Raw genomic sequence first — 462,424 nt, forward strand, 5'->3', positions numbered from 1 at the left:
GGCCTGAGGAAAAAGAACTTCCAAGCGCACCTTGATATACTGCCTGTGCGCTCCGGAAGGAAGTTTTCTTTTGACACAATGCAAGTGTGAAGAAGGGCGCGAACAGAAAAATGTAGAGACTGATCATATCTGATGTACTCTCACAGAGACATTACCCTGAAAGTGACTGGGGGGACGGGACATTATCTCTGATAATCTCAAGGTAGCCAATTGGTGTGGCAAAGCAGCTGGGAAAGCTTACGTGGGTGTACAAAGCAAACAGAGGGAAGTAGTATTACTGCTGTGCGGGTCTCTGTGTGCAGGTTTAGAGCCCACATCTCCAAAAAAATATATATATATAAATAAATAAACACTAAGAAGGTGGAGGCCACTGCAAGGAGGACCTCTGACATGGTGCAAAGGCCTGCATCATAATCCATACACAGAGAGCCCGGGGGAGCTAAAGATGTAAACTCTAGTCTAGACAAAAGAAGGAAAAAGAGGTGATGTAAACATTCACATATCTAAAAGGCTTCAATAAAGTGGTGGCATTTTCCGTAGAATGAATGAAAGATGATCAGATGAAGTTAAAGGCAGAGAGGCTCAGAATGGGAGAAAACTTTTTCACTATTTAAGAGGGTGAAGAATATCTGAAAAAAAGCTTCCAGCAGAGGGGGGGTCGGAGTCAAAACATTGACAGAGTTCCAGGATGCAAGGGGCAAACACAAAGGGATGGCAGTGGTGGGAGGAGGGAAGACCTGTGACAGCACAGTAGTCAAGTGTAAATGGGCAGACTGGATAGTGCTCCTTATCCACTGGCATCATCCATTTCTATGACTACGGGAGGCTGCTGCAGCCCTTGCCTTATGAGTATGGAAGAGAACACGGAACAAAAAGAGGGTTTTTTTTTTAGGTTTTTCATAACTAGGATCCTTCGTTTTCAGTTTAAACTGATTTTTTTTTTTCACCCATAAATTCCCTGATTTTTCCAAAAGTGACAAATTGGTTTAAATGGATTTTCACCCTAATTTTAGGCTGAAATTTAGGTGGGGGAAAGAAAGGGGCATGCTAAGCAGGAGCTGGGGGTAGAGAGAGGGTGGCTGCTGAGTGCGAGCATCCGCTTAATATTTTATTTTCCTTTCTCCACCAAAATAAACTCCGACATTTACCCAGAAAATTGAGTCACATTTTTCCACTGATTTTCTCCTGTTTTTGTTCTTGTCATAATAAACCCTGATAAATTCCTGGGAAAATTTTTAAAAATAAAAACCGAAAACGAAGGTCCCTATTCACAAAGGAATGAACTGTGTCTGTCCATTTGTACGCATTGCTCAGGCATGTGCTACGTGGTCAACATGTAGTTCCCCCCAACTTGCTCAGATGAGGGACTGGTCCTTAAATTTGAAGGGTAAAATAACAGGCTGACAAGGAGAGAACAGTTAACATGGTTTTATGGGAGGAAGGAACACTGCAACCATCCAGGAATCAAGTGAATTTGTCAGCACTGTGTTGTATGATGACAAAAGTGACAACAGTAATTTAATCGCACCCAAAATAAATTCACTTCTAAGGGTCATTATAGATTGCTAGTTTAGCCAGCCTAATTATATCCTCCAGGGTCGGTGCATTTGGTGCTCTTGCACCCCACCCTCCCCCAATTTACCTGTTGGTGGCAGCTCCAGCACAGCATTCCCTCTTACCAACAGGAGTGGTTTCAGCACAGTGCTTCCCTTCTTTGGCAGTACTGACTCTGGCACAGCAACCCTCTGGGTCTCTAGCTGACAGGATTTTGTCACCTCCAAAATTTTGGCGCTCTAGGCCACCAACCAGTTTGCCTAAAGGAAGCACCAGCTCTGAGAGCCTCCCTACGGTTTTATAACTCCCTAAAAAATGGCATAAATCTTCCACTTCCCCATGTAGCAAACCAGTGCAAAAAAAACCCAAAAAACAAACAAACTGAAGCAACCACAGTTTAGGTCAACTGGGTTTTGATTATTTAAGATGAACTAATTTTAAAATCCCTCTTGTGCTTTATGGGTCAGAATGTTGAGGCTATGGAATGACGTAAGGATGATGACAGAAAATAAAACGATATCAATCACAAATTCCAGAAAACCTCCAAGTGGCAACACAAACAATATTCGATTGGTTTAACTGGTCTATTCTTTATATCATTTTAAATAGCCATATTCAAAAGCTATATATATCATTACATGTAGGACCCACACTCACAGAGTTTGTATATCAATCAAACTCAGAAAATTTTGGTGAAGGGTCACTTTATTTTAAATATCACTTTTTGTGAATAGTTGTTTTTATGTTTTAGATTTTCATTAAAATGCTGACAAACTGCAAAATGCAACTTCAACTTCTTATGTCAAAAATCTCGACTCCTCTCTCAGTTTCATCAGCGATAAACTTTCAGTCTTCAAATGGCTAATTTTCCAGTGTTTCTTTCTCCCGCGGTCTGATTTGTTGATAATGGAAGAAAATCCAACGGGCAGATTCAGACCTCAAGTGGGGGGAGTCTCGGACCTATTTATAAACCTCGGTTTTTGAAGATAACATACGGCTGTATTTGATTTTGGGTTTTTAATAAGTCTCTTGTTTGGTGTAATTGTGAATAGGGGGAGTAGCACACCAGTGTGTTTGGAGAAGTGACGACCTGTTTGAAAACTATGGATATTGACGCATCATTTCCGGGAGGGAGATAAAAGGTCCCGGGGTTCGCCATGTTTTTTCAAGTGAGCGTGTTTGAAATCAGACCCTGGGAGAAAGAAACACAGGAAAATTAGCCATTTGAAGATTGAAAGTTTATCGCTGATGAAACTGAGAGAGGAGTTGAGATTTTTGACATAAGAAGTTGAAGTTGCATTTTGCAGTTTGTCACCATTTTAATGAAAATCTAAAACATAAAAAAAAATATTCACAAAAGTGATATTTAAAATAAAGTAAAGTGACCCTTCACCAAAAGTTTCGGAGTTTGATTGATATACAAACTCTGTGAGTGTGGGTCCTACATTTAATGATATATTCATAGCTTTTTGATGTTGAATATGGCTATTTAAAATAATATAAAGAATAGACCAGTTAAACCAATCGAATATTGTTTGTGTTGACAGAAAATAAAAAACATTGGGAAGTCATAGAAGACTGAGCAGGAGCCAGATCTTCAGATCAAAATAAGCGAAGAACTATTTCAAAGGGTAGTTGGCATTTGGAAGAAAGGATATGGAGATGTTGTATTTTTTTTTTTTATTTTCTTTATTATGATTTTCATATATTTATAGTAAGACAAACTTACAATGGAAAAGAGATACAGCCATTAGTAATTATATACACTTCCATGTTCAATAATCACTATATTGACCTAATCTATACACAAGAAATTGAGGAGATGAAATTATAGGAGAATTATACAGAAAAAATTTGACTGGAGATGTTGTATTATTTACAAAGCTAGCTCTCAGCTTCAAAAATAGGACTGAGCACTCCTGTTAGTAAATGAGATCCCAAGATATGGGAAAGGAATGACTAACAGACAGAACAGGTTCTAAACTTCCAGCCTTTGAAAACCATCTTATTTATTTGTATTATTTAGTTACATTTCTTTGGCCCATCCATGTGCCTCCGGTGAGGTGGAACAATTCCAACCTACAATTAACTTGCATTCAGCCCCATTTATTATTACATTAGATTTGCCATACTGGGTCAGAACAAAAGGTCCATGAAGCCCCAGTATCCTGTTTCCAACAGTGGCCAATCCAGGTCACAAGTACCTTGCTTCATCTTGCCTGCAGTAGGGGGGCAATCGTGGTGCAATAAGTTTGTGTGGGCCTCGTTCACTATTGACTCGGCTGCAAGCAGGCCGCCTGGTTCCCGTTTCCCTGGAAAGGGGCAGCGAGCCCCGGGCTCCGACAGGTAGGTGGCAGCACCCCGCCGCTCTGCGGGGCTGGGCCGGCTCAGGAGAGCCGCAGGTGGCGGCGGGGGGCGGGGAGGTGCGCGTGTGCGCGCCGGAGCCCTCCCTCCCTCTCAGGTCCGGAGCGGGGTTTCTCGGCACTCGGAGGCGGCTCTTTCCTGTTTGATTTCCAGCCCGGGCGCCGCGGGATCTTCTCCCCCCCCAACTTTTCCGCCTTCTTCCTGCAGCCTGGCTCGCCCTCCTCTTCTTTCCCTGGACTTGCGGAGCCGCGGCAAACTCGGATCGACTCCTGCTTTGTACCCACCGGAGGGAGGGTATGGGGGAGAAGCCCAGCCCGGACGCCGCCGCCGCCGCCGCCTGAGGATCGGAAAGTTTCCTTGTCTGCAGTTTGCTTTTTTTTTAATGAACGTAAAGGGCCCGATGAAGACGGAGGCGTGAAGTTTTGTTCCTGGCTCGCGCGATGCCTTTCCCGAAGCGGACGCTGGAGCGGCGGCGGCGGCTGCTGCTGCCGGGCGATGCGGGCGGCGGCGGCGGCTGCGACCCGTCCCTGCCGGGGCTGAGCCAGCAGGCGCTGCTGCTGCTGCTCGGGCAGCTCTCGGCGCTCTCCCGCCACGCCGCCGATCTCTTCGGGGAGCTGGAGGAGCAGGCGGCCGCCCTGGGGCAGCGCGGGGCCCGCCTGCAGCGCCGCCTCGGAGCCGTGCAGGGTGCCTGCGCGCGCCTGGACCACCGCAGGGTGAAAACACGTGAGTGCCGGGGCTGTTTGCTGGGGCTCAGCGGGCTCTGGGTTTGGGCTGAATTGGTGGTTTAGTGTTTGTGATCCCGATCCCCCACTGATTTGCAGAAAGTGCCGGGGAGGCAGGGCGGGCTGTGTTGATTGTTTTCCCTTGCGGGCGGCGGGGTGCGTGTGTGTAAGAGAGAGAGAGAGAGATGCCGGCTCCATGTGCCCGATTCGTTTTCTGCACGGAGCCCCGCACCTCAGGATCGGGGACGGAGGGAGGCGCCCCCCTCCTTTTCGCTTTCCTCCTTGTGGTGATTTCTGGAGCTGGCCGAGGTGCCTTCTCCCGCTTGAAACGTGTTTTTTTTTTATCTCCGGATGGAAGGGATGTTTGTAGGTTTCTAATCTCAGCGACTCCGTTGGGGTGGCGGGGGGGTTATGATCTCTCCCGCCAGTCCATGGAGTGCTTTGGACATCTCCAGAGAGGCGGTTATATGAAGGGAGCAAAGACAGCCGAGACCCAGAGAACACGGCTCACTCTCTTTCGACCTGATGAAGGGAGTATTAGTCGCCTAAAGCTAGTCAAGAAATATATGAAACTTATTCCAGTGCAAAGATACTTCGTTTTTTTGTAGACCTTTATTTCCATAAGATCCCTGCTGTAACTGTGTCCTACCTTAATCTATGTAAGTAATATAAAGTGATCTAAGTTTCTAAACAGAGTCCTTCTAGATGTGTTGCTATCGTCATTACAGAATTATGCTTATATAATTGATCATTGTTATGCTGCTTCGGTGCTCGAGCTGAAGTCGCACCTTGCTGCTGGGCCGCTTTTGGGCTAAAGTTAAACGTAAGGTGTGAGCCATGAGCTGACTGTCTCTCTTTTTGGCCGAGATTGAGATCTTGTGTAATATGGGATGGGTTAATTAATGCCAACCATTAAACTACATCATGAGCACAAAACTGGACTGTGATCACTCTAGGAGGATTAAACTTCCTGTTAAAACCAAAACAGTGACCTAATTTCTGCCTCTGTAGGAAATGTGTTGGAATGGAAGGCTTGGACTGGCAGCAAGGTTTTCAAGTTTTATATTTTCTGTGCTACCAGACTGTGCTTTAGTGCGTGCACGGAGGCCTCATGGTTTTGATATTAATGTGTTTGTACGGTTTTCCCTTTGAATTTTCTTTGCTTTTTGTACACTGTTTTGATATCCTGTGAAAATCGGTGCATAAGAATTTGCCAAATTACCATTGCCCTGTATTGAAATGCAGGATTTTCTGAAACCCATTTCAGCCGTTATTGCTTTTCCTACCCTCCCCCGCATTATTAAGTTGTTCACTGTATTAATTTTAGTTTTACATAATTGTTCTATATATAATTCTTTGGCGTATAGTTTTTTAACTCATACTATCTTGTTCTATGTAGAAAGTTAATGCGTTTTATGTATAAAGCTAAGGCGTTCATTTTATAACGCCAAGGCGTATGTTAATATGTTCTCTGTACATCGATGTGATATCTTGATAAACGGCGGTATATAAAAACCAATAAATAAATAAAGGCACAGCATCCAGCACTGTAGCATTTGCTGGCTGTAATTTGGACAATAGAAGGCGAGAAAGTTGCTCCCTGCATTCTGTCTGGTACAGTTGTTTCCTTATCAAATGTGCCACAGATTTTTCCTCCAGCTAGTCAGAGCCCAATAGGAAGAAGAGTTGAGGCGCGCCCGAGCTGCTGCCGCCACTGGAGTGGCTACCAACTGTGGCAAAGTCTTCATTTTACCCCGCCACCTTCTAGCCTGCATGATGTCCTCCAGCTGGCTGGAGGGTGTGGGGGGGTGTCCACAGTTTTGTGAGACCTGCCGGCTCCGCGCACTTCCCACTGCAGAGGGAAGACGCGGCAGCAGGTAAGCACTGTCCACAGACGTCTGCAGGATACGGGGAGAAGGGACAGATAAATGGCCCCAGGGGAATGAAGGAATGAAGGGGGCAGATCTTGGGTGTGCAGTATCCCGAAAAAATCGGGCAGCACTGCTTTAGTGTTACTGATTTCTCAACTCTGTCCCCAGGGTCAGATTCCCCAGAAGGCCAACCTAGGCAATGGCCTAGGGCGCAGCAGAAATAATAATGCAGCAGAAATAACAATCAAACATTTACACATTTTTCAGTATTATTTTGAAAAGGCCATATAAAATGCAGATTTGGCGTTACAATAGTGATTCCAAGTGATTCATTATGCTCATATCGCTTGTCTTCTACATATCTTCTGATAATAGGTACATAAAATATATCGTTACTACTTTTATATCCTGTTTTGTTAACTCACAGGGCCAAAAGCCGTAAGCAGAAAAAGTTGACAGGGGGTGTCCGCCAAATTATAAGGGGGCTGCGATTTTTTTTTATTACAAAACATGAAACATACACAACTTATGGTTTCTTTATGCAGCATCAGTTAATGTGGGGTAATGTAAGTTTGACACAAAATGCAAAACATTTCAATAAAATTCTATAATGTCAGATGAGAATCGATGTAAATCTTCTGCATTTTATGTCAATTTTATTCGCTGTTTTTTGTATCGAATACGCCATCTGGGTGAATGATTTGAACTAACCAAAGAAGTAATCGTCGTACCTCGTATGGGTTATATGGGCAGACGTCTGCATTTTGCAGGCCGGGTCGGGTTCAAAATATTTCAGCGCGGGTCAGGTCGGACAGAAGATCTTCCGCGGGGCGATGCGGGTCCGGCGGGCTGAAAATATTTTTACTGGTTTTGGCATGTTTTATTTTGCTTCTGGGTTCACTCGTCGCAAGTTTAAATGCGTTTCAAATAACTGGCAGGGATTATTACATATTAAACTGAAAATTAGAAATCAACATTTGGGGGGGAGGGGGCGGGGAATTGTGCTTTGGCCTGGGGTGTAGAAATGTGTTAATCCGGCCCTGTCTGCCCCTCAGAACACCAGGGCTACCACCGAAATGTTCCAAGTGATTCACTTTTGCAGTTGGAGCAAGCGGGAATAACGTTTGCTCCCTTTCCTTCTGATATTTATTTAGTTTCCAAGAGGAAATGAGCTGAATGAAAGATCCTCCTGCCTGACTTTGTGTAACCTAGTGGGGGTTTCCTTTCCTCCCCTTCCATGGGATGGCTTTGGCGGTGACACAAGTCCGCCCCCCCCCCCCCCCCCCCCCCCAGACATAGGGAACAGGAGAACCTCTCAGTGTTGCCCTTCGGCCTGTAGGGGTTTCCCCGGAGCATTGCTTCTTCTCTTTTGACTCTCGGGGGGCCCCAAAGTTCATCACCTCTAAAATGGAGCCGAACTCCAGCAGTCCCGACAGACAGGCAGATTCGGGGGGGGGGGGGGGTGCTGCTCCCCATTATGAACTGAACTAAATTCGGTGTTGCCGTACTTCTTGCCAGAGTCCCAGAGTTAATGCCTCACTAATATTTCCCAAGTACAACGGAGCAGGCTCTGCTGAAAAGGTGACCTTGGGAGCGAAGACTTAGGTGGCGCGTGGCCATAATAAAAGGTGCGCAGAGAGAACTGAAACAGCCAGGAGTTAAGACCCACAGAGGAAGAAGCAGAGTTGAGAAGTCATTAGATACTCTATTGCTGCTCTAAGTAGGCGGTAATGCTTTCTGCCTCTTCAAATGCAGGGTTCTTGGTTATGTAAATGGTCCCCCCCTTCTGCTGTGCCTTTCCTAGACAGCAAAATAGGGAGCGCAGCTGTGTCCTGTGTATTCTTTCTCCTCCTGGCAGAAACTGGCACCATAACTGGGAGAGGGGCCAGTGGCAGGAAGGGGTGCAAATATGCTGGCCTGCCCTGGGCCTTAAAATGCCAGGTGATGGCACTGGTGTGGTAAATGCACTGGATGGAGACTTCTGTGCAGACGAGTGGTAAGTGACGTCATGAGCTCACAGCCATGCTGCCGTATGGGCCCACTCTTGGCTCTTTGTTCATCTCCTCTAATTATTAACAAAATCAAAGCTTCACGTCCCCCACCCCTGCCTCACCTAAAATCTGTTTCTCTCGCCCTGCTGAATCATTGTTTCCTCAGCTGGCATGGCCTTAATTCAGGCTTTGCCATGTTCGCGTGAATATGAAAACCCATCTGTCCACTGCCTGAAATGCTTCCTCTGGTTTTTGTGATGTGACAAATGGGATTTAGTGGGAGGGGGGTGCTGGTGGGAGAAGAAGAGCGGGGATCAACGGTTATTAACGAGAGCTAATATTCTACGGTTGAGACCTTGAGGCCTTTTTTTCTGTATGTTGAACCTTGTTGCCGAAACTGGAATGGATGCAGTTTGCAGAGCTGTAGGAGATGCTTCCTGGCTGGATTTCTTGGATTTTCTGTAATTACAATCGCCTTTGTACGGCGTTTCTGTTCCAGGGAAACTGTTTTCAATTGATGGAGAGCTTGATTCAAGATAAACTCAGGCTGGTGTGTGTGCTCACTTGTGTATGCCGGACAGCCCCCGGGAATCCCACCACAATTCTGCTAGCAACGCTTGAGCGCTACTGCGCAGTCTGAGTTCCTACACAACGCTGACCCTTTCTCGCCTCCCCAGCTCATTTTTTTCTCATATGTTTTGTTTTGCTTGCTTTCTCTCTTTACCTCCCCCCCCCCTTGCTTTCGGCCTCTGCCTATTCCCTTTCCCCTCCACAAAGAGACTTCCATTTCGGTGTGGCCTAGCGCTTTGGGGGAGGGGTGGGAGGTAGCAGCGGCCCCTACTAACAGCAGCAGCAGTGGTGGTTCGCTCCAGTCCTGCTCACATTCAGTGAGTTTGGGAGTAGGGATTCTCAAGAGCCGAGGTTGAAGATTTCATGTTTCCTTCTTCTCTGATCTTGGTTACTTCAACTGCCAAAGTCAACAGATTGACCGCATGTGCAGAGGTGCTCCTAATGCTTTCGTGCCAAGTGACCCATGCATGGGTGTCGGCTCACCTCGTGCAGAACAGGAAATCTGGTTACATGGAATTGCTTAATTGCAGGTGTGCGGCGCTGTACAGCCTTCAGAGAGAGGCGAATGGTACAGAAAATACAACTGTGGTTTCCTGTGATTTTTTTTTTTTTAAATCCACACTGAGGTTAATGCGCAAAGTCTTTCTGCAGTTAATGGAGTTACCCGTTGTGACAGGACCACCCGACCACGGGCCCCAGATAACCGAAGCAGGAGTAACGGGGAGTACGTGGCACGGAGGCAGACACACAAAATCCGTTGAATCCGTAAAATCCGCGCGGGTGGCCACACGTGCCGGAACTCATACGAATCCATTGCAGCCACTGTATCCCTCAGGGGGCCGCACTAAAATTGCCTCAGACTATCGCCACTGATTTTCTTGTGGCTCAAAATCTAGATGAGGAGGGCGTAGCCTTTTTGTCTCCTGAATGCAGAAGGGAGGGAGAAGCAGAGGGAGGCGGGTTTGCTTCACCACCGTCGGGCCCGTTCCTGAGATGCCTTGCTGTGTTGGCACCAGTGGATTAGGGTTGGCTGTCGTTAGGGGCAGTTACCCTGGCAGGGGGGGGCCAGCCCCGCAAGGCAGGGGAAAAGAGTGGAGAACTACATTTCCCATCAGCTGTAGGGAAGATCAGGACCAATGGAAGCCTGGGGGTGGGGCTTCTGGGAGCCATGAGGGTGGAAACACCCACAGCCCTAAGCACACAGGTCCACAAACACAGGAGGGCGTGGCGGCTCGTGAGGCAGGCATCAGAAGAAGGGGAGGACATGGAGGTATTGATGGACTGGCCATTCCCTAAAGAAGAAGCCGCCATGGAGGTGGATGCCGGGAAGGACTGAGAAAAGGGTTCTTTGACTCCCAGGTAGCCTGCAGGAGGGATCTCATTCCCTGGCCACCCTGTGAATGTAGGTGTAGAGTGTCAGGAGCTGTTTCTGCAGAAGCAGGAGAAACACTGCTAGCATAAAAGCAATCTGCGGGGTGTGTGTTTCTAAATAAACCCCTGTGAAGAAACCTATATCTAAGGCCGCCTCTGTATCTATATATATATCTATATATATCTATGAACCCCCCCCAAGTTTGTAGGCCAGTTGGGCTACATCTGTGAGGGGACTCTGAAGCCTGCATAGGTTTTGAGGGTTTGCAGGAAACCCCTGAACATAGCCAGGGAAGGGACTGAAAACTGCCGGCCCCCCGTCGGGGTAACCACATTGGGGAACATTTCAGTTCAGTGCACTGGAGACGGCACCACGGTGCAGGCAGGGCCTGCCACACCCGCAGAAACCCCTAAATCTGACTGTCTCCCTCCCACTGGCCTCATACATTTTATTTGCACAGAAAGAGGCTTTGAGGGAGAACTTTCAGGATGGGCCTAAAGTTTACCCACTGTGCGCACATAGTGAGCACTCTCCTCCCCCAAAGTTATGTGCACAAGTCTGTAAAGTGATGTATATAACTCCCCATATATTCAGTGGGAGGCTTATCCACTGGGCACCTTTAGTTGGATACATTAGCTGTTCACCAACGTACTGGATATTGACCTCGGTGGGGCCTATGGGAGAACCTATAGCTATCGATCCCTGAGTTGCACACCAGAAACATTCCATAAGAAGAAAAGGATTTGTGGGTTATTTTTAGTAGCTCTCTTCCTGCAGAAGATGTGTGCCACGCTCTACCCCTGCTAGCGCAGCTGGCGTAAGCAGGCAGGGTGACTGGATTTGGCTTGTTACTACAGTTCGCCTTCCAGTTCTCCTGCCAAACCTGCCCTTGGTCAGGGCCGGTGTAAGAGTCTGTAGCACCCTAGGCAGACTACTGTAATATCGAACACCCCCCCCCCCCCCCCCGAGTTGAACGTGCCCTCTGAACAGGGGTAGATATATAGAATTATGTGCACGCTCTCTCTCTCACCTAGCGAGTGCTCCATGACTGTGGTCACCCTTCTTTGACATTTTTAAAATGGCGCCCTCGCGTTCCCCGTTGGCGCTCCGCCCACTGATGCCACCCTAGGCGACTGCCTGGTCCCGCCTAATGGTCGTGCCGGCCCTGCCCTCGGTATAAGGGACACCATCGGCAACACTTATTCCCTAAGCTTGGTTTTGGTCTAGATCGAGGTGCTTTTGATTAGGCTAAAGGCCTCCCGAACCTCATGGTCCTGCTTTATCAGTTTTTTTCTCCTCTTCTGTTCTGGGAGAAACCTTTCGCTTGCCAGAGCCTCTTTCTTTCCCTCCTGGAAATTTAGTCATTCCCCAAACAGCTGGGGCAGGTGAGTGGGTGCGTTGGCGTGTTTGTCTGTCTGTCCTGACAATGCACATCCTGCCGCCTGTCAGTGTGCTGACAGATGTTATTGTATCATGTGATCCTCCTTATGACAGCAGTGTGCTGGTTGATTTCCCCTGTGGTGGTGATTTTAGGGATAAGCCAGACCTAACAATCACATTTTAATGATTATGAAAAAATTAACTAGCTTCAGCTGCTTGCACTGTACAATTTATTCTGCTAATAAACCCTTCTCTTAATAGAAAATATGCTCTTATTGGTACTGAAATAGTTATCAAATCAGAATGTTTGCTTCTCCTTAACCTGGGTTTGAAACATGTACCAGAGGCTTACCAGTCAGGAGAGAGAGAATCACTTGGCTGATTCTCTGCTCCTGCAGCCTTGCTCTCTTCCTCCCATTTATTTATTTATTTACCTTATTTCTATACCGCACATCATAGACTAACAGCCCGATCCAGTAAAGTCTGTGGGAGAGCGGACTAACGCCCGCTCTCCCGGCGCGCGCACCGGCCCCTCGCCGGTGCGAGCGATCCAGTATTTAAATTAGGCGACGCGGTGCAAACGAGGAAAAGGAGGCGCTAGGGACACTAGCGCGTCCCTAGCGCCTCCTTTTGGCCTGGAGCGGTGGCTGTCAGCGGGTTTGACAGCCGACGCTCAATTTTGCCGGCGTCGGTTCTCGAGCCCGCTGACAGCCACGGGCTCGGAAACCGGATGCCGGCAAAATTGAGCGTCCGGTTTTCGGCCTGACAGCCGCGGGCCGAATTCAAATTTTTTTTTTTTTTACTTTTTTTTACTTTTGGGGACCTCCGACTTAATATCGCTATGATATTAAGTCGGAGGGTGCACAGAAAAGCAGTTTTTACTGCTTTTCTGTGCACTTCCCTGGCGCCGGAAGAAATTAGCGCCGACCTTTGGGCGGCGCTAATTTCTTAGAGTAAAATGTGCGGCTTGGCTGCACATTTTACTTACTGGATCGCTCGGGAATACCTAATAGGGCCATCAACATGCATTTGCATGTTGAGGGCGCTATTAGGTGCCGCGGGTGGGCCACGTGTTTTCCTCCCCTTACTGAATAAGGGGTAAGGGAAAACACACGTCCAGAGCAGGGTGACAGTGCGCTCCGACGGAGCACACTTTACTGGATCGACCTGTAAGTGATTTACACCTTCCTGCAGCTTGGAGAAATGACAGCGGAGGGGGGATATGATAGAGGTGTTTAAAATCATGAGAGGTCTAGAACAGGTAGATGTGAATCGGTTATTTACTCTTTCAGATAATAGAAAGACTAGGGGGCACTCCATGAAGTTAGCATGGGGAACATTTAAAACTAATCGGAGTAAGTTCTTTTTCCCTCAACGCACAATTAAACTCTGGAATTTGTTGCCAGAGGATGTGGTTAGTGCAGTTAGTGTAGCTGGGTTTAAAAAAGGTTTGGATAAGTTCTTGGAGAAGTCCATTAACTGTTATTAATCACGTTGACTTAGGGAATAGCCACTGCTATTAATTGCATCAGTAGCATGGGATCTTCTTGGTGTTTGGGTAATTGCCAGGTTCTTATGGCCTGGATTGGCCACTGTTGGAAACAGGATGCTGGGCTTGATGGACCCTTGGTCTGACCCAGTATGGCATGTTCTTATGTTCTCATAATCAGGTCGATCCAGTATCGTCCGCTCGAGGATTGCCCGTCTGTAACGTGCTCGTAGCGCACAATTCGGGCGCGCAAGGCAATTCGGCGATACAGTCTCCAGTTTCACGCGTCCGTATCGCTTCTGAAAACAGACGCATAACCCTTTATGTAAATGACGCATAACCCGGCATGTAAATGAACGAAAAAGCTGTATAATGAAGGAATTAGCTTTATGTAAATGACGCATAACCCGGCATGTAAATGAACGAAAAAGCTGTATAATGAAGGAATTAGCTATTCCCCTGCGATACTGTAACGGGCGCTGATATTATCTCCTCCGTAACCCGCTGTTCTGCCGCGGCCTTAACCTGCTAGTTTACCGCCTCCCCCTAGTAGGAGTTAGTGTAGTGTAATGTAGGGTAAAAACATTGCTTACCCGCCCTGGTCTCCTGCAGCCCCGTCCGGACCGGACGGGGCTGCAGGAGACCGGACGGGACCAGGGCAAAAAAAAACAAACGAAAAAGTAGCAAGGCTCGGGCCTGCTATGGTAAGTTTAAAAAGTGTAAAAAACAAAAAACCTGTGTGTTATAGAAAAAAAAAAACCAATTTTAAATACCTGTCGGAGGGCCGTGGGTCCAGGCGGCTGGTGGGCGGCGGGCAGCCATCAGCGGCATCCGGTAGTCCCTTCTCCCTTCCTCCCTCCCTCCCCTGCCTGGATGAGCGCCAAAATCGCACGGGCGGGGCGGCAGCTGGGGGGGCGGCAGCAGGATCCGGGAGCGGCGGGTAGGCAGCAGCGGGGTCCGGGGGGGGCAGCGGCAGCATGTTCGATCGGGCAGGCAGGTAGGTGGCAAAGTAAAGATGGCCGCCTGCACGGGAAAATCGTGCAATTGGCCGCTGAAGACGTGACGTCACACCCCGTGACGCCAAATGTCGTGACGTCACGTCTTCAGCGGCCAATTGCACGATTTTCCCGTGCAGGCGGCCATCTTTACTTTGCCACCTACCTGCCTGCCCGATCGAACATGCTGCCGCTGCTGGCTCCCCGGATCTCGCTGCCACCCCCGGACCCCGCTGCCGCTGCCCCCCCCGGACCCCGCTGCTGCCTACCCGCCGCTCCCGGATCCTGCTGCCGCCCCCCCGCTGCCGCTGCCGACCTGCCCGTGCGATTTTGGCGCTCATCCAGGCAGAGGAGGGAGGGAGGAAGGGAGAAGGGACTACCAGATGCCGCTGATGGCTGCCCGCCGCCCACCGGCCGCCTGGACCCACGGCCCTCCGACAGGTATTTAAAATTGTTTTATTTTTTTATAGAACACACAGGTTTTTTGTTTTTTACACTTTTTAAACTTTTTTACACTTCCTGGTGCCTGTCATTTCAAATGTCATTTGAAATGACAGGTACCAGGGCACCCAGGTTACTGTATAGGCGCTGTTACAGCGCCTATACAGTAAAATGGGTTGCGCGGGCATAACCCTTCCCTAACGCTTCACAGCCGCGGCATGCGTTTGCATGCGATTAGAGGAGAGTATCGGGGAGTTAGTGAAGAGAACTGTGCGTGCGGGGAGGAAGGGTGCGCCTGACACTGCCGCACTGTTTTTACCGCGGCCTTACTGGATCGACCTGAATGTGATTTAAAACATTGAATTAGCATAACATAAATTATACTTATCAACGTAATTATTAAAGCAAAATTCAGACACAAACATAAAAAAAAACAAACTATAATAAAGAATTACAATTAAGTAAATAATCACAAACATAATTAAACATGAAACACATTTCCTCCATCTTACAGCGATACTCTCCTTGGGTTAAGTGCTGCCTTTTCTGACTTGACTACAGCTATGTTAGTTTCTGTTCTTTCAAGGCTTTGCTTAAAAAAGCAAAGCCTTTCCTTGACCTCCCCCCCCTCACTTTGCCTTCCATTTCTCTCTTCCCAGAGTTTTCTGCTGCCCCCACCTCTCGGCCCTCGCCCTCTCCCCTGCTGCGCGCCCCTCGTGGCGCCGTAGAGCAGGTGCAGCCCGTCTCAGCTGCCGCAGACCCTCTGCCGGCACGAGGTGCTGCGTCTTCTGATTGAAACTTGCCTGCCAACAGCACCTGGCGCTGCCCGGCGGGAAAAGCTGGCGTGCAACGTTTCAAAGGCGGGAGCTGTGAGTTACTCTGTACCGGCAGGGACCAGCAGAGAGAGAGAGAGAGAGAGAGATGGGCATGGGCTCCTGGGGTTTCCGAGTGGTTATGGGAGGGAGAGGGTGGATGCGAGCTCCGAGCTCGGTGGATGGGGAGGGATCCAGTCACCGGATGGAGTAAAAGAGAGAAGTCTTTGGTTGCCCGGGGGATTTGCTTCCTCACCTGGCTGTTAGGCTGCACTCGCTCTCCCGCCAGCAGCTTTCTTTGCAGCCAGGTCTGCTCGGTAGATGCGGTGTTGTAAGGAGATTTGTTTCAGAAAACGGGTTTCATTCTCAGCAGCCCTAAAATTCGTCAGTGATGGGTGGGTTGTTTGAACCCATGAGTTTTTTTTTTCTCCTCTTCTGTTCTGGGAGAAACCTTTTGCTTGCCAGAGCCTCTTTCTTTCCCTCCTGGAAATGTAGTCGTTGACCCTTGTGTCTATGGGTTTTTTTGTTTTTTTTTTTTTTGGCATGGCTTCCAGCTCAATTGGAAGTTGCCCGTAACGGTGCCATTTGCAACTGCCCGGTGTTCTCCCCTCTGTTTTATAATTCCCCACTTAGCCCCGCCATTTGCCGTGGCAGGCCTTGGCCGGGTCGCACCTTGCGTCTGGGTGGTAGGTGTCGCCGTCCAGCGATGATGGAGACTTTCTCTCCCCCATTCTCCCCCTGGCTTCCCCTCCCAAGAAAAAGCAGGTGGGAAAGGAGTTACAAACGCCCTCCTGCCCGACAGCTTCCCCGTGGTGCCTGATGCGTGCACACGTGCGGCAGCCCCTCTTACACTGCCGGAGGTGTAAGCAGGCCTCGTACAGATGTGGCGGGCACGTCTGGGAGTCGGTGTTCCAGCGTTCCTTGCATACGAGATACGTTGAGGAGGAATGTCCTGGTCCATTAAAAATGAAGCTGAAAGCTTTCACAAAGTTGATGTTCAGCAAGTGGGTTAAATATGTTTGGGCCTGAATGAAAGGGTGCTGCTCATGGTTGGAAGTAAGCCAGACTCCTGCGGTCTCTGACATCAGTGGGAGCCCAAGCTGATGTTACATCTGTATTAAATTATTTGCTAGTGTCGCTACGGTTCTTGGATCCAGACTGCAAATATTCTTATTGATTAGACTTGAAAGCAGTTGTGAAAGCAAACGGTTCCATGTAAGCAGCTCCCACGTGACTTACAGATGTGCCGGACTGAAATACTTTCTCTGGGCTCGGCAGTTTTCTCCTGCGCCTTTGGGCTTCCAGCTCAGTCGTAACTAGATCTGGTATCTGGTGTCTGACCTTTCATTCACAACGAGGGATTTTTTTCCTCCCCTTTTTTTTTTTTTTTAATTCCCTCTCATCTTAATTTATTCCAGTAACTTCAGTGACAGTCCTCAGCCGGGGACCCATGCACCATGCCTCCTAATGGAATCCTGCAATATGGGCCCAAAATCTGGCCACTAGGTGTCACCATTGCACAATGACTAAGATTCCTTCTTGCTCTGGAGCTGATCCCTAACCCCAGCTGGCCTAAGGATCGAACTCTGGTCCCTCCACGTGACGGTGCACAACTCTGTCCTTGAATCGCCAGGCCAGCTCTGAAATACTTTTCAGGCTTTACTGTCCACCTCCCCACTGTTTATAGGTGTATTCCACTGATACAGAATACCTGTTGTTGCCGTATCTCTCCGTCTGCATGTATCAGGGGCCCTCCCCATGGACAGAGTTGGCTAAAATTTGGTAGGATAGTCCCCTAATGAGCAGGGATTGACTTTTTTTTTTTTTTTTTAAATGTGTATCTGTTCAGTGCTGTGTATGTCTTTACTAGTGCTTTAGAAATAAGTAGTAGTAATATTTATTTATTTATTTATGTAATATAATTTATATACCGGAGGTTCCTGTATAATATACATATCACCCCGGTTCACAAGGAACAGTAACTTTCGCTACATTTAGCGGTTTACATAGAACAGAATAAAAAAGAAGTTTTTACATTGAACAAACTAAGTAATAGTAGTGCCAACACTCCTACCCTTCAAGCAAATGCATCCAAGGGGAGGACCTCCGACTGACGTACCGGGAAAGCAGGGCTTTAGATGAATTGGTAGTACCAGGCGGGAAGTGTCTTGTAAAACTCGAGACTAGGAAATGCCCCTTCCTCGTGTTTTGCTTGGTACATACGCTTCTCCAGACTGTTAAATGCAGAGGTACATCTCTTCCAAATCTCCAGGGAAGAAAGCTCCACAATCTTCCTAGGAAACGTGTTCTAGCGCTTACCTTCTTCCTAATATCTACCCTAGATTTATTTTTTGTGATTTGTCTGTTGCATCTGGCCCAATGCTTCAAGGTGTCTTTGCCTGGCTGAGTGGTGAGGCTGCGAACCATTACTGTGCTGGCCCTCCCCCACGATTCATTCAGTCTCTGTTCTAAGCCCATCAGATAAAGCCCAGCTCCCTTCAGTAATCTGTATTTTTAAAAACTGACATCTATCCACCCCCCACAGAACCCATGGTCAAGGGAAGGGTAATACATATCCTAGGGAAACATTACAGCTTTATACACCACCATCACTCCACACTTCCACACTATCTACAGCCACACAGAATTTCCTATGCACTTATAACAAATTTTACATGAAAAAGAACAATCAAAAGTACTGTCTGAGTCCAAATATCTCTTATAACATATATATATAGATAGATATATATAGCCTGTATATATACAGTAAACAATAAATTAGCCTGTTGCTAATTTATTGTTTACTGTAAACCGAGGTGATGTATATATTTACGTGCCGCGGTATATAAAAATCACTAAATAAATAAATTATATATATATATATATATTATATTTACATGCACTGCTGAGGTGCCATACAGAAAACTCTGCAGAAAAGACACTTGGAACTCCTATGGAGTGTATAATGGCAGCTCAGAAAGCCATGAATAAATGTAATTACCATTACAATATAGAAAACCTCCCATACCAAAACAATCCTAACTGCCAGCACTCAAACAGTAACAACCTTATCTAAGAAAAGGCAACACTGCAATTACACCAGGCCCTAGAACACTAATGCGCACCTCCTGTTAGGAAAACAGCACAAGTCAGGTTGCTGTAGATCCCTACACAGAAACTACATGCCAGAAAAACAGCTCACCCTGGTCACATATACAGAATACAGACAGAACCTGACCAAATACAGAATAAAGTGACCAGAGAGTATAAATAGAAACATGCTGAGAAGGAACTGAACTGAAACCCACAACAAGCCAGCCTCTATATGCAGAACAACAATGGAAAAACAGAAATATGACCATTCTTCATAAAACATTCAATAATAAAATCAAGAAATATAAAGCATAATAGTAACATTATATTCATAAAAAGAATAAATATTTCAAATCAGTTAGTGAATATCCAAGATTTCCCAAACACCAACAAAATATTTAAAAAAAAAATCCAATACTTACAAAATGTTCTAATATTTCTCAAAAAAACATATTTCAAAACATCAGATTACACCCAATAATTAAAAATAATAAGGATTTAAAAATCTCCTGCTCTGCATACCTGGGATATTTTGATTTCCATTCACCCTGACATTTTTGTGGCTTCGGGGAGAAAGTGCTGCACAAACCTTTTCTTTCTCTCTCTTTCACACACAGTAACGCATTGATTCTCTCACACACTCCATATCTCATATACATGCCTGTGTTCTCACACATATTCCCTCTCTCTCACATACACAGGCTCTCTGTCCCTCACAGACATATGTGTGTGTGCGCGCATGCCTGTGAGAGGCTATATTTGACTCACAGGCTCTCACAGGTGCACATACAGGCTGTCACACAGCCACCTACACACAAGCTTTCACACAAACACACACACATGCATACAGGCTGTCCCACATCCACACACACACACCCACACACACACACAGCCTCCTGTTCTCTTTGGGCCTGGTCCGATGAACCCCATCACGACCCACTGGCCTTCCTGCTCTTGGAGGGGGCAGGAATGGAGCTGAAGTTGTGTGTGCCCACAGGAAAAGTTGTGCACTGGTGCACATGGAGCACTGCGGCGGTGGCGGGTTGAGCTTTACCGTTGGCCTCTCTTCCTCTTTAGCCGCCGGTGGGTTTAGCTGTGCTGCCCTCTGCAAATGCACAGTATGCACCCCCAGTCACGCCGGGTCTGGCTGCTCTTAGCTTGCTGTTCCCAGTCACTGCTGCTTTCTATTTTTCTATATTTATATTCTGCTGGTCTGTCCCTTGGGGACTGGATCCCCCTCTTAATTGTAATAGCTCATGGGGGTACGCTTAAGCCAGAAAATCAGATTCTAGGTGGAACATTTTTTTTTTGGCCAATTTTTTTTTCTTATATGTGTAAGTTGGGGGCAGACAGGATTATATTTTGCCTTTATAACACATTGCGTTGGGTAGGTTGCTTGCATGTTGGGGAATGTGATCAGAAAGAGAAGCTGGAAATGACACTAACGCAGGAAGCTGCTAAAGTCTTATTTGTTTACCCTGGCCTTCCCTGACTGATGGGATTTCCTTCCGCCTCCTACCTTTCAGATTTCCGGTAGCTTTTGCTCCTTACTTGCTAGAGCTGCTTTAATATTAAGTTATTTTTTGTCCAGTTTTATTTTATATGGTTGTTTTTTTTGTACTCCGCTGAGATTTGTGGATCAGTGGATTAGAAGTTTGAATAAATAAATGTTATTTTTTTTTCATCTGGGGTTGGCATTTTGTTTCCTCTTTTTCGTGGTTTACAGTGTCACAGGGTTCCCTCGGTGGGAACATTTCCTGCTGCATTGTTGCCCTGTAGCCGTCACTCTAGGGTCACAGGCGGTCTTGTAACAGGAACACGCTGGAGACAATACTGTAGAAAGAGGAGCCAAGTTTTGGGTTATGATCAACTAAAATGAGCTTTCATGAGAGCTTGTTGCCAATGTGCAAGCTTTTAGACTTTAATCTTTTTTAATTTAAAATCTGGGGATTGGTTAGACGATTGGGACAAAAGCTGTATTAGCCTGTGTTTAGGTGATTTGCTCCTGATGTTATACTTTCAATGTATATAATACTCTGATTCCACATTGTGGTTTTGTACATGTGCATGAGTGTTTATATAACATGTTTATTGAATGTACAAAACTGAAGACTGGAGCATCTCTACATGGAGGTAAAAAAAAAAAAATCCAGTGAGAAATGTGCCTTTTATTGCTCTTTACAATATTTTGTTTCTTGATTTTAAAGGTTTGTTGCCATAATGGTCCCTGGAAAAATAGGGTACTATGGATGCAATGATATAGAAATTTTTTTTTAATTGGAGCTAGATAAAATAGTTACATAGAGAGAAAAATACAACAACATCCATGTATACGAATTTTTCTTTTGATATCACAATCTCAAAGTAGCCTATTCAGAACAGAGCTGGGTCTGCCTTTACGTGGGTGTCTGGGCCGATTCTCTAAGGATTTCCTACTGCTTTGTGTGGCTGTATAAACACTGCCTTGTGTTCCTAGATATGGTTTGTGTAGCTGAAACTGGTGCCTCTTTTTTTTATTAGGCCAACATAAAAATTATGCAAAATTGGGGGATGTATGTGAGCATAGTAAACCATTAAAAAAAAAGGCCAAATGGACCAGCTTGACCCATCCAGACTGCTCTTTCATTCTGTGCACACTGCAAGGATGCATCCTAGCTGCCAGCCATAGGGTATGGCATCTCTCTTTAGCCAGGACAGTTTGGGGTTTTTTGGTCTTCTCTTCCCGCTATCTTAGATGAGCATACAAAGATCCCCTACTTAGTTCACAGCAAGAACCCCTCCCTCAGTATGTTTAATATAAGGCTATATAATTATCTAAATATTCACCAGTAATAATGTGGTTCTTACAGTCCTCTGGCCTTTCTGGATAGTAACTGGCCATCACTCTGCAGCACTGACTCTGTTTTTTGGAGAGTTGTATATAGGTTTTTTTTTGTTTTGTTTTTTTAACATAATTACAAATATAACAGTTATCAATTTATCACATTATTATTTTACATTTCTATATATAGTGGTCGGGACTATAATTTTTATTCCATGCATTCTCACTTCACCTTTCGCTATTAGTTTTTCCATAGCCTATGGACCTGGCTCTGGCTGACCCAACTGACCTCTTAAGAACATAAGAATTTGCCATGCAGGGTTAGACCGAGGATCCATAGAGCCCAGTATCCTGTTTCCAGCAGTGTCCAATTCAGGTCTCAAGTACCTGGCAAGATCTTGTGCTGCAGTGATAAGTAGTGCCTATTCTTTAAGTCTTAATGAGGTCTGGATAACAAAGTTAGCCGGATAACTCCACTGAGAAAACTGACCATTAGTCCTACTCTGTTTCCTATCTTTTAACCAGTTTGCAGTCCACTATAGGATATTGCCTCTTATCCTGTGACTTTTTTCATTTTTTCAGGAGTCCCTCATGAGGCACTTTGTCAGACGCCTTCTGAAAATCTAAATACATTACATCCACCAGCTCACCATTATCCACATGTTTAATTCCTTCAAAAAAAATAGCAGCTTGGTGAGGCAAGACCTCCCTTGTGTAAATCCATGCTCGCTGTGTCCCATTACATCATGTCTTTTTATATGTTCTGTGATTTTTCTTCTTTAGAATAATTTACACAATTTTTTCCAGCACTGAAGACAGACTCACTGGTCTATAGTTTCCTGGATCACTTCTGGAGCCTTTTTTAAAGATCAGGATTATATTGGCCACCCTCCAATCTTCAGGCATGATAGACGATCCCAACGATAGGTTACGTATGACCGGTAACAGACCTGCATTTCATTTTTGAGTTCTTTCAGAACTCTGGAGTTTATACCATCGGTCCGGGCGATTTCCTACTCTACATTTTCAATCTGCCTTATTACAAATCACAGAGAAGCTGGAAGATGTATCAGATCTTCTGAATTATCACCATTGAATACAGTTTTCGGCACAGGTATCTCTCCAACATCCTTTTAGTAAACACTGAAGCAAAGAATTCATTCAGTCTTTCTGCAATGGCCTTATTTTTCCTAAGTGCCCCTTTAACCCTTCAGTCGTCTAACAGTTTAATCCAGGGGTCAAACCGGTCCTATGGGCCCCCCAGCCAGTCGGGTTTTCAGGATATCCCTAATGAATATGATTGAGATTTATTTGCATGCACTACCTCTTGTGTAACAAATATTTTTCATGCATATTTATTAGGGATATCCTGAAAACCCTACTGGCTGGGGGAACCCATAGGACTGGTTTGAGCACCCCTGGTCTAACCGACTCCCTCACAGGCTTCCTGCTGAAGAAATGTTTTAAAACATTTTTATTAGTTTTTTCCACTGTGATCAGCTTCTTTTCATATTCTCTTTTAGCCTACCTTATCAATGTTTTACATGTAATTTGCTAATGCTTACGCTTTTCCTATTTTCTTCAGATGGATCCTTTTTTTTACAGTTTTTGAAAGTTGTTGTTTTGGCTAAAATACCCTCTTTCACTTCATCTTTTAATCATGCCGGCAGTCATTTGGCCTTCCCTTAATTTGTAGCCTAATAGACGAATCCCCCACCACCCCCCTCTTGTTACAAAATGGGCTATTCCTGTAGGTTGTGTGTTCGCTATTTCATTCATGTATTTGCAACTAAGGATCCTCTGTACTTTATCCCATGCCTTCTTGAAGTTTGTTACTGTTTTAGCCTTCACCTACAACCCCAGGAGAGAGTTGCATGCATCCATTCACATTTCTGTGAAAAATATTTCCTGATGTTGCTTCTCAGTCTCCCCTCTCAGACTCGTGTTAGGATCCCCCGTTCTAATCGTATATTATTATCTCAGTCTCCCCTCTCAGACTCGTGTTAGGATCCCCCGTTCTACTTGTATATTATCTCAGTCTCCCCTCTCAGACTCGTGTTAGGATCCCCCGTCCTACTCGTACATTATTAATATCTCAGTCTCCCCTCTCAGACTCGTGTTAGGATCCCCCGTTCTACTCGTATATTATTATCTCAGTCTCCCCTCTCAGACTCGTGCTAGGATCCCCTGTCTTACTCGTACATTATTAATATTTTTCAGGTATTTGAATGTCTGTCATATCTCCCCCATTTCTCTTCTTCTCTAGAGTATACACATATTTAGGTCCTTTAGTCTTCTTCTGTGGGCCGCCACCAGCCTGTCTGCTCTTCTGAAGTGACCGCCTTTAGAATTGGACCCAGTACTCCATGTGACTTCTCGCCGATGACTTGTACGGTGAAGCAATCACTTCCTTGATTTTTCTATTAGTTGTGCCTCTCCCTTTGCGCTCTAGTATGCTCTGGCTGTAGCTGCTATCTTGGCATCACCGGATATAATCTCCCTGAGGTCTCTTTCTTGCTTGTGGACATCAATACCTTATCCTCCCCGTCATGTACCACCCCCACTGGATTTTTGCACCTCAAAGCATAACTGCCAAGAAGTTGACTTCTCCTTAACCTTTCTTAGATTGCTTTTCATTCTATATACTCCCTCAGGCATGTCCTTGCAGATCTTAATATCATCCACAAAGAGAGAAACCTTTTCTCCTAACTAACCCCTCTGCTGTATAGCTAACAAAAATATTCAACAGAATCGGGCCCCTGAATCCACTTCCTGAGGCATTTGTTTCATCATTTGACTTTCTTCAGAGTGAACTTGATTTAATTTACCATCACACTCTGTCATCTATCCCTCAGCTAGTTTCTAATCTAGACCACCTCCGTTTCTGATCTCACACTCTGGTCACCTGATTGAAAAACATTGAGCAGATTTGTTTGACACAAGCCTCCCCTTGGTAAAGCCGTGCAGTCTCAGATCCCACAACCTGCCAAATTCAAGATGGTCCATGATCCCTTCCTTCGGAAGTCTTCATTCATTTTTTCCAGCATCAAATTTGAATAACCAGTTTATAATTTCCAGCTTTCTCCTTATTACCATGGGCCCTCCTGCAGCAATATTTGTCGGACTCCAGGTAAAGGGGTTTGGCGACCTGGCTGTCGGTGCAGTGCTGGGAGTAGTCTGCATTGTTAAGCGCTTCCGTGCCATTGTCCTCCGTTTCCTTCTGTCTCCACTCTCTTGCTGCTGTCCTAAAGATGGCCCAGGCAATGCAGGAAATGCAGTTTTTGCTCTCTCCGTAGTGTCCTAGTATAGAGCTTCTCGTCTTCCTGTTTGTGTTAATATTAGCTCCAGCTTGTTTGTGGCAGTAAAGAGCCCTGGTCTGTGCTAGATCCTGACTCATGCAAACTATGGATAATGTGGTTTGCCCCTGACCTTTCCGACAGATTAAGAGTTTGACCCTAGATGCTATCACTTTCCGGATTCCAGATGTGCTTGTGTGTATGTGTTCGCCTGTATGTTTAGAAATGGGCTGGGTTTTGCTAACTGAGATTAAGATTGTGCAAAAATTGCATGTAAAATAATCCCTTGGTCATCTCTGTGTCTGTGAAGGAGTAGCCTAGTGATTAGAGCAGCGGAAAATGACCCAGGGAAACTGGGGTTCAGATCCCGCTGTCGCGCCTTTGACCTTGGGCAGGTCACTTTACCCTCCATTGCCTCAAGCACAAGATTAGATTGTCAGCCCTGCAGAGATAGGGATACACCTACAGTACCTGAATGTAATCCATTTGATGTACACTTTGAAGTGCCGAACAGCGGAATATAAAAAAAACCAAACCATATATCTATAAATATCAAGATTTGGCCTGTGGATTAGTTTCTGATCCAGAATTGGCATTTCCTCCTGCTTCTCTCGTGTCTCTTGATATATCTGAGCAAATCGGTGCCCTAATGTGCTTCCTGTTGTAGTAAAATCTTGGACAAGGAGTTTTATTCAGTTTAATTCTTTTAAAGGAAATACATCACATCCTTGAATAATGTTTGAGGTAGGGTGACTTGACAGCTTGCAGAAAGGTCTTTTAAGTTAGTTTTTGTTTTTTTTAATATAGATTTTAAACGCCTTACCTAGATGCAGAACGAAAAGGCTGGTGAAACATTAGGAAGTGAATATTTTGAGGCGCTACCCGCTGAGCAGGCTGCTCTCTCTGCATTTATGGAAATCTGGTTGAGAGGGTGTGGTGTTCTGACAGACATTTCTCATCCTCTTTAAGGGGCTTGCGAAGAGATGTATTTTTCCAGGTGCTAAGCTGGCTCCTTGGTGCATGCTAAAAAGCCTGGAAAATCCTGTATTTGCTGTGCCAAGAACTGGGGTTTCTAGCTGATCTGCAGTTTTTCGTGCCTTGTGCCCGCTCCACTGCTTCAGTACTATGGTTTGATGTCACTTCTGTGGTGCGAGCATAATATGCTAGTTGACTGCAAAAAGCTGAAAAATGACCCCCTGCAGGCCTTACTTCTGGAAGGAGATGGAATTGAGGTGTTCTAGAAAAGAGCCACCAAAATAATGGAGGGTCTGCATCAGAAGCTGTAAGAGGTGAGATTTAGAAAGCTAAACATGTATATCCTAGAGTAGTGGTGAGATCAATGGGAGATGCGATAGAGACATTCAAACACCTGAAAGGTGTTAATAATGCACAAGCAGCAAACATGTTTCAAGGGAAGCGGTGTTGTAGAACAAGGGGTCATGATGATAGGCTCCGAGGGAGGCAGACTAAGGCCTAACATCAGGACATATTTTTTTCTGCAGAAAGGGGGTGCACACGGAGAATTCTCTCCTGGCGACAATGGTGGAAGCTAAATCATGAACCAAGTTTAAGAGGGCACGGGATAAACACAGAGGATCCGTAGCTGCTAAAAGTGAAGAGAACAGAGGGCCGCCTGGCAGCCTGTGTTTGATTGTTCGGAGCACTGTACTCTCCTGATTTGTCATTGGGTGTTGAGCTGCCAGAATATACAGTGAAGAAGTTCATGTGAAAAGTCAGACGTCCTACTGGTAACCCAGGCACCCACAATGGCTGGGTTGTGGACAGACTACAAGGATAGAAGTGACTGGTGGCTGGGTCTCTCTGGCGGGCTGCCAGGCAGACAGACCTTTTCCTAGTGGAAACGCAGGTGCTCACGTAGCCAGGTTTGTTTGGCGGGATACACAAAGGACTTGGGAGGCTCTCTAGCAACAGCAGCTGGGTCTGTCTGTCTCTGTCAGGCTGCAATGTCTGTGGTTAACTAGGAGTCGTAAGAGGAATGCGGACACATATTTATTTATTTAATTAATTTATTTAGCATGTTTTATATTCTGCAGTCTCCAAATTCATGATCAGTGCGGAGTACAGCGGGTTGCTTGCACTTATGTATCTGGATCTGTCCGGCAGGCTGTGCAGGAGACGCCATGCTTCTAATGCTGGCCGCAGTGCCTGAATGTAATTCACTTTGAAGTGGCTGGAAAGCGGAATATGAATAAATCTTGCATTTCTTTACATTATTACTTGGTCTTGTGGTGAGGCATGGGGTAAGATGGGTGCTGGAGGGAATGGAGTAGGGATCTTGTATTGCTCTCCTACCCAGGATGGTGTAGCATAAAGGAGGAAGACAAAAAAAACCCCCTCCTAGACAAGGAGAAATCTTGCAAGTAGCCGTACTGTGTGGTCGGCAGCTGGAATGTAACCTTAGCTGGGTGTACTGGGTGGATGGGTTGGATGGTCCTTTTCTGCCATCATTTACTATGTGAAATTAGAGTGCCCTCAGTGACCAGCTGTGCACAGGAGGGTTGTGACGGGCACTGGGGTCTTGAATTTTCTGCTTCTGCCCCCGATCTGGCGCTTGGTTGAACTTCACTTGCTTCTCTTTCTGCTAAAAAAAAAAAAAAAAATTCATCGCGGGGAGAGCTGCTGCTGCAGTCAACACACCCGAAAAAAGAGGTCGAATTTTTTTTCTTTTGCTGTCAGCTTGGTTAAGATGAGTTGAATATTTAAATATTTGGTCATTTCTCCACCTTCCAATAGCTATCAAAACTTTGCAGCATCGCAGTCCAGTGTGGGACTGAAATTATACCTTTGGTAGCTTCAGTGCACATAGCCCACAACTAGACTTTTATGTCGGTATATCTAGCCTACAGGGAATTCCACGTTCTTTCAATATTTACAGACCGTTAACAGGGATAATTATATTTCTGCTCCCAGTCTATTCACGAATTTCTGGGGGAGAGGGAGCGTGTTTTCCTGTGACTACTGCCCAGCTTCAGTTGGGGCAGGGCGCCTTTGCCCCGAGTCTCTTGCCACGCGGTATCAGCTGTAATAAGAACGTGCATCCTGACTTGGTAATTTAGTCCTCTGATCTCTGAATCGGGCCTGTATTCACCGCTTCTGCCAACAGCCAAAAGGCCGCAGATCTGCCCTGGCAACCGGCGGGCAGGGCAGTTGCTGGACAAAACGGTGCTCTGGGCAAGGTTGCGCTTGGTGCCGCTGCCTTCCTTTTCTGGCTCGTGCGCTCAGATGGACCCAGAAGAGTGGTGTGGTACCCACCCCTCCTCCTCCCCTCTCAGCTTGACGCCTAGGGCACTCGCCCTTCATGCCCGTTCCTTGTGGCGATGCTGCCCGCGGGTAATTCCATTGTGCGGCACGGAGTCACCCGTCGCCTGCAGTAGAGTTCACAGCAGTCTGCTCACAGATGAAACCTCGTCCCCTGCTGCAGCTGGAAGCTGCTGCTGCTGCTTCATGCCAGACTTGCATCGCTGAGCCTTGTTCCTGCTAATCCAGGGATGACCAAGATCAATCGTCTTTTAATATCGAAGAACGAAAGCTTTCCATCTGCCTCCTGCTTTGTGCCCGAGCTGGCCTGGTGGGCGTTCGGCAGCAGATGGATTGCGTGGAGAGGACGCCCAGCAGGAACGGATAAGATGCTGCGTCACTTTTTTGGAGCTGCATCTTTTTGTTTCTGGTGGGAAGGAGAAAAAGAGGGTGCAAAAAAAAGTTGTAACCAGAGGGGACAATATATGAAAATAAGGGGGTAAAGTGTTTTGTGTTTTTTTTTCTTTTCTTTCACTGATCTGAGTCCTGGGGCTGTAAGAAAGCATTGCTGGAATGTGGCATTTTTTTCTTTTTCCATTTCTCACTGAGTATGTTATTGCAGGGGGCAGATGTGCAGGCAGCTGCGAGAACTCTTCCCCCCCCCCCGGGCTGGGATGGAGGAGCAGAGCTGCTTTTTTTACTTTCATTTTTTCAAAAGCTGCCCCATCCATGTTGCGAGAGGAGCAGCATATTTCGTACGAATATCGGTATATAAAAACATTAAATAATAATAATAATAATGTGGCGAGCAGTTACTCTTTCACAGAGCCCAAGTGCCATTTTTCCTGGAAAAAGGACACTGAGGCAAGGTAGAAGCACATTTAAGATTGAATGGGATGTGTGTGTGGGAAACTTAACCGTGGTTAAACGCAAATTTGAAGAAGTTTTCCCAGGTAAGAGAGAGACAGGACAGGATCAGATAAACCTAAATTTTAGCCAAGGCCGCAGAATATTTTCTGGGCATTTATTAGAAAAAGTGTGAAAGGCTAAAGGATTCTGGAAGTGTGAGAGGTATCACTTTAAAACAAAAAAATTAGTTTCTTATCTATGAGCTAAAGTGACAAATTAGCACATAATCATTATTTGGGGATAAAATGCCTTTTAACTTCCGGAAAGGATATTGTCATTATTTCCAGTAAAATCCCAGATAAAATAAATGTGCTGTATGAGAAGCTGGGTTATGTATTAAACATTTTAAAAAGTTAGTAAACCTGATATTTTAAATTCAGGAAAGGAGGATTTATGTGAAAGCAAATTTTTTTTATTTTTTTTTTAATACTACAAAGGTGAACAGAAACAGAAAATACAGACGGGGAGACAATAGTGATCCCCGTCTTTTATACAACTTTAGTATAAAAGGATCAGAGGTGTTCTCGATTAAACACTTGCACATCTGGAGAAGGAAAAAGTGCAGGATAATTTGCAGTGGCAGGGTATAAAGGTCCCATTACAATTCAAAGCTGCTCTTGTATTATCAGTATAGGTTATAGCTTTAAGACTCTAGTGACAACCTTGAATTGAGACAGTTTAAACGTACCGAGTGAAAGGACATTTTCGGTGTGTTTGAGTCAGAAAATATGTGCCAGACCTCCCTCTTTGTCTTAATAGAAATTAGGGATATTTTATTTCTCGTTTATTTTTTGAAGCCATAACTAGTATTAAGTGACACCAAGCTGGCGAGCTTTTATCGTGTTAGCGTAGTCAGGCATCCCGTTCATTTATTTTAACGTACAGCGTAGGAGAAGATCAGCATATTTTAGATTAAAAAAAAAAAAGTCCCTGAGATGGCATCTACCAGTGCCTTTCAGCTGAGCAAGCAGTGAACGCAAACAGTGACCCCTCCCCTATCATTGGACCCAGACTCTGTGATATGGTACGCTGGTTCTTTGTCCTAACACCAGCTTGAGGCACTCAAATTATTCAAATAAGGACCCAAATAAGTGTACCAGAGAAGTCTCCCAGTAATCTTTTGAAAATATCGTTCATCAGCTGGTTCCAGTAACAACATCTGAAAAAGAGTTTACACAACAAAATCAACTTCTTTAAACACCTATTGATTGAAATCTGCATCTTTAATAGTCCACTGTTAAAGGAGAGGACGAATAGAGGACTTATCTGTTAGTTATCTTAGTTTATATTCAGAACTGGGTCTGTTAGTCCCTGGAGTTAAGGAAAATAAGAAAAGTGTTCTTATTAGTCAACGTGTATATGAGCATCTGTTATCCTGCTTTAAGATGATGTTCATGGGAGATACAACTTCGATAATTCTTGCTTGAAAATAAAATTAATCAGTTTTGAAGTATCTTGAGTGCTCTAAGGCTTTTCATCTGGTTACCTTTAAAATTTGCATTTGTAATTTTGGGTTCTGCCTTCTCCTCTACCCCTGAGGGATGTGCTGGGTAGCTTTTGGACCCATTTTTCCCATTTTAAGGGGGTCTCAGTTGGAAGGAGAATTCCCTTTCTGCCCTCCCCCTTTTGGTTTCCTTCATAGGGTGACCCCCCCCCCCTCTAATAATATCCGAAACCCCATTTTCATTATGGCACCTCATCCATTGTAGCCGGGGGAGGTTAGAAAGTGATCTTAAACTTCCTGCTTCTCTCCTGACCCGCAGAAAGATGAGTGATGACCGTGCTATCCATTTTTAAAGACAAATTCCTATGAAACTTGACACGTGTATCGTGCGATATTCCAGTTTTGGGACACGTTTTTTTGTTTCTTGTTTAACATTGTTCTCCATTTCCTGAAGTGCTGAGCAAATAGCGTCGGTTTTCCCACTTTGCCGTCCTGCAGCTGACCCTGTTTTGGCGTGAGTGTTGCATTGTGCGATTTCATTGGCTACCCTGGGCAAACGTGCAAGGGAAAGCCGGATCCTGCTTCCAGAATTGGCAGTGTAGGGCAGCTGCGTCGGAGGCAGCTCGCTGAATTCTTCCTTTGCTTTTTTTTTTAAAAATTAAAAAAAAATCCTTTTTAACGAAGCAAATCAGCCAGGCCCAGTCTGCGAGGCTGGAACGGTTCTTGATTCCTCAGTGCTGATTGCATAAAATCGACAGGCCAGCCTGCCCAGAGGAGTTCATTCCCGTTATGCGACTCTGCTTCCTTTTTCTTCCCTTTCTCATCCTTCCGTCCGTCCCTTTTATAAAGGCAGCGAAATGGTTCGGTTCAAAAGGACCATTCCCGGCATGCCTAGCACATAGGCATAAGATTTAAGCAAGCCCTGCAGAATAACCTTCACATGGTTTTGATTTAAATCCCCTGATTTAGGATAAATGTGTTGTTTTTTTTTTAAGTGCCTTTTCTGCTTTTATTTATTTATTTAGTTGGTTTTTTTTTTTTTTTTTTTTTTTAAATTACATGTTTGTGGGTGAGATCAGGGAAGGTTTAGTTAGAACCATATGTGATAATGCGGTGGGGCTGTGTAACCCCCCCCTGAAGTGGTCTGTACTGGCTTGCGGTCATGGGGCACTGCAGTTGGTCCCTGTGCATTGCAGTGCTGCTGGGCCGGAGCAAGGGAAGGTGCGGGGAGGGAGGGAGGAAGGAAGAGGAGATGGAAACAGTCTGCAAAATGTATTATTCCACCCACTCTTCCCCGCTGGCTGAGCTTTTGGCTTCGGCATTGTAACCTGTCATCCTAAACTCGGTCCCCTGCGGATGTGGCCGGCAGTGGGAACGAAAATGCATTTGTTTTCTTGATCGGGTCCCCCCTGTCTGTGCTCTGGGTACTGGTGCTGCTTGATCTACTTTTGCTGCTCCGGGGATGGGGGATGTCCTGGGGTTTAGCCTCTGTTGATAAAAGTGAGTAATGCTTTAAATAAATAAATAAGCTCACAGGCTTCAGTTTTGGAAGCTGAAAAATGTCATTCGTTCAGACTTAACTCATGCTTCTGGAAGTCAATATAAGTAAGAGACTCCAAATTGAAAAGAAGTAAAGAGTGCCATTTCTGGAAGCTTGGACATATTTTGGTAGAGTAATATACTTGGAAATGGCAATTATATATTGAAGACCACATTGACTGCTTTATTAGAATGGATGCTCCGTCTGTTCGTGTCACGTGCTCTCTCTCTCCTGACTGACCAGTTAGAATAAGCATTGGACGGCCACTCTCACTGATTGGCAGGACACTAGCGGAGAGGGTAGGGTTGCTAATGTCGAACACTAGCCAGGACCACACATGCCCCCTTGTACCCTTTTTTGTTATCCCCTGGCTCCTTCTGCTGTCAATAAATATAAATATTGGTCTGCAGAGCTTTTTGTTTCTTGGATCTGTAGTTTACTGCATGATTCTAACTTTGAGGGAAAGGTAGCGGGTTTCCAGTGTAACGGACCACAGATCCATGGCCTTTTGATTCAGCTTCCATAGTACAAGATGCACGGAGTCAAAAGTGTGGCCGTATAGTGCGGACAGGGGCCCCCGGCGGCTACAGGAGGAACATGCTTCAGAGAATGCGTGTAGCCATGGCAGAGAGACAGTGTTCAAAGTCAGCAAAAAAGGCCTGCCCTGCTTTTCTCTATTAAAGTGCAACCAAAGAGAAGGGTAAAGAAACTAAAAACAAGAGGTAAGCATACTGGCTCAGAAGCCATCAGACCGATGCAACATAGGGTGCTCAGGTCAGCACGCCGAGGCAATACTGGGATCACTGTGTCCAAACTGGCGCATAGCTAATAGCACTCATCACATGTAAATTCCTTGTAGATGAGGCTATTAGCTGTTTCTCTGCGATGCCAAAAATTGCCGCGTGGTCAAGGTGCAAATTTTAACGTGGCAAATTTATCGCCTACTCGGGAGCTGGCGTTAAAGCATGCCGTGCTCAAGGACTTATGGGAAAAAAACCAAAAAAAAACCCCCTGCCTTTTGTGGTTCTTCATAGGGGGAACCACAGAAAGCAGCATCCCCAAGGTCTGGCCCAATTGGAACCCCTGCTGATAGTAAGTGAGGGAGTGAATAAATGAATATGAAGTGTCAGGCACTTCAGATTCATTTATTCACGCCTTCACTTCCTGCTGATTGGTTCATTTACTGTCACATGTCAGTAAAAGGACCAAGCTCCTTTCAGAAGGCTATTAACTGTTACCCTATCAGTGAAAAGGACGAATCAGGAAAAACCCTGCCGGCTGTTCTAGATACACAGCCACATCTCCTGGGTGCCTGATGCAGGGCGCTAGGGACACACAAGTTACCCATTGCGCGTCCCTTTTAGCGTAGCAGCTCATTTGCCTATTCCATCGAGAGCTCAGGAGAGGTGGATGTGCACGCATTCAAAAAAACATGACCCCGGTTTAGACACACGTTTTTTCCGCGATGATATTGCATCGGCCTGATTATATTTATAGAACCTGGGAATTACCTTCCCTGTTAAACCCTGCAAGTATGCTTACAGGGGGAACCTCCCTTGGTAGGCTTAGTAATGGATGGACCACCCTGCACTGCCAGACTCTGAAAAGTGTTAAAAGCAATTTAGCCCGAGGCGGCTAATTCTGTAATCGTGCAACCAATCTTCGTCATGTTGATGATTGGCTAATGAACTGTAATTTTAACTCTTGTGTCCATAGAAGCTTCCCTGATGCAACGCTTAAGTCTAAGATAACGTTTTAAGTCAAGTATTTTAGTTCAACACGTAAAAAGATTTTGCTCCGTGCGTACCTTCATCTCCATTATAAGTATTTACCATTTCTGCCGATATTGGGGAATTGTGAATTTCCTCCAGGATTGTTTCAGGGAGTCTTTCGAGAGTGGCGTCAGGGCTTTTAGTTGTGACCCAATTGATAAACCCACAAGGTGCAGTCATTTCTTTTTAAGAGTTACAAAGATCCTTAGCTTTGATACAGAGCAACCTTTATGGATATTTACAAGTCTAAGATTATATCCAAAGTTTAGATGTTTCCTTTTTAGACAAGTAGCAATGATCTGTTAGGGGTTTTTTTTTTTTGATGTGCTGGAACCAGAGTGCCCCTCTCTATCAATTTTGTATACAATTTTGAAACGGACAGATTCTCAGATAGAGTTTCAAACTTTATTCAATAAATAGAAGCAGGATTTGCATTTCTTACTGACTGTTAAACAATTTGCTCATTGTTTTGCTACCATTAACACAACTTCTAGTAACATATTGTTAGGAGAAACTTAATATAGGTTTTTATATTTCACAGCATAGAGCCTTTTTTGGCTAAGATAACATCTTCTGAGCTCTGTTTGAAATGTTGTGATCAAATGGGAACTCTTTTGGTCTGAATAGTAGTTCACAAATTCTGGCATGTTACTTTCTTACATGACGGGATGGTGGGTTTTAACATTCCTTGTAATCCTGAGCTTACTTTGTTTGATCATCACTTTTCACATCACCTAGGGAATAAATACACTAAATTGTGGTTAAAATATATTTTGCATACAGCTAAAAAACTATTTTTCATTTGTTGAGAAACTCTTGTGCCCCAGACTTTATACATACTGGAGAATTGCGCTTCATAGTCTACTTGTGATGGAGAAATTCAACACAAAACTGAATTCTTCAAAGCTGAATTTTGACTCCCTATTTGGATTCATAAGAACATAAGAAGAAAATGCCATACTGGGTCAGACCAAGGGTCCATCAAGCCCAGCATCCTGTTTCCAACAGTGGCCAATCCAGGCCATATGAACCTGGCAAGTACCCAAAAACTAAGTCTATTCCATGTTACCATTGCTAATGTCAGTGGCTATTCTCTAAGTGAACTTAATGGACTTCTCCTCCAAGAACTTATCCAATCCTTTTTTAAACGCAGCTATACTAACTGCACTGACCACATCGTCTGGTAACAAATTCCAGAGTTTAATTGTGCGTTGAGTAAAAAAAGAACTTTCTCCGATTAGTTTTAAATGTGCCCCATGCTAACTTCATGGAGTGCCCCCTAGTCTTTCTACTATCCGAAAGAGTAAATAACCGATTCACATCTACCTGTTCTAGACCTCTCATGATTTTAAACACCTCTATCATATCCTCCCTCAGTCGTCTCTTCTCCAAGCTGAAAAGTCCTAACCTCTTTAGTCTTTCCTCGTAGGGAAGTTGTTCCATTCCCCTTATCATTTTGGTAGCCCTTCCTTACCACCTAAAGCAAGAAGTCCAATTTTGCATGATTTGAAATATTTGTTGTATTATAGAAACACAGAAATGTTGGCAGCTTTTGATACGGTTCTGCATAGGAGGCTTGTGAATAAAATGAAAAGCTTGGGAATGAGAGCATAGGTGGTGGCATGGATTACAAACTGGTTGACGGATAGAAGACAGTGTGTGGTAAATGGAACCTTCTCTAAAGAGAGAATGTTGATAAGCGGAGTGCCACAAGGATTGGTATTGGGACCAGTTCTGTTCAATATCTTTGTAAGCGACATTGCGGAAGGGATAGAAGGTAGTCTATTTGCGGATGATACTAAGATCCGCAACAGTGTAGACACACTGGAAGGAGTAGAGAGAATGAGACATGATTTAAGGAAGCTTGAACAGTGGTCGAAGATATGGCAGTTGGGATTCATTGCCAAGAAATGCAGAGTCATGCATCTGGGGTGTGGTAATCCAAAAGAGCTGTATGTGATGGGAGGTGAAGGGCTGTTGTGCATGGAGCAAGAGAGGGACCTTGGGTGATAGGGTCTAGTGATCTGAAGACGGCGAAGCAATGAGACAAGGCGATAGCTAAAGTCAGAAGAATGCTGGGCTGTATAGAGAAACGAATAGCCAGTAAGCAAAAGGAGATGATTAATCCTTTGTACAGGTCCTTGGTAAGGCCTCCCCTGGAGTACTGTGTTCAGTTCTGGAGGCCATATCTCAAAAGGGATAGAGACAGGATGGAGGCAGTCCAGAGAAGGGCGACCAAAATGGTGGGTGGTCTCCATTAAATGACTTATGAGTAGAGGTTGAAGGACCTAAATATGTATACCCTGGAGGAGAGGAGATACAAGGGAGATATGATACAGACCTTCAGATACCTGAAAGGTTTTAATGATGCACAATCAACAACAAACCTTTTCCGTTGGAAAGAAATCATTTAGAACTCTAGGGGTCTTGAAATGAAACTCCAGGGAGGACGACTCAGAACCAATATCAGGAAATATTTCTTCAGGGAGAGGTTGATGGATGCCAGGAATGCCTTTCCAGAAGAGGTGGTGAAGACAATAACAGTGAAAGAATTCAAAGGGGCATCGGATAAATTCTATGGACCCCAAAATACCTTTCAGGTATTTTAAGATTTGTATCATATCTCCCCTGCATCTCCTCTCTTCCAGGGTATACATATTCATATTCATCAGTCTCTTCTCATAGGTTTTCTGATACTGACACCACACCATTTTGGAAGCCCTTCTCCTGTCTGCCTCCATCCTGACTCTATCTCTTTGAGATAAGGGCTCCAGAACTGAACTCAGTACTTGAGGTGAAGCCTCATCAAGGACCTGTACTATGGCATTACCACCCCCATTTTCTTACTGATTATTCCTCTTTCTATGTAGCCCAGCATTCTTCTGGCTTTAGCTATCACCTTGTCACATTGCTTCACCGTCTTCAGATCACCAGAGACTATCACTACAAGATATTTATTAATCGCTTTCCAGATCCCGCTCTTCATCCGTACACATCAGCCTTTTCCCCCCCCCCATATCATATAGCTCTTTTAGATTACGTATCCCACATGCATGACTCTGCGCTGCTTGGCATTGAATCCCAGCTGCCAAATCTTTGACCACTCTTCAAGCTTTCATAAATCACTTTTTATTCTCTCTACTCCTTCAGGCATGTCCACTCTGTTGCCGATCTTAGAATTATCCGCAAATAGACAAGCTTTACCTTTCTTGTCATTGTGTTTTATATGTCAGTGTCTTGTACATTGAATAAGGGTGGGTGGGTGGGCATTGTAATTCATCAGAAATTATACCTATTGTTTGTCATTGACATGGTATGCGAAGAACCAAGCATTATTATGGTGGTGTACATTTTTGTGTTATTAATAAACAAACAAAAAAGGTTTAGCCTGTAGTCTGCCTGTCTTGGTTCACATGGTGCTATCAGAAGCTGAGTTACTGCAGTGCACCATGGCTAAGCCTTTCCTGTGTTCTGTTCTGTAGTGCTCATACCTCCAGAAGATATTGTTTCTGTCTGAGTTAGAAGGAATTCGTGTGAAGAATGAATCAGTATTTAGAAATGCTAGTTTGAAAAGTGCTGCTCCTTAGGATGCATACCCCCTCAGGGTGTGATGCGAGGAGGTGGCCCAGCTGTGAGGGTGTCTTTATGATCTGACCGTTGAGTGCGTGCCAAACTCCCTCCACCCTGATGCTGTGCTCTCTGAAGAACCAGCATAAATCACGGACGCCATGCAGGGTCAGAAAAGCGAGGCCAAAGCTGTTGATGCAGCTGTATGAGAAACCTTTCAAGAAGCTGTTTCTCTCTCCCCCTCTCCATGTGGTAGTGCTTTTGTGCAGGCTCGGAGAATGAAGCTCAAAAGGAGGTTGGAAACACAATTGTATTGACAGTGCACGTTGTGTTTAAAATGAGGAAAAATGGTATATGTTCATGGTGTACAATTAGCAAGTTGGCATTTGCTTGCTTGCTCGTATGCTCTGTTTCACTTACATAGTACAGTTGAGAATATTTTGGATAATGAGAGGAGTTGCGATTATCCCCGAGTATTTTGTAATTCACTTTTGAAATAATACGCCATGCTGCGGTGGCAGGAATTATACTTCTGACGTTATCAGTTTAAGTGTGGGAGGGATTTATGATGTAATTTTGAAAAAAAAAATAAATCAGATTTTTGGCTTTGCAGATATTGATATAAACCCATCTGTTACTTAGAAGCTTACTTGGGGACAGCCTACCCTGTAGGCTCTCAACATAGAAGGAAGTTCAGGTGTCTTCAGGGAAGTTACTGAGAAGGCTTAAACCTGCTTTCTGCCTCCCCTTCCAAGTATTCAATAGGTATGTGCATTTGTATAGCCATTTGTTTAGGTGGTATTCCTCATACTTACGTGCACACCATTCGTTTCTGTGTGCATGCTATCCGTTTCTCAGATACGCACGTACCGTTGAAACGAATGGAGCAACAAATGCACTTGCCTAGTATTCAATAAAAAGCCCTGAGACTTCCGTATACCTATAGGCATGATCTAACCTTTGAAACAAGAGCTTTCTATGGACATCATCTCCCATGTTCTAGGCATCCACAATCATTGATTGCAAAGGACTGGACCTTCTTCCAAAACATAACTTTAGCACAACAGGCTACTTACAGAAGTGAATACCTCCAAGGTCTGAGCAGAGGAACTAAAAGTGATGTGCTCAGCCACACACTGCAGAAAGGATGGGGAGGAATGGAGCCAAGGTCTCCTTCTCCACTGCTCTGGACTCTAAACACTGCCAGCCTTGACAGAGAAAACAGCAAACTAAAGAAAAAGAGAACCAGGAAGGTAGGAGCACGATTTCTACATTCTCTCAAAAGGAAAATAAAGTGGATGCAGTCCTAGCAACCACTTATTTTCACTTGTTTCCTTGTTTAAGGGGAGTGTTTGTGTTCAAAAAAAGTTGTAAACCAAATGGATTTTGTCCAGAAGGCAGCTAATAAAATGGTCAACGGTTTTCATCATAAAGCATATGAGGATGGACTTACATATCTAAGCATTATACTCTGGAGGAATGGACGGACAAGATACATTTAAATACCTCCAAGGAATTAATACAGAGGAGGTGAACCTCTTTCAATGGAAAGGAGGCTCTTGAACATGGTGTCATTGATGATGGTGAAAGTGGGTAGACTTGGGAGTAATCTAAGGAAATACTTTTTTACAGGAAGGTTGTTTAATGTGTCCATGACCCTGGAGACAAAGTCAGTATTGGAATTCAAGAGAGCATGGGACAAGCTTGGAGGATCTCTGTAGAAGAGAAAGGGACTCTAAAACGGAACAGGAGATGCAGATGAGCAGACGGGAAAGGCCATACGATATTTATCTTCCATCATATTCTTTATTACTTTTTTGGGTCTTGGTTTTTTGAATTATGATCTGCAATATGGAAATATTCTATCTTGATGTTGCTGGATTGCTAAAATCCAATTATTAATCTTTTGTAAATCTCATACCAGATCTACTCCGCATTGTACAAAGACCCATAAAAGAGAATCCCTGCTCATTGGAGTTTACAGTCTAGTCAAGACACACAGACAAAAAAACAAATAAGAGGCTTTGAGTTAAAAGGGAGCCATGATTGGGAAAAGAAAAATTGGGTGGGTGGGATTCATTTGATGTCAAAAAGTCTGTTCCCAGGATACATCTGATTGGAATCTTCCTTTTTGGATGGCAGTGTTCAGGATCCAGAGGTTGGTCTGTCTCTAGGATAGCAATATAAGTAGGTCTAGCATTTGATATTGTTTAACCTGTATGGTGTAGCCTTTGTTTGTTAAACTACTGGTTAATGAATATTTTACTATTTTAAAATGGATGTAATCTTAGACTTTATTTTTGCGAGAGTAGGAAAATAGCTCTGGGGAATTACCGCTGTTAAATCATACCCTTATAAGATTGCAAACTGACTCCAGATTCTCAGGACAGGCTGATTCAATCCTGGTTTTATCCCGCTGCCTGCAGGGACTTGTAGATCTGGTGTAGTCTTGGGAAATGAATAGGCACAAGTCCATACAAGCAGTGGGATAAAACCAGTACTGGATCAGCCTGTCCTGAAAATCTGGAGCTGCTTGGCAACTCTGTTCCCTTGGGCTCTTAAATGTGAACTAGTGATAGCTGTTGTAGACAGGGCCACTGAGTCATTTGATTTATAAATTGCTTTTGAGCTCTTTGAGATGAGTGTGATGGGTCAAAACTCGTTTGCTATTAGATGTAATTGAGCGTCATGGTCACGTAGGTGGGTAAAAATACCTCTCTCAGTATATCTGCATCTTTAGAAGGAATGTGGTAAACGAATCCTGTTCGATCCGACCCTTCTGTCATTGTGGGGTTGAGAGTAGAGGACATTAGAATAAAACCCTCTTTTGTTCTGTATTCTTGTGCTGAAAAAGTTTCTCGCAGAGTCGCTGGAGAGACGTGCACTTGGATTTTGTTACCATGGCTGCTTTAAAGAGGCTCAGGAATAACACTCACAGTGAGAAAACCGGCTTCTTTGTAGAAGTTTACATTTGGGTTCACTTTTGTGTGTGAAGTAAAAATAAAAATGAAGCGGACACTACTAGAATTTCTCTAACTTTGTCGGGCATGTAAACACACACACACACACACGCACACACATATCCCCAGTGCTCTGGGTACTGATATGCAAGTTGGTGGAGTCACAGACATTTAGATACCGCAGAAGTATAAATATATATATAATGTGAAAGAAACAAACTTTTCAGTGGTGAGGAAGCTCTAGTCCTGAAAAAGAGGTCATTGTAAGGGGGCCCTCCAAGGAGGAACAACATCCGAAAATATCTTCCCAGAAAACGGCGCTGGGTGCATGTAACGGCCTCCCACCGAGGTGGCGAAAACAAAAATCAGTAAGAGAATTCAGGAAAGCCTGAGACAGGCACAGAGGATTCTCACTTGTGGAGGGATCTCGGGCTTTGTACCAGGAAATATAGCGGGTAGACCGGATTGGGGCTTGAGGAGCCTTGTCTGCTGTCAGAAGCAGTTTCCGTGCGTCCTGCTTGGCTTTCAGAATTCTTAATTCTCAGATGGTATCAATTATCACGCTTGGAATGTCTAAAATGGTGGTTGACATTCTAAAATCATTTCCTGTAAGATGGGTTTATTTTGCACACACCATGACCAGAATGAACCCCACTCTTAAGCCGGAGTATTTTGCACATGATCTCAGACTCTCAAATGCTAATTCTCTTAATACTGTACTTGCATTGTGCCAAAGAGCTTCCATCAGGAGCTTGTTCAGTGTAATATATGCAGGCGACATATTGAAGTGAGCTTGGACATCTAAAACAGTTGGGACTATTTTAGTCTTTCTGCCATTCCATTTTTAATTTTCTAGTTAAAAATCTGAAACTTTGCATTATTTCCGTCTTGCGTTTTTTTTTCTTCTGATTTTTGCCAAACGCTTTGTGTACCCCCTGGTTTTAAATACCGCGGCTGTTGCATAGGTGCAGTAACACTTATCTCCTTGTTTTTGTTGGGGATCCACTTAATTGTATAGAGGTGTCTCGATTTTTTTTCATTCATTTCCGTGGCCTGTTTCCTTCTATAGTGAGTTCATGAACAGGCTTACCATGGCCTGGTAGTGATATTACATTCACCTGAAGATTCTGCACTATCTCTGTCACCACCATTAGCCCTAATTTTTAGGCAATGTGCGGGCATCTTTCACAATGTGTGGCCAGTAGGTCAGATCATTTTGGAGGGCTGACTCTGCTCCCCTCCTCAGGATCTTTTCTGAAATTTAAAAAAAAAAAAAAAAAAGTGTGGTGGGGGAAAATATGTATGAATCTGCAAAATACTTTAATGGTATATTTTCATGTCAGATATGCTAAATTGTGTGGGTGTAGTTTGGATCCTATGTACTCTGATTCCAGGTCCTTTCTCCATATATAGAGAGCATGAATGACTTTAACCAGGCGTAGAAGGGAACAAAATTCCTGATGTGCAATTGCTCTGCAGATGAAAGTGGCAAGTAGGAGATAAATACTTTAGTCTCCTATTCCTGTGCTACTACACACAAGCATTTGATTTAGTTGACTTTGAGGTTGCCAGCACTAAGTACAGCTCTGAGGACACAGCTTTCAGGGGCTGATGTAATAAAACCTGTGCTAAAATCAGAGTTACATTTTAGCAGGGATTTTACTTTTAGCATTTTAAAAACCAGCAACCCCCATGGGATGCAGAAAGCTAATATTATGCAAGTAGACCAGGAGTAACAAAATAAATAAAACACACTAAACTGAAAAAAAAATGCTTTATTTGGCTCATGGGCTGTTTGAATACCAAGCCTTTGTAAAGACAGGGGTTCCAACCTCCTCTGACCTACCTATCCAAGTTTTAAAAAAATAAAATAAAAATTAGCAGGTCTGGGGTCACGTGATGCATCATCGCTAGGTGACTGACTTCCTAGCTAGCTCCTGCTCCCTCATTGCTTTCTATTTTGTTATACCCCTCAAAACTGATTTTTATCTTGCCGAAGATGGCAGAAAAATGGGCTAAATAATTGCTGCCTATGATACGGGGTGAGCCGGGATTGTGATCAAAGCGGTTAAGCAGAAAAACAGCTGTTGATAAGCTGGGCCCGGAGGAGGTGAAGTCAGAGGATGAGGCCCAGTCGGAGACCATGCTCCACATGGAGATGGTGGAAGCGGTAAAAATGATCTTGCAGCAGCTCAGGGACAAAATTCACAGTAGCGTAAATTACAGGCTAAGTTGGAGTCGATGGTGGCCCATGTGGGTCAGTTGGTTGCCATGGTCGGAGAAACTAACGCCCAAATGACACGATGGACAACTGTGTGGAGGAGGTCGAAATGGCCCTTACCCCTATGGGGAGGGTCCTTGAAAGAGCCCATCAGCATGCGCTTGACAAATTAGTTGATATTGAAAATAGAGGATGGTAAAATAACCGTGTTGGAATACTGGAAAAGGCCGAGGGGTTGGACCTGGCAGGTTTTTTTGGTGCGGTGGATTCTGAAGACGTTGGAGCTGCAGTGTAAGAGTGATATATTGAAGATAGAGCGTGTGCATAGAAGCATGGCTCTATGACAGGGCTTTTTAGATATCAAGCTGGAGCTTCGCAAATGGAACATTCCTTATGACTTGATATTTCCAGCTGGATTACGAGTGCTGCACAACAGCATTACATCTATTTTCATGGAGGTGAAGGCTGCTACTGCATTAACACCTGCAGGCAATAGACGTTGAGGCAACTCCTTGAAAGCTGCCTTGCCAATATCCTTTTTTTGATAGTTTTGGGGCAGGGAGGGTGATGTAGGCAGTGGAAGGAGGATTTAGAAGTGCGTGTAATTGATCTGGAGGGGAAGCGGGGGTCGTCAGAGGCGAAATGTCGGGAGCAGTCTGTGGTCTGCGGATGCTGCCGTGTATGTCAGAAACAATATAGAAGTCACGAGTAGTGAGATACTGCGCTGAGTAAAGCATTGAACCGAGTATTTGATTGGGCCCAGATGTGGATTTTATCTACTGTCAATGGACACAGACTTTTGCTTATTTTCTCGCCGATCAGCTGGGGGGGGGGGGGGGGCTTGAGGGAGGGGCAATGGGGGACTGGGAGGGGAATTGAAAGGGCATGGGGGGATTTTGGGTGTGGGTCTTGGATAGCATGGTTTGCGGTTGGGATTGACCTGTCTCCCTGCTTAGCTGAACTGGTAGGTGGTGGAATAGATAATACTTATGAGTGCAGCTTTGATGAAGGGGGGGGGGGGAGGATTTGGGTATATTCCCCTCGTCCAGCAGCTGCAGGGGTTTGTTAGGATTTTGTTGTTGGGGAGGGGACCTTTTGTCTCATATTGGGTGGAAGTGTTGAGGTTACTATAAAATATGGAGGTTGACAATGAGTATGATAACACTTGGTCAGCGTGGCTAGCAAGTTGTTGAATATTATTACTCTGAATGTGAGAGTTATAGACAACCCAGTTAAGAAGAAATTCATCTTAATTTTCTGAAAGGTCAGGGGGCAATAATTGTACTCCTGCAGGAGAGACAGTTGTCAAATATGGAACATAAAAAATTAGTGGGGGAGTGGGTCTGGCAGGAATATTCAGCTGCTAATAATACAAAGAGTATGAAGCATTTGTACTCTAATTCACAAAGTGTGTCCTCTTACTGTAACTAAAGACTATCGGGCCGATACAGTAAAAAACGCAGGAGAGCGGGCTAGTGCCCACTCTCTGTGCGCGTGATACAGTAAAAAAATGTATTTAAATTAGGCCCGGCGGTAAAAAGAGGCGCTAGGGACACTAGCGCGTCCCTAGCGCCTCTTTTCGGGCAGGAGCGGCGGCTGTCAGCGGGTTTGACAGACGACGCTCAATTTTGCCGGCATCGGTTCTCGAGCCCGCTGACAGCCACAGGTTCGGAAATCGGACGCTGGCAAAATTGAGCGTCCGGTTTTCAAGCCGCAGGCCTACTTCAAATTTTTATTTTTTTTAAACTTTTTTAAACTTTCGGAACCTCCAACTTAATATCGCCATGATATTAAGTCGGAGGGTGCACAGAAAAGCAGTTTTTACTGCTTTTCTGTGCTCTTTCCCGGTGCCCAGAGAAATTAGCGCCTACCTTTTGGGTAGGCGCTAATTTCTGAAAGTAAAATGTGCGGCTTGGCTGCACATTTTACTTACTGAATCGCGCGGGAATACCTAATAGGGCCATCAACATGCATTTGCATGTTGCGGGCGCTATTAGGTTTAGGGGGGTTGGACGCGTGTTTTGGACGCGCTGTTACCCCTTACTGAATTAAGGGGTAAAGCTAGCGGGTCAAAAACGCGCGTCCAAATGCCGGCTAACAGTGCGCTCCTAAGAAACAACCCAACTCTTCCTGCCTGGAGCTCACTTTTTTCGGGGCAGGCTTCTCCCATGGTTTTCCACACCACCGCAGTTGTTGTGCCCATTAGCGCTAGGTTCGGTGGCTATGACTTTATATCAGTTTGGGAGGAGCCAGCAGCTTGGTATTCACCCATGTGTGAGGACTATCATCCTGCTTGTCCTAGGAAACAGCAAAGTTGCTTACCTGTAACAGGTTTTCTCCTAGGACAGCAGGATGTTGGTCCTCAGGAAACCTGCCCGCAACTCGGCGGAATTGGGTTTGTACTATAGAATTACAAAAAAATAAAATAAATATTTTACGAGACTGAAGAGGGACCCTGCGTGGACACATGGATAGTGGTATGCTCAGTATGCCTAGTCAAAGATCTAGAAACTTTGAAGAAGTTTTCCATGCCAGGCTCCATTTGATGATGTCACATGTGTGTGAGGATTAACATCCTGCTGTCCTAGAAGAACACCTGTTACAGGTAAGCAACTCTGCTTTATCATCCCATTGCTAGGGTGATCATTAATGGATAAAAATCTTATTTGTTCCTGATTTCCAGTGGTACGAGAGAGGGGTGCCCGTTGTCCCCTCTGTTGTTTGACCTAAGTAATAGAGATTTTAGCACAAGTGGTCCGTTCCTGTCCCAAAGTGGTGGGGTTTAAGGAAGAAAGTTCAAACATGTTATTTCATTGTATGCCGATGATGTTTTGTTCTTCTTTCCAAACCCAAAATGTCAGGCCCTAGTTTATTGAGGATATTAACTGAGTATGGTCTTTTATTGGGCTCTAAGGTCAATTTCAATAAACCTGAAGTTCTCCCCATTGGAACGGCAATGGCTAGGGCCCAGCTGTTTTTCTACTTTTAAAAAAGTTATGGAAGCCTGTATCTGTGAGCCTTATATAGACTAAATGTTGCTCCGGTCTTAAAATACATAAGGACTTAAGAGTGGTAGGTTGATATCCTGGGTGGAGAGAATAGCTGTTTTAAAGATGAATGTGCTTCCTCATCTGATGTGCATGTTTCTGCAAGTTCCCTGTTATTTGCCTGACAGGTTTTTCATCAACATCAGTGGTGCGATGTCCCACTTTCCATGGAATGGTAGGCGCCCCAGCATAAAACTGAAAACTTTTATGGAGGCCAAAAGAGGCGGGTGGCATGGGCCTTCCTAACATGCAGATGTATTACTGGGCTGCAAGACTACAAGGTGCCTTGACCTAGTTACATAGAGACACTTGCACTCCTTGGTACTTGTTGGAGACCTGGATGGTGGGAGAAGTTGAATTGTCGAGTCTTTTGCTGCAAACTTCTACTTCGATACAGATTAAGTGGGCTAGCAGAGCCTCTCTGTTAATTTCTTATACGCTGTAGTTGTGAAGGGTGGTGTGTAAAAGTGTGGTTGGCTGAAGCCGGAATGGCTTCTCCTTATTCTCCTTTTGGGAGAAATCCGTATTATACGTATTACATGTATTTTATTATACATATCTGTAATAAAATAGCTACAGACTGGTGGAAAGGGGGGTTTGAAGTTCATAGGGCAACTGTTGGATGAGGGGAGAACCCAGTTTAAAATTTACCAGATATCAATTTTGATTGTGAGCTACATGAAGGATCTGCTGAACATCATGAGCGGCTTTTGGAGGCTCTGCGGAAGCTTGAGGAGAGGGGGTGGGAGGCTGTTCTTCTGTCAGACTTTGAAAAAGTGTTTCTTCAGGAAAACTTTCCAAGCTGAGCGGGCTCTAAGCTCTATAGTGGGGCAGGCTTATAGTCCGGGACCCATCTTTGACTTGTCTATCACAATGAGGCATGGCAGTGGACATGGAAAAGGGGTATACAGGATGTCTATATGTCATGGTTGAGGAGGTACATCGAATTTACAGATATCCTTTATTCTATACTATCTTCTCTCCAGGTTTCTCAATGTGGTGCAGAGGGCTCGTAATTTCATAAGTGGTGGCACTGCCCTCAGATAGCATCATTCTGGGAGTTTGTAGGTAGAAAGTCAAACATTGTAGGAGTGGCTGTTACTCTGTCGCCTTTGCTCTGTTTGTTGGGTAATTCGGGAGGCCAGTTGCTACCCACATTCCAAAGAACATTGATTGACCAATTGCTTCATGCAGGGCGTTATACCATTGCGTTACAATGGAAGATTGCCCCATTTATAACAGTGAATGGCATAAACAAATTTGACATCATGCTAATTGAGAAATTGACATACGTGCTGAAACATAATTTAGCAATATACAACAAAATTTGGAGCATGTTTTGGGAGTATTGGGATAAAAGACCAATATATATGGACTAGATATGTGGCGAGAGAATATATCTATAGGTTTTTGGTGGTGGGGTCTGGGAGGGCGTGGATCCATTCACTGACGGACTGCTTGTTTTACTTCAGAGTAAGTGGAATTACTGAGCTATCCTGCTGTCTGTCGCCTATGTGGTGTTGTGCAATTCTTATTAAATAGTTAAAAAATAAAAAATTAGCAGGTTTGTAAGCTGAGCCTCTTTTTTCAGTGCTACAGCTCCTATTTCATATAGGGGTTAGGTTATAGCACAAAAAGTCCATGATAAAACGTGAATTAAGCCGTGCTAGCCCTAGCACAGCTTTTCTTACGTTGGCCTCTCGGAATGGAGCAAGGAACAGTGATGCTCAATGTAGTTTTTTTGACTGTTGTAATTCTTATTTGTTTGTAATGATTGTAATTCTGATTTTCTTGTATCTCGCTCTGAGTATTATGGTAGTGGAGCGAACTGCAAATTAGGTAAATAATTATTAAAAAAATAAGTTTTGAAAGTGGTCAGGAAAGTTGTGAGCATCTTGAGATGAGTGACATTTCAAAACTGAACATGTCAATATGACTTCCAAAATCTAGCTATTGTGAATACTACAGCTAGTAATATTTGAGAGATTAACTTTTTGGATTGATTAAATATGGAAGTTGTCGCCGAATAAGCCTCTACACCTGGTTCTGGAGAACAGTCCATAAGAAGGCCAGTAATGTTTCCAAGTTCATGAAAAATCTCTTCAAAAACATGTAGTTTTGGGACATCTGTATTGTGAAAATGAGATGCAGTGGAACCACCTGTCTCTAAAATTTACGAAAATAAATTGGAAAACGATGAGTACAATGGGTGGTCCCTATCTTGTTCTTGCAAATGAATAGATAACGCCTACCCAGCCGCACTCTTTTTGAAAACAGAAATGCCCCTACTTACTGTGAAACAGAATGGAAGTGGCGGAGGACAGTTTATCAGTCTGATTTGTCAACTTAGAGTACCAAAACCTCAACAAGTTTTAAGTTTTTGGCATAAGATTATTGTTTGTATTTCTTTTCTCTTGCTGTGAGAAGATGAGGGAGGAAGTGAAACCCAGGGCCTACGCATGGATTTATTTAAGGGAGTGTTTGATTTTGGTTAGGGTTATTTTGTTTTCATTCCCTGAGTGAAGATTGGTGTGATTGGATTTATTTTCTAGCATTTTTTTAACTTTGACTCTATTGATTGATGACCTAGTGCTTATTGGATCAAGGTCGTTTTCAATAGGGGTGGGTGCTGGGCCCATGTACCACCTTCCTCCCCTCAAATTTGAACTCTCATTTTTGGTAACTTTTTGCAAAGTTGTGTGTGTGCCCCCCAGACAGACAGAGATGGATTGATGCATTGCTAAGGCGCTTTCAGCTCTAGTTGAAGGTGCTAAGTGATTGTCGATCTGAGGTGTGTTATCTTCAGAACCGTTGTCCCTTTTATGATCATACATCGACACCAGCACTGTCGATCACTGTAGTCCGTTTCCAGGCCCGTTTTGGAAAGTCAGTCAGTGTGCTAGCATTGGTGTGGACAGTTTATTGCTAATATATGTTTCCACCAGATTAACAGCCCAATAAAATGTGTTCTGCTTTTGCAGTTGTTTGTGCCAATGCTAACAAAGGGCCAGATGCACTTACACATTTTTCCCGGAGAAACAGAAACAGGCCCAGAGTTTGTACTCTGCAAGCTCTGGAAATCTTTTTTTTTCTATTTCCAGTTTGATGTCAGTAGTCCTCATATGGTCCTGGAACTGCAACACTACTTAAATCTGCAACTTAATAATCCATGAACCTTCTCTGTAAACCATGAAAATGTTCTGCGGATAGAATCTGTGGAAAATGCTAAGTTGGTTCTAAAAAAAATCAGTTGCTTCCACAGTGGCTCTGTTTGCAAATTTTAAAATCTCAGAAGCATGCAAAAGGTTGCTACCGGTTGGCATTCTTCTCTTGATTGCTTTCTTACATCTTCCATGAATTGTATGGCAGGTGATAGACTATCCATATTTATGCAGCTGCAGTACAGTTTTATGTCCATTTAAATATGTTCTCTGTTGGCTTAAAATCTGAGCTGTCCAAATGATCAAAACTCACGACTGCCAAAACACCAGGAAGGGACACGAGCACTTAGGGCTGTATATGATATACCATTACAATTCTCGGCAGCTGGTAGAACTCCTCTTATGAGTCAAGTAAAATAGCAGAATGTGACTGGAATACTTTAAGTGATTATAAACATTGGCAACACTGCCATGCACAAATGAGAAATAACCCTTCGAAACTGGATTTTCTAACCAGCTGCTAACTCTCTCCACTGTGATCTGCCTTGTTACTGGACTCAGAGTAGCTTGAAAGAGCTCCGCGATTGATATGTTCAAGCAGACGGAGAGAGCTTGTTGAACATAGCTGCAGTGTTCTTGGAAGGTCTCCTGCAAACACATAGAACTCCTTGCACATTTGCATTCATTTGCAGCTCGGTGGAACGTAGTTATGAATGTCTCTGCAAAGCTGCTGAGTAGATTTTGAAAAGATTTTGCATGCACCAGCAGTGCGCATGGATGTAACATGACATGTACGATGCCTGTGAACATGTAGCAGAAAGTCACCAAGCTCCAGGCCCTAGATTCCATGGTTTGAGCAGATGATTGTGGCAGGCTGGCTGGGTTTTGGCACAGGCACTCTACTCACTCAATGTGATTAAGTCTGGTTGACTTTCTGATTGCTTGGGTTATACTTCCAAATGTTGTTTGATTTAATATGTAGCTCTCGAACAGAATGACAAATCGATTGGTTGTGTTGTCCAAGAGAGATACCAGGGTTGGCAGTAATCATCAGGATGGCGGTTTTTTCTTTAGAAGTGATGTTTTGAATTGGATTTTAAGGCAGAAAGAGATCCAGGGAGTGCAGAAGCAGTGGAGATATGGCTGCAGAATGCCTCGGATCTGACTGCCACTTTTCTTCCTGGAGGAGAAACAGCTGAAACTGGGCCTTACCTCACGTAAGGACCCTCTTCCCTACTGTCATTCTTTTCAGGTGAGGGACGAGATGGAGTTGGATATTAACAGTGGAGAAAGTTCATCCTGAGGCATGAGGGGTTAATTGGTGTGTCTTAGGGACCCTGGGGCTGGTTCTGTCTGGTTGCAGATCATACAAATGGAGTACCGTATGAATGACCTTCCTTTATCTAGAAACTCCCATTATGTGATTGTAAATCACAGTCTTAAGCTGTGATGTAAAATGTTAGACAGTAAGTAAAGCCTTAGGGTTGAATTTTCAAAATGCTACACTTGTAAAAGTTAGCATACTTGTGTATTCCTTCAATTATAAAACTAAAGAACACACACGTATTTTTTCTTTTGCGTGCACAAAAAAGGGACGATCTGGGGCGGGGCCAACACGTATTGTGTACAAGACATTTACAGGCGTATATTTGCCAACTTTCATTGTTTTTTTAACACCTGCTGCTTATCTTGTGTAAGTGATATTTAACATCTTTATTTTGTACTACTGACTGGGTGGGAGTTCAGGCTGAAGAACCAGGAAGGTCTCGATGACCTGGAGAAGGGCTGGACAAACTAGTGGCTAATTGCAAACTGGTTAATTTAATTTATATTCCATCTTTTTTTTTTTTTGTTAAGCAATTTTTATTAAAGTGAAACACATCAATAAACAGATACGTAACAGAGACATATCATTTTCATATATTCCCAGTTATATCTATATGCATAGTAAGCTGTCGTCAAGAACATTTAACCCCCCGGCTCCCACCCCTAATCCCCAACCGAGCCTTTCACCTTCATATAACGGAAAGTCCAACAATGTCCACAAGTCCTGCATATAACGGAAAGTCCAACAATGTCCACAAGTTACGAGGGTATGCGGTCCAATGCCCTAATTAGTCATTCAGTATCAAGCTTCGTGCCCGATGTGGTAAAGCCTGTATGTATTCATTCCAAACCCGAAGGAAACGACAACTTCTCTGTGGATTGGTCTTGGAAGCCAAGTTATCCAATTGCATCATATGATGTAGATGATTTCGCCACAGCCAAAAGGAGGGGGAAGTAGAGTCCCTCCAGGTAATGAGAACGACTTTCTTCCCAACTGCGAAGGCTTTTTTCAGAAACTCACCGAGGCTTCGACCCCGAACAAGCGGGCAAGGCATACAATCAAATAAAATCATATAAGGAGACAAAGGAAGGTTAACCTCCAATAACCTCCGCAGGTAATCTACAAGGCTCCCCCAAAATTTTTGAATACCTGGGCAGGCCCAGAACACATGAGAGAGGGTCCCTGTGGTAGATTGGCATCTTGGACACACTGCGGTATGGGTTAGCTGCGCATGAAAAGCTATCTGAGGAGTGACATATGCCCGACGTAACAATTTGAACTGCATTTCCCTATGATACATGGCACCGGAAAATTTGGTCAAATTTGTCATACAAGCCTTATAAATTGCCACTGGCACCTGGAACACTCCATCTCTGTTCCAGCGCTCCACCGAAATTTGGTAAGAGTCTGTCGCCAGCCCTTTTATCAGCTTCTGATAGTATTGGGATAGAGATGGCCCCCGTGGGCCGTCCAGCATGAAAAAACTAACAATATTTTGGAGATGCGCAGGCAGCTTTTGAGACGCGGGGAGAGAGGTGACATAGTGCCGAAGTTATATAGATTTTGGAGCTCTGGAAAAGAAAACAGCACCCCTGAAGTATCAAACATGTGGCCCGCCAGAGTAAGACCCTTAGCTCGCCAGTCTCTAAATGCTCGTGATTGGGATCCTGGGGAAAAGTCTGGATTACCACTTATGGGCGCCAGGAATGCACAAAATGTGGGCAATCCCAGGTGCCAAGTAAGAAACTGCCAAGCCTGATGAACTGGCGCAATTAGCGGATCCTGACACAAATCTCTGGAGAGCGCCTTGCCCAGACACATAAGCACATAGTGTAAATCTAGGGGAGCTACTAAGGTATGTTCCGCCAACATGGCCACAAAATGGGGATCCGGGGAGATCCAATCTCGAGCTATGCGCAGGTTAGCTGCTATATTGTACCGAAGCAGGTCCGGAACCCCCATGCCACCCAAGCCCCACTTCAGTTTAAGCCAGCTCAAGGGAATTCGAGCTTTCTTACCCTTCCATAAAAAGATACGTAGCAATTTGTCAAGCGTCCCCAATTCAGTTTTGGTGAGAAGGAGTGGGAAGTTCTGCAGCACATAGAGCCATTTAGGCAGGAGAGCCATTTTGAATAAATTGATGCGGCCCCCCAGAGAGATGGGGAGATCCCGCCACTGGCGTAATTTGTCTTTTGTCAAATTGAGTAAGCGAGGAATATTTAACGAGTAGATATTGTACACATCAGTAGAAAGAAAAACCCCCAAATACTTAAGAGAGTCTGTTGCCCATTGGAGCGGAAAACTTCCCGACCAGTGTTCCCTAAGAGTGGATGGGTACGCCAAAGCTTCTGATTTGTCCCAGTTAATTCTCAAACCTGAGAAAGAGCCAAACACTTGAAACAAATCCAAAAGGGCCCTCAGAGATTTCTCCGGGGAAGTGAGGAAGACCAGGACATCATCTGCAAAAGCAGAATATTTAAAAATCTCTTTTTGCGTCTGGGAGTAGAACTGCACTCCCCGAATATTTGGGGATGCCTGCAGCGCCAAGAGCAAGGGCTCTATAATCAGCAAAAATAAGAGGGGAGAAAGTGGGCAGCCCTGACGGGTACCACGCCTCACCGAAAAGGGGGCAGAGAGCATCCCGTTCACCGCAATGGAAGCCAGTGGGCCATGATAGAGCAATTTAATAACTTGAAACCCTGGAATCCCATGGCGGTGAGCAGCTGAAACATAAAACTCCACTCAACCCGATCAAATGCTTTTTCGGCATCCAGGCTCACCACCAAGAAGGGCATGTCCGAACGCTTACAAAGCGCCATCGCCGCAGCCATCCTCCTAAGATTAGTCAAAGCGTATCGCTTTTTGACGAATCCTACCTGAGTGGCCTGAATCAAAGTTGGCAAAATGTTCCCCAGTCGGTCCGCCATAATTTTAGCCAGAAGTTTGTGATCGACATTCAGCAATGAGATAGGGCGATAGGCGGAAGGCAACAGTGGATCTTTACCCGGCTTTGGAATTAGTGTTACATGGGCTATATTCCCACGGGAGGGAAAGGAGCCTTGGTCTATCAAACTATGAAACACTAAAGGAAGAAGATTACTAAGAGGGTCCACCAAACATTTAAAAAATTCAGAGCTGAAGCCGTCCGGCCCAGGCGCCTTTAGTTTTTTGGCTCGGTGTATAGCCGTCCGAACTTCCTCCACCGTGATAGGTTCATTCAACCCTCGCTGTTGGGCTACAGTGATAGAGGGAAGGTGAAACTTGGAGCAAAAGTCATTCCAATGATCTTGGTGCCATCCCTCTGACTGATATATGGACGTATAATATTCCTGAAAAGTAGTTAAAATATCAGGTGTACGATTTACTATCTGGCCGTTGGAAGTCCGGATTGCCGGAATGGATCGCGAGCCCTTAGCCGATCTGATCAAGTTGGCCAGCAGTTTCCCCATCCTATTCCCAAACTGATATAACTTGAATTGGTAATAGAGGACACTTTTCTTCCCTCTCTGATGGAGAAGGAAATTCATCGCTGTTTGTAGGGAGATGTAAGTTGCTATGTGGCGAGCGGATGGCGAAGCCGCAAGGGCCCCTTTAGCCTTTTGTAATTGTGTACTGAGAAGTAAAAGCCTCATATCCAGGGACTTCCTCCAATGGGCAACATAAGAAATGATGTCTCCCCGTAATACAGTCTTAGCGGTCTGCCAAAATAGAACGGGGTCATTACTGTGTTGGGCATTAAGTGCTGCAAAATCCTCCCACTGCTCCCGAATATAAGCCTGAAAGGCGTTATCCTCTGCTAGAAAATATGGATAATGCCAATGGCGCCTTATGGGGTCCGCAGGGCTAGCGGTCAGCTCCAACCAGATAGGCGCATGGTCGGAAATTATAATATCTCCGATGCCAGCAGCTGAAATTTTGGAAAAAATAATGGGCACTTACAAAAAAATAATCCAGGCGGGATTGTGTCGCATGCGCTCTCGAAATATGCGAAAAATCTTTTTCAAAAGGATGAAGAGTCCTCCAGGAATCCACTACATGCAAGGATTTTTCCAAAACCTGAAGCTCCTTACTAGGTTTCCCAACTTGGGCTATTGTGGAAATTCTGTCCCACTCAGGGTCTCTTAAAGCGTTGAAGTCCCCGCCAATCACCAGTGCCATGTCTATATAGGGAAGAAGCAATTTCTGCAGTTCTTGATAAAAGGAAGCTTGTTGGGTATTCAGTGCATAAACACAGCAAAATACCATGGGGGCCCCATTTAGCTCGGCTTCTAGGATTAAATATCGACCATTAGGGTCTTTAATTTCTTTGGAAACAGTAAATATGAGATTTTTCCGAATTAAAATAGCCACCCCCGCAGATTTGGAGCTAGCTGACGCAAAATGGACTGTTCCCACCCAACTGTGGCGTAGTTTAATATGTTCCCCATCAGTTAAGTGGGTTTCCTGGAGAAAAGCAATGTCAGTAGATTTCCTCTTTAAAGCTTGCAAAATTTTGGACCTTTTAATGGGAGAGTGGATACCGCATACATTCCAAGATACTAAAATAGGGCCATGATTAACCATTGTCATAAACAAAGGAGAATAGCAGAGCAGGATATTCCAAATTTGGAGGAGGAAATGGCCGTCCCAGCAAAGACCATCTCCTCCACAATCGCCCCTCATTTCCTCGTGTACTGCAAATAGAGTGAAAAGCCGGCCATAAGCCCCAAAACACAGAAGGCGGACCCTGAAAACTCTGAATTTCCCATCCCTCTTCTCCCACCCCCACCCACCAATCCCCACCCATCCCCCCCCTCCCTACCCTTAATCAAACTCCCCATCCTAGTCCTAGGACTACAATAACCCCCCTAGCGAGATCATGTAAGACGCTAAGGCTCCCCCAACACCAACCCGCCCCACCCCGAACCTGTATAAAAGTAATGCTTCCCTACTTTTTTTTTTTTGTATTTTTGTATTTTTTTCCATAAGAGGCCTGGAGCCCCAAACAAGGCTTGCCAACATAGCAATCCCAAAAACAAACGATAACAAAGCATACAGATTACATATAATGAGCCAAGAATAGCCCTATTTTGTAGACACACAAAGGTGACTGTCTCTAGTCACCCAAAGCTGGGACCAGGAGAGACAGGTAGCTGACCATCCGGTAGCAAGAGGAAGGATATAGATGGACACACAAAAATTTATCCCACTTGTTAACATAAGGTGTATATATATATATTTTTTTTCCCATAGCCCTCCAAAATTCTAGGGCATCGACAGAACTAAACCCAAAGAAGAGAAACTGAACCCCGTGATACAGCGCACTGTGGATGTAAATAAGAGTTAAGGGGTATAAAGAAACATAGTAAACGTGCATCGCAAGTCAAAACCTGATATATAAACAATGAACCTTTGGAACTGTCCATTTGAAGGCGCAGGCCTTCCAAAAATACCAGGTCATGTGAAGGCTCAGCCTCGCAGCGTCCACTCCAAGAGCATGTTGAAACACAGGTAAGTATCGCACAGCCATCTTCACTGTCCTTGACGGGCCGACCTGTGAAGTTGCCCTCCAGCCATGCCAGCAGAAACCAGCTGAATCAGCGAAGCAGCAGAGATCAGGCCGTAGTTCCGGGCCCCGCAGTTCCAGTGTTCAACGACGCGATGTAGGTACGTAGCTCTCCCACCTCAGAAAACCACCTAGGGCCTCCCGGGTGTGGTCACTCGCACTTTGGCCGGATAAAGCACTACAGCGCGCTGTCCCAAATTGTGTAGCTGTGCACAGAGAGGTGACAACAGCCGGCGCTGGGCAGAGAAGGCGGCAGAAAAGTCCTGGAAGACAAGAATTTTCTTACCCTCAAATTGCAGGGATTTCCCGCCACGCACAGCCTGCATGATATCCGCTTTGTGAGCAAAATTTAAAATTTTGGCGATAACTACTCTCGGCCTGTCCTGTTGCTCCTGCCTCTGCCCCAGCCGATGGGCTCGTTCAATGCGAAGGGGGCCGCACGTTGCCGTCAATGAGAGTTCCTTCGTCAGCCAGGCTTCAAGAATGTTAGGGAGGGTCCGTTCCTCTATCGATTCCAGTAACCCAACAAACCTGAGATTGGACCGGCGGGACCTGTTTTCCAGGTCCTCTAGCCTGTCAGTGTGTTGCGCGATCGCCGATTTCAGCTGCAGCAGCTCAGACTGCATGGTCTGGACGCCATCTTCTGTTCCCGAAACCCGCTGCTCCAGCTCAGTAAATCGCGTTTCGTATCCAGCAAGGGATGTGGTCAGGTCGGAAAGTTGGTTGGAGAGTTTCTTAAATTCGGGTTCCAGCGCCGCTACCACCGCGGCTCTAAGATCCGCCCAATTTGCTGGCACTGGTGAGTCTGCCATACTGACGTCCTCGTCAGACATGGCCTCCATAGGCTTTCTCCTTCACTTCTCCCTATCCTTCCGTGCGGTGCGGGTTGACATGCCCACCAGCCAAGCCTGCTGCGGAGTACAAGAAACCCGATAGTGAAATCACGGCTGAGATTGCAAGTTTGGGTTGCCCTAGATGGGGTTGGATGGGTTAGGAAGGAGCCAGCAGAGAAGACCTACATCCTCTTCCCCTGCACAGCGTCACGTGATCTCTTTATATTCCATCTTTAAAAACTGGCCAACATACTTAAGTTCAACTTTACTTTTGCGCATAAAATATGTGTGTATATTTATTAAGGTAATGAAAGTCCACGGTTTCAGTGCATTGCATGTAGCTCCCAACAGTTTTTCTCTCTCAATCTGCCCTCCCCACTTCTCTTTATCAGTTTATCATCCCTACCACCTGCCAAGTAAACCAGCTACCCCACTGGAAGCCAGACCTAGACACCTCCGCCTGGCTTGTCTGTCACTCTTCTTCTCCTTGCTTGGCTGCTGTGGCCATATGGCTTTTGGTCAGGTTGAGCCATAGGAGTCCCAGAACTATCATGCTGGCATCAAGTCTTGTGAGACTAAAACCAGTGCCAGAGTTGGGAACGCTGCAGTGCCCAACTAAAGAGAAGAGCTTTGCTGAGGCACAAGCATTCGAAGATCAGAGTCTGCCTCATCAATTGCACCCGATGGAGGTAGACTCTTGTCCTCCAAAGCTCATGGATTATAAGGTTCCACCCGTCTCTCTGTTGTGTTTTGCTACTACGGACTAACAGGACTAATGTTCTGAAAGCTGCTTATATTGCATTCTCCAGAAGAACTTCCACTACAAGGAAAAATCCATTACCTGGAGCAAGCCTGGTGGCAACCATTCTGCATCAAAAGTGCCCTAATGGACTTTGAGCAATTTTTTATTTTATTTATGTTTTATACATGTAGCAAGCTACTATAAACCAGGTTCCTGCTCCCATGAGCTTATCATATGTTGGCACCTTAAAATGTGGACTGAACTGTGTCTGGATATGAGTGATGTGTTTTGGACCTGTTAAAAAAGGGTTTTCAACCCTGCAGAGACTGCAAGCTGCCACAACCATGGTGAAGGAATATAAAAAAGTCAGAAAACCCCTGTGTGCTCTCCTGTGAATGACAAATGTTCTGCAAGAACTGGCATACAGCATTCACACTTAACAAGTTGGGAAAAGGGCTATTTAGCCTAGAGAACAGCACTACGTAGCCAGCACAGGAGGAAGCCAAAGGAATGCTAGGAGACATTTAAGCTAGAAAAGGCGCAATTTGGCTGGTTCTGTATTTGTAGTGTGTGGCAGGGACGACCAGGAGTTGGAGTCTGGAAGACAGGAGTGCATCTGGCAGCCCTGCAATCAGTGCTTCTCCTGAAGAGCTAATTATCGAGAGGGAGAGAGAGAAGTCTGCACCCTAAGGAAATAAGAGAGACAGATGTTCTTGCTTCATAGCCAAGTTCTATGTAAAATCCCAACAAGGGTTAGAGGAGCCAGGAGCTGAGAGACTTCCTTTCCATAGATAGCCAGGCCCAGGAGCACATGGCTGGATCACCCTCCCAAAAGACTAAGTTAAGTAATCTAAACTTTGCACAGAGAGTATCTTAGCAGAGGAGGAAGAAGGTTTATTTCCTTGCCTTTTGTCACAAATTCAGTATCTCATCTTAGCTGCTTCAGCCTTTGAGCCGAAGTCAAGCATAAACCCTTGCATGTAGGTACTGGGAAGGAAACACTGGTAGGCTATGCTTTTTCTGAAAGAGACTGAAACCAGGCCCACTTTCTGTTTAGTACCAAGTAAACCATTTGGAGAAGCTCCTCTTTCACACGCTGCAGTGCTCATCTGTTTTGTTTGTCATCTAGCCAGCTCCATCATCAACAGGGACTTGTTCATCTTCTTGGGGTTTTTGTTTTTTTTCACACAATTTTGTGTTTGGGACAGGGTGCACCCTTTACAAACTGGTGACATTGGGGTGAATCTATTCCCCTCCCCCCCTTTTTTTTTTTTTGAGTACTTGGGGCAAAGACAATTTTTGAAAGCTGTATACTTCACTGCTTTTCCCCCCATCCTTTCTCTATTAGCATTCCCTATTGTTTTTTTACTATCCATATGTTGGTTGGTTGCCCTGGCTAACAGGCCATACCCACTGTTATTTTTGCATTGCTTGATTTAAAATAAAAAAAACTGCAAGTTTATATTATACTTCATTACTATTCTTTTCCTATTTACTGTCTTCTTACACAGTACTTGTAAAAGGGTTAATTACTGTTTTATTCTGGCGTGATGATTTTATCTGGTCTGTGGTGCTATAAGCGAGAGGTAGTTTGGGAAGGGCACAGAATTGTGATGCTGAGGTGACTGGGACCCTGTCTCATCCCCCACTCAGGCTACGAACCCGAAGATAATTCCTTTTAGTGAATTTAATTTCTCATGTGGTACTCCCTATCCCAAGTATAGGAGTTATTCGTAATCTAGGGGGGTGAAGCCAAATACATGCTTTGTGTGTTTCAGGTAATCAAAATAAAAAGGAAAGTAGTTACAAGTGTGTGGGATTTTAAATCCCCAACTCGTATGTGAATTGTGTGCCGTCTCTGCCTGCACTAAGTGTGTGCCGTCTCTGCCTGCACTAAGTGTGTGCCGTCTCTGCCTGCATTAAGTGTGTGCCGTCTCTGCCTGCACTAAGCGTGTGCCTTCTCTGCCTGCACTAAGTGTGTGCTCTGCACTAAAATCTTGGGCAGTGAGTTGACAAATAATCGCCAAAGAACACGGTTGTGTAACGTGGGGGGGGGGGGGGGGGCGGGGGATGTGCAGGGTTTTCGGGATGGACAGTTAAACCAGCCTGTCCATCCCCGCAACGTTTCTAACTGGAACTTATTTCTCAAGCGTTCAGCCAGTGTTGGTTGGATATGGGATGGGATAGGCTAAACTAACCACTGCACAGCACAATCCTCTTTCCTCCCTCCATAGCCCCCCCACCCCCCCCCACTGAACAAACTCCCCTATGACCCCTTCTATCTACCCTACTTTCCCAGCTCTGCCCCCTTCCCAGTCATGCGACACTAGTCACCACGATCGCCTCGCTAGAACAACTGTTTCCCCCCCCCCCCCCCCAAATTATCAGTTTTATCCCGTTGTTAATCCGTCATTTCCTGTTAGGTTATTATATCTTGTTCCAGTTATCCCCTGATTCTAATATTCTCTGTTACCACAATCCTCTCATGATTTTTATGTATAATGTTCTTGAGTTCTCACGTATAATGTTGTTCAAATGTAAACCGGAGTGAAGGCCAACACTAATACTTCGGTATATAAAAACAAACAAACAAATAGATAGATATGAATGCAATGCTGTCGCGGGCTGGGCTTGCCTGCGTGTTAGACTGGGTGCCCACCTCTGCCCTGGGCTCAGTAGGACAGCAGTGCAGGGCATGCTTACAGCTGTTCACCTCTGTTTCCCACCCTCTTCCAGCTTCTGCTGGCTTGTGAAGAGTAGATGAGGAAGGGCTTGGGTTGACTTTGGACTACTGATTTTAACCATTTTCTTATAAATAGCATTCCCAAAGCCTCTGCATGTTTGTCTTGACTAGATTTGTAAGTTAGCCAAGCAGGGACTGTCTATTATGTATTATTATTATTATTTATTTATTTTTTTTACAGAGCTGGGTATGTCGAGTAGCATTGGGTGTTCAGAGATTATCTAATGGCTCCTGGTCAACGAGGAGAGCCAGTTCTGGCGCTGTCCCATCGCATGCAGGGACCTGCACTTTGTTTACCTCAAGAAAGCAGGCTTCTGAGCAGGAAAGGAGCTGAAAATCGGGATGAGTTCAGTGTGTTTCTTTCAGACTGGAGACATAATAATAATAATCTGGTTTTCCTTCTGGCGCTATCCTACCTGCCAGCTGAATCCCTGCTTTCTTTGAGGGTTTTTTTTTTGTATTCTTTTTGATCCAGGCTATTTTTGTAACTAGTCCCAAATTGCACAGGTGTTCTTGCTTCGCTCACGGTGTGGGTCCTGCCTACCCAGACAGAAACGTCCCATCTTCCGCACCCAGCCTGGAAAACGGATTTCAACCCTCGGCTGCTACCTTATGCAGAAGAGGAAAGCCTGGTGCGGAACAGATGATTAAGAGCAGCTAATAATGATGGTAGTGGCGGGGCAGCTAAGGTGTGGTGCTGTGTGGGGGTGGAATTGTCTGACAGGTGCTCAGCTGGCAGGCGGGTGGGAGGTTTCTGCATGAACAAAGAGCTTTCTGTTCTGGCCAGACACTTCCTTCCTCTCTGCACCCCAACTCCTCCTCAGCTCTGCAGCGAGAGGTTTTGGAACCTTCTGGGTTTTGGGAAAAAAGGATTTGGCTAATTGTGTGTTTCATGAATGAAAATCCAGGCTCCTACTGCCTTTGGGCAACTCCTCTTTATCAAGTGCAGAGATTACAGACCCAATTAAAATGTATACAAGTGCTGAGAGAGTTTGTGCAGCCCCTAGGATAGTCCTGTATTATTTATGCTGCTCTTTACCCCCAGAGAGAGAGAGAATCCCATTGAATAACAGGCAAAAAGGATATTATTTGATTATTTATTCAACAAAAAGATTCAATAGTATCCTTGTATGAAAAAGTATGTGAACCTTTCATTCAGTAATCGGTGGCCACCTCCTTGAGCAGCAGAAACTTCAACTAAACGCTTCTTGTAGCTGTTGCTCAGCTTCTCCTGTTGCCCTTGAAGAATTTTTGCATGTTCTTCCACGCCGAACTGTTCTTAAACGCTGTAACATTTGAGGGCTTCTTTGCTCACTTCAGGACTTGCCACATTTCAATAAGATTTAGGTTGTGGCTTTGACTTGGTCTTTCCAAAACACAAAATCTTCAGCCATCAGTAGTGCATTTACTCAAATATTTGTTTAGGGTTGTCGTCTTGGTGTATGACCTGCTTTCAGCTCTGTTTCAGCCTGAAAATTCGCCTCTAGAATTTTCTTGATTTATAAAGCAGAATTCATGGTTCCATCAATTATGCCAACCCATTGGCATGGATATCTGGGCTCGGCAATCCAGGGCCACCCCGAAGGAGAAGGTGTGGACCTGAAGAAGTGAGGCCCAGGGCAAAGTTGGTGAAGGTGGAGCACACGAGCTGGGTTGCAGGTTATGAATACTGGGGAAAGATGATAAAGCAGGACACTGGAATGTGATTAGAAATGCATTTATAGATAGGAATACTGAAGCACAGTTGCCAGGCTAGAATACTGTACAAAGTTATAGGACAGGAACTCTGGAACAAAGATAAATGACAAGAACTTGGAAACAAGGTTCAGATCACAGGCTGGATGGGTAGGGCTTCCTTGGGGCAGACAACGAGAAAACTGTTGGACCAGCAAAGGTGTGTCGGGGTAGAACTCCTTATATACCGTCCTCAATTGCTGGTCCAATAGGGGGCCTCTGGAGGCAGGTCCCGATAATGCAGCCTTTCTTTACGAACATTTGATATTCCACCTCTTCTCATAATTGATCTCAAGGCAAATTGCATTAAATTGAAATGAACAAAGGTATCAGAACAGCTCACAATCAAAGCAGAATTTGCAATTAATTAGCATTGGGATCCAGCAAAGGAAAACCAATTTGTGACTAGTTTCAAGACGCAGTTGAATCCTTGTTGTGTATAACACAGTCCCTCGTCAGGAGTTCAGAAAGTCGTGCTGAAGATGTGGGTCCTAAAGGAAGGCCTGGCTGGAAAGCCATGCCTTAGCTTTTTCCTGAATTTAAGGAATCATGGCTCCAGGCGCAGGGTCAGTGGTTCTTTGTTCCAAATTTTTGGTGTGTAACAGGTGAAAGCATTGAGTTTCGTGCAAGACAATTTGGCGACAATGAGCGGAGTAGAGGAAAGGAGAGCCATTTCGGTGGACTGGAGTTCCCTTGAGGGGAGAGAAGTTGAGAGGCATTCAGGGGCCTATTTGTTCAAGTATTTGAAAACAAAGTAGTTTTAAATGTTATCCTGCTTTCTATTGGGAACCAGTGAAGTTGATATAAAATTGGCTCCATATGATCTCAGTTGCTTTTGCAGCAGAACTTGGTAGGAGCTGGAGGTGCTTCGAACTGTGTTGTGAGATGCTGTTATATAGAGAATTGCATTAATCAATTTGATTGGTGATTAATACACGGATTGCAATAGCAAGATATCCAGGAAATTACATAGTTGCTTAGTCACGCATTCTCGGAAGATATTTCTTAAAGGTGATATTTTTAGTGGCCTATGCACGGAGTTATGGACCTTAATTGACAGTGATCGCTCTCCTTTTCCTAAAGTTGGTCTCTCTTAACCCATGGCGTCCTTGTTTGAAAGCTGTTAAATAATTGTTATAAAGATGGCTCTCAGTTCTGGTTCCATATAACATTTAGAAGCTTTGATGTATGGTCCCTCCCGATGCAATTTTGCTATGAAACACAGTTTGTATTGGGGGACTGCTGAGCTTACAAAAAAATGGAATTGTCCTGTGATTTGACTAGAGAAGTCAAATAAATGGTTATATATGACTGAATATTGGTGGACCATAAGAAGCCTTTTGCCCTACTTCTCGATATTTTTGAGACCATCATTATTGGTTGGGTTTTCACCTTTTTATTTATTTATTTATTTATTTTATTTATTATTTTTATATACCGACATTCATCTCAATTGAGATATCACACCGGTTTACATTCAGGTACTGTAGGTATTTCTCTATCCCCAGAGGGCTTACAATCTAAGTTTTTGTACCTGAAGCAATGTAGGGTAAAGTGACTTGCCCAAGGTCACAAGGAGCAACAGCAGGACTTGAACCTTGGTCTCCTGGTTCATAGTCCACTGCTCTAACCACTAGGCTATTCCTCCTCCTCTTTTAACCCATGCCATCCTTCTTATCCAAGGTTATTTTTGCCTTCATTCGAATAGGCGGTACCTCTTCCAGTGTCTCATAAAGGAGAAAGTGATGGCAAGGGTAGTCTCTCCCCTTATTAAAGGTCCTTTGAACCTTCCTCGGTATTTAAAAGATGGATAATCCGTTCTATGGGCCTTTAGTCAGCACACCTCACAGGGAGAGGCAGATTCAGAATCCTCTTTGTCCATGTAAATCAAGCAGATGATCCCCTTTGCCTTTTGTTGACGGGTAAACAGGTTCTGAAGGTGTTTCATGCTCATTTTATGAGGGCTCAGGCTTCCCCTTGAGCAGAGCCTGGAGTGCTTGTTCTGGAGGACATCTGTAAGGCAGCCACCTGGTCTTTATATTATTTCATAGTCGCTATCAGGGGCGGATTGGCCTATTGGGGGATCAGGCATTCCCCGGTGGGCCGGTCACGCTAGTCACGTGGTCTGCTGAGCACTGCCGTGACAGAGCCACACTCGGCAAACCATGTGGTATCTCTTGGGCTGGCCTGGGCGGCGAATCCTTGGACACCGGTCTTCATCGGGAATCCGCCGCTTGTCGCTATGCACTAGATATGCAAATGAAGGGAGATACTGCCTTGGGGCAGGCATTCTCATAGCAGCCTTGTCTTCCCACCCATGTTGAAGTAGGCTTGAGTACTTCCCACTAGTTTGGACTGGGATAGCAGGGTTATAAGGAAAGTGAAATTTGGTCTTAACTGTTAATTTCCTTTCCAGGAGTCCTACTACATCAGTTCAGGACCCTCCTGGGAAGTCGGGGCCTGTACTGTTATCCTTGGTGGTGGTGGACTTTGTATTTGGCAGAAAATTCAGTTTCGCCTTTGAGGTTCACCTGAGACTGCTGTTTCTGTATTATTACTGCTCCTGTGGTGCTGCTTGACGCGCACAGCGTCATACAGAAATACGTGGGATATGGCCCCTGCTGAGCAGAGTTGTCTTTCTAGACAGGACGAACAGATAGGAGAGTTTCCTTTCTCCATCCTGTTTATAAAGTCTCTATTTATTGTTCGTCTAGTTAATTATTTTTTAGGGGTGGCTGGTAACTTCCATTGCTCTGACACAAGAATACTGGCTGTTGCTGATGCAGCAGCCTGTATACCAAGTGATGATATCACTGAAAAACAGTGTGCCCTCTGTCTCCACCTGCTAGTAGGTCCTGATGCAACATAGCTCCATACTATGATATTTCCGTCACCATGCTTATTGGTCCGGGATGAGGTTCTTAATTTGGAAGGCAGTGTTTGGTTTTCACCAAACAAAATGTTTTTGTGTCAAGGAAAGTTCAATTTTTTTTGACTCATCTGTTTGGAGAATATTATTACAGAAGTCTTGTGGTTTATCCGGATGCTCTTTGGCAAACCTGAGGAGAGTAGCAGTGATTACCTCTTAGCTATCCTCCTGCGAATGTCATTCCATTTCAGTTTTCTCCTGATGGCTTACAATGAACCCTCACATCAGCTCCAGCAATAGAGACCTGCAGATCTTTAGTCTGGGGGTTTTTGCGGATGATTTTCTGATTTGCTCTTGAGTGGATCTTAGTAGAATGACCACTCCTGAATAGAATCACTGTAGTCTTCAGCTTTTTCCATTTCTAGATTGTCTGATGGTGGATAGATGGAGTCCCAAGTGATCTTGTTCATCTGTCTGGACAGGGTTACATCCAACAACTTTTTTTTTTTTTTTTAAGGTTCTCTGAAGTTTTGGTTTGATCATGGCATAATGACGTCCAACTAACTTTTATTGTGAGAATCAAACTCAGAACGTTGTGTGGGCCTTTATGTAGAATAAGATGCCCAAAGTTGGTCCTGCAGATTTACTCTGCATGGTGATTTACTTGTTACACAATTATTTAAGAACCTGATTCTGATTAGCCAGTTGCACTAAGGAAACGAGGGGGTTCACTTACTATTTTATACACACTGATTCTGAATTGATCTTACTCTTCCTGCTTTGTATATTATTGTGTGTCAAGATACACAGAACTGTTTGATACACTTTCTGTTTCATAAGAAAAGACTGGTTTCAAATAAACAAGGGCATTCTGGTAAGAATTCGTAATTCTAATTACACATGGTGTTCACAAACTTTTTCTTGGCACTGTAGAGAGAGATTGTCAGTCACAACCCCAAATTTCCTGCCACTGCTCGAGTAGATTCTGTGCACATTTCCATAAATTTATATTATTTTGCCTATTAAATGTAAATGTATTTTGCATAATAAAAGTATAGTAGATTTCCAGCTTTTGCTTGTCTCTTTATAATTTATTTTGCTCTTTTGGGGTTGATGTGGAGGGAAGAGAAGAAGATGGCATCTCAGGGACGGATGAGGAAAGGTGGAGGGAGGGTCGAGGATTGTGCATAGCAAGGGAAGAGAGAGAGAGAGAGAGGGATTTTAGGAACTTGTGAGTAGATGGAAGTGTTCTCCAGTTCTGATCCTTTTCCCTCTCATATCTTTGAAGTACCTGAGAGACGGAATATACATCAGAATTAAATAAAAAAATTGTTCTCTGCTGCCCGGGGCCTGATTTCTGCGATGCCATATAAGCTACACGGTTGAAACTGTGCCAGTCTGTCCCTGAGCATCAGAGGGAAGGATGTGGCTGGAGGCACCGCAGCTTTTCCTCTTCCTCCTGGAATGGCAAAGGGGAAAGGAGAGGAAGAGGTTTGTGTGCCCGGCCAGCTTGCTAGTTCCCGGTTTCCTGTGATTATGGAGGGGCCAGGCAGTCAGTTCTGCGGCCTAGCACAGCGTGCGTTTGCCTTTTCTGTGGCTTGGGAATCCTAGGAGATCAGGGGGGTTCTGCTGTCAGCCCTGTGGCATTAAAATGTTATTGACGGTGAATAAGCCGGACTAAAGTCTACCTAGAATTGGGCAAAGGCCAAACCATCTTTTTTTTTATTGCCATCATCGAAATCTTGTAACTGGAGATAAAACGAGGAAGGCTTTGGAAAACTTGCTTTAGGCTTTTGTTTGAGGAAAGGCTGCTTTGAGGCCTTTTTATGTGTTGTGTTAAAGTGGCAGCAGAGTGTTTCTTGGAACTGCTAGTCCCTGCTTTCAGTAGCCTGATTTGCAGGGTCTGAGATTTCAATTTGATGCATAGTTTATACAGCAGAATTGTGTATTGTAGATTGACCTGCTGTCTAAGTGGTTTTTATGCTCAAATAGAAAGTATAAACAGGTAAAAAAAAAAATCCCTAAGAGCCTGTTAAACTGCCTGAGGTGGTAGGGTGGGAAAGCAACTTATATATTTGTTCCTCGCATCCCCACCACTCCCTGGAACGTTGCAGTGGTAGTGGCGGGAATGTTTAAACTCCAAAGTACTAGTGGATCACAGGATGACGTTTTAGTAATACTTCATTTGGTTTCTCTAGTCACACCATTATCAAGTGTTGCAGCTTCAGTGTTAATGATATGAAGCCGAGGTATTCACTATGGCTCTTTGAGGCCAGGGCAACGAAAATAACTTTAATATGGAGAAGTAGTTAAAAGCCAAACCCCCCCCCCCCCCCCCCCCGCCAATCAAACAGAAAAAGAGTGGTGGTTTACTTCACTAGAACTGTAGTAACAATCATACGGGCCGGTGGAGCGCACTGTTAGCCCGGGTTTGACTGTGCATTTTTGAAGCGCTAGCTTTACCTCTTATACAGTAAGGGGTAATAGCGCGTCAAAAACGCGCGGCCAACCTCCCCGAAACTAATAGCGCCCGCAACATGCAAATGCATGTTGATAGCCCTATTAGTTATTCCCGCGCGATCCAGAAAGCAAAATGTGCAGCGAAGCACATTAATTAATTAATTAATGCCTGCTGGCGCCGGGGAAGTGTACAGAAAAGCAGAAAAAAAACTGCATTTCTGTACACCCTCCGACTTAATATCGCTAAGATATTGTCGGAGGCCCCAAAAGTAAAAAAAAAAAAAAAAAAAGTAAAAATTAAAAAACCAAAAAAATTAAAAATCTGCCTGTGGGTCGGAAGACGGACACTCAATTTAGCCGGTGTCCGTTTTCCAAACCCGTGGCTGTCAGCGGGTTCGAGAACCGACACTGGAAAAATTGAGCGTTGGCTGTCAAACCCGCTGACAGCCGCCGCTCCTGTCAAAAAGGAGGCGCTAGGGACGCGCTACTGTCCCTAGCGCCTCCTTTTACCGCGGGCCCTAATTTGCATAGGCCCTAATTTACATAGGACATAGCGGTCCTGAATCGCGCGTCCAGGAGAGTGGGTGCTCGCCGGCTCTCCTGCACGTTTTTCTGTATCGGCCTAATAGAAAATAGCAGATGCCCAGGTTTTGCCGTAAGCAGTGCTTACATGGAAGCTGCCTGGTTACGGAGAAGTAAGAAAGGTTAGAGGGTTAAGCTGAGGCTGGACGGGCTTTACTGGCGAATTGTGCAGCTGAAAGGGAGGGGGAGCATACACCATCCCTTCTACCTTTAGCTGTTTGAATACTCTCTCTCTCTCCAAATCAAATAAAATGCTCTCTGCTTCCGTCTGGCTAAGATCCAAACATAAGATCTGAGTGAGCCATGAGCTGACCACCCCTCCTTGGTCTTTGGGCTGAAACGTGAGATCCTGTACAGTATTGGGGGGGGGGGGGCGCGAGGGGAGGTTAATGCCATGTGCCACCCAACCCACTGAGGGCGCAGTGACAGAGTAACCTTTGCCAGAGCAGGAGGATTAGACCTCATGCTTAACAAGACCTTTAGATACCTGAAAGGAGACAGTCAGATACCTGAAAGATTTAAATGATGTACTTACTTCGAACCTTTTCCATTGGAAAGGAAACTGAACTAGCAGTCACGAAATGCAACTCCAGGGGGGACGACTCAGAACCAATGCCAGGAAATATTTCTTCACAGAAAGGGTGGTGGATGCCTGGCATGCCCTTCCAGAGGAGATGGTGAACACAAAAACAGTCAGAGAATTCAAAGGGGCATGGGATAAACGCTGTGGATCCCTAAATGCTGAAGGATGGAAATGGAGAAAAGGCTGCATGGTGGTAACCTGCACGGTGGCGGTTACTACCCTTAATGTGCATGGAGATTACTACCCTTAGCCGCTAAGCCTTGATGCTTTTGACGCAGCTCCTCTGCATCCTCCTTTGACGGCGTGGGGGGGAAAAGGGGGACTTGGATTCAGAGGATTATCAACACAAGCCCCAAATTTTACAGTCTGGGGTACGGATACACAGACATAAGGGGAAAAGGACAGGACTGCTTCTACGGCCAAGTTCAAAAGCAAAGCACGTCAAGCAATATTGTCTGAATTTTCAAGAAGGCTCCTCAGCCAGTAAAAATGTTGCTTTAATATATAAGGCTTGGGGGTAAACTACACTGAGTGGCAGTTACTGTCCTTGGCAGAAACACGAGGTGACCTGCACGGAGTGGCAGTTACCGTCCTTGACAGAAACACGAGGTGACCTGCACGGAGTGGCAGTTACCGTCCTTGACAGAAACACGAGGTGACCTGCACGGAGTGGCAGTTACCGTCCTTGACAGAAACACGAGGTGACCTGCACGGAGTGGCAGTTACCCGTCCTTGACAGAAACACGAGGTGACCTGCACGGAGTGGCAGTTACCCGTCCTTAACAGAAACACGAGGTGACCTGCACGGAGTGGCAGTTACCGTCCTTGACAGAAACACGAGGTGACCTGCACGGAGTGGCAGTTACCGTCCTTGACAGAAACACGAGGTGACCTGCACGGAGTGGCAGTTACCGTCCTTGACAGAAACACGAGGTGACCTGCACGGAGTGGCAGTTACCCGTCCTTAACAGAAACACGAGGTGACCTGCACGGAGTGGCAGTTACCCGTCCTTAACAGAAACACGAGGTGACCTGCACGGAGTGGCAGTTACCCGTCCTTAACAGAAACACGAGGTGACCTGCACGGAGTGGCAGTTACCCGTCCTTAACAGAAACACGAGGTGACCTGCACGGAGTGGCAGTTACCGTCCTTGACAGAAACACGAGGTGACCTGCACGGAGTGGCAGTTACCGTCCTTGACAGAAACACGAGGTGACCTGCACGGAGTGGCAGTTACCGTCCTTGACAGAAACACGAGGTGACCTGCACGGAGTGGCAGTTGCTACCATAGGAAACTTGCTGGGCAGACTAGATGGACCATTTGGTCTTTTTCTGCCCTTAATACTATGTTACTATGTTACAACATTAAGAGAAGGGCACCCGGATAGGATATCGGGGTGCCCAGAGTAATATGGGTACCAGGCATAATTCGTGCCGGCACCCAAAAGGGAAGGGTGGGCTGCTGGGCGCTGAAGGAGGGGTTTTGGCGCCCAGCGCGTCAGCCCATTGGCTGGCAGGCAAGGCGAGGTTTGAATTCAAACCTCGGGGGTGTTCCCAGGCTGCCCAGTGGGGAAGAGTTGGATCGGGGGGACTTGCTGAGGGAGCAACGGTCGGCCCCACTCGCCTGCTGTTGCTCCCCGAAGCTGCTTCCCTCTCACCCACCCTCATCTGTGTTGTTATATTTGGGGTTTGAGTTTGTTCGGGGCTGTATTGTTGCAGCTTGGGGGGGGCGGGTTGCCTGAGCTAATCAGGATTCAGCATGGTCTTATTTTTTTATTTATTTATTTAAGTACTTTTGATATACCGATACTCAAGACTGGTGTCTTATCGTACCGGTTTACATTGAAACAAGGGGTAACCAATTAACTATGAAAATAAAATATGGTATGACAGGTGTCAGGTCTGAACTGCGGGCAGGACAATTGGGTGCAGTTGTCCTGCGGGATGCTCCATGCTGGCTAGTGGTGGGGGCTTATTTCACGACTCCTTGCTGGGAGGTGTCGGGGGGTTGTGGGTGAACATGGCATATGTTGTTGTTACAAGGCTGATGGGCCTGGACATGTGCACCTTGCTGCGGGTGGCGGGTGCATATTGAGGCCTATGTATATATAAGTTTACTCGAGCTCATAAGAATTATTATTATTATTATTTTTAATTTTTATATACCGAAATTCTTGTAGGGACTACAAATCACTCCGGTTTACATAATACGAAAACGAAAAACTGCCCAACTGAGAGAGGGGCTTTACATAGAACATAAGAACATGCCATACTGGGTCAGACCAAGGGTCCATCAAGCCCAGCATCCTGTTTCCAACAGTGGCCAATCCAGGCCATAAGAACCTGGCAAGTACCCAAAAACTAAGTCTATTCCTTGTTACCATTGCTAATGGCAGTGGCTATTCTCTAAGTGAACTTAATAGCAGGTAATGGACTTCTCCTCCAAGAACTTATCCAATCCTTTTTTAAACACCGCTATACTAACTGCACTAACCACATCCTCTGGCAACAAATTCCAGAGTTTAATTGTGCGTTGAGTAAAAAAGAACTTTCTCCGATTAGTTTTAAATGCGCTACATGCTAACTTCATGGAGTGCCCCCTAGTCTTTCTATTATCTGAAAGAGTAAATCAGGCACCTAATTTATTGTTCAATAAAGCTGTGGCCTGTTTAATCCCCAATTGAGGTGTGTGTATTATTGAAAAGTGTGAGAGGGTGGGTGCAGGGAAAAGAGTTAGTCCTGGCTCCCCATATTATCTATCAATCATTGGTCAAACAGCCAGGGCACAAAGTCTTATTCAAATAATGGCCTTGGCTTTGGGTGGAAAAAAATGCAACTTGTATTTAACTTGCTGCCACCTAGTGCTGGTATTTTTAGAAACCATTGTGCTTTTTTAAAGTTGTGGTCAGTCTAAGGACAGACTGACTTGATTTAGTGTGTGTTGGAGGCTATCTGCACAACTCTGGGTTTCTAATACAGTGGATCTGTGCTATAGCTGAATACTTTATAAAAATTCAGGTCCTAGTTTTAAACTGGCTTTGGAAGAGAGTGGGATGAGGTGGGAAAGAGGAGAGAAATGAATAATCCCAACATGGCAAAGCAATTTACATTAAGAGTGGAGGAGTAGCTTAGTGGGTAGAGCAGTGGTCTGGGAAGCGAAGTTCAAATCCCATTGCTGTTTCTTATGACCTTGGCAAGTCACATCATTCTCCATTGCCTCAGGTGCAAACTTACAGGCTGACACAGTACAGTGCGCTCCGGTGGAGAGTGCACTGTTAACCCGCATTTGGATGCGCATTTTCGACACGCTAGCTTTACCCCTTATTCAGTAAGGGGTAATAGTGCGCCGAAAACGCGCATCCAACCCTCCCCGAAACTAATAGCACCCGCAACATGCAAATGCATGTTGATGACCCTATTAGTTAGTTATGTCCGCACGATTCAGAAAGTAAAATGTGCAGCCAAGCTGCACATTTTACTTTCAGAAATTAGCGCCTACCCAAAGGTAGGCGTTAATTTCTCTTGGCACCGGGAAAGTGTATACCCTCTGACTTAATATCATGGCGATATTAAGTCGGAGGTCCCAAAAGTTACAAATAGTTAAAAATTTTAAAAAAAAATTTAAAAGGCCTGCGGCTCGTGGGTTGAAAACCGGACGCTCAATTTTGCCGGCGTCCGGTTACCGAACCCATGGCTGTCAGCAGGTTTGAGAACCGACGCCGGCAAAATTGAGCGTCGGCTATCAAACTCGCTAACAGCCGCCGCTCCTTTCCAAAAAGAGGCGCTAGGGACGCACTAGTGTCCCTAGCGCCTCTTTTTACTGCAGGCCCTAATTTAAATAAATTAATTTACTGAATCGCACGCACAGGAGAGTGGCCTGTGCGCTCGCCCGCTCTCCCGAGATTTTTACTGTATCGGCCAGTTAGATTGGGAGCCTTCTGGGGACAAGAAGATACCTAACAGTACCTGAATGTAATCCACTTTGAAGCGGAATATAAATCAATCAAATAAAAAAAAAATAAAATAAATAAAGATTTGGCAATTTATTTTAGATCATTCAGCTGACGGTTCATTTTTCAGGTTTAATTTTGAAAACAGCTCTTTCTCATCGGCACCCATCTTTCTGAAGCTAATAAAACAGTAGATAAATCGGGGCACAGTGAAGCCGCTCTCTCTCTCTCTCGGAAACCTAGGCGGGAATGGCACGGATCTGTGTACGGTATGAATAATATAGCTCAAGCCACCAAAAAGCGGGCTTAAAGGAGATTTCGAATACAGGAAATGTGGACCTAATAAAAGGTGTCTGCCCCCCCGAAATGTAGGTTTAGTACAAAACAGAAGAAGAAATAAAATGACAAAAGTGAAGGCGAGAATAAGACCAAAAACAGGGCCTGTGCTGCTGTCGGGTTAATGAGGGAGACCCGAGCTGTTGCCGTGCTCTTGGCGATCGGGGAGCGTCGGCGTTGTCATGACAACGGGTACCCTCACGCGCCTCGTGGCCCGTGGCTTGTACCGCGCCAAACCGTGTCCAGCCTGGGAGCGGCTTGTTCAGCCACGGCTAACCAGGCCTTCCCTGCTTCCGCATTCCTGCCTTGTTGATTGCCTCTGCTTTTGGGGGCTTTCTTTCCGTCTCTCTCTCTGCAGCTGCAGCCATGCGTAGCAATGATGCGGAGCTTTGAATAATCCTTCACGTCCTGGAACAGGATTATATCCTGTTGTCTGCCGCAGGCTTTTGTTAAGGGCAGTGAATAAAAATAATCCTGGTTGGCAGAGCTTTAATATTAATGGAAATGGGCGCTGCATGAGAGGGAGAGAGAGAGAGCCCCTGGATGTGCTAAGAAGTGGTTTCCAGCTGTTTATATCTTGGCAGAAAATGCTCAGTACATTTGCCACCTGGGCTTCTGTATATCACAAGGATTCCCCCCTCTGAAGTTAAGCAGCTTCTGAATTTGCACTTTCCTTTTTTTTTTTTTTTTCCTTTCCACTTCTCCCTCTTCTGCTTGATTTTCAAGGGAATTAGGAGCTCTTTTTATCTCCCACAGCCAACATCACTGCTGTTACTCTCTGTCATCTTATTCAGACATTACGGTATGTAATGGCATGCATGGGAAATGAGACAAGCCTGGGGGAGGTCTCCAGGAAAGGGCCTTGTTGTGGGAGCTGCAGAGTACTCTTCTGATGACTTGCTCTCAGCCGAGGCCCTTTAACAAAATGAGTTCACTGGTGGTGGCCTGCTTTTGTGCTTGTGAGGTTTTTGGCCGGGTTTGGTTGCACTGATGAGGTTTAACGCCTTCCTAAATGACTTTAGACAGGAATAGTCTTTGGAGTCTCTTAGAAAGCTCTTTAAAACCTTCCTCTTCCCTGGCATTTCATTTATTAGTAGCTGTTTGGTGAGGGTTCTTGTGGAGCCAGCAGTTGTAAACATCTATAAGGCAGGATTTAGTTTACTACTATAGAGGCCCTATTTTTGTTTTTATTATTATCATACAGGCCGATTCAGTGCGGGGCGCTCAGGCTGAGTGCATCGTTAGCTCCCATTTGGACGCGCGTTTTCCATGCGCTATTATTACCCCTTATACAGTAAGGGATAATAGCGCATGGAAAACGCGCATCCAACCCCCCCCCCTCCCGAAACTAATAGTGCCCGCAACATGCAAATGCATATTGATGAGCCTATTAGTTAGTCCCGCGCGATACAGAAAGTAAAATGTGCAGCCAAGCCGCACATTTTACTATCAGAAATTAACGCCTGCCCAAAGGCAGGAGTTAATTTCGATGGCACCGGGAAAGTGTAAAGCAGAAAAATGTTTTTTCTATACACCCTCCGACTTAATATCATAGCGATATTAAGTCGGAGGCCCCAAAAATTTAAAAAAAAAAAATCTTTAAAAAAAAACAAACCTGCCTGCGGCCCACGGGTTGGAAAACGGACGCTCAATTTTGCCGACGCCTGTTTTCTGAACCCGTGTCTGTCAGCGGGTTTGACAACAGATGCCGGTAAAATTAAGCGTCTATTGTCAAACCCGCTGACAGCCTCCGCTTCTGCCAATAAGGAGGCGCTAGGGACGCGCTAGTGTCCCTAGCACCTCCTTTTTACCGCAGGCCCTCATTTGCAAACAGAATTGCGCGCCCAGGAGAGTGGCTTGGGAGTGCGTCGGGAGAGTGGACGCTCGCCTCAGAGCGCCGGCTCCCCCGTGCATTTTATTGAATTGGCCCGATTAGTAAATGGTGGCAGATAGAAAACAAAATGGCTCATCCAGTCTGTCCAGCAAGGTGTTTAGCGTTGTAACTGCTGCTCCATACAGGTTACCCCATGCTTTTCCCGGAAGCACAATATAATAATTTCAATGTGGTTTTGGCTGAGCCATGTCTACTAGTCCAGTTATTTGTTTCCATCTTCTTGGCAAAATTGGATACTCTGTCATTATACCACACTTTCTTGAATTCTGCAACTGTCCTTGAATTCACCCTTTCAGTGAACAAATATTTTCTGCTGATGTTCCTGAATCTGTCTTCTTGCAGCTTCAAACTGTGACCCTGGTTTTTCAGTTTTGTTCCCATTAGAAAATATTTAATTGTGCTTCAGGTATTTACATGTCTGTAACATATCCCCTTCTCTCTCTCCCCTAAGATCTGCATATTGCGGTCCTGAAGTCTCATCTCATATCTCTTTCTGCAGATCCCACACCATTTTGGTTGCCTTTCTCTGGACCGCTCCTAGCCTATTTCTGTCCTTTTTAAGACACAGTCTCCAGAACTGAACACAGTACCCCCAAATGAGGCCTCCCGAGGGGTAGCATCCTCGTGGCTGGATATAAGTTTGGGGAGCCTGGATGTAAGATTGGGGACCCTCTTATGCTGTGCTGGAACACCGCCCTAAAGCAGATGGAAGCAGGCTTCTGTTTGACCTCTGTTTGATGCTGTTGTCTGTTGTCTAAATCTGGGCCTGACCATCACTTCCTTTTTTTTTTTTTCCTACTGGTTATTTTTGTTTTATGTACACCATGTGACAACAGTTTTTATAAGCAGCATACACTACTTTTGAGGCTGGACAGGCGGTCTGTAAATGAGTTTGTTTATTTATTTATTTTTATTTTTTCTATGCCGACATTCCTGTAAAAATATACAAATCATATCGGTTTACAATGAAACTTCAACATTCGCTCAGGAGCAGTACAAGGAACATTGCTGACAGTTAACAGTGGAAAACAGGTCAAAAACTCATCTTAACATATCATAATAATATAACTCATCTTAACATATAAAATAAAATAAATTTTAAATAAAATAAAGTTTATTTTAAGTTAAATAAAATGGTACAATGTCCATGTGCTAAACCAGATTGATTTTAGAAGGCACATCACACAACAGCTCTGGTTTGCTGGTCCTGGTAACAAACTTCGGTAGCTTACGGCAGTTTTCAAGCTACACATAAAGGTATGCAAAGAAAATCCTGAAATCCCTTTCTCACATAATCTGAAAGCAAAGTTAAGCAACCAAATTCCTCTGCCTCCTTTCCCCACAGCTTTAACTTTTTTTTTTCTTCAGTGTTTGAAGGGAAGGGTGTTGCCATAGCTTTTCTGTGGCATCTTATTTTATTTTTTATTTATTTGTTTGTATTTTTCTATACCGGCATTCACGGAGTTCGTATCATGTCGGTTTACATAAAACAAGGGGTGAGAAATACATTATAACGTAAATAACTAATAACATAAGAGTATACATTAAAAGGTAAAACAAGTGCATGGAAGAAAAAAAGTTACAATAAAACGGGGTCATTCTAACTGGGATTAGAGTTAGAGGAAAGATAAACAGTTTAACGAGAAGTAAAACATTGTAATGATTGGTAGATAGAGACTGTTTCAGTTTAATAGGAAATGATCAGTAATGCTGCATTTGATGGTAGAGAATCTTTAAGGGTCCGGAAATGCTTTCAAGAACAGCCATGTTTTCAGTCTTTTCCTGAAGGTTTGAAGACATGGTTCCTGTCTTAGTTCTAGGGGGATGGAGTTCCACAGTGGGGGACCTGCTGTGGAGAAGGCCCGATCTCTCAATGTTATATGTTGGGTGGTATTGTTGTGTGGTACCTGTAGATATTCTCTATATGCTTCCCTGATGGGGCTGTTGGAGGAGTGTTTTTTAAGAGCTATTTGTAAATGGAGTGGAGCCAGTCCATGAATATTCTTGTAGATTGTGGTGAGGGATTTATGAATTATTCTGTAGTGGATTGGTAACCAGTGTAGGTCTTTAAGGACTGGTGTAATGTGATCTCTTCTTCTTTTGTTTGTTAGAATTCTTGCTGCGGTGTTCTGTATCATTTGGAGCGGTTTAGTATGAGATGATGGGATGCCTAGTAGGATGGAGTTGCAGTAATCAATTTTCGCAAATATTATTGCTTGGAGCACTGTTCTATAATCATGGAAGTGAAATAGGGGTTTTATTCTTTTTAATACGTGCAGTTTGTGGAAGCAGTCTTTGGTTGTTTGGTTGATAAACGATTTCAAATTTAGTCTGTTGTCTATGGAGACTCCTAAATCTCTTACTTTTGAGGTTTGCAAGTTGGGTGGCGGATTTGTAGTGATTTTGCAGTTATCTGGAGAGATTAGAATGAATTCACTTTTTGATTGGTTTAGGATTAGATTTAAGCTGGATAAGAGCTCGTTAATTTCTTGAAAGCAATTTTCCCAAAGTTCTAGCGCTTTAGTGATGGATTCTTTGATAGGGATCACAACCTGGACGTCGTCGGCAAATATGAAGTGTTTTAGGTTCAATTTGTTTAGCAGTTGGCAAAGCGGGAGAAGGTATAAGTTGAAAAGTGTTGGTGAGAGAGAGGAACCCTGAGGAACTCCTTGTGATGATGGGTATCTGGGGGATTCTTTGTTGTGAATTTTAACTTTGAAACCTCTGTTTTCTAGGAATGTTTTGAACCATGTTAGTGCTGATCCTGCAATACCGATGTTCGCTAGTTGATTTAGTAATATGGCATGGTTCACAGTATCGAACGCTGCCGATAGATCCAATAAGATCAGTAGGAAGGCCTGTCCTTTATCGAGGCCCAAAATAATGTAGTCTTCTGTGGTTAGGCCACATTAGTTCAGGAGCATTGTAAACCTGTTTTCAGTATGGTAGGAACAGGAAGTCCATCCCCGCGTTCCATTCTCAGTAGTACTTGCATGTAGGCCTTCACCAAGCCCTGTAGCTCCTGGGGGGATGGGGAGTTGATGTTCTCCTCTTTCAAGAAACCGACCCCCCCATCCAACATTCAGGCCGCTGCAATATCGGCATGTGTTAAAGAAGCACTCATGATTGAGCGCCCACTCCCTTAATGCGTGCTGAGTCGCCTCTCCGGGGTGCCCAATGCAAATGGGCCACTGCCTCCCCTCCCCACCTGCTCCACAGTTCCACTTTCTTTTTTTCTATAAACCCTGGTTGTCCCATGCACCCCCTTTACCATTCTTGCCATAGAAGCCTGTAGATCTTTCCAAGTTGCCGTTGGTCTCTTGGTTGCTTCTCTAATCTGTCTTCTCTTTGTTTGGTCATCCAGTTTGGCGAGATGGCCTGATCTAGGCATAGTCTTGATGGTTCCATACACCTTTCATTTCTTAATAAATGTCTTGACCATGCTCTTAGGGATTTTTAAGGACCTTGTAATTCTTTTATACCCTTCCTCAGATCTGTGCCTTTCCACAGCTTTGTCCCGGAGTACTTTTGACAGCTCCTTAATGCTTATTGTTATACCCTTTGAAATACACTACCCAGAAGAGAGAACCAATAGGATGTGCTGAATTTATCCAGTCATTATGTGAATCAGTAAAATTTAACCCAGGTGGGGCGAAATCATTGATGTGAGCTTTTGAAGGCGATTGGTTACACCAGAGCTTTAGGATTGTTACATAAGTACAAAGAGGGTGTGGACACTTACCTAACCAAGCTATTTCATGTTCTATTTCATTTTCTAAGGAACTCTGGAATATATGTTTCGTGTGGCAGTTATGGGGTAGGATGCACGGATACATGGGACAAACACTAGTTGAATGCATTTTACTTCCAAGCAATAAGGCAATAAACAATAGTGGTTGGAAGGGGGGTGTAAACTTTCTATAGCCACTGTACATGGTGGTTATCTGAGGGGGCTGACACTCGGTGAGAGACAAGGGAGCTTTCCCTACGTGTCCATTCTGTTTCCTTTTACTTTTCAAACTAGTTCTTTTTCGGGCCTTTCCATGTTTCTTTGAGATTTGTAGACAGTTGAGTTTAATTGGGTCATCTGATAGGGACGTCACTAGGGTTGATGGGGTAAATGTGAATTTCTTTCAGTGGAATTGAACTGTATGTTAGTTTTTTTGACCACCTGCTTGTGGAATGATGTAACTAGCATCGCAACGATTGGACAGATGAGAAAAATACATCTTTATGAGAATGAGAGGTGTTAAATTTTATTTCTTATCTGGATGCACACATTGCATCCAGTGGGGTTCTATGTATCAAGCTGCAAGCTGCACTGCTGTTGTCTTTTGCATTGAGGCGTGGACTGGGTGTGGCCAGCATGTTCTTCTGTTCATGGTGCTGCTTGAATTTCTTGTAAGATATGTGTGAGGAAAACTGGCACAAAAGTTATCTTACTGCTTGTTGATTGCTAGAGGAAAGAAAAACCTGATTTTATGAACAGAGATGATTCCTTGGGATAGATGAGTCTTGGGAGGCTGTGGCAGGATACAGGATTCAAGAAGGGATTTGAGTGGTGGAGCTAAAGGAGATGGGGTTTCTCCTTCTGATTCTGCGAAGAGAGGCCCTTCCTTCAGGCCTATGGGAGACTACCATTACCTGCTATTAATTAAGTTGACTTAGAAAATAGCCACTGCTATTACTAGCAACAGTAGCAAGGGATAGACTTAGTTTTTGGGTACTTGCCAGGTTCTTATGGCCTGGATTGGCCACTGATGGGACCCTTGGTCTGACTCAGTATGTCATGTTCTTATATTCTTACCATGCGTTGAGCCCGAAAGTTGGAGATGCATAACTGAAAGACAGCAGGGAGCTTCTGGCCTTTACATAGGGGTTGCTTTGTCTTTCTTCTGGCTCTCCTATGCATGCACATATCTAGACATACACCTAGAAATTTGGCTGAAAATGTTTTTGTGATGGCTGTCTTTGTTAGATGGGTAAGGACTGGCGACAGAGGTGCCCGTAATAGTCCTATGTTCTCGCAACATTATGTCCCTCTTCCCCCGCGCTCCAGCTCATTGAACCGACACTTCCACCTTGAGCAGGATAAATTGCTTTTGCATGGTGATGGGATTTCCTCTGCACAGCCAATGGACAGGGCAGCTTTGAAGGGAGCATTGGTGTCCATAGTTGGTGAATGCGTTTCTTCCTGCTCTGGAGCTAGTTTCTTGTGTTGGTGCAAGCTGCTGTGTGGAGCCGTACAGTGTTCCACTTAATGCTGTACATCAATATTTGTTCTCCGTTGGCCAACATCGTCTATTGACTCTAGCGGTTTACTTCATGACGTGCTGGATTACCTCAAATACATCGCTGCTCGCGGTGTTCAGGTGCATGAGATGGTGACCATTCCAGTACTGAGCCGTAGATGGGAATTTACATTAGGGCAAACATAAAAAATGCCTGGATTCATGGAGAGCTTCCCAAGATTGGCTTTCAATGTGTTCCTTTTGCTTTATTTTTCATTCCCTGCCACCGTGTAAACGTGTCTCTTTGTCAGCCACCGTTTTGGGCTCAGTGGCATGGACGTCCGGACAGGTTGGCAGATTAAGAATAATCTGTCTCAGGGAGGTGCATAGGCCCTTCCAATAAGTTGGAGAAAGGGAGCAGGCTTTTAAAAACCATCCTTTCTTCTTCACGCAGCTCGGATTCAGGAAGGAGAGGTGTCACAATCTACATTTTAAAAGGCAAGAAGGAACCTTGGCACAAGTAGAATGCTTTTCAGCTTTCTTTTTTCTTTTGGCATACTGCCTGGAGAGTTTTAAGTATTTTTTGCAAAACTTTTTTTTTTTTTCCTTAAAAGAAGCATATAAATGCAGACTAAACCAGATTAATTCAGTGTGGTGTCTGCATACAATGGTAACATTATTCCATTGCCTCTGTCTTTTTGGAACGGCTGCGCGTCGCTGTGCCAGAAATGCCCTCCCTGGCCCATCCGCCTTGGAGATGGCTGCATGCAGGCTTCCGAAGTGCTGACGGTTGCGAAGCGAGTTGAAATTCGGTTTGGACGAAAGGCACCATGGAAATCTGAGTCGTCATTGCGAACAGAAGGGCACCTGCGCCGCGGCAGCAAGCCACCCTGTTGCTGGGCGAAGCCGATGTCTCGTGCGGTGGCCGACTTGGCTGCTGCTTTGTCACCGAACTCCTTTTTTGCAGAGCTGCAGATGGACCTGACGACAGGGTGCAGCTCAGGACTGGACTGGTGGGACTCTGCTCTGAAGCCTGTATGGCCGCACTGCAGCGTGAGATTGGATCGGGTTTTTGAGCTTGGCATGTGACTCTCTTGGCAGGTGGGTGCTGGTAGCATTGTGCCCACGGCACATTTCAAGGTAGCTAGTGAATGTAAAGATGATTTGTAAGCCACAGGGTGTGACACAGTGTGACTTTCTGGGGCTGGAATCACGTGAACAGGGTGTGGGTGCGCATTCTTTTCCCTCTTGTATGAGTTTTACCTTTTTTTTTTTTTTTTACTTTATGATTTTATGCTGCTGCCCAGCCTGGATTAACCATTAAGAAAAACAAGTACGTGCATAGGGCAGCAAGGGAAAAGGGGCAAGAGTGTTAAAAAAAAAAATTGCATTTTTTCTGTTGCCCTCTAGTTATAAATAAATAATTTGCTTATATTGTTTATTGCTATTTAGTGTTAAATAAAATTTTTAAAAATTTTATATTTAATATAGCTCTGGGGGGGTGGCCTGGAAGAAAACTGAATTTTTAATCCTTTATTTCATCTTCAGCACTTATTGAATCTTAATGTCTTGTCAGTTAAGCAATGGAAGGGCCAAGGGGGGGGAGGTCACCATTGTTGGCCTGTGTTTAGGGCTTCAGTTGGCCTTAATCTGGTCCCGCTGCTGCCCTTGAAAATCCAGGGATGCACATCTTATTCATCAGGGTAAGGGAGGAGAGCAATGGAATCTGAATTCTGAGAGACCCAAAATAAATAAATAAGGAATAAAAGTAAAACCAAAGAGATCAATCACTACAATACACATTGCCCCCTCTTCCTCTTCAGATAACAACCAGGATATCTGTTGAGACCCACGTGACAACTTGGCTAGGAGGATCGTGGACACCATGTGGGGTGAGCGGAAGTGCCCGGCGTCAAAAACAGTGTAGATGGGGAGGGAGGGGGCGGGAAGCAGGATTTGGGATAGGGGCATGGAGTCATTGCAGGTGGAGTCGAGAAGGCTCTGATTGCTGCCCATGGCCTGCAGAGCCCTCTTGCACTCCGACCTCACTTCACACTTGCGGCCTACCTGCCGCGTGTAGGCGTAATCAAGCACTTGGAGCAATACAAAAAAAAAACCAAACAGCTGCGGCCTTTCTCAGCGAAGCGTTCGGGGGCAGGGAGTGGCACAGCGTTGAGGCGGCCATCTCGGCGAAAGGGTCTTGCAGTGGCCTAACGGCGGCAGGATATTGTGGTGGCATTGGTAACTGGGCGTCGGCTGTAGCTAAAGGCGGCAGGCGGGTCCTTTCAGGTTGTTGGTGTGTGAGCACGAGTATGGAGTAAAAGCGACTTGCTATAGTGGTCTAAGGAATGGTCTTCCCATGGGCTGTGTCCAATGGAGTGCTGGGAGTTCCCTTTGTCTACTTCCCTGCACTACGGGCTTAAAAAAGGGGGAAAAAAAAAATAAAGGTGACAGGTCTTCCAATTATTGGGGAATGGGGCCTCATTATCCATCGCTCAGGCAATTATCAGCTCTGATGTGCCAGCATGCTCCCCCGATGTCCCCAGCGAGCCCCTGCACAGTGAATCAGCAGGGCGGGGTGATGTGGGATTAGCTGATGCCTGTGATATGGCATCTCCGCCAGACGCAAGCCCCGCCCTGCTCAATTATTATTCATCTTGGAGGCAATGACCTGGCTTTCACCCACAGTGTGGAGCTGGTGCAGAAGATTAAAAAAGATTGCATTGTGGAGGATAATTTGTTTTGTAATGCGTGCATCAGCTGATCCCCCAGAAGAGTTTGGTGCGGCTGGAGATCCCATCCAGCTCTGAAGAAAACTAGAAGGAACAACATGCTGAGTTTTGCCAGGGTGGAGCCTTATGCATGACCTCACTGAGAAGGGCTGCCCTGGTTTGTTCCGCCCAGATGAAGTGCACCGGCCTGGACATATTTCTGAATGATGTTCATGATGTATTGCAATTGCTGGTTACACATTTAGGCTGCAGCACATAGTTATTGTATTTTCTTCTTGATTGGATCTCCCTGGCAAACGAGGAGTTGTTACCATGGCGTTAGGGGGTGTCCAGTTGTGATATTTGGATCTAGCATCAACCCAGTAGCAGGCTCTGGCAGCCATGGAGGTACTGATACAGCAGCGCTAATGGACTTCTCGCATATGGAACATCGATGCCCACCAAAGCAGTGAACAACTGCGCTGACAACAGATCCCAACGGCAGCCGTTCTTTTACAGATCAGGGGACTGGGGCTGTGGTCAATTATAGCCATATGCTTAATTAGGCCTCGCATCCGGACTACTTTTAAGACCAAGTCCAGGGAGAGTAAGCTATTACTGTTTTGGCATTTTGGCACAGTATGTGGCTAGCCACCCCCAAAAATCATTGTTAATCTTGAAAATGACCTTGTAACTTTTGCAATGCTGTTAATTGCTTGTACACTCTGTTGTGCTGCGGCATTGTAAGATCCACACTGGTTTATAGCTCACCGAATAGTTTTGTTCAGACATATTTACTCTGTCTGCTTGTCTTCATTTTATTGCCTGGGGGTGTAGATCACACACATGGGCCTCTCCTGCTATACATATTGTGTTAGCTATCACACGGGATCTCATCTATGCACATATATTTATACCTACGATGTCCTCTCTGCCTCCCTGCGCCTCTTTTGTAAATTAGGCCTTGCGCCAAGAGTGACGTTCTAGTTTGTCAAACTTTCTGTGTTAATTGATTGCCTTTTAATAGTACTTTTTCAACAGCAATAAATATGACACTGGTCCTTGAGATGCCCAGTACCTCATTTTTTTTTTTTTTTTTGGCTTCATATTTATTCCATTCCGAGATCTATTTCCCTAATCTACAAAACCGCTAACTCTATGCATCCTCCATCGCCCTTCATCTCCTTGTGCTCAATACGCCGTTCCACCTCCACCCCCACCCTTGTTTATTAGTCATCCTCCCTTCCCTCTCTATACCCCCCCCCGTCACACCCTGCCTCCCTCTCCCTTACCCCCCCAGACCCCACCTGCCTCTTGATTATAGTTAAGTACCTGAGCTAAGTTATGTTTATCAATTAATTAATTAATTTATATGCCTCTTGAAATTATCTGTTTACTAAGTTATCCTGTATTTATCTCCCTGTTTTTTGTAACTTTCCTATATCTCGCTGGTTACCCTGTGTTCAATGTAAACCGGTGTGATATGACTATTTTGTCCTGAGCATCGGTATAGTACAAAGAAGTAAAATAAATAAATCGATTGAGCTGTCTTTGTTTTATATTGGGTGCATGGCTTCGGCGAGTCCTCTGTCGCATCTTTGAGATCGCCCGAGTATGGTTCAGGTGGACGGTCCGTGTCTCTACTTCTCGAGATGCTGCCGTGCCTGCGCCTTTTGCCCACACTTCCCGACTCTGTGCTGGGACAGGGAAAGCCGTGTGCGCCCCTGGGAGATGTGCTGAGGCCCGTGGTGGTAAAGGATACGGGAGGCAGAGTGGTTTTTTTTTTACATTTGAAGGGCAGCGGGAAGGGAACCGCACAAGCCGTGCCGCCTCTTGCCAGCGTGCAAGGAGGGGGGTGGGACCTGCTAGAGTTCGAGAAATTGGGAGGCGCTGTTGATTTCAAGCTTGGAAGCAACGTAGATTTTTTTTTTGTTTTTTTTCAATACTAATGAGAATGCACCTTCCTGAATGATAAGTTGCATGGCGCAGAGAAACACATCACCTAGGATTCGTCATTTTTGTTCTTGCAAATTTTGGGTGGCCTGAGGCAACTCCTTTTAAGTTTCTTAATATTTGCAAAGGGGTTGCCGTCTATTACGAAAAACGCCAGTTCCTTCAAATCCAGCAGGGAAACGAGGATTAAGACCTTATGACTGGAAGACTGCCAGCTGTAACATACTTTTTTTTTTTTTTCTGGCAGCTGTGTAATTTTTATTTAGTTACTGAAATCCCGATGGAAAGCAGCATCCCCTTATTAAATCCACAAGAGCGGACTTCTGCCTGGGATGAGCACAGGCACCTGTCAAAAGGCAGGCTGCCTATAGGTGTCGTGCCCAGGGCTAGGGCACGAGGGAGGGACAGCCTCCAACGGGCACCCCGCAGACAAAGGCGCCTCGGAAAAAGAGAATCAGATTGCCACAACGTGGGTGGGGTCTTCAGAAGGCCTGGTGCTGATCCAGCCTGTAGCAATCTCTTCTTTCCCCTCCTCGTGGAAAGGATTGTGCCCTGTAATTAGGCCATAATATATGGAAAACCCCGACCAGAATTATAACATTGCATTAAAATTAGGAGGAAAAGACCTCAGAGATAGCCTCGCCTTGGCTTGAGCCTATTCAAGTAGCTATATCAACCAATCCTGGGTCAGAAAAGCTGCCCAAAGTTCCTTTTGTCAATGAAAATCTTAATTTTTTTTAAATGTCATTGCCAAAACTTTAAGTGAATTTAAATGATGTCCTTATATAAAGATGACTTATCTGCTCATTGCGGTTGCAGCTTGAGTTTTCCATAGATTGTGGTTTTCCTTACGCCCCTTGCCTTATGCGACCTGCTTTCAAGCCCAGCACAGCCAGCTTGATGGCACTGGCAGTGCTCTTCTTGTTTTAGGTGGCAGTTGCTGCTTTCCTTTCTAAGGGCCTGACGTAAGAAAGAGCACAGAAAAACTGTGAGCTTGAAGCTCAGCGTAAAGTTTAACCCACATAACATTAAAAAAAACAAAACAAAGCCCCAAAACCCTCCCGATACGATAAGCAAAGGATAGGTTAATAGACCGAGAATTAAAAAGCAGAGTCACAGTGTACACGCGGCCTTTTCCATATGCTGAATGCACACTTTTAACGTGGGGGAAAAGGAGTCTCTCGGACTCGTGATTTCGGCACACAAAAAACGAGCACTTTTGCACTCACAAAAGGTTTTTATGCACAGAAGCTTTGCTTTGTGCACCGCAAAGTAAACTTTCCCTGGGCACTGAGAAAATACCACAGTTACTGTATTTCGGAAAGCAGAGGAGGAGCAGCACCTCTTAGCATGTCAAAAATAAAATAAAAGCAGCCAAGCTGGGCAGAGATGATGGCAGTTTTGGGGTTTTTTTTTCTCTAAATAAAACTGAGTGTTTAATGCTATAAGGTATCAGGATTGCTAGGGGGATCCTTCCTTAAGCAGTGCACCAAAGGCAGGTAAACATGGGATGTGCACGAGTGATGCTGAGGCAGAGCCTGTGGGGGCCTACAAGTTAAAAGCTGAAAAAAATAAGTACAAGTTAAAAAAAAAAAAAAAAAAAGAAATGGCACCAGATCCTTATTCTTAGGAAGCAGGCGCATGCATGTGTTTGCATTTCCACGTCTACCCGAGAGCCGAAAAGAAAAGCTGCATGCAGTGATGCGATTCGAGGGACAACTAAATGTGGAAGAAGGCAGGTGGCAAAGCAGAACCGTCCAGGAGCCACCCGATTTCCCGCCGCCTTCCAGAAGCCAGGGATCCTGCTTCGTGTCTTGCACAGAAGCTGAAGGTGCCCCGCAGGGCTCGGGCAGACCTGGCCCATCGGTCCTGGCATCCAGCAGGTGGGGGGGGGGGGGCTCGTCTGCTTGCTCCCTCGCTGTGCTATGGAGCACCTGAGCAGGCAAAGAAGTGGGTGCCCCCTGCCGAAAGCCAGGATGAGCTTCGGCTCTGACCGATGGCTCTCTTTCCCCCCCCCCCCTCCCCCTTATCAAGGAGCGTTTTAATTTAAACAGGAAACTTGAACTATTTTAAGGACTCTTACTTGGTTGTTTCGTCATAATTTCTTTTAAGATGGGCACTTGTAGGGCAGCTTGATGTGCAACCTACAGAAGTAAAGTCTGGCTTACAGAGGACGTGACTTGTGATTTGTAAGGTGTTTTCTCCTTTAGTGAATGTGTACTGCTACATGGTTGAAGGGACTGTTTCAGCCTGAATCACCCCTGTTCTCCTTAGAGAAGGTTTCCTATCCTCTTCACCTCCTCTTACTGTGGAGTTTAGTGCCAGGTGTAGAGGTCATGCACTGTTTCAGCAACAGCTTGTGTTACCTTAATGAACAGGGGGCGAGCTGCCGGCCATCCCTTGCTCGCTTGAAGCATGCAGTGACAGCCTGGCGGTAGAGCGGGCGGCCGTTGACCTGTCCCCAGAATACAGGACTCTGGCTTGGTTAAAAGCCCATCAGCAAACATTGCCCCGTTTAAAAGGCCGCCCCCTTCTCCCTGGCAGTGAGGGCGGGCTGTGACGGTAAAGCACAGACTTCCCAGTCCTCGCAGCGGCTGCTCCTCCTCCTCCTCCTAGGCTTGCCTGATTGCAAGGGAAGCGGAGCAGCCGAGGGGGGACAGGGAACCCTCACGCGCCACGTCCCCTGCCCTGCCGGCCTGCCACGCCGAGAAAATGAGGAGAACCCGGGGGAGGAGGAGCCTACATGGATGAAGGAGGAATAAAAAGGCAGAAATCTTGGGGGGGGGATGGCGAGGAACCTGTGTACACGTGGAGCTGGAGGGGAGCTGGAGATGAATTAAAAGGGGCTGGGAAGATGAAGAGGCAGCTGAAGGCAGAGAGATGGAGTGGTACTTAGGTGGGGGGAAATGGGGAGCAACCTAAGCAGCGGAAGAGAGAAGGTGAGGTGGGGGAGAACGGTCCGAGGAGAAGGGAGCAGGAGAAAGATGATATATCTCACACACTCCCTTTTTTAAATCTGCCCCCGTGTGTTATGTCTGCAATGTAGTTGAACTTCTTTTTCATTTCCAGATTGCAGCATAGGACAGTTGCGTGTACCGTGCTTGCTTACATAGAACCGTCCTGTATAAAAAAAAGTGCTCCCTACCACCGTAGCTGGCGGTCGCTTCCACGTAACCCACTCGTTTCTTTGTTTTGCTGGTTGTTTCCTGGGTCTGTAGGAGCCTCTGTGTCACTGTTGTTGCTGCAAGGGGCATTTTGGGCCATGTGCGGTGGGAATGGGGGGGGGGTCGTGACCCAGCCACCCTGGCATGCGGCAGACCGCCTGCATAGTTTGCTGGCCAGAGTTTTCTATCTCCCATCTTTTACGGATGCCACGCTTGGGTCATGCAGGGTCTCTTGCTGGTCCCAGGAGGGCTGGATGGGGGGGAGTCTCCTCAGAGACACCGCAGCGGCCTGCCAGACCACTGCCAGTCCCTTTGGACGGGAGACTATCTCGTGCCACCAGGCTGGGGCCCAAGGTGACCGCTCTTTAACCCAAGAAGAGGAAGTATTGCTGCTCCCGCTGGTGCTAACAAAACAGCAAGGAAGGCTGCTTAATAAAGCCGTGAGAGCAGACCTACACAATAAGCAATCAGATGTCCAACTGGTAAAAATTTATTGTGTGAAACCAATTGTATGCAAATGAGCCCGACTCCAGCCGAGTTTCGCCCTCTTTCAGTAGGGCTGCATCAGGGGTATTTGCATATGTAAGATCTCTATCTTCATCAACAAATTGTGTGTGTAAACAATAAACGATACGCGAGCAGATATATCAGGATTCTGAGCACCACTTTGATATATCTTTGTCTATTAATGTGCCAGTTTTATGCTAATTTGTCTGCGCTGGATCGCATATATCAGGATCCGGAGTGCAACATTGCTATATCTTTGCCAGTTTTATGCTATTTTGTCCGCGCTGGATCGCGTATCGTTTATTGTTTACACACACAATTTGTTGATGAAGATAGAGATCTTACATATGCAAATACCCCTGATGCAGCCCTACTGAAAGAGGGCGAAACTCGGCTGGAGTCGGGCTCATTTGCATACAATTGGTTTCACATAATAAATTTTTACCAGTTGGACATCTGGTTGCTTATTGTGTAGGTCTGCTCCCGCTGGTGCAGCACGTCAGAACTGCGGGTCCTGTTCAGTCTTGTGAGCCATGGTAGGTAGGTAAAAAAATAACTGGCCTGATATAAAACATGTTTTTATTTTTAGTGCGTGTGTGTGTGTGTGACCAGACTGTAATGGTTCCTTAGTACAAATTAGTTTTAACTTGTGGTGAATTACTTTATAGGAAGCATCACAGAATAGCCTATTGTGCGTTTTATGGTAACAGGCACTGGCACAATGATCTTACCAGTGGTTTCTGCTCATTGTCTGCTTCCGGAAGTTTGCATTAAAAAAAACTGTGCAAATAACACCGCCCCCTCCTTGTCTTTTGTCACTTTTCTTCCGATGTAAAAAAAAAAAGATATTAAGAAACAGAATTGAATTGAAAGCCATAGAGCAGAAGAACCATGCTGTCCGTTCAGAAATCCTGGATACCAGGTACTGAGGAGGGGGGGGGGACTGCAGGCAGACGCTGGCACTTCCGTGACGCCTGATGTCCAGGAGCTGGGGAGAGAGCCCGAAAGTCAGCTACAGGAAAGTGATCCGTTGGGGGGGGGGGGGGGGGCCGCTGGGGATGGCAGAAACATGCCAAAAGGGTCCAGTCACAAAAACCGGGAGATGCTACACTCCCCCATGGACCACAGGACCTGTATCCATGTGAGCGACCCATGAAATACAGCCAGAAAAAGCAGGGGAGGGCTGATTTACTCCCGGCGACATTCAGGCCGATGCACCCGCTCCCTTAACGTGCGCCGATCCACCTACATGCAAATGGGCTTCCGCAGTAAAAAAAAAAGGAGGCGCTAGGGGACATTGCGCGCCCCTAGCGCCTCCTCGGCGGCGGGCACCCAGGAGAGGTGGCTGTCGGCCACTTAGGGAAACGGACGCTCAATTTTAGAACATCCGTTTTCAGAACCGGCGCACATCCACAACTTAGGAAAATGGACGCTTGTTAATTGAACGTCCGTTTTCCTAACCTGACCATACTTTTTTTTTGGGGGGGGGGGGGGAGGATATTTCTAGGTGGTTTTTTGTTTTTTTTTTTATCCAACTTAATATCGGAGGAAGTACAGAAAAGCAGTATTTTCTGTTTTGTGCTTCTCAAGACTTAACGTCTGCTCCTGGCATTAATTTTTGAGAGCTTTTTTTTTTTTTTTTTTGCACAAAGGGGGAATCCATAATAGTCTCATCAACGTGCATTTGCGTGTGGTGAGCGCTATTACCCTCGCGCGCGTTTTGGACGCGCAAACCCCCGTTTTGCATCGGAGGGATACGGACGCGCGTCCCGTTGCGGGTTAACCGTGCGCTGCAGCCAGATTGTGTGTTCCAGCTATGGTTTTTCAGCCCCTGAGAGGTGCTCCTTGTGATCCTGCTCAAGAGCGCCCTGGCATCCCAAACGTGCGGTGATGCCGTCCTGTTCACAGAGCCCTCTGCGGTGCAGAACGTGGAAAGTTAAAACCTCCTTTGGAGAGACGGGGCTCCCTGAAATTGCAGATCTGTTTTTGTATCTGTGATTTTTCTGGGGCGGAATTACTGGTGATGCGTGTACAGTAAATGCTGATATTAATGGGCCCTAACCTAACATTACTTTTCCAGGATCCTGGTGAAGCCAAACCACCGGCCTTCAGAAATGCCTGGTGCTTTTATACTGTGAAACAAGGGTGGGAATATATAGTCAGAAAACGTAGTTGCCCAAACAGTTTTTTTCTTACTACTTTTCTTGCTTTTTTGCCCTTTTTAAAATTGTTGCTATTTTGCTTGTTTGGGGTATATTTGTTTTTGTCTGATTTTTAGCTTATTTTTTAAAACATCTTTTCCTTGGTTGCTTTTCCTTTTATTTTTTTATTTTTTGCTTTTCTGAATTTAAAGCAGCAGGTACCAAATTTTAGGCATCCTGACGACCTGATTGCCTGGCTTTTTCCAGCTCTGCTGTTTACACCTCATGTTGTTGAGTGCTGGCAACACGTCGTCGTTTCTCCTAGGACGAGCAGGGTGGGTGGTCCTCACGTGTGGGTGACATCATCCGATGGAGCCCCCATCAGTCTCTTCTTCTCCACGGTGCAGTTGCCTCGCGGTTGTGGAGCTCCAATCTCGTTGGAATTTTTTTCTGGATTTTCGAGTGTCTTTTTCCTCGTCGGGTCCCCCTTCGCGGTCGGCATTCTTCCGTCGCGGTTTGTACCCTTTTTCGGCCCTTTCTTCGTACTTTGGGGTCGATGCCCGACTATCCACACCGTGGTGGCCGTCGACTGGCGTCCGGTTTTCGCCGGTGCCCCCCAGTGCCTGCAGATCCTGTCCATCACGGATCCGCACGAGGTCTGTATCCTCTGCCTTGGGGGGGCCTTGCACGACGTCTGTGGGAACCGTTTGTGTGACCAAAGGGCGTCGGGCACGTCTAGATAAAATGGCGAAGCTCTTCGGGGGAACCCCGAAATCTTCCACTCCTGCTTCAGTACCCTCGATGCCCAAGGATCGCAGGGAGCCGTCTCCGTCTCTTTCCCTTGCAATCCCCTTATCCGGCACCCCTAAGGACTGGGGAGAGGAAGCTTGATCCTCAGTGGTCTCTCCCCTCCCCCAGACCTCAGGGTCATCGACATGAGTTGCAAATGGAAGATGACATTTTGACGTTTTCTTTGCTCGGTGAGCATGATCTTAGTGTGTTACCCAGAACCGTGGGGGCACGCAGGGCAGGGCAAAATGATCCATAGGGGCTTACAGCTCCCTGTCTTGGAGAGCCTGTGTGCTAGGGCTGAAGGAGCCCTGGGTGCTGGTCGCTCTCCCCCGCGGCTCTCACCGGGCAGCGTGTTACCGGAAGGGATCCCGGGGGCCGTGTCGCTCTCCTCCTCCAGCACAGTCTGCGGCCGGAGAGACTGCTGTATCCTGAAATGTGAGATTTTTTTCAGCAGTGCTTGCTTCCTGCCAGCAGGCGGTGACGGAGGGAGTGAACTGTTGTACAGCAAGTGCGGCTGTGTTAATTCGGCATTGTATTGTGAAAGGGTATTTTTGGAGGACGTTTTGGGGGGTGGGGATGATTTCAACAATACAAGTAAGTTGCTCCCCAAGTATCAATCTACACAGCTTGTTTGATTTTTGTTCTTTCTCATAAGAACATATCTCTCATATGGATACTAAACCCCCCAAGTCTTCCATGTGCTAAGATGTATAATGTATTTAAATATACGCAATGCAATGTTTTTTGGTTCCCAGAGAAATGTTCCAGTTATGGAACTAAAATGCCAGTTAATGTGTATAAATCTTCATGTACAGAACAATCCCTGGAGTGCCTGAGCCTTCAGCAGTTTGTGACATTCTCTCTCTCCCAGTGGAGTTTTTTTTTTTTTTTAATGGGCTGTAAAACGTGAAGTTCCCCTTTCCTCCTGTTCTTTATAATAACTTTTTAGGACCCACCTTTTCATTGTGAGCGCTGTGCACATAGAAACATGACAGCAGAAAAAGACCGTATAGTCCGTCCGTCTAATTTATCAAGCCCTTAACAATTGCTATCACTCTCTCAGTCATCCCCTGCTTTCTTGAATTCAGATACCGTTTTGGTCTCCACCTCCTCCACTGGGAGGCTGCTCCATGCATCCACTGTAAAGAAATATTTCCTAAGATTACTCCTGAATCTATTCCCTTTCGGCCTCATCCCATGATCCGTTTTCTACAGCCTCCGAAAGAGAGGCCTGCCTCCTGTGCGTGGAAACCTTTGAGATATTTAGATATCTCTATCATCTCCCCTCTTGTGCGTTTCCTCTGGGGAAGTGCTTCTCGGCCTAGTAGTCCATCTCATGCATATTCATTGTGCATATCCTGAAAACCTGACTGGTTAGGTGTGCAACGAGGCTTGGGTTGAGAAGCACTGCTCTATAGGTGATCTTTTCAGTCTAGGATAACACCAAACCACTCTGGCCCACATTGTGTAAGCCGTGGCTTACTTTATCCAGCTGTGGTTATCTATTCTGGCATTTCTCCTGTCTGTCTGTCATACCAAAAACAGGACTACATATCCCAGCATTCCAAGTGACGAGCTCCTGGCTTGGAGCTGGGCTTAGCCTGGCTGCTGGCCTGGTCGGTGTGAGGGCCTTTCTTGAGAACATTGATAGGGTTTTGTACTCCAAACAGGAACTAATATAATCATACCCTTTCTTTTCTTTGTGATAAATATATCTCAGAAGTTTCAACAAATATTTGCAGAGGGATGGCAGGCATTGTGTGAGCATATCTGCATTTTTTTTTACAATGAAAATTCAAGCTTACTATATACTGCATGCAGAAGAATATTGGATGTATACGCTCCACATTCATTTGAATCTCCTTGTTTTGGAGAGTATTGTTAAAAGGTTTTTCAATACTGGGAAAAGTGGGGTGACATGGAGAGAGAGGTTTTAGTTTGTTCAGGCACGAGCTGTAATGTGTTAGAATGATGCTTTGCAAAACCTTTGTGACTGGCTGCAAAGGAAGTTGGAAGGAAGGATGTCTGTCTGTTTTGATCCCGGCACAAAATTGCAGATTGGGCTCTCCTGTTGCTGTGGGTCAGTGCTGTTCAACCTGAGGGTTGAGAGCCACATGCGTGTTTTTTTTATCCTGTGCGGTTTTTAGCAGCATGTGGAATCAATTGGAGGGGAACACGTGGATGGGACGTTTAAAATAGAGGGCATGCATTACTTCAACAACACAGACAGAGAGTGTCAGGCCAGTGCTTGAAGTAGGCTTATGAGGGGTGAAGCAGACCTGGTGTGGATTGTTCGTGTGTTTGGGGGAGGCCTGACCTTAGCTGGACTTAAGCGTATGTTTTGGCTGCTTAAAAGTTGCAGTGCTTTTTCTAAATTTTGTGCTTTGTTCATGGCAAGAATCCTCTGACTCTCTTGACAGGCCGATGCAATTCGGGCGCGCGAAAAACGGGCGCTCATGATTGGGCGTCCGCTTTCCTAACGCGCGCCCCTCCACCTCTCCTGGGCGCGCACTGCAGAATGCTAATGAGCAGCTGCGTGAAAAAGGAGGCGCTAGAGGAAATTGGGCATCCCTAGCTCCGCCTCGGCATCGGCGCCCAGGAGAAGCGGTTGTGCGCGAGTCGGAAAGCGGACGCTCGTAAATTGAACATCTGTTTTCCAAACATGATAGCCATCAAGACTTTTTTTTTAATTATTAGTTTTCCGTGTTTCTGCTTTATGTGGTTCCCCCGACTTAATATTGCCATGATTTTTTTGAGGGTTACTATGTACTTAACAGGCACACTGTTATTTTTTACATTGGGGGTAATAGCGAATAGCCTCATCAACATGGCGTTTACATGTGATAAGCGCTATTAGCTACGCGCTGATCTCCTTATTGCATCGGGTTATGGACGCGCGTCCAACCGCAGGTTAACCTGTGCGCTAGCCTGAGCGCACGGTACTGCATGGGCCTAACAGTGAATTGTTTCTTTTTTTCCATTCACAAATTTACGACTCGATACAAAAGGGGGTCAAAGGTGTTCAAACAGACCTCAACAGCCTGGGCGCTGCGGGGAAACACAAACATCATTATGTCTGTGCTAAAATGTTCAATTTAAAAATGTATTTGTGATTTTTTTGCAAATAAGTCTTTAACATAAATCTAGAAAACTTAGCTTTCTGATCCAGGGCCCATGCGGGCGAGTTCCCCTGATGCGGAGAGTTGAAGGTTTAACACTCTCGAAACTCTGGCGTAGGGTGACCGGTCTGAATTTCTCGCAATTGCCCCGGATCAGAAAACTAAGGAGCTGATTCATTAAGGTATTTTCCCATAGACACAGACTGGACATATAAAGCCTTAGTGAATAAGGATGTGCATTCGTTCAGGACGAATTAGGCAATTTCGTTGAAATTGCCTAATTTGTCCTGGTTTGGGGACCCCGAAACCTGAACTAATTTTTCTTGAAATATCGGGAAAAATTCATTTTCGGGTTAGTGCGAGCTAATGTAAAAATGTTAGCGCGCACAAACCGAAATTTGGGTCCCCCAAATTTCAAAGGCCCGAACCACAGGAAATGCAATATTTCCCGCAGCAGGCCGAAAATGAAGCCCAAACCAAAGGTTTGGGCTTTTGCACATCCCTATTAGTGAATCGGGTCCTAAGTTTTCTATATTTGTGTGAAAGACTTTTTATTTGCAGAAAATCTAAAATCAGAAAAAAGAAATGTTTAAATTGAGCAGTTTAGCATGGACTTATGATGATAGTGTTTCCCTGCAGCGCCCAGGCTGTTGAGGCATAATTGTTTGAGGTCCTCTCTTGTATTGAGTTGTTTCTTATGATCTCTAATGCCGCCATTGAAGAAATTAAATATTTAGAGACAAAGAGAGCGATTTTTATTTTGAATTCCACTGTTCTTTAAACCGTTTTCTTGGGTGCATGGTAGCCTTGCCAGCAGTGGTGATTTTGGCTGTGTGTGTTAATAAGCAGACTTCAGAAAGAGGAGAGATTGTTGGGGAAAGGTATCTCAGGTCAGTGAGGTTACCCTGTCAGCGGGTGAGTGAGCCTGGCATGATCCTTAGATAGCCAGGGGGCAGTGAAGCATGAAGAGTGGCTAATGATCTGGGAGAGGAGCGAGCCTTGTCCCTTTTCCTTATAATGAAAGTTGTTCTGATACACGGCAAGCGGTCGCTTTGCCTCTAGCAGCTGTCATCTACTGATCAGCGGAAGGTAAATGGTAAAGTTTGCTGAAGCATCCTTTTTTTTTTTTCTCTCAATGGTGGTTATAAAATACTTTTGCCAAATATTGAAAACTAATTTGTGTCTGAGGCGATGTGGATAAAAAGTGTGGTTATTTTAATTAGATGATTTGGTTGCACACCCCCATGTCTGAGCATGCTCCAGATTTGGTAGGCTTACTCCTTGGAGAGCCTGGGAACTAGCAAGATATTTCTCTTCCGCATGCAGCCTTAAGGGGATCCAAGCTCTCTATAGAGCAAATATGAGCTGCAGGGAGGATTAATTAACTGGATTCTTCCCTCACTGAAAGTTAAAATTGTTCCTCTTCCTGTGAGGGCCATGAGTTTGCAATGGTCCACTGTTAGTGAATCTCAGAATAATTGAGTGACTAGGATGATAAATGCACCTAAGCTTGAATTATCACCACATGGTGCATCGCCAGTTTGGATCCAATTGAATTGTATCGTCCAGGCCTCTGTTGAGACTTATCGAGAGTTGTTTAAATGTGTGCAGAAGAATAAACAAGACAGTGAGACTCGACTAGAATTTTCTTCATGTTTCGTTTTGGAGTCACATGAGAGCATGGAGGGCAGAGGGACCGGTGAGGATAGTAACATAGTATTGACGGCAGAAAAAATCCAAATGGTCCATCCAGTCTTCCCGGCAAGTTCCTTATGGAAGTAACTGCTGCAGGTTACACCCAAGCCTTATGATATAGGTCATAAATATTAACAATCAAAACCAAGCACTGTCAAACCCATATCAAAATTACTGCTATTAACATTTTTATAGGGTGAGCAGCCTCCTTGATAATTCAGACAATGCTGCTTGAACGTGCAATACTTTTTACTTGGCCGAACAAGCAGTCCTGTGCTTTTTCTCTGTCTGCGTATCTAGACTGTAAAAGTCAGGGCCCTGACTTTCTCCCACCGCCATCAAAGTGGAGAGCGATGTTGCAGTTGTGTCAAAGTCATGAAAGCTAATTGTTTAAGAATAGCAATCCCCGTGCCTTCTGTTAGGTGTACTAACTGCCACTTCATGCAGATTACCCCGTGCACCCTTCTCTTCATTTTCACCTCTAGCCTTTAGGGATCCACAGGGTTTATCCCATGCCTTTTTGAATTTGTTCACTGTTTTCGTCTTTCAGAAGGCCATTCCAGGCATCCACCACCCTCTCTATGAAGAAATATTTCCTGATGTTAGTTCTGAGTCGTCACCCCTGGAGTTTCATTTCATGACCCCTTTGTTTGCTTTCCAGTGGAAAAGGTTTGACATTTGTGCATCATTAAAACCTTTCAGGTATCTGAAGGTCTGTATCACATCTCATAGTGGATAACACATTGAAATCGTCGGTGCAGTGTGCTGCGGCAGTCAAAAAAGCAAACAGAATATTGGGAATTATTAGAAAAGGAATGGTGAATAAAACGGAAAATGTCATAATGCCTCTGTATCGCTCCATGGTGAGACCGCACCTTGAATACTGTGTACAATTCTGGTCGCCGCATCTCAAAAAAGATATAATTGCAATGGAGAAGGTACAGAGAAGGGCTACCAAAATGATAAGGGGAATGGAACAACTCCCCTATGAGGAAAGACTAAAGAGGTTAGGACTTTTCAGCTTGGAGAAGAGACGACTGAGGGGGGATATGATAGAGGTGTTTAAAATCATGAGAGGTCTAGAACGGGTAGATGGGAATCGGTTATTTACTCTTTCGGATAGTAGAAAGACTAGGGGGCACTCCAAGAAGTTAGCATGGGGCACATTTAAAACTAATCGGAGAAAGTTCTTTTTTACTCAACGCACAATTAAACTCTGGAATTTGTTGCCAGAGAATGTGGTTAGTACAGTTAGTATAGCTGTGTTTAAAAAAGGATTGGATAAGTTCTTGGAGGAGAAGTCCATTACCTGCTATTAAGTTCACTTAGAGAATAGCCACTGCCATTAGCAATGGTTACATGGAATAGACTTAGTTTTTGGGTACTTGCCAGGTTCTTAAGGCCTGGATTGGCCACTGTTGGAAACAGGATGCTGGGCTTGATGGACCCTTCGTCTGACCCAGTATGGCATTTTCTTATGTTCTTATGTTCCCCTGCACCTCCTCTCTTCCAGGGTGTACATATTCAGATCCTTCAGCCTCTCCTCATAAGTCCTCTGATACAGACCCCCACACCATTTTGGTCACCCTTCTCTGGATCATTTCTGTCTTGTCTCTGTCCTTTTAGAGATTTGGTCTCCAGAACTGAACACAGTACTCCAGGTGAGGACTCACCAAGGACCTGTACAAGGGCATTGTCACCTCCTTTTTCTTACTGGTTATTCCTCTCTCACTGCAGCCCAGCATTCTTCTGGCTTTAGCTTTTACCTTGTCACATTGCTTCGCTGCCTTCAGATTACCAGACACTGTTACCCTAAGGTGATGGCTTTCTGATCGCCAGACACTAAGGCCTACCCCTTGAGAGGTAGGGTGGTGCAGGGTAAACACAGGAATGAGTGTCTGTAGGACAATGTTTTCCGAACAGTGTGCCTTCAGACCTGATCACTGAAAAGTCACTACTGCCTGCTGCTAAAATCCAGACCAGGACCTGGGTTCTGCTGTCAGTACTTTGCAGCAACAAAAGAGGTACCAGTGGAACAGACTGAGCAAGACACATGTTGGAGCTCCTTTCTTACAACAGGTGTAATCATACATAGCTGAAGAATGAGCCCTGGAATGTGGTAATTAATGGGCAGCATGCAGGGCATTCAAATACCTCCTTTTTCACAGGTGTCCTAGAGTAGACAGGGAAGTTACTATTCTCCCACGCCCCACTGAGTTTTCCCGTTAATGCAGAACCCGGAAGAGCTGTATGCATGCCAAGTCCACAGACAAAATCGTGCCTTGCTCAGTCTGTTCCAGCCCACTGGCACTCGATTAAAAAAAAAAATGATTTAATAATGGAGCAAGGACCTGAGCTGTGGAAAAGCTGGATCCTTAAACCAAAAAAAATGTACTCGTGATCAAATTCATCTGCTCCTGCCAAGAACTCCACACTTTTTCCTACTTTCCTGTAGTGAACTTGCGTTATACGATCATCTTGTCTCTCTTTTCCTAAATATGTCTATTTGCCTCTCTTACTCCCCCACTAATAATTTGTTTAACTGCGTCCAATTTCATGATGACCCCCAACGTATATTTTTCATGTGTCTTCGATGCCCCCATATTTAATTCCTTTTTGTTTCCCCTTGGGAAATGGGTCAGTTCGGTTGAAATCTCAGGGAGTTCAGAGCACATTAAAATAATAATGTAGTGCTTCAGGGTGGATGGAGCACGGTGCAGATCTACGTAAGAGACAGTCCATCTTCCATGGAGTCTACAATCTAGTCAACAGAGACAAAGAAGATAAATAAGAGATGATGTCATTGAGCATTTTTAAAGCTGCCCTGCCATTGGTTATCACTGGTCATCTCCAGCTGACTTCTTTTCTTGCCTAGTTTCATATTGGGAAAATTAATCTATGTTTTTAATGTGAATTTCTGGGTAATAAATCCATCATAACAAATGCTGACATAACTCTGCAGGGGTGGAAAATTAGTTTGGAAACTTGTGTGCTAGCCTAAAATATTAGGAGCCAGGACAAAGAATTATTTTGCTTTTTGTTTTTGCCTATTTTTTTGTTCAGGTTTGCTTTTTTTTTTTTTTTTTTTTTGGGCATTTTATGATTTTGCATGGTATATTTTTTGTCTTTTTTTCCCTTTCTTTCTCTTCTCTTTCCATTCCAGCTAGCCACTTTTGGCCCCCCTCCTCTCCCCCCTTCCATCCTCAGGGCAGGCAGTGGGGCAGTGTGGGCTACTGTGGCACTCTACAGGCCTGGGCCATCTGCGGTTGCAGCATCTTCTTCTGGGCCCGGCTAGCAGCAGGCACCATGTGCCAATTTTGTAGGCACCTGGGTGAGCCGCGTTTCTCATCTTCTGTAACCACTTGCAAATTTACGTAGCAGTGAAGGAAAATAGGCATGGTGACATGTTCGCACATCTCCTTGACGTTACTCCAGACACGCCGGGTAATGTGCTAGCCTGAAACATGCAGGGTGCTCACGTTCCATGGAGGCTGCTTGTTCCCAGCAGGTTTCCATGTAAGAATCCCCAGCTGTACATTGCTTGGAATAAATATCCCTTTGGCACTGGGCTTAAATTCACTCTCTCTTCCTTCGGGATCTTCCTTGGCGCCGCATGTCCTGCAATATATATAACACAACTAACACACACAGGTTGAAATGTGATTTAAATGCACAAACCATGTTTTCTGTGCATAAAAACATTTTGTTTGCCAAAGACCCTCCGAACCACAGTTCAGCCCCAGAGACTAACACTAGTCCCAGCAACTTTGTGCCACCTCTGAGCAGGTGTTAAATTTGGAGCGTTCACAAAACACGGGTTAAGCCTGTGCACCTCTCTGAAGCGGGGGTGGGGTAATAGCTAATAATGCTTTCACTAGCATTAGATTTATATGCGAGGACTCTAACCAATGTGTGCATTTTGGATAGCATCCTCGCATGTAAATCTAATGCAGATTTCACTCCCAAGGCAGCAAACTTGAAACTTGTGCAGAGAAAATGCACACACACAATTGCTCATAAAACTGTGTGCTCTGCCCAGTGCACCTGATTACATCAGACCCACAAACAACAGAAATTTAAGCTTAAGACTCAGGAAACTAGCTGGGAGTTTCTAAGGGCTTTTTGTCACAGAATAAGGCAGGGGAAAGCAAAGTTTTCGAGCAGCAAGCCCCTCCCCTTCCATCCAGTACAATTGGTTGGGGGGTGGGGGGCACATTTGTTATATACACTAGGGAAGGGTATCCTGGATTCCTGGCCGGTTGTCAAATTCTCTTGCCAACCAATCAGCTGTTGAACCCTTTGCTGAGAATCAGGAAGCCACTGTACTAAGCAGTGGCTCAAAAGCCTTATCTTGTTTCTCTTCAAGTTGCAAACATAAACACAGATACCTCAGGTCCAGGCGGAGACAGAGGCTCCACACTCGGAGAGAGAGAGAGACCAGGAGCTTGGAAAAACTCCAACACAGTCTGCCCAACATTTGTGTTTGCTTTTTTTTTTTGCCATTTTTCTCTTTCATTTTTTTTGTTTGCTCATCTTTTTTTTTTTTTTTTTTTATTTTGCCATGTTTTGCTTTGCTTATGTAACCCTTTTTGCCTTTATTCTCCCTAACTTCTTTTCCTCTTCCTCCCTGCCCATTTCGCTCCCCTGCCTCACCAGCTCTATTCCCTTGGGCTGGCAGCAGCTGTGATCTTTCTCTCTGGGCAGGGACCAGGCTGCGGTGTGAGGGTGGGCAGCCCCCTCCAGGGCTGTGGAATGCCGCAGTGGCTCCTCCCATGCCTGGGCCCGTGGCAGAGGAAGCGGCTCTCTTCCTGGGCGCATGGAGACGTGGGGCTAACCCGTGGCATGCTTCCGGCAGGTGTCGCCCGCCTGATCTTGCGCCGCCGAGACTGGGACAGCACAGCGATATTTTTCTTCCTCCCTCCCGCCCCCCCTTTGCCCCCTCCATTTGTGCACCCCTGGAATAAAGGAACAGATTCCAAAAGCCTGAAGTAGTCTCTGATCTCTGGTACCCAAGTTGTGTTTCCATGTGTTTCTGCCAGTTGTGTTTTATGCTGTTGGACATGGTGACAGCTGTGAGTGAGGAATGAGTGTTTGTTGGGTTATCAAGAGGTCAAAATTGAGAAAACCAGTTCTGTAGTCTGGGACTTTCTTTCTTGGTCTTTTCTCAGTTCTGCTTTTTTTTTTTTTTTTGGCTGGTTACTTTGCAGCCTTCATCTCCGACGGCATTATCTGCTTTGGGGGAGAGTAGACGAATGAGGTTCTGAGTTAGCAGCACGTGCATCTGTCAAGCAGCAGCAGCAGCATGTATCTCTCACTACCTCTGGCATATAAGAACATGAGAAATTGCCATGCTGGGTCACACCAAGGGTGCATCAAGCCCCGCATCCTGTTTCCAATCCAGGCCCATAAGAACCTGGCAAGTACCCAAACACATATTCAGTGGTAGAAAACAGCTTTTTCCCCTTGAATTTCCACATTTTCAGCTTATACTCTTATCAGGCCTTGGGCATTTCTCCACGATCCCGCTAGCAAGAGTTGAAGCTTTATTAGGGTGAAAGGGTAGCACTTTTACCACTATCCCTGCAATGCCACGGGGGGGGGGGGGGGGGGGGGGAGAGAGAGAGAGCACCAATCTTGCAGGACGGGCTCCGTTTTGCCTTCCAGTTTGCTCTCTCTCTGTTTTGGCTCCTCCTTTGATCGTCTCAGGCTCATCAGGGTTCTGGCGGCTTCGGTCCCTTGGGTCCAGTACAGTGGGAGGGGGAGGGTTTGGCAGCCAAGGCTGCACAGGTTGGGGGTGGGAGCGCGGGAGGAGCTCTGCTCTGGGCAGAGAGTTGAGTTTCAGCACCTCCGGCTCCTGGGTGCCGGCCGGAGAGGAAGGGCTGCCTCTTCTGCTTGGGGAGGGAGGGAAGGCAGGCAGGGGTCGACTTCCCAGGGTGCTTTGGGCTCCTGGTACGCAGTAGCAAAGGTGGGAGGGAGAGAGTAAAGGAGGCAGCAGGCAGGTGGAGGCTGGGAAGGAGGCAGGCGATGGGAGCTCCTTGGTGGTACTGCGACGCCTCAGGGGCACTTTAGCATGGGGGGGGAGGGAAGGAGGCAGGCGATGGGAGCTCCTTGGTGGTACTGCGACGCCTCAGGGGCACTTTAGCATGGGGGGGGGGGGAGGGAAGGAGGCAGGCGATGGGAGCTCCTTGGTGGTACTGCGACGCCTCAGGGCACTTTAGCATGGGGGGGGGGGGGGAGGGAAGAGGCAGGCGATGGGAGCTCCTTGGTGGTACTGCGACACCTCAGGGGCACTTAGCATGGGGGGGGGAGGGAAGGAGGCAGGCGACTGGGAGCTCCTTGGTGGTACTGCGACGCCTCAGGGGCACTTTAGCATGGGGGGGGGGGGAGGGAAGGAGGCAGGCGATGGGAGCTCCTTGGTGGTACTGCGACGCCTCAGGGGCACTTTAGCATGGGGGGGGGGGGGGGAAGGAGGCAGGCGATGGGAGCTCCTTGGTGGTACTGCGACGCCTCAGGGGCACTTTAGCATGGGGGGGGGGGGGGGGAAGGAGGCAGGCGATGGGAGTCCTTGGTGGTACTGCGACGCCTCAGGGCACTTTAGCATGGGGGGGGGGGGGGGAGGGAAGGAGGCAGGCGATGGGAGCTCCTTGGTGGTACTGCGATGCCTCAGGGGCACTTTAGCATGGGGGGGGGGGGGGAAGGAGGCAGGCGATGGGAGCTCCTTGGTGGTACTGCGATGCCTCAGGGGCACTTTAGCATGGGGGGGGGGGAGGGAAGGAGGCAGGCGATGGGAGCTCCTTGGTGGTACTGCGACGCCCTCAGGGGCACTTTAGCATGGGGGGGGGGGGGGGATGGGGAAGGGGGAAGGAGGCAGGCGATGGGAGCTCCTTGGTGGTACTGCGACGTCTCAGGGGCACTTTAGCATGGGGGGGGGGGGGAAGGAGGCAGGCCGATGGGAGCTCCTTGGTGGTACTGCGACGCCTCAGGGGCACTTAGCATGGGGGGGGGGGAGGGAAGGAGGCAGGCGATGGGAGCTCCCTTGGTGGTACTGCGACGCCTCAGGGGCACTTTAGCATGGGGGGGGGAAGGAGGCAGGCGATGGGAGCTCGTTGGTGGTACTGCGATGCCTCAGGGGCACTTTAGCATGTGGGGGGGGGGAGGGAAGGAGGCAGGCGATGGGAGCTCCTTGGTGGTTACTGCGACGCCTCAGGGGCACTTTAGCATGGGGGGGGGGGGGGGAAGGAGGCAGGCGATGGGAGCTCCTTGGTGGTACTGCGATGCCTCAGGGGCACTTTAGCATGGGGGGGGGGGGGGAAGGAGGCAGGCGATGGGAGCTCCTTGGTGGGTACTGCGATGCCTCAGGGGCACTTTAGCATGGGGGGGGGGAGGGAAGGAGGCAGGCGATGGGAGCTCCTTGGTGGTCCTGCGACGCCTCAGGGGCACTTTAGCATGGGGGGGGGGGGGGGGGAAGGAGGCAGGCGATGGGAGCTCCTTGGTGGTACTGCGACGCCTCAGGGGCACTTTAGCATGGGGGGGGGGGGGGAGGGAAGGAGGCAGGCGATGGGAGTCCTTGGTGGTACTGCGACGCCCTCAGGGGCACTTTAGCATGGGGGGGGGGAGGGAAGGAGGCAGGCGATGGGAGCTCCTTGGTGGTACTGCGACGCCTCAGGGGCACTTTAGCATGGGAGGGGGGAAGGAGGCAGGCGATGGGAGCTCCTTGGTGGTACTGCGACGCCTCAGGGGCACTTTAGCATGGGGGGGGGGGGGAGGGAAGGAGGCAGGCGATGGGAGCTCCTTGGTGGTACTGCGATGCCTCAGGGGCACTTTAGCATGGGAGGGGGGAAGGAGGCAGGCGATGGGAGCTCCTTGGTGGTACTGCGACGCCTCAGGGGCACTTTAGCATGGGGGGGGGGGGGAGGGAAGGAGGCAGGCGATGGGAGCTCCTTGGTGGTACTGCGACGCCTCAGGGGCACTTTAGCATGGGGGGGGGGAGGGAAGGAGGCAGGCGATGGGAGCTCCTTGGTGGTACTGCGACGCCTCAGGGGCACTTTAGCATGGGGGGGGGGGGGGGAGGGAAGGAGGCAGGCGATGGGAGCTCCTTGGTGGTACTGCGATGCCTCAGGGGCACTTTAGCATGGGGGGGGGGGGGGAAGGAGGCAGGCGATGGGAGCTCCTTGGTGGTACTGCGACGCCTCAGGGGCACTTTAGCATGGGGGGGGGGGGGGGGGGGAGGGAAGGAGGCAGGCGATGGGAGCTCCTTGGTGGTACTGCGACGCCTCAGGGGCACTTTAGCATGGGGGGGGGGGAGGGAAGGAGGCAGGCGATGGGAGCTCCTTGGTGGTACTGCGACGCCTCAGGGGCACTTTAGCATGGGGGGGGGGAGGGAAGGAGGCAGGCGATGGGAGCTCCTTGGTGGTACTGCGACGCCTCAGGGGCACTTTAGCATGGGGGGGGGGGAGGGAAGGAGGCAGGCGATGGGAGCTCCTTGGTGGTACTGTGATGCCTTAGGGGGCTCTTTGGCATGGGAGGGGAGGGTTTGAGGCTCTGCCAGGAGGCCGGCGGTGGCTCCTCAGGTTGGCTGGTGGTGCGTTTCGGCAGCAAGGGTCCCTTTCATTCAGGCATCTTCTCGCCTGCTCGCAAGTAGCAGGATTCACGGGAAAGAGAGGCGGGTGGATGGGGCACTTTCGCTGAATTTCTGTTTGAAAATGAAGTGAAATACACTGAAGTCAAAACGGCTTCAGCTGTGTGAATCTAACAGGATAGCTGAAGGGTACTTCAGGTGTTTTGATATTCTCTTGTGATTATCTTGATTTTTTTTTAATAGTGCAGCGAGGGTTTTCACTTATTTTTCAGCTTAACATGGATGCTTTTTTTTTTTCTTCACAATATCCTCTGAATATAGGAGTTGGCTTGATTACCTTAGTCCCTCCTACCTTGGTTTTTTTTTTTTTTTAAAGCAGCAGTGCCTCCTGCTGGCAGCAAAATTTAAAGGAGGGCAGCCCTGGTTACAGAAGGAAGGAGGGAGGGGGGGGGTGTCAGAACTGCCATGCGTTTAACTGTCCTGCTTTTGGGGGTGTGGGGAGGGAAATCCTAAAACAATCCCCCATGTCCTTAGTAGAATCTGCTAGCAGCAGTGGACCTTGGCTCTTCCTCTCCCTTGTGTCTGACAACTTGACAGGGTGAATATTTGTTGCCCCGCACAGCCTTTTTGGAAGTGTCCCCGGCAGGCCTTGTGAACTCTTTTTTTGAGGAGGAACTCTGCATGCCAGCCATGAAGGGGAGAGGGCAGGAGCAGGAGAGATGCGAGAAGAGCTCAAGGGCACCCCATTTCTGGATGAATTTTGTGTGTGTGTGTGATTTTTTTTTTTTTTTTTTTTTGTGTTTTCGTTCCATCAAACCAGGCCCATTTTAGAAATCACAGCTGTGACTGTTCCGATCCCTTTCCCGAAAGCAGGGCCGTTCTGCTTGCATGAAATTGTAAAATTTTTCCACGAGCCAGAGGTGCTGCTGCTTTTAAAATACTACAGCTGAATTAGAAGGGAATTGAAAAAATGTGCTCCCAAGCCTGCAAAGGGAAATCCGCTGTTGTGCAGCGATTGCATGGCTGTGTTGTACTACTGCGATTGCATGGCTGTGTTGTACTGATACACGAATTGTGTTCTCAGCTGTTTGACGGGTGTGTTTAATATGGCAGCACGATGTGATACCATGCAAAGAGCAGCAATGCGACACTTGAAGCATAAGGCATGGAAACCCCATTGATATTTGAATAGTACTTTTAGATGAGTTTCTTACACAGAAAAAGGCCTTGGAAGATCAGTGTCTGCGTCCTTTGCCCTTCTTTGTCACCGTTGCATGGTTTATCCAATTCCATTCAGATTTCTGCCACGAAGAGAGCATCCGACGACCTCATTTAGAATCCCTTCTTCATTTCCTATAGGGAAACGGATCAGTGCAGTTCAGGTGAAATCTCAAGGAGGTCGTAGCATGTTGTGAGGTCATCAAGCATTTTGAAAGCTGCCTTGCCATTGGTTAGTACTGTCGACCACCGGTGCACTCCATTTCTTGCCTCTGCTCTTACAGGGGAAAAATATCTCTCCAGTGCTTAATGAGGTACTGTATAACAAAGAAATTCACCGGATGAACGTTCTCATAATGATGTGTAAATTTCATTACCAAAGAGGGAAACTGGGCATCATGAAATATTCATACGACTTGTTCATAGTAACCTTTGGCATCCTGGAAGCATTATGAATATTATTCATTTCTAGAATTGTTTATGTTGGCTATGCATATGTTGACTAATATGCATATCCCTTTCTTTATCTAGCCCCTTTCTGTTTCTCCCCGGCCCTGTTCCCGGTGCTTACATTTGGCGAGGCTCTCCTTAGAGAAACAGATGATATCAGGGCACAGCTGTAGCCCCTCCAGGAGGGCCTTTCCCCATTTGCTGGCTAAACAGCCTTTTGTTTGTTCTTCCTGCAGGAGCTTGGCAACTGCTTTAGACTTCCTTACGTGTTCCTTTTCCCCCGTACCCTTGTGTATCGCTGGCCAGCTAATATTCAGACCATCCTGCTATAGAAATTTCACTGGGACCTTGTAAGGTTCTTGCCCTCCTTGGATTTGATTGATCTCCTTTCCAAATCTGAGCTCAAGGCAAGGTACAGTGGGTACTTCCTTGCCCCAGAAAGCGTACAATCTAAGTTCGTACCTGTGGCAATGGAGGGTGAAGTGACAGCCTGCTGCTCTAACCACTAAGCTATTCCTCCACTTCTCCTTGCAGGAACCCTCGTATTCTACTCTTCCAGCTCATCAGCTGATGCTTTGGATGCTTACTGGTACCTCTGCGGCTATGCAGGAAGATGTAGATATATAGTGGTTTTTTTCTTTTATTTGGTTCTAGTTTTCTAATAACCTGTGTTATGCTGTATTCTGAGAAAGAAGCTGTACTGGCAGACTATGATTCTTACAAAGAGAGATTTAGGATCATTTAAAGTGATGTTTGTGCAAAGTTTCTGAAAGCTCCTCTTGTGGAGCAGCTTCTCTCATTATCAAGTGAATCAGGAGTGCTGCAGCCTTGAGCCTCATCACAGTGATGCACGTGAAGTGTTGACATGAGGATGACTGGCCGAAGAGTGGACTCCGCTAAGAAAATGCTTAAAACAGTGCTGGATCATGTGACAGAAATGAGGCGTGTGTGCAGATGCACAAATGAAGCTGAGAGGCACGTTTTCCTGTGTTATAAAATGTGCTTTAAAAGAAAGGGATCGTGACCACAGTTACCAACCTTTGTATGAAAGACAGCACTTGTCAATGATCATCAGCACCATAATCAATGGTGCAAAAATGTATAAAAGTATTAGAATCTAAGTCTCTCTCTTTTCAGACATCTCCAGGTAACAATTGATGGACTGTCAATTTTTTTAAGAGCATTTTCTAAAGAGTTAGTCCCTAAACTTAGTGAAGTGTACAATTGTTTTCTTCTAGGACAAGCAGGATGGTAGTCCTCACAGAAGGGTGACATCATCAGATGGAGCCTGGCATGGAAAACTTTTGTTAAAGTTTCTAGAACTTTGGCTGGCACACTGAGCATGCCCAGCATGCCACTAACCCTGCAGCCACCAGGGGTCCCCCTTCAGTCTCTTTTTTTTTTTTTTTTTCACAAAGTAGTTGCCTTGCGGTTCTGGAGCTCTGCTGTTCGTATTTTCTTCAAAAAGTGTTCCCGGTTATTTTTGTGACTTTTTTCTGCACCGGGTTCCTCATCTCCAGTTGGTGCCATCCAGCAGCATGGTAGGTGCTATATATCTCCTTTGTTGTGATTGATTCCTGGCGTGTCTCTCCTCGGTGGCTGCCGGCTATCGACCACTCACCTTCTGTTTTTCATGGTGTCGTCCAGTATTCGACGGTGCCCCCCAGTGCCCGCGGACTATGTCTATTACTGATCCACATGAGGTCTGTATCCTCTGCCTGGGGGCATCGCACGATGTCCGAGGATGCCAGCTGTGTGATCAGATGACCCCCAAGGGCCATCATGCCCAGCAGGATAAGATAGAAAAGTTTTTTGGACCCATCCACTCCGGCGTCAGGGTCGTCGACACCTAGAGGCTGAGGGGAACCATTGGATACTCTGTCTCTTTCCACTTCCCCAGCAGGCCCGTCTCGAGAGAGAGAAGCCGGAGAAGGCCATCTCCGATGTTGTCTCATTCCAAGACGGGATCTTCAGCTTCCTCTGCGCCAGGGAAAGACCGGTCCGAGTACCGCCGCAAACACCATTACTGGTCGCCGTTGACGCACGGAACCGGTGCGGCATCGGCAGCCTCCATGAGGAAGAGGCACCTTCCTCTATCAGACCCAGGAGCCCCAGGCATTCCCCACCAATAATGGTGCCGGGCACCGAGCCTCCTCGGGTCTCAGAGGAAGCTCTGGTGACCCCTCTTCCTCCTTCCGTCCTAACTTCACTGGACTTTCAGGAGGAGTCGGACCACAGGGGTTCAGATGGCTGTACTCTGAGCTCTGCAGGTTATTGAACTGCCAGTGGCACTGGTCCCCATGCCATAGTCTGCGCCGTCTCTTTTGGCGCCCCTGCTAGAGCGTCTTGACATCCTTCTAGTTGTCCTTCCGATGCAGCTGGTGCTGGGAGAGGACCATCAGTTCCTCAGCGGTCTCCAATGCCCCCCTCTGGAGTGATTCCCATTATTGGATCCTCCGAGGAGGAAGACTTTCCATGGCCTTCGGCGCCTATGGGACCACTGAGCCCGCAGCTGGAATTTCCTGGACTTTTCCTGGGCTGTCAGGGACTTAATACCCTCTGCGCTGTTGATGCCCCCGGTGTCCTCTGTGCCCAAACTGAGAGACTTGGGCAGGGACCATCCTCGCTGGCTCCCAGGGTACCTTATCAAGGAAGAGGCCCCATATGACCCCTGGAGGGACAATACTTCAGAGTCCTCCTCTCAGAGGACTCTGAAGATATTCTTTCAGAGCCTTCTCCTCTGGATGAGAGGCATAGATCTCCCCCGGAGGATCTTTCCTTTGCGGACTTTGTCCAGGCCATGGCCGAAGACATTTTGTTTCAGCTCTCCATGGAAGAGGTCGCCTGTCACAAAATGCTGGAGGTCCTCCAGTTTGTAGATGCTCTAAAGGAAATAGTAACTGTCCCAGTCCATGATATTTTTAAGGAACCTCTCCTCAGGATCTGGAAACATCCCGTGTCCGCCCTCCAGTTAATCGGAAGGCGGATTCCATCTACCTGGTCCAGCAAGTGGGTTTTGAGAGGTGCCATCTCCCACACCAGTCTGTTGTGGTGGAGTTTGCCCTTAAAAAGGCCAAGCGCTCTTGCACCCATGCCTCTGCCCCTCCAGGGAAAGAGCACAGGGCATTGGATGCTCTGGGTAGGAAGGTGTTTCAGGGTGCTATGCTCATGGCCCATATCGCCTCCTACCAACTAAATATGACCCAGTACAACTGGAACCTGTGGAAGCAGGTCCAGAAGCTGTCAGAGTGCCTGCCTCAACAGCAACAAGATGCGTTCTCAGCAGTAGTACAGCAGGGTCTGGAGGCAGAAAAACATGAGGTGAGATCCACCTACAATGTTCTTGAAATGGCAGCGAGAGTGGCTGCAGTGGGTATCTGTGCTCGCAGGATGGCCTGGCTCCAAGCCTCGGACCTTCGGCCGAAGGTCCAAGAAAAGCTGGCAGATCTACCCTGTATGGGTGAGAATCTCATCGGGGATAGGTCAGGGACGCGGTGGCTCAATTGAAGGACCACCATGAGATCCTTCAACATCTGTTGGCTAGTGTTTCTGACCTGCCATCCTCGAGACAAAACTGGAGGAAATCATTCTTTCATGAGAGGAAATACTATCCTCCTGCCTTGCGGGCCCGCACACCCTGCACTGGTTCCAGAGGTTGTTCCCTTCAGCAGCGGACCCTCAGGCCTCAGCCAGTTCCCCAGCAAAGTCCTGCCATGGGTTTTGACTGGGAGCGAGGGAGCGTGAGTCAGATTGCTGGACCCTCTGCATCCTGCCCCCCCGGTCAGAGGCAGACTGCGTCAGTTTGCGCACTGCTGGCCTCACGTCACATAGGACCAGTGGGTTCTCACCATCGTTCACCGAGGGTATCGGTCAACTTCAGGGATGTCCCTGTGGACTCTCCCCCACGTCCATCGTGGGTTTCGTCCACTCCTTAGGAAATACTTCTAACAGCAGTGTGCCCTTCTAACGGCTGGAGCGGTGGAACCCGTCCCTCTTCACAGCGGGGTAAAGGGGGACGGGTTCTCTGTATTTTTTGATACCAAAGAGAACTGGGTGCCTACGCCCTATTCCTTCAAAGAGAAAGGTTCAAGATGGTCCTAAGAAATGAGACTGGCTCTGCTCCCTCAGCCTCTGCACAGTTTGGACTGCAAGAGGGCTTTAGCTTACTATCTTGAACGCATAGCAGGTCACAGGCAGTCCACACAACTCTTTATGTCCTTTGACAGGAACAGGCTAGGTGTTGTGATGGGCAAACAAACTGTCCAACTGGCTGGTGAATTGTATCTCCTTCTGCTATGCGCAGGTGGGCCTTTAGCTTGGAGGCCATGCAAAAGCTCACTCTGTGAGAGCCATGGTGGCATCGCTTGCCCACTTAAGAGTTCCCATTGCTGAAATCTTCAAGGTCACAACGTGGAGTTCCCTACACGTGTTTGCTACCCACTACTGCTTGGACAGGGATGGTCGACATGACAGTAGCTTCAGCCAATCTGTCCTTCACAACCTCTTCCAGGCTTAAACTCAACTCTCCCTACCCTAGGGGGCCCACTGTTCGGGTTCAGGCTGTCTCCCTATGTTACCAACAGCACCGCAGTTATTTTTGTGCCATTGATCATGGTTGTTGCCAGGAGCAGCCCGTAGCTTGGTATTCACCCATCAGTGAGGACTATCATCCTGCTTATCCTAGGAGAAAGCAGAGTTGCTTACCTGTTAGGGGTGTTCTCCTAGGACAAGAAGATGTTAGTCCTCAGGAAACCCGCCCGCCACCCCACGGAGTTGGGTTCTTCTGCATTTTTGTTGTTTTATTTTTTCGCTCATGAATTCTGTTACAAGACTGAAGGAGGACCCCACGTGGCCACGCAGATAGTGGCATGCTGGGCATGCTCAGTGTGCCAGTCAAAGTTCTAGAAACTTTGACAAACGTTTTCTGTGCTGGGCTCCATTTATTTATTTATTTATTTTTGGTTTTTTATATACCGGTCTTCTTACGTTGTATGCAAATCAAGTCGGTTTACATAGAACAAAGTAACTTGCTTGGTAGCATTACATATAACGAAACAACTCTTAAATAACAGATAAATATATGAGAAAAAAATTATATAATAAATAATTAAAGGTATTAGGAGATAAAATTCCTAGAAATGCAGCTGCCTTGAAATAGGCTGATGAAACCTTGAAAAAAATACAATTAACTTACATGTGAAAGAATCGAGCGCAATTATACTGGGTGCAGGGAAGAAGAGAAAGGGAGGACATAAGGATGAAGGGAGGGGAGGGAAAAACAGTTGGTCTAGAGCTTTAGGTGGTGGAGGGGGGGGAGGGGGTGGAGTTATACTAAATTAGAATGAAGCAGTGCATGATTGCAAGTTGTACAAATAGATTAATACAAATTAGATGACATGAGTTATACAATTGTATAACCTGAATTATACAAATTGGAACGGAGCAGAGCGTGATTGCAAGTTATAAATAGAGCGAGGCAGAATATAATTGCAATCTGAGGGTGGCTTGTGAGTAGTCAGGGAAATGCTTGGCCGAAAAGCCAGGTTTTCAGTTTTTTCTTAAATGACTGGTGGCAAGGGTCTTGTCTGAGGTCCGGCGGAAGAGCGTTCCAAATGGCAGGACTTGTGGTGGAAAAAGCCCTATTCCTTAGTGGATTTTTGGCTTGAGGGATGGACAGGGAGCCTTGGTAGGCTTTTCTGATTGGTCTTGTTGATGAAATGGTATGTAGCCATTTGATGATATCACCCATCTGTGAGGACTAACATCCTGCTGTCCTAGAACACCTGTTACAGGTAAGCAACTCTGCTTTTTTTGTGGGCCAGTAAGACACGAGTTTCCTTTTTAGATGCAAGAGTCGTTGTGTTGGAGAAATGGGACAAATATCCCCCTCTCAAGCAAAATTACAGGCCCATATCTCTTATAAATGTGGACTAGAAAATCCTTGCCAAGATTTTGGACTGTAGATTGCTTAACGTCATTGACTCCATCATTCACAAAGGACTAGCATAGCCTCATGCCAGCCAGGTTGACTTCCGCTAATACTAATTTGGTTTGCAATGTTCTGTCTTTGGCTAACTCTTTTTAGATATGCTTCTAGTAGCTCTCTCTTTAGATGATGAGAGAGCTTTTTAGAGTGGAATGGAGTTGCCTATTTTCTGTTTTAGAGTTTGGTTTGGATTTGGTCCCAGTTTTATTGCTATGCTTAAGCTATTGTACAATTTACCCACAGCTAGACTTCTACATAAGCAACTTTAGTTCTGAGATGTTGCATCTCCATTGGAGCACTAGCAGGGCTGCCCCTTGTCGCCATTTCTTTTTAATATTGCAGTAAAACCCCTTGCGCTTGCTGTACAACAAGCAGTAGAATTTAAAGGGATGCATTTCAAGAATTTTCAATGTAAAATTTTGGTTTATGCGAATGATCTGTTGGCTTTCCTTACAGTTGCTTCTATCCCCTCCTTTTTACAGATTAACTCCTTTTCTATGTTTTCAGGATATAAAGTTAATTGGACGAAATCTGCTTTCCCTCTTAATCATTTTACTTTTAAGGAAGATCTTAGGCATTATCTCTTCTAGTGGTGGCCTGAAGCTGTCAAGTATTTAGGGGTTTGGTGCGCTACCACTTTGAAGTGTAGCATGAAATGGAAAGTAAATTCTTAGTGATCTTATCTCCCACTGGTCCCCTTGTTACTTGAACTGGTGGGGTAGGTGGAAGCTATCCAAATGATCCTAGCTTCCAAGGTAAATTATGTAAATAAGTATGCTACACTAAGGGTGAGGTGTACAACAAGTTTGAAAGGTTAATTAACTTCCTATGGAACTCTAAGATCCCCTAGGATTGCTTTGAAAAAGTTGAAGTTACCTAAAGACTTAAGGTGTTTAACTTCTTGGATTCCGCATTATATTGCACTGCATTTATATTAAAGTAAGGTAGCTTATGGCTTCTTCCTGGGCTTTCTGACACTACACCTGTTTGGTTGCTGTTTGAGGGCACACTAGTTGATCCTTTCCCTTTAACCATTTTTTAGAAATGTGCCTACCTCCAGTTTTGGAGAAACATCTGGTGCTCAAGGCTACTTTATGGAGTTATCGCAAATTTGAGGGGGGGTCTATTAATTCCTCTTGGTTGTCTTCTTATAGATTACTGCTTGTTTTAAAATGAATAATGTTAATTGGTGTAGGTCTATGGTCAATAGGTCATCTTTTAAAGGAGGGTAATTTTAAAATCCTTCCTCGACCCGCATAGTGAGTTTGAGCTACCCATGTCTCATCTCTGTGTTGTATCTTCTAAAATTAATCTTAAAGGGCTCCTTCCGGTTGAGGGTTTCTTGCTGAATGTGTTATCTGATGGTAAGCCAGTTTCCAAACTGTACAGGTCTTTGAAATCACGTCTTAAATCTTGCTGTGTTTGGGATTGAAAAGGGTTGGGAAACAGATTTAGCTTTGGGAGTGGATTTTGATGGTTGGATGGAATTTTGGGTTAGCTTCTGTCACTCAGTCGTGTTGGTTTTTAATCCACCAAGCAGTTTGGCCCCCCCATCAAAGTGGATACAATCTGGGAAATTGAACTGCTGGTGCTGTGCTGCAGAGTTGGGTGCCGTTTTTCACCTGTTGTTTTATTGACCCAGTTGTTTCCTCTTGGTCCCAGGTGTGGAACAGGAGTTGTACTATTTGTTGCCAATTCAGGAAGAGCACTCCTTGAGGATTGTTTTCAAATCCTTGCTGCTTGAGTCAGTATTATCCCACCACAAGTCTTAGCTCCTGCTTTTTTTTTTTTTACTAGCTATTTTGCTATTAGTACTTAATAATTGGAAGAATAATTCTGTGTTGGAAATGAACGTGTTGGAATACGGTTTGTGTTTTTACCAAGAATGAACTGGTATCAGTTGAATGGTGCGGGCGTTTCTTTGAATCCCAGAAGACATGCGAGTTCATTAATTCACTTCTCTGCGACTTAGTTCCCACATGTATCTGGGTATTCTTTTTCTAATTTATTGTCATATGACGTTGTATGGCAGCTTTCTTGTTTAAGACATGATTGCAGTTAAGTTCTGTGTTATCTTACACTGAAACTTCATAATTTTGAAGAAGGAATGAGAGAGAGCCAAGAAATAATTGTTAATACTGTGCTTTAAATGATTTCCTCTGGTTTTGCCAAGCGATTTAAACTCTGCATTGAGTGAAGCCAGTCTTCCCTTGGTGTGTATATTCCTTTATTATATGGTGCTGGGGTACACGCCACATTCACATTTCAAAAGAAGGATAATGCTGGAGGGTTTTCCGCTTGCCTTATCAAAAGAAAATCCTTTAATGGGGTGCTTTTTTTTCTCTCTCTCTGTCTACGAGAGTGAGAGTTGGAGGCTTTGTGACAGATTGTAGAATTTAATAAGCTCGAAAATGACTTGAAACCCCAGGGACCCCTAGCTGTGCATGTGCTGAAAAGCCTGGTGCATCAATCAAGGTTATACATTTACATTGCACTGGAGGGTCCTGCTTGTATGTCAGAGAAGAAAAAAGTACTATATACCCGTTTTTAACAGAAGATCTAGAGGATGAGTATGAGCAAAGTAATGTTTATTCTTTTGGTGGTAATGTCTTTGAGTTATTTGCTTTTCCTTTATTTCAGGCCTTTGTTCTGTGAGTAATTTGCAGAGAATGCTGGCTTGAGGCATTGTTCTTTTATCATTTCATGGGGTTGTGTGTTTTGTTTTGTTTTTTTTTTTGGAGGAAGGACACCTGGTTTCCATGTCTGAAGTAACTGAAAGTCCACCCTACCGCCTCCATCCCATCCTACCTTATTCTTGCCTTTTTTTTTTTTCAAGGGCCCACTGGCTGTTTATTGATACATATGTGCCCCCTCTTTCCATGAGGTACATCACAAGTGTTGTCCTGACTCCATGATGCCTATAAGACGCTTCCTGCCCCGGCTCTCTTTGACGCCATCTTTTTACTGACTCTTGACCATGTATAAATGTGCTTCTCCTTTCAGCCTTTAATCTGCTTGTGAAGATGTCATTGCCTTCAGTGCACTGGACCCCCCCCCCCCCCCCCCCATATTGCACAGATAAGGGATGGACATTCAGGCTCCCCGTCTCATCTTGAACAGCCAGATGTGCAGTTCCACTCCACTGTTCCCTTGATGATCTGAGAATCCCACTGGGTCGGTTTTTAAAGTGATGCTCTCAGGAACACTAATTCCCCTTTTTCCCTGCATTGTCAGCAGGTTGTATTCCTTACTCTGTTTTTCTCCTCTCCCCTGTTATCTCGGCCACCTTTTTCTCAGACCATTAGGATTTAATTTTCTTCAAGTAAAACGTCCCATTTTACACGTGTTACGTGGATTCTTTGCAGGGTGTGCTACCTTTTTACTGGATCAACATAAGAATTATGCAAAGCTGTGCTTGAGCATTTGAGACTGCGTAGGTCTCTTTCAGATGTGTCTGAAATTGGACAGTGTAAGCATTTTCTTTTCGGAGATAGCCAATACTGCCGTAAAAGAAAAGTCTGACTAACCTGTTCATGCATGCAGTATCACAGCATATTGACAAGTCATATTGTGTCTACCGACTAGGTTATTGACTGGCGCTCCTAACTCATGTAATCTGCAGTCTGGTAGAAGCTGTAAAATTAACCAGCCAGTGGATATAAATAATCGATTCTTTCCGGGTTTTGCTATCACTCCTTTCTGAAACTCTCAAATCCTAACACAGGTTTCTGAATTCTTAGTTGCATTGGAGGTTTAGGGTGTATGTGTGTGGGGGGTGGGGAGAGGGAATAGAGTGGTGGGTAGGTGGGAGGAAGGAGGGAGAAGGAGCGCCTGTTGCATTGTAGGCATTTTAATGTTCTAGAAAGAGGATTGCCTGAGGGGGCACTATTAAAGTACTCCTGTACAAACTTGTTGATGTATGTGATGAGAGAGAATAGGAGGCTATCCCAGCAAAGCATATGACACCTGAAAGCCTTTTATTATTTATAGCCATTGCATTTGAGATGCGTTCCCGTGAAATACAAGTAAAATCTTTGGTGCTTTGTCTTCTGTCATAGAGCAGTTCTGCGTAAGCAAATAAAAGCCTGGCTCTTCTGTCGGGCCTTTAATGCCAAACCCATAAAGCTTCCCCCACTCCAGAAAGCTGCCGAATTGACTACAAGAAACGGCCTGGCACCACCTTGAGAGCCTTCAACCTGCTCCTACAACCTATTGCATCTCTGAGCTGTTTGCTTATTGTGAACGTATTTTTGAAATAGTCTCTAGTGTTCTGCCAAGATACTGCTCCAGCCTAGTCAGTAGTGTTGATCTAGTTTAGTCCTAAATTCGCACCTTAATATTGTTAAGCTGCTAATGACCTCTGATTTAATGCTGCTATTTTAATATGTTATAACCAAAACTGTATGCTGCTATTCTAATATGTTGGGTGAATTTCATAAATTTAAGTAATGAGTACAAATTAACATTATAAGATGTCATGCTGAGTCAGACCAATGATTCATCAAGCCCAGCATCCTTTCCTTGACAATGGCCAATCCGGGTCACAAGTACCCAACAGATCCAAGAACATAAAAGAATTTGCTAGTTGCACTCTTCATAGTTCGAGGACCGTCACAGCATACATTCATAATTTAACATCAAGACCCACTGGCAAAATAAAACCAGCAACATTACAAGCAAGTGTCATTGACTAAAATTGGACTCTGCTTAAAAAAACAAAATGATGTGCCACTAGCATGGGAGGCCAAACGGAAATGCATGCTTACTCGGGCCAAATTCTAGCAAAAGTGTTAAAAACAAAACAACAACAAAAAAGCCCTTTTACTTGCTTCCTAAAGGTCTGTGTGCATGCAGTAGCCCTGAAGGTCTCTGGGTAAGAGCTCAGAGCAGAGGCTCGGCCTCCGAGAAGGCTCTAGGTCCCTAGTCTTTGATGCTAATCGTGGTGAGGGTACATCCAACAAGCCCAGCTGACAGAGCATAAGGCTCGAGAAGGATGAAAGATTCATAAAACTCTGCCAATGCATAAAGGGACCTCATTGCGTAGCGATTTATGAATGAGGATATTAGTTTTGAATTTTATTCTCCACTGGTATGGATAACCAGTGAAGAGACTGCAAAGCAGGGTAGATGTGTTGCTTCTGATTTGATAAATCTTTATCATTTTGGGTATCTCATTGCCTCTTCAAGAAATTGGTTATTCCATGTGAACAGCTTGAGTTTGAGAAGGTAAAATTAGAATAAATAAAAAGCAAGCAACATAGGATGACTTCTGACTTTGGTGATCATTGGGTGGGTGCATGGTATTCAAGACAAGTTCCTGGGGGGGGGGGGGGGGGGGAGTTCATAAACCATTATTAAGGTGGACTTGGGGGAAATCCACTGCGTATCCCTGAGTTAAGCAGCATGGAATCTCTCGATCTTTTGGGATCCTGCCAGGAATTTATGATCTGGATTGGCCATTGTTAGAAACAGGATACTGGGCATGATGGACCTTAGTTCTGACCCAGTACGGCAAAACATGTTCTTTTGTAAGAGTTATGGTGTTAAATCAATCAGGGATATTTCATTTTCTGACTCTACTGCATTATGCATTAGAAGTATACTTTTTATCATTACAATTCTTGTTTTTATTGTTACTTTTCAATAAATAGCATTTTTAGACAAAGAAGCTTGGAGGAGAGAAAGTCAACATAGTCTGGTGAATTTGAAACTTCACTCAGACTAATGGACACCAGATTTTATTGCAGCTCGCCCTCTCTTGTTTGCTGATCCCAGGATAACCATCTACACTGTCAGCAAAAATAAGTGAGATCTGTGTGTATATAAATCAAAAACAGGTTCAACAGGCTGCTTCTATGAATGAAGGGAAAAATATGTATATGTTGGATACACAGGTCTCTGTAGAACCAATTTATATTTGGGAAGCATCCGAGCAAAACCATGCAGGGGCCGTAGCCTGCTGCATTATAACTGTACAGACCAGCTGCTGCATTATTAGAGGAAGCAAGGCTGCTATTTTCGAGAGGTTCTCTGGCCTTCCACGAAGTGCCACACTATGCGTGTCAGCGGGATGGGAAAACAACTCTGGGTGCCACTGCTGCCGGGGAGGAGAAGATGGAAGCAGAGGACCAGGAGCAGCTTGGCAGGCTGCAGAAGAAGGGAGGACGTGGGGAAGGAAGAAAAAAAGTGAAAAGAAAAAAACTCTATAAAGTGTGTGCATTTTTCTATTTTTGGTTTAATCTTTCGCTCCTTGGAGTTTTCTGTCTCCAAAGTTTTCTAAAAAAATAAAAAAATCCTTCCATGCCTGCACAGCAGTCATTTTATCCATTTAAAAAAATGTGAAGGGAATGTAGTTTCCATTGACTTAAGAGCAGAAAGTGACCTTTTCACTGCTGCATGTTGCACCGTGATGATACAAACGCTTGTACAGTAAAGTCCTGTGGTTTCTGAGTGTTTTGCAGCCCCGTAATTCAGGATATCAGCTAGCTTGCTCTTGCCCAGATTGCACAGCCTTCGTATTCTGCCTTAAAACGAATTTGTCCTGCAAGTCCTCTTCATTTCCCTGCATGCGCTGCTGTTCCCTGGCATCCAGCACTGATGATCAAAAGGCTCCTGAGGCTGGGCAGGAGTACCTAGAATGATCCGCGCTCCTGGACAGAAAATGCTGCTTTCCCAAGGATTTTCAGAATCTGGAAGCACTAAATAGAAATTACCCATTTATTTATAAGTTTTCATCCTTACTGACTTCAGAAGCACACACCATTTTATTGTCGTGTGCCGCAATGTGAATTCTGGTCTTTGAAAAGAGGTATGATGGTTTTAGTTATGACTGATTAATAGAGCCCCTAATACAGTAATATAAACATTCTGTAGAGTGCTCCTTAATGTATTTTTTTTTTAACACAGGGCTTCCCAAACCTGTCTTGGAGATCTCACAACCAGTCGGGTTTTCAGGATACCCACAATGAACATGCATGAGAAAACTTTGCATATAGTGAGTCTCTATGATATGCAGATTTATCTCATGCATATTCATTGTGGATATTTTGAAAATCCAGCTGGCTGTGGGGTCCTGTGCGTAGATATGTGAAACCCAATTGAGCAGATCATTTCAGGAAAAATGGAATTTGGATGTAAATATCCTATCCCTCTGTGCTGTTTCCTATGCTCTCTGTATGTGGGTGAGGCTGTGTGTGGTCTCGGGGACTGTCATTAGAAAAGGCTTCATGAAATAAACCTTTGCATCTGGTCAGAATTAGCTGATGAAAGTCTAATATAAACCAAACGTTTAGTTTAGGCCCATGGGGATTGGCTTGGTGACTGTTGCCTCTTGAATGGACAAAGATGAATGCATATGGTCTGGAAGACTGGAACAATTATTTTAATCTTAAAGTATATTATGGATGTGCAGTGAGACCAAATAGCCAAGTTTCTGATAGCAGTGATGGCAGACTCCAGTCCTCGAGTGCCACAGACAGGCCATAGGTTTTCAGGATAGCCACAATGAATATGCATGAGAGATCCTGAAAACCTGGCCTGTTTGTGGCACTGGAGGACTGGAGCGGGCCATCACTGCCATTCTAGTTACCAGGGATCCTAGTGTGAATGGTAAAGGAACACACTGAAGGAAAAGTTGATAAACAGCCCTAAGGGTTTGTGATAGTAGAACTAGCTTTTCGGGTTGACTTTTTGTTCTTTGCCAAATATTTCTGTAGCAGTGGATTGATGGGTCCCAACCTGTGTGTGCAGTAGTTCCAAATAATAGAAGATGACTGAAGCCTGTGATTTTTTTTTTCTGGATAAATGAACTTTGGTTCTGCCGTGCTGTACTATATTAGGACTTCTGTTAAAGTTCTTGACCAAATTATGGCGGATCCCTAAGATGTGTGCCTACTTGCTACCTTTGGGAGGTAACTTGGATTTCTCCCCGGGCTCCTCTTCTACAATATTTAGAAGATGGGCGGTTAAAGGTATTACTCAGTTGGGCCATCTCTTAGATGACACAGGGCAATTGCTTACTGTACACAGGATGTCAGAACTTTATGGTCTGCGGAATCTCTCTCTGTTTTCATATCTGCAAATTGCCCACTACATTAAATCGATACCAGGGGAAAGTGTAACGCCTACTGTGTTTCACGCCATGGCGGATTTTTTCCGATTGGAGAAAGTACCAGTGCCATCGCTCTCATACCACTATAAGAAATTACGGGAGGTTGCTTATCAAGCCCCATACTCTGCGTTAGCGGAGCGCTGGAACAAGGATGGAGTATTTCGGGTAACAGAAGTCCAATTAGGTGCCTGTTTTAGGCGCATTGCGGGGATCTCCTCAAGCTCCTATTATAGAGAAATGCAATACAGATTTCTCTGGAGAGCGTGTATCTCCACACAGGTGGCATTCCACACTACCTTGGTACCGGTGGCAACATGTGGGAAATATAACCGAGAGGTTGGAGTCCTCTCTCATTTGTTCTGGAGACGCATTGTTGCTTATATGGCCAATTTACTGGGAGTTGCTTTGCAAGCGACGCCTCTATTGCTGCTTTTTGAATGCATTCCCCTCTTGCGCATCCGCGGAGCCTCGTCTACTGTTTATGAAAGCCTGTTTTGTGGGGGAAACCGTTAATCCTCCTTAACTGGACAGAATCGACGGCACCTTCCTTTTGGGCTTGGAGAAATCACTTACACCGACTGATGGAGAACTTGACAGCTCGCACCCCTCCTCGATTTCGGCGCAAGTTTTTTTGAATGCCTTCCGACATTCTTTTTGAATGCCTTCTTGAATGCCTTCTTGAATGCCTTTTTGAATGCCTTCCGACATTCAAATGCCTTCTTGAATGCCTTCTTGAATGCCTTCCGACATTCAAAAAGAAGCTAAAGACTTGGCTATTCACTCAAGCTTTCCCTGAGAGCTAAAATCTGGTGAAGCGACAGACGATATACCTACCTCTGTACATATGTTCCTGATTTATGGTTCCTGATTTATGGTTCACAGTTACATTTAATTGAGTTTATGAAAGTTCTCTTTTAATAGTTTTCCTGTATACTTGTGTTAATGTATTCTGCCTTGAGGCGACTGTTTTAATGTATTTCCGCCCTGGAGGCGTCTGTTCAGTTCCTTGTAAACCGGTGCGATATGTATTCTTTACAGGAACATCGGTATATAAAAATTAAAAATAAATAAATAAGTTCCTGCAGATTTGGAATCTCTATATTCAAGCTCTTCCCCATAAAGCACGGAGTCAGATTCTGAATGACTGACCGGCTTGACTTTCCTGATTTGCTTCTCTGGCACTCGTAACCACGACATGGTTTACTGGGGGTAGGGGAGGGAGATTTTGGGATAGGTTGTTCTTTACTTAAGCATGTTATTGCCTCAGTGTGTTGAGCGCCTAAGGAACACTGTGCTCAACATGGTTTGTTATATGTGTTATTTTGGAAAATGCAATAAAAACCGTTAAACATAAAAGTTCTTGACCAGTTAATTATAATTGTATACTACTTGTGTTTGGTGCATGCGCAGTCTATTAGCTTCTAACACCAAAGCTATCCATGAAATCACTCATGGTTGCCCAAGAGCGCTGGAGTGAGAGATGTTCATCCATATGTCAGAAAGTTTATTTACTTAAACGTATTAAATACAAAGCATTTTGCAGTCATCACACTTACGGAAAGATAGAATATAAATTAGCCTTGTAATAGATGCTAACTGCTGTTTGAACAATGAAGTACCATATTCATGGGGGATCTGTAACTGGGGTTGGCATGACCTGTAGGACAAGATTTTGCATTGTACCAGTATACACACGATGGCATTCAGCCACATGGCAGAGAGCTGGCATAATTCCCTACTCATTTTTTATACTAATAGCAGGCTTACAGTATTTCCATGGACAGGAAGAAAGTTTCTAAGCCCATATCAGAAGAAGTATTATCATCATTTATTTTTTATGTACTCAATCTTGAATTGTGAATAAGGCAGATTACATTTTTTTTTTGTAAATAAAATAAACTCTGGAAATTCCGGGGAGCTAAATGTCTTGCACGCACAAAGAAATTCCTGTGGAAATAATTTTAGCTGACATCTGAGAAATGGCGAGCTGCAGCTCTCCTCTCTCCAGTCGCCCTTTAATAAGCCGCCGATGTTCTTCGGCGAGGAAGGGCAGCCAGCGGCAGAGCCCCAGCTTTCTCGGAGGCATTCTCTCTTGTAGGTGAAACCTGGTGTGAGAAACCAGTGCTGGCCTCCTGGCTGCTCATGCTAATAGTTTCTCTCTTACTAGCGGGCCGATACAGTAAAGTCCGCGGGAGAGCGGGTCACTCTCCTGTGCGTGCGATTCAGTATTCAAATTAGGGTCGGCGGTAAAAATAGGTAAAAAGGCGCTAGGGACACTAGCGCGTCCCTAGCGCCTCTTTTTGGATAGGAGCGGCGGCTGTCAGCAGGTTTGACAGCCAACGCTCAATTTTGCCGGCGTCCGTTCTCAAACCCACTGACAGCCACGGGCTCGGAAACCGGATGCCGGCAAAATTGAGCGTCCGGTTTTCAACCTGCGAGCCGCAGGCCGACTTCAGATTTTTTTTTTTTAACTTTTTGTAACTTTCGCCATGATACTAAGTCGGAGGGTGCACAGAAAAGCAGTTTTTTTTACTGCTTTTCTGTGCACTTTCCCGGTGCCCGGAGAAATTAGCGCCTACCTTTGGGTAGGCGCTAATTTCTGAAAGTAAAATGTGCGGCTTGGCTGCACATTTTGCTTTCTGGATCGCGCGGGAATAACGAATAGGGCCATCAACATGCATTTGCATGTTGGGGGCGCTATTAGGTTCGGGGGGGGGGGGGGGGGGTTGGATGCGCGTTTTCAACCCCTTACTGAATAAGGGGTAGCGCTAGCCCGTCGAAAACACACGTCCAATCGCGGGTTAACAGTGCGCTCCACCTCAACCTGTTTGAGATTTAGAAAAATGCAGTATGTTTGCTGGCTATGAAGGTAAATAAAGTGAAGGGATAGTGTATACAGACATTTTTTTTATTCTGTCCTCTTGTTTACCTTCATAGCTGTAGGCAGTTTCCTAGACGTGCTTTGTTATTTGCTGAAATGTGCGCTGTGCACTGCTTACATCTGTTAAGCATGGAGGTAACTGGGGTTGCTTTTTATGCTGCAAGTGATAATGAATTTAGTTTGTTGTTTTTTTTTTAGGATCCAGTTGGGAATAATAATATAATAATAAAATGAGCATTCATTTTGTATTCTTTTCATTGTTGCTTTGAAAAGGGACAGTCCCCATTTTTGGTTGGTGTTACACAGAAAGGTTACAAGCACATGGCAGCCCGTGGTTCAACTACTGGAAGCACTAGAATAGTTCTGCTGTATGAGGAAGCAGTGGGATTACAGCCCTTTCAGAAGACATTGTGATCACTTGGGTTGTTCCCAGCTTGACAGAAAGCAGGGCCTGCTGCTAAGGAGAAAACCCACAAGAACAGCATTGCTAATAGACAGGTCGGAAGCGCCTCACCAGTTCATGGATGGAGAGACGGACGATAATCAAGCACCAAGAGATGCAATCAGAGGCCAAGAAAATGCGGCAGAAAGTTACGGATACAGTTCCCAATACCTCGGGCATCGCTGGCCTGATTAGAAAGAACTTCCAAATGTAACTTTATATGTTGGCCGTGTGTATTGTGCACCGTATGAAATCCAGGAGGTAGCTGGGTTTGGCACACAATGCAAGCACTGAGGGCGGGCACCAGCAGGAAATCTGAGCGACTGGTCTGTATGGTATCCAGCACCCCCCTGGCGTATGATTCAGGTGCATTCCTGCTGCGGTACGTGGGGAAACAAACCCATTTGGAGGCAGTGCCTCAAGTGAAGCCCTTCAGGATTGGCACTGCTGTCCACAAGCCTGACTTTGTGTCCAAGTGAACCATTTTTCTGTAGGGCATAGTCATTTTCTGGAGACTGTAGAAATTTCTGTAGGTGCGGCCTGGAGGCACTATCACAGTAGTAATTTTCTTAAGAAAAAAGGAACCAGGTCGGGCCCAGCAGCAGCCGCCATCTTCCATCAGTAGTTTAATAAATAAAAAAAAAGGTACCAAATCCGAGACCTGGCAGAAGATCATCACTGAGCACACACACACATGTACCTTAACTGGTTGGTAGACTTTTTGGGATTCCATTTGGTTTGCTTGGAAGCAAATTATTGCTTGAATGTGTAGAAGGGAAGGGTCAGCAAGCAAGCTGAGGGCGATCCCTTTTCATTGGACTCGCGCAGTGCCTGGGTCACTGGCTTTCCAGAGAGCCTTTTCCTTTTTGACACGAGCGCCTCCCAATCCCGTCTCTCTTCCTTTATATATATCCCATAAAAGCTTGGCAGCTTCCTCCTCTCTAACTGAGCAGCTGCAGCTGGGCTCTGAGGGTTTTATTGCTCGTGTGCCGACGCGGGTAGCTGCAGTAGTGCGCTGGCAAGACACCCCAGGATCCGAGGCGGAAAACGCTGCCTGTGCTTTCCCGTTCATGCACACAGACGCCCCACAACGCTGTCACTGCTGCTGCAGGCTCCTGCCGGAGCTGGGTAAGGAATAGGATTTTCAGCAGACCTGGGGCTTAGTGGCTTTGATGCCTGTTGGTTGAAGAATAAAATATTGCCAGTTGTATGTCACCTGTATAGGACAGCAGACAGCTAAGAGGTGGTCAGAAAGCAGACTATAACGACGAGCTACAGAGGTGGGGAACAACTGAACTCTGAAAAGCACATCCCAACTCTCTTAGGTTTAGGCCTAGTTAAAAGGTATAACCTCCAGTTTCGTAACTTTTATTTCCATATAAAGGGCAGCTTACACTGCACAGGGTTGAGTGACTCTTGCAGCAGGTGGAAGGCACTGGCTGCTACAGCTGTGAGGCACATCTGGTTTTCCACCTTTCGGCAGAGTGCTCTGAAATCAGCTTATCCCTCCTCTTGCTTGAGCTCCCATCCCTTCAGTCTGACAGAGTGGGTGCACAGAGCACTTCTGGAGAGGGCTTTTTCTAACCAGTTTACTGCCAGTTCCCACCCTCCCATCTCCCCTGCTAACTGAGCAATTACACCAGACTGGAGGAAGCAGCATCTTAGCAGTGCGAAAACGGAGGAGGCAATTTGCTGTGGGATGATCACCGTGTCAGATTTTCTCACCTTCCCTGAGTACCATGCTTCAGGTGAATAACGGGCCCAGCCATGTAAATATTTAATTTGAATAATCACAAGCATGCTAAAACCTTGTGACTGCAGCAGTGGCCTGGCAATGGAAGGGTGTGTTGTCTACTATTGGCCTCTTTCTCCCCCAGCCAGGGGCAGCTCAAGGCAATCTGCCGCCTGAGGCAAGGGAATGAGATGGTGCACCCCCCCTCCCTTTTCCACCCACCCCCTCATACCCGCATACACACTCATTCACTCCTCTCCCTCTTCCATACACACATGCACTCTCGTTGTCTCTTCTCACCTCGATTCTCATTAGCCACAAGAGCTTCCTCTTCCCCCAGGCCCGTGAGACGTGCGCTCCACTTCCTCCTCCAGTAGCGTCGGCCCGCTCTGCCCTTGTTATAATTTCGGCGCGTGGCCCGGCACTGTTGCTCCTCCTCCTCCTGCGTCTTCAGTTTCCCGTGGAGGAGGGCGAGGTTCCCCCTCTCGTCTTTCTTGCCGCGCAGCACCGGGCTTCACGTTTTCTTCCAGGGGCATGGGCGCTGATGATGCTCCTCCTCCTCCTCCGAGCGCGCGCTGCTCCAGGCCCCTGCAGCAAACCAGAGTTTTCGGGTGTTGGACCGGAGACCTGGCAATTCATTCAGAGTTCCGGCGTCTCGGGGCCAAATCCGGAGAGTTCCCAGGTATGATTTGTGAGGCAAGGGCAGGCAGTGTGAGGCCAGATGTCACAGCGGCGTTCTGAGAGGGGCATTTTTTTTTTTTTGCTGCCTCAAAATTCTGCCGCCTGAAGCGGCCACCTCACCCAGCCTCATTATAAAACCTCCCCTGCTCCCCAGCACCGCTCTTAATTCTGCAAAATCGTGATCTGGTGCAGCTGCAGAAAAGAGTGCCTTGTGCGATGTCACCTTCCGAATAAGCGGATACAGCGCCTATGTAAGCGAGCCCCTGTAAATTGGGCTTGGGTTTTGTTCTGGGCAGCAGGTGCCTGTCTAAATCTGATCCTTTTAAATTGGAGTTGGTGCAGAGGTAGTTTAAGTCAGAATAGTATCTGTATATTGCTTTAGCAAGGTGAAGGGAAACACGTTCAAAAGCCAGTTAACTCTTTCTCGGTGGGCCCTGCTGGTGTGAGTGAAGGAGAGAGGCAGCCCTGGAAGGGGACATGCCCCTTGAAATAACGCCAGGAAGTACCTTTTGCAGCGCTGGTACGGATAATTAGGGTTAGAATGACAGGGCCCTGGCCCTGAGGCGAGCAGAGGCGGAGGGCCGAGGAAGGAGTGCGGTTTGATTTTGTAAACCGGTGTTGCCGTGCCATGGATGATGGGAAATCCGAATCTCTTTTTGTAGCAAAACGGGGAGATTGCCGTTTGTCCTGCTCTTGCAGTAAACAGCTCAAGGCTTGCTTGTTTCAGGAAGCAGTCGGACAACGTGTGTATTTGTTCTATGATTTTTCAGGACATTTTATTGTGTTTAACTTGTTTTAAATTTTGTCGGATTGTATTTTTGTTTTATTGTGAATGTGTTATTGTGATCCGCCCAGCACAGTTTTTGGTGCTATGGACAGAATATTAGCTTTTTAAATAAATACCAGCGGTGTTTTTCTGCATTTTTGTTAGGAGGCTCGTGGTTTTATTGCACCCCCTTCCCTGCTGGCTTGTACATCAGTAGGCAACTGGTTTGACAGTAATCTCTAGCCCCCGGGAAAGGGTCAAGTGCTGACAGTAAATGGTTAACTTGAGAGCTGGTATCAAAAAAAGTCTCCCTTTCATTGTGCTGTAATTATTTCTGGTTCACAGTGCTGAAAGCTGTGCTTGTGCCTCGGAGAGCAGCCGTGGTATCTTTCTCCATGGGAATATACATGGTGTTATCTGGTATTTATTGACTGAATCTACGAGATCTCATTTAATAATAATAATTTGGACTTGCATAGTGTTTAATATTAAATACTAAGCACAAGGCGTTAATGTCACTGAAGCTACAAAGTTTGAGGCAGAAAAGCAGGACTTGAATTGAGGAAACATTAGGCGTCATATTTACACCATCTGATTTGGATACTATGCCTCCCCCACTGCCCCCAACTCCTGCCGCCTTCAGTATAAGATGAAACATTGGTTGAAAAGTGGCGTTCCCAAATGTAATGGGGTTCAGGTAATATTTAAGAGAGATTCTTTGTTGAGGAGAAAATGGTTTTAAGTTGTGCTGGGCCTCATGATGTTGGGTGAGTCTATCAGTGCAGTATGGTCAGTGACTGCCGGCCCGATGCCGGTGCTCTCTGACCCTGTGCAGGAGGTCTGGATTTGATTCCCAGAGGTGGCAGCTGCTCCTTGGCCAGCAGGTGCTGGCAGTGTTGCAGGAGCAGCGGCCGGCACACTCGGGGGAAGAGAGTGCTAGCCAGCCCTCATCTGCGACACCTCCTGACCAATGGACCTGAAAAGCTGCAGAGCTGTAAATGCAGTCCAGACAGCCATGAGTGTGGTCCATGGCGTTAGCCACCTCGTTTCCTAACTTGTAATGTTCTTTAGTTCAGGTTTGTTTGCTTAATGAAATGACCGCTCCTTTCCATGCACATTATTATCACATCCTAGACGGATTGATGTAACGTGCATTCAAGAAGAGAAGTTATATTTTCCTTATGTTTTTTTTTTCCTTTTAAGGTAAAATACACTGCATTTGTCAATCACTTATTGGCCTAGAATTTATGTGGGATTAGCTGTGAAATTCTCCTTTGTCGCATATGGAGACGGAGATCATCCGTGTGCCGTGAAATGCTGCGCCCTAACCGGTGTTTTTAATAGTGGTGCTTGGGGTGCGAGGAGAATGCCACTGCGCAGTATACACGTCTCGAAGAAGAGGAAACCGCCTTACTCTGGTACTGGATAGTACTGATTTATGGCGCACATCACAAAATTATTTCTAGTACATGCCTACAAGTTCTCTGGTTTTCTGTATTTTTATATTTATTTATTTATTTATTTATTTATTTAAGGTTTTTTTATACCGGCATTCAAGAACTCGTTCTCATCATGTCGGTTTACAGAAAACAGGGGTGCAGAAATATAACCAAAAACATAACTAAACGTGGAGAAGAGAAGCAGTTACAATTAACAAGGGATCATGAACTGGGATTATAAGAAATAAAAGAGATAGAGGAGGATAATTATATACAAGTGTACAATGTAAATAAGGAGTTCTCTATAAATACAAGAGAACAAAATAAATATGGAGTCCATTATATACAGCTACTTAGCATAGGAGTCATTGATGGATCTTGTTAGGTGGAGTTCGGGAAGGCTTGCCTGAAAAGCCATGTCTTAAGTCTTTTCCTAAACGTTAAGAGGCACGGTTCGTTTCTTAGATCTGGTGGGATAGAGTTCCATAGCGGAGGGCCTGCTGTTGAAAGGGCTCGGTCTCTCAAGGTTCTGTGATTAGTAGTTTTTACGGGTGGAACAAGGAGGCATCCTGTGTAGGCTTCCCTAGTCGGTCTTGTTGATTCGTGAACACGGGGAGGAATTTGTAGGTCGATTGTGGTGTGTTGGTGAATGATTTTGTATAATAATGTGATGGATTTGTAAATTACTCTGAAGTGGATTGGTAACCAGTGGAGGGCTTGAAGGACTGGAGAGATGTGGTCTCTTTTTCTGGTGTTTGTTAGTAAACGTGCTGCTGCGTTTTGGACCATTTGGAGTGGTTTTGTATATGAGGAGGGGAGGCCAAGAAGAGTCGCGTTGCAGTAGTCTAATTTGGAGAAGATGAGGGCTTGGAGAATGGTTCTGAAATCTTTGGCGTGGAAGAGTGGTCTTATCCTTTTTAAGACTTGCAGTTTATAGAAGCAGTCTTTGGTTGTTTTGTTGATGTGGGCTTTGAAGTTCAATTTATTGTCGATTAGGACACCTAGATCCCTTACATGAGTGGTTTGAAGGTTGGTTGGAAGACAGGCTGTGGGTTTGTTATCGGGTGTTATGAGTAGGACTTCAGTTTTAGATGAGTTTAGTACCAGATTAAGGCTGTTGAGGAGGCTTTTAATTTCTAGGTGGCAGGATTCCCAGAATTCGAGGGTTTTTGAGTATGATTCTTTGATAGGGATCAGGATCTGGATGTCGTCCGCATAGAGAAAGTGTATTAAGTTGAGGTTGGTGAGGAGTTGGCATAATGGGAGGAGGTAAATATTAAATAGTGTAGGGGATAAGGAGGAACCTTGTGGGACTCCGACGGTCGAATCGTGGCGTGCTGATTCTTTGTTCTGTATTTTTACCTTGTAGCCTCTGTTGGTTAGAAATGATTTGAACCAGGAGAGCGCTAAGCCAGAGATTCCTATAGCAGCTAACTGTTTAATGAGGATCGCGTGGTTTACGGTATCGAAAGCTGCTGAAAGGTCTAGAAGGACCAGCAGAAATGATTGTCCTTTGTCTGTACCTAGGATGAGGAGGTCTGTTAGGGATGTAAGAAGGGATTCTGTGCCGCGATTTTTGCAGAATCCATGTTGTGAGGCGGAAAGCAGTTTGTTATCTTCAATGAAGTCCGATAGTTGGGAGTTAACAAGCTTTTCCATAATCTTGGCTATGATAGGTAGATTAGCTATTGGGCGGTAATTGTTGGGGTCTTTTAGGTCCAGGTTGGGTTTTTTTAAAGTGGTTTGAGTGAGGCTTGTTTGAGGTCTTCTGGGAAGGAACCTTGTGAGAGCGAACAGTTGATTATGTCAGCCAATGTTTTGGAGATGGTTTCTGGTATTGTGAGGAGAAGTTTTGTTGGTATATGGTCCGCTGGGTGTGAAGATGGTTTCATTTTTCTAAGGATGGTTTGGATTTCAGAGGAGGAGGTAGGTTCAAACATTTCTAGGTGGGTGTTTTTGATGTGTGGCATTAGCGCTTGAGTTAGGGGAGTGATATTGGAAGGAAGTTGGGTAAGCAGATTCTTGATTTTGTCTTGAAAGAAGAGAGCGAGTTCATCTGCTTTGGCTTGAGCTTGATTACTAGGGCATTCTGGTGAGGGTACTTGGGTGAGGGTGGAAACGTAGTTGAATAAAGCTTTCGCGTCAAAGACTAAGTTGTGAATTCTGGCGGCGAAAAAGTCTCTTTTTGCTTTGGAGGTGTAGGCCTTGTATTGTTGTAGCGTGCGTTTGTAGTCTGAGAGTGTGCTGGGATTTGGAGTTTTCCGCCAGTTAGATTCCTTTTGTCTTAGTATTTGTTTAATCCTTCTAAGATCGTTTGAGAACCATGGTTGTTTTTTGGAGGCATCTGGGTGAGATTTTTTTGTTGTAAGTGGGCAGAGCTTATTGGCTATTGATTCCGTGATCGTATTCCAGGAGTGTAAAGCAATATTAGGATCAGTGAGAGTTATATCGTGAAGGTGTTTGGTTAGTTGAATGGTAAGGTCTTCTGGATTGCAGGGTTTCCTGTAGGTAAAGGATGGAGAAGGTGTGTGACTGGTGGTAGATTTTTCCAGTGAGAATGATGTAGAAATGAGGGAGTGATCAGACCAGGGTACCTTCAGATTTTTTATTGGAGAAGTCGATTTTATGCCTTTGTTGATAAAGATCAGGTCTAGTGTGTGGCCTGCTTTGTGTGTCGGGTTATTGACTATTTGGGAGAAGCCCATCGCTGAGAATGCTAGTAAAAGAGTTTGGCAGCTAGGTGAGAGAGTAGGGTTGTCCATGTGGAGATTAAAATCTCCGAGTATTATTGCTGGGGTGTCCAGGTTGAGGAGTGTTGTTGTTATTTCGATGATGGATGAGACGTCAGATTCTAAGAGTCCCGGGGGGGCGTAGACTAGAAGTATTTGGAGTTGGTGAGATGTGAAGAAGCCTATCTCCAGTTTATTATTGGAGTGGATCGGATGTTGAGAGAATTTGAGGTCTTTTTTTGTAGCAAGAAGGATTCCTTCTCCCCTTTTTTTCAGTCTAGGAAGGGAAAAGATATCGTAGGTTAGCGTCGGTAATTGGTTTAAGATTGCCGTATCTGATGGTTTCAGCCATGTTTCTGTTATTGCGCAAATGTCAGGCTTGGTGTCGGTGAGGTAGTCATTGAGAATTAGCGACTTTTTCGTTATAGATTGCGCATTGAAGAGCGATAGGGTGAATAGGGTGAGGCCTAGTAGTTGTGTTATTGGTGCTATTAGTATTGGTGTGAGTGATTTTAGGTTGTGGAGGTTTGCTTGTCTAGTCAGATTTCTTTTCTGTGGGAAGTAGTGATGTATGATTGGGATTGAGAATGTTGGATGCATTTTGGAGGCTGGATCCTTTTAAATTGTATGTGTTATATAGGATGTTTGATTCGATTGATTGCAGTTGTTGAATGGATTTGTTGAGTTGTGGAGTAGTTGCTGGTTTGATGCTGGAGTCCTGTAGAATTGTTTGAGTGTGGCTTCAGTTGTGAGGTTGATTGTCTTTGTCTGGAGTGGTTGAGTGGGTGCTGTATTCCTGTGCGTTGTCAGAGTATGTCACCTGAGCAGTCGTTTGTCTCTGGCTGTGTCGTCATGCATTGGAAGTTTCAGATGGGGTGCTTGAGTGTTAGATGGTTGACTTGGGTGGTGTAGACGGTCCTGTTCTGGCACGCTAGAGGGCTTGGTGGGTTTTAGTAAGAGTCCGGCTGGCTTCCGGTAGTTAGGAGAGGTAGGTGGGAGAAATGGGTGGTTAAGGGCTCAGGGTCTCTCAGGGGCTGCGGCGCCTCGGATGTCCGTGATTAAATACCTCGCGTGCTTCTCCTGGATTGGTTGATGATTGGAAATAGGAGGGCCTGTCTTGTGGCTTCCTGCGGTGGTATATATAGTATATATATATATATATATATATATATATATATATATATATATATATATATATATATATATATATACTAGCCGTTAAGCCCGTAACAACGGGCTACATTTAAAAAAATTTTTCGGTCCATTTCCTTCCCCCTCATTCTCTCTCCCCCTCCCTCCCCCTCATTCTCCCTTCCACCTCCCCTTCCCCCCTCTAGTCTCCCTCCCTCTTCCTCTCACCTCCCCCCCTCTAGTCTCCCTCCCACTCCCTCTCTCCTCCCCCTCTCTAGTCTCCCTCCCTCTCTCCTCCTTCCCCTTTCAGCTCATCCACAACCCCTTCCCTCGGATGGCGCAGACGGAAGATCTCCGGGGGGAGTCCTTCCCTCCCTCGCGCGCTGCCGCCGCCGCTACTGCTCCTCACCGCCGCCACCGCTACTGCTCCTCCCAGCGCCATTTTTGTTAACAGGCACGCTCTGACCAATGTCCTCGCCCGCACATGCGCGGTAGAGCTGCTCTCTACTGCGCATTTGCGGCATGTCGGTCAGGGCTCCTTTATCTAGTAGATATATAAATATATATATATATATAAAAAAAAACCCCAACGTGATACCGTTGGAGACAACTAGCACTTTTTACATATACTCAACCAACTTATAAAACCCCACAATATTTTTTTAAAAAATTATTAATTTTTTATTAGTGTATTAACACTCACTTTACATATATATTAATGCAAGATTACAAAATTATATCAAATACATTATTATTACACACATTAAAAAATCCTATGAGTCCAACAATTATTAACCCTCAATTTTCTCCTAACTACTAAACTCAATCTCACCCTCAGTGGACTTACATATATTCTGTGATGTTGTACTTGGTCTTCTGTAACAAATCAACCACTAAATTATTGCACCTTTTATCTGCATAGCTCAATTGCTATGCCCATCAATCTTAACACAATTTAGTGGTATGTTCTATTTTGAAGATTCCATCTTCCATCCCGACAAGGGCCTTGTTTCGCCAATGTTGGCTTCTTCAGGGGACTACTTGTATAGAGACCAAACATCAACAAAACCAATGTCTTCTATTTCATATATCTGAAAATCACACAACTATGTTAAAACAAATCTATTACCCACAATAATCCTCCCACCCCTCCATAATCATATAATTACCCAATCCTCAACAATATTCAAACATCTTCTTTACCCCTATTTTGTCAACAATATTCAAAAATACTTCGTGATGTTTCATTAATAATTACAATAGAAACCATGATATTTGAAAATTCTAACCTGATACCCACTCCTGCCTAAACTGAAAGGAGTGGATTCAGACCAACACATCCAATTCACTCCGGCTGAATAGCTCCAGAATTTAATTATAAAACTCCCGAATATGAATGTGATCCTACAAAGTATTTTCAAAGGAATATTCTTTTATTCAATTAGATCCTCATCTTTAAAACCATCTTCAAAAATAAATAGTTTCTAAAAATTATCTCGATGTTTCTTTTAATCTGGCATCGTCTTCTGATGTTCCCCCAAAAAGACTAATAGGACCTTACCTTTATCTCTTCACCAACTCCTCTCTACCGGCGTCTACCAAGGATACAAACTTTCAAAGAGTGTTAACTGGTTCTCATCACCTATGGACATTCCAAAGTACAATTTTCTATTAATGTAACACCTATGAGACAAGACCAATAACGCTCCCTCACATTATTCTTACATCTATTTAAATTGTGAAAATTACCTTTTCCTCCACAGTGAAACTGCTATTCACAATGATGTTGCAGAGCAAAGATTCATTTATTACTGGCAGACCACGGCACCTAAGGGGCTTAATGCCGCTATAGAATGGGAAGCCTTTGTGTAAAGTAAAGCGTGACAAACGGGGTAAGGCACAGATAGTACGTTTGGTGGGTGGGAACTCATTGCGTATAACATATGCTTTCTAGAAGAGCATTGATTGGAGAGAGATTCGGACGTGAGTTGGGATTGGATGTTATAGAAAACGTGGAGAAGTATATAAGGGTGGTTTTGAAAGGAGGATCCTCATTGTGGAGAAATCTTTGCAGCTGACGCACGGCTACATGCTGAGGAAGGTGAGTGTGATGAATGATTGTAAAGGCAGGAAGTTGACTAAGAACGGTTTGGGGTTGTTATTGTCTTGATTTTAAATTTATAGAAATTGAAGGTGGTTGAGAATTACCGGGAATCACTTTGAAGTCAAATGAGAATGAACTGAACAGCGGTAGCGTGCAGTTGCTTTGGAAATATTTTGAAAATTGAGAGAAGAGCTTGAACAGCGGTGGCGTGTAGTTGTTTCGGAAACATTTCGAAAATTGAGAGAAGAGTTTGAAACGGCAACATCATTGTGAATAGCAGTTTCACTGTGGAGGAAAAGGTAATTTTCACAATTTAAATAGATGTAAGAATAATGTGAGGGAGCGTTATTGGTCTTGTCTCATAGGTGTTACATTAATAGAAAATTGTACTTTGGAATGTCCATAGGTGATGAGAACCAGTTAACACTCTTTGAAAGTTTGTATCCTTGGTAGACGCCGGTAGAGAGGAGTTGGTGAAGAGATAAAGGTAAGGTCCTATTAGTCTTTTTGGGGGAACATCAGAAGACGATGCCAGATTAAAAGAAACATCGAGATAATTTTTAGAAACTATTTATTTTTGAAGATGGTTTTAAAGATGAGGATCTAATTGAATAAAAGAATATTCCTTTGAAAATACTTTGTAGGATCACATTCATATTCGGGAGTTTTATAATTAAATTCTGGAGCTATTCAGCCGGAGTGAATTGGATGTGTTGGTCTGAATCCACTCCTTTCAGTTTAGGCAGGAGTGGGTATCAGGTTAGAATTTTCAAATATCATGGTTTCTATTGTAATTATTAATGAAACATCACGAAGTATTTTTGAATATTGTTGACAAAATAGGGGTAAAGAAGATGTTTGAATATTGTTGAGGATTGGGTAATTATATGATTATGGAGGGGTGGGAGGATTATTGTGGGTAATAGATTTGTTTTAACATAGTTGTGTGATTTTCAGATATATGAAATAGAAGACATTGGTTTTGTTGATGTTTGGTCTCTATACAAGTAGTCCCCTGAAGAAGCCAACATTGGCGAAACAAGGCCCTTGTCGGGATGGAAGATGGAATCTTCAAAATAGAACATACCACTAAATTGTGTTAAGATTGATGGGCATAGCAATTGAGCTATGCAGATAAAAGGTGCAATAGTTTAGTGGTTGATTTGTTACAGAAGACCAAGTACAACATCACAGAATATATGTAAGTCCACTGAGGGTGAGATTGAGTTTAGTAGTTAGGAGAAAATTGAGGGTTAATAATTGTTAGACTCATAGGATTTTTTAATGTGTGTAATAATAATGTATTTGATATAATTTTGTAATCTTGCATTAATATATATGTAAAGTGAGTGTTAATACACTAATAAAAAATTAATAATTTTTTTAAAAAATATTGTGGGGTTTTATAAGTTGGTTGAGTATATGTAAAAAGTGCTAGTTGTCTCCAACGGTATCACGTTGGGGTTTTTTTTGATAAATAGATAAGCAGATAGCACTGGAGGAGACGATAGTGCCAAAAATTTTTTTGTTTAATATATATATATATATATATATATGGATGTGTGTATTCAAATAGTCTGGGCAATAAAGGAGTTGCGTTCAGCGTTAGAAACCGGTCTTTTGCAGACTTTCTCCAAGTTCTGTCAGCACTGCAGCAGAAGCAGGAGGAAAGTTCGCCATCACTCAGTAGATCCTTTCCAGGGCGGGCTGCCGCAGCTTCTGAGCTTTTGCACGAACCTCTCTTCTCCCCAGCTTTGCCTCACCCGATCGTCCCAGATTTTTTGAAGTCCAGCTGCAACAAAAGGAAACCGGAATATCTGAAAGATATTGTGGCCCTGCCTGAGCTTTCCATGCCAGCGCTGCCACAATATAAACCAATCTGTGTTGGCATTCTGTATGTGCTAATCCGCCAAGGGTGAAATTAGTTCTGCTATTAGTTCCTCCTCTCTTTTTTTTTTTTTATATTTTAGCTGCTTTCATGCTTTCTCTTTTTCATACCAAAAAGCATTTCAACCACTTATCAGTTTATGGATTAATAAAGGTGAAGGTAGCACTGGGTCTGAATTAACCGCACCTGGAATACTGTGTACAATTCTGGTCGCCGCATCTCAAAAAAGATATAGTTGCGATGGAGAAGGTACAGAGAAGGGCGACCAAAATGATAAAGAGGATGGAACAGCTCCCATATGAGGAAAGGCTGAAGAGGTTAGGGCTGTTCAGCTTGGAGAAGAGACGGCTGAGGGGGGATATGATAGAGGTCTTTAAGATCATGAGAGGTCTTGAACGAGTAGATGTGAATCGGTTATTTACGCGTTCGAATAATAGAAGGAATAGGGGGCACTCCAAGAAGTTAGCAAGTAGCACATTTAAGACTAATCAGAGAAAATTATTTTTCACTCAACGCACAATAAAGCTCTGGAATTTGTTGCCAGAGGATGTGGTTAGTGCAGTTAGTGTAGCTGGGTTCAAAAAAGGATTGGATAAGTTCTTGGAGGAGAAGTCCATTAATGGCTATTAATCAATTTTACTTAGGGAATAGCCACTGCTATTAATTGCATCAGTAGCATGGGATCTTCTTAGTGTTTGGGTAATTGCCAGGTTCTTGTGGCCTGGTTTGGCCTCTGTTGGAAACAGGATGCTGGGCTTGATGGACCCTTAGTCTGACCCAGCATGGCAATTTCTTATGTTCTTAAGAGGGCCAAAAATCTGCAAACTTGTCTGCATGCAGAATTTTGAAATCCCACATCTTGTGGGCAATCTTTGAATTTCCTGCAACTTCAGGAAGGGAAAAACTCCACAGAAATAAAAATGCAAGCAAGCTTGCCCAAAATTGATGTCCTGGAGTACCCACATTCTTAGTACACTTTACACAAAACTCTGTTGGAGTTAATTTAGTTAAATGAGCAAGTTTTTGAAATTTATACTGTGTTTACTACAAAGGGACATTACCGACCATATCTTAGTGAAGCAACTGGCATAGACAGACACAGGTAAGTCCACATCTTGTTCCAGTTGCCAAGATTGTAAGATTTTGTCATAAAGGGGGGGGCCTCTTCCATTTTTAATAACTTAGGGCTTGATTTTAAAAAGCATTTACTCAAGTAAATTGGGTTTTACTCAAGTTAATGGCTTTTGAAAATTGCTACAATGGTAGTTATATTTACGCACATAGGTCTTTTTAAAAATTATCCCCTAAGAGTGTATAACACAGAAATCGAACATTTCCAAAACTGACTCCCTGTTATCCTTTTGTAATTTGCTAATAGGTAACGAACTAACGTAATGCCTGACCTGTAAGTGATGGGCCTGATGCTTTATGTGGGAAAATGGACCCTCAGCCTGACTGACTCATTCACATTTTTTTTTTTTGCTCTCAGCCAAACACTGAAACAACTTTGCATGACTCCTTCCCCCCTTTTATACTACTGCACTTTGCTTCCCAGGGTTAGATTCACATCTGTATTTCTTGTTTTAATGTGAAATCCCTTTGCTGTGTTGTGCAAAATGTTTGCGCAGCATAGCATACTACACCTAAATCTGGACACACAATTCACTTGTCCTGAAGAAATCACTGGTTCAACCAGCACAGCATGAGAGAACTGTCCAGCGCATTCATGCAGAAAAAAAGCAAGTAATCTTTTATTTTCTTTTTAATTTTATGTGGCCAGATACTATTAAATAGCACATGAGGAATACGTCAAATGTATAGAAAGCAGTGAAGTTGTCATGGAGAGCCAGGAAAGTAAATGTGCCCCCAGGTAATGAAGTGGGATTTTTTTTTTTTATTTTAATCTGGAAGTTTCTATCTATTCCTTTCGTACTTCCAGCTCAGTCAGAACCAGGGCTGGGTCCTGGTGCCATGACCTTTCATGCGCAACGCACTGCGATTTTTGTTTTCTTCCATGTTATATATTGAGAGTGTAGCTCTCAAAAGAGAGTTACAGAGTTATTACGTCAGTCCCATAAAATGGTACCTATGGCTTGTTCTTTGACTTATCTCAACAAGTCTGAACGACCAAAATTGAAAGTTGAGAGAGAAAATGTTTTTGTTCATTTTGCATGTCTTGTGGCTAATACCAAGTTTGTTGATAGAAAGTAATTTCCAGTGCTTATCCAATTACCATTTTAATTGAAAATATGGTGACAAGAGTGCATGTCATAACCAGGGGCAAGAACTGGAGAGATGAGACCTGCTCCACCGGGAATTAATTTTCCTGGCCTGAAATTTCATACATCTGAAATGCAGCCTCCCTCCGCTCTATATGAAGTGGCCCACCCTAGCTACAGTGTTTATCTGTGGGCGTAGGAAACAATGCAGAGAGAACAGACCATGGAATACAAGGCTGTGTAAAGAAGGTTCTTGTCCAACCTATATGTACTTATGGAAATTAGCCTTGTGTAGCTTATAGCTGAGTGTTTTTGGGGGGGGAGGGGATGGGTGGGGTGTGTGGTCTTCCAGCTCAGTTGGAACTAGGATGGGATCTGGCACCAGGTGCTTTAATTTTGCAACTAACTGGGGATTTTTCCCCCTATTTTGTATTTCTCCCCCAACTTATTTTAGTCCAGTTGTCGCAGTGACGTTCCTCTGCTGGGCATTGTGCACCAGGGCTCCTCGTATAACCACCAGGAGTGTCACGAGCCGGGGAATGAACCCAGATCCCCCCTGCATGGAAGTGCACAGCAGTGTCAGGGAGCCTCAGGCCGGCCTGGTAGCTGGCATTCTGTGCCGCACCAGATCATTGCTGTGGCACAGTGGGGAGGCAGCAGGTGGTCTTGTAATTTTGGGGTGCTTATTTGTTCTGCAACTTTTAATGTAAATTAAAAAAAAAAAGACATTCGGAAGGTGAACTTGGACTGATGCTTTTTAATGTATTTATAAATTATCTGGATGGGTACGACGAGTGAGGTGATCAAATTTGCGGATGACACAAAATGAAGCAAAGTAGTTAAATCTCAAGCGGATTGTGATGAATTGCAGGAGGACCTTGCAAGACTGGAAGATTGGGCTTCCAAATGGCAGATGAAATTTATCGTGGACAAGTGCAAGGTGATGCATATAGGGAAAAATAACCCTTGCTGTAGTTACACGATGTTAGGTTCCATATTACCCCCAAAGTTTACCCCCAAAGTATAGTTCTGTGTTTTTAATAGATTCTACTTTTATTATATTTAAATATTTATATACATACTTTCGTTTAATATATAACTTGTTAAATATATAATCTGTTAAATGTATAATCTGTTAAATGTATAACGCTCCGGCGTAAGTTAAATCTGTTAAATCTGTTAAATCTGTTAAATGTATAACGCTCCGGCGTAAGTTCCTGTTCATTGTACACCGACGTGATATCTTTGATGAGCGGCGGTATATAAAAAATTATAAATAAATAAATAAATAAATATTAGGAGCTACCACCCAGGAAAAAGATCTAGGCATCATAGTGGATAATACTTTGAAATTGTCGGCTCAGTGTGCTGCAGCAGTCAAAAAAGCAAACAGAATGTTAGGAAATAATTGGAAGGGAATGGAAAATAAAACGGAGGATGTCAAAATGTCTCTGTATTGCTACACGCTGAGACCGCACCTTGAATACTGTGTACAATTCTGGTCACCGCATCTCAAAAAAGATATAATTGCACTGGAGAAAGTGCAGCGAAGGGCTACCAAAATGATAAGGGGTATGGAACGGCTGCCCTATGAGGAAATGCTAAAGAAGTTAGAGCTGTTCAGTGTGGAGAAGAGACGGCTGAGGAGGGATATGATAGAAGTCTACAAAATCATGAAAGGACTTAAACAAGTTAATGTAAATCAGTTATATACTCTCTCAGATAATAGAAGGAGCAAGGGGCACTCCATGAAGTTAGCAAGTAGCTCATTTAAAACAAATCGAAGAAAATTCTTTTTTCATTCAGTGCATAGTTAAGCTCTGGAATTAATTGCCAGAGGATGTGGTTACAGCAGTTAGTTTAACGGGGTTTAAAAAAAGTTTGGATAAGTTCCTAGAGGATAAATCCATAAACTGCTATGACGGTAATAAGCAATAGTAGCTTGAGATTTATTTAATGTTTGGGTACTTGCCAAGTACTTGTGACTTGGATTGGCCACTGTTGGAAACAGGATACTGGGCTTAATGGACCCTTGGTCTGACCCCGTATGGCATATCTTATGTTCTTATGAGACACTAATGGGCTTAGCAGGTCTGTTTAGAGCATTCATTGACATCCATAGCAACAAGTTCTACTCTTGAAAAATGTTCTTGGTTTGAAAATTAAACCAGTATTGTGATCAGGGGAGGGAGAGAGAGAGCAACATTGGCCAACGGTTTAGAGAGGAGTGATTAGTTTGGTAGTGGATGTAAAGCTATTTTTTTTTCACACAATAAACTCATTGTACAGCAGTTGGGGCATGCCCCTAGGATCCTGAGTTTTGGACGGTGCTGCTTCTGTACTGGACATGTCTGGGGAACTAATGTGTGGAGTGTCAGCTAATTAGAAGTCTATAGAGGTGTGCTGAGATAATGCCCGAAACAAAAGTGGTTTCTCGGGCAATGGATTTTATTTTCTTACTGCTCAACCCTTGAAATTTTGGAGCGTTTTGTTCTATTGCTTCTATAAAGAACCCATCATCTTGTCCTTTAAGCAGGTCTCAGTGTTAACCAGATGTGAGTCCCCGGCTGGCCATTTAATGACAAACCATGGTAGTTTGCCAGTACCCCAGCACAAAATTGCCGCTGTTGAGGGTCTGCGTTCACCTCACCTGCGGCCTTTCCATAGAGCAGGTGACAAGTGATGTCCGACTGGGTGCGTCCAGCGGCTGAGGCATGGCACTCGCATGCATGTGTTTTCTTAGTTTTGAAAAAAGCATCTAGCCAGGGCTAAATGAGATAAGTGCCCTGTACCTTTCTGAATCTCGGCGTGTTCTTGTCCTGCCCCGTAGTTTTGTGAGCATGAGGTGAATGGTGGCTGAAAAGGTCTGAACTCCGTGTGTAGAGGACACAGAAGGGATTGCCATGCCTTCTCATTTCGTGCAAGAAGGCACTGTTGGAACTTGCAAGTGGTAAAGCCAAGAGTAATTTCTGGAAACACGTCCATTCATGACTGAACAATGAACATAAACACAACATCACATGGACAATCGTTCTGCATTGTGTTTATGCTATTTTTGTGTCTAATGTAGCTCTTTCAAGTGGTTTAGCTTTGAATGTAATTTGCCAGGAGTGGAACTGATGTCATTAGCGCCAGTGGAACGAGGCGACAGATGGATGAGACACGGTCTGTTCCCTCACCGCGTTTCAGTTCTAGAGCTCAGAAGAAGAACGCGTCTTATGTCCTTAAGAGAGTGCTTAGTATTCTAAAAGCAGGAGGCATTTGTGTGAGGTTTAACTGACATGTCTCTTGGTGATCTTGCATCCTCAGAATACTGCCTTTGCTTTTGCAAATGAATGTCTTTTAAGCCTGAAGACGACGTCATTCTGGGCAAAAAAAATGCCGTAGCAACTTAAATTCAGCACTTTGCTCTCCTGTTTTGGATGTAACCTTACACTTGCTGCCTCTGTCCTTTTAACCTTGGTGTGCTTGATTCCAAAGCAGCTCTTGTTGCTTCTCTACCATCTGTAAATCTGCCTTTCATCAGTCATGCACTGTTGAACGTGTTCTGCTCTTCTTGCTAAGGTCCTCACTCATTTTTCTGTTTAGTGCATTCATGTTTTGATTATGGCAGATCTTCCCTTCTCCAGGTATCAGAGCCCTCATTTTCACTTTGTTCAGAGTGATGCTGCTTTTCGCCGTTCCAAAAAGCAGATCATCTCACTCCATGCCCCTCTGTGCCTGTTCAAGATTTCTCTCCTCTTTATTTTTTTTTAACATAAATGATCTGGAAAAGAGAACAATGACTGAGGTGATCACATTTGCAGACAACACAAAATTATTCCAAGCAGATTGTGAGAAATTGGAGGAGGACCTTCTGAGACTGGGAGACCGGGCATCCAAATTGCAAACGAAATTTTACTGTGGACAAGTACAAAGCGATGCACATAGGGAAAAATAATTCAAACTGTACCGGATAGGTTCCATATTAGGAATCCCTACCCAAGAGAAGGATCTAGCTGTCATCGTGGACATCTTGGCTCAATGTGTTGTGGCAAACAGAAAGTTAGGCATTATTATGAAGGGAATGGTTAATAAAACAGAGAATGTCATAATACCTCCATATCTCTCTATGGTGAGACTGCACCTTGAGTACTGTGTACAATTCTGGTCACCGTATCTCAAAAAAGATATAGTTATGATGGAGAAGGTACAGAAAAGGGTGACCCAAATGATAAAGGGGACGGAACAGCTCCCCTATGAGGAAAGGCTGAAGAGGTTAGGGCTGTTCAGCTTGGAGAAGAGATGGCTAAGGGGCGATATGGTAAGAGGTCTATAAATTCATGAGAGGAGTGGAACAGGAAAATGCAAATCTATTTACACTTTTAGAAAATACTCACTGGACCCACAGAGCTGGACCCTATCTTTGGTTAGGAATAGGGCTGGATTAGAGGTGGCTCTTTACTCAGCTCTGTTATTACTCATTACTGTTTTGTAAATGTTTTCCCTTTTATTTGAAATCATTTTATGTATTACTTTGATTAACACACACACAAAATTGATGAATCTGAAAGTGGACTCTGTCCTCAAAAGCTCATGCCTCAGTAAATTCTATAAGGTGCCACCCGCCTCTTGTCATGTTTGCTTTGCCAGACTAGCACGGCTATCTCTCTGAAGATCTGAACCCCATGTAAAAAAGTGTTATGCTAATAAAGTTATCTGAATATCTGCTCTGTCTTCTCCAGGCCCTTCTGTCCCCCTGCCCCCATGGCCTGCATTCTGCCTGGGAGGGGGTGGGGTCAATAGAATCATGAGGGGGCGGAGTCTGTGTCCTCATGCAGTCGGCCCTCCCTTGATTAAACAGGCCTGAGGTGGTTGCCCCTTTTGCACCATAGGAAAAAGCAGCCACAGGAGGGAGAAGTCCATGAACAATTATTAGCCAGGCAGACTTGGGAAAGCCTGTTGCTTATCCATTGCAATGAGCAACAAGAAAAAGATCCTACTTCTAGAGATCTGCTGGGGTATTGTGACCCAAACTGGCCACTGTTGGAGACCGGGCGCTGGGCTCGATCGACTTTGGTCTGCCCCCAGCACGGCACATTCTTATGTTTGTGTTTGTCATCTCCAGTGGATCAGAGCATCATTCTGCTTGGCTTTTCAAACTTTTCACCCAAAGTAGAAGCCATCTCGTAAACATTCACCTGTCAGGGCATTGGCAGTCAACCCGAAGGGTCGGCTGAGTTGTAATGCCATGCATGGGTGCAGAGTACTGGAATACAGTGCTGGGGTGCAGAGCTGGGAAAACCCTCGGCGCCTAAAATTCGGTATCCAGCAACGGCCTGGGGGGAAGAACCGCTGCTGGTTTACATCAAGAAAGTCCCGGGAGCAACCTGTCGTCATTTTTACGTGGCAGGATTTTTTGAAACTGAAGACGTTTCACTTGAGTCAATACATCTGTACACTTGTAAAGATAAAACAGAGCAATTGAATGTTGCTGTTTGAAGTGAGCTTACTGTCGAGTTAAGAGAACAAGAAATGAGATCATAACTACACATATTAAAGTATTTGTCTGTAGGTGGTTTCTTAGCTGAAAATCCTTCATCATGTGGGTCTTTTTTTTTTTCTTTTCTTTTATCCCTTGGGCATAAAATCAGTGCTTGGGAAAGATCTGAGGCGGGATGAGTGCCAGTCCTAGCACAGCGTTCCTTATGATGGGAAAAATGGAGCGGCAAGAAAGGCCCCCTTGTAGGCACCCAGAAGCTTACAAAACAAAATGTCTGTCTCTGTGAACGGCAGCGTACCACACAGTATGTTCAATAAGGCATGACTGCCGATATTTTCTGAAATGCCATAGGAAGGAAGGCCTGTTGTTCTGCTCAGATCTCCAGAATTTGGTAAGACAAAGAGAATCCTGAGTTTGAGGCAAGGGCATGAGGCCTAGCAGCGGTCAATGCCTGTGTCTTTCCACAGTGATTTAACAAGTCTGTCGTTTTCAAGGCTTGCCTGCCAGGTATTTAGACATGAGAGACCTTGAGGCCTAATGAAAGACTTTGTCTTGTGGATTACAGTCTGTGTTTGGGGGGGGGGGGGGGGGACGGCACAAGGCTGTAAGATTCACCTAGGGTGCCGAATCCCATTGCATAGACCCTGGGGCAGTTCACCACCTGCAAGCTCTCACCATTCACCCATCTCCCACTTTCCCGGGAAGGGGGGGGGGGGGGAAACGACACAAATGCTGGGGGCGACACAATCAAGGTGAGCGTGGATGTTCCTTTTTAAGTAGGTGAGTGGTGCCCAAACAATTAGGACTGTTTTGGTATCTTGAAGCCACATTTTCTTGGTCTCTGATTACTTCTCTTGTTACTCGATTTTTCTCTCTCTCTCTACCCCATACGTAGTACAGAATAGTTGCCTAATACTGGCACTTTCCTTGGTAATGCTGTTTTTCTCAGTGTCAGACCAGCCCTGCCCACAGGAAGAAAGATCTACGGAAAGAAGCCACAGTCCATGACGGCCCACTTCTCGGATGTTTAAATAAAATGCCTGTTTCTGGGTCCCTGAGCCCACACTCCTGAGCCTTCAAGAATCCCTATCCTCCCCACACCCCCAGGCCAAGCTGGGAGTCAGTAGAGCCTCGCCACGCTCCCGGTGTCCCAGGCTATTCCGACAGCAGAGTGCAGTAAGACTCTGCAGCGGCATCCAGCGTTGCCATTGCTCTCAGAGCAATGCGGGACACCAGCAGCGTGGCGAGGCTCCCCTGCCTCCTAGCTCAGGCCGTGGAAGCTGTGAGTGGGCTGGGGATGGTGGAGCCAGAGGTGGGGAGAGCGCAGGATGGAGGCCCAGAGGCAGGTATTTTATTTGCATATCTGGAGAGGGGGCACCTTTGGCCATATGGCTTAGAGGAAAGTCTACATTACTGAGAGGCTGGGAGGGACCTGGAATTGCTGGTAGTACTCTGAACTGTAACAGATCCAGGATGTGGTTAGTGCAGTTAGTGTAGCTGGGTTTAAAAAAGGATTGGATAAGTTCTTGCAGGAGAAGTCCATTACCTGCTATTAATCAAGTTTACTTAGGGAATAGCCACTGCTATTAATTGCATCAGTAGCATGGGATCTTCTTGGTGTTTGGATAATTGCCAGGTTCTTGTGGCCTGGTTTTGGCCTCTGTTGGAAACAGGATGCTGGGCCTGATGGACCCTTGGTCTGACCCAGCATGGCAATTTCTTATGTTCTTATGATACAGACAAGGACGGGAGTTAACACGGTAAGCAGTGGGCAATCAGACAGGCTAGATGTACTGGCAACTACTGTTCCTATATATTACATTTGATTGGCTGGGGATGGGCTGATTCTAATTCCTGAGCAGTGCTGGGAGTTCTTAAAGTAATGATGTTCATTTCGGTCCCTGCCATCTAGAAGGGCTTTTTTTTTTTTTTTTTTTTAAATTGTTACTCGGATATAGGTTTCAGTATGTTGAGTGATCCCAGATGCATGGAAGCCCTGACGCAGTGGATTAATCTGTTCTACGACTGCCATTTCAAGGTAATTATTTAGCAGCCTTTGACTTCTCCTTCTTCTGATCTTGACTTCACTCGTGGATATTTGATGCTCATTAAATACTTGCCCTCTGAGAGAAGAAACTCGCTTTGACATCTTAACCTATACAGCAAAAATTCCATTGCCAGTGCTGACCATAAAAAAAAAAAAAAGAAAAGAAAAAAAGCTTTCTGCCACCAGGTTACACGTGGTGACCAAATGATGACTTCAGCTTTTTACATCTGTGGTTAATGTTTAGTGCTTCAAATGTGTTTTAAAAAAAATGTTGGTGGCTGGCAAGATTTTGTACTCGCCAGCTAAAATAGGGTATCAAAAATGTCTTACGTTCTAGAGCAGGGGGGAACTTGTCAGTTATTACCCAAATAATTGTAAAGAATTGAAACTTTGAACAGGAAATATGTAACAGTTCAATACTGCAAAGTACCACATATTCTAACAGCTATCAGAAATAAAAACTATTTTTCTTTTTTTTTTTTTTAATGGTCATAAAGTTTGCAATATTTCCTCTTATTTATCTTCTGAATCCTTTTCCCGGATTTCTTTCTATTTTACCTTCTTTCCTCCCTCCCTGCCATGTCTTACCAACATTTTTGCTCTCATTTTGCTCTTCTGCATCTTTCTGCTCTCCAGCCCTTCACCTTTCACCATCTTTTCATCTTAATCTTACCCCCTTAACTCCTTCTTAATATCTAACCTCCCCCCTCCGTCTCTCTCAGCCTCATTTACCTTTAGCATTCGTTTCCATATCTCGCCCCATTTTCCCAGCAGGTCCTCCTCCTCGAACTGCATCTCAGCCCCTAAACCTTTCTGCCTGTCGGTGAACCACAGTACTCCCATCAGTTCCTCTTCATCTTCTTTTATCTCCGTTTCCCCCTTCTTTATTTTATTTGTACTATCTATATACCGTCGTTCCGAAGTCCATCGTAATGGTTTGCAAAGTGAAAATAAACAACATAACAAGTACATAAAAATTCATATAATACATTGTAAAATAATATCAAATATATAAAAACAGAGGAAAAAACAAGAAGAAAAAATTTTGGAAGAAAATAAAACACCAAAAATATAATTAAAAAAAAAAAAAAAAAAGAAAAATACCTCACTCTTAATCTAAAATCATAAAACACCCTGTAGACCAAATAAAAATAAGAAAACTGCCTTAACTAGCCATTATTCTCATAACCTAGTTTAAAAAGCCAAGTTCATCCTTTTTTAAAAACAGAAAAGTCTGTTTGAAGCCTTAATTCCACGGGCATAGAATTCCACAATTTAGGACCGGCCACTGAAATAGATCTGCCACTTATCTCACTCGGATGCGCAGTGCGAACTGAAAGAACTGTCAAAAAAGGCTCTTCTTAAGCTCCCTCTGTTCCCCCCTCATCTTCTGTCTTCCACCCTCAGTTGAACAAGATTTTGCTTGCCAATGGGGGGCACGGGGACCATATTTTTGAAGGCCTGGTTGTTGGTGCACGTGTTTTGTAAAGATGAGATCAAAGGGAGGAAAAGGGAGTGCAGACAGGACGGAGCCCATGGCTTAGGCCAGACACAGTACTGGATTGGTTTGGGCAGGTGTTAGGCATCTATTCTGTAACTCACTCTCTAGGATGAGCTTGGCTACGGGAAGTCCCAGGTTGGCTCTTAATTTATTTTGGCACTTGATCCAGGGTCTGCAGCCTGGGCGCCTGCACACAGGGCACCATGCTCAAGGGGGCGCCCCTGCACCCTTTCATATCGCGTCCGGAAGTAGGAGACTTGGGAACATTGTGCAGCAGAAAGGAGACCTCTGTCTGGTGGTGGTAGGTGAAGGATTATCCTGCATGGAGAAGGGAGAAAAAGAGACAGATTGCTGCTGGGCGAGAGAGAGGGAGATGGTGGGCAGACGGGAAGAGCCGCTGCCAAAAGAGGGGTGAGACAGGAGCACCAGTTAGCCTAGAGCTGCTCCTGACTTCATCAGGGAGAGATTGTGGGATAGGTTTCCGATGTGGACTAGATGTTTAAAACGCGCAGCCAACATTTTCAGATCTTGTGGTGGAATGATTTCAATCGTACTTTGCTTTTCCAGACTTGTGAATGGAAGAGCTTGCCTGTGCATTTCCTTTCAGACGTAAGCCAAGCCCTCCTCCGCCAGTGTGTGCCTCTGGTCTCTCTCTGGCTGACAAAAGCAATGTAATTTGTTCGTTACTCGGGAGAGAGTTTTTTCTAATGGCTTAATTGGGCTCTTGTATGCCTGCCCAGCTTTTCACTGTTAACGTATGTGCCAGAAACGGAGGCCCCCGTCAGGGTTTTCCTTGGAGGAGCTCCTCCGTCTCTCTGCGCCAGCTGGATCCGGCCTAGTGACTGCACACTGGAGGTTTCTGTAACAGTTTGAGCATCTTGGAGCCTGTTTCCATTGTGCCAGGTTCACATAACACGCCCAGCGGGAGCACTAATCTGGTACCACTGCCCTCCCAGCCCCATGCTGGATATCCTCCTAAAATCTTGCATGCTAGCAAATGTCAATACTTTCTTCAGTTATGATGCTGGGCAAGAAATAAGGCTCAGAAAATAAGTTGTGGGTGATTATATTGGTGGTGTTGTCTTTTTTTTTTTTTTTTTTTTTTTTAACACATATTTAACCGGGCTAACACTGCAGCCACACTGCTTTATTGGCTGTTGCTCGACAAATATCTGTACACAGGAGAGGATAGCAATGCAGAAAAGGTGGTCTTGTAGTGCAGCTTAAGTAATCTTGCCGACCTCGGTCATGTCAGTTTTGTGATGTCTTGGAAATGGTTGCAGGTTAATCTTGCCGACCTCGGTCATGTCAGTTTTGTGATGTCTTGGAAATGGTTGCAGGTTATGATTTCAGATTTGTTCCTGGTTTCTACAGGGATTCCTTGACGTTAGTACTGGCCCTGTGCATTGGTGCACAACTCAAGGGTATCCCCATGGCAAAGTATCAATGCAAGCTCTGACCTTTGGAGTTCCTTGTAATCTAGTTGTCAGAAGGATCACACATGGTCTGTAAAGCTTCTGTAAATCAAGGATGTGTGAAGAGTTGGCACGAGAAGATCAATCCATTTCATCTGTGTAAGCTTGCAAAATGCTGAGAGAGAAATGTTGTTCTGTGAAGGAGTCTGGTGTAGAGAGGAGAATATAGAGTTTGTGTAGCTGTACAAGGCTACAGTTGTGTGAGAGTCCCGCTGTCTGTATCCCACACTGCCTGCTTTTCTTTGGTTCATTTTTTTGGTTTAGTAGGTGGAGGACTGATTTCTTATAGTTTTTTCTCAGTTAATTTGATCTAATCAGACACCTGGTTCTGGTTCATCCAAATTATGCCATTCTTGATACGACATTCGCTCCTCCTTGGGGCCTCCAGCTCAATCAGAATAAAAACTGGAGCCCAGGTACCAGATGCCTTCATTCATGACTACCCGGAGATTCCCCCCCCCCCCCCCCCTATTTTATATATCCCTTCCCCCTCGGTGAACTTCTGTGGTCATCGCAGTGATGGTCCTGAGCTGGGGGCCCTTCAACCAGAGCTCCTTCTGGACCCCTGCAGTCACGGGCCCTGAATGTGGCCACTAGACGTTACGCTTGAGTGACAACTCCTACCCCAGCCAGGGCCCGTGACCCCTGCCTCTGCAGCATCCCTACCTGACCAGAGGATAAAACCAGAGATCTCCCACATGGCAATGCACAGTACTTGCCACCAGGTGTGTCTTGTGTGTCTTGACTAGACATGGAGCAAGGACTGTCTCTTACGTGTTTCTGTACGTTGCTGCACATGTCTAGTATCCCTATGTTAATGACGGATATTGGGCCCGATGCAATAAAGGCATTCTGGCCTGTAGGCACGTGCTAGCAAATGGCTGTGTGCAAAACTATTCTTGATTTAACAAGGCGTTTTCTGCACATAAAGTAACATTTCCATGCATTCATTATTACCCTTCTTCCCCAGTGTGCAGAGGTGCATAGCCTTAACCCAAGTCAGAGGTGGCGTAAAGTTCCTGTGGTCTATAGTTCGTGATGTGCAGGTCCTCTTGCATTTATGTGCAGAAAATCCTATTTGTGCACAAATCGTGTTTCCTGCACATAGTTTGTGTTTTACATACAGAAATTAAACTTTGTGCACAAACTGGGTTTTAACACACCTTAACTCTGATGCATTAGTGCCGTTAGCTTACTGCACTGGAAGTTGCCTTGCCTTTCTGTGCGCTAAAGTTCAGTGAACAATTTTTTTACTCGTGTCCTGTTATCTCTGCCCCCGTAGTAGCACCAGATATAACCTTTTTTTTCTCCCCATTTATTTAGATTTAGCTGACACCTTTTCATTGATAGCACAAGGTGCATTGCATTCAGGTACTGTAGGTTTACAATCTAAAGGGCCTCACTTACTAAGCATTTTTCCTACAGACACATAGTAAAATCAGGAGCCAATTGCCCAGAGTCCCAAAGTGCGCCAGCTGGATGTCAACCCTGGTTCCCTTGGTTCTCAGCCCCCTGCTCTGACCACCAGATTACCCCTCCTCAGCCTTTGCTACCGGGCAGTTCATTCCTTTGGGTAGAAGACTCTGTGTGTGGGTGCGCGCTGTTAATGTATTTTAAGCAGCAGGAACAGTTTTTATTCTGTTTAACAGAATTTAATAATTGGAGCTTACCTTAGGTCCCCCCTAAGTGCAATCATTAAGGTAATGTCTTTGTTTTCTGGTTAATCAGTGGACAGTTTGCACAAAATAATTACGTGTTTGTCTGGAGCTGCTCTTTGCTGCATTGATCCTGCGCACATTCACAGAAACCCTCTGTTTGCTTTTGATGTAAATGCTGTTTTAAAGTAGAATAAAGTATTTCCAGAGTGCTTGTGCCAAGTAAACTGCTGCCACAATGTTGTTCATTCAGATACTTTTCAGCCACACACGGCTGTTCCCCAACGAAGATCTTCGTTTCACCCGTCTAGCGGGCTTCCTCAGGGAGAACTTCTACAACATCATGCAAATCGAGTGTTTCAACACCACGAATACTTGCTTCCAAATAGATGTTGTCCCAAAAGTTTTAAACATGTATAATCTTCTCCAAATATTTATAACCATTCATCAACTGGTCGCGAAACTTCAAAATCCGGAACTGAAAAAGGAAGTGGAACTATCACTTCCGGATTTTGAAGTTTCGCGACCAGTTGATGAATGGTTATAAATATTTGGAGAAGATTATACATGTTTAAAACTTTTGGGAAAACATCTATTTGGAAGCAAGTATTCGTGGTGTTGAAACACTCGATTTGCACGATGTTGTAGAAGTTCTCCCTGAGGAAGCCCGCTAGACGGGTGAAACGAAGATCTTCGTTGGGGAACAGCCGTGTGTGGCTGAAAAGTATTTGAATGAACAACATTGTGGCAGCAGTTATCAATCGTGTATAAGGGATCAAATTCTGAAGAATGTTAATCTGACAGTGTCCTACTTTAACATCTATTTAATCATATCAAATAGGATGAATAATATACGTTTGGTGATTTGTAAACATGGGATTTAAATGTGTGACAAGTGTACTTTTAGGAAAATACTTGTATTTATAACTGCCTATATGTTATTCATTGAGCGATGTTTTTAATGAATGAATGGGGTTGAATGATGATTGGTCAGATAGTATTATGTGTCTAGTCAGGGTGGAAGAGTTATGCCAGATTGAGCAGGCCGAGTTTCCCACAAGAAAGTGCGTCCGTCGGTCTGCACTTATTTTGCAGGGCAAGTATTCAGGTTGCGTAGAGGTTCTGCAGCAAACTTTTAAGTGATAGGCTAATCTTATTTTTGGATTGTGGATGTGCCAGTGTAGTTTTTTGCTATGTTTGGAAGTTGCCCCTGGGTATTTTCAGGAGGAGAGCGGAATATAAATGTAAAATGTAATGCGAGTACGAGTGGAAAATGCGAACATGTTGTCATGCCTTGTGGTGGTGGTGATGCGTTTAATACAAAATCCCTGTGTGGCCGTAGCATGATGGTGGCCCACAGCTGATCGTCGTGACATTGAGGGTCATGCAGCGCCCGTACTAAGATTCGGCAGCTGTCGGGGATGTTCCTCGGTCCCATAAGAAGGCTGCAGTCTTCCGTTGGTATCTCTTGTTTTGCTATGGGGGTTTTCCCCCCCTAAATAAAGCCTCCGATGCCCCCAGTCATCCTGTCGAAGAGCAGGAGGGATGTTGCTAAGGGTGTAGGCCCCTCCTCGTCTTTCCCTTTCCTGACCAGAGATTTGGGGAGCTGGCTCCCACAGGAGTTTCGCTGCCAGGCTGGAAGGACACGTTGAAGGTTCCCCTGCACCAAAAACGTGCCTGTGTCGAGTGACGTTGATCCGTTTACTCCCTGCAGCTTTTTTTTTTGGCCTTCGGAAACCCGAACTTTCTTGTTTTTCAGTTTTACACCGCAGCTCTCTATTTGGCATAGACACGACCCAGACAGGTGCAGCGGAAAAGCTTTCCTGCAAAGGATTCTCTTCCCCGGCAGCTTGGACTGTGCGCTGGATTACCTTCGCAACGTCTCTCATCCTGCTAGGAGTGTGAGCTTGTCACGCCTCGATGCAAAAGGCAGGTTGTACTCTTCCCACTGCTTGGCTATCTCTGGCCAAAAATTGTAATTAAGGATGGGCCTTATTTCGAATGATCCCGACCCCCGTGTTTAGTAACATGGAAGGAGCATGAGGGAAACCGTATACAGTTCAGGTTGTACCTGTACATCTTGTCTGCTCTGCAGGGTGGTTATCTTTCCAGCACTGCTGACCACGCTCAAGGTCACACGGGGAAGTGCTGACCAAGGCACCCTGTCAGAGCCAGCAAGGTGCTTCTCCGAGTAATGAGGCCTTTTTACGTTACTGTTTTTGTTTTGAATTTATTTATTTTATTTATTTAGTGGTTTTTTTTTATACCGGCATTCACGATAGGCGTCACATCATGCCGGTTTACATTAAACAAGGGAGAACAAATGAGAAAATACAATAAAACTTTGACAAGTGCGAAGCTGGAAATGTTGCAGTTACAATAAAACAGGGATGTTCACAACTGGGAGCTGACGAAGAAAATAGGCGATAGGAATTTTAACAAAAAGAGCAATTATTTACAATGGTATGAAATTTACTATTAATTGTAATTTTTTACAGTGTAATGTTAAAGTCTGATGGTGAATTGATGGTGGGTTAGGGTTCAGTTTGGGTCTGAGAAGGCTTTCTTAAATAACCACGTTTTGAGCCTTTTCCTGAAAGTTAGTAGGCAGGGTTCCTGTCGCAGGTCCGATGGGACGGAGTTCCATAGTGGAGGTCCTGCAGTGGAGAAGGCTCGGTCTCTGAAGGTTATGTGCTGAGAGGTTTTGGGTGTGGTACCTGTAGGGATTCTCTGTAGGACTCTCTGATGGGTCTGGAGGAGGTGTGTTTTCTGAAAGGGAATTGCAGGTTAAGCGGAGCGTGGTGATGGATGGTTTTGTAAATGGTAGTAATGGACTTGTACATGATTCTGTAGTGGATTGGCAGCCAATGTAGGTCTTTGAGGATAGGAGAGATGTGGTCTCTTCTCCTAGAGTTTTGAATGTTGTTGAAATCCATTAGGTGTGAGTTGAAATTTGATTCCACTAAAAAATGAAATGCATTTTAATGGCTGTAATTGTTGATGTTAAATCCCAGGTAGCGTTCTTGACCTTGTGCGGTTGGCGCAGTGTGGCCCCGCTCTCTGCAGATTGCTCCCCATGCTGCTCTTCGATTTTGTGACTCCAGTATTTCGCAAGTCCCCCCTGTGGTGCCAGGCAAAAGGGAAACTGGTGTAACTGGCAGAGGGATAGCAGGGGTGCCCTGCAAAGTGGAGGACGCTCGCTTTTCTTCTGCATGCACAGAGTGCCTCCCTCCCCTTCTGTAGCGCCAGAGAGGGGAGCGGCTTTATTTCCAGTCCTGTCTTCTGCGCACCCTGCAGCTTTTTTCCCGTTCAAGCCGTACGGGCCAGTGCAGTGCGCTCAGCCCAGCGTGCGGCTCGACCCGCGTTCGGACGCAATTTCTGGACACGCTAGGCTAACACCCGATGCAATAAGGGGATAGGCGCGTTCAAACCTGCCCGTAGCCAATAGTGCTCAGCACGTGCAAACGCCATGTAGACGAGGCTATTAGCTATTACCTCCCAATGCAGAAAATTGCCGCTTTGGCTAAACCACCCATTTTAAAGCGCTTCCCTCTTAATGCAGCAGCTAATTAAAGCGTACTATCGCGCGTCCAGGTGAGGTGGTGGTGGTGTGCGCATTGAGAAAAATGGCTACCTCGCGTTTTATTACATTGGCCTCATGACCAGGGAACGGGAGAGGCTAAGGAAGGGGCAAACATAGGCCAGTCCTGTAGCAGAGGAGAAACATTTTCAAGGCTGGTGCCACAAAAGCTCTCTTGCTAATTAAGGTTGCCCCTCCTGCTGTATGCACCTTAAAGCAAAATGCTGCTTCTGCCATTGTAAAGCTCCAAGGACGTTTATGGCTGTGTTAATTAAAAAAAAAAAAAAAAAAGTTATTCCCGTGGCAGGAGGTAGGTAATGATCTGCCTAACCTACTTATTAACGGTGCTGCACCCTATTCTTTTGTCAGGTAAAGCTTTGTTTCTAATTTTTTTTTTGTCTCCACCCGAATGGATATTTCCTGGCGTTCGCTTTTTCTTTTTTTTTGCTGTACAAAATTATTAAGATGTCCTACTGCAGTTCACGTCTTGTATAAGGACACCTGTGGGAAACAGGAAGAAGCATTATTACTGTTAGGACTTGATACAACAAATTCTTCACACACACACAGTAATCGCATGGGAGCTCCCAGGAACCAATCTGTCCTCTCTGGCCTGGCAGTAATGTACCTTGCAGTGCCCTGGATATTTTCAGCGAGCGTGCAGTGACTCGACGCCCAGTTGGTATAACCAGATCCTTCTGGGGGTGCTTACATTCTTCTGGATGGCTGGTTATGGGGTCTCCCTGTCTCGCACCTCAGCTTGCCATGGGCCATCAATGGGAGCTTTCGGTGGCAGCTTTGAATTGCCCCAGGGGGGGGGGGAGAGAGAGGCAGCCATTTCATCAGGGCTCTGTGTGACAAGGGAGGTGTTGATTAGTAGGCATTAGTACACGCTAACGTGCGTTATTTGTAAATAGGCCCCTTTCAGATCAGTGAAAGCAGTGTTAAATATGGCCCTTTAACTCACATTAATATAATAATATGTGATAAAGAGTGGGTTTTTCTTTGGCTTTTTAAATCAGTCCCTTAAAAGGAAAATGTTTTTTTTTCTCTCTCCTGTTGAACGACTTCAGCTCCCCCACTCCCAGTACTGAATCAGGATCTCTACAAAAGTGCATACATTTGACATTTCCAGGCAGTACCTTGTATTGCACTTTTAAAGAGTTTAATAGTGGATCACTGCTGCTTTTTAGTAAAATGAAAATGAGAAAGATATATATACTGTGATGGGAGCTTAGATACCCTGCAGTTTGGTCAAGATCTTGGCCGTACCGTAGATTCTTGCTTTAAAGCACAACGAATGCCTTGCATAATACAGCGTGGAAAATGCCTGGGAAGAGCTTCTCTCTTACTCTCCCTGCCTCAAACCAATTGAGCTCTTGTTGAGTTTGAGGCTTATCTTTTCTGATGAGCACCTTGCTAGAATGTACACCTCCTTTCAGTCCACACCTCCTTTTCAGCCTGTAGCGAAATTGCTGATAGTTTTGGTGCTCTCAGGTTCCACTTTGGGAGGTTGGCAGAATGCACACACCCTTATATTTAGCAATAAATGTCACTGGACCAGTCTGGAGCGCAGGCTGAGGGATAGCAGTGCTTTACCTCCTTCCTGCAGTGGAGAGACAGGGGGATAGGGTTACAGCTTTCCTGGCCATTTCACCTCTGTTCTTAACCCTAAGACATCTGAGCCTGACGGGCTACCGATGGGGGCGGGGAGGCTCATGTTTTGCAGTTTTACCATATGTTGAAGGTGATTTCCTTCTTTTTTTCGGAAGAGCTTTGAATGACGTTGGTCCCTTAATTTTGCAAAAAAAAGAAATTCCTCTCCATCAAGTCTTTAGCGAATCTTTACTATGTAGGCTGCAGTGCCACCTGCTGGCTAGTCAGACCCAGTGCTCGGCGTCTTAAGGAGAGCGCCCGGGATGCTGCCGCCTTATTCCTAGGTTCCCTTCTGCCACTCTTGGAGCAGATTGACAAAAACCCTAAGAGAAAGCAAATTAGCAGATAAAATAAATAGGCCTGGGAAATTATTTAGACGACTTCTAAATAACATTTTGGCACTAGCTAAAATTTTTGAGAGAGAGAGAAATGTATTCTCATTAGTTATTGCTGTCAGAGGGGCTGATGCAATAAAGTCAGGTAGAAAGCGGGCGCTGAACAGTTAGCGCCCACTCTCTTAATGCTCCCCGGGCGCCATGCAATATTAAAATTAGGGGGTCGCTTTAGCAAGGAGGCGCTAACGCGAACCCAATCGTTTTTCGTGACCGCCATATGTGGTCACAAAAACTGTCGCTGAGTTTATCGGCGTCAGTTTTCCTAACCGACGCCGGGTTTATCGGACCCATTATGAGTTTATCGGCGTCGATTTTTCTTAGCGGCGAACGGTAGTCACGAAAACCAATGCAGAGTTTATTGGCGTCAGTAAGGAAAACCGATGCCGTTAAACTCTGTGTCTGTTTTCGTGATGGGTCCGACTATCAATTTTTTTTTTTTTTTTTTACTTTTATTTCTTTGATTTTTCATCCTACTTAATATCACAACGATATTAAATAGGAAGCAGTACAGAAAAGCAGTTTTTTCTGCTTTTCTGTACTTTTTTTTTGATGTGCACAGCTATTAACGCCTGCTCCAGGCAGGCATTAATAGATGACAGTTAAATGTTCGGAGACGCACATTTTTTTTTGCATCAGGAGTGAATGCTTAATAGGCAGACAAAGGTGGCGCAATTGTGCTATTGGACAGAGAGAATTACATCATCAAAGTGTTGGCTCATTTAGGCGACCAAATAAGTTTTATGTGCAGTTGAATCATGATCCTATCACAGAATTACAAAATGAAATAGCTGTTCTAATTGAAGATGGTACTACTCAAGGCTTTTTGACATCCAGAGAATGTAGATTTTAAATTGTTGAGTTTGCAGTAACACCAACCATCTACATGGTGCCTAAAATACAGCCATGGATTAGGAAAATGGGCGCTCGTTAATTGAGCGAACCTTTTCCTAACCTGACTGCCGGCACACTTTTTTTTAAAAACTTTTTGGTTCCTCCGACTTAATTTCGCCACGATATTAACTTGGAGAAAGTACAGAAAACCAGTATTTTCTGCTTTTCTGTCCACTTTTTTGGGCTGCTCAGAAATGAACGCTTGCTCTGGGCTGGTGTTAATTTCTGAGCACTAAAATGCGTTGATCGGTTGCGCGTGTTGGGTTTGTTTTTCTTGTATCTGAGGCGAATAGCATCATCAGATACATTTGCATGTGAATGAGCGCTATTAGTTTCGGGGGTGGGGAGGTTGGACGCGCTAAACCCCTTATGGTATAAGGGTTGTGGACGCGCGTCCAATCGCAGGTTAAATAGTGCGCTCAGCTGAGTGCACTGTATTGTACTGGCCTGCTTGTTTGTCATCCCTCACCACTAGCTCATCCATGGGTAAAAAGAAAAAAGCTTACAACAAATGCAAGATGACAAAATAATGTAGCTAATGAAACTGGGTATGAAGATCTTTCTCTCTGAAAGTTTGATTTTTGTATACACTAAGTCTGAAGATGCAGTGTGTGTGAATATTAACATCAATAACGGACTCTTCTTTTTAATTATTTTTTTTAAATGGAGTGTTTTCCACAATTTGAATTACATGCGTTCATCCTTGCATTTCAAGAAATGATCAGAGTTGGCTATGTTGAAATACATAGCCTATAGTGCCAACGCATTATGCATATGTACTGTGTATCTCTCGTGGGCAGATCTGAGGAGTCGACGATCGGATGCTGCTGCACCAGGCCATGCAGAGGTGACCCAGGCCCAGCTTCTGCTCTCCGGATTGGTTGGGGATGCTGCAGAGGACGTGCATTTATTTGTTGCGTTTCTATGAGTGCATGCTTAGACAAAAGTCTGACCGCACACCCCCTAGTGCAGGCATCGCACAATCCTGGCGGCATTTAGAGTGCGCACGTACCTCGTTTTGGATAGAACTGCAGTTGGTGACCCCCTATTCTAAGGGCTAATGCTGCGCTGGCTGGACTGTGCTTTCAATGAGCCCAATTCATGCTTTTTCTCTGGCATTGAGTTTTTGCAGAATGGGCTTTGTAGCATGTGAGAGAACACCTCATCCTGAGATACGAAAGGCAAGAGAGCAATACTGCAGGCTTTGCACATTCCCACACTGTTTATATCAAAGGGTCTTTGGAGACAGGCTGAGCTATTCTGTAGTTTATCTTATGTGTATTACAGTTGTTGGATGTTTTATTCATTGTTTTATTTGATAGTTGTACATCGCCTTGGACAATCTATTTTATTTTATTTATTTAGCATTTTTTATATACCGAGGTATAGCATAGATGCCTTCACTCCGGTTTACATATGGAACAACTTGTTACATTGAAAGATTTAAAACTTTAAAGTTTAACAATAGTGGGAAATGGCACCAAAAGAAGAGATATGAACAAAGAACATAGTGTAAACAGGGTAGATACACTGAATAGATAGGCAGAGATAACTGGGTTCTTCAAAAAGGAGGTATCAGAGGCTTGAATCAGTAGAGATTGTCCAAATGGAATATTTAAAGTTGGCAGTTAATGGGATTAAGGTATAAAGTCATTGAGAGTTGTCCTTAAGAGTATGGTTGAGAAGCCAAGACTTTAGGTCTTTTTTGAAGGATTTTGAGTTTTCTTGCGCGCTGAGGAAGTGGGGTAGTGAATTCCATAGTTTTGGTCCGATGATGGAGAAGGCTCTGTTTCTGGTGGAGGATAGTTTGGCATTTGGGAGTGAGGGAATCACAAGTTGAAGTTTACTAGAAGTTCTTGTTGTGCGTTGAGGGCGAAGTATGTGTATAATGTCATCAAAGGCAGTGTAGTCGGCTTTGTAGATTGCATTGTGGATCAATGAAAGAACTTTGTATTCAATTCTTTTTTCTATTGGGAGCCATTGTAATTGGTTGAGGACAGGGGTAATGTGATCATATTTGCTTTTACCCGTTAGAAATCTGGCAGCAGCATTCTGAAGTAGCTGCAAGGGCCTCAAAGATGATTTTGGTAAACCAATCAAAAGGGAGTTGCAGTAATCCAAACCGGAAAAAATGAGGGCTTGTAGTACGGTTTTTAAATCGTGGGGGTGAAGAAGAGGTTTTAGGTGTTTGATTATTTGTAGTTTATGAAAGCCTTCTTTAATTTTTGTAGAGATGTGTTTTTTGTAATTTAGATCAATGTCTAACCAGAAACCCAGGTCTTTCACGTTTTCTTTAAGTTGGATGAGGGTCTTATCGAAGTGGAAGGGTGGTATTGTTTTTAATCCAAGGTTTTTTCTGTTAATTAGGATACATTCAGTTTTGCTCATATTTAAGCATAATTTGAGGTGGATTAACATGTTTCTGATTGCATCAAGGTGAGAGGCTGCTTTTGACATGGCATCTTCTATCATAGAGGAGATTGGAACAAGAATTTGTATGTCATCGGCATACATGTAATAAGTTATGTCAAGGCTTGATAAGAGATGGCATAAAGGAATAAGGTAGATGTTGAATAAAATGGGAGATAGAGCCGATCCCTGTGGTACACCTGTTTCGAGGGGGATAGGGCTTGAAGATAAATTGTTGTAAGAAACTTTGAAAAATCTATTATTAAGGAAGGAAGTGAACCAACTAAGAGTTTTGCCAGCAAGCCCAATAGATTCAAGGTTGGAAATCAGAATTTTGTGATCCACTGTGTCGAAGGCTGCAGAGAGGTCCAACAGAATCAGAAGGTGACCTTTTTTGTTGTCGAGACCTCTTAGGATGGTATTGGAAAGGTTAAGTAGGAGAGTTTCCGTACTGCAGTTATTTAAATTGGTAAGGCGGTTTATAAATAACTTTTATATAAAATACTTAAATAAATGAAAACCTCAGTTCATGGAGAGTTGAATACATGGTTTTATTTCACTCATGAGTGATCCATGAGTGAGAGATGTGTAATGTGTGATCTAAAAACCTCTGTCTGTATAATACTCTTAAAGCTTTTGGTGGCATTTGCTGTCAAGGACCATGCAGATTGTGCTGTTGCAGTTCTGGCTGCAAGGGGGCATTGTGTGCTCTTGAATGCATGTACTTTGCAAAGAGTTTGGGAGCAGAGGGAGGCAGGTGGCGGGCTGGAAGTTTGACAAGTAGGATAGGGAAAAGGAGGATGAGCAAGTATTTATATTCTGCCTCTCGGGCACTTCAAAGTGGAGTACATTCAGGTACGGCAGGTACCTCCCTATTCCCAGAGGGCTTACAGTAAGTTTATACCTGAGGCAGTAGAGAGTTAAAGTGACTTTGCCCAAGGTCACAAGGAGCAGCAATGTTTGAGCTGGGCTGGGAGGAAGGATGGGCGTGCTCAGACCATGGGGGGGGGGGGGGGAATAAAAGTCCTCAGGGGGAATGGGGGAAGAAGGGAAGAAGTAGAGTGCTGGGGAAGTGGGGAGAAAATAAATATTTATATATATATATATATATATATAAAATATTTTTAACCAGCTTATCCAAATTTCTGAGCAGGCAACAAATGAACATAAATATCAAATCAGCATAAAACTATGTCTACCAGGGATGTTAAAACACAGTTGATGATTTTTTTTTTTTTGTATTTTGTTTTTAACATAATAAAATTTATAATTAGCTTACAGCGTAGATGTATGATTAAAGACTGCTTATCTGCTGCTATTCCATTAATTACCTTGCCCGGCTCAACCCTCGGATGCCTGCTTGAGTAGGAATCCTTTAACCTTATACAAAATTCAGGAGAGTGGCAAACCTCTGTTCCCCCGTTGTACACAGGTGCAGGTGCTTAACCGATGGTGGTAAAGTCTTGCCTTGAGACCGCAGCAAATGAGTTGGAACCTAACGTTTTGGAGCCACCCTAGGGCAGGAAGGAACCTCACTGTGCAGTGCCTTGAAAATTAAAAGTAGAATTTTTAAATTTGATATACCAAAGGATGGAGGATCTGTGCAAAGATTTCAAAATCAGAGTCACGTGTTGATATCATGAGGCTCCAACCACAGTGCGTGCTGCTGCATTGTGTGCTATCTGCAGCATCCTCAGCATTGAGGCCCAGAATGACAATAATTCATGCTTCTGATCGCCAATGACTGTATTACTGTACGAAATTCCTCCAAGGTCTCCGTCTGCAAAATATACTAATTCATAGAATGTTTTGAGGTATTTTAACAACATGTGGTTGCAGAGAAAGACCCCCAGATTTCTGACGTGAGTGGTTATAGGAAAGCACTGACCCTGAAATTCAGTACACTTGGGTACATCATCCGATGAAAATCTAGTCATCATCAGTAGGCCAGTCTTGTTAATATTCATGGATAATATATGTATTTGTAACCACTGTCTGATTGCATTGATGACATTTTTTAATTCTGGATACAGCTCTATCCATTGACGGCCCAGTGGGAAATGCAAACTGAATATCGTCCGCATAGAGCTTGTAATTGAGATCCAGATCAGCTAATAGCTGACGATGTTCTTAATTATACATTAAATAGAGTGGCTGACAGCACTGAGCTCTGGGGAACTCTGGTTTTCAAAGGAAACAATGTTAGAAAACCTGCCTCCAAGGACACGCATATGTACGTATGCACAGATATACATGCATAAAAGAAGTAAATACTGATTGCCCATGAGAGAAGTGGTTTTACTCTCACTAATCTGTGAGCTGAGAAGCAGTGAAGTCCCAGTCGTGGTAGCTTGAGGAGACCTCTGCTCTTTAGTACTGAGGGGTGACCCTTCCTGAGCCTTATCACAGGCTTCTCTTTCAGCCCTCGGTCTGCATGGGCTCTTGAATTTATCAGCTCATTCACCCTGCAGTAGAGAGGGAGAAAAACGGTGATTTAAAAAAAAAAAAAAATCCTGTTCCCATGATTTAAAGATGGCGATGCAACATTTTGTCTATCGTTTTAGTTTTGTAAAAGATTCCTTGTGCTGTGTGACTCCTTTTTTTATATATGGCTATTTGTATTGAACTTTCTTTTGTCCCGCAAGGAAGTCACACTTGCTAAATGAGCTGTAGCACTGGTGTCCTTGGCAGACAGCGCACCAGTTCCCTTCCCACGTGCTTTGTATTTCGTCAGTTTGTGCAGCAGTAAGAAAATCTGTCGCATCTCTTGCGTTTTTATTCCTTCCCAGATTTTCTGTACTTTAGGGAACGCAGCTGGTGTGTGGGAGACTGCCGTGCTAATCCCAGGGAAGGTATCCAACAGAAAAAAAAAAACCCAACAAATACCACTTGACCAGCGGATGCGTGATTTTGGGGGAGGTTCGGAAGCGGGAGTTATGACCATTATAAAGCTGCGCAGCTTCATACTGCAAATGAACCCAGTTTGTGACAGATGGATCCTTCTCCTCCTTGGTTTACCAAGACTGCTAAACTGCCCATCCTTGAAAAGTTCACTCAGCAACATTACCAAAAAAAAAAAAGGTCTCTATTCTAGACACCTCCTGCTATAGACCTGAATCCAAGCTTTCTTTGCTAGATTCAGGATATTTTGGATGACCATGAGATTCCCAACCCCTATCAGTCTGATTTTCTCACAAGACATACAGGCCGATACAGTACCGGCATTTGGACACGCGTTTTCGACGCGCTAGCTTTACCCCTTATTCAGTAAGGGGTAATATCGCATCGAAAACGCACGTCCAACCCCCCCGAGACTAATAGCGCCCACAACATGCAAATGCATATTGATGGCCCTATTAGTCATTCCTGCACGATACAGTAAGTAAAATGTACAGCCAAGCTGCACATTTTACTTTAAGAAATTAGCGCCTACCCAAAGGTAGGCGTTAATTTCTGCCGGCGCCGGGGAAGTGCACAGAAAAGCAGTAAAAATTGCTTTTCTGTGCACCCTCTGACTTAATATCATGGCGATATTAAGTCAGAGGTCCTAAAAGTTTTAAAAAAAAAAATGTAAAATCAGCCTGTGGCTCGCGGCTTGAAAACCGGAAGCTCAATTTTGCCGGCGTCCGGTTTCCGAACCCGTGGCTGTCAGCGGGCTCGAGAACCGACGCCGGCAAAATTGAGCGTCGGCTGTCAAACCCGCTGACAGCCGCCTCTCCTGTCCAAAAAGAGGCGCTAGGGACGCGCTAGTGTCCCTAGCGCCTCTTTTTACTGCGGGCCTAATTTAATTATTTTGTTTTACTGAATCGTGTGCACAGGACACTGGCCTGTGCGGGCGCCGGAAGAGAGGGCGCTCTCCCGCGAACTTTACTGTATCGGCCTGATAGTAGCAAGACCATACTGGTTTCATTGCTGGACTGTTTGTGGCAGGAATTGGATGGTGGGGGAGGGCAGTGCTGGTAGTTTTGCTTGAATCATCCTCAACTTTTCATACTCTAGACCAATCTCTTACTGTCAGGTATGGTCTTGAGAGTAAGGAGGAGAGATCTATCCTGTGATATATCGGCTGAAGATGGGGGTCAGACTTACTTTTTGGGGTGCTTCGGGGTAAATGTCAATATGTTTGTTTGCTATATATCTTTATTCAACAGGCAATATCATAACAAAATATATAGTTTTTCCCTTTTGAAGCTGGATAAATCAGTGATAAACTAAATTATATAGGGCAATTTTCATATCACAAGCAGAGATAGTTAACAAAAGAACCACCATACTGGTTCAGACCAAGGGTCCATCAAACCCAGTGTCCTGTTTCCAGCAGTGGCCAATCCAGGTCACAAGTACCTGGCAGGAACCCAAATAGTAGAGTCCATGTTGTTTACACCCAAATCTGTCTGGTCTTCCAGGAACTTGTCCAAACCTTTCTTAAACCAAGCTACACTAATTCTTGACCACATCCACTGGCAATTTATTTCAGAGCTTAATTGTGCATTAAGTGGCAAAATATTTTCTCCCATTTGTTTTAAATTTGTGACTTAATAACTTCATGGAATGATCCCCCTACTTGTTTACTTTTTCAAAAACTAAAAAAAAAAACCAGAATTGCATTTACCCATTCCTCTTCACTCATGATTTTGTAGTCTTTTATCGTATCCCCCCTCAGCTGTCTCTTCTCCAAGCAGAAGAGCCCTAACCTCTTTAGCCTTTCCTTATTGGGGAGCCGTTCCATCCCCTTTATCGTTTGTCACCCTTTCCCTTTCCACCGTATATTTTTTTAGATGTGGTGACGGGAACCCTGTACAGTACTCTAGGTGCGTTGCACAATGGAATGATATGGAAGACTTACGATATTCTCTGTTCTATTCTCCATTACCTTTCCTAATAATTCCTATCGTCCTGTTTGCTTTTTTGACTTCCACCACACACTGAGCGAAGGATTTCAGTGTAATGTCCATAATGATGCCTAATCCTTTTCCTGTGGGGTTACTCCTGATATGGAACCTAACATTGTGTAACTACAGTTTGGGTTACCTTTCCCTACGTGCATCACCTTGCACTTGTCCACATTAAATTCCATCTGCCATTTGGATCCCCCGTCTCCCATTCTCACAAGGTGCTCCTGTAATTTCTCACAATCCACTTGCGATTTAACAACTTGGAATAATTTTGTGTCGTCTGCAAATCTGATCACCGTTTAATCCTGAAAAAAACAGAGACAACTCTAGCCTTAAATCCATTTGCTCTGTTAAGGCTGGATAGTACTACTTCTCTAGAGTAGAGGTAAAAAATTGGGGACGGCTGTTTAGTTGACGCCAGATTAACCATGAAGGCTCCTATTATGCTGGTTTCAGAAAGAGGCCTTTTTGAACGGTGTATGTTTCAGCCACTGAAACCTTTCGTGCATTCTGCAACCTGAGGTCTATGAGGGCAGGCTCTGGGTTTATCGATTGTGGATTTCTGCAACTGTTCTTCGTGCAGGTCAACAGACTAAAATGATTTGTGTGCTGCAACCGATTCAAAACTTGGCAGCACCTGTTATTTGGGATTGCATTAACCGAGATTTGAATTTTACCCGTTTTGTTGGAATCTTATTGGCTCCCAAATTCTGGGACAGTGGAATGTAAGATCTTAAGAATAATTTCTAAAGTGTTTAGGAATTTGGAGCTCAGCCTTTGTATCTCACTGACAGAGTAAGTACCCAGGTGCTGCTTGGGCTTTGCAGTAATTCCCAGCCATGTACTCCTTCAATTAAAGAATTGCGACTGATGGAATCTCACAACGGATCCTCCTGCTGCATGGGTCCCACATTGTGGAACACTTTGCCTCTTGAAAATTGCTTAGAGCCAGATTGGAGCGGAGGAGTAACCTGGTGCTTAGGGCATGGGGCTGAGAATCAGGGCTCAAATCCCACTGACACTTCTTGTGATCTGGGTAAATCACTTCACCCTTCAGTGACCAAGCTACCAGCCTAGATTATAAGCCCCCTGAAGCGGGTAAATGACTACTGCACCAGATTGTAACTCGCTTTGCACTCGGGTTTGGGAAGGAGAACAGTCACATTCACAAAATCCAAGTCCAGCTATTTATGATTTAGGAAATGGGTTCTCGTGGTATTGTAAGCAGGCATTTACTGATGTTTGGGTTTTTGTTCTGCTGGTTCTATACTTTGTAACTTCCTCTTTGCTTTATTACTTATTGCTGTTTATTCTTGTTTTGGGAACAGCAGGTCATGAATACTCTTAAATAAATGTAACAGGATAAAAAATAAAGGAGCCCTGTGAAATAGATCAAAAGAGGCAGCAGTGTCTAAAGAATAAGAAATGCGGTGCTTCGAGATCCGCAGGTTGCACTCCAGTTGGGATTTCAACCTGTGCATGCTGCTTGTTTTCCTCCAAGAAGCTTTCCTTGGCCCTCCTGACCGCTTTCCAGAGAGGGGCAGAGCTTGTGCGTGTGCACAGCGTGCGGCCAGGGCCAGGAAGGCAGAGCACTCGACCGGCCTGTTTTCTCAGCGAGTACTTAGCACTCTTTGTAGGGCTATTACTGGAGAATGCAGACTGGAATCTGTTTTGGATGCCTGGATGAGTAGCTGGAACCTGTTTAACCAAAAACCAGTTTGATATCCGCTGGCTTCAGTAGTCCATAGGAAGGTTGAGTGTGTGATCTGTTCTAGTGTTTAATCACCGTTGAAGGGGGGGAAATCCAGTACAGTTTGGTTTTCTTTTTTTAGAAGTTATATGTGGTTGCTTATTGCACAGGCCGGTCTGTTCAAAAAAGAGACATTTCATCTTTATTGATTCAGAAAGACCGTGAGCTGGAATTGACCTGAGGGTGTGTGGCTTAGCTATAGAGGCACCCTTGGATAAGAAAATGGCAGATTCCCCTCCCCCCTCCTGTTGATTTGGGACCTGCTTGTAGATGCCACATGCAGCCTATTACCCACCCCATGTGGATCCTGTCTGAGAACCACCCGGAAGAATACAGGCGTTCTTCTGGGCACATACCAAGCCCTGACTCAGAAAAAAGCTTCATTCAAATGTTTGTTTGTTTTTCTTTTGAGGGTGTGTAATGCTACACCATGCGTAATCAACCTTGCTAACTTTTGGAGGAGAGAACGGAGGTGATCAGCCAATACGTTACAAATTGTTTGCCTTCGTTGTGCACCTTTAAAGTTGTTTTTTTTAATTTATGCATTTTAGAATACAATCAAAAAGACTTTACAGGTTTATAATTTTTAAATACAGTAATCGATTCTTTCAAAAACAATTACAATGATTACCTGTATTTAAGAAGAAACTGTTAATGAGGTAATCCTCAAGAAGTAAGAAGGGAAACAAAAAGCGGTTATAGGTAATCATGGAATATCCAGTTAACAATTGAAAATAAGGTTAAAGACCTAAATATTTCTATCTGCTGTGATAAAGATAGAAGGAGAAAAGAAACAACTGGAAGAAAGAGTAAATAACATGGAAAGCTGTTATCAAAGGTTCACAAAAATAGAGATACTCCATGATAAAAGAATTGAAGCAATTGAAAATACTTTGAAATATCTCAATTTGAGAATATCGAACTTTCCTAGATAGGATTTAATTTCTCCATTGGAAATGTTTAAAGAATATCTTACTTATATTCTACAGATGCCTCAAGAATCCCTTCCACCTATTTCAAAAATATATTTTATTCTACCTAAAAGGGAATAACATAACCTTGGATGATAAACCAGAGGAGCACCAATTAAATCTGACCGCAGTTTTAGAATCTACTGCAGAAACTATCATTACAACTAGGGTAACTTTGCACATAACATTTGCGTTTGCAACTGATAGAGATGCTATTTTCCACCTCTACATGAAAAAAAGATTGGAGAAATTTCATGGGGCCCCAGTTTGGATATATCCTGACCTTTCCAGATTAACACAACTAAGGAGGAGGCAGTTTCTTGCCTTGAAAGCTGAAATTGAAAAAAATGGGGGGAAAAATGATTTTGAAATTCCCATGTAGATGTGAGATAATGCATCAAAATCAGAAAAGTATTTTTTTGAAGTCCCACAATTAAGAATGTTTTTGGATTCATTAGCCCAAGAGTCCCTAGTCTTGGAAAATGTGGCAAGTAAATAAAGGTTTTTTTTTAAATTGCAGTAGATATACCAGCAGCTTCTCTGGTGCTTAGGAAGGGAACAGTGATGGGAGGAGCAGTAATGATTTGCTGTCAGTATGCTTACAACTGAAAGTCTTAAATGGGAGCCATTATGCTTTCCCCTCATTGACCTGTCTATTCCCATTGGGCCATGGAACCGCATTTTAATTTGAAAAGTAATAAGAGGACCTGCAAACACATGGCAATGAGAGAGAAGTAAACCATAAAGCAGGCAGAAAAATGTGGGCCCAATTCTTTTCCAAGGGCAGTGCCGTGTGCCATTGTCGGTATTATACCATGCACTAAAAGGCCTTAATGCTGTGCAGAAAATTATGCACAAGTGTGGGGGACAAAGCCGGATATCCTCCAAGCCAAAAAAAAAAAAATACTATGGGGCCGATGCAGCAAATGCACACAGAAAACAGGCGCTCAGTGATGAGCGCCTGTTTTCTTAATGCATGCCCAGCCACCTCTCCTGGGATCCTGATCCAATATTAAAATGAGGGGTCGCGCTGAAAAGGAGGTGCTAGGGACAAATGTGCCTCCTCGCATCAGGCAAACAGGAGAGGTGGCTGTCAAGCGGGCTGGGAAAATGGACGCTCAGTCTACGAGCGTACGTTTTCTCCTGCTACCGACATATACATGGCTTGGACCGTGTACCTTGTGTATGTGTGTATTGGACATCCAAAAAAAATGTTTTTCAAATAATTAAAAAAAAAATAAATACCGCTTTATTTGGTTCCTCCTACATAGCATTGCTACCATACTATTAGGAGGAATCACAGAAAGCAGGATTTTTCTTTTTTAACGCATCCTTGAGCGAGGCATGCCTTTACGCCAGCCCTGGGCCGCGCTGAAAATGTATTTGATGGCGGAGAATTAGCGAATAGCCTCATCTGCATGAATTTGATTTGAACTGGTGTTTTGGATGTGCTGATCCCTGTATTGGATCGTGGGTTATGGACGTGCGTTCAAAACGCACGTCCAATTGGGTGTCAAGCTGCGCGCAACGGCCCCTGTGAGATAGAATCAGGTCTGTGGAGGATTCTTTCTATCTATGGCTTAGGACTTTTGGGGGTACAAACCGAGGTGCTTTCACAGCTGGTTTGGTTGGAGACGGGGAGACTAACCTAAGAAACTAAAGAGAGAGAGAGTGAGTGCAACCATTCGTCCGTAGAAGTTGTAGAGTCTCCAAATGGACGGGGTCGCCCTGGGCTAACTTTGGCATCCGCCGGTGTGTCCTGGATTGTGTCCGGCACTGCGCCCGTTTTGTGTGGTCTTTTTTTTTTTTTTTGGAAACTCCCTCCGGATTTATGCTTGGAGTTCTCCTCCGGGAAGGGAAGGGAAGCGGAGGCAGGCCTCGGCGCGTGACGTGCAGGTGACTCAGGCCCGGCGCGTGGGAGAACGGTTTCTGTGGCCCCGCCCTTCTCGGCGCACAGCGCTATATTTAGACAAAGGAGGGGCTCTCTGTCCTGTTTGATGTCCTAAACAGGGAGGGCGTCACAGTTTATCTCCATGGCAGCCACGCCCCCACTCGGCCGTATCCTGGGAAGCCGATGGCTGCTAACATTTTGCCCCGGACTCCGGGGGAGTCGGCGGCGGAAGTGAAGTCGGGCTCAGGGTTATGCAGCCATAGTCGTGCAGCAGTAGAGGATAGCGGCTCCCGTCCCCAGACTCCCTACCGGCGAGAGCTGTGGAGTGAAACCTTGCGCGACGCCTGGACCTCTGCTCGCCGGAGCTGTGCCTGCAGGGCGGAAGGACCGATCTTTTGTCCAGCTGTCCGTCCCCTGTCGTGTTGCCCGTGCAGGATAGTACCTGAGCCCCTTGCTATCTCTCGAGAAAAAAAATCATGGAAGAGTTTCGCGCGTCCCCGACCCGTTCTTGGGGAGGACTTGTGTGCCGTTCAGCACAAGTTATTTGCGCAATAGTTGAGCAAGTCTTGAAGGCAGTGTTGTCAGCTTTTAGGGGGGGATGGAGGCCTGATACCTGGGATTAAGAAGGAAGTGCAGATTGGAATTCTTTTTTCACAAATAGCTCTGGGGAAAATTCGCAGGATTCGCTGCAGTAGGATTTCACAGCAAGGGTCTGACCGGGTGGAGTCGGTGGGAGTGGGATATGGGGGGGGGGGGGGGCGCCTTCATGCCTCTGGATGTCTGAAAAGGAACGCCTTTTTAAAATTTTGTAAAGCTTTCACGTTTCAGAATTATTTCCTCCCATCCCCGGCTGCGCGTTCCTTTCCACTTGCCCTCAAAAGATGGGACTCCAAGTCTCCTTTTCTGAAAGGGGAGCCAAAATAACTGAGAAGTATTGTGCATTTGTAGTAAATACCCCAGCTGGTTATAAAGCATATGAGCTGTGTAAGGTGACTGACTGGTTCTTGGTTTAGCTGATAGAATGAGGTTTTTGTTCCAGCGGTGGCAACAGAGACTCACAGGTGGCCTTAGAAATAAACTTCCCACTGGAGACAATAGGAGGCTTGGGGGAAAGAACTTGGGAACAGGATGGGTGAAGGGAATTGACACAGGATTATGGAGTCTTTCGTGTGCCTCCTGTCGCCAGTTCAGATCTGGCTCAGGACATTAAAGCCTTCAGATTGTGTGGCCTGGGAGTGAATGAGTGTTGTTGCACTTCCCACCTGACAGGTTGACCACATTATTAAACACTACTGTCAGTTGGCTACTAGCTGGCACCGTGATTGGCAGTCTTGGCAGGGAGGTCCAAGATTGCATGGGCATGGTGTTACCGAGGTGGTCCCTCCACAGTAGGGTGCAAGCAGGTGGCCAGAGGCACTGCAGGGAAGCTTACACTGCCCGCTCATTGGAGGACTTTCATGGGCATTAAATTCACTGGAAAATATTAACATAAAAAAAAGTGTAATGTTAATTAAAAAAAAAAAAAAGAAGTCATCAGTTTTGCAGGCTGGTGGCTCCGTGGCAGCATGTTCCTGCAGATTTGGAATTGATTCCTGAGCCCAGCTGCTGCTTCTTAGACTGGCTGAGAATGAGGAGCTGGGGGGAGGAGGTCCCAGCTAGCACAGAATATTGTAACACCTAAGGATGGCATGTCCGCTGACAGGTCTGTGCTGCTGCTATAGGCCAAAGAATAGTGAAATTAAAACGGGAAATCCAAAGCAAGAAAGGTAAGCCTGAGAATGGTTACAGGACCAGGGGCAAGTATGTCGGTATTTGGGGGGAGATTGCACGAGGGGAACTGGAAGCAGAGTGTGAGCGGCTGCCTCAAATGGCGCCTCACGCATCCTGCTAGCATCTTCTTATGTGCGTGGATCTCATTGTCCCAGCTGCAAATTTTCATTTGAGGCTGGGGCTCTGAAGGTGCCTATGCAATAGTTCGTTAATCTCTCTCTTAGATTACATTTCAGTACAGAATATAATTTGTGCATGAATTTAATTTCATGATTAACCCATCGATTTTACAGTGTTTAGATCACATTTATATCTTTATTTTTATTTTTTCCATTGGTGTCACATAAAAGATGCAATTTGTAGCAACAAGCCTGGCCTATCCTGCTGAGGTCCACTAATGTTCCAGTGGCCTTCCTCCAGTTTATGGTGGTTGGGAGTGGGGACGTTTGTGAATTGGGCTCTAAAACTGTTAAAATTGGTGGTCCTTGCAGAGTAGCACACTAGGCCCATCAACAACATGAAATGTATGTAGTGAAAACACAAAAAAGCAATCATTTATACCTTTAGTATACCTACATCCTTCTTTTCACTTATTTACTTACTTACTTACACCAATGTCTTTCCTGTTAAAGTAATCTGATAGTATCATTTAAAATACCCACTTATTACATTTTTTCTTTAAAATACAATGTTAGGCTGCCTTTAAATATGCCCTCATTTATCCAGTAGGGTGGTAGTGATGGTAGGTACTGACGTACGAGGTGATAAGGAGAAAACAAGGGGCAGATAAGCTATGGCAGCTGGGCTGATAGCAGGCTGCAACTCCCCAGAATCCAAATGAGGTGGTGCAGGCAGGTTAGCGGTGGCTAAGAACCATTCAGCATGGTCACAGGGACCTAGGAGGCCGGATGTGTGGGCAACAGCCACAGTAGTATTGTTAGCTATTTTAGATTATTGCAAAGCTTGGAAGTAAGACAAGGCAAAGGGGTGGGTTTTGGATTGAGTATGGGATCTTGCATGCTGGTAGCGAACCCGTGATGAAGATGATAAAAGTTGACTTGGAAAAGGAGCACTATCCTACACATGGACAGGCTTCTATAGCTCTCATCTGGGAAACAGCCTAGACCGAAATAACCGGGTAGACTGGAAGGGCTAGTTTGGTCTTTGCTATTATCTAAACAAAAACCTTCTTTTCTGCTGCTGGTTTGACTTTGAAGGTGCTTCTCTCTCCCCTGCTGGAAAAGCCCTGTTAGTAATGCCGCTCTGGCAGGGCGGCTTTAGAACCAAGAGGGCAAGTGTGTGGAAGAGCTCTTTCTTGAAATGGAAAAGAATAAAAGCAGTTAATAAGGCTTTTGTAAAAATTTGAAGGGTGGGGCAGGGCAGGCATTCTGAAATTGGCTGGCATTCCGCTGTTTTTTGCCACTTCCTGCGTGAAAGATTTTGCATGACAATGTGGTGCCACCCTTATTGTGAAAAACGGAAAAAAGGTGACCACTTTGAAATTATGTGTGGATCAAAAACAGTGTTGTGGATGCTGCCTGGTTTTTTTGTTTTTTTTTTCCTTTTCCCCATTGCCTGTTCTGCAGTGCAGGAGGAGGTAGTAACAGGAAACCAAGACTAGATGCAGCTGGCCCCAGCTTTCAGAATCAGTGATCCACAGATTTACTAATCCAAGACAATTTTCAGCTAATTTTAAAAAATATTTTGCAGCTTTTGCTTACATAAGAACTTTAAGAAATCACTGCCATATGCAGTTATTTTAAGGCGCAGAGTATAAAATTGTATTTATAACCAGAACAGTATGCACTTATTTATATCATATAATAAATTTATATAATATACTGTAATTTATTTATATTATATTTATTTTATATTAAATATTACATTCTGGAACACACTCTGGTAAATTGGGATTTGGAGACCCTAGGAAAAGTTTCAGCAAAGTGCGTTGATGAGATCCACTCTCTCAGCCCCTCCTAATGCGCATTTGAAGTATTCTTTGTGCCTAGCACCATCAGCTACCCGCTCACCTTGCCCTTGTGAAATAATCTAGAGGTCTCCAGTATGTATTGCAGTGTTGCACAGCGTTCATGCAAACCAAGCTGGGACTCTTGGGTTCATGGTACGTGGTGGCACTGCGCCCCCTGGTGGGAACCTGTGGAAAACACGTGTGGATTTCCTTGTTTACTTGGAAACATGGCTCTGATGATTCAACAGGAGGAAACAAAGAGCCTTGTGTGAGGTGTGTCTAGCAAAGCCCTTACACTCATCAGCATTGGTGACAGTGCAGTCAAGTTCTTTAGAGTTAAATACTTGTAACAGTTCAAGCTATGGCCAACTCCTCATTGCTCCTTGTTTTTTCAATAGCTTTCAGATAACTTTCCCAGTGTGTCATTTCTCTTTTATTTATTTAAAGTTTTTTTATATACCGACAACCGTTTGCACATCATATCGGTTTACATATAACTTGTGACTATTCGGCAGTGCCTTTACATGGAACAGGAACTATGCGTACAAGAACTAACAAAATAACCTGAAAAAACTAGTAACTACTAGTAACTATTTACAGGATTCAATGGTAAATCGTCTTTTAGTTATCCTTGATTTCATGATATCCTTCTATTACATTACTGGCTGTCATCTATTAAAAATTCGGTCGAGAATGTTTTGCCCTCACCTCTGCAAACTCAGCACTCTCCCTCACCCACCCAGCGAACCTAACCTGAGCAAACCCATCCCTCAGCCCAATCCAATCAATTTCTGGGTGTCTGCTGTCTTCCAGCTGAGCTCGTCCCTTTGGTGCCAGGGCCCTTGGCTTTGCAAAGAGCACGATAGCATGCGCTTTTTGCAAAGTGCTGCACGCATGTGACGACACAGTGTCCTCTCGCAGCTAAGGCTGCAGCAGCATGACCAGCATGGTCCGTGGAAGACAAGAGGCCACTGAAAGTGTGTAAGCGTGTTATTTATATAAGAGAGAGCCAGATATTCAGCGGATGCTCAGACCTCAGGCTCCTAGGTTAGGTACCTAATTTTGGCACCTATATTCAGCCAACCGTAGGTACCATAAGTCTGGGCTGAACATAAGTGCATGTAACTGAGGAGCTGAAATTTCGGCTTGCCGTTGATTTATCCTCCTTTAGGTCCCTAAGTTTAGGCATCCAGAGTTTCACTCCTCTGCCCCGGCTCTTCCCGGATCCCAGCCACTTTCAAGGCACCTAAATGTAGGCTCCTTGTGAATCTAGGAGCTCAGGGCTTCAATTCAATTTTCCGGATCTAGGCACTGGTCTCTTAATGTTAGGCACCTAGCGTTTTTGAAAATTGTCCTAATGGATCACTGAAATTTATTTTTGCTCTTTCGTTTTCCAGGGATGTGGCCTGGAAGGTGGGAGGTTATGAGTTTGTGTAAAATATAATAAGCTGCTGTCTGGTGTAAATATGTGCAAGCTAAAGCACCCATTCATTATTGCATCAGAGTCTTTCGCTGGAACGTTTTGAACACTGAAAACTTGCAGGTTCTAGTTGTGTCCTGCTGGATTGTGTTTCCAGGGGATGTGGTTTGCAAGCTGTGAATGTCTGCATGTTTTTGCACTGTGGTGTTTCAGCTTGGGTTAGACATAAGGGGGCCTTCTTTGAAGTCTTCCAGCTGTAAACTTCAGCTGAGCCGAGGAGGAGGTTCCTTTTGTTGGGCTGTCTGCTGCTGGGAGGATGTTTGCTTTTTTCTCTCCTGTTTTTTTTTTTTTTTTTGCTAGTGTTTGCCCAACTCTTCAGCCCGTAGGAGAGGCCTGGCACAATGGTCATCTCACATTAATCTCTGGGTTTAAAGGAGCAGAAGACAGGTAACCACCCTCCTCTCTGGCACCCCAGAATTTGTCATAGCAGCACATCTTTCACTGCAGACTGAATTCGATACTATTTCACCTTGAGTTAAGCATTGCCCTTCCGTGGCTTGGTGATGCCCGCTGCCACCGCGTATAGCCTTGGAGAACGGCAGGCTGCCGGCCGGTATCGGTAAGGATTTCTGAGAGGGGAGCGGTTGGGTTGATTGACTTCTGTAGAGCAGGGGGCTGCGCTGGCGTGCGAGGGTCTCCACCCAGTCGACTATGGATGCCAGGGATAGGGGGGTGGGGGGTGGCTTCAACAGCAGTTTCTGGGGGTGGATATCAGATGACTGAACAGTGGGCCTTGCTGTTCCTAAAGTAGTCGACAGATACTGCCCCTGTGACTGAAAATGTGATCTGCAGCAAATGGTAATGATTATAGCCCAGCGCTGGTCATGTGTTCATCCTTGAGCAAAAAAAAAAAAAAAGCCATGCTTGTATTTTCTCTGGTGGCCATTTTATAGACCAAACCCCAGGTTAGTACCCCTCATTCGCCAAGCTCGTGTGTTTTCAGCTCCTCGGCGCCTTTTTTCAGGCCGCAGGACCCCCACCAGCCACAGAGGATCCCCTCTTGTGATGCCTCAAGATACTTTCTGCGGGTCCCGAGAAGCCGCCTTCGTGGCAGGATGAAGCACAGCTGCTGGGCCACCAGGGCTGGCGCAGGTGCATGGGCTTGAATACGTGGCTACCCGGGCGTTACCTGGGGCTTGCAGCTGGAGCGTGAGGAATTTGTGGTTGGATGGGATAGGTCAGAAGTTGCCGAACATATTAAATTCGATGAGCTTTTGATGTTCTGCGCCTCTGATCCTCTGCAGATTTGATGCTTTCGCGAGTGAGCTAAATGGGCAGGCTCCAAGCTCTGGAACTGGGTTCAGCGGACTCCTGCTGAATCATCAGAACGAGCAAGTTAGAGGTAATTAATGGTGGGGATTAAATTAGTATGTGAGCCTTGCCAGGAACCATAGCCTTATTACAGGGCAAGTTGAAGAGATTTTAGTATTGAACTGAAAGAGAGCCCTCTTTATGTGGTTCCCTTCACATCCTGTTCCTTTCAGGGCCTTGGGATAGCTCGAGTGGCTCAGTGCCAGTTCCTGCATTTCTGTCCGTCCAAGATTTCCTCGGGGAGCAGAGTTATGTTAAGAAGTCAAAATGTTGAATGTGGGTGGTTGTGTGTGTGTGTTTGAATAAAGTAAAATACCGCGTTCTAGCAGATTGCTTGTAAACGTGGGTGGTATATTCCCCTTCCTTTCTCCGGCCCCCTGCCTCCTGTTGCCACGTTGAAGGAGCCCTCTCTTCTGCCGGCTGGATAATTACAGCACCTGCTCAGCGATTCCTAGTCTTTGCTGATGTGTGATATTGCACAGAAGGTCCAAAACCAGATTTCACCCCTTCTCTCTCTCTCTCTCTCTTGCTCTCGTTTTAATGTATGGATTTTGAAGCTGAGGTGCTAGGTTGCCTGAAAGATCTCATCCGAGCGCTGCAGGGAAAGTTGCAGGAGCGGCGTTTTCACAGGACTGACTCGTTAACAGCAGCAATCCCTGATAATGCAGAGCGCGTTGCTTTGAAATCGACGCTTTTCGGATGGCAGACACCACTCCTGCCGCCGGGTCCCTGCACACGGCTGCCGCCGCTTGTTTGGCTCCGTAGGGCTCTTGTGTGGGTTTGAGCCATGCAGGGGGCCATGCTCCTGGGCTGTGTTGGCACGTGGGAGAGAACGGCGCAGGAGTATGGGCACCGCAAGGATCAAAACTCATTGAGAAGTGCGGTACGTGGAGCCAGAGAAGCTGCAGCGGTTGAGCCGGCAAGCGGAGGAGCCCAAACAGTGATGGTGGAAGGAGGAGGAGAGCAAGGACCCGATTGGCAGTGCAGGAAAAAAGTTTACGGGTTCAAGGCAGGCCAGGAGCGGCAGCAGCAGTAACAGTGGTGGTGTTGGTGGCAGGAATGGGAAAGCGAATGTTGAATAAGAGTACAGAATGGGTTTGGACAAGTTCCTGGAGGAAAAGTCCATAAACCACTATTAGCCAGGTAGACTTGGGGAAAGCCACTGCTTAACCTGATTCTGAGTGGTGAAGGATTGGATCTGTTCTTTGGGATCCTGCCCGGGTACTTGTGACCCGGGTTGGCCACAGTCTGAGACACGATGCTGGGCTTGATGGACCTTTTGGTCTGACCTAGTTTGGCAGTTCGTATGTTTGTAATAAGCAAGGAGAGAAGGTTGGGGGGGAAATGATCTATCGGGTTTTGTAGTGGACCAGGTGAAGCATTCCCTGCCCAGGACTGACCAGTTCCCGCTGTGGATGGACATTTAATACTCCTTACAGAGTGAAACTTAGAATTTGCTGTAGGAACCCTCAAGATATGTTGCTAGCTGGTAAATATAACCACATCCTCCACTACATCCTCTGGACACATTTCTAGGTGACCTAGAATTGTGCATATTCCTAGGAGGGTGAAGGGCACAAAAGTATTCCTGATGACCCTGCCTCCAGGAGCTGAGCTGTATTGATCCATTTACTTCAAATCTTGGTTAATAGATTTGGTCTGCAGTTCACGTTTTCTCTCACGCACATTCATTGTGGATATCCTGAAAACCCGACTGGCTGGGGGGGGGGTTCCCCAGGACAGGGTTGGGAACCACTGTCCTAGAGGCTACGAAAGAGCAGGGCCAGCCTAGGATTGGGTGGGAAAGCTGGACTCTTCCATGCTGAGCAGGATGGATTGGCTACTCTCTTTCTTTCATTTATTGATTGATTTATTGATTTTATTTGATTTATTGATTTTATTGATATTTTGCTTTTCAGGCATTGTGGGTGCTTCCCTGTCCCCAGCGGGCTTGTAATCGAACAGGCCAGTGCAATAAAGTGCATCCAGCCCAGTGCCTGGGTTTACTTGCAGCTGGGCCCGTGTTTTGGACACCCAATAATAGCGTCCGACGCAGCAAGGAGATTAGTGCGTCTAAAAAAAAAAAAAACGCACGCCCTTCCCAAACCGTATCGGATAGTGCCCATCGCATTTTAAGACATTTACTATTACCACCCGATGCAGGAAAGGGCACCCAACGCACACTGTTTTACCCGGAAACTTAACTCCAGGTGGAGTGAAGCTTGCAATCAAGGGCTCATGAGAAACATAAAAATAAAATGTGGTCCTTGTAAGGTAGGGTTGTTTAGAGAGATTAGATTAAGTTATTTGGGGGTTAGAACAAAAAAATAAAAATGTATATAGGGATTAGTGGCATGGAGCATGATTGAGGATGCTCAATCATGCCTTAAAAAAAACCTTAAAATCACACCTTAAAACACCTTTAAAAAACACCTTAAAAAAAACAAAACATGGGTGATTCCTTTACTTTTGGTAAACAGGCATTGCAGATTTCTGTAACTTCATGTACGTGATGCACTTTTGTTAGGATCGTACAGTTTAGAAGTCCATGTGCCCGATCCTGAGTGCCAGAGATGCACGTTTCTCCCTAGCACACCCCTTTTTGTTTGCCACCTCCATTTCTTTCTCGTTAGAATATTGCACGGGGTGCTGAATGTGAGCTCTCGTTTTTTTTGCGTTAGGCTTATTGCATCGGCCTCTCAGTTTGTACCTGAGGCAATGTGATTTGAACTCTGGCTTCCATGGTTGGCAGCCCTACTGCTCTAACCACTAGCGTACCGCTTTCTAATGGAGAGACCCGTGTCTAGTGGGCATGATAAGACACGCAAGGGGGTTTCTTAACTAGTTTCACAAGGGCTTACAGGCATAGCGGGATATTAACAAAACAGGGTCGCCAGCATTTAATGGAGCACCTGGCTGTACTGGAAAGAGACTGCAATTGTCTGGGTTTCTTTGTAACGATAATGGAAAGTTTTAGGAAAACTTGCCAAAGAAGCCACCGGCAAGATTTGGTAGCTGCATTCTGAAACCACAAAAAAAAAAACCCAGAACATCAGCATCTCCTTCAGGGGTTACTTGCATCTTGGTTCTTGTCTTGAACTTACAGAAGAGACTGTACCTAGCTCTGCTAGGGTGAAGACCCTTGCTCTGGCTTAAAAGCTAAGCGGGGCTGACCCTAGGAGGTGTGGGGCCTCCTCCATCCTCAAAACCTCAAAGAGCAAGGGAGAGCAGGTGCCTCCTGACCTGGCAGCGAGCGAAGTCAGGGCCAGGCCTGCCACGGCACTGTGGGATGTGGTTCCAGTCACCTCCAGTGCCCTTTCCCCTGAAGGATGGCTCCCATGCCGACTTCTCGAGGTGCCTCAGCTCTAGAGCAGACCCTTCCCAGGTGGAAAACGTTGGGGTTTCCATACCTGTGCAGGTTCTAAGCAGGTCCCTTGGTTTTTCTCTCTAGAGGTCCCTGGTGTCCGCTCTAATGCATCCTCCTCCTATGTGCCTTCCTTCCCTGGCCCTTCTCCAGGAAGGCGCCCTCCGGCTCCTCAGATCAGACCACCAAAGGAAATGCAATCCCTTCCTTCCTAGAGGCAATTCTGAGGTGGTTTGGCAATGGGGGGCCCTTTGGCTCACACTTCAGTACCTAAGGAAAATAAAACCAGGCCCACCAAGAGCTCTGCCTAATTTGCCTCCCCTTAACCTCTTGTCAGAGCATCTGGCTTAGTGTCCGGGCCTCTGTCAAACACTTCTTTTCCCCTACCTGGGGTTTGTGTCTCCCTCCCTTCCGGTCAGCAGCTTTGGGGAGGTTTCTCTCTCTCCTGTCAGGTATGGGAGCTCCTGTGGCGCTTCCTCTTTTTCTCCATGGTGGGGAAGGCCTGATTCTGGAGGGTCGTGGTGCGAGTGTTGGAACCCCAGGTCTTCTCTTCTTCCTGGGCCTCCTCTCCGGGACAACCATTTCAACTTTTTATTATTATTATTATTATTATTATTATTTTTATTTATTAGTCTGGTTTCTTTCTATCCCTGGAGTTGTTCCATCTCTTTGTATGCACGCTGACTCCTTTGTGTGCGGCCTTTTCCGGTTTGAGGCACACAGACCCCCGCCTCCCCCACTGTGCTCTACCCCGATTGCCTGCCCCATCCCCACCCAACCTATTTCCTGTCTCACCCCCCCCCCCTTTCGCTGGTCACCGGTTGAAGCTTGGGGACTTTAAACCAGGGACCCGGAAGTTTTCTAATTCTTGGCGCAGAATCTGCCCCGGAGCTGCCAGAGACGAGGCCTCCAGGGTGTGCTCCGAGTCTGGTGTCACACTGAAATCAGCTTTGTGTCTCCCCAGCACTCATCCATCTGCTCCTCATACACAGCGATGGGCAGCAGGGACCCCCCCCCCTGTATTGGGGGGGGGGGCAGTATCCTGCCACTCCAAGGGAACCGATCTCTGTCCGTGGCTGCCGCTGCTTGACGATAGGCCACAAACTTGCAGCAAGCAGTGGGAAATAACGTACTGAAGAGGCCTTCGTTTATAAATGAAAAGGTGCTGCATTTCTTCAGAGGGCTGTCAGGAGGTGGGGTATTTTTTTTTTTTTTGTGCGCCCTACAAATGCAGTGATCTTCCCTAGAATGCAGGATAATCGCCACCTGCTCCTGCCTTAGCTAAGGCCGCTTCCTGGGCCTTTGCGGTCCTGAGTCTGGAAGGGGATCCTGCAAGGAGCTTTTCTTTCTCTGCCCACAGCTTTTGGCGTGGCGGTCGCAAGCAGCATCGCTGCTCAGAGTTTCAGGAACATCCTTTTGTTGATCCCTCAGATTAGTTGGGGGACCAGAGGCGTAAGTGCTTCAGCAGACACACAGCATCTGGATCCCCTACCCCCCCTCCGGCTCCAGCTTCACTGGTGTTGCAGGGGGGGGGGGGAGGGAGGGAGCAGAGAGCGTACAGTGCTGGAATAGCCGAGGGCACGTCTCCGGGGAATAATCTTACTGCAGCTGCTATTATACTGTCAAATAACAGGATTTTCAGCTTTGTCTTCCCCAGATTCTGTTTCTTTCTTAATTGCTACTTGCAATCCTAGCTTCTGACTTCCAGCATTTGATAGCCTGATGCAAGTAAAGATTTCCATGGGAGGGTGAATTTGCACTGTCTGAAAGCACCAGGGTGGTGGTGAATTATTATTTTTTTTTTTTAACTGTCGCTGGAGTTGGTTTCAATCTGCCATCTTTGTTAAAATAAATGAGAAGAAGAAGAAGAGAAAACCGTTTTAGAGACTTAATATTAAGGGGCCTATTCACTCAACTTCACAAGCACTGACGTGGCTGTAAATAGCCACCTTGTAAATTGTTAGCACTTTCACTGGTCACGTGCGGGTTGAAGCATCAGTGTAAGAATTCCCTGGGCATTAAGGTGAATGAATTCTGCAACCAGCCTACGTTTTTGGTGCACCATTCACTAACAGACCCACGTCACCGCTTACAAGAGGGAAATGGCTCCCAAAATTCCACCTCATCTCGGCCGTCTTCTCAGCTGCCAGTGGGAAGCAGTGGCTAACAGTTCTGCAGAGGAGAGGAGGCTGCACTCTTGTTTTCTACGTATTTTAAAAGCCCTACTAAGATCTCTGCAGCGTAGCGTATACCGATCCCTGCTCCCTGGAGCTCACCGTCTGGTCAAGACCAACATACGCGACAAGAATTCTGTGAGAAATGTGTTTATCGTAGGTAAGTGCTTAAAATTAAAAGCCGTCTCAGATAGTTGAGTTTTTCCCACGGCAAGGTGGTGGTGTGGGTTCAGGAACCCATTCTGGTAGAGGGCAGAAGGCTGGCACAGGGGGTGGTGAAATAGATGTGGGCAAGGCTGACGCGGCGAGCAGGGGCGCAGGAGTGTAGGAAGTGTGGCAGTAGGTCAGGTGACTGGCCAGAGGACACCACACCACGCGTGTTACCCAGGAAGGCCTCAGAAAATACCGCACACCCAAGAATAATGAACACAAGAAATCTCATTTTAAAAAAAACAACCTATGAGCAAACATTACAGATCACATAATATGAAGGAAAACTATTTAGAAATAGCCCAAAGGAGCTATTTCTAGTGCACAGCTTAAAAAGAAAGCTGCCAGTCTTTGGGGAAAAGCTATATAGGCGGGACACTGTCCTAACATGCAATGGTCAGAGGGGGACAGAGCAGTCCAGAATTTGCAGGCCAAGGATGGGCAGCAGGACCCGGTCAACTGGAACACCTCTGGCTATGGAGATGTCACACGCAGGATCAGTGGTCACTGAAGCGCTCATCCGCCGGCTCCTTGTTGCTTTCCTTTTTATGGTGACCTTGGTAGAGGAAGTGTTGCTCCTGCAGCTTTGGGGCCCTTTACCCAGGTCCTCCCCTCCCCCCGAGCCTGAACTCCACGCTGGCTGCGGTGGGGCACGGCAGTGCCCGTTCTGGACGCTGTCGCAGCGCGCCTCAGAGTGTGAGCTGTGAGTGAGGGGTCAGGGCGACGTGGCCTTTGTCCAGGAGTGGAGGCGATAAGAGCCCCGTGCTTTGCAGATTTTGCACACGGTCATCCGGATACTGAATTGTCTTGGTGCTGGATGCGCAGCTCCTTGCCCTAGGTCTGTGAGGCTTTTACACAGACCAATTCAGTTCAATCTCTGCTGGCCCAGGGTAGCCGGGTGGTTTCCTGGTTGGCTTGGTTGAAAAAGTGGAGGCCGACTGGGGGCCCTGGACCTTGGAGAGTCCTGGGAATGGTGCCGGCCTCTCTCTACTGCTTCAGCCTGCGCCTGCTGCCCCCCCATTGCTGCCAGGCCTGCAGGGATCTGCCTCCTTAAACACCGGTTTCTCCGGCGGTCTTGAGTTTAGCCTGTGCCCCTGCTGTTTTTGCAAGTGATCCGGAGGTGTGGAAGCTGAGGCGGCAGACGCTGGTGATGCCACAGGTCAAGTCTCGCTTAAGGCTAGTCTGCTCCCGAACCCCCCCATGCAGATCTGTACAAGGAAGGAAAGGAGGAGGTAACGGGGCCCCCTGCATTCCCAGTACAGCGAGTGCTTATCTAGTGGCACAGCACAGGCCGGACATGCATTTTAAATCAGGGAGGGGGAAGCTGTCTCTATGAGTACCCTCTATTGCCTCAGGTGCAAACGTAAGACTGTAGGCCCTCTGGGGATAGGGAAATACCTACAGTACCTGAATGTAATCCGTTTTGAAGAGCTGAAAAAAGTGCGAAAAGCGAAACATAAAAACCTAAAAATAAATAAATCTAAAAAAAAAATAGTGATTAAATACCCATTCATCTGGCTATACGGCAGCGGTGATCCCGCCAGACAGCTGGATAAGGATGGACGTAGCCATCCATCTGGCAGCTGCTTCCCACTGCCAGGTAGCCAGATACGTCGGTACTTATCTGGCTAGGTGGCAGTGGCAGTGGTGGCCATTTAACCACCCAGCCATTCCCCCCCACCTTCAGTTATTTTTTCTACAGCGCTGGAAACTTAACTCCAGCCTTGACCCAGGCGTTAGGTTTCCAGCGCTGAAAAAAAATCTTAATGCGCTCATTTGCGTGGGATTTCCATGCAAGGGCGCTAAGTTTAACTCTCCTTGAGGTAAGCGCATTTTCTGCGCGCAAAACTCCTTCCTGCCCTGGGAGTCAAGTTTTGCCCGCAGAAAAGGCGCGCGCAAAACTCCTTCCTGCCCTGGGAGTCAAGTTTTGCCCGCAGAAAAGGCGCGCGCAAATTCAGGCTAAAAGGCGTGTTCCACTGATCATAGCTTTCTGCATCGGCTCCCGTCGCCCCTTGGAGGGAACTGCACATCCCAGCCAGTCCTCCCATGAGGGAGCTGAGGCACAGTTTCTGTATTGTGCTCTGCTGAATGTGGCAGGACATCACCCAGCTGGTGACCTTGGTAGAGCAAGCTTTCCAGACTTTTTGCTTTGCTACATTGGACCTTCTTGTGGACTCCTTGGCATAGAAGATGTCACATTTTTGTCACCCCCCCCCACTTGTAGGGCACTGTCCAAGCTTTGAGCACTGTGAGGAAGGAGAAACGGGGGTGTTCTGTAGTCTGGTATGCCCACTACCTGCTCCTCCACCCCCACCCGTGCTTTGCTGACCCCCTCTCATGCCCATTCCTCTCTGCTCCTTCCCCACTTCTCCCCTGCTTCTGGTCCTCCTCCCAATACTAGCTGCACCCACTCCTCTTCCTAACCATTCTCGTAGCCTCATGCACTCCCTCGCGCGCCTGCTCTCACCCACATCCCTCATCGCTGGTGCATTGCATGTGACCCACACTTAGGCACTCTCCTGCCATTCAGACTCGGATGATTGCTGCTCAGACAGGGGCAAACAGATTCACACAGCATAGCCACTCAGTGGATATGAGAAAGGGATAGGCAGAGGGGGTAACAAGGCACAGAAAAGACACCACGCTCCAAAGTGACCAAGTAGCAACCTTTAACAAAGCCTCCAATCCTTAGTCCAGTAACTCGTCCTTGCTCCTCTCGATATTCACCCCAGGAGTGCGTGCAAAGCAGCCTATTTTATGTTGCCAGGCGTGAGGATCCGGTCACAAGATGTGTGGTTACTCAGCTGTGGCAGGAGGGATCTGTGAACACCTGAATACTATTGCACAGTCTTTTTTTTTGTTGATTTGTTTGTTTAATTCCAGGCAAAGCTGTGCGCAGTTGCAGTGACTTAGACGTAAAAGGTTTACGTGGAGGCCTGTATAGCTTTACTGAATGGTGCCTGAACTCAGCTTGGTGTTCACTGTGGGCCCTGCTTGTTCTTGTAAATTGGCTTTAGCTGCACTGCTAGGGCCGGGTCAGTGTTGTGCCGGCTCCGTGGTCCGTGCCGATCCTACCCAGCTAACAGCTGAGGCCACAAAGAGCGGCAATGGTGCAGAACCTGATCCTTCCTTTTCTTTGCCTCGGCCTGAGCCGGCATTTTGCGTCAAGGCCTGGACTTTGGTTTCTCTAGGCCTATGCCAGCAGTGTTCATTCTGCAACAAATGTGTGTGACTGAAGGGCCTGTTTTTATTTAGTTTCAGACTCGGCCATTTTTCTCCTCCTCTCAGCTTCCATCTCGCTCAAGCCCAGTGCGGGGATCTGGCATAATGAGCCTTCCTTTACGGCCAGCAGGTGTTATAACTCCTGCCAGCTTACCTTAGTTCAGTCACCGCAGAGACCACGGTTGGCCAGGGGCCATGCATTAGGGGCCCCTTCCAGAACCCTGCAGTCTTGGGCCTTAAGTACTGCCACTAGGTGTCGCCCTCGTCCGATGACAGAGACTCCTCTGAGCTGGGAGTTTGAACCCAAGTCCAGACCCATGGAAGTGGCCTCGCTGCCGCTGAGCCTCTACACCAGCTCTCCTAGTGCTTTATGCATCCAGCTCAGTCCTGTGCACCCAAGGGTGAGCTGAAGCAGTAAACTTCCAGCTTTGCAAATCCCCTGGCCCTACTTAAGAGTTGCGCCTGTATAGCCACGATGCCTTTTCTGCTGCAGCCTGATTGTACAACTCCATACAGAAGCCTCCTTCAGTTTTACTCCTTGGTGGAACATTTAACAGTAATAAACTTAAACTCATTATTGTTGGTTTTAAACAGCTCTGCGGGGCCTCTCAGCCACTTTTCTTGGTCACTGTGCGCACCCTTGGCGCCTAGAGCTCGCAGCGGGGGCTGGAAGCTGGAGCGGCTTTGCTGCCGGAGCTGTTAAAACCTTGGGCCTTGTGGGTGTGCATTACCTCACAGCGAGAGCTTTCCATTTAAACCCGGCCTCGTCAATTATTTACCAAGGCCGGCACTTGGCCTGCCCATTGTGCAGTGTTTGCAAGGGCCAAAGGTCCTGGCACTGCGGCTGGCTGCTTCCCGGCGGAAGCCGATGCGGCCTTCCTGCTCTCTCGTTTTGAAACCCTTCAGCCCCCCCCATCCCAGACCATCCGGCTTTCCCTTCCTTAGTTTCCGGGTTTGTTTTGCATTTTCAGCAGGTTTGCATGGGGGCTGGTTTGTGTTTCCATCTGAGAGTCTCTCCTGAGGTGAATGTGCTGTGTGTGTTACAGACACTCCCGCTCCTCCCCGCCTCCATGCAGCCAGGCTGCGGGCAGAGGTTGAAAGTTGGAGGCTGGGTGGAGAGGGAGGAGCCTGCCCGGCTCGCTCTCTCTCTCTATTGTCATCCTGCCTGCCGGAGCCGATCGGATTTCCCAGGGCCGTTCCCATAGCATCGCCCGGCCGCAGCCCGCTCTCCTGTGCGAGGCGATGCCTTGCAGAAAAGGCGGCTGCGGGGACTGGGAAATCCGAGCCCTACCGGCGCTTGCCGCGGGAATCCCGGCTCGGGACGAGGAGGAGCAGGAGGAGGCAGAGAGTGGATTGACGGCGGCAGGTTTGCGGAAGCCCCGGGAGGTGCACGAGCGCACAGGTGCATCTCGCGCAGCGGGGGCTGCCTTCAGCTGTGCTTGGAGCTGCATCTTTACACAATTCGCACGCCCCTTTGCCAGGATTAGTTGCTCTTTTTAAATTTTTTATTTTTTATTTTTATGTTTTGCTTGGCATTTTGAGAAATTTGCCAAAAAAAAAAAAAGCCCAACAAAAAGCAATAATAAAGGAAAACTACCCTAGAGCCCATTAGGCTGAAGTGTCAGGTGGCAGACTCCGCACGGCGCTCTCCCCCCCCCCCGGGCTGCGGGGTGGAGGGCACGAGCCGATCTCCTGCGAGCACGAGGAGCTGCTGAAGCGGAGCCGCGATGAAGAGGGAGTGCGCCTCGGGCTCCCTCCGGGTGAAGCGCAACGCCGGGTCCCTCTCGCGCGCCGTGAGTTGGATCAACTTCGCCTCCCTGTCCCGCCAGACCAAGAGGCTGTTCCGCAGCGACGGCGAGCTCTCGGCGATCTGCGGGCAGCAGACGGAAGGCGCGGACGACGAGAACTGGACCTACAAAAGCGGCTGCGAAAAAGGTGATTCTGCTTTTTCTTTTTGACTCTTCGCGTGGTTGTTGTTGACCCAATATTTAACCCGTCCCATGCCCACTTGTTGCACGCATGCCATTCACGAGAGCAGGCAGGCAGCGTGCAAGCCTGGTGCCAGGGATGCTGTAAAGTGAGACCGAGGAGAAGATGGTGGAAGCCCCTGGACCCCTTCTGATTGCCCCATGGAGAATTGTTGGCAGTTAGCATTAAGTGGATGTTGAGAAAGAGGGAAAGTTACTTGGATTTGGAATTTTTTTTGGATTTAAATCCGAGCTGAAGGTGAATTACAAGTTCAGATAATAGTTGGTTTGCAATCTTAAGGGCCTGATTTACTAGGGGTTCGTCCCCGTCCCCCCCCCATCCCATCCCCCATAGACACAGAATAGGAGAAGAGCCTTGAGTGACTCGTGCCCTGGGTTTGTACTTGAGGCAGTGGACAGAGGCAGTGACTTGCCCAGGGTCGGGAGGAGCATCAGCCTTGGCTTCTCTGGCTCTCATCCCGCTCCTTTAACCACTAGGCCACTCCTGTTTAAGGTTAGCATCCGTTTCATTAAGTGGTGGAAAAGTAGCGGGTGATCCCACCCTTCGCAGGTATGCATGTGTGGAAAGGTCCGGTTGGGATGCCCTGCAGTGGTCAGTGCTTCCCGGCACCAGCTCCACCTCAGCCGTCAGACCCGTGCACTCACACTCACTGCTTGAATCCGTCGCCCACCTCTGGGTGCCTCGCAGGGAGGAGCATGGTTAGGCACTGAATTAGTTGAATATTGCTGGGTAGGAATGATTTGTTACAATGTTTCCCCCAGCTGAGGCGCTTGCAGGGGGGAGGGAGTGTCATGAGATGAAATCTCATTGTGCTCACTCAGCCAGGAAAATGAAAAATATAGCGAGGCGACAGCCTGTAAATTTATTTAATGCCGGCAGCATAGCACGGGCACAGAGCACACAGATGGCTTTTGGTTTCTTCTCAGGATCCACCACTCACCGCATGACCTTGCACAAGTCACTTAACCCCCCTGTGCTCATTTTACATCGGGGGGAGGGGTTGCATAAATATTTAACCCATACAAATTAGTTTGAGTGGCTGGCACTATATGAATAACGTGAGCCCCGCAAAATGCAAGAAATCCAACCAGCTAGTAAAAAGAGACCTAAAATAAATAAGGAGCTAGCTATGTGTATAAATTTAGTACTGTTTAAAGAAGGGACGCTATATGTGGAAAAACTCTGAAGTCGCAGGCCTTCTGTAAACAGTACTAAATTTATTTTGCTGTATGAATGATGGATATCATTATTTATTCAACAGAGAGAATCTCACTTGCAGCATTAGAGGTCTAAAGCGTGTGGTGCATTTCTTTGGAAGTTGCCTTGCAGTGGTTTCTGTGATTTTTTTTTTTTCTTTGTGAAAAATTTGAGTGGATTGTGAACTTAAGTGATTTAAACCTAACAGTAGACTGAAAAAACAACAAGCAGAGTTAATTCTAAATGTCATCTTTCTGGGTTTTTTTTTAAATTCTAGTCCCAGTCTATGTGCTTCATTACCTCCAGGCAGGTTTGGAAATGTCCAGATGAGACTTAATAAGTAACATCTGCTCAGAGTAGTGGAGATGGACCCTGAACTTTGCAAAATCTCTTATATAAATCATTTTTTTTTAAGTTTATGAAGAATCAAACATTTTTCAGTTGAGTTTAGTTTTCATCTTCATAATTGTCTTAATTGCTTTTTACGAAGTTTACATAAATTACTTAATGCAGCGGCAGCCATTATTATCCTAGTGTAACACTGAGGCTCCGGAAGAGCTTGTTGTACTTGCTATGGATCTTACTGCCCATGTGACTTGGGCACACACCACCTACCTGTTAGCATTGACTCTGAACTCTGTTGCAGTGCGTTCCTTGAGCATTGATCGCTTTGAAAAAAACCAAAACGTTTTCTCTGTCCTTTACCTTATAATAAGCATTTTCCCAGTTTATCGTTAGTACCAGTTCATTTTCTCATTGCATTGCAGTTGGTGTGGTCTTTGACTTTATGTGCAGCATAATTAGGGTTTTTTTTTGTTTCAATTATAAAGACATAGTTAAACTGGTAAACATTATTTAACTTTGCACAAGTTAGAATAATTCAGCAAGTATTCATGAATTGATAATGGACGGAAGGGAACAGACTGATTAACCTCTAGCAGTGCAGGGAGTGGTCAGGCAGAACGATGTATCTTCAGATCTGGGTTCAAATCTCAGCACGCTGGCTGAGGAATGGATTTAATCTGGCTATTCCAAGTCATGATGCATCCTATAACCCTCCTACAGCTCCTGCTCAGGAAATATCCTGAGCTGGGTTAGTGGTGAATCCTGGAGGACACTGAGGGGGGAATGGCTTTCTGACAGTTCTTCCTTAGCTCAGTTGACCTCATTCCTTGGGTTTGGAAGACTTTTGTCAGTGGATCACAGGTTGATGTGCCAATAGAAAAAGCCAAATAGCCAGGTTTAAGTGTGGGTTTTTAAAATTATGGGACATTATTGGATTTATATCTGTACTTTAAACGCATCAGTAGAGTTATGTTTTTACATTACTCAGAATAAAAGTAGCTTTTTTTTTTTAACATTTGGACTCCTTTCAGTTTATGTGGTAGGCCCCATGTTTTTCCTGCTGCTATTCCAGGGCAAGTACCAAACACTGGAACCAAAATGTTAGAAATTTTGGTTTTAGCCGGTCTCATTAGACACCCCCCCCCCCCCCCCCAAATGAACTGTCACAAAATCCCCAGTGACGTCGTCATGGTGGTCATTGAACTCAAAATGACAAACACCACCACAGATGTCCTCAAAACAAGCACACGCGTTCCAGTTTCGTTGGTGTTGGATGTCTCCTGTGCTGATAACCCGCTCAGCCGGGTGGTGTTCCAGCGTGGCAGGCTCTTCACGTGTTGCACTGACGTGGCCGCCAGAGCCAAGCCTGCTGGTCCCCCCTCCGTGACCGGCCCCGGGCTTCGGGGCACTGAGCAGGGTTACAGAAGGGTGCGTCCGCGAACTGACGTGCAGAAGCAATTCTGGTAAGGTGGGAGATGGGGGGGGGGGGGGGGGGGGGGGAAAATACACGGAGTCCGTGATCCAGAGCAGCCGCTCTCCCAACAGATACCGCGCGTGTCCCCCCCATCGAGACTGGCGTTTTTCATCACCGGCATGGAAAGGTTTTCGCGAAAGGTGCGCCGGGTCCCTTTAAATCTGGGCTTGCTTCTCAGAGCAGTGCCCTCGCAAGCAAACAGGCCTGTGGGCTTCCCAGCCTGTCCCTTATAAAGAGGAGACCACCATGTAATCGGCGCCTTTCATGCAGGTAAAAGTTTTGGAAGGTTGCAAATTGTTCAGCTCTGTTTGAGTGGGGGAAGGAAAAAGAGAGAGAGAGAGGCAGCTCGGCCTTTCTCACACTTCCCTGCTTAGTTGTAGGTGAGGGAAGAGCTGGAACTCCAGAAGTGCTCGATCTTGGGGCTTTTGTAGCTCTTTTTGTGTTCATTTAAATCTGCCTTTTGTCTCTGGACTGACATGTTCCCCTGTTTAAACTGGCAACCCCATTGTGCCCCAAAGAATGCCTGAAGATCCCGATTGTGGGTGCCCCTGGCTGTAGGAAAGTCCGTCCCCCCCCCCCCCCCCCCCCCCCCGGGCCTGCTTCTCGTGCGCTCAGACGCAGCCAGCGGGAGGAAGGAGCCGGTTAATAATGAAGCTGTTCCTCAGGCAGCGTCTCCTGCTGCGAGGGGGGCTTGGGAAGGGAGCGGGGAGCGGCTGGGCTGGAATAGGATGGCGTGCATGCTGCTGGTGGTGCTGGTGTATGTTACCTACCTACAGACTTGAATTATTGAAAGGCCCGTTCAGGTGCGTTTAAAAACGGCAGCTCTGGCCTAGACTGTTCAGGTGCTTTCTTCAAGTTCCATCTCATACTTGTATCGCCTGCCTTTGATACCCCAAAAGGGATCGCAAGCAGTTTTTTACATCATTAAAAAAAAAATAATAATAAAATACATCTAAGCAATACGAGCGAGGGAGGAATCGAGATGGCAGCAATAGCTGCTTGCTTTTTGTGTTTTGTCTCTGAGATGTTCTTTAGTTACGATGCCTCTCAGGAGGAAGGGTCCCCTGAGACTGTTCCTTCCCCCTCGAACCAGCAGCCCAGTGTGCTTCGGATCAGTCGGTGAGATGTGGTGAATTGCCGGGGTTCGAGGGTCCCTGCGGCAGGGAGAAGCAAGCCCCTTCCTCCCGAGACGGCCTGCGGCACCGGAGCTCTCGTCGCCAGGGCCGTGGCAGAGTGGTGGATGTGGCTGTGACTCGTAAGGGGCAGGGGGGGTGAGACCCGGTTGGAAATGCCCGCAGGAAGGAGCTGTGGGGGCTAGTGACAGCGGGTTTTTTTCTTGCCTTGGCAATTTTTGAATTCCAGCCGGGTGACCCATCCAAGCCTGGAGTAAGCCCTCACTGCCGCTGGTAAGACCCTCGGATTTCTCTCTCGATTTACATCTGGACGGTGCTATTTCTGACCGTGCCTTAGATGTAGGGCTTTTGCTTGAAGGTGTTTCGGAGGTGTGCAAAGCTCGGTCTGGAGCTATTGGGGTCCTGGAAAGGGGGGGGGGGGGGGGGGGAGGGAAGGTTGAAGTTATGTCATCGGAAATTCAAGGAATTCAGCAATCCGACTTTGATCCAAGGATAAAAACTGAATTTAAATCTGCAGATTTTAAATTTTCCAAATATGTCTAGCTGCTCACCTCAAGATTTGCTGAATAAAGTCTTCTTTTTACCCTCTGTAACAGATTCAGTGTGCCCTCCTTCCATGGTAGCGAAGAGTGCCCGAAACGCTGCTCTCACCCGGGGGGGAAGGCGACGGGCCTTCTCAGGCACCTGAAAAAGAAAACTAGCACCCCCAGCCGACGAGTAGACTAAATTCCCCACCATACCAGCAGTAGTACAATCCCTTCCCCCTCCCCCCCAACCCAGCAACAGCTCCTCCAAAGCCCGCACGAGAATACCCCAAACCCCCAGCCTGCCCAAGATATCCCCAAGGAGCACTCCAAGGGGGGTGGTCCCTTTTTTAAAAAGCCTCGGCTGAAGAAAACGGCCAATGAAATGCAAATGAAATACAGTCTACAGCTTCTCCACACCCGCAGAGGGGTGAAGACCCGAGCCGACTGGCCTTTTAATATTTAATTTAAGGAAAGGCACCCCCCCACCTTGCTCTGTATACATCGTCAATAAAAATTTGAAATTGTTTGACTAGAACACCCCCTCCAAAACAACCAAACAAATATGAGGCCATAAAGCAATAGAAAAGGTTATCCTAGCAGGCTGAGCTTCCTGTCCTGGAGTGTGGGACTTCCCATTAAATCTCAAGCCTCCTTTCCGGTAGGGATGAGCATCACTGGGGCAGATCCGTTCTGCAGATGTTCTGTTACTTCCCTTTTTATTTTTATTTTTTTGAGTCTCGTTCCCAGGTCTCCCTCCTTGTTTGCTACGGGATATATTTTATTTATACACTTTGTGACATAAAAGAATGGATCTTGCATTATGGCGAACGCCCTTCTGTTTTAAATCCCCTCCTATTTGTCGCCTGTCCGTGCTGTATTCCTGCTCTGCACCCATGGGTGTGCAGCACCCTGATTTGCTTGCATTCATAATGGTGAGAACGGCTCGGGTCAGGGGTGGGGGGGAGCAGTTAAACAGGTTAAACATGTAATCTTTCCCGGCCAATGAGACAAACGTCTGAATGAAATTGTGGGATCCTAATGATGTTGCTTGTGTTAACTGCCAGCGTTTTAGGAAAGGGCAGCACTGCTGCTCTGAGGCGATTTGGACGTTTGCATAAGGGGAGTTATCTGTTGAATGGGGAGCGGATTAAGGGCCCCCTGTGGATGGGGGCAGCTCCACAGGTTGCCAGTATGGGAGGGGGGAGAAGGGTGCAAGGTGGGATCCGGATCAGGGACCTAGCGTTGCCCGCTGAGTGAAACCCCTGCCCACCCTGGTCCCGACGCATTGTTTGTTTTTTTTTCCGTGATTCATTCTTATCGCTCGGCAGCTGCCAAGGAGCAAAAATATTTTCCAGTCTGAATTAAGCAGAGCAAGAGCTCCTAGAGGAGGCGTAAAGCTGATGCGATCAGTGAATTCAGCTCTCCTTAGGGCCTGGTGCTATTAATTGCTGTTTTATGGAGTTGTTTATGCACTTAACTGCGTGTGTGCTCACCCCAGTGAGCCAGGTCGCTGCAGACCCATGCCTACGACAGTGAAAGGAATACGGACTTACAGTCGGTAATAGGAGATTATTTATTTTGAATGATTTTATTTAGATTTGGCGCGCGCATTTTCATCGCTAGCTCAAGACAAGTCATATTCAGGTAGCCTGTCCCCAGAGGACTTGCAATTTGTTTGTACATGAGTTAACGGAGGGTGAAGTGACCCGTCCAAGGTGGCAAGAAGCATTGATGGGCGAGCCGGAGTTGCACTGCCCAGTTGTCTCGGAGTGGGGAATCCGCTGGATAGGAGATTTCCCCAGTGTAGGAGCAGGGCCGGAATCTAGGGCAAAGCGGGACAGGCTCTTCCACCTGACCAGTCACCTCCCGCGGGTTGCGCCCTTAGGTTCTGGTGGCTGGCAGGACAAGCTGGGTTTAAAGGCAAGGCAGGTGCTGGAGACAATGCAGGCACAGGCAATAAGACAGGAACTGGTGGCTCAGGGTGGAACCAAAGGCACAGGCGGGTACTGAAGGTAGGCAGGGGATGGGAGACAGGGATTGGACCTGGAGGCAAGACCTGGGACTGGAAACAGGGACTGAAATTGGAAGCCCACAAGGAGTAGAGGCCACAAGGAGGACCAAGAGAATAGAGCAAGGAAGGTTCAAACATAGGAAACTAATGCAAAGCAAGGTATATGTAAGACCAGACAGAGGAAAAACAGACAAGGAAGCCCAAGCAGGCTGCAAAGCAAGGCTAGTAGGCCCAAAGGCCACATGGCTGGGCAAAGGAGGCCACAGGACAAGGCAGGAAGGTCAGAGAGGCCACAAGGCTAGGTGCAACAAGAAGGTCACAGGGGCCTTACAGAAAGAAAGCAAGAAAAGTTGGACCAATGCAAAGAGCTAAGGTGACTTGATGAAGAGGCATCAAGTTGAGGGAGAGGCAGGGCTGAATAGGGCTGACCCTGCTGCATCATGGGAACATGAAGATGGTGGCTAGCACAGGAGAGAGGGTGGCTCCGTGAGGACCTCTGCTGGCTCCGTGAGGGTCAGTTTTCTGGTTTGCTTGCCCACTACTGGAACCGCGAAGCCCCACACCCTTTCCTTTTATATTCTACGTTAATTCAGTCTTAGAAATGAGTTTGTAGTGCATATAAAATGGCTCGGCACATGCATAACTAATAATGTTCGTACATTATTGAGAGGTTACGGCACCTTATTCCCCTGAGCCCTGTTCAGACTTTCTTGTGTTAGTGCAGAAGGACCAACGCCTTCCCGAGAGGTTTGGACTGGGAAAAGGAGCATATATGAGGTCAAAGCAACCAAGACAAATATTTTGTTTTACTGGGACCTTTTTTTTCCAGCCCCCAGTCACTTCCTGTGAGACGGCGCACAACCTTACTCAATTTTCATTGATGGAGAAGAGCACTGCTGTAGAAGTGGCTGCGGATACACAGCAGTTTGTCATCTTCCTGGCGGTGTCCTGTGGGGAGAAGTGGATCTCTAGTCGTCTTACCTCTAACCTGCCCTTGGACGCGCGTTTTCTCTTACCCCTTATTCAGTAAGGGGTGGAAAACGCGCGTCCAACCCACGGCACCTAATAGCGCCCTCAACATGCAAATGCATGTTGAGGGCGCTATTAGGTATGCGCGCGGGATACAGTAAGTAAAATGTGCAGCCAAGCCGCACATTTTACTCTAAGAAATTAGCGCCTACCCAAAAGTAGGCGCTAGTTTCTGCCGGCAACAGGAAAGTGCACAGAAAAGCAGTAAAAACTGCTTTTCTGTGCACCCTCCGACTTAATATCATGGTGCTATTAAGTCGGAGGTCCCGAAGGGTAAAAAAGAAAAAAAATTTACATTGGGCTGGCGGCTGTCGGGCCAAAAACCGGACGCTCAATTTTGCCGGCGTCCGGTTTCCGAGCCCGTGGCTGTCAGCGGGCTCGACAACCGACGCCGGCAAAATTGAGCGTCGGCTGTCAAACCCGCTGACAGCCGCCTCTCTGGGTCAAAAGGAGGCGCTAGGGACGCGCTAGGCACCAGGACGCCTTTCGGAACCCTACGGTTATGGGCCCCCCGAGTACAGCCGGCAGGTTTCTCCAGGACGCTTGTACCTTTCCGGGAACCCAGCCACTAAATGTGCGGGAGGGCAACACTCAGACCGATCTTTTGCACAGGCAAATAACTTATTGCCCATCTAAATGCTTTTGAAAATTCCCCCCGGGATGTTCTCTTCACGTGAGGAATATCGTTATCAATTGGAATCTGGCAGAGCTTTTGAATATGCCCCAATCATCTTCATCTCTTACTAACACCCTAACCCGACCACCACCTCTCACCAACACTCCCCCTCAGGACCTACACCCGACACCCCACCCCCTCCAAGGAGCTTCAAACCTAAACAAAAAAAAAAAAAAACAAACCAAAAAACAAAAACTTTGTATATAACCTATGTACATATTAATTGTTCCTCGAACCCCTGTACATATCTTTTCCCTATGTTTTCCATTTTCACCCCTCCCCCTCCTTTTGTCTCGTATACCCCTACCCTTCCCTCCCCTACTTATTTATCTAGTTAATTGCCATGTTACTGCATTTATGTTACAAACTGTTCCTTGTAAAGGCTTTGCCTATATATTATTTGTTATAAGTTATCTGTAAACCGGCACGATGTGCAAACGGTTGTCGGTATATAAAATCAAATAAATAAATAAATAAATAAATATGTAATTCTGAAATGCTCGGTTTCTGTGTAAATTAAGTATTATATACGCATGTCTGTTACCATAGCAATCAGACTTTTTGAATAGTGATTGCATGGGCCGATTGACAGGTTTGGACACGGGCTCAGCCTGTTTTGAGTGAAGAGTGTACAGGATTTGATCTTCAATGCTACAGTGCGGTTCACTCTTCCCCCAGCTCCCCCGCGCCTGTGTTGCCATCTGCCTTTTGAGCACCCGAAAGATTGGCGTCCTGGTGTAGAAACGGAGAGAGCGCCTCAGAGCTTGTCCTTACAGTGCCTGGTGTAGATGTTAGATGAGTGTTTACCTGAATACTGAAACCCTACAGGGTCTTTTTATATGATTGGCTCATTGCCATAACAAACTTTGCACTGTTTAAATAAAATTCAGGTTTCAGCTTGCCCAGTGTGATTAGCTGGGTATCCACTGCTGCTTTTTAATCCAGCCCCAGAGCCGGAAGGGTAGATAGAGGTTGACTGAAGTGGTTGTAGTTACAGTAGGCTTAGGAGATGAACGTTTTGAGCTTTCTGCTTACATTGCTCTTGTTTGTTTTGGTAAAACTATACTGTCTCCCTGTTGACGTTGGCCGGCCTCCTTTCCCATCTCCTTCAATAGCGCTTGTGGGATTCCTCTTGTGGAGAGCTTGGGGATTGTATTGTGGTGGGTTGCTTTTTCTGGGATGGTCTGTGGCGACGTTAGCTATGGTGTCTGGCTCTGTTTCTCTGAGCTTGCTGTAAACCAGATGAACACACGGTCTCTGTTATCCCAGAAGCTTTGGCAGCTGGTGGCTGACTGTTGGGCTCCAAGTTTCCTGTGTTCTCTTTTTAACCCGCCTTTATACACATCAAACTGTTACCCTTCCTCTGCTCTGCTTTACACAACAAACTCGAACCGTTCCCACGGTGGCGTTTATGCTGGCCCGAAAGCTAAGTCCTAATAACCAATGAAGAAGAGCCAGAAGGAGACAAGTGTAACGTAGTAGGCGTTGGCCGATAAGTACCAGTTGGCCCTGCCTATAACACTCTAGTCAAGGAAGTCTCCTAGCTTGACCACCTGCAGGATTTTGCTTTTGCTCCTTATCCAGATCCGTTTTGCTGTTTTCCCTCTGGTCTTCCGTCGTTCTGCGTAGGTAAGCATTACAAGTTTCCATGCTTAAACCAATACCCCATTTTTTAACCCAATCTCTCAGCCCTGTTCTTGCCACTGCCCTTTTCTGCCTGACCTGATCACGCTTAAGTTCTTACGCAGTTCAGACCTTTCCCCTACCCCCACTGCCTCTCGTTGGTAGGTTATTCCAGGCCTCTCTCACCCTCTTTGTAAGGAAATATTTCTTCCTAGCTCCAATAAGTCTCCCTCCCTCGAAATTTATATAATTACCCCTTGGCCTTGAATTTCTTTTTTTATGAAAAATTGCAGCTTTCTGTAATTGGTCAAAGCCTGTCAGATATTTGAACCTTTCATATCTCCTACATTTTGAGTATGTTAAGCCTGTCTTTGAAAGGTTTGAGTTGCAGGCTCTGCACCAGTTTTGTAACCCTTCCCTGAACCACAAAGGATATCTATTCCAGCTTGGTAAAGAAGATGGGTTGGGATAATGAGGTTTGATTGCAAGGAGCCAGGCAGGCTCTACTCCTGCTCCAAAAATTAAACAGCAGTCACGCCCCATCGAGGGTGAACCATAGCCATTTGTCTCAGTAAGAGTGGCTGTGTCTGAAGTTCATCCTGTGGAGCACGAACAGCAAACACAGTGCATGTGGAGAGGTCTCCAGTTGGCATGGGTTGGGAGAGCACAACTTCCTCTGGTGCTGCAGAAGCAGTTTGAAACAGGCGTCCCTGAGAATTTGTTCCTACTTTCCGCGGCTGTCCATTCCCGTGTTGTGGAATGTGGACTGCATCACACGTGCTTTCGTGGTCTCTGTGCAGCGAGGGCGGGGGGGTATCGGGGCAGAGCAGGAAAACCTGCGGTGGAAGTGACCAACAGTCCTGCTTTTCCCTTGCCATCGGAGCGTCTCCCCGCCCCCATCCCCGACTCCTGTCCATTTGTTGTGTAGTTCCATCTCCAGGATAAGTCAGTCTCCTGAAAGCCCCGGTCTCTTGTGATTGCTCCTTTCTTGTCTTCTGACACTGTCGTCTTTTTTTTCTTTCTATTGCGCCTGACCTCCTTATGCTTTTAGGTGTTGAGTGATGCCTTCTGACCATAGAGTTGTTTTCCTTGCACTGATTTTTCAGCCCAGTAGCTCTGTTCTTCTGTGCTTGGCACACCAGTTGCAGTCCTGTAGACCCCGAGGTGCTTCTGAAACTGCTCTTTTGGAAATGCTATGTTTTCTGTTCATAAATCTCAGCCCTTTAACTTTTGACTGTGCCAAGAGGCGCTTTAAATACCAGACCAACAACCATTTGGGGTTTGGCCTGTGGTGCTGTAATAGCTAAGGGTAATATGGGTGATTATAATGTGTTGATCACAAACGTAATCTTAGACTAAGACCTAGGCTTTCATTACTCCTTGGAGAAGAGATATTGGTGCTCCACGATGCAATCGCCAGTCCCTGAAATTGCTGCTAACTTTGCAATTAGTAACGTTAAGGAATACTTTGTCTTTGTGGTATTGGTATATTTTTAGAGAGAGAGATGCTAGTGAGTATTTTTTCTGTTATCTCCCTGTGATTTGTCTCCTCTTTAGCTGCTGTTAGAACACCAGGAAAATAAAGAAACAGGAAACTCTTAACAGGGAGAATAGAAAGCAAAAAAAAAAAAATGTATTTGTAGCCTTCTACTACTCTCCATTTTCCAAGATATCAAGAAATGAGTTGGATGGAGCAGAGGATAATATGCTACAGTTTCTCCTCCTCAGAAAGTCCATTCAGCCCCTTGGATCATAAAAATCACCTTTACATTTCAGTGTGAAAGCAACTCTTTGTCAGAGGTGATTCAGCAGTTGAATTATTCTTTCTTGTTTTTACAGTAGAAATGTACCAACAAATTGCAATCAGAAACTCCAGCCAGAATCGAGGAATTTTTACCTAGGTGGATCAAACCACGATCTTAGATCATGACAAAGAGCCCTGGAGGAGATGTCCAAATTCCGATGGTCTTGGCAACTGACATTTCCATCCCCTATCCTTTTGGGTTCTTATTCTAAAACCCTACTCACAAAACATTCTGTGGTATGGGAAGAGGTTGATTGTAATCATGGATTGTGAAGCCTTCGATAGCTGGTAGAGCGGAGGACTGTAGGGGAAATTCCAGACATCCTTAGCTCGCTGGTTCGATTCCGGCTTGAAGGACTTCCAAGTTTTTTTTCTTAAAATCTGTTTCGGTATATTTGAAAAACATCGCTGAAAGACAAAAATATTATAGTTGCAGAGTCCTTCATCTGGGGTGCGGTAATCCAAAAGAGCTGTATGTGTTGGGGAGTGAAAGGTTGTTGTGCAATTATCAAGAGAGGGACCTTGGGGTGATAGTGTCTAGCAATCTGAAGATGGTGAAAAGCAATGTGACAAGGTGATAGCTAAAGGCAGAAGAATGCTGGGCTGCATTGAGAGAGGAATAACCAGTAAGAAAAAGGAGGTGATAATCCCCTTGTACAGATCCTTGGTGAGGCCTCACCTGGAGTATTATGTTCAGTTCTAGAGACCGAATCTCAAAAGGGAGGCGGGTCCAGAGAAGGGTGACAGGAATTATGGGGGGTCTCCATCAAATAACTTAGGAGGAGAGGTTGAAGGACCTAAATATGTATACCCTGGAGGAGAGGAGGTGCAGGGGAGATACGATACAGACCTTCAGATAACCTGAAAGGTATTAATGATGCACAATTGACAAACTTTTTCCATTGGAAAGAAATCAGTAGAACTAGGGGTCACAAAATGCAACTCCAGGGAGGACGACTCAAAACTAATGTCAGGAAATATTTCTTCATTGAGAGGGTGGTGGATGCCTGGAATGCCCTTCCGGAGGAGGTGATGAAGACAAAAACAGTGAAAGAATTCAAAGGGGCATGGGATAAACATTAAAGGCTGAAGGATGGAAATGAAGAAAAGAGTGAATGGAGTAACTTGCTGGTGTGGTGGTTACTACTCTTAACCGATAAGCCTTCATACTCTTGATGCAACTCCATCATTGCTCTCTGCTTCACAGCAGGGGGGGGGGCGGGGAAGAGGAAAAGGGGAATTGGATTCAGACAGCAACCAAGGACCCTGACTTTTATGGTCTGGGGAAACAAGCATGGGGATAACTTGCTGATGCGGCTGTCAATAAGCCTGATACTTTTGATGCAAATCCAACATTGCTCTCTGCTTCAGCGGCAAGAGATAACGGGGAATTGGACTCAGAGCAATAAACAAGGGCCCTGACTTTTACGGTCTGGGAAACCGATAAGCATGGGGGGTGACCTGTATGGCACGGCAGATACTACCATAAGCTTGCTGGGCAGACTGGATGACCGTTTCTGTGTGTTTTCTCTGCCCATTTTGATCTTTTAGGGCAGGGTTTCCCATACTTTGGCTCAAGGGCCGGGTGAAGCCTTATGCTGAATTTTATCCAGTCCTAGGTAGCAACAGCAGAAGAAGCTTGATCTGGCCTGCAATGGCAGGAGCACATTCCACCACTAGCAGCAGCAGCTCAGATACTTTGAGTCAGAGGTGCAAATGGCAGCATGTCACAGCATGCCAGTATAAGACTGCCACTGACTGGCTGCGTTATGCAGTGCTGGCGCTAGTGCTGCCTGTGCAGATGGAGCCACTTGGGCCAAAGATAGGGAAAGAGGCTGCAGCGCAGTCATACGGAGATTTAGGCTATCGTGGAGGGCAGTGCAGGCCATGGGGAGGAAGGAACTGGTGGTACGGTGGCATGTTTTCTGCAGGGCTGCCATCTCTATGGAGCTGTGGGGGAGAGGGCATGGACCACCATCCTCTTAAGGGCGCAGGCTTTTGGAGGCCCCGAGTATTGAAATCCCCATTATTATTCCAACCCTTTGTTCTGGTGTGGCGCTGTTTCCAAAGGCACCCCCCAAAAAAAAAATGTATCTCTGGGGCTGTTTTCAGTACAAATCCCTCACCTCTCACTAGCCCCCAAGGTGTGCGTTCTTTCTGCGGGGGTGAAGGCCGACCAAGCAGGGATGTGACGTCTTCCCCGACTGTGTGTACCTTACTGGCTGTCTCTCTCTCTCGGTTGGTGTCTGTGATGCTGCGCTGGACACACATGGGGTGTTCAAAATAACTTTACTAAATTATTCAAATTAATTAAATGCACAATCACATTGTATACTCTCCTTTTTACAATCCGTGCTTTCGCTGGGAAGTTACACTTGGAACTTTGTATCTTCTTCCTCCGTGTAGTTGTCCTTTACCTCAAACGCTGGGATTTCAACTAGGTCACTCCTGTACTGAGGGTGTTAGCTGCCCCAGTTCTGCTGGGAACTCCTGTGTGTGAGAAGGTCCCCAAATCATGGAAACATCCTAGCTTAGTTCTTTCTTCTCCCCAAGCTGTGTCCCAAGGGTGGCGATCCAGTTGTGGGTGTCTGAGATCTTTTCCTCCTCCTCTTCCAATGTCCTGATGTGACCTCCCTGGAGGAAAGGTCCAATGACTTGAGAACAGGAACCTGGCTCCAATGTGAGGAGGGGTGGGAAAAAAAACCTCCTCCACCAACCAAAAGGGGATAAAACACTTCACAAGCCCCAAATTCTCCTCTCCTGTCATTGCTGCTTCTCCACCGGAGGGGGTGAGATGAACAGGTCTTCAGCCCCTGACCTCTGGATGGCCCTCACCAAAGGGTCCAGGGTTTCAGCCCCGGCAAAATAAAAAAGCTTCTAAATAGTCAAAAGCTCTACAAAGTCTCTCTTCCAAAAGTGAGGCAGACCCTACCAGGCAGGGGGTAGAGTGGTAAGGAATCCCCTCATAAATAAAACACCAAGTTAGGTCAGCCAGAGAGGGAGAACAAAACCGCTCCTCTCTCCTTGAGAGCTCAACTCAAATGACCACCCTGACTAAGCCACTAGCCAACCCCCCACCCCCCAAGTGGACTAAGGAGCTACCACTCGCAGCCAGCCTCAAGGGGAGGTGCTGCACAGGAATGGTGTAACCCAATGAGCTGTTACCTGTCAGGGCAGGGATCTAGGGCCATATAGTGGATGAACCAGTGGTCCCCGGTGCAAGGAAGAAGAGAGGGAGCAAGAGTGTATGGTGGGGTGTGAGAGAGAGAGAGAGTGAAAAACTCACACTCACTCGCTCGCTCCCTTCCTGCTATCCAAGAGAGTGAAAAACTCACACTCACTCGCTCCCTTCCTGCTATCCAACCTCCCTGTCCTAGGTTGGCAGATATTGCGGAAGGGAGAGGGGCAGGGTTACCAACTGGAAAAATCTAGAAATATGATGACCGACAGTGTCTGCCACATACCTGAGAACTCTGCCCCATCTCGCCCCCTTCCTTAGCATTTCAAAATCACCAAAAGAGCAGGACATAGTTCCCCATCAAAACTTTCTCCCTTCTCCGCTGCTCAACAAACTCTGAGGAGGACAACCCCCTCCCCCCCCCCCCCCCCCCCCCCCCCTGTTGTGATGGCCTTTGTGGCTACTCTCTTGAAATGTATGGGGACTCCTGTGTAGGGAGTAGTATTTTGTCTCCGACAGGTACAGCCAGGATTAAAAAGATCCCAGGAGCCAGGTCAATCAGCCACTTAGTTTGGCATCTACCATTGTATAGGGGTCACGGACACTACCGTCAACCTGAACCCAGGCCAAGAGAAGACGGTGTGGGACAGCCCCCCCCCCCCCCCCCCTGCTGCTGCTGGGCCATACACAGTCACTTCAGTGTCCTGGAAGAAGCCCCCTGCCGCCAAGCCACACAGAGGAGGAGCTGCAGCCCTGGTTGGCCCGGGCAGGTGAGCTGTAATCCCAGTCAGCCCCATACTGCCGGGCCACTGGAGGAAGAGTCACGGTGGGAGCCCTCTTCCACCAGGCTGAACAGAGGAGGAACTATGGTCCAGTCAGCCCGGGGAAGACCTGATGCCAGGCTACATCAGGAAGGGGAAGAGGCAGAATCAAAGCAAAAAAAATAAATAAAAAGTTTAAACCCCCTTCCCCCCCCCCAAAAAAACAAAACAAACAAACATGAAAGAAGTGAAAAAAAAATGTCCAAAAATGTAAATTATAAAGGAAAAAAATAAATCTCTGGCTTATATACCGTAAATGTCTTTGAAATATTCTGCATGCAGGGTACAGTTCTGCTGACTAAGAGCGCATACATTGGTTCCGCTTATGCTGAATTCCTACTTTTAAGAAAAGTGATTTATTCTTCATTACATAGAAACAGAATATGATGGAAAATAAAGACCACAGGGCTCATCTAGTCTTTCCTCCATATCGCCTGCTGTACTTTATAGTCTCATCACACCACAGAGGCCAATGTCATAAGGTGAGCTCGACACAGCACACACCTCAATTTGCAGTTTTTTGTGTGCAAGGAGTATTGTGCACAAAAAAGCATGAATAAAGTATGATTTGTGCACGCTAAGACTTTTCTGTGCACACATTTCTGGATTCGTGCACATCTTTTTTTTTTTTTTTTTACTCCCAATGCATTAATTTGCTGCATTAGGAGTTAAAAATAAACAAACCTTTGGGGTAGATTTTTAAACTTGCGCGAGCGCGTCCATGGGCGTGCGCTACTCGGCGCACACACATGGACAAGCGATCTTATAGCAGGCGCTCGCATGTTATAAAATCGGGGGTCGGCGCACACAAGGTGCACAATTGTGCACCTTGTGTGCACCGAGCCGCGCTGCTTACCCCCCTTCCCTCCCAGGCCGCTCCGAAATTCCCCCTAAGTTTCTCCCCTTCCCCTAACCTTCCCCCCCAGCCCTACTCTAACCACACCCCCCAAATTCTTATACCTGCCTGGAGGCAGGCGCAGGTTGCGCGCGCCGGCAGCCTGCCGGCACGCGATCTTTCAACACAGCGGCAAGTGGCCCTGCCCCCGGACCACCCCTTTAGTAAAGCCCCGGGACTTACACGCGTCGCCCGGGCCTTTTGAAAATAGGCCCGGGCGCACGTAAGGCGATTTACGCGTGTAGAGCTTTTCAAATCCGGCCCTTTGTGTGTTAAGTTTTAACGCTCGCTTAGTACATTGGCCCCCACAGGTTGTTCTCTCTGAACCTTTTCTTTCTATACTGGGGGACACTGAAGCGGATATTCACAAATGAACTTAAGCGTGGAATCTTGGGACTCTATAAGAAGCTTTAATGTGTGTGTGGGTAGGGAGCAGAACACATACATGAAAGCTGATAGCTCGCACCGAACCCAGTAACAGGATTAGCTGACAGGTAACATGAACTGCAGGATCAGCTTTAGACTTTTAAAGAGGCCTTTGTTGTAATTCAGTGTTATGTTTTTCAAATAATAAAGCCCCTTTACCATAAATGATGATGATGGGCTGCTTTTTTGCCTTGAAAGATAATATAGAAATGTTTCGGTTTTAACTTTACTGTATTGCCTTGCTAGGGCCATGTCACAAACAGGGGAACATGTTTGTTTTAAGCTAGGTTCTCTTGGAGAAAACAAGTCTTTTTATTACAAGGAGATAAAAGTAGCCCTTCAGATCAGGACTGGCAAAATCCTAAAATTTGGCACCTGCTGATGGGCAGAGAAGCTGCTGCTTGGGTTGGTGGAAAAACTGCAACTGAGCTGCAGAAAAAAATGAGGGGGGAAAAAAATTACATAAAACATTTAAAAAAAAAATGCAAGACTAATAAAAGCAAAAAAAAAAAAAAGCTAAAAAGAATTTATTTTCCCTAATGTTTCCAGCCCATCTGCACATTCAGGCCCATACGGTAAAGTGCGCGGGAGAGCGGGCGCTCCGAGGCGAGCGCCCGCTCTCCCAACACGCGCCCGGTCACCTCTCCTGGGCGCGCGATTCACTATTTAAATTAGGACCCGCGGGCTGATTTTTTTTTAAAAAGTGTTTTGTTTTGTGGTTTGTTTGTTTTTGGGGCCTCCGACTTAATATCGCTATGATATGAAGTCTGAGGGTGTACAGCAAAGCAATTTTTTCTGCTTTTCTGTACACTTGCCCAGTGCCGTCTGAAAATTAATGTCTGCATTTGCGTGTGATGAGCGCTATTAGTTTCGAGGGGGTTGGGGGGGGGGGGTTTCCTTACAGTAAAGGGGTAATAATAGACTCCCTTCCTGTAAATGGTGATTTTTGTGAGTACATGTACCTGTATATAGGGTTTACTCTCTTATGCTTTTGGTGGTTCTCTCCTTGTATGCTATGTTATATATTGTGGTTCCCTCCTTGTATGCTATGTTTCATTGCTCGCTGTTCAGCAGTTTTATGTGCTTTTATCCTTGTTTTCTGTAAAGCTCGTTTAGCTACCGTTATGTTTTATGTGAACCGATGAGATGTTCCCAACGTTCATCGGTATATAAAAGCCTATAAATAAATAATAGCGCGTCAAAAACGCGCAGCCAAACGGGGGCTAAACAGTGCGCTCGGCCGAGCGCATGGCTCTGTATTGGTCCCGCGTGCTAGCATTCTTGCAGGCTCCAGTGTCTTTACCTGGAGCGAGTCGCAGATGACTGAAAATCTGTCCGCTTCTTTGGGTAATCTCTCCGAATGAATGGATGGTGCTTTAGAAAGCTGAATTGTCCCCTTGATGACTGCAATTGCTGCCTTTCCATAGGGCGCTACCACTGAGGTAGACATTTTTCAAAATAGTTTTGTTGATAAAGGGGTAGGGTTATGTTCTTAGGAAAAAAAAAAAAAGTGAGTGGAATGAAAAAAACCATTATAATATTTGATTATTAGTTTATTTAGTGGGAAGGAAGTGCTTTGTCTTTCTGTAAGTGGAGAAGATTAGGACATTGTGTGAGGTGTGCCAAACTTCTTTTCTACAAAATGAAAATTGACCCCAAAAAAACAAAATCCCAGCTGGTTATGTGGTGCGAGTATTTCCTGTAATAAAATACTATGAGCGTTCTCGTGGTGTGAAGCTGTCAGTGGGGTAGGTTTTGCCAGGTAAATAGAATGGGCCGCAGCGCTAAGTGTGTCTAATCTGCCACTGGAGCTGGGGTTTTGACCTTACAGTAATCCACGGTACTTGCAGTGTGTAATCCAGTTAACCGATGGTGGCCTGTAGCAGAGAAGGTGAGATCCTTGTGTAATCTTTAGGGGCGCCCTCGTTGCTCAGGTTGGCCTTTTCCTGTGGTGCTGGGGGTGTGGGGTGGTGAATCTTTATCGTGCGTGAGTGAGGGCACCAGGGCTGGGCAGGGGGTGGAATGAGACGACAGCATTTCATGTTTCTGTCAAATACTCATAAATACGAGACGCAGGTTTAGCACCTCGTGTCTTCACACCTTTGTACATTTTTTAAATTCTGCTCTCTAAAAATAAAAATACAAATCAAAATGCATTAAAGTGGGAGTTTGTTTCACTGATCTGCTTTCATTGTGAAAGAACAATTATAGAAGCATCTGAAAAATAATTAAGAATAAATCTTCACATCCTTTGTCGGAGCAAACCCAAATTTAGTTCCGGTTCAATGAATTGCCATAAGAAGGCTCATGATAGATTAAATAGGTATTTATTTTTTAAAGTTGGTTCATGCCTTTTCCTTGGTAGCTGAAAGTGAGTCGCATTCGTCGAGTCCCCGGCGGGCTCACAATCGGTCTTCGCCTGAGGCAGTGGAAGGTGAAGCCCTCCTGTGTGCAATCGCAGTACTTGAGCCAGTTCAAAAAAGCTCCTTTATGAAGAATCCAGCTGGGACGGGACTTTGAAGCAGTGGTCCCAAGTATGCTGGATAGGAAATGCCAGAAGAAAACGCAAACGATCTGGCATCGCCCGAGATATTGCCGCGATCAGGCTGCCCCTCCAGAGTCAACAGCCGGGGGGTTGAGGAAACTGCTGCGGAAGGGTCACTCTGAGGCCTGAGAATACTTTAAAAGAACTGCACACGTGTCTGCCCGAGACGGGGAGGATACGGACTGTTCAGGATTATTCCACAGCCGTGGGAGGGTGGCAGGAAGGAAGCCACCGGTGAAGGAAAAGCCTTGTGATACTGCAAGCTTGTGGAAGAAGGTTTTTGTGGTCGGACAAGACCAAAGTGGAAACCAATAGAAAATCCGTGGCGAGGCTCGAAGACTGCAATCCCAGAGATGGTCAATACCCTGCTAACTTTGAAAGAGCTTGAGCTCTTCTGCCAAGAGGAATGGGCAACACCTGCACCATCCAAAATGCCTCGTGGTTGCCGTTGCTGCAGAAGGGGCTTGCGTGACTCTGGACTGTTTGTTTTATTTTTCTTTTTATCCTTTTAGAATCGGAAATTCGCCCAAAGCTGTTTACGTTAGAATGGCAGCATATGAGCTTTTGTACTATTTCTGTAATTGTTCTTAAGGTGTAGGGTCCGTTGTGCAGCTCGCTGAAACAGACTCCTACTTTAATGCGTTTTGATTTGCACTCTTTAGACAAAATATGAAAAAATTGTGAAGACCGTGTTACGAGGCACTGAATGCACTGAATAGGGTTAACTTGGGTATGAAATGGAATTTTGGTTTCACAAACAAAAATGATGGACATTATGCAGGACAAAAATAGTTTAAATGACCTGCGGTAAGGCGGTCTCACATGGCTGCCTGTTGAATGACTTTTAGCCTAAGTAGTTGGTTTTACTTCAGTAAACAGCAGGTGGAAGTAATGGCATTTTCTGCTGAGGGTGGCCGTTAGCTCTCATTTGTCACCTTCTCTGAAGTGTCCTCCCAGCCTCAGGGAGAGGAGGCTGTGCCAGATATGACTGTGATTCCCCGGTAGAGAAAGAAGGCCCAGCTCCAGAAGGGTTTCTGGTTTTCAGTGACCTCTGCTCTCCTGCTGTTTTCCACAGGCATGGGAGGGCCCTCGCTCTCTGCAGGAATAAACCAGAAGCCATCCACTTCTCTCTCTCTGTCATATCGCACACTGTGATGAATAAGGAAGGCACTGCGCTTGCAAATTGGCCAGCCCTGATTGAATGCTGGTCAACTTAAACTTCCTTCCCCCTAATGTCCTTGCTCTGATTGGCTGCACCTGCTGACTGTCCCGGGAGAGGCTCGGGGGAAGCTTCCCTTGTGCCTATAACCATGCCCGGCCTTCTCTAGTATTGCCTGCAGTCCCTGGAGAAGGAGGAGGAGGATCTCGGGGTTTCATGCTTCCGGCGGCGATACCTCCCTGGCAGCCGGTGCTGCACATGGCTCTCGTGGCCGCGGGGCACGGCTCTTCCGTTTCTGGACGTTGCCGGGACCGGTTCGGCAGGCGCCGGACGTCCTTCCGTAATGGCAGCTCTCTCTCCCCTTCCCCCCCCTCCCGCAGAAGATGCCGCCCTTTGCCCTGAGAGTCTCTGTGGCGCCAGCATGTTGGGGGATCTTCTCTGGGGGCGACAGGAAAACCAGACCACGGTGACCGCTACCTTTTATAAGCAAGGGGCCGAGAAGCACATAACTGCGGGAGAGTTACTGGTGGGCGGGGGGGCCCTGACATCAATGTGCTGTAGCCACAGTTTGGTACAAAAAGCGAGCACTGATTTCTATTTCGAAACCAGACTTTTTTAAGCATATACAGAAACGAGCCCTATTTTCAGTCTCTATCACTTTTTCCTTTTTTTTTTTCTTTAGGGTGTTTAGCCTGCCTGGAGGAGGACATATTTTAGGACCTCCCTATAATGGATATGTGAGGGAATGGAAACTGGATCTCTCGTTACCCCTGGGGGGAGGGAGGTTCCCAGTTTGAAGACACCCCCCCCCCCCCGACTTCTAGCTGTAAGCAAGTAGAAAAAGGACTGAACCCAGTCCTGATTTCATTCAGCTTATAAATGGCCGGTGCATGTCTAGAAGATGGAGTGACTCTGCAGCATTGGGGCGGCTCAGGATCACGGTGCATGGGTCCTGTCACTCCCATCAGGAAACTTGTTTTTACTCCAGATGCTGGGGAGTTGCAGCTTCTAGGTCTCCTGGTATGGCCAGTGGGCGATGGCATTCAGTAATCCCCAACAAGTCATTTTTATAGACTGCCTAAATCAGAACTAAGAAGGAATGAATGCAGGAACACGGGGCAGCCCCCTGGCTGCGGGAATCCTTATGCATATTTGGAGCTCACGGGTGTTGGCGTCCTTCCCGGAAACCTTGGGATAAGACTGTTTTTTTTTTTAATGAATTTATTTATCTATTTGGGTCTATTAAGTGGATCAGGCCCAGCTCAGCCGCTTTTCCCCCCATGCTGTCGTGAGGAGGTCAGCGCAGGGCTCCTTATTGCATTCATGTACTCGAGGATTGTAAATCTACTGGAATGTGCAGATCACGTGGCCTGCAGTCTGCCCCACTGCTGGGCTAAGCAGAACACTGGGAACTCGTAGAAACTGCAAGCCAGCATTCATCCAAATGCATCTTGTACTGTTTATAAAAGGGAAACAGGATTTCTGCTATTTTTGTAAGCATTTGGAGGCCCCACAGTGGCAGAGAGATGCTTCCTCTAGCTGGAAATAGCCGAATAAAAACCGGGAGCATGTGTGAAATGAAGGGACCCGTAATTATCTTGGGGAAACCCTCCCCCCCCACCCCGACCGTCGCACTGCTCTTTGAGCTGCCCCATGGATTAGCAGTGATGAAAAATGGAAGTCCTTCAGGCTTGGAATTTAAGGAGGCCAGATGGGGTTTTTTGATGGATAACTGGGACACGGAACGGCTTCTACCTTCTTGTTCTAATCCCAATAAGAAAGCGTCAGCTGTAGGGTATCACCACAGGCGGAGGTGGTATTTGAGCTGAGCGTGATCCAGCTCTGAAGAACGCCCGTAGAACGGGAGAATAAGACTTCTCCAGTGCCGTAGTGTCTTCCCTGGTCCAGCATGCCACCATCGTGGCACTGACGTCCTCTTAAAACAGGAACCTAGAAGCACTCATTGCTTAAAAAATAAAATCAAACTCAGGTAGCATTCAGAATAGTAGATTTAAAAAAAATAAATAAATAGACAGACAGGTTAGTGGTAATGGTTATTTATTTGGTATGGTGGACAAGTGGTTTCCATGAGCCATTAGCAGAGGGTTAGCCTGCAGGTGTTCCATTACTCCGCGGCGTTATTTGCTTTGGCAGCCCTAGGCTTGAAATCAGTTGTGTGTTTCCTTCATTAATGTCTTTCATTACATTGTTAGGACTGATTTTGCCGGTCCTGTTCTCAGCAGGAGCCTCATCATCCCATGCACAATAAATCTGTAAATGAAGCTGAGGGGGGGGGGGGACGGCAGCAGGGTTCTGTGTGTTTGTCCTCTTCCCCCCTTCCCCCCCCCTTCTAAACCCTGAAGGCCACTCCTTAAGGATTTGGCTAGAACAACAAGGACAACATTCACCCCGTTTCCAGCATTCTGGAAGGGAAAACAGGGGTAGAGGAATGAGCACGGGATGGTAGAAAAAGACCAATCGGCCCATCCAGTCTGCCCAGTTATTTTCTTTGTTTTTTTTGCAGGCATAAAGGTCAGTGAAAATAAATATAACAAGTGACGCCTGGGTATTGGACTAACTTAATATTAATCAAGTTTACTTAGGGAGTAGCCACTGCTATTAACTGCATCAGTAGCATGGGATCTTCTAGGTGTTTGGGTAATTGCCAGGTTCTTGTGGCCTGGTTTGGCCACTGTTGGAAACAGGATGCTGGGCTTGATGGACCCTTGGTCTGACCCAGCATGGCAATTTCTCATGTTCTTATTTCTTGACTGGCTGTCGGGAGCTAACACTGTGCCTTCGGGTCAGAACAAACGACTGTGACATCCGCCCATACAAGTGCACTAATACAGCAGCCACATGCCTTCCTGTTTTAGAAAGAGCTTAAATTTTGCACCAAAAAAAAGGGGGCTTCCTCTGCCGGATGCGGAAAAAAGGCTGCTGGACCTTCGGTCCTTAAACCTGGCCCCTCCAGTGCCAGTGAACCCCCTCTAGGGGCCCGTGCGGCTTATTCCCATGCAGAGCAGGGTAGGGGTTCCTCTCCAGCCGTGGCACGCGTGAGGGCTCATCCCCGCTGTGTCACCATCTTGCCAGAGACGAAGAGGTTTTTTTTTCTGATCTGGAGAGGGAAGGGGGAGGGGTGATGTGCATTAGAGCTCACGGTTATCTTCGTATTTTAATTTTTCACTCACAGTCTGAAGGTCCTTAGAGATGTCTTTTCGTGTCCTTGTCCCACCCAGCAGGTTTTAGAAATGTTTTGGGAGGTGGGTTTGCCTGCTCGGACTGGTGCTTGAAGAAATTAGAAGAGAAAATTTCCCGGCTCGCTTTCCGTGAAGTACAAAGCAAATGCAGCTGCCTTTGGCCATCCCGCTGTGCGGCAATCATGCTTCCTCGCCCAGTGCACCTGCTGCAGGAGGGGGAGAGGGGCGGGGGGCCCAGAGCTGCGACCCTGCCTGTAGCGGCGCTGGCCCTGCTAGAAACCGCATTCTCTGCAGGTTGCGATTCCTTTTTATTGAAACCACAGACGAACGACCAGTTTGTTTATTGTACGCCTTCACGGAAATTTCAATAAGTATCCGAGTACATCTAGCGTTAAATCGGGATACGTATCAAAAGGATGAGGTTGTACAACCACTTGCTGAGAGCACACCAGGCCCCCTTCCTTTCCTGGAAGATGACAAAATATAGCAAAAGAATTTTCAGGTGTTGATTTTGAAGCCATAGGAGCGGGTCCCGTAGTGAGAAATATTTATAGAAAGAAGGCATGTTTCTCCTTTAATGGAAGTAATAACACAGGCGCTTAGTGGGGGAAAAAAAAAAAAATCTAGGCTAGAACTCCAGCTCATACAGCCTAGTGCTGCACCGCTACTAATAAGTGCTGTGGTATTTAAGTAATAATGAGTGAAATGGGGGAGAAACTTTGACTGAATCGTTTCATGAGCTAAAGCCGGAGCCCAAGCCAGACTGTGCAGCCCTACCTGAAGAAAGCAGCCAGGCCCAGAGGCCCAGTCAGCACACACCTTAGGGAGCAGCAGCTCCTGCAGTACCCCAGGCATGTTGAGGAGCCCTGCAAGACCCCCGTTCAGCCCGGGAGATTTGCTGACTGTGGACTTGGCGGCTGAGTGAACCCCAGCGGCAGGGATTCATGGGGGTTCCTTGGTTTCTCTCCTTTCTTGTGCCGGTGGTGCTGTTGCTACCTGAGAAAAGCTGGTTTCAGTGAGGATGCTGATAACCAGGAAGACGGGGGGGGGGGGGGGGGGGGTAAAGCCGCTCCGAGGACTCTGCGCTGAGTAGTTTGGAAAACATCAGAAGCATACAAGTGAACAACAAACATTTGCAAAGATAAGGAGGGAAAGAACATTTTGAAGACGGAGAAAATGAAAAGTAAAGGTTCTGAAGCCCCGGCGAGGAGGAGAGCGCCTCTCAGACAGGAAGGAGATCCAGCTGCTGCTGCCATCTGAAATCTGCTGCCGAGGGTTTCTGCAGCTGGCTCTGCGATCTGTCTTCCTGGCCTGTGAAAACAGCCTGCCTGCCTCGTGTTGCCCGTCTGGATGGACCGCGCCGCCCGCTGACAGGTGACGACATCAGGATTGGAAGCAGATGCATCAGCACTTGGACAAATCCTTGTTCTTAGCAGCACTGAGATGTTGTTTTTGTTTTTTTGTTTTAATTTTTTAGCGAGTCTGCTTCCCTCCGTTCACAGGTGAACTTGCCTGGAGAGAGAAAGTTCAGGGCAATTGGGAGACGCCAACCTGTGGAAGTGGCGGTTGTCCTAGGGGAGAAAGGAGCACCTTGGGACAGTGCTGGGCAGCAGGTGTCTGTAGGGAAGCGTAGGTGCAAGGTTACAACCCAACCAAATCATTGCAGATTGTAAGCTCTTCCGGGAAGAGCTGCAGTTTTGTTTGATTTCCTTGTATTTATTTATTCAAATGTATAGCCTGTGGATCCACAGAGCTCAGTGGGTTACAATAAACATACTCAAGTTGAGTTAAAACAGTTCTAAACAAGGACAAAACAAAAATTAAAGAATAATCTTTCATTGACCTGATCGAGCACCTACCACAAATGTATGTATTTTAAAACCTTTATTACCCACCCTTCCTACGTTCAGGGTGCGGTACAATGGCACATTCACGATCGGCGTAACACACAGTGACGAGAAAATAAAAGTAATAAAAGTAAAGAATTGATATCACATCACCGACGGCAGGACATGCCTCCAGAGGTAAAACAAACTGCTTCAGTGTTCATCTGCTTTTTGAACAAATAGGTCATTAAAATATGTGGACGCTCTCACATTTCTAATTTTCTTCGGGAGAGAATTCCCGAGGGAAGGGCCTGCTAATGAAAAGGCACATTCTCTGGTTTCATCGAGGTGCGCCGCTCTAGGAGATAGGATATCTAGTAGAGTTTGGCCAGAGGATCGAAGCGCTCTAGAGAGAGTATGAATTTTCATGATTGCTACAAACCATGGTGCATGTACGTTGTTAATCGTGAATAAATAATGGTTATTAGTTTACACTGGAAGCCAGTGCAGAGATTGTAAAATTGGAGTGATAAGGTCGTGAAAGGGGGTTCCTGTTAGTAGCCTTACAGCAGCGATGGTATACGTGATGGTATACGCAGGAAGACCTATCAAAAGAGAGCTACAGTAATAATCAATTCTGGAAAAAAGAAGAGACTGCAGCCTGAAATCAAGTAACGGCTTCAGGTGATAATATTGCAGACAGGAACAAGTGGGTTTTCAAGCGTAATAGGTTCTTCTCTGCTTGAGGGATGCAGGAAGCTCATTATATCACTGCAAACCCGCAATGCTGAACATTCGCTCACGGGACTGGACCTTTTTAACAGTGGGGATAACTAATAAGCCCTTTGATACTGAATGTAATAGACAAGTTGGACAATAAATGCCTGCGCCTTGGTAGACTATTGGGAGCAAGGCTGTTAACTGCCTTGAAAACTAGTGTGGGAATTTTAAATCTTATGTGCTAGAATATAGGAAGCTATTGTAGTAGGGTTAGAACTGGAGATATGTGATCATGTAGGGCGTTGCAGAGACCAAACCAGCTGCTGCGTTTAGGATACCTTGTAGAGTCCAGAGGGTTGTACAGCGATGGCAACCAGCTATTACGCAAATGCACAAGGTCGATATTAGGGCAGCGCAGAATGCTAGAAATTTCTAAATGAGCTAAAGATTTAAGGCCTGGGATTCTAATCATAAAGTGAATCAGATGATGGTCAGACCAGGGAACACAGGGTGCCTGAGACAGACGACTGATGCCATCCCCTCACAGCACACAAAGACCAGATCTAGACTATGGCCTTATCCAGTGGTTCTCAACCGGTGTATCGCCAAGCACACTCAGGTGTTTCGCCACACTTCCCGGTCCCCCAGCTGTTCCCCCTGCCCCAGCGAAACAGGAGCTTATCTTCCACCCGGGCAGAACGCGGCAGGAGAGCTGGAGTCAGCGGCACCGGCATGGTCTCTTCTTCCCGCGGCCCGGAAGAGGAAGCGGTATGCAGCGGCCGCGTGCGGGAAGAAGAGAGCATGCTATTGCGGGCAGCACTGGCCCAGAGAAGAGGACAGGCACGGCCTGAAGAATGAGCGGTGCGGAGCAAAAGAGGAGCAGTGTCAGCCCCTGTGGCCGATGGGACTCCTTTCTCGAGGGCAGTAAGTGGAGGAAGCTGCTGCTGCCGCTAGTTCGGTGGGGGCAGAAAGAGAGTGAGTGAGCAAGCCTATGTGTTTGAGATCCTGTGTGTGAGAGAGAGAGAGACTGCCTAGAATGCTTATTTAGATTAACAAAGTGAGTGAGAGCCTGTATGGGTGAAAGAGAATGTGTGTGTGTGATTGAGATCCTGTGTGTGTGAGAGAGAGAGTATGAATGTAGGTGTATGATTGAGAACCTATATGTGTAAGTGAGAGAGATCATGTGTATGTATGATTAAGAGCCTGTGTGTATAAGTAAGAGAGAGCATGTGTGTCTGTGTGTGATTGAGAGCCTGTGTCAGTGAAAGAGAGAATGTGTGTAAGGGTGTGAATGAGTCTGTGTGTGACAGCATGTATGTTAGTGTGTGATTAAGAGCCTATATAAGTGAGAGAGAAAAAGCATGTGTATATGTGCATGACTGAGAACCTGTGTGAGAGACAGCTTGTGTGTGAGAGAGAGAGAAGAGAAAGCTGCAAGCAAACCATCCCTTGTCCTGTGAATGCAAAACATTCTCAAGGCACCTGGATATCAAACGTTCCCATGTATGCAGAGCAAAGCATGTTTTAATCCTTATTTTTCATTATTGGATCTTTGTGTCTGCTATTTTGAAATATTTTATTGGTATCTAGAAATTTTTGATATGAGTCTTTAATTATTGGATATTCCATTCATCCGCTGTTTTGAAATAATCTGTTCTTTTTGTTAGTATGGTTTTACTGCTACTGATTTTATATTTCTTGATTTGTTTTATAAGGATGGGTGATGTTTCTTTTTTCCTTTATTACACTGCATGCAGAGACTCTGGCTTGTTGCGGTTTCCAATTCAGTTTTTGTCTGCATGCTTCTAGTTATGCGTTTTGGTCTCTTTATTCCTTGTTAGGTGAGGGTCAGCACATGTGATTTAGGTGAGGTTTTCTGCTGGGGTGTAGTTTCTGTGTAGGGCTCTATAGCAGCCTGACTTGGTCCATTTTCCTAATAGGAAATGTATTGGTGTCTTAAAACCTGGTGTAATATTTTCAGTGTTGCCTTTTCTTAGGTAAGGTGGTTACTGTTTGAGTGCTGGAAATTGGTGCTGTTTTGGTGTGGTATGTTTACTATTTATGCAATTTCTGTTCAGACAGAGTACTTATCTTTCCCTTGTGTCATTCTTAACAATAAAAATAATAGAGCTCTCATAGAGGATGGTAAAGCATGCCATAAACTTGGAATCGGAATCGCTGCTGAGAAGGATCTGTTGAACTCTGGAGAATGGTGAAATGCCCTCATTAGGTGGCAATTGCAAAAGATGTTTCCCTGCAGATCTAAGCTTTCTCTTGGCCTTGTACCACTTTAAACTGCCCCTCAATAGAGGGCAACAATTTCCTTTAAGCACCTTAAATGCCCAAATCTAAGTTATTAAACCTACAATGCTCCTCTATTTGTAACCAATGCAATTGCAAAAGTAGAGGTTTAGCCGAAGCTCTTTGTGATCTCCCTAACACAATATGAGCCATCTCCTTTTCAGTCGGTTGTCATGTTTTAATTGCCTTCCTTGGTGCTCGGAATACAATTCCATTTCAGTAATCCATTATTACAGTAGTAAGTAATCTTCAGGAATGCCTTTCTGTTAGTGGAATGGTGGTAGTTCACAGGGGCTATTGCAAGGGTACTGGGTGTCCCAGGTGAACCTTCAGTCTTGCACGCTTGCCTATTGGCCTCTCTGCTAAGTCCAGCTGTCCACAGCGTCCAGCATCTCTTCTTTCTTCTTCTTCTCCTCTCTCCCCTCCACTCCCTGCTCAGCACACCGGCATCCACGCCAGTACCTTTGCCTTTTTTTTTTTTTAACAGTACCCAGTATTCTCTTTCTCTCTCCCTCCATCCCATACCTGCCCAGAATCCTCTCTTCCTACTCCACCTTCAGCTGACCAGCAATCGTGCGCCACAGCTTCCCCACCCACCCAGCTTCTTCTCTGTCTGCACCACCCATTCTCTTCTCTCATGCTTTGCCATGCCTTACAAGTGGGTAGATGGCACCTGGAGGTTTCCAGGGTTTTTGCCATCTGCCAAACGTTTGATGCCCCAGGCCTGTGGTTCCCAACCTTTTTGTGCTTTGCGGCACACCATAACGTCCCCAATATCACCTTCTCTTCTCTTCCCTCTGGCATCATCACCTTCTTCCAGCATCATAATCATGTTTCTCCCCTGGCATCACCATCTTCTTCCCTTCCCTATCCCCCCCCCCCCCATGCCCCTGGCATCATCACCATCACCATCCCTCTCCCACCATCTCTTCCCACATAAGAACATCCCAAACTGGGTCAGACCAAGGGGGTCCATCAAGCTCAGTATCCTGTTTCCAACAATGGCCAATCCAGGTCACAAGTACCTGGCAAGTACCCAAACGTTAGATAGATCCCAAGCTACTATTCCTTGTTGATTAATAGCAGTTTATGGACTTCTGCTCTAGGAACTTATCCAAATCTGCCGTAAGCACATGCTCTGCCGACGAATTCCAGAGCTTAATTATGCGTTGAGTGAAAAAGAATTTTCTCCAATTTGTTTTAAATGAGCTACTTGCTAACTTCATGGAGTGCCATGCCTAGTATTATCCGAAAGAGTAAATAACTGATTCACGTTTACCCATTCAAGTCTTTTCATGATTTTGTGGACCTCTTATCAAATCCCCCTCAGTCGTCTTTTTTATTTTTTTTTTCAAGCTGAACAGCCCTAACCTCTTCAGCCTTTCCTTATAGGGGAGCTGTTCCATCCTTTATCACAGGGGTCGGGAACCCATGGCTCGCGAGCCAGATATGGCTCTTTTGAGGGCTGCATCTGGCTCGCAGACAAGTGTCGCCATACTTCGCGGTTCCCCGCTGACCCAGCTGCTCCCCGGTCCTCCGCCGCCCGGGCTTAAAATGCTGTCAGCCCGGGCGGAACGCGGCAGGACAGCTGGAGTCAGCGGCACCGGCGTGCTCTCTTCTCCTCCCCCCCCCCCCCCCCGCGGCCCGGAAGAGGAAGTGGAGAGCATCGGGTGCCTGCGCGGGAAGAAGAGACCACACTAGCGTGGTCTCTTCTTCCGCGCAGGCACCCGATGCTCACCACTTCCTCTTCCGGGCCGCGGGGGGGGGGAGGAGAAGAGAGCACGCCGACTGGAGTCATCCGGGTGCCTGTGCGGGAGTCATCGGGTGTCAGCCGGGTGCCAGCGCTGGAGTCATCGGGTGCCTGCGCGGGTCTTCCCACGCAGGCACCCGAAGTGGAGAGCATCGGGTGCCTGCGCGGGAAGACCCGCGCAGGCACGCTAGTGTCCGACGGGAAGAAGACTGCAGCGCGGCTCGGAGGAAAATGAAAATCTTCAACCGCGGCCGATGGGACTCCGCCTTCGCCTCCGCGAGGGCTGAAAATGAAGGAGGTTAGCGTTGGGAGGTGGCTGCTGCTGCCGCGAGTTCCCGGGGGGGGGGGGGGAGGGGGAGAGAGAGTGAATGAGCGAGCAAGCATGTGTGTTTGAGATCCTGTGTGTGTGAGTGAGAGATTGCATGTATGTGAATGATTGAGAGCCTGTATATGTGAAAGAGAGTATGTCTGTGATTGAGATCCTGCCTGTGAGAGAGAGAGCATGAATGTAAGTTTACCATTGGGAACCTGTATGTGTAAGTTTGTAATTGAAAACCTGTTTGTTTGAAAGAGTATGTGTGTATGATTGAGATCCTTTGTGTGTGAGAGAGAGATCATGTGTATGTATGATTAAGAGCCTGTGTGTATAAGTAAGAGAGAGATCATGTGTGTCTGTGTCTGATTGACAGCTGGTTTAGGTGATGGAGCATGTGAGTATGTGATTGAGAGCCTGTGTTTAAATGAGAGAGAGAGACCATGTGTGTCTGTGTGATTGAGAGCTGATTTAGGTGAGGGAGCATGTGAGTATGTGATTGAGAGCCTGTGTTTAAATGAGAGAGAGAGACCATGTGTGTCTGTGTGTGATTGAGAGCTGATTTAGGTGAGGGAGCATGTGAGTATGTGATTGAGAGCCTGTGTGTAAATGAGAGAAAGAGAGGACATGTTTGTAAGCATGTGAATGAGAGTCTGTGTGTGAGAGAAAAAGACAGCATGTATTTATGTGATTGAAAGCCTGTGTGTGTGTAAGCGTGAAAAGATAGACAGCATGTGTGTAAATGTGTAATTAAGAGCCTATATAAGTGAGAGAGAAAAAACATTTGTATATGTGAGTGACTGAGAGCATGTGTGTATAGGTGTGTCATTGAGAGCCAGTGTGAGAGAGTGCTGGTATGTGACAGAGAGGAGAAAGTTCCAAGCAAACCACCCCACCTCCTGCTAATTCAGAACAATCTCAGGACACCTGGATATCAAACGTTCCCAGGTATGCAGAGCAAAAAAATTTTTGTATCCTTATTATTTTTCATTACTGGATCTTTGTGTCTGCTATTTTGAAATATTTTGTTGGTATCTGGAAATGTTTTATATGAGTTTTTAATTATTGGATATTCCACTCATCAGCTGTTTCGAAATATGTTCTTTTTGTTAGTACAGTTTTACTGCTGATGATTTTATATTTCTTGATTTGTTTTATAAGGATGTGTGATGTTTCTTTTTTCCTTTGTTACACTGCATACAGAGACTCTGGCTTGTTGCAGTTTCCAATTCAGTTTTTTCTGCATGCTTCTTGTTATGCGTTTTGGTCTCTTTATTCTATGTTAGGTGAGGGACAGCACGTGATTCAGGTGAGGTTTTCTGCTGGCGTGTAGTTTCTGTGTAGGACTCTATAGCAGCCTGACTTGGTCCGTTTTCCTAATAGGAGATGTATTTGTGTCTTAAGGCCTGGTGTAATATTTTCAGAGACTTATTGTACTTTAAAAGTGTGATCTTACATAAAATGCACACATTTACTTGTATTTAGTTTTAAACATATTGTATGGCTCTCATGGAATTACATTTTAAAATATGTGGCGTTTATGGCTCTCTCAGCCAAAAAGGTTCCTGACCCCTGCTTTATCATTTTGGGAGCCCTTCTCTGTACCTTCTCCATCACAACTATATCTTTTTTGAGATGCGGCGACCAGAATTGTACACCGTAATCAAGGTTCAGTCTCACCATGGAGAAATACAGAGGCATTATGACATTTTCTGTTTTATTCACCATTCCCTTCCTAATAATTCCTAACATTGTTTGCTTTTTTAATTGCCGCAGCACACTGAACTGATTATTTCAATGTGTTATCCACTATGACGCCTAGATCTTTCTTTCCTGGGTGGTTACTCCTAAGATAGAATCTAACATCAAGAAATATAAAATCAATAGTAGTAAAACCATACTAATAAAAAGAACAAATTATTTTAGAACAGTTCATGAACAGAACATCCAATAATTAAACAGTTGATGATTAGAACATCCAATAATTAAAACCTTGTATTAAAAAATTTCAGACACCAATAAAATATTTCAAAACAGAAGATACAAAAAAACAAGATAAAAAAATTATCTGCTGTCCATACCTGGGAAAGTCTGATTTCCTGGTGCCCTGGGATTGTTGCCCGCAACTTTCTCCTTTCTCTCAAACATACATTCATACACACAAGCTCACTCTTTATCTCATTTACATAGGCTCTTAGTCACACTTACACAAATGCTCCCTCTCTCTCTTACACACAGGGTCTCAGTCACACACATGCTCACTCTTTCAGTCACACATTTGCACCCATGCTCTCACACATGCAGGCTCTCATTCACACATGCTTTCTCACATATAGGGAGGCTCTCAATAACATATTTACACTCATGCTGTCACACACAAAGGCTTTCACTTATACATATTCACTGGTTCTTAACCACCCACACCCATGCTGTCTCTCACACACTTAAACGCATGCTCGTTCTCTCTCTCACTTACATACACATGGTGTCAATCACACTGTTGCATGCATGCTCTCTCTCTCTGTTACACACACAGGCTCTCGCTCTCTCTCACTTACATACACAGGCTCTCACACACTTACAAACGTGCTCTGAGTCGCACACATGCTTTCGCTCTCACACACAGGATCTCAGTCACCCCCACATGTGCTTCCTCGCAATCTCTCACCACCTCTACAGCAAAGAACAAGTGGTGGCAGTGGCAGCGGCAGCAGCAGCCTCCACGGTCTCAAGATAAGAAGAGGCCTATCGGCTGCGGGAGCTGACGCTGTGCCTCCTCTTGCTCCAGGCCGTGCGGCCCGCCCTTCCCCCTCCTCAGGCCAATGTGATGCTGGCATGGTTTCTTCTTTTTCCCCCTGCGGCCGTGGGCACACTGCATAACACTTCCTCTTCAGGGCCATTGCCTCGAGTTCCTATCAGTGGTTTTGCCACGTTCCGCCTGGGCTAACAGCATTTCAAGCACATGTGTGTGTGTGTGAGGAGGAGTGTGACTCATTGGGGAGGGAGAAGTGAGCAGCCAAGCTCTTGGGAGACTGGGAAGTGTGGCCATACCCCTGCATGGGCTTAGCAATACCCTGATGTGCGGCCACACAGCAGCTGAGAACTGCTGCCCTAGGCCACGGCCTTGTGTGCCTAACAAGAGAACTAGCTCTGGTAGTTTAGCATAAAATACAAAGAAAAAAACCAATGTTCTTTAAACTCGCTTTCAACATGTAATGCTGGCTGGCTCTGCACGTTTTCTGAACTATTCTCTTGCCACCGGAAGGAAAACCTAAATGTGTGTAAGGGAGTGAGTGGCCTCCTTTTCTGAGAAGGAAGCTCACATGAGCCAGGGGACAGATTGCCCCGCTCACCTGCCCTTTGCGGGTCGGTGCCTGGGCTTTCCTGGCCGGGTGTTCTTTCGTTCACAGCCCGACCCTGGATTTGAGTGCCCCCCCCCCCCCCCGGTGCCTTGGCGATAAGATGCCCCGCCCCCGTTCTTCCTGTCTGCATCGCGTGGATAAGAAGGGGAGGGCTTTGGTTTCCAGCTGTGCCAGTCCGACGCTCGTCCGAGATCAGAGGGCGGGGCAAGAGGAGCACATGGCAGAAGGGGGGAAGGGGTGGCCCCTCCCGTCAGAGAGCAGGCCCCCCCCCCCTCCTCCTCCTCCTCCTCGCTGGGACGGCGCCGCGCTAAGAGAAACAACGATCGCGCTGAGAATGGGCTTTGCTGCGCCTCTTGGTTTTGCCGGGGGTTTTCCCCTCTTCCTCCCTCCCTCTGCAGCTTACACGTGGGGCAGATAGAGGAGCGCTCATCACTGTGCACTAAGCGCGTACATACGAGACCCCATGAAAGGGAATAGAAGGGAGGGGGGAGGAGGAGAAGTTGGCGGCGCATTCCGGAGTCAATAAAAAGGAGCAGGCGGCGGAACTGGAGAAAGAGCCGCGGAGCAGCCATGGGAAGCCTGCAGCGCGCCTCCGCCCTTGCACTGATGAGGGGAGCGGGGGGTTGCATTTTTGCACCGGGGGGAGCAGTGATTGGATAGCAGCGCGCGCTGGCCCGGTGCCACGCGTGTTGTGGATGCAGCGGACTGGGGAGCAGCTGTGCCTAGCACCGCTCTCCTCTTCGTGGATCTGCTGAATGATGTTTTGCCTGAAAGGTGAGGTCGCTCGCTCTTATTTCCATCTTTCCCCCTCACCCTGTGCTTGGAGGTGCCGGTTCCCCCCAGCACTTTTGAACGTCTGGGAGATTTTGTTTGATTGCCTTGGCGGACTGGACGGGAGTACACGTGAGTTGTCATTTTGCGTTCTGGGGAGCCCCTGCGTGCAGCTTGACCCCCAATCCTGCACCTTAGGCTTGGGGAGATGTTGCTGGTAAAATGAGAGGGTTTCCTTGATGTGGGCAGCTTAGTACTCTGGAGTGTAGCAAATCGATTTGCTGTTTTGTAGAAACTTTCTTATCCGTGCGGCAGTTGTGTTAGCACTGGTCATGCAGTAATGGCTTCTAAAAATCCAGCAGCCTACAGAGCAAGGGGAATCGACAGGGGAGATGAGGGGGGTGGGGATTGGGGATTCACTCAAGCTTGTCAAAATGCAAATATTGTGTAAAATAGCTCCAAAGCTGTGTTGCCTATTGATGCCTCTGGGAACCCTCTTTCTGGGTCAGAGTTGGCGTTTGCTCTCAGAGTTGGCGGTATGGTTGACTGATTTGACCCATGCGTTCGTCCCTGTCTGAACTTACCCATGTCTTGTTAGGTTTCAGAGGAGTTGTGTTTGTACTTTTGCCAGTGTGTTCCAGTTTTCACCCTTTCTCCCCCCCCCCCCCGTTGACACAGTAGAAGTAGAGGGGAAATCTGGTGATTAGAGCAGCAGGCTGAGAACCAGGGAAGCCAGGGTTCAAATCCCCCTGACTCTGGGCAAATCCCCCTGCTTCTGACTCTGGGCAAATCACTTCACCTTCCATTGTCTCAGGTACACATTTTTAGGGGCCGATGCAATAAATGTGCGCAGAAAAAGGGCGCTCTTTGTTGAGCGCCCGTTTTCCTAGCGCGCACCCAGCCGTCACTCCTGGATGTGCAATTCAATATTTAAATGAGGGGGTCGCGCTATAAAAAGGATGTGCTAGGGAAAAATGTGCATCCCTAGTGCCTCCTCTGCTTCGGGGGGCACAGGAGAGGTGGCTGTCGAGCGGGCTGGGAAAATGGACGCTCAATCTACCAGCATCCATTTTCTCCCACTACTGGCATAGACACGCACAAGATACACAGCCTGGACCATGTATCTTGTGTGTGTATATTGGGCGTCCAGAATTTTTTTTTTTTTCCCAAAAACGTTTTGCCTCCTATTAGGAGGAATCACAGAGAGCAGAATTTTTCCTTTTTTTTCAATGCGCCCTTGAGTGTGGCATGCCTTTTTGCCGTGTTGCAAGGGCACATTGGTTGCATGGAAAATGTATTGGATCATGGGGGATTAGCTACTAACCTCATCTACATGAATTTCCACGTGATGAGCGCTATTAGTTACGCAGTGATTTGGATGCACGGTATTGCATCGGCCCCCTTAGATTGTAAATCCTCTGAGGACAGGGAAATGCATTCAGGAACAGTAGGTAACTCACCTTGAGATACCAGTGAAGAGGCTTGATCCAACAAGATTATATAAATAATTCAGTTCCTTGGAGGGGGGAATTGGGGAGTTTTCTTTTATCTGGGATCTTTTGCCCTGAGAAAAGTTGAATCTCAAATACAGTATGAAACATGCTTGGTGCTTTCTCACACTTGGGCGCTTTATAGGCTCTTTTGTCAAAATACAAGCTGAAATGAGTGCAGGGCACCCTTGGGTTTGGAGAGACAAGCCTGTCCAAAGCAAGGGCAGCAGAGAGGAACCTTTATATCTAACTTAGGTGGTGTTATGGGATGAAAATGTCCACGATGCCCTGCATATTGGGCCACTAGGGAGTGCCGAAATTAAAAACGGGTGAGGCGAGTCTCCTCTCACTGTTTTACCACAATATGTCTCTGTATAGCTTATACACGCCCTGGGCGCTTGTGTATAGACAGACAGACGCACACACACACAGGGCTTTGGTTTCCAGAAGGGATCTGAGCATTCTGTGTCTGGCACAAAAAGTTATTTTTTCCCCAAGACGCACTCTGACAATGAAATATAAATGCGGCCACTGAGCGCACCCTCTGAAAGTGTTCAGAGCTTTGGGAGTGGTATTCGGTTCTGCACTGGTAGCTGGGGGCTCCTCCTCCGGAGCTCGCCACGTTATTTTTCCCTAAGCAGTAACAATAAACGGCATTTTTTGCATCGCTCTCCATCGCATCAGCGTGGAACGGCGGTGGGGGTGCTCGTGCCGGATGCTAATACCGGTCCAGCCTAGCTTTTAAGGCTGTTTGAATAATATTTAGGCAAAACTGATGCCCCTTTTTAAAGAGTGCTGTCAGCACCGAGCCACGTTCCCGCGTGCGGGGAGAAGGGAAATCCACGCAGTAAAACTTCCCTCTCCGTAAAGAGCGCCAGTCCAGCGGGGTCCCGACTCGCAGGGTTTCATCCCGCGTATGGAAATCACTTTTCCCTTGTGGTACGGCGCTCGACCTCATTCAAGCTAGAGGGTAATTTGGTGGGTGGATGGACCCTGTCGGTGAAAAAGGGGCTGTGAATAACCTTTTAGAGAGGTATGTGAGGGCTGAAAAGCCTCTTGCTCAGCTGCAGCCGTTTGTTGCTCCTTTGAAAGGTGTGGCAGGCGACTTAGGAGTTCAGTTTCCTCCAGGACCCGTTTGGCTACCAGAACTGTGCACGGGCAACACACGAGGAAGGACGGGAATGAAGCCCCAGGGCCTGTGAATGGATTTATGTTTCTAACGTTGACCGTATTGAAGATGATCTCATACTTATCGGCTCAAGGTCCTTTTCCGTAGCTTGGATGCTGAGCCCCTTGCTCGGCCTTCCTGCCCACACCCCCAAATCTTTGGACCCGATGAGTGAATCTTCACTGCTGTTGGCTGGATTGAACTAAGCCCTAAGCCAGGGGGTGTTTTCAGGAGATCCACAATGAATATGCATGAGATAGATTTGCATCCTCTGCCTCCATTGGGGCCGATGCAATACAGTGCGCTCAGCCGAGCGCACTGTATAAACCCGCACTCCAACGTGGGTTAAATAGGCGCTAATCCATCCCTAATGCAGTAGGGGGATTAGTGCCTATTTAACCCGCGTCGGGCGCGGAGTGAATGTAATAGCGCTCAGAGGCTATTACTTATTCACTCTGAATGCAATGTGCGTCTCAGAAGCACATTTATCGCTCAGCTAGTAACACCTGCCTGGAGCAGGCGTTAATAGCTGAGTGCAGGTAAAAGAAGTACCGAAAAGCAGAAAAAACTGCTTTCCTGTACTACTTCTCTTAAGTAAAAAAAAAAAAAAAAAACTAAACTCGGCAGACCGCAGAGTTATGACGACCAACGCCGGTAAACTCGGCGTCGGTTTTTATAACCGGCAGCTGCGGTGGGGTTGCGTTAGCAAGGAGGCGCTAAAGTCACGCAAGCGGCCCTAGCGACTCCATCCTAGCGCGACCCCCCAAATTTGGGTATTGCGTGGCATGACTTTTCTGCGCCTGCTTTCCGCGCTTTATATTGCATCGGCCCCATTGTATGCAAATATTATCTTATGCATGTTCATTGTGGATTTCCTGAAAACCAGGCCTATTCGTGGTTTCAATCCCTACCTCTTCAGTTGCGATTGTCTGAAACCTTCATGTAATACAACAGCCTTTTTTTAAAATGTATTTATTTAAAGTTTTTTTTATACCGGTATTCGTCGAAACATCATATCGGTTTACATATAATGTGTAACAGAAAGGAAATACATTAAACAGGGTGAATGTTGAACTTGGAAGGGTATATAGAGGATAGCTAACAAAAGTTTTTAGAGTCAAACTATATCATAAAATGGGAAAAGCTATAGCATTGCAGTTAGTATTTACAATTAGTTAGTTAACGAGTAGTTAAGAAGCTGTGTGGGAGAATAAAAATTGCATACCATAAGGAATAAGACATGACAGTGGAGTTAGTTTTTACCATTAGATTGGGCAGATAAGTATGATGGGAAAGGATGGGGCGGAAGTGGAGGGTGGGGAGGTAGGGGGGCGGGATGAATAAATGGGGTTAATCTGGGAAGGCTTTTCTAAAAAGCCAAGTTTTAAGCTTTGTTTTGAATTTTTGCGTATTTGTTTCCAGTCGCAGGTCTGATGGCATGGAGTTCCAAAGTATGGGACCCGTTGTAGAGAAGGCATGTGTTTTAGTGGAAGTTAGACGATAGGTCTTGTGAGGTGGGATTCGGAGGGTGCCTTTGTGGATTGCTCCGATGGGGCGTTCAGAGGCGTATAGGTGAATGTGGTTGCTAGTCCAACTAATGTTGTTGTCGTGTATGGATTTGTGTGTAATGAGTAAGTTCTTGTAGAGCATGCGAGCGGAAACTGGTAGCCAATGCAGATCCTTAAGGATTGGAGTTATGTGGTCAGTTCTACGCGTGTTAGTTAGTATCCTGGCTGCAGCATTTTGTAGGGGTTTAATGTAAGACGCAGGGAGTCCCAGGAGGATTGCATTGCAGTAGTCAATTTTCGTGAGGATGGTAGCTCGAAGGACGGTGCGAAAGTCGTTGAGGTGTAGGAGGGGGTTTAAGTTTCTTAAGGGTATGGAGTTTGAAGAATGAATCCTTTATCGTGGTGTTGATGAATTTTTTGAAATTGAGTTTGGCTGTCAATGGTTCTCTAAAACGTTCTCACAGCTCACAGAGATTGCCCTGTGAATCTCCCCTTTAATGCTCTTGAGGACCAGAGTTGGCCATGCCTACCCTAAGCACCTTTTTTTTTTTTTAATACAAAAGTTGACAAGCACTAGAAAACCCTGCATAACTTTGAAAGCAGTTCTTTATTTTCATTTTTCAAACTGCTGCTATGTACTATTTAGCATTTATTCATGGCGCTTTTCTGCAGAGCACAGTCGCGCTCTGAGCTTGCACCGGTGCTGGTAGCTGCTCGTGACCTCACCTTGGAGGCAGGCCAGGCTTTTTTGTGAGCCGTGGAGGACCAGGAAGAGTGTGAGACGGTTGTGCCATGCAGCTCCTTTCGGCAGCTGTTAGATGTCGCCCGCTGCCCCTCCCTCAGAGTTACTGCACTGGCGCGTTTGTCCGGCCAGCGTGAGAGTGCACAGAGTGCCATTCACCATTGTACAACTCCACATCTCTTCCTGACACACACAGCCACTGTAAGAGAGGCAGCTGGAAGAGGGCTTGCTCATCTGCTATTGCCTCTTGATGCAAAGAGAAACAAAAGCAATTATAATGGTTTCATGGCCAAGGTAGTATGTTTGTTACCTGCTTGCAGGTTGCGTGGCTGGAAAAAGCAGCTCGTTTTGGTTGGCAATAAAATTGCAACTTGTGAATGTCGGAGGTGACACTGTTCTGTAAAGTATATAAGAACGCAGTACCATTTTTATCTCCTCTCTATGTGAATCATGGGCACTTTTTAATTTTCCCTGTCTGATTATAGACTCTCTTGCCATCATATGTGCTTGCGTATATTGTATAACTTGTGTATGTACCCACTGGAAATTGTTCACTAACCCCTCCCCCTCACCTCCCAGCCCCCATGTAGTGGCACAGTAAATCTGATCTTTGCTAAGGCATTTTGATTGAACATATTGATGTGTGATATATTCCGCTTTCATTCCAGATTTTCCAGGCAGACATGTTCTTGCCCTGTTTGTGTTCGAGCTGTAGCTTCCGTTTGTCTGCTCGGTCCTTATCCTCTGGTTTCCTAGACTTTTCTCCGTCCGGACGCTCTTTCAGAGGGTGCAGCAGCTCTTGAAATGCATGGAATTGATTTTAAAGTTTGCAGTACATTTTTTTTGGCAGTGAGCCTGGCTGCTCGAGCATATGAATCCATTCACCCGAGCTGGGCAGAGTCTTTAGATTTTCCCAACTCCATTCTCTACGGGAACCACTATTCTGCTCTTTTCTTTTCCTTGCACATTGCATTGAAGCCCTCTTTCTGAAGCCCGAGTTGCACGGTTCCCTGACTGCGCTGACCCCTTGATTCTGTCGTTGGTGAATGAGATGAATCTGGCTCCTCCTATTTGGTGTTGTATCCACCAGGCTAAAGGATGGCAGTTCTGAGGTTATTTCTGGGTCTTGGGTTACAATCGCAGAGGCTCAGTTCGCCCACAGTCATGATTTCAAACAGAAAGTTATTTGCCGATTTTGGTGAATAAAATAAAAATGTATTGTTGCTTACTTAGAAGTACAATAGTGTTTTTGCTCTGGAAGCGAAAGGGGTTTTTTTTTGTGTGTGTGTAATTGTCCTGGTTTCTCCACTGACTCCTATCATGTTGGGCCATTTGTTTACCACCGTATTTAAAATGAAGTAATTTTTGGCTTTTTGCATTTTCTTTATGCTAACACGCTCAATTTGCATTCTTCACTCAATTTGAAGGGTTGATGGCATCAGGAGAGCAACTGTGCATATTGGGGAAAAGGAAGATGAGGGTCATGCATATTGCGATAAAGCTAATCAAGTCTATTCCATGTGGGGGCCAGTCTAAAAAAAAAACCCAAAAACCAAAACAATGTAAGAGAGTTATGCAGTTCCCCTCTCCCCCAAGCTGCATAGGGCTTCCTAGTCGTATCTGGTTAAAAATAAAGGCTTTGATTTTTTTATTTTTTTTATTCACCAGAATCAGCAAATGACTTTCTGTTTGAAATCATGAACCGTTTGCATGTACATTAAAGTCAGAAAAAAGGTAGAAAGAGTTTCATGCACATTGTACACTTTGCCTTCCTCTCACTCCCTTATCAAGCAGTTTTGCACTCAAGGAAGAGACACATGGTTCCTTTATTCGGTGCTGAAGTGTCGTTCTCCACTCCACCCTGTTAAGGTAAGGAGCAACCTAGCACTTGACTTGCCCAGCAGAGTAGGATGACTGCTGGACAAGTCAAGTGCTAGGTTGCTCCTTACCTTAGCACACAAAAAAGTCAGTCTCTGCTCAGTAGGCCTTACAATTTAATAAGATAAACCTACAGGACAAGAGACTTGGGGCATTTTATAAAGTAAGACAATGGTTAAAAAAAGAAAGGTAGTTAATGAGGCTAAAAGCAGGCAATCAGGCCTAAGATATAAAATCTGCCTCAAAAAGATGGGTTTATAGATAGGATTGAAATACGGCGAGAGAGGTAGTATCATCTGCCTTCCAAACTTCATGATCTGAAAAGCACAACACTGAAGAAGCACATTTCACACTGCACAATTGCAGTGCACGCACACACATTCGGCAACATATACTCTATCTTGCATCTAAACTCCAACTAAGGACAATACTTACACTCTCCACATTTTCACATCTACCTCCTAGTATTTAACAGCAATATTGACAACTTGATCTTGCTTACATGCATACACGTTTCCTGAAGATCCTACTACTACTTTTGCCTCCTGTTGATCTTATGTTTCTGCTTCCGCTGATTCTTCCTTCAAGCATGGAGCATGCAGTGCACCATGAATACTTAGTAAATTTTAGCTAGAATCAGAGGTAGGAAGCCTCTGGTAGAGTCCATATAACAAAAGCATCTTTTTGAGAGGTTAAACATGGGCCATTCTCAATGCCCTGGTAGCCCAATGTGCATGCAGTGGCTAAAGAAAGTTTACACCCCCTTGAATATTTTTCATATTTTGTTCCATTAGTGCATCAGACTTGCATCCATTTAAATGAGTTCACAACAAAAATTCTCTAATTTTATCTTCACATAAAAAATAAACAGTCAAAAGGTACATCTTACCTCCCTTCTAACAGTGGAGTCAGTGTCCTTTAGGATGACAAGCACTAGGTAAAGACCTAACAATCCCGAGTGTAGAGAATGGACTTCTAGTGAGTCTGGGATCTCCTATGTCTTTCTCTATGGTAGAAAGTCCCAAAAAGTGTTCAGTGGGCAGGAACTGGTGGCAAAATAATTCCTCTTAAAACAGGAACAAAACTCTCTGAAAAGAAATACTTCTCTTACCTATCAGCTCAACGCAAAATACCAAAAGCCACACTTCTTCTCCTGCACAGCCTGCTTTTGTGGGACACTGCAGACCAATCCAGACAAACTTTGGTGGAGGTGCATGCAGGGCACCCAAATCGCAACCTAAGCTCAGTTAGGGAAAAATGGCTAGTGGAGACCTAGGGGTGTTTGCACTGTGCCTGGATTTTGAGAAGGCATTTGACAAAGTCCCTCATGAGAGACTCCTCGGGAAATTAAAAAGTCATGGGCTAGGACTGGGAACTGTTTAAAAGATAGGAAACTAAGAGGAGGACTGAATGGTAAGTCTTCTTAATGTAGGAATGTAAATAGGGGAGCACCCCAGGCTGATCAGATTTGCAGACAACACCAAATCATTCCAAGTTGTTAAATTATAAGGGGTAGATTTTCAAAGGGGTACGCGCGTACCCCCCGAAAACCTACCCCAAACCCCCCCTGCACGCGCCGAGCCTATTTTGCATAGGCTCGGCGGCGCGCGCAAGCCCCGGGACGCGCATAAGTCCCGGGGCTTGCATGGAGGGGCGTGTCGGGGGGCGGGGCCGCGAGTGACGCAGCGTTTCGGGGGTGGGCCTGGGGGCATGGTCGAGGCCCCCGGACCAGCCCTCTGGTTGGGTGATGGCGCGCCAGCAGTCCGCTGGCGTGCGCAGATTTACGCCTGCTTTCTGCAGGCGTAAATCTGCCAACAAAGGTAGGGGGGGTTTAGATAGGGCCGGGGGAGTGGGTTAGGTAGGGGAAGGGAGGGAAAGGTGAGGGGAGGCGGAAGGAAAGTTCCCTCCGAGGCCGCTCCGATTTCGGAGCGGCCTCGGAGGGAACAGGCAGCGCGCGCTGGGCTTGGCGCGCGCAGGTTGCACAAATGTGCACCCCCTTGCGCGCGCCGATCCCGTATTTTATAAAATAGCGCGGCTACGCACGTATCTTATAAAATCCAGCGTACTTTTGTTCGCGCCTGGTGCACGAACAAAAGTATGCCCGCGTGTACATTTATAAAATCTACCCCCATGTGTGCTTTGTGAGAAATTTCAGGCACACTTTGTGAAACTGGGAGATTGGGCATCCAAATGGAAGATGAAGTTTAATGTGGACAAGTTCAAAGTGATGCACATAGGAAAAAAATAATCCAAACTGTGGTACCACAATGTTAGGTTTCTGTATTAGGAGTTGCCACCCAGGAAAGGGATCTAGGTGTCGTCATGGATAATAGGTTGAAATCCTCAGCTCAGTGTGCGGCTGCAATCAAATAAGCAAAGAGAATGTTAGGAATTATTAGGAAAAGAATGGAGAATAAAACAGAATATCAAAAGACCTTTCTATTGCTCTATAGTGCGACTGAACCTAGCGTACTGTGTGCCATTCTGGTCACCACATCTCAAAATAAATATAATGGAACTAGAAAAGATACCAAGAAGGGCGACCAAATGATAAAGGGGATGGAACGGCTCCCCTGTGAGGAAAGTCTTAAGAGATTAGGGCTGTTCAGCTTGGAGAAGAGACGGGCTGAGGGGGGATATGATAGAGGTCTTTAAGATCATGAGAGGTCTAGAAAGGGTAGATGTAAAAAAAAAACCAAAAAACCACAAAGACTAGGGGACACACTATGACATAAGGGGAAAAGCACAAGACGGCTTCTACAGCCAAGTCCCAAAGGAAAGAACGTCAAGCAGCACTGGTTGTCAAGAAAGCTCCTCACCCAGTAAAAATGTTGCTAGCAGTAATTTATGGATTTGACAGTTGCTTGGTTTTGATTGATTGTAAATATTACTACTCTTATCATAAAGCTTGGGGGTAACTGCACGGAGTGGCAGATACTACCATACAAAGCTTGCCGCTCCTTTTCTGCCGTCTTTCCTAAGTTACTAAAGTTACCAAGTAGCGTATCTTAAAACAAATCTGAGAAAATATTTTTTCACTCAACACACGATTAAGCTCCGTAATTCATTTGCTGAAGGATGTGGTAAAGGCAATTAGCGTAGCTGGGTATAAAAAAAAAAATGGTTTGGATATGTTCCAAGAAAAAAGCCCATAAACCGTTATTAAGCAGGCAGATTTGGGGAAGGCATCCCTTATTATCGGGCATAAGCAGCATGGGGTCTGTCTGCTCTTTGGGATCCTGCCAGGTACTTGTGACCTGGATTGGCCACTGTTGGAAACAGGATGTTGGGCTTGATGGACCTATGATCTGATCTAGTATGGCATGTTCTTATATTAATAAGGGGCACGGGGTAAACACTGTAGATCTCTAAAGGCTAGAGGGCGGAAATGAGAAGAGGGTGCAGGAGGGTAACTTGCTGGTGCGGCGGTTACTGCCCTTAGCAGAAGGCATGGAGATTACTACCCCTTACCCAATAAGCCTTGATGCTTTTAATGCAACTGCAACATTGCTTCGTTGGCAGGGGGAAAATGGGAATTGGATTCAGACAGCAACCAAGAGGGGCCGAACGTTTACGGTCTGGGTACTGATACGCAGACACGAGGGGAAAAAGCACAGGTCCCCCCGGCAGACAGTGCTGCTAGACATGCTTTGCTTATGGACTTGGCTGCAGATGCGTCTACTGTCTGAATTTTCCAGAAAGCGTATCACCCATTAAAAAAATGTCACTAGCTGCAGTTTTTATGGGTATCGTAAGCTTTGGGGATAACTGCACAGAGCGAAAGTTAACTACCCTTAAGGGAAACATGGAAGTAACCTGCAACAGAGTGAAGAAGCTTGTCGGGCAGCCTGGATGGAGCATTTGGTCCTTCTTTTCTGCCGTCCTGTTTCTCCTAGGACAATAGGATGGTAGTCCTCGCACATGGGTGACATTTTCCCCATTCCGTGTGCGTGGGGGAAAAAGCTTAGTGAGTTTAGGCTGTTAATCAGTACATTTACTACATGCGAATGATCTTAACCCCTGGTTTCCTGAGGCTCGCCCTGTCTATGGCTTCCTCTTCACTGCTGGATTTGACAGAAGGTCACAGTTGTGCCAAAATGGAAGAAAATGCTTGAAATAGCGTTGTGCGCTTGTGTCCACCGCGTGCCAGTGCTAGGGCCGTTCAAAGTGCCTGTCCTGGCTTCACTTAACAAGCGTGGGTTTGGGGAAAATCTTTTCTTCTAATATTAGCCCGGGGGAATGCTCGGGAGCCTAACCTTGCAGCATGTGGCGGCTGCTTCCCTGGGGGGAGGAGGATCTCTTGCCTCCCCCTCCCCGTGTAAGAAATGCAATGTTTCTTTCTGGGGCTTTTGTTCTTAGGCTCGCCAGTTGCCTCGAGTGTGCCCTGTTGTGTGTAAGGACGCTCCTCGGATTCCTCTCTTGCAGAGTTCAGAGAAGAATGTAATGCGAGGAATCAGAAACAGATTTTCTCTTGAGGTCCCCCGGCAAAAAATGCATTTTCTGAGGCAGACCGGGCCAAAAGTAATTTGTTCTGGAAGATATATGTATATATATATATTTTTTTTTTAAGACGGGAATTGTTAGGACTAGAACAAAGAAAAAGGCTAAAAAAGGAAAGGGAAAGCTGAAGTGTTCATGATCTATCTTAGCTGTAAAATGAGCTAGGAATGTGTACATACAGACTGAATATTTTCAGTAGGAAACCAAGGATTGGGTTTAAGTCAGAAATAATCCCATTTTTGGTGCTAGAATTCATACAGAATGACCTTCCTAATCTTCTTGGCTCTGTGCTTGCAGGTTTGGGCTGGGCACTGCCGCCCGCTTGCTGAAATTGACGGCAGTCTCTTATTAGTTGGGCTTTTGTATCCTGGTAGCCCTGGACTCCATGTGGATGGCCCGGAGGGGACTCCATTTGCTCCAGGGTTTCCAGAGAAATGCTTTCATGTAATACGGGGATGCACTTCCAAACTGACGTTCCAGGGGCCCAAGAAAAATTAACTGCTCAAGGTCCTGGAACAAAAAGATTGGTAGTTTGGGGACTTTTATTCTTTCCCACATACAGAATGTTGGAAAGATTTATGTAAAAAAGGATCAATACCTGTAGGTAAAATAGCCTGGAAATACCTGTAGGTAAAATAGCCTGGAAATACCTGTAGGTAAAATAGCCTGGAAATTCACCAAATTTGGGAGACAGAAAATGTGAATATCCAGGACAAATTAGAAAACCAGAAACAGAGCTGTAGTTTTGGAGAACTGATCCTCCCAAAAAACCCAAAAAAATCCCCATTGCTTTCAATGGGAAACCATTAGAAGCTGTTTGTACTGTCGGGATGCTGACCAGCACCCCCCTTCCAAACACCCCCCCTCACAGGAAGAGACGGGGAAAATGACTGAAGCAGCTGGCAAAGGATGGCAGTAAAAGGTGCTTCCAAAGTACGTACGTACGCACGTGCATGCGTACACACACACACATGCACACTCCCCCCCCCCCCCCCCACGCACTTCCAGAGTGCAGACACACCAACACCGCCACACATTCCTATACTCCCGATCCCACCCACACCTACACACTGTCCCCTGACGGAGACAGGGAAAATAAGTGATGCAGCTTCTCAGTTCATCTCCCTCCCCACTTCCTGCACACATGCTCTCTTTTCCCACACACACACACACACACACAATCATAGCCTCCCCAAAATATTCCATAGTGCCCCTTACATACCCAAACATGTACGCACACCCAGTTCACCACCCATATATATATATATATATATATATATATATATATATATACACACACACACACACAAACCTACAGACAAACTCCCTCACAACCATATCTGCTATAAACACAGCCCTAACGCTCAAAACCCCTCCTAACCACATAACTCTCCACTTGCTCGTCCATCCCCAGATACCCCTCTCCATACCCCCATGCTAAATGCAGCTCTGTATATACCACCTGCGTGTCCTCACATTTCCACCCTCCATGCACCTACACACGCAGCTCCCCCCCCCCCCCCCCCCCACACCTACACCTTCTATACATTTTATGTTGGAAAGCATTCCTGCACGCTTTCTCTACTTTGCTAATGCCATTGATGGAATAATAGTCATTCAGGTGCCACCATGTGTTCCATATATTCAATTACCAAAGTTAGGCAATACTTCCTTTACTTCCTCAAAATCACACTGAAGCTGGATACCCATATATCTGGGTTGAGGTGAAAAAGAGTGGAGCAGAGGGGGGGATAGGTGAGCAGCCTGTAACTATCGAAGAAGAAAAAGATGATGAAGGGATATGGAAAACGCAGTGAAACCTTTTCGCTGTCCTTTTTTTGTGTGGAGATGCAACTTATAGAGTGCCTGATCTCTCGGACCATGAACCTTTTCCTCCTGCTTGTCAGGTGGCTGACGGCCCGGACGTTCTCTGTGAGGGATCCGCTCGGTGATCTACAGTGGACAGCCTGCACACTGGCACAAGAGTTGCATGTGACCGCCTGTATTTTGGCTCTGGCCTTGTGTATAACAGAAGCACTGTAATTGTACAGCCTGTGTTTTTTCTTTTTTTCCTTTGTCGGTATGCATTAGCGTTCTTCTTGCTGTTTGCCAGCACAGGATTGCAGTAGTGTATATGTGAATGACTGGCCAGAGGACGCTGGATGTCTCTCTTGCACGTCTTTCTTGGTGCTGGCTTGGTTTAGCTTCCAAGACACCTTTTAATTTAAAAGCCACATATGTAATGTGCGGCCAGCACAGGCAGATGTTGCACCATAGTCCGTGGGTGTGGCTGTTGGATTCTTGCCGGTGTCAGAGAGGCCGGAGGAGTTACTTATTGTTTAAAGTGCTGGGTTGCGATTTGGGAGTAAAGTCCCGGGACATGATTTAAAACCCTCACCTCTGCCACTGCATCCCCCTGCGACCTTGGACAAGTCATTTTATTTCCACTGTACCTGCAGTTGAAAAGCAGATTTTTGTCTTAATCTGGGTTTCTAGGTGAACAAAGAGAAAAAAAAAAAAAATCCACCCTACTAACACTATAAAAAAAAAAATTGTGACTGACTGAGCTTCATAGCTGCCAAAATCTATAAACGTGAGTTAAACACAGAGGGATCTCCATGACCCAGCATACATATATTTTTTAAATTAAAGCTATAAATATTCTTGCAGGAGAGTGATTGCTTTGCATTGCTGATGGATGGTGTTCCAGGCCTTGCATATCTATGGGGGTGACTTCTTTCTGCTTTACTGTCACCCACTGTGAAAGTTGTGGCCAGGACAAAATGCCATTAATCACTGGTTTTGAACCCTTCATCCTTGAAACACAGTGGTTTTCAAATCCCTTTCCTCACCGTGTCTGCACCGGATGATGTGTATATCCTCTCTGATTTCTTCCCGTGGGGCCCGATGTGATACGGTGTGGGTTAAAGCCGTGCGCCAAAACTCAGCTCACAGTTCATTACTGCGCCATATTTAACACCCCTCCCCCCCCCCCCCCCCCCCCCCCCCCCCCCCCCCGATGCAGGGAGCTCATGGTATGCTAATGCATCGGGAGTTAAGACAGGGCACTGACGAGGGGAAAATGTGCGCACAAAGCAAAGTTAAAGCCGATCACACATTTTGATGTGGGAGAGTCTCTCAGACTCATGTTTAGTGTGCACAAAAGACCTGTACACATAACACATGATTCATGCACACTCTGAAATGCTTATCAGCACAGACAGCAGTTTTTGTGCACACACAGCATATTTCTGTGCACATAAATCTCAATTACAGGTCCTGGCAGTGGAATTCCAACTTTTATTCCTAGACTGACATTAGCGCTGAAAACTTTACTCTGCCTTTGACCAGGAGTAAAATATCCAGTGTTCAGAACCGTCTGAGTTAAGCCAGCGCACCTCTCTCCACTGGGGGGGGGGGGAATAGTTAATGCCTTCCTTAGCGTGGGATCTCCATGTTGGGGCAGTAAACAGAACGCAGTTTTACTTTGTGCGCAAAACTTGCTGCATTGAGAGTAACATTTATGCTCTGCCGAGCACCCTTTTATTATCCAAGGCCCTAAGTAAGGCCATCTTTGTCATTGTCCTCCCGCATGCTGTCCCTCACCTTATCATATTTAGGGACCTTCGTTTTCACTATTTTATTTCAGCTGGCAATTTCAATAGTCTAACAAAAGATGACTTTGATATAATGCACAGGAGAGAAATCTGGGGGAAAACTCCTCTTTCTGCTTTTCTTTTTGCTATAATGAAATTCCCAGCCAAAATAAAATAAAGGCTGAAAACGAAGGGGTCTGTTTATATTAAAAGCCTTAATAAATAGCACCGAATTTTTTTTTTTTTTATCTGAAGGAGATAAAGTGGCTGTCTTTTTTTTTCCAGTTTATAAAAAAAAAAAAGGAAAAGTTTACACTATGGGGTTGTTTTTCCAGTTATACTTTCTTGGATTCTTCGCAATGAACAATCAGATTTTGAGAACAGGAGGCCCGAAACCTGATTTTGTTAACTTCTTTTTTTTCTATCTCTCTCTCACACCGTTGAATCATGAAATCTCAGTTGCTCCTAGAGGCCTGACAAAGCCCTCAAGAATGTGGCAGGGCCGTGATGACTGCAGGGGCCTTTGAGCTCCTCTGGCAGAGCCATTTTGTTTTGGGGAGGGGGGGGGGAAGGAAAATGGCATGCTTATGAAAAACGTGCTCGGTTCGTGTGCTTTGGATGGTATTGGGGGGGGGGGGGGGGGGGGCGTTAGAGGGGAAAGAGACTTGCTGTCTTGTAGAGCTCGGGTTCTCTTGATCCCAGCGGGGCCAGAGTTGCAACGTCGCAATGTCGGCCTTAGGTGCCCCTCAAATCAATGGCACGGTTAGGGGGAAGGGCCCTTCCTGCACAGGAGCCTCTGCCACCTTAGCAGGAGGAGGTTGCAGCAGAGCAGTTTAGTGATGTCGGGGTGGAGAGAACGTGGAGCAGGAAGCATTTTGTTCCTATCCCAGGGCAATCCAGCCCCTTCTCTAGGCCTGAGTTGACCCCTGATGGGAGCCCAGAAGAAGCTCTTGCCTTTCCAGCTTTGTTACAGCCTTGGGCCTGTGACGTACACAGGGACAACTGATTGCTTGGTCTCTGAGGGGAATCTGTACCAGATACAAGGAATTAAAAACCAGAGCTCTGATTCTCTTGGGAGGGCAGATTAAGGTGCCATTTTCAACAGGCAGCCTAAATCAATCTGATTATCCTCTTATCCATGAACTGGAAGCATCCAAGTGCGCGAGGAAAGCTCTTGTAAATTGTAATGCAAACAAAGGCATTGGCAGAGTTGATGTGATCTGTCTTATGTTTTTTTGCAATGTGTCTCAAGGTCGGATACCGGCTTCCTTGTGTTTTCTTGCACTTTTATTTTATTTTATTTATTTTTTTTCTTGTAAAATAATTACTTTCATTTGTCTCGGCTATAAGCTGCCTAGAAGAAGAATTCCCTTCCTGCTTGTCCCTGTACGACTTCAGTTCAACATCTGTTTCCCGTTTGCGGACTGGTGGGCGTTTTCAGAGCACAGCGCCTCATGCACTCCTGGTATCTGTTTAAAAGTAAAACGGAAAAGGTGCTTGGATCCCAAGTTTAACTTCTTTCCCTTCTGGGAAGTTGCTGAGAGGCTCGCTCCAGATTGCTGAGATTCAGGGGAGACTGGGCCGGTGCAGCGCTTTGCTCTGGGAAAGCAGACTTGATTACCTGTAACAGGTTTTCTCCTAGGACAGCAGAATGTTAGTCCTCCCGCATGGGTGATGTCATCAGATGGAGCCCGGCACGGAAAACGTCTGTCCAGCATGCCACTATCCACGCAACCACGCAGGGTGCCCCTTAAGTCTTGTTACAGAGGATTACAAAAATAAACTTAAAGGAAACCCAACTCCGTGGGGTGGCGGGCGGGTTTTGTGAGGACTACCATCCTGCTGTCCTAGGAGAACACCTGTTACAGGTAAGCAATTCTGCTTTCTCCTAGGACAAGCAGGATGGTAGTCCTCACATATGAGAGAATACCTAGCTGCAGGCTGCTTCTGAATGGAGCAAGCCAACAGATGCCAACGGGCACAACAACCTAGGTGCTGTTGGTAAGAGAGGGAGACAGCCTGAACCAAAAAAATAAATAAATAAATAAAACAGGGTACCTGGCGGAAGAGTTGGGTTTAGATCCGAAAAAGGTTACAGAGGACAGACTGGCCGAAGCTACTATCCTGGCGGCTGTCTCTGTCCAAACAATAGTGAGTTGCGAACATATGGAGAGAACTCCACATTGCAGCTCTGTAGATCTCTGCCATGGGAACGTCACGCAAATTAGCCACCGAAGTTGTCATGGCCTGGATGGAGTGAGCTTTAACATGGCCCTCAAGCTTCAACCCAGCTCACACATAGTAGAACGAGATGCAGTCCGCTAGCCAGGTAGTCTGTGCTTGGCCACAGCAACTCCCATTCTGTTCTTATCAAACGAGATGAAGAGTTGTGTGGACTGTCTATGGCCTGCTGTTCTCGCCAGGTAGAACACCAGAGCTCTATAAAATAAGCGGGCCATAGACAGTCCAAAGTATGCAAGGTCCGTTCGTCTGGATGTGAATGAAGTCTCGGGAAGACAGTAGGCAGGACGACAGACTGGTTCAGATGAAAGTTTCACCCCACCTTAGGCAAGAACCTAGGGTGAGAATTTCGTATAAGGTGGGTATGTCACTAACGCCTCGAGATCGCTGACCTGATGCGCTGAGGTGACCACAACCAAGAAGATGACCTTCCAGGTCAGATATTTCAGGTCACACATGTGCATAGGCCGAAAAGGTTCCTTCATGAGGTGGGCCAAAACAACATTAAGGTCCCAGGATACAGGCAGACGGGACTTCAACTGAAGCAGACCACGCATGAACTGCCCAACCAGTGATTGCATTGAGATGGTATACCATTCACCCCATGATATGCCCCAATGGCGCTGAGATGCACTCTGACCGAATTGGTCTTTAAACCAGCTTCCAACAGGTGCAACAGATAGTCCCAAGAGCTTTGGGGTGGAGTAGGAAAACAGATCCAGCCGATGCTGATCACACCAGGTGGGTAAACCTCTTCCAATTCAGGCTGTACGACTTTCTAGTCGAACCCTTCCTGGAGACATCCAGAACCTGGGAGACATCGTCAGACGGACAGGAGCTACAAGGCTAGCCTTTCAACATCCAGGCCGTCAGATAACGCCTTGAAGTTTGGATGACTCATCCTTCCCTGATCCTATGTGACTAGGGTTGGGGAGGTGCCCAAACTTATCTGTTGCGTCCGTCGGAGTCAGACGGCTTCGTCCCACATGCCTCACCTCAATATTCGCTTTCTCCATCAGCCTCGGGAAAATGGCGACCGCCGCGTCTGCTTGCCGCACTCCCTGGCGTCCCCGGAACGGCTCTGGCAAGGCATTCTGCCATGATTCACCTGAGGGCCTCCTAGGGTGCGTGCGTGCTCCCCGCGTCTTTATTCCGACATTGGCGCGAACCTCGGGGGCGTCCCCCTCGAGTGATGTCACAGCATCCGGGTATTTAGGTTGCCCATTTGCTGACTGACTTTGAGTTAGCAAGGATTGGATTCATCCGGTCTAAGCTGCTCTGCCGCTTCTTGCTGCTGGAAGCTCTCTCTACCCTTCAGGGTTCTACTAACTTGGGTACCCACTCCTCGGGGGCCCTATGCTTCTTTCCAGGTGCCTATCCAGTATCCAGGTACTCGCTCCTCGAGGGCCTGAGTTGTCTATCGTGGTGCCTGCTACCATTACTTCTACCTGCTGGGAACTCCACCAAGAGTGTGAGTAATCTAACATCTACCAGTCTGTCTCACCTACAGCTCCTCATGTTTCTAGAAACTTTCCTCCCTGCTCCTCTTTAAAGCACTTTTGCGCATTAATGCGGATTTTCAGGTTAACTCACATTTTCGCGTGTTTTTTCATTTAGTGTACTATTTTTATTTTTTTTATTTTACTCCTACTAGATTTGTATGCCAGTAGCTTCCTGCATCCCGCTGTACTGCTGGTTTCTACCATGTGCATTAACCAAAACCCGTGCTAAACTTTAAATCCTGTTTTAGCGCAAGTTTTATTACATTGGCTCCAAAATGAGTCTCATCCGGTGCTTAGTGCACCCTCTCCCTGTGTCACTCAGCCCCGGGGATAAGACAGAGACTGGAAGGACTCGGAGGGGGAAGGTGAGGAGGTGCTGTGTGCATGGTTTGTGCTGCACCAACTGGGGCCCAGATAACCCGTGCCCTGCATGCTGTCCAATAATTACACCTCAGGGCTCCTGCTGTAGCCAGGAAGAGCAGGCAGGCATGATTACGCCTGTTCTCAGAAAAGAGCTGCTGCATGTTTTAAGAGCCACCCCTGGTGTCTCTTGTTGCTGAGAGCTGAGCCCAGGAGCTGGTCTGGATGTGAGCATCAGGCAGCGGTGACTTTTCTGTGGCACAGCTGATTGGATCTTAAAGCGCACCAGTCAGTCAGCTGTGGCATACTGGGTTAGGAAACGGTCCTGAATGGGTCTGCCAGGTTTGCTAAGGGCTGAATGAGCTTCCGTTCCCTGATGCCCACATGTCAGCCAGATGTGCAGGATACACGCTATGGGTTTTTGTGTCGTGCAGTATCTGGGTCGTCTTTGCCCAGGTGGCTGTGTTTAGGGGGGTGAGGGAGGGGGAAATGATTATCGACCTACATATACCGCTCCCCTCCCTCACCCCATGCACAGCCACATGCTATGACTTTATCAATGTCATCTGGTCGATGGAGTGCTACAGCAGCTTCCATCTCCACGAGGCGCGCTCTCTTTTCTCGAAAGTAAGAGAGCAGAGGTGCGGGGATGGGTCTGGCATACCTGCCGGATTGCTTTAGTGATCAGGTTTTTTTGTTTTTTTTCTCAGCAATGCTTCTGGCTTGTGCTGAGGGATCTCTTTACATGCATACATATTTATTTATTTATATTCCGCTTTTCAGCACTTCAAAGCGGATTACATTCAGGTACCGTAGTTATTTCTCTGTCCCCAGGGGCTCACAATCTAAGTTTGTACCTGAGGCCACGGAGGTACCACTGGGAAGAGTCAGACGTCAGGGGGCTGAAGAACGTTCAGTAATCCACCGTGCAGCGCCTGGATAGACTGAGAATATGTGTACGGCATTGATAGCCGAGAGGTGCACAGCCACTGCTTTAAAAAAACCCCGAAACAAAACATTGGAGGAATGAAAATATAAAAAGAGAAAGCTACAGACAGCAACTTTTCAGTTCTGTTTTACATTGCTCTGTTCCTTCTCCTGATTCATACTTGTTTTTTGAAGGAATGAAGGCATTATCACATCTCTCTGTGTGTGTTTGGTGTCTTACACCAAATTTTCAGGGCATGTCCGAGGGCTGAAGAGGATTCTGAGAGAAGGATATTTCTGGGATCCGCGTATCCGCATCGAATATAAGAAAATTGCAGGATATAAAACGGATTAAATAAATGTGGGCACGTACCCTGGAAGATTCTGCGTGGCGCCTCCTTGGTTCTGCGTTGTTGATGGGAGGACTCAGGTGGGTCTGTGCCCAGAAATATGATTCAGGAGATGTCCCGGGACACAGATTCAAGCCTCAACTCCTGCTGTGACTCTAACCAAGTCTCTTTATCTTCATGTGCCTCTGAAACCCAATTGAAAGGGAGAGATTTATCATCCTCTGGCTTTCCTGGTGCACAATTATGTCATGATTTGTATTTCGATCGGCTGCCAACTAAATGTATCTTTTATCTGAGTTTTTGGACTTCTGACTGTGCAGTATACTGAGGCCAATCCAGACGGACCCATGTTCCCCGTAGTGATTGCAGGCAAGGATGATATGAGCTGGCATGTCCAGAGTGGTTTGTTTTTAGTGGTTATAAATATCCCAAAAAGAACTATCTTTTAACAGGAGATTTACTTCTCATGCTTTGATCATGGTCCTAATGTTATGTGCCTTATCGGGTCAGGTGGTGGAGTGATAACACCTCCCCCCCCCCCCCCCCCCAATACAGTCCAGGTCTTCAAGGCTTGTCCAAGTTGGGGGCTCATCCTCTGCTCATGGGTCAGATCGTAGCTGGACTTGGGCTGAGATGTCTAAACGTCCCAAACTGATGGAGCGGGATGAGAGGTTCTTCCATGCAGCCCATGGAGACATGGTCAAGAACAATGTTTTTGGTGCCTCTCTCAGGCTGGGATTCCTGGTTGCACTGAACCCTTTGTGAGATGAGAGAGACTTGTTTTCCTGTCCGGTCACCCCCCTGCCGTCCCGCATACACAACTGTTTGTCCCCCTCCTCACTTCCTTTGTCTTGGATGCTGCTTGTCTCTGCCTTGTAACAGGGTTTACATTTCTTTATCCGGTCTCTGACCTGCCCCCCCCCCCCCCCCCCCTACAGATATGAGAGAACCAAAGCAGAGAGCCCGTGCCAGGCTTTAGGGTAACAGTGGCGCACTCTTATGACCAGTCGTCATGGATGAAATTGAGAGCAGGGGGCGGCCTTGTCGATTTGTTACTATCGAAGCTCGGTGCGGGCGGCACGCAGATATAGCGTTCAAGGCATGGGCTCAGGACAGGAAGCCGGGAGGTAGCTGTAATAAACGAAAACATTGTGTATTCTTTTTAACATGCGAAAATAAAAAAGTGTGGTGTCTGTGCGGAACCCACACGGCACACACAGATAGATATATATAATTGAAGGAGACCAAGGAATAAGAGCAGAGCAGGAAGCGAGAGAGCCGAAACGAGCAGACTGACGTTTTGATCAAAATGTGTTGCAGCTTTAGTGTGACTGTTTTCACTTCCTCCCTCCCGGCTTCCTGTCTCGGTCCTTGCAGCTTCCCCTGAGTCAGGAGATGCGTACGATCCCTTCTGCAGGGCATCAGTTACTTTGAGAGAGAGCAGTGCAGTTGCACAGCACAGTTCGGAGGAATTATAAAAGAGCGAACCTCGGCGTTAGGGTTGAGTGAAAAGTTTCTTCGGAAAGAGGATGACATTTCCAAACAGTTTGCTTATACATCAGGCTGGGCAGCATAAAGGGAACCTCAGCCTGGATTTATTTATAGTGGAAACCTTTTTCCTCTCATCTTAAATGCCTGACTTCTGTGTGGTTTGATTTTTGCAGTTCGCTTCGATTAGGAGGGTTTGAGGGTGAATGCAGATAGCGTCTTCATTTGGTGGTCTGCTCCTCTCTACATTTCACAGAATACCCTTAAGCCACTTTTGTCCTGCAAGTCAGCTTGTAGGAACACGAGAACGTGCTTAGGCTTAAACATATGCACACTTAAAACATTTTAAGAAATGTTAAGCATTGCCTTATGCCGTCCCCTGACAGCTTGAGTGTAAGAAGCAAGTCCATATTGGAAACACCAGAGGGAGCCCCAGATTGGTACTGTGTGTGTCTGTGTGCACTGCAGCACAAAATAAGCTCTCACATTTTGGTGGATAAATATATTTTTTTTAACTTATGCACTAGCTGGGTCCAGATTTAGGCACAGGAGACTGCCCAGTGGGCCAAAATGCGAAGGCGCCAAATATCCAGGCCCAAGAGGAGCCCGCTTCTGCTTGCTTTGGGGCCATGTGCCAGCACAGCTTCAAAGAGGCGTAGCCGTGCCAAAATCTTAAATCCTGCCCTGGCACTAGCACCGAGGCAGCCAGGCTGGATTTTGCTCCCTGGATGCTGTGAGATGTCTGGGAAAAGATCCAGCATGCTCCTGGTTTAAAACGTCCTTCGTGCAGGAAAGCAGGCACGGGAGCTGGTGCAGTGCCCACATCTTGGGGCTATGCACCCGCTGCTCGGATTTAAGATGAATTAGAATCCAAATTATCCCTCCCTTCCTTTAAAGTGTCCCTTTTTTTTTTTAAGGGGCTGGAATCTTTCTCTGCTAGGAGGGTTTCCAGCGCGGGCGGGGGACTCTGTCTTGAGAGTGAGGTGGTTTCTCTTCTCTGTCTGGTGTGATTCTGCTTAAGCAGAAAGATCCAGAGGAGACTTTTTGGCGATGTGGTGATCCGTGGTCCACCTTTTGCTGTTGGCCGATTGTGACATCTTTTTGTTGGCGCAGCACAGATAGAGGTCAGTGTAGCGACTTCAGAGCTTTTTGAGATGTGGGTGATGCATAAACTGATCGAGGTAGGAGATCAGGCAGAGTTTGTGCCCATGGACTGTATGACTGAGGACAGTTACATAGAGCGGCTGCTGAATAGGACACTGTGCCCAGGTACAAACGGTGCTCCGTCACAGCTGCCGCAGGATGTCTAAAGAGGGATCTGAGTGTCCCAGCAAGCTAATGGAGCGAAATGGCTTTGTGGATAAAAATCTTCTTGTTGAGTCAGTAAAAAATTAGCAGTACCAACTAGTTAAGAAACATTTTACTAAAAATAGGTCTGGTTAGAAGCAGCGGCCGGCAACTATTTAGGAAACCTTAACCCAGGTTAGGACTGCCCACAACACTAAGCTTTCCCTATTTCTGCAGATTTTTTTTTTCCCACTACAAAAAAAATATGAATATGAAATGAGGCAGACAAGAAATGCATAGTTTTACAAAGCTTTCGTAAAAGTTAGACCCCCCCCCCCTTCCAGAGCTGAAGACATCTGAGCAGCCGGGCTGGATATGCAGGAGGGCTTAGAGTAGCACCTCCCGTCCTGTACTCAGTATATATTAGGGATGTGCATTCATCTAGGACGAATTAGACAATTTCGGCCACCCCGAAAAACGAAGGAAATTTCCCCCAAATTTCGGGAAATTTCATTTTTCGGGGTTAGTGAGCACTAACGGGGAATTAGAGCGCACTAACCTGGAATTCGGGGCGGCCCAAAAAAAAAAAAAAAGGTCCGAACCGCAGGAAACTGAAATTTCCCACAGCGGGCTGATAGCGAAGGCCGAACTGAAAGGTTCAGCTGAAGCACATGTAGTATATGTGGCAGTGTGCGCTGTACCTGGGCGTTGTATCAAAGCAGCAGCTTGGTGGCTTCAAATACCAAGCTTGTTTTGGTTTTATGATGTTCTTTTGTTCCACTAATATGAAAGTGTAAGTGCTCATGAAAAATGTCAGGAAAAAAAGGCACATACCTACATACATTGACTCCTCTGACCCCCCAGACCCTCCCAATGACCGCTCCTTACTTAGCGGCTGACGGTAAGTGTGTGCTGTCGCAGTGGATAGACAAACGTGTGCCCTGGTCAACGTGTGCATGTCTCCCAGTGGGTTCAAGTATACCCCCAGTTACCCGGCGCACGCAGAGGGGGGGGCCGATGCAATAAGACCTGTGTTGAAATCGGCGCTGTTTATCTGCGTGTATATTTTTCAGCAAAAACAGGTGGCTGGGCGGGATGTAACAGGAGTATGCTAATGAGATACGCACAGGAAATCCACGCAGAAATAATTACGTGCACCATTATGCGCTTAAAAGCACGTGCTCAAGGCCCTATGCAACAACTTGCGCAGAAACCCGCCAGTGTGTGGAGACCCTCGATTGATGATTATTGGGGCGAAAGCCTTTCCCTTTCAAGACGGTTAGTGATCTGGGAATGGGATTATAGGTGGGACTCCTCTTGGGCTCTCCTTGAAACTGCCTCCTCTCAGTTGGGCTGACCCGCAAAATGTACCGAAGCATCAGAGAAAAGTGACCGTAATCCTTAATTACACTTGAGCTGCATGGACACTCAGCCACGCCAGTGCCAGCAATGAGAAAAATGGTCTAACAGGTGCTTTAATTTAACTCCTGGCACTAAACAAGCCCCACACTAACCATTCCCCCTGCCAGCATGGCTCCCTTCACAGTCTGCAAATGGATAATTGCCTCCTTTACGTGGCATTTGCCACGTAAAGGAGGTGCGTGCAAATGCCATGCGAGTGCGTGGCATTTGCACGCACTCGCGCAAAACCTGCCCTGGGTTTATAGTGCGAGCATTTTTCCCCACACTGAACGCATTACATACACGTGAAAGGTCAGCACGGGAAATGTGCGCAATTATCCACACAAACAGGTCAATACAGTAAAGTGCAGCCGCGGTTACCCTGTTTCTAACCCGCCTTTTACTCACAATTTGGCCGCGTTAGCCCAACCCGCGATCCACTATCCCCTTTAACCCATTCTTACCACCTCTTTAAATCAACAAGTAACCCTTTCCGCCCGCAGCATGTATATGAGATGTAAACGATCAGATTAGCTATTCCCCCCCATTCAGTAACGCGCGCCCCGACTATCACCTTTTTAACCTGCAGTTTAGCCGCGTGTTTAACCTGCTAACTTACCGCCTACCCTTACCCCTGCGTTAGAGGCAGGGGTAAGGGTAGGCGGCAAACTTTCCCCCAGCCCTCGCTCACCTGCCCTGGCCGGTGAGCGAAAAAGGGGCAGCCCAGTCCTCTCTACCCTCCTCCCGAAGCAAAGAAAGCGAAAAAGGAGAACAGCGACATGTGAAGTGTAACTTAGTTTTCTTGCAGCCCTCCTCCGGAGACGCACTGCAGCTCCCCTGTCTCCCGGGGACAGCCGGCGGCGAAAAGACAGCACGGGCCCTCTGACACAATCGCTCCAGCTGCGGCCACTTCTCCTGCGTGCATTCAGCCTGTGCGTGCAATTTGGCCGCTCAAGGCGTGAAGTCACTATGTTTGGCGTCACAGCGTGTGACGTCGGCGTTCGCTGACGCACTGCCTTGAGCCGCTGGCAGTACAGTAACCAGCGCACCCAGGTTACTGTATAGGCGCTGTATAGCGCTCTTATACAGTAAAATGGATTGCATGGGCCTAACCCTTCTCGGACGCTTCTTGGACGCGGCTTGCATTTGCAAGCTATTCAAATACAGTATCGAGCGGTAGGTGAGCAGGACTGTGCGTGTGGCAAACGCAGGTGCGCCGGGCACTAACGCAGCACTTCCTACCGCTCCTTACTGTATCGGCCCAAAAAGCAGGCAGCAGGTTGAGGGCAGCTTACTAGATTGGCCCCGTAATGTTCCACTTACACACAGAGGCTGAGCTGTAATCAGACCGCCATTTTACACCTGCAAACATGCGACATGCACTTTAAATTACCGTCTCTGCATCCCATGAGAAAATCTTGTTTTTATTGTGGGGCGCTGAAAGAAGTACCTTAAGGAAACGAAATGAATCACTAAATGCCCTGAAAAGGCAGCACAAATATGGTTGTTAGCGCTTGACTGACAAGTCACCAACATAACAAACGTAGCAGATTTATATAGCGAGGTATTTTGGGGAATGAAAAATGTTTGCATTTTATTTTGACCTTGCCCTCCTGTTTTAAAAATTAAACCAGCCTGCCTTGAGTCAGTTGTCTGTGCTGTATTGCCGCTCTGCCCTCATGGGTGTGCTGCCTTGCCCGGTGGGCAGGAGAGGTTCAGATGAGGCGCAGCACAGATGCACCCTGATTTACAGGGAGATGTAACGGGAAACATTGTCCTCGGCAAAGAGAAACCAAATCAGAATCTATGCGGTTTGCAGTCTGGGGTTTGTAAATTAATGATTATTTTTTGAAAAACGGCTAGTACTGCTATTTGCGAAATCTCTCACGCGATGGCCTGCAGGTCGAATTGAAACCTTGGCAGGAGAATGGCTGAAGGATTCTTACGGTGCCTGGAGCCCCTTGGTGAATCCTTCGGCCTGGACGTGCCCTGGGCTGCTGTGCCTCATTCTGCCAGACCTTGCCCGGGCTATCGGTGCAGAGCTGGGAGCTGCCCGCCGGACGGGCCGGGGACAGCAGATGGCTTCTTTATGGCTCTCTGCCCCGCGCGGCCTAATTTCCTTCTCAGCGAGTTGCGCCGTGACCTTTTGTCCTGGATAGAAATCCCAGTTCCTGGGATTTGGCGCTGGGGAGGGGCAGGGTCTGCATCTTGCTGCTTTCCAGAGTAAGGAATGAGGGGTTGCTCTCTTTTTTTTCTTGCCATGGTTAGAGAGGGGATGTAGAGGCTCGGTAATGTTACAGGGAGCATCAGTGCTTAGCTCTGCCATGAGCCTTGCTGTAGCGCATCTGCCCATGGTGAAATAAAGCAGGGAGTGCTGTACCTCAACTCTGAATTGAAATTCTGTTTTTATTTTTATCTATGTCTGTGAGGGAAAGAGGGTGGATGAGAGTGGAAAAACACAGTGGCTCTGCCAGAACTGATTTTTTGGGTGGACACAAGGCTGTAGGCACGCAGATCTGAGACCTACTATTTGTATCCTTATTGATAAATAATGCCATATACTGCACCCTGCAATGGCTTTCTAAGTAATTTGCAACAGCCATTATGCATCGTGCATGAAACTTTAAAACATTTTATCTCAATTATTTCAAGCACTTACCAGCATTAAAAATTCCTTATTAATCTGTATTAATTTTGTATATTTATTGCAGTTTATAAATGCACAAGTATATTATGTAAAAAGCAAAGAAAGCAAACATCCAATCAATCATGTAATAAAAAACAATGTATTCTTTCATGAATCCTCTTTGCAGAAAGCCAGAAATCATCATAACTACAATAAAATAGCATTAATCATCAAAACAAGTGCAGAGCAGAGCTAGGACAATTCACATTACAACCAACATGAAAAAAAAAAATTCAAATTCTGCTGTCACCTCAGCAAAAAATACCCCTCCACTGCTAAACATTTTGTGAAGTAACAAACTCCTGCAAAAAAAAGATACATCTAGAATCTTGCAATACCATACAGTCACAGCACTGACTTTCAGGACTCAAATAACAGTAACTATATGAAAAAGCAGTAATACAAATTCTACAGCAGGCCCTAGAACATTAATACATCACCTACTGGAGTATCAGAACAAGCTGGATGACTACAGAGAAATTACACACTAACAAACATACTGCATTTCAGTCACACACACACAGGCAAAATGGAGACCGATCCTCACCTAATATAGAAATAAGGGACTACAAATTGTAAACAGAAGCATGCAGAGAAAACTGAAATAGCCTGAGAAACTAGACTCTGAACAGTGGAATTCTGAAGAGAGAGCAAAATACAAAACTATAAGAAATGCACATTCCCAGAGATGGCAAATTCCAGTTGTTTAACAAAAATACCACTATCCAAAATTACACACTTTCAATGATGCTGAATATTGCAACAAAATTATTATTTGTGAAAAGTGACCATCATACTAGGCATCATCAATGTAACTTTATACTGCAGACTTTGCCTTATATATAATCATCAGTCACTGGTGATAATAAGTGAAATGTCCACATAAAAAATGTTTTTAGCTTTTTTTTTTTTTTTTTAAATGCAACTTAAAAAGTCCACATACGGATCACTTAACTTTTAATAGCTCGGTGGTAGCCATACCACTAGTATCGTTCTAGATGGTCGGTCTTCTCTGCACCCTTCTGTGAGACTATTCTCAGTTTCCTATTCATTGCATTCTCAATCTCCTTCTAGTCTCCCAGTCTCCCGACACGGAGCCGTGTTTCGGACCTGCTAGTCCTTTATCAAGGGAACATTCTGCGTCAGAAATAGCAAAAGAATTAACCCGACTTTTTCCAAACATAGTATTACCATTTTCTCATATAGCATCCTGAACGTATTCCCCTCTAGGCAGCAAACGTCTAAAAAAAAAAAAAAAAAAGAGGGTGGTGGTGTACTTACAACATGGTGCATCGGCGTTTTTTCCTCCTTGTTGATCTGACATCTAGATCGGAACTAGATTTAAATTACGCGCCTACCGGTCCCACCTACTATATGTCACTTAGTACCATTGTTGCTCCTTGTAATTTAAGATTTTGTTAGAATCACTAATTCAAAGAGCAACAATGGCTTTTTCGCCTAAATACAGTGGTACCTCAGGGTTTAAATATTAACATAGAATGGATGGATCTACGCTGGTTGATTGACAACATGCCACACAAAAGGGGGCGGTACTAAGTGATGTATAGTAGGTGGTTCTGCGTGACCAATATAGATAAAGACTTTTCTATGAAACTTGTTGTGAGGACAGAGCCAGAGTTTTCATGCTCTCGTTCTCCTGTTGCTGTAGTCTTATATTCCACATAACCAGTACGATATGCGGATCACACAATATACATGTATAAAAAATACACAGTTGTGAATATAAAATACATTAATTGATGAAACATACGTAAAATCACATTCATGTAACATAACAGGGCCTTAAATCAACAGCATATTAAGACAGAAAATTAAATCATGCAGTACCCGGCTTTTACCATGCTCCTAAAACTCAAACAATCCTGGTTTCTGCAAATCTCAAAATCAGTAAACAGTTCCATTTATTGGGTCCTGCAATGGAAAATGCTCGTAAGCACGTTCCTGCAGTCTGAATTCATGAAAAGTAGATAGTAAAAGTAAGCTTTGGCTTGCAGAGGGCAGTTGTCACACTCAGCATATAGTGACAATCTTTCAGCCAGATCGCGAGGGACCGCCTCATGAACAGCCGTAAAAATCTACATCAATATTTTCAACAGAATCCTTTGGGAGATTGGTAAACGATGAAGTTCTCATAATTGTCAAGATCCTTTCATTAAGATGTGCACCCGTAATCAACCTAGGAGCTGCATGCTGGGTTATCTGTAAGACCCGTAATAAATTATTTGGCAACCCCAAATAGATTGAGGTACAATAAACAAGTGCTCATAAAATGAAAGATTGCACTTCATCCCTAAACTCACAGGTCCTAAGTTAAAAAAAAAAAATAAAATAAAAAGGCTGTCAGGGCTTTAATTTGAACCTTTAATGTTAGCCTGGAATCTATAAGAATACCCAGATCTCTGACTTCACTCAAAATTGTATTGGTAAGCTGGCAGCTATTAAGAATGTCTTTTATGATCCTACTTAGTTAACTCAATTTATTCCTGATAGTTGTTTACCTGTAACAGGTGTTCTCCTAGGACAGCAGGATGTTAGTCCTCACGAAACCCACCCGCCACCCCATGGAGTTGGGTTTCTCCTGTTTATTTTATTTTTTTGTAATTCTGTCTTACGAGACTGAAGAGGGACCCCACATGGATGCGTGGATAGTGGCATGCTCAGTGTGGCAAGTCAAAGGTCTAGAAACTTTGACAGAAGTTTTCCGTGCCGGGCTCCATCTGATGATGTCACCCATCTGTGACGACTACCATCCTGCTTGTACTAGGAGAAAGATGTCTCCTAGCCTGGACTCGGCCTCTCAGACTTGAAGGGATTCATTGTATTTTGTTTCACACATTTAGGTGAAGGTATCTACAGCAGTATTACTGTTTTTATATTTTTATCGTGATGGTTATTTTCTTTTGATGTTCATTGCCCCTTCTTTTGTGGACTGGAGTGGGCAATTGAATTAGTTTTTCTTTAAGAATATGCATTCACTAGTCAATTTTTTGTGGTTCTCTGTGTAACTTTACTGATGTATCTTTGGATATTTGTACATTTAATTTCAAATTCTTAAAAATAAAAAGTTAAAAAAAAAAATTGGCAAGGTGCCCTTCACCCTTTCTGAGGCCGCTTGTGGAGAGTAACTGTCTCCATGCCCATATAATCTTGGACCTCTCTACTGAGGCTGCAAACCATGGTGCCAATTAGTAGCAAGCTATGATGGTGAGTGGTTTGTTTTTTACTGATGTGTGAATCTTGGAAGAAGACCGAAACCTTCATGTAGGACACCAAACAGCTTTCAGGCGGTATTGACTTTCAATCACTATTGACCCGAGGAAGATTTGTACTGATGACAGAGATGAAAGGCTCTGTGTCCTGTGCCAGTTTAAAAGGATTGTTGCAAAAACCTAATTGGCTCATCCTTAGGGCAGGGCCACATTCACTTGGCATGCGCTCATAGGTAATGGGGAGGTGCGATTTCCCCCTTCTCCCCCTCCTGATTGCCCAATCACAAATCCTCCCCTCTCAGGGTGTCCACTGTCACTTCGTAGTCACAATGCAGGCTCCAAGTAGCAGCAACTTGAGGTTGGGAAAAAAATCAGTGCGGGGCCTCCTGCAGCCCTCACGCACTGACAGGCCCCGCGGTGCCCCACCTCTCGCACGGGTTTCCAAGGTAACGGGAAGCCCCTGCTGAAGCAGGGGTTCGACGCCTGCTTGCTGAATTTTTCTATTTGGAGTTGCTGCTGCTGCTTCCTGGAGCCTGTGCTGCTAGAGAAGAGAAGCAGTGCAGCGGTGGCAGGCCCGGTTGGAAGGCGTGGCAGAGGTAGCGACGCTCAGTACCTGTAAACATTTGGCACCAGAGCAGGGCTGGCTCATCCCCATAGGTGAACTAGGCAGTCGCCTAGGGCACCAGCCATTAGGGGGCGGCAAAGAGCAGATATGTGCGGCTGCAAGCCGAGAGGAGTAGAGACTCGGCGGGCTGCGAGCCTCATTGCCGTTTGTGTGTGTGTGTGTGTGTGTGTGAGAAAGGGATTGTGTGTGTACAAGAGAGCAGTGGTGGTAGTGAGAGGGAGGGAGCCTGTGTAAGGCTGCATGTGTGAATGAGAGAAGGAACCTAAGTGTGTATGAGAGAAGGGGGCCTGTCTGAGTGAATGAGGTCAGGGCCGAGCTGGGACCTGGATCCGGGTGGGGGGGGGGGGGGGAGTGGGGGTCAGGCGCACGCCAGAAGGTGCGCGTAATACTCTTGCACGGGCCCTGCACCAGAGGCAGTTGCCTACCTTACATATTCCTAAATCCAGGCCTGCGTTAGGCCAAAAGGAGGCTGCAGAATTTCTGAAGGCGTTTGGAGATATTTGATGCAGAACTTGTGTTGGCATTTCAGAGGTCTACATTTCTCATAGCTGGACAGGGGACTGTTTAGCCTTGGAAAGGTGAGGTGACTGGAATAGGCTGAGAATGTGCCAAAGAGAGGGAGGATCTGCAAGAAAAGAGAAAAGTGGAGTAGCTGAGAGGCAGAAGACTGGCGAGGAGCTGAAAACGGTGAAAGCAGGCGTTTGATTTACATTGGGGGCTGTACTGGTGGTCTTAGCCATGTCTCTGGCACTCTGTGAAATGCCATGTTTTTCTGTTGGGCTGCTTGGTCCGTCCTGGAAAGATTTAATAAACAAAACAAGATAAGAGGGAAACACCCCCCCCCCCCCCCCCCCGAAAAAAAAAGGTTTCTGTCAGAGCTGTCATAGGTTCGGTGGAGCTGACAGGTTAATGATAGTGCTCTTCTGGCTGCACTCCTACCTCCACCTTTGAGGGCTAGGAGTGCTGTCGTTTGTAACCATTTAAAAGCTGGAGCATGACAGCTGAATTGAAAGGGGGGTTGGGGAATCCTCCTTGTATAACAGTGGATAAAGAATTGTGTTCCAGCTTTACTTGTCATGTACCAAGCAGCACTTCTGTGGCAAAGGAATGCTGAATTACGTTTTCACCTTCGGAAAGAATCGTTACTGGGACATAAGGGGGCGCCGTCTGTGGAAGTCTCTTTAAAAGGATGGTTGGAGATCCTGGTCAGTGCCACTGCCCTCTGGATTCGTTTAGTGAACGAGCCGCCGCCGCCGATTCCCGCACCTCCCTACTGTGCAAAAGGTTCTGACGGCAAATATTAGCACCCGCCCTCTGACCTTTCAAGGGTTCAAATTCCTATAATGGAGGTTTGTATTCCCTCTACTGCCAAGACACTTTCCCCACTTCTGTGGCATTTTCATTTTCTTTTATTTGTTTCTGCTAAGAGTATTTTCGGACCTGTTTCATGTGCAGCTGTGGACAAACCACGCATACTTGGTAGCATTTCTCACCTTGCTTCTTAAAATCTGAGAAAATGTCTGGACTCGCCTACTTGTTGGTAATGCTCCCATCTGTGGAAGATTTCGGGTATCAGAACTTTGCAGGGGAAATATTACCATCTTTATGCTTGAAACCCTCATGCACTCCGGTCCCATGGAACATAACCTGTGGCGAGATGTCGCACCCAGCTGTCCCCAGACTCCCCTCTGAGGATCCACTTGCGGGTCTGCAGACCCTGCGCGAATGGGGTCTAAGGCAGGAGCTATTTTTGGAGCTCACCTTTCCTTTTGGGCTCCATGCTTGGTGGGACATTTCGGTTGCTGAATTTTCCTCAGCAGGTCTTTTCTGACTGGAAATTGTTTTACTTCCAAAAATCTCCAACAAAATTAAGGTAGAAGTCGTTGCCTTTAGTAACTTTCTTTCTTAATCTTTTTGACTTTTACAAATATGAGAATAACTTTCAAAATTGTGCAGAACTTTCTGCCTTGCAAAAATGCAAATCCCAGTCTGGTTGCAGTTTTACTTGCTCGGCTGTTGCAGTTTTCAGTTTTGACTTCCAGCGTGAAAAGAATAAAAAGCAAATGAATCTGCTCTTCCGAACGCCCTTAGTAATCTTACAGGTGTTGGGTCTGCAGAGGTTTTGCCGAGCTGGACATGTTGCATGTTGCGGGCGCTATTAGTCTTGGGGGGGGGGGGGGGTTGGACGCGGGTTTTCAACGCGCTATTACCCCTTACTGAATAAGGGGTAAAGCTAGCGCCTCGAAAACACGCGTCCAAATGCAGGTTAACAGTGCGCTCTGCCTGTTTGTTCTGTAATGGCAGTTAATAATTTTGCAGTGTTTCAACAGAGGCTGGTAATTCCTAACTTTTTGTCATGTTTTATATGTTTTATCCCACTTGCAATAAAATTGGGTTCCTGTTTATAGGGAAATGGCCTTATGATAAAAGAAAAATAATAATCATGTCTGTCTCTTACTCCCCCCCCCCCCCCCCCACTGAACTTTTGAACTATTCATCTAATTTCCTTCAAATTTCTGCCACAAATAACAATTATGTGCCCTTAACACCCACAACACTTTCTTTCCTTAGGGCCAGGCCAGTTCAGTTCAGTTGAAATCTCAGGGAGGTCAGAGTTGTGATGTCACTGAGCATTTTCAAAGCTGTCCTGGTATTGGTTAGTGCCTGTGGTCACCAGTTGACACCATTCCATGCCTGGTTTCCTTTTGGGAAAAAACAGTCTCTTAAAGTTTAATGATGTGTTATTACCCAGAAATTCAGATAAGGAGTGTTGTCACAACTGTGCAAAGTTCTGTCTCAGAGGAGGACACTAGGCATTGTCCATCTTTTTGTGAACTGGGCCATCATTATTTGCAGGGACTTGATGGGATCATAATTTAAAAAAAAAATATATCAGCCTGGCAACTGTTTTTCCATCCTTTATTTCTGTGAAAAATGACAAAGAAATAAGAGGGACTATTTTTTTTGGGGGGGGGGCTAAACAGTGGCTCATGATTTGCCCCGAGAGGAAGGCTGTACAAAACTTGTGCAAATGAATTTCCGACGTGAAACCGCTACTGCACATGAGTGGCTGAGCAGGGTTAGATGAGAAACGAGTTTGTTTGTCCAATGGACATCCTGCTCAGCATTATTAGAGCAGAAAAGTGATATATTTGGGGGATATTGGTCTCCACCTCTGTTATAGCAAATAGTGGAAAATGCTGTTACCTGAAAGAGGTTTCAGCAGGTGATTACGGTTTTGGGCTCGTGCTTCTCACCCTCCGTGTGAAAGGAAATGCGTTGCGAGCCGCAGCCCTCCCATCGCCTCCTGAGTCCTGCGTGGCCGGCACAGAGCTGGTCCCTTCGGCGCGGCCGGTAGAATCGCATTCAGGGGCCGCTGAACCTGCTCCTCCGCCCTGCTGTCGGGGTTCAGGAACGCACAGTCAGGCCGATACAGTAAGAAGCGCGGGAGGACGGGCTCGCCGTGTTGAGTGCCTGCTCTCCCGAGTGCCCAGCCACCTCTCCTGGGCGCACAATCCTGTATTTAAACGAGTAGTCATGCTAAGAAGAAGGCGCTAGGGACAGTAGCATATTCCTAGCGCCTCCTTATTAGCAGCAACCCAGGAGAGGTGGCTGTCAGAAGGTTCAGGAAACCGACACTCAGTTTTACGAGCGTTGGTTTTCTGAACCAGCTGACAGCTATAGGTTAGGAAAATGGATGCTGGTAAAATTGAGCATCTGTTTTCCTAACCTGACCAGCCAGCATATTTTTTTATTATTTTTTTATTTTTTTTCTATTTATTTATTTTTTTTTAACATTTTTGTTTCCTCCGATTTAATATCACTAGGATATTAAGTTGCAGGGTGTTCAGAAAAGCAGTATTTTCTGCTTTTCTGTACACTTTTTCGGCTTGGCCACACTTTTTTTTTTCTGTATCCCGGGTGCATAACTAATAGTCTCAACAACATGCATTTGTGTGTGATGAGCGCTATTAGTTTTGGGGGAGGGGGGTGGACACCCGTTTTCGACGCACTAAACCCCTTACAGTATAAGAAGTAGTGGACGCACGCAACTGCGTGTTAAACAGTGCGCTTGGCCGAGTGCACTTCACTGTATCGGCCCGAGTGTGTTCCAGGGACCCTGCTGTGCAGGGACCTTTTCTGGCCTGCTCTCTTTCTGGGCGGGGAAGGGATTTCTTTGGGCGCCCTGTTGTGTGATATTGAAAAGATGGCGGTTTAAGATTCTGGAGGAAGGAAACTTGAGTCAGCTGGCAGGTTAATATCGGAGGGGGTTTAGTGTAGGGCGGTTGTTCTTAAATGCATTCAGCTCCTGGAGTGCACAGGGAGTACAAGTAACCTCGACTTGCTCTGCATCAGTAATCTTGTTAACTGTTTGAATGTGTATAATCCATCAGACAGGATCTGTTGTGTGGATGTGTGACATGCACTGACAGGCCAGAACCCTTAAACAGATGCCTCTAGGAGTAGGTGGAAGTATTAGAAGTGCACAAATATTGTACAGCGGCTAGAGAAAGGAAAGCAAACAGGGATGCACGGTCTCCGGTCATTTTACTGCTTGTTGGCCTTGGAGCCATGAAGTTTATTTCATTTGTTATTTGTTTGATTGCCTTTCTTGTAATAAATCAAAGTAGAGAACAATAAAATCATATACATAATCAAAAACTACAATAAAATAACACGTAATAAAATAACTGAATTTGAGCCAAATCCTGCCCTCTCTCATGTAAACAGAACTTTCCACCTACTGATGTTTATGAAGTGCTACGGTAGTACAAAATAATCATAGCAAGACCTTCATATGTCTCATGAAGTAGCTAAACTTCTCCTGAATTTTCAAATGGTAAAAGCTTTAGCGCCTGACGTGCAAACAGGTCTGCCTTGTAATGTGTAATCTAATCTCAGCATGGTAATCTGAAAAGGTCAGTTTGTGAAGATGTAAAGTTCCAGTGGGTAGTAAGGAATTAATTGCTTAGGTAAAAAACATGGAAGCCCTGTGCAAAATGCTGTGAAAGCGAGACACAAAAAAGAAGCTGTTCCTTCATTTCTTTTTTTTTTTTTTTTAAATTTATATTTTATTGAATTTTCAATATATATAACATCTTCCAACATTTTTGTTGTGTATGTAAACATGAAATCAGTAAATAAAAGAGGTAACAATCAGTGAGTCATGTCTGCAACCTAATACAAGATTACAATTCAGTATAATTGTCTATCCCTTCCCCATCTCATCCCAACCCCTTATATCATGCCTCCCCCTCCCCACCAATACAAAGAATGCTAGCAAAACACAGCATCGAAGTTCAGCAGGATTTCTAACGAAAAAGTGGTACAAAACCTGGAGATGCTGCAGGTGCGGCATAGGATAGGTTTTCCACTTGCACTATTATATGGCAAGATGTGACCCCCTGTAATAAGGGATCCTTATTGGGTCAGTCTTCCCTGGTGGGCGGGGAGGACGGGACACTCTGAATTGGAAAACAAGTTATGGCAGGCTTTCAGTACTAAATGGAATAAATAAGGTCCCAGTGGCAAGAACCACAATTTTGTTTTTAAGTGTATTTCTTAATGAAGGCCATTTTATTGTTCCTTTTTTTTTTTATGCCTCCGTTCTATCCGAACAGAAGCTTGTCAGTTCGTACTGATGTGTGTGAATGGTTGCAGGCAGGGTCTGAAATTCTGAAGGTGCAGAGGGTCATAGGCCAGGATGTGACCTTTTGTAGTTCGGAAGATTCAGAAGTCATGGGTGGGGAGCATTCTTGGAAAGACATGCGTGCATGAGATATTGCATCGTCAGCTATATGGGAACACAGGAAGCAAAGGCATTTGGGTCATCGGCTGCCTGAATACGCTTATTAAGGAGCCACCTCATTGAGACAAGATATAAAATACAAAAAAATGAACCCAGGCCATTTCAAGCTCTATGAGGAGAGATACAGAACAAAGGCTTTTTAGAATGGGTTAGTTTCTGGTGGTTTTGTAGAAGACAGGGGGAATTTACTAGCAAGAAAAAGCAAGCAGAGAAGCATTTGCTAATGTGGGAGAAAATGTGCTTTGAATGGTGAAGTGATTTTTATGCGCTGCATGTGGTTGCTAGCAGAGACTTTAGCAGGCAACTGGAAAGGGTCCATGGTGGAGTATAAGTGTCAGGACTCACCTCTCTCCCATCTTCACGTTTACTGTAAGCATGATATCTCCAAATTGCCATTCACGGGAGTGAGTTCACTGTTGTAGTCAGGGAAGAGTACACATTAAGGGCTCGATGCAATAAAGTGCGTCCAGCCTAGCACATGGGTTTATGTTTGGTAGGGCGCTTGTTTTGGACTTGCTGAGCTAGCATTCCATTGCAGAAAGGAGATTAGCGAGCCCAAAATACGTGCCCTAGCAAATGCCCAAACTGTTAGCGCCCATCACATGTAAATTCCATGTAGATGAGGACATTAGGTATTACCCTTGATGCAGGAATACACTGGGCACCCAACACACACTTTTTAATGTGGGGAATTTAAATCCAACCCGATGAAGTTATTCTAAACTCAATAGCTCCCTCTATCTATACCACATTGTCTAGACCTAGCCCCAATAGGAGAGGGAGCGGTCTTTTAGCTTTTATAAAAAAAACACTTTAAAGCCATCTCAAATCAATATTGAAGCATCAGATCCTTATGAAATTTTGCTAATCCCCCCTCCGCCCTGACCTCGACATTTCCCTTCCAACCCTTTACACTGAAGAACTGACTGTTGTTTGATCTCCTACTTAGTTACTCGTCAAGTTAAGTTTATAAACTACTTACTGTTTTCACTATATTAACTCTTATGTTTAGCCAATTCTTCCTTGCTCTCTTGTCCCGAATTGCAACACCCTGTTTTTTGTAACTTCCTCCTATTCGTTTGGTTATCCCCTGTTATGCTGTAAACCAGTACGATAAGATATTTATCTTGAGCATTGCTATATTAAAAGATTCTAATTAAATAGAGGTGGAGTAAAGTCAACTCGCAGTCAAGGGCTTATGAGAAATAAAATAAATAAATAAAAACATGGTCCTCTGTGTTACGATAAGTGTGTCGTCCTCCTTAGTATTATTGTGACACTTTAATTTCTCGGAGGACAAGCAAGATGGTAGTCCTCACACATAGGGTGACATCATCAAATGGAGCCCCGAGATAGAGAAGTTATGTCAAAGTTTCTAGAAGTTTGACTTTTGTACACTGAGCATGCCCAGCATACCCTATAACTTGCGTCCACGTGGGGTCCCTCTCCAGTCTCTCTCTTTCTGCAGAGCTGCAGCATCGCAGTGTGAGCCAGCTCACTTTGGCTTTTGTGGAAAACTTTTCTCGTTTTCTCTTTTGTGTTTTTCGCAGTTTTTTTTCTTCACAGTGTTGGACGCCGGTTCCCTCTAGGTGCTTCCCCGTAGTGTTCCTAGTCAGGTTTTCAATGCTTTGGGTAAGTTTCCTTTAGTGGTCGATTCCCCGCGGTGGTGGTGCTTCAGTGCCCGCCGGCCATCGAGGCTTGTCAAAATTGAGTTTGATTTTCTTCCCTTTTATTTTGTCTTGTCCATGTCCAGGTTTAAGTGATGCCCTTGGTGCCCGAGGACCATGTCCATCATGGACCCCCATGATAAATGTGTCCTCTGGCTGGGGGCATCACATGAAATCCAGGTTGCTGCAATTGCACCTTGATGACCCATAAAGGATGTCGCCTTCATCTCAACAAGATGGAGAGCCTCTTTGGGTCAAAGAAGACCGAGTCATCGGCATTGGTACCAAAGGACTATGGAACTGCACAAATGGACATTGTTACATCAACATCGGCAGGACTGTTGGTGCCGACAGCGGTTAGGAGTGCTGGAGACCGGCCATCGTCGGGCTCCTCCAGGCCGAGGACATCTGGTTCCTCGTCTTCAGCCTTGGCACTGGGGACATACCGTGCTAAGCATCAAGAGAAGCCAAAGATGCTGGACACGGGTATGCGCCAGCTCATGCTGTCATGCCCGCATACACTCACATCAAGATATTCCTCAGTCACCGGAAGTATCTCAAATTCATGATGGAAAAATAACACTTCCAATATCTGGTGTTACCATACAGGCTAACAGCCCCACGGATCTTCACAAAATGCCTGGCCTTGGTGGTGGCGCACCTCCACAAGCTGGGGGTGCATGTTTTGTCTTATCTGAACGATTGGCTGTCAAGAGCGCATCTCAAGCAGGGGCTGTCAAGTCCATGCATTGACTATTCGGGTGTTGGAGTCACTAGGGTTCGTGGTTTGGGTGTCTGTTGGTCCCCTTTTATGTTGGGAAGCAGCCTGTAGCTAGGGATTTACCCATGGGTGAGGACTACCATCCTGCTTGTCATCAGAGAAAGCAGAGTTGCTTACCTGTAACTGGTTTTCTCTGAGGACAGCAGGATGTTAGTTTTCACGAAACCCGTCCACCAGCCTGCGGAGTTAGGTTTCTCCTGCTTTTTTTTTTTTTATGTATAATTGGTATGTTGTAAGACTGGAGAGGGACCCCCTCGTGGACATGTTGAATAGGACATGCTCAAGGTGCCAAGCCAAAGTTCTAGAAACTTTGACAATGTTTTCTATGTTGGGGCTCCTTCTGATGATGTCATCCCATGTGTGAGGACTAACATCTTGCTGTTCTCGAAGAGCACCCGTTACAGTAAGCAACTCTGCTTTACTGCTCGCAGTGGAGAAAAATAAATGTATATTTTGACTTGATCAGAAGAAATCCACTTCTCTTTTTGGCCACACAATTTAGATATCCGTAGTAAGGAGCACCTAATATCACTTCAGGAACTTCAGCAAAATAACAAAAATAGAAGCGGGATCAAAACAGACACTCGTATTGAGCGCCCGTTGCAATTAGGCGCCTGATGCAAAAACAATTGAGTGCTATAGACACGCAATTCTCTTAGTGTGCCCTCTTTAACGCTGCCTCATTTAAATGCTGCATCGGGCAACCAGGGGATGTAGCTGTGCGCACATTAAGACAACGAGCACTCAACATTAGCGCCTGTTTTGTGTGCGCATTTTACTACATCAGCCCCTAAGTCTTGTTGCATGACTGCTTTCACTGAACATGGATACTCAGCTTTTTGTAACTTTGAAAGGCTGATTACACCATTTTTATCCTTAAAAAATCGTGCAAGGGCCCAGGAACTTCTGAGAGCTTGTTGACACTCTAAATGTCCATATTATTAGTATGACTGTTTGTGTTGACTAGATTGTAAGCTCCAAGGAGTAAGGACTGTCCATTTTGTGTCTCTGCAAAGCACTGCGTACACCTGGTATGTGCTGTACAAATGATGGTGAACAGTAACAAGGAAGGAGGGGAGAGTGAAGGATAAAGAGACCAAGAGGAGATCAGAAACGAAAGGGGAAGGAAAAGGGAGTTAACCTTATTCCCCCTCTCCCCCAAGACATTGTGCCAGTTATCAATCTCTGCCAAAAGGCCAAGAAGGAACCATCTGTCCTCAGAGTAGGACTTAGACCTTACATTTGATCTTAGTCAAAAAGTGGTTGAGATGAACCAGGCTGGAATTAATCAGACAATAAGAGTTGAAAAATGTTTTAATGTGCATGGTGGTTCTATTTGTTGTTCCCATTTTTGTCCCTGCCCTTTTCGCTCTCTGGCTAAAATAAAGCAACTCATTTTGCTGTCACTAATAGCTACCTTCCAGAATAAGGGAGCAGCAGTGCATTGTGTGCGTTCTCCAGGTATCCACCGACGGCATGCTGCTGTCATTTCTCCAGGGCCAATTCAAGCAGCAAGGAGGGAGAGAGAAATTCACAGGCTTCTGTTGCAGATAGAGCTGGCCACATCCTGGGCTTGTATTTTAGACCAGAGCTCATCTGTTTAAGATTTAAATCTTTCTCTGACTTTGTGTTTAGGTGTCAGTCTAGTCACAGTGTAGAAGGTGTTTAGAATGGTTGGCTGTAGACAAATGAAATATCTTTAGACAGGAGAGACTAAGACACAAGGTGTGAGCTAAATCCAAAATGAATAAATAGAAAAGGTTGACCTAGTTTGATGAAATTTCAGTTTTTAAAAGATTATAGACAAAATTTGTTTTTAGATGGGGGAAACTAGCAACTTTAGATAACTAATTATTGTTCTGATTATCCCACTGCAGTAAGTACTGATCTCAGAATCCTGTCTCTTATTGGTCGGGAGCAACCTCATTTTATCTTGCAGATTGGTGCAAAAGAGGTCTGTTCCCCGGAGAGAATTCCTTGTACTGTATGAAAAGGCTGACCTGTTTTGCTTAGTGATCAGTAACTTTAAAATGAACTATAATTTGTTGTAGGAGGAAAATAGTTTCTAAGGAACAAAAGAGAGGGGAGCGAAAGTAAAAGAGAAAATGAATTAGCTGGAGAAAGGAGCAAAAGGGATGACAATTTCTCACTATCCCTAAACCTATGAAATTTAGCCAAATTAATTTTTATATTTATGGCCTGATTGAAAAACAGGACAGTTGGGTATCCTGTGCTTGATTGAGCAAGACAAAGGAGAAAAAAAAAAGTTTTAAAGCAGAACATGTGCCCACCCTACCGAGGAGGACATTTTGTAGTGTACTGTACCAGATATTAACATGCTCATGTGATTTGCCAGCAGCCAGGCAGTCAGCTGAGTTTGCCATTGCATGGCTGACTGGCCGGCTGGCCATGGTCCCGACTGATTGTGAACATTTGCAGTTCCAGTCTCCACCCCTCACTGCCTGACTTTTCATTTGACCACTGTATGCAAAACATACAGTCCCTGGATGCCCCAGCAGCAAGTCCTACAAGAGGATTCGAACAAATACCAGGCTTCCTTGGTGCGGTATACCGAAGCCCTTCAAGCTAGTATAGCCCAGTGTCCCCTTCTTACTGCTAAGATGGGCCTAGGAGAGGACTTAGAGAAGGAGGTGAATGCCAACGATGAGGAGGTCAAGGGAAACAATGCAAGCAGACCATGAGAATCATGAATGATAAACAAGAAAGAAAGGAAAATTCTCATAACACCAGCCTGGCCATGGCAAGTTTGGTATCCATATCTCATTCATCTGACAGTTCAGTTCCGTTAAAAATATCTCAGGCCCTACTCTAATCACACAGGAGGAAGACAGGCTCTGCCATATGAACCTGCCATTGCCTTAGAGATGGATGTTGAACACAAATTAATCTCCTTACTTCTTCCCAAAGAGGTTGAGGATATTCTGATTTCCACCTTCAACCAGAAGATCGTACAGTTTCAGACAGAAGAGAGTCTCAACTTGATGTAGGACCAGGCAGCTGGAACCCTGTGGCCTTTCAGAATCTATTTTGCCTTTTGTCCTCGGGTCTTAGCACCTCTTCAAAGTTCATCTTAATGCCATTGTGGCATATCACCAATAGGTGGAAGGGGTTCTCATCTCCTTCCACCACTTGGTATCAAAATTCATAAATGGACCATGGCATTCCAGGCCTCAGGTCAGTAAACCTTCAGTGCATTGAGCCCTTAATGTGGTCCTAGCTCAACTTACGAAGCCTCCTGTTGAACCTCTCAAGTAGGTAGATTTGAAGTTTCTCCCCTGGAAAGTGCTGTTTCTATTGGCTGTCACTTTGACACGAAGATTATTAAGTAAACTACAAGCTCTGGTTTCATATCCACTATACCTTCAGTTTTTTCTCAGTGGGTGATTCTAAGAACTCACCTCAGGTTGCTTCCAAAAATGGTGTCTATTTTCCACATTAGTTGAAGCAAGTGTGCTAGCTACCTTCTTTCCAAGACCAAATGCGCACAAAGGAGTATGGGCTGTTCATTCCTTGGACACTGGCGTAGCACCTGAAGAGGATGCTATCTACCAACAAGCTTCTCAACTGCCTTTTGTCCTTTGATTCCACTAGATTGGGTAGGGCAGTTGCCAAGCAAACTCTGTCCAATTAGCCAGTGGCCTGTTTAGCACTTAAACTGCCGGCTTGGCTGTTTTACAGATTACAGGCTCTGTCACAGCTCACTAAGTGAGAGCAATGGCAAGTGCAGTGGTTCATCTCAGGGCCACTTCTGTGGAAGACATTTGCAAAGCTGCTACTTGGTCATCCATTCTCACCTTCACGTCCCATTACTGTCTGGACAGCATGTCCCAGGGAGACAACTTTAGGCAAGCAGTTCTGCACCACCTGTTCATCCAGTAGTCCACTTTCCACCTAGTGGGGTCTGCTTTGTCTGTTTCAGTATTTACTCTGCAATACAACCCTCATCTTGGGACTCCCCATGCGTTATGGCTAATTCATGCCAGTTTGTTGACAGTGAAAGCAAGTTTGTTTACCTGTAAACTGGATTATCCATAGACAACAGGATGAATTAGCTGTTCCTAATACCTGCCTGACTCCCTGGAGAGTTGACTTCCTTGCTAAAGCTTAAGCTCTGAAAGAGAATGAGGTGCTCACAATGCAGTGTGTATGCACGGGAACTCCTGTGCCTGCTCAGTACTCTGAGAGCTGGGGCTGTGCAGGGCTGGTGCAAGGGCAGTAGGTGCCCTAAATGACTTCTGCCTTGCGACCGCTCTCCCCCCCGTGGTCGAGTTGCGCCGCCCCCTCCTTTGCCTCTGACTCCTACCTCATTCATGCGCTTCTCAGGGCTGCTCGCGGCCCGACGAATCTCTACTCCTCTTTGCAGCGAGCGGTATCCTGCTCGTGGCATTACATGGCTGCTCTTCGGCGCCACCTATGGGTCGGTGCCATAGACGACCGCCTGGTTCACCTAATGGATGCGCCAGCCCTGGGTCTGTGTCAGCACTGCCAAATGTTGTCACCCATTGGTTATGGCTTCTCCATCCTGCTCTCTGTGAAGAACCCTGTTTACAGGTAAGTACCTTGATTTCCCTGGTGGCCTCCCATCCAGATATCAGCCCGAGCTGAAGGCTTTTTTTAATCCAGCATGGATCTCCTAGGCTAGTGCTACTGGGTGGGCTGAGACTGTGACTATAAAATAAGAGCATTGTCTTCAAATGAGATTAAGACCGGAAAGCCACATCTGTGCTAGTCTGATTCCACGGAGCATGGCACGTTTAAAAAAAAAAAAGCTGTATTTCTTGGTCGCTCTGCGTCTAATTGAATTGTGCTTGTCGATAGAAATTGATTATGGCAGCATAATTTAACATGGTTTCATCTTGTCATGGTTGACGTAGGCTGCTTCACTGAACAGAGAATGCTGGGGTGCTAGGACAGTGCCTTTGTCTGCAGGAAGGCCGCAGAGGTGAGGAGAGTGGCACCCTGATCTATATATGTGTATATATTGAAAACAAATGCATTCAGTAAAGATTATAATATTTTGTCCTCTGCTCTGACTCTTTTAGGTCTGAGGGAACACAACTTTTCTGCACTGGCTTAGACAATTCACTGCAGAGACTGGTCTGAAATGTCTTGTTGAAAACAAAATAATCCAAAAATTGGTAGCTAAAAATTACATTTCCCTTTCATTTATGTTTTTAAAATTTAATTTCAGACAAATTGGATGGCCTTTAGTAAGCCACTTAACCTCCCTGTGCTTCCTTTGTAGCTGCTGGACTCATTAATCTTCATTAGTCTGAGTATAGTGGGTAGCAGTTGCCCTGCTGATCACATAGGGTGAAGAAGTAAGGATCCTATATATATATATATATATATATATATATATATATAGAAGTATACTTATATATATAGAGAGAGAGAGAGAGAGAGAGATATAGATATGGATATATATATAGGATATATATAGTGGGTCAAGGATTATGTGTTGTTACTCAGTGACCTCATACGATGTGCCCAGGAGGCTACAGGCTCAAAAAGCTTTCAGCAGCAAGGGCCTTTTTAATCATTGGTCACTGAGAGATTTTTTAACAAGTGCTCCCTTGTCCAGAGCTAAAGAGAGATACACTTATCTTATGGAATGTGTTGCAAACCCTCCACTCCAAATTTTACTGGTAGTAGCCCACAAGTAAAGTCCATGCACCAAGTAGAAAACCGGCTGAGTGAAGGAATCCGACGATGTCCGACACGCGGTGTTTTGGAGAAACCTCCTTCTTCAGGGAGTTGGATGTTATTCTTGCCGGCACAAGGAATTCATGAGAAGTTCTTGTGTCGCTGTGACGAAACGTTTCAAAAACACGTTGCGCGATACTGGTGAGCGAAGTTAAGTAACCTTTTTGACATGTGATAAGAGAGATTTTTGGGACCGTTACAGCTGTTTTTAAATACAAATAAGAAAAATTAAAACAAAAAGTAAATCCAAGTGGTATATGATGAAAACCGTGCACATGGCGCTGAGAGGCATTTTACCCTTCAGCCATAAGGGTCTTTGTGTCTGTTTGACCAGATCAGCACCTAGAGAGGATGTCACTTTGTACACGCAGCTACTTGCCTTCGTAATAGGCATTCGTTTTATATTTGTGGTTGGCTTTAAATATGTATAACAAAAAACCGAGCCCCTGGAAAGCTTTGGGGAATCTGAAATAAAGGCCTGTGGGACTAACTGTGAAAGGAGGACATTCAGAAAGAAGGAACTGGAAATAGAGCAAGTTAAGTTGGAGGCTGTAGACAACACTGAGGCCTTGAAGTCAGCCAGGACCTTCCTCAAATTGCTCGTGTTTTTGTGGTACCAAGGGGGAGAGGGTAGTGAAGGATGGGGTAGTGTGACTTTTTTTTTTTTATTATGACACTTTGTGACTATGCTGCCAACAAAATTCTAGGCTTCAAGGGCGTGGGGCTTCCATCTTTTCTTTCCAAGGTGCTTAGGTAGTTGGTTCCTCCCTTCCGTTCAGCCTTAGACTCCCACCAAGTGACCAAAGCTTTACAGACTTTGGGACCATGATGGCTTCCAGTCAGGTGTGCATCACATAGATTTTTGCTGGAGAATGGTTTATCCCTTCAGCATCCCTACAAAGTCTGTCTACCATCAAAAGACACCATCTTTCCGGCCACTCTTAAGATGTTTAAGAACCTAATAGGATTGGTGCTATTTAAGTGCCAATTGTGGTTCCTCTTGATTTATCCATTTACCATCCTGTGCATGGAGCAGCTGCCTCCCCAAACAAAACAAGCTAATCCTGAAGGCTTATTAATTGCATGTTAATTATAGCATTCATCTTTACCATATGTGTGAGATGTTCATTCTAGTCCATTTAATGTTAACAAAGGAAAACTAAAATAGCAATTTAGTCCAATTGCAGGAGAGTGAAGCGTTGTGTTGCTGGGTACTTGTCCAAATCTGTCTGATCCTCCTGCGCTTTCCGTTGTACTAAGACAGCAGCAAAACCATAAATTGGCACAACTTTTGTCCTTAAGATATGCACAGGCCGATGCAATATGAAGTAGAAATGTGAATCGGGTGCAGGAATCGGTTCTGGTTTCGGAATCATGGACCCGTGGGAAATTCCATTTCCCGCGGTCCGGACTGTTTAAAAAAAAAAACCCCACCCCGACCCTTTAAATCTTAATTTATCCCTCACTCTCCCAACCCCCTCCCCCCAAAACTTTCTTAAAGTACTTGGTGGTCCAGCAAGGGTCCCGGGAGCGATCTCCCGCTCTCAGGCCATCGGCTGCCAGTAAACAAAATGACGCTGGTGGCCCTTTGCCCTTACCATGTGACAGGGGCTATCGGTGCCATTGGCCGGCCCCTGTCACATGGTAGGAGCAATGGACGGCCGACGCCATCTTAAAAATATCGTACGATATTTTCATCCATCAAAAAAACGTGCACATCCCTAATATCGGGCGCTGAGGTCAGCGTGCCACTAAATGCAGGGTTGGACACGCGTATTGGACGCGCCAGACTTACACCCGATGCAATACTGGGATCAGCGGGTCCAAAATGCACATCCAAACCAGCGCATAGCTAATAGCGCACATCACATGTAAATTCCATGTAGTTGAGGCTATTAGCTATTACCCTGCAATGCCAGAAATTGCTGCGCAGCCAAGCAGCCCCGTTTAGGGTGGAAAATGTAACGCCTGCCCGGGAGCTGGCGTTAAAGCCAAAAAAAAATAAATCCTGTTTTCTGTGTTTCCTCCTATTAATATCAATACAATATTAAGTAGGAGGAACTACAGAAAGCAGAATTGTGCAACGCTCAAAAAAAAAAAATCCTGCTTTCTGTGATTCCTCCTATTAGTATCAATACAATATTAAGTGGGAGGAACTACAGAAAGCAGAATTGTGCAACGCTAAAAAAAAAATTAAAAAATCCTGCTTTCTGTGTTTCCTCATAGGGGAACCATAGAAAACAGCATCCCCAAGGTCTGGCCCAATTGGAACCTCCGCCAGCAGTAAGTGAAGGAGTGAATAAATGAATATTAAGTGTCGGGCACTTAATATTAATTGGTCCATTCACTGACAAGTGTCCGTGACAAGGACCAGTCGGGAACAGCCCTGCCCGCGTTGGGGAGGGAGCTCTGACCAGGCTGCTGTGGGTGCACAGCCGCCCGATGCAGAGCGCTAGGGACGCACACAAATCACCTGCTGTGCGCCTCTTTTAGCAGAGCAGCTCATTTGCCTGCTGCATCGAACACCCAGGAGAGATGGATGTGCGCGCGTTCAAAAAAAAACGTACGCCCGGTTTGGACCCGTGTTATTTTTACATGATGATATTGCATCAGCCTGATAGTGTTCAAATGCAGCGTTGTGATGTCCATCAAGAAAGGATATTGTGTCGGGGAGGGATAAACGCCTGTCTTTCTTTATTCTGATGAATTAGGTAAAACATTTTAAAATGTGTGCATTTAAGGCGTGCCAGTATTAACAAGTAGGCAAAATATATTGTGCATTACACATCATGCAGCACCTGAATGTAATCCACTTTGAAGCACTGAAAAAAAAAGTGCAAAAAGCAGAACATAAAAATCTAAACTAAATAAATGAATGATCCTCCTTTCTCTGGCTTATCCAGTAGTTAATGAAAAATCTTGATATATGTGTACAGTATTAGATCTCTCCTCGCTTTCTGCTCACAGATGTGCCTAGAGTCCAGTGTTGTTGCTCGTTTATCGGACTCAGACAGAGAGGCCTTGTCCTGTTGCGGTGCTGTGCAGGAGGCTCTGCTTCCCTGCCTCTGGGAGCCGGCGGGATTGACTTCTGTTTCGGAGGTGGTGTGCCAAGCCACAGGAAAGAGCCCTGTAGGCCCCTGCCTCAGTGGAAGCCACCCCCACCCCCTTGCCTAGCCGGGGAGGGGGGGGGGAATCTTGATTTCATACATATGCAGCTACGGTATTCGAACAGTATTAAGGTGATTTATTTATTCTTATATTTCATTATTTATATAAAACTGTCCAACGCAGATAGCAATCTACATTCATAATATATAACATCACATAGACATAAAACAAACAAAATGAAAATGACATATACCATATTTCAGGTTGAGCGGTGGACCTCCCGTAATACTTATTTTCCATACCTTGGAGTCTACCTTGCCAAATCGCGCACAAAACTGGCCGAAAGTGAGATACCTTCGCCGTTAAATCCAAGCTTTCTTATTTTTAACTGCACTTTATCATGGCGTTAGCTTATTGTCGAAGAATAGCAATACAGCAGTGCATTTCCAGAGGTGTCTTCTCCATCCTATGTAGGGGGGAGGGAGTAGAAGTCTGTCTTAATAAAATGTCTGCAGGCGAGTTCACAATGACCCCACGGTGTAACCTTATGCGGACGTGATTAGCACGTGCTTTCAAGGGTGCAGCGCTGTACCCATGGTTGATAATCCAGAGAAACACTGGAAAGTTTACATTTATTCATCTTCCTAAGCATGCAGGCAGAAAGCAGAGACAAAACCTAGGTCAGCTAGGAAACAGTGCTGATCCTGACCTTAGTTTGTGGACACACTAGGTTTTTGATTGCCATTGCTTTGTGCATGTCAAACCTCCGTGTGAGATAAGTGCAGATTTCCTCTTCGGGGCCTGCAGTGAGATCCTGGGTCGGTTCCTTTATCCCTCACTCGTCGCGTGAAGGCGATCGAGTCCCCGGACGGTCCTGCGCTCAGATCGCATTGAGACTGGGACGATGTGAGCCTGCGCCCTCGTCTGTTTGGTGTCAGGTACGCTAATGGTAGCATTTAAACAGCAGATGATACTCTTAAGGGACTTCTTTTCTGAATCAGGGATGTACTTGTGTGGTTTAATCATGTGAGGACTTCATAAATGGATGCACAAGAAAATTGGCAGATACAAGCATTTTGACTGATTGTAAGCCATGATCGTAACACTTCCTTTGCCTGCCTTTTTATTAGGCATGCCCTGCCTCAAGCATATTTATTGCACATAAAAGGGTAATCAGATCGTGTGCATTGGATTATTTTCAGTAGATTAATACTGTGAGAAGAAATGTCTGTTCATTCTGGGTGGAAATAATCTTCAGCTTTATATTTCTTGTTGAACTGGTGCCCTTGCTGTACTCTATATTCTTGTGCTTTTAATAAGTTACATATCACATGGGGAGGGGTTTTTTTTTTATAGCGTTAGCTGGCTTATTTCTTGCTGAAAGAGTGAGACCACATTCATTAGACAGTGACAGCATCTGTATTTCTCCCAAGCTTGAATGAGATGCTAAGGCCATTCATGCAGGCGGGGATGCAAAATCGAAACGAGGAAGCCTTCATTGCATGGTGTCTTTTAGGAATTAATATATTGCGTAATCAATACAAAACAGTAAAAGCAGTTTACGATTTACACCCACAGGGATGAAATAGTATGATGGGGGGATAGATCAAGCACCATTCATCCTCCGGCTCTTCCTTTTATTGTGTGGGGGAGGGGGAAGGGGGATCATTGCTCGTCCCATTCCCAGCAGCAGTGTGAACCCTCACACAGGCCAGTCTAGCGGCCTAAAAGAGTTTGCGAGGCTTCCCAAATTAACCTAACAGAGGCATGCCACACACCTCTCGCTCCCCATACCCAAAGGCAAACCCCACCCTCCCTCCCATAAACACAACCAAAACCAAAGGTTATTCTTTCAAACGAAAAAACACACAGTGGAAAATACAGGCCACAGCTTTTAAATAAATAAAAGTATAACCTACCCAACAAGCTTACACTGAAGCAGCACTCACTGCCGGGGAGATTTTTCTTTTTGCTGACCATTTCCTTTTCCATCAGTATTCACCGGATCATTTTAATCCACCACCTTGCCCCTCATCAAGTAATACCGTGCAAGATGTTTGGGGATGGGACATTCGTACCGTGTTGCCCCCACCATTTGTTATTTATTATTCCAACCCCCCCCCCCCCAGGCCAGCTGGATCCCGGCCTTGGGGCTATTTATTCATTTCTTTATATTGTGCTTTCCTACTTGGGGGGCTATTCACAATGTACCCACCATAACAACTTAAGAACTTGCCATACTGGGTCAGACCAAGGGTCCATCAAGCCCAGCATCCTGTTTCCAACAGAGGCCAATCCAGGTCACAAGTACCTGGCAAGTACCCAAAAACTAAGTCTATTCCATGCTACTGATGCCAGTAATAGCAGTGGCTGTTTTCTAAGTCAACTTAATTAATAGCAGGTAATGGACTTCTCCAAGAACGTATCCAATCCTTTTTTAAACACAGCTATACTAACTGCACTAATCACATCCTCTGGCAACAAATTCCAGAGCTTAATTGTGCATTGAGTGAAAAATAATTTCTCTGATTAGTTTTAAATGTGCCCCATGCTAACTTCATGGAGTGCACCCTAGTCTTTCTATTATCCGAAAGAGCAAATAATCAATTCACATTTACCCATTCTAGATCTCTCATGATCTTAAAGACCTCTATCATATCCCCCCTCAGTCGTCTCTTCTCCAAGCTGAAAAGTCCTAACCTCTTTAGCCTTTCCTCATAGGGGAGCTGTTCCATCCCCTTTATCATTTTGGTCGTCCTTCTCTATACCTTCTCCATTGCAACTATATCTTTTTTTGAGATGCGGCGACCAGAATTGTACACAGTATTCAAGGTGTGGTCTCACCATAGTGCGATATAGAGGCATTATGACATTTTCTGTTTTATTCACCATTCCCTTCCTAATAATTCCTAACATTGTTTGCTTTTTTGACTGCTGCAGCACACTGAGCCGACTATTTTAAAGTATTATCCACTATGACGCCTAGATCTCTTTCTTGGGTGGTAGCTCCTAATATGGAACCTAACATCGAGTAACTACAGCATGGGTTATTTTTCCCTATATGCAACACCTTGCACTTGTCCACATTAAACTTCATCTGCCATTTGGATGCCCAATCCAGTCTCGCAAGGTCCTCCTACAATTTATCACAATCCGCTTGTGATTTAACTCCTCTGAATAATTTTATCATCTGTAAATTTGATCACCTCACTCATTGTACCCCTTTCTAGATCATTTATAAATATATTGAAAAGCACTGGTCCAAGTACAGATCCCTTAGGCACTCCACTGTTTACCCTTTTTTCACGTAGAAAATTAACCATTTATTCCTACTTTCTGTTTCCTGTCTTTTAACCAGTTTGAAATCCACAAAAGGACATTGCCTCCTATCCAATGACTTTTTAGTTTTCTTAGAAGCCTCTCATGAGGGACTTTGTCAAACACCTTCTGAAAATCCAAATACACTACATCTACCAGTTCACCTTTATCCACATGTTTATTAACCTCTTCAAAAAAAAAAAATGAAGATTTGTGAGGTAAGACTTGCCTTGGGTAAAGCCATTAAACTATGTCTTTCTATATGTTCTGTGATTTTGATCTTTAGAACACTTTCCACTATTTCTCCTGGCACTGAAGTCAGGGTAACCGGTCTGTAGTTTCCCAGATCGCCCCTGGAGCCCTTTTTAAATATTGGGCTATCCTCCAGTCTTCAGGTACAATGGATGGTTTTAATGATAGGTTACAAATTTTAACTAATAGATCTGAAATGTCATTTTTGAGTTCCTTCAGAACTCTGGAATGGGTATTTCCCCAACATCCTTATTAGTAAACACAAAGCAAAGAATTCATTTAGTCTTTTTGCCCAGGTGTGCCCTATCTAATGGCACCTGGTTGCCTTCATTAAGTCTCCCTTTTGGCTGGTGAACTGCTGCTGACCTGCAGCTGTGACAATGCTTACCCCAGTCCCCATGACTGTCAAATGCCTGTTAAAATGGTTTTGAAGGGGGGAGCAGGAGGGGCTTCCGACACTCCTAACCTCTCCTGCTACCTTTGCTAATAATTTCTGCCCCCTCCCCCCTGCTCTGCACCTATATAGCTCACCGGACTAACCCACCCCCACCGTTGACTATCCAACCCGACCTGGGCTACTGGCTGCCCAGGCTAGCACCGCCCCTCCAGTTTATCCACCTACCATTGTATCCTCCCCCTCCCCCAGGGAGTTGTGTCCCCTATACTAATGCACACTAGGGTATGGAGACTGTGTTATGCACCCCTGGCCATCAAGGGACGTCTGTCCGTGGCAACTTTTCAAGAAGACTTCCTTGCAGGTTCTCCTTAGCATCCCTGAACTTTCAAGCACGGAAGAGGCAGTGCCAAGAAAACTTCTCGAGTTGATGATTCAAGGGAGGCTCTACTGCACTGAATTGCTAAACGAAGCCTGTGGTCCTTGGATTATTAGTTATCTGCAGCTCATTCACCGGTATTTAAAATTGCTGGAGGATTTTGCCTTTATCCTTTGGTGCTCAGGGGAACATAAAACACAATTATCCAGCGTACTGTTATCTAGAGTACCAATAACTCTCTGGAATGGAATTACACGCTGGCGCTTAAGCTTCTGTTCTAAAAGTACAGCACGATTACTGTTCACGTTTCAAATCACCATCCAAAAATTTCCCCCTTGTCTGCTGCCTGCAGCATAAGGCACCACAGCCTCCTACAGAGCCCCAAAAATGAGGTCTTTTCTAACCTTGCAAGAACTGAGTGAAAGAATTAGCTGAAGTTCTCAGCCAGAGGAGAATAACCAAAAATCACTGTGTTTGGCCAGAAATGAGCAAGCCGGGGATTTTTCTTGGCACAGTGTAGTGACTTTGAGTAATAAACCAGTTACACTAACATATACAGTACCTGAATGTAAACCGATGTGATATCTCAGATCGATGGTCGGTATATAATAACTCTGGATATCTTTCAGATGTATCCAGGACTCATGGGCTTTCCCGTAGGCCATTTTTTTTGTTTTGTTGTTTTAAGATACAGTTAAAATTCCGGTTTCTCTTTCACCTGTGTTTTGTTTTGTATGTAGTAAAATAAAAATGAATTTACATGAGTGCAGCTGAAGAAAATAATTGTGGGGGGGGGAGCAGGCATTGCCCGCAAGGCACAAACAGAAAGTACAAAGAGCTCTCTCATTTTACAGACATCTTTGGGTTTTTTTCGATTCCGCTTCTCTCTGAATCTCAGAGGTATTGTTAGCTTCGTATTTGATATACTGAGCCCCTCTTCCGCTTCTTTTTCCTGTCCTGTCCGTTCTGAAGAGATTACCCCCCCCGAGGACGGTCGCCGCCTCATCCCGATTTCCATTGCACTACAGCCGCCACCGCCGCCGTGGTGGCCTCCGGGCCTGCTGGCGTTTGCACACGTGGCTCTCCAGGATGATGCTCTGCCGCCCCCCCCCCACCCCCTTCCTTTCCTTTTGCCTGTTTTATCATCCGCCTCTCCTCCTCTTCAGATTGCTGTCTCAGATTTTATTGCATGTTTGATTTGGGACTTTTATTCATTCAGGGATCGCTTGCCTTGTTTTCCCTCCGTTATCTTTGCTTGTGGGGCGGGGGGAGGAAGGCGTAAAGTGGGGGCGACCAATCGGTGCCCCGCAGCTTCCCGCGGACTCGCCTGTGTTGTCCGTGAGCCTTCCACCAGCAAAGCCCCTTTCTCTGCTGGGCCGCAGACCTGCAGTAGCGGCACCGTCGGCTTCCTGCTCCCTTCCGGGCCCCCCCTCACCCGGGTGCGATCCTCTCCTGCCGCGGCTTCTTCCCTGTGTCTCCTCCTTTCTCTGCCGGCTTCACTGTGAAGTTTGTGTGCACAGCGCCCTGTACTGCCCGGGACCTGCCAGGCCTGCACGTGGAGCTGGCAGAGGAGCCTGGAAGCCCTGCCTTACTCCAGCGGAGGGGGGAGGGGTGGGCGAGGAGGAAAACAAAGCACTGAGTGGGAGGGGAGCTCTAGTTTGCCTCAGGCCCCACATCCACCTGAGTTCCCTGGGTATTCAGTTTTAAATGCTGAGCTAAGTAGAACTTAAAAGGATGAGTGAGGATGATAGCACCTTCCCCCCCTGGATGGATATAAACCGACCCTTCTCGCAAGGGTATTCCTGCACCAGACTTAAGGCCGGTTATTAAAACACCTATGCTCGCCAGGCCAAGCGCATAAACCCTCATTTGCCGCTGTGCTGGGGGATCCCGTGCCAGCAGGGAGCCGGCGCGAGCAGCTTGCTCCTGCTCAGAAGCAGGTGCAAAAGGTAAGACCACAGCATTTGGGGGGGAGGGCAGGATAGGGGAGTTGGAAAGTTCCCTCCCAGTCCGCTCCTTAATTGGAGCGGACTGGGAAGGAACTGGGGAAGGCCCTGATGCGTCCCCGCATGTAATTGTGAAATTCCTCCCCCCCCCCCTTTCCGCACGCTGACCTGGCATGTTATAAAATCGCGTGTCCATGTGTGCGCGCTGGGTAGCACGCACACTTTTAAAATCTAACCTGTAGTGTCCACAACAAAGACTCGAAAGAAGAAAATATAAACATGAAAAGATAACATCTCTCTATGCAGATTATTTTAAGTGCAAATAATTACTGAAGGGAAAAATACAGACGTATTGTGAAATTAAGGGCAGAAAACACAGACAGAAATTCATGAAAACCAGTGAGTCCTAAATAATTTTTTGTCAAAAAAAAAAAATGCCGCAGGTGCAAGCTGCTGAAGGTGCTGGTCTTTTCCTTTGGGACCTGTTCTGACAGCAGTTTTTATAATCTGTATCATGCAGCCATGTGCTCTCACTGTCCCACCTTTTGTGCCATCAGCAGCAACTGGCATGTCTTCAGAGCAAGCCGACGGGACGAGGTGTACAACAGATGGTGGCAGTAGCCTCCGATTAAATTATTAAGCAGCCCTGGGGTGAGGGCGGGCCCAGTCACAGCAAGAGGGGTTTCCCTCTGCAGCACAGAGGACATGTGGCAAAGCCAGATGTTGTATCAAATCCTTTTCTGCAGGATGGTTCTGCTGCTGCTGCTGCTGCTTCCTTCCACTAGTGTGGCAATCAGAGCAGGGTGCGGGGTGGGCCGGAGAGCTCAGATGGCAACATCCTCTTTGGATAATGCTTGTGTTGGCCCAGTAAAAGGTCTCAGAGCCTGCAAAGAAATCTAGTTTTCTGCTGCCAGAATTTGTCAGTGATGCTGTCGATGCTTCTTTTCTGTTTATCTCGGGGGTGGGAAGCCGGGTGCAAGGCAATTCCTGTTGCACTGGAAGGTGATTGCGGTATTTTTAAAAGTAGTGGAGGGTGGGGACCCCCCTACTCATTACCACTGGTTATTGTGTGTCACTTAACTGCTTTGGCTCGTTACACCTCTTCTATGCTTATAGATTTTGAAAGCAAGCAGTTAACTATAGAATGCAATATTGTGACTTTTTAAAATTAAACTCTTTGTAAAGCGAGTATTATTAAATGATTAAATCTAACCCAGGGGCACTCCTAATCCATAATAAATGAACGTGGCTCTCTGCCTGTTCCTTTCCCTAAGGAGGCTCCACTGGGGAATGGGCGAAGGCTTTGATTACCACCCGCTCACACAGACAGACAGACCTGTTCCCCCTCCCCTCTGCCATCTTGATCCTTTGACCCCCCAGAGCTGGATCTGGCTGGAGCAGGAAGAGTGCCTGTCCTGAGACCCGCCCTTCGGCCTGCTCTGTTGGTTCTGTCTTCCTAAGAACACACAGTGCATGCCTGCAGCGCTGCTTTATTTTATACCGTTTAATCCAAGACCCTCCTTCGGGGAAGTCGTACAAGAGTGGTGGACCTGGAGGGAGACCAGCGGGCAGGGTAGAAGCTCCTGGCTGCTACAGACGCAGCATGTTCGGGATCCCTTTAAGCGAGGGGGGCAAAGATGGCTGGGTCCTCTTGCTGCCCCCTAAGGCCAGCTCTGTGGATGGAGACCTGGCTTTACCTCTTACATTGGTTTGAAATGAAAGAATTTAGGTTCAGCAAACCGGTTGTAGGCGGTACCTTTTTTTTTTGTTGGAGCATTATCCTCTCTTCATCAGGTCACTGAAGAAATGGTGCAGTGCATTTAAATAGCACAGAGTCAGCTGGGCCTGAGGCTGCCTGCATCTCTGCTAGAGGAGAGAGAGAAACTTTACAGCTGCTAGAGGAGAGAGAGAAACTTTACAGCTGCTAGAGGAGAGAGAGAAACTTTACAGCTGAAAAGGGCCTATACCTGAGGGTGGGTGAGAGAGCCGGTTTCCTTACCAAGTCCTTTTGTGTTTGCTTTAAGGTGTTCCATCATCCTAATTTCTAATGTTTTCCGTTCTTCTGTACACCTTACGTTCCATTCAAAGGTCCTTGATTGTGAGGTGGTGAAGGCAGTGATCTTTTGACAGGTTTCATTTCCTGAGCTGTCATTGGGGTTTTTTTTCCCCTCTGTTTTGGGTTATCTCTGTGAAGATTGATTCTTGTTCTTAATTTTTGCATGATTTCACTAATGTAGCATCCTTCTTTGTACTTGCACTGGCTCGTGAAGTGCATCATGTACGCAAAATAATGAGTGAACCTTTTTACTTTGAATGTCTTTCCCATGTGGGTTGCTATAGGGTCCTGTGATTTGTGCATCGTTGTCTTGCAGGATTTTATATCATTTTCTTCTATTTGGAACTTGCTTCTTATTACTAATACTACTAATCACTTGTATAGTGCTACTCGAAATACACAATGCTGCACCAAATACATATGAGACAATCAAATCAAGACAGACATACAGGGAAAAAAGGACTTGGGAAATTTCATTTATTAAGAAAGTGGTTAAAAATTGAGGCTGTAAGCACGATAATTGGAGATTAAGATTTAAAAGCAGTGTCTCTACAAAGGTGGGTATTCAGACAGGATTTAAATAAGGCAAGAGAAGGGAGCATGATGCTCCAGCTCAGGAAGTCTATTCCAAGCACTCAGCGCAGCCAGGTGGAAAGCACAGAGTAGGGAATTGGCAGTAGAGGAGAAGAGCGGAGTGCACGAGGAGGAGCATGAGGAGAGAGGAGACATAGAGAGGAGCTGCAGAGTGAGTAAGGGGACCTTGAACTGTGTGCGGGAACAGATAGGCAACCCAAGGTAGTGACTGGAGAGGAGGAGCTATATGGGTGCACGAGTGTCTGAACGGCCCGTCCACGCTCCTGCCGGCAAAGGCAAGTCAGAAAGCCGCCTTCGGGTTGAGGCCGCAGCTCTGCTCTGTTCTGCCAACCCCTTCCTGCTGAGAAGAGGAGCCTCATTGGCGGCAGGGAATCTTCCTTTCAGCAAGCCTTCCTCCACGTGGAAGTGGTTATAGGGGGTCTCATGGTTTTTCTGAGGTCCTGTAATTTCTGCGGTGCACGTTTTTACGAGTCTCCTTTCCTTGTACTGGAGTAGGCTTTCCCTGGGGGTTCTAAGTGAGGATGCAGTTTGCTTTTGAGATGACTTTGTCAGCTAGCCCTTTTTGTTTGAAGGAGTTTGTTTTAGAGCTCCTCGTCCTTTCCAGTAGTTGGCATCTATCAGTTGGTTTTCTGGAGACACAAGTTGGAAGGGGTCCATTTGTTGACTGAGAGTGTGGTGTCTTAACAAGTTGACACTTTCCATGGGGGTGGTTCATTCTGAATCTGATTGAGACAGTCCCTGCTTTTTAAAGTTTACACTCTAGTCAACACCAGGTTTCTGACTTATGTATATATTACACTAAGTAAGCCTGGTTACAATGAAAGCTATGGGCCGAGTTTCTGTGTTAGTTATACCCTAGAATTCTAGTAGCCTTATCAGTACTGGAGAAAGCTGTATCTCTTGTGCCAGTGGTAATGCATCTTCTGAATAACTTGGGAATATTACCAGCCGAGCTTACAACTAAGTGTCTCCACCTCCTCGGGGGTCTCTGGATCCATCGGGGGGAAAAAACCATTTTGGACTTTATGCTTCTTTAAGCAGAAATGGGTAAACATCCTAGAAGCCCCAGAGGAAAACAATATGTACTGCAAACAGTCAGAAGTAGAAAAACCCGGTCCTGCCTGAGCCTTGATTTGCACATCACCAGTTCCCTCACACTGCAAGGGGCCAAGCTGAGCTTGTTAGCTCCGCTAAAAAAAAATTCTCTTCAAGAAAAAGGCATAGTTTTCAATTCCTTTACCCTTCTGCTTTAACTTGCAGCCTTCTCTGCGGGTTTCCTCCTTGCAGCCTCATTTGCTGAGGAGAGAGGAGGCTGGCTCCTCCCATTTTTTTCTTCCTGGTCCTGGAGGCTGGGAGAGTCAGGGGCGGGCCCTCCAGTGGCCAGCACCACGTACCCTAGACTCCCAGTTGCGACCACAGACTTCCTCCCGGGAGACATCACCATCATTTTTGGGTAAATTCATAAGGTGGCCCGCTGAGCTATGACAGCCTGCGAAGCATCCTGTCACGGACACAAAACCAGAGCTCATTTCACTCGGCTGTGATCTAAAAATGCTGAACGACAGGAGAACTGGAACCTACACGAAGGGGGCCTGGTGTGGCAGGGACTCCGGAGTGGCCATGTCATGGGGCACTGCCCGTGGGAGCTCCAGGGATAGGGAAGCAGGTGCCCAGGGTTATGCCACTCTGAGGCCCTGGTTACCAGATCGTTAGCTGAACCTTTCTGCTGTCATTCTTTGGGGCATTGGCAAACACAAGTTTGACTTTCCTATCCGTGCTTGCATTAAACCCACCCTTCCGTAGAGCCGGTCTACGGAAGGTTTCCCGAGAAACCTAGAACGAGAATAAGTCCTCTTTGTAATACCATGGATATTCTGCCCCTGAGGCTGATGAGCAGTCCGGGTCCTTTCCTTGGAAATTCAGGCTTCCCACAAAGTATTAGCCAGAGGTGCAGGGTCTTTAGCTTACGTGTCCTGTTTCTCCAGCATGTAACCAGGGTCCTAGTCACGGAGATGGGGCGTTTGTATGTTGTTTTTGGTTTTAATGTTGTAGGATTCTAAGCATTTCAGTAGCCTCGGTTGAGACATGTATGAGCTAATTTTGGTTGGGAAATGCTTGGATCTGTATTGGTATAAATATTTCAGGCTGCGGTCCTGAATGTGACGTTCTTACATATCTTGCAGAGTTTTCTGCAGGTATGGAAGTGTCAGCAAAGCTCAACATGATCCACTTAACTTCTCAGTAATGCCTTGTTAATAATTTTGATGTTTTTAAAAGTCAGAGGCATTAAAGCAATTTTTGCCGGGTTTTTAATTTGAGGAAAACATAAAACGTGTTTTGGGAAGGATGTGAATCTAAATATGCTTAGGATGTGCAGAAGAATGCAGCCTTCTGTATAAAATGCACACTATCAACTTGGGGACAGGATTAAAAAAAGAGCCGAAGGAAATGCTGGATGTAAGATCTGAGAATCCATGTTGCTGGGCCGATTGGCTCAGCCACTGACAATTGGCAGAGCTACGCAGACCGAATAGGAGCTTCACTGTACCAACCCCTTTTCCCTTGGGTTGAGTCAGGAGCCGGCAGGTCTTAGGCAAGAGTCTCTGTAGCAATGACGTAAGCATTGATCCAAGGCTAGGGCAGTGTCCAGGCAAAGGGTCAGAGGCAGGTGGCAAACAAGAACGGTCAATGTCCAGGCAAGGGGGGTCAGATCCAGAAGTCAGTCCAAGGAAAGACAGGAAGATGAGGCAAGCAGGACTGAGGAGACAGAGCAGGCTAGGCTGGAGAGATGTGGTAGGAACCAGGAGCAGCAACATCTACTGCACGCACAACGATGCAGGAGACCCGTTGCTGAGGCACTGGTAGGGCATCTGAGGTCGGCTTAAATATCGGTGGCGGCTGACGTCATCAGAGGGCGCCCAGGACCCGAACGTCCGCTACAGCTCCTTTAAGAAGTGTTGTGTGCTATGCACACATGCCTAGAGGAAGCGTCCGCCGAAGGAGGAAAACAGTGGGACCTGGGCAGCACGCTGGCATGAAAGCTGCTCAGCTTTGATGGTGGGGGAGCAATGTTCCTGCCACAGGCAGAGTGTCAGCCTTGGGGGGGGGGGGGTAAGTTTGATGGCCACCAGATGTAACACTGGATGCGTTATCTACTTCATATAACAGCGTATTAAAGATTTTTATATTCTTTTCCTGCTTAGCAACCAACTTTAATACTGCACAGACTATGATCAGTTTCCTGATCAACCTTTTGGTCCATTTTACATAGAAACAGAAAATATGACAGCAGGTGTAAGGCTTGTTTAATGTGCCCTATTTATGTCCTGGTGTAATGCTATAGACCCTAGCTTTCTCTTCAGTTCTCTGCAACTAGGGATCCTGTGTGCTTATTCCATACTTCCTTGAATTCTGTTACAGTTTTTTTCAGTTCCTCAACTAGTTGAATGCATCCACCATGCTTTCTGCGTTGAAATATTTTCTAGCTGTATCTGAGTATGCCCCCTGTTGACCCTCATCCATATCCTCTTTTTTAGAACTTCCTCTCCACTGAAAATGGTTCGTTTCTCATCCATTGTTCATACATTTCAGGTATTTGAATGCCTCCATCACATTTCTTCCCCCACCCTTCTCGGTCTCTCATTTCCTCTAGGGGTAAACGTCCTTAATTCTCATCTCATATGCACCATTTTTGGTAGCCTTTTCCTGAACTGCTTCTGCTCAGTTTGTCTTTTGGGAGGTATGACCTCAAGAAATGGATATGCGGAAGAGGCCTAGCTTGGTAGCACCTTGACATAGCTGATGTGAAAGCTGAAATACTTGCCCCTATAATGTATGCTGCTATTTTATTTTCCTGTCTACCCATATTTAAAAATACAAGCATCTGCTTAACTCTGTGTTTTGGGAGTGTCCTGTGGGTGATATCCTAAGATCATCTACTACACATTACAATATACACTACTTGATGCTTGCATTGCTGTGAACAAATATGCATAAGAGATACGCCCTACTCTGTGGAGTTTACAGTCTAGGCAAGACAGACACAATGCAAGAAGTTTCAAGAAATGAATGTATTACAGTAAACCTGGTTAAGATCAACTGTGAGGATCTGTTGGGCAGTTCTGTCTCTTGATGATCAAGTCATTTTTTTTCCTGGAACACATTTTGCATTGGGCGCCCCAGAGAAGTTGGATCAGTGCGTGTTAAGGGGGCGGGCTCTCAATAGTGAGTGCCTATTTAATGCACGCCGATACAGCACCGGCCTGATTGACCAGGCTGCTCCCATCACCTTTCAAATCCATATGTACTTTAGATGGATTCGCATGGATCCATTTGGGCCGTCGTTTATTAAAGCAAAAGACCAGGTGCTATGAAATTCAAAGAGGATGAAATGAACTTAAAAAAACAAAACAAAATCAATATTAAACGTTACCTTCTGAAGAAAGTTAAGCAAGCAAAAAAAGATTTTTTTCAGAAAGCCGTCAGAAAAACTGAAAACAGACCCCCAGCGGCTCTTTAAACTTGTAGAACAGGCATCTTTTATCCAATCCACATCTTCTTTAAATACTGCGGAAGAGCTGCTGTTTGCCGTGGAAGAAACAAATCCCCATTATTTTTCCTAAACAATGAGTTTGAGATTGATGTTGATTTTCCTTCTGTTAGTGACTCAATACCTGTTAGCAACGTTTCCAGCTTTAATAAAGTGACTCCTGCTGGGTTACAGTTATTACTGAAACAAATAAACTTCTCTTCATTGGGCCAAGGCCCTTTACCTTTCAGATTTTTGAAAGATCCTGATCTAGGACTTTTCTTTATTTAACTTGTTTCGTAAATAATTGTCTTAGTGCAGGAACTTTTTCTGATATCTTAAAAGCTGCTAAAGTCTGACCCGTACTAAAAAGCTTAGTCTTGGTCCTGATATTACAAATAATCATAGGCCTATCTCAAATCGCCCAAAATCAAGTTGTCTAAAATCATTGAAAAAGTCATTCTGACTCAAGTACATGACTATCTGGACAAAACTTTCGTCTTTCACCCAAAACACTCTGGCTTCTGGAAATGTTTTAGCATGAAATCAGCTTTGACTGCTTTATTAAATGAGATAATCTTAGATCACGGTAAAGGTAGGGATGTTCTGGTCGGGTTTCTTGACATGACTTCAGCCTTCGACTCAATTGATCGCCAGCTTTTGTTCAAATGTGTAGCTGATGTTGGCATCATAGATACTGCGCTAATTCTTTTCTCTCCAAGAGAATTGACCAAGTGGATTTTAATTCCGATTTACTGTGTTTGTCAACTAGCCTGTGGTGTTCATCAAGGAGAAGGGTGAATAAAAGAAGGGGGATGGAACAGCTCCCCTGTGAGGAAAGGCTAAAGAGGTTAGGACTGTTCAGTTTAGAGAAAATATGGCCGAGGTAGGATATGATAGAGGTCTATAAAATCATGAGAGGAATAGAATGGTTAAATGTAAATCAGTTATTTATTCTTTCAAAAAATACAAAGACTAGAGGAAAATCCATGTTAGTAAGTAGCACATTCAAAACAAATCTGAGAAAATTATTTTTCATTCATTGCATAATTAAGCTCTGGAATTTATTGCCAGAAGATGTGTTGAAAGCGGCAGATAGGTCAAGGAGAGTAAGCATACAGTAAAGGCATCTGGTCTTAACCTTGAAGACGTCACTAGCGACTTTGGCAAGGGCTGTCTCCAGGGAACGTAAAGGGCAGAAATCAGAGTCGAGTGGCTTGAGAACAATTTGAAATGCAAGGAAGTTGAGACAGCGGAAGTAAATGGCACATTTGAGTAGTTTAGTTGTGAAAGGGTAGAGGAAGACGGGACAATAGGTTGCAAGGCAGATAGGGTCCAGTAAATGTTTTTTTTTGAGTGGTGTGATTACGTTTGAAGGCAGTGGGAACAGTTGCAGTGGAAGGTGATTCATTGAGGACGTGATGGAGGAGGACACTGAGGAGCTGGGTGGGAATGGGTTCAAAGGAAGGGAGTAGCAAGTTTGGAGGAGGAGGAGGAGAGAGGATGGGCAATTTCCTCCTCTGTGGTTTCAGAAAAGGATGAAACGGTGGCAAGAGCTAAGAAAAGATGGAGAGGAATGACATGGAGGAGGCAGAGGAGGCCTGGCGGAGAACAAGAGATTCTGTGCAGGACTCTGAGGGATCAAACCAGGGCTCCCTTACTAGGTACAGATATAGACATACCTATATAGATCTGGATAGGTGGCTAGATGAATGGATCGATATTTACCCATCTGTCTCTCCCCCTATGTAATCTTCCAGTCCCCAGCTGGAAGATTACATAGGGGGACAGGTGTATTCAGGATGAGGAGATTTGTTGGAAATCAGAGAGAGGCTGCAGAGATGGAGGGGAGGACCTTATGTGACCCCCCATCAGACTTCAGCTTGGGTGAGCCAGGTCATGGGATGTACGTTTGCTTCATCTGGAGAAACACCCGACATGCTCTAACACCTTTAGGGTGCTGGCGAGGGTCTCAGCTGTATGATATGGATTACTGTTGGTGGGACAGTCTGTCCCCCTTGTACTTTTCTAGAAAGGGGATGTTTGAAAATGTTAGGGGTCCCCAGCAGACCCTCCAACCAAGGCTATGGTTTTTACAGTGCAACATTTCTGGTGTCCCTTGTGTACCGAAACTAAATGTGGGATGCTTACAAGCCAGGGCCCTCCCGAATAATAGGGAGCAGTTTCCAGGCATGCTGTGAGCAAATACATTTAATGGTACACACTTCCTCTCTCCCAGGCCATCGTCTCCTCCCACGCCCTGTCTGCAGATGGCTACTCCGCTCCTTCTTGTGTATTTTTCCTTTGCTTTCAGTTTACTGTTTGGCACATCTGTGTTAATGATGCCTCCAGCAGGAGTAGCCTTGGGCTGTAGAAATTTTCACCTGAAAAGAAAACTCCTAAATCTGAGGCAGTTTTATGCTCCCAGCTTTTCTATAGACAAACAACGGCTCGACACCTTTCTCAATGATATTATTTTAAAATCCATAAAACATGTTAGCTTTGACATTTTAAAAGATACCTAACTTTTTACCCAGCTGATGTTATCTGTGCATCAGTAGTAGTTGGCGTATTTATTAAATCCGGCACATGGGCATGCAGAGAGGATGGGCAATCATCCACATTATACATTCCAACAGTAAAAGAAATCGACAAAATCGTCAGTCTGTGTAAGTGAACTCTGCTTTTAAATCCTCCTAAGTAAAAAACCGCACAGGACTCTTCATTCCTTATTATCTTGGCTGACAGGACTGGCTCTAGGGCAGATGGTGCCTCGGATAAAAGTCATCAGTGGTGCCCCCCCACAACCCTTCCTTGGCGTGGATTAGCAGGGGCAAGGGGTTATACACAAGCTTTCTCTACAAGTGAGCAGCAGGGGTCATGTTTCCCTCCTCTCCTAGAATCCATCCTAACTCCTTAATCTCCAGTGCCCTCCCTTAGCATCTGCCCCCCTATCATCTTCCCCAGACAGAATGTGCCAGCCCTGCGAGTTTTGAACCTGCTCACAGGGTGGCACAGTCGGGGGAAGGAACATGGGCAGCAGCGGCACAGGCTTCTGCTGCTATTCCCGTTTTCCCCGCTGGTGCTGGGTCTGGGCATGTTCGGCTGCAAACTTAAGGTTACGACAAGGGAGCAGTGGTGTTTGTGACCCTAGGGCCAGCAGCGCCCCTTGTCGCACGGCAGCCCAGGCGACCACCCTGCTCACCCTACCCCAAGGTCAACGTTTCTCAGTAAAGCTGGGGGGAGCCCCTTTCAGGACGTGGGTTAGGTTTGCTGCATTAGATGAGAATTCCTCTCTGGCACACAGAGGAGAGCAGGGCAGTGCTCTGGGGAGTGCCTGCAGATTTACACTCGTACTTCCTGGTGTTGTCTATCTTAAACTGGTCCCAGCTATAGCTTACACACACACGCATACAATGTAAAACCCTTACCATAAGCCCGATGATTCTTAGAATAAATGCAACCCATAGTTATAAAGGGCAGCTGGGTCACTCTGAGAGATCATTTAATATATTTGTTTAATGCTTTTATAGATTGTGTTCTATGACTATCGTACCTTGCTTGCAAAGGAAGATATTGGGACATGCAAAAGTCTGAAGTGCTTTCAGAATGATTTTGCGCAGGCCGTGGCGTAAAATGAGAGAAAGTAGCAGTTGTATGCCAAGTGGGGGTGAGGGGGGAGCTCTGTGTGCCTTGCTTGTCTATTTGTGCATTGTGCTTACCCTTCCTGTAATGGACGATCCACTGACCCTGCCTGACCTGCTGCACGAATCGAGCAGGGAGGCTGAGGGCCCTCTTCCCCCCGCCTCTCCGGACAGTGACCCCCCCTCCCGGTGCTCGGTAATCGTTTATTTACTTTTGCTGGTTAGAAATGCATACACTCATTTTTTTTGTTCTCCTCATTTCTCCCATCTGTTCCCCCTCCTCCCTAATACAATACCAGGTTTAATTAATTCTTAATTCGTTAGGGACTTGGGGGGATGAAAGAAGCCATTGTGAGCGGCGGAGCCCTGCAGTCAGCTGAGTTCATTTGCCGGTGTTGGCATGAAGCGACATTCCTGCTATAAGGCCTCCCCGGAGCGCTGATCTGCTCCCAGGGAAGGGGACGGCTTTATAAATGGTGGGGAAAGGAAGCCGCCGCTTTCAGACGCCACCTTACTTTACCCCTGCGTGCCAGGGTCTGTGAGAGCTGGGGAGAAAGGAGGTGACGTGGCAGCAAAATAACCTGCATTGGCTGAAAGAGGCGCAGGGGCACAGCGTCGGAGAACCTCGAATGGTCCCGCTAGCCCGAGCTGTTTTGTGCCCCACAGTAACTACCTGTAATTAGATGTTGGATTTATTTTCAGAAAAAGCATGGTCTGTTTATCCGTGTGGAGTTCTCTTTCGCTGCAGTTTTTGGTCAGGGGTCTGCGATGAGGCTGCCGCTGGTAGGGGGGGGGGGGGGAGAGGGGTTCTCGGATAGCCCCGTGGCTTTCTGCAGCTGCCCCGGAGGACGTTTGGTGAGAAAAGCGTCTCAGGGGCACCCTGCTGTCCGAGGAAAGGCGGGAGCCCTCCGGGATTATTTCAGAAGTCTGTTACCCCTCTCCTCTCATTTTTGGAGGAAAGCAAATGGGAGCCTTGAGGAAAAACGCTCTTCTGCGGAATATTCCTCCCGCCCCTCGCTGCCCATTCCTGGCACGAAGGCAGTGCCTCCCGGCCCCTTCTGGTGCATTCACTTGAGTGGCAGAGGGGTGAGGCACATGCCAGGTGGGGAGATCTTGACTCCGGTGATGAGAAACATCAGCGGTTGCTCTTTGAAACGGTTGCGTGTGTGTTTTTCGTTTTTATCCAGCTAGACGAAAGATCTCAGGTCTCCATGATGCCGTTCCTACAAGCGAGGTTTTCCATGAGCTGCACCATCTGTAGCTCATTGAGACTTTTTATGAGACTTTTTCACGTTGTACCTGTGGAGCTTTGTTAACAGCCTACTGTGGAGGTGGAGGATGGTTTAAAGCTATAGAAAACTGCTGTGCGCAAAATCTTAAGAACATAGGAAATTGCCATGCTGGGTCAGACCAAGGGTCCATCAAGCCCAGCATCCTGTTTCCAACAGAGGCCAAACCAGGTAACAAGAACCTGGCAATTACCCAAACACCAAGAAGATCCCATGCTACGGATGCAATTAATAGCAGTGGCTATTCCCTAAGTAAACTTGATTAATAGCAGTTAATGGACTTCTCCTCCAAGAACTTATCCAAACCTTTTTTGAACCCAGCTACACTAACTGCATTAACCACATCCTCTGGCAACAAATTCCAGAGCTTTATTGTGCGTTGAGTGAAAAAAAAAATTCTCCGATTAGTCTTAAATGTGCTACTTGCTAACTTCATGGAATGCCCCCTAGTCCTTCTATTATTCGAAAGTGAAAATAACCGAGTCACATCTACTCGTTCAAGACCTCTCATGATCTTAAAGACCTCTATCATATCCCCCCTCAGCCGTCTCTTCTCCAAGCTAAACAGCCCTAATCTCTTCAGCCTTTCCTCATAGGGAAGCTGTTTCATCCCCTTTATCATTTTGGTTGCCCTTCTCTGTACCTTCTCCATCGCAACTATATCTTTTTTGAGATGCGGCGACCAGAATTGTACACAGTATTCAAGGTGCGGTCTCACCATAGAGCGATACAGAGGTATTATGACATTTTCCGTTCTATTAACCATTCCCTTCATAATAATGCCTAACATTCTGTTTGCTTTTTTGACTGCTGCAGCACACTTAGCCAACCATTTTTAAAGATGACTAGAATCAGACCTGAGAAATAGTTGCAAGTATTATGGCTGTAAATTACAGGGGGAAAAGACATACGTGTTACTTAACGCTGATCCTTGGTGCTTCTGCCTCACTGGGCAATAAAACAACATGAAAACCCAAATACTTCTACACTAAAGCGACACCAAACATGGTTGTTTGTTTATTACAAATAAGCTTTTCTGAATGCATGGATAAGGACTTAACATAAGCGATGCCTTTAGGATGGCTAACTTTTCCATGAACCATAACTGGGCACCCAAATTCATGCTGGGGGAGGGGGAGTTACATATTACTGTCAGTTGTCAATCCACTCATTACTTGGCTTTCAAGCACCCCCTTCAATATACTTTGTTTTATAAAATGTTATTTCAACTATCCTCATAAAGACATCAGCCGCAGTTTTGCTCTCTCTCTCTCAACTAAAGCCTTTCTAATACACACCTACCTCCATATTTCCCCATATACACACAACCTCCTCTCTCATACACACATGCACACTCACAAATGCACAACCTCTCTCATACACACAGCCGCCTCTCATACATACACACTCCCAAATACACAGCCTCCTTTCTCAGACAGACATATATATATATACTTCCAAAAATAGTCTCCTCTCTCATACACAGGTGGGTCACTCGCCCTTTCCTTGAAACCTTCCCAGCCTTTCATCTCTGTCTCCCTTGTGCCACCTGTCTCTCAGTTTGCCCTCACCCTCCTCTGTGCACCCCCTCTTGTGCTGCCCTCTTGTCTCTAGTCTCTTCCCCATGCTCATCTTTCTCTCCCTCCTCCTTCCCTCCTGCCTTCCTCTCTTATCTCCTTTCCTTCTGTATCCTCCTGCCTCTTTTGTTCCTCTTCTGTCTCTTCCTTCCCTTCTCCCCTCCTTTCCTCATGCCCCGCTGTGCCTCTCCCCTTCCCTGTGACCTTCCTTCCATACCCCCCTCTGTGTCTCTTTTCTCCCTTGCTCCCTATGTGTCTATCTTCCTTTCCCTCCCCTTTTCTCTGCATTGCCCTCTGTCTCTCCCCTTTTCTCACCCTGTAACTCCTGACTCTTTCTCCACCTTCCCCTCCTCTGTCCCTCTATCCCTTCAGCTGGCTCCCTGCAGCCCCTCTCTGGGGTCTTGGCCCAGCGAATGAGAGGAAGGGACTCAGAGGGCATTGCTGCAGAGATCTGAGGAGCCACTGGGAACTGAGAGCTGTGCTAGGCCCCTCCTTCTCTCCCCATCCCATCCAATCACAACACAAGAAAGGAGGCAAACGGGCAGGAACACAGCTCAGCTCTGGGCTCTGTCTTTCCCTGTAACCAGGAAGCTGTGGAAAAACCGGATTTTCAGTGTCCGGTCAGCACTTCTGACCTTACACTGTACAGCTCAGCTGAAATCCTGGCTGTGCAGTCCAAAACTGAGCTGTTGGCAACCCTAGATGCCTTGGTGGGACAGACTCAGTCCATCAAGCCCAGCATCCTGTCTCTGACAGTGGCCAGTTTAGGTCCTAAATACCCCAGCAGATCTCAAAAGGTACATCTAGTTCCTGCTACACATTCCCAGGGACAGCAGTGGCTTTCCCAAGTTTACCTGGCTGCTAATTGTGTGTGTGGTCTTTTCCTTCGGGAACTTGTCCAAACCTCTGTGCTAGATGCCCTGACCACGGCTTGTGGCAGCAGATTCCACAGCTTGATTGAGTTGGGTGAAAAAATATTTTCTACAGTTTGTTTTAAATCTGCTGGTGGTTAGTTTCATGGAGTTAGCATTATTCGAAGGGGTAAATGACTGTACCCTGTTAACCCATTCCACGCACTCATGATTTTATAAACTTCTATCATTCTTATTCTTGTTGTTTCATCTTCCCTATTCCTGTCATCTTTATTTAGACTTTAATATCCAGGCTTTCCACTGTTTATTTGTGTTAACCACGTCTTTATTCATTTTTATGTTCATTTTATTATGATTGTTTTATTGTAATCCGCCCCGAACATTGGAGGACATGGGAAATACGTCCTTTCACATAAATAATCTCCAAACTGAGGAGCTTGGACCTGTCTTCATAAGGGAGCTCTTCCATTTCCCTTTATCATTTCAATTGTCCTCCTCTGCACCTTTTCTAGTTCTTTTATGTCTGGGGTGACGAGAACGGCACACAGTACTCAAGGTTCAGTCGCACCGTGGCTTGATACTGAGGCGTTATGATATTCTCCGTCTTATTCTCTATTCCTTTCCTAACATTTCGATTTACTGCTTTGACTGCCGCCACACACCGGGCAGAGGATTTCAAAGTCTTGTCCACAAGAACCCTAAGGTCCTTCTCCTGGGTGGTGACTCCCACTACAGACCCCCAGCATTGTGTACCTGTAGTTTGTCTCCCCACGTGCATCACTTCTATTTGAAGAGGGCAGCACTGACTGCCCCACACCTGGCTTCTGCCTCTCATCCAAACACGCCTCTCCGCTTCATTTTTGCCTGTGTGCAAGAGGGAAGCACTGCTTCTTTCTCAGGGAGCATCTGTGAAGTCTTCCCCTATAATTCCAAACCAGATACCCTGAAGGACGGTGTTAAATAGAAGGTCCTGCTGTTCCCTCTCTGTGGACTCCCTTTTTTTTTCTGCGCTGTATAAGGATTTGAAGTAGCGATGCCAGATTATGGAGCAGATTGGGAATTGAGGAATGCTGGTCCCGTTGAATGGCCATCTCCGTTTTGCAGTAGATGAGATATTATCAGACTGATTGTCATGTAGATGGTTTTCGAGCTTTTGAAGGCTGCTGTGTGATTGTAAGGGGGGGGGGGGGTGTCTGTCCCAGATGGCTGCAGTGGAACAGGTCAGCTGGAAAGCTAATTCTAAAAAGAGGATGGAGCCGTGGGCGCATGGTGTTTTTCTTACAGCAGCATTACTGCTTATACAGTTAATCCTGGTTCTATAGCTACTGTAGGTCTTTCAAGGATTAAAAGCAAAGGCTTACGCTGTATTACATTTTACAGTGATGCCATAAGCAAAATTACCCTCAGTAATTGGCTGCAAAGTGAAGTCAAAGTACTGAAGACTTACATCAAGGGTCGTTTATAGTAGTGGCTGTAAGTGTACATTTGAATGAAGAATAATAAAAATATGGATAAACTGCATGATAAATTGAATTAGGAAGTAAAATAAAATAACACCAGCTCATAGTAACATAATAAACACTGGTGTATAAGGACCATTTGGCTCTGCCTAGTTTGCATCTGGACTGCTGTGGCTAAGGACATTTCCCATCTGTCAGTCCACCCAGGCCTGGCCACCTGCAGGCGACTGTGCCTCATCCAAGTCAGTTTATCTGTCCTTTCTAGTCCTCTGCCATTGCAGGTAGATGAGCAGACATATATATTTCCATTTCCACGCTTTTCCATAGCTTTGTAAGCCAGCTTCTCCCTTTCCCTATTCATTACCATTTTCTCTTCCTATCTACCATAAGCATGTTTAAGCTCTGTCAAGTTTTGGTGGTCAAATGGGGGGGAGAATATGGGGATTTATAAGCTCAACCACCCACAATGGAAAAATCACAACTGGGTAGACTGGGATGGGCCAATTTGGTCTTTCTGCTGACATTTGCTATTCAAGTTCCTATCCCTGAAGGTGGGTTATTCCAGGCATCTGCCATCTTCTCAGGAAAGAAAGGTGAAATACAAACCTTTAGAAAGGGGGAAAGCTGGTCTGTCTCTCTTTCCTGGGCTCCTTAATCAGTGATCTGCTGGATAGCTTGGTTCAGGACAAGAGGTGCAGCTTAGGGTAAGGTGAATAAAAGTGTTCTGTCTGCCACATTGTACCTGAGAAGATACAAAATACGAGATATTAATTATTAACCATGTAAGATACATCCTACAACCATGATATACTAGATGCTCCACACAGTACTAATGGGGTCTGCTTTCTGAAATGTGCACATTCCCCGTGTTCAATTTTTCTTTTCTTCCCTGACATCTGAAAATTAGATGCAGACTGGATGGAAAAACCAAAAAGTTGTTAGGTGATAAAACTGCACTTGCACATTCGTGGAATGTGGGCTGAAAAACAAAAAACTAGTCATGATGTTGATGATCTACCTGACATGTCCTAACAATTTGGTGTGGATCAGATGCAAACCCCAAAACCTTATTAGGTAGTGTAATTGTGTGTGCATGTATTCATGGATCCAAAAAACAGTACCCCTGACAGAATCTCCATGTCCCTCTCTCCCACCCCAACATCCTAAAAAGTTTGCTGTGGATCGGAGAGAAAGCCAAAAGTTGTGGTGTAATCACATGCATGTATTAATGGAATATGTGGATACCCCCCAGAAATACTCCTGCGATGATCCTTGTACACCACCTGATGTAAAAATTTGGCGTGGATCAGATGCAAAACAAAAACATTATTAGAGAACATTTGCAAACAGTTGTGGACTATGTGGATCTGGAATAAAAAAAAAAAAAATGCCCATGTCCAGTCCTTTTGGCCCCCAACCATGCCCTGAAAATGTGTTGATAGTAGCACACAAATAGGAAAGTTATTAATGGGAGAGACACACACGCTCCTTAAAAGGGTTTTTAAAAACCTAAACATCTTCTGAATGTTTTTCCTGTTTTTGTTGCTCGAATATGCTTTTGTTAACCATCTAGCTTGGCAGCTTCTTGATTGTGGAAGGTTTTCTTTGACTTGGAAGAATATTTTTTGTAGCCCGAATGCCCATCTAAGAGCTGTTCCTGCTGTCCCTCTGTAGATAATTAGGATATCAATATTGGCTTCCAAGACCAAGTAAAAGTGGCTGTTTCTCTCATGATGTGGAGAGTAAGGGGTAAGAACATAACATAAGAAAATGCCATACTGGGTCAGACCAAGGGTCCATCAAGCCCAGCATCCTGTTTCCAACAGTGGCCAATCCAGGCCATAAGAACCTGGCAAGTACCCAAAAACTACCATTGCTAGTAATAGCGATGGTTATTATCTAAGTCAACTTAATTAATGGCAGGTAATGGACTTCTCCTCCAAGAACTTATCCAATCCTTTTTTAAACCCAGCTACACTAACTGCACTAACCACATCCTCTGGCAACAAGTTCCAGAGTTTAATTGTGCGTTGAGTGAAAAACGATTCTGACCTGTCATGCTACAGTATACGCATACAGTATAAAGTTCTCAGCACATTACACAAACTAATATATGGTGAGCAGGCAGGTTGGCTTAACACCACAATACGCTTGCACACACTTCAAAGGGCGCTACGATCAGCGAACAAAGGCTTATTAACAATTCCATCAATACAAACAGCGCATCTCACACAGGTCAGGGATAGGGCTTTTTCACTTGCAGGACCAAAAATTTGGAATGCAATGCCCGTAAACCTTAGATTACAGCAAGATTACAGACAACTTAAAAAGGACCTGAAAACTTGGTTATACATACAGGCCCTTAAACAAATGGAAGGTGATCCTCAGAGCAAATAGCTGGCATTTTCTTATTTATTATTTTACTCTGTATTTTTCTTTTATGCTCTTTTAGTAATTTAATATTAATGCAATGTTGTTTTAAGCTTTTATTTTTTAATTAACTATTTTATTATTAATTTGAATTTTTTAGTATTACTTAATAATAATTTGAATTATAATGTTATTATGTTATAGTTTTCTTGTTCGATTTGTAAACCATTGTGAAGGTACTTCCAAACGCCGGTATAGAAAAGCTGTCAAATAAATAAATAAATACTGTGGTCGCGATTATGGCCCCAGTGAACCACAGGACACCTTAAAAAAAAAAAAAAAAGTGACCAGTCACATCCACACCTCCTTGTCCTAAATTTCATATATACAACCTTTAAACTAACATAGCCTTTATAACGTCATTGGTAAGTAAAGTCCCCATGACTTTATCAAAGGAATGAGCAGAAACCAGCTGGCAAATATCCTATAGTCGAGCCACACGCCCATTTTTTGATTCTCCCGTCACTGCTGGCATTTCTCGGATTCAGGCTTTTCTTGAAGACTTCTCCAAACAGGCGAGTGAGAGGAAGTAAGGAGTAGCTGTGCTGCAGAGCGTGCACGTGCCAGTCAGATGGCTAGAAAGCCGGTGCCCCTAGCTGTGAGCCCATGTTCTTGCCCTGCAAACCCAGTTAGTGTAGTGGCTGAGCGTGTCACGGAGGCACTCGGGACATGAAGGGGTAAGAGAGGGTTACCCAGCGATGATCTCCTCGTTTCAGTTCCGTGATGCCTTAATTTCAGCGGACTCGAGTTTTAGAGAAGCACTGCAGGTCTGAGTTTAATTAAATTTACTCCGCAGATAACGCGGTATGGTACAAACCTTGGCTTAAACCGTTCTATGGAATTTAGCTGCTAATGCAGATTTGCCAAAGTATAAACACAGTCTGACGTTATCAAGGTATTAAGGGTGAATTCCAGTAGTTCATACTTGGAAACTCTCCGGGTTTGACCTGTAGATTTAAGGATTTCAATTTAATCTCCAGGTCGCTGGAAACACCCGAGAAATCTTTGGGTGCTGACCCCCTCCCCTCCTGTTCTCTGCAGGTTGCCTGGATGAGGGTGCACAGTAGTTCTTTTGTTCTGTTATGCCCGCTCTAACCTCACTCCCTTCCCCTCCTGTTCTGCGCTCCATGGGAGTCCAGGAGTTGGATTAGGGAGCAGAATGGCTCCTTTTTGCCTGCTCCAGCTTCAGGCCCTCTTCTCCTGTTCCCTGCATGCTGCCTGGGGGGGGGGGGAAAAAAGCGAGATTGGAGCAGGAAGCAGAAAGCTCATTAGGAAGCGGAGCTCTGCTCCCTAATGAGTGTCCTGAGTGCCCCAGGGAGGGGGAAGAGCATTGCGGTCCGGAATGGAGGGAAGAGGATGTGTTTGGGGAGAGAGGGGAGAGTGGAGTAGGGAGAAAGAAGATAAGAGAAAATGTGTGTGTGTGTGTGTGTGAGTGGAAGAGAGCATACTGATGTATAACCCCCATTTCACTGTACAGTAAAGACCTGGCTCTTCTGCCAAGCTTACTCTCCTTAGCCAGCAGCATCCCCCAGTTGCTCTAATAGGCAACAGACCCACCCCTGATCCCTGCCGCACCCCAGCACTCTGGCCCTTGACCCCGCTGTTTTTCTATTTTCTTTTACTGTGCTGTATAGTGTTATTTATACAGTATAATATGATATGCTGCGACTCCCCCAGTCGAATAACAAATCCTAGTAATAAATAAATACAAACAACCCACATCAAATCTCACAGTGACTACGATTTACAAGGTCCCAGCTGCTCTACAGCTTTCTCCTGGGGGCTGAAAAGCAGACACTCAGGCTTGAGGCCCATAAAAAAAATGTGCTCTGTTGTTGTGCTGCTGGTGACCCGGGCACTGTCTTGCTGATAAGCAGTGCACCCTTGCTCGGACTGGAGTTTCTTCCTGGTAAAGCGAGCGCTGCCTGAGTAGAGACCCGCTGCCCTCTCGGGCTTGGCCTTGTCCTGCTAGAGCACATATCCTGCTGTTTGGGATTTCGCGAAACGACGGGATCCCTTTTGAAAAGAGAGATCAGAGATTGAGACGAATGTGAACTGTTGCTACCCTTGAGTTTCGCGGGCGTCGAGGAGGCGCGATTCCGGTTATAGAGTCGTACTTTGCCTTGTCGATGAGATTAATGGTGCATGCAAAAGTTTTTATTTTATGGTTAAAAAAAAATAAATCTGGGAGAGTATGTAAGGTGCACCAAGGCAGAATGAATGATTTTTGTAAGTGCAGGCGCGTCAGTCATAATGAGCTTGTATTTAATGAGTTTGTTTAATTCTTCTCCGCCGGAGGCTCGAGGTGAAATGCAAAGCGCCAAGTTCTCGGGCTTCCGAGGCGGGAAGGGGCAGGGGCCGCCATCCTGCTCGGCTTGTGGGCTGTGAGCGGCGCTGAACGAGTTGACAGATCCCAATGCTGCAGTCACTTTGCACTCTGCCCGAGCCAAGAAAGTGTCGTCGTCCCCTCTCTAGTCCCGAGGATCTGCTTTCCCTCCCTGCAAGAGCTAGAAAGAGACTGACAGGAATGCCTTCCCCATTTTTGTGTTTTGTTTTGTGGAGAAGCTGCCTTGCTTGATTAAACCCGAGAAGGGACTGAAGGAAGCACCGAGGCAGAAAGCCCCCCTCATCTTGATCTCACGCATCTGTGCACTTGGCGACGGGCTTTTTTCTTCTTTCTTTCTTTCTTTCTTTCTTCCTCCACGTGCTGGAGCAGACAGCCCCCCCCGGGATCAGGGGGGAGGGGGCAGCTTTTTCATGTTCAAGGGTTGGTGATGCTTCCTTACCGCCGGAACAGTCAGAGAAAGAGAGCATCAAAGGTGCATTACAGAATAATAATAATAATAATAAATAGCGAGGAGAGGGGGAGGGGGGTTCGCGCCGCTGTGGAAAGTACAAACAGAAGCAGCCACCTGCTCCTCGCTCGCACGTCTGTGGGTTTTCGGCTGCGGCGCCGGATGCAACCTTGGCCATGGTGGTGTCGGTGAACACCAAGCTGAGATCTCTTCTTAAGCTCTTCAAGACAAGGAGTAAGTGAAGGGTGAATGTCGTGGCTTTTTATGCTGTTGAATATTGAACTGTGACCTGTGGTTGGGACAAGTCGCTGTACTTTGGCATCGCTCTGAGTTGCAGCAGGGAGGGCGAGTTTCGGCTGCTTTTGTCTCCTTGCAAAGCCTTTCCCCCCCCGGTCCCCAGGGGCAGCGTTTGGTGGCCGGGGGGGGGGGGGGGAGGCTGCGCTTCGCTGCCTTGTTACTTTCACCTCGGGAGCCTTGGCGCCAGTTTTCGGGCGACCCCCGTGAGAGTGGAGCCCTGGCTCGGGCAGGATTTGGTTTCCCCTGCCGGTTGGAGTGGCAGAGCCCTATCCGGCCGTGTTTCGGTGTCACTCACCGGTCGGTGACAGCGTGCACCCCCCCCCCCCCCGGTTCATGTGAACGCCTTTGAGGCTCCGATCTAAGGTAAATGCCTCGTTTGCCACTCATGACAAGGAAGTGACTTGTCCAAAAGAGCAGCGGCGGGGCTCGAATTTAAGGGAAGTCCAATTCCCCAGTCACTGGACCCCCCCCCCCCCCCTCCAACTTCCTAGCATTTGAATTCGTATTTGTTGGTGATAACTTGACTAGTCCCGCGTCTCAGGGGCTCTGTTAGTCTTCAGTTTGATCTGTGATGGTTTAACATTTCCTTGGTAAAGGAGCTCTCGGAAATTTTGATAAGTCCTGTTTTGTTTTTTTCCAGTACCATACTCATTGACTCAGATAAACCCCAGAATGACCCATGTAGTCTCCCAGTTGAGATTCCTCCATTTTGGGTAGATATGCACATACATTTCTATATACTACCCTGTGCAGCCCCACATCCTTCAAACCTTTTCGCACCAGGCTCACCATATCCCCATACCAATATGATATGATATTTTTTCATGAATGTCGGTATATAAAAATGTTAAATAAATAAATAAATAAAATATCTGGCCCCGGCATGCCAGATAGCTGCAATCTGTGCAAGATTCTGAAATTAGGAACGAGTGCGTTAGTTAGTATTGGTTTTTCAGCTTCTGTTTCTATAGTGAAATGCTCCTGAAATACTTTCAAACAGGTACTGAAAAATCGGGCTGGGCTCCCAGGTTTCTTAGGACGGGATCCCGGTGGTTGTCCTACTCCCAAGTCTCTGGCTGAATATCACTGATATGCAATGAACATAGGAGTGGGGCAGCAGCAAACAGGGCCAGATTTATAGATGCACCCCTAGGGGTTCCACCTCAAACTTCTGGCAAAAGGGAGGGGGAGGTCCCCAGATACAAATTGAAGCTCTCCTTCAGCAGAAGACAGTGGCATCAGTGGAGGTCAGCATCCTTCCGCATGTGCGTAATGGAAGTAACTGGAAATCCGGCCCTGGTTACAGCAGATGACTGAGGTCTGCAGCCTGCGTGCAAACAGTGGCTCTTTGGAAGGGGATGTGCAGGTGAAGAGCTGGTAAAGTCTGGTGCCAGATTGGAAAGGGAAACTGCTCTGGTGCTGCCGGGGGTGGGGGGGAGGAGACCCACGGCTCTTGTGCCACACCCTGAGGCTGCTTCCTTGCACTAGGTCAGGTAGGAAGAGAGAAACTGGAAGGGGATGGGTGGGAGAGTACCTAGAGAGTGGAGAGTACCTGAGGAAAAAGTTGGGATGGGGTGGAGTGCTTAGAAGCAGGGCAAAGAAGTGGGAGGGAGGTGGTGAAAGTGCAGGGATTGATGCAAAGAAGCTGTAAGAGGTGGGGATAGCCCCTGGAAGGATAGGAAGGGGTGAATGTTGCCTGAAGGGAGGAAAAAGGGTGCATACATTAAACTCCTATAATTAACCTGTACATTGCGCGGATTGGCATTCTGTGAAGATGCATTATTGAAATACCTGATTTCAGCTGGCAGTGTTCAAACCAGTGGGAAGCTTTTGTCATATGTCAAAATGAGTTTAGGAGAACAGCTGTTTCCAGCTCTTCATTACAGCGGTCACAGCTTCTAGTCACGCATGGCCAGCTGCTAAGGAATTCTTAACCACTGAGTGGAATCTTCCACTCATGATTTGCTTCTTTCGCATCCTTTACCTGCTTGAGAAGCCACCACAAGTCGGCATCGTATGAGGAAAGATTGAACTTGCCTCTACTTGCACTGGTCTGCCCTAATGCCAGTCAGTGCTGTGATCAGTAACCGTTGAGAAAGAAAAGAAAGCAGGTGTTGTCACGATAAGTTACTCCGGCGTGGTCTCAAATGTCATGCCGGTTTGTAGGCACGGTGCTTTCTCTCTGCACCTCGCACGTGGATTTCCACCTCTGGGAACAGCTCCGTGTGTCTTGTGTTGCTAGAAGTCGCCTGGTTAGAGGTTTTACAATGATGGAGAGAGACGTTCACTGTTGCGCTGCCATAAGAAGAACATCTGTCAGCAGAAGTTAAGTTTGCACCTCCTAGAGCAATGCAGTCGGGAAGGGAATGATATTCAGGGGGCCCGAGACCGACGTTCCCTGCAGGGTACATCAGTTGGACAAGTGCTCTTACGTATAATCCAGTCCACCGGGCTTCTCCGGGCAGAGCATTTTTTTTTTACTACTGCTTTAAAAGAAAAAAAAAATCTTGTACACGGTTCCTATAAAAATGACGTAGAACAAGAAAAGGGGGAAGGATTATTTTAACAAACATGACCAGAAACTAAAAAGGAGGGTAGTCCACCCTATTGAAGAGCTAATAGAAATATTTCCAGTAAATGGGGTACTTAAGTGTGTTTCTTTGCTTTTTTTCTCTTTTCAGCTGTTTCCAATCTAGACGAGGAGAAGAAATGGACGGTCCACTACACAGCGCCCTGGCATCAGCAGGAGAATGTTTTTCTTCCTTCCTCGCGGCCTCCCTGCGTGGAGGATCTGCACCGCCAGGCCAAGCTGAACCTCAAAAGCGTCCTCCGAGGTGAGGGGGAACAGGGCTGCCTCTCTACTTTCCAGCACCTGACCATCCCGCTGCATGAGTCCCTGGGTCACTGATGCCTTTCTGGAGGTTATTTCAGTATCGCCGATGAGCAGTAACAGGACAAGACTCCTCTTTATTTACTATTACTACTACTTATCATTTCTGTCGCACTACTAGATTTACACAGCACCGTACAGGTACACAAGGGAGACAGTTCCTTCTCCGTAGAGCTTACAGTGTAATTAAGACGGGTTTTTAAAATTTTTCTCTAGATCTGATAGCCAATTCATAAAGTTAGGAGCCAGCAGTTGAGGAAGAGGAGCAGGGGCGGGGGGGGGAGTCTGCTGCAGCTCCTTTAAGGGACTGTTTTCCTGTTCTGTGAAAAGGCTTAGCAAACGATGCTCTTAATTTCAATTTAACGTGTGTCCCAGTCTCCCCCCCCCCCCCCCCCCCCCCCCAACAACACTCTCATCCCCACTATTCTCTTTCTCTCCCTCTGTCAACCCCCCCTCATGCCACCCACCCATCCTCATCCAGGATCTCCCCAGCCGCTGATTCCAGGTGCTTACACCTCCCTTTCACCTTCTAACCTCCGCTGCCCAGAGGAGCAGCTTTGCCTTTTGGTCTGATTAGCGCAGCTCTTCGTGAGTTTGGGCCTGATCTCCTGGCGTCAGTTGCAGCGGGAGCTGGAGTGGGGCTTGAAAATCCCGGGTGTCTCGGGGAAGCTTCTGGTCACTCATGGTGGGCCTGGTGCCTGGGATTCGTCAGACCCTGAGTTAAGACAGATACACAGGCTCCTGAACAGGATTCGCTTCATTGCCCACCGTATTTATTTGTGACTCTGCATCAGATCACTCCACTATGAAACAGGCAACATAGACTTGTGGTTAATGGTCCCTCCTTCCATCCCCTACACCCCCCCAATAAATACAGGGATGTACTAAAACTGTAGAGAGAGAGAGGACTGGGATGATGAGGTCACAAATAATGTCCACCATATTTTAATTTTATTCATCTCCCTTCTGTTTTCCTGATGTGACTCTTATTAACAGATACATATCTACATAGCTTTTAGCATGTTTGTTTGTTTTTTTTTGGGGGGGGGGGGTTGTTTAACAGGGGGAAGCACAGTTTAGAGCATTAACTGTTCATTTGCCCTTTGGTTTTTGTTTTTTTTTTTAAGCTTTGTACATAAGTTCCATTGGATGATTACATTTTTTGTCACAAACCTTGGCATTGGAAGACATTCCTTAAACAATCTGTGATGCATGCATGAATATTTTATATATTTGTTTATTGGTTTTACTGTAATTCCAAGAACAAAATCTTGTACAGAAAATAGGAAAACACAATCTAAGTATTACATAAAGTGCGTAAAGAGAACTTTAAAAACATTTTAACCCACAGTGAAGAGGGCGACTGAGGCCTAGAGAAGAAAAGTTTTTTATGGAAAAGAAAAAAATGGCTTACATTAGCATCAGCTCAGCAAAATATACAAAATGTATCCACATTTATGGAGAAGATAACACAGTAGAGAGTAAAGCTGGAGAGGAAATAGATTTTTGCCTTAGAGCTATAAATGTGGTTAGTTGGGGATCAAAAAAGATATTTGACCCCCTTCAGCTTAACCATACATTTACAAGGAAAATATAACCAAAATAAGGCTCCAAGTTGTAACACGCCAGGCCTCAGGAGCAGAAATTTCTTTCTCCCAGGACAAGCAGGATGGGTGACATCATCAGATGGAGCCTGGCACGGAATACTTTTGTCAAAGTTTCTAGAAGTTTTGACTGGCACACTGAGTATGCCCAACATGCCACCAACCCCGGAGCCACACGGGGTCCCCCTTCAGTCTCCTTTTTTCCACGGAGCTGTTGCCTCGCGGTTTGTGGAGCTCTCATTGTTTTTCCCTCACGGAAGAATTTCACTGTTTTTCTTTGGGTTTTTTCCCCGTCTCGGGGTCCCCCCATCGCGAATCGATTCCTCCAGCGTTCGTAGCTGGGTTGCTTTTGCTACATCAGGAAAAATATTAACTTGATTTAAAAAAAAAAAAAAAAAGGGGGTAATTCTGTTATGAAAGAATTATCACAAGGTCTCAATTAGAATCCACCACAAACGGAGCCAATAAAGTTGAAGTAGACATCTCCACCAGATCAGAACTTCCAGAAAAAATCAGTAACATTCAAAAAATCAGTTGGTGAGCAGAATTTATTTGGGAATTCTTCCTGGCAGAGAGTAGATAGGAAGTCTCTGCAATAGGTGGTAAAATGTTCTCCGGTATTTTCAATATTTCCAGGAAATACCTTGTCAACATTTGAGACGGTGGCACTGCTTTTTTGCCTAGGAAAATTGATCAGTCTTATATTTTTTGATCTAAAAGTTCCATTTAAATTGCAAAGCTGTGTGACCTTTCATAATAGTCCCAACATTGTCTTTTAATGAGGACATCTGCAACTTGCGTGGAGGTCTTTGCCAACTCTTCTTGTGTAGTTTGCAAGGGTAAAGCAAGAGACTGCTGAGAAACTACATACTGTCCCAATTGAGAAGAAAGACCAGCAGTTGCCTTCCATATAGAGTCCAGAGTAATTATAGTAGGTCTGGAAAGAGATTTCTAAAGGCAACACATATTTACTTTGATCTGTAGCTTGAGGAATATTAACTGCTCCCATGGGCATCAAAGCCGCACTCCCTATCACTCCAATTCCCTCAACCTCTGGCTGCTTCAAAATTGTAGAGCAGCCCACGATAGTCCCATGAAATCCCTCTGGCCGTAGATCCACAGCGGTCCCAGAGAAAGCCTCTACCACCAGTTCGAGTGGAGGCTGGTCGAGAGGAGGCCAGCTATCCAGCGAAAGAGAAATGATGGAGTTGGGGAAGAGCGACTCCGTTCCCATGCACAGTGCGCCTCCCAAGGACGTTTCACTGGTACATGAAGTCTGGGCTGAGTCTCTTTCTGTGAAGACCACAAATCTCTTGATGGGACCGGTAACCACCGGCGAAGAATTTTCAGGGTACGTGCAAGCTTTCCCTTTTCACTTCCCCATCGGTTCACTTCAGAAAGAACTTTATAGAGGAAAAAGTTTTGTTTAAATGTGGAAAGCCTCATCGGGAGTAAACGTTAACGGCGACCATTTTGGAAGCCCCCTTCGCCTGTCATGCATGTATAATTTTAAACATGTTTGGGCAAACTGCATGTCACATATGAGGCTTAAGGTCTCTATTGATGTGAGTGCTATGTAGGCACTTACAACTCTTCAGGTCTTAAAATAAAACAGCAGGGTCTTCAGTTCTCGGTTGATAAACTTCTTCCTGACATCGGTTCTGTGCAGGTCTTTGTGCTTAGTATCCTGGTTTGCTCTGCAGATTTGCGGTGTGTGGGTCAGCCTTATGGGTGATGCTGCCACAGTCGCTCGCTGTTCTGACAAGAATATTGAGTCTCCTGGAAGGGGCTGCACAGGTGGAACCATTTATCACTGGCGCACAGCCCTCGACAGATGTCATTCCTTATACGAGGCCATCACTAATTTAAGAACAGTAGAATCCAGGAGTAGACTATTTGTTTTAGCTACTCCATCCTTAGAAACAGAGGAAATCTAAACCTACCTCTCATTAATTTAAACCCTCCCAAATATCTCATTGGTTGATCTACTGAAAGACTTTTATTACATTTGCCCCATTCTGTTTTCATCACATATCAATCTATATGGTTATACATAGCTCAGCTCTGATTCAGCCTGGTTGGTTTATGAAGACCATCTCAATTCTTAAATTCCAAATATTTTATTAAGGAAACAAAAGTGGAAAACAGAGAACTTGTTAGATTATGAAATAGGAATAACTATCATAGAGGCTGTGAACTGTGTTTATAGCTGTGATAAAGCCTTTTTTGCAGATGTTGTCTGAATTCATTGTCCAAAGCAATACTTGCTGTGGTTCTGAGAGAGACGGATGTGTCTTGGAGCCTCAGATGTCTCTGAGTGCTGCTTACAGAATATGGAAGGTCCTCACATAGTAAGGCAAATCTCCCAGAATGCGCTCTCTCTCTCTCTCACCCAATCAGAGCCCCAGGGGATATACATTTACAAGATGTACACATAGCAAATGCTAATAAGTTTTTCTCTACGGCCACTGGGTGGTAGTCTAACATACAAAGTCTGATCATGCAGAGCACTGAAGAGAACAGAATAGCAAAATAATATAAAATTACTGTGTGTACAGAACAATATATTCAGGGTCAAGGTTTGCCTAGTGCAGCAGACACATACCATTTGTGTTTGTTTTAGCAAGGACTCTCTAGCTATTAATACCTTGTCTGGAAGAGCTGCCAAAGACCTGTAAACCACTCTGGATTATTGCTTTTAGAAGTTTAAAACTAATATATTTTAAAAGATTTTTCTATGATGATTTTTAAATGAAACAAATGAATCTTCTGGCGCATTTTGTCTCACTCATAATTGGCAGAGATGGCTCTCCCAGTATAACTGCCAGAAAGTTACATGTCCCAAAGCTGGAGAGAAGAGCATCTAGCATCAGGGCCAGGAAAGTTACAAGGGGATCAAAGTCTACTATTTAGAAAAAATTTGGATCCTTCTTTTTTTAGTTTACATTTTTATTATGTCCACTGATGGCAAGATCCAGCAAGAACACAGGGTCTTCTTTCATTCCTGGTGCAGTGTCATAAACCCCAGCTGACCTTTGATTTTCCGCTTGCTTCTTTGCCACTAGGAATCCTGCGTTTATTCTGGGCTTTTATAAATGGACTAAGCACAAGAGGAGGAGCAGCCTAGGGATTACAGCAGTGGGCTACGAACCAGGGAAGCCAGGATTCAAATCCCACTGCTGCTTCTTGTGGCCGTGGGCAAGCGACTTTACTCTCCATCGCCTCAGGTACAAACTTAGATTTAAGCCCTCTGGGGACAGGGAAATGCCTACAGTACCTGACTGTAATCTGCTTTGAAGTGCCGAAAAGCAGAGTATAAATAAAAATAAATTATTATTGTGATTTTTGTTTGTTTGTTTTTTTTTTTTAACTTCTACTGCTTCCCCTGGAAGCAGTAGAAGTAGATATTTTTCGGTGTTACTCTCGATTCCCCTGTGGGATCTCATTTCATGATCTCTCTTTTACCTTTTGCAATACAATCAGTCTTCTACCATTGAAGAATGCCTGCTGGATCTCGCCACTGGTTGGTTAGAAATGGATAACTCTTCCGCCAGCCAATCAGTAGCTCTCTTCTGATAAGGCACGTGCTGCTAAGGGACTGTGCTGTTCCGGAGGAGTTACCAGTTCAGTCCGAGGGAGGGAATGCTGGTAGACATTCAGCAGCAACGGCCACACGGGCCCGGGACACGCCTGTACTGCACTCCTTCCATGTCCCTCATACCGAAAGGGTCTTGTTACAGACATCCTGCTGGCTTAGATTAAGGAGACATCAGCTGGCATGAAGGAAAGGACCATAGTATCTTAGCTTCCAGCTCTTCCTACACACCTCTCCTCTGTAAGGTCTGAGAATGACCGGGCTGGAAATTCAGGAATTGCAAGAGATAAGCCAGTCAGAAGCTAGAAAATGGTGTTCTTTGTATTGAACTTGGGCATTAAGCATCTAACCTGTGAACTAAGACTATGCTGTGTTTGCAGGACCCTGCCGGATTATCATTTGCACTCTAACGTGGCCTCATTGTTTTTAACAGAAAAGTATTTATTTATTTATTTTTATTTATGAACTTTTAATATACCGACATTCGTAGAACACATCACGCCGGTTTACAATTAATGAAGAAAGGAAAGTTACATTGAACGGGGAGAAGGGAGCAGGCAAGATGTGCACATACATTGGACACATGGTAAGAAACACAAAAAGGGGCTGAACTAGCACACCTTGCGGCGTCCATTTAAACTGAAACCAAGGAGCCCTTTCCAGAACACTCCTGCAGCTGTGATGACTGTTCCCTTCTCTTTCATGGTCAAGAGTGAAATACAGTTGTTTGAGTGTGTGCACTTGTGAGCTTTATCACAAAGCACAGAAGGTGGTTAGTGTTAAAGGGAGTTGTCACTAAAACCAGGAGTATGGAAGTTCCTCACAAAATAAACATCCCCAGCATCAAGAGCAAACCTACCTAGCAAGCAACCAGCAGGCCGATGCAATATTGGTGCACGTTAAATGGGCACTCACGATTGAGCACTCGCTCACTTATGACTCGCTAGTCCACCTCTCTGGGACACCCAATGCAAAATGTAAATGAGCTGCTGTGGTAAAAAGGAAATTGCGTACCCCTAGTGCCTCCTCTGCAGCGGGCACCCAGGAGAGGTGGCTGTCAGCCGGTTAGGAAAATGGATGCTCAATTTTAGAGCGTCCCTTTTCCTAACCTGACCACCGGCACACTTTGTTTTATTGTTGTTGTTTTTTTGGGACATTTCTAATTTTTTTGTTTCTTCGACTTGTATTTTCTGCTCTTCTGTACATTTTTTGGGCTGCTTCGAGCAGGCATTAATTTTAGTGAGTAGAAATGTGTGCTTCGGGTGCACATTTTTTTTTTTTTTGTATGGAGGGGAATAGATAATAGCCTCATCAACGTGCATTTGCATGTGATGAGCGCTATTACCTACACACGCATTTTGGACGCGCTATCCCTCATTTTGCATCGGGGGTTATGGACGCGCATCCAGTCGTGGGTTGAGCCGTGCGCTCTAGCCAGTGCAAGATATAGCATCAGCTGAAAGATTGTTTTAAGAGGAAATGGTATATCATTTTGTCCTAAGAGATTAAGGAATGCAAATGTAGGTCCTCACCTCACTCATGGTTTGATTAAAAAAAAAAAAAAAAAGTGCTGTGAACTAAAAAAAAAAACCCAAAGGGGGGTGGCCAATGTTTTTATTTGGCACACGTAAAAGTAATCCCTATTTGGTCTGATGCATGGTGAGGATCCAGTTTGCATACTGCAAGGTGTGAGGATTTTTTTTTATCAATCCTTAGACGTGCATGACACAACCTGCGAAGATTCTCAGCCAGTTCGGAGCGAGTTACATCGTAGGAGGGTGACTTTTCAAGCATGGAGAGAGAGGGGTCCAAAGAGAGCTCCCGAGAGCTCCACAGAGACTGCTGAGCAGATGTGCGTGTGGCAGCTGCTGTCCAAGCAATTGAGAGAGAGAATCCTAGGAGGTTGCAGCCTGAGACTGCAGCGAGTTTGCTGAAATCGCGGCTTTCTCTGGATTTTCCGTGTCTTGGAGACAGGAGGCAATTTGTCTGTGGAGTGGAAAGGTGGTTCCCCTGAAGGAAAAGTCAGTCGAGTGCACCAGGACTAGACCAGACTCTTGGGACCAAGTTTCCAGAGTTCATCCTACCAAGCTGGATGTGGGGTTCCCACAAAAGGCTACGGTGAACAGTGTATTAAGGGTAAATATATCAGCAGATATCTCAAGCCATAATAATCGAGAATTGGGAGAGTATAAAGAAAGAAAAGCTTTGTGTACCAATAAGAGAGATCTTATTCTTTCTTTTTTTCTTTTCTGTACTGCATATATATTCCATTTTTGCCTGGGACTTGGAATATTTTAAGCCACCTTAAGTTAAGAACTTTTAAACGGAATCCATCATTTCAGCAGGTCAGTATTCGTGTTCTGAATATATGCAAAGTGCATTTCTATCGATATAAGATTCCTCATATTCACTTAGTAAAGCTGTGTTTAATTATATTCGTTGTGCATATTCATTGGAGAGAGAGATAGGAAAAGCTTAGAGCACACCTTATAGAATCCTGGGTCTGTGCAGTCCTTCGGTGCTGTTAACTAGGGGTGAAGGATTGTGTGGTGAATAAAGGAATCCCCCAGTATTGGAACAGATGGCCTGGACATTGTATTTTGTTTCCCCGACCCCAAAAGAACCTGCATAGCACACAGTAACATAAGGGTGATATTATAAGTGTTTTTCCCTATAGTGATCCCCTTTCCTCAACCAGCCTAATAACCTGAAGTGGGGTTTCACAAAAATGGAAGAACTGTAGAAAAGGTTTGCAAGAGCTGAAAAGATGCAGCATAACGAGGGGCTAATGAGATCAGGTTGGAAATTAAAAAAAAAAACAAAAACAACTTTTCAAAGTTTGCACAATGTTTTAGAGGAAAATACAAGGAAAAGTGACTTATAAACGCTGGTTATATTTATTTGGAAGCAAACCAGGGAAAATGGTGACCAGGATACTGACTGCAGCTAGGAAATTTCATTTTATATCAGTGATTAACAACATTGGGGAAGTAAGGTTCTCTATGATGGGAGCAGTCAGGATTTTGTGAACTTTTTTTGCAACTTTTATCAAAAGAGACAAATTTTCAAGAAGCTGGGAAATCCCCTAAATAACATTACATTATCGAATGCAAATGATCAGGAGTTGAAAAAAATGGAATAATTCTGTTTTTACTGTAGAAATATAAAGGACTATTCAAACGGCTAAACTGCCCAAGTCCCGCTGGTCTGGAAGGTAATGTAATAGTAAAGACCCTTACTAGCAATGTTTAACGAATCCTTCCATCTTTCATCAGTATCTGCTTTGGAACTCATGGCCATAGTTTATTTTTAAACAAAACAGGATCTTCTGTATCAGAGTATAACAATCTTGGCTAGAACTTTGGCTGAAAGAATTAAATGCATGCCACTTTCACTTGTCCATCCAGATCAGGCTGGTTTTGTGACTGGGATATGTGTAGTCTAAAATATCAGACTAGTAACTACAGCAGCAGGGCAGAGAGGTAAAGAGAGCCCACTAAAAATGAGAAGAGAGAGTAAACACACCAAAAATAAAAATTACCCTGTTGGTTTCACTTATGTACTTCTTTCCTTCTTCTGTTACATTATCTTAAAACAACTAAGTAATGCTTCAGAAATAGAAGTTCACAGTGAAAAAGAAGACCCATACGAGAGATGCTGGCATGGTCGTAACTGAGGCTTTGAGTGAGACGGGTCAGACAGTGATAAAAGTAACACTCAAGAGGTGGAGGGCACTGGAAGACTAGCCAAGGAGTAGAGTCTAGAAGAATAATGAATCAGGAGATAGAAGGAATAATACATGAGATCCTGGACTGCATGACAAAGGGCAAATATTCTGGTGGTACAGAAGAGGAAAGGACTACCCAAGATGAACCTGATGCTCAAAATGAAAAGTATGATCAGTGAGGCATGACCTGCATAAAAGGAACATCTCTTGGTTTCAGAGGGTGGAGCAAGATGGCAGACAGTGCTGGATGCAGCCGAGAGAGCTCTGCGTCGGGTTGAACCATAAAACAGCTACCAGTCTCACTTAATTTGCTGCACCATGGGAAAAAGGAAGGCAAACAAAATTAAAATACAAACATTGGCTCCTGTGACTCTTCAGACAGCAGGCCCTATTGATATCTTCCTTGTGCAGTCTGCAGCTTCTGATCAGATCAAGACGGCAGACTTGGGCTTGATGGAGCAGAGGAAGGGGCTTTGTCTGACACGGAGCTCCTCGCTGTGCTCATGACTTCGGTCCTTGTTGATGACAGACACTCGGGAGTTTTCATGTAGACGGCCCACACTGGAATGTGTAGAAGAGATGGGATTACTTCAACGGGGCAGATTTGGACAGCAAGTTGGGCTACTTGGTTGCTGTTTTGCAAGACTTAAGAGTCCAACAAGGTATCTATTTTCCAGTCCATTTCACCATGGTTCGCTTACGGCAGATTCCCTGCATGTTTTGCTGCAAGAGAGATGGGTTGTAGTGGCCAGAACTGAAAGTTCCATGACTGTAGATACATGAACAATTGTGTGTTTTTTCTGATGAAGGAGCACGGAGAAGAATTTTGGAGTCTGGCAGCCTGATCACAGGAATTGGAGGAACAGAGCACATCTATGCAAGCATTGGAAGGAACCATAATGAAGGGCAAACTTAATGTTCATCATAAATTAGAATTACTTGAGAATAATGCTAGGAATAGCCTTTGCTTTGTTAATATTCCTAGAGCTGCTTCCACCAGTCCTATGTTGTACACGTATTTACAGAAAGTTTTAAAGTTTCCTTCCAAAGCACGACTACTCATGGTGTCTAGCCAATATTTGCCCTCCCCTGTAAGAATGCCTAGTGGGGCATTTAGGAACCTATAGCGATCCTAGGCCAGGGACAAGCTCAGTTGGACTGCAGTTTTGGAACAGTCCCAGGAGCAGGTAGTGATTTAGGATACATTGCTAGCATCCTTGATTTTGGAATCTGACAGCTTGGCTCCTTAAGGCAATTTTTTGGAAATAGACACGTTTTCATTTTTGATCATCAGGTCAGAGTTTTTCTTCCATCTCTTTAAAGTTACACAAGATAAAAAGAGAACATTTCTGTCTTTACGTTCCAAGTTGTCCAACTGGGGGATGATTTGTTCCTGGAATTCCCCATTAAATGCCTTATCAAGTTTCAAAGGATACATTTTGTGGTTTTTTTTTATTAATCTAACCCAACTGGAGCAGTTTTTGGAAAGCTGTGTAGCCCAGGCAGCTGGTGGGTTGTGTCTTTAAATGTATTAGTGGGATTTAAGCATAGAATAATAATGTCCTGCCTTATTGAATTCCAGGATTGTGGCGTCATCCTGCAACCTATGACATTTTGTTGTTTCATATATCTTTTCCTTTTTCTTTCCCTCCTGCTTTTGGGGACTTTATGCATAAACACGCATTTATAATTTGATTTATGAGTGATTCTTTTGATGTTTCCAATGTATGTGTGGCACTTATTTTTATTCTAGATGGGGGTTTTTGGTTTAAAAATGGAAATTGTGTATAGGGCCATTGGAAGGGACAGGTAAGACTGGTGCCAAGCCAGGGAGTGCTCCATGCTGCCACTGGTGTGCTATCAGTGGAAATAATAGTGCCGACCACTTGATCAGATGGGGACTGATTTAAATAAATAAATAAAAGTAGGCTCCCCCAAGCTGCAGCATTGGAGGGCAGTGCCCATATGCATACAATGCCTGGGCCATTCTTTGACCCTTTAACGGTCCTAATTGAAAATTATTACTCAGAAAATTTATCAGCAAGGATGCAAGACCAGAAACAACATATTTTGGGAAATAATTAAAATACTGTGTGCAGAGGTGTCGCTGACAGATTCAGGACACCAAAAATTCTAATAGAGATCCCAAAGCTTTGGTTGAAGTACACAGTGCTGACAGAGGAGGGTCTCAAATTCATTTGCCTCTGTACCAGACTTAAAAGCAGAGCACTGCTTACCTACCAAGCTGTTAACTGGAACAGATGCAGATAGAATATACAGTCATATTGACTGATGACATCATGGCCACAAGAGAGAGAGGATTGTACGGACCTCCAGGCCAGTTAATGCAGACTTAAGCCTTCATTGCCAGCTGTGAGAAAAGATGAGATTTTTAGCATAATGTGGCTTGACTATAAGAAAAAAAGGGGGTCATTTATCAAAATGCGCTAAGGCATTTTCGCATGTGAAAAGCCCTGTTAACGCATGCGATAGGCCTTTACCGCATGCGAAAACGTCTTTAATGCGTGCGATGCAAATTTGAAAAAGAGGAGGAGTTAGGGGCGGGGAGTGGGCTGGGTTTGCCAGTCTGCGAAATGCTATCGCACAGACTTAACGCCGATTTTTAACTACACCTTTTTCAGTAGCGTTAAGCCGCGGTAAGGTTTCATTGCATTTCGTGATGTCTCCTGTTTTAGTAGATTTGAAACTCCCGGAGCACCAGCCTAGCCTTCGCGAGAGAGAAAATGAGAATGGGAATACTTTGCAAGTTATCATGGTGTGTGTTGAGATGATCATCTTTATAATACACTTGTGTCTGGTCAACTTTGAATTAAGTTGTGGGGCATTGTTTCCTGAGACACTTTTAAATATAACGGAATTGCTTCTATTAGTGCGTATATTCATCCCCAGCCCCCTCTCCCCTCCTAGTCCCCAAGTCTTGCTTTTCCAGCCCCCTCCCCTTTCAGCCAGACTCGTTATAGAGGTCGGTATTGCAAAACCAGAAACATTCCTCATTTAAATAAAATAAAAAGATATACATCAATCTTAATAGTAAATCATACTAATAAAAATATTTCAAAACAAATGAATAGAATACCTAATCAAAAGAATAAGCGTACAAAAAGCTTCAAACATTTCCCCAAAATCAATTAAATATTTCAAAACAAGAGACACAGCAAGTAATACCCAGTAATTAAAACTAATAGGGATGCACCATTTCCTCCACTCCATACCTGAGAACATTTGGCTTCTAGTAACCCTGAGATTGTCCTGGGTTAGTGGAGGTGGGGGGAGGGAACACAAACGTTCTCCTCTTTTTCATAATTATATGTGTGTATGACGTGAGAATGTCACTCTTCTACACTTTTTTTTTTCTCCCTCACTCCCCCTTCCTCTCACTCACCTCTGTCATTCAGTCCCCTTCCTCCACTCTAACCTCCCTTCCCTCCCTTCCCACTCACTATCTTCCCTCTGTCACTCACACCCTACCTCTCGTTGGGGGGGAGAGGTGGCTGAGGGAAGAGGATGGGGCAGGAACTAAGCAAGAAAGGGCAGAGATGGGGGGTGGGGAGAGGTGGGATACTGTTGGAAGAGGGGCTGAGGCAGGAAGAAAGAGGAGGGGGCCGAGAAAAGAGTCCTGTCATCGTTTTTCTTGGGGAGGGGGCATCTCTCTCCCCTCTTTCCATCCTTCTCCCCCCCCACACCAGCATTCCACCTTGCTCTCCTCTCTCCACCTTTTTTCACCTCAGCCCCTGTCTCTCCATCCTTCTTCCCTTTGGCCTCCTTTCTGCATCTCCTCATTCCTTTCTGCCCCCTTCCTTCTCCTTTCTCCTGCTCCCACCCCACTTTCTTTTCCCTCCTGCTACCCTCCAGAAGAAAACCAGCCAAGGCTTGGTAGCCCAGCATAGTACCGTATTACGTAGGGGCCTGCAAAGCTTTCATTGTTTATCTTGGGGACAGATCTCTCTTCCTGGCTCCCTGACCTCTCCTCTTTCTCTTCAGCACCCGTTCTGCATCCTCCTCCCTCTTTTTCTTTAGCATACCACCTCTCTCCCTATCTCCACTCCATCTCCTCCTCCCCATCCCTGCCACCTCTCCCTTCAGCAACCTATAATCTATCCCTCATCCCCCAATTTCTCCTTTCGGCACCCTTTGTCTATCCCCAGCACCCCCTTCTCCACCCTACATCTATCTCATCCCTCCTTTCTCTCGCTCTTCAGCCTACATCTATCCCTCATCCCCACCTTCTTCTCCATTCAGCACCCACATCTTATGTTCTTATCCCTCCCCTAACTCCACTCCCTCTGCTCTCACCTCTTGTCCCATCTCCTCTCCCTTCATCCTCTCTTCTCCCTGCTATAGCCTCCCTGCTCCCTCTTATCCTCCTGTTGCTCTCTCTTCCTTCTGCACCAATTCCTACCTACCTCCCACAAGAAAAACAAAGGCTCAGTAGCCCCAATATAATACCATATTATGTGGGCGCTGCCGAGACTTGTATGGGGGAGGGTTATGTCACATAACAGCCCTCATTCCCTACAAGAGTAATGACAGGGGCCCGGCTTAGTAAAGGAGGAAAAACATATCTGTTTCTAATGTTTCAGTGTTGCATTGCATGCAGAGTCTGGCTTCTTGAGGTTACCATTCTAGTTTTTGTCTGCATATTTCTAGTTTTAATTTGTGATCACTTATTTTGTATTTGTTGAGGTATTCTGCTGGCATGTAGTCTCTATATAGGGATCTGTAGCAGTCTTGTTCATCGTGTTTTCCCAATAGGAGGTGTATTGGTGTTCTAGGGCCTGGTTTAATATTTGCAGTGCTGCCTAATCCATAAGTAGAGATTGGTGCTTTGGAGTCTTGCGAGTTAGTGCTGCTGTAGTATGCTAGATATGTGTTGAGTGCTTTTTTTTTTTTTTTTGCCCCCCAGGATTTTGTATTTCACAATGTTCTTGGTAGTGGAGGAAATTTATGTTTCTCTTACTTAGATGACTCCAGACTTTTTTTGTATGGTGAGGTGTAGGGGGAAAATATCCTACTGTGCCCCCATTTTTAAAGTGGTGTATGTATATGTGATCACAAAGTATATATTTACAGAACTGAAGATACAGGTTTACATTGGGTTTGTCTTGCACATGCGATGACAAAAATGACCCTCTCTTAATGGTACAGTATGTTGGGTATGATCTCAGTCTAGTGCTCTTCTTAATACTCGCACGGTGCCAAACAGCTTCTGTCTGAAGCTTGTTAAGGTGCTACATACAGGCAGCATATCGAGGTGAACCTGGAAGTCTGTTTCTTTTTTTATTTATAAATCAGGTGAGTGGTGCCCAAACAAACAGGACGGTTTCTGTATCTGTAGGCCACATTTTCTAGGTCTTTTATTGCATCTCTTGGTATTTGATGATCTCTCTCTCTCTTCCTCCAAATTGTCACTTAGTACTGACATTTCTATTTTTGTCATTTTCTTCTTTACCACTCTTTCTGGTTTTCTAGCATCAAGCATTATTTAATTGGTCTGGGAATGACTAATTATATGCTGATTTATGCGAAGAATGTATGTAAGATAGAATGACTAACTGTAAATGTAAAATAAAAAAAAAAATTGGCAGTGGGAATGTGGGTGGAGTTTGGTTGCGTGCCCCTCCCCCCCCCCCCAACCCAAAAAGGCATTCCACTGCCCCTGGCTTAAATATCTCCAAGGTTTCGATGCCCAGGAGGCAAACAACCTTCAACGGAAAGGAGGCTGCGGAACAAGGGGTCATGGAATGAGGATGAAAGGGGGTAGACTCGAGGGTAATCTTAGGAAGTATTTCTTTACGAAAAAGCATGGAACAGTCCCCCAGTAGAGGTGGTGGAGACAAAAATAGGATCTGAATTAAAGAAAGCATGGGATAAACACAGGGGAGATCACTGAGGGATTGATGGGCATTTGTAATGCTCAATTAGTTGGGCAGACTGGCTAGGCCATATGGTCTTTTTCTGCCGTCACGTTTCTCTGTTTCTGTCTCTTTCTCTCACAGCTGCCGCAGTAACATTTCTGGAGCTGTTTCTCAAAAGGCCCCCTCAGATTGTTTTTCATCTTCTAGTTTTCTAGGTAGCTTTTTGTACAGTTTTTAAGTTCTTTTATTTTTCTGTTGACTGCTCCTGGATGGCATCAATGGATATTTTTTGCCCCACCAAGTAGTTTATTCCACTTGTTTGTTTTTCATCTGATGCCTTGGTAGGCCTGTGATTTAGGTAAGTAACCCTCTTTGTGGCTGTGTTCAGCCGATTGCACCCCATTATTAGTCAATGTTTTGACTTGGGGGCTGACCATGATATCTGGAGCTGCTTCATCAGTGCCATACTGGGTCAGACCAAGGGTCCATCAAGCCCAGTATCCTGTTTCCAACCGTGGCCAATCCAGGTCACAAGTACCTGGTGGGATCCCAAGAGGTAGATAGATTCCAAACGGCTTATCCCAAGAATAAGCAGTGGATATCTGCAATTCCACCTTAATAATGGTTTATGGACCTTTCCTTCAGGAACATTTCCAAACCATTTTGGAGGAAAAGTCCATAAACCATTATTAAGATGGAGCTGCAGATATGTACTGCTTATTCTTGGGATAATCAGCTTGGAATCTACCCCTTGGGATCCCGCCAGGTACCCAACATTGGGTGGCTTTTACAGCTTGGATATTGAAGGAGTAGTCCTACAACCCCTGAATCTGTCCAGCGTTGTGTTTAGAGTAGGAGACTTTTGCTGTGTGGTGTGAGGGAAAGGCCCTAATCCTTCCTCCTGTTTCACACAGACATTGCTCGAGTATCTTCTACATCCTTCTGAGTCAGGTTTGAGAACCAACTCAGTAAATGTTCACCTAAGTGAAATTGGCATTTATCACCACTATGTAGAAAGTAAATCCATCCAGCCTTTAGTTGTCCAGATTTTGCAAGACTTGCTTCAGTCGAAGCCTCCCATTAAACTTCCTGCTGAATCATGGGACCTCAGCATGTGAGAAGTAGCTGACCTGGAAGGTAATCATCATCACCTTTGTTTGTTCATGTCATGCTTTTCCAACCAGGAAGTTCAAAGCGTGTTATTAGTTAGGTTTTGTTTGGGGCAGCATTCAGCTTGGGATTCCCCATGTGCGAGGACTGCCTTCCTGCTTGTTGTCAGAGAAACTGGAGCCACTTAATCTTTGGCAGGGGTTCTCCGAGGACAGCTGGATGAAGGTTCTCACAAGAGCCTCCTGCCTTCCCTTGGAGTTGCTTTGTCACGGACTGAGGGGACGTGGAGGAGTGGCCAGGACTGCACGTGCCCAGTGGGGCCTGCTCAAGGCTTCGTAACTTACCCGTTACAGGTAAGTAACTCCATTTTTTTTTTGCACAACCAAGTGTGTGCGGGCGTGTACACAGCACATGTACACTACATATTATGGATGAATTGCAGATTGTGGATGATGTGCACATTGACCACTGGATTTTTTTTCCAGTTTGTTCATATTATCCAACCCCTCACTTTACCCATGACCCCAGTAACCGTTATTCCAAATGAAAAATGTATCTTGGATAAATCTCCAGACAAAATATTTCGAGGAATTTTATCCAGTAGTAGCACTGTCACCTGCACCTCTCCTGTAAAAAATAAAAAAAAAAAGTGGGGGTTTTTTGGGGTTTTTTTTTACCGAGTTGATTGGGATGTAAGTCCTCCCTGACCCAGCACTTTAGCGAAACACGATCCCGTGTTGGGGAACGTATACTATTTCATCATGGGAACAGCAGCAGTTTAAGAATGGATAAAATTCTGTGGAATATTTTGCCTGGATTCTTTTGATTTAGCAGAGATGCAGCAACTCGTGATGGTACAAATGAAAAATGTATCCCTGCTCACCCTGCATTTGTTTGCTCCCGGCACACGTAACGTATTCAGAGGGAGGTGAAATCAGCAGCAGCAGAGCTCTCTAGGACGTTCTTGCTCTGCCACTGTGTTTGGGAACGAGAACAGCCACTGCTTTTTGATACCATTCTTAATCACGGTGCAGTGAGGCGAGAGAGCACTTAGCGGACTTATGAATTAAGGGGACATTAATTAATGCCTTTCTTTTATTGGAAGGAAGGAAAAGGAAAATGCCATCCATCGGATATTAATGGTGAAAAAGACTGAGTCCTTTTTTTTTTTCATGATCTTTTGCAGTGGTTAAGATAGAAGAGATTTAATTTAGTGGTCAGCAGGCTTCTACAAAATAACCATTTTCCTGCTCTCTCCGATACAAAAGTGGGACAGACAGCGTTGAAAGCTGTGTGACATGGAGTCCCCCTGAACTGAAGCGAGCTAAGTTTTCAGGCATTCAGATCCAGCTGTCACCATGTCACTGGTCCGTTTTTGTTTTTTTTTCCTGGAGCAAAGAAGACCATGAATACAAAGCCATAGCCGCTCGCTCGCCCTCTCTTTTCTTTGGTCCATACAGAGCTTGCACTGCTGAGGCTGCTTTTCGCAGGGACATCTGTTCTGCCTTTTTTTTTTACAGAGCTGGTAGGAATTACTCACGGTACAGCTGGTGCTTTAATTCTGGTTTTTCTCAGTTGTTGTGAAGCACTAAGATTAAAGGCATTCTTTGGAAAGCAAACAGGATTGGTAGAAAAATGCTGAAGGTTGTGAATAGTGGCAAGGTGAAAAAATTGTTTAATTTTACCTGCTGCTCTCCAAGACACTGTTCCTGGTCATAGTTAAACTTGGAAGATGTTTGGATAAATGTTTTGGAGGGGTGGCTTTTATGGGGGGGGGCTTTCAGGCCAGTTGTACATTTTAAGCATTGTAAGAGCTTTTTAGCTACAACTGTAGAGCTTTTAATTATTGTACATACAGAAGAGAAAACTTTGCCCCAGGAGTCAACTGGAGGAGGAGCAGCAGTAGCAGTGTAGGAGATGCATTGGAAAGTAATTAGTTGGTTTACGAGCAGTTGAAAGCAGTGTATCGCCCTCACCTCTGATCTGAAGCACCTCCGGCATCATGCTGCATCCAAAGAACATGAGTGAATTTCCTGCCGCTCTGGACTCCTGTTAGAGGTCCTCCAGCTGCAGCTTCCTGTGGCGCTGGCTGATGACATCACATCCTGCATAAGTATATCAAGAAGCCCTTTGCAGCAGGTCCCCCCAGCTCTGCAGCGTCTGTTGCTATTCCATTGTTCCTGATCCTGTGTGCATCTCCTGTATTCCTGCTTCTGTCTGTGTCCCCTGCCTCTTCTCCTTGCCTTGACCCCTGTTTCCTATTGGACTGACCTCTTGTGCTTGTCCTTGGCCTGTTATCTGACTCTGCCTGCCCCTGACTTTGCCTGTACGCCTCCTGCCCTGACCATTGGCCTGTTCCCAGATTTCCTTCACTCATTGGGACCTCGCCTAAGTCCTGCTAACCCCTGAATCCAAGGGCTCAACAGGAGAGGAAAGGGGTTGGTAAAGGTGAAACCCACCTGCTGATGGCATGAGCCTAGAGGATTTGCCTGCTAGGCTGTGTCAGTCATGCCTCAGCCCCAAGGGCCCAAGGATTGTGACAAGCAGACATTGTATCAAGGTCTCCAGGCCTCAAGGCTGGGTGCTGTAACCTGTAGGTGACATTGTGAATGTTGTTGTTCCACAGAAAATAAAGGGCTCTGTATGTAGCATGAACATCTTCCAACATCCTTTTACTTTATTATTTTGATTTATTTATTTTATTTTATTTTATGTTATTTCATTCCATTTATTTCTTCCGCTATTCTCCACTCCTTTTCTACATATCTTCTTAGTTCCTTCTCCCTAATCTAAGCCTAGTACAAGCACAACAATCTTTGAATTTTTCATTTATTGGACTCTTATCACTTATGACCATCATTACTATGTAATCCAATTCTTATATACCTTGATTTCTATGTAATTTAAATTGTATATTTAGTTTTTCTTCTCTTTGACTATTACTTAAAGTTGCTTAAATGTTTATATGTTTATTGTTCCATGTAAGGCCGTATGGCAAGTTTTTGTTCTTTGTAAACCGGTTTGATTTGCATCTAATGTAGGAAGATCGGTATAAAAAAACAAAAAATAAATAAAATAAATAAATAAATAAGTCTTCATTATGACACGCCTTCTAAAGAAGATAGAAATAGTCTTTGAAAGAAGGAGCAGAAATAACGCATTCCCTGGTGAGGGCCATAATGGGTTTCACAAGGGGGCGAAAAGTCCTTAGACCCTAATTCAGGCTTTTTGTCAGGCTGCAAAAGGCGTAGTTGTGCTGAGCCGGTGTCTTCTCTGGCCACGTGAAAGTTTTGAAGCAGGTTTTGTGGCTTGGCTTCTGCTATGAGTGACATTAATGCCTACAAATCCCGTACCCCCTTTTGCTCTGCTCCTGCAAAGCGTCAGAAGCCACCCAAGGACGTCTGGTTGTGCTGGCTCACCCTGGAGGGGGACACTTTCCCTTAGCTGGGTTGAATTTGTGACGTGGCATGGTACTAAGGGAGCACTATGCTGCTGAAGCCGCTGTTTTTATGAGACATTAATCTTTGGTCCTGGTTACGGGGGACACTGCTCTTTTGGCGGGAGGGAAGTGTGTTAATCTCAGCGTCAAAGCTAAACTCCAAGACAGGTTATACAGTCTGGCCTGCCAGAACGCGCTCTGCAGGGAAAAAACCTCTTGGGTTTAGCAGGGCTGGAGAAAACTCAGGTGCCAGGTCGCCTTGGGTACCTAAAATATGGGTCCTGGCATCTTCCACAAGGCCCTGGGGGAAGAGCTACTGCTGGGATTGATACTGGACTGGGTAGAGGCCACAGGAGAAGAAGAGGTAGAGGGCACAGAACGGAGAAAAGGGTCTGAGTAGGAGGGGAAAGGGATAGAAAAAAATATAAAGATTTCATATGAAAAAAAATGCACAAAAGGGGAAAATAGGGGATAAAAAGGTGTGAGCTTTTTATTTTAGTTAGGCGTTTATCTGCAGCACTATTTAGTAACTTCTCCTATGTTCTAAAAGTGATTTAAAGGTACCAGAGTTTCTTTGGTTACCTTAACATTCAATATAGTAATCAATCATCAAAGCGCCATGCTGCCGTGAGCCTACATTCTTATTTCGATTGTACCACTGTTCTCTAACATCTGCTGGGTGCAAAGCAGATTAATGAGATATCAGCTCCGTCTCTTCTGTTGACGTGTGGCTCACGTACAGTCCTGGGCTCGGACAGGGCTGACCCTAGGGTTGGGTGCGGAGCCCAAGGCGAATCAGTTGGAGCAGGGTCCCCTGCCCCCCTAAGATTGAGGAGCGGGAGTGGCAGGAGCTGTGTCCGTGCCATCCTGCCCCGCTGCTGATATCTGCGAGGCGTGGGGCAGCTGCTGGGCCGCCACGTGTCTCGGGAGCAGGAAGGAATGTCAGAAAGCCGGGGGCAATCTGCACGTCATACGTGAAACAGCAGCAATAGGTTCTGTCGTGTTTACCAAGCAGAGTTGTGGTTGCTTTGTCGCCCATACACAGGACTGGAGAGCTGGGATGGGGAGAGTAAGTGGACGGAGTTCCACGGCAGTGATTCTCTTTGGAACAGGTTGGTGCCTTCAAAGTTTGGTGCCTTAGCTGGTTGCCTATGATTAAATCCAGGCCTGTTACTAAGTTCTAATGGGGGCCCTTATGTTCCCTTTCCTGTCTGCCCCCTCTGCTTTTTTTTTTTTTTTTTTTGCCTTTCTCCAGAATTCGTCACCTTTAGAAGAGGATTTTCTGCTTTTTTTTTTTTTTTGTCCCTTGATCAGGTCCGCAGTGGTGATTATCATGTGTCACACCATCATGTCATTTCCTAGTGTTTCATTTCTAATTTAGGTTTCTATTTCAGGTTTACTTACTATTCTTGAGTACTACAGGTTGCCCTGTAGTGGGCAATAGTAAACACTGAATATCAACAGCCAGTAAGAGAAACATTTTTAGTCTTTTATTATAAGATATCTTATAATAGCAATGCAGCTTACCAAATAATGCAGAGTAAACCTCCAACCCAGGTCTTCTGAGTTGTTACACTCTGTTAAATACTTCACTGCTTCTAAACTTACACAACAATGGGTTAGTTTGTTTGCATAGCATTTTCCAACTGGCTGGCATTATAAATTTATCTCATAGATGCTAATAAGACTGGATTCTTGTAAGTCATATGAATTTTTTGTAAATTGAGCCCAGAAGGCAAAAATGACTTAATGCTGATCTTAAATATACTGGTTAACCTTTAGCTTACTTTTTAGCATTTAAGCAGTCTTGGCTATTTCTACAAGTCTGATCAGTCAGTCTCGTTGTGCTGTAATTATATTTGCTTCTTCATTACCATCAGGCAATCCATCTTCACAGAAAACCTCCTTCAAGCACCCCTAAGTTCCTGTTAGTCCACTGGAATAGCATAAAAATAAAGGTCAGCAGACAATTTGTAGGTGATTCTTTTTTTATTGGACTGACAGTACATTTGTTACTCACTTTCAAGAGTTATGTTCTCATCATTAGGTCAGCCATGCCCCTCTCCCCATCCTGTCACTGGAAATACTCATTAATACTGCAGCAATATGTTCAGTTTTTATTATGTAAGGTTTTGAAAATTAACAAATCCCCAAACCTGGTAACAAAACACATTGTTTTTCATTGTACTCCGCATCGAGCATCCGTCGGAAGGGCAGTCTAAAATTTTAGAGTTAAATAACATTTTACATAGCATTGGATCATAGCTTTTTAAAAATTGCACTTTGACCCCCTTCTTCGTCATTCCCATGCTTCAGCGGTTGTACTGGGTCATTTCACCTTACTGGTCCATGTTATAAGAACAAATGTCATGCTGGAAAATCCTAGAAAGGAAGTAATGTCCACAGCTGAGCCCTTCGGTTCCCCTCTTCCTTCAGGGGCCGTGAACGCTGCCATTACTGGGGGCCAGTTGGACTCCGCCCGTTCCAGGCTGGCTTGATAAGGTGGCCCACAGCAGGAGGGAGAGGACCCAAAGGGGACAGGGATGTTTGCAAGCCTGCTCTCCCATGGGGCTGGGACATCTGCAATGATGAATTCCCAAAGCTAGTTGTCTCTTGAGGAGCTCCGTAAAGAGCGGTTAGGACATCCCAACACACTAAACTACCTCCTTTTCAGGGAGGTAGTTTAGTGTGTTGGGATGTCCTTTTCGCTGAGTTTGTTCTGACTACTGATGTTTAGGTTCTGGTTATTTGTAATGAATTGTTTGTGATGTGCATTAAAATTGTTCACCTGATCGATTCCCTAGTGAGATTTAGTTGGGTGGGTGGTGGAATTGTTTTCTTGTTGTTTTGTCATTAATAAGTATTGCATTATGAATTGTTTTGAATTCTTCATGAATTGTATTGAATTTGTGCTTCTGAATTGTATTTTAATATGCTGTATTTAAATTGTATTCATGAATTGTATTATATTGTAAGCCACTTTGTGCGGTCTTACAAGGATGTAAGTGCCAGATAAAATTCTCTCTCCCGCTGGCAGTGTCACCTGAGGTTACGTTTTCCAAGTCTCCAGCATTTGTTGTAATCTTGTGCATGTCTGTGGCATGGGTTCTGTGTTTTGCTGGAGTCTCCAGCATTTTTGCTCTCTAGGTCCTATTTAATGTGCTTGAGTCTTGAGCAAACTTAATAGCTCTCCAGCTAGCCCTTGGAGGTTAGATAAGGTACACAGCCATCTTTCCTCCCCAGGACCTGTTCTGCTTAGCTTATGTAGTGCATCCAAACCTTGACGATGCCAAAAGGCTGGAGACGCAGACCTGGACCTTTGGTGTAATAGCACATTATTATCAGCAGGCCACACCGTGCCAGTCTGTTTCATCAATTTTTAAACAACGTTTGGATTAAGTTAGATAATTATTTTGTTTTTATTTTGCTCATGAGGGATATAATGGTATTGTTGGGAAATAGAGTGGGCAGGAATTGCAAACGACTTCCTATGCTCCCATCATGCATTGCATTCATGGCCCTTAGACCTTTGTTCAATATACGGCCTCCACTGTTGGCCGGAAAGCTAGAAACTTTCAGAAAGTGTTTCAGCCCCGACACCGCCACCCCGGAGCCTAAAATTTGGCAGCTGGCACCTGCTGCGAGAGAGGGAAGACGCTAGAAGTGAGGGAAATCTGCTGAGGAGGAGGGAAGAACAAAGAGTATACTTTTGGGGAAACCACACCAAACATGAGCAAAATGGAGGGGGAAATGATTTAAAAAAAAGAAAAATGTTCCTGAAAATCCAGGACTGGCACCTTTCTGCATAGGAACTACTAGAAATATATGCACTTTAAAAGAAATACTCATTTTTTTCTAGTTATTAGTACCATTCAGTATCAAGAAATGAGAGATTTCCGGATATGATTGTTATTGTCCAGAAACTCCAAGTCTGGAGAATGAAAACAGTCAGACCAGCCAAGTTCAGCCATCTTTTCAGGCTGTGGCTTAGTTGGGAGCACAACATGTCCGTGGGCACCCGATACTCCATGTGATTCAAAAGCCAGGGTCTTGCTTCTGGCCCAGCAGGGCTTGGAGTTTTATCCAGACGGTGTTTCTCCACAGGCGCTGTTCAGTGATGCCCACGAGTTCAGCAAAGGCCAGAGTATAGGAGGCTGCTACTAAGCTTGGCCAAGTAAAGAGGAAAATAGTTGAAGCAAAGCCATGCGTGAAGTTATGACTGGGTTCTCATGAACATATGGTTCCCATAGGGCCCTACCCATGGGAAAGTGAGCAAGGCCTCTGGGAGGGGGGGAGGGGTGATGCATTGGGGCAAGGATGGGACACGGTACATGAGGGATGTCTTAGCTTGACCAGGAATAAAACACCTGTCTATAAATGAAGCTCGATTGGCTTATTGTGCCCTTTCCATAGAGAGGAATCATTTTGCCCTTGTTTTATTATAAGGGTTGTATTTTTATTTGCACAAATAAAGCTTTAGCTTGTGAAAAAATATTTGTTGACAGCTGCCTTAATATTAGCTACTGAGGAACGAGTTACACTGCTGACTGGAGTGCCACTGTTAGCTGAGTGAGTGCAGATCAGGCTCGACGAGGAACCTACCCGCTGGTTCATTTTGCTTAGTCTCTCACTTTCATCTGCAAATTCAAAGACACAATAACAAAAAGTGAGTATTAAGACCATGCCATACTGGGTCAGACCAAGGGTCCATCAAGCCCAGCATCCTGTTTCCAACAGTGGCCAATCCAGGCCATAAGAACCTGGCAATTACCCAAAAACTAAGTCTATTCCATGTTACTCTTGCTAGCAATAGCAGTGGCTATTTTCTAAGTCATCTTAATTAATAGCAGGTAATGGACTTCTCCTCCAAGAACTTATCCAATCCTTTTTTAAACACAGCTATACTAACTGCACTAGCCACATCCTCTGGTAACAAATTCCAGAGTTTAATTGTGCGTTGAGTGAAAAAGAACTTTCTCCGATTAGTTTTAAATGTGCGCCATGCTAACTTCATGGCGTGCCCCCTAGTCCTTCTTTAGTTGGGATATTTGATCACAGCCTAGGTCAGCGATATTCACTCCGAGCCCTCAAGAGCCACAAAAAGGGTCTGGTTTTCAGGATGTCCCCCAATGAATAATCATGAGAGAGATTTCCATACAGAGGAGGCAGTGTGCATGCAAGTCTAGTTCATGTACATTCATTAGGGACATCCTGAAACCCCAGACCTGTTTGCGGCCCTCGAGGGCTGGGAACGAATACCACCAGCCCGGGTGCTGAAGCCTGAAGAAAGGTCATCAGTAGCAGTAGTTTATTTTCAGAAGGCATGGGCCCATTTGGGTTCCAGTCCTGCAGCTGGAAAGAGTTAAGATTTAGCTGCTCTTAAGCGGGAGGGCCTTTCAACATTTGTTAGTGCCTCTGCTGAAGCATATTTCTGGATCTTGATCCCTCAGCCTGAGGCGAAGTTCTTTGGACCAAAATAGAAGCAATTTAAATGTTTTATCTTTTGTCCCTGATTAGCACGCACATGCCTTTGGCCTACTGGTCAGCACCTTGTTTATCCTAAGGAATGCATCAGCTTGCCTGGTGTCTCTCTGCAGAGCTGCGGTCAGACTCATATATTGAGCTTCTTTTGGTGCAGCCCCTATTGGGTCCTTGTGATGCATTGGTGGGATTTTCAATTGTTCAGTGAGGTCTCACCTACCAATCTGTTTTAGGGATGGGAGAGGCAGCCGTGATTCAGTTTACGTCTCCCAGCTTACAGCTGTTTGAAGCCAACAGTTGAGGCTGCATATCCAGCGAGCAGTTTTCTAAAAGGCCCTTTCTGTTTTAGGTGCAAAAGTTCCTTTGAAAAGTACTTCCTTAATCAAACCTAGCTTGTTCATCCCTTGTCTGTTTTCTGTTTTATTGGCAACCAGTAAGGTATGGTTATACATGCCTCACAATAGGATTTGGGAATGCGTAAGAAACGGCGTTCTCACATTATGTTCTGAGAAACTTGCTGAAACAGATGGAGAGGGCTGTATCAAACAGGGTAGCTGAATTCTCTGGCTTTCTGCCTGCTTCAGACCACATTTCTGTAAGTACAGTGTACTGACAAGATTTACAACTAAACTTGGCAATGAAAGCTTAAGAAGACAGACCAGTTTATATATTTTTTATTGGCAGGCTTATTCTTGGTTTTTTTGCACGTTAGACAAGCAAAATATATACCAGTCAACAAATAAGCAGGAGCAAAGAGGTGAATTTTAGAGCTATATTCAGTACATCAATCAAAACCTAGATGGTCAGAGGGAGAGACGAGCTCGAATGTGCTATTACTGACCCCTTGGCAAAGCACAATCTGTACAAAATGCTGCTGGGATGTTGCAGCTCGTCTGTCTCTGTCTGTTCAGGCTTTACTTATTTTAACTATTGAGAGCACCAAGAAAGCCAGGGTTAAAATCCTGTTTCTCTCCCTGATGCTTTTTGTGACACTTAGCAAGTCACTTTGCCCTCCTGCCCATGTGCCGTCTTAGATTGTAAGGCCCCCCCCTAAGAAAGGAACCTACCTGCTGTACCTGAATTGTAACTCATCTTGAGTTTGGCGAGGCGAGTCAATCCAATCCTTTCACTGCTCCGTTCCTAGGTAATTGTGCCCGCCCTTGCTTGCTCGCTTCTGTGAAGGTTTTCCTATCTGATCCCCAGCACTACGGGCAGAAGAATTCAGTTTGATCTGCACGCTCGCCACATCTCTTGTTCACAGCACTGGAATAGCAAGGAGGGTATTTCCGAACTGCTGTTCTGAAAGAAATTCTCAATTAAGCTGTCTGTGCTTGGGCCTGACGTGTGTGACACACTGGTGATAAAGCAACCAGTCGTTATGGGAAAAGTGCTGTTCCTGAGGCGACTTTGGTAGATTCGCGGTGGTATTATCTTAGAAAATATACTCAAAAGAGCATTTTGGTGCCGTTGGCACGCAGACCAGGTTGGAATGCTCCCTAGGGTGGGGTTGTATTTTTAAAAAGGGCTTACATAGCCTTAAACGAGAGGAATTAGGAAATGGATTTCTTATTCCCAGAATTTCTTTTGGGGTCTTGCGTACCTGACTGCCCTTTGAACCTTCGCCGAGTCTGTCAGGAAGCTGCCGTGGACAGTGTTACAGGATAGCAGAAATAGGACTTGGATGAACACCAGGTTTATTTACCTGAGCTTTCCTGATCCTGATATGTTGTCTGTGTTAGGAGACCAGACAAAACCTGTCCCCTTGCCTGATGAAATTGGATATTGAAGCATGTGGTACAGGGTTATTGGCATCACACAACTGCCTACACTGGTAGATGTCCAGCAACCACAGAAAGATATATGGGCCGATACAGTACAGTGCGCTCCGGTGGAGCGCACTGTTAGCCCGGGTTTGGCCGCACGTTTTCGACGCACTGTTTTTACCTCTTATACAGTAAGGGGTAATAGCGCGTCGAAAACGCGCGGCCAACTCCCCTGAAACTAATAGCGCCCGCAACATGCAAATGCACGCTGATGGCCCTACTAGTTATTCCCACGCGATACAGAAAGTAAAATGTGCAGCGAAGCCACACATTTTACTTTCAAAAATTAAAGGCTGGCGTTAATTTCTGCCGGCGCCGGGAAAGTGTACAGAAAAAACTGCTTTTCTGTACACCCTCCGGCTTAATATCATAGCGCTATTAAATCGGAGGCCCAAAAAATTAAAATTTAAAAAAAAAAAAAATGTAAAATCGGCCCGCTGGTTGGAAGACGGACGCTCAATTTTGCCGGTGTCCGTTTTCCGAACCTGTGGCTGTCAGCGGGTTTGAGAACCGACGCCGGCAAAATTGAGCGGCGGCTGTCAAACCCGCTGACAGCCGCCGCTCCTGTCAAAAAAAAAAAAGGCGCTAGGGACGCGCTAGTGCCCCTAACGCCTCTTTTTACTGCGGGCCCTAATTTGCATAGGCCACCCTCCTGAATCGCGCGCCCGGGAGAGCGGGCGCTCGCCGGCTCTCCTGCGCGTTTTTCTGTATCGGCCTGATAGGGGGAATTACATGATAGAGCTACATGCCATGGACATTGTTGCTGGGGAAAAAAAATTGGAATTTTGAAATAAAAGCACTTCTTGCCATTCCACCTGAAAGATTTGTAGTGATAAGCATGGTTCTGCATAGTTTAGTATCATAGCCTTTATCGGCCTAGATGTCCTCTTGCTGTCTTTGAACGCACCATCTATGAACCCTTTCAGACTTGAGAGGGTGTCGTCTCAGCATTCAGTCCAAGCTTTTGCAGCAGAGCTCACTCAGAGCAATGGAAGGAATTTTCTATTGTTTCAGGGTCCTTTACGTTCCTTTGTGTTCCTTTTTGGATCCCCTGCTGCTGTATTTTTCAGTTTTCACCCTGATCTTTACCGCTGTAAAAGTGCTGTTTGTGAATGCAGCACCAGAGCGGGTTGATGTCAGCCCCTGATGCTTGTAGCGTTGCCGTTTTCCCCTCCATTACCATGGACTCACTTCTGGTCACCTTCCAGGCTATTTCCTGCACTGTCGCTCAGTCTGCCTTCTCAGCTTTGATCCCCTTTGTGATGTCCCCCATTTCAGCTCCCCACTCTCTGCGCTTTGGTGCTCATTTCTTGCAGGCTGTTCAAGACCAATGAAAAAAAATTTTTTTTTTGTTGTTCTTTGTTTTTCAGCGTAGAACAGGCTTGAACTAGCACGCATCCACTGTAAATCATATCAAGTAATAATCAGTTCCCTCCTAGAAATGTCTCTGCACTCCTGTGGCGCATTCTTCTGCTTGAGCTACCTATGCAAAGGCACCAGCCCAATGCAAAATAAATACGGTGCTGTAAGAGTCTTCAAGCAAGACTGGTGTGGGATTGGCTTAGCTCAGCTTCCATCATATGATTCCCACCTCTATCCCCTGCCCCCAAAATGCTACTTAGGGGGATTTCCCCCTACAGCTTCCCGAGGAAGAGGATTCAAGGGGATTCTGTCATTACTAAATGGATAATAAATCTGGCTACTGATTGACTGGCAGAATCATTCTGTTTGTTTTTTAATTGGTAGTAGTTTACTTCCATTGTAAGCACTAGTACTTCATTTTATCATTAAAAAATAAAAGTATAAAATCAGTTTAGGAAATACCAACAACATAATGGTGTAAAGAGAATGTCATTAATAAAGTTAATTCATGTTTATAGAGGCAAGTTTTCTGAACTGGAAAGGTATCTCCTTGTTAGTGCATAAATGGATTTCATCCTGATAGAACGTGAACTGCTGTGATTTTACATAACTTCCCTCTTACCCTTCCTTGTATGCTGTTAGGCTGAGATTTAAACTGTGAGTGTAGCAGTCTGTGTGCATATTCTGTATGTACGTGCCCTGTTTTATACCTTCCTTACAGTACAAACAACTGTGAGGATGCATCCTGCTATTACATCGCAGTGCTTTCAAAAATGCCTCTGCTGTTTAGTGTATGTAAAGAAAAAGAAGTAGATTATGTCAGTGTCCCTTGGTTCCTGTGTAAAACGGAGCTTGCAGGGAGAACAATGCGCTCATTCATTCTTCTTGCTCGTGTCTCTCTGCAGAATGTGACAAGCTGCGGAAGGATGGCTCTCGGAGCTCTCAATATTATTCTCAGGGTCCGACCTTCTCCACCTCTTCCAGCGTGGTCTGTACGAGTTACCAAGAGGAGGAGGCCGGCGGCAGAGAGGGAAAGGTAAGAGAAATCTGTGCGTGCTTGTTCCAGCATAGCAGGTTACATACTGTAAGCGCTTTTCTCTGGTGTCTTTCCCACAAAACTAAGAGGTTGGTGTGTCTGACGGAGTAGAGCTGCAGAAGGTAAAAAGTGTAGATGCCGTGCCAGCCACGGTCTATTGTACTCAGTTGATCAGAGCAGCTGTACAAACAGGTTTGTTCCCTCTGCCGATGAGGTGCCAAAGGAGCAGCACTAAACCAGAAAACGAGCAAGAGGACATGAAAGATAACCGGGCTTGGTGTCATGTTCCACATCTTGGTAGCTGTTCCCTTTGGGCCTGTAAGCACAGACTGCTTTGGATGAAAAAGTGTATCCTTACTTCAACCCCCTTGCTGTGTTCACTGTGGTTTTCCTGATGATGGTTTATGACTTCACCATGTATGCTTGGATTTTCTCTTATCTGTTGTGAACTGCTTAACTCTAGGAGCCCCCTGTCCCCAGGTAGTTATTGAAAGAAATGAATGAAGGACAGTGTGTTGGCAATAACTAGTCCTGGGGGAATTCTGTGCTACTGCGGAGAGCAGAATTTGCGTAGAATTTGGCAGTTCTGCGCAGAAAATGGCAGAGGAGACTCCCGGCATGCCACAAATGGAGCGCACCGTTCGTGGTGAAGATGAAGGCCCCCGGTGCGCCGGTCGCGGCAAACATAAAGGCCCTGGCGTGCCATTCGTGGCGAACGTGAAGGCCCTCGTGTGCCTCGGGACGCACTCCACTCGTAGCAAAGATGAAGGCCCCAGTGAGCATGAATATATGTAGAGAGGTGTGGGTGTGAGGGAGTGGAGGGGGAAGGAGTGTAAGCAGGGGGAGGGGGTGAGAGACAGAGAACAGGGGGGTGAGCAGGAGGGTGGGAGAGTGAGCAGGGGAGTGTGAGAGAGTCCAGGGAGGGTAAGCAGGGAAAGGGTGTGAGAGAGAACAGGGGGGGGTGTTTGAGTGTGGGTGCCAGAGAGAGGGAGCCTATTTGAGGAGATTGCGAAGGAGTGTGTATGTGTGTGAGAGATTGGGAGCTCGTGTGTATGTGAGGGTGCTAGCCTGTGTGAAGTGATTGTGTATGTGTGAGAGAGAGCCTGTATGAAGGGGTGCATGAGAGAGAGACATAGGTAGCCTGTGTGAGGATGTGTGTGTGAGAGAGAAAGGGAGCTTGTGAGGGTGTGTATGCAAGAGAGAGGGACCCTGTATGAGGGGATGTGTGTGAGAGTGAGGGAGCCTGTATGAGGGTGTACGTGCACTAGAGAAAGGGAGCATGTATGTGAGAGAGGGAGGGGCAGTACTGAGAAAAGGGTCAAACTCTGGGAGTGGAGATAGAGTGGAAGGGGTTGAGCCTAGAGGTGGAGGGGAGAGATACTGGCAGGTGGAGGAGATGGGGCCTGAGATGGCAAAGTGTCCAGGGGAGTAGGGAGAGCGAGTGGAAGGGACACTCTTACAGTGAATTTCTAGGGAAATTCTGCTCAAAATATTTAAAATTCTGCCTCTTTAAGTAATAACTTTTTTCTGTATTAATTTAAAATGTAATTACTTAAAGACTGTCATGTAAATTGTGTTATTTTGACCAATATAAGGTTTGCAGAATTTTAAGTTTTTGGGCACAGAATGTATATTTTTTGGCGCAGAATTCCCCCAGGAGTAAATAATGACCAAAGAATTAATGTATTATGTGATAAGATGAGGACTCTTGCCTGTGACAGTCTGCTAAGATTTTTTAAGACAATGCAGAAGTTACGTTACTCCAGTTGGTTGCTTTAAAGCAACAGTGCCTCTTCCTGACTGCAAACGCTAGAAGACTGAGTGAGGAAAGGAGCGATGATTTTTAGCTAAACTGAGACCATTAAAAGCGGAGAGCCAATGACAGAATGAACTGGGCTTTGAGAAGATGGCCCTCCAGCATATTGTGGTACTTCCTGCTTTGCTCAATCACTTGCCAGAGATCGTAAATTAAGCTCCATTTTCAACTTTTCTGGACCGCTTTAAAAGAGGTGGCAGTGCAGACTTTCCTCCTTCGGCCTCATACCTGCCACAGTTTACTTCCTGTAGTAGGTGAGAGGCAGTGCAACAAAACCGTAGAGGATCTGATTTGTTAGGGTCCATGTGGCCTAATCTAGTTGAGAGGCTGACTTCAGAGACTGGCAGCATTTGTGACTCAGTAGGCTGAGAGGTGTGGTCATCTCGGAATTTACTACAAAGCAGTCAGACCCCAACCAGATGGGTAAAAAAATAATGTATTTATTAAAATACTTACCCATGCTTGCAGTTCCATAATGAAATCATCATCAGAGGCATTTGGACGCACACAGACACAAGACTTTCCTGTATACTAAAGGCAAACGATGCCAGGATGTGAAGAAATGGAAGGAAACAATCAGACCTGCACAGTCCCACAGACATAATGATTACATCCCATTAAGCACAAGAACAGGCAGATGCATATATACAACTGCAACTGGATATTACCCCTGGTAAAGCTTCTTTGGAACCAAAAGGTCATCCTTTTCTGTATGGTAGTACAATAATTTCCCAGCATTGCGTATTGGAGTGCCTGGCTTTTACTGCTTATTAACAGTAGCACATATTTTTTATTTTGCTCTTATATTTATTTTATGTTATTTATTTATTTAAAACATTTGTTACCCGCCCTTCCTTCGGGGTGCTACAGGACATACATAATAACATAAATAAAAAGCAATATTACAAGAAACAAAAAAAAAAAATAGTAAAATATAACCTAGTTAATGACGACTAGAAAAGATAGAAATTGACGCCAGGGTTAATTCTTAACGCTAGGCTGATTCAAAACAGCCTTCTGGAAAAGATGCGTTTTAGAGCTTTTTTAAAAAAAATAAAATAAATGTTCTTTCATGGAAGGTTCTCCATGCTTTCAGATGAGGGTTCCAGAGGAGATGGCCAGCGGAAATGAATGCACATTCTCTTGTTTAATTGAATGCACTGCTTTTTGGGGAGGGAATATCAAGAAGACCCTGGACGGGGTGTGAATTTTCAGTATTGAAGCAATCCAAGGGGCGTGAATATTGGGAATGATCATTGCTAACTTACTCTAAATATGGTAGACTGCTGGAAGCCGGTGGAGAGCCGGAGTTGATGTGATTGAGAATAGGAACTCCTGTGAGTTGTCTAGTTGCCGATTGCTGTATGATTTGAAAAGAACGGATTGCATAGTCTGGAAGGCCTATGAGAAGGGAACTACAGTAATCCATGCCTGAAAACAGACGGGATTGTAAAACAAGATGGAAATCATTGGGGGGTCTAAAAGGGTTTCAAGTGTCAATGTAAACGTAGTTTGTGGAAAGACGATTGGGTAACCATTTTAATACGTTTTTGCATGGAAAGAGCAGGATCAGTAATGACACCAAGGTTATGAACATTCTGGGACAGAGTAGTAGTCTGATTATTGAAAAGAATCCTTGTCCATGAGCACCCAAAGCAATATTGAGTAACACAGTAAACTTGGCTCAGAGTGCAAGCTCCATTTTTGGGGATGGATTTTTAAATTAACCATTTTTTATTCCAGTAGGAAGTTATTTTATTTTGAAACTAGGACCTTAAAAAAAAAAAAGTCTGTACCCAGTCAGCACAGTGTTTTTGTAGTCTATACAGCTAATATTCTGGTTTTAGGAAGACAGACAGATTGTGTGGTGTGGGGGTGGACTGGCACTGATTAGATCAGTATTTTCAGCACCTACACTTCAGCATAGGAAGTTCTGCAGTGCTTTTCTCATCATCAGAATTAGTGTGACTTTTCGTGTGTAATCATGCCTTCAGGGGTTTGAGTCATTCGGGCCTGTGCAGTAATAAAGAACAAAAATGCTAATCGGGGTTAATGTTCACTCTGTCCCCTTCCCCCTTCATCTCGCTCATTTTCAGATATTTAATGATAGTAACCTGTTTTTCCAGGCAGTTGTACCTATGGTAGTAAGTATTACTTTCAGAAGGAAACTACCCACACTGAGAATTAATATCCCATTCTGAAGAAAGGAGCATCTGATAGCTTCAATAGCACTTGGAAAATGGAGCTAGAAAAAAATTGTGTAAAAGTGTATTTTCATATTTTTATTTTCGAAGGGGGGGGCATAGGATTAAATATGACTGCCAGCCTGGTTAAAAGGTGAGGTGAAAGAGCCCAAAGAACTTCTTTCAAAAAATGGAAAGAGGATCCAAATGAAGAAAATAGGAAAAAAGCATAAACACTGGCAACTTAGATGGAAAGCATTGATGTCAGGCAAAAAAGAAAATTTGAAAAGAAGCTTGCCGTAGAGGCAAAAACTCATAATAAAAATGTTTTGAAGTACATCCAAAGCAGAAAGTCTGCGAGGGAGTTTGTTGGAACATTTAGATGATCAAAGAGTAAAAGGGGCACTTCAGGAAGACACGGCCATAGCAGAAAGAATAAATTAATTTTTTGCTTCAGTGTTTACTGAAGATGATGGGGCGATACCCATGCTGGAAACTGTGGGGTAGATTTTAAGAGGCGCGCGAACAGCCTACTTTTGCTTGCGCATCAGACTCAAGCAAAAGTACGCTGGATTTTAGTAGATACGCGCGGAGCCGCGCGTATCCACTAAAATCCTGGATCGGCGCGCGCAAGGCTATCGATTTTGTATAGCCTGCGCGCGCCGAGCCGCGCTGCCTCCCCCCGTTCCCTCCAAGGCCGCTCCGAAATCGGAGCGGCCTCGGAGGGAACTTTCCTTTGCCCTCCCCTCACCTTACCCTCCCTTCCCCTACCTAACCCACCCACCCGGCCCTGTCTACACCCCCCCTTACCGTTGTCGGGGGATTTACGCCTCCCGGAGGGAGACGTAAATCCCCGCGCGCCAGCGGGCCTGCTGCGCGCCGGGCCGCGACCTGGGGGCGGGTACGGAGGGCGCGGCCACGCCCCCGGGCCAAGCCACGCCCCGTACCCGCCCCCAAAACGCGGCCGACACGCCCCCGAAACGCCGCGTCGACCGGGCCCGCTCCCCGACACGCCCCCCTCCGAAAACCCCGGGACGTACGCGAGTCCCGGGGTCTGCGCGCGCCGGTAGGCCTATGTAAAATAGGCTTACCGGCGCGCAGGGCCCTGCTCGCCTAAATCCGCCCGGTTTTGGGCGGATTTAGGCGAGCAGGGCGCTGAAAATCCGCCCCAGAGTGTATGATCATAATTCAGAGGAACTGAAAAAAATTACGATGAACGTGGCAGATGTAATGGGGCAAATTGTCAAACTAAAGAGTATCAAATCACCTGGACCAGATGGTATAAACCCCAAAGTTCTGAAAGAACTAAAAAATAAAGTTGTAGATTTATTACTAGTAATTTGAAACATATCATTAAAATAGTCTACTGTACCTGAAGACTGGAGAGTGGTCAATGTAACGCCAATCTTTAAAATGGCTCCAGAGCGGATCCAGGAAACTAGACTGATAAGCCTGATAGTGTCAAGAAAAATCATAGAAACTATTGTAAAGAACAAACTTACTGAACATACAGACAGACATGGTATAATGAGACACAGGCAACATGGGTTTACTCAGTAGAAGTCTTGCCCTCTGCAGAAGTTACACCAGATTTCAGAGGGTGCGAACATGCTATGTTCACTTTTAAAATTATCCCGCCAAAAACACCTGCATAAGTTACATCTGCTGTCCAGAGCACATACTTTTTTAAAATCGAAAAGTATGGCTGGTTAACAGTTTGCGATGTACAGCGCCTGCGTGCTGGGTTGTCTCGATTTCTCTGGAAGGGTAAGAAGGCAAGGATAAAATACACTGTTTTGGAACACTCTAGGGAGGCGGCAGGTTACGGATTGCCTGATTTCTGGCTGTACAATGCAGCCTGCCGGCTGAGGTTTGTGGGGGAATGGATTGTTGATCAATACTGCTACTGTGATGCAGGTCTACTGAATAGCATGACCGCTCCCTGGTCACCTCTTTCTCTTCTTCAGTTAAACCCGAGGGGGTTGCAAGCGCTGGTTTTCCCTAGAAGATTAATCTACCCTTGCATCAAGGCCTGGAGGTGGTTACGACAGCTGAGTGGCCTGAGGAGTCTTGCGCCTCTGTTGACTCCACTACCGGGAAATTTGGACTTTCGTCCAGGCCGAGACTGTAGGGGTATTTTTCATCTCTGGGCCACCCAGGGGATGGTGTATCTTTTTCACACGTTTGATCCTGAAACCCATGAACTTGTGGACTTCCAAACCCTAACTAGAACCTTTCATATATCACCTAAACATTTCTTTGGATATTTACAAGTCCGACATTACATTCAAGCTCTTCATTGGTCTAAGGAGGAACTTGCCGCGGAAACTTTGCCAAAAAACATTTTGACACAAAATGCCGCAGCCAGAATTCTTACCAGGACCAAAAAAAGGGACCACATCACTCCCATGCTGATGAACCTCCACTGGCTCCCAATCAAATTCAGAATCTTGTACAAAGCTCTTGCCATTACACACAAAGCTCTCTTCAACATCACCCCTCTAGAGCTTAAGATCCCTCTTCGACCACGCTTACCATCCAGGCCGATAAGAGCAGCATATAAAGACACCCTCCAAGACCCCCCCATTAAAAACCACATTAAGAAAGAGAGCCATCTCATCGTCCGGACCATCACAATGGAACTCTCTTCCGCCAGACCTCCGGCTTGAACATTGCCCGGTCACTTTTAAGAAAAGACTCAAAAGCTGGCTGTTCAAGCAGGCCTTTGCTTAAATAAGATGCCTGTTGAATTCAATCAGTTCAGTTTTAATATAGCTTTGAGTTATACCCCGGTTTTGTTCTTCAGTTTCATGATCCTAGTTTTACATTCCCTTGTTCAATGTAATTGCACTCTCTGAGGCTCCGTTACTGTTACATTGTAAACCGAATTGATTTGTAACCTCTTACAAGAATTTCGGTATATAAAACTGTTAAATAAATAAACATGTCTTGCTAACTCTATCACTGGTTGGAAACGGCTGGGTACGGAATATAAACGCAGGGACCATCTGACTATACAGCACTGGTCGATCATCCTGGATAGCGCAGTGAGCCCTGACCACATGCAGCGCTGGTTCTAATCTCTACACTCACAGAACCCGGATCTGGGGCATCGGGAATTACAGTATCGGCTTCTGCATCTATCGTATTATGATGACGTGCGGCGCTTCCGGATGGGGCTTCCGGATTCCCCGCTTTGCATCAGGTGCGGCAAAGAGGAAGGCACTTTGCAGCACCGCCTTCTCAACTGTACGACTGTTAATCTTCTCTGGACTCAGGTGTTGCAAGGTATCTCGTAGTGTACCGGTCTTCCCGCATGGCACTCGGGCGCCATGGTGGTTACTCATCCGCTGCACAGTTCTCTCCCCTGTCCACTTTCTAAAGCCAAATTTGCTCATCTAGCGATGTTACTGGCATGTCGGACCATTTTATCTTTGTGGGTGGAGCTTGGTATTCCCGGATGACATCGGAACTCCAACTGGCGCGCACGGACTGTCTTTCGGGACATCGTGCACGGGATAAGCAGTATGAGCAACGTTGGCAGGCTTTCTTTAGGGGCCTCCCTAGCGGGATGCAGGTAGATTTACACACTGCGGGCTACACTAATGTTTGGGCTTAATCTTTTTTTTTCCTTGGTCTCTGGTGGGGGTGGGGGGAGGGGTTAGGGGCAGTACTAGAAAGGCTGATGGACGCATGAGGTGTGTGTGTATGAGAGATAGTGTTTGTGGGGAATGGGAACTGACTAGGCTTGGGGACTTGTATGACTGTTTTCGGTGGGGGGGGGGGGGGTACATTGATATTGGTTGCGCAAGCGAAAAAAGGGAAACCAAAGGTCAGGGGTATGTGTAAGGCTGTGCTTATCTCATGTTTCATGTTTTCTCTGGAGCCTGATATTTCACTTTGAGGCTTGACTTATTTCTTGTAACTGTTTATTTTGTATACTGTTCAGCGTGCAGCCTTTTTGCACGGCTTTGTACAACCCTTGACCAATAAAAAATTATTTTGAGAAAAAAAAAATTCGAAAAGTATTAAGTCGGAGGGTGCACTTTTCCCAGTACCTTTGGTAGGCGTTAATTTCTGAAAGTAAAATGTGTGGCTTGGCTGCACATTTTACTTACTGAATCGCGCAGGAATAACTAATAGGGCCATCAACATGCATTTGCATATTGCAGGCAATATTAGTTTGGGGGGGGGGGGGGGGGGTTGGACGTGCGTTTTCGACGCGCTATTACCCCTTACTGAGTACTGCATCGACCTGTATATTTGGGAAATATAGAAAACTACCGGTAGTACTAAAAGCTTATCCAAGGATGGGGAAATACTATGAAATGTTGGAAGTGCATAATTGAAATGTGTGATAATAGAGCGTGATGCTGAGCTCAGGGCTGCTGTGTGGTAGTAAAGAGTGAATTCGACAATTCAGAGAGAGAGAAGGGCGGAGCTCAGTTTCTAAATGTGGTACAGTGTGGATTGGACAATAGAGGGGCGAAGCTGGAGATTACTGAGAGAGAAGGGCGGAGCTCAGTTTCTAAATGTGGTTGTACAGTGTGGATTGGACAATAGAGGGGCGAAGCTGGAGATTACTGAGAGAGAAGGGCGGAGCTCAGTTTCTAAATGTGGTTGTACAGTGTGGATTGGACAATAGAGGGGCGAAGCTGGAGATAACTGAGAGAGAAGGGCGGAGCTCAATTTCCATACAGAGAGAGAAGGGCGGAGCTCAGTTTCTAAATGTGGTTGTACAGTGTGGATTGGACAATAGAGGGGCAAAGCTGGAGATAACTGAGAGAGAAGGGCGGAGCTCAATTTCCATACAGAGAGAGAAGGGCGGAGCTCAGTTTCTAAATGTGGTTGTACAGTGTGGATTGGACAATAGAGGGGCGAAGCTGGAGATAACTGAGAGAGAAGGGCGGAGCTCAATTTCCATACAGAGAGAGAAGGGCGGAGCTCAGTTTCTAAATGTGGTTGTACAGTGTGGATTGGACAATAGAGGGGCAAAGCTGGAGATAACTGAGAGAGAAGGGCGGAGCTCAATTTCCATACAGAGAGAGAAGGGCGGAGCTCAGTTTCTAAATGTGGTTGTACAGTGTGGATTGGACAATAGAGGGGCAAAGCTGGAGATAACTGAGAGAGAAGGGCGGAGCTCAATTTCCATACAGAGAGAGAAGGGCGGAGCTCAGTTTCTAAATGTGGTTGTACAGTGTGGATTGGACAATAGAGGGGCGAAGCTGGAGATTACTGAGAGAGAAGGGCGGAGCTCAATTTCCATACAGAGAGAGAGAGGGGTGGAGCTGGAGAGTACAGGGAGGGAGAGGAGTGGAGCTTAATTTGCATACCAGCGATGCAAGCACAGGTCAACTTTCCTCTTTATTTTAGTTAGATTATGGCCTATCACAGTGGGCTTGTAACTTAGAATCATATATTTTATCTCTCTCACACACATTATAATGACCAGTGCACGTTTTATTCTCATTGATGTTGGGTGAGAAGATCCACTTCTATAACTCTGACTTTTAATTCTGAACGATAGCATTACTTATTTGCTTTATACCACATGTGTAAACAGAAGTTTGCAAGTCAAAGAATTTGATGGTCAAGCCAATGAGTCTGATTTAGTTCTAACTGCCAGACTTGAGCTGAGCCAAACCAAGCATGGGGGAAAACAAATTATCAGGTGATCCTCACCAGGTTTCAAATATAGTTTTTCCAACCTTTTTGAATCTCTACTTTGATAAATCCACTGACCGTGCTTGAATCTTCTTTCCTAGATCTTTTCCATCTCTGTTCTATCTTCTACCTAATTTAATTTAATATATTTATACCCCAATTTATTTATTTACAAATTTCTTCTAGGACAAGCAGGATGGTAGTCCTCACACATGGGTGACATCATCAGATGGAGCCCAACACAGAAAACTTATGTCAAAGTTTCTAGAACTTTGACTTGGCACACTGAGCATGCCCAGCATGTCACTATGCGCAATGGAAGAGGAATAGTCTAGTGGTTAGAGCAGTGGGCTACGAACCAGGAGATCAGGGTTCAAGTCCCGCTGTCCCTCCTTGTGAACTTAGGCAAGTCACTTTACCCTCCATTGCCTCAGGTACAAACTTACAGGCCGATACAGTAAAGTCCGTGGGAGAGCGATGCGCGCGATTCAGTATTTAAATTAGGCCCGGCGGTAAAAATGGGCAGGACAGGAGCGGCGGCTGTCAGCGGGTTTGACAGCCGACGCTCAATTTTGCTGGCGTCGGTTCTCAAGCCCGCTGACAGCCACAGGCTCGGAAACTGGACGCCGGCAAAATTGAGTGTCCGGTTTTCAGCCCGACAGCCGCAGGCTGAATTCAAATTTTTTTTTTTTAACTTTTTTTACTCTTCGGGACCTCCGACTTAATATCGCCATGATATTAAGTCAGAGGGTGCACAGAAAAGCAGTTTTTACTGCTTTTCTGTGCACTTTCTCAATGTCAGCGCTAATTTCTGAAAGTAAAATGTGTGGCTTGGCTGCACATTTTACTTTCTGTATCCCGCGCGCATACCTAATAGGGCCACTAACATGCATTTGCATGTTGAGGATGCTATTAGGTGCCGCGGGTTGGACGCGCGTTTTCCACCCCTTACTGAATAAGGGGTAAGGGAAAACGCGCGTCCAAGAGCAGGCTAACAGTGCACGCCGTCAGAGTGCACTGTACTGTATTGGCCTGCTAGATTGTAAGCCCTCTGTGGATAGGGAAATACCTACAGTACCTGAATGTAAACTGATGTGATATCTCAAATCGAATGTCTGTATATAATAATAATAAGTCTACGTGGTGTCCTCCTGCATGCTATTATCCACAAGTCCATGTGGTGTCCTCCTTCAGTCTCTTTATTTTCTGTGGAGCTTTCGTCTCACTGTTCTGGAGCTTGTGCTCTTTTTCTTTCGGAAAAAGGTTTTCACTTTTGTCCTGTGCCAGGTCCCTCTCCCTTCTTCCCAGCTTTACATTAGTCTGCAGCACGGTAAGTTTTTGCCTTCTGTGCGGTCTGTTACCGGTAGCGGTGTCCTTCGGCGTCTACTGGTCATCATCCGCTTGCCTAAAGTTTTTGTCATGGCGTCTGGTTTTCGTCTGTAACCTCGGACTATGTCCCTCACGGATCCGCACGAGGTGTGTACCTTGAGGGCATCGCACATTTGGTGATGTCTTTTTTGCAACCAGATGACCCCCCAAGGGCCAGTGCGCTCGCCTGGACAAGATGGAGAAGTTGATCTGTTTCAGGAAGTCCGAACTCTCGACACCAGCATCAGGGGCATCGACGCCGAAGGGCCGGGGGAAACAATGGTCACCAATCCCTCGGTGTCCACTCCACCACCGGGGCTTCCGTGGAGAAGGGGCATCTGAGATCAGCCTTCATCGGTCTCCTCTTGCTCAAGGACTTCTGTATCGTCTCTCTCTCCCTTGGCGCTGGGGAAAGACTGGACCGAGCACAGTGCAACACGCCGGAAGCATCACCACCGGTCTCTGTCCTTGCATGATGCCAGGCTTGGGTTGGCACCAGCCCCTGCTATGATTCTCCTGAAGCGACCCCTGCCGTGAGGAGTTATCTTCCTCCTTCAGTGCCGGGGATCCAAGGTGTTCCCACACCGATTCTGGTGCCGGGCGCCAATCTCCCTCGGGGCTGTGAAGGAGATATGGCTATGCCGCCTCCTCTTCAGGTTGTCCAGTCTGTCGCAGCCTTTTAAGGAGGAGCTGGAACACAGGGTGCAATTGGTTGAGCCCTACAGGGCATCGAGCCGCCGGTGCCAGAGCCTGCGCCTTCTGTCTTGGCACTGCTGCTGGAGCATCTCAACATTTTTCTAGGCGTTCTCCCCATGCAGCCAATGCCGGTGTTCAGGGTGCCATCGATGCCCCACTGGCCACCTGGGATACCTTCTCCCAATGCCAACTGCATTGTGGGGTCCTCCAAGGAGGAAGGTCTTCGAGACCCTTGGGTCTGCAGCCAGTGTTTCTTGGTCCGGTTCCAGGTCCTTTGGGACCCTCAATGCCTTCTGCCATTAGTGCCCTCTGTGCCCAAGCCACTGGGCATGGGAAGCCGCCCCCCCCCCCCCCCACACACACACACACACATGTCTCTGGACGATCTTACTTATAATGATGCCCCTTACGACCTGTGGGAGGATGATTCCTCCTATTCCTTTTCTGATGACTCCGGTAACCTTCCCTCGGACCTGTCTCTTCCTCTGGAGCGTCGCCGGTTCCAGCCTGAGGACTTAACCTTTGCTGGTTTCATGTGGGCCATAGCTGAAGCCACCCTATTCCAACTTCTCATGGAGGAGGATGCTGGAGGTTCTCCAGTTTGTGGATGCCCCGAAGGAGGTGGTAGCTATTTCCATCCATGAGATTTTCAAGGAATTGCTCCTTAGACTCTGTGAATACCCCATCTCCGTGCCTTCGGTGAACAGGAAGGCCGATGCAGTGTACTTAGTCCAGCATGTTACAGGGTTTGAGAAGCGTCAACTCCCACACCAGTCTGTTGTGGTGGAGTCCGCCCTTAAGAAGGCCAATCCTTCTCACACCCATGCCTCCACCCCTCTGGAACGGGAACATAGGGCACTGGATGCACTGGGTAGAAAAGTGTTTGTCGCTATGCTGATTGCCCATATCAACTCCTACCAGTTTATAAGACACACCGTTCACAGAACCTCTGGAAGCAGATCCAGGACCTCGCCAAGCGCCTGCCCCAGCAGCAGCAGGACGCTTTTTCAGCAGTTGTCCAGCAGGGTCTTGAATGCGGCAAACATGAGATGCGCTCCACTTGTGATGCTTTTGAGATGGTGGTGAGAGTGGTGGCCACGGGAATTGGTGCCTGCCGGATGGCCTGGCTTCGGGCCTGGGATCTCCACCTGGAAGTGCAAGAGAGGCTCGCGGACCTGCCATGTCTGGCAAAACCCTTTTTGTTGACAAGGTGAGGAATGCTGTGGCATTGACAAGGTGAGGAATGCTGTGGCATTGAGAAGGTGAGGAATGCTGTGGCATTCCTCACCTTGTTGACAAGGTGAGGAATGCTGCAGGATCATTATAAGACCCTGCAGCATCTCTCAGCTAGTACCTCGGACCCGCCATCCTCAGCCAGGGCCCAAGGAGGTTCTTCTACCACCAGAGGAACTATTACCCTCCCACTCATTCCCGGGTGAGCTCTAGAGCCTGCCCTAGACTGCAGCAGGCCCTCAGACCTCAGCCAGCTCCCCAGGCAAGCCCCACTATAGGGTTTTGACTGGCTGCGAGGGAGCATAAGCCAACAGCCTGATCCTTGATGCACGGCCCTCCAGTCAGAAGCTGGCTAAGGTTCTTCCTGGACTATTGGCCCAGTGTTACCTCAGACCGGTGGGTTCTGTCCATCGTTCATTGAGGGTACCGACTGAACTTCCTGGGAGTCCCTCTGGACTTAAACCCTGTGCCCTTCTTGGGATCAGTCCTCACATCAGGAAATACTTTTAGCAGAGTTTGCCGCCCTTGTAACAGCCAGGGCTGTTGAGCCCGTTCTGCTGAAACAGCGGGAGCGGGGAGTTCTGCTCCCAATATTTCCTGATTCCAAAGAGAACAGGGGGACTCCGTCCTGTTCTAGACTTGAGAGCCTTGAACAAGTTTCTAAAAAGAGAAAAAGTTCAAGATGGTCTCTCTGGGCACCCTGATTCCCCTTCTACAAAGTGGAGATTGGCTTTGCTCCCTCAACTTAAAAGACACCTACACCCACATCGAGACCTTCCCAGGTCACAGGAAGTATCTCTGGTTTGTGATGGGCAAGCAACGCTTTCAGTACAGAGTATTGCTGTTCGGGCTGGCCTCGGCCCCACACGTCTTCACCATGTGTCTGGCCGTAGTGGGTGCGTACCTCTGCAGGTTAGGAGTGCAGGTGTTCCCCTACCTGGAAGATTGGCTTGTCGAGCTCCACCCAGGAGGGAGTGGTATGGTCTCTGCGCTTGACCATTCAGTGTTAGTCCCTGGGATTTATTATCAACTACCCAAAGTCCCATCTTGACCCGTCGTCTCAGGTGAACTCCTTTAGCGCCCTGTAGGACATGGCTCATGCTCGAGCATAACTTCCCCATGACCGGTCGCTCACATTGGTGTCCATTGCGGGAGTGGTCCAACAGAGCCAGCAGATTTCGGCTCACCGCATGTTGCATCTCTTGGGACATATGGCCGCGACTGTCCATGTTACTCCCTTAGCTCACTTGCATATGCGCAGAGCTCAATGGACCTTGTGGTCCCAGTGGCGGCAGGCCACCCAGGACCTCCACATCCGCATTTCTCCGCTTCTCCAGGACTCCTTGTCTTGGTGGGAGAGTCTTGCCAGTTTGGAGCAGGGGGTGCCCTTTCAAAATCCCCCTACCCAGATTGTGCTCACCACGGATGTGTCCAACCTGGGGTGGGGTGCTCATGTGGAGGGGCTCCACACCCAGGACCTGTGGTCTGCCAGGATGCTCAGTGTCAGATCACCTTCCAGTACATGCTCTGGGCGTTCAGGGATTGACTGATCAACAGAGTGGTTCTGATCCAGACCGACAACCAAGTGGCAATGCAGTATATCAACAAACAGGGAGGTACGAGATCATTCCTCCTGTGCCAAGAAGCAGTTCAGATCTGGACTTGGCCTCTGCCTTGGGGTATGGTGCTCCGAGCCATGTACCTAGCTGGGATGGAGAATGTGGTGGTGGACAGTCTGAGTTGAACCTTCCGACCCCACTAGTGATCCCTGAAACAAGAAGTGGCAGATTGGATCTTCTACCTCTAGGGGACCACGGACGTGGATCTATTTGCATCCCCCTGCAACAGGAAGGTGGATCAGTTCTGCTCCCTGTACGGGGTGGACAGCAAACCAGCCTCAGATGCCTTCTCCCGCCATTGGGGCAAGGGCCTTCTGTATGTGTATCCTCCACTTCCCCTGTAGGATTGCCAACTGTACGGATTTTCTCAGGGCAGTATGGAATTTCAAGGTACTGTCTGGAAACTAGACAGAGGGCTAAAATGTCTGGAAATTGTCTGGATTTTAACCCTCCATCGAGCACAGCTACTTTCACATTCCCATCTCCTAACACTACTTGAAGACGCTGTGGTTTAACTCCACAGCCAATGATGGCGCTACAGGTCCTGAAAGTTTACTGTCGCTGGCACGTACCCTCCCACCCAAGCCCAAATTCAGTATGAATCTCAGGAGGGCCACTGGCATCCACCCAACCACTGGCCGACCAACAATTAAAAAAAAAAACTTCAGAGCTGCTGGCATCTTCTCTCCCACCCATAAGAACATAAGAGCATAAGAAATTTCCATGCTGGGTCAGACCAAGGGTCCATCAAGCCCAGCATCCTGTTTCCAACAGAGGCCAAACCAGGCCACAATAACCAGGCAAGAACCCAAAAACTAAGTCTATCCCATGCTACTGATGCCAGTAATAGCAGTGGCTATTCCCTAAGTAAATTTGATTAATAGCCATTAATGGACTTATCCAAACCTTTTTTGAACCCAGCTACACTAACTGCACTAATCACATCCTCTGGAAACAAATTCCAGAGCTTTATTTTGCGTTGAGTGAAAAAGAATTTTATCTGATTAGTCTTAAATGTGCTACTTGCTAACTTCATGGAATGCCCCCTAGTCCTTCTATTATTCGAAAGAGTAAATAACCGAGTCACATCTACTCGTTCAAGACCTCTCATGATCTTAAAGACCTCTATCATATCCCCCCTCAGCCGTCTCTTCTCTAAGCTGAACAGCCTAACCTCTTTAGTCTTTCCTCATAGGGGAGTTGTTCCATTCCCCTTATCATTTTGGTAGCCCTTCTCTGTACCTTCTCCATCGCAACTATATCTTTTTTCAGATGTGGCGACCAGAAATGTACACATGACACAACAAACAGAAGTTCAACACGGCACTCAGCCCTTCTTCTCCTGCCTGCGCCAAACAAGAAAAAGCCCCCATGGAGCCACCAATGTCTAACCTCCCGCCCTCGGTACAAAGAACAGGGCATCTGACTTTCTCCTCCCTCCTGCGGTACACAAATAAATGCAACCAGCACCTCCCCTCCAGCCATGCAATACATCAAGAGGCCAAGGGGACTACAGCTATGATGAAGCTGAGACCCCGTGTATGTGTGTGTATGCTTAGAGCTGGGGGGAACCTGTGTGAGTGAGAGAGCCTGGGGGAGAGGGGGTTAGAGCCTATGTGAATGAGAGAGCCTATGTAAATGAGAGAGCCTGGGGGGAGAGGGGGAGAGAGCCTATGTGAATGAGAGAGCCTGGGGGGAGAGGAGGAGAGAGCCTATGTGAATGAACGAGCTTGGGGAGGAGGGGAGAGAGCCTGTGTGAATGAGAGAGCCTGGGAGGGAGGGGAGAGAGCATGTGTGAATGAGAGAGCCTGGGGGGGAGGGGAGAGAGCATGTGTGAATGAGAGCCTGGGAGGGGGAGGGGAGAGAGCCTGTGTGAATATGAGAGCCTGGGGGGAGAGGAGAGCATGCGGGAATGAGAGCGCCTGGGGGAGGGAGAGAGCCTGTGTAAATGAGAGCCTGGGGGAGGGGGAGAGAGCCTATGTGAATGAGAGAGCTTGGGGAGAGGGGGAAAGAGCCTGTGTGAATGAGAGGGCCTGGGGGGGAGGGGGAGAGAGCCTGTGTGAATGAGAGGGCCTGGGGGGGAGGGGGGAGAGGGCCTATGTGAATGAGAGGGCCTGGGGGGGAGGGGGGAGAGGGCCTATGTGAATGAGAGGGCCTGGGGGGGAGGGGGAGAGAGCCTGTGTGAATGAGAGGGCCTGGGGGGGAGGGGGAGAGAGCCTGTGTGAATGAGAGAGCCTGGGGGGAGGGGGGAGAGGGCCTATGTGAATGAGAGGGCCTGGGGGGAGGGGGGAGAGGGCCTATGTGAATGAGAGGGCCTAGGGGGGAGGGGGGAGAGGGCCTATGTGAATGAGAGGGCCTGGGGGGGAGGGGGGAGAGGGCATGTGTGAATGAGAGAGCCTGGAGCGAAGAGGCCATGAGTGTGAGAGCTGGGGGGGGGGGGGGGGGGGAAGGCTATGAGTGTGAGAGATCTTGGGGGGGAAGAGGCTGTGTGGGGGGGGGAAGAGACTGTGAGTGAAAGATCACCAGTGACGTGTGTGTGTGTGTGTGAGAGGGTGTGTGTGTTTGTGAAAGAAAGAATGAACATGTTAGGGAGTGTGTGTATATGAGAGAGAGAGAGTGGATGAAATGTACAGCCTCCCTCTCCCTCACTAATCCATGAAATCTAAGGGTGACTGGAAATCAAAAGTTCCCAGGTATGGAGAGTGGGGGATATTTTTTTACTCCCATTTGTTTGAATTATTGGACTTTGATATGTCTGCTCTTTTGAAATATATGTTTGGTAATTTTTAAAAAATTTTGAGTATGAGTTAATTGGATATTCTATTCATTGGCTTTTTTGAAATATTTATGAATTATATTGAAACTTTTATGAACCATATTGAAATATTATTTTACTATTAAGATGTTGTTTTTTTCTTGGTTTTATTGTTTGTTTTGTGAGGAATGATGATGTTTCTATTCTTTCACTATATCCACTATATATAGGAACCTTCATTTTTTGTTTTCCCCGGGAATTTATCAGGGTTTTATTTCACAGAATAAAAACCAGAGAAAATTAGTGGAAAAAATTACTCATCATTTTTCTGGGTGAATATCAGAGCATAGTTTGGTGGACAGAAGTGAGGACAGGGAAAAAGTGCTGAAGGGGAGAGAGCAAGGAGGAGTATGGATAGGGAGAAAGGTGGAATGCTTAGAGAGGGGAATATGGATAGAGGTGGGATGCTGAAGAGAGAGAGGGATCGGAAGGGGAGTAGGAGAGAAAGAGGGGAGTTCTGTTGCCAAGAATAGTAGTGAAGGCTCTGTGACCCCAGCATAATTAATGGTACTATGTTGGGCCTACGGAGCTTTGTTGTTTTTCTTGTGGAGGGTGGGGTATGGATACAGATAGGAGTGGTGGCTGGACAGAGAAGAGAGCAAGAGGAAGAAGTGTAGGCGGGAGCCTCCACCACAAAAACAATGATCAGGCCTCTCTTCTCAGCTCCCCTCCAGGATCCCACCTCATCCCCTCTTCTCCTTCAGCCCCCTAACTCCACACCCACTTGCTCTCTTCCTCTGCCCCATCCATCTACTCCCCAACCTTGCTCTCTTCCCTTGCCTCCACCTCCCTTCCCCTCAATCTCTCTCACTGACACCCTCACAATCCCCTTATTCCTTCATACTGACCCCTCCACCCCACCTTCAATCCCACCCCCACAATCCTTCACTCCCTCCCTCTCACACAGTCTATCATCATCATCAATGTCCTCCTGTCTTCATTTCTGATCCTCTGCAGGCCATGCCTGGTGAAGTACAGCAGGGAGTGCAAATGAGCAGTCTAACACTATTCACCATCAGACTCCATCTTAATCTCCTCACTCACATCCTTTTCTCCTAATCCGCCTTCGCCACCCCTGGCCCTGCTGTGAAGCCATCAGTCAGTCACTTACCCACCTGGCCCCCTCCTAAAAAATCACGGCCTTGCAAGGTCTCTGGTCTCTTTCTGCTCTGCGGCTGTCGGGGCCTGATGATGTCATCAGGCACTGACAGCCACAGAGCAAGAAGAGGGACCCCAGGCACTTCCATACAGCACTGAGTGACTGGGATCACAGCAGAGCTGCTGCAGCGGCCGCCACGGGTGGGAGAGAGAGAATGCCCCGCCAAAAGCTTCACTTTTTCCGTTACTGTTGCCATGATCCTACAGCTCCCCCCCCCCCCCCCCCCCCCCCCCCCCCCAAATACCTACCAATTAGGGTGAAAATTGGTTTAAATCTATTTTCACCTTTGTAAAAAAAATCAGGGAATTTATGGGTAAACATCGGTTTAAACCAAAAATAAAAGTCCTTAATTATATATAGTCTGGCTTGTTGCAGTTTCCAGCTGCACATTTCTATTTATACTTTGTGGTCACTTTTTTCCGTATTGTGACCAAGGTGAGAGTATTCTGCAAGCTTGCAGTTTCTATGTAGAAATCTACAGCAGCTTGGCTTGTTCTGTTTCCCTAAAAGATGTATTGGTGTTTTAGGGCCTGGGGTATTATTTGTAGAGTTGTCTTTTCTTAAGTAAGGTTTTTACTGTTTGCATGCTGGCAGTTAGTGCTGTTTTGGTTTGGGAGGTTTACGATATTGTAACTGTAATTCACTTTTCTGGTGGCCAAGCGCACACCCAACACATATTACAATAGGCTTAATGCCATATGAGGTCCAAGTGTCTTTTTTGCAGGGTTTTTTGTTAAGCACCATAGCAGTACATGTAAATATAATATACATGTTGTATGTTATATTTTTACCTCAGAAGGCTGAATGTCCTTTTCCATGTAAAAATCTGTTTTAACTGCATAATTTTTAACTGTGTGTGAGGGAGAGGGATCGCCCAAAGCTGCAAGTTTTGCGTAGGGTAGTGGATCTTAATAGGTGTATCAGGACACAATAGTGTGCTGCGAGGTCCTGGGTGTTGTCGCAGGGCTAACAAGAGGCTGCTGTCTTCTCATCAGCCTGGGTGGGCTGGCTTCTCCTTCATCAGGCCTGACAGAAGGCTACTCTCTCTCTTCCTTCTCCTCTTTCTGGCCCAGATCAGAGCGAGACATCACCAACTCCTGCTCTTCTGAGCCCGAGGGGACATCAACTTTATCTTCCCCTGCTGGACCTGGAAGTGATGCTGCTGATCCCCTCTTCACCCTGTGTGGGGGAAATGACAGCAGAAGAAGACCAAATGGGCCCCTCCTGTCTGCCCAGCAAGCTTTCATACTTATTTTTCTCATACTTATCTGTTACTCTGACCGCTGAGTTCAGGGTCCTTATTGGTAACATTTTAGTTCTAATTTCTTTCCACCCCCACCAACTGATGTAGAGAGCAGTGCTGGAGCTGCATCAATGTGAAGTATCAAGCCTAATTGGTTATGGGTAGTAACCGCCGCAATAAGCAAGCTACTCCCACGCTTATTTGTTTGCCCAGCCTGTGCAATTTAGTCCTTGTTGGTTAAATATAAATCCTCTTTCCTTCATTCCCCCTTTCTAGTTCTCCAGTTTTGCACTGCATGCAGAGTGGCTTTTTGGGGTTTCCATTCTAGTTCTTGTCTCCACATTGTCTCTTATTCTGTATTTGGGGAGGGTTGCTTTTGTGTGTGACCAAAGTGAGGTATTTTACTAGCAAGTAGGCATTTGTATCAGTTGTTTTCTCAATGGGACATGCATTGGTGGTGCACTGCTGTCTTTTCCTAGATAGGGCTATTACTGCTTGATTCTCGGAGTTAGTGCAGCTGTACGATGGCAGGTTTGCTGCACATGTGCTGAGTGGGGTTGGTTTTTTTTTTTTCAGGTTTTGTATTTTACAGTTAACCTGGTAGGAAAGGGAGTTTGTGTTCCTGTTACTGAGATGACACAAGAATCAGAATATCATTTTGGTATAGCAAGTTATACGAGGAAATATTCTAATTCTGCTGTGCACCCATGGTTGGGGATGCATAGTGTATGCACAGTGTATGCTTAAATGTAGCCCCATGGTGGTCACGTGTTCAGTGTGACATGCATGTGAGCAGGAGCTGTCAGGGGGGGCCTGACCTAGGGCACCAGCCCTGTGATGGCAGTGGTGGATAAATGGGTGCGATGGATGAAAAAGACGAGATAGTGGGGAGAAGTTGATATTCTGTTTCATGTGGGTATTCTGTTTCATGCTCATCCACCCAAAGCAGAGGAATCTTAACTGGGCAGACTGGATGCACCAGTTTGGGCTTTACCTGCCATTGCCTGTATCTTACTATGAGAGCAATCACTGGCTCAAGGGCAGGGTAATGGGGCAAAATAGATTTAGTGAGTTATTAGAATGTTTGTGTGACCAGATAAATGACAGGTATTTGTGATTCTTCTTCAGACCAAGTGCGTGGTTTCCTAATGGTGGGGGGTGCAGTTATTAAGTAATTGTAATTTTCCTGACTGTTCTAATGCAACGTTATTGGTATTTTTATATTTGGGATCATTTGGTTGTACCTCACTTTATACAGTTTTCTATTAATAAGGCAAGTAATATGTTTTTTTTTGTTTGTTTGTTTGTTTTTTTTTTAAATAGTCATGTAGAAGGACAAAGTGAAAATTTTACTCCATGCGGCCAAGTATTTGGAATTTTCACAGTTGAAAGTTGGCAACCCTGGTGACGAAGACTCTCGAGAAGCTTCGACAGGACAGGGGGGACTAGGATCCTCATAGCCCCTCATTGGCCGAGGCAGATCTGGTTCCCGCTCCTGCGGGATCTCTCCCTTCGGGAACCGATCAGCCTGGGGACTTCCCCAGATCTCATCACACAGGATCGGGTCGGGCTTTGTCCCTGACAGCCTGCGTGTTGAGAGGTTAATTCTGCAGCCCCCTCGACCTCTCTGATGATGTGTGTCTAGTCCTAGTGGCTTCCAGGAAGCCTTCCACTAGGAAGTCTTGTGGCCTGAAGTGGAAGAGGTTTTCTGTGTGGCGTGTGCACCGCGGCCTGGATCTGTTCTCCTGCTCTGCACCGAATCTGCTTGATTACCTCCTGCACCTTTTGGACGCTAGCTTAAAGACCAACTCCGTTAGAGTACACCTGAGTGCTGCCGGTGCCTGCCACCGGGGTGCGGATGGTTCACCCAGCTCCATGCAACCCATTGTGGGATGCTTTATTATGAGGTCTGCTTCAGTTGAGGCCTCCCCTGCGTCCTCCCGCTGTGTCCTGGAACCCTCAGTGTGGTGTTGGCTCAGCTCCTTTCAAGCCACTGCGTTCTTATGATCTTAAGCACCTGACCTGAAAGATCAATGTTTTTGGTCGCAGTCACATCAGCGCGTAGAGTCAGTGAGCTTCAGGCCTTAGTGATGTATCCACCCTACATGAAGTTCTTCCATGACAGGGTCGTTCTGCGCACGCATCCTAAGTTCCTGCCAGAGGCGGTGACAGATTTCCATCTTAACCAGCCAATCATCCTGCCCAACTTTTTTTCCCAAGCCTCGGTCACACCAGGGCGAACAGGCTCTGCACAGAGAGCCTTAGCCTTCTACTTGGAGCGGACAGCAGGCCTTAGGCAATCTTCGCAACTCTTCATCTCTTTTGACAAGAATAGATTAGGAATTATGATTGCTAAGCAGACCCTGTCCAATTGGCTGGCAGATTGTTTCCCCTTCTGCTATACTCAGGCAGGACTGCAGCTTGGTGGTCATGTCAAGGCTCATTGTGTCAGAGCCATGGCAACTTCAGTGGCTCACTTGAGAGCGGTCCACCATGGATGAGATCTGAAAGGCTGCGATGTGGAGTTCTCTCCACACATTTGCCTCTCACTACTGTCTGGGCAGGGATGGCCAACACGATAGCAGCTTCGGCCAGTCTGTCCTCCGAAATATCTCTCAGTTGTAAAACACAACTCTTCCTACCCGAGGCCCATTGTTCGGGTTCAGGCTGTCTCCCTGTGTTACTAATGGCACCTGTGGTGTTGTGCCTATTGGCACCTGGTTAGGTGCCTGTTGGTCTTGTTGTTCAGGAAAGGCCTGCATCTAGGGATTCACCCATGTGTGAGGACTACCTAGGAGAAAGCAGAGTTGCTTACCTGAAACGGGTATTCTAGGACAGCAGGATGTTAGTCCTCACGAAACCCCGCCCGCCACCCTGCGGAATTGGGTTTCTCCCATGTTTGTTTTATTTTTTTCATAATTCTGTATTAGTGGCATGGTGGGCATGCTCAGTGTACCAGTCAAAGTTTTCCGTGCCGGGCTCCATCCGATGATGTCACCCACGTGTGAGGACTAACATCCTGCTGTCCTAGGAGAACACCTGTTACAGATAAGCAACTCTGCTTTATAGCCCTCCTCACTACCGTAGATACGCCAAGCGAAGAACATTAAAATAGAAAATGAATATAAAATAGCGATAACTGATCCATTGATAAATAGCCCCTACAGTCATAACAGCGCAAATCTGTATAATAGTATAAATACACATAATCAACACTATACTGTATGATTAACAGCATATAAATAACCTCATCCATTATAAAATGAATCTGACTTAATATAAATTCAATCATAAAAACTAAAGTAAAATATAATAACACAAAAACTGAGGCTTTCCTGCACCTGTCCCACAGAACCTTCCAAAGTCTATTTAATCTGCCTGTCGAGTGCTGCTGTTCTGCTTTTTTTGTGTCCTTTTTTTTTCTTCTCCCTCTGTGTGCTTATCTGTGTTTATGTCCTGGTTTATATATACTCTATTTTTTCCTGTCCTCAGCCTAGCTTATCTCTCCCCTCTTCCTTCTCTGGCATAATCAAATTGTCACTCTACTTTTCTTTCTCTCGCTCCCCCAGTCATTTTGCCCTCTGCTTCTCCCCCAAGGTCAACCCAACCTGCCCTGCATCGTTACTTCCTTTCTCACTATCAACCTGTCTGTCTCCTTTCTTACTTCCCTTCTCTGCTCTCGGCACTCCTTCCCATGCAGCTCTCTTGCTTCCTTTTTGCCTCTGCCCAGGCCTTCCCTAGCACTGCCTGGCTCGGCTGAGGGCAGTTGGCTTGTGTAGTGCTGAATGACTGTCATGCAAGTAGGTTTGGAGCATCAGCTCTGGGAAAAAAGTTGAAGGTCCCCTGGTCTGGTGATCCAGGCAGTCTGAACTCCCAGTGAAGAATGAATTATTGGGCTCTTGGCCGGCAGATATGGCATGGAGCATCCTTGAAAGAAAGTTACAAATGGCACCCTCAAGACTCCTCTCCTCTTGGCAGGCCTGCCTGCGGGCTACAGTCAAAAGGAAAAAAAAAAAGATGCTTAGCTCTAGAAGAGCTGCTGCAGTGCAGTAAGGAAGCTGCTGATGTGTCTCTTCCGGTGGCAGAGAATGGGTTTTCCATGCAGAAAAGAATGGAGCAGTTCCTTCTCCTATAAAACCAGCAAGGAACCTCTGGGGAGAGTGGAAGGGGAGAACCTGCCTAGTGGAGAGCTGGTTTGTTATGCCCACCAGTCCTGATGCTGGGGGCTCTATAATAGTGTAATGTATTCTCAAAGGTGTTTTCCAGACATTCATGATAACGTCTACACTGCATGTTTATGTAAATTTGTCTTGTGGCATTATTGTGTGTTCTCACTCTCCTCTTTTTTTCTCTCTCTCTCTCTCTCTCTCTCTCTGTCTCTCATTTTCCTACTTTTGACAGTCTCGCCTGCTAGGCTGCATCCCTCAGTCTTGCGCTAACGTCTGCTGTAACTTGGTTCCAAGGAGCGTCAAGGTACCCGGGCCCTGGAATGGGAGCATCCAGCTGCTGCTTTCACAGCTTGATGCCACCGTTAACGTTAGCACCCCCTGCAAGTCTCACTCTGTCCCTTTCCCTCTGTCATCTGTTACGACTGTCGCTTCCAGAACCAAAATAATTAAATGCCAGATCCTGTGAAAGGCCTTGTGCACAAGGCGTGTGTAACTTGGTTCTAGGTGGTTCTAGGTGCACCGCCATCTCTTTTCCTCCTCATGGACCGCATGCTGCTAACTGCCGCATAACAAAACATTGGCTTGTGCTCCTCTCTTGTCCTTAATGCCTGTGCTCACCTTGATACAAGATCCTTCATTTGCATTGTGGAACGCAAGCATAATGTAAGAGGAGTGAATGCATGCTAAAGAAATTGGTTGGCTTGGTGAATGCATAGGTACAGTTCATGAAATTATATGGCAAAAGTCAGAAAGTATCTGGTTGGGGATTTTATTTTTGGAGTGGGGGCAATGGCAGTAAAAAGAGGGATGCATATTTTGATTTAGCACACTGTAAGTGGAATCTGGAAAGGTGAGTCATCCCCATCCTACCTAGCAAACAGGTTTGGTTTTGTTTTATTTATTTATTTATTTATTTATTTTTAAATCCCTAAGATCAGAATTGGTCAGAAACGGTGTTTTAACCATTGTGAGTCAAGCTATGGGGCTGTCATGTTACCTCTTACCGATGTTAAGTTTCCGTGCACCGGCGGTGGGGGAGCTCGGAGCCAGTTGGTTCTGCTGCATCAGTAAGCCGAGGAAAGGTGCAAGAACCGGTACTCTGTGGATGCAGCGGGAGTGTGAAACAAGGGAGGCATCACTCATTGAACAAGAATTAAGAGCAAAAATCTGTAACACATGGGTGGATAGGGAACAGCACCTGTCACATCTCTGGAGTCCATGAGAAAGGCGAGAGTGAGGCTGTGTCATTTTCAAAGCATTGTACTGTGCAGACGTGTCACATTCCTCCTTTCCATGGCTTTCTGGACAGAGTTGTTGCAGGTTGTTAAATACACTGCTTGTAAAGCTGCCAGATATATTTTTCTTAAAATATATGCTCTTAAGTTTTTTGTTTTTTTTTTAAGTTCTTGTCAAACAGTTTATTTCAAGTTTTAAACTATGCGTGGCTTAAATGAAAGTGCATGGAAGGAGAGAGAGAGTATGTCTGTGTACCTTGCTGTGGTTGCTGTGCCCCCGGTAGATTGGAGGAGGAGAGTTCAGCTGCCTGCAGCATTCGTTACATTAAATGGGAAGGAGTAAAGACATTAGGGCCATTGAGCTGAGCCTCCATCAGTCATTTGGTTGCAGTGATCCAGAAGCAGGTAGGAGAACTGAGGGGGCTTTTCATATATCACAGGTTTCAAAAGTTCCTCCTTATAGGGTTAGAGCAAGGTGCTGGATCCGTGTCTGTCCGTTAGCATTGCAGCACATCTAATTACCCAATACCAGGAGTGGAAAAATAGTTCAAAAAACTTGGGCCCCAACCAAAATGTTTAGTAACCAAAGGGAAAAATTGTTCCTTATGGTATTGCTTTAGTTTCATCTATTTTTGTGTGTGGTTTTTGGTTATTTTGGGAGAGGGAGGAAGAATGTTTTTTACAAACACACCCACACCCCCCCCCCCCTCCCCATTCAGTCTGCCTTCCTTCCCACCTCTTCCTCCTCCTGCCTCAATCCAGCCTCTTGCCCCCTCCTCCCTGCAAAATTTATTTTTCTTCTCCCTGTCGGGCGGATGACTTGGGCACCATGTGCCGAAGACGTTGGCATTTTGGCGTTTGAGATCTCGCCAGGCCCTGCCCAGCACTACTGCCGCCTGGCAGGAACTGCCCAGATGCTTTTCTTAGTTTAAGGGGCAATGAAGACGTTTCTCAGAGCTGCCTCCTATTCTTCAGCTGAAACGTATCGTGCAGTTGTGTTATCACCGTGGCAATGATTAGTTCATGTGCAGCACCACAAGAAACTGTATTCTGAAAGTGAACAATCTTGCTAAATGCGTTGATTTCAGATCTCAGAGTGGGGTTTTTCGTCTGTATCTCCCACCCCCCGCCCCTTCGTCCCCAGCAAGGGGAAGAAGAGCATCTGGGGGCCCATCGCCTCCGCACTCACTGCGTCCCCGCGTTGCAGTCTGAAAGGTGGCGCGCAGGGAACGCAGTGAGCGTGCGCGGGGGGGGGGTGTCCTCGTGGCTGCCGCTGCTCCCCGCAGTGAGGAGCGCACACGCTTGTGACCTCGCGCTTGTCAGCCTGCCTGCGCCGCGGCCTTGGAGAGAGAGAGAAACCTGAACGCAGGACGATTTGGATGAGGGATGGGGGGTTATGGGAAAGAGGAAAGGGAGAATTGAACAGACAACGGAGGAAAGAATTTGCAAGATGAATTATGTATGAGCACGGGGCTACTGGAAAAATGATAGAATGAAGAGGGCAAAACAGAAGTTGGAGGACCTGAAAGGCGGAAGAGTAACTGCGCTTTTTTTTTTTTCCACTTTGAAGAAACCCAGCTAAATTTATGAAATCAAAACTTCAGATGATAAAATTTATAAAAACTTCAAATTATTTCACACACATACGTATGAGCAAGGATGGTAAAAGATGGCGTATTTATTATTAAATTGCAGGAAGAATGCAAGCAGGCTGTGACAGAAAATGTTACCCGTGCATTCGGTTGGGGAGGGGCACGCATTGCAAAAGGAGCAAGTCAGCCTGGCTGACTCTTGTAAATCACGTAAATTGAAATGCTCCCTTATAGGTCAACAGCACTGATGCCCATTTCTCTTACAGCTTGGAAGGAGAGAGGGTTTCTTTTCCCTGGCAGTGTGCCCTTAGGCCCAGGTGCTCCTGCTGCAGCTCCTTCCTGGGCTCGCAGAGTGCCAGAGAAGGGATTAGTAGCTGTGGCAACCGGTAAATATGCAAATTAGGTGGCATGTCTTCCGGATGGACTGAGCCAGCCCCGGTTTTACCCCCCTTCCCCCTTGCATCTGTTACGTGCTTGTAGTTTCACGTTCTCAAGGGGGGGGGGGGACAGAGCAACTTGCCCATAGATGCACCAGGGCTGAGCATGTTGGTAGGACTAGTCAGTTGCGAACCCAGGACCCCCCAAATTATAAGAAAATAGTCTTGTTTAGAAGGTCATGTTTTTCCTTTCTGAGGACATGTGCAGCAGTTTTGCCAAGTTTTTGAATCTCCTATGGTCAGTGGCTTGCTTTAAATGATTTTGTAGAGGAAGAGTACTTGGTATACTTTTTTGGCCCGGAATGCATTTCCCGCTGCTAGGACTCCCAGTATTACTTATCTTTAGTGTTGAGTGTATATATGTATATATAATGTTTACCTCGTTAATGTCGGAAAGGATATGACTGGTTTTCCTCGTGCTTCCCAGAGTAGAGAGCCAGTTGCGCACGCTCAGGGCTTTATCATTCAGTGCATCATTGTGCTCTGCCACGGCTCCTTTTATTACAAATACTGTCCAGTGCTAGCTTGTCTAGGCAGTTTCCCTGAAATGTAGAAAAACAGAGGCTTTGGAGCAGTGAAACCCCCTGGACCCCGGCTGCTGACACATGCGGCGTGGCATACAGTGCAGTCTCGGAATGGCCGTACTCATTAGCCATGGAGAAAGCGAAGTTTAACGGGTCCTCTCGTCGCTTTTTTTTCTTTGAAAGACAAAGGCAGAGCTCAGTGATAGCTGCTCTCACTAGCGCAGCAGTCTCTCCTCCTCCCCACCCCTTCTGGGAGGAGGCCAGGCAGAGAGAAGTGTTGACAGCTTCTAGGTTTGATGGCCAGAGAGATGGTGCTGAGGGCCAGATTCCACATTTGTCATTTAAACTAAATGTTACAGTGACAGAACCAGCATTGCAGTAACAGTGTGCCAGGCTAATTCTTTTTTAAAAGTTGCCTCATATACTTGTGCAAAACTATTCACAATAATAATAGCGAAAAACTAAACTTTTTGCCTTTTTTTAAATTTCTCCTTAGCTGTGAACTTTCACCATAGAAAAGACTTTTTTTTTTCATGAAATGGTCTTTCTCCATTTTTGTTTTTTTTTAATTATAATTTTTTAGAAAATGAAACACTGGAACTCACCATTTTCCAAATGTTGCTGGATGAAGCTTTTTCCATTAATGCCTGTGCCAAATGACTGAAAGTTTTGTGAAATGTTTGTGAAATTAAAGTTTTAATTTTTGCAAATCTGTACTGTTTGGTTATTTAAAAGTCTATCAAACAGCAATTTAAAAGAATTGAACATTCTGTTATATGCTGACTAGTCTGTATATTGCATAGGTTACTGTGTCACCTCTTGTCTCAGTGGACCAAGGCTAGGTCATAGCAAAGCTACATTCACATATGTTACACACAGAGTAACAATCACAAAAAGGGGTTAACTTAACACAACTTTGAAACCTGTGAGCAGAAGCACCAATCATCAAGGCCTCAACTCTGGCTACTGCCCCTTCATGCACCTTTCATACACATTCGTAATTCAGTCATCTTAAACTCTCCCCATCAGATACATTTTTTTTAAATCTCACATTTACTTACCTTATGTTTTGGATTAGAAATGTCTGAGTATCATTCAGGCTGCAAACCCTTAAGGAATTTTCCTTGGAAAATTTAAACATCAGTAGATGAGCAGGTTTATAGGTGGATGCCATTGTCCAGGTTGGAAGTGAGGAGAGAAGCACATTTCTGAAAGAGCTGTGGTGCTGTCATGTGGCTTGAAGCAAAAAAATCACAGCAAATATAGCAAGAATCATACAGCACCGTGGTTCCCATCATAATCATGGCCATAATCACGGCCACTTTCTACAACACCCAACAAACCTCCTGCTACCAATTGCTCTCAGCTTAATCTCGGCCTACGACTCAGTCGACTCCAGCACCCGCTTAAACAACTCCAACATCTAAAGCAACTCAAGCATCTAAAATGCATCCAACCTTCCCAATCCCAATTCTACAGCACTGCCTAGCACAGAAAAGAATTCCTATCAGACAAGCACACTACTGCAACCTTAAAACACTTACACCAATCTTAGTTGCTCCGATAAGCCAACTCCTTGGCCTCACCCTATTTACCCTATCTCTATTCAATGCGCAATCACTGACCAAGAAATCCCTAATCCTCAATGACTATCTCACCGACGCTAAGCCGGATATTTGCGCAATAACCGAAACCTGGCTGAAACCCTCAGACACTGCAATAATAAACCAGTTACCGACTCTATCCTATGACATTTTCTCCATTCCTAGACTGAAAAAGAGAGGAGGGGGAATACTCCTAGCAACAAAAAAAGACCTCAGGTTCTCACACCACCAGATCCACTCCGATACTAAACTCGAAATTGGCTTCTTCACATCACACCAACTTCAAATTCTACTCGTCTATGCCCCCCCCCCCCCCCCCCGGGCCTCATAGAAACTGATCCCTCCCCCATCATCGAAATAACCACAACACTCCTCAACCTGGACTCCCCAGCAATAATATTAGGAGATTTTAACCTGCACATAGACAATCCTTCTCTCTCTCCCAGCTGCCAAACAATTCTCCTAGCCTTCTCAGCGATGGGCTTTACTCAAATAGTCAACAATGCTACACATAAAGCAGGTCATACGCTGGACCTGATCTTTATCAACAAAGGCATAAAATCGCCCTCCCTTCCGAAAAATATGAAGGTACCCTGGTCGGACCACACCTTGATCTCTACCTCATTCATGCTGGAACAAACTAGTGCCCCTCATACACCTTCACCTTCCTTTCCCTACAGGAAAGCTTGCCCCCCTGAAGACATCAACATTCATTTGGTCCAACACCTTCCCGCTATAGACCTCACCGACCCCAACACGGCTCTCCGATCCTGGAATGCTATCACAGAATCCATAGCCAACAAACTCTGACCTCTAACAATAAAAAAATCCCACCTGAATGCCTCCAAAAAACAACCATGGTTCACCAACGAACTTAGAAGGCTCAAACAAAACTTAAGACAGAAGGAAGCTAACTGGCGGAAATCTCCAAGCGCCAGCACTCTCTCTGCCTACAAACTCATGCTTCACCTGTACAAGACCTCCACTTCTAAATCAAAAAGGGATTTTTATGCGTCCAAAATACACAACATGATCTTTGACGCTAAAACTCTATTCGCCTATGTATCCAGCCTTACTCAAGTCCCCTCCCCAGAATGCCCTAGTACTCAAGCTCAATCGAAAGCAGAAGAACTCGCTCTCTTTTTTCAAAACAAAATCATGAATCTTCTTACTCAACTACCCTCCAAGATCGCCCCTCTACCATCGACTCTACAGTCTCCCATCAAAAACATTCACCTCGAAACTTTCGAACCCACCTCCGCCTCGGAAATTCAAATCATTCTAAAAAGAATGAAACCATGCTCGCACCCGGCAGATCATATCCCCACTAAACTCCTCCTCTCAATCCCAGACACCATCTCCAAAACACTGGCGGACATCATCAATTGTTCTCTCTCCCACGGTTCCTTCCCAGAAGACCTCAAACAGGCCTCACTCAAACCACTCCTAAAAAAACCAAATTTGGAACCAAAAGACCCCCAACAATTACCGCCCAATAGCCAATCTCCCCTTCATCGCTAAGATTATGGAAAGGCTTGTGAACTCCCAACTATCAGACTATATTGAAGATAACAAACTTCTCTCCGCATCACAACATGGATTCCGCAAAAATCTAGGCACAGAATCCCTCCTTACCTCCCTCACCGACCTCCTCATCCTAGGTCTCGACAAAGGTCAATCTTTTCTATTAGTCCTTCTGGACCTATCGGCAGCATTTGATACCGTCAATCACTCCATCCTCATCAACCAGTTAGCTGCAATAGGAATTTCCGGCTCTGCTCTCTCTTGGTTCAAATCGTTTCTCACCAACAGAGGTTATAAGGTCAAAATCCAGAACAAAGAATCATCACGCCACAACTCATCCATTGGAGTCCCACAAGGATCCTCTTTATCCCCTACTCTCTTCAATATTTACCTTCTACCACTTTGCCAACTCCTCACTAACCTCAACTTAAAACACTTCCTCTATGCAGACGACATTCAGATACTGATCCCCATCAAAGAATCATACTAAAAAACCCTCGACTACTGGGAATTCTGTCACCTAGAAATCAAACGCCTCCTCAATAGCCTAAATCTGGTACTAAACTCATCCAAAACCGAAATATTAGTCATAACTCCTGAGAACAGCAATCTCACGCCTCTCCTCCCACCAACCCACAAACCACACAAGTGAGAGATCTAGGTGTGATAATCGACAATAGGCTGAACTTCAAAGCCTTCATCAATAAATCAACCAAGGACTGCTTCTACAAACTTCAAGTTTTAAAAAGGATAAGACCCCTCTTCCATGCCAAAGACTTCAGAACCATCCTCCAAGCTATTATTTTCTCTTAGACTACTGCAATTCTACCTTACTTGGTCTCCCTTCATCATACACCAGACCACTCCAGATGGTACAAAACGCAGCAGCCCGTCTACTAACAAACACCAGGAAAAGAGAACATATATCTCCAGTTCTAAAAGACCTTCATTGGTTACCCATTCAATTCAGAGTTATCTACAAATCCATCACCTTGATATACAAAATTATTCACCAACATACCACAATCGACCTACAACTTCCCTCTGCTTACACAAATCCACAAGACCAACCAGAGAAGCATACAGAGGATCACTCCATGTTCCTCCTACCAAAGCCACCTTCCACAGCACCTTAAGAGATCGAGCCTTCTCCACAGCAGCCCCATCTTTATGGAACTCCATCCCCCCTGATCTCAGAAATGAGCCATGCCTCCTAACCTTTAGGAAAAGACTAAAGACATGGCTGTTTAAGCAAACCTTCCTGAACTCCAATTAACACGCCTCGCCAGCAAATATCCTACACAGCAGCTATATATATTGTTTAATGTATATATTGTATACTTGTATATAATTAACTTTTTCTATCTCTCTTTAATTCCTCCACCCCAGTTCAACAGTCCTTGTTAATTGTAACTGCTTCTCTTCATCACGTTTAATCTATGTTCGTTGTTATATCCATTGCACCCCTGTTCTATGTAAACCGACATGATGTGAGCTCTTCATGAATGCCGGTATAAAAAAACCTTAAATAAAATAAAAATAAATAATCCTTATCCTCTTATGATAGAATTGAAATCTGCTTAAATCAAATAAGCAGAATAGAAGAAATTTTAAATTAAATTTCAAAACTGTGTTTAATTCTCTTTAGGGTTTGGACGGTCCAATTTAATTAAAAGCACTCCCTATGCATTCACAAAGAAGTGACCCAGTCACATGGGATCAGTTTTTAGGAGAGCCTCCTTCCTCTCAGGACTCACTGTTCTGCCCCTGCATCCTTAGTCTGTGCATTCGTGCTACTGGTGGTGCCGATGCAGAATTCCATGTCCTGTAGAGAGGAGCAGCAGTTGCACTGACAAATATTTTGGGCTGCTAGCTGCACCCAGGAACTTTAACAGGTTTCTTTTCTTTTTGAAACCTTTTTAGAGTGCACATACTTTTAATCAAAATCTGCTTTTCCAGAGTGCATACCTTTTTTTTTATTATATACAAATGCTATGCATTTGCAATGGTCATTGAAAAGAGTGAACAAGTATCCTAGTGGATAGAGCAAGGGGCTGATAAGTTCAAATCCTGCTAACTCTCCTTGTGACACCTTAGGCAAGGCGCTTTCTACTCCATTTTCTCAGGTGCAAATTTAAGGCCTGATTTACCAAGGCTTTTCCTCTGTGCTGTGCCTATGGGAAAAATGCTTTTTCCCCATAGACCCTTAAATTGTAAGCTCTCTTGGGCAAGGAAATACTTTATTATACCTGACATTTAACTCGCCCTGGGCATAGACTTGGAAAGGCAAGTAAGTACATCCAAGTGAATATCTCTTTAAAAGTGCCAAGCACAGCCGCAATAGGATGGATCTGTAACAACCGCTATTTGCTAATGCATAGCCCTGCTGAATCTTCTCCGGAGGCCCCGGGATGCAAGTTCTAGCACTGGAGCTGGTACACTTGAAGCAGGTCAGACTGGTGCTATGTTTTCTTTTGTCCAAAATCAGAAAATAAACATGGAAATACAAACTACAGTAAAAGTGTGTGTCGGTGGACTGGTCGGTAGCAGCCTTGACACGTCATGTGTCCGTGCACAAGTTGTAAACCTGCCCCTGTATCTTGAGCCCGTCAGGGGCTGGAAGTGCTGGAAGCTAGAGGCGTATTCTCTCTTTCTGTGGGAATGAGGCACCCGCTGCCCAGGATCAGGACTGCCTGACAGCAGGCCTATGGGGGGTAGAGTGGAAGGGCACACCAGATTGTTAAAATGTTTTAACGCTTTTGGCTCTTTATCAAACATGTCCAGATGTATATGCGAATTTTACTATTTTATTTTGTTTAAAAGTTTATATTCTGAAGATTTTTTTGGGGGGGTGGCAGTGGGGGAGAAGGGTGCAGGGGATTTAAAGACTGTAGGCGGTTTATAGATGGAAATTTGTATTACTGGCAAGGTTACCACCACGATCCTATCACTGTCGCAACACACACACAACTTGGGAAACAGTTTTATCGCATGTGATAAATCAAGAAAAAAATGCCAAATTCCCAGTACCTGCCAACATAATCCAAATTATTGGCTGCCATTGCAGATTGGGGAGGAGGAGGAGGTGGCGGCATGGGCAGCAGATCAGGGCATGGGAGGGAGGAGGATGTGGTGGGGGCTGTAGTGGTAGATCGAAGCCTTCCGAGGGAGGAAGAGGGAAATGGCAGATCGAGCCCTGGAAGGAGAAGGCAGCAGCTGGAATGGTACTGGTAATCCATTAAAAAAAATGGGAAGACACATCTTTTTCTTTTGACAAAATTTCTAGAAGAGAAATGTGCTAAAAATCAGGTCCCAGCATGTGACTTTTAAGGTGACCACATATTTTACTCCAGACAAAATTTCAGCCTTGACTTTTTACCTACCCTTATTTTTAATGCAATTAGAAATGTAACATTTATTCAGGTTTTTTTTTTTTGTTTGTTTTGTTTAGAGATTTGTGTCATCCACAGAAGAGGAAAAGCTCATTAGCATCAAGAGACCCAAGACCCCGATTTCAGATGAGCTCTCCGATATCCACACTCAAACCAACTGGACCAACGCCCTCCCGCTGCCAACACCAGAGGAGAAAATGCGGCAGGAGGCCCAGGCCATCCAGACCGACGTGGTGCCTATTAACATCAGCGGTACGCCTTCCTACTTCGGGGGGGTTGCCTACAGCTGGGAGGGATATTGGGCATGGGAGGGTTGCAGAGGCCACGGGGGTGAGGACAGCTCCACCCGGCCACCGAGCACACTGACCAGGAGAAAAGCTTCCAGTTCGGCTGTGTTTGCCACGACGGTTTCTGCCCTTCACCACAGCACCTCAAGGGAAGAGTGGACGTCTTCATTGGTGCTGCTGCACCACAAAAGCTGTAAATAGCCCTTGTGTGTCTGCTTCCCGTGCTCTGAAGCACGAGTCTGTTGTTTGCATAGGCGTGAACATGCTTGTGCGTTTGAGGTCTGAAGGAATCAGACTGCTGGGGAGCCCCAAATGGCTTCAGCACCACTGCAAAACAGTTTTGACTTGCCAGGTCACAAAAGGGTGCATGGCATATGGTTTGGTTTTTTGTTTTTTTTTTTAGTTTTATTCTTGACTAATTGTACTGGTGCTCCTTCATCATGTTCATTGCTAATAGAATTAACATCATACATTTAATGTATAACAATACATCTAACCTCACAAGCCATATTTTTCTGACCTAACCCAGGAAAGCAGTCTGTAGGTCTTTGTGGGTATCATAGATGTAGAACATATACAAAATTAATCCTCAAGGTTTTCAGAGCACAAATTTGACTAGTTATCAGCAGAAGATAGCATGGGCCCAGGTGGAATGACCGTACGCTGTACGCAACCTAGCTGCCTCTATTTGGTTTAATTCATAGGGAAGTACTGAAGGAAGTGTAAATAATTTTTTCCAGATGTCAGGAGAGCTGCACAAGTGCCACTGGAGTCATGCTTTATTACCTAACTGGTACAGTGTGGCACTTTTAAGATCTAAATATAAAGATAATTGAGGGAAAATGGGATAGAGGAGATACGATAGAGATATTTAAACACATCCAAGGTTTGCAAACACAGGAGACAGGAGCGCAAGGATCATGGGATGAGGGCGAACTGTGTAAACTAAGGAAATATTTCTTTACAGAGAGGGTGGTAGGTGCATGAAACGGCCTCCCAGTGGAGGTAATGGAGACAAGGGCAGTTTCTGAATTCAAGAAAGCTTGGGATAAACACAGAGGGATCTCTAAGGGGAGGGGGGGGGGGATTACAAAGCTGAATAATAGTTGGTGTGGATAGACACACTAGATAAGGCAGTCACATTTCCCACTCAAAAGTTGGAAAAATAATTGATTTGCTTGACACGTTGGAAGTCCTGCATCTCTTCCTAAACGTCCACGTCTAGGAATTGACCATAGTAAACGTAAGTAGCTGGTTGATAAAGCCCCTTTGTCTGGGCGGCTGCTGGCAGTGCCGTCTGCCTTTATTTGTACCTCAATTTAACTCTCCAGTAGGACAAACGGCAACACGCATGACGCTGCATGTCCGGTGCCTGGACCGGGGGTGATGGAGGTGTGGCATATTAACATGCTAAAGCTGCTGCTGACTGGATGCCCAGCTCGGGAAGTGCATATTTTATTTCCTCAGCCCTAAGGGCAGCTGATGCTAGGATTGGAGGTGATAATATGATGAATTGCTGACCCCCCCCCCGGTGCTGGCTAGCTTGTTCTTACAGTGCCCCTCTGCTGGCCAGTCTCGGGCATTGGCCACAGTGGTTGCTGGGCCCGTTTTCCACTGGTATATGGAAGAAGACATGGCAGCAGATTGTTAGAGGGAATGGGATGAGCAGAATGGGTAAAATCAGCAATAGAAATGGGAGGGGGGAGTATGCAGTTTATGACAGTCGAGTTTGCAGGTTCTCCACATTCCAGTGATTGTCCGGGACCCGCTTTCTGCTTGGAAGCGGGTAGTGCCTGATGGACATTAAAGCCACCGCTCTGCCCGGGGTGAGTGTTGAAACATCGGAGAACTCTGCTCTTAAAACTCCAGATCCCTCGGGACACAGCGAATGAACGTAGATGCAGGCTGCGTGCACGCCTCTGCGGTGCTCACACTGCTCGCAGGATGGCGTTGGCCTTGCACGTACGGTAAACAGCCGCACGATGGACGGGTAACAGCGGGCACCTGAACTCTGAGGTCTGCTTTCTGCGCAGCTGGCGAGCGTGATCTGTAACACAGCAGAGTGCGCAGAGAGTGCCGCTTTTACTCAATGAGCCCCGTAGTGCTGGCACGGGGGAGTTTCATCTCTCTAAAGAGTGAGAACAGATACTAAGATGGTACAAAAAGAATGCCCAGATATGATGTGTGTATGTGTGTGTATATATATATATATATATATATATATATATACACGCAAATTCACTGATTTGCTGCCAGGTGCTGTAGTATAGTCTGTGTCCTGAATTAAAAGGAGACTTAAGGGGGTTGTGGGATGGGGGAAACGGTCTTTCAGATCAGTGGAATTCTTTCATTTATTTTACAGCACACTTACCACTCTAAGGCTTTATGATGTTGTGCTATCTCTGAATCAGGCCTCTAATAAATTGCTTTCAGTGTCTACATCTTCCTGTTACAAGGATCTACAGGGGTTAATAACACTTGGGGGGGGGGGTGCCACATACAACCCCCAAGTGAAACAAATTTTGTCGCCTGGTTTTAGCCCCAGGAATGGATGCCATGCGCTCGGTCACCCCCAGGACTCTGAGTAGCGAGGAGGCGCGCACACACCCAGCATTGGCCTATGCTCTTGCCCATCAGGCTCTGTAACGTTCTTCCCTTACAGTTTGTTTGTTAAGGTTTTTACTGTCCTGTGCCTAATTGGTAACCTCAAGCCTTATAGTTGGAGGGGTGCTGTATTACATTTTCCCTTGCCCTTTACTGTACGGTAAACTAACATCATGCACACATCCCTTTTGTGACGGTTTTCTGACCATCTCCAGGTGAAAGGCGCGTGAGGTCAGCGTGCTTGGAAGTAACGTTGCTTTGCTTGTTCCTACTGCTCTGTATTAGGGGAGACTTTCGACCGCCAGGCCGGCATTCGGCGGTCTCTTATTTACACAGACACGCTGGTAAGACGGCCGAAGAAAGTCAAAAGGAGAAAGACAATTACAGGCGTCCCCGACAACATACAGAAGGAGCTAGGTATGGCTCATCAGAACTGTATTCCATCCATTGCTCTCCATCCTCATTGCCCATCCCTGCTGAGACTAATCACATCTACCCATGCTCATGAAACCCAATACAGTCTGATGGCCATGTGGGCACGTACCAGCTACTGAGCTTCTTTACACAAGTTAAATCATTTTATCTAACTAGTGGGGGGGGGGGGGGGACTCATCTAGATTTAGGATTTCTGCAATCAAAGAAATGCATATTTTTTCCCCTCAGTCTTTTTTTGTTTGTGTGTGAGGTTTTTTTAATTAAAGTACATAAGCATTGAATGTGAATTTTGATGAGGAGGGCTGTATAAATCCTTCCTGTGGGGGAGAAGGTGGGGCAGTTCTAAAAGCAGATCAGCTAAATTCTTGATTGTTGTGATACTCCTGTGCGCAGGGGGTGGTATTTTTCTTTTATTTTGGTTCAGTGAATATCTAACTTTTTTTTTTTTAATTCAAACAAATTATCTCTCTCTCTCTCCCCCTCTCTTTTTCTCTCTCTCTTTCTCTGTCTATTGCACTACCTGCTCCATCTCCCATCCCCAGCTTCCCCCCAAACGGCTGGGTTTTGCCTGTTGAGAGGGAGTCCTTGGTGCCCCGCTGTTCCACGAGCAGAGTCTGTGCATGAGGTTGTTCAGGGTCACCATCCCTTTCATAATCTCAGGCCTGCTCTCCTGTGTTCTGACACCGCAGTATTTCCGGAGGGTTGGGGGAACACGAGGCGGTTATATTTGTGACACACTGAGTCACAGGAATAGCAGCAGCAGTAGTAAGGGGGGAAATGGGCTTTGTTTTTAAAAATGGGTGTCGGAAGGTAATTTTCCTCAGAATAAATATTTTATTGCAAATGGAAAATAGTTTGTAAAATGAGGGGAGAGAGCCAGCCCTGTGGCTCAGGCCATAGGGTTTTGGTGCAGGAGATACGGATTTGAGTCCCCTGACTGTCTGGGTTAGTCGGGCATGGGTGCTCTTCGGAGGTTGATACACTCCAGCTTGAGGAGGGAGAGAAGATGATTCCCGCTATCATGGCGGCCTCTGCTGACCAGTGTGGTCCCCTGAGCCCATTTAGGCATGGATTCTGGGAGGAGGGGGAGCAGGAGAGACTGCTGAAGGAGAAAAAAGGGGCAGGGAGGAATAATTTTCAAGTTTGGCAGGATTTATTTTTTTTTAAAGATATTTTCCAGACAAAACGTTGTTGCTTGATCAGTTTAGGTTATGACTGGATGTGGTAGATAACCTATCGGCTGGCTGTTGTAAGTACTGTGACTTTTCCAAGCTTGTGAAGTCTCACCTTAGCGTGGGCTAACAGGTTATTGCAGCGCCTTTGCTTTGTAAAAAAAAAAAAAAATGAATCATAAGGGTGGGGGACTCCAACGGTTATTCAGGGAATAATTCTGTTTTTGCTTTGAATTTGGCAGCTGGAACGAGTCCTCGCAATTTTCAAGGGCGCTCCATGTACATCCCAGATCACTATGCCACGCTGGGGAAACTGGAAACCTGCCGCCACTCTCCACAGAGATCAGAAACCAGGGACTCCAGCTGCCAGACAGATGAAATAAAAGTCGTGCCCCCGTCGGTGAGAAGAATAAGGGCACAGAAAGGACAAGGCATTGCATCCCAGATGTCCAGCTCCTCTGGAAACATGTCCACCCTGAGTGACCCTACTGGTCTTGTGTCTTCCCACCTCAATGGGGACGTGCATTTCCACAGCTTGCCCAGGCCAGGCGCTCGGGTGTCTCTGCAGTCTCTGGAACAGAAGCAGAGCATAGCCTACCAAGCGGAAGATGCAGTCAGCACCTTGCCACACCAGATAAGCAAACTTCAGGTAGATGAAAGTGTTGTTCACTTGAGGAATAACCCTCGAATGGGGGCACTGCCCAGGCCAAAATCCCAGGAGGTGAGAAGCTACCAGGGGGAAATGGCATCGCATCCAGCATGTATGGTTTCCCCTCATGCTGCTTACTCAACCAGTGTCATCCCAAATGCCACATTATCCTCCTCTTCTGAAGTTATCGTAATTCACACCTCGCAAAGTGCTGGGCAGCTGGATGATAAGATCGCCTGTTCATCTTCATACACCCGGGCAGCATCTGGAAGCCATCCTCATACCAGCAATGGAGTAAACCAGAAAGAAGATCAACATTCCTCTAGTGGTCACTGGAGTGAAAGTGACTCAGCCCGCCACTCTCAAAGCTCAGATTTGGTTCCACCCAATGGCGCCATGTTGCCTTCACCCTGTGATTCTGCTGTTTCTCTCAGCACACCGGGCAGTGGGGACAACGGGCCCCACAACTTCATCTATAGCTACAAAAGCAGCTCCAGCTGTGAAAACTGCTTCCAGGACAGTGATGGCAGGAACAGATCTAATTTTTCTAAAGGCAGACTGCAGAACAGCACAGACCACTGGGTTTACGAAACTCGGGCCAGTGGCAGCAACCCTGCACAGAATCCATTCTGTATGAGTCCCGGCTGTACCAGCCCCATGAGCAGCAGCAGTCTTGGAAGGACAGCGTCAATTAAAGTAGATTCAAGCTCGCTGCATTCATTGGACCATGATGGCTACTACACTTCCATGCACTCGGATGCTGGACTTGGGTCTGGGAAACGTTGCATTGGCGGCAGAGGTTTTGGAAACCCAAGACACAGCATGATTAATGTTTTTGATAGAAAGGATAAACAAAGCCAAGACAACGGGTCAACCTACAATGACTCATCCCTCACACGCAGCATATCTTTGAAGAAAGCAAAGAAGCCACCTCTGCCGCCATCCAGGACAGACTCTCTGCGAAGGCCTCCCAAAAACAAAGCACAGTCCAATGGTCAAGTGCTGAATGAAACACTAATTGCTACTCTTGAACACTCCCTGCAGATGAACTTGAAGTGCAAGGATGGTAGCTCTCCATCTCAAAGCCCGTGCAGTGACTATGAGGAACCCTGGGTGGGGCGCTCGCGCAGCCAGAGCACGGTTAGTGCAAGTAGCAGTGGGATGTCTGCCTCAGCCCCCAATATGTACTCTATCTGTGCCATGACACCATCTCAGAGTGAAACGAGCAGCATCAGGTCAGAGTATGCTGACCCCTGGGGTTACTACATTGACTGCACTGGGATACAGGATGATCAGCCAAAGTCTCCAGTAGCTCTTCCTGCAAATCCCAGAGTTGCACATAATGATAGTACCATCGCCCACCTCAATTATGGACCTAGGGCTTCTGCACCACAAGTGCCCACTCAGTCAATGAAACCAAAGAATTATTCTCCAGCAAAGTCCCACCGAGTTACCTCACCATCTAGTGGATATTCCAGCCAGTCAAATACACCCACAGCACTTACGCCTGTGCCTGTGTTTGTGAAAAACGTGACACAAGGACATGGAAAGCCCAAGCAAAAACCTAAAGTGCCTGAAAGAAAGTCCTCGTTGTTGTCAGCAGTCTCCATCTCCTCATCCTCTACTTCTCTTTCATCAAACACTTCGGACTCTCATCCACAGAATGGGAAGAAGTCTCCTCCAGAATCTCCACACAGCCCCAATCCTCTGCCGCCACCTTATCCATTAACAGATATATTGGATCTGTCTCCTCAGCCATCTTCTCCCAGTTTCCCCCCTCCACCTCCAGCAGTTGTTATGCAGTCTTCTCTTCAGACTAGCACACCTTGGTTTTCTTACCCCCAAGCAACACCTTCTGTGAATAACCAGTGTCCAAGTCCATCTCGTCTTCCTCCTCCTTCACCCCCTCCTTTGCCATCTTTTCTTCCTCCACCAGCCCCACCGCTAGACTCCAAAATAATAGATAGGACTAGACATCAACCAATTCTCCTGGAAAAATTCAACAAGGAATGTTCTTTACTCGGTTCTCACAAACAGTTATTAAATAAACCAGAGACCCCTCGACCAATTATGCCTCTAGTTACCACACAGGAATTGCAGACGATACAACTGAGGTCTGTGAAGAAAGCAGCAAAAACAGAGATTGACCAGCTGGTTGACTTAGCATCAAAATCTCAGGAAACCACTAAACCTACAGTGCCACAGAAGCCTTTAGGACCAATTCCTTTCCCAGATCATGGAATGAGCATTGACAAAGGAGAAATGAAAATTCGAAACACAGCTGCCAAATATCCCCATCAGGTATTCACTAGCGGCTTGCATTCAGGTGATTGCGGCACTCCAGCTGAGCTGGCCAGTACTGGGGCAAAGCACACCGCTGCTGTTTTGGGAGAGATGCCAGTAGTTGCCGTGGAGAATGAAAAATCACAGGTTGGCCTCCGCCTTCCACCACCCCTGGAGCAGTCAGATTCCCCGGGAAAGACTGGAAGTCCAAGCTCATCTCCCAGCAAGAAACCGCCTCCCATTTCAAAGAAACCCAAACTGTTCCTCCTCGTTCCACCTCAACAGCTTGATCTGGCCGTGCAAAACTTAGCTCAGGTGAATGAAAATGTGAGAAGCAAACCAAGCGCCACGGAGGGGGACTCGCTGCCTGCGCGTCGCGAGGAGGCCCGAGAGCTTCTCGTAGCCCCTCGCGCTTCCGAGGAGACGGACTCGGGCAGCCTGGTTGCCAGCACAGGCCTCGCAGGCCCCTCCTCCTTTTGTGAAATGTTAAATGCCGATTTAAGTGAGGCTTTTCCTGCCACAGCAGCAGCACCTGCTCAGGACACCCATGAGTGGTGGGGAGAGGAGGAGGAGGAGGAGAAAACGATTTTGGATGAAGACAGTGCTTCAGACACCACCTCAGATGGCTGTGCCAACGCCAGCGGGCAGCCGTGCCAAGATGACAGTGGTAAGATTGGAAATGTCTTTTGAAATTACCTTGCATTGCAATCACTGTTTTTCTCTGGCCGGGAATAATTGGAAGAAGCCTAGCTTTCGGGTGGTTGTGTTTGTCTTGGATAGGTATTGAATGGCAGGGAGGGGGGGTTATCACGGAGATTAAGTTCAGAAGGTTCATCTAAGTATCCAATTGCTGAGACTGTTAATACTGCTCTGTTCTATAGCTCAAAATATAAATTATGACTATGTCGTAGTCCTAACTTAGTTGGCATCTGGTTGATGGGTGGCGTGAACTAATCAATTTATTTTAGCTAATTGTCATTGTATGACAAAACAGAAGTTCCAGACTTTGTCTGTAAAATTCAGATTTGGTAACACACTTTGCTGTTAAGGGATAGTTTGGCACTGTTGAAAAATGCAGTTTGAAAGCAGCAGCGATGTCTACATTTTGTAAAGAAAAGCAACGGAAGTTGATAGGAATCCCTTTTATTTTTTTTTTCTTTCATATTTTCATTTCATTCCTAAAACCAAATAATTTTGAAAAGCTTCCCCTGCTTGGCTGCTCTGAGCTCTCTAAATCTGTGTAAATTTGGGTTGCAGCTGCTCTCACCAGCAGATGTTTGTGGATCCATTAGGCATAGGTACATCTGTATAGCAAGGGCACACAGCTGAGCCTGCAAGAGCTGTTTTAAACCAGTGGTCCTCAACCCGGTCCTTCGGGACCACCGGGCCAGACCAGTTTTTCCAGGATAACCACAATAAATGTGCAGGCACTTCCTCCATTGCATGCAAATTTATCTCATGCATATTCATTGTGGATATCCTGGGGAAGGGGGGGGCACCTCCAGGACAGGTCGGGGAACCACTGATCTAATCCATTCACTCAACTGCACCCCTACAAAGTAAACAGTTTGAAGGATAATTTCAATGAATTTTTTTTTTTTTCTAAAAAGAAACAGTAGGGCCACAATCCTAGGGTGGACATCATTTAATTGAAAACCAGGGAAATTTGCATAAGGTTTAAAGAAAAAACCCCAGGCAAGTCGATACATTGAAGAGCCTTCTGTTGCTTCAGTTCCCTGGAGTGAAAGGCTATATAATGTGTTTTTCATTAACTCCTTACCGAGGAGTCACTTTGAGGATGTCTTTGGTTAAGAGAGCAATATCCTTCCTCCTGAGCCTCTCTGCCCTGAATGTGCGCCTTCAGAAAACCCCCGATTAGTGGTTGGGCTAATGACAAGTGGGGCTAGCTGGAGAACAGCAGATTCTTGGTACCTGGTATGTAAACATTTCTGAAGTTTTCTCGTTTTATAACCGTGGGCGAGAATTTTGCAGCAGGTCGATGGCATTTCCTCCCCCAGTCAGGGAAGGATGACGTCAGCGGGGGCTCCTATGGACGGCCAGGGTGGATAGGAGATTTAGGAGGTTGAATTCTCCTGCTTTGGAAATGTCTGAAATGTAATCAAGTCTCCACTGAAATGGGGTGGCAGCTCTCCTTATGCAGGTTTTCATTCTCTGCCAAAAAAAAAAAAAAAGGAACATCCTCGGCTCTTAGCTCCACCCCTGCATTTGATTTGGTTCAAAAGGCTGATCCCGTTGGTTTTGGGGACTAAGTGGCAGTATAGCCCAGTATGTGTTCCTGTTTAGTTTGTTAATTCAGCTCCGGAGGAACAAAAGTTTCATGCACCCCAAGCAATTAAAGAATAAAATGGAGGCTGCAGACATACTCCAGCTTCATAGCATCATGATATTTTTCATGTTGGTGAAAATAATTCTGCCAACTGCAGGGTGGTTGAGTGTGTTTTTTTTTTTCCCAATGTCACACATGCTGAAACTCCTCCGTATTCTACTCCTCTCATTCTGCGTTTATCATACCACAGTTGGCCAAGATATAGCAGGGTTGTTTTTGTACATAGCGTGCTGATTTTTGTCACCAGTGAGCAATGTGAGCTTCTTTTCCACGCAGCCGACGTGTTTGAATCGGAGGAGGGCAGCGAGGGGGCGATGACTCCAACCAGACCTAGGACCACCGAGGATCTCTTTGCAGCTATTCACAGGTAACTCCCTGAATTTGTCTCTTGCAAGCTGCTGCTGCTGCTAAGTGCTGTGATTTTTACAGCCAAACACGGATTCCAAAAACATGGTCTAGGTGTAAGCTTGGCCATATGCTCCTGCCAATGACATTTCTCCAGTAAGACGCCCTCAATCTGAATGAAATAAAATGTCAAACTTTCTGTTTTATTTTAAAATTATTTCAAACTAAGAGTTGCATATCGTGAAGCAGTGTTATGTTATCTGTACGTTAGCTTCCCAAGCAAAGCTGATACTCTGCATGTTCCAATATCTTGCTGATTCACTGTCCTTTAGCTTTTATGTTTTTATTTCATCTCGTAAATTCCATCATACGTTCCGTTTTTCCCCTTTCTCCATATTATGCCTTCTGCTCTCCTGCCTTGGTTATGTGTTTCGGTTTGAGATGGGCTGAACATGAGCGTATCCTGGCAGGTGGCGTGATAATGCCAGTGATTTGGCAAGCTGTGTGATAGGTGTTGGACTGGAATCCGTGAAAGATTAGAATTCCCAGTCCATATATACGGAATGAGGGATGCAGCACTTCTGGCCTGCAGATAGCCTAAAATGACATGATTTTAGACTGCTCGAAGGGGAAAAGCCTTCAGGTTTAGAGCCAGTAAGGACCATCTGAACTGAATGTGCTGGTGGCCTACTGCCATCTCATGGTCAGAGTTGTTTTTCTGCTTGCAGTGTATAATTTGCAGGAAGCGCTCAGCTGCCTCTGGTGTCAGACCTTAATTCCTGTTTCACCCAAATTCCTCACTATGGGGGTAATTTTCAAAAGGAGTTACATGTGTAAATACAGCTACTATTGTAGCAATTTTCAAAAGCCATTTACTCAAGTAAAGTGCACTTATGTGAGTAAATCCTATAGACAAGTCAATGGCATATATTGTTGCAATTTTCAAAAACCCACTTACTCAAGTAAAGTGAATTTACTCCAGTAAACCTGGTTTTTACTCGAGTAAATGCTTTTTAAAATCAGGCCCTATGTTTTTCTGCTTCTTTGCCCAAACACCCTATTTTCTGTACTTCCCACATTCTTTGGATCCACAAAAATAAACCCTCCAGGACACTACTGTAACTGAAATTCATGCTTTTTTTTTTGGTCTTTATTTCTCTTGTTTACTTATACTGAACCTCCACATGCATAAGTTTGGGGGGTTGTTCATTGCCACCTTGGCCTTCAGTGGAAAAACCTCTGTAGATAAGGAGGAGGTGGTCCTGATTTTCCCATCTCCTCTCCCTCTCAATCACACAGCTTATAAGTTTGGAGAGTTCCTGTTCCTTATTTTGCATTTTCAGAACTGGCTTCCGCTAATGAAGTTGAATAGGCAGTGACAGTTCATCTAGCCTTCATTTGAGAAGGCAAGCTGGCAACCCTATCTGGAGCCTAGTGCCAGGGCCACCTCATAAACTGACCAGAAATGTGGCCGCTCTGCCATTCACGCCTTGATTTTTATTAACTTGTTCCTTATGCCGAATCACTGTGGCCCCTTGAGTGGCATGTACCATATGCTACAAACTGTGTTATCCCAAGACAGATATTCTCAACCCAGTCCTCAGGAAACCTCTAGCCATTGCATGCTCCGCCTTTATTGTATGCAAATCTATCTCATGCATGTTCGTTGTGGATATCCTGAAAACCTGACTGTCTGGGTTGAGAACCACTGCCCTAAGGAAACAGAGGCTGGCTGGCTGCATTACACTCTAAAGCAGGGGTAAGCAACTCCAGTCTTCAAGCACCTGGTACTTGGGGTTTTCAGGATATCCACACTGAATATTCATGAAGTGCATGTGCCTGTACCACCTCCATTGCATGCAAATGCATCTCATACATATTCATTGTGAATATTCTAAAAAATATTCACTGGCTTGTGGCACTCAAGGACCGGAGTTGCCTGTCCCCTCTCTAGAGTCTGCTGCTTGCAGTTGTTAAAAGAAAGTCACACCACGTGTGTTCTGTGTAGCACTTCAAAAACACACCAAGTAAAAAAAGAGTAATAAGTGTTACTATTGTTAAAGTCTGTAAGTTACTGTCTTTCAATTCCCCGGAAGGCTTGGAGGCAGCCATGTTAACTAGTCACACCACCCAACATTCACCGGATCTGAATTGGTCCATGGTTGATCTACATGACATCACATATTATGTGAACCAAACTAACGAAATTTGTGACACGTTGCCAAATATGGCTTCTCCCATGTGTTCACAGGAACGGAAGGGATGCGACTTTTGAAAAAAATTGTAAAAGAAATGGCTTAACTGATACAGGATGAGCTTAGGTATTTGCTGTATTGTACCCAGAGGGGGTAGTTTTCTTGTAAGCAGCGGTTCCTTCTGGGTAGGGTATTTATTGATGGTGCAGGCCATATCTGGAAGTGCTGAACTGCTACTAAATACCCTGTTCTCTGGCGGAGTTGTTGCTATCATATTTATACACACATTTACAAAGGAGAACCATTTTTATAAATTTGTTTCATTCTATTTTTGGATGCCGTGTTCCTTGTGTGTGTGTGTGTATGTATATATATATATATATTAGTATTTTATCTTTTGCTTCCTCCAAATACTTGCACATCCAACAAATTTGATCCCACTCACTGGATGTTAACTGTTGTCCTATAGAAGCCATTCCCGCTAGTAAAAACAGAGTTGTATGGTATATATATACAGGCTCAATTACATATTTATATTTTTTCTTTTTACATTTAAGATCCAAAAGGAAGGTTCTTGGCCGCAAGGATTCTGAGGACGACCACACCAGAAATCATTCACCCTCGCCTCCGGTGACACCAACAGGTGGTGTCCCAAACCTCGGCCCGTCGAAGCAGACCGGATCCATCCAGAGAAGCATGCGAAAAACCAGCACCAGCAGCGACAACTTCAAAGCCCTGCTCCTGAAGAAAGGGAGCCGGTCGGACTCCAGCTCACGCATGTCGGCAGCAGAGATGCTGAGGAGCACGGACCCGAGGTCTCAGAGGGGAAGGTCGGAGTCTTCTCCTGAGCTCCCCGAGAGCCCCCCCAGCAGTTCGCCGAGCAGAGGCAGAAGAGCCCAGGAGGAGTGGGCCAGGAGCGAGGGCCTGATGCCCCGCAGCCTGTCCTTCTCTGGCGCCAGGTACGGGAGATCCCGGACCCCTCCCTCCGCTGCCAGCAGCAGGTACAACACGCGGAACCGCCTGCAGAGCAGCCCCATGACGGTCATCTGCGAAGGAGAGGGGGAGGCAACCGAGGCAGCAGGAGGCAGTGCCCAGCAGGCCTGGGAGAGCAGGAGCCTGAGGCGGGCGGAGAGGTTTCCTGGCGGAAACACAGATGGGAATTGTGAGTTAGTAAAGGCCAAGGAAGTTGACGGAGTCCCCCATCGCAAAGATTTGACAGATCAGCTAGTAAAAGGCGATACATCAGACATTTGTGCTAGCTCTTTAGTGGAAGAAAGTTAACAGGAAGGACAGAGAGTGCTATTTGGGGATTTTCTTTTTCCTTCAGATGGGTGTATAGGATAAGTAGGGTAGAGATCACAGGACGAGAAGCCCTGAATGTATAATTCAGTCGTGTTGAGCTTTTTTTTTTGTGAACTTGATATGCATGTATTGAATGCAGGGGCATTGCTAGCTCTACACGATAAGAGTTTGGATAGAACTTGCATTGAATTGAGCTCTGGGGGCCGCAAAAAAAAAAGCCGAAAAGTCCCGCTGAGGAGGTTTCCTTACAGACACTGGGATCTCCTATTCAGTTTTTGGAAACTTCAATCATTGGAGAGTATGGGGAAGGTCAAAGAAAGCCAAGACAAGATGGTAGAAGCTTTTTCAGGTACAAGGTGGGCGGTTGCTTTATAGTGTTATGTTTATAATACTTAGTAACTTTTTAGGCAGGGGGAGATGGGTTGAGAGGCACTGCTGGATGGAGGCAGTTAACAAGGCCGGTTACTGGATCTGCATGTATTTTCTGTGTGTATGTTAGAGCAAGCATGTGAGGCTAGCAAATAGAGATCAGTAGATCGTGCTTTTTTTTCCCTGGTACTAAATATATATTTTTTCAGGTTTTATAGATTTATTTGTGCATTAAGGCCAGAGCCGGCTTTAGGGCACCTCTGTAGCTGCCATGTAACAGGCGGCTTGCAGCCTTTTTTTTTTTTTAAATCCATCCGGAAGGACCATCCTGTTTTTGGAGCACCTGCTTGCACAGTGAACTGGATCCTTGAGAACCGAGATCAGAAATCCTGCAGAGAATGGCAGTTGTTGAACATATAATTGCAAGCATAATGCACTAAGTAGCAAGATGAAATGGAAAAATAAGCAATACACTGCCAGGGTTTGGAAGTTTCAAGCTGACAAACTGATAAATATGAATTTATCATTTTTAAAAAAATAATTAAATCTGAAGACTTGCACTACAAAGCCATGGATGAGGCTTTCAGGCTTGAGAGCACCATCTCACCTGAAGATTGTCGCTTCCAACTGAATATGGGAAGGTCTATTACAATGCTTTTTATCACTTGAAATGTCCTCGCTGTGCTGATATTTGGTTACCAAAGAGTGAGATGACCTTGATTTCTTTTTGGTCTTCCCCTGCAGAGTTTCTTTTCAAAAACCACCACAGCAGGAATTGCTTTGTTGTTGCATATTTTACTGACATTTGCAAAACACTTAACATTTTTCAAAAAAAAAAAAAGAGGGGGTTATTTTGATCTATGGACTGGAATTCCTTGCTCATACTAGGAAGAGGTTTTTAAAAATTTGCATCATTTGATGTTTAGTGCAGTTTTTTAATATTGTAAATAGTAGAAATTGTAAAAGAACCATTTGATCTCTCTGCCTTAGAATTTGTACATTTGAAGACATAAACCCGCTGTTTAGGATATTTATTTTTAGTATTTTGGCGATGCTCCCTTTCCAGTCTGCAGAGGATTCAGGCACCTGCGCTGCAGAGGAGAGGTGATCATGCTGCACTGGATGCTTCCAAGGGAAATGAGGCTGCCAGCTCATCCGTGCTGTACAATGCATCATCATGGCAGTGCTGGTAAATGTCAGAGTTGGGATCTGGTCCTGCTGGTGGGTCAGCAGGTAAACAACCCATTGCAGTCACTCACCCAGGAAACTAAAAGCAACAGGTCTGAAACGAAAACAGCAGTTTTGTCAGCAGTCTTAATGCAGCTCAATCCTTACAGCCTTAAATCTTTCAAAAAGAGAAATAAACACATTCTGATTGGATTTTGGTTTGAAATAGTTTTGCTTTGCTCTGGGTCTCCGCAAATTTATTTTATCTACCTGTTTCTATCCGAGCTGGTTTTCTGAAAGGAAATGTTTTGGGAATCTGAGTACTGCATCATTTATTGAATCCTGCCCTCCTCTCCTCTCCTTCACCACCCATCCCCACTGTACATTAGCAGAGTGCAGGCCTGGTGATATTTACCCTAAGATGGTAGTGGCAGTAGGCTGTTTCTGTGCATTGGTCTGTGAACACATTGCAGTAGGAAGAAGCATGTGAAGGATTAAAATAACTATTGCAGTGACTGATGGTACATTTGCATGACAGACGACCAACAATCAAAAGTGGATACTTTCCTTAAATGCTGTATTAGAGAACTGGGATCACCAGAAACACCAGGGCTGGTCAGGGCCAGTGCAAGGGTATTAAATACCCTAGGTAAAGTTTACAGCACTACACCAATCCTCCCATAGTCCTCTCCACACAATTAAAAATTATGTATTTATAATAGATTTTAACTAACAGAAACAGTGTGTCAACATGAGTATTTCAAGTACAGGTGATAGCTTTTCTTTTCTATGTTATATAGCTACTATCTCCCCTGATACATTATGAGCAAATAAAGAGAACCATATAGGTAAATTAAATAATAAATTATATGATGACCTTCATATATGGCATCATCGTGTATGTGCTATGAAAAAGCACAGAATGTTAACTCTGCCAAGGTATATAATCATAGGTCATATTTTTTTGAGTTTTGAAAAATGTTCGTGCAACCAATGTGCTCAAAAGAAATATATTTCGGGAGAGACTCAAGATGGCCGCCATGTAAGACATGGAGGAAAACCTTCGATACAGCTTTTCCTATTTTTCTAATTTTGCTGCACTATTATGCCCCATACGAAGCGTAAGGCTAAGCTTAGAGGGGTAACGACAAGTTCACCCTCAAGCAACCATCTTCAGCCGCGCATAGAGGGTTTTTTCTCCGCGGATACTAACCAGACGCCGGGAAGTGCGGTCGCGGTAGGAAGTCTCGAGGAGCACGAGACTAACCTCTTGACCCTGGATACCACTCTGAGCCCCGGCGCGCCGGACAGACCCGTTCCCCCAGGCCAGCTATCGCTGAGGTCCATGCCAGAATCAGCGCTAAACCCTGCGGAAGCTCAGGGGAGTTTAGAAGCGCTGCAACATCGAGACCCCTTGAGGGTGGATAAGGGTCTTTGGAAGTCCCCGGACACGGGAGAAGGAAAAGATTCTGAAAACGAACAAAATCCTCGCGTGGAAACAGGCCAGGACATTCCTGGGACTGACAAAACAGCAAGGAAGGCTGCTTAATAAAGCCGTGAGAGCAGAAATACACAATAAGCAGCCAGATGTCCAATCTGTGAAAATTTATTGTGTGGAATCAAAATATACAATGAGCCCGACTCCAGCCGAGTTTCGCCCTCTTTCAATAGGGCTGCATCAGGGGTATTTGCATATGTGAATGCTAAATCTTCATCAAAATGTTGTAAGTGTAACCTATGAACGGTACAACATTTAGAAACCGACACGATGTTCATCAGCACTTTCAGCAGATAAAATGCTCCGGATTTCAGTAGTACAAATTACTGCGATCTATTCAGAACACAGTAATTTTGTACTACTGAAATCCGGAGCATTTTATCTACTGAAAGTGCTGATGAACATCGTGTCGGTTTCTAAATGTTGTACCGTTCATAGGTTACACTTACAACATTTTGATGAAGATTTAGCATTCACATATGCAAATACCCCTGATGCAGCCCTATTGAAAGAGGGCGAAACTCGGCTGGAGTCGGGCTCATTGCATATTTTGATTCCACACAAATTTTCACAGATTGGACATCTGGCTGCTTATTGTGTATTTCTGCTCTCAGGACATTCCTGGGACATCAACACATGGTAGGGGAACGGGCGCAATTAGGAGTATGGGTGAAGAGAATCCAAAGGTTGTGGAGACTGATTTATCCAAATACATGACCTTACCCTCTACAATGGAAGGCATTTGTGGGGCTTTAAAATCAATTGAGTCCTCTCTGGCTACATTATCACAAATTACTATGGACACTAAAAATCAAGTTTTGATTAATACAACATTGCTATCTTCCTATAATCAAAAAATAGAGGATATTGATAAAAGACTTGATGAAACTGAAAAAATTACTCAGAATTTGATAAAATCGGAAAGACTTGCTAATAGAAGACTAGAAAGTCTTGAGAATGCTTCAAGGATTTGCAATTTAAGAATACTAAATTTTCCCCAAATAAGATTGATCTCCCCACTTGAACTCTTTAAAAGTTATATGTTGAATATATTGCACATTTCTGAATCAGCATTTCCTGTTATTACTAAGATTTATTACCTTCCACAAGTTCCAAGAGAAAATGCAAGAGTACAGGAAGAGGGGGATCAATCACTGGATCTTTCAGCCATTCTTGAATCATCTATCGAGACGGATATTGCTCAGAGAAGACCAGTATTGGTGACATTTGCATTCTTCTCTGAACGTAATAACATATTAAGAATGTTTTTCCGCAATAGGCAGTCGTTATTTTACGGCCACAAGGTCTGGATTTTTCCAGACCTGATAAGATCTACACAAATAATGCGAAAACAATTTCTTGAGTTAAGACCAGATGTTATAAAACTCGGAGCGAAGTTTAATTTACGTTATCCTTGCAAATGCGCTATTATTTTTAATAATGTTAATTATGTTTTCTTTGAGATTGAACAATTTGAAAATTTTTTGGAAACTCATACCCAGATATAATATAATTGTGGTCCGCAGTAAGATAAGATATTAGTATACATGGAGACCTGAAGTTTACAAGAATTGTTTTTCATTAATTTCGCTCTGTTTTTTCGTTCTCTCCTCTATTTCCTTTATTTCAGTACAAAATGTTAATGATGTAGAGAAATATTTCTTTATATGACTATACCTTTGATTGTACTATATTACCCTAACAAGATGTATGCTTGTTATATTTTGAAAATTTAATAAAAATATAAATTAAAAAAAAAAGAAATATATTTCGTAGAGAAATTCTATAATACTGTGCTTGCAAATAAATTATTCCATATCAAATAACTTGTCCAGGTATCAATGAATAAACGATTAAACGATGACTGAGAGGACAAAATAATACTTAACTGACAGAACATAGTTAAGTCCAAAAAAAGGGAGAGTTTACTCCGTATAAGAAAACTGGTGCCCGACACGGTCCGTTTTTCGGTAATCCTTCTTCATGGGGCAGGATGGATTCTTGAAATGAAAAAACATGAATAATGGTAAATTCAACAATTACATAGCAGTAAAAAACAGTGGGAAAGAAGAGAGCAACATACCACAGTGTATCACAGATCTGCCTATGCCAGTATAGGTCCATTTCCGGTTACGTTTTCTGGAACCGGTACGCAGGTAGGCGCCTTTTAAGTCCGCCTCAACAGCTGTCAATCATTGAAAGTAAAAATGTATCATTAAGTGATTCAAATGTTTGAATACCAATCTATAGCCAGGTTATGACCCGCTGGGTGAATGCTATTTAATCTGAAAATCCATTGTTGTTCTTTCAAATTGAGTAAAAATTGTAGATCTCCCCCCTGCTGTTAGAATGAACCATTTCAATCACCCTCCACTTAAGATCTACAAAACGATGGTTCAGTTTAAACAGTGGGCACTATCAGCACCTGCATCTTAGCGGTCGACAAACAGCTTTAGTGCTCAATTAATCGAGTGCGTATAGAACGCTTCGTGCGTCCGATGTAATATTACATTTTCGCAATTCTCTGCTTTACAAGAGTTAAAAGCCTCTTCCGCCACCATTTTCAAACCAGCTGATAAAGGGAGTGCGGTGGTTTTGCAAGAAAAGAGTAAATATTTACATACTATAAATCTTCACCTATCAGATAGAATCAGTTATCAAATTCTACCTATGGATCCAAGTCCAAATCTGTTAAATACCATCACAGATCTTGTCGAACAAGGACATGACAGTGGTTTTTTGATGTCCAAGGAACATACATTTTTGATCAACAAGACATATAGAATTCCCACTATATATATGGTACCAAAAGTACATAAGGATTTAAACAATCCCCCTGGTAGACCCATTGTTACCACAATTGGTTCTCTACTGGAACCTTTATCAATCTTTGTGGATTTATTTTACAGCCTTTTGTTCCTCAAATGCCTTCTTACGTCAAAGATACGAAACAAATGCTCCAGATTTTGAAGTGAACAATATTAGTCAATCATTTTTGGTTACATTCGACATCCAAACTTTATGTACTAGCATTCCTCAAGCACAAGCTCTTTCGATTTTGAACACTGTTTTGGACTCCAGACTTCGACCACACCGCGCCCCAACCAATTTTCTCATGTCTTTAGCCACCTTGGCATTATGAAACAATTATTTTTTATTTCAGGAGGTTTTTTACAAACAGACCCATGGCACTGCCATGGGTGCCACTATGGTGCCAAGTTTAGCGAACCTTTACATGGCTAATTTTGAACAACAATTCCTGTATCAGACTCCGAATTTTGCCCAAGTATCTTCTTGGCACCGTTATATTGATGATATTTTCTTTTTTTGGCATGGCGGCGAAAGAGATCTGTTACAGTTCCTGGCTTGGTTAAATACCCTTGATGTTAATCTTCATTTCACGATGCAGTATCATTTCCAGCAGATTCATTTTTTGGACATCCTTATCATTATGGATCATGATACTATATCCACTACTTTGTACAAAAAATCCAGTGATTGTAATATTCTTCTCCATTTTTCTAGTTTTCATCCATACCACATTAGGAAAAATTTACCATTTGGCCAATTTTTAAGGCTTCACCTATATGCTCTACAAAAGATGATTTTCTACATCAAGCGACATTGATGTCCCAAAGTTTACTTCATCGAGGACATCCAGCCTACATTATCAAGCAAGCACATAAATGTGCTACCCACGCAGAACGTCAATGGCTCTTGATTGATCAACCTGAACAGGATGTGACAGACCTTTTAGTGTGCACTCTTTGTTACTCTACGAAATCATCTCAGATTGCGGCTTTAATTCGTTATCACTGGCATACCTTGAAAATGCATTCTGTTTTTTACAATTTACCCCTGATTACATACAGTTGAGGTAAAAATTTAAAAGACTTGTTGGTACATTCTTTTTTGACAACTGATCACAATTTAGTACTGTCTGGAATACTAGGCCATCAGCCGTGTAATAAATGCTCTATGTGCCCACTCACTCTATCTGGTACTTCATGGTGTGATCATAATGGCATTTCCCATACCATCAATTTCAACTCGGACTGTACTACCACCCATGTTGTATACATCATCTTTTGCCCATGCGATAAATATTACATCGAATGCATGATAAACACCGATAAATATTACATCGAACGATAAACACCAAAGCTGTTTATTGACCGCTAAGATGCAGGTGCCGATAGTGGCCCACTGTTTACAACTGAACCATCGTTTTGTAGATCTTGTGGAGGGTGATTGAAACGGTTCATTCTAACAGCAGGGAGGAGATCTACAATTTTTATTCAATTTGAAAGAACAACAATGGATTTTCAGATTAAATAGCGTTCACCCAGCGGGTCTTAACCTGGCTATAGATTGGTATTCAATCATTTGAATCACTTAATGATACATTTTTACTTTCAATGATAGACAGCTGTTGAGGCGGACTTAAAAGGCGCCTACCTGCGTACCGGTTCCGGAAAACGAAACCAGAAATGGACCTATACTGGCATAGGCAGGTTTGCGATACACTGTGGTATGTTGCTCTCTTCTTTCCCACTGTTTTTTTACTGCTATGTAATTGTTGAATTTACCATTATTCATGTTTTTTCATTTCAAGAATTCATCCTGCCTCATGAAGGATTACTGAAACACGGACCGTGTCGGGCACCAGTTTTCTTATACGGAGTAAACTCTCCCTTTTTTTGGACTTAACTACGTTCTGCCAGTTAAGTATTATTTTGTCCTCTCAGTCATCGTTTAATCGTTTATTCATTGATACCTGGACAAGTTATTTGATATGGAATAATTTATTTGCAAGCACAGTATTATAGAATTTCTCTACGAAATATATTTCTTTTGAGCACATTGGTTGCACAGACATTTTTCAAAACTCAAAAAATATGACCTATGATTATTTATTTATTTAACATCTCTTCTATACTGTCATTTAGTTATATACTATTACAACAGTTTACATATAGGCACATAAATTTCAATAGGTGAATGTGTACAATGGTACATTCTAACAAGTGCCAAAGGGTTCGGTGACATCATGTCTAATTAAAAACTTGTTTGAAGGGTGAGTTAGATTTGACCATATATACATGTAACTTACTTCTTTACAGGTATAATTCTCATGTTCTGCGTAATCCCCTGGCAGAGTTAACATTCTGTGCTTTTTCATAGCACATACATGATGCCATGTATGAAGGTCATCATATAATTTATTATTTAATTTACCTATATGGTTCTCTTTATTTGTTCATAATACATCAGGGGAGATAGTTTTTCTTTAGAATAGATTTTACATGAAAAGAGGATATTCACAGTGCAGTCTTCTAAGCTAAAAAATAGAATTTACAATAACGTATGTTATGTTTACATGCACTGTTGTGTTTGCCAACCAGAGAACCCTACAAAAAAAGACACTTGGTAGACATAATGGTATTGGGTCTATTGTAATGTGTGTTGGGTATGAGCTTGGCTCTTAGAAAGCCATGAGTAGACTGAATTATGATTACAATATAGTAAACCTCCCGTACCAAAATAGCACTAACTGCCAGCTGTTAAACTGCAACATCCCTACCTATGAAAATGCAACACTACAAATATTACACCAGGTCCTAAAACACCAATACACCCCCGCCTGTTAGACAAACAGAACAAGCCAGGCAGCTATAAATCCCCACACAGAAACTACATACTGAGTGGCTCACCTCAGTCACACATGCAGAACACAGAGAGACCCTCACCAAATACAGAATAAAGAGCCCATGAGGTCAATATTCAGCAGAGCAGTTAGCAGAAAATTTATCTGGCTAAAAGTTGTCAGAAAAACTTGCAATGGATATTCAGCAACACACTGCCAATTAAGCACTTTATTGAATATAGGCAGATAAAGACTTACTTAGCCAAATAAACTTATTTGACTAACTTTAGGACTGCTGAATGACATGACCAAAGCTAGCTGGATAATTTGTCTGGTTAAGTTTTTAAATATTGGAGTTAGATTTATTCTCTGGCTAACTTAACTCCACCCAGGAACACCTCCAACGTATCCAGTCAAACAGATAAATTAGAGCCATTCAGAGTGGCAGGAAATTTAAAACCCAAGGTTTGTCCAGCTAAGTTCTGAACTTATCTGGACAAACCTGAATACTGAAGTTCTTAAAGCATAAATAGTAATGTGCAGACAAAAACTGAACTGATAATCACAAAAAGCCAGACTTTGTGTGCAATGCAACAGTGGAAAACCATAAAATAATACAATCAAGAATATAAAACCTATCATTTTGAACGGATTGTAACTGGAGGTCTTAGAGTGTCGTGAGTTCCATTCTGTATGTTGGTGGATCCCTCTCGCTCTTTGGGGCGGATTTTAAAAGCCCTGCGCGCCTAAAGCCCCGGGATGCGTGTAAGTCCCGGGGCTTTCAAAAAGGGGCGGGAGGGGGTGTGTCCGGGGGCGTTCCCGAAACGACGCGGCATTTCGGGGGCGGGCCCTGGGGCATGGCGCCAGCCCGGGGGTGTGGTCGAGGCCTCCGGACCAGCCCCCAGGTCGGGTGATGGTGCGCCAGCAGCCCGCTGGCGTGCGCAGATTTACATCTGCTTTTAGCAGGCGTAAATCTGCCAACAACGGTAAGGGGGGGGGTTTAGATAGGGCCGGGGGGGGGGTGGGTTAGGTAGGGGAAGGTGGGGGGAGGGTGAAGGAAAGTTCCCTCCGAGACCGCTCCGAAATCGGAGCGGCCTCGGAGGGAACAGGCAGCGCGCGCTGGGCTCGGCACGTGCAAGTTGCACAAATGTGCACCCCCTTGCGCGCGCCGACCCCGGATTTTATAAGATACGCGCGGCTACGCGCGTATCTTATAAAATCCAGCGCACTTTTGTTCGCACCTGGTGCGTGAACAAAAGTATGCGATCGCGCAAATATTTAAAATCTACCCCTTTGTGTCATTACCGGAGCAGTCTTCCAGGGGCTAGCTGTCATCTTTCCCACCACTGCTGACCACAGCAAGATTAAAGATTCGGAAGAATGCTGAGGGACAGTTCCTGTCATCTCAGACTGTGACTGGAGGACATAGGATGCTGTGAGTTCCATTCTGCATGCTGGTAGATCCCTTTCATGCCATCGTCATCGATGCATTCTCCCCGGGGCCAACTGTCATCTTTCCCATCATTGCGGACATCAGCAGGAGGAGTATTAAAAGTCCAGAAGAACACAGAAGGCATGTGTGCAGAAAGGAGTGCCACAAAAGAGCTCCTTTGTGTGGTGCTTCAGGCATGTTAAGAGTTGTGTCCTGAGCCACCACTGTTTTCTCAATATGGATAAGGTTAATGCCGATTTATCATGTTCTATCCTGGTAATATGGGGTAATGAGAAATATGGGGACTTAAGGTAGGGTATGCGCCTTAGTACTGGGAGAGTCCAAGCTTTCTTGTTTTTCATTATAACTGATCCATTATTTGCTGTGGCTGTGTTCTCTGCATTCTCTCTACTGCTTGTTAATGCATAGACGATTACCATGAAAGGTCCTGTTGTTTGTTTGTCATGGGATAAGCACTGGACTTGTTATGTATTACAGAGAACTGGCTTATGAATACCAGCAATTTCCATTTAAACCAGCTTTGTCCCCCTGGGTATGCGGTTATATCATAACCCCTCCCCCTGATCAGGGCATTGGGTTAATGATATTGTATAATAGCATTTCAAGGTATCCCAGGGTAAGGTTAATATTGCTTATCCATTCAAGTTTTTAGGGATAACATCACCAGGTTGCTTGGTCTATGCTCCTGGTTTTCTGAGCTATGATTTTTTTTTAACTCTTTATTTAACAAGGCTTGGGAACATTAAGCAGGTATATTACAGCATAGACAATATACAATATCCGTATGTTACACTCCAATATCTCAACATTCATTAACACTCAGACCATGTGGTATGCCATTTCCAATATGTAGACCATGTTACTTCATAGACATCACTTTGCTCTCTAAGGGAGTCATTTATCAAAGTGCTATATGGCGTTTTCATAAGAAAATGCCATACTGGGTCAGACCAAGGGTCCATCAAGCCCAGCATCCTGTTTCCAACAGTGGCCAATCCAGGCCATAAGAACCTGGCAAGTACCCAAAAACTAAGTCTATTCCTTGTTACCATTGCTAATGGCAGTGGCTATTCTCTAAGTGAACTTAATAGCAGGTAATGGACTTCTCCTCCAAGAACTTATCCAATCCTTTTTTAAACACCGCTATACTAACTGCACTAACCACATCCTCTGGCAACAAATTCCAGAGTTTAATTGTGCGTTGAGTAAAAAAGAACTTTCTCCGATTAGTTTTAAATGTGCCCAATGCTAACTTTACGGAGTGCCCCCTAGTCTTTCTACTATCCGAAAGAGTAAATAACCGATTCACATCTACCCGTTCTACAACTCTCATAATTTTAAACATCTCTATCATATCCCCCCTCAGCCATCTCTTCTCCAAGCTGAAAAGTCCTAACCTCTTTAGTCTTTCCTCATAGGGGAGCTGTTCCTTTCCCCTTATCATTTTGGTAGCCCTTCTCTGTACCTTCTCTATCGCAATTATATCTTTTTTGAGATGCGGCAACCAGAATTGTACACAGTATTCAAGGTGCGGTCTCACTATGGAGCGATACAGAGGCATTATGACATTTTCCGTTTTATTCACCATTCCCTTTCTAATAATTCCCAACATTCTGTTTGCTTTATTTTACTGCCGCAGCACACTGAACAGACGATTTCAATGTGTTATCCACTATGACGCCTAGATCTCTTTCTTGGGTTGTAGCACCTAATATGGAACCCAACCAAAATTGGGTTCCATATTGGAATTGGGTGTAAATAACCGAGTAGATGTGACTCTGTTATTTACACTTTCGAATAATAGAAGGACTAGGGGGCATTCCATGAAGTTAGCAAGTAGCACATTTAAGACTAATCGAAGAAAATTATTTTTCACTCAACGCACAATAAAGCTCTGGAATTTGTTGCCAGAGGATGTGGTTAGTGCAGTTAGTGTAGCTGGGTTCAAAAAAGGTTTGGATATGTTCTTGGAGGAGAAGTCCATTAACGGCTATTAATCAAGTTTACTTAGGGAATAGCCACTGCTATTAATTGCATCAGTAACATGGGATCTTCTTAGTGTTTGGATAATTGCCAGGTTCTTGTGGCCTGGTTTGGCCTCTGTTGGATACAGGATGCTGGGCTTGATGGACCCTTGGTCTGACCCAGCATGGCAATTTCTTATGTTCAACATTGTGTAATTATAGCATGGGTTATTTTTCCCTATATGCATCACCTTGCACTTATCCACATTAAATTTCATCTGCCATTTGGATGCCCAATTTTCCAGTCTCACAAGGTCTTCCTACAATTTATCACAATCTGCTTGTGATTTAACTACTCTGAACAATTTTGTGTCATCTGCAAATTTGATTATCTCACTCATTGTATTTCTTTCCAGATCATTTATAAATATATTGAAAAGTAAGGGTCCCAATACAGATCTCTGAGGCACTCCACTGTCCACTCTCTTCCACTGAGAAAAATGTCCATTTAACCCTACTCTCTGTTCCTATCTTTTAGCCAGTTTGCAATCCACGAAAAGGACATTGCCACCTATCCCATGACTTTTTACTTTTCCTAGAAGCCTCTCATGAGGAACTTTGTCAAACGCCTTCTGAAAATCCAAGTATACTACATCTACCGGTTCACCTTTATCCACGTGTTTATTAACTCCTTCAAAAAAGTGAAGCAGATTTGTGAGGCAAGACTTGCCCTGGGTAAAGCCATGCAGGCTAACCGGTCTGTAGATTCCCGGATCGCCCCTGGAGCCCTTTTTAAATATTGGGGTTACATTTGCTATCCTCCAGTCTTCAGGTACAATGGATGATTTTAATGATAGGTTACAAATTTTTACTAATAGGTCTGAAATTTCATTTTTTAGTTCCTTCAGAACTCTGGGGTGTATACCATCCGGTCCAGGTGATTTACTACTCTTCAATTTGTCAATCAGGCCTACCACATCTTCGCATGCATTAAGGCTTTTTCGCATGTAAAAAACACCTTTAATGCATGCGAAAACGCCGTTAATGTGTGCAAAAGCACCATAACGCATGGTGCAATGCAAATGAGAAAAAGGGGAGTATTTTGGGGTGGGGTTTGTGACCAAGTGGGCTGGGCTCACAGTTTTGCAAAGCCAAATTGCATGGCTTTAACTGCGAATTTTAACTACACCTTTTTCATTTGCATAAAGCCATGTGATACGGCTTTATCGAGTGTTGCGATGTTTTCACAAATGCCATTTTTAGTACTTTTAAGCTCCTGGACAGCCAGCCTAGGTATCTGGGCCCTCCTACAACCACTGGGGGTGAGGGGGGGGGAGAGAGAGAGCAAGCCTAGCCATAATGCCCTCACTAGATGGATATTTATATCTCTATGGGATGCCCACCTAATAACTCGAGGTGAGGTGTAGGTATTAGTGTAGGGGGTTAGGGGCCACTTTGACATTCAAAGTGAGACGTACTAACAGAACAGTGCTCTCTTGTGAAGATTTGATTACCTTTGGAGTGAGGAAACTCACCCAAAGATGAGATTTGTGCAATGTTCTCTCAACCTAGCTTGATGTTACCCAGGTAGAGAGACCATCAAGCTAGGTTGAGAGAACATTGCACAAATCTCATCTTTGGGTGAGTTTCCTCATTCCGAAGGTCATCAAATCTTCACAAGAGAGCACTGTTCTGATCGTACGTCTCACTTTGAATGTCAAAGTGGCCCCTAACCCCTACACTAATACCTCAAGTTACTAGGTGGGCCTCCCATAGGGATATAAATACCTATCTAGTGTGAGGGCATTATGGCTAGTCTCTCTCTCTCCCTCTCTCCCTCAGTGGATATAGGAGGACCCTGATAGCTAGGCTTGCTCTCCAAAAGCTTAAAACCACTAAACATGGCCCCCCCAGTGTAGGTTCTTGTTTCCACATATGTGCTATGGTAAGTCAAGCATCATGAAGTAATTGGATAGTCAGTTTTCTGAACACCCTCATACTTCTCCTATCCTCCCAGTAACCCAACATACAGATATCAGGGTCTTTTCAGGACTAAAATACTCAAAATTTGGTTGAACTGCAGTTTTTGACCATTAATTGTCTAGTTGCTATAGTGAGCTGCATTCCACAGTAGTAATGGGTGATTTGAATTTACACATGGCTGTATACTGCCTTTATCCAATGTTTGTGAACTATTTCTAGATGCAGTGTCAGCTCTAGGTTGGAATCAGTTTGTCTATGGACCTACAGATAAAATAGGGCATACTTTAGATCTAATTTTTGGTAATTCAGTCTTTTTTGCAGGAACTCTTGTAATAAAAAGTTTTCCATCCCTTGATCAGATCATTGACTACTAACAATGAATGCTGAGACTGTGACATTAAATAAGGAAAGTTGCCAATACAAGCATTGTGATGAAAAATGGCCACATAGACACTGACCAATTTAAGGAACTGCTTTTCCCCTGGTTGACTAATGTAAAAAAAAAAGAGGGTTGTGATGGTTTACTAGTTACATGGAATGCTGCATTATATAGCTGACCCCACAAAACCTTGTTCATATACGAAGATCTCACACTGTCCCATAGTTAACTACTGAATTTAGGGATGCAAAAAGAAAGCTGAGAAGATTGGAGCATAAATGGTGCAGATATCAATCTGATGATAATTTGACAACTAAAATGACCAATAAACTATGTATAGCGATATCTAATGCCAAAAAAGGTATTTTCCTAGCATGTAGCAGATGGACTCAGGACCAATGGGTATAGTGTACTGCTAGCAGTTGGAGACTGATCAAATTTCAATCTGACGTCAGCCCCTAGTACATATACCCCTGCAGGAAGTGCAGCTCTTCAGTATTTTCCGTCTCCATAGCAGTTGGGGACTATCTGCACGTGCTCACAGCGTTAGAACCAAATTCAAAGAAGAAAATCCAAATTTTAAAGAAGAAACCTATCTGAAGACTAGCCCCGCTCTCCTGCGGTGATACCCTCGGGTCCCTCCCCCAGTTGAGATTCCTGAGGTGATTTCCGTGGTCCCTCTGAGGTAAGCCTCGGTCCGATGGCTGAATCGCGGTGAGGACCTAGCCCCCGATCGTGGCTGAGAGGCAGCTGGTGTACCCTCAAGCGCGGCGGTGAAAGTATTTGCCCTCTCCCCCCGCAGCCGGAGACTGCCCTGGACAAAACCGGGAAGTGCCAAAGACAAGGTAAGGTAGAAATCTGCTTGAATCCGGTCTCCGAGGATCAAGGGTTGATCCGCCCTAGCAGGGCCAGGCCCCGGCTATTTCCAAGGGTCTACCCATGTGGAGAGTCTCCGAGGGGGTCTCCATATTGCCCGCTTGCTCGCCATCGCCACCTTGGCCCTATTCACCGTTCGGCCCGAGCTCACAAATCCAAGCTAGGCGCACAAAGCACTTGTGCGCATAGACTTACACACACATAAAATCTTGTGCGCATAAGTTGCACGCGCAGAGCCGGGCGCATATCCACGGCTGGATGCACAGCTGCGAGCACAACTCACATGCTCATCTTAAGCGCACCGGAGCGCGCATAAGAGTTTACGCGCCGACAGCCATGGCACCACCAGAAACAGAGATAAAAGCTCAAGGCCTCTGCCCAGCATGCCACATCAGAGCCGCATAAAGCGAGGAGGTCGATGCCCTGTGCACACAGTGTGAGGAGGCCCTGGGAGATCTAGTTCAGGGCCAGTCTCACCCAGGGCCGAGTTCTAGCTCCTCAGGGGGTACCTGGACCTAGCAGATCCCAGTGGGACCTCCCCACAGACTGGGACCCCCAAGGAACCAGCGCCCCTCAGCTTGGACCCAGCGTCGTTCTCATGGGTGGAGTTCTTTAAGGGGATTCACACCTTTGTTCAAATGCAAACTGAACCTCTGGCTGATCAGCCACATGTTCCACTGGAGGACCATCATGCCCCAGGCCATATGCTCCACCGGAGGACCCTCATGTCCCAGGCCCTTCAAGACCTAGACACAGAAGCCCCACCTATAGGGACACGGACATCTCTGAAGAGGAAGCCGAACCCCTAGAAGAGGGGGAACTTCCCCCAGGGACAGAGCCTCACGAACCATGAGAACACTTCTTCACAAACGACGAGCTCCCGGACCTGCTCACCCAATGTCTGACGGAGCTCGCTATCCCGGGCCCAGGTACTTCGGGGGAACCTAAACCGAACCCCCTGCTGGAGGGTGTTTGCCAGACCTCTCACTATTTCCCTCTGTTACAAGTAGCACAACAGCTGATTGACCTGGAATGGAATGCTTCGGAGTCCACATTCAAAGGGGGACAAGCTTTGGCAGCCATGTACCCCCTGGACCCGGCAACCAAAGATCTTCTTGCATGCCCAAGAGTTGATGCCATGGTCTGCGCGGTCTCTAAGCGCACCACTATCCCAGTGGAGGGAGGAGCAGCGCTCAAGGATGCACATGACCGGAGTCTGAAATCCATCCTCAGTCATTTGACGTAGTCGCTATGTCTCTACAAATTGCGGCCTGCTGCACCATGGTAACACGTGCCTGCTTATCACAAACCAGGAACAACATCCCAGGAGAAGACATGGAACCAGCAATATCATTCCTTGCGGACGCTGCCTCCGACCTAGTGTGCATGGCGGCCAGAGGAGTGTCATCTGTGGTGGCGGCCAGGAGGCAACTCTGGCTCCAAAGCTGGTCGGCCGACGCATCTTCCAAAACGCGCCTCACAAGGATGCCCTTCAAAGGATCCCTCCTGTTCGGCAGCGAACTAGAGAAACTGGCCGACAAATGGGGCGTGTTCCCATTGTTGCGCCTGCTGGAAGATAAGACGAAGAGAAACCAGCGACCCTTCCCCAGGTCCTCCAGGGGCAGAAGTTCACAGTGCTTCAATCCTTACAAGGAGCAACTAACAAGCGCCCCGCCCTACGGGCAGGAACCAGTCCTTTCGGAACAAGCACAACAAGAGGGGAACCAGCTCGGGTACAGGCCCCAGCCGCACCCCACAATGAGATTCAGGCGACCTGTCCAAGGGAAGAAGCCATAGGGGGCAGACTAGCCCTATTCTACCGCAGATGGGTCGAGATAACTTCGGACAAGTGGGTCCTAGCCATCATTCGGGAGGGGTACTACCTGGATTTTCTATGAACCCCTCCGGACAAGTTCGTGGAGTCCCCCTGCCATGACCTCTTCAAGAGGGCGGCAGTGGAAGCTACACTGTCCAGACTACTGGCCCTCGAGGCCATAACCCCAGTGCCTCCACAAGAAATAAACACTGGACATTATTCCATTTATTTTATCGTCCCCAAGAAAGAGGGAACATTCAGGCCCATCCTGGACCTCAAGTCGGTCAACCGCCACCTGAGGATTCCCCGCTTCCGCATGGAAACCCTACGATCCGTAATAAGGGTGATACAACTGGGAGAGTTTCTCACATCCCTGGATCTTTCGGAGGCCTACCTACACATCCCAATTCAACAGGAACACTAGCGCTACCTACGCTTCAAAGTCCTGAACCATCACGACCAGTACCGGGCACTACCCTTCCGGTTAGCCACAGAACCCCGGACATTCACCAAGGTGTAATAGTAGCGGTGGCGGCAACACTAAGGAAGGAATACTCGTTCACCCTTACCTGGACGATTGGCTGATCAGGGCAAAGTCACCATAGGAAAGCCACCAAGCAACCAGCAGAGTCATAACTATTGGAGAGCCTAGGATGGGTGGTCAACACAAACAAAAGCTCCCTACAGCCCTCACAGTCGCTGGTATAGCTAGGAGTCCGATTCGACACCAAAGAGGACAAGGTCAGCCTGACCCCCACAAGGAGATCAAAACTGTGGAACCGGATACAAACCTTGCTGAACGATCCTCGTCCCACAGCATGGGATTACCTGCAAGTCCTCGGGCTGATGGCATCCACACTGGAAGTTGTGCATTGGGTGCGAGCCCACATGAGGCCCCTACAGCGCTCACATCTATCACGGTGGAGCCCACGGTCCCAGAACTACACCCTACGTCTATCACTCCCGGGCAGAGTTCAGACCCAGCTACGGTGGTGGCTGCAGGCCAGCCACATGAGCCGGGGATCAAGACTATCCTCCCCAACCTGGACCCTACTCACCACAGATGCCAGTCTACGAGGATGGGGAGCACGCTACGAGGAGTTAACCGCCCAAGGGCAGTGGAACGCAGAAGAGGCGGGATGGAACATCAACTGCCTAGAAGCGCGGGCAGTCAGACTAGCCTGCCTGCGGTTCGCTCACAGACTTCGAAACAAAGCGGTCAGAGTAATGTTGGACCACGCCATGACAGTGGCCTACATCAACCGGCAGGGGGGAACCAGAAGCCAACAGGTGTCCCTAGAAATAGACCTCCTGATGGCGTGGGCAGAAGCAAACCTCCAGGAGATCTCTGCCATCCACATCGCCGGAAAAGACAACATCACAGCAGACTTTCTTAGCAGGGAAAGTCTAGACCCAAGAGAATGGAGGCTGTCGTCCGCAGCCTTCAAAATGATAGTGAATCGGTGGGGGACACCAGACATGGACCTTCTGGCAAACAGATCCTGCAGCCCAAGTATCCAGATACTTCAGCTGCAGGCGGAAACCGCAGTCCCAAGGCTTCCCTCCAAAGGTGTTCCTACATCTTTTACTTTTGAGGCAAATTCAACTTCCAATCAAATCCCAAGTTAGGAACCTTGACCCAGTTATAGATTCTGAGCTCTCAATAAGAAACCATATTAAACATCCGATAAAAACATCTTTTTTTAAGTTATATATGCTACACAGGCTTCAATGATTGCTTGGGCCTAAAATGTTTCAGTCTATTCTACAGGCCTGGTCTTCTTCTCAACAGATTATTGTAATTCTCTGCCTTCTGGTCTCCCAGCTATTACTCCCAAGAGCATTACAAATTATTCAAAACTTCAGCACTCATTATGAAAGGGGTTAATATTCGTCAACATGTAAACCTTGTCTTGCAATCATTTCACTGGCTGCCAATTTATAGGTGAATATTTTACAAACTTGCAATGATTGTTCACAAGTTGCTTTATCACACTTCTGCTCCTTGGAATAATGCAGTATTACTGCAAGCCTTCGAGATGTCTGAGTTCAGCAAATAAGGAGCTGCTAGATAGAGATTTCATTACTGAAATTGGCTCACCTCATGGAAACCCATGAATGTGTCTTTTTAGTTGCTGGGCCCAATGCATGGAATTTATTGCCAGAGGACCTGCGTCTTACATCAAACCTGTCTACATTTATAAAGATCCTCAATATCTTTTTATTTAAAAAGGCATTTGACTTGTCTGCTTGATCTGTTTAGAAATAGATATATATTTGCAGCATCATAACCTGACCCCATTGCTTATGCCAATTTGTTCAGAGATGTGTACACTATTGTAATTTGACCCTGTTATAAGCCTGCTTTTGCTGTTGTGTTCATTTTATGTGTTTTACCATTTTGATATATATATTTTTATTGACTATTTTTCAATATTATTTGTGAATAACTATATGAATAATAAGTTACTTTATGAATGTTATTTTGTTCCCCACCTCAAATTTTTAAAGAGAATGGGTTATAAATGTCTTAAATCAATATATCGTAATAGGAAAAAAAATAAGAGAATAAATATTTCAAAGCAGCTAACATAGATCATCCAATAATTAAAACCTCATAAGATTTTTTAAAAATTTCCCCAAATACCAATAAAATATTTCAAAACAGTAGACACATCAAATAACACACTGTAAATACAAATTAACAAGATAAATAAAAAATCTCCCGATACCTGGGAATTTTTTTATTTCTAGTCATGCTCTAATATATATGTGGTCTCATACATATACACACACATGCTTTCTCACTCATGCCAGGCCTCACTCTCCTTTCTGTCTGCCAGTGGGATAGGCTGCACTGGCAACACTGTCGGGCCCCTTTCTCTCTCTCTCTCGGGCCACCAGCACCTCTTCATCCTTTTGCATCCCCTGGTGGCCCCACTGGGTCTTCTCCCTCCTTTCTTTGGCCACCAGCGGAATGGGCTCTTCCGGGTTCTGCCTTTCTACATCTTTTCTTCAGCCACTGGCAGGATGGGTTCTGCTGGGGCCTCTCGTTTCTTCAACCACTGACAGGATGGGCTCCACTAGTGACTGTGCCAACTCATGTAATTGTGCAGTTTGCATACCCGATAGCACTAAGGCTGGTACAAGAGTATTAAGCACCATAGGTGAATCTTCAGCTTTGAACCTTCTCCCCACTCCCGGCCACACAATTTAATTTTTGAAAATTAATATTTTGGATTGGAATGAATACAAATTCTGCATTTATACTAAGATTTTATTTTGCATGAAAAAAAATTACTGGATATTTCAAAACAGCATGCAAATAAAATAAGGCTTTCAAAATACAGCCTTTAGAGGTTAAAATATCACTTCCTGTAACAAATATATTACATCTATATGTACTGCTGTGGTGCCAACCAAAACAATTACTGAAATCCCTATAAAAAAAAAAACCAACCAGACTCAACCTATATAGCAAAACTGTAATACCAGAACAGCCATAACTCTCATGACTTGCTCAGCAACAACACTACCTATGAAAAGGCAAAATGGCAAATATTGCTACAGGCCCTAGAACACCAATACACCATCAACTGGGAAAACAACAAGTTGGACTGCTATGAGGATCCCTACACAGAAACTTCAGGCTACCAGAATACCTCAGTCACTCGCAGAACACTCATCAAATAGAGAATAAGTGACCACAGATTATAAAAAGATATATGCAGAGAAATCCTGAACTGGAAACCCCAAGAAGCTAGGCTCCCGGTTCCTACTCCCCCCAACACTGAATCCTTGAGTATCCATCCTCTCTCCCCCCTCAAGTCTTTGCTATCTTAAATCCCTGCTTAGATCCTTAAACCAATCCATGCATTCATGCTTTCCTGAATTCCTCACAATCTCCAAGTCCCACTTCAAAAATGCTTTTTCTGCCAGTGCCACCTTCTCTGTCCCCTCTCCCTTCCTTGGCCCAGCATGACAACTGCAAGAGGCCATGTGCGAATTTTCTTTCTTCATTTTACTGTAGGAGCCCTGACATGCAAGTGAGCTAGGATGCCACAGGAGTGATCAGAGCGGTAGAGGTGGACTGGTACTCATCCCCTCCTGTCTTGGCGGTGGAGGGAGGTAAGACACCCCTACCCATTGCCTATAGGCACATCTATCTTAAATCCAACCCTGGGGTTCAGTGCCCTTTAACACAAATGGCATCACCTAAGACATCACCATTGTTTGTGCACAGTGGGTGTGCAATCTGAAAGGCAGATATGTGAGCAGTAATGCGCATTTACCCCACCAACTATAACTATTCTAAAGAAGTTATGCTTTTATTATTTCCATGTGCTTTAGAAGTTATCTGGCAGATTTTAAAAGCCCTATGCGCGCCAAAGCCAGGAGATAAGCACTTATCTCAGGCCAGCGTGCACCACACGGATTTTAAGAAGTGCCCATGTATGCACAGATCTCCAGATACTTGCACAAATAAAGTTCAAAAAAAGGGCGGAGAGTCGGCAGGGACTGGGCGTGGGCGTGTTGGGGGAAAGCCAAGAGACGTATGCATAAATACGAGCACAATCTTCAGACCTATTAGTAAAAATTTGTAACCTATCATTAAAGTCATCCATTGTACCTGAAGACTGGAGGATAGCAAATGTAACCCCAATATTTAAAAAGGGCTCCAGGGGCGATCCGGGAAACTACAGACCGGTTAGCCTGACTTCAGTGCCAGGAAAAATAGCGGAAAGTGTTCTAAACATCAAAATCACAGAACATATAGAAAGACATGGTTTAATGGAACAAAGTCAGCATGGCTTTACCCAGGGCAAGTCTTGCCTCACAAATCTGCTTCACTTTTTTGAAGGAGTTAATAAACATAGATAAAGGTGAACCCATAGATGTAGTGTATTTGGATTTTCAGAAGGTATTTGACAAAGTTCCTCATGAGAGGCTTCTAGGAAAAGTAAAAAGTCATGGGATAGGTGGCGATGTCCTTTCGTGGATTGCAAACTGGCTAAAAGACAGGAAACAGAGATTAGGATTAAATGGACAATTTTCTCAGTGGAAGGGAGTGGACAGTGGAGTGCCTCAGGGATCTGTATTGGGACCCTTACTTTTCAATATATTTATAAATGATCTGGAAAGGAATATGACAAGTGAGGTAATCAAATTTGCAGATGATACAAAATTGTTCAGAGTAGTTAAATCACAAGCGGATTGTCATAAATTGCAGGAGGACCTTGTGAGACTGGAAAATTGGGCATCCAAATGGCATATGAAATTTAATGTGGATAAGTGCAAAGTGATGCATATAGGGAAAAATAACCCATGCTATAGTTACACGATGTTAGGTTCCATATTCAGAGCTACCATCCAGGAAAGAGATCTAGGCGTCATAGTGGATAACACATTGAAATTGTCAGCTCAATGTGCTCCAGCAGTCAAAAAAACAAACAGAATGTTAGGAATTATTAGGAAGGGAATGGTGAATAAAACGGAAAATGTCATAATAGCTCTGGACCACACCTTGAATACTGTGTACGATTCTGGTCGCCACATCTCAAAAAAGATATTGTTGTGATGGAGAAGGTACAGAGAAGGGCAACCAAAATGATAAAGGGGATGGAACAGCTCCCCTATGAGGAAAGGCTGAAGAGGTTAGGGCTGTTCAGCTTTGAGAAGAGACGTCTGAGGGGGGATATGATAGAGGTGTTTAAAATCATGAGAGGTCTAGAATGGGTAAATGTGAATCGGTTATTTACACTTTCAGATAGAAGGACTAGGGGGCACTCCATGAAATTAGCATGTAGCACATTTAAAACTAATTGGAGAAAGTTCTTTTCACAAAGCACAATTAAACTCTGGAATTTGTTGCCAGGGGATGTGGTTAGTGTAGCTGGGTTTAAAAAAGGTTTGTATAAGTTCTTGGAGGAGAAGTCCATTACCTGCTATTAATCAAGTTGACTTAGAAAATAGCCACTGCTATTACTAGCATGGGATAGACTTAGTCTTTGGGTACTTGCCAGGTACTTGTGACCTGGATTAGCCACTGTTGGAAACAGGATGCTGGGCTTGACATGTTGTTATGTTCTTAATTTTATTTCTATTGCTGTTGTGTAAGTTGAAAAAATAGAAAAATCATGGCTACTCTGCGGGGTTTTAAGGATGGTGTCTAATGGGAGAAAGGAGCCTTTAAAACTAGGGGGGTTAGAAAGTCCTATTCCTACGCTGGGCAAACTGGGAAAAGGGTAAGTAGCCTCAGCGTGCACCCCTTATGAAATTCCCCCCACTGACGTGGTAGACATGGCATTTGCACGCACATGCACACGTCTATATAAAATTGAGTGCATGTGAACGTACGTACAGCCAATTTTATAACATGTGCGTATGTTATAAAATGGCTATGTCTATTGGCATGAGTTGCCATTTGCACATGGGTCTTAAAATTCACCTTTATGGGTTTTTTGAAAAATTTTATAAAAGTACCATGAGAAAGGGAACAGGTCTCTCATTAACAAAAGTGGAAATGAGTGCTATTGCACTGTTCAGAAACAAGGGGAGGGGAGGGGAGAGGGGCATATCAGCCAGTCGTTTATATGACTTCAAGGTGCTTTAGAATTTAGAAGTAAAAATGTCAGGGAAATTCTGCTCAGAAAAAAAGTTCCAAAAGGATGCAAGATTATTTTTTTTCATAAGAACATAAGTTGCCATACTGGGTCAGACCAAAGATACATCATGCTCAGTGTCCAGTCAACAGTGGCCAATCTGTCACAAGAACTTGGCAAGTACACAAATGTTAAATATATACCATGCTACTAATGCCAGCAGTAAGCAGTTGCTATTCCCTATTGATTAATAACAGTTTATGGACTTCTCCATGAACTTATCCAAATCTTTTTAAACCCAGTTACACAATCTTCCTTAACCACATCCTCTGGCAACAAATTCCAGAGCTTAATTGTATGTTGAGTGAAAAAGAATGTTCTCAGATTTGTTTTACATGTGCTACTTGCTAACTTCATGGAGTGCCCCCTAGTTCTTGTATTATCCAAAAGAGTAAATAGCCATTTTCCATTTACCCATTCAAGCCCTTTCATTTCCTCATATACTAAGACATCTACCTGCACAAAAGTAAACATTTTGTTAATATAGATATATATATATATAGCCCTGCTGTGAACCCAGCCTACCAGTATTCTCCGTCTCCAGCAGATGGTAGATGTGCATCTCCCTATGGGGATTGCTTCAAGTTTTTTGGAAGGAGAAATTTGCAATTCTAAATTCAGGAAAAGAAAGCCCCACTCTCCTGCGGTGATAATTAAAGGTCCCTCCCCCAGTTGAGAATTCCTGAGATGATTTCCGTGGTTTTTCAGAGGTGTGCCTTGGTTCAGTAGCTGGGTTTCCCGGTGTGGACTTAGCTGCTAGTTCAACTGAAAGGCAGCGGGTGCAGGAAGCCGAGTGTGACGGTGACGGCAGATGCCCTCTTCCCCTGCTGCCAGAAATCATCTCTGTACTCAGCTGGTAAGTGCTAAGCTCAGGTAAGTTTAAAAAAAAAAAAAAAGAACGTTTTACCCTGAATCAGAAACAGGGTTTTCAGGACTTGCTCCAGTCTCCATTCTCGGAGCGCCGTACCAACATTCGTTCTGTTCCCATTGTGGTTGGGGAACTGGGCAGCCTGGTGGGTTGAGCGGTCCTCGATGGGCTAGGCCCCGCACTTAGGCTTTTTTCTTGCACCCTGCGAGGTAAGCCGCAGCAGCTGTTTTCTCGTGCTCTTGTGCATGTTCTGCCCTCTATAAACCATCGGTGTGCGCAGTGTGCTCAGTTTTTGGGCATGCTTTTTACGCACGCAAACTTTTTTATGCGCTTAACTTGGTGCACAGGATGTGTGTGCACCTTGCCATGCTTCTAGGCGCATTTCATTTTTGAGCACGAGCCATTCTGACGTACATTTACTACAGCACTGGCGCCGGTAAGCAAAGAAGCCTAAGCGTCTCCCTATTTGTGTTGCCTGTCATATTAGGGCTTCTCAGCCTGACCTAGCTTCTAACTTATGTCAGCACTGCTCAGATGCTCAGGGAGAGTTGTCTTCCTTGGATTTTGCTAAACCTGGCTCTTCCCATTCTGATGATGGGTTGGTCATGGCCTTGACTGGAGGGGACACCAGATCTTGGTTCTCCCTTGACTGGCTCTTCTCCTGGCAAGGGCAGTTCTGTGGGACCAGCTCCATTTCCTTCTGGGCTTGGTCTGGACCCGGCTGCTCTTTCTTGGGTGGAATTTTTTCAAGGCTTACAAGCCTTTCTTTAGGCGCAGTCCTCCGCTTTCCCCATTTCTGTTTGGTTGGACCCTCAGCAGGAGGTGTTTCCTCTTCCATTCCTATGCTTAAGCGCCAGTGCTTTTACCTCTGCTCCCTACGGGTGTTCCAACAAGAATCTGGAAGGCACTGAAGATGAGGTTGATCCTGATTCCCTGGAAAATGGGGAAATTCCTCCAAGGCTGGAACCATATCGAACCATTTGTGGGTTTTTCAAAGAGATGAATTGCTGGCCCTGCTTTCCCAGACCTTGAAACAGCTGGGTGTCCCTGGTTTGGATGCTATGTCAAGCCAAGGAAGAATACCATTTTGGTTTCCTTATGTAAAGCCTTTTGTTTTTTTCCTGTGATGGATGCCATTCAGGAATTGACTGATCTGGAATGGGATACCCCAGAGACAAATTTTAAAGGGGGTCGGACATTGGAAGGCCTGCACCCCCTGGATCTGGCTGTGAGAGAGCGTTTGCATTTTCTCAAAGTGGATGCTTTGGTATGTGCCATGTCTAAGCAGACAATTATCCCTGTAGAGGTAGGAACGGCCTGGAAGGACGTACATGATAGAAGGATTGAGGCTATTCTTAGGCAAGCCTTTGAGGCAGTGGCGATGAATTTACAGATTGCCTCCTGTTGCGCCCTAGTGGCGAGATCTTGTCTGTTTCTCTCTCAGGAGGTTAATGAGTCTAAAGGGTATTCCAGAGCAGTTATGGAGCCTGCTGCTGTCTTTTTAGCAGACGCAGGCTGTGATTTGGTCCAAACCTCGGCCAGAGGAGTGGCTTCGGTGATAGCAGCCAGGTGTCAACTCAGGCTGTGAAATTGGTCAACTAATGCAGCTTCCAAAGCCACTCTTACAGGATGCCCTTTAAAGGCTCGTTCTTGTTTGGGAGCAAGTTGGAGAAACTGGCCAGTAAGTGGGGCGAGTCTCCGGTGCTTCGGTTGCCGGAGGATAAGAAACAGTTACAGTGCCCCTTTGGAATGCGGGGTCATTTCCACGGTGTTCCAGGCTTTTTTTTTTTTTAATTTTCTGTTTATTAACTTCTTTTTTCAATTAAACATTTGTATACATTAGAAAAGAACATAATTATGACATTCCACAATCTTACAAAACCTCTTAAATCTTTTAAAGAATACAACATTGTCATAAATAACCATAGCCCTTTATACCATGCGGGAGACCCACCACAAAAGACGACTTATTGTAAGCCCCGCCCCCCTGGGAACAACTCACACCCCAAGTCTCCGCTAGAGTGGTCGCTAAACTGGCCGTCTAATGTAAGGGGTGGTTGTTAGTTGTGGGCAACAAGGTTTACAAGGATAAAGAATTAGAACCCCAAAAGTTGTTCTACACTTCTCTTCGATCACTAGTTAGTACACTATCTTAGGAAGAAAGCACTTAGACTCAAACTGGTAGTTTTAGAGCAAATAACTTCTTTATCAAAAAAAAGTTTTGTTTTTTTTAGTTTGTTATATAACTTTCTGAAAATATCCCAAATACAACAGATTCAACAACATAAGTCAGAAAAATATAAATACAATAAAATTCGCTTCCTCTATCCTTTCAATTATGTATCCTTCCTTTTTATTTTCATACACATTTCTCAGTCTTTATACAGAACCTCTAACATGCTTTCCGGTCCGTTCTCCTTTTCCTACAAACAATTTTTTATTGTCTTTGGTTTAGTGAGCTCAACAATTGAAGACCGGCGGGGCCCTTTCTTTCAGGTTGTGCTGCTTCTTCTTCTTTTCAGGGACTCTGGTTTTCTCCGCTGCAGGTCTTCCTCGGTCACCAATCCCTATCTTAAAAAAAACTAATTAAAAGAAACTATCTATTCTATTTTTTTAACACTAACTAATGCAAATAAATGAATAATTATAATCCCTCTAACTAAACCCTTAACCAGACAGTCTTAAAAAAAATTCAAATAGATTAAAGGGTTCATTATGCATCAGCATAGTTTAATAGTAAACATATACTAAACCTCTTTGGAAGGTAATAATTGAAAGCCTTAATTATAGGCACTTAGGAAATAAATATAGCGGTCTCTGCTGCTCAGAACTGGCCAGTTTTTAATTTGTGCCTCAGCTTTTACAATATTTCTTAAAGCTTAAGAAATACCTTTTAAATCAATATAGGATCCTCAGCCTCCTAAATGATTCCTTTAATGTCAGACAGTAACAGCAACTTAACTGAGGTCCTGCCTTCCTAGCAGCCAGGTTTAAGCTCAACCTGCTTCAGAGAGGAAATTAATTAGCCCACTGTCAGATCAAAACCAATAAACGTCTTACAATATTTCTCAGGGCTTAACAAAATTACTTTTAAATCAATATAGGATCCTTAGATTCCTAAATTATTCCTTTAAATTTAAACAGCAACAACAGCTTAACAGTGGTCTGTCTTCCTAGAAGCCAGGGTTAAGTTCAACCAGTTTAGATAGGAAGTTTGTTACAATAACTAGCCACTGTCAGTTTAAAACTAACAAACTTCAACAAAATTATTTTCCTTTTCTTTTCTTTTAAGAGTCCCTATCACAATCACATGCTAGAGCCAAACTCCGGTGGAGCTCTCTAAGTTAATTCTCATTCATACACTCACCCCTTACACTCTCAGAATGTCATAAAAAAAACTCACAAAAATCGCTTGAGAGAAAGGATCTTCACATACACAACCTCTCTCTCTCAAGGCTACCCACCCACTCACTGTTTAACTGTCACACTTGGAATGCTGACAGCAGCCGTCTGTTCCCGTCGGTCACAGGCGGCTGCGACCTATGCTGCTCACCTCCTTTCTCTACACAGCTCCAAGTCTAGGCAGAATGGCGGCCTCTGCTTCCACACCCTGGCCCTTATGGCGTGCCCGGGATGGCATGGGCGCTCCCGGCAGCCGTCTTTCATCTGGGGTTACTTAGGCACGCGCCTGCCATCCTTTTAACTACGACATGGCGGGAACCTCGGGGGCGTCCTCACTGCATGACGTCACCCGCTCACGATACTTAAACCCAGCTGACCATCCGAGCTACGAGTTAGCAAGGAATCTCGTCCTGCTAGTTCCGCTACCATGGGACTTCCTCACTGACTACTGGGTGACCTAGGTACCCGCTCCTCGGGGGCCTTGCCGCACACTCAGGGCTTTCTGCTCCTCGGAGAGCCATCTCTCTCTCTTCTCATTTCAGTGAGTTCCTGCATCATTCTCATCTACTCCTGCTGATCTTACTCCAGTCATCCTCGGGGCTTTGCTACCTCTGCCTCTACCTTCTCGGTATGACTACACTACCTTTGTGGCACGGATTCTCGGATTACCCCACTTGCGGACCACTACCGGATCCATCATGTCTTGTGCATTCTAACAGCGGCTTCTGGCCTACTCCGCGCTGCGGACCACTACCGGGACAGCCAGCACAAGCCAGCCTAGATAAGGTATTCACCAGTACTCTGCACTGCAGAGTTCTACGGAACTGATCAGCTGATTCCAGCCGCGTCTGCGTGCTCTACAAGATTTGTTGCTGTACAATAAAGTTGTCTCTCTGTTGTATCTCTGCTGAGATCTTGCCTGTCAGGGTAAGGGCCCACAGGGCTCCTCCCTGTGGGTGGAGTCTTTGCTCGCCTCGACCCAAGGGCCCACAATTAACTTCAAGACACACCGAACATAAAAGATTGCTAAATCTATGAACCCGGCTCATCTCTCAGCCTTACAGGCCATTCCTGGCCTGGCCCAACGGATCACTGAGAAACAGAGGTCTCTCTACACTTTGACTACAGCCTTCAACCAGCTGAGTTCTAGATTGATGGACACTTCTAATTCCAGCATGACTGCATCACCCCCCGGTGGTTACCTGTGTACTACAGTTCCTCTGCCAGCCCCCACACGTTTCACTGGAGACTCCCTGTTGTGTAGGAACATCTGCAAAGCTGCAACTTGGACATCAGTACACATCTTCACATCCTATTACTGCCTAGACAATCTTTCAAAGAGTGACAGTAAATTCAGAAGAGCAGTTTGCATAGCCTGTTAACCAGTAGGCTCTTCTCTATGGGGGTTCCATTTTGCTTATTCAGTAAACACTCTGCTGCAGCTCTCAGCTTGGGACTCCCCACACGTCATGACAAATTCATCCTGTTGTCTATGGAGAACACAGTTTATGATAAACAAACTTGCTACTGCAGGCTGGTTTACAAGAATACAAAACAAATCGTAAAGTAAAGTAAAAATACAAAATTGAATTTCAACACACAGTTTACAAAATATATCATATGGTAACTTACAATTAAAATCAGGTTAAAATTTAAAATAAGGAACAGTCAATGAATAAAACCCAAAATAGCTTCTTTCCTCTATTTTTCAAAGACCAAAAAGGAAAACCAAGCTTTGCCAAGTTTACAAAAGCATAAGTAATCAGATATTGCTCAAATCTCATTTGATACCTAGATCCATAAACTAGGTCCCTAAAAGAACAACGTTTTTTGTTTTTTTTCACGTGTCTTAAACAGCTTTGTCTATTTTGTGATGGAATATAAAGCCTATTCTCTTGTTTGGACATTATTTTCTTTTTTTGGAACATAAATTGAGAACCATGTCTCTAAATATTTATTTATTTATTTATTTTAACTTTTTTTCTCTACCGTCGTTCAGATGGGTACCATCACAACGGTTTACAATAAGACACATAAAAATGATAAAATATATCAAATTACACAGGTGCCATTAAGGTTCGGCACCATAGTTTGTAAACAATATTAATTGGTAAGTGTGATAAATCATGTCCATTTCTCATTGTATCAGATTTGGATACGAGATTAGCTTTATCATTGTACTTTTATCCTTTATTGATGAACGAAAAAAAATGAAGATTAAAATAAATAAAAACTACACACATACTGATTTTGGGTATGTGTGGGTATTCAATTGTTTGTACCTTGCAATTCCTTGGGTACTATATTCCCTTCTCTTTTTGATAAGCTTGTTTAAAAAGCCTGTTTGGGACCAGGCTGTATAAAGATTTAAAAACTAAGCTAAGAACTTAAAATCTATCCTAAAAGCAGGAGGTAGTAAAGATATCTTAATGCTGGAGAAATATGATCTCTAGTCGTCAGGGCTAAAAGAATGCAAGTGGTGGTGTTTTGGATAAGTTGTAGTCTATGTAATTGTACCTTCATAATTGCTATCTATGCCATTGTCATTTCTTGCTTAGACTACTGTAATTCGCTGTATGTGAGAATCCCTAAATCACCACCTATAGCTCATTCAAAATGCTGCTGCCCGCTTGGTAATGAGGGTGCATAAGTTTGACCATTCAACCCCAGTCATGAAAAGCTTACACTGGCTACCAATGCTCCACTGCTATATTCAAGATTCTGACTCTGACCTATAAATCCCTCCAGTACTGGCTCTAGGGCAAATGGTGCTGTGGGTGAAAGGTACCCCCTACACCAGTGATGGCCAACCTTTTGAGCTCAGTGTGTCAAAATTCATAAAAAAAAACCGAGCATAACTCGGGTGGTGTGTCACTTCTAGAAAAATCCATAATTTTGTGATATTTGTAGCTCTAATCAATAACAGTTATAATTTTAATATATGTACTGTATTTATTAATAAAGCAAAAACAAATAATTCTTTACCTTACCTGCTTAGTGACTTTTTTGTTGCTGAATTTCATTGGCTAAATCTTCAATTGAAGGTTGGTATTTCGTACACTTCAAGCCCAAGCAAGCGTTACAAACTTCATCTGTCAGTCGGTTTCTTTTATTGGCTCCCATTCATTTTCACACCACTCCCTCCCCATCCCCCAGGCATGCACACATTCATTCTCACACACACAGACCCCCAGGCAGGCACCAATTCATTCTCACACACACAGACCCCCAGGCAGAGTGCCATTCATACACATGCACACACTAAAGGCAGACCCCCCTCTCTCTTTTGCCAGCAACCTCGGAACCTCTCTCATTCCTCTGCTGCCACTGTCACTGCTGCCGCATGGCTATTGGGGAGGTGCCAATTGCTGCTACTGACACTGAAGCCCATTCTGCTGCCTCCTCTGTGCAGGCCCCATGGGCTTCCACTTTCTCCATGCTGATCTCGTACATTGTGAGATCCATAGAGAAAGTGCTATTCTTGCACATTCCCAAAGATTACATGTGCCAATCACTAAAAAGTACATTTTTTTTTTTGCCTTTGCTGTCTGATCTTAGTTTTCTAATTGGTTGGTCACAGGTTTTTTTTTTTTCCACCTTCCCTTTCTTATTTTTTTTGCCAATTCCTTTTATATTGTCTTTTCTTTTCTCTCCATCTTCTTCTCTCAAACACACAGTCAGATTCTCATTCTCACATGCATTTCTCTCTCTCACACACACACACAGGCTCTCACTGGCACATGCTCTCTCTCATACAATCATTCTTATGCACAGGCTCTCACCGTCACATGCTGTCTCTCTCACACACACAGAGGCTCTCACATGCTGTCTCTGCAAACATTCAGGTCCTCACTCTCACACACAATCTCTCAATTCATCTCATACACGCACACATGCACACTCTACAGACCCTCACAGCCTCTCTCTCACCTCTGGGCCTCCTCTTCGCGGGTCGCCGCAGGATGGGCTCTGCAGCGGCCCTGATCTTCTCGGGCTGCGGCAGCCCTGCTACCGGGCCTCTTCCTCTTCTTGGACCGCTGCGACTTGGAATTCGCGGCGGCCCGTAAACGCAAATGCTGCTGCTCTTCTGCACGCGCTGATGCTTCACCTCCTTCCTGCCCACGCGGCTCTGGCAACGTTTACTTCCGGGGCCGCACAGGCAGGAAGGAGGAGGAGCATCAGCGCGTTTAAACGCGATCTTTGTTTTCGGCTATCGCTGCGTCGCATGAGCTTCCCTGCGCCCAGGGGCATTGGTGGAGGGGTCCGGAGAGTAGGGGGATACAAAAAAAACAAATTTTAAAGGGTTGGCGCAGCTGAAAAAGAAAAGGCTCGGCACAGCCGATAAAAAAAAAATAAATTTTCGATAGTCCTTGAAACGCTGCGCGTCAGCCAAAACGTCTCGGCGTGTCACCTCTGACACGCGTGTCATAGGTTAGCCATCACTGCCCTACACACACCTGATGGCACTCCCATGCTGTGACTCTCTTCAGCCCCCCCCCCCCCACACACACACACACAAAGCATTCCCTGGTGGTCTAGTAGCCCCCATGATCCACCCTTAAAGAGGCCTCCATGGAAGTCTAGCAGTCACCCGGAGCACCCCCTAGCTCTGGGCCGGTTGACACCATTTTTTAAAATATCAACCATCCCTGAGCTAGGGGGGCACTCCAGGCCACCACTAGAGTACCAGGGAATCCTTTAGGTAAGCAGAGTCCAGGGAAGGCAGGATAGGATCCACCCGCAGCCATGCCAGGACTGTTTTCAACTGCAGTGGCATAAGATCCACCATGGCCATGCCAGGACTCTACAGACATGGGGACTTGGGTGATACTGGTGGTATCCAGGGTGCTCCTCAGCTCATGGCTCCTCAGGTATTTGCCCAGCTCACCCTACCCAAAGGTCTTTGAGGGAGCTCTGACTCCCTCAAAGACCAGACACCTTCCTATCTCAGCAGTTCCTCTCACCCCCCTATGAGCTCTCCTACCCAGTTGCAGACCTGTCTTGTGATCCCGCCCCTGAGAACTAGGCAGCTTGTGAGTACTAAAAACAGAACCTTTGCAGGATCTGCTCCCCACTTTGAGGTATGGCTATAGGAAACGTGGCAGGACAAGGAGCTAGGAGTGGGCAGGGGGAGGGGACCTGCCTTTACTGACCGCATATGTCCAGAAGGTATCTTTAAATCCAGAATTTCCCTAGAACCACAAGATTTGGAACTTAAAACCCACCTAAGGCACCAGTGTGGACTGCTCTCTAATAGGAGATAAAATGTGGTTTTAAAAAAATTCAAAGGGGTTTTAAGTAAATATTCAGAACTGTGAAAAAAAGACCCAAGAATCTCAGGGTTTAATCTGACATTTTATTTTTGTTAGTTCATCCATCTCGTAAATCTCTAAATGGAATTTCCAGAAACAGTTCTTGGCCTAGGGATTGGGACAGAGCGTATGTGAACTAGACAATTTGTTACTGTATGAGTAACAAAACTGATGTCATTTTACCATAGTCTTACAGCGTCCCCAAGTACAATATAACCGATGGAGCACTGCACCTAATCAACAGAGAAACTATAGTAGACACAAGTTATCCAGGCACAGGAAATGACGGACAATCTTAAATAGACAGAGGTGAGGGTAGGAGAGTCTGATGACAAGGGTGGAGCATGGAAGATGGATATTGTAGGTGGTGGAGAGCCACAGCACCTCACCTTGAAAAGGCCTAGAGAGCATCAAGGGTCCTTCCACTTCCACTTCCTCTTATAAAGTAAAGGAAATGCACCAAGCATAAAGGCATTTGTTTCTCTCCCCGCCCCCGCCCTCCCCAACTCTGTTTTATTTAAAGTCATTTTAGTGCCCCTGGACATTCTCTCAGGGAGTGTAAGGTGGGAGATGGAGAATCAAGAGCTTATCATTAGTTGCAGGTCCATTTCTAATTAAACCCTGGTTTCTCCATTGTGCAATGCACATATGGAGGTGGGAGTGCAAAAGGTATCAAAGAATGTAAACATATCAAAGCTGAAAATCCTTTCTGGATGCCGTACTTCATTTAGACATGTCTGAGTGTGTTAATTACAGCTGCAGTGCTTCCCACTCTTTGCATAAACTGAATTTTGTGGTAAGAATGCTTAAAAGATGAAAAGAGAATATCTCTCACTTGGCAGCACTGTCACTGGCCACAACAGCATCCCAGGCAGCCAAGGGGATCTCCTCCTCTGATGATGCAGCCAGCTGAGGCAGAGCTCCCCCCTCCACTGATGGCTTAAGTTGGGGACCATCTTCTACCCCCACTCCCAGAACTCAACTTATCGGATCCAAATGAAGAGGAGACAACAATGAAATCACGTAAGGCTTATTATAAAAGTTCAGCACATTCATTGCTTATCTTGTAAAGCTAGTCAGATAGTCCTAAACAGTAACAGCTAACCCCCATCTAAAACTGATCTGATCTGATGTTGAGTTGCTTCAGAAGCCTTTGGCCAGTTGGAAAAGTCTGCAGTAGGGCCTGCTTCTTTACTGCTGGGGCAGCTGCCTGGCTCTTTGTTTCTTATCAGTTCTTGTTGCCTGTTGAGATCTTTCTGGTCTTCTTCCTGGTTTGAGCTGCCATGCTGATGGTTTTATGTGTGGTCATCTTGAGCAGAGCTTAGCTTGTTCATATTGGCTACCTTTTCAGTTACTAGGCAGATTTGGCCAGTTCATGCTATCTCATGGCCACATGCTTAGATGCACGACTATCTCGTCTGACTCTAGGGGCTATGTCAGAATGCATTTTCAAGCTCTCATTGCTTCATTTGGGTGCCAGTTTTTTTGGTCATCATGACCTTTTCAGCAACAGTACTCTCCAGATGTTTTGAATTCTGTTTTCAGATCCTAGGTCCTTCTATCCAACTCGCATCCTGCTCTATTGGGTATGACATTTCTGAAACAACTGAACTTACAGCTGCCCTCATGTGTCCTCCTCCCGATCAATGGAACAGGAAGTTTGTGGTTACATAGAAGCAGCACAAAGCACAACAGAGAGGAAAAAAAATCCTAATTGTTTTAAACTGAGTTTCAGATTCTGTCCTATTACCTGACTGTATCTTTAAATCTTATTATAAAATTCTATTTCTATATAAAATAACTAAAAATGACCCCTACTGTCCATTGCAACCTTACTGGCAGGAAATACCCCTGTTGCTGTGCTGACATGACACCTCCCCAGCTTGGCACCCTCTCTGTCTGGGTGCAATGGCTCTGTCACTGGATTTGTTAATTAGAAAAGCTAGGCCAAAGTTAAAGTAAAACTGCACATATATTTTTAATGCTATAATTTAGTCTTGGCACTGCAGGGCTAGAGATGCCGAGTCAAGCCTAATATGCACCAGTGCTAGCGGGACTCAGTCAGGCCTTTTTGTAGTTTATGGGCTTGAGCTCCAGTAAAGACAGAAAGCAGCTTCTGATTTTAGATGTTTATAAGTTATAAATTTAGGAATTTATTTTCCTGCTAAATAGGGGTTCTTTGGGAGCACCAAAAATCAGTGTTTTGCAGCACAGGTACGATTAGCAGATACCTTTTGCCTTTGCATTAAATACATACATTTGTGTAGCTGAGGAGTCAGCATGGAAAAGACACAAAACCAAAGTGGAGAATGCAGGGTAGGTGAAGGAGGAGTGAAAGAGCCCTAGCAGGTGTAGTGTTTTTTCAGTGTGTTTAATAACACCAGGATATTTTATCAGGGTTTATCAATTAAAGCCTAAAATCAGAAGCCCTAGTTAATACTACACAGAAAATACATTTTCTATTTACAAAGAGGGGCAGATTTTCAAAGCCCTACGCGCGTAGATCCAGGAGGATTTATTTTATTTAGATTTATATTCCACTTTTCACACTTTTTTCAGCACTTCAAAGTGGATTACATTCAGGTGCTGTAGGTATGTCCTGGCGGCGCGCATAAAGCCCCAGAACGTGCATATGTCCCGGGGCTTTTCTGAATGGGCGGGCAGGGGGGCGAGGCAGACGATCCGGGGGTGTGGCTGGGTAGTCCAGGAGGCGTGGCCGAGGACTCTGGCACAGCGGCCGGAGGATCGTACGCCGGCACAGCACTCAGCCGGCGAGTGCAAGTTACGCCTCTGGTAGACATAACTTCTAAAACAAAGGTGGGGGCGGGGTTTCAGGCTGGGGGCGGGACAGGGAGGGGAAGGGAGTGGAAGGTGGGGGGGGGGGAGGAACGGGGAAAGCCAGCTGGTCTCCCTGAGGGCTCAGCATGCGCAAGGTACACTAATGTGTGCACCCCCTTGCACGCACGCTGACCCCTGGTTTTATAACATGCATGCGACTGCACATGCATGTTATAAAATCGGGCTTACATTTGTGCACGCCAGGTAGCGAGCTCAAATGTACCCCGCACGCATACCTTTTAAAATCTGCCCCATACTGTCTTCCATGCATGAAACATGATTTCTGCACACAAACATTTTTTACATATAAATCATAATGTGCATAAAACTACTGCTTATAATTTAGGGTCGCAAAACATGATTTCTGTGCATAAAAGTACTATGCACAGACCACGAGGAGCATAAGTTGTGCTTCTAAGAGTTGTATGCATGTAGCATGAATTAGGAGCATAAGCTGGCTCATTAATTCCAAGTACAGAGCCCAGACCCCTCAACTCCAGATTCAGTCCCATAGACTAATTATGGCCCCAGAAATTTATTTCTGACTAGGAGTTAAATTTCCAGCATTAAGACAACATGAGGAAAGCCTACACACCTATCCACATTTGTAGTAATAGCTAATGCTTTGACAAACATATGATTTACATGGAGGAGCGCTAATCTTCTATAAAGTTATAGATTTTTTATTTTTTTTTAACTGGGCTGGGTATCTTGTATGAGTATCGATCTGAGCAGGCGCTGCTGCTGAATGTTGTGATGACACACTTATCAACAGCATTGCTTCCTGCTAATGGACTCCATGAAGCCAAACACATATGCACATTCTAACAATCGCAAGACTCAAAAATTGAAAGGGTTGGAAAACATGGACATCTGGTTGGTTTCACAGAGCCTGTCAGAAGAAATACAGCCTGGTGATGGTTGTGACATCACAAAATTCAGAGGAAGAGCCTACTATCCAGCTTTTGAAAAATACCGTAAAGTTTATAAAAATAAACTCTAATGAAGTAGGATTAAAACAGTGGATGTCAGCCTTTCTAAATATAGAAAGTTCACCTAAAGATCTTTGTTCCCTATAAAGCTCCAAGTGCTATAATTGTGTATAACACTGCACCTCCTTTTCACACTTGAGTCCTATGCAATAAGGTGTACTCTGCATACCATGCAGTTTAACCCTCAGTTGTGTGCACAATTTTGTGCGCAAGCTTTACTATCAATGCAGTAAGGAATTTTGTGCACAAGTAATGTGCAATTAAATTAGCGCCCTAGCATGGAAATTCCATGCTACTGATAGCATTAGCTATTCCCCCCACCCAGTGTAGAGAACTGCGCTGGTTTACCTTGATTTTCTTAGCACTGGAAACAACGACTAATCCAAAGTCGAGGGGGTGTGGAATTTGAACTCTGGTTTCCCAGGTTTTCAGCCCATTGCTGTAACCCAGTGTTTTCCAACTTTTTCATGCCCAAGGCACACCAACCTCCACTAAGCAGGCAGTGCAGAAATGAAGAGAATCTACATAACCAAAAGAGCTACAGAAGCACTGGAAGCCTCGCTAGTCTCCATTCCACATTTTAAAGCAGAGGGTAAGAGGGGACAGAGAGATACTTTTTTTTTTTTTTTTTGTGATTTTTTTAGTGATTTTAGTGAATTTTTTTAGTAATTTTTTTTTTTTTTTTTTTTTTTTTTAGTGATTTTTTTACTTGAACTCATCACAATGGACCGGCTTCTTCTATACACAAGTGCAAGAGAAGAAAGAAATCAGTGTGGTGCAGGCAGCTGGTTTGCTTATTTGCCTGGTCTGCCAGAGCTTCTCCGTCGCTGGCCAACGCTCGAGTGAGCCACATTCGGTGCTCGGCGCACGTTCTCCCTCTCTCGTTCAGCCTTCGCATAAGACAGAGACGGAAAGGAATCAAAGGAGGTGCTGTTTGCAATGTGTGAGCTGCACAAGGTGAGTCCCAGCTATCGGTTACCATGCAAGCTGCCCATTAATGACCACACTCTGGGGGCTAATGCTGTAGTTGGGGAAAAAAGTATGGATTACACGTGGACTCAGAAAAGAGCATGGATACGTTGAAGAGCCACCACTGGTGTCTCTTGTTCCTGGGGCGGGTTCTGAGAGCTCGGAGCAGAGCCCAGCCCAGGTACTTGCCTGGAGCTGAGTATCGGGCGGTGATAACTTTTCTATGGCACACCTGGTCAGGCCTGCCCTGGAGTAGATTATTACTTTTTTAGAATGTAAACGTGAAGAAAATGATTTTTCACATAATATTCTTCTTAAAAAGAAAAACCCAAAACAAACAGGAAGGGCTTTCTTGCTGTCTGATTCTGTGAAAGATGCAGAAAGGCTTTCTCAGCTGTACGGGTGGGGGCTGAGGTCCAAATCAGGCATCGTGCGGGGCAAAACTGGGTTGAACCTGCAATGCTATGCCAGGCTGTTCTCGCCAGATAATGTGATTACCCCTACCCATTTCATGATCAGGATTAATACATGGAACATAGTACAGTGCTTATGCGGAGGAGATGTGCTTACTGTAAAAGTGGACCTAATGCAAAGAGAGCTAAATAGATCCTGAAAATCTGGAGAGAGGAAGCAGGTTTATAAGAAGCTTATCCTGGGGCTGCCGTCTGCTCTCCTGTTACTGTTCATCCCTGACTGGGGGAAGGGAAAAAGGGGAATTGGATTCAGATGACTCCCAACATTGGACCCCCCGACGTTTACGGTCTGGGGCACTAATACACAGACATTGGGGGGAAAGAAAAGCATAGGACTGTTGCTATGGCATAGTCCAAAAGCAAAGCATTGTCTGAATTATCAAGAAGGCTGCTCAGCCTTTAAAAATGCTGCTAACAGTCATTTTGCTATGGGTTTGACAGTTGCTTTGTTTTAATTGTAAATATTAACTATCCTTAACATAAGGCTTGGGGGTAACCTGCACGGAGTGGCAGTTACTACCATAAGAAAGAAGCTGGTTAGACTGGAAGGACCATTTGGCCTTTTTTTGCCATTGTTACTACGTTGTGTTCCTCTTTGAGGATACGCTGTTATGTTAATGTGAATAGGGGCTAAAAAGGATTTAATTAAATGGGTCCATGGGGTGGCTAACGTCCTGGGATATAGCCTGCCATGATGTGTCTGGTGAGGCCTGAGATGCGGTTTAGGAGAGGCCTGTTGTATGGGGTCCAGAGACTTGGAACGCACTATGAGGAAGTGGTAAGGGGCCTCCATGTACTGGTTTGTCCCGGAGGAAATAGCAATGTGAATGCTGATCACGGGCTGCCAGCCGTATGTGTGTGTTAGCCGCAGGAGCTGGGCTGGGGGCTTCTCCATGACAATGAAACAGGCTGCCGAGGGTGGGTCTTGAGTGAACAGCTGATTCTGCTAAGAACATAAGAACATAAGAAATTGCCATGCTGGGTCAGACCAAGGGTCCATCAAGCCCAGCATCCTGTTTCCAACAGAGGCCAAACCAGGCCACAAGAACCTGGCAATTACCCAAACACCAAGAAGATCCCATGCTACTGATGCTTTGCCCCTATCCTTGCCCTAATAGGAGAGGCTGTGGCAGCGATTAAATTTTGTAAGCACCGCCGCGGGGAAGGCCAGTTTCGGCAGTGGCAGGCTGTAGGAAACCGTTGCTGCAGAGTGTGAAGGCATCCCAAGGCATCAGGGGCCTAGGGAAAGCCTCAGGCATAAGAATGACATCATCAATGACAGCGGCGTTGTGAGGGCCCAGCCTGAGATAGTTTGAAAAGGAACCAGAATACATACATTTTTAATTTTAAAATGACTTGATTCATGTGGGAGGCCTCTAAAGAGGCCTTCACTGAAATTTTATACCTCGGGAAGCACCTTGTCAAGCCCATCGCGTTTAAAAACGATTTTTAAAAAACCCCACAAAATTAAAATAAATTAGTAATTGGGGACATGTGACAGGAGATGGATGACCCCTGTTGAGCCCAAGAGTAATTTATCCCATTTTCCAGTGAGTGTTTCTGGAATTTTTTTAACATAGAAAACATCTTAAAAATTTTAATTAATGACTGGGAACATTTGAGGAGGTGTTAAAAAAAATCACTATTTCATCATTACTTTGGGTATATTTATTGTAATTTTAAAATTATGGGTATTTTGAGATGTTTCTGGTGGATTTGTATAGGTGGCACTCTTTTGGTGATGTTTGATTGAGGTGGAATATGTTTGGACTGCTTTTGAGTTTTGGGAACTAGGATTTTGTGGTGATTTTGGACTCTATTTCAGTGGGATTTTAAATACATTTTGGGATTTTCCTATACTGAACCTAGTGAAAAGAAGGTCCATCAACTCAGGAAAGAGAAAAAAATCAACATTCTGAAATGATGGAAAGAGCTCCTGGCTCTCAGAGAGCAAGTCCGATCTCTGGAGGCTAGAGTGGCAGACCTGGAGGAGCTGAGGCAGACAGAGAGGTATATAGATGAGACCTTCAAGGACATAGTAGTCAAGTCCCAACTTCAGACTGGCAGCCCTGGTGCTGCCTTGGAGGAAGAAGGTCTCATGATGGGAGAGCATCAACCAGGTGCAGCAGGAAAGGATCCTGTAGCAAGGACCTGCTCTCCAGCTGGTGCATTGTCCTTTCGCACCAAGGATATCTCCCCAAGGCCTACTGCCCAGGAGGGAAGGGTTAGGTCAGCCGTCATAGTTGGAGATTCGATTATTAGGAATGTAGATAGCTGGGTGGCTGGTGGGCGTGAGGATCGCATGGTACCATGCTTACCTGATGCGAAGGTGGCAGACCTCACACGTCACCTAGATAGGATTTTAGACTGTGATGGGGAGGAGCCAGCTGTCATGGTACATGTGGGCACCAATGACATAGGAAAATGTGGGAGGGAGGTTCTGGAAGCCATATTTAGTCTCTTATGTAGAAAGCTTAAATCCAGAACCTCCAGGGTGGCATTCTCTGAAATGCTCCCTGTTCCATGCGCAGGTCCCCAGAGGCAGGCAGAGCTCCGGAGTCTCAATGCGTGGATGAGACGATGGTGCAGGGAAGAGGGATTCAGTTTTGTAAGGAACTGGGGAACCTTTTGGGGAAGGGGGAGTCTCTTCTGAAGGGATGGGCTCCACCGTAACCAGGGTGGAACCAGACTGCTGGTGCTAACCTTTAAAAGGGAGATAGAGCAGCTTTTAAACTAGAACAAAGGGGAAAGCAGACAGTCGCTCAGCAGTGCATGGTTCGGAGAGAGGTATCTTCAAAGGATACTGATGATGCATTAAAATTAGGGCATCCTGACAGTGAGGTTCCAATAATATTTATTTATTTTATTTATTTGAAACTTTTATATACCGGCGTTAGAGGGGACATCACACCGATTCACATATTAACAGCATATTAATAGGAAAAGTAGTCCAAGTGCCTGTAACTAAAAACTCATCTGAGCTAAAAAATTCTAACTTATCCCTAGCAATTAAAAAGCAGAATGAAAATACAAACAAAAAACAAACTTTGAAATGTTTATATGCTAATGCCAGGAGTCTAAGACGTAAGATGGAAGAATTAGAATGTATAGCAGTGAATGATGACATAGACTTAATTGGCATCTCAGAGACATGGTGGAAGGAGGAGAACCAATGGGACAGTGCTATACTGGTATACAACTTATATCACAATGACAGAGAAGAGCACCCGGGAGGCCGTGTAGCGCTTTATGTCTGGGATGGCATAGAGTCCAACAGGATAAACATCCTGCATGAGACTAAATGCACAATTGAATCTTTTTGGGTAGAAATCCCTTGTGTGTCAGGGAAGACTATAGTGATAGGCGTATACTACCGTCCACGTGGTCAAGATGGTGAGACGGACAGTGAAATGCTAAGAGAAATTAGGGAAGCTAACCAAATTGGTAGTGCGGTAATAATGGGAGACTTCAATTACTCCAATATTGACTGGGTAAATGTATCATTGGTAAATGCTAGAGATATAAAGTTCCTGGATGGAATAAATGACATTTTTATGGAGCAATTGGTTCAAGAACTGACAAGAGAGGGAACAATTTTAGATCTAATTCTCAGTGGAGCACAGGATTTGGTGAAAGAGGTAATGGTGGTGGGGTCGCTTGGCAATAGTGATCATAATATGATCAAATTTGAATTAATGACTGGAAGGGGGACAGTAAGCAAATCCACAGCTCTCGTGCTAAACTTTCAAAAGGGAAACTTTGATAAAATGAGAAAAATAGTTAGAAAAAAACTGAAAGGAGCAGCTACAAAGGTAAAAAGTGTGCAAGAGGCATGGTCACTGTTAAAAAATATCATCCTAGAAGCACAGTCCAAATGTATTACACACATTAAGAAAGGTGGAAAGAAGGCAAAACGATTACCGGCATGGATAAAAGGGGAGGTAAAAGAAGCTATTTTAGCCAAAAGATCTTCATTCAAAAATTGGAAGAAGGATCCAAGAAGCTAAGAGAGAATTTGAAAAGAAGTTGGCCATAGAGGCAAAAACTCACAGTAAAAACTTTTAAAATATATCCGAAGCAGAAAGCCTGTGAGGGAGTCAGTTGGACTGTTAGATGATCAATGGGTTAAAGGGGCACTTAGAGAAGACAAGGCTATCGCAGAAAGATTAAATTATATTTTTGCTTTGGTGTTTACTGAAGAGGATGGGGGGAGGTACCCGTAGCGGAGAAGGTTTTCATGGATAATGATTCAGATGGACTGAACCAAATCACGGTGAACCTAGAAGATGTGGTAGGCCTGATTGACAAACTGAAGAGTAGTAAATCACCTGGACCGGATGGTATACACCCCAGAGTTCTGAAGGAACTCAAAAATGAAATTTCAGACCTGTTAGTAAAAATTTGTAACTTATTTATTTATTTATTTATTTCAAATTTTTATATACCGGCATTCGAGACAGCAGTCACATCATGCTGGTTCACATAAAACAGGGGTGCATAGTAAACATAACTATAACAATGTAAACATAGTAAACATAACTATGTAAACATAACAATGTAAACATAGTAAACATAACTATAACAATGGTGCTGAAAAGGCAGTTACATATAACAGGGTGATAAGAACTTGGCTGAGAAGGAAGAGAAAGGACAGGATTAATTCACACAGGTAAACGATAGAAGATATGGTTAGGTCAGCCGTCATAGTTGGTGACAATTCATCCATTGTACCTGAAGACTGGAGGATAGCAAATGTAATCCCAATATTTAAAAAGGGCTCCAGGGGCAATCCGGGAAACTACAGACTGGTTAGCCTGACTTCATTGCCAGTGGAAAATAGTGGAAAGTATTCTAAATATCAAAATCACAGAACATGTAGAAAGACATGTTTAATGGAACAAAGTCAGCATGGCTTTACCCAAGGCAATTCTTGCCTCACAAATCTGCTTCACTTTTTTGAAGGAGTTAATAAACATGTGGATAAAGGTGAACCGGTAGATGTAGTGTACTTGGATTTTCAAAAGGCGTTTGACAAAGTTCCTCATGAGAGGCTTCTAGGAAAAGTAAAAAGTCATGGGATAGGTGGCAATGTCCTTTCATGGATTACAAACTGGCTAAAAGACAGGAAACAGAGAGTAGGATTAAATGGGCAATTTTCTCAGTGGAAGGGAGTGGACAGTGGAGTGCCTCGGGGATCTGTATTGGGACCCTTACTTTTAAATATATTTATAAATGATCTGGAAAGTAATATGACGAGTGAGAATCAAATTTGCAGATGATACAAAATTGTTCAGAGTAGTAAATCACAAGCAGATTGTGATAAATTGCAGGAAGACCTCGTGAGACTGGAAAATTGGGCATCGAAATGGCAGATGAAATTTAATGTGGATAAGTGCAAGGTGATGCATATAGGGAAAAATAACCCATGCTATAGTTACACAATGTTAGGTTCCATATTAGGTGCTACCACCCAAGAAAGAGATCTAGGCGTCATAGTGGATAACACATTGAAATTGTCGGTTGAGTGTGCTGTGGCAGTCAAAAAAGCAAACAGAATGTTGGGAATTATTAGAAAGGGAATGGTGAATAAATCAGAAAATGTCATAATGCCTCTGTATCGCTCCATGGTGAGACCGCACCTTGAATACTGTGTACAATTCTGGTCGCCGCATCTCAAAAAAATATAGCTGCGATGGAGAAGGTACAGAGAAGGGCAACCAAAATAAGGGGAATGGAACAGTTCCCCTATGAGGAAAGACTAAATCAGGTTGGAGACGGCTGAGGGGGGATATGATAGAGATGTTTAAAATCATGAGAGGTCTAGAACGGGTAGATGTGAATCGGTTATTTTCGGATAATAGAAAGACTAGGGGGCACTCCATGAAGTTAGTATGGGGCACATTTAAAACTAATCTGAGAAAGTTCTTTTTTACTCAACGCACAATTAAACTCTGGAGTTTGTTGGCAGAGGATGTGGTTAGTGCAGTTAGTATAGCTGTGTTTAAAAAAGGATTGGATAAGTTCTTGGAGGGGAAGTCCATTACCTGCTATTAATTAAGTTGACTTAGAAAATAGCCACTGCTATTACTAACAACAGTAACATGGAATAGACTTAGGGCTAGATTTTAAAAGGGTTAAGCGCGTAATCCTTTTAAAACGCCCCTGCGCACGCCGAGCCTGTTTTGCATAGGCTCGGCGGTGTGCGCAAGCCTCGGGACGCGCGTAAGTCCCGGGACTTCACTAGGGGGCATGTCGGGGCGTGTCGGGTGGGCGGCGCGACGTTCGGGGCATTCCGGGGGCGTATCAGGGGGCGTGGTGCCAGCCCGGGGGCATTCCAGGGGCACGGCCGAGGCCGTTGGAACAGCCCCCGGGTCGGGAGATGGCGCGCCAGCAGCCCGCTGGTGTGCACGAGTTACGCCTGCCAGAGGCAGGCATAACTTTTACAACAATGGTAAGGGGGGAGTTTAGATAGGGCCGGGGGGGTTGGTTAGGTAGGGGAAGGGAGGGAAGGTGCGGGAGGGTGGAAGAAAAGTTCCCTCCAAGGCCGCTCCGATTTTGGAGTGGCTTCAGAGGGAACGGGCAGCGTGCGCAGGGCTCGGCGCGCACAAGTTGCACAAATGTGCACCCCCTTGTGCGCGCCAACCCTGGATTTTATAAGATACGCGCGGCTACGCGCGTATCTTATAAAATCTGGCGTACTTTTGTTTGCGCCTGGTGCGCGAACGAAAGTACGCATGCGCGCTGTTTTTTAAAATGTACAAATGTACATCGTTTTTGGGTACTTGCCAGGTTCTTATGGCCTGGATTGGCCACATTTGGAAACAGGATGCTGAGCTTGATGGATCCTTGGTCTGACCCAGTATGGCATGTTCTTATGAGATGCCGTGGAAATGGAATGGCAATGGGTTAAAAGATAGCATGTTGGAAGGCTAGTGTAATTATACATTCTTAGGTCAAAGCACAGTAATTTTTAGTTATTAAACTTAGCAGAAGGAAAAATCCAAAGGGCTTAAAAAAATATTTACTGTACATGTATATATCAGGGAATTTATAAGTGGGTACATGAGGGAAATTGTAGGTACATGAGGGAAATTGTAGGGAAATTGGATCAGATAGGAACTATTTCTTAATGACATCACTAAAGTAGGAATATTCTTGACAAGAAAATGTCAGTGACAGTTTTAGAACTGAGGAGAGCTGCATTGGAAGTTGTTAGAGAAGGACTGAGTCCCTTTGATCTTTCTCTGAAGCCTAGTTTAAGCCACAAATCTTATAAAACAGTGAAGGAACCGTTACTTATTGTGTGTGTGTGTGTGTGTGTGGCTAAAAAGTTTTTCTTGTGATAAAAGTAACCTGAAAAAGGTAAGAAAATGAGTTAAATTTAAGAACAGCTGAACTACCGTGACTCTGAAATCAGTTTTATAGATAACCGAATGTAGAGAATGGAGTGAAGGAACATAAAATAAAGAGGTGTTTACACTGAAGATAAATTTGAAAAGAAAACTCAAGTCCTTTAAGAGGAGACATCAGCCTCATGATAATAGGCATCTCCATATTCTCTGTAAAGTAGCGAATTTATGAAGTAAGGAGAATAACATTGGTCACAATAAAGCTAACCAATGTGAAAGTGAACCGGCTAGGATGGTTACGATAATTGTGAGACTTTAAAGTCTCACAATTGAAACTAATACCAATTCATTTTGGGGAATAAGCAAAAATAATTGTAAGTCTCAGAAAGAGAGCTAGGAGAAATCAAGATAACTTCAACTGTTTTCAGTAATTAAGGCTATGACAGCAGTGGCAATTCAGGAGAAATAAAACAAATTTCTTCTCTAGAGTGATAATGAAAAGGGAGAGAAACTCAAAGCTGACTAAGAATCAAGAGAACAAGTAATGGTGACTACCTCATCAGTGTTGTCACATTTTTCAATTATATCTCATGCTCTCTAGCAATGAGTTTCATCATCTCAAGTCTGAGTCACACTTCTCAGTTCCCCCTCACTGTGCCTTTAGATAGGGTAATTTTAATTATCTTTTGATTTCATTAGCTAATGTTTACAGTACAATAAGCTGGCAAGACATACACCAAGGGCAGCATATTAGTTGGTGGAAGACAGTATCTCTTTTTGCTTTATTAAAGTCACGTTAGTAAGTGGAGCCTGCCTGGAATCCAGTAATGATCAAGAGTTGCGAGTTCCTCTCTCCGCTCTCAAGCACCTCTACCAAGCTTTGATCTCAATCACCCAACGCTTCTCATCCTCGGGGGTACAATGGAACTATCGCATTCAAACAGCGCTCACAAGCCCCGCCCACAAATACTGCTGTAGTGGAAATTGAGGGGGTCATTTTTTATAGCTTTCGCATGTGAAAAGAGACTTTCGCGTGCGATAGCTAGATCGGGGCGGAGTCAGCACCGGAAGGGGAGGAGTCGGGGCGGCACCGGGGCGGACGTGGCGAAGACATCACTGACGGTGAAAAGGTAAGGCCCCCTTATCGCTGCCGGCTTTCGCAGACCAATAGCGCCACCGTGAAAGGTGGTGCTATTGGGCGCGTTACTGGCCCCCCTTCCTAAACTAGAGGCAGACCCTGACACACAAGGGGGTGCACTGTCATGATCTCTTCTAGCCACCATCTCCAAAATGGCTGCTTATTCTCCAGAAACCTACTCAAATTGACCATACTCTGTAAAGCTACCATTCACAGCCAACCTCAAGGGGAAGTGCTGTATGGAAAAACTGTATCTCCCACTAAGCTGGAAAACCCAAGACAGGGATCTAGGGTCATCTGTGGGAGAACTGGGGGTCTCTACAATAGTAAATCCAAAAAGGACATAACCTGAGCTCTTTCTGCTTACACATCAAGCCCAATACTCAGTTGCTGCTGCAGCCTGCAACAGCATATTACTTTCCAGAATGAAAGCTGACAATAATAATTATAAGCAATAACTAATAAAGCTGCTACATGCCATTACTAAAGCAAGGATGGCAATTGTGAGACTCTTACTTACCAAATACATAAATTAAATCTAGTCACAAAGACTAGTACAAAGCTTGTTTCAAATAAGATTGGCACCTAGTTAATAAGGACACTGTGAATGTGATTTCCCTGCATCGAAAAGCCCAAGGAATTCCTTTGTCTCCTGAGAACCGTCATAGTGCACAGGTTTACCACATGCTCAGATCATCAGGGACAAGTTAGACCAGTCCCGGCTCACTGCATGCAACAGGGGTAAAACCAGGACTGTTTCAGCCCATCCCTGATGATCTGGAGCCATCTAATAACAAAGCCTGGATTTGTCAATAGATATTCTAGGCCTGTGTCTAGGATGGCAAAAATCTGAGGGCATCAGGCTGAGCTGAATCTGACTCAATAGAGAACAGCCCTCTTTCTTGATTTATCTCCTCCTTTTCCTTCCCCTCTCCTTCCTGTTAATGTACAGGGAACAGAAGGACAGGGGTGGGGCCTGGAGCAGACATAGAAGAGCTCAGAAGAGCTACTCTAAAGAGCCACTTTGCTTCCTGATCAGCTCCTCCCCTTCTGACATTCAGGGACAGAAGGGGAGCATGGAACAGAGAAACCAAAGGGTACTATTTTGTGGATGTTAGGAGGGATTGTAGGATCCTTGAGGGATGTGGAGAAAGACTGGGGGGATGAGAGAGAATTAGCTGAGGGAGGTGTGTGTGTGAGAGCTCTTCTGCGTCTATATATATATATATATATATATATATTCCAGGAGAGGTTAAAGATGGGATGCAAGGGTGATCAGAACGTCATACCTAGCTCCTTCTGCCCCTCCCCCAATGGAATTCAGATCCTCTCTCCCCCAGGTCCTAGAACGTTCTTACCTCTCCCCAGAACCTGGAACCGTTCTCCAACCCCCTCCTATTCTCTCCTCCTCTTTCTCAGCCCCAGAACTTTCCATTTTCTTTAGAGCGGATCTCTTCCTCAATCTCCTCCATTACTTGTCCTCTTTCCCGTTCTCACGCCTCCCCCTGCCATCATCGAGATCTCCTCCCTGTACTGATACATTACACAGACACAAGCAAAGTTGGGAAACTCTTTTTGTAATGTAAAATAAAAGATGGAAATGTGCTTCAGACTTATCTTATTTTACTGGAGCATCTACTCCTTACCTGGGGCTGCTCCCTGTTGGCTGCCCTTACAGGGAGGGTGACAGCAGCTATGGTGCTCTGCGGTGGTTTAATCCTAAATCTGTCACTGTTGGTAATCCCACTGCAATGCCCAGGCGAGATCACATAAATACCAGGATTGAGTCATTGGTATTCTGAGCTTTAGTTAACTGGAAACTGCATGTGAAACACTTTAATATCACCTGCAGGGACTAAGAGCTTTCCTACGGTTCTGTCGTTGTTGGGGTATTTTTTTTTTAGCTCAGATCGACACAAGAAGTTCCACCCAGAACTAAAGGGGCCTCCTATCTAGAATACAGGTGTCTGTGCACCTGTATTCCCACCCGATATGGATAGGATAAGAACATAAGAACATTAGAAAATGCCATACTGGGTCAGACCAAGGGTCCATCAAGCCCAGCATCCTGTTTCCAACAGTGGCCAATCCAGGCCATAAGAACCTGGCAAGTACCCCAAAACTAAGGCCATTCCATGTAACCATTGCTAATGGCAGTGGATAGCGAACAAAATACATACACACACGAGCTTTTCCTTCAGACAAAAAAATATCTAGATACAAAAAAGATCAGAATGCTATTTAATTTCTCTAATGTAGAGCAATGTAAATTGTATGCAAATTTAACAACACTCTGCCGCATGTCACAAACCTTGCAGCTAAAATCGCTGGACACAGGCTTTATCCCTGAGCAGCTGCAGGAAACTAAGAGCTGTTCTGTACTATGGTAACAGGCAAAAAAATAAATAAAGAGTACATCGCTAACCATTTGCTCTATTTCTGTGGACACAAGGTCTGTATTTTGATAGGACTAACTGCAGAAAGCGAGCTCTCGCCTTTTTGCTGACTTTCCTATGGACGTCTGCTTTACAGACCACAGAGAGAACTTCCTAACTACCAACCTCTCCGCAGTGGCCAGGCTGAGGACCGTGAGACCCTGGCTGTCGTGATGTGGCCCCCACTTCTTCTCAAGGGGAGGGGCGCTCTCATCCGCTGGGCTCCACCTGCTAACTCTGTTTTCGTGCAATGAGCGCAATGGCCTCCTCCTCCTCCTGGGTGAATTTTGGTGCTCTTCTTGGCCTTAGGATGCATGTCTCACCATGAGCTTTAGTGGATACCCTGCCATAATCACACCCGGGGAATCTCTCTGGGTCTAACCCACAGTCTCCAGGTGCAGAGACCCCCAATCTCTGGGGCCCGGCCGTCACACCGAATGGCACTCCATTACTGGCTCATGCCCCTGTGGTCTGCTGTCTTTCAGCCTGGGAGGGGGGTGGAAGGAGCAGCAGTAAGGGGAGAAGCAGGGCTTGCTGTCCCCTGGTGTTTCCAGTGCAGCACAATTTATAAACAGCTTGTTGGAGCAAGAAGGGAGAAACAGTAAAAGGGAGACCAGCTGGAGGGGTAAGGGAGAGAGCTACTGGAGCCAGAATAAAAGGGGGAGAGAAGTTAAAGGAGAAACAGGTTGGAGGGGTGAGAGAGTAAAGGGGATGGGGAGAAAGAGGGGAAAAGGCTCGGGAAAGAGAAATTAAAGGTGGGAGAGAAGAGAGCAGGAGAGCAAAAGGTGAAGGGGCTGGGGAGGAGAATGCAAAGGGAGGAGGGGAGAGTGAGGCCTACGCCCTACGCGCACTGCCCGCTCCCTCCGAGGCCACTTCAAAATCGGAGCGGCCTTGGAGGGAACAGGCAGCGCGCGCTGGGCTCGGCGCGTGCAGGTTGCACAAATGTGCACCCCCTTGCGCGCGCCGACCCCGGATTTTATAAAATACGCGCGGCTACGCGCGTATCTTATAAAATGCAGCGTACTTTTGTTTGCGCCTGGTGCGCGAACAAAAGTACGCGATCGCGCAGTTTTTAAAAATCTACCCTAGTAGGTCTGCAATTTAATTTTTTTCAGTTCTTTCAGCAATTTGGGATGTATAGCAGCTGGTCCAGGTGATTTGCTACTCTTTAGTTTGTCAATTTGCATGATATCTTCCAGGTTCACTGAGATTTCTTTTAGCTCCTGTGAATCATCACCTTTAAATATCACTTTTAACCATGCTAGCAGTCATTTGGCCTTCCTTCCACCTTTTTTAATACATGGAATATAGCTGGTTTGATCTTCCAATATGGTATTTTTAAATAATATCCATACCTGATGTAAACTCTTAACCTTTGCAATTGTTCCTTTCAATATTTTCCTAACCATATTCCTTATTTTATCATAGTGTCCTTTTTGAAAGTTAAATGCTATCACATTACAGGAGGACCTTGCAAAACTGGAAGATTGGGCATCCAAATGGCAGATGAAATTTAATGTGGACAAGTGCAAGGTGTTACATACGGGAAAAATAACCCTTGCTGTAGTTACACAATGTTAGGTTCCATATTAGGAGCTACCACCCAGGAAAAGATCTAGGATTCATAGTGGATAATACTTTAAAATCATCGGCTCAGTGTGCTTCAGCAGACAAAAAAGTAAACAGAATGTTGGGAATTTTTAGGAAGGGAATGGTTAATAAAACGGAAAATGTCATAATGCCTCTATATCGCTCCTTGGTGAGACCACACCTTGAATACTGTGTACAATTCTGGTCGCCGCATCTCAGAAAAGATATAGTTGTGATGGAGAAGGTACAGAGAAGGGCAACCAAAATGATAAAGGGGATGAAACAGCTCCCCTATGAGGAAAGGCTGAAGAGGTTAGGGCTGTTCAGCTTGGAGAAGAGACGGCTGAGGGGGGATATGATAGAGGTCTTTAAAATCATGAGAGGTCTTGAACGAGTAGATGTGACTCGTTATTTACACTTTCGAATAATAGAAGGACTAGGGGGCATTCCATGAAGTTAGCAAGTAGCACATTTAAGACTAATCGGAGAAAATTATTTTTCACTCAACGCACAATAAAGCTCTGGAATTTGTTGCCAGAGGATGTGGTTAGTGCAGTTAGGGGCGGATTTTCAGAGCCCTGCTCGCGTAAATCCGCCCAAAACCGGGCGGATTTACGCGAGCAGGGCCCTGCGCGCCGGGAAGCCTATTTTACATAGGCCTCCCGGCGCGCGCAGAGCCCCGGGACTCGCGTAAGTCCCGGGGTTCTCGGAGGGGGGTGTGTCGGGGGGCGGGCCCGGTCGTCGCGGCGTTTCGGGGGCGTGTCGGCAGCGTTTTGGGGGCGGGTACGGGGGCGTGGCTACGGCCCGGGGGCGTGGCCGCGCCCTCCGTACCCGCCCCCAGGTCGCGGCCCGGCGCGCAGGAGACCCGCTGGCGCGCGGGGATTTACGCCTCCCTCCGGGAGGCGTAAATCCCCCGACAAAGGTAAGGGGGGGGTTTAGACAGGGCCGGGCGGGTGGGTTAGGTAGGGGAAGGGAGGGGAAGGTGAGGGGAGGGCAAAGGAAAGTTCCCTCCGAGGCCGCTCCGATTTCGGAGCGGCCTTGGAGGGAACGGGGTAGGCTGCGCGGCTTGGCGCGCGCCGGCTATACAAAATTCATAGCCTTGCGCGCGCCGATCCAGGATTTTAGTGGATGCGTGCGGCTCCGCGCGTATCTACTAAAATCCAGCGTACTTTTGTTTGCGCCTGGAGCGCAAACAAAAGTAGGCTGTTCGCGCTCGTTTTAAAATCCGCCCCTTAATGTAGCTGGGTTCAAAAAGGTTTGGATAAGTTCTTGGAGGAGATGTCCATTAATGGCTATTAATCAAGTTTACTTAGGGAATAGCCACTGCTATTAATTGTATCAGTAGCATGGGATCTTCTTAGTGTTTGGATAATTGCCAGGTTCTTGTGGTCTGGTTTGGCCTCTGTTGGAATCAGGATGCTAGGCTTGGACCCTTGGTCTGACCCAGCATGGCAATTTCTTATGTTCTTAATGTCCTCCCTCCAATTATCAAGTCAAATGAGATCATGTTATGATCAGTATTGCCAAGTGGCCCCAATATTCCTCACACCAAATTACGTGTTTCACTAAGGATTAGGTCTAAAATAGCACCCCCTCCCTCTTGTTGGTTCTTGTACCAGCTGCTCCATGAAGCAGTCATTTATTTCATCTAGAACAGGGGTCGGGAACCTTTTAGGCTGAGAGAGCCATGAACGCCACATATTTTAAAATGTAATTCCGTGAGAGCCATACTTACTACAACCCCCTACTCTCCTGACGCCCCCAAGACTTGCCAAATTAATTTACTACAACCCCCCATCCTCCTAACACCCCCCCCCCCCCAAGACCTGCCAAAAGTCCCTGGTGATCCAGCGGGGGTCCAGGGCTCGCAGACAAATCTTTAATAAAAAAGTAAAAATCTAACAAAACCCCCCACCCTCCTGACGCCCCCCAAAGACCTCCAAAATTAATTTACTACAACCTCCACCCTCCTGACCCCCCCAAGACCTGCCAAAAGTCCCTGGTGGTCCAGCGGGGGTCCGGGAGCGATCTCCTGGACTTGGGCTGTCGGCTGCCAGTAGTCAAAATGGCGCCGACGGCCCTTTGCCCTCACTATGTCACTGGGGTCGACCAATGGCGGCGGTAGCCCCTGTGACATAGTAAGGGCAAAGGGCCGTCGACGCCATTTTGATTACTGGCAGCCGACTGCCCTTTGCCCTTACTATGTCACAGGGGCTACCGCCGCCATTGGTCGACCCCAGTGACATAGTGAGGGCAAAGGGCCGTCGGCGCCATTTTGACTACTGGCAGCCGACAGCCCAAGTCCAGGAGATCGCTCCCGGATCACTCCTGGACCCCCGCTGGACCACCAGGGACTTTTGGCAGGTCTTGGGGGGGCGTCAGGAGGGTGGGGGATTTTGTTAGATTTTTACTTTTTTATTAAAGATTTGTCTGCGAGCCAGATGCAGCCATCAAAAGAGCCATAGGTTCCTGACCCCTGATCTAGAAACTTTACCTGCTTAGCATGTCCTAATGTGACTTTTATCCATTCAATGCTGGGGCAATTGAAATCCATTATTACTGTGTTGCCAATTGTCTTAGTTTCCCTAATTTCTGTTAGTATTTCACTGTCTGTATGTTCATTCTGGCCAGGTGGATGGTAGTGCACCCCCACTGCTATTCTATTCCCCTTCTCATATGGAATTTCTATCCATAAAGATTCTACAATGCATTTAGTTAACTACAAACGTTTGATTCTATGCCCTCTTTAACATATAACACCACCCCTCCACCAATTTGATACATCCTACCTTTGCAATATAGTTTTTCACTCTGGTATCACAGTGTCCCATTGGTTATTCTCCTTCCACCAGGTCTCTGAGATGCCAATTTTATCTATCACTTCATTCACTGCTATACATTCTAACCCTCCCATCTTATTTTGTAGACATCTACCATTTCTATACAGACATTTCAAAGTACGCTTTTTGTTTGCATTAACAACCTGCTTATCTGTTAACAGGGGTAATTTGGAATGTTCTGCTCTGTCTACACTTTTTTTTATTATTATTTATTTATCAATTTTCAATTACAAAAATCTTTCATTTTTGTAAAGGGAAAATATGGATTAACAGCTTGTAGAATTCTACAAAGAAACTGCATCATTAGCATTATCTTTTTTAAACAAATAATTTCCATTTAACCATAAATCAATAATCTCAAGACTCCCTGGAACTTATAAAGAGAATTACAGAAATAACATAATTTTAAAGGAAAATAGCATTTACACGCTTACAACAAAACTTTTCATATATATGTGGGGGTTGATGTGACTGGTTTTCTCAAATCTATAGAAATCCTCAATTGCTCTGGGGCAAAAAATATGACGGTTTCTCCCCCTCTCTTTAGGACGCATTTACACAGAAATTTAAGCATAAATGAAAAATTTAAGCCAATCACCTCTTGATGTAATGCTAAAAAGCCCCTTCGTCTTGTTTGTGTAACAGTGGCCAGATCGGGGTAGATTTCAACATTAGCATTCATATATGAAACAGGAAAACTTCTAAACTATTTTCTCATTACTAGTTGTAAATCAGTTAAGGAAATGAAGGACACCAGGAGCGTAGCTCTTTCCAATACTTCAATGGCAGAATTTTCTATCATTTCGGTGAGATTTCCCTGCCAATTCTGTGCAATAGTTGTTGCTGCAGACTTTGGGAGGAAATAACGTTTGTCTATTGATGGAAGTTCTTCCTGGGTTAACCCCAGTATTTCCCCCATAAATGTTTTCAGGGTGGTATATGGAGTTTCTCCAATCACTCTGGGGAAATTTAATGTATGCAAATTTAATTGCCTGGACTTATTTTCCAATGTTTCAAACCTTTTCACCAGAGTTTCTCTATCTCTAACTGTAGCTGCTTTGAAGTCTAAATTTCCAGAGTCCTTTTCTTCTAAAGTGGTAACTTTAACAGATAAAGCATTTATTTGATTTTGCATCTGTGATGTAATTGTATTTTATAATATAGAATGCTACAATCTCGTATTGAAACCATTAAAGGTATTCACAATTCCAGCCATCATATCCCACAATGCGACAAGGGTAATGACTTGAGAGCGTTCGGGGACTACCAATGGGACAAATTTGGGTATTCCTCCAACGGGGATTGGCAGAGTTCTTCCCATGGAATCTATCCCTGTTATTCCTGGTCCCAGCTCAGTACCTGATGTTCCACTGCTGTTCGAGGTCCCCGAATTGTTTGCGACGGTTAGCCGCAAAAACAATCCCCGGATTGTTTGCGACGGAAGCTGCGATTACCGCTGTCCCCTCTGCATTCAATCCGGAAAGGGGTTCTCTGAAAAACGGTCCGGGCTGCAACACCACCTCCGCCCTCTGTGTTGGCACTTGTCTCAGGTCTAGGCTCAAGGATAACTCTTCCGTCGGCTGAATCGAAGCTCTCTCTCCGGTTAGCACATCGGGATCCTCATTCCTCGGGTCTTTTGTTGTCGAGCTAAGGAAGTTGGTAATTTCTTGTTGAACCTTCGGTGAAGGTAGGGAAACGGACAGGAAACCCCAAATTTTCCCTTTTCTTTTAGCAGGCATAATTTCAAAGGAAAATTGTAAATTGACAGAGTTTCAAGAATCCCTACTTCCCTCACCACTCAGCGTGCCGCCATCTTGGGAGCATACTCGGCTTCATTGTTTAGTCTGTCTACAATTATCTTAAAGATACCTGGGCTACTTTAGCATTTATTGCAACCTCTCTATCAGGATGCCCTAAATTCTTTGTTTTGTTAGTATTCTTCAAGGAAACACAATTCCAAACCTTGTGTTCCGGAGTGACTGTCGGCTTTCCCCCATCATCTAGTTTAAAAGCTGCTCTATCTCCTTTTGTAAATGTTAGTGCCAGCAACCTGGTTCCACTCTGGTTAAAGTGGAGCCCGTCCCTTCGGAATAGGCTCCCCTTTCTCCAGAATGTTCCCCAGTTCCTAACAAACCTAAAACACTCTTTCCTGTGCTATTATCTCATCCACGCATTGGGATTCTGTAACTTGGCCTGCCTCTGGGATCCTACTCATGGAATGGGAAGCATTTCTAAGTGCAGCCCTGGAGGTTCTGGATTTCAATTTACTACCTAAGGGGCGGATTTTCAGAGCCCTGCTCGCGTAAATCCGCCCAAAACCGGGCGGATTTACGCGAGCAGGGCCCTGCGCGCCGGGAAGCCTATTTTACATAGGCCTCCCGGCGCGCGCAGAGCCCCGGGACTCGCGTACGTCCCGGGGTTCTCGGAGGGGGGCGTGTCGGGGGCGTGTCGGGGGGCGGGCCCGGTCGACGCGGCGTTTCGGGGGCGTGTCGGCCGCGTTTTGGGGGCGGGTACGGGGCGTGGCTACGGCCCGGGGGCGTGGCCGCGCCGTCCGTACCCGCCCCCAGGTTGCGGCCCGGCGCGCAGCAGGCCCGCTGGCGCGCGGGGATTTACGTCTCCCTCCGGGAGGCGTAAATCCCCCGACAAAGGTAAGGGGGGGGTGTAGACAGGGCCGGGTGGGTGGGTTAGGTAGGGGAAGGGAGGGTAAGGTGAGGGGAGGGCAAAGGAAAGTTCCCTCCGAGGCCGCTCCGATTTCGGAGCGGCCTTGGAGGGAACGGGGGGAGGCAGCGCGGCTCGGCGCGCGCAGGCTATACAAAATCGATAGCCTTGCGCGCGCCGATCCAGGATTTTAGTGGATACGCGCGGCTCCGCGCGTATCTACTAAAATCCAGCGTACTTTTGCTTGAGTCTGATGCGCAAGCAAAAGTAGGCTGTTCGCGCGCCTCTTAAAATCTACCCCTAAGAGCCTAAATTTATTTATTTTATTTATTTATTTTAAGTTTTTCTATACCGGCATTCACAATAGATATCGCATCATGTCGGTTTACAATTAACAAGTGGATAGGTAACAAAAAAGGTAAAAACTAATATTTATCTTAATAATAATAATAATTATAATAATAATAATAATAATAATAAAACATTAAACAAGAGAAGGCTAAGGTATGCAGTTACAATAAAACAAGGGAGTAATACAACTTGGAGCATAGAAAAGAAGCAGGGGATTAAATCGAATTTAGCTTCCAGAACCTCCCTACCATATCTTCTTAGGTCATTGGTACCCACATGTACCACAACAACCAGCTAAAATCTTATCTAGATGGCACATGAGGTCCTTTACCGTCACACCAGGCAGGCAAGTTACCAAGCAATCCTCATGCCCACCAGCCACCTTGCTGTCTACATTCCTAATGATCGAATCACCCACTGCAATGGCCGTCCTAACCCTTTCCTCTTGGTAATGGACCTCTAGAGACACTTCCTCTGTACAAGAAGATAAAGTATCACCTGGAGAGCAGGTTGTAGCTACAGGATTGCTTCCTGCCACACCAAGGTGATAGTGTCCTGCCAGGAGACCTTGTTCCTCCAAAGTAGCACAAAGATTGCTAGACTGGAGTTGAGACCATGCTACTTTATCCCTGAAGGACTTCTCTACATATCTCTGTCTGCCTCAGCTTTTCCAGGACTGCCACTCTGGCCTCCAGAGATCAGGCTCATTCTCTGATAGCCAGGAGCTCCTTGCATTGGGTGCATACATCTCACTAACAGGTAGATAATTATACATGTGGAACTCTGTGCAAAAGACTGGGTAGCCCCATTCTTTCTGGGCTTCTGTCTGCATCTTAATTTGTTCAGTTGATAAAGTTTTAAAGGCTGGTAAGAAGTAGGTATGTCTCAATTTAAGGGCTGCTAAATGTGATTAAGATTTTAAACTTTTTAGGTGTTTTTTAACTGGGTGATTAATGTTAGTGAATGACCAGCAGCAAAACTAAAATTAGTCAATCACTAAAAATCAAGGTTAATTGAATGTTTTTTTAAGTAATCAATTAACTTATTTTAACCTTTTAGGTACCAATGTTCCACAAGTGGAACATTTTTTCATATACTTTTATTACTTGCAAAATTTTTTATACCATATTTGGGTCTAGTTAACTAAGAACATAAGAAAATGCCATACTGGGTCAGACCAAGGGTCCATCAAGCCCAGCATCCTGTTTCCAATCCAGGCCATAAGAACCTGGCAAGTACCCAAAAACTAAGTCTATTCCATGCTACTGTTGCTAGTAATAGTGGTGATTATTATCTAAGTCAACATAATTAATAGCAGGCAATGAACTTATCCGATCCTTTTTTAAACCCAGCTACACTAACTGCACGAACCACATCCTCTGGCAACAAATTCCAGAGTTCAATTGTGCATTGAGTAAAAAAGAACTTTCTCCGATTAGTTGTAAATGTAAAAGGGGCCCCTTTTAAATGTAAAAGGGGCATCAGGAAATAATTCCTTCAATGAGCAGGATCTAAAAGGTTAAAGGCTTTCCTCCTAATGGGGTGATTTTATATATATATATATATATATATATATATACACATATATATATATATATATATATATATATATATATATATATATATATATACACATATATATATATATATATATATATATATATATATATATATATATAATATTGAGACAGGCTAGGTGGGACTCAAACTAGTAATTAGCTGCCTAGGAACCAGTATTCTCACCTAACTCAGATTAAGTAAGTGACCTTTGCAAACTCATAATTCAGTCATTGGCAAAGAAAAACAGTATCTTTTAGTGGCTCAGAGAATAAAAGTTTATTTTCCCACAACACTAACTATTCTAAGACTGTCAAAAAATCCTAACCTTAAAACTAGCAAACAGTTCTAACACTGCCAAACAAAAACCATCTTTTACTAGTTCAGAGAATCAGTCTACTTTCCCACTATACTGACGATTTTAAAACTGACAAACAACTGGCAGACAATATAAATAGCCAGTAGGGATGTACATTTGTTTAAACGTATGTGCAAAATGCGACAAATAAGGGCAATTCATTTCATTTGGGGAGCCCCAAAACAAAGAGGGCCCCACCGAATGTAATGAATCTTATTTGTTGCATTCATTTTAAATGAATGCATCGAGGCCAAGACCCAAGCCCCCTTCTCCATCAATCACTTACCTGTTCCATCAGGTATCTGCAGCATGACCCCAATGGACAGCATCAGTTGAAGAAGAAAAGAAAAGAGGTAATCATCAAAGATGCTCCAAAGCTTGGCCTCTGTTCCTGGGCTTGACCCTAGGCTGAGGCCCAGGTATCAGGCCCCGGCATTGGGCCTGGGCCCCGGCCAAGCCACAGCATCAGGTCTGAGCCCAGGCATTGGGACCTGGCCTTTGTTTAGGCTGAGGTCTTAGGGTCAGGATCCAGCATATGGGCCTAGGGCTGGGCCTGGGCTCCAGCCTAGGCTGAGGCCTGGTGTCAGGACTCAGCCTTTGGACTAGGCCGTGGCTTTGTTCTTGGGCCCGAGGCTTCAGATTTGAGTAGGCCAAGGCCAATGTCATGGCAACCTACCATGTCCAAGGCCTATGCAAGGCCGAGGTCTCACTGGTGGGGCGGGGGGGGAGGGGGGATCCGGGTGGGTGAGAGAGAAGGATGAGAAGCCTTGGGAGGCTCCATTTTAGTTTATTTGTCTGGGTTGTTTTTTTTTGTTTGTTTTGTTTTTAACATTTGATTCATTTTTTCATATCTTTAAATGAATCAAACATTCCACAAACTGAAATTCATGGGAAAAAAAATCTCCCGAAAACAAATGTTTTCCCATGCACACTCCTAACAGCCAGTAATGGTTTAACCAGCAAGTCCAACCTTCCACCAGCAAATGAAGGTTCTGCCTTTAGCAATTCCTCCTGGACTGAGGTTTCTTTGAACTCATTCTAAATTTTTACTGGAACTTTCTTGATTATTTTTGTTTACTCACCACAGTAACTGTTTTGTTTAAGCCAGTATCTCCCAACCAGTGTGCCCTCAAATCTGACCAGGTGTGCCTTGGAGAAATAACCACTGTGCTTGATGCCCAGATCCAGACCAGCACCAGGGATCTACTGTCAGCACATCAAAGTAAGAAGAGACACCAATCGTGGCCTTTAAAGAGGTAGGAACTCCTTTATGAGAACATGTGTAATCATGTGTGCTTCTCTTTCCTAGCTAAGCAGGAGTGTGATAATTAATGAGCAGCATGTAGGGCACATTCAGCACACATAGTGCACACAGCATCTCCTCCTTTTCCCCCTCCTGAGCTTACTGCTTTGAGTTGTTCTAGTGGCTCTTATCCCCAGGCTGTGTGGCCACGGCAGAAGAAAAGAGGGAGATGCCCAGAGAGAGCACGGGAGCCTATGTGTGTATATGAGTGAGAGAGAGAGAGGTGGGTATGCCTTGTGTGAGAGAGAGAAAGGGTGTTTGTGTATGGAGTAAGTAATGGTGATGGAAGCGTGTATGAATGAGTGAGGGGTGTGTGTATGTGTGTGTGAAGGATTGTTTGCGAGTGAGTTGAGGGTTGTGTGAGTGAGGGATTGTGTATGAGTGAGTTGAGGGTATGTGAGTGAGGGATTGTGTATGAGTGAGTTTGAGGGTGTGTGCATGAAGGATTTGTAAGAAGAATGTTGTGGAAGTAGGTTGTGGAAAAGAGAGGGATTATATGTATGTGTATGAGTGAGTGAGGTTTGTGTGTATATGAGTGAGGATGTGTTTGTAAGAGGATTGTTGTACTAGTGTTTGAGGGTGTGTGTGAGGGGTATATGTGAGATTTTGTGTGTGTTTGCATGAGTGAGTATCATGTGTAAGAGGCATAGTGTGTGTGTTTATGTATGAAAAAGGGTATGTGTTAGAGGGATTGTGTGTGAGGGATTGTGTGTGAGAAAGAGAGAGATTGTGTATATGTATGAGTGAGGGTGTGTGTGAGTGAGTGAGGATGGGTGTATGTGAGAGGGATTGGGTATGTGTGTGAGAGGAATTGTATGTATGAATGAGTGAGGGTGTGTGTGAGAGGGATTGTATGTGTGTATGAGGGTATGTTAAGGATTGTGTGAATGAGTGTGTGTGTGAGGGAATGTATGAGTTAGTGAGGGTGTGTGTTTTTGAAGAATTGTGTATGAGTGTGCATGTGTATGAGTGAGTGTGGGGCATATGAGGGATTGTGCATGAAGAAAGATTGAAAGAGAAAGCGTGTGAATTTGAGGGAATGCGTATGTATGAGTGAGTGAAGAATTGTTTGTAAGGTTGTATGTGTGAGAGAGATTGTGTATGAGTGTATAAGAGGGTATATGTGTGAGTGATTATGTATAAGTGTGTGAGGGATAATGTAAGACTGAGGGTGTATGTGTGTGAGGGATTGTATATGAGTGAAGGAGTGTAAGTGAGTAAGGGTGTATGTGTGTGTGTGAATGATTGTGTCTGAATGAGGGATTTTGTGGAAGTGGGTGTGTGTGTGTGAGAGTGATTGTATGCGTGTGAGGGATTGAGGGTGTGTATTTATTTAAAAAAAAAATTGCCTGCCTTTCTATGGTTCCAGGGCGGGGTACAATAAATTATCCATAATAAATCAAAAGACCGGATACTAGTGATTGAGGGTGTGTTTGTGAGAAGGATTGTGTATGTGTGCGTATGAATGTGTGTTTGAGAGAGGGATTGTGTGTTTGTGAGAGGATATGTGTGTGAAGGATTGTGTATGAGTGAGGGAAGGTGTGTGTATCAGTGAGTGAGTGAGGGGATGTGAGGATGTCAATGTGTGTATGAGTGATTGAGGATACGTGTATGAGAAGGATTATGTGTATGAGTGAGTAAGAGGGATTGTGTGTATATGGGTGAGGGTATGTGTGTGAGAGATTGTGTACGAGTGAGGGTATATGTATCAGTGACTGAGGAGGTGTACGGGATTTTGTGTGTGTGTGTGTGTGTGTGTGAGAGAGAGAGAGAGGAAGAGATTGTAACTCACGTTTAGCTACCAATGAAAAGGCAGGAGCTAAATAAAATAAATATAAATACATATAAATGAGAGATAGAAAGCCTCTATGAGGGTACAGATGTGTGTGTGTGTGTGTGTGTATGAGTGAGTGAGTGAGTGTTGCATGTATGTGTGTGTGTGTAAGCGGGATTCCTACTTTCAGTTCCTCTCACAGACCCTCACAGCAGTATTCTCTCTCCCAGCCAGTATTCCATCTTAAAGCATTCCCCAGTAGTTCTCTCTGCCCCAATCTCACCCACCTTTCCCTTTCTTATCCCCTCTGTCTCCACTGCACCTCACAAAGCCTGTCTGTCCTATGCTGCTGCTGCTCTCTGGATCCCCTGCAGCCCATTTGTCAGGTATTCCACAGCCAGCCAATAGGTTGCAGAGGAAGGCGGGAGCAGTAACAGGAAGGCAGAAGCACTTCCTTATTTCCCACACCTACAGCTCTGTAGCATGGAGGTCGCAGCTCCCATTCTTTAGGAGTGCAGCAGACAATATTGGGGGCGCTGAAGCACCCACAAAGCTGGCACCTATGATTGTGTGTATGATGAAGCTACATTGTGGCACCTTGCTAAATGACAATTTAAATAAAATTTCCTTTTTTTGTACCTGGTTACAGATCATTTCCAGTGCATGATAATGTTCTCGATATGAAATTAATGGAGATTTACCCAGTAACATTTTCCTTTATTTTAATTATTAATCAGCAGGTCCTGCTTACAGTTTATTAATACCCATTACTCAAAAGGAATAATTCAAAATAAAAAAATAAAAAACCCAAGAAAAATATTGCCCACCTTTTTTGTGGCTTGTATGCTCATATATATCTATTAAGCAATTATGGCAAGGTTTGGAGCTATTACTTGTAGCACTACCCTACCCTAAACTCGCAAGAGCGCTGAATCTTCTCTGAGAGCTCTTGACTCACACAAGCACTTTCTGGGAAAACACTGTGCAGTTGCAGCATGGAGCCTGACCAGTGCATGCCTCTGTTTTTCTTTAACTTTTTTTGTACACTTTCCTGTGTTTCCTGCCATAATACTCATGAGTTCATATGGTATCGTACATTCAGGTGATGAAGAAAGTGGACATTGCAAATATCAATGATAAGCCCTTAACAACCACTTGTGACGCACTGCAGATCGATTCTTTTCAGCTGACTGTGGCCTCGTAGGTTTTTGTGGTCAGCTTTCGCCCAGCACCAGGCTTACAGTCCTGCGTCTGAACCTGATTTGCTCTGGCAGTTGCTTAGCTTGTCTGAATTTTGTTCATAAGGAGGCACTGGGTCCTGGGCCACGCTGATGCAGGTGTCACTGGATGACTTTGTGGTGGCTTCTTCGTAGGAAGGGGGCAAGAACAGTGTAAGGAAAGAGGCCTCGTGGAGCAAGGTGGAGTACTGGACATGCTCACTGCTCCACGGCAGGGCCGAGAAAAAATCCACGTCCCTGTCCGGCAGGTTCTCCTGGAGGCCGACGGCAAAGAGTCGCCCCTGCGGAATCTTGCGCCTACACCGGCGGTACAGGAAGAGCAGGAGAAATCCCAACAGGAGCAGGGCGGCGGTGGGGAGGATGATGTAGAGGAAAGGCTCGATGTCCTCTTTACTGGAACTGATGTCAGTCTCGGGCTCGCTCTGCAAATGGAAACGCACAGCAAAGTCAGCAGGTTCTGCTATAAAGAAGCCAAGTGCGGGGGAAGGGGGGGCTGTTGTGTGGAATCGTGCGCCGTGCACAGTGCCTCGTGTCACACCGTGAAGGAGGCAGTATCTGTAAGAAACTAGGCACGCTCTACACCAACCTGATTGTATTAATTAGTGAGAGGGTCCTAGCATCCTTATAATATTTTTTTTTGTAGGTGTTTGATAAGCTTTCTCCCTCACTTACACTATCCATGAGCGCTTATTTGCAATTAAAATGGCTTTGCTTTCCACACTGGTTTGTGAAAGGTACCTGCACTGGGGACGCTTTCTTCACCCCACTGATACGGTGAAATGCCCCTACTGAGGAATTTAATCTGGGTCATCATCATACAGTTGCTCAGGTGCAGTGCTTAGCATCGTGTAATGCAATGCACGCCATGAGGTAGATTTTAAAAGTGTTGCTCAGGTAAAAACGGCCACGGTCGTGCATACGTGGGCCGCGTGCGTGAGCAACACAAATTTTAAGGAGCCGGGAAGGGCACGCGCACATGCATGAATGCGTGTTTAGAATACAGAGGCGGAAAAAGGAGCAGGTCACGGGCAGAGCCCACTCTAGAGGGGCACTTTGAATCGGGGTGGGGTGTTGTTACAGACACATTCAGAGGTATTCAATGGTATCAGTAAAGAATTATAGCCTTATAAGTGATGAAAAGTCTAAACAAAAGGAGTTGATTTGGTATACTGCAGTCTTAGCTGTATTGTATAAATCACTTATAAGGGCTATAATTCTTTACTGATACCAATTTTACTAGTAATACCTCCCCAACCCACTTCTCAAAAACCCACCCTGATTCAAAGTGCCCTCTAGCGTGGTACCTATATAGAGAGTGTCAGACTGACCCCTATGCAGGTGTTCTCTCTCCCCCTGCAAGATACATGCATACTTTATAAAAAGAAGCATATTTTTGCTCACGCTGCAATACGTGTGTTTACAGGCAATGCGCATTGCTTTTAAAATGTACCCGTTAGTGAATTCAAATATCACAGGCTACAGTCAAGTAATAGGTTATCTCAGCATTAAAAAAAAAAAAAAAAAGCAGGCTATTTCATTTAAGCTTGCAGAGCCCATGCAGTGTTTCCAAGTATGGTGCACAGTTAAATCATAACAATTTGAATTTATATAGACTGTCTTATCAGAAGAGGTTCTGGAAGATGTAGACCAGCAAAGCACCTCTGCAGCGGAGGAAGGGCAAGCAATGTTGTTGTGTTTGGTATATTCATGATAGTTGGTGATGTGGGAAAGGGATAGAGAGACAAATATTTGTAGAGGAATATCTAGGTCTCCATTAGCTCAGGTGAGCAAGGGAAGGCAGCAGACGCATTCCTATCCAGCACCCATCCTCCACGGCTGCTGGGGAGGTGGCGGCTCCATCTACATAACTGCATGAGGGGGGGCGCAGTAATTGTGGGGCTTTAAGGGCTTAGATTCTGGAGAAGAGAGAGCCCCAATGATTGGGTCTCCCAATTTCAGGCCGTAAGCCTGATCTGGGGAGGAGGAGAGAGAGAGCTCAATCACCTGGTCCAGTATCTAACGAGTCTGGTAGGGTTTATCTCGGTGTGGTGGGTGCAGTTTTTTTTTTAGAAAGGTTCTGGATTCCTGGTCCTGCTTCTAGAAAGATTTTTCCCCTGCCTGGAAGAGGTCAGGGGAAAAAAAGGATCTGTGTTTTCCATCCTTCAGCACGTGGAGGAACAGCAGTAACTTGGAAAAGATTTTTGTTGGGACTGGGCATGTTTTGAGCATACATCCGGCTATCAAGAATAACCAATATTCACCCTGAAAAGAGGTCATGACCTTTGCAACACCTTAGTACAGGCAGCGTTTTATTCAAATGATATGTCTGAGGATGAGTGCCAGGTTGGCCATTTTCATTGTCAAAAATATGTTTGTCAGTTATAATTTAATGGTGATACTTTACAGTTTGCAAACTATTAGTTCTAGGACAGCTCTCCAGCTCTAAATCTAAAGGAGTTGTTTACATCATCTGGCACCCACTATTGCATATAGCAGGGGGGCTAATCTGTGGCTTGGGATGACTCTTTCATGTGCAAAATGTGCACTTGCCCTCCTGGCCACATTTATTTATTTATTTGTTTGTTTTTTTATACCGACGTTCAAAAATATATCACATCGTTTTACACGACAAAATAAATATAAAAGTAAAATAAACGTAATAAAAACAGTACAAAGATCAAAACATCAATATAAGGCAATATAAAATAATAAAACATCATAAAATTCTAGTGCAAACATCTATAACGACATAAGAGGTCAATTGTCATCATGGCCTATAAAATTCATTAAATAAGAAATGTGTTAAATATTATAAAACAAAATAAAAATGCATAAAAATTCCTGAGATATAAGCAAGATGAAAAAAGGTAAATAATGAAGTACTAATTAAAGGCTTGTTTAAAAAGCCACGATTTGGTACCTTTTAAAAATATTTTAGTATTGGGTTCTGTTCAAGTGGCATAGAATTCCACAGTTGTGGGCCAGCTATAGACAATGCTCTTTGCCTAACAGAGTTAAGGTGAGCCGATTGGTGAAGTTATTGCTGGCCGATCTGGTGTTTCTGTGAGGTGTGTGGAAATGAAGTGCTGCCGTGTGCCATTCCATATTGTCATTATATAAAGTTTTATGGATTAGGGTTAATGTTTTGTATTGGGCATGGTGCATTATGGGGAGTCAGTGTAGGTTTTCTAAAACAGGGGTTATGTGCTCAGAAAGTTTCGTGTTAGTGAGGATTCTGCTGCTGAATTTTGTAACAACTGGAGGGTCTAGTGGTAGCTGCTAGAAGACCTAAAAGAAGTGCATTACAATAGTCTAACTTTGAAAACTGTAGTGCTTGTAGAACAGTTCTAAAATCTTGACTATGGGCCTCATTTTCCATGCCTCTCGCAGGCGATAAGGGACCTTTCGCACGCTGCCGGCTAGCGCAGGCCTTCCCCCGTTTCGACCCCCCGCCCCTCATCTTCCCCCCATTTCGACCCCCGCCCCTCATCTTCTAAAGTATCGCAGGCCTGCGATACTTTAGAAAATGAGGCCCTATGTAATAATGGGTTTTTTAAAAATGTGTAATTTAAAAATCCGTCTCTGATGAGATTATTGATCCATTTTTTACAATTAAGTTCACTGTCAAGGGTTACTCCTAGATCTCTAATTTCATGTAGAATTGTATAGTTTATTAGAGGATAGTAATGTGCATAGTAATGGGTTCATTTACTTTGGGGCGAAGAATAAGGAACTCTGTTTTTACCGGATTTAGAGATAAGCAGAGTTGTGGAAGTAGGCGCTTAATAACTGCTAAGTAAATTTCCCACAATTTAAGTGTTTTTTTGACAGAATCAATGATTGGAATTAGGATCTGCACATCGTCCGCGTATATATGTAATGACATAAGCCTAGACCTGCCAGGAATTTACATAATGGGAGCATGTAAAGGTTAAATAGGGTCAATGACAAGGATGACCCCTGTGGTACCCCATGGGTAACATTGAATTTTTCAGAAAAATGAGTGTGTAATTGTACTTTGAAAGTCCTATTCTTCAGGAAGGATGCAAACCACTGATAAACAGTACCTGTGATACCAATTTCAATTAGTCTATCTAATAATATTTCGTGTTTAACTGTGTCGAAGGCAGCCGAGATATCTAACATTACTAAGAGGTAGGATTGACCGTTGTCAAGACCCCTCAAAACCGTAGGGACACTAGTAGAGTCTCCATGCTAAAAAATTTTCGAAACCCATATTGGGATGGAAATAAAATAGTTTGTTTCAGATAATCCATTAATTGCAGGTTGACTGTTTTTTCAATGAGTTTAGCTAAAAAAGACAAGTTAAATATTGGTCTAAAATTTGAGAGATCAGTAGTTGGTAAATTGGGTTTTTTAAAATCGGTTTAATAACAGCACTTTTTAAACAATCAGGCAAAATGCCTTGAGACAGGGACAGATTAATTATATTAGCCAGTGGTTTGGAAACGATGTTTGGAGCTAGTTTCAGTAATTTAGTAGGGATAGAATCAAGGGGATGAATGGTTGGTTTTAAATTTCGTAGAAAACATTCAATTTCTGTTGAAGCAATGTTATCCAAAGAGGACCAAGTGGTATTGACATTAGGATGGGAGAGTTATTTTAGTGCTTAATCAATAGGTATTGGGCATTTATTAACTTCAGGGGGTTTGTCTCTAAGAAATTGGCCAAATCATTGCAGAGGGATTCAGCTTTTTGATTTAATCTCTAGATTGGAAGTAGGACTATTAAGGTCAGCGTGGTGATTGGGAAGAGGGTGAAAAAAAATGGAAATAGTATAATCAGGGGTGAATTGGTGGCGATGAGGTTGGTGTGTAAGAAACCAGAGGGGGTGAAAGGGCAAGAAGAGTGAGGATAGGTGGACAGTCAGGTTGTGAAGGTGGGGAGTATGAGATAGAGAGCCATGGAGAGTAAAGGGGGGTGAGGGAAGATAACAGAGCCAGAAAGGGGTATGAGAGCCAGAGATGTTGATTGGAGGGGGAATGATTTGAGAGAGACACACAATGGTGAGGTGTGTGGGGGGGGGGGGGGGGGCAGTGCAAGAGGGAGATTGCTTCTGGAGGCAGTAAACTTGAAAAGGGAGTGAATGTTGGGAGAGAGGGAGTGGGTATGTACGAGCCAGAAAGGAGAACGTGGAAGGTGTATGCAAGAGAACCAGAGAGGGCACAGCAGAGAGGATTGTCAGAGAGAAAGAAGAAATGACGGTCAGAGACAGGTGTGAACAGGGTGGGAGAAATGAGAGAGAGACATGGGAGGGGATAGGGGTTGAGAGAAGCTGAGAGAGAGGAGAGAATTGAGGAGAGACTGGTGGGGACAGGTGAGATAATTGAGAGCGAGAGAGGACAGGATGAGGAATTGAGAGAGACATTGGGAGAATTGAGAGAGACTGGTGGGGACAGGTGAGGAGAATTGAGAGAGAGAGGAGGAGGGGACAAGGGTGAGGGAATTGAGAGAGAGACATGGGAGAAATTGAGAGAGAGAGAGGGGATGGGACAGGGTGAGGGAATTGAGATAGACATGGGAGAATTGAGAGAGACTGGTGGGGACAGGGTGAGAGAATTGAGAGAGAGACATGGGAGAATTAAGAGAGTGGTGGGGACAGGGTGAAAGGAATTGAGAGAGGAGAGACATGGAGAATTGAGAGAGACTGGTGGGGACGGGTGAGAGAATTGAGAGAGAGACATGGGAGAATTAAGAGAGACTGATGGGGACAGGGTGAGGGAATTGAGAGAGAGACATGGGAGGAATTAAGAGAGACTGGTGGGGACAGGGTGAGGGAATTGAGAGAGAGAGACTGGTGGGGACAGGGTGAGAGAAATTGAGGAGAGAGACATGGGAGAATTAAGAGAGTGGTGGGGACAGGGTGAAGGAATTGAGAGAGAGACATGGGAGAATTGAGAGACACTGGTGGGGACAGGGTGAGGGAATTGAGAGAGAGACATGGGAGAATTGAGAGAGACTGGTGGGGACAGGGTGAGGGAAGAGAGAGAGACATGGGAGAATTGAGAGAGACTGGTGGGGACAGGGTGAGAGAATTGAGAGAGAGGAGGAGGGGACAGGTGACGTGAATTGAGAGAGAGAGACATGGGAGAATTGAGAGAGAGAGAGAGAGGAGGGGACAGGGTGAGAGAATTGAGAGAGAGACATGGGAGAATTAAGAGAGTGGTGGGGACAGGGTGAAGGAATTGAGAGAGAGACATGGGAGAATTGAGAGAGACTGGTTGGTGACAGGGTTGAGAGAATTGAGAGAGAGACATGGGAGAATTAAGAGAGACTGATGGGTGACAGGGTGAGGGAATTGAGAGAGAGACATGGGAGAATTAAAGAGAGACTGATGGGGACAGGGTAAGAGATTGAAAGAGAGACATGGAAGAATTGAGAGAGACTGGTGGGGACAGGGTGAGAGAATTGAGAGAGAGAGACATGGGAGAATTAAGAGAGACTGTGGGGACAGGGTGAGGGAATTGAGAGAGAGACATGGGAGAATTAAGAAAGTGGTGGGGAAGGGTGAGATAATTGAGAGAGATACATGGGAGAATTGAGAGAGAGACTGGTGGGGACAGGGTGAGGGAATTGAAGAGAGAGAGAGACTGGTGGGGACAGGGTGAGGTTAACTGAGGAGAGAGACGGGAGAATTGAGAGAGACTGGTGGGGACAGGGTTGAGAGGAGAGAGACTGGTGGGGACAGGGTGAGAGAATTGAGAGAGAGACAGTAAGAGAATTGAAAGAGAGACATGGGAGAATTAAGAGAGACTGGTGGGAGATAGGGTGAGGGAATTGAGAGAGAGACATGGAGAACTGAGAGAGACTGGTGGGGACAGGGGTGAGGGAATTGAAAGAGACATGGGAGAATTAAGCGAGACTGGTGGGGACAGATTGGAAGGGGCTTTTGACCATTCTAGAGAGACCCTGCTCACCTGGTAGCTCCGCTTAACCAGGCCCCGGAGAGTGGATGTTCCCCTGGCCCTGGTACGCGCGAGTCCTGCACAGACAGAGGGAAAGAGACTTCTGCCTTTCATCACTTTAAAATTTGGACACTAACAACGGTGACTCCACCCACTTATAAGGAAAAGTCCCCTCTCCCAGGAGAACACGAAGGAAAAGGGAAATGTGTAAGAAGGATAACCCCTGTGACATTGGGCCCTGGAAGTACGAGAGATTGTGAGTGGGCCCAGCCCCGAGAGAAACACATTCTTTTATGGCCCCCACCCGTGGCAGGATAGGCACCCCGGGGTGAGGTTATATTGGCCATCAGCTTCCCACGCACCGGAAGATTTAAGCTTTTCAGGTACTGCTTCAACCGCTAACCCAACAGAAGAGGTGTGATTTTAATGTGAAAACGGAGCAATGTTTCCTTTATCACGGAAACACCGTACACTCCTCACAGACTCAAAGAGATCGAGTGGTCCGTATTCTATTAAACTGAAACGTGATGCCGTGAGATTCCTATAGCTCATTGGGGGTCACGGTGTATATTAGGAAAAAAATGCGGTGACATCACACGCCCTTATCTTGTCCCTTGGCAGCCATGTTTTTTAATGAGTTGGGAAACTGTGGTTCATATGTTAATCATGCTGACTGTGTACCGGCTAGTAAAACCTGGGTTTACATTAAGCTGCTCTTTTTTTTTTTTTTTTTAATATAGAAACTACTTTTCGAGCCCCTGAATCGGACAATAATCTCTAGTCGAAACACTGGCATTGTCGGGCTGTGACCTTCTGAGATTGTACGATGGTGAAGTTTGGACGCCTTCTGAAGGCTCCTGGAGAACTCTGAGCTAAGTACTGCTTTGATGGTTTTAAGACATAATAAGGCATTGCAAGGATTACATGTCTCAGGAGGCATTCATTAGTTTGCTGTCAGCACAGCAAGTGAATTTTCAGAGTTCTCTATGGAGATTTTAAGTAACAAAAGTTGTTACATTTATTTTAGTTACAATAAGCAAAGAAAAAAAAATTAATTGGGCACTAATCTGGTACATGATTAAAACCTATGTGCATTCACCAAATTTAATTGGCTACCCACTCTTTCTTTAATACCAGCAGGTTAAAAAACTTGTATATGATCCTTTCTTGGTTGTTGGCCCTTTGCATCACTCTGCTTTTGGATATTGTAGCTGATACAGGAACTTTAGACGGAATTTAGGATGTCATCTGTTGCTGCAGTTGAGACTTTGCAGCTGAGAAATCCAGCTTGAACATCAGAGGAGAAACAGGAGATACTGGTATCCTAACCACGAGCCTGGCATCTGCCACCTGAAAGGAAAAGTTTCCCCCCACTGCCTGCCAGCTGGAGAGGCACTCACTCAGAGGAGCACAAGTGAGACTGTGGCTGCCAGATGATTTGCTTTTATTGGTTGCAGTAACATTTATTTTTTATTTTTTTTGGAACACCCCAATCAAGTGTCCAGTGAGGTCCCAGCACAGAGAATTCAGCACCTGCGAGTACACTTGGAGAGAGGTTCAGCTCCCGTCCCCGCCTCCAGGTACCATCTGGAGAATCCATGCCCCGGCTCGGGTGTGAGACTTTGTAAGGACGTAGCCCTGGCCAATGTTCCCTCCAAGCTGAGACTAGGTGTGTGCAAAATGTTTTTTCATATGAGCACCAATTTTTTTTAAAAACCAACAATTTTTGAGCGCCAGTATTAGCGTTGCATTCTGTATATAGTACAAAGAAAAATTGATGTGGGCGACCAGATAAACCTGTGAGCGACACTGCGAAATGTATGAGCAATTGCTTAGAGGGAACTGGGACTGAGTGTGACCCCCCCTGTGCATTTCAGGCTACTTCCCCAAAGCCGGGCCTACAATTTCTTACACTCAATTACATGTGGAAAGAATGAGAGCTAATGAAGTAAAATGACTTTCTCAAGGTAGCACATTGGAAGAGTTGTTAACAACACACCTGGAGGCCTGAGTCCCAGTGCCATGACTGGATTATAGCACGTGACAGTGCCGTGCCATGAAGGCAAAGATGATGTTGGCTAAAAGACCACATCAGTTCACTAAGTTCAGCCTTTTCAAATTGTTTGTGCTTGGTGCAAGTATTTGTGACAATTCCAGACGCAGAGAGAGAGACAGCCTGAGGAGCGCAAGCCAATTATGTTTGCCAGCTAAATATTTCCTCCTTAACTCAAGAGCAAATCTCTGGGAGTGTAACCATCCGTCTCCAGCTCTGACCACGGAGAAATACCTTTTACATCTAGCATTTGACTTCACATTTCAAAATCATGGCAAATTGGACTGGAAGAAACCTAGTGGTCAATGTTTAAATAGTGAAACGTTTTGCTGAAAATGTACAAAGTTTTTCTCATGTTGCTGGCTCATTTGAATAATAGCCTCCCTCATAACTTTACATTTCCTGGTAATGTCACCTTTTGCTCATTTGAATTCTGACCTGAAGAAGAGAGTATTAACTCTCAAAAGCTAGTCAAGAAATGTTAAGTTGGCCCAATAAAAAGTTACCACTTTAGATTTTTTTTGTTAAGTTTTATTTCTGTTAAAGAATATGGAAACGCCTTCATTGATGTAAATTTGACAAAAAAACCCCTGCAATTTTCTAAGCTTTTTTTTTTTGCAATGGCTGATTTGCATGAATTTTCAGTTCATTAGCAATTAGCATACATTTTGTAAACGGCTTTGCAAATGTAAAAAGTATGCGTGAAAATAAACTTGCGCGTGGAAAATTTCACAAACGTGATTGTGAATATAATATTCCATTTTTACGAGCATAGTTGCACTTGCAAAGCCTTTCGCGGCTTAGTATGTTAGTCCCCTTGTGATAAATGTTTGGCAAAAACAGGAAGCACAAGTGTCAAGAGAGGCCTCAAGAGAAGAAAAAAAGATAAGCCGACCCCCTTTAGAAGGGTTGTGAATCTCATTGTGGTACTCAGATACCACAGAAAAGGGCCAGTGTGCAAAAAGAATGACAAGAAGTGTGTGTGTGTGTGCTTAAAAGTGGACGTTACAGATAAAAAGTTTAACAAATAAAACCAAAAGGAAGAGGGGAAGGGTTAAGAGGCTGTAAGATATCGCTGTAAGTCAGACAAAGCAAAAGTATCAATAAATCTCATCACAGACCTGGATTAATCAGAACTGCGGTTAGAGGCCACGTGATGAGAGCTTTTGTTTTAACTCTTGGGATCCATAAGATGGAAGTAACTGCATTCTAAAAAACTGCGCTATCTAACGAATCAGAAGGTTGACTTGATAAGCACAAGAATACTCGCAAATGTACAATGCCTGGGAGACTCCAATTTCCAATCATTACCCTGACTGTTCTAATTCACTTTTGAATTTGCAGCAAGCAGGGAATGATAGGAAGGATTGCACGGTGGGGGAAATGCAAGGCAGTTCTTCAGCCTCTCTATACACGTCTGAACTATAAGCGTGGATGACATCTGAGCGTGCTCCATGAAGTTCTGCGCAGCAGGGCACCCACAATGCAGAGTTACGAAGCTTAGGTTTTTGGGAATGTAGGTGAGCAAATGACAAACAGCCCTCTGTGATCTTTTTAATAAGGGTAACGTGCTCAGTGTGTGTTACAGTCTGAAGCAAGATACATCAATACATAAAAGCAACAAATCTTTAAATACAGTGCTGATTTGCTGCCAAGTCACTAGCCTGGGACTTTTTTGAACCTGCTTCTTTTTCCTCGTTGGGAAAACGTGGAAGGTAGAGGCCGCCGCTAACACTGACCCCCAAATTACCTTTCTGACTTTAGAAAATTATCACTGCTTAAATACATAAATTATAAATACACCCTAACATAGCAGCGATAATTCATAATATAAATATAATAATCTCAAATTAATTTAGTAAATAATAAAATATATCAAACAAAATAAACATTAAAATATATAAACCAAGTATAAAACTCCCAAATCCGAAAAACACATTAAACTTTGCCCCTAAATCCTTACTTGGCCCCTATTGGCAACAATTCGCAATAATGGATAATTCCCTAACAGGTTTACACCAAATAAAATGAAAACCCTAAAACCATGTTTCTCCTTTTTACGGCTCACCACTGAGAAAGAAAGGCTACATCAGATACCCAAACCAATACTAAACTCTAGTGATTAGGCAAAAAAGCTGCAAGCCAAGGTTCAGATCCTCTTGATATTCCTTGTGATCGCAAGTCACTTTACCTTCCATTGCCTCAGTTACAAATATAAGTCCCTCTGCGGACAGAGGGAAAAAACCGATGGCACCCCAATGTAATCTGCTTTGAAGTGACGACTGATGAGCCTTAAAAGGCGGAATGTAAATCCGAAATTAAATTCTTCCCCCCTCCTCCCAGGGACTATAAAGAACCATGAAAGACCCTTAAAACTCTGGGCTAATCCTGGAGAACTCCCTGACACTCCCAGTTGGGAAACCAGCCCTTTAGGAGCAAGCCACTGCAGGGCAACTCACCAGGGAGGGAGAAAGGCCTGCTCCAAAGACAACAGACCCTCTCAGGTCCCGGCTGGGGGGTCAGCAATCTTCCTCTTTCCTGCCCCTGGCAGCACTTCCCTACTGTTCCCAAAGTGTTTCTATTAACCAGAAAATCAGATTCCTGCACTGATGGAATTCTTGATCTAGAATTTTTGATCTCATGGATATGTAACTGTGTCCTCCATTGGATCCCCCCCTTTATTTATTTATTTATTTAACTCTCAAAGGATATTTGCAGTGCATTAAGGTTTTGATATGCTAGTTTTTTGTTTTGATCCTCGTGGCGATACACTTAAAAAAAAAATATACATAGTAATAACGGCAGAAAAGAACCAGATGGCCCATCCAGTCTGCCCAGCAAGCTTCTTACGGTAGTATCTGATGCTCTGGGCAGAATATCCCCATGTTCCTCTCAGGGGTAGTAGCTGACGCTCTGTGCAGTTATCCCCAAGCTTTTATGGTACGAGTGGCAATATTTAGAATCAATCAAAAACATATACCTGGTGGCAAGTCTTGGCTATACGGCATTGGATCATTGACAAAATCTTCAGCAGAACACTTTTTTTTTTAATGTGATATTGCCCTGTTTCTCAGTTGATTCTTGAAGATATTTTAATCAAGGTGCTCAAATGAGACAGCTTAAGGGAAGTAGCATGAATTACTGAGCAGGAAGAGTACATTATTTGTGTTCCTTCCTGGGTTGACAAGAGTTCCTTGTCCTACACTCCCCAGTTTCCTCGAAAACTAATCCCAGTGCAGCAGAGAAAATCAGAGTTTACTGGAACCCAACAATATTCCAGCAGATTTTCTAACCAACTGTCTGAGTCTGTGAACAGCCAACGTACAAAACAAGTTCTGCGACCAGATATCATCATTGAACATTTCTGCGTCTACGAGAACGGTGCATACTTCTCCAGCAGCGCGCTGAACGCCGTCCAAAACGACCCACTTACAGCGGGCATTTCAAGCCACGCAAACAAATGGCAGACGGAGAAGACGCGGTACTGACCTCCAGCTGTGGCTCCAGAGGTGGCAGGCCTGGCTCACTGGTTAGCCAGTCGTAGCTTCCCCTGCCAGCGTGGCCAAATTTCCTCCAGCTGCTGTCTAAAAGCCACCTCATGCTTGCCTTGAGCCAGTAGTCTGGTCTCAGCCTGGAGCTCCCAGCTGGCTGCGCTTTAAAACAGTGCCCCCACCTCTCCCCCTGGTTGGGAAGCTGTTAGCCAACCATCAGTGCTAGAACTTCTCTCATTATTAACAACTGTCAATAACATTGCGGTTTCCTAAGGCTGCTCTTTCAGCTCTGCCTGGATTTGCTTCGGTGGCCTACATTAGCGAACAAACTGGCATCAGGTGCCGGCGATGGGACGACGCTCTGATCGGAGAATTTCCCCTGCATTAGTTTATTAAAAGGGAATTTGCTCGAGGTTCTGATTGCCTTTGGATACAATACCTTTCTAAATTTAGATACCTAATGAACATGACTTTTGAAAGCGCACCCAAAGTTGGTTTTTTTTTTTCAAGTGAAGGAGAAAAAGAAAAAGGAATTATTTTTACTTGCCTCTGTCAGCTCATACTGTAAACATCAACAGAGGCAGGGCCTGCACAGGCTGAACGCTACTCTGAATTATTTAGAAGCATTAGCATTTAGATGTTAATGATAAATCTGCAGAAAGCACTTAGCCTGAAAGAAGATCTGGTCATCACAAGGATATGATTACACACAGACGCACACACCCCCCCCCCATCCTATAGACCATGGAATGGAAAATCAATTTTCAGATTTTTATAGCTACACCACTGGAGAATATATTTAGTGAAACATTATCTCAGATAAAATGGGTGATTATGTTATTCGCTGCGCTTATTTATCAGGATGTGCAATAGCTTTTTAAAAATATAAGGGTGCCAAGGAGGAGGAGGGCACTGTGGCACAGGAGACTTGGGGTTTGATGCTCAGAACTATCAGGGAGATGCCTGGGTGAGAAGGTGAGGGTGCGCAACCCATGAAACCTCATGGGGCACAGTGACTGGGGGGGTGCTGCGGCATGCTATGGGGTGGCAAGTGCCACCCCCAGTTTTCTACATAGGATCGGGCATGGGTAAATCAAATCCCTGCCCGATCTGGTGCAGCCATAAGCTGTGCGATTCTCTGTTTCCATCTACCCCTCCAGCTGGCAGCAGAAGTTGCGTTTAAGCAAACATCATCTCCTGCTGCTGCGGGGGTCGATCGCAAAGCTCTTACCGCAAGATTGGTCCCATGGCAGCAGGAGATGATGTTAATTAACCATGACTCCTGCTGCCACTTATGGCCCATGCCACAGCCATGGGTGAAGGGGGTTGGCATTTCCTCTCCCTCCAAAAACGTAAAAGGACCTGCAACTTGGTGGCCACCAGCAAAGCCAATCCTGCTGGCAACTAAAGAAAAATGAGGCCTGCAGGCTGCCCTGGAGCCCGTCCCATGGTGGCTGAAGGAGCAGCAACCCAGCAGCCACCAGAAGAGCCCATCTGCTGATGGCTGAAGAAAAAGTGAGGCTTGAAGGGGGCGGCCAAAAGAGCAGCGACTCGGCGGGCCATCATGGAGCCCATCCCACAGCAACCAATGGAGCACAGGACCTGGAGTGACTGAAGAAATTATTTTAAAGTGAAATTTGTGGAAACAAGACTTGCCACCTTAGTCTTTTGCTCTGTTTCTCTGAGATAGTTTGGTCAAGGTGCTCAAATGAGACAGCTTAAGGGAAATATCATGAATTACTGAGCAGGAAGAGTACACTATTTGTGTTCCTTCTTGGGCTGCAAGATTATGGGAGGCCCTGAGCCTTTGTGAGTGAGTGTATGTGCGAGAGAGCCTCTGTGTTCACGAGCATGTCTGTGCTAGGGAAAGAGACCCTGCATGTGTTTTTGAGAGCCTTTCTGTAAGAGAGACAGCCTGCGTGTGTGTGTGTGTGTGTGTGTGTAGGTGTGACAGCCTGTGTGTATTTGAGGGAGAGAGATCATTTATGTGTGAGAGCATAGGCATATGCATTAAAGAGGGAATGTGTGAGAGAATGAAGATGTATAAATGTGTGTGTGAGAGAGAGCCTGTGTGTGTGTGAGCCTATGTATCACACACAGACACAGACACACACAAGTGTAAGTGTACGTGTGTGTGAAAGCCTGTGTATGCATGTGTGAGAGAATGTGTGTGAGGGTGTGTGAGCCTGTATGTGTAAGGAAGAGAGCAAGTGTGTATGTGAGACAGAGGGCGTGTGTGAGAGAATTAATTTGTGTGTGTGTGTGTGTGTGTGTGTGAGAGCCTGTCTGTGTTTACAGACAGAGGGATTTGGTGTGAAAGCATGGGCATGTGTGTGAGAGAAGGAGTGTGTGAGAGAATGATCATGTATAAATGCGTATGTGTGTGTGTGAGAGAGAAGATAACGTTTGTGCAGCCCCCTCCCCGAGTTCATGACAATCTCAGGATTACTGGAAATCACAAGATCCCAGGTATGGAGAGCAGGGAATGTTTTAAAAAAATCCTTATTAGTTTTAAATTTGGGGTTTTTCTTATTATATGTTACAGCCAAGTTGCCAAATAAGGTTAATGTCAGCCCAAGGAATACATGGTCTAGGGGTGTGCTCTATTTCTTGCTTATTTAGATAAAATCAGAAATTTGTGTTGGAGATATTTTGGTTCATTTCTGCTGGTGATGTGGGATCCAAGGATTCATGATTGACAGAACATGGAGAATGTCTTTTTCTTCTGCAGACGCAGCATTTCTATATTTCCAGAATGTGTGTTTCTATATTTCTAAGGCCAGCACTGGAGTGACTGTGGGGGATGAGGGGAACGGAGCGAGTGCTGAGGTCAGGGAGAGAGTGAGTGAGCCCGTTGCTGCTAATCCAGATCTGGCTGGGGGAGTGGGGGGTGGTGGTGGTGGAGGAGTTTGCCCTGCTTCCTCCCACCTGATTCCTTTGCCCCCCTAGGAGCAGGGATCAGGTGGGAGGAAGGGCACAATCAATGGTTTTTCACCCAGCGCTGCATGTGTCCTGGAGCTGGCCCTGTGTGCACTGTGTTTTTCAGGGTGGTTTCGGGAGGGGATGGGGTGTGTGTACTAATTTCAGTTTTCGCACAGGGCGCCAGTTAACCTAGAGCTGGCCCTGCCGCTTACCACCGCTCTGAATGGCCCTGCCGGGCTGTCACAAGCAGTCTGGGTGGGTGCTGTCCTTCAAGCCGCAAAATGATTGAAAAGATGAACCACGTTGCAAGGCAGAAACAGAGCTATAGATATTTTCCTGTGGTACGTGTTTCCCTCAAAAGGAAAAGGGAGAGGGAGAAGCGGAGGGGGTAGCCACGGGGACCGTGAAGCTGAGCTCATGTGTTTTCGTGCCCGTTCATTCTGCTCCTGTGTCCTGATTCTCCCAGTGTTGCGCAGACAGGGGTGAGGCGCTTCCTGCCCCCTGCCGCTTTGGGAATATTACTCGTCCACCTCTGCCACCAGCTCTTCCACACGCTAACGCAGCAGGGACCTGCTCTAACACCCCCCAAGGCCGTGAGAATTCGCTCTCCTACCACCGCTGGGAACTCAGTGACCCACCCGCCACTGCCAATCTCCTCCCATGGCTGCCGTGGCCTGCTGACACTCCTATGGGAGCAGCCCTGTCCTCCTCCTCCAAAGCCCCCTGTAACACGATGGAGGCAAGAGAGATTGGGGGGGAGGGGGGAGGGGGGGGCAGGCTGGAAGGATGAAGAGGAGGAAACTAAATAGGGAGAGAGAGGAGGAGGAGATTGCTTGGGGTAGAGAGACAGATGGATATAGAGGGGTGTGGGATGACCAAGCAACTTTCTTAAGGCTCCCGCCTTTCTTCACGCAAATTAAAAACTTTATTTCTTCCATTCAGTCAGCGAACACCATCTTCGACTTCTCTTCCAGCAGTGCATTCATACGTAGACACTGCCTACCTTCTTCTAGCAGTGCACTTCACAACCTTTAATGCCAAGCTCTATACCGGAGCTCCTCTCCTGGAGATGCTGGGGGTCTCCTGAAGCTAACTAGGCTCAGTCTCTTATCCTGACCCAGCGGGGTCTCGCCCACAGAGCGCTCGCTCTCTCGCTCTCTCTCTCTCTCTCTCTCTCTCTCTCTCGGATTTAAGGTGGACCAGGCTAGATGACTGGTCCTGCACAGGTTAAGGAGGGAAAACAGGGTCACATCCTCATAAGGGGGAACTGGGGGAAGAGAGAGGGGATTGCTGGAGAAGTGTCACAGAAGGAAGAGAGGATACTGGGGTGAGACAGAGATGGCAGGGACCAAGAAGAGAAGGATGAAGAAGAGGGGGAAATGGGGATGAGGCACAGGTAGAGGAATGCTGGATGGATAGAAGACAGATGGAGGGATTTGAAGGTCAGCTTGAGAGGGAGGGGTAAAGTGAGAGAATATGATAGGTAGGAAATGGAGGATAAAGAGGCTGGGCAGAGGAAGAGTGAGGGAAGTGTGAGTGGACAGCGAGGGTGATAGAAATAAAGGTTAACAAATAGGAACAAAAATAAGGTGATACTTTTTTTTATTGGACTAACTTAATACATTCTTGACTATCTTTCTCCTTTCCTCAGATCAGAACAGGCTAGCTCATCACTGCTGAGGCAACCATTCACAGCACAAAAAGGAGAGGCACCTGATCAGACCCGCTCAGCGGCCATTGGATGGCAGCCATGTTTAACAAGATGCCCTATGTTTACTCAGACTATGAGAAGGCTGTGGTAAACGTGGAAAGGCTGATTAAAAGATGTTCACTCAGATTGTGGTAGGGGTGGTCTGGGGCAAGGCTGCAATCTGCTATCCGCTATCCAGTTTGAAAAGGTGTGCTTGACCACAGCAGTTTCAGGTTTATTGGGGTCTAACAGCTGTGCAAGACTTGTTTACCATTGTGGACACGTGGCCTGAGGAAAACCACCGGAAGGACGATTGACTGGTTAAGTTCCCAAGCCAGCACTTTCCTCCGGTTACAAAATCCCAACACAGAGTATAAAACTTTCTTTTCACAAAGGCGAGGAAACTGTTTGCTTTATAATATGGAAAACATATTGTACCATCCATGACTGCATCTAAATGTTTCTTAGGATTAAACCGCTCTCCTGGCATTGAAATGAAATTCCCCTTAGAATAGAAGATGTTTATGATCCAGAATTGAATTCGGTACGGTAAAGCGTTCACTTATATCTCAGCGCACTGAAGCTCATCAGAGCAGGGCCCACCACCTCCCCATCCTTCCAGCCATTACATTTTCTATAAAAGGAATATTCAATAATTAAACAGCTCTCTGTGGGCATTTGTGATTAGTTGGAAACTCTAGAGATTAAATACAAAAAACTTTTGTTTTGCAAAGCAGACCATGACAAGGAAAATACTAACATGGCGTGACTAGCGTCGGCTGGGCTGAAAAGGTTTGCAAACTCCACCACAGGTAGCAGTACGGTTTCTTTTTACCTTGGCTAATGTCAGGGTGACATCCTAACCAATCTCAGTGATGTCACTGAACAGTAGATAGCAGTAGATGGGCCAGGCTGCTGTGCAAGATCAGAGACCTGTGCACGCGTGTCAGTTTCTGGCTTTTACGCTCTACTGTGCTACAATAGTTTGTATGGGGCAAAGAAGCAAAGGAGACCTGTACTGCTACTAAGTTTTGGCCTTCACATGAGCAGCAAATGTGTGACACTGAAGGAGACCTGCATTCATGTTATTAGTGAGTGCTGTCAGAATCTAGACTACAAGCCCAATCAGTGAACTTTATTTTACTGTATCACATGAGAACAAATTTGTTTTAGCAGATTGGCTCAGTTCTCTCAAACTTGCACAGCTACTTTGCAAGTTCCTTTTGCTCTCACTGGAAAGTCCTGTCATACAAATCTGATTGATTTTTATTTTATTTTTTTTTGATTGGGTGACTAGAGAATTGGATGGAGGAAGAGCGCTCAATGTGATTACTCGGATTTCAGCAAAGCTTTTGAAATGGGTTTGCCTAGGAGGCTTGTGAATAAATTGAGATGCTTGGGAGTTGGGGTCAAGGTGGCATAGCACCAAAGAGAAAAAAAAAAAAGAGGGCAAAATAGAAAAACGGCTTAGCCAAAAATCATTTGGAAGAAAGAGCAGGAGAGTCTGAGTGTTGTACAGTAGATCTCCATAAGTGATTACAACCTTTCTTTCACTATGCAATTTTATGCACAAAATATTATATTCCTGGTTGTTATTTATCAGAGGCATAGACAGCACTATTAATATTAAAATGTATTGAAAGGATGCAGTGAAGAATATATTAGGTTGAAAGGAATTGTTCTAAAGTGTATTGGTTTCCATTTTATTTATTTGCATTTCAATTATTGTATCAAGTAAAACTTGAGCGGGCAAAAGCACAATGATAGTGAAATTATTTGCATCACACAGTAGAAAATAAAATAAAAAGCCACACAATTATTGCATTACGAGAGCCACAATATAGGAGAAAGGCAAGAGAGAAAAAAAACCCCTGGAACAAGGTGTAATCAAGGAAAAAGAAAACTGTACCTGAGAGAATAACTACCATATAAAAACTGCAAGAGTCATCGTAAAACTTTCAATCATAAGAGAAAAAAAAAAATATGGACTGCATTAATCCAGCTTCTCACTGTCCAACAGAAAAACACCCCTCATGTATCTAGTGCCTGAACATACCAAAATACATTTACAAGCAATTTTAAAAGTAAACGTCATGCCTGAAGTCAACTCCTCCTGACATATAGCAAGGAATTTCTTCTTTTTCCCATTTTTTTATGACACGGATCTGGAATCACCCCTTTCTTCACACCTATAAACAAAACCTGATGGTTCCAAAAATACAATTCCCCATATGTTATCATAATCTTGGGGTAAAAGAACAAAGGTTACAAGAAGCACAGCTCTAGTCATCTTATCCTCCTTCCACTTTTCAAGAAAATTAGTCAAATCTAGGCTATCAATGAAAAATCAACCCCCAGTCCTCCTGTCTGACACTTGACAACTCCACCTGCAAACTTCTTCATAGCTGGTAAGAAAAAAATGTTACTCACAGATGGAATACTTCCCTTACAGATTTTCAAAACTTCTTTCAGATACTTAAGTAAAAACTGCAAGGAGTTATGAAGAGGGTTTAGGAAAATTAAAAATTCTAAGATTCAAATGTCTGGTATTATTTTCCAAGTTCTCAAGTCTCCAGTGCGTAAGGCTTTTATCCCAAATCAAACTCATTTGAACAGATGAGAAATGAGTTATAGTTTGTTTCAACTTCAGAACTCTCTCAACTTGAAAAGAAATGTTAGTATCTCAAGACTTCATTCTATTGTGAATTTCTAGGGTGAGCATAGCTAAGGAGCCGATAGTTTGCTCAACTGAAGCCAAGGCATTCCAAATAATAGCGTCGAATACAATAACATTTGGTCTCAACAAGGAAGTCCTAGAAGAAAGACCACAAATCATCACATAGACCTCCAGTAGGGTATCGATCCTTACTGCATCTGTAAATTAAGCTGCGTTCATACCCCCTACAACTCAGCAGACTGAGGTCCATCAAACCCAATATCCTGTTTCCAACAGTGGCCAATCCAGGTCACAAGTACCTGGCACGATCCCAAACAGTAAATAGATCTCATACTACGTGGTTAATAACAGTTTATGGATTTCTCCAGGAACTTGTCCAAACCTTTCATAATCCAGCTATGCTAACTGCCTTAACCATATTCTCTGACAATTAATTTCAGAGCTTAATTGTGCATCAAGGGGCAAATTTTAAAAACCCTGCACGCATAAATCCAGCCATGCGCAGGGACTTGTGCGCCGGCACACCTATGTTGCATAGGCCGCCAGCGCGCACAAAGCCCCAGGACGTGCATAAGTCCTTGGGGCTTTGCTTGGGGGGGGCTTGTCTGGGGCGTGTTGGGGTGGTGCAGCATTCGGGGTATTCCGGGGGCGTGGCCGAGACCTCCGAACCAGCCCCCGGGCCGGGAATGGCGCGCCGGCAGCCCGCAGGCAGGTGTAACTTTTTTAACAAAGGTAGGGGGAGATTTAGTTAGGGCTGGGGGGTGGGTTAGGTAGGGGAGGGAGGGAAGGTGGGGAAGGTGGGGGGGCCAGAAAAAAAGTTCCCTCCGAGGCCGTTCGGCTCAGCGTGCACAGGTTGCACAATCGTGCACCCCCGTGTGCACGCCGACCCTGGATTTATAACATGCGCGCGGCAGCGCACGCATGTTATAAAATCGGGCGTAGATTTATTCGCGCCAGGTTGCGCGAACAAATCTATGCCTGCGCATAACTTTAAAAATCTACCCCAAGTGAAAAATAATTTTCTCTGATTTGTTTTGAATGCGCTACTTAGTAACTTCATGAAATATCCCCTAGTCTTTGTGTTTTTTTGAAAGATTAAATAAGCGATTTACATTTATCTATTCTATTCCACTCATGATTATATAGACCTCATATCCCTCTCAGCCGTCTTTTCTCCAATATACATACCTCTTATTAGGAAAACAGAACAAGCCAGAAATTATGTGCTAACAGAATATCTCACATGCAGAACACAGAGAGACCCTCACCCAATACAGACTAAAGTATAAATAGAAACATACAAACAAAACCTGAACTGGAATCTGCCAGAAGCCAGATTCTGTAAACAGTGCAACAATGAAAAAATTGAAACATTATAGTCCTCATAAAGGCAGGCACCTATTCTCTCTCTCGCACACACACAAACCCCCAGGCAAGCGCCTATTCTCTGTCTCGCACACATACAGACCCCCCAGGCAGGCATCTATTCTCTCTCTCGCACACACACAAACCCCCAGGCAAGCACCTAGTCTCTGTCTCACACACACACACACTCCCATTTACACACATACACACACTGAAAGCAGGTCCCCTTCTCTTTGTTTTGCCGGCAGCCTCGGAGCCTCTCTCATTCTTGCTGCGGCTGTTGGGGAGGAGCCAATCGCTCGTCACTGCTTCTTGCATAGAAGCCCGTTCTGCTTCATCCTCCTCCGAGCAGGCCCCCACGATATTAAAAATTGGAGGGACCAGAACTTTCTCCATGCTGATCTCGTGCATCACCGGTGGCCGCTTACTATGCCCCCAGACTGCAGAGACGGGCACTTTTGTCTTTTCATCCTGGCTACTGGTGGCCCCCACAGAAGCTTGTTCGTAGCCCACCCACTCCCCCTCCATTGCGCACCCTGTGCTATTGCATCAGAAGTTTAAAAAAAACACTTAAAATCTGTAAAATGTGCATTTGGCATAGATAGAACGCACATTATAACAAAGGAAGGGGGTGGAGGCATCCTCAACAGGTTATCCAGGTAAGTGGCGGCAGCCGCCAACACTTACTCGGATAAATTCTATTCATCAGACTATCTGGCAGTGGGAAGCAGCCGCCAGACAGATCATAAATCGGTACTCACATGGCTATCTCTTGCAGATCACCACTATTTATCCGGCTAGTAGAGCAGTGAATCGTGCCAAAGAGCCGTATAGGTAGTGACTTATGCGGCTGTCTGGCAGTTGCCTCCTGCTCTATTGACAGCTGATGCCTTGTGTGGTCAGTAATCATGGATTCCTCTGCAGGGTGATTATACTCTCAGCACTAGGGCCCAAGGTCTAGGAGCACTGGAGCAGGACTGTAGGACTAGATGCAGATCTGGAACAAGGTCACATGATCAGAGGTTCCAGATGTACCTCTGTTGTTTTCCCTAAGAACATAAAACATGTCATACTGGGTCAGACCAAGGGTCCATCAAGCCCAGCATCCTGTTTCCAACAGAGGCCAAAACCAGGCCACAAGAACCTGGCAATCATCCAAACACTAAAAAATCCCATGCTACTGATGCAATTAATAGCAGTGGCTATTCCGAAAGT

General features: G+C 45.4%; 1 protein-coding gene across 6 annotated transcripts; it reads left to right on the plus strand.

Moving 5' to 3' along the window:
* The first annotated feature begins 4,028 nt into the window (after positions 1 to 4,028).
* NHSL1 (NHS like 1) lies at positions 4,029 to 378,575 on the plus strand. 6 transcript variants are annotated; one of them, XM_029596468.1, is made up of 9 exons: positions 4,029 to 4,641; positions 299,673 to 299,825; positions 328,804 to 328,934; positions 353,132 to 353,203; positions 363,267 to 363,459; positions 366,384 to 366,515; positions 367,948 to 371,304; positions 373,261 to 373,351; positions 376,082 to 378,575. In XM_029596468.1, exons 1-9 carry the CDS (start codon positions 4,359 to 4,361, stop codon positions 376,803 to 376,805), a joined length of 5,136 nt encoding a protein of 1,711 aa, XP_029452328.1. In that variant the 5' UTR covers positions 4,029 to 4,358; the 3' UTR covers positions 376,806 to 378,575. The 6 variants fall into 6 exon arrangements, with proteins under 6 accessions (XP_029452328.1, XP_029452331.1, XP_029452329.1 ...); XM_029596470.1 differs by lacking the exon at positions 4,029 to 4,641 and adding an exon at positions 185,181 to 185,949; XM_029596473.1 differs by lacking the exon at positions 4,029 to 4,641 and adding an exon at positions 220,718 to 221,092.
* The last annotated feature ends 83,849 nt before the right edge of the window (positions 378,576 to 462,424 follow it).

The sequence above is a fragment of the Rhinatrema bivittatum genome, chromosome 3 (genome assembly GCF_901001135.1).
Source record: "Rhinatrema bivittatum chromosome 3, aRhiBiv1.1, whole genome shotgun sequence".
Taxonomy (NCBI): domain Eukaryota; kingdom Metazoa; phylum Chordata; class Amphibia; order Gymnophiona; family Rhinatrematidae; genus Rhinatrema; species Rhinatrema bivittatum.

Coding starts and splice junctions, on each gene's coding strand:
- NHSL1 (XM_029596468.1), top strand. CDS start 4,359: ATGCCTTTCCCGAAGCGGACGCTGGAGCGGCGGCGGCGGCTGCTGCTG. Junction 328,935..353,131: donor CCGGCGGCAGAGAGGGAAAG/GTAAGAGAAATC, acceptor TACTTTTGACAG/TCTCGCCTGCTAGGCTGCAT. Junction 363,460..366,383: donor GGTGCCTATTAACATCAGCG/GTACGCCTTCCT, acceptor GCTCTGTATTAG/GGGAGACTTTCGACCGCCAG.